Here is a 494,586-nt window from a genome sequence, read left to right on the forward strand (position 1 = left end):
GTATAACATAACAAACCTTTATATTTTTGTGATGGAGAAGTTAACAGGATTTCGAATGTAAAATAAAATATAGGGTGTTTCATTAAAAAAAACATAATTTAGGTCTGCCACTGTGTTATCGAACACCCTGTAACATTCTAACTAATTTTGTAATGTGAAGCTCAAAGGTGGCTAAAATTTTATTGCTATCTATTACTATAGCGGAGCTATTGAGCTTTACCCTACTAATCAATCACCCTGTATTTAAATACAATACAAAAAAACTGTTAAAGTAGATAGGTATATTGATTTCGTTGAAATCATAATATGAAGTTAGATTATATTATAATAGAAGGAGTATAACTTCTTACGTGCGTACAAAGTACTCACACATTCTTTTTTTTTTTTAAATAGCAAGTGTGGTTGAGTGGTGCACCATTTGAAAGGTAATTTTTTTTCTCTACACGACACTCTATTTTATTTAATTTACGTAATAATTTTGAAGTTAATTTTGGACTTATTAAATTTATTATAAATTTTATAAATTAGTTAAATTGAAAATTATCTTTAAAGTTACCATGCAATTTAAAAAAAAATAGAGGGTCGTATAAAGAAAAAAATTACCTTTCATAAATTCTATGTAATTCATAAACTCTATGTGCTATTCATAAAAAACTGGGAGTTGATGTGGGGCAGTAGGGGGTTACATTCGTTTTGCATAAAAATTCGTCCCCCTTCCATTACAAATATACAAATTAGTAATTTGTAAAGATTAAGATAAAAAACTCTTGGTTTCTGAGTATCTGGGGGGGGGGGTCAAATTTTCAAATTTTCGTTGGAACACTCTGTATATGTATGTCGGTAGGTATAAAAAAAAACAATAAACAAAAGTTTGGAGCATAATTTATTCGAACCTAAATAGATATCAATACATAAAATTGATCACAACTCAAAAATATCACTTATATTTATATTTTGTTCGTAGTAACAAAAAAAAAATTAACAATATCATAATAACAAATAACATAGTATCTTAGAAAAAATCTATCACTGTCGTAGCGGCCTACTTATGTACAAAATCTAACTAGTTAATTCTAGTTCCTTAATTAAACTAATCTAGACTTGAAAATTTTGTTGTCTCACTGCCAGTCAAATATTTTAGTTTTTAACTGAATAATTGTTCAACGTCGAATGAAGTAACACTTCTGTTGTATATAGGTATATGAATTTATTAAAATTCTTAAAATTTATCCACAAGGAAGTGGAAATTGTACAAAACGTTTTCGGTCAAACTGACCATCACCTGGAAATAAGTAAACCACTTAAATTAAAAGCAAAAGGTTGAAATCTTGACAGTTGACAAAATAGAAAATGTGGTTACTTACGTCCAGTGTACAAGTAATTAAAACGAGCCACTTTAATATGTGTAAAAACCTCTAAATTACATTATTGATACATTAGACATTAAAGAGCAGTCGACATTAAGCCGATGCCTTAAGATTTTTAAATTAAAATGTGAATGTACTTCATCCTTGCTCGAAAATTGCACATGGTAGTGGTTAACGACCGACTAATAGGGCTTTTCATTCACAGTCATTTGTTTCGAGCTTCTGTCATGTGTCATCTAATATTAATATATCTACGTCATACGTTATTGGTATTGCCAATGATACAAACCAAAGACGTATGGACGTAGATATATTAATATTATGTGACACCTGACAGAAGCTGGAAACAAAGGACAATCGATGAAAAGCCCTATTGCTAGATCGATTGGTGCCAGAAATGTACGACAAGATGTCACAAGTAGGTGGTTTTTCGTCTGTCATCCGAAAATTTAATAAGGAAAATTACTATTTTTTTTAATTGGTATATTGAAAATATCGGATGGCTGAAGGATATTGAAAATATGTCGATCGGATAGCTCAGTGCGACTAGTGGCTGACCCACACTTCACTCCGCCGTGAGGTATGTGAGTTCAAGCCCAGCCCAGGCCATCGGAAAAACAAAAAGGCTAACGCGTCAGTATAAAATTCTAAATATGAATCTGGCGCTTACACTGGAATATGCGGGCATCTGATCGACCTATGAGGGAGTAGTACGGCAAGGGATAAGGGCTTGCGGATAGGTGATACTCCCCCATAGATCCCTACCGAAGGGCGTTGACGCCTAAGAACGGTGTATACATACATATTGAAAATATGTGTGTATTAATTTTATTATGAATTCAAATTTGTAAATAAATTTAATGAGCTGTAATATAGGGGAAGGGTGGGCAAGTTGACATAGCCGGGCAAGACGACACACTGCCCCCACCACGAAAACTAGTCCATTATTCGTTCAGTCCGTACGCTCGTTAGAATCTACTCCTTCACAGTAATCGTTTGATAGTCTTTGGGTGCGGATGCTCCGTACGTTTAAAAAAATATTTACGTTTTTGTGTCATTGTTGTATCTTGGTCCAATGTAAGTACCATATGTTTCGTTATATATTTATGCCATCGTAGCATTTCTTGTCGTGATTTATTTTGGAGATAAAAAGGGCGTTCCTAATCTTTACCTTAGGATATTGTAACTGCTCTTAGGGTTATATTTTATCCGACCATGCTTTCATGTTATGATCACCGAGCTAGCGGGCAAGTTGAAATATAGCTGTGTCATCTTGCCCTCTAAAGGACGGATCTATGAAATATTACTGGGGGAGGGTAAAAAAACTCTGGGCTCAACTTTTATCCAAAAATCCTTTAAAATAAAATGCTCAACTAATGTTTTGGGCACTTGCTATTAATATAGAAGTAAAAACATGGGTACCTATATATTTTTTAGTATATTTTTAAGCTCTTACCTATAGTGTTTATATCCAGTTTTTTCCATTCATTTAAATTATGGTGGGACCTGTCTGGGGGAATAATTATCCCCATTGCTCCTCCCCCGTCCCACCATAGATCCGCCCTTGGCCTTTATGACCTAAAATTTGCAACTGCTGTTTTTATTTACAGATGGTTTCTAATTATAAAAGAAAAACCAATAGAGGGACATGGAATGAGAAGAACATGGAGCGAGCGTTGCAGGCTGTAGCGGAAAAGCGCATGGGTTGGTTAAAGGCTAGCAGGCATTACCAAGTGCCCCAGGCAACACTTCGCCGCCGTGCCATGAATCGAAATAAAATAGCAGTTGGTACAAGAAAGCATCTTGGCAGACATGAAACAACCTTAAATCGAGAACTAGAAGAGGCTCTAGTGGAGCATATGCTAGCACTGGAAGCCAGATTTTTTGGCTTAACGACCGTAGATGTCCGCATTTTGGCATATGAATTTGCAGTGAGAATGAAGTTAAAACATCAATTCAATAACACGAAAAAAATTGCAGGCAAAGGTTGGCTACGCTCTTTTCGACTAAGGCATCCGAATATATCTTTACGTCAGCCAGAGGCAACATCAATGGCACGCGCTGAAAGTTTTAACAAACCACAAGTAAAGACCTTTTTTAAAAATCTACGTAACGTAATAAATAATGAAGACATCGACAAAAGTATGATTTTTAACATGGACGAGTCAGGGTTGACAACTGTACAAAATACTTCTAAAATTTTTGCGCTAAAAGGAAAGAAACAAGTGGGTGCTATCACCAGCGGGGAAAGGGGAGTACATTCAACTGTAGTAGCGTGCATGAGTTCAGGGGGAACTTATATTCCACCTGCTATAATTTTTCCTCGGAAGAAATTCAATCCAACATTATACGACGGAGCGCCCCTTGGGACTTTATGTTTGTACAATGAATCAGGTTACATGACCGGGGAACTATTTTTAAAGTGGATGGAACACTTTATTAAACATGTTCGACCGAACACCAAAAACAAAGCCCTGCTAATTTTAGACGGGCATGTCAGCCATAAAAATTTAGAAGCATTGGAACTTGCAAAAAACAATTCAGTGGTGCTATTTTGCTTGCCTTCACATTGCACACATCGTCTCCAACCTCTCGATGTGTGCTTTTTCGGGCCACTAAGTAACTACTACGATGCAGCAGCAACTCAATGGTTGAAGGAAAATCCGAGTCGTGTCATCACTTTTTATCAGGTCGCCTCGCTTTTTTCTTCCGCCTACAATAAAACCGCAATACCAACGATAGCTTTAAGCGGATTCAAAGCAACAGGGATCTCACCTTTCAACCCGGATATATTTCCAGAACACATGTATTTGCCCAGCACAGTAACTGACGTACCACTTGAGGCCGATAATGCAAACACTGAATCCCTTAATCCGGGTGCATGTTTCGCTGCAGCAGAACATTTGAATGAAGAAGATCCGCAGTCATCTACAACAGTAAATACAAAGCAACATGAACGTGTAGAGTCTTCAGCTAATAACGTCACAAACGTTTTGTTGCAAATTTCACCTCTTCCTCAGGGAAATGCAAGAAAGTCCAGAAGAAGAAAGGCCAATAGTTACCAAGATGTTCTTACCACGAGTCCATACCTCCAGAGTCTTCGCGAACAACAGAATATTAAGAAAGCGAGAGAGGTAAGAGGGAATAAGCAAAACTCAGTAAAGAAAAATGTGTTTGATGGTACCTTAGAATGTGGAGATAAAGACACTCAAAAAGATTGTCGAGATAAGAGAACCGGAAAATTAAGAAAAAGTGAACGAAGTGCGGCAGTTAAAATCTATGAAAATAAATCAGACTATGAAGAGCCCTTTAATGAGGACGACGACGATGATTGCGCATGCCTCTATTGCAATGAGTTATATAGCCTATCCAAATGTCAAGAAGGCTGGTTACGTTGCCAAATGTGTAAAATGTGGGCTCATGCAGAGTGTGCAGGACTATCAATGAAGGCTAAGAACTTTATTTGCGAATTATGTTTTGATAATTGATCACTTTATGTATAAATCCACGTATATGCCGTCTTGCCCTCTAGGGTAGGGCAAGATGACAATTTGTCTCTTTTTTGTTTTACATTTACAGTTTTAAAATGGAGTTCTGATTTTGTTTTTCACTTGATAAATATTAAAAAAGAATGTTTTGTTTGTATTATGGCGCTTTTTAATTCGTGTTACCTTTTACATTTTTCAAAATAAATCGATTTTACCTTCGAGTATGTCGACTTGCCCACCCTTCCCCTACTCATTAGTTAAAACTGAAGTTAATAGCAAAAATTCTGCTCTAATACTGTGTGACGTCATAAACTGTTTTTCGAAATCAACTAAGTGGAAAATAATTAAATTTAGTTACAGTAAAGTTGTGGTAATTGTAATGAAAGAATATTATTGAAATTGTCTAAAAATATTTAAAAAGATAGTTCTTGATAAGATATGGTTGGTTGCATATATTGACGAAACTCATAAATACCTAAAAGCTTATAGACATTATGGTGAAGATATAAGTTGATAGAAAATACTATTAAATTCTGTAAATTACTATTAAATTCTAATATCTTCACCATAATGTCTATAAGTTTTTAGGTATCTATGAGTTTCCTCAATATATGCAACCAACCATACCTTATCAAAAACTCTTTTTAAATACTTTTAGACAATTTCAATAATATTACCACAACTTTACTGTAACTAAATTTAATTATTGTCCACTTAGTTAATTTCGAAAAACAGTTTATGACGTCACACAGTATTAGAGCAGAATTTCTGCTATTAATTTCAGTTTTAACTAAAGAATATATTACAGCTCGTTAAATTTATTTACAAATTTGAATACATTAATAAAACACCCTGTATAAAATCTAGTTTTTTGATTTCTATTAAAATCTATGTATAAAGTGTTATTTTTTAGTCTAATTCGTATTTGACTGGCTTTATAAAACTTGATCAGTTTATAGAAGTATAAAAATTTTCAAATTTATTGTAAAGGAGTTTTTTACTTAAAAATAATGTCTTAAGTCCAAAGAGCGAGTATACGTTTTTAGCCTAATTTTATAAAATCCTTAAAAAATAAATTAAAACATTTTAGAATAGACGTTAGTATTCATTTTTATAACTTATGGTTAAGTAAAATAGGTACAAATGAATGTCTTTATATATAAAGTCGATTTAAAGATATAAATCTATACTAAAATCACAATAAAGTTGCACTAGAAGTAAACAAACCAAGACACGTTGAATGTTATTAGGAGTACTCCCAAATCCTAATTTACAATGTATACAGGGTGTTTGGTAAAGAATGGGCCATAGCTTAACCTTCGATTCCTGAACTTAAAATAGGTCGATTTAAGCTAACTTACCTTAGTACAAAAAATGATAATAACCGAAATACAGGGTGTCAAAGTTAAACTTTTATTTTATTTATTTTTGAATATTTCCTGACAGGCATGGGACAACAACACGAAATTTGGTAAGTGGTGCTGGTAGGTACTGTACACCCTACTAAGTTATGTTAAACAAACGTTTCTGGCTACTACCAGAGGCGTACGACAGGGAAACGTGAATGATTGACCCTTTCCAAATTCTACGCCACTGGTGGAATTGCTATTTTAGTGCAATTTTTTGATTCTCCAGTCCTTTCTATGTAAAAAACATACTCTTCATTCGTAACGATAAAGCCATTAGTTTTCGAGATATTTGAAGCTAAAAACGAAGGAGCATAATACATTAATCAAAATAAGTGTGCCTTTTCATTTTTAACTTCAAATATCTCAAAAACTAATGACTTTACCGTTACGAATGAAAAGTATATTATTTGCATAGAAAGTATTGGAGAATCTAAAAATTATGCTAAAATAGCAGTTTCATCAGTGGTGTAGAATTTGGGAAGGGTCAACCATTCACTTTCCCCTATCGTATGCCTCTAGTAGTAGCCAGAAACGATTATTGAACATAATTTAGTAGGGTGTACAGTACCTACACTTTCTGTCAAGTATCACACGGATATGTCAAATTATTTTAAAGTATTATTTTTTTTCAATAATTTATTCTTTATTTAAAACTTTAAGAAATATGTGTGCCCGGTACTATAAAACTATTTGACATATATCCTTATGGTACTTGGCAGGAAGTGTAGGTACTGTACACCCTACCAAATTATGTTAAATAATCGTTTGCGGTTAATACCAGAGGCGTACGACAGGGGAAAGTGAATGGTTGAACCTTCCCAAATTCTACGCCACTGATGAAACTGCTATTTTAGCATAATTTTTAGATTCTCCAATACCTTTTATGCAAATAATATACTCTTCATTCGAAACGATAAAGCCATTAGTTTTCGAGATATTTGAAGTTAAAAATGAAAAGGTACACTTATTTTGATTAATGTATTATGCTCCTTCGTTTTTAGCTTCAAATATCTCGAAAACTAATGGCTTTATCGTTACGAATAAACAGTATTTTTTTACATAGAAAGTATTGAAGAACAAAAAAATTGCACTAAAATAGCAATTCCGCCAGTGGCGTAGAATTTGGGAAGGGTCAATCATTCACTGGTATTAGCCAGAAACGTTTATTTAACATAATTTAGTAGACTGTACAATACCAGCACCACCTACCAAATTTCGTGTTGTTGTCCCATGCGTCAGGAAATATTCAAAAATAAATAAAATAAAAGTTTAATTTTGACACCCTGTATTTAGGTTATTATCAACTTTTGTACTAAGGTAAGTTAGCTTAAATCGACCTATTTTAGGCTCAGGAATCTAAGGTTAAGCTAGGGTCCATTCTTTACCAAACACCCTGTATACATTGTAAATTACAAATAATAATTTATAAAGTTTATATACAAATAATGATTCGGGAGTGCTCCTTGTACATGTCTTGGTTTATTTATTTCTAGGGCATCTTTATTGTGATTTTAGTATACGTAATATTGTTAAAATCAAAATCGTAAGTCGATTATTTGTAATCTTTGAAGTTAATCTGATTATGTATCAATTTATGTATTATAAACTGGTATTGAATTAATTGTATGACTAACGTAACGACTCTCCCAAATGAATAAATATGTAGTCTCCCAGTTTTTAAGAAATTAGTAAAGTTTGAAATTATTTGCATGTAAATAAAATAATAATTGTAATAAAATATGCAGAAAAAAGACCCGCACGGGTACATTCACAGCCTTATATTCTTTATACCAGTCGCTACAATACTAACGAATATATGTCGATTTGTACTAATACTAACGAAACATGTTCCCTCTGCGAATCTTTATAAAATATCTTAGATATTCTAAATATCTACGAAGTCGTTCAGAAAGAAGAGAATGATTGCGCATTGCGCATTACCGCCAAATATGAAGTAGTAAGAAGTGTGATTCGGTTTTTAAACACCTATCGACATTTATAAGCGTGTAGAAGCTGTTTATAGTCGATTACGTTATCACGCCCAGACGGATGACGTCACTAGTACGATATACATATGTCAAAAAAATCATAATTTAAAAATCGAATAACTTTTGTATTTTACATTTTTTTCTAATTCTGTAAATAAAGCAGGTTACAGGGGGTCAATATATAGTGAATAACCCTGTACATCAAATAAACTCTTTAGAGCAGCCGTCTCCAAAGTCCGAATAGCTATGAGATGGCCCTTGAATATGCCAAAACTTTCTTTACTTTCTGGACGACCAATTTATATAATGACGTGTAACTTTTTAAGCTTGTTGATACAATGTTTTTTGGTCTTAATTTCATTGTAATTACTGATAAAATAATTATAAACTGATTTAAGCATATATCCTGATGAAGCAAATCATTTTTTCTAAAGTTCGATATTAACAGTTTCTTTTATCGTACCCTTTAAATTAATGACTGCAACCTCAAAATAAAATTTTACTTTAAATAACATGTAAGTCAATAGGTATAGGTGTAAACTTCTTTATATAGTAGCTAGTATGTTAGTACTAAATAGTACCTAGTAGCCCTATTATAGTGCTTATTATGTTGTTATTCAAAATATATTTCTCCATGTTATTAAAACAGCTAGTGACCTTGTCTAGCTTAATGCTTTTGATGAAATACTTAAAATATTTTAATAATCCCCGTGATTACTGATTGACTTAACTTGATACAACACAAAAATCCTATATGTACCGATGTCTTTACTAGAATAGAAAATATTTTCATAAAAAAAAATATTTTCAAAATTTTTGTACAAAATTGACTTCACACTACACTTTCGACTCTGAATCTTTACCCATCAAATTGCTGGTAACGCTAGGTTCATTAGCTTCCACGTCTCTTATATCATTCACACTAATACCACCATTAATGTCCACCACAGTAGCTGGAAGATTTCCTGCGTTGGCGTCTTCTATGGCTTGGCGGAGTTCTTTTAAGCCCACTACTCCGACTAGTTTTCCAATGGCTGTAACGTACGCGTGGTTGACTCCCACCATGGAAAATATGGAATGAACCTTCAATAAAGATGTTCTCTCTACTAGCTGGAAGGGAGCTGGATCTATATGACAAATGAATTCGACGGGAAGTGACATCTGTTCCTCCTCCCATTTCTTTTGATCTTCTGGACTCATATCACATACACGTTCTTTGGGCTAAAATTTAAAAAACGTAATTAAAAAAAAATAGAAATCAAACAACATTGTCATTAAAGTTAATACATCAAGAAAACTAGTATATGAGGTTTCGTCACTTCTTCTCCATGTGATATCAAAGCTATTTGAGCAACTTCTCGTCAAGTCAATTAATCCAATTATTGAAGAAAAAATTTGGCTCCGACACATCAATTCATGTTTCACGTTTAGGAATAAGCACTCAACAATCGACCAGGCGCACAGAATCACAAGTGTTATCGAAAGATGGCTAGAAGAAATAAAAGTCTGTTCAACTGTCATCCTTGAAGTTGCACATGCAAGGCAGTAGATATGTTGGGTCAGTTGCTATACCTACTAAGTAATTGTGATAGCCTGTACTGAAAGACAACACAGTTACCTTTGCTTATGATGACTTTTGAAGAGGCGACTTCTTCTTCTTCTTCTTCTTCTTCTTCTTCTTCTTCTTCTTCTTCTTCTTCTTCTTCTTCTTCTTCTTCTTCTTCTTCTTCTTCTTTAGGTACCGTCTCTTCTAAGGAGGTTGGTAATCATCACAGCTATAGGCATGGATCCCGCGTACCAAAAAAAAGTTGATTAATATCAAGCTGAAAATTTGTTAATAGCTTAAGGGTGTCTAGTCGGATAAGCTTTGATGTACGGGAACACTGGAACCGGGGAAGTTTTAATTTTGGAACAGTTTATAAATTTGGAACGTCAGATTACGAAAACGTGCCATGTATTTTGTCGGACTGCAAAAGTCAGACTGCTACTACTAACCAACATGATGCCTGTCATTTGACATGTTCTTCGTGTTCCACTCACTAAATGGCCCAGTTGGTGATAAACACCAGGCTGATTTTTGCATGAGAGTTTAATTAAATGGTAACAAATCAGTTGGAAGTTCTGTCCGACAAAATACATGGAACGTTTTCGTAGTCTGACGTTCCAGACTTTTAACCTGTTCCAAAATTAAAACTTCCCCTGCTCCAGTGTTCCCATACATCAAAGTTTGTCCGACTAGACACCGTTAAGGTGTTAACAAATTTTCAGCTTGCTATTAATCAACTTTTTTTTGGTACGCGGGATCCAGGTCTACTATTTTTACTTTTGAGATTGCAGCTCTAAACAAGTCGACGGAACTGCAATTATACCACTTTCTCAGATTATTGAGCCAGGAGATGTGTCTTCTTCCAATACTTCGTTTCCCAGTATTTTTCCTTGCATTATGGTTTGCAGCAACACATATTTATCCCCTCTCATAACGTGACCGAGATATTGTAACTTTCTTATCTTAATCGTATTCATGATTTCCTTTTCCTTTTCCATTTTTCTGAGGACTTCAACATTTGGTATTCGGTGAAGAGGCGACTAACGAGGTCAGTTAACTCAAGGGATAAATGGACACAAAAATGGAGAATCAGGCTGAATGAAGCTAAATTTGTTCATTTTAAAAATCAACAAAAAAATACAATATATACAAGATATAATCAATAATATCCACGTACCATAATAATATGCAGATACTGCTAAGTATTTAGGTATAACATTAGATGCCAAACTACGCTGGAAGGCTCACGTCAAGAAAAAAGGGAAGAACTAAATATGAGGTATCATTAAGATCTTTTGTTTTTTGATGTAACAATTAAAGGGATTGATTTGGAAATAGTTTGTGATGCAAAAGAAGAGGTGCTTGTTTTAAAACTGGTGCTTCAAAAGTGAATCAGATTTCTCTTTATGTTTATAGACCAGGGCGCATCTGTAAAAATATTAGTACATTTGGACGTTGAGAGGTGACTCAAATTTTTTTGCAGAAATTGCTTCAAAATAAATCAAATAATAATATTTGAGTTATCCTCCCTCTCAAAAAGGTCCGGAACATTGTTTAAATAATCAAAATGTCAAAAAATTAAGGAAAAATTCGATTTTTTTCTTGGTTTTTTGATTATAACTTTAAAAGTATTCATTTCCGAGAAAAGTTGCACTGACATAAAAGTTGCGTAATTAAATTTCCTATAATACAGAATTGGTTAAAAATTTAAAAAATAGTCACCCTTGTTGCAAAATAGCAATAATTGTGAAAAAAACATACAAAAACAAGTATTCGCATTTTACGTTTTTCAACCATTTATGCTACACTTAGGACCTTCATATTTCACTATGAAAAACTCTATGATACAGTAAAACAATACTGTAAATTTCATTAAGATCGGTTCAATAGATTTTGCAAAATAAATTTTGCAATCCAACTTTCGTAAAAAAATTCATTTTTTCAAAATGTTACAGGACTGAAAATAAAGCAGATAGCAAGTTGAATATTTTTTTGCATATAGAAGTGTACTGTACCTTTCATTTGCAATTTTGAAAAATTAAAATCGATTAACACCACGGCGTCAGGAATTTTTTTTAAATGAACAATAATTATTGGTGCTACGCGCAGGACAGCGGATAGTTTGCTCTGATTGGGCATTCCAATGACCTTTGATAATGATTGATACATTTTAATTTATATCACATTTCGATATAAATAAATAAATTTATATATAAAATAATAAAAGTTTATTATTTTTAAACATATGCAATTGTTTAAACAATATTTCACAATATTTAAAATTAGTTTGATTTTTGTGGAATTAAAATATTAAAATACAACAAAATATAGAGTAAGAAAATAATATATTAGAAAAAGATTGGAAGAAATTTTGGTGGAAATCAACTTGTGTGAATCGAACACCGCTGTCCTGCGCGCAGCACCAAAAATTATTGTTTATTTCAAAAATTTTCTGACGCCGTGGTAATTAATCGATTTTAATTTTGAAAATTGCAAATGAAAGGTACAGTACACTTATATAAGCAAAAAAAATTCAACTTGCTATCAGCTTTATTTTCAGTCCTGTAACATTTTGAAAAAATGAATTTTGTTTGCGAAAGCTGGATTGCAAAATTTATTTTGCCAAATCTATTGAACCGATCTTAATGCAATTTACAGTATTATATTACTGTATCATAAAGTTTTTCTGGGTGAAATATGAAGGTTCTAAGTGTAGCATAAATGGTTGAAAAACGTAAAATTCGAATACTTGTTTTTGTATGGTTTTTTCGCAATTATTGCTATTTTGCAACTAGGGTGGCTATTTTTTTAATTTTTAACCAATTCTATACCGGGTGTCCACTTATATTTTCCCCCATTTTAACTGCCTATAACTTCTAAACGGCTTAAGATAGAAATATGCGGTTTTCGATGAAATGTTTTATTTTAGTAAAAGTTTTGTCTGAATGGATTGAATTTTTTATATCGCTTTCAAATACGAAAAGAAAAATGGCGGATTTTTTAAAAAAGCGTTGTTGACTTTTTTTAATATAACACCCAGTATATTTTTTTGTAAATTGAAAGAAAGGTCATTCACCTATCCAGCGATATAAAGTTTTTCAAAATCGGTTGTCAAATCACTGAGTAATTAATTTTTAAAATGAGCGGTGCAACGTGGATATCACATACCTAAATAACATAACTAAGCAAAATGATATTATGTTATGTGATTTCCACATTGCATCTTTTATTTTAAAAATTATTTGCTCAGTCATTTGACAACATATTTTAAAAAAATTAATATCGTTGGATAGGTAAATGACCGTTTTTTCAAGCAACAAAAAAATATACTGGGTGTTTCAATAAAAAAAGTCAACAACGTATTTTTTTACAAAAATCTGCCATTTTTTATTTAAAAGCGACATAAAAAATGGTCATTTACCTAAAAACTTGAAAAAATGGTCATTTCCCTATCCAACTATAAAATTTTTTTCAAAATCGGTGGTCAAATGACTGAGCAATTAATTTTTAAAATGAGAGATGCAATATGGAAATCACATATTATGTTATTTAGGTATGTGATATCCAAGTTGCACCTCTCATTTTAAAAATTAATTAGTCAGTGATTTGAAAACCGATTTTGAAAAACTTTATATCGCTGAATAGGTGAATGACCTTTCTTTCAATTTACAAAAAAATATACTGGGTGTTCCATTAAAAAAAGTCAACAACGTTTTTTTCAAAAATCCGCCATTTTTCTTTTCGTATTTGAAAGCGATAGCAATAATTCAGTCCATTCAGACAAAACTTTTACTAAAATAAAATATTTCAGCGAAAACCGCATATTTCTATCTTGAGCCGTTTGGAAGTTATAGGCAGTTAAAATGGCGGAAAATATAAATGGACACCCGGTATTGTAGGAAATTTAATTACGCAACTTTTATGTCAGTACAACTTTTCTCGGAAATATTTTATTAAATATATTTTAAAGTTATAATCAAAAAACGAAGAAAAAATTCGAATTTTTCCTTCAATTTTTGACATTTTGATTATTTAAACAATGTTCCGGACCTTTTTGAGAGGGAGGATAACTCAAATATTATTATTTGATTTATTTTCAAGCAATCTCTGCAAAAAAATTTGAGTCACCTCTCAACGTTCATCTCGAAACAGATGCGCCCTGGACTATTATAACTTAGAAAATAAGCAATTAATAGACTTACTAATTATACTTACTAATTGTACTTTTTTGAGGCTGTGGGGACTCATTGGAATAATTTGTGGTGTTCGACCCCAAGATCCGGATCTTAGCAAATTACTTGAACCCCCTTCATCGCTTCCGCCGAAGTGACTTCTCCTATAAAATAAAAAAAAATAGATGAGGCTTACCAATGAGAAAAATATACAGTCGGAAAAATGAAAGAATACTCATGAACGATCATATCAATCACTTATTTTGTATTTGCTATCTTTTTCTATAACAAACGTTTGTTATTTATAGAAAAAGACAGCAAATACAAAATAAGTGATTGATGTGATCGTTCATGGATATTATTTCATTTTTCCGACTGTACATATTCTAATAAAGTAAAATAATAATTCTTTATTTATACACTTGATATTTATAGATTGGAAGATGTCAAAGTATATTTTAAAATAAATAAAACAGATAAATAATTTTTGGGATCTTCAAACAACCTCTTTTGGGTGAAAACCAAAAATTGTTAAAACAAACTCAATAAAAATGAGCTTTTTATTGCGTTTCTTGATATGACAGACTACGTGCTCTTAAAGACGCATCTCATGCTTTAGAATATATAATACAATCTCTATAGGCTATTGATTATGTATTTTAGAAAGGAACTACAACGTTAACGGGGTTTTATTGTTTCATAGAGTCATTGGAACTCTATATATAGAAAAACCGCGGAGTCCTACCATTTAAAGGGGTGCGTTTTTGAGAAAAGGGTGAATTAGTCCCTAGGCACAGGGCAAATTAGAGTGAGTTCTATTCACCTTTGGTACAAACACGTCTACAGAAAAATTGTTTCAGGTTAAATTTACTATCGAAATATCACATTTTAAAGTCAAAAATATTTTTTTTTACAAAAATATATTCAAAACAAAAGCAAGAAAAAAACACGAAAGGTAGCATTTTTGTTTCTTGCCCTACAACTTTTTTTCACGGGGATATAGGTATAGGCATTACTTCATAGAAAAAAAACTTTCATCCTTCCTCTTTAAAATGGCGTTTGGTGTAAGTCTGTATGATTTACAGTTTCCAAATATGATTTTTCAAATTTCGCCACTCACAACAATTTTGGGCGATTTTCCTTGTTACTTCACAAACATTGTTCTGTAACTTTTTTTTACGCAGCTTTAGGTATATGCAATGTTACATTTAGTAGGAAGCAAAGTCAATTATCTTTAAAATGGTCTATCGTATAAGGCTGTATGACTATTTTTAAGTAAGATGTGGTTTTTCAAAATTTTATACTTTTAATGATTTTTGATATATTTTACGATTATTTTTAAATTTCTCATTATAACTTTTTATTGTATACTTAGGTATATAGGTATACACATTGTGCAATAAAAAGGAAAGCTTATTTTCTTTACTTTAAAATGGTGTATTGTAAAAAATTCTAGGTCTATTTTAAACAAGATATGCTTTTTCATAGTTTGACATATACACATGCAATAGGTCCCACTAAGTTGGAACCATATGGAAAACTTTTTATTATTAACTTTATGAAAAAAATTATTCTTTATAAAATGCTCTGCATAGTCTAAAACCTAAGATGTAATCATCAGATATAAAATTTTATCAATAGTGTACGAGGTATGTTAAAAAATATGAATTTAGCTCAAGAGTAAAGTACCTTTATATTCCACAATATCGAAAAGTGTTATCAAGAAAAGTTATTTGGAATTAAAAATTATGTTACAATATGCAATTATATTCTTCTAATTGAAAAAATAAAAAAAAAATTAAATTTTTTCTCAAATTACGGATCCCCTTGGATTTCCCACGGATATCTTGTTTAAAAATAGTCCTAGAGGTGATTGCAATACAACATTCTAAAGTAAAGAAAATAAGCTTTTTTTATTCTAAAATGTATATACTTAAATGTACAAGAAAAAAAGTCATAATGAGAAATTTAAAAAAATAATCATAAAAAATATCAAAAATCATTAAAAGCATAACTTGTTTAAAAATAGTCGTACGACCTTACACAGTAGACCATATTTTTAAGGCAATTGACTTCTCTTTTTACTAAATGTACCATTGCATATACCTAGAAATGCGTAGAAAAAAGTTACAGAACAATGTTTGCGAAATAATGGGGCAAATTTCTCAAACATTCTGTGAGCGGCAAATTTTGAAAAATTCTATTTTGGAAACTATAAATCCTAGAGTCTTCTACCAAACGTCATTTTAAAAAGGAAGGATGGAAGCTATTTTTTGCTGAAGCAATGCCTATACCTATATCCACGTGGAAAGAAATTATGGGGCTAAAAACAAAATTACTTTCTTTTGTGTTTTTTTCTTGCTTTTCTTTTGAATGTATTTTTGTAAAAAAAATACTTTTGACTTACAAATATGATATTTCGATAGTAAATTTATCCTGGAACAATTTTCCTTTAGAAGTGTTTGTACCAAAAGTGAATGGAACTCACCCTAATTCACCCTGTGCCTAGGGACTAATTCACCCCTTTCTTAAAAACGCACTCATTTAAATGGTAGCACTCCGCGGTTATTTCAAACATAGATGTCCGTTGACCATATGAGACAATAAAATCCCGTTAACGTTGTAGTTCCTTTTAGCTCTCTTATTTTGAACATAATCAATAGCCTACTAAGGTCTAAGGTGCAAATTTAAAAACTGAAGCCATTGAAAGAACTGAAACATATACTAAACATGGCGATCGAACAGATTGCAGATGCCAGATGAATGCATAAAAAGAGACTGGTCCTGGCTCCACAAAAGACAGTCTTGTTGGAAGGACAGCGAAAGCTAAAATAATTCGAGATTATAGTCTGTTCGCTAAACTCAGACGCAACTGGCTACATATTTTAGTCGATAATTTTTTTGTTTTTTGCCAATTTTGCAAAAATTGGAGAAATTACTAACTATTTAGTGATTATTAACTATTTAGTAATTATTTTTTGCCAATTTTACTAAAATTGGCAAAATTACCGACTAAAATATCTAGAAAGTTGCGTCTGAGTTTAGCGAACAGACTATACCCCTTTCATTGTTGACGAAATATGCCTAACTTGACATGGGTGCTGACTCGATTTTTCGCTGTATTTACATTGTGGTGTCTTGGTCGAGATAGCCCTGGAATTGCTTCATTCATAATATGAATCTAAACTGACGTTAAAAATACACTTTTATCTACATACTCAATAGAAAGACAACTTGTTTTAGTCAAGCAAAGTCAAATAAATACTAACCTCTAAAGGAATGTTGTGCATATCCGCATATGACGCCTGAATCCGTCATGCGCACCTGACAGTAGTAACGGTATGACGTCTTTAGGCGTCATCAGAATTCAGAGATAACACGGAGTGGGTTCAGATGGTAGTCTAAGAGCTAGTGAACCCTCCGACTAACGGTCGTCCTGTAAGGCTAGAAATTTTTCTAGTGATAATTCATAGCACACCAAGGCTAAAAACCATGACCTGGCAGGCATCAGCGGTGCACGTGTATCTACCAGGTGAATCGAAAAGTGCAAATTTAGGGGGCAAAATAAACTTTCTCCTGTAAGGTTTAAATTTAAGTATGTGTTTGAGTAAGTCATTTAGAAGAAATGTGTACAATGACAGGCGATTCTGAAGAGCATAAGACCTTGCCAGGCGAGGGGAAAGATTAGGGGTGTTTCCTAAAATTATTCTTTTTGCATCGAACAAATTTTTTTTAGGTTTTTTGAATCATTCCAAACAGAAAACGTCTTTAGTGATTTTTCTCTTAAGTTAATAGTTTTTGTTATACAAGCGATTGAAAATTTTGAAAATTGCGAAATCGGTCATTTTTAACCCTAAATCGGACATTTATCTAAAAATTTCAATGTTGCCAAGGTACGTAGATATTCTTTAAACATTGATTGATGAAATCCCGAAGAGTTATTTGCAATAAAATATCAAAAACCCCTTTGTTTTTTTAATTGCTAATCAAGCGGGCGCATCACTGTAGTATAAGTGAGGACGTTTGAGTTTGCATAAATTCATTATCTCGAGAATGGGCAAATTTCAAGAGAAATCCTCAGACAGGTCGATTTTTATTTTTAAATTAGGACTTTTTGGCATATATATAATACTAGTGACGTCATCCATCTGAGCGTGATGACGTAATCGATGATTTTTTAAATGAGAGTAGGGGTTGTGTGATAGCTCATTTGAAAGGTTATTTAATTCTCTATTCAGTAATATAAACATTATTGTAATTATTTATACAGGGTGTACAAAAAAATTTTCTTCTCTTTGTCAAATTTAATCAAAGTTAATTTAATAAAAAAAAAATTTTTTTGTCCACCCTGTATAAATAATTATGTTAATGTTTATATTAGTGAATAGAGAATTAAATAACCTTTCAAATGAGCTATCACACAACCCCTACTCTCATTTAAAAAACCATCGATTACGTCATCACGCTCAGATGGATGACGCCACTAGTATTATATATATGCCAAAAAGTCCTAATTTAAAAATAAAAATCGACCTGTCTGAGGATTTCTCTTGAAATTTGCCAATTCTCGAGATAATGAATTTATGCCAACTCAAACGTCCTCACTTATACTACAGTGTCGCGCCCCCTTGATTAGCAATTAAAAAACAAAGGCGTTTCCGATATTGTATTGCAAAAAACTCTTTGGGATTTCATCAATCAATGTTTAAAGAATATCTACCTACCTTGGAAAGTTTGAAATTTTTAGATAAATGTCCGATTTAGGGTTAAAAATGGCCGATTTCGCAATTTTCAATCGCTTATATAACAAAAACTATTAACTTAAGAGAAAAATCACCAAAGACCTTTTCTGTTTGGAATGATTCAAAAAACCTAAAAAAAATTTGTTCGATGCAAAAAGAACAATTTTAGGAAAAACCCCTAATCTTTCCGCTCGCCTGGCAAGGTCTTATGCTCTTCAGAATCGCCTGTCATTGTACACATTTCCTCTAAATGACTTACTCAAACACATACTTAAATTTAAACCTTACAGGAGAAAGTTTATTTTACCTCCTAAATTTGCACTTTTCGATTCACCTTTCCATATAGAGTCGAAAATCGTCGATTTAGAGTGCTGGTTTGCACTCTCTGTTCTAAGTGAAAAATAAGACAGTTTTTCCTTCTCATTGCAACTGAATAAAAATGGTACACATTTTTATTTTATTTTATCTTTTAGGAATATTTTAAATATCTTTCAGGAATATTTTTAATATTTTCAATATTTTTAATATTTCTATTAGGTTGAAAAGTTTGTGACTAGTGGCCCCCAATAGTTTTAAGTGTGCATACCAGCGTACTTTTCGCTGACAACGGTAATTGGGAGATTCTGTATTATTTTTCAAATACTTAATGAATAAAAAAATCTCTAACATTGAAGTAAAAAACTCCTTAGTAGTAGGTATAATTTAATTAAAATTCTTAAGAATCCAAACGCATTATATAAATGTGTTCAGAGCGAACGTTTTCGAGCAAATCAGCCCATCATCAGAGAACTTTTGTACTTGCTAAATAGACCCAAAACCAAATAGTGGTTATACCTATGTAGAATTCAATTTACATTGTTAAATTGTAAAATTGGAAAAGCTTAAAGCAGATGTTAATGGATACCTTCCGAGAACATGAAGAATCTCTACACGAAATCGGACATCTTGGATATTAGTGCACCTTATGTAACGCACAGCTGAATCTTATGTTTGTGCGTCAGTGTTGCCATGCCATTTCTTTCATAATTTCAATCAACGTTAAATGTACCTACAAGAATAATAGAATAAGAACGTTTACTTCTCCGTCATTATACTAGGTAGAATGACAAATAATAGCTATACGTTTCGTAATGCAGTTCATAATTTTGTAGAGAGTGCAGGCATAAATGGATGCTTTAAGATCGAAAAGACTGAGTACTTGTCTGAAAAGCCAACATAAAACTGAGGGTTTAGAAACGTAAGAGCAATTGGAGTCGACCGAAGATAGATGAGGCTGAAAACGTGAAAGTTGGAGTGAAGTTCGTCTCATCACTGAACACTAGGCCTGTTCAGTGAACTGTCAGCTAACTTAGGTATTGAAGATGGCTGGTTATTTCAGTTCCTACATGAAACGGATTGTCAATATATGGATGTGTATAACTATTACATTACGAAGAAAAGTACATACAAAGATATCCTGCTTGCATACTTTGGACAGAGGGAATCTAGAGTGTGAGATGGGTGAAAAAATAAGCATATAAACATTGGTCGTAGTCAGGAGACGAAAAAGTGATGGAGTAGTTCCCTGTACCCCAGTAAGGTGCACAACTAGTACCGCTCCATCGGGAACTGCTCCCTCACTTTTTCGTCTCCTGAATACGACCAATGTTTACATGCTTATTTTTTCACCTATCTCACACTCTAGATTCCCTCTGTCCAAAGTATGCAAACAGTGTCTTTGTACTTTTCTTCGTAATGTAATAGTTATACACATACATACATTGACAATCCGTTTCATGTAGGAACCGAAATAACCAGCCATCTTCCATACCTAAGTTAGCTGATAGTTCACTGAACAGGCCTAGAGTTCAGTGATGGGACGAATTCAATTGTACTTCCCCCTATTTTCTTTTTTGGTCAGACTTTTTTGTGAGGTTATATACTTGCCTCAGCACAATAAATTGTTTTTTTCTTCATAATCATGGTCAAAGACCATGGGATTGTTTACCGTCTGCGCTTTTTTCCAATTGATAATTAGTACTTGACGTCATCTTTCAATAAATCTATTGACAAATTCAAAAAAGTAGCATACGTTGGACGGAAGTAGCGGAATTAAAAAGAGCTCACTGTGATGGCGACCGTTCCGTAACACGTTCCGCAAGTAGCGCTACATTCAGAGAACGAATTGCCGACAGTTGCGGAACCGCTCCGTCCGATGTTCCGATATCTTATTTTTTATCAATAGTGCATAATAGATTGTCTGTACAACTACAACAAAGATATATTTCTTTTATTTTATTTTATATTAGTTTTACTCCTTTCAGTAACTAGGTCCATTTTCCGTTGGAATTTACCAGCTGAACAGACGGGGTCGTGAATTGTAAGTTTTTGAATTCCCTCTTGTCTTTTTTGCTTCAGCATCCATCTGGCTTGCAATTTTTAGAAGCCATGGAGGTGTTACCAGGAAAATGGTCCAATAAGTTTTCAATTAAATATCTTTTAGGAATATTTTTAATATTTTCAATATTTTTAATATTTCTATTAGGTTGAAAATTTTGACTTTCAGTTGCCAGATGTCGCTAGACACCTACTCCATAAACGTCAGTTGCAATGCGGGGATAAGCTCTCGGAGTTTCGTCACTTGGGGCAGAGGGCAGCAAACCTACGCCTCTCTGATGATGACTCCAAATAGAGTCGAAAATCGTCGATTTAGAGTGCTGGTTTGCGCTCTCTGTTCTAAGTGAAAAATAAGACAATTTTTCCTTCTCATTGCAACTGAATAAAAATGGTACACATTTTTATTTTATTTTATCTTTTAGGAATATTTTAAATATCTTTCAGGAATATTTTTTATATTTTCAATATTTTTAATATTTCTATTAGGTTGAAAAGTTCGTGACTAGTGGCCCCCAATAGTTTTAAGTGCGCATACCAGCGTACTTTTCGCTGACAACGGTGATTGGGAGATTCTGTATTATTTTTCAAATACTTAATGAATAAAAAAATCTTTAACATTGAAGTAAAAAACTCCTTAGTAGTAGGTATAATTTAATTAAAATTCTTAAGAATCCAAACGCATTATATAAATGTGTTCAGAGCGAACGTTTTCGAGCAAATCAGCCCATCATCAGAGAACTTTTGTACTTGCTAAATAGACCCAAAACCAAATAGTGGTTATACCTATGTAGAATTCAATTTACATTGTTAAATTGTAAAATTGGAAAAGCTTAAAGCAGATGTTAATGGATACCTTCCGAGAACATGAAGAATCTCTACACGAAATCGGACATCTTGGATATTAGTGCACCCTATGTAACGCACATCTGAATCTTATGTTTGTGCGTCAGTGTTGCCATGCCATTTTTTTCATAATTTCAATCAATGTTAAATGTACCTACAAGAATAATAGAATAAGAACGTTTACTTCTCCGTCATTATACTAGGTAGAATGACAAATAAGGTGTCAAATGAAAGCTTATAAACCAAGGATAGTACTAAAGGTGAGAAATTAGACCTAGATTGTCTGTCCCTCAAAAAATAAGCGTTATATTGGGGATTTCTAATGTCGAAATTAAAAGTTCCACTATTTTATTTCTATAAAAAATTTTGATCTAAAACTTACCAGAAAACTTCTTTGTATTCTTTTCTTTCAAATAAACATGATTAAGAAGCTAAATTTTAAACTTCGTCACACAACTTTTGCGATTAAACTTTACAATGCACAAATCCGCACATTTTTATTTGAAAAATTCATAACCTTTATCATGATAAGAATAAAAATTTAAAGCAGGTACCTTTGTCTTCAGAAATGTTAGAGCTATATACTGAAAAAATTTCCGAAAAAGATAGTACAGTGAAACAGAGTTGTAGCGAGGTAAACACAAAAAACGTTGTTTTTTTTTTAATTTTTAGATTAAAATTGCGATTTTGACAATGTTCCCCCACATAAAATTCAAAATAAACCTCATTTTCGTTTTCAGCACCCTCGAAAATATAAAGTATGACTAAAATTAGCCATTCACCCCTCCGTGGTCAATATCTCGAAAACTAAGCGCTTTTTTGAGGGTGTCCCGCTCGTGTATAATATCACAAAAAATTGTAACGTGATAGTATGAAAAAATAGAGGATACAGCAACGGTGTTACAAGTGATGGTCGGATCCAATGCCAAAATCTACACAGACATATTAGGGTGCACTAATAACCAATATGTCCACGAAATCTTGCTCTACTGACGGACGTCTGTCAAGTCGAGTTTTAACTTAATTAATACTCAAATCAAATAATGAGTCTTACCTGAATATTGCATCGAATGCTGATTTCAATCGATGTTCTGCTCCAGTAACAGTTGTATAAGGAGTCGAAGTCGGACTAGTTGACAAAAAAGGTGTGATACCTTTGAGCGTTACAGAACTTGTCTTTTTTAGGATGGATTTCTTGGGATGTGTACCATATACTGGATGGAAGGTTGGCTGTTGAGAAAAAAATAATTAAATACTTAGCAACCAAGAAAATTTTTCTGAATATCACTGTATATTGTAATTATATTCATCTCTTTTTTATCTTTCTTCTACATATTTTACCCTTTAAATGTTTTGAAATTATAGAAAATTTCACATCTCTATAAACTTATTAACCATAAATTTCGCCAGTCGTGCAGGAGGTGATAACTAAGTATAGAGGGTAGCTTGGAAGTGTCTTCCGACACTATTGTCTGTCCCAAGCTAGGATGAAAGAATCATAGAGTCTTGGTACGACCAGCAATCGGCTAAGAGAAGACGATTTGCTCATAGAACCAACGAACCAACTCGATTAAGATAGGTATTAATAAACTGACGACACAAGCAAGAATACCAAAAAGTATTAGGAATAAAAAGGACAAAAAAGGAACAATATAACAATAGCGACCTGGAACATCCAAGAAATGACCAACGAAAATTGGCGGTATTGATTAGGTATAAGAAAGAATATGGATGTAACCCAAAAATTTAAATTATTACATGTATATGGATCCGATACCTGTAGACCACAAGAAGACATATAAAAATGCACGAAGATATCCACAGAGTAAAAGAAACAATGCCAAAAATACTGCAGTTGCATTTTTGGGAGACATGAAAAGGGTGAAATCACAGATCCAATATTGGATACGAACAGCCAAAAAGAAGAGACCAAGAAACCTCTAACTCTAAATCGCAAATTGGGGTGAAAAGAACGTCGATCTTCCAGACCTTGCCTAATTTAACTTCTTCTTCTTTATGTGCCTTATCCTTTAACCTTTGTCGGGCGGCGTAGGTACAATTGTAACTATTGAGTTTTCAACTTGTGATAACTTTTTTTGTTAACGAGATAGAGACTTGAACTTTTGTGAAATCTCTACATTTATCCGGTAGATTATGTGAGCCAAATATAACAAAGAAATCTTTATTCAGTTCGCAGCAGGGGGCTTAAATTGTTCCTACCCCCATAAACGACGGCATAGGTACATTTGTACCTTGTTTTTTTTAAATAAATGTTACAAAATATCAATACAGACATGTTGTATTTAAGTGATTAAACAACAGTGAAAGTTTATTTCAATCAAAACACAAAAATAAATGGTAGTGCTGATTTTCGCAATAAATAGATGTCGGAGAAAGAGTTGTCGTCACACTAAGGTAGAAAACATACTACACAACTCTTTCTCGTTTTAGGTTGTTTTTTCCTTTCGTTTTGACAGACATGCCAACTTCCGGTTACTGGAGTAGATCCACGAATGCTGAGATACTTGAGGAGGAGTATCTATAGAAAGACAAAGATCTTTAGAAAGATCCTTCAAAAACTTCTTGCGTTGGTCCTTTTTTTTGTAATGGATTGTGCTCTCGATATAATGTAGGATGCTAAACCAGTGACGTCAATCATATTATAAAAAAGGCCAAGAGCCAAACCAATGTTAGACGTGTGATTTTATACTCACCCAGAATTTTATCCATGGTATCAAGCCCTCTTTAATTTTACTCTAATACACAATCATTTCCGGCTACTTGTCCTGTTATATGCATGGACGAGAGTAACACTACTGCTTTGTTTTTCTTTAGCAAATAAGATCATACAATAGCATCATGATTGTATGCAAGATTTGTGGAAAAAATATGTAGCTCTTTTCTAACTTACTTTCATATTGGTGAGTAGAAATCTCTTATTTTTTCTAAAAGAGCAGCTAACGTCATATGACATGAATTCTAGAATTTAGCAAGTTCAAAACTGGTAAAAAGTTATCTGTGGTAACATTCCGCCCAGAATCTTTATAAGACGTGACCAGATTCAAAACTGTTCGTTCGCCAACGTTAACTTGCCGGGAACCATAAATATGCTGTTTTTCAAATATAAAGGTGAATTTGTATGGGATAAGGTATTTAATGCATTACAAACCCAAAATACCATGTTTAGTGGGTTTGGAAGATATATATTGTGTAAAGTTTGTGCGGCCTCTAGATAGAAACAATTATTGTTCATCTATGGTTATGCATTGGGATGGTTTGTAGACTTGTTGCACAGTTTTATTCAGCATTGTCCAGATATCTCGTATGAGTGCAGCCCTATCGGCTGTTTTGCGTTATTGCTGCACGTATAATGGCAGAGACTCCATATTTCACATCTCATACAAGTTTTCTTTGTTGATTCTACGTATAGCTCTTTTGTCAACATGTCGGCAAACTAAATGTAGAATCATTATAACTCATGATAATTTTTAGGTATACACGTATTGGCAAGCACCAAAGAACTTAAAGTGAATGAAATCTTCCAATTGAAATACAATACAATGCTATTCTTCCTAGAATTTGTTTACGACCACTATTTCCGGATTTATTGTTACAGTAATTTCAATAATTTACGATAGATAAGAAGGGTCACTTAAAAGCGGCTTCTAATCTTTGTTTGTAAATCCATACAAGAACAAATTACCGAATATTATTATTTATTTATTGCAATAGTAAAAAATTTCTTAATCGGTTATGCTAGTATTAAATAATATTATCTTAAAACGAACAAATATTTCCCTTTATATTAAGGATGTTTTAAGAAAATGTAAACAGGCACAATTGTACCTATGCCGTCTGTTACCGGTGTAAAATTATACCGCTCGATAAAGGTTAAGGACATTGGCGATCGTCATGGCCCATTTAAACTCTGTCTGCAGTGGTTCTGAAGAGATCTATTGTTGTTTTTCCACTCCACTGCTTTAAATTTTTCAACCAGGACGTGCGTCGTCTTCCCGGTCTTCTTTTTTTTTTTATTTTTTTATTAGAAGAAAAAGTTGCATCCACCAAAAGGTTATTAGCGACGGAACAAAATATAAATAACAAAAGTAAACAACTACCGGTTGTACAGAATGTTTATGGATTTTAGATAATTAACTATATTGTCGCAGGAATAGTTTTGACCTAGAGCCTGTGGTAGAGCGTTTGGGATCTTGTAGCGCTGTCTTTCTTGGTCATATTTACTACAAATTATTAAAAAGTGTTCGACTGTTAATCGGACGTTACACTGATCGCATATAGGTGGATTAGTCTTTGTGAAAAGGTAAGAGTGCGTTAACCTGGTATGTCCTAGACATAAACGCGCAACCGCAATTTGTTCTCGTCTATTGCGCGACAATGGAAACCACTGAGACACATTATTTTTTATTTTATTTAACTTCGAATTAGATTGAGACCACTCATTTCGCCACAAACACAACACTTTATTTTTAAAATAAGCTTTTAAGTCACTGGAGACACACTTGTCTATCGGCTCCGAGAAATCACTTAAAATTGCCTCTCGTGCAGTCCTGTCAGCTTCTCCATTTCCTGTTATTCCGACGTGTGAGGGAACCCATACAAATTGAACGCTTCTTCCATGTTCATGAGCTTGGGAAAGCTGGTATTTTAGCAACTTTTCAAAAGGATGTTTCGGAAAAATGTGTTTTAATGAGTTTAGAGAGCCAAGGGAATCTGTTATGATCAGGGCTTTGGTGAGTGTAAGCTCGTTAAGAAGTTTCACAGCACAGTATATGGCGTAGAGTTCAGCTGAAAATGTGCTACATGCTGGGGGTAAACGGAAAAGAAGATTGTTTACTAGTATCGCTACACCACCGCTTGCACGACCTGCATCTGTACGGTCTTTGCGGAAACAATTGAAATGTTTTGAATTGTACAACTGATTGGTCTTTAAGTTTGTCTCCTGTAGACAAATAATATCTGTAGAATATTCGAATAAAAGAAGCTGTAGCATAGGGAGACGATGGAAAAATCCATCAATGTTCCATTGAAGTATCGAGTTGAATGTTGTTAACAGATTCGGAGTTAGATGATACTGAGCAATTATCTACAGAAGAGTCACTGTCTAAGTCAGAAATCTCTTTCCCTAAATGGTTAAGAAGTTTCTTTTGAAGTTTTGTAAACTTAGTTTTTGTAGATCTATCATTTGCATGTTGATAGCTGCTTTGTAAAAGATAGAGTAAACCAGGCATATCAGTTGTAAATTCTTTAACGACGCTAATAGTGTCGGGGGAGCCTTGGACATTATCAATCAGTAAGGACAATTGGTGGTAATTTAAAACGAATGGTGGGGTATGATTATCAATAAAATTTTCAAGAGTTTCCCGTGTAGATGGGACTTTAGATGAGCGCGGTTTTTTTGGTTTAGAAGATTTGGGTTTTGCAAACAGATTTTGTGATGAAATTGCTGAGTCTGAAGGAGGAGTATCGATCTCACCAATACTGCGTTTTATGGAAGAACTTGCGTTTTCGCAAGTGCTATTAGAGTTTTCACTTAGATGTTGTGGCTTTATTACCTTTGGAAGTACTGGAGCAGACTCATTGGTAATGACAGAAGTCGAGCTTGAAGTTTTGATTGTAAGATTGGTTGAAATGGTTGTTTCGGAAAATTGTGGTGATGTATCAGTTTTATTGGAGTTTTCTGCAGTTGTATCTAATGGAAGAGGTGCTGATAGATTGGAGGATATTGCTTTAGGAGTTTGTGAAAACGGTATTGCCGCTGAATGTGGATGACTGAAAATGTTGCTATGAGTAGGAGTATTAGCAATTTCTTGGTCATGGAGATTTGTAGGTGTAGGTGATATGCTCGGATTTGATAATGCATAACTTGATGACTGCTGAGTGTTTGGTAACTTGTGTAATATACTTGTTGGATCTGTTTGATTTGGTACTTCATTGTTTGAATCAATATGAGTTGATTCCGTTACTGAACTGTTATTGCATTGGGATGATATGTGTCCTGTATTTTTGCAAATAAAGTAGGTGAGTGTACCTTGTGACAAAAATATGCGGTAAGGTGTTTGGTCGAAATTTATTAGAATAGAATCTGGAATTGGTGATGGTATAGGGCTTACATAAACTTGCCTCCGAAAGCTCAATATGTGACTATATTCGGGAAGAGTTGAGCTAATTTTCAGAAATGTTATTGGGGAAATAAGCTTTAAACCAATATTCTGTAATTCTTCAACTAATACTTGATGAGGAATTGACGGGCAGACACCAGACAAGACTAGTCTTTCTGCTGGAGAGACAAGTCTCCGTGCTGTTACAACTTCGCCGAGTACTTCTATAGAGCCATGTTGTTGCATGAAATTATCTACTACGGTTTTGTTTGCCAAATACATGCAGATTCTATTATGAGATAATCTAGATGAAAAAATAATATTTTTTGGGTTGATTATTGTGCCCAACGGAATTAAATAATCCTGCAATTTAGCATTATCGATACAACTAAATACAATTGCTTGGGTCTTACTCGGAAAAGAGTTTGAAGCGGCTGATGCATAACTGTTTGTGATATTCGAACGTTGATTTACTGGACTGGTTAGATCGGAAGGTGTGTTTACATTGTGTGAAGTCATTTTAGCTGCGGTGGCGAAAGCTTCAGTCCGGCTCTGGTAAGTGACAAACCAACCGCATGCTAGCTAACCTCACAAAATGATTGAACGGTGGTGTATATTTATTATTTGACGTTTTCTTTTCACAATAATAAAGTAATAATTACGTATAGATGACTTACGTAGTAGTATCTAGTAGATAAACAATTTAATTTTTTCCGGTCTTCTTTATCCTTCCATTTTCCCTTGTATAAATCAACTAATCGCCTCAACTCATATTTTTCATTTCTTAGTATGTAACCAAAGTAGCTCATTTTTCATTCCTTCATAGTGTTAAGTATTCCTTTTTCTTTGTCATCTTTTTTAATATCTTCCTGTTTGTTACGTATTGTGTCCATGATATTTTCGACATTCTTCGATAACACCGCATATAAAAGCTATCAAATCTTTTTTCAGTGGAGTCCGTAATTGTACAGGTTCCAACTCCTTATAAAAAACAGATAATATGTAGCATCTCAATACTGTAAGTTCTAATTTCTATACCCAGTTTTTCATTGCGTAATACTATTTTCATCTTGGTTGCGTAACTTGAGGGAATGGTACGGATGCACATCTCATGGTACGCAACCAAGAATTTCATGGTTGCGTAACTTGAGGGAATGGTACTGATGCACATCAACAGAAATATTCAGGGCAGCAGCATCTTAGATCAGAATAGCCATGATGATTGCCAACATTCATCTTATTAAAAGCACTTCTGGCCATCTCAATCCATCGTTTTATTTCGAAGTTGAGGTCCCATTGTTCATTTAGATCACATCCCAAATAATTATAGCTGGGTACTTGCTCTAAAGCTTTTCCTTTAACGTAGATTGTTTCGTCTTCAATCTTTTTCTCATTGACAATCACGATTTTTGTTTTTTTTTGTATTCAGTGCCATTCCATACCTACCGCAGTATTGCGTAGGGCGATCAACCAAAATTTGCAGCATTTCTCTGCTGTCTGCAAGGACTATTGTATCGTCTGCATATCTGAGATTAAACTGCTCGTCAAAAGTTAGGGATATAGAAATTTCTGCTGATTTTCATAGTTGATTTTTTCCGAACAGACGGATTCCGCTATTTTTTTTATTTTAGCCTTTTCTTTAATATTTACACAGTTGTGCAAAGGTTTACTCAAACTTATTTTTTGTACTTATACCGGGTGGAAGAAAAAAATATGTTTTTCTTGTGTTAAGTTTGAGACACCCTGTAGGGAGAACGAGGTACAAATGTGAAAATACATCAGAATAATATTGTAGTCTTATGTTTTGTGAACATACTGTTGTTTGAATGTCCCTGATATCTTTAGGAACAAAAAAAAAAAGAATGTGTGTGTACTTTGTACGCACGTAAGAAGTTATACTTCTATTATATGATTTAAACGAAATTAATATACTTTTTATTTATATTTTGTTTAAATATTAAACTAATTTATACTTACTACTTCTCAAACATTTTTATTAGAACAGTGCCAAAAATTAAAATAATAAAAGAATAAAACACACACAAACACATTAAACAAGCCACAAATGATGTCTGAACATTAATTGTCGAAATTTTTTTTAACTAAATACGTATTTTCTGAAAATACAATTATATAATAAATATACTTACAATCATAAAATGTATTAAAAAAAAACAAAAAAGAAAGTTTCTATTGGGACTCGAACCAGCGCTGGTAAGAGCGGTTGGTATTGGAATTCATTCGCCTTCTCCCCTTAGCCACGGACACTATGTGTCATTATTTACGAAGATCGACTAACTAAACGGATTAAACTTGTGATATTTTGATATTTTGAAAATTGATCAAATTATTTTAATTTTGAATTGAAATGATTTAGAATTGAAAAAATACAACAAAACATAGAGTAAAAAACAATATATTAGGTGAATATTGATAGAAATTTTGATGGTAATCAAATTATATAAATAAAAGTATTACATACTATGTATTTTGGCAGATCAAATAGGTAGGTTTATACCATGATACATTAACAATTATTACGTACCTGCTGCTTTTAAAAACTATTTAAAAGTCACTACAATATTATAAACTTTTTTGTTTCTGTCCTGACAACAATAAAACTAATATATTATACATTTGTTTACCTTTACCTTTACCTCCAAACCACAGCTGCCATATCGGATAATTTTTGACATGTCATTTGAACATCCAATCAGAACAAAGTTATAATGAGCATGCGCCGGGCTGATAGGTTTTAACATATAAAAAATCACCCTCTATCGCCGGTAAAGAAGTATAACTTCAAAAAAATAGACGGTTTTGTAATTTAACGTGTGTTTTAACTGAAACAAAAGTTTGAGACACCTTGTAGGGAGAAAAAGGCACAAAGGTGAGTATACCCCAATATTATGTTGTAGTCTCATATTTTTTGAATATTTTATTTTTTTAATTTCTCTGATATCTTTAATAACAAAGAAACTAGACAGCATTACTCTTTAATATGTTTTTCTACGTTTCACATGTGTGATGTGACGCATGTCGTCAGTTAAAACACGTAGAGTAATATCGTCTAATTTCTTTGTTATTAAAGATATCAGAGAAATTAAAAAAATAAAATATTCACAAAATGTGAGACTACAACAAAATATCGAGGTATACTCACCTTTGTGCCTTTTTCTCCCTACAAGGTGTCCCAAACTTTTGTTTCGGTTAAAACACATGTTAAATTACAAAACCGTCTATTTTTTTTATTTCTAAAGATATCAGGGACATTTAAAAAACAAAATGTTTACAAAACATAAGACTACAATACGATTTCGATATATACTCCCATTTGTACCTCGTCCTCCCTACAGGGCGTCTGAAACTTAACATAAGAAATACATTTCTTTTCTTCCACCCGGTATAAGTACAAAAAAAAGTTTGAGTAAACCTTTGCATAACTATGTAAATACTAAAGAAAAGTCTAAAATAATAAAAAAATTAGCGGAATCCGTTAATCTGTTCACGAAAAAATCTACTATAAAAATTCAGCAGAATTTTCTATATCCCTAACTTTTGACGAGCAGTTTATTCACTAGTGTTACGTTAAGTGATATGCCTTCATTGATGTCTTCTAGTGCCTCTTTAAACATTTCTTCTGAACACATATAAAAATGTAGAGGGGATAGTACACATCCTTGTCGTATTCCTCTTCTTATTGGAATCTCTTTAGATTCTTGTTGTTCTGCTCGAATTAGGGCTTTCTGATATCGGTATAAATTTGTAATGATTATCACATCGCGATCATCTATGTTTGCGGGCCTTCTGTGTTGTATTTTGTCGAAGGCTTTCTCAAAGTCAACTAGGCATACGAATACGTCACAGTTGACATCTTGTACAGGATTTATATTAGCATCCAAAAAATAAGAGTAATACATATCGATTTAATTTTTAAAAAGTCTTAAACAAATATTATTTACATGTACAGTTTACATTACGTAAATGGGTGACATTGCTTCTGCAATGTAGGCCACTCGTTTTGAAAACACTGAAGTCAGCTGTTATGTTACTATTAGGAATTCATGGTCACATTCAGGCGTATTCAATCATAACAAAACAATTACGGTTTATTTATAGATACGGAAAAGTAAAGAAGAGAATATTCATTATTCAGATACGTTGTCCACCAACTAGTTACTGTCGTATTTAGTGTTCTAGATAAATATATTCTGGTAAATAGTGTTTCAACTTAATCAACCCCATCATCGGGGGTAACAACCCCCAGTACCAAGATAATCTGGACACCATTATATGAGAGTATGTATAGTAAATAATGCCCCTCTAGTACCAAAGCCTTTTATAAATCCCTCTTGGTTTCCTGTTATGATATCGTCTAGTTTTTGTAGACACGTTCATGGACCACTCGCAAGAAAATTTTGAATAAATAACATATTTCAATTAAAAAAAAAAGCTAAACAACTTGGAACACAACGTATTCGCGGTATGCAAGTACTTGAAAGGGAATTGAGAAACGATCGAGCGCGAATAGCGGAGAAATATTGCAAATTTCTTAAATAATTCATGTGAAATTGTCAAATTGACGTACATTTCATATCTACTGTCATTGAAGAAGAAAAATTATATGTTGCTCCACAATATTGATATGATATTATGCAATTATTATATAAAGGTAAATTTAATTAATTGTATTTTGCTTGCAGTACTGCATTTTAATAACTAATTTTATTTACTACATACAATTGTTTACGTTTTAATAACATAACCTGAATCTTATTTTTTCTCTTATTATTTTTTTGGACTATGGCCTTGACAATTATCCAGTAACCAGGACTAATATAATTGGCCAATATAATTAAAAGTGCGAATAAAGTTGCAGAGCGTAGAAATAGGTGTCGCTTTACCGAACTTACACGGTCCCGAACTTAAAAACGAAAATAAATATGTATAATACTACCACAAAATAGTTTTAGAAAAAAGTATCAAGATTTTGCAGTTGCGCAGCTTTTACCTGTTCTAATTCTGATACAGATACTTGCTTCTTGTAAACATCAGGGGCTGGGACAACCTCGAATCTCGACGGTCGTCTTTGGCGCTCTGCTTCTTTTCGCTTCTCTTCTTCTCTCTCTTTTTCTTCGGCTTCCTTTTGTCTTATTGCAGCAACCTAGTAATGAGAAGAAATATTTATTTAAGATTTTGATAACCTTTATATGGAAATCTTTATATACTTTATAACTAGGATAACCTTTATATATGGTCCGGTCCTGGAAATCTAAAGTGAAAAACGTGAAAAATTTAGCTTTCATAAAAATCAAAAATTAAGTGGTATAAACAAATAATAAAATATTAAAAATAAGATAAATAGTTAAAGGAAAGTGCAGTGTAAGAAGCAACGCAAAAGCCTTCTGTAAAAAACTGTAAGTTAATGCATGCCTAGATTAATAGGTATTCATGAAATCAAAAATCCAGTACCTAATATTTAAGCATATAATCAAAAACTAATTAAAATAAACCACGAACAAAAAACTTGTCGAGAATAGATTAAGACCAGACATTTAGCAAAATTAAACATAAAAGTCAGGGACGGCTTTGGAAAATTTAATCAGGTGGAAGATAAATTAAATTAAAGTTGGTAGGTAGTGTTTTCTCTGAACCGTCGAGGTGGAAGGCACTGTCTGACGCCACCTTTAAATAAAATAAGGTTACGGGTATAATCCCACTCGAATTAACAATAAAAGTAGCAAACCGGAGCATGATAATTCGTTTGACGAAGAGGAAGCATTTAAGAAAAGTAAGTCAACAATAAGAACACCACCCCAAAAGACGACAAGGAAAAACAAGAAATGGATGAAATAAACAAAATATTAGCAGAACTGAAGTGGAAGATTAGAACAGAAATAAATAACTTAAAAACAGAAATGAAGGAAGAAAATAAGGAGACCAGAAGTGATATAAAAGAACTAAAAGAAGAGAAAAAACAAAATAATGAAGAAATAAATAATATAAAACTAGAAATCAAAAAAATTAAAAATGAATGGACTAAGGAAAGACAAGACTTGATAGAAGAAAATGAATTGTTTAAAAAAGAAAATAAAAAGATAACAGAAGATATAAAAGAACTTCAACGAACAATAGAAATAATGGATAAAGACAAACGGAAAAATAATTTAATAATTAGTGGGTTAGAAATAGATACTGACGATTCAGCAGCACTGAAAGAAAGAGCAACACATATGATTGGAAAGTATTTAGGAGTAAATATTAATATTAAAAGAGCATGCAAGATTTGAATTGGAACATGTTAATAGTAATAGGAAACGGAGAAGAAAACACAGCCATTTTACGAAATAGGAACAAACTAAAGAATGTTGAACCCAAGAAAATATGTATAACAGAGGACCTTACAAAAAAAAGAGAGAGAAAAAATGAAATCTCTAAGAGACAAAGCAAGGGAGATGAGAGATAAAGGAAAAACAGTGAAAATTGGGTACAACAAAATTACAGTGGATGGTAAGGAATGGAGATGGAACTAAAATGAGGAAAAAGTAGTGGAGGTAGTGAAGAGACTAAGTATAGACCAGACAAGGATCAGAAAACAAGGAAATTACGAATACACTGGAGAATTAAAATAAAAGAATAGACTTGATTAGTGATAAGATTAGGTTTAGGAATTCAAATGTTAAACATAATAATAGAAATAGGATGGGTGGTGGAAATATTGGTAGTATAGGTAGTATAAGTAGTAGTAGTAGTAGTAATAACAATAATGAAAAATCAAATACTAATTTCGTAAATGACGAATCAGAACAAATAGGAATAGCAACATGGAACGTGACCTCTCTAAATAAAAAGGAAATAGAAATAACTGAAGAAACTAAACCCAAATCCGACACCTGAAAGGATATAAGGAAGGGGAAGAAAGATAGAAAGATAACCTTTAAAAGCGAAAATTTGAATATTTCATTAGTAGAGTTATTTCATAACAAAAAAATCTTATTTTTACCTGCATTCTACGTTCTCTTCCTATTTGCTTTTCTATTAACTGTATCAGATGCAATCTTCTTATCGAACCTAGTAAAACCATACTGTCGGGTTTGTCAACTAACGGAAAACTCTGAAGTCTTTTATTTCCTTTTAAAATTGCTTTTAATTGTTCGTATGTCATTCCGTAGTAAATATATTTTATATCCCTAACCATAAAGTCTTCTACGTAAATGTTATAAATACCTGAAAAGAGAAAATGAAGAAAATAAATAAAAAATTAAATATATAAATACTCACAACATCTGACTGAAACAAGATGACAATTGGCGAAAACCATTACAATTAGTGGAGTCACTGAAGGTTTTCACCTCCGAATTCGTTGAACCTTCATCGATTTTCATGGAAATTGGTGAGTAGTTAAAAGATACTTCAAGGAACAAAGTTGACATGATTCCAACTTGCGCTTTTACCCTGGGGGTGGATGCCACCCCTTCTCAGGGGTGAAATTTTTTTTAATAAAAAAAGACCAGAAATCGATATAGGGGCAACATCTAGGCAAAATTTCTTATATAAAGTTATTAACACAAATCAATACTTTTTGAGTTACTAATATCAAAAATTTTATTTTTTCTTAAAAAATCCTTTTTTTTATTCTTTTGTAAAAAAACTATTATTACCAAAATTAAAGATAATAAAAAATTTAATACACTCTCCACTTAAAGAACTAAACTAATGTTATTTCAAAGTGAGTTATGGGTAATTGAATATATATTTTTTTCGACAAGTACTCAAATCTAAGTATTCAAGCTTACATAACGGGAAAACGATGCATTTTATAGAATATACTTGTTAAACACTTGTCAAAGTACTTCAAAGTACCTATCAAATGAGCTCCAGTAGAAGTTAACAGCATCAAAATTAAGCAAGTTATGATGAAAATAAGAGAACCCTTTCGATTTTTTTAGGAAAAAGTGAAAAATAAAACATACGCCATTTCCACAAAAATTAAAATTTGTAGTAATCCTCACAAGAATTTCTTTTGGTTAACATAGTTAATGATTTCAATAATTTTCAGCGGTTTACAATGCATATTTTTGAAAAAAAGATACAATTTAAAAAAATCAGAATTTTTAAAATTATCGTACTTTTCATTTTCTTTTCATAATAACTCCAAAAATAGGTACTCAATATACGTAAAAAATGACACATGACTAAATTTTAGTTTTTTCTGTTTCAAATACTTTACCCATTTTACTGTTTCCGTGGAGTAAAAAATAACCGAGATAGAAACGTTTAAAATTTCAATTTTGCTGCGTAAACCATGTAACCTGGGCCATTTAACCTTTTATTGTTAAAAAAGTGAGAGGTCTAAAAGACTAATTTTGACATTTTTTTAATAGCTCTTCGAATCAGCTTTTAATTAGTTTTTAGGTTAACCTGATATCTTAAAAACTAACGGAGTTATTTACAAAAAAACAATAACATTTTTTGGAAAAATTTTAAATCATACATTTTGGAACATTTTTGGTGCATACATTTTAATGCTATCAACTTGTTCGAGAGTTTATTTGATAGATATTTATATGAAGTTTGATAAATGTTTAATAAGTTTATGTTATAAAATGCACCATTTTGCCGGTATTTAAGCTTGAATACGTAGATTTGGGTACTCGACGAAAGAAATATACATTCAATTACCTATAACTTACTATTAGTTAACACAGAAAGGTTTTTCTAGTAAGGAGTTCATTTGATTTTTCATTAGGCTCAATTTTGACACTAATAACTTTTTTGTAAAAACTTATAGTTTTTGAGTTATTTATGAAAAATCGGTTAAAAAAATGCATTTTTCTCACGAAAAATCAAAATTTTTGATCTTTAATAACTCAAAAAGTTTTGATTTATTTTAATAACTTTATATAACAAATTTTGCTTATAATTTGTCCCTCTATCGAATTATGGGGTTATTTTTAATAAAATAATTTTCACCCCCGAGGAGGAGTGGCATCCACCCCCAGGGTAAAAGCGCAAGTTGGCACCATGTCACCTTTGTTCCTTGAGATATCCTCTAACCACTCACCAATTTTCATGCAAATCGATGGAGGTTCAACGAAATCGGAGGTAATAGCTCATATCCACCTTCAGTGACTGCACTAAATAACATATTAAGTGGAATACGATGAACACGATGAAATTAATAACAGTACAGAAAGTTGAAGATGCAATACGAACTCTAAGAAATCGAAATGCACGCGGACCCCAAGGTATACCGAACGAATTTTTAAAATACAATAAGTATTAAGGGAATTACTAGCATATGTTTTAACCTTATTGTAAAAGGAAATGATTTACCACCGAAGTGGATTTTTCTTAAGGTGCCTTCTCCATTACTGATGGTTGGCTATAACTACACAAATTGCTCTCTATCTTGAGCGGTTTTTAATATCGAATGTGTGTCCATGCCTGTCCGGTCTCTTACGTTCTTCAGTCAGGAGCATTTTTTTCTTTCTGGACCTCTTCTTCCTTCCATTTTCCCTTCCATTATGAGTCGCAAAAAGTTGTATCTTTCTCGTCTGTAAATAAATGTGTCCTAGATAACTCGTTTTTCTGTTTTTTACAATATTTAGGAGTTCTCTCTCAGTCCCCATTCTTCTCAGCACCTCGTTGTTGGTCACGTCATTTGTCCAAGAGATCTTCAGCATCCTTCTAAAAACCCACATCTCAAAGGCTTCTGTCTATACGCCTTATACTTGTAATTCCAATATAGTCCAGGGCGCATCTGGTTTGAGATGGACGTTGAAAGGTGACTTAAATTTTTTTGCAGAAATTGCTTGAAAATAAATCAAATAATAATATTTGAGTTATCCTCTCTCTCAAAAAGGTCCGGAACATTGTTTAAATAATCAAAATGTCAAAAATTGAAGGAAAAATTCGATTTTTTTTTCGTTTTTTGATTATAACTTTAAAAATATTCATTTCCGAGAAAAGTTGTACTGACATAAAAGTTGCATAATTAAACTTCCTACAATACAGAATTGGTTAAAAATTTAAAAAATAGTCACCCTAGTTGCAAAATAGCAATAATTGCGAAAAAACCATACAAAAACAAGTATTGGCATTTTACGTTTTTCAACCATTTATGCTACACTTAGGACCTTCATGTTTCACCCAGAAAAACTATATGATACATTAAAACAATAATGTAAATTTCATTAAGATCGGTTCAATAGATTTTGCAAAATAAATTTTGCAATCCAGCTTTCGCAAAAAAAAATCATTTTTTCAAATTGTTACAGGACTGAAAATAAAGCAAATAGCAAGTTGAATTTTTTTTTGCTTATAGAAGTGTACTGTACCTTTCCTTTGCAATTTTCAAAATTAAAATCGATTAATTACCACGGCGTCAGAAAATTTTTGAAATAAACAATAATTTTTGGTGCTACGCGCAGGACAGCGGTGTTCGATTCACACAAGTTGATTTCCACCAAAATTTCTTCCAATCTTTATCTAATATATTATTATCTTACTCTATATTTTGTTGTATTTTAATATTTTAATTCCACAAAAATCAAACTAATTTTATTATGGTTTGTGAAATATTGTTTAAACAATTGCATATGTTTAAAAATAATAAACTTTTATTATTTAAGTTAAAATATATGAACAAAGAAAGTTTTTGCTAATAAAAGTGTTATTTCAAAGGATAGAGTATGTGTTTTTATTTTCCAATAAACAAATTTATTTATTTATATCGAAATGTAATAAAAATTAAAATGTTTCAATCATTATCAAAGGTCATTGGAATGCCCAATCAGAGCAAACTATCCGCTGTCCTGCGCGTAGCACCAATAATTAATGTTTATTTAAAAAAATTCCTGACGCCGTGGTGTTAATCGATTTTAATTTGACAAAATTGCAAATGAAAGGTAAGTACACTTCTATAAGCAAAACAATTTTCAACTTGCTATCTGCTTTATTTTCCGTCCTGTAATATTTTGAAAAAATGATTTTTTTTTACGAAAGCTGGATTGCAAACTTTATTTTGCAAAATCTATTGAACCGATATTAATGAAATTTACAGTATTGTTTTACTGTATCCTAAAGTTTTTCAGGGTGAAATATGAAGGTCCTAAGTCTAGCATAAATGGTTGAAAAACGTAAAATGCGAATACTTGTTTTTGTATGTTTTTTTCACAATTATTGCTATTTTGCAACAAGTGTGACTATTTTTTTAATTTTTAGACAATTCTATATTGTAGGAAATTTAATTACGCAACTTTTATGTTAGTACAACTTTTCTCGGAAATGAACACTTTTAAAGTTATAATCAAAAAACCAAGAAAAAAATCGAATTTTTCCTTAATGTTTTGACATTTTGATTATTTAAACAATGTTCCGGACTTTTTTGAGAGGGAGGATAACTCAAATATTATTATTTGATTTATTTTCAAGCAATTTCTGCAAAAAAATTTGAGTCACCTCTCAACGTCCAAATGTACTAATATTTTTACAGATGCGCCCTGGTCTAATTGTCCACGTTTACACTCCGTACAACAATATGGAATAAATGAATGTTTTTACAAATTAGTATCGGATATCCAACGGTAAGGTAGAGTATATTAGGAATTTTTTCATTCTTTAAAAAGCGGACCTAGCCTAGCATACTCTAAACGAGCACGTATTTTGACCTCGTGGTCAAGATCGTTTGTTATCCAGCAACCAAGATACTGCCATACTTTTGTAACAGCCATTACTTTTGTTTTATTTGTGTTTATATTCAGCCCCAAGCTATCTCCCCCTCTGGTTAGGGCATTCAAAAGTCGTTGCAAACCCTCAGCACTGTCCGCAAGAATAACGGTGAAGTGAACAAAAACACCTATTAACAACATTTACAAAAAAGGAGATAGAAAAAATTATTCAAACTACAGTCATCAAATGACATAAAATCATTTTTACGACTCTATGGAAAAATAATAAGAAAAGAATGTGTGTGTACTTTGTACGCGCGTAAGAAGTTATACTTCTATTATAATATAATTTCAACGAAATAAATATACCTACTTAACAGTTACAATACAAAAAATTAACAATAATTACCAAAAATGAACCAAAACTTAACAATGCCAAATATTAAAAAAAGAATGTGTGTGTACTTTGTACGCACGCAAGAAGTTATACTTCTATTATATGATTTAAACGAAATTAATATACTTTTTATTTATATTTTGTTTAAATATTAAACTAATTTATACTTACTACTTCTCAAACATTTTTATTAGAACAGTGCCAAAAATTAAAATAATAAAAGAATAAAACACACACAAACACATTAAACAAGCCACAAAAAATGATGTCTGAACATTAATTGTCGAAAATTTTTTTAACTAAATAAGTATTTTCTGAAAATACAATAATATAATAAATATACTTACAATCATAAAATGTATTGAAAAAAACAAAAAAGAAAGTTTCTATTGGGACTCGAACCACCGCTGATAAGAGCGGTTGGTATTGGAATTCATTCGCCTTCTCCGCTTAGCCACGGACAGTATGTGTCATTATTTACGAAGATCGACTAACTAAACGGATTAAACTTGTGATATTTTGATATTTTGAAAATTGATCAAATTATTTTAATTTTGAATTGAAATGATTTAGAATTGAAAAAATACAACAAAACATAGAGTAAATAAACAACATATTAGGTGAATATTGATAGAAATTTTGATGGTAATCAAATTATATAAATAAAAGTATTACATACTATGTATTTTGGCAGATCAAATAGGTAGGTTTATACTCATGATACATTAACAATTATTACGTACCTGTTGCTTTTAAAAACTATTTAAAAGTCACTACAATATTATAAACTTTTTTGTTTCTGTCCTCACAAGAATAAAACTAATATATTATACATTTGTTTACCTTTACCTTTACCTCCAAACCACAGCTGCCATATCGGATAATTTTTGACATGTCATTTGAACATCCAATCAGAACAAAGTTATAATGCGCATGCGCCGGGCTGATAGGTTTTAACATATAAAAAATCACCCTCTATCGCCGGTAAAGAAGTATAACTTCAAAAAAAAGAAAAAAATATGAATCGTCCGGGATTTGAACCCGCAATCTCGCGATTTTTTGATCTCTGGTCCAATGCTCTACCAACAAGGTCATCAAGCCGCATGCTACTTACCTGTCAGATATACATAATTATACATCACGGTGACAAGTGAAATATAAAAATAGATGTTTTATTATTTTACGCCCAAGGAAGACAAATCCAAAGACACAAAATTATAATAAAAAACCTTTTAAACCACCTTTTTCAAATTGCGCAAGTTGTATTATTAATATTAATGTAAATAAATGAAATATAAATATTTTGACGTTTCACAATTTGACAATTCACTTTTAACTGCAGTGCCTTAAAATTTTTTAAAGCACTAGTGCCGTAAAGTAGCATTTTAACGCTCCTATGGAGTCCTAAAAATGGCATTTTTAACACGTTTGTAGAAAAATATATTTAAAAACACTAATATATTCTTTCCACACCTTTTCTGGACTGATACATACATAAATTAAAACATTTTGAAGTGTAACTTCAAAAATATAATATGAAAACTATTTAAAAAGGCAATATAACTATTAACTAACCTTTGTTGTTTCTCTTCCCACAAATTTTAAAACGCAACAACCATACATAACCAAACCGTCAACCGTCCAAACCACAGCTGCGCTACAGCTGCCATATTGGATAATTTTTGACATGTCATTTGAACATCCAATCAGAACAAAGTTATAATGCGCATGCGCCGGGATCGTAGGTTTTAACATATTAAAATTCACCCTCATATCGCGCGTAAAGAAGTATAACTTCAAAAATAAAATTGAAAAAGAGATGACAAGGAAGATCCTGTATCTTCTTCTTCTTTTAGTGCCTCTTCGTTTCGAATATTGGCCATCATTCTGGCTATAATTATTTATTAACTGTTGGTTTAAATATATTAGTTGTTGTTGTGGAGAACCATTTCCTCAGGTTCTTTAACCATGACATTCATCTTCTACAATTCCTCGCTTTCCGAATACTTTACCTTGAAGGATTACCTTCAGTAATCTGTATTTAGTGCCGTTTCTCATTATGTGTCCGAGATATTCTAACTTTCTCCTTTTAATTGTATACATCACCTCTCTTTTTTCCCTATTCTTCGTAATACGGTCTAGTTGGTTATCTTGTCCGTCCATGCATGATATCCTTAGGATACGCCTGTATAGCCACATCTCGAAGGCTTCAAGTTTTTTCTCCATCGCTTCAGTCAGTGTCCAGGATTCAACTCCGCAGAGACAGCATATTTTCTCTAAAGCAGGTTAATGAGAAAATTGTTAGCCTACAACCTTTTCAACTCATATAGTCTTTATAGATCAGACAAATTCATATGATAGTGTACCACTTTTATTTCACTGAGTAGTAATGGAAAAACAAAGAGTAAACAAAAAAATATATAAAAGCAGTACAACAACTTTACAAAAATGATGGTAAACATTAAAACTGGAAACAAATTAACCAGAGAAATTTCTATTAGTAAGGGTCTAAAGCAAGGCTACAAAGCCTTGCATAGACATTAAAAAAATAGCCGGAACAAATTGGAAGTATGTTGATCAGAATAGAGATCGATGGAAGGAGTTGGGAGAGGCCTCTATCCAACGATGGACGATAGAAGACTAACAAGAACAAGAAAGAAAGCAAGGTATTGGGTTATACGGCAGTAAAAGGGCAACAAGAGAACGGGATATTTTTCCATGTAAAATCCCATAAGAAATCACTAAGGTCCATTCTGCTCATTTTTGTCTCATTTTTTGGTGGAGGCGCGATCGCTTACGTCGCAGCAGAGGGTAACAGAGGGTAGCAGAATGTCCAACGTCACCCACAGCATCTCTCTGCTACCCTCTGCTGTGATCTCTCTGCTACCCTCTGTTGCCCTCTGCTACCCTCTGTTGCCCTCTTCTACCCTCTGCTGCGACGTAAGCATGATCAGAATGGAACTTAGTAATTTTTTATGGGATTTTACATGGGACAATATCCCCTTCTTCTGTTGCCATTTTACTTACGGCGCCGAATTCTGGGAAATAAATCAAAGAAACAAAACAAAATTAAGGCCATGGAGATGAACTATTAGAGATGCTGTTGTCGGCCCACTAGACTTGATAGGGTAAGGAGCGAAGATATCCGGAGAGAAATGGAAATTGATCTAGACATAATAGACAAACTTGAAGTCAAAAGACTACACTGGAGTGCAATCTGCTCAATAGACCGATTCTGTCACAAACGTCCTAATACATATTACAATTTTACACATTTCAGAGAATTACGGATTCATTGCCGATTAACAAAATTATTGCGAATGGTTATCTCACAGTGAATAATATAATATGTATAATGAAAGATACACTTACCGCTACTGCTTGGTAGCAAATCTGGTAGATACGGTAATTTCTTAATGAGTATGATACTGTCATAAATACTTGGCGCTAAAAGACTAGCAATTGCGTTAGATATCAACACTGATATCATTATCGGTATAATATGAGTAATTTGTCCAGTCATTTCAAAAACTATCACAGATACAGAAATGGTGTGCGTTACGGCGCCACTGAAGGCTGCTGCTCCTACAGTGGCGTATCCACCAGGGATTATTTTAGCTACTTTACCACCGTACCGCATACCTATAAACAAAAAACAAATATATGTATTCATTTTATTTAGTATAACATATTCACTAAAATGATATAATTTACATATTATTTTGAGTTAAATAAAATCGCATAAAAATATGAGAAAATATTACAGAGTATTGGTTTAAAATCCTAACAAATAAATAACACGTATAAAATATAAACTTATCAATAAAAAATATATTGATAAGTTCGTGAAAAAGTTGATCAAAAATACGAGGAAAGCTACGCGGGTATTAGAGAACAAACGTTGCTCTAAAGGTCTATATTAATGTACAGTTCTACTTCTACTTCTATTACAAATTATATCTTGAGTATAGTGTATAATTACCTGAAGGAAACCACAGGTGCATCAATTCGCCTATTATTCTACCGGTTGCTGCTCCAATTTTGAACACTGGTATGAATATACCACTTGGTACTGGTAATGTAGAACAAATAATAGACGTAATAAACTGTAATAAATGACGTAGTATTAATTAAAAATATTAACAACGATAAAATGAAACTATATAATATAATAAAACAAAACAAAAACACAACATTGTTTTTTTAATTTCTACAGAATTCTGAATAGTCTTTCATTTTAAGGGGTTATCCCAGTGTGAAAGTACGAAATTCATATATGTACTTTTTGGGAATTTCCAAAGTAAAAAGTACTGCAACAATTTTTTGAAAATTTGCAAAAATATTTATTATAAAAGGAAGTACACGCAAAAATAAATAATTTCATAAAAATATATTGAAAATTAAACGATTTATGCGCCATTTGCTGGCACCGTGAAAAAAAAACATAGCTCCACTGCTGCAGTGATTGGGACGAACAGAGATCCTGAAATATAGAATTTCAAAGTGATTGTTGAAATATAAGTTGTCTCCTATGTCCTATACCATCAACTAGGATTTTTGAAAAATATTAAAGTTTAGAATAATGACGAAGTGTTGATTTTTTTTAAATTAGCTAAAAAATTCTCAGTTTCACAAACCGCCAAATTGACATTTTTTGTCCAATCAAAAACCCCTACTTACAGAAATAACGTATATTTCAATAATCACTTTGAAATTTTATATTTCAGGATCTCTATTAGTGGAGCTTCTATTATTAATCACTGCAGCAGAGGAGCTATGTTTTTTTGACGGTGCCAGCAGGTGGCGCATAAATAATTTAATTTTCAATATTTTTTATGAAAAGTTTTTTACATGTACTTCTTTTTATAATTAATGCTCATGAAAATTTTTAAAAGAATTGGTACAGTACTTTTTATTTTAGAAATTCCCAAAAAAGTATATTATGAATTTCATACTTTTACACTAGGATAGCCCCTTAAAGAGGATAGTCCTAACCATTTCGATTGTAATTTTGACTTAGTCACTGCAGGGCCGCCGCTACCATGTGTGCAAAGTGTGCATCGCACACGGGCGGCCAACAATAGGGGCAGCAAAAGCAGGCCACTGATAATACTTTTTTTTAAACGAAAACAAATTCAAATAATTACATAGTAATGATACAAATAATTCTAATTCTAAACTCTAATAATCCAAACAATAATTATTATTATTACCTGATCATAATAATATGCGTTTCATTTATCATTTACAGTTTTTTTTCTGTTCTGAGCATAGTTTAAATCTGGCGGTGAATGATGCAGTAATAAAAGTAAGTTTTGAGTCGGTGGAATTTTTTAGAACTTTACAGGAACTATAAATGTATTTCTTTCTTCTTTGAATATTCGATGGAAAATTTTATTAAAACACCTTCCAAAGTTGACATTGAAGCGTTGTCGGATACGTGATGGGAGACTGGGATAGATGCAACCGCACCATTAAAAACCCAGATATAGCCGGTTCGCTAAACTCAGACACAACTAACTAGTGATTTTAGTAGGTAATTTTTTTGTGTTTTGCCAATTTTGCCAAAATTGGCAAAATTACTAACTATTTAGTAATTATTAACTATTTAGTAATTAATTTTTTGCCAATTTTACCAAATTGGCAAAATTACTTACTAAAATCACTAGCCAGTTGTGACTGAGTTTAGCGAACCGACTATAAGTGAAATATATGTATTATGATGCTTTATAAAAATTGCAAAATAATAACAAAAAGGATAATTAATACAAGAACTTTAGCAAAATCCGTTAAAACTAAAATTTGGATATTCAAATTCATATGTTCTCTTGTGGTGTGGCAAGATATTTTAAGTAAGTAAAATAAACGTGGTTATCAAAATCCTTCAAAGTCCAAAATTTGACATAAAATCTTCACTTGATATATTTATTTTGTTTATTAGGGATTCCAATGAACTGTCAGTGGTGGTCGGTGGATGGCTAAACTGACATGACCATAGACATAGTTAAGGGGGGTGGTCATGGCGTATCTAATGTTTACATTGAATATTGACAAATTTGTAAAGAATATCCTGTTTGGTTTTGTTTTTTGTTAATTGTGTAGCGAAATTTGTGAAATTGTGATAGCAAATTAAATATGAAGTGGTTTAAACATGGGATACGCCTATGGATGACAGTTTCGCCATCCAGCAGCCATATTATATCACGTGATTTGGAATGCCTAATTGATACTTGATGTATATTTACGGTTTATTTTAATTAAATGGACCTTTAAATTATGATATTCAGTCACCTATAATGGACCTTGGATCATGGAAATTAGTCTAAATGTTGAAGTATTTACCTATTTACAAATGATTATTGTTACGCATCTTCTGTACATTTCTATAAATAGGTACTAGTATGTATATATTTCTAAAGTGTTGGAAGGGGGCGGCAAATATTAAGTTGCACACGGGCGGCCAACACCTTAGCGGCGGCCCTGTTAGTCAGGATCTCATTTTTCTTTAGCCAGCATCCCCACATTTTATATCGATACTCTGACATTCCTATATCACGTTTGATAATGACTATACATTTGTTTTCTTTTATTTATTTTAAATCCATAGTTTTAATGTACTGTAACTCTTTCCATCATTGACAAGTGTCGTCAGCATATCGGATGTTATGAGGTTTCCCACTCAAATTTAGTTATATTTCTATAACTTCTAAAAGTATTTGTTTGTGCTTATTTCAAATAATATTTTTGATATAAAGATCTAATAGTGTTCTTAATTATTTGCACATGATGTTATTGTACACCGTGTTTAATGTATAATAATTATAAGGTTTTCTGAAAAATGTTGAAATCTTTCTTCCAGTTTTAAAATTAATTATTAATAATTAAGTTAAAAAAAACTTACATTAAAAACTATCGTACAAACTAAATTGACTAGTACTCCAGTCCATGGAGTTTTCCAATTGTTTACAACAAGCTGTTCCGACACAGTCAAGTTGTCATCCGTCCAAGTGATGTTGCTGAAGAGAGCGACCACCTGGTCGTGCGTAGTTAGTTCTCCTGCTGCGAACTGGCCTAGGCCCAATGGGAAGGACAGACTCGCAACAAATAGGGAAACTATTCCCGGATACAAGAAACGACTGCAAGGTCAAAACTATTTAGATTGATTACCAGAAATTAGAAGTGGTTATTGTAAACTTACTTTTTGCTCAGGAATTTGTTTAAAGTTTTACTGTTACGCATGAATATTACGTACTGGCGATGCACCCATACGTAGAAAGCTCCACCGAGTCCAGAAAAAGCCCTAAAAGTAAACAAAAGTAGAGTATTTAATTTATTTCCAAAATAACTAAATATATGATGAATAAACAATATGTATCTTCAATATATCAAAAGCCACAATATATCCCTAGATACAAACATGAGACATTTGAGCTGTTATTTTTTCTCTGTATTATTGTACGGAGCGGAGGCATGGACGCTTACAGACACTACTCTTAAAAAACTTGAAGCATTTGAGGTGTGGCTTTATAAAAGAATACTGAGAATATCATGGGCAGTAAGTATCACGAACAAGGAAGTTTTAGAAAGAATGAAGAAGGAACCGGAGATTGTGTTTACCATCAAACGCATAAAATTAGTATGTTGGACACGTTATGAGAAATCAGTCCATGCAAGAGTCCATGCTGCAGTCCATGTTGCAAGATAAAGTCAAAGGTAAGCGATGACCTGGTAGAAGGAGAATATCATGCCTGCGGAATTTGAGAACATGGTTTAAGAAATCAACAATATGATTTCCAACATCCGAAACGGATAGGAACCAGAAGAAGAAGACGAAGGATGAATAAATACATAAGACAAACACAAGATACCAGAAAAGTAGTTTGAATTATTTAGAACGTATTTGAGTCCAGGACTTAGGTCTTCTTTTTTAAGTGTATTGTCCTCCGAAAACTGTAACGACCAGTCGTAAGATCTTTACTTTTGTCCGTAGCGGAGCTAAATAGTGTAATGGTGCTGACTTGCGCGCTATTCTATTGTAATGTTTTTTTCTATGAGGTGTTTCATTGTTTGTAGGTGATGTTTAGTAGATGTTTAACTTTGTATCTAATCGCGTTGCTATTATTCTTGTGAAAGGATTGTACACATGATTTCATAGACTAATGTCTCTATTCTTCAGGTCCCCCCTTTCCTAGAGCAAAATTGATACATTCTTATTATATTTCTTAGATGATATTGATTGCTCTCCAAGGCAAAAATTAAAGCGTTCTTATATTTTTATCAATAGTGTTTTTTTAACGAATCAATCAGTTTTTGCAAACTGCAGGTTCGTATTAGAAAAAAACGGATGATAGTGATGGATAGATGTGACTATACAGGGTGTCCAGAAACTCTTCTGACAAACAAAGACCGGAGATTCCTTAAATAATTTTAAGATAATTTAACCCAGTTCATCTAGTCTGAAAATGCTTCCTAAGGGAATCCGAGCTCTTTAAAGATGGCGTCTTGTAAGTAGTAAAAATGCAAGCTTTCAGGAATACCTACAAAAACTAGATGCAACTCAAGCTACTGACTACTCGTTATGGAAGGCTACAAGGACTCTACGAAGGCAGAACTATACAGTCCCACCACTAAGAACACAAACAGGACAATGGGCGAGAAGTCCTCTAGAAAAGGCCGAAACATTTGCGACACACCTTAAAAAAGTCTTTACACCAAATGAGGGAAATTACTTACTACAAACTGAAGAAGAAATTATTTCGATACTCACAAAACCTTATTAACTAGAACTTCCTGAAAAAAGATTCATAAAAAATGAGGTAAAAAATATTATACAACACAACATCGATCCAAAAAAGGCTCCAGGATACGACCTGATTACAGGAAAAACTCTTCAGCAACTCCCAGAGAAAGGCTTCCAATTTCTGACACAGTTATTTAACTCTATAATGAGACTAGGTCATTTCCCATCACAGTGGAAACTAGCACAAATAACAATGATACTAAAGCAAGGAAAAGAACCAGAAAATGTACAGTCCTACCGTCCTATTAGTCTTCTTCCAGTGGTATCCAAAGTTTTTGAAAAGCTGACACTTGCTAAGCTAATGCCTATACTAGAAAACAAAAAACTAATACCACCACACCAATTTGGGTTTATAAAACAACATTCAACAATACAACAGGTACAGCAGGAAAAATGAAAGAATACCCATGAACGAACATATAAAACACGCTGTATTTTCGTGTCACCGTGTCATACAAAAAATTGGCCAGCGCAAGTACATGTAATAGTTTTTATTACATGTACTTGCGCTGGTCAATTTTTTGTATGAGACGGTGACAGGAAAATACAGCGTGTTTTATATGTTCGTTCATGGGTATTCTTTCATTTTTCCGACTGTACATAGAATTGTAGAGAGAATCAACGAGGACTTTGAAAATAATAGGTACTGCTCGGCGGTATTTCCGGACGTAAGTCAGGCATTTGATAAAGTCTGGCATAAAGGTCTATTATGTAAACTAAAACAGAATTTACCTACAAATTACTATATACTCTTAAAGTCATATATCACCAACAGAAACTTCCAGGTAAAGTATGAGAATGAATACACAAACATACAACAAATTCTCGCTGGGGTGCCCCAAGGAAGTGTACTAGGACCTATATTATACCTTATATTCACTGCTGACTTACCGACAGATACACATATCACTACAGCCACATTTGCGGATGATACGGCAATATTATCATCGAACAAAAATCCCAAAATAGCCTCAGAAATCTTACAAAATAATCTAAATAAAATTCAACAATGGATGACAAAATGGAGAGTCAAAATTAATGAAAACAAATCGCTACACCTGACATTTACCACGCGTAGGGAAACATGTCCGGCTGTATATTTAAACGGTAAAGGAATCCCACAAGGAAATGAAGTCAAATATCTAGGTATGTACTTGGACAGAAGATTAAACTGGAGGAAGCATATATTTACTAAGCGAAAACAACTGGGCCATAAGTTAAGAACCATAATTGGCTGTTGGGAAAAAAATCAAAACTATCAACTTAAAATAAAATATTAATCTACAAATCCTTCCTAAAACCAGTGTGGACTTATGGGATAGAATTTTGGGGAACCGCCGCACATTCCAACATTGAAATCATCCAAAGATTTCAGTCCAAAATATTGAGATCGATACTAGGAGTTCCATGGTTCATAACCAATGAAGCCATCCATCGGGACGCCGGACTACCATACGTCAAAGATGACATCAAAAAGTGCGCGAAAAAACATACAAAGAAACTTAAAGTGCATCCAAACGTGTTAGCAAAAAACTTTAGTGAATAAACCGCGTACTGTTCGTAGGTTAAAACGAAAAGTTCCGTTAGAGTTAAGTGAACAATAGGTACTAAATTAATGTGTATAAGTTTGTGTCAGAAATAGTCAGTGTTGTAGGCTAAGTTTTAAAAAAGGGGTGCATCACTGGGTGCCTCCCTACATGTCATTCCTAATTATTGTCAGTCCTATTACTTATTGTCTGTTATCTACCTAAACATTTAGGTTTAGATTGTATAGATAGATTGTAATAAATGTGGGGTTAATAAAAAAAATGTAAGTAGTTTTTTTCTAAAATAGCTCCAGAACGCTTCTATTTAGAGAAACGAAAACTAATACGCCTATTTATCTTCCAGAGATAAATCGATTCATCTCTGGAAGATAAATAAGCGTATCAATTTTCGTTTCTCTAAATAGCTTTTTTTTGAAAAGTTTTTAAAAAATTCAAAACACGAAAAATTTTCAAATCTATTCTTTTAGAAAACGATGAATTATATCGACTTAAAGCAAGAGTACCTTCTAGTACTAAAATACCTCAGAGTTTAAAGACAAAATAAAAATACAGTTCAAAAATACTTAAAAGTTAAAGACAAAATAGTTATGGAATAAAATAACCGTTGCCCTACCCAAAACGGAAGCCTGTGACCGGTACTAGAAATTCGCAATAATTGATGGAATAGATTCATCTCTGGAAGAAAAATAGACGTACCAGTTTTTGTTGTTCTAAATAGAGGAGTTCTTACGCTATTTTAAAAACTAATTACAAGACGCCATATTTAAAGAGCTCTAGCTCCCTTAGGAAGCATGTTCGGACTAGATGAATTGGGTTTAATTATTTTTAAATTATCTGAGGAATCTCCGGTGTTCGTTTGTCGGGAGAGTTTCTGGACGCCATGTATATTGTGACCTATTTAAAAATAATAGTTAATTACATTTCGTTAAATCACAAACTCTTACCCAAGAAGTGCAAACACAAACAATTCTTGAGGGTCAAATGGAAAGTCCATAAAAAAATTTGTTCTAAACACTGCCGTTACTGTTTCCGCTTTCTGGAACCAAACTGCTAAAAGTCGAAATGTCGATGCTCCACAAACAGCAGCAAAGAAACCCCTCCAATAGTTTCTCACAGCGAAGTATACTGAAGTTACTTCTATACTAAATAGTACACCTAAAAATAAAAAAAAAAGATTTGTATTTTATTGTATAATACATATTATATACTGTTGTAGAATTGTTTTTTTAAATTCAAAAAATATAGTTCATCATTTAAAAAGAAAATTAAATTTATGTAAAAGACCATTAGATCATAGATTCTCATCCCAATCTAATTTAGCTATTAGACAGTGTTTCGTGAAAGTGAAAACGATTAGTGATAATGATTCGACGAAGTGAATTGGTACACTAATAAACAATTCGGGGTTTAGAAAGTGGACATATCGTTTGGCGAGAACAATAATGTTTTTAAAATGTTTCCGGGAAGGTTTTTAATGATGGTAAACACTTTGTTTTAGTTTTTAGAAGTAAAAGTAGTATGTAGGAAAAATCTAATTATGATATTTCTTAAAATTTGACAAATTGGAAAGTTATATAGAAAAATGTTTGGTTCTTAAGAAATGGGTAGGAAAGGTTTTGAGAGAGGCTTGTTTTTGATTGGGTGGAAAAGATCGGCAGAAGGGATAAGTAGGTTGGAGTCTGAATTTGTGAGAGAAAAGAGGGTCACTGTATAATGGATATTTGAAGAGAGCAGTCGAGTTTCCAAAAGTGAGAGATCAGTGTACAGTGTTGTGATCGGCTTTGCGAGCAGAATCAAGTTGAAACCGAATTGTCGACCGGTTGAAAAGTGAGTTTTCCTGGTCCGAGGGAGATTCCTTTGTTTTGTCTAGAACGAGTAGCTGATTGATATCTATTTGCACAATATATCGAACAAGGAGGAAATTGAGTAACAGAATTCGAGCAATTCCTGTGTGTTGTCTTGGAAGTAGTTTGGACGAGAGGGACCTTTTTTGCAACATCCAGAGAGTACGTTGGGGGAATCGAGAACCACGTAATCCAGAAAAAGAGGAAGTGAAGGAACAAAAAGTTAGTCAAATCTTGTGTCGGAATGGAGAGAATTTGTTTAAATATCAAAACCATATTTGCTTATTTGTTTATTGAACATTACTATAACACAGTTAGTCATTTTAAATTTAAGAATTCAATTCAAATGAATAAAATAAATTATATTAAATTTAGTATGAGAAAAAAATAATTTATTTTAATAATGTTTTTTGTTAAAACAAAGAGATATCAGAATTAAAGTTTGATTTATTAAGTAAGATATTGTTGCAACAAAGTAAATTTTAGTATTTTTTAAATCATAATATGTACACGGCTTATTTGGTAAATGAATAATATATTACAATTAGATGATATTGAATGTTTTTAATTTCCCTGTTCCATCCTGGAAGAAGTAAGCAACTAGAAATACTAGAAGCCACAAATCATAGGTATTGTATCAAATAGAAAATTAGCCCTGAGAATAAGATTTATTGGAATATTTAAATCGAATTTAGTTTTGTTTTACATGGGCAGTGATTAAAGTAATTGAATAATTAATTAAATTAAGAATTTGCTAATCAATCTAAATAAAAAGATAAAGTAGAGCATAGCAATACTAATACTATGATAATGTAACATAAAAAATTCAGAAAGCTACATAGCGGTTAAGATTACAGACTAACATGCGCCTTTAGTATCATAGCATTTTTTAAGTGCTATAAACTACAAGTGCTTATAGCTAGTGCTATAATTGCAATGCCTACCAGGAGGATGGCGGGGGACAACTTCAAAATGTCTATTATTTAGGTAAAACCACCTTTTGAATGTTTGCTACCCGGGATTTCCTAGGTATAAGTTTTCGGTGGGTAAAAAATCTCTTGAGGGTAAAAATTATTTTACTACTAGAGGTGTAACAACACAATAAAATCCTCCTGTTTCTACAATACTTTTTGGTTTTCTAATACAAACTTTCCAAAAAGTTTTCGTAAAATTTATGAATTTGGCATATTACATCCTGTTTCTAACATGTTTTTTGGGTCCTTCTCTTATCCATGCCTATATCGATATCAAACTTTTATTAAAATCCCTTCAAGGACTGCATCAATCACAAAACGTTTTCGATAGACATATATGTAAAATATAAATTTCGATATATAAAAATTGTACACCTTTTATAAAGGGTTTTTGGATAAAAGTTTTTTGTGATTGATGGTATAAAAAATTCTTGGTAAAATGGTAAAAAAAAGTAAAATTCTTTCGTTGTGAATTTTGGATTTCATATATAAGGTGTTTAATTGGGAAACGGAAATACTTTAACTGTGAATAGAGGTCACCGAGGCGGTTCTAGGTATACTACATTTTTTGCCCTACCGACTTTTATAACTGAGTTACAGGGTGCTTCATCGATTTTGCCAATTTTTTTCCTAAGTCATAACTTTAGAACCACCCTGTATATTTTTTTTATATCTCCTACACATATGTCTCATCCAAAACCCAAATGACCGACACACTAATCACAAGAAAAATCCAGGTCCGGATAAAAAAGAAACATAAAGTAATTGTGATTTAGAAACAACACCTTGTATATTGAAATTTTCAAAATTTGTTTGCGCATTTGAAAAGACCACAAAAATCTGATTTATCGGTTTGCTTTAATTTTTTGTAAAGGAAATTTAATGACTTTAATTTTGAAATTATATATATTGATACTTTTAAGAACACTGAAATTAAAAAGCAGATTTTTAAAGCACTTAAATTATTAAAGTTATTAAATAAATACCCATTTTAAAAATAATCAATACTTATTTACGACATTCTAACGACCCACTTACCAATCACAACAAAATCCAGGTCCGGATTAACAAAACAATATAAAGTAATTGTAACCTTGAAACAACACCCTCTATATTGAAATTTTCAAAATCCGTTTGCACATAGGTATGAAAAGTGCACAAAAAACTAAGTTTAATCGTTAGCTTCATTTTTTTGGCCAGACAATTTAATGAATTTAATTTTGAAATTATGTCGAAATTTTTAAGGACTCTGGGAACTCATAATAAAAATTTCGATATAATTTCAAAAGTAATGTCATTAAATTGTCTGCACAAAAATTAAAGCGGGACATTAAACTTAGTTTTTCGTGCTCTCTTCAGGTGTGCAAACATATTTTAAAAATTTCAATATTTTTTCAAGGTCACAATTACTTTGTATTTTGTTGTTAATACGGACCTGCATTTTTCTTGTGATTAGTAAGTCAGTCCTTCTAACGCAGTAAATAATAACTGATTATTTTAAAATTAGTATTTATTCATTACCTTGAATGATTTATTATTAAAAGTGCTTTAAAAACTTGCTTATTTTTAGGGTTCTTAAGAATTTGAATGTATTTAATTTCAAAATTCAAGTTAATAAATTTTTGCACAATAAAACAAAGTGAACCGATAAACTCGGATTTTTGTGGTCTTTTCAAATATGCAAACAAATTTTGAAAATGTCAATATGCAGGGTGTTGTTTCAAGGTCACAATTACTTTATGTTTTTTTGTTAACCCGGACCTGGATTTTTCTTGTGATTAATAATTGGGTCTTTCCAATGTGGTATATAAGTATTGATTCATTTTAAAACTTGAGTATTTATTTATTCAATAACTTTAATAATTTATAATTAAAAGTTAATAATAACTGCTTTTTAATGTTGAGTTCTTAAAAATTCAATATAATTTCAAAATTAAAATAAAAAAAAATGTATAAACATTCTTAATTTCTTTGCAAAACGAAAATGCAGCAGCTGCATAATACTCTGGTTAAAGCGGAGAGTGCAGGAAGAGTCTATACCGGTTTCGGAGATCTTTTTCCCCTCATCAGTAAACCCATATCCTCTTCTCTCCGCTTTAACCATTTACCATAGCTTAGGGCCTTCCCGAATTGCAAAGAAAGAAATGTCACGGATGAACTAGGGCCATCTACCGGAAAACAAACTAAGTTATCAATCGAAGCAGCGCAGAAAACGACAATAAATATCGCCTCCGTACCACCAGATTGACAACAGGTGGAATACTTTCTTTGGTTACACCTCCTGAGACTTTTACAATTTATAAGTCATACAGGTGCCGAGAAAATTAAGATGAGAGAATTTTAAATAATTCACAACTCATCTACTCAGCATGGTAGAGCTCCAACAAGAAAGATTCCTCAATACTCAAAAGAGTAAATGAATTAAAAATGTATAAACATTCTCAATTTCTTTGCAAAACGAAAATGCAGCAGCTGCATAATACTCTGGTTAAAGCGGAGAGTGCAGGAAGAGTCTATACCGGTTTCGGAGATCTTTTTCCCCTCATCAGTAAACCCATATCCTCTTCTCTCCGCTTTAACCATTTACCATAGCTTAGGGCCTTCCCGAATTGCAAAGAAAGAAATGTCACGGATGAACTAGGGCCATCTACCGGAAAACAAACTAAGTTATCAATCGAAGCAGCGCAGAAAACGACAATAAATATCGCCTCCGTACCACCAGATTGACAACAGGTGGAATACTTTCTTTGGTTACACCTCCTGAGACTTTTACAATTTATAAGTCATACAGGTGCCGAGAAAATTAAGATGAGAGAATTTTAAATAATTCACAACTCATCTACTCAGCATGGTAGAGCTCCAACAAGAAAGATTCCTTAATACTCAAAAGAGTAAATGAATTAAAAATGTATAAACATTCTCAATTTCTTTGCAAAACGAAACCGAAACCGGTATAGACTCTTCCTGCACTCTCCGCTTTAACCAGAGTATTATGCAGCTGCTGCATTTTCGTTTTGCAAAGAAATTGAGAATGTTTATACATTTTTAATTCATTTACTCTTTTGAGTATTAAGGAATCTTTCTTGTTGGAGCTCTACCATGCTGAGTAGATGAGTTGTGAATTATTTAAAATTCTCTCATCTTAATTTTCTCGGCACCTGTATGACTTATAAATTGTAAAAGTCTCAGGAGGTGTAACCAAAGAAAGTATTCCACCTGTTGTCAATCTGGTGGTACGGAGGCGATATTTATTGTCGTTTTCTGCGCTGCTTCGATTGATAACTTAGTTTGTTTTAAAATAAAAAAATTGTCTGGCCGAAAAATCGAAGCGAACTATTAGACTTAGTTTTTTGTGCTCTTTTCAAAAAATATGCAAACATATTTTCAAAATTTCAATATACAGGGTGTTTTTTTAAGGTCGCAATTACTTTATAATTTTTTGTTAATCCGAACCTGGATTTTTCTTTTGATTAGTATGTCGGTCGTTTGGATTTTGAATGAAACATATGTGTACCACATATTAAAAAAATATACAGGGTGGTTCTAAAGTTATGGCTTAGGAAAAAAATTAGCAAAATCGATAAAACACCCTGTAACTCGGATATAAAAGTCGGTAGGGCAAAAAATTTAGTATACCTAGAACGGCCTCGGTGACCTCGATTCACCTTTAAATTATTTTCGTTTCCCAATGAAACACCCTGTACAACTAACGGAAAAGAGTGTAAAGTATACAAATAATAATGAATGTAAACAAGTGATTGACTTACCTCCAACTGGAGCTGCAAAACAACTGGCAACCCCTGCGGCACAGGCAGCTGCCAACATTTCTGTCGTTCGACTCTCGTTCTCATATATACCTTGAAATCCGGTGACTAGCTTGCTGAGTAATGTTGCTGAGATACTAGCTATATGAACGAAAGGTCCTTCTTTACCTACATCAAATTTTACATTAACTTTCAAATTTCATATTTTTTGGTTTAACTAAATGTGAATTAAACTTAACTAAAAACCTACATTAAGTAAACTAAAATTAAATAAACGACGAGAAATATAAAATACAGAAGTACTATAGATCTTTTACAACTGAAAGCAAAATTTTGGTAACAACCTAAAATCTGAGCCTTTTACAATTTGCAATTGCAAACGGACTGATAAATGATAGACCTGGGGAATCTACAATTGCATTCAACGAATGCTGCAAAAATTCAACGAATTTTTGCTTCCTTGTTGTCAAAGTGTGAGTAGAACTAAGATAATTAGAGACCGCTTAACGTTTAATTTGTTTTATGAGATCACCACTATCCGTTAACGTGCGTTTCTTCTTATATAAGTCGTCAGCACGGCTTTGTGGTGCGCTATGAGTCAAACTAAATCCAGCTAGTAAGCTAAATTATTTTGCTTAGTAAACGGATGGTGGTGATCTCTGAACAAATTAAATCTTACGCTGTCTCTCATTAAGCTGTCTCTCATTAAGCTGTCTCTCATTAAAATTTATTATTTTGGGAAAACTGTAAAGTGCTTGTAGATATAAAATAAGATGGTAAATTTTTGGGCATGTATCTGACTCTTAAGATGGGTACACATATGGGAGCCAAATTGTTCGCAAACTGCTCCCGAGCTGTTTGCGAACAGTTCGTTGAAAATATATTTACAGAGAACTCATCGCAAAATCATCACGACCCATGGACAGCGACGAACCAACTTGTGCAAAGCAATTTTGTTTGTGTAGAAGTGCAAGCAGGTTGTGTATTTTTGGAGTGAAAGGAAATTAACATGTCACAATTTCTTCTTCTTCTTTAAGTGCCATCTCCGGACGGAGATCGGCAATCGTCATAGCTATTCGGATTTTAAACGCGGCTGATCTGAAAAGTTCATTTGATTTATATGCTATTCTGATGACCAGCCTCTGAAGATCCCCAATATTATCGGCTAATATGACAGTGTCATCCGTATCTAATGTTATTAATGAGAACTCCATTTACTATTATTCCAGCTGTTTCACCCTCAAGAGCTCTTTTCAAGATCTCTTTTCAGTAGGCATTAAAATAATTGGCGACAACACTCATCCCTGTCTCACCTGACGTCTGGTTTCAATTTCCTCTGACTGTTGATCGTTCACACGTACTTTTACACGTTTACAATTTACATACTTAATTTGACCACTTTTATTTACAATTATACAAAATTTATAACAAACTAAATTCAAACTAGGAACAAGTCACACAATCTCAATGCGGCGGCAAGAACAGACAATATCGCTGCGTCCAAATTGAACTGCTAATATCCTTTGCGTTCGCCTCAAAAACCGACAGGTTTATGACGAGCGACGAACGGACAGCTCGCAAATGATTCGCGACCACTTCGGCTCGCATATCTGTACCTACCTTTAAGGAAATTGAGAAGAAACACTGTTGATAAAAACTATTTTTGTCCGTGAAAATATTATCATTCACAGCAAAGGTTGGTTTAGTCCAAGAAGTGAGGAGATCTTAATTTGAGCATCTTATTTGAACTGTTTCTTATCTAAAGGCAAACTGTTCTTACCTAACGGCATACTACTTCCTAATACGGCAGTTAAACCAACAATTTTGGCAACAAGTGTTCGGAATGTTAGATATTCCTTTAAAGCTACTCCTCTGAGTATTGTTTTCATTTCTGGTATACCTGAACCTGTAAACAATATAAAATAATTGTTAATTATCTATGATACTGTCTTCTTCCTATGTTTATTTTATGTAACTTACCAATAGCCTGTGGCGCCACAAGTTGTACAAACCCAGCACTAAACAAAACTAGTGTGGTGGGAAGAATAACCCAAGCGGCATATTGCGCTGCAGGATGTGACGTTAGGTCTTTATATAACCATAGTCTGGCTAAAAACAATAATAATACTTAAAAATGAGTTCAATAAGACGAATATTGATGTTAAACGTATAAGTATTGGGCATTAAACATTGTTGTTTGCCTAATCAATTACATACTTTAGTATCATCTAACAATATCTGACAGCTACGTCCGTTGAGATGTCCAAAATGTCGGATTTAGTGAGCTGTAATGTAGATTTTTGTTTAACTAAGAAATATCTTCAAACAGTAACTGTTTAAACACCTGTTGTTTAAAACTAGTATTTTGATATGCTTCATCTGAAAACTTTGCGAAATGATCCAAACAAATTTTAAAATGAAGCATTGACATTATATTTCCCTATTTTTTAATATCTTATCCTGAATACCTACTTAGATCTAAGGGGGACACATTTTTACGGCACATACATCTGTCATTTGTCAACCCCCTCCCTTCCACTTTCCGACCCCTTATTTTTAAATAGAGAATAGGGGTCGTCTGCTAGCTCATTTGAATGGTTATTCAATTCTCTATTCAGTAATATAAACATTAACATAATTATTTATACACGGTGTCCAATATAATTTTTTTTAATTAAATTAATTGGCACAAAAAGAAGAATGTATGTAATTTATTTAATTCAAAAAACATTCTACTGCTGACAAAAAATGGAAAAAATGTTTATTTGATAAATAAATATTGTTTGTTGCTTAAATTCAATATTCAACCTACCAAGAGGCAGATGGGTGGCAGCTTGTACATTGAAATTAAGCGAAAAGCAATGTTTATTTATCAAAAAACATTTTTTTCTATTTTGTGACAGCAGTAGAATGTATTTTGAATTAAATAAATTACATACATTCTTCTTTTGTGTCAATTAATTTAATTTAAAAAATTTTTCCTTGGACACCCTGTATAAATAATTATTTTTATGTGTATTAATAATGTTTATATTACTGAATAGACAATTGAATAATCTTTCAAATGAGCTAGCACACGACCCCTATTCCTTATTTAAAAATAAATGGAAGGGAGGGGGTTGACAAATGACATGTATATGTATATACCGTAAAAATGTGTCCCCTTTATATCAGAAATTGACCTGTTTCATCATTTCCTAAAAATCTAATAAATACCGCCAAATATCGAGGTGGACTCTTTTCTTTGGTCCACTCTGTATACTGAATCACTCTATGTGATTTGGTTTTTAAAAAATGTGATTTTTGTAAAACAAAAAAATAAAAAAATATGTGGAGAACAACATTACACACTATAAACATCAATAAGATGTGCGGAAAGTTATTTTACCGTTTTCATATGTACCTAATGAAAATATCTTTATGTAAGATCAAAAATAGGAAAATACATTTTAGATTATTTTAAATTTAGTTATAAAGCTCACGGATTTCCTTCTTGCCTCCTTTTAATTAATATATTAGTATATTATTATAGTAGACGATTACATTTTGATTATTATATGTATATTGATAATAAATACCTAATTATTAATAAAATTTGTGTATGTAGGTACATATTTTCATTTAATAATTTAATTAATAATATTTGAGTTGCTGATCTATTTACGATGTATCTACAAATATATCATGTAATAAAAACAATATTTATATTCATTGCGCCTACATGTTTTATTAAACATGTGGGCCCAAGCTAAATTTTATTAAACAATAATAAATAAACAAATATGCATTCACAAGTAGCATAGATTAGACAATTGGACTTTTAGGAAGTGTGCACATTGAAAGGAAGTTCTAATAATTTTTTTTATTAAGCTGCAAGTATTTTATTACTGAAAGAAACTAAACGATATAATATTATGCAATTTAGAATTGTTTGGATATAATATATTTCACGATTATATGTACATAAACAACGTTGACATTTTTAAGTAGGTAGTTATGCTTTTGACTACAGCTAACATAATCTAAGGTAATTTACAGCTATTATGTCCATAAATCAAAAATAGTTTTAACACCTTAAGTTTGTTAAAACCTTGTTTGTGATAAAATTCTAAAACTGTACATAACTGCAACTATTATTTAATGGACTATATTTTCATTTGCATTATTTTTTCATATTAGCCCTATTTTGTTAACAACGATTAATTTAACGTGTTTTTAACACATTTTAAAAGATGCGCCTCGATATCATAAATAGGCCTGGATTCCGCGTAACAAAAAAAGTTGATTAATAGCATGCTGAAAATTTGTTAATAGCTTAACGCTGTCGAGTCGGGCAAACTTTGATGTACGGGAACACTGGAGCAGGGGAAGTTTTAATTGTGGAACAGGTTAAAAATTTGGAACGTCAGATTACGAAAGCGCCCCATGCATTTTGTCGGACAGAACATCCAATTGATTTGTTACCCTTTCCTTAAACTCTCATGCAAAAACCAGACTGCTATTACTAACCAACATGATTCCTGTCATTTGACATATTCTTCGTGATCCACTCATTAAAATGTCCAGTTGGTGATAAACACCTGTCTAATTTTTGCATGTGAGTTTAATGAAATGGTAACAAATCAATAATTGGAAGTTCTGTCCGACAAAATACATGGAACGTTTTCGTAGTGTGACGTTCCAAATTTTTAACCTGTTCCACAATTAAAACTTCCCCTGTTCCAGTGTTCCCATGCATCAAAGTTTGTCCGACTAGACACCGTTAAGCTATTAACAAATTTTCAGCTTGCTATTAATCAACTTTTTTTGGTACGAGGGATCCAGGTCTAATATGCATTTGTCATTACAGTAGAGCGTCGATAATCCGAACTAATTGGTACAGGGGTAGTTCGGATTATCAAAATGTTCGGATTATCGAACATATGTTCAAATTACATACAAAGCTCATAAACATAGTACATGTACATAAGTTTTAGTTACAAGAAATAGAACGGTAAGACCCCATTTTAACAGTCCCCGTTTCAGCGGTTCTCGATTCCACCGACCCTTTTCAGCAGTCCCCGGTTCAGCGGTACCCATTTCAGCAGTCCCCGTTTCGGCGGTTCTCGATTCCACCGACCGGTTTCAGCGGCGTTTGGTTCTGCAGCATGCCGTTTGAGAGGCATCGTTCAGGAAAATGAGTAAAAACAGGACCCTCTTGGGGACAGTAGTTTTAACAATAAAAAATGAATTTTATAAAATAAACAATAAATTGTCCCAAAATCACCCTATATATAGCTTTGCAATTGCATACAAAGCAGGGTAATATAGTAAATAATTTGCAAAAATTTTTTTAGATTAATTCATGGAATAGTTTTTGTAAAATTGTAAAAGTTTATCCTAGAGGCTAAATCTTTATAACATTATTCTACATAAACCAATTTACTTAGGATGATTCTGCGGGTACCTATCGAAAGAGGGAGAGCGGGTTTATCAAATCAATTTGTTAGAAGTAAAAAAAATATTTTTTCTACTAGCATGCGGAAAATCACATTTTCCGCACCAAAAAAAAACAGTGAGTAAAATCCATTTTTTTACAACCACTACTCAAAAAGAGCTTTTTCTACGCCCCATTTTTAAAGTTCCTAATATTACACCGGTTTGTTGCACTTAAAACGGCTGTTTATAGTTCGAGTGACAAAATGTAAAAAGGCATTAAAAAAATGCCACAGCGTTAACTTTATTTCACGGTTTCCATATGCGAACACAATTATTGATTAGTCCAGTTAGTCCACACCATACCGAAAATAAATTGTCAGGTCACCTTTGACTTTGACAGCATATGAACTACACATGTTTTTACGTGTGTAAGTGACTTACAAAATAATAATAATTGTAAAATTCAATAACTTTTATAATAAATGTAATCAATTTACTCTTCAGGGATTTTCCATTATTTTAAAGGGTCCTTACTTTTTATTATTTTTTCACTGCATATACAATCCATAAATTGGATTATAAAATGTAGATTCTTATATAAAATCTTTTCAATTTTCACCTATTAATATTTGTAAACAATTAAAATATGATTTATTAAACAACAAATGTTAACTTGATCTCTACTGGTCATATAAAACTATTTTTTTCTTTTTTAGTGTGTATTTTTTATTATATATTTATCTTAATAATATACTTTATTTAATAAAATTTACAGAATTCTTACGAAATAATTGTAAAATTCAATAATTAAAAAAAATGTAATCAATTGATTTTTCCAGGATTTTCCATCATTTTAAAGGGTCACAACTTTTTATTATTTCACTGCATAGGCAGTTCATAAACTGGATCATAAAATGTAGATTCTCATATACAATCTGTTCAATTTTCAGCTCTTAGTTTGTATGAACAACGGAAATATGATTTATTAAAAAATAAATGCTAACTTGATTTCTGTTTGTCATATAAAATTATTTTTTCTTTTTTTATATGCATTTTTTCATCAGATTTTCATTGAGCCTACATACAAGCACGGAACATAAAAAATATCTAAGTTATTCTAATTGTTTATAAGCTAAAAAGTCAAGTCTTTTTCAAACAGTTTTTTAATAACAATTTCAATAAAATGTTAAAAATTTTTTAATACGTCTTAAAATTAAAGTCTCAAATAATCGACTGCGATCTGCTAAATATCTCACAGAGTCACTCTAGGGCAAGAACAGTTGTATAAACAATTGCTCTCTGGGATAAACAAATTGAATAACTTATAAACTATTTGGTCGATCTGGTTGAAATTTAGCACACTTAAATAACTCATTAATTGACATAATTTACAGTCATTAAATTTTACGTCATTGTGCAAAAAATAAAGTTATTAATATTTATAATTTACTGCAAAAATGAGGGTTTTTGGCAATTATCTCTGTCAATTGTTTATATATTACAATATGCTTACCACCAAATTAAAGAACTTTTTAAGATCTACATTTATTTGAAACATTTTTCTCTAAAATGTACAAGAAACGTTTTATAGTCAAAAAACTGCTTTTTTCATTCTTTACAATTGTTTAAAAAAAAGCAAAATCAGCTGTACGTCTTCACGGAATTATCATCAGTTATCCCTCATCTACCGTTTAAAACTTTGAAAACCCTGTAACATTTTTACGTGAAATCGATGATTTTTTCCCTATTAACTGGGGTATATACCAGATACTTAGATATTACCTGTATATTTTCAAACAAGAATAGGTTAAAATAATATCCTACAATAAAACTAATTACTTATCATTGTCATATTATTTTCTTATTGAGACCGCTCTATTGGGGACCGCGTTTATGGGGACCGCTGAATCGGGCACCGCTGAATCGGGGTACCGCTGAAACGGGGACCGCTGTATTGAGACCGCTCAATCGGGGACCGCGCTTATGGGGACCGCTGAATAGGGGTGAAACCAATAAAACACCTGCATAATAAACAAATATATTGTATGTATTTCTGCATAAACAAAACAAAAATCCGCGGTAATATTTTGCCCATATTGTCATATTAAATCCAAAAATTCGGTCGGCGATCATATTTTTTAATTTTATAATTTTTTTTGTGTTCGGATTAGCGATCGTTAGGATTACTAGGGTTAGGATTATCGACGCTCTACTGTATTTGGATTTTTGGCAGAAAATTTTCTTTGCGAATGTTTGGAGCTTTTCAAGTTTTAATCTCTTCACAGAAATAATTCACTTAGAGCTGAGGCGACTGATTTCCAAAACTAACCACCAACTCTTATTACACTTGAGGACTGGTTTAAATAACATAATCTTGATATATCTATAAATAAAACTCAAGCAATACTATTTACAAAGGGTAATACCAAATACAAGGTTCATACGTACCATCAATGCAAGACTATCACAACCCAAAAATTACCATTTTTTGTTTTTTGTGAATCTGTAATGGTAATGGGTATTCTAACATAATGCAAGAGTATTATAACTTAACATTAATATTGTTTAATAATTTCTTATATTAAATTTTGAGTTATAATACTCTTTCATTATGTTAGACTACCCATTACCATTACAGATTCATAAAAAACAAAAATTGGTAATTTTTGAGTTGTGATAGTCTTGCATTGATGGTGTGAATAATATCAGCTACAGGACGCAAAACATACAGTGGGTAGACAAAATCAAGATAAAGTGGGTAGGAAAAAATCAGATACTTGGGTATGGTTTTACAAAATAATTTAAAATGGAATGCACACATCAACCATAACATAGAAGTTAAAATAGGCCAATTTCTCAATTTAATGCGTGCATTATGGGGAACATCGTGGGGCTGTGACCTGAAAATAACTACATAAAGCACTTGTTCTGAGTCACCTGAACTATTGTTGCCAAATATTTTCCATATGTCATAAGTGCATATCTAAAAACTGGACAAAATGCATTACAGGAGCATAATGATGCATGATGTATGAAATCAACTTCAGTCCAAGCTCTATTTTCAGAAGCAGGAGAAATACCCCTAAAACATAGAAGAGAACGGCTGACTAAAACATTTATATTATAATGTCTAAGCATAAAAAGCAACCCCATTATAGCAGAAGTCATAGAATTAAAAGCACACAGTACTGATGGTAACAAATACTGGAAAAATGAGAAAAAACCCACTACAGTGACATCTTTTGAAGAAATACAACCTTATTTACATGACATATAATCTAGTAATACAATATGCTAACATACTAACTTAGCATATGCAACAAATATGAACTGGACCCAAAACTTGAAACCATAGAAATTCTTAATCTTAATACCAAAAAGACAGACTATGACTACCACACATGGGCGTCCACAGGGAGGGGTAGGAGGGGCCACCGGCTCCCCCCTAGAGAGGACGAGGCAAGTGTAAAATTGGTGAATAAGCAATATAGAAAAATACAAAGTTGTAACTTAATCTTGATTTTGAATGCAACCACTCTGTTTCTACATTCTAGCTGGGACGAAAAAACCACATAAACTTAACAAAACCTTAATGAAAAGTTGAAATCTGCCATTATTTTATTTACCTAATATTTTTTTAATCTGAAAGCAACAGCAACACCCCTGAATCCTTATTTTCTTTCTATTCGAATCTTTTTTTTTCACTGTGCGTCACACAGATTAAATTTAGTTGTGAACGATTTGAATCGTTTAAATGAAGTGCGAAATACTATTGCCACTATTAAAGATATAACCAATTTCTTCCGTGAATCAGTATTAAGAAGGAATATGATAGCAAATATCCCTAGCATCTGCGAAACACGGTGGTCCGAGAAATACAAGGTAATTAGGGGTTTTCGAAAAAATTTCATTGAAATTCTACAGGCCTTGCAAACCCTATCCGTTGAAGGAAATTTGATCACTAGAAAAACATCTTATCAGTTGCATTCTGCGGCATGCAAGTCAGGATTTATCGTCGCTTTCATTTTGATTGAAAATATTCTGAATAGCTAGAGCCTATAGTCAACCGCATACAATCTGCGCAAACTAATGTTTTAAAGGTAGCGGAACATATTCGTCTAATCATGGATATTTTTAACAAACACAGACAGAACGCAGAGAATGCAACAAACACTTTATTGCATGAAGCCAATAAGATAGCCGAAGAATGCGGCTTTGAATTAACTAAACCTAGAACTGTAAACAAGCAACCGCATAGAAGCAATCAACCAGCTGATACGCCTAGTGAATACTGGAGGCGATCCACGATTCTTTCATATCTTCTTTAGAGACACGGTTTTCCGAAGAAAATACGCCAGCCTTCGCTCTGAGTCTTCTGCATCCCAAGCATTTTTCAAAAATTTATTTAAATTGCCTTAGATTAGAACAACTGAGACAATCCTTAAACGACTATGAAATAGATGGAATAAATGCAGAGCTAGAAGTATGGGCAGCACATTGGAATAAAAAAACGCCTTAATAATGAGTTATAGACAGCTTCAACACCCTTAAAATTTTTGAACTGGTTCGAGCGTCCACTACTTTTTATCCGTTAACAAAAAAAATTGCTGGAAATTCTCGTAACATTGCCTTGCACTACGTGTACAGTTGGGAGGTCGTTTAGCAGTCTTCGAAGAATAAAAACATGGTTACGGAGTACCATGGTCGAAGATCGCCTTAATGCAGTGGTGTTTAGACTTACATTGCATGGGATTTACCACATAAACTGCAAGCGTCCAGCGATCGACTGCTATTAGTAAAAAAAAAATTTGAAAATAAAAAACTTTATTTCACATTTCTATATGATAAAAGGTTGTAACTACAGAGAGTTGTATGTTGTAGTTAAAGATGTTTTTCATCTTAATTTTACATGGATGTTAATGCACTTCATGAAGTGCATAGCTCTTCATATTATCCACAAGTTAGCGCAGTCTCCACCTTTTCCATGTATTTTTTCCGTGAATCGCGATCGACTTCAAAAACTTTGGCGATCGACCGGTCGATCGCGATCGACCGTTTGAGCACCGTTGCCTTAATGGGTTAGCTCTAATGAGCATTCATCGAAAACAAATATTACCAAAAAAGAAAGAGTTTGTAGAGAAAGTTTTACAAGAATTTACAATTGATCCGCATAAATTGTTGTTGAAATAGTAGTGTTTAGGAACAGACAATTTATCTTGCTTCACAAATCGAAGGCTTATCCAGGAGGAAATAAACTTGTTAAATTTGCATCGCGTTTTTGTAAAAAGCATTAGAAAAGTTTTTAAATATTTAAATTATATTTAGTTTGCTTCATTTTTGTATGAAGTCATTGAGTTATAATTTTGGCTCCAAAAACATTATTTTCAAAACTTTTCTGAGTGAAACCCTCTCCCCTCTCAATGAAGACTCTCAATTTACGTCTATATTTATTATTGCTTACCTACCCAATTTTTTATTTCTCAAATCTGCCCCCCCCCCCTAGTTTTGATCCTGCGGACGCTCATGCTACCACACTGGCATATTAAAACCTTGCAACCCTAATGAATACCTTCAAAAATTACAGACCAATAGTTCTATTATCGGCAACGTTTTAGTTATTAGAACGACTCATCCGCAATAGAATCAACCAAAAACTCTTTGAAATAAGGCTGATCGAACAGGCAGGCTTCCGAGCAAGGAGAAGCTGCGCAGATCAAGTTCTTTCACGTACCATTTTTATTGAGGCAAGGCTTCAGAGAGAACTTAAACATGCTGCAGCGTTCAAAGACCTAACAGCTCCAAACAATTCCTTGTAAATCCACCGCTCAAAATATAATCGACAGTAGAGCGACCGAATGATTCAAGTGGTGATAAGAAACGACATACAGTTTGCCAAACCTAGGAACAAGTTTGAAAATCGTACAATCGCCATGTAGAGTTATTGCGATTGTAAAATTTTCAAACTTGTTATTAGGTTTGACAAACTCTACAATCAGTTATGGTTTAAACCCTTACAAAACAATATTTAGCGTAAATAGTCACTGAATAAAATTATCAGTTTGTGTTTACTTCCCATTTCCTTTAAACTTGTCTTTTTTGCGTCTAGTTTGTTGCCCTTACTTGACCTTTGATAAACAATGGAAATGTAAATTGTGTTAATTTTAACTAGGATTATTAAGTCCGCTAATTTTTATGGTATATCGAATAATAATTTGAATTTATTTAAAAATACTAGTTTTCAATCTAATAGTATATTAAATAACATTTAAAATATTATTTTACACCCCATCAGATTGAAAACAATGGGAACCTTCTGTGGTGAGACCTCAGGCTACAGGAAAATGAGGGATTTCTACAATTTGCAAATCAAATTCCATCTGCTCAGCGTGCTAAAAGCTTCAACGAGAAGGTTTCCTACGTACACCAAAAAGAGTAAATAAATTAAACAAGCTCTTGTTTCGCTTCACTACGAAATTTATTATTATCTAGGTATTCATTTATTTCATTTTCTAAAATTTGAAATGCAGCTCACTCATGCAACATATTCAACATTTTATTTTTCTATTTACATTGTATTATTTCAATTAAAACTGAAAAATAAACACTAAATGTAATAGATGGCAAAAGTAAAGTAAAAATATAATTTAATTTGGATTTTTAATGATAGCATTTGTATACATAACGAAATGTAAATTGAATTCACGCTGATAGTAGGCAATTAGTAGGATTTGATTACGAATGCAATTACAACTGCAAATACAGCAAACAACCAATATTATGGTTTATCGTAAGGGATGGTTTAGGACTAATTTAAACGAAACAGAAAAGAGAACACTGTAACTGATGTACTTTGTACTTATTCCCTATATTTTTTAATTTTTATAAGTACAACATAACAACAACATTTAAAACAACCTACACTCACAGATCCATCCTGTCCAAAACCAAACCGAACAACACACAGGAGAGATAAAAAAACTGCATCTGTAAAATACCCTGCGAATGCAACAATTTCTACGTTGGAGAAACTGCAAGACATTGCAAGACATATTTTAGGTAAAATATGTAATTGTCATTATAACTTAACTATGGCTGATCCCATATAAACATAACATTTGCAATTTTGCATAGTCTTAACTCGTTATAAACCACATATTTATCGATTCCCATTAGTCTCATAAAGACTGGCACTTTACAATATTTTTATATAACTAATCCATTGTACGTATCTTTGTCAGCTATGTCATTGTAATATTTGTTTGTGACACGACACCACATTGAAAAAAGAAAATCTGTCATATATTCTAGACGTACTATATCTATATGTATTATGTATTTTACATAATAGAGTACGTAAATCGTTCAGCTGGACATAGAGAACATATATTGAGATAATTATGGCAACTGCGCTAACCTGTGTTAGTTGAAGCTTCTGTTCGAGTACGAGTTTCTGGTGCCATAGCATAGACGTGTTAGAACGAATAGAATGAGTGAGTTTGGAAGCAAGGCTGCAAAATAATTTTGCTTTATTTATGGACAGCCTTGTATAATTTTACTTTAATTTTTAAGATTTTTTTGTATAAAAACTAATTTTAAAATTAAACAGTTTTCCCATTCCCTTAGGCCAAAAATATTTCGCTGTGTCTAGGTACACGTTAACGTGTACGCAAATAAAAAAGTTAGGTACACGCGAATTAAATTTCATCAAGCCAGTGACGTCATTATTTAGCGTGCGTAGTGACTTTATATTTCGGTACACGCTATTTTGATATGTTTAGTGTTTGTTGTTTGTTTGATAGAAAATATTTTTATTAAGGGAAGGGGAAAGGAAGCAAAACTATTCAGACGTTTCAAACTTAATTGTAATAAAACAATATGTATACAAAAGTATATATTCAGGTTAGTAAAATAAATATTAGTTAACATGATATATACAAAATACTGCTAAAATAACTTTTATACGTAAGTTAGTTATACCAGTTTATATTGGTGTTTATTTTTGCTGTGGTGTTTACTTTTATTTATACAGGGAGTTAAACTTATTACGATTTTCATAGAAAATTGGTTATAACTTTGTAAATACCCTGTATAACATAATAAACCTTTATATTTTTGTGATATGGAAGTTAAGAAGATTTCGAACATAAAATAAAATATAGGGTGTTCCATTTAAAAAACATAAGTTTGGTCGGCCACTATATTATCGAACGCCCTGTAACATTCTAACTAATTTTAGTAATTTTGTAATATGAAGCTCAAAGTTTGCTAACATTTTTGTATCTAACTTTTATTGCTATCTATTACTATAGCGGATCTACTGAGCTTTATCACACTAATCAATCGCCCCGTATATTTTATCTTATTACTTCTGCTACCCTTAATCACGAATTTTTGTCTCTTATCTTTTTCATACTGTTTTAGAATGTTGCTAAACTCATTAAAAGAACTAAATAATTGCCCACACTCCATAGTTAATTAAAAAAAAACATAAACAAGTAAAAAATAAGGAAACTCTTTACTAATCAATATTAAAGTGTAAACATAACGCTATTAGACAAATTCTAACCACACTCTGACACTCGCGATACTTACTTACAGATACAATACCACAGCATACACGCGGCTCAAATTAGCGTGTACCAAAAACCCAGTCATAGTACACGCTAAATAATGACGTCACTGACGTGATGACGTTTAAGCGAGTACGTAACTTTTTTATTTGCGTACACGTTAGCGTGTACCTAAGACACAGCGAAAATATTTAGCTACTATAATGTCATGCTTTTACGTTTATTTGTGTCAGCCGAAATGAATGGACCGTGATAGTCGTGACGTCAAAACGTCAAAAATAGGTTTCCAAACACGTTGTGTCTAGGTACACGCTAAAATGTACGCAAATAAAAAAGTTAAACTTCATCAAGCTAGTGACTATTTAGCGTGGGCAGTGACTGTATATTTTGATACACGCTATTTTGATATGTTTAGTGTTTGTTTGATAGAAACATATTTGTTATGACGTTTAATTCTACCTAACTTTTTTATTTGCGTACACGTTAGCGTATACCTAGACACAACGTGTTTGGAAAACTTTTGACGTTTTGACGTCACACTATCACGGTCCATTGTCCATTTTTAGGTTAATGCCGCTTAATGCTAACTATCGAGAGAGCGCAGTTGCCACAATTATCTCAATGTATATTTCCTATGTTCAGCTGAACGATTTACGTACTGTATATTTTAAACATGTGCATGTTTACTTACCGCTATTACACATTGCTACACCTCTATCCATTATGAAACTCAAAAAAGCCATAATAACACCCAAAAGGGCCAAGAACACCCAGTCTTCTCCCAACCTCGCGAATGTGTGCCTCCATAAGAATGCAATAAATTTGACTAGTTTTCCTACGGGAAAAATAAAATTAAAACGACCATACTGATTTATAACAATTTTATTAATACAGATTTTATAGATTTTTTATAGATTAAGTCTAATTAGGCCGGACAGATGGCCAGATTGACGGATGATAGGTGGACCAGAAAGATTCTGGAATGCCGAATAAAAGAGGCATATCGAAGCAGAGGACGACCACCGACTAGATGGACGGACGATATAAAACGCATCACCACACATTGGATGCAGGAAGCTCAAGATAGAGATAGGTGTATAATTTTACGGGAGGTCTACGTTCAGCAGTGGACAAATATGGGCCAATTGATAATGATAGATTAAGTTTAAGAGCCTTATCTTCGTGCCTGGTTTTGTATTCGACCTACCTCTATATAAGGAACCCATATGAGGGGCAATATCTAATAGTAACACTAGTAATTAATGGTAGACAGAGTGTATCTAGCTACCATTGAAGTAGTCACCGCTCTCTTGGTTATTAGATATATTTGCGAATTCAAAGTAAGCTCCGACTCTAATATTACCACAAGGCCATTTTTTACCTTTTTATTACCCTAAGGTACTCACCAGAGTTAGATTATACCATTCAGGTTTAGTGGGCCTAATCCCTTTAAATTCCCAACCCTATTCTAAACCCTACAGTTAGGTCCATTCTGCAACAACACTCTGTTGCATTCTGTTACCTTAAATTTGCCGTGGGCTAATAACACCAGGTCAACTGCATAGCCCAACATACGGTGTTTGGAGTCTATGGAGTCTAGCTATTAACCCATCCATGATCAGATTCCGTTAAGCAGGAGATAAGGCTCCCCCTGTGAACAGCCTCTGAGTACCTGTAATGACACTGTATCCCCCAGTATCGTTTATCATACAGATTATCAGCATGCAGACTGTCCGCCTGCAGTTTATTTCGCCTATTTTTTCGAGTCGAACGTCGAACCCTTTGTGGATTTGGGCCTCTTCTAGGGAGTAATATTGTTTGTATTTGGTATTTCATGACAGACCCAAAAGTTTTACAAACATAAGTTACAATGGGTCTTATTAATGTTGTGTATAATTACACACACAATGAATAAGCTAGAGGCATTTGAGATGTGGATCTATCGACTAATCCTTAAAGTTCCCTGGACCGCAAGAATAACAAATGAAGAAATCCTGAGAAGAATTGGTACAGAACGACAACTGATGTGCACAATTAAACAGAGAAAAACGGCATACCTGGGACACATAATTAGAAATGAAAGATATCAGTTTCTGCAAACCGTAATTGAAGGAAAGATCGAAGGAAGAAGGGGAGTGGGCAGGAAGAAAATGTCATGGCTCCGTAATGTCAAACAATGGACAGGACTAAAAAACATAGGAGACCTAATACATACTGCAAGGGATAGAGAAAAATGGTCAAACGTGATCGCGAACATCCATTAGTGGATTGCATAAGAAGAAGAAGAATAATTACACCTTCGAATTCTGTCTTAGTATTTTAGGAGCTAGCAAATTTTCCCTGCGTAATAGGTCCTGTTTCCTTTGCTTATCCTGTTCATTTACATTCATATTCATAGTGTCTAATTACACCTTCGAATTCTGCCTTAGTATTTTAGGAGCTAGCAGTTTTTTCTCTGTGTAATAGGTCCTGTTTCCTTTGCTTATTCTGTTCATTCACATTCATATTCTGTTTATTTTTGCACTTACATAATTACTTTCAAGCACTAGTTATGCTAAGAACATACACTCTCCTAAATTTTCAAAGCTGTGGAGACCTGTTTGGAAGAAATTTCTATTATATTTCGGCTTACTTTTGACGTAAACATGTATATGATTTATTTCTGATTTTATCCTCCATCCTACATTTTCCGTCGTTTTCTCAAGAACTTTGCATATTGCGGTATGTAGTAACAGGTTAAACAATAGAGTTGAGAGGATGTCTCCTTATCTTACGCCCTTATTGATCTCAAAGTTCTCAGTCTTTTTTGGGTATATTCTTAAGCATAAGGTTTTCATATAGTTTCCTCCTATTTATAGTATCAAAGTTTTGTTTGAAATCAATTAAATAGACAGTTGTTTATGTCGATATTGTATTCGTCACTCTTTTCTAACACGCTTCAGCATGCATATGTGGTCACTAGCATATCGATTTGGCCGAAATCCGCACTGGTAGTCACTAATGATCTATCTCTTCAGCAAAGGGCTTCAGTTCGTTTTGTATGATTTTGCCGAATGCTTCCTTTATATTGACAAATAGCCCAGCATTACGTTTTAGTTTCCATAGAGCATTCTGTTCTGTATGTATACAGTCCCTGATGTACCGGACTGTAAACCAATGTATTGTCCTTTTCATGAGCATTTTTCAGTGCGTAACAAATGATAGGAAAAAGGGTAAGTCCGTGATAATACACATTTATGACATTTATTCTAACATGACATTTTAGTTAAATCTGACAGTTGTCACATTTTATTTGCAATTTGCCCTAAAAACAAATCAAATGTGTTTCTTGCATTTATAAAATGGTATTTTCTTTGATTTGTATAGTCTTATAAATTTTACAGATACTTTTTGTAATATTATTATCTAATTAAAAAAAATATTTTTTTTATTATGGCGCTATCTATCGACAACTAGAATAACTAGAATAAATGTCTGTAATCACTGACGTGCCTTTTTTTCTGTCACATACAATTGAATGCGTTAGAAAGAAATCGAAAAACTGTGACGCACTGAAAGATGATCATGAGAAAAAGAATACCATCCCTAATGTGCCTATCAAATAGTTTTATTTTTAGAGTCACGTGGCATGACATCAGACTTATCGGTCTTAGGGGTTTTTGTCCTAAATTACCCTGTAGTTTCATACAGGCTCCTTTCTATAGAAGTACTGAATAGATCCAATCCGGATTCGGTGATACATATGGCTCAAATATTGCCCATTTTCGCCCAAAAAATATTTCTTTTGTCACACGCAAGTTTTGAATGTACCTACTTACACAGTTATGTCTATGTATATCTACTAAGCAAAATTTATATTTTGAAAAAGCTTTTGGAAGAGTACATTATGTAAGACAAGCTGAATGACATTCTTCATATAAATTAAGATGGAGATATTGTTAAGATCTATAAAATAAAAATCGTTAGATGAGTATGAGTATGTGACGAGGTGTAATTGATACGTAAACTTTTTGTAATAAAATGTCGAAAAAAAATTCGCTTTCAGGATACCGAAATGGAAATATTCATGGAAAAAAGGCTTAATTAGTAAAAGAGACAGGAATATAAATGAAATATAAATTACTAATAAATGAGACTACAGTCATTATTATTAAGAACCTTATAATATAACTATATTAAGCAAAAGTACTACATATTAAAACATACCTTGATATCCCCTAAGCTCTCGTTTTCGTGCTTTTTCTTCTTTTATTCGTCGTTTCTCTTGTGCTTTTAGTGCCTCAAACTTTGCATATTCTCCTAGTTGCCGGCTATACCGGCCATACATCTATAAAGAAGAAACAAAATTAGATTACAAAAATGCAGCATAGCAGGCATAGTATGAGAAACAGAACTAAAATAAGCTGACCAGAAAATAGCATGTTTATGCGAACACGTCTTAACAAAAAATTCAGATACAATTGAATCGCTTATTGTATGAAGGGAATAAGTCCACTTCCTTACGAAATTAAAGTGAGATATACATTTTGTTAAACTAACGTCGACGTGTCGATGAGTCTATAAAGGAAATTTGTATCTCTCACCGTACGCGGAATATCGCACGATAAAATTTTTGTTTAGCGTATAAAGGGAACTAGTCCGGGACTGATTACCTTTATACAATAATTCTTGTGGCGCCACCATCTTTTGTGGAACTTTGTCGTTTACTTTATTACTTCGGTTAGGTTACGTTGGTTAGTCTTACGATGTAATTTAGGTCTTGTTTGTAATAATAAACCTTTATTTTATAAATAAATTAATAATTTAACTGTAGAGAAGCAGCACTATTTCGACTTTTATTCATTAATTGTATAAAGGAATCAAGTAAAGCCTTTAAAAATGACTTTTTGACCTTAATCGTTTTCAAAGCCAAGTTTGCTGTATCACATCACATGTCACTCTACTAGTCTCCTTCTACATTTCATCTGTAGAACAAAATTTGATAGATCATCAAGTTTCTAAACTAAATAGTTTTTTTCGTTTTTCTCAAAACTAAGTATTGTGGACTTATACCCTTTATACAATAAGCGCTTCAATTAGAAATAATTCATTTAACATTTTCAACTTCCAGCTCAGAAATATTTTATGCAGAAGAATTTATGCCAAAATATCACCTGCGTTCGATTATAGTTACAGTGTATTCCGAACAAATGTGTTTCATAAAAACGCTTTATAATCCATTTATACAAATTAAATGAAACATATTATTGTGTATTTCTTTAACTTGACATTAATAGAAATCTTTAAATATTATTTCTACGCGTATATAAATAAAAAATATGTCTAGTGGCTGTAATACCAGTCTACTCGGCAAAGTGATTCTAAAAAAGAACACACCTACCGCCTAAATATTTCGTGTTGGTATCATGTGACGTCACGGGCTATGACGCGGATGACGTGCAACGGTAAGTAAATTAGATGGAGTATAGGTATGTATATCCTTTGCTTGATCCCAAATTGAATTAACTGTTGTTTTCAAGTAAGTTTACGAATCTACGTGTTCAATTCTTTGAATGTTCTAATATCAGTTGTCTTGCTCGTTGTTGGGTTTGGCTTACTAGCATCCATTTGGTTTTTGTGATGTTCAGTTTGGTACCCCGTCAAAATAGCCCCGTCAAAAAAGCTCCGACAAAATAGCCCCGACATAATATCCCTCACACAAAATAGCTCCGACAAAATAGCCTGCAGACAAAATAGCCGCGGAATAATAGCCCGCCGACAAAATAGCCCCGACAAAATAGGTCCGAAAAAATAGCCCCGAAAAAAAGCTCCCTTCAGAAGTCATCATGAAATAATTACTTAAAAATACATTTTTTCGGAAATGGTAATTATCCTTTATTCAGATGTTTATCTTAACCACATTAAATAAAAATTGTCTTTTCAGAGAACTCGAGTCCTGTCTTTCCTACCTCTTGGAAGTTTGAACATTTAAGTTAGCGAAAATCAATGTTAATTTATGATATAAACATTTTTTTCTGTTTTCGGGCAACAGTAAAATGCATTTTAAATTAAATAAATTAAATACATTCTTCCTTTTTGTCAAATAATTTAAATTAAAAAAAAAGTTTTTGGACACCTTGTATAAATAATTATGTAATTGTTTATAAGAGGCTGTTTTAGCCGGGGCTATTTTAGCCGGGGCTGTTTTGACCGGGGCTATTTTGTGTGTGATCTATTTTGTCGGGGCTATTTTGTTTGCGGGCTATTTTGTCGAGGCTATTTTGCGTTCGGACTATTTTGACGGGGCTTTTTTGACGGGGCTGTTTTGACCGGGCTATTTTGACGGGTCACGGTTCAGTTTAAGCCCGTATTGTGCACTTGTTCTTTATATCTTACCCATCAGACAACTCAGCTCCTCCATGCTCCTCGCGAGAATCACAGAATCCATTTATCTTTATGTCCTCTGTGCTTTCCTCTAGAACTAAATAAATACTTCTTCCGAGTATATGTTAAAGATAATAGGAGATAATATACAGCCTTGCCGTACCCCTTTCTTGATTTCAATTTTATTGGTCAATGTAGCTCCTACTTTAACTTTGGTTGTTTGACCCCAATACAGATTCGCTACTGTTCGAACGTTTCTGTAGTCGATTCCGATCTTATGGAGTAAGACTTCAATTATCTTTGGGTGCTTAACATTATCAAATGCTTTTGCGTAGTCTATATAAACATAATAATATCTAAACCATAATACATATAACACCTAATAAATTTCGGTTTGTAAACAGGAAACGGTATTTAAACTGATAAGCAGTGGTGTCATGGCAAAATTAGCAGTGCACTTTTACTAACTTTTTGACAAGCAAAATATTACTTGATGTTTATTTAATACAAGTTACGTCTGCATATTTTAAAATGTATAATATGCATTTGCTTAATTCCGAAAAAAATTAAATTCTGGAATTCTTGATTTTTTACTTTATTTTAATTGTTGCTTTTTTCTTAACCAGTGCCGGAACGGCGTTCCGGCGCGTTCCGGCACCATGACACCACTGCAGATAAGAACTATAAAGTGTTACATGTAATCATAATTTTCAATCAAATATTAACGTCTATGGAGTTATCTGTAAGTATAGTAAGTGGATTCTCTGAAACCTTTGTATAATCTTGACTTCTATTATAGTGCGATAATCTCTAATCGCCCATAGACCATAAATGCCGACAAACGTCCACGTGACTAATAGTAGGGGAGGCAAGGATGCTAAATTTGCAGTTACTCGAGCGTTTTGGGGACCAATTGGGTTGCGAAGATTAGATCCTAAAACCAAAACTAGTTAAGTCAAGTTTTCCATTTTAGTGGGGATTTTTCATTTTTTAATTTAATTTTTCATTTCCAACAATCGTTTTTTCCGATTATAGCGTCATCTATCCATAATTCGAAAAAATGTCTCGAATAAAAGTTGCTTATTTTTACGTAAGGAATCCAAATCTGCAATAAAAAAATGGGGGCTCCTATTTACGATTAGTCCTTCGTGGGGGTCGGGTTTCTCGTCATTCGACAGATTTTTGAAAAACATTCAACACGTATTTTTTAATTTTTCGATCTGGCGTCATTTTGCGAAATATTCGCTTTTTTTGTGAAACTTTGTGACTGGCCCATTTCCTTATGGTAGGGGAGACCAAGCGGGGAAATTTTGCAGTTACTCAATCGCGTCAGATTATCATATGGGGAGAAACTTGGTACCCTGCAGATGTACCTCTATCATATATTGGCTCTTAACACAGGGGAGTTCGTTCAGGGGGCCCGAAAAAAAAATATATCCTTAAAAATATTCGAAATTGTCAAATTAAGATAAGGTAAGTTAAGTACATGCAAAAGAGTCTATATTTAAAAAATCTGACGATTTGAGCGGGGCGTACGAAAATGGGTGAGTTAAAAAGTTTCACAAAAAAAAGCGAATATTTCGCGAAATGAACGTCAGATCGAAAAACTAAAAACTACGTTTTCAATATTTTTCCAAAATCTATCGAAAGATACCGAATATGACCCCCACGGAGAGGGGTGGGGGTAAATTTAAAATTTTAAATACAAATCCCGCGATATTTCGCAAAATAAACATCAGATCGAAAAACTGCAAAATATACTTATTCATTATTTTTGAAAAATCTATCGAATGATACCAAACACGACACCCCACGGAGTTGGGGTGGGGAGTTACTTTAAAATATAAAATGGGAGCCCCCATTTTTTATTGAAGATTTGGATTATTTGCATAAAAATAAGCAACTTTTATTCGGAATATTTTTCAAATTATGGATAGATGGCGCTATAATCGGAAAAAACGATTGTTAGAAATGGAAAATTAAATTAAAAAATGGAAAGTCCCCACTAAAATGGAAAATTTTACTTAACCTTTTTTTAGGTTTTAGGACCTAATAATCAGAGCCCAATAGGTGCCCAAAGCGTTCGAGTGACTGCACATTTAGCATACTTTGCTCCCCTACCATTATGCCCCACTCAAATCGTCAGATTTTTGAAATATACACTGTTCTGCACGCACTTAACTTACCTTGTCTTAATCTGATTTTGAGTTTTTCTAAGTGTAGATTATTTTTCGGGCCCCCCTTAACAAACTCCCCAGGCTTAGAAGCCATTATCATATGGGTACATTTACAGAGTACAAGGTTTCTTCCCATGTGATTTTCTGACGTGCTCGAGTAACTGCGAAAATCCCCGCTTGGGCTCCCCTACCATAATAAAAAAGTAAAATATAATTAGCCGCACTAGAAACAAAAGCGATGTGAATGAGTGGGACTGTCTAGCATTTAAATGTGTTTGTAAATATTGGTTTTGGCAATCTGCTCCGCAGTTATTGGATAGGTAATTGAATGGCACTTAAAATGATTTATGCTTTGAACTTAAAATCGAACAGACAAAATAAAATAAATCTGGTAATTTTAATAAAACGTGTAAAAAATAGATAACACTGGGTAAAAATTGGAAAAAAAATTATGTTGAATTTTGATTTTTGAAATGAGGCGCTCAGAGCAACAGCGGCCTAACCCCAAAAACAAAGTTTTGAGATAAATGCAATATTTGTATTCATATTTACATTATACTTATGGGATAGCGCTACAAATTATGTAGCGCCATTTAGCCAAATATAGGTTGTGTAGAGTGTAGACCATTGTTAATCCGAAGATTTATTCTTGCTGATTTTATTGATATATTAATCTAAAAATCCTCAATTTGTGGCTTAGGCCGCTGTTGCTCTGAGCGCCTCAAATATTTTATAGGTTGCATGGGTTCCATGTGCGAGTCCTTAACATGAATGAAATAAAATAAGAGGCGTTCTCACAATTAATTTATTATCTACTCCGGATGACCGGTTTCGCTGTCAATAATATGCACATCATGATCAGGTCCCGGGTCCCGTTAACAGTAAACTAAATAGGCGAGCGGGAGATACCCCTAAAATGACCAGATACTGACCACGGAGAGGTGAATGGCTAATTTTATTCATACTTTTTTTTTTGAAGGTGCTGAAAACGAAAATGAGGTTTATTTTGAATTTTATGTGGGGGAACATTGTCAAAATCGCAATTTTAACCTAAAAATAAAAAAAAAGAAATCATGTTTTCTTGCGTTTATTTCGCTACAACTCTGTTCCCTTTTAATAATTTTTTTGAAATTTTTACAGTACATATATATTTCTCACCATTCTTAAGAAAATGGAAACTTACTTCAAGCTTTCAGTCTTATTCTAATAAAAGTAATGAATCTGAATTGCAATGTTTAATCGCAAAAGTTGAGCGACGAAGTTTGAAATTTAGCTTTTTAATCACGTCTATGTTAAAGTGTAGAGTACAAAGAAGTTTTTTGGAAAGTTTTAGATCAAAATGTTTTATAAAACAAAAAATAGTGCAACTTTTATTATCGTCATTAGAAATCCCAATATAACGGTTATTTTTCGAGATACCGACTGGTGAATGGCTAATTTTGGTCTTAGATTATGTTTTTGACGGCGCTGAAAACGAAAATGAAATTTATTTTAAATTTTAGGTGGGGGAACATTGTCAAAATCGCAATTTTAGCATAAAAATAGAAAAAACGTGAAGATTTTTTGCGTTTAACTCGCTACAACTCGGATCGATATTAATATTTTTTTCTAAGGTTTGTACACATGTAAGGAAACATTGTCAAAATAGCAATTATAACCTAAAAATGAAAAAAAAGTGAAGTCACGAATTTTTACGTTTAACTCACCACAACTCTGTTCCATTTTAATATTTTTTTCTAAAATCTATTTATTTTTTAAAATTTAAAATTTATCTATTTTATTTCGTTCATGTTAAACCAAGGAGTTCAAAGAAGTTTTATGGGGAGTTTTAGATCTAGATGTGTTATAGAAAAAATATGGTGCAACTTTTAATTTTAGGAAAAACGTTGTTTAATTTTTTTTATTTTTAGAGCAAAATTTCGATTTTGACAATGTTCTCCCACCTAAAATTCAAAATAAACTTGATTTTCGTTTTCAGCACCATCAAAAACATTAAGTAAGACCAAAATTAGCCATTCACCACCAATAATCAGTATCTCGAAAAATTTGCGTTATTTTGGGGATTTATAACGTAAATGTTAAACGCTGCACCATTTGTTTTCTATAAAACATTTTGATCCAAAACTTTCCAGAAAACTTCTTTGTACTCATGTTTTATTTTTGAATTTGATTTAAAATCTATATTTCAAATTTTGTCAGTCAAATTTTGCGATTAAACTTTGCAATTCACGAATCTGCACCTTGTACTTTAAAATATTCATAACTTTTACTAGAATAAGACTAAAAGCTTAAAGCAGAAACTATTGTCTTCAGAAATGTGAGCGATATATAGTGTACAAAGTTTAGAAAACAATATTAAAACGGACCAGAGTTGTAACGAGATAAACGCAAAAAAACATTTTTTTGGTCTTCATTCATTTTTTTTCACTTTTTTTATTTTTAGAGTACAATTGCAATTTTGACAATATTCCCCCACATAAAATTTAAAATAAATTTTATTTTCGTTTTTGTCACTGTCACAAACATAATCTAAGACCAAAATTAGCCATTCACCACCCATGGTCAGTATCTCGAAAAATAAGCGTTATATTGGGGATTTCTAACGTCGACATTAAAAGTTGCACTATTTTTTTTCTACAAAACATTTTGATCTAAAACTTACCAGAAAACTTCTTTGTACTCTCTTCTTTAACATAAACGTAATTAGGAAGCTAAATTTTAAACTTAGTCACACAACTTTTGCGATTAAACTTTGCAATGCACAGATCCGCACCTTTTCCTTTGAAAAATTCGTCACTTTTATCAGGATAAGAATATAAGCTTTAAACAGGTACTTTTGTCTTCAGAAATGTTAGAGCTATGTACTGTAAAAATTTCAGAAAAAATTGTAAAATCCAACAGAGTTGTAGCGAGGTAAACGCAAAAAAACGTGATTTAATTTTTTTTTATTATTAGGTTAAAATTGCGATTTTGACAATGTTCCCCCACATAAAATTCAAAATAAACTTCATTTTCGTTTTCAGCACCCTCGAAAATATAAAGTATGATTAAAATTAGCCATTCACCCCTCCGTGGTCAGTATCTCGATTACAAAGCGCTTTTTTGAGGGTGTCCCGCTCGTGTAAAATTATTCTGAAATAATTCCTTATACCGGCATCATTATTTAGTTTACTGTTACCGGGACTTGATGATGCTGTGTATATTATAGACAGCGAAACCGGTCGTCCGGAGTAGATAATAAATTGATTGTGAGAACGTCACTTATTTTATTTCATTCTTTTATAGGAAGGTATTTAGGCATGCTGGTTGCAAAACTGTAATTAGTTTTTCTCTACCGTGAGCTGGAACACGAAAGTAAGTCCTAATGCGATTGAGAGAAATACGGCAAGTATTATTATTAGAGATACTGCTATTGAAATTGTATGATGTGGAGGCGTGCTATCTTGCATGAACCACATATTCTATCATCTTCTTCTTTCGGTGCCTCTGACATTATCAATTACATTGGATATTTGTTTACGGTCTTCAGCTAGTTCAGCTTTACTCCCAATAGGGGCTGCAAGATCTTGATGTAGGTTCGGGGGCTTAAGCTGACTGGATCAGCTAAATGGTTCCAGATAGGGCTGTAGTATGGCACAGGAAGTGGATATAGTATGTATGTGTGAATGAATGTGATCTCCCTAATAAGGAACTCTGCGTTGAATGAAGGCACCTAGTATAAACGGGCTAGACGTGGTGAATGTGAACTATTAAGGGATGTGAAACGACCTCGTTAAGCCAGTACCTTTCACCACTTAGCTCTCTGGAATATCTGGAAATCTCTCCTAGGTACTCAAGAGACTAGGAATGAATGAGCTGCTTCAACGACAAAGATGTATCCTACCCAAGATACTCAACCTAATCTGGTTGCATCACCACGCCTAACGGAAATTCAAGCAAAAAGACCCTCTTCAGAGGACTTCACTGCCACATTTTCAGTCTATGGCACTGCTCACATTGCCAACACATGGTCAAGTCGACCCGATATTATCTACCAGTTGTATCTACCCTATACTCTGAGTACAACTAAGAAAAGGCTATCGCAACACACAAGTTAAAGGTGTATTTGTACCATGCCCAAACCTGCGTGGCTGTTGTGTGTCTAAATTGAACTGTCTCAAACATTCGACTGGGGGAACCAAGCCGCATCCCTTCCATGTAAGATCTTATACCTGTACAGAGAGCAATCCATAAATATATGTGCAGATTTCTTTTTGTGTACTCCTGGGATCAATATGGAACCATGCACAAACCTTACCCTTTGGTGGCTCGCAGGAGGACCTAACTAACTCTAATACGTCCACTGAAGCGTTCGGCAGAATCTGGAAGAGAACAAACCCACCACATCGGGAAATAAAATTACCGAGGACGTAATGCAGACTCCATTGAAATATGTATGAGGTTTCTCGGCCTAATATGTCTGGGGCACAGAGGAGAATGCTTTGAAAGATAAGGGGTCAGGGAATTGACATTTATTACCGGTTAAATTACCTCATAAACCTCAAAATAAGGCTCTAGGGAATGCTGAAATCATACTTGCTGTAAAGCGGAATGTGTATGATAGAAGCACTCCCGAGGAAAAAGTAACAAAGAAGAGTAGAACTGCCACTGCCTCTTCCAAAGGCTTCAGCGGCAACTACAAAGGATAAAGACGGCAGTCATTCTTAAAGAATGCTGAAAGATATCTTTATCTGAGAATGAGTTGGGACAATAAAAGTTGCTCTAGTTAAACTTATCGACGAGGTTTTACGATGGGTACTATGAGTTTATATGTGTTGACGAGGAGTCCCTTAAGATTACAAAGTTCTCATTACTGCAAGACTCAGAAAACAATTGGTTTTGAGTTACACAGGTGCAAAGTGTCAGTTTTAGTCCATTTGGATAATACTTATTTAGAGTGATTGTGCATGAGAAATAATGACAGTTTGCTATATAAACGTTTGTCCACAAATGATTCGCTTTCTCAGATACGGGGCGTTGAAATTGATTTCTAAGTTTTGAACAACAATGATCTAAAATCATTTGCTTTCTAAGGATTCTATTTAGAGCCTGGTAAAATGTGGTTGATATTTTATGCTGATATGGAATTATACCTATCTCTTGGCTATCAATATGTTAAAAACATGTCAAGTATTTTAAACACTTGGTGTATTAACGTGTTTTTTGTGAAAATCTTTATTAGTATTGTATATATCACCATAATTGTTTTTGTTTGTGGTTTAAACTATACTAAAATCACAATAAAGATGCATTAGAAATAAACAAACCAAGACACTTTGAATGTTACGAGGAGCATTCCCAAATTATGATTTACAATGTAAATCCCAAATCATGATTTAAAAAGTTTATACATTGTAAATCATGATTCGGGAGTGCTCCTAGTAATATTCGACGTGTCTTGGTTTGTTTATTTCCAGTGCATCTTTATTGTGATTATAGTATAGTATATGTTATGAAAATGAATGGCTTCCGCATATATCGTAGTGAATAATATCGATCAAGGTTTAAAGGGTAATTCGCGTCAATAGATCAATATTACAAGCATGAAAGTCAATAATCTGTGACGTAAACCGCTATATCCCACAAAATAAATAGCAATTCAGAAGCTACCAACGTCTAAGGTGATAATTTGTTGTTTCGTTTTTAAACCACACTCCTCTAATTTGTATAATTAGGTGTGTTTGTTGTAGTTATATAGAATTTGCATCGCGTCATACTGCCTTGAAGATTATAAATAAATGTACCTATATATGCATTGGAGACAAAAATTGGGCTCTATATTAAATAGAAAAATTAAGCAGAAATTCTGACAATGGCATATTTTCCACGAGCATTATAGTGATCGGAAGGCAGAAAAGTCATAACGGCTAGAACGAGAAGATCAGGGCGATATTATTCTTGCATGGACCAAGAGTGACTTAAAATGGTAATAGTCCGATCGTATACAATAAAGATGCTAAGGCATCGTTGCTCAGAGTCGCAAACTCTATTAGAATGGGTATGAATATGACTAATAGACGAGGCAACGAAGCATTAAACCTAGGAATTTTGTGCAGTATAATGAATCGTCATGAAACTTTTTGCATTCGATTCGTGAGAGTGTCAGGCAATTTTGTGAACTAAATTGATCTCCGGCAAAAATTTTTGTGCATGAGAAAAAGCATCTTTAAAGTGCATCTCGAAGAGATGCAAAATAAAAAATTTAGGACGAAGGAGATATCGACGGAAATGAGTTCAATTTTTATACTTTTGGGTTTTGGAGGTCACTGAAGACGAATTTTATGACGGCGATGGTCTCCGAGGTACCTGGTGCCCAGGGTGGAACTCGTCGCCTGGGACGACCGAATAATTCGCGGGACGATCGAATAATTCGCGAAATGAAGATTGGATCGAAAAATTGAAAAATACGTGTTGAATATTTTTCAAAAATCTATCGAGTGACACTAAACACGACCACCCCACTCCATCCCCTGGAGGTGGGTTGGGGGTAACTTCAAAATGTTAAATAGAAACCCCATTTGTTATTGCAGATTTGGATCGCTTACGTAAAAGTAAACAACTCTTATTCGAGACATTTTTTAGAATTGTGGGTAGATGGCGCTATAATCGGAAAAAACATTTTCTCGTGATACCATAGGTAAATTATAGAAACGGTCTAATATCTCGAGAAATACACTTCCAAATAAAAAACCAAAAAATATTTCTTTTATATTTTTTAAGAACCTATCGAATAACATAAAACACGACCCTCTACTCCACCCTTTGGAGGTGAGGTGGGGTGTAACTTTAAAATCTTAAATAGGAGCCCACATTTTTTATTGCAGATTTGGATTCCTTACGTAAAACTAAGTATCTGTTATTTGAGAAATTTTTCGAATTATGGATAGATGGCGCTATAATCGGAAAAACACTATTTATTAGCGCCATCTATTAACAATTCTAAAAAATCTTTCGAATAAATATTACTTATTTTTTCATGAGGAATCCAAATCTGCAATAAAACATGGATATTCTCATTTAAGATTTTAAAGTTAACCCCCACCCCACCTCCAGGGGGTGAAGTGGAGGGTCGTGTTTGATGTTATTCGGTAGGTTCTTGAAAAATATTAAATACGTATTTTTTGGTCTTTTATTTGGAAGTGTATTTCTCGAGATAGACCGTTTCTATAATTTACCTATGGTATCACGATACATTTTTTTTTCGATTATAGCGCCATCTATCCACTATTCGAAAAAATTTCTCGAATAAAAGTTGCTTATTTTTACGTAAGCAATTCAAATCTGTAACAAAAAATGGGCGTTCCCGTTTAAGATTTTAAACTTACCCCTACCCCACCTCCAGGGGATTGAGTGGGGGTCGTCTTTAGTGTCATTCGATAGATTTTTGAAAAATATTAAACGCGTATTTTTCAGCTTTTCGATCCAATTCTCGAATTATTCGATCGTCCCGCGAATTATTCGATCGTCCCAGGCGACGAGCTCGACCTTGGGCACCAGGTATCTCGGAGATCATCGCCGTCATGAAATTTGTGTTCACTGACCTCCAAAACCCCTAAATATAAAAATTGAACTCATTTCCGTCAATATTTCCTGAGTTTTAAATTTTTCATTTTCCGTCTCTTTGAGATGCACTTTGAAAATGCATTTTCTCATGCACAAAATTTTTTGCCGAGGATCAATTTAGTTCACAAAATTGCCTGACACTCTCTCGAATTGAATGCAAAAAGTTGCATGACGATTCATATTACTGCACAAAATTCCTAGGTTTTGGGCTTTTTAGTGCTTCGTTGCTTCGTCTATAACAGAAAAATAACAGTTGGATAACAGGTAACCAAGATGTAAAATCAAACTTGATGGGAAAATAATAAAGCAGGAAGCAAGGTTTAGATATCTGGGAATAGATATAACCAGTTACGGAGATGTTGAAGAGGAAGTACGACAACAAAGCTTTGAAAGCAAGAAATGCGGCGGGATCTCCTAATGACACAATCTGGAAGAACAAACACCTAAGACAAGACACAAAAGCAAAAATCTATAAAGCAGCAATTAGACCTATATTGACATACACGGCGGAGACAATACCTGACACATCTAAAATGAGACGACTGCTAAAAATAACAGAAATAAAAATACTTCGACGAATATCATGGAAAAGTCTGTTGGATAGGGAGAGAAGCGCAAACATAAGAAGATCATGCAATGTAGAAGACATAAATGGATGGGTGACAAAACGGAAACAGGAGTGGAACGAACACATTAGTAGAGTGGCAGAGGATAGGATAGTACGAATAGCACGACATAATTCACTAAATGGACGAAGAAGTATTGGCAGACTAAGAAAACCATGGTGCGATAATTTAAACAATTTAGGAGGCTAATATTGAAGAAGAGACACACTTTAAAGCCTACAAACAAGAAGGAAGAAGAAGAAGATAACAGGTAGATAACAATTAAGTAACAATTAGATAATAATTTGCCACAAACAAAATATGAATTACTGAATTTTAGAAACTGAAGAATCATAGGGCGCCAATAAGTCTTGGCCTGAGATATATCCAGATCCTTGGCCAAATCGTCATCTGGGACTGATGGCCTCACTCTTAAAATGTTTTCTGCTCTACCTGATTGCACTTTAAACCATCTTACTATCTTAATAAACAGGTCATTCGAAACTGGAGTCACAAAGGAGGCGATAAAGATCTTGCTTCGAATTATCGCCCTATTGCACTCCTGCCCACGTTGTCGAAGATAATTGAAAGTCTGGTAAAAAAAAAGAATCTTATCTTTTCTGTTGAAATACAAATTGCTTACTCCACATCAATTTGGATTCCTGAGTGACAAATGCACGAATGATGCTATGTTCTTCCTTTTCGATCATGTTTACTCCAGTCTAAACAACCATCACTCTACAGCAACAATTTTCTGTGATTTGTCTAAAGCATTCGATTGTGTAAACCATAACATCTTGACTGACAAATTACAGCACTATAGATTTAGGGGAAAGGCTCTTAAATGGCTTAAATCATATCTTAATAAAAGAACTCAGTTTGTAAGGGTTGACACGAAGACGTCTTCTTGCATGCCATTAGAATGTGGGGTACCTCAGGGTTCAGTTCTAGGCCCTATATTGTTTCTGATATACATAAATGATATCTCTAGTCTGAACATTAAAGGTAAAATATGTCTCTTTGCAGATGATACTAGTATTACTTGGAGTAACACGGATATTATGGATCTTCGCAATACCATAGCTACAGACCTAGTCACCATTAAATCGTGGTGCGATTCGAATATCCTGTTATTTAACGTTTCTAATACCAAAGTCCTACCTTACAACAGTATGATGCAACCTTTAGTACTTAGTAACAACAGTCTAGAGGTAGTTGAATCGGTGAAGTTCTTAGGGCTTATTGTGGATAAGTCTCTAAAATGGAACTTGCACATTGATGCCTTACACAAAAAATTAAGTTCTGCTTGTTTTGCGCTAAGATCAGTTGCTACGGAAATGAATTTGTCAACATCTAGGACCGTTTATTATGCCCTTTTTGAGTCTCATCTTCGGTACGCCCTTCCATTCTGGGGTACGTGTTGTGCGACTCAATTTGAGCGTATTTTTAAACTACAAAAGAGAGCTCTTCGTTACTCCCTGAGACTCAATAGCAGAGTTCATTGCCAAGAATTCTTTAAAAAATTTAAAATATTAACTCTTCCTTCTTTGTTTGTTTTTGAATCCATTTCTTTAATCCGCAAACATGCATCAGAAGGTCCAGAGAGACCCACTCACAACTATCTCCTTAGAAACGTGGAGCATAATCTTTATCTGCCAACCCCACGGTCTGAGCTGGTTAAGTGCTCTATACTATACAATTAGAGAAAAATGCACAATCACCTGCCATCTAACATCAAATCTATTACAGCATTTCCCGCTTTTCGCAAGGCCTTGAAAGCTTATTTGCTAGAGAGAGCTTTTTATACAGTGAATGACTTTTTTATAAACGATTTGAATTCAGCAAATTGACTTGCAGGATTATTACTTTCGAGTACTTTTGTACATACAGTAAAGCGTCGATAATCCGAACTAATGGGTACAGGGGTAGTTCGGATTATCAAATTGTTCGGATTATCGAACATATGTTCAAAATACATACAAAGCTCATAAACATAGTACATGTATATATGTACATACATTTTAGTTACAAGGAATAAAACACCTGCATAGTAGACAAATATATTCTGCATAAACAAAACAAAAATCCGCGGTCACATTTTGCCCATATTGTCATATTAAATCCAAAAATTCGGTCCGCCATCACATTTTTTAATTTTATAATTTTTTTTTGCGTTCGGATTAGCAATCGTTCGGATTACTAGGGTTCGGATTATCGACGCTCTACTGTATTTGCAGCGGCATAGAACTTTTGATTTACTTTCCCTTTCCCTTTTCCTTGTTCGCCTTCTTTTTGCTCTGACGTTGTATACATATTGTTTGCAAAATTTTTAATTTTTTAATGTGTACTTAATAACTGTAAAATTATATTAAGTAGTATAACTCACGCCATTTACTTGGTGTCTGTTTCTGTTTTTGTTTTGTCTGTAGTTTTTTATTATTTTTTGTTTTTTATTGTATTTTTTTATTTTGTATAAGCTTTGTCCACAGATTGGTAGAATTTTATGACAATAAAGCATACCTTACTTACTATATAAAGGACTATAAATCTTAAAAATCATATCAGAGGATTAGATAAGCAATACTGCTAAAATTGACATGTTTACCTATACAAAACAAAAAATAATTATATCATAAATAACTACCTCAAATGGTGCGATGTCAAAGGTGAGCGAGTTGTATGCTTTTGATAGAGCTACTATTTTCCAGACTTTATATTATGTTTGCTAATATTTGCTTATTATCTATGGTACACATCTTATCTTATTAAATCTCCCGTAGGATTCGGTTTGGGTGGTTTTCTAGCTCACGAACACGCGAATTTTGTTCTGGCTTTTTCCTGCATCATATCCAGTACCCTTTGCTTTAGTTCTCTGAGTAGGAACTGAGTTCAACGACGTATCTGGGCATATTTGCAGCTTCTCTGAGGTAATTCTTATGTTCTGCTTGAATCTTTTTTATGTTGCTATGACTTATGTGTCCTTATGGAAGAGATGCCTATGTAATTATTATGATATGATGCTGTTTATCAGTCTTAATTTTGTTTTCATAGCTAATTTTCATCTTCTTCCTGTGAGTCTTTTTAGTGTGGCTTTGGAAATTGCTGTTTTCTGGACTGCGTGTTAACATGTGGTGTTAATGTTAGACGTTGGTATATTGTGGCTGTTAGATATTTGGCTTAGTTTTGCCATTTGATGGGTCTGTTTTGCACTGTTAGCTGTTATTCTAAATAGGGAAACTGGCTTTATCACGGGAGCCCAGAATCTCGCCTAATGTTTTGTATATTTTGGTTTAATTCTATCTGTTCATTATTCACATTTACACTACGACTTATTTTACATCGTAATTAATAATAGTCAATCATATGATGAGTAATCATTGAATCTAATAAGTATATAATATTATAATTGATATATATTTTTTTGAAATATATTTTGTATGCTAAAAGTGATGTATAAACAATTTTGTCAGATGAATTATTAATTGCGTTTTAATGTGTTTGCAGAATTATAACATCCTAAGTTTATAAGTCCAACCAAATTATTTTAATAAAGGATTTAAAATACAATTAGCTGTCTGATTATCGTTTGTTTTATATAAAAAAACCATAATCCTTGTATATACATAAGTATAACAAGTTTATGTAGTCTTCCGTATATTTTGGATCTAGAGAAAAAAGTAAGGCGTGTGAGCCTAATTATGTAAATTCAATTCAATTAATTTAGAATCAGTAGTAGATTGTCAAATTTTTTATTGATATTTGTATATAGGGTGAGGCAGATAACTGGCCTATTAGAAATATCTCGAGAACTAAAGGCAACAGAATCATGAAAATTGGACTGAAGGGGTTTTGAAGGATGATCTATTAAATGAAAATATTTTCATCTTTTTGCAACTTCCGGTTATACCGGAAGTTGTTTATAACTTCGTTTTTTTAAATTGGACACCCTGTATATTTTTACATTTTTGGATTCTCCTCAATATTTTCTTTCTTAAAATAAGAGCTTTTGTAATATTATACAGGGTATTTTAAAAGATATTTACGTTTTTTTATTAATATCGTAGCAATCTTCACACCCTGTAGAATTGTAATAGTTTGACATTAAAAATTCTGCTTACGTTCAAGTGATTTTTAATATAGTCTACTATTGTCAAAAGTCATTAGTATAGCTAATTTTGAAATTTTAGTATGCGAGGTTAGTCGAAACTCGAAATGAATATTTTCTGAGTTTTCCTAAATAGAACACCCTGTATTTTAGTATTGTAATGAAATGATATTTCATGGTACTTTTTTATTTTATAAGTATTGCCTATACCTAATTGCTTTAATTTGTGAGTTATTGGTGATTCAAACTAAACATTAATTGCAACAAAAAATACGTAAAATTTTATTAGGTTAGCCGTGAAAAAATTCAATCACAAATAATTTTTCAGAAATAAATACATATTAATCCAGACTGATCCTTAAAATTACCAATAATGTTTTAGCTATCAAAATATCTACGTAGTTAAGATTGTTGGTGCGATTAACAATTAAGCACAAATTAAAGCAGTTAGGTATAGGGAATGCTTAAGAAATAAAAAAGTATCATAAAATATAATTTCATTACAATACTAAAATACAGGGTGTTCCATTTAAGAAAACTCAGAAAATACTCATTCCGAGTTTCGACCAACCCTGTATACTAAAATTAGGAATTTAGCTATACTAATTATTCTTAACAATAGTAGAATATATTAAAAGTCATTTGAACGTAAGTAGAGTTTTAGATGTCAAACTACTACAATTCTACAGGGTGTGAATGTTGCTACGAAATTAATAAAAAAAACGTAATTATCTTTTAAAATACCCTGTATAACGTTACAAAACCTCATATTTTAAGAAAGAAGACATCGAAGAGAATCCAAATATGTAAAAATATACAGGGTGTCCCATTTAAAAAAACGAAGTTATAAGCAACTTCCGGTATAACCGGAAGTAGCAAATAGATAAAAATATTTTCATTAAATAGATGACTCTTCAAAACCCCTTAATTCAAATTTTCATGATTCTGTTGCCTTTAGTTCTCGAGATATTTCTAACAGGCCATTTATTTGCCTCACCCTGTATATTCCTGGTGTTTGAACTCACAAGTTGATTATTTAATTAAATAAATCAACAACATTGTCTCTATTTGCTTTTCCTTTTGATTAGCAGAGTATATATAATTATTTTGATTATGGGTACATTGTTTACACGTTATTGTGGTTTTCAATAGATTATGTGAACGTGTTAATTATCTTAAAAAAATTTCGTCATTAAATGTTTAGTTAGGGTAAACTTCAAATCTTAATTCAGCTAGATTTTCTTATCAGCGCCTTTTACATTTAGATAACTTTTCTTAATCCGAATCAGTATTGTAAAAATATAGTATAATAAATTATTAGAACAATAATTATCAAAGTAAATTCGAAAGTGTCATTTTTTACATTTAAGTTTCATTTTTGTCCAACACTGATTTTTTCTTCAGTTTATTATTCTTATGCATCTCGAGGAAATGCTACACATATACTACCTGTGCCTGTGACAACCAGTTAGACAGAGGTCCCAGTATACTGAAATCAGAAGTCACAAAAGCAATACAGCAAGTCAAAACTAATAAAGAACCTGGACCAGACCAAATTAACTTAAACTATGACGAGAAAACCATTAACATCCTAACCACTTTCTTTAACAAAATTTACATCGAAGGAAAATACCAGATGCTTGGTTGGAGTCACTGTTTTATCTACCAAAGAAAAGCAGGCTAAATGCAGTGATTTTACGTTAATCGGTTTGATGAGCCACATACTGAGATGCTTTTACGAATTATATAAAACCGAGTGTTCCTTCTGTGCGCAAGTAGAATGGGTAGTAAGCAATTTGGATTTAGAAATGGTCTAGGACTATTATGTGTTCTCTTACACAAAACTTCTGAATTCTTAAAGAACGTTTATGTGTGTTTCATCGACTTCGAGAAGATATACGACCAGTACGATATAAGACTGCTAAAATACTTATATTAGAATCAAGCGGGCCTGTACCCAAATTGTGGATAATCGTACTGAAGGATTCCCATTTCCCATCAAACTTGGAGTACGACAGAGTTGTGTTTTGTCACCTATAGTCTTTTTAATTTATATTCTGAAGAAATCTTTGAGATGCTTTGGATGACAGAGAAGAGGGAGTAAGAGTAGACGGAGAAGTAACCAACAATATCAGATACGCTGACAATAAAGCCGTTCTTGCAAAAAATTTACAAAATCTGATGGCATTAGTAAATTTATTCAGTGAAGCAAGTTATTAGTAAGGTCTTAATATTAACATGCCAAAGACAAAGTGGATGGCAGTTTGAAAGATCGATATAGATCAGGGTCAGCATTCTCTTAACCTGGCAGTGGTCGCTATATGAGATTTTCTCTCACGGTTTCAGGAAATTGGGCACAACTTTTTTTCTGGAAAATTATAAGCGCTGTAATTCCTTCTAGTATCCTAACTATCCTCTCTCGACAATCTAATAGACTCGTCCGCTCAGATAGTGATTCAGTTGACTAATGGCTTGATTACAAGTAACGAGTACAGTGGCGAGACAGCAAACTGTTACTAGGCCGAGACAGTGGTGAGGGCGAGAGATGGTTTATACGTATTTGTCAATTTTTGAATTTGGAGGCGAGTCAGTTCAGTCTCGATTCACAATTAACAAGGAGTAGTGTACTTATGGATCATAAAGCTAACATAAAAAATATATCAAACGACTTATACCACTGCTTATACAAGAATTGATGGATATATTATGAGAAGGAGATAAGCTTCTTTGAACTATAGATAATGGATTTTAAGGAAACCAAATCTCGCTGCTCGAATATGTCGAATTTAAATTTTTTATTTTATTTGACTTCTTGAGTTTTAAAACCAACAATATGTATTTCTTCTACAATCGATACATATGCTGCATCACGTTTTTGTTTATTTTTATACTCCAAAGATTTGAAATTTCAAAAGCACGACTTATACAACTGAACTAAACTTTATTGTCCTATCTGAGTTCCATTTGTTAGCTATTTTTGAGAATCACAAATCACATTGATTAACAAAGGTCGTCTCCTCTGATAAAGTGGTAATGTGCACAGTTACAGAGCGAGTGTTGTTTACACATACCGAGTGGATTGGCGAGTATACGATTGAAGGGTGGGAGGTCGAAGACTCGGCCTAGTAAATAGAACAAGATCCGAGTGACTGTCTCGCCATATGACTGGGTCGAGTGCTCGGCCAAGTATTCGTTAGTATGTTTATACCAAACGAGCACTCGGCCGAGAACACTGTCTCGCTATAATACTCGTTAGGTGTAATCAAGGCATTAGTAACACCAGATTGTTGAGTCAGTGCGCTTGATGTGAGATATTCTCTCATCGCGCGACAACCGGCGCCACCAACGGTGTATCATAAATAATTTTAGTTTTTCATTTAAAACCTGAAATAATATCCTTTTATAATGTAATAAAAGGCGCCTTGGTTGTGGTCGATGAAATGAAAACTCTATATTCTGTTTCACGGGTTAGTTGTAGATGGCCACTTACCATATATTTTTCAATGTTAAATATTGGCTGCATCATATTGTATATAAAGATAATAATAAAACAGAAGAACGTCGTGTTTTCTTAAAAGAATTGGCTTTATTATCGTTAATGAAACCTCATAAATCGTTCGACAATTCCAAACCTATATTTAAGCCTTCGGAATTATATTGCAAAAATTGCCAAAATGACATTACCGAACTCATCACAACCTGAACCATCGGATATTCAGTTTTGTTTATTTTGCCCTCGCTGCAGAAATAGAAACGGAGCACACTAGTTCGCTCCCATGGTCAAAAAACCCTGTTAATTACATACTAGTTCGCTCCGAAAACCATAACCTACTTCGCTCCCGTGGTTAAGCGGATTAAGTATTTATCTATTCTATTCTAGGAAAATTAATATCAGGAAAATTGGTACTGTGACTTTTGTATTATATATTAGAAATTATATAAAATATTGGTGATTACCTATTTATATAAATACAGTGATAAGCGCGCTAATAACCGGCAAAATAACGCAAACGATGGAAAACATATGAAGTTGTAAGATAAAAGAGATGAAACTAGTAGAGATGAGAAATTTAGAGGTAGAAACCTATAAATTTACATTATAATGATTGTTTCTCATCTTTAGACGTTTGGCAACTACCACTGTGACAGTGACAGTTCTTGTTGACATACTCATGTGATACGGCTAAAGGTGGGAAACAACCAATATAATCTAAATTTATAGGTTCGTACCGCTAAATTTCCAACCTCTACTAGTTTCATGCCTTTTTATTTCACAACTTAATATGTTTTTCATCGTTTTGCGTTATTATGCCGGTTATTAGCGCGCTCATAACTGTATAACGAGACAGTGAAATTAGATAATTTAGATTTAGCCCAATAAATGACTATTTTGGAGTGTAATTTTCGGCGTTACTACGGATTTGGGTGAAAATTTAGTTTTAGGTTCTACCTATCCTCCACTTCAAAGTTGGACTTGTGCCGTTGGTTGCATTTAATTGAGGGTATAAATCACCCCTTCTCGAGGGCGAAAAATCATACGTTTCAAATAAGTCCAGAAATGGATAAGTTGGCTACTTCTAAGTAACTTTTGTACTATGTAGTTTTTTTAATAAGTCAATAATTGTTTGACTTCTTGTTTGATTTGAATAACATCAAAAATGTTTATTTTTAAACAACAAAAAATAGCACGTTTTCAGACGGTTTTTCTCAAATAACTGAAAAAATAAGTATTTTATCGAAAAAAAAAAAAAATTCTTAGCGAAAATATAGCCTATAATACAATGAAAAACAGTATACTCATGAAATGTAGGTACAGACCCAGCAAAAGAAGAGTTGCAGGTAGCTTATGAAAAATATGTTCCTATGAAAAATGTGTTCCAAAAATACATTTTTGCTGAGAATATTTTTTAGATAAAATATTTACTTTCTGGTTATTTGCGAAATATCTTCCAAAAATGTGTTTTTTTGTTGAACAATAACAAAATAAACATTTTCACTTGCAGATAACTCGAAAAATATTGACTTTAAAAAATTCTATAGAACAACAGTTACTTAGAATTAGTCAATTTATCTATTTCCGGCCATATTTTAAATGTATGTTTTTTCACCCCCGAGAAGGGGTGACTTTCACCCCCCAAGTAAAAGCAACCAACGGCATAAGTCCAACTTCGCTGTGGCAAGTAGAACGTAAATTCAAATGTTCCTGCAATTCAGTGGTGACACTAAAAATTACACGGTACCTATCGCCGGATTTCACGTTCCTTTACTGGGCTAATAATAATTATTTTATTTACACTAAATTTTTTTCTATACAGTGATGAGCGCGCTAATAACTGGCCAAATAATGCAATAGATGGAAAACATATTAAGTTGTGAGACAAAAAGAAGCAAAACCAATAGAATTGGGAAATTTAGCGATAAAAACCTATAAATTTAGTAAATTTACATTCGATTCACTATTTCCCACCTTTAGACGTATTAGAGGAGGATGTCAACTAAAACTGTCACTGTCACAGCGGTAGTTGCCAAACTCGTCTGATACGTCTGAAGGTGGGAAATAATAAATGTAATGTAAATTTATAGGTTCTATCGCTAAATTTCCCATCTCCACTAGTTTCATTTCTATTTATCTCACAACTTAATATTTCCATCTTTTGCGTTATTTTGCAGGTTATTAGCGCGCTCATTACTATATTTTGAAAAATGTTAATGATTGAATTAGAAATTAGATTAGAAATTTTGAATTGTTTTTAAAAATTACTGAAATAATTTTTGTGCTTATTCTAAAATATAGATAGACATAATAAGAAAGCAATACAAGTGTAAAAACTAACATAATAGGTATGGGATATCCTCTACCATTACAAAATTAAACAAATATAAATTAAAACAAGGCATTTATTTTGCTAGAAATCTAAGTGAAATACATTTGACAAAATCAAATCTACTAATTGTATTTTGCTTTAATTCCGCTATTTTGTGATCAACAAATTTTTGGCGCTCTAGAAGTACTTTTCGGTACACTTTTTTTGGTTTCACCGAACTTCGTATTTTTACATAAGTGTCAATTTGAATATCTTAAGTTATATCTTATCGTTATAAGTTTAATATATTTTTAAGTAAGAATTAGTGTTATATAGTAGCATTGTTTAAAAAGACTCATTCTTTTAAACAATGATAGTATTGTTGTATTAGAAAAATAAAAAGTTTGAGAAATATTTATTAAAAATTTTATTAATAAAATGTATCTATCAAAGTACCTTTATGAAGGCAACATTATCTATTTAAGCTGACCCTGGCTATTCATTATTATTCATTGTGTACCCAGTAAAGACATTATTCAACTATCTTTTCTAAGAAATATATGGCCGGAGCGAACTTACCTATGCCGCCTTTTTGTGGGGTATTAAAATCTGACCGCCGGAGCGAACTAGTATACGCCCAATAGAAAAGTAAAAAAATTGTAATTCTTGTTATCAACCAATAATTTGTTCAGAGCATTCTTGTTATACTTGTGTAAAGTGCGGGCCCGTAAATTATGAAGATACGGAGATTAATTAATATTGGTTTAATTCCGATCATTTTTTTGTATCTTATCATCATAATATTATGTATATTATGTTATATTATTATGTCCTTATGATTAGTTAATAAAAAAAGATTAAAATCTATTTTAAACATTTTATTTTGTAAAGAAAGGCAAAAGTTGGATATGTGAGAGAAAATCCGGTGATGGCCACCGTTTTTTGAAATTCACAAGATGTGATTTATGTCAACTACCTAGAGAAGCGCAAGACGATCACAGAGCTGTAATACGCTGAAGTATTGGTGGTTCGACGCCAAATTGCAGAAAAAATGGCCCCATTTAATAATGTGGCAAAGAAAAAGTACTCTTCCACCATGACAACGAACCGAATTGATCGAATTGAATTATGAACTGCTACTTCATCCACCGTATTCTCCAGATTTGGCCCTGTTTGATTTCCAAACACACAAAAGTTACTTTCCGGGCAGAAATTTGAGTCGAATGAGGAGGTCATCGCAGCGATGGGTGCCTAGTTTGCAGAGCTGGGAAAGGTATTTTTCACACGAAGTAAAGAAGGATCATCACTGGCTTGAGTATATATTTATAAAAATGTACACCATTTGTTTCGAAACGTGTTGTACCAGTCTCTATTCAATATTTGTTTAATACCATCATGTAGTTGCGACTTGTCCGATAAATACTGAATTATTTCCACATTAGTTTGGTTATTATGTCTACTGTTCCTCGTTCGTCCAACATAATAATTAAAAACAAATAATAACAACTGTTTGGCAACAATCTTGTTTTGGTCCCTCTAAATTGGTCTTTTGTTATGCTTTTTTCTTTTTTTTTGAAAACTGGGTTTGGCGATGTCTCAATTATTTTATTATTACAAAGAACTCAATCACCACGCTCGTTAAGATGTTTGTAACCTTGACAATATAATAGGTTCCTAATAAGAGATTTCAATATACATTACAAAAAATTGATGCTGAAAAAATATCAGACTAAGTGTTAATAGACCCTGGTAATGATAAATATGTTGTTGTTTATTTTTATGAATTTGTGGTTAAAAAAAAGATATCTGTTTATAACATTTTTGGCGCATATTCAGGTGAATTTTATATAAATATGCGTCTTTAAATTTTATACCGGGTAGTGAACTGAAAAACGGTTCATAGGAAACTCAATGTAAAATTCTAAACTGTTGAATTCCTGCTTCCCTAATTACTTTACATACATCAAAAGACATTAGAAACTATTTGTAAAGGATTGAAATATCTATTGAAAACGACTGTTAAAATTGTTCTAGGAATTAAACATATTTCAAAATTTTGTAAAAATGTAATACCTTTTTCAGTTTTTCAGCCCAAAATTAGACCAAACACAGTGCAATAATGTGTCACAATGAAGTTATTATTTTCACATTTTTGAACTGTCAATATTTTTATTTTATCATTATTTATTGTTTAAAAACAATACAGTTGATAAGATACCTTCAATTGCTGAGAAAGTATTAATAACAAAGATTTTTTATTCAGTCAAATGGTGTGAGCACTGTCAGTTAAATGGTAACGTGTGGCCTAACTTTTACACACATACCTACTGTGGCAAATGTATTATATTTTTCAAAATTTTGGAATGCGTTTGAGTTTCCTACGGTCCTTTTTACGATTCACCACGCGGTATAGATAAATACATCGGTTTATAGAGTCTTTAGGCCATATCCAATTCTCTTCCAAGTTTCCATTCTCTTCTATTGTCCCAAATATTTTCTCTTAAAACTGTAATTGGTAAAATAATGATATCGTTTTTGCTAATAAAAGGTGTTAGCATTTACAAAATTCTAATTTTCAGTAATATTATCATAATTCTAGTTTAGATGATATACATATTCCATTTTTTTTAACAGCGTTACCTGTTATCCAACAACAAGAAATGAAATGAACACCAATTACTGTAAAGGTCAAGTTGAAGATCATTTTCAGTTTCTTATTACACGGTTATGCAAGATCATTTTACGGTGAATAACGCTATCATGTATTTTTGCATGTTTGTCTGTAATTGGATTATATTATTATGTAAATTGAAAGCATTTTACGCAATACCAAAAATTTTATACCAATTTTTTTTTAGCTAATACCTCGACAACTAATGGCCGTTGGCATGGTAGGATACAGTGAATTTTTGCAGTTAGGTATCTAGTGTCCAAAGTGTAGGTACCAAAGATCAAAGTCGACGTCAATGTCTTTGCAAAGAGACGCTAATTGTATCCGAACGTCTGCGTTCCTTCCGAACTAATATTTGAAAATGAAATAAACAAATAATTTTCGATGTGTACCAGATAGCATAGTAATTCAGTTTTTGTTGTAATTGCCACTTTTAAGTTTACTATACCGAGACCTCATGATGCTTGCATATTGTAGAAAGCAAAACCGGTCGTCAAAGTGATTGAACGTCTATAGTATTTAGTTTCAATTCATAGAGGCAATCTGTTTAAAATTTGATTTAATATTGTTTTTAATATTTAATATTTTTAATATTATATTTAATATAAATAATATTATTTTGTCTATAAATTGCTCGTGGATTAGACCTACTGGAGATACCACATGAAAAAACGCGCCTCCAGACTCTACCTCATAGGTGGTGGGGAAAAGGGTCAAAAATAGTTTAATAATAGCATAGGAATGTTAGGATCATAATACATTGTATGAATAAAAAATATATAGATAGAAAAGTAAGCCTAACGTTTTGTTTTTATTGTATCCCTATATAGTATGACATAATTGATCCAAATAATGGCATAACCCAGACATCCAAAGTGAAAGTTATAATCCAACACCAAATGGTTCTATATGGTCCACATATGTTCAGAAAAAAGTAACACCATTTTGAGCGTCGGGTTTGGGGGGAGAGGGGGGAGAAATCGGTAAATTCGTAGTTTTTTAGGTTTTTCGTCAATATTTCTAAAACTATGCGGTTTAGCATGAACAACCTTCTATACAAAAATGTTCTACATGAAATTTGCAATAAAAAAGGTCCTATGCGAAATCCTTTTAAAATGAAGGATTCCAAAGTTGCTGAGGTAGTATAGTATAATTGGTCCAAAAAGCCTAACCCAGACATCTAAAGTAAAAGTTTTCCTCCAACACCAAATTGGTCTACATGGTCCACATATTGTTCAGTAAAAAGTTACACCATTTTGAGCGTCTGGTTTGGGGGGGAAATGGGGGAGAAGTCGGTAAATTAGGTTTTTTTAAGTTTTTCGTCAATATTTCTAAAACTATGCTTTAGCGTAAACAATGGTCTACACAAAAATGTTCTACATATAATTTAAAAAAAAAGGTCCTATGCATAATTGTTATAAAATCAACGGTTCCAGAGTTACGGAGGGTGAAAGTGGAGGTTTCCGATACTTTTTATATTATCTAATTGATGATGATTTTGGGTGGTGAGGTTGACGTTTCTTCAAGGGCTTATCACTAACATATCATCGGCCACCGAAATAGCAGTTTTTATTTATAAAACACAATCCTGTTAAAGAAAATTTCTATAAATTGCTCAAAGAATATAAAAAGTATCGAAAACCTCCACTTTTACCCTCCGTAACTCTGGAACCGTTGATTTTATAACAAATATGTATGAAATCTTTTTTGTTTTAAATTTCACGTAGAACATTTTTGTATAGAACATTGTTTTTGCTAAAGCATAGTTTTAGAAATATTAACGAAAAACGTAAAAAAACTACTAACTTACCGACTTTTCCCCCATCTCCCCCCTAAACCGGACGCTCAAAATAGTGTAACTTTTTACTGAACAATATGTGGACCATATAGAACAATTTGTTGTTGAAGGAAAACTTTTACTTTGGATGTCTGGGTTAGGATTTTTTTGGACCAATTATACTATACTACCTCCGTAACTTTTGAACTGTTCATTTTAGAAGGATTATGCATAGGACCTTTCTTATTTCAAATTTAATGTAGAACACTTTTGTATAGCAGGTTATTTATGCTAAACCGCATAGTTTTAGAAATATTGACGAAAAACCTAAAAAACTACGAATTTACCGATTTCTGCCCCCCTCTCCACCCCAAACCCAACGCTCAAAATGGTGTGACTTTTTTCTGAACATTATGTGGACCATACAAAAAAATTTGGTGTTAAAGGATAACTTTCACTTTGGATGTCTGAGTTTGGATCTAGTTATCCATACTAATAAGCATTCGAGAATCTGGTCAAGTTTGGAGCGCTGTAAAACCTAGATAAATAAATAAAACTAAACAACTTTATAGTGATAATTGTTGGAATAGACCTACTGGGGATACCACATGAAAAAACGCGCCTCCAGACTCTACCTCACAGGTGGTGGGGAAAAGGGTCACAAATAGTTTAATAATAGCATAGGAATGTTAAGATCATAATACATTGTATGAATAAAAATTGTATAGATAAAAAAGTAAGCCTAACGTTTTGTTTTTATTGTATCCCTATAAGCGTTCGAGAATCTGGTCAAGTTTGGAGCGCTGTAAAACCTAGATAAATAAATAAAACTAAACAACTTTATAGTGAAAATTGTTAGAATAGACCTACTGGGGATACCACTTGAAAAAACGCGCCTCCAGACTCTACCTCACAGATGGTGGGGAAAAGGGTCACAAATAGTTTAATAATAGCATAAGAATGTTAATAAAATGGAATAAAAAGTAAGCCTAACGTTTTGTTTTTATTGTATCCCTATAAGCATTCGAGAATCTGGTCAAGTTTGGAGCGCTGTAAAACCTAGATAAATAAATAAAACTAAACAACTTTATAGTGAAAATTGTTGGAATAGACCTACTGGGGATACCACTTGAAAAAACGCGCCTCCAGACTCTACCTCACAGATGGTGGGGAAAAGGGTCACAAATAGTTTAATAATAGCATAGGAATGTTAAGATCATAATACATTGTATGAATAAAAATTGTACAGATAAAAAAGTAAGCCTAACGTTTTGTTTTTATTGTATCCCTATAAGCATTCGAGAATCTGGTCAAGTTTGGAGCGCTGTAAAACCTAGGTAAATAAATAAAACTAAACAACTTTATAGTGAAAATTGTTGGAATAGACCTACTGGGGATACCACTTGAAAAAAACGCGTCTGCAGACTCTACCTCACAGGTGGTGGGGAAAAGGGTCACAAATAGTTTAATAATAGCATAGGAATGTTAAGATCATAATACATTGTATGAATAAAAATTGTATAGATAAAAAAGTAAGCCTAACGTTTTGTTTTTATTGTATCCCTATAAGCGTTCGAGAATCTGGTCAAGTTTGGAGCGCTGTAAAACCTAGATAAATAAATAAAACTAAACAACTTTATAGTGAAAATTGTTGGAATAGACCTACTGGGGATACCACTTGAAAAAACGCGCCTCCAGACTCTACCTCACAGGTGGTGGGGAAAAGGGTCACAAATAGTTTAATAATAGCATAGGAATGTTAAGATCATAATACATTGTATGAATAAAAATTGTATAGATAAAAAAGTAAGCCTAACGTTTTGTTTTTATTGTATCCCTATAAGCGTTCGAGAATCTGGTCAAGTTTGGAGCGCTGTAAAACCTAGATAAATAAATAAAACTAAACAACTTTATAGTGAAAATTGTTGGAATAGACCTACTGGGGATACCACTTGAAAAAACGCGCCTCCAGACTCTACCTCACAGGTGGTGGGGAAAAGGGTCACAAATAGTTTAATAATAGCATAGGAATGTTAAGATCATAATACATTGTATGAATAAAAATTGTACAGATAAAAAAGTAAGCCTAACGTTTTGTTTTTATTGTATCCCTATAAGCATTCGAGAATCTGGTCAAGTTTGGAGCGCTGTAAAACCTAGGTAAATAAATAAAACTAAACAACTTTATAGTGAAAATTGTTGGAATAGACCTACTGGGGATACCACTTGAAAAAAACGCGTCTGCAGACTCTACCTCACAGGTGGTGGGGAAAAGGGTCACAAATAGTTTAATAATAGCATAGGAATGTTAAGATCATAATACATTGTATGAATAAAAATTGTATAGATAAAAAAGTAAGCCTAACGTTTTGTTTTTATTGTATCCCTATAAGCGTTCGAGAATCTGGTCAAGTTTGGAGCGCTGTAAAACCTAGATAAATAAATAAAACTAAACAACTTTATAGTGAAAATTGTTGGAATAGACCTACTGGGGATACCACTTGAAAAAACGCGCCTCCAGACTCTACCTCACAGGTGGTGGGGAAAAGGGTCACAAATAGTTTAATAATAGCATAGGAATGTTAAGATCATAATACATTGTATGAATAAAAATTGTATAGATAAAAAAGTAAGCCTAACGTTTTGTTTTTATTGTATCCCTATAAGCGTTCGAGAATCTGGTCAAGTTTGGAGCGCTGTAAAACCTAGATAAATAAATAAAACTAAACAACTTTATAGTGAAAATTGTTGGAATAGACCTACTGGGGATACCACTTGAAAAAACGCGCCTCCAGACTCTACCTCACAGGTGGTGGGGAAAAGGGTCACAAATAGTTTAATAATAGCATAGGAATGTTAAGATCATAATACATTGTATGAATAAAAATTGTATAGATAAAAAAGTAAGCCTAACGTTTTGTTTTTATTGTATCCCTATAAGCGTTCGAGAATCTGGTCAAGTTTGGAGCGCTGTAAAACCTAGATAAATAAATAAAACTAAACAACTTTATAGTGAAAATTGTTAGAATAGACCTACTGGGGATACCACTTGAAAAAACGCGTCTGCAGACTCTACCTCACAGGTGGTGGGGAAAAGGGTCACAAATAGTTTAATAATAGCATAGGAATGTTAAGATCATAATACATTGTATGAATTAAAATTGTATAGATAAAAAAGTAAGCCTAACGTTTTGTTTTTATTGTATCCCTATAAGCGTTCGAGAATCTGGTCAAGTTTGGAGCGCTGTAAAACCTAGATAAATAAATAAAACTAAACAACTTTATAGTGAAAATTGTTGGAATAGACCTACTGGGGATACCACTTGAAAAAACGCGCCTCCAGACTCTACCTCACAGGTGGTGGGGAAAAGGGTCACAAATAGTTTAATAATAGCATAGGAATGTTAAGATCATAATACATTGTATGAATAAAAATTGTATAGATAAAAAAGTAAGCCTAACGTTTTGTTTTTATTGTATCCCTATAAGCGTTCGAGAATCTGGTCAAGTTTGGAGCGCTGTAAAACCTAGATAAATAAATAAAACTAAACAACTTTATAGTGAAAATTGTTGGAATAGACCTACTGGGGATACCACTTGAAAAAACGCGCCTCCAGACTCTACCTCACAGGTGGTGGGGAAAAGGGTCACAAATAGTTTAATAATAGCATAGGAATGTTAAGATCATAATACATTGTATGAATAAAAATTGTACAGATAAAAAAGTAAGCCTAACGTTTTGTTTTTATTGTATCCCTATAAGCATTCGAGAATCTGGTCAAGTTTGGAGCGCTGTAAAACCTAGGTAAATAAATAAAACTAAACAACTTTATAGTGAAAATTGTTGGAATAGACCTACTGGGGATACCACTTGAAAAAAACGCGTCTGCAGACTCTACCTCACAGGTGGTGGGGAAAAGGGTCACAAATAGTTTAATAATAGCATAGGAATGTTAAGATCATAATACATTGTATGAATAAAAATTGTATAGATAAAAAAGTAAGCCTAACGTTTTGTTTTTATTGTATCCCTATAAGCGTTCGAGAATCTGGTCAAGTTTGGAGCGCTGTAAAACCTAGATAAATAAATAAAACTAAACAACTTTATAGTGAAAATTGTTAGAATAGACCTACTGGGGATACCACTTGAAAAAACGCGCCTCCAGACTCTACCTCACAGGTGGTGGGGAAAAGGGTCACAAATAGTTTAATAATAGCATAGGAATGTTAAGATCATAATACATTGTATGAATAAAAATTGTATAGATAAAAAAGTAAGCCTAACGTTTTGTTTTTATTGTATCCCTATAAGCGTTCGAGAATCTGGTCAAGTTTGGAGCGCTGTAAAACCTAGATAAATAAATAAAACTAAACAACTTTATAGTGAAAATTGTTGGAATAGACCTACTGGGGATACCACTTGAAAAAACGCGCCTCCAGACTCTACCTCACAGGTGGTGGGGAAAAGGGTCACAAATAGTTTAATAATAGCATAGGAATGTTAAGATCATAATACATTGTATGAATAAAAATTGTATAGATAAAAAAGTAAGCCTAACGTTTTGTTTTTATTGTATCCCTATAAGCGTTCGAGAATCTGGTCAAGTTTGGAGCGCTGTAAAACCTAGATAAATAAATAAAACTAAACAACTTTATAGTGAAAATTGTTAGAATAGACCTACTGGGGATACCACTTGAAAAAACGCGCCTCCAGACTCTACCTCACAGGTGGTGGGGAAAAGGGTCACAAATAGTTTAATAATAGCATAGGAATGTTAAGATCATAATACATTGTATGAATTAAAATTGTATAGATAGAAAAGTAAGCCTAACGTTTTGTTTTTATTGTATCCCTATAAGCATTAGAGAATCTGGTCAAGTTTGGAGCGCTGTAAAACCTAGATAAATAAATAAAACTAAACAACTTTATAGTGAAAATTGTTAGAATAGACCTACTGGGGATACCACTTGAAAAAACGCGTCTGCAGACTCTACCTCACAGGTGGTGGGGAAAAGGGTCACAAATAGTTTAATAATAGCATAGGAATGTTAAGATCATAATACATTGTATGAATTAAAATTGTATAGATAGAAAAGTAAGCCTAACGTTTTGTTTTTATTGTATCCCTATAAGCATTAGAGAATCTGGTCAAGTTTGGAGCGCTGTAAAACCTAGATCAATAAATAAAACTCAACAACTTCATAGTGAAAATTGTTCGTTGAAAAACCCTCTACAAAATTGCTGTGAGAGCATTTTATTGTCAAATGAACTGAAAAACAGTTATAACCTCCAAAAGGAAACTTGTTACAAAATGTTCACTTATTTTTGTTTATAACTTTTGTGTTAGTCACTTGACGATAAAAATTAGTAGAAATAAAATTGTAGAAAATTTAACTTCTTCTGCTGTCTGTTTTTCAATGTGTCTCCAGTAAGTTGTCATTCCATCTTTTTCGTGGTCTTTCCACTGATCGTCTTCCTATTGGGGAACCGTCTCTCGCCGTCCTTACTACTCTATTTGCTACCCGTGTTGAGCTGGCCCCCCCACTTGCAAAAATTAAAAAACAAATAGCCCTGATTTATGAGCTATTTATGAGCTCTCATATTCCGCAAACTAAAAATTTTGAGCTCGTTCCACTGAGCAGGAATTTAATACCCTAGTGGGGGGGGGGGGGGGCTGAGTCAGCCCCCCCCACTACTTCAAAATAGGAATATTGAATCGGTTTTTGCGGCAGAATTACGAGCTATTTATGAGCTCTTGAAATCCCTTCATCAAAGCTCATCCCCTTCACCCCCAAACAACCCTTTAATTGATTTAACTTAAGAGAAAGATGCTGGGAAAACTTAAAATATATCGTATTGCGGATATAATTCCTATAGCTTATATACTCTAAGAATAAACTATTAAATCAAGGGCATTTCGATTATTGAGCTACAACCCCTTCGCAAGAAAACCACCCTATCTTCCCGGCTTAAGAGAAAGTTGTACTTAAAATGCGTTAAACTAATTATTTGGCGACTACATATCATTTAATAATTTATAAGCTTTCAAATTACGCGCATTTAGATCAGTAAATTGCAATTTATTTTGTATAGTGCAGTCACTGAAGGTAAAAATCAACGATTACCTTCAATTTCGGTGAACCTTCATCGATTTTCACGAAAATTGGTCAGTGGTTAGAGGATACGTCAAGAAACAAAGGTGACATGGTACCACCTTGCGCCTTTACCCTGAGGGTGGATACCGCCCCTTCTCCGAGGTGAAAATTATTTTATAAAAAATAACTGCACAAATCAATAAAAGAACAAATTAAAAGCAAAATTTATTATATAAAGTTAATAAAATAAGTCAATACTTTTTAAGTTATTAAAGATCAAAGATTTTAATTATTTGTGAAAAAAAAATGCATGTTTTGAAGAGGTTTTTTGTAAGTCACTGAAAAACTGTAAGTTTTTACAAAAAAGTTAATAGTAGTTTAATTCGTATAGCTTATATTCTAAGAATAATCTCTAAAATCACGCGCCTTTCGATTATTGAACTACAACCCCTTCGCAAGAAAACCATCCCATATTCCCGGCTTAAGAGAGGGTTGTACTTAAAATAATTTAAATTAATTATTTGTCGACTATATATTGTTTAATAATTTATGAGCTCGCAAAATATACGCATCTCAATTATTATTGAATTGCCATTTTCTTTCTATAGTGCAGTCACTGAAGGTAAAAATCAACTATGACCTTCGATTTCGGTAAATCTCCATTCATTTTCACGAAAATTGGTGAGCGGATTTTGATACTATCAACTTTTTCTGGATCTTATTTTTGAAGGGTATTTCTAAGTACTTTGACAAGTATTTAGTACCTAAGTGTTATAAATTGCATCTTTTTCCCGTTATTTAAGCTTGAACCCTTAGATTTGAACAGTCGCGGAAAAAAATATACATTTAATTACCAATAACTTACTTTAAATTAACATTAAAGGTTTTGCAAGTAAGCAATTTATTATACTTTCTATTAGCTTCAATTTTAGTGATGAAAACTTTTTTGTAAAAACTTACAGTTTTTGAGTCATTTATGAAAAATCGCTCTAAAGCATTTATTTTCTTTCCAAAAATTAAAATATTTGATCTTTAATAACTCAAAAAGTAATGCGAGAAACTCTGGAAGATGAAACAGTCGGCATAAGAGTAAATGGAGTCTTAGTTAACAACATCAGATATGCAGATGATACAGTAATAATAGCCGATAGTTTACAAGACCTGCAAAGACTCATGAGTAAAATAGTAAGGTGTAGTAGGGAGTACGGACTCTCTCTCAATATCAAAAAGACGAAGTTTATGAAAATTAGTAAAAACAACCATAATACTAACGAAATCTTGATAGTAGAGGGCCAGCAGATCGAAAGAGTAAAAAAGTACACTTACCTAGGAACACTTATAACAGAAAATAATGACTACACTGCAGAAATAAAAGTCAGAATCGAAAAAGCACGTTCTAATTTTATAAAAATGAAAAAGGTCCTATGTAGCAAAGATTTAACATTAGCTCTTAAAGTACGCCTAACAAAATGTTACGTCTACAGTGTTCTATACTATGGAGTGGAATCATGGACGTTAAATGTAGAGACAATGAGACGACTTAACGCCTTTGAAATGTGGACCTATAGAAAAATTATGAGGGTTTCCTGGGTAGATAGAGTTACAAACAATGAAGTACTGAGAAGAATAGGTAAAGAAAAGGAAGTTGAACTTACAATTAAAGAAAAGAAGCTACAGTATCTCGGACATGTGATGCGGGGCGAGAAGTATGGTATCCTACGACTCATAATGCAGGGAAAGATAGATGGCAGAAGAAGCATCGGAAGAAGACGAATTTCATGGTTGAAGAACCTGAGAGAGTGGTTTGGATGCAGCTCGAAACAACTATTTAGAGCTACTGCCTCAAAAATTAAAATAGCTATGATGATTGCCAACCTCCGTAGCGGAGATGGCACCTGAAGAAGAAGAAGAAGAACTCAAAAAGTATTGATTTATTTTAATCACATTATGTAACAAATTTTGCTTACAATTTGTCCCTCTCTCGATTTGTGGGGTTATTTTTAATAAAGTAATTTTCACTCCCGAGAAGGGGTGACATATACCCCAGGCTAAAACCCCAAGTTGTTATTGTCAATTCGTGAAAATAAATGGAGATTTACCGAAATCGAAGGTAATAGTTGATTTTTACCTTCAGTGACTGCACTATAGAAAGAAAATGGCAATTCAATAATTGAGATGCGTATATTTTGCAAGCTAATAAATTATTAAACGATATGTAGTCGCCAAATAATCAATTTAAATTATTTTAAGAACAACTCTCTCTTAAGCCGGGAAAATGGGGTCGTTTTCTTGCGAAGGGGTTGTAGCTATATAATCGAAAGGTGCGTGATTTAAGAGTTTTTCTTAGAATATAAGCTATACGAAATAAACTACTATTAACTTTTTTGTAAAAACTTACAGTTTTTCAGTGACTTACAAAAAACCTCTTCAAAACATGCATTTTTTTCACAAATAATTAAAATCTTTGATCTTTAATAACTTAAAAAGTATTGACTTATTTTATTAACTTTATATAATAAATTTTGCTTTTAATTTGTTCTTTTATTTATTTGTGCAGTTATTTTTTATAAAATAATTTTCACCCCGGAGAAGGGGCGGTATCCACCCTCAGGGTAAAGGCGCAAGGTGGTACCATGTCACCTTTGTTTCTTGACGTATCCTCTAACCACTGACCAATTTTCGTGAAAATCGATGAAGGTTCACCGAAATTGAAGGTAATCGTTGATTTTTACCTTCAGTGACTGCACTATACAAAATAAATTGCAATTTACTGATCTAAATGCGGTAATTTGAAAGCTTATAAATTATTCAATGATATGTAGTCGCCAAATAATTAGTTTAACGCATTTTAAGTACAACCTTCTCTTAAGCCGGGAAGATAGGGTGGTTTTCTTGCGAAGGGGTTGTAGCTCAATAATCGAAATGCCCTTGATTTAATAGTTTATTCTTAGAGTATATAAGCTATAGGAATTATATCCGCAATACGATATATTTTAAGTTTTCCCAGCATCTTTCTCTTAAGTTAAATCAATTAAAGGGTTGTTTGGGGGTGAAGGGGATGAGCTCAAAAATCGAAACTATATAATTTCAAGAGCTCATAAATAGCTCGTAATTCTGCCGCAAAAACCGATTCAATATTCCTATTTTTAAGTAGTGGGGGGGGGCTGAGTCAGCCCACTAGGGTATTAAATTCCTGCTCAGTGGAACGAGCTCAAAATTTTTAGTTTGCGGAATATGAGAGCTCATAAATAGCTCATAAATCAGGGCTATTTGTTTTTTAATTTTTGCAAGTGGGGGGGGGGGCAGCTCAACACGGGTCTATTTGCTGTCACTCGGTTTATGTGATCATTCCAGTCTACTCTTCTGTTTCTTACCCAGTTATTAATGTTGTCCACCTGGCATCTCTGTCGTATAGCTGCACTTCTAACTCTATCCCATAGTGAAACATTTAACTTGCTACATGTTATCTTTCATTAAATTTTCTGTAGGGTTGCTACTTTACGACATACAGCGCGAAAACTCTTTGTACCCCTTTTTCCAAGACGGCGGCCTGGGTACAAGGGTGGCGACCCCAGAAACCTTAACTTAAGCTAAGGCCTAAAAAATAATGTAACAAAAATTTATGTAGACATTTTGCGACCGATATATACGCTCTGAGCTTCGCTGGTGTCACTACTAGCGGATTACTAATGCAACTTTCGCCGGTAATTTTTAAATTTATTATTTAATTGTTATCGCTTAATATTTATAACGCAAAAAAGTAATTAAATTTTAATCGATTTTTTTAAGATTTTGCTAATCATTTAAACGTTCTATTAATGAAATATTTATTTCTTACTTCGGATACTTTCACAATTATCGTGTAGATGGCGCTTAGATTAATTTATAATTATATATTACGATATATTAAAAAAACTTAAATTCAGTATTTAAAACGTAAGTATATTTAAGGTATCACCGGAGGGACCGCAGACGTTCGGATACAATTAGCGTCTCTTTGCAAAGACAATGACGTCGACTTTGCAAAGTAACAAGACACTTACTCAACACACACTACACATTACTCCCCTGAGTTAGTGATAAGTTATAGTCTAAAAAACAATTATGAAATTGACTGGCCAGTTGGTTGTGAAAATCAGTGCCAATAAAACACAAAACACACAGACATATTTAAGGTAAAAATATACACCACAACTTTGACCAACTAATATTTTTTCCTATTAATGTTTTTAATTTCAATGTTTTAAATTAATCACTTTGATACACTCTGGGCCAAAATTAACGGGCCACCTTAAAAATGGGTCATTTTTCATGTCTTATATCTCCTAAGCCTGTTGTCCGATTTAAGTGATTTTTTTAGTATGTTATAGCCTTGTTCCTTGACAATATCGTTATAATAATATTGTTGTTAAAGAGGTACATTTTCATTGTATACCGGGTGTACGAATCAAACTGTGTTTTTTTCTTAAAGTTTGCATCACCCTGTGGAATATTCTAGTATTTTTAGAACACTTAAACTAAAACCTAACTATAGCCTCATACTTTCTCAACATTTTGTTGTTTGATTGATTCTCTTATGTTGGATAATAAAAAAGTTAGGTGCTTTAACAACTAGACATGTTTTTTATCAATAGAGGGTGTTTTTAAAATTTTTTGGAAAAGTTTAAGGGGTAATTCTGCATGAAAAAATAATGACAGTTTGCTTTATAAACTTATGTCCGCAAATGCTTCGTTTCCGAGATAGGGGGTGTTGAAATTTTTCTGACAAACTGATGATTTATTTATTACTTTAAAACCGGTTGAGATACGCAAATGAAATTTGGTTGGTTGAATGACGTAGTTATTGCATATTTTTTTATATACAATTAAGAATTTAATATTCACCATTGGCGCGCATACGGGTAATATGAGACATCATATTACCGTTATGCGCGCCAATGGTGAATATTAAATGCTTAATTGTATGCCAAAAAATGTGCAATAACTAAGTACTAAAACCCACCAAATTTCATGTGCATGTCTCAATTGGTTTTAAAGTAATAAATAAATCGTCAGTTTGTCAGAAAAATTTCAAGACCCCCCATCTCGGAAACGAAGCATTTGCGGACATAAGTTTATAAAGCAAACTGTCATTATTTTTACATGCAGAATTACCCCTTAAACTTTGCCAAATTTTTTTAAAAGCACCCTGTATTGATAAAAAACATGTCTAATTGTTAAAGCACCTAACCTTTTTATTATCCAACATAAAAGAATCAATCAAACAACAAAATGTTGAGAAAGTATGAGGCTATAGTTAGGTTTTAGTTTAAGTGTTCTAAAAATACTAGAATATTCCACAGGGTGATGCAAACTTTAAGAAAAAAACACAGTTTGATTCGTACACCCGGTATACAATGAAAATGTACCACTTTAACAACAATATTATTATAACGATATTGTCAAGGAACAAGGCTATAACATATTAAAAAAATCACTTAAATCGGACAACAGGTTTAGGAGATATAAGACATGAAAAATGACCCATTTTTAAGGTGGCCCGTTAATTTTGGCCCAGAGTGTATTTATGTCAAATTTCCACCGAACGTTCACTGATTTGTCACTGCTGGCGCTTGCGAAATTTTAAATATCCCCTCTACCGACGAGCTCACAGCATACTACATTATTCTATCATAATAACCGCTGTGTCTAGGTACACGCTAACGTGTACGCAAATAAAAAAGTTAGGTACACGCGAATTAAACTTCATCAAGCCAGTGACGTCATTATTAAATTTAGCGTGCGCAGTGACTGTATATTTTGGTACACGCTATTTTGATGTGTTTAGTGTTTGTTTGATAGAAAAATATTTGTTATTAAGGGAAGGGAAGCAGAACTATTTAGATGTTTCAAACTTAATTGTAATAAATCAAAGTGTATATAAAAGTATATATTATATATTATTCAGGTTAGCAAAATAAATATGTATTTAGTTGACATGACATGTACAAAATATTTTTTTTCTTCTTTTATGGCTTACAAAATATTGTTAAAATAATTTTTATACGTAAGTAAATTATTATTGTGAAAGCTTTAGGTCTTCTTTTTATTTTAATTTTGGACGGTAATACTATTTCACATAACTAAAAAAATATATGTTAATTTATACTCTAAAAAATTAATTTATCTTTTTCATACTGTTTTAAAATGTTGTTAAACTCATTGAAACAACTAAATAATTGTCCACACTCCATAGTTAAATTAAAAAAAACACTAATCAAATAAAAAATAAAAAATCTCTTTACTGATCAACATTAAAGTGTAAACACAACGCGATTAGACAAATTCTAACACTCTGACTATCTGACACTCGCGGTATATACTTACCACTACGTGTATGTAAAAAACCAGTAACAGTGCACGCTAAATAGTGACGTCACCGACTTGATGACGTTTCGCGTGCACCTAACTTTTTTATTTGCGTACACGTTAGCGTGTACCTAGACACAGCGCGTAACAACGCATACATTTTTACGATTAAGCAATAAAGAATCTTTAATAGATCTTTAAATTTATATAATAATTTTTTTAAAAGCACAAAAGTGTTTTCACGGATGAATGATGTGTAACAGTACAGAAAAACATGTTTAAAGTAATTATTTTTAATTTATGCATTCCAAGATAATAACAGTAACTCTGCATTTTAATATATGCGATAAAGTACTTACTGCATTTATAGATATAATTTATTGTCCGAATTGTTTTTTACGATTTTTTTACGATCACTTGGTAAAACGTGTCAGCTTTAAGTAGGCGTATTTATACCATTTTTCAGAATTTATACATACAAGCTTCTCTAACATTGACATTTTTTTTGTTTTGACTAGGTGTTGTCAAATTAGCTTACATCGGACAGACATGGAGAACTTTTAAAAAGCGTAGGCTGGGACACCAAAAATATTAGTGTGCGAAAAAAAGAAATACTCAACAGTATGACAGAAAGAAAAATGAGCTACTTTGGTCACATCAGGGTTGAAAAAAAAAACATGTTTTTTTAATTTTCTACAAAACACAAAACACTTGTTTTTTTGTTTTAAACGTTTTTTTTTTGTTTTAAACATGTTTTATTTTGTTTTTAAATTTTATGTTTTAAACAAATAAAACATGTTTAAAACACATGTTTTTTTTATTTTAAACATTTTTTTGTTTCACAATAAAACACTGAAAAACGTTTGTTTTCTATATGTCCACAAAATTTATTACAACTATGTTATTACTACAGCTGTTTCGGCAAAGTGCCTTTCTCAAGTGATATATTTTACAATGTGTTTGCCTTTTTAAGTCTTTAACTGAAGAGGTTGAGGAGTGGGGAGCTGTTTGTCTCGAGTTGGTCATTCAGAATTATATCTGTATTTTTCAATTTATTAATTTCCATTGATTCTAAAAGTGATAGCTTAAGGCCTTTATTTTGAATATGTAGAATTTTAAACTCTTCATTGAAAGAATGATTATGATCTAGAAGGTGAAGTGCGTATGTAGAAGTGTCTGTTTTTCTATTGTTGAAAGCCCTTTTGTGTTCTGCTATCCGTTTGTCAAAAGTTCTGCCAGTTTGACCGATGTAAGTTTTCGGACAGTCACCACAAGTTAGTTTGTACACACCACTCTGTAGTTGCTTTCTCTTTCGGCTTTTATTGTTTTTAATATGTTTGCTTAAGTTGTTGTTAGTTCTGAAAGCTGGTGTTATTCCTTTCTTTTTTATGTATCTGGCTATTTTTGTTGTTATTTTGCCAGTATATGTGAGAGAGCAGAAGATACTGGGTTCTTTCTGTGGTGGTGGATACGCTAATTTCAAGGCTTTCTTATGGAGTTTTTGGTTTAAAATGTTGTTAATTGTTTGTTCGTTATAGCCATTGTTTACTGCTATTTATCTAATGATATTTAGTTCTGTCTCGAAGTTATTTTTTGTCATAGGAATTTCTGTCAGTCTATGTATCATGCTATGGTAGGCTGCTAATTTGTGTTGTGTAGGATGGGATGATGAATTGTGTATAGTTGTGTCAGTATGGGTAGGTTTATGATATACGGAGAACTCATGTTTGTTATATAAAATCGTTATAAAATTGTTATATCATAAACCTACCCATACTGACACAACTATACACAATTCATCATCCCATCCTACACAACACAAATTAGCAGCCTACCATAGCATGATACATAGACTGACAGAAATTCCTATAACAAAAAATAACGTGAACTAAATATAATTAGACAAATAGCAGTAAACAATGGCTATAACGAACAAACAATTAACAACATTTTAAACCAAAAACTCCATAAGAAAGCCTTGAAATTAGTGTATCCACCACCACAGAAAGAACCCAGTACCTTCTGCTCTCTCACATATACTGGCAAAATAACAACAAAAATAGCCAGATACATAAAAAAGAAAGGAATAACACCAGCTTTCAGAACTAACAACAACTTAAGCAAACATATTAAAAACAATAAAAGCCGAAAGAGAAAGCAACTACAGAGTGGTGTGTACAAACTAACTTGTGGTGACTGTCCGAAAACTTACATCGGTCAAACTGGCAGAACTTTTGACAAACGGATAGCAGAACAGAAAAGGGCTTTCAACAATAGAAAAACAGACACTTCTACATACGCACTTCACCTTCTAGATCATAATCATTCTTTCAATGAAGAGTTTAAAATTCTACATATTCAAAATAAAGGCCTTAAGCTATCACTTTTAGAGTCAATGGAAATTAATAAATTGAAAAATACAGATATAATTCTGAATGACCAACTCGAGACAAACAGCTCCCCACTCCTCAACCTCTTCAGTTAAAGACTTAAAAAGGCAAACACATTGTAAAATATATCACTTGAGAAAGGCACTTTGCCGAAACAGCTGTAGTAATAACATAGTTGTAATAAATTTTGTGGAAGTATAGAAAACAAACGTTTTTCAATGTTTTATTGTGAGATAAAATGAACTTCCATCAAGTAACGGTCGAATCCATCAATTATTTTTTTGTTTTAAACATGCGTTTAAATAATATTTACATACTATTAATATTTTTGATTTTAACTTTTCTTTAACATAATAAATAAGAAAACCAATTGCAATTAGGAGGTACAATAGGGGAACCCCAGACTATTTACTATTTATAAATTCGCATTGAAAGTTGGCTATTACAATATCGCCTACTGGAAGTTATTTTGTGGTGTTTAGTGTTTTTTTGAAACATGCAAATGGCGAATTTTTGTACATGATACGAAGAAGCGTATGGAAATGGCTTTGAGCCCAGCTCATATTTTGGCTAATTTGCTTGATAAGTGCTTTAGTGGAAATAAACTGATAATTGATAATTTTAGATTACAAGATTACTATGAGACTGAAACAGTTTTGAGAAATTTATTAACTCTTGTATGCAACATGTTTTAAATTTTCCAATTTTTGTTAAGTTCCGGTTATTAATAAATAAATAATATGTAAGTATATGTATGTTAAAAAGTTTTTATAATGTATTTGAGAATTTTTTTCATATTTATTTATTATTTTAATAAAGAAAATGAACAAAAAACGCTTGTTTAATTTAAGTGTTTTAAACGTGTTTTAAACTGTTTTAAACAAAAACTGTTTTAAACATATATACATGTTTAAAACGGTTGTTTAAAAGAAAATGTTTAAAACGAAACAACCCTGGATCACATACTAAGAAATAAAAAATTTGAGTTTATGCAATTGGTTATAGAAGAGAAAGTGAAAAGATTTTATATAAAATATCAAAATATCCAATAGGTTTAGTTAAATTAATATGGGAAAGAACCAATTAATAAGTAATAATGAAGTACCAATTGAAAAATAAAAAAATAAACACAGGAGAGAATTTTAAGAATGCTTGCAAAAAACTAACTAAAGATAAGTGGAAAGAGAATTGTAATGACAATGATGCAATGATAAGGCAATGAAAAGAATAGAGAAAAAGGAACAAAAAAAAACGAAAAAGGTAAAAGAAGACTATTATTAAATAAAAACATGAAATTTGGAAATGTTGTTATAGTTTAAAATAATTAAAGAAGTAGCTAGAGAATTAGAAAAATATTAAATTAATATGGTAGGATTACAAGAAATGAGATAGAAGAAAGTAGTGAAAGAGCTGGAGAAACTTAATATAGTAAAATTGTAATATAGAGAACGATAAAATTCATCTTATTTTTATAGTTGAAAACTGGACTGGGTTATTAGCCGCTAATAAGATCAATTAGTATTTTTTTAAGCGGTAGGTACCGTTATTGAAATGGCAATGACTTCTTCCGGGCCTTTACCTGTCAATTATTTGGTTACAAGGTGGAAACAAGGTAGTAAATATTAATAACTTAGAGTAAGTGAAAAATACTCCAAATCTTTATGAGTTAAATAAAACATGAAGGAAAACAAAAGTGATTTTCACTAACTTTTAACAAACTTTTACAATTTTAGTTTAATGTAAATTAGACTTGATCTTCTTCTCTTGCCTTATTCATTGCGAACGTTGACTATTCGTTAAATTAGATTTAGATAGTGTTCTGGTTGTCATCTTCTTGCCTTCGCAGTTTGATTCGAATTTATATGGGATGTAATTTTTATATGAGGATTGTCAATATTTTTGTTATGTTAAACCTATGGAGACCTACACAGAGGAGAGGAATCGAGATAGGACGACCTTGAAATTTTTGTACACAATTTTGCCTGTTTGCTTGGTTTCTCGCTAGGGCGGCGGTGGCGTAGAAATAGATGCTACTTTTGCATTGGAGTGAATGTGAAAATTTCGAAAATAATTAATTATTCGTAGTTAATATAAGATTATTGGTTTTGGTGGTTAATATTATTTAAATATGAGTGCCAAGAAAGCTTACACTAAAAGAACTTGCTTCGTACCGGGATTTATATCGAGTTATCGTTCCGATAAAAAATTCAAAAGGGAACTTAACGAAGTTAATAAAGACTTTTTATAAAGATTTGTCTTTATGTTATTTATAACGTTCGTGGATTAAACCTATTCGTTTGTATGTTATTTCCTTCGGTGTAAATAAAATTTGTGCCTATTATTGGTTTTTATTTTAACCTGAAAATTATAGTGATAATAGTAGGACGATCTTGAAAGTTTTTCTGTCGAAACAATGCATTTTTTGAGACAAAATATTTCACAAAAATTAACATTAATTTTATAAAAGTCAGACTATCGTCTGCGTAGTTTATAGACATATATTTTTATTAACTAAATTTAAACATCTGATAGGTAAGCTTTCAGAATATAGATAAATGAAGTATTAAAAAAAAGCAGTTTAAATTTTGATAAAAAGAATACCTAATTAAAAAAAATTGATCAATAAACTTCATATTATTTAAATAACTTTTTAAACTTTTTAAAAACAATTACGTACAGTTAAGTCAATTTTTTCAACTAACAAACTTTTTAATATCAGTTACAAAGATATTAAAAAATTAATTTGCCGTTGAAATACCATTGGTATATAAATGTGGCAGTTAGATAATGTGACAAAATATTTCCGCTTCAAAATAAGCTGTCCTACATATTAAAGTAATGACAAATTTAAATTTGATGTCACATCTCCATCTACAATGGTATATAAAGAATACACTTTTTACCACACGTCGATATGTTATAAGGTTAAAATAATTTATTTTTGGCATAAAACATATTCAGCTACAATCCACCAATAAATTAATGTCTAATTACGCTAAAAACAAAAATAAAATGAGTTAAATATTAAATAAGTCCATAAGAGCTAATGTATTTGTAGCACCTATTCGAACACTTGCGCCTCTAGCGGCGATTGCTGAAAGTTGAATTAGAGGTTGAAAAGTTAGCCCACAAACGATGCATTGCGTTTCCACTCCTTCTTACAGGGCCTAGATTCCGTGCACTGTAGATATCTGCAGTCGCTTTCTGTCGATGGCAATTGTCATGAAAATATTTGAATTTTTAGTTTTAATTCAAATATTTTCTTGTTTTACCAAGTGTCACTTCAGCATCAATTAGAGTATAACCTAGCAAAAGTAGAAAATAATTCAATTAAAGCTAAAAATTCAAATATTTTCATGACACCTGACATCGATAGAAGGCGACTGTAGATATCTACAGTGCACGGAATCCAGGCCCAGGTCTCCATAGTTAAACCTTAGTAGAAACATTTCGAAACTCTACACCAGTGGTTCCCAACCTTTTATGTCTGGCGACCCACCTTCTGATATTTTTCATATTCGCGACCCATCCCTCATATATGATGATATACAGGGTGTAACAAAAATACAGGTTATAAATTAAATCACGTATTCTGGAACCAAAAATAGATCGATTGAACCTAACTTACCTTAGTCCAAAAGTCCAAATGTGCACATAAAAAAAGTTATAGCCGTTTGAAGTTACAAAATCGATTTTTTCCTATATATCGAAAACTATTAGAGGATTTTTATTGAAAATGGACATGTCGCATTTTTATGGCAGGAACATCTTTAAAAAAATTATAGTGAAATTTGTGTACCCCATAAAAATTTTATGGGGGTTTTGTTCTTTTAAACCCCCCAAACTTGTGTGTACGTTCCAATTCAATTATTATTGTGGTACCATTAGTTACACACATTGTTTTTAAAACTTTTTTGCCTCTTAGTACTTTTCCGAAATGCCAGTTTTTATCGAGATAGTTTGAATATTTGTCAAATCTACCACATATTTGTATATTATGGTTAAGTAAGATTATAGAGACCTGGTAATAATATAAAAATTTATTTATAATTTACATTTTTAGGTATCTTCTAAAAAAGAAGCCACATCTCGATAAAATGTACCTTATCGAAAAAATACTAAGAAGCAAAAAAGTTTTAAAACACTGTCTTTAACTGTATGGTGCCGCAATATTAGTGTAATTGGAACATACACAGACATTTGGGGGGTTTAAAGGAACAAAATTACCATAAAATTTTTATGTAAACATATTAAAAAGGAGCCGCATCTCGATAAAACTGGCTTATCGAAAAAATACTAGGAGGCAAAAAAGTTTTAAAAACGTTGTGTTTAACTAGTGGTAGCACAATAATAATTAAATTGGAACATTCACACAAGTTTGGGGGGGTTTAAGGGAACAAAACCCCCATAAAATTTTTATGGGCTACACAAATTTCACTATCTATTTTTTTAAAAAAACCTATACAGAAGTAAAAACTTCAAATTGTATTTTGGTATAAAATCGTTTATTTAAAAACTATCTAAAAGTCATCCACATGGATTGCAAAACGTTTTCGTTCTGAACAGAACATCTTCAGTGCCTGGAATGAAGTATTTCCACGTTAGATTAAGGCAAAAAGGTTAAAATTGTGACTGTTAATGAGAAAAATATGTGGAGAATACTTACATTCCGCAAAGTAGTTGTAACTAGCACACCAATGAAGGTGGTAACTTCATAATATATGGCTTACATTATAACTTTTGATAAAATATTGTGACTACAAGTCGATGTTACAAGATTAAATTATGTATGTGCCTAAAGAGCAACATGCTTCCCTGCTCGAAAAAACTAGGTAATTGCCATTTGAATTAGCACAAACTAACTGATGTAAAATGAAAAGGAATGACAAAGAGTGACATGACAAGACAAGGTAAAGTCAATTTTTGGTTACGAACTTCAAAAAGTGTAGTTTTAATTTTTGGATTTTAATTAAAATGTAAAGGTGCTGATTGAAAATATAATTAAAACTGTTTAAAAAATATGTTGAGAATCTATTGTAAAGTCTAAAATAGCAACTCTCTAATCCAGAAAAAACTTTAGGTTTGTTGGAAATAAGATTGGTATATTTCACGGTTAGAAGCGTGACGTCATCTATTGTAAAATTTAAAGGTGAAAGTTTAATTTGGTATAATAGAATGAGATATATACTATATGTAAACAATTAATGACCTGAAGTGGAGAGATTGGATGGTAAATAAAGCAGATTTTAATTTTAAATGTTATAGATATATGTATTGTTGGTTGCCTAACATGGTGAAGAATGTTTAAATTTGGCTGTATACTGTTGTAATGATGATTCTGTCTGTTAAAATTGTAAAGGAAATTGTGGAAAAATTAAAGTTAAAATAACTAAAAGAATACAGATCAAAAGTAGATGACAATATTAAAGAAATAATTGTAAACAATGGAATTAATAAAATAGTAATGAATTAGTAACGAAAAGGAAAATAAAATATGTGACAGCAAAATCTAATTACACTTTATGTTGTTTAGGATGGAATAAAATCATTCAAGGAAAAATACCATGAAGGCTTCCAGCAGCAGTGGTTAATGTGTGGGTTAATAAAGGAATGATATCTAACTAATATAGGATAAATTATGTGTTAGTGTCAATATGTAATGGAGAATCTAGAATGACTGAGTATCTGAGATAGCGAACTATTAGTTTGATGTGGTATGGTAGGGGAGTGAACAAACTGAACCAAGTTTGATGTAATTTTAGTGCAAGTTTATAATCTTAAATGACAGTGATGTTAACCAGAATTAAGAATTATGTAAAAGAACTAATATGAAATTAAATTAAAATAGCTGAGTATTGTGAGTTGCCTGATATGTAGGTGGAAAAATGAAAAAGTTAACAGACGGAATTTAAGCTAATGGATTTATGTTTGCAGTACCCTATTGTTTAGTATAGTGTAATAAAATTATTTTGAAAGAGAAAAAGGTAACATGAAAATAATAAGAAAAGATAGTAAAACGTGTAGCAGACCAAAGGAATTAACTGTAGTAGTTATTAAATGAGATGAATGAAGCGAACGTGACATAACAGGCAACAAAACAAAGTGATTGTGTAGTAAGAGAGAGAACATTCCAAAGAGAGACAAGTAAACCAGATCAAGATTTAAGGGCTATTATCAGTAAGAAAATGAGAGTCTAAATAAATTAAGATAAGAATTTGTGATATAAGAGCTGTAGGACCTGAAATGACAGAAACATGAGGTAAGACAAGAAAAACACACAACTAAAGGAATAGAAAATAAATGTGAACGAAGATGGGAAATAAAAGAAAAAGGAAAGTAAGAAAATGTAAAGAAGAAGAAATGAAAAAGAGGAAAAGAAAAAAGAAAAGAAGGAAAAGAAGAGAAGAAAGAGGAAAAGAAAACCAGAAAAGAAGAATCGAAACTATGGTAGGAATCGGATAAAGTAGTAGAAAAGAGTGAAGGTAAAGAGAAGGTGCAAGTCTAGATGTGTGTTAATGGGTGATTAGTAAGGAAATAGAAGAATGTTAGAAACTAGTGGGGTGTTGGGAAAGAGGGAACAAGGTAATGAATAGAAATAACGGAAAAGGTATATGGGAAAGTATAAGAAGGATTAAAGTTGAGTTACAGGAATAGTTGTCGATGGATAGGAGTAAAAGGACGATTAAGAGTGGTTTGACGATTAACACAATTAGGGCTAGTCCTCATGTCTCTAGAAATCTCAAGGTTCTCATACAGATCCAACCGTAGAGTGTTCCTGTCTTGGATGTTGTGGATTAATTTAACACCATCAGGGATGCTGAGATTGTGATTGTTAACTTTTAGGTGGTGGGAAAAAGCTGAAGTTCCAGGCACTGAAGATGTTCTGTTCAGAACGAAAACGTTTTGCAATTTATGTGGATGACTTTTAGATAGTTTTTAAATAAACGATTTTATGCCAAAATACAATTTGAAGTTTTTACTTCTGTATAGTTTTTTTTAAACTATGGTATACAGCCAACTATTGGGATTTTCCCATTGATTTTATTTTTTTAAAGATGTTCCTGCCATAAGAATGCTACATGTCCATTATCAATAAAAAAACCTCCAATCGTTTTCAATATATTGGAAAAAATCGATTTTCATTTTGTAACTTCAAAGAGCTATAAGTTTTTTTAGGTGCATATTTGGACTAAGGTAAGTTAAGTTCAATCGATCTATTTTTGGTCCCAGAATATAGGATTTAATTTATGACCTGTATTTTTGTTGCACCCTGTATATCTACGTTATTCAGCTACTGTAAGAGCCAAGCCGCGATCCACCTGAAGCCTGTCCGCGACCCACTAGTGGGTCGCGACCCACCGGTTGGGAAACGCTGCTCTACACTAATGTCACTAATCAGTGGCGGACCCAGAAATATTTTGGAGGGCGGGGTCATAAAACTTGAGGGTGATTTAAATACTTTTCTCTGATGCAAGGTCACGTAGTCTTACCACCCCTAGGATAAGTGGGTTTTCAATTATTTTTTGGATGGGCCTAAAATTATGATATTTATAAAAATATTTTGTTTGACGGCTCTCGGTTCCTCTTTTTTTAGGATTATTATTTTATTTATTTAGATTATTACATGTCAAAAATGATTTATTTGAAACGTCACTTCTAAATGTTTAAATCGTAAAATTTATTGTAAAAATAGATAAAACAGAATCAAAAGTCATGGTAATTCTCATCGAAGACAAAGTCCCGCCAGTGGAGCCCATCACAAACTATTCGCAATCCTTTTTTTTTTTAATTTTATGAGATTTTCGTAGATCCGATAAACAAAATTTAAGAGTAACTGAATTAGTGAGAAGAAGATGAGCAAAAAGACTATTTTTTATTTCTTTTTGTAAATTTTAAAATTATTTAGTGTTGTATTATAATCAAAATTTAACCCTCACTCACAAGTTGTACATACAACTTCAGTGAGGAACTGAGTTTATTTTATATGTACAATTTATTTGTTACAAATAAACTCCATTATTATTATATTATTATTATATTATTGAATTGATATTAATTTTCGTCTGGGGGGGGGGGCATGACCCCCGTGACACCTCCCTTGGATCCGCTACTGTCACTAATTCGTGGTTCGAGAAGTAAACACTGACATGCATACGGTATGTCATACCGTTGTCTATTCTCCTTTGTTATTAATATGAGTTTGTCTTATATCACTGCATTTGTTTTTTTACATCAACTACGGAATAATTTTTCATACTGCTGTAAAATAAAATACTGCTCCAAATAAAATAAAGTTTATTTTTTCAAGAAAATTATGAACGCAACACATGCATAATATTAAAAAAATGGTGGAGGAACATTTTCTTATCCATTTCTTGAAGGATCTGTCCAGATAAATTTCAAATAGGGTGGGTCATATCATTTTTTGTCAGAAATATCTGAATTATCATATAATTGTCGCGTGCGTGTATATATCCTTGATCTTGCACTTGGAATTTTAATTTGCCCATTAATAAACCATGAAATTACTACCTTGAACCAGTTGTTATATGCAATTTATGTTGTTCAGACTTGTTCATATAGAATTAATGATTTTATAAGCAATAAAAAGGTTATAAATGTGGAACGTGTCATCAAGATAATAAGTTATTGTTTTGTACTAAATTGTGTAAATATACAACAATCTCAAGGAATGTTTATTTGGGTCTCAATTTTGTAAAATTCAATGCATTTTTTTTAAAAGTGGTACCGGGTGTACCACTCAAACTGTATTTTTTTTTTCAAAGTTCGCCACACCCTGTGGAATATTCTATCATTTATAAAATACTGAAATTAAAACCCAACTATAGAATCAGATTTTCTTAACATTATGTTTTTTGATTCAATCGCTTATGTTGGATAATAAAACATTTAGATACTTTAACAACTGGCCATATTTTTCATCCATACAGAGTGTGCGACAAATTTTACACGAAATCGTGTGTACTACACGTGTGTTCTACACGTTTGTAGAATTTTCGTGTGTTCTACACGAAAAAGAAATTACAGTTTACTTTATAAACCTATATCCGCAATGGTTCCGAGATACGGGGAGTTGAGATTTTTGTTACAAACTGACGATTTATTTATTGCTCTAAAACCGGTTGAGATATGCAAATGAAATCTGGTAGGTTTTAAGAGGTAGTTATTGCTCATTTTAACATACAACTAATAATTTTATATTCACCATTGGTATGCATACGGGTAATATGACCCGTGTGCGCGCCAATCTAGAATAAAAAATTCTTAATTGTATGTCAAACAATGCGCAATAACCTCTTAAAACCTACCAAATTTCAATTGCATATCTCAACCGGTTTTAGAGCAATAAATAAATCGTTCGTTTGTAACAAAAATCTCAACTCCCCGTATCTCGGAAACAAAGAATTTGCGGACATAAGTTTATAAAGAAAACTGCCATTATTTTCATGCAAAATTACCCCTTAAAGTTTTGCTTACTTATTTAGAAACACCCTGTATTGATGAAGTACATGGCTAGTTGTGAAAGTACCTAACTTATTTTATTATCCAACATAAGCGAATGAATAAAAAAACAGAATGATGAGAAAACCTAAGGCTATAGTTGGCTTTAATTTCAGTATTTTATAAATGGTAGAATATTCCACAGGGTGTGGTGAACTTTGAGAAAAACACAGTTTGATTGGCACATCCGGTATACAGTGACAATTTAACTGTCTAGAAACAATTTTATTACAGCGATATTGTTAAAGAATAAGGCTATAACGTACTAAAAAAATCACTTAAATCGGACCACAGATTTAGAAAACTCGATACATCTAAAATGACCCATTTTTAAGGTGTAGATTTTTAATGTTTCTCATGGATATTCAGTTGTAATATCCTTCTCTACTCATACATATTTTTTCAAAGACATTCCAACTTAGTAATGTGAATAATAATTCTAGGTCGTTGTATAAAGTCCTCAAAACAGCTATTTTTAGCGTCGCCATGTTTTACTGCCGAGACATTTTTTCATGTTTGGAAACAAATGATATTGCTGGTTGCTAAATTTAAGAAATAAAACAAGTGGGGCACTAATTAAAAAAACTTAACAATGGAATGGAAAATTGAAAGGAAATTAAAATTAGAACTAGAGTATTAAGATGATATTCTCTACCCTTTTATATCAAAGCGTTAAAGCCTCGACAATTACGGACGCAACTGAAAAAATACTTGCCAGCTTTTAGATGTGGTGTTATCAAAGAATGTGGAAACTATCATGGACACAACACGTAACAAACACGAAAACATTAAGAAAGATAAAAAAGGGAAGTACACAACACTATGAAGGAAAGAAAAAAATGAGCTACTTTGATCACATCGTAAGAAATAAAAAGTATGAGTTGATGCAATTGGTTATACAAAGGAAAGTAGAAGAAAAATATGACCGGGGAGAAGACGCATATCCTGGCTGAAAAATTAAAAGTAGTGGAGTGAAAAAACAGCAATATAATTGAGGGGGTTAAAAGTAAAAGGGTTTGAGTGCACTTTTCTAAAAATTTGCTCTAAGTATAGATTTGCATACTTAAATATTATTATAACTTGGTGGTAAAAGGATTCAAGCATATTTCGCCCTACAGTCGCCATCCATCGCCATTACATTTATTTTAATGAAAACAATTGCATTTTGCATTGGCAGTAAACGGGTTTAAGTGCGCTTAAACTGTTTTACCACGAAACTATTTTTAGTATTCTGTAAAAACAAGTAGTAGTAAACGGGTTTAAGAGCGCTTGAATCATGTTACCATAAAACTATTTTTAGATGTCTATTAAGCCAGATCATCCATTTCATAAGTCCATATTTGGAATAGTTTCATATTTTTTTGCTAATTTTTTGCTAATTTATTACCACAAAAACAAATTTTTTGCTCCACCCCTAACCGAGAAACAATGGTTGATGTAGCTTAATATTATGTCACATCATCGATAGCCATATCTCGCGAACCTAAAGAGCTAGAAAATCGTACGACGCGGCATATTTTTTTGCTAATTTATTGCTGTCGATCTGCATATGCAACATACCCCAAAACCACCCCTGCTTCCCTTACAGCTAAACAACACCCCCAAAAAACAACGAAAAATCTTGAAAAATGATTTTTGTGATATAGTTGACGGTTGATATTTAATTGCTAATTTTTTGCTGTCATTAGCCGCAAAAAACAAATTTTTTGCTCCACCCCTAACCGAGAAACAATGGTTGATGTAGCTTAATATTATGTCACATCATCGATAGCCATATCTCGTGAACCTAAAGAGCTAGAAAATCGTACGACGCGGCATATTTTTTTGCTAATTTATTGCTGTCGATCTGCATATGCAACATACCCCAAAACCACCCCTGCTTCCCTTACAGCTAAACAACACCCCCAAAAAACAACGAAAAATCTTGAAAAATGATTTTTGTGATATAGTTGACGGTTGATATTTAATTTCTAATTTTTTGCTGTCATTAGCCGTAAAAAACAAATTTTTGCTCCACCCCTAACCGAGAAACAATGGTTGATGTAGCTTAATATTATGTCACATCATCGATAGCCATATCTCGCGAACCTAAAGAGCTAGAAAATCGTACGACGCGGCATATTTTTTGCTAATTTATTGCTGTCGATCTGCATATGCAACATACCCCAAAACCACCCCTGCTTCCCTTACAGCTAAACAACACCCCCAAAAAACAACGAAAAATCCTAAAAAATGATTCTCATGATATCGTTGACAGTTGATGTTCAATAACAAATTTTTTTCTATGATAAGTTCTATCGATCCAAAGCTTATTTTAAATGTTTTTTAATGATACTTATGCACGTATTATAAAAATTGAGTTATCCATCGCATTTTTTCGGTATGTCAAAAAAAAACCCGTGTTGAGCTGGCCCCCCCCACTTGCAAAAATTAAAAAACAAATAGCCCTGATTTATGAGCTATTTATGAGCTCTCATATTCCGCAAACTAAAAATTTTGAGCTCGTTCCACTGAGCAGGAATTTAATACCCTAGTGGGGGGGGCTGAGTCAGCGCCCCCCCACTACTTCAAAATAGGAATATTGAATCGGTTTTTGCGGCAGAATTACGAGCTATTTATGAGCTCTTGAAATTATATAGTTTCGATTTTTGAGCTCATCCCCTTCACCCCCAAACAACCCTTTAATTGATTTAACTTAAGAGAAAGATGCTGAGAAAACTTAAAATATATCGTATTGCGGATATAATTCCTATAGCTTATATACTCTAAGAATAAACTATTAAATCAAGGGCATTTCGATTATTGAGCTACAACCCCTTCGCAAGAAAACCACCCTATCTTCCCGGCTTAAGAGAAAGTTGTACTTAAAATGCGTTAAACTAATTATTTGGCGACTACATATCATTTAATAATTTATAAGCTTCCAAATTACGCGCATTTAGATCAGTAAATTGCAATTTATTTTGTATAGTGCAGTCACTGAAGGTAAAAATCAACGATTACCTTCAAGTTCGGTGAACCTTCATCGATTTTCACGAAAATTGGTCAGTGGTTAGAGGATACGTCAAGAAACAAAGGTGACATGGTACCACCTTGCGCCTTTACCCTGAGGGTGGATACCGCCCCTTCTCCGGGGTGAAAATTATTTCATAAAAAATAACTGCACAAATCAATAAAAGAACAAATTAAAAGCAAAATTTATTATATAAAGTTAATAAAATAAGTCAATACTTTTTAAGTTATGAAAGATCAAAGATTTTAATTATTTGCGAAAAAAATGCATGTTTTGAAGAGGTTTTTTGTAAATCACTGAAAAACTGTAAATTTTTCCAAAAAGTTAATAGTAGTTTAATTCGTATAGCTTATATTCTAAGAATAAACCCTTAAATCACGCACCTTTCGATTATATAGCTACAACCCCTTCGCAAGAAAACGACCCCATTTTCCCGGTTTAAGAGAGAGTTGTGCTTAAAATAATTTAAATTGATTATTTGGCGACTACATATCGTTTAATAATTTATTAGCTTGCAAAATATACGCATCTCAATTATTGAATTGCCATTTTCTTTCTATAGTGCAGTCACTGAAGGTAAAAATCAACTATTACCTTCGATTTCGGTAAATCTCCATTTATTTTCACGAATTGACAATAACAACTTGGGGTTTTAGCCTGGGGTATATGTCACCCCTTCTCGGGAGTGAAAATTACTTTATTAAAAATAACCCCACAAATCGAGAGAGGGACAAATTGTAAGCAAAATTTCTTACATAATGTGATTAAAATAAATCAATACTTTTTGAGTTATTAAAGATCAAATATTTTAATTTTTGGAAAGAAAATGCATGCTTTAGAGCGATTTTTCATAAATGACTCAAAAACTGTTAGTTTTTACAAAAAAGTTTTCATCACTAAAATTGAAGCTAATAAAAAATATAATAAATTGCTTACTTGAAAAACCTTTAATGTTAATTTAAAGTAAGTTATTGGTAATTAAATGTATATTTTTTTCCGCGACTGTTCAAATCTAAGGGTTCAAGCTTAAATAACGGGAAAAAGATGCAATTTATAACACTTAGGTACTAAATACTTGTCAAAGTACTTAGAAATACCCATCAAAAATAAGATCCAGAAAAAGTTGATAGTATCAAAAATTTTGATTCAAAATCCGCTCACCAATTTTCGTGAAAATGAATGGAGATTTACCGAAATCGAAGGTCATAGTTGATTTTTACCTTCAGTGACTGCACTATAGAAAGAAAATGGCAATTCAATAATTGAGATGCGTATATTTTGCGAGCTCATAAATTATTAAACAATATATAGTCGACAAATAATTAATTTAAATTATTTTAAGTACAACCCTCTCTTAAGCCGGGAATATGGGATGGTTTTCTTGCGAAGGGGTTGTAGTTCAATAATCGAAAGGCGCGTGATTTTAGAGATTATTCTTAGAATATAAGCTATACGAATTAAACTACTGTTAACTTTTTTGTAAAAACTTACAGTTTTTCAGTGATTTACAAAAAACCTCTTCAAAACATGCATTTTTTTCACAAATAATTAAAATCTTTGATCTTTAATAACTTAAAAAGTATTGACTTATTTTATTAACTTTATATAATAAATTTTGCTTTTAATTTGTTCTTTTATTGATTTGTGCAGTTATTTTTTATAAAATAATTTTCACCCCGGAGAAGGGGCGGTATCCACCCTCAGGGTAAAGGCGCAAGGTGGTACCATGTCACCTTTGTTTCTTGACGTATCCTCTAACCACTGACCAATTTTCGTGAAAATCGATGAAGGTTCACCGAAATTGAAGGTAATCGTTGATTTTTACCTTCAATGACTGCACTATACAAAATAAATTGCAATTTACTGATCTAAATGCGCGTAATTTGGTAGCTTATAAATTATTAAATGATATGTAGTCGCCAAATAATTAGTTTAACGCATTTTAAGTACAACTTTCTCTTAAGCCGGGAAGATAGGGTGGTTTTCTTGCGAAGGGGTTGTAGCTCAATAATCGAAATGCCCTTGATTTAATAGTTTATTCTTAGAGTATATAAGCTATAGGAATTATATCCGCAATACGATATATTTTAAGTTTTCTCAGCATCTTTCTCTTAAGTTAAATCAATTAAAGGGTTGTTTGGGGGTGAAGGGGATGAGCTCAAAAATCGAAACTATATAATTTCAAGAGCTCATAAATAGCTCGTAATTCTGCCGCAAAAACCGATTCAATATTCCTATTTTGAAGTAGTGGGGGGGGCTGACTCAGCCCCCCCCCCACTAGGGTATTAAATTCCTGCTCAGTGGAACGAGCTCAAAATTTTTAGTTTGCGGAATATGAGAGCTCATAAATAGCTCATAAATCAGGGCTATTTGTTTTTTAATTTTGGCAAGTGGGGGGGGGGGGGGGCAGCTCAACACGGGTCAAAAAAAAGTGTTTCATTTTTTGTTTATTACATTTTCTGTTATATGTATCTCGAAAACTGCTAGATGGATTTTAATGATCCTCATCTCTTTTTATTTTGTTAAACGTGCAAAAATATGAATTTTTCATTTTACCATTTGTTATTGAACATCAACTGTCAACCATATCATGAGAATCATTTTTTAGGATTTTTCGTTGTTTTTTGGGGGTGTTGTTTAGCTGTAAGGGAAGCAGGGGTGGTTTTGGGGTATGTTGCATATGCAGATCGACAGCAATAAATTAGCAAAAAAATATGCCGCGTCGTACGATTTTCTAGCTCTTTAGGTTCGCGAGATACGGCTATCGATGATGTGATATAATATTAAGCTACATCAACCATTGTTTCTCGGTTAGGGGTGGAGAAAAAATTTGTTTTTTACGGCTAATGACAGCAAAAAATTAGCAATTAAATATCAACCGTCAACTATATCACAAAAATCATTTTTCAAGATTTTTCGTTGTTTTTTGGGGGTGTTGTTTAGCTGTAAGGGAAGCAGGGGTGGTTTTGGGGTATGTTGCATATGCAGATCGACAGCAATAAATTAGCAAAAAAATATGCCGCGTCGTACGATTTTCTAGCTCTTTAGGTTCGCGAGATATGGCTATCGATGGTGTGACATAATATTAAGCTACATCAACCATTGTTTCTCGGTTAGGGGTGGAGCAAAAAATTTGTTTTTGTGGTAATAAATTAGCAAAAAATTAGCAAAAAAATATGAAACTATTCCAAATATGGACTTATGAAATGGATGATCTGGCTTAATAGACATTATTTTTAGTATTCTGTAAATACCTCATATTAATACGGGATTAATTTCAAGTAAATAAATATTAGATTTTTACCGAATTTTAAAGACTAATTATGCAAAAGTATTATGCAACCTGCCAGTTGTAGTTACACTGTGGATAAGAGCTGGGATAAAAGTGATTAGTAATAGTTAAAATTTGCACTTGAACCGTTTTAAAAGTCGCATTTGTCAACACCATGTACTGATTCAAGTACTTTTTTTAATAATTAAAAAAAGGAAGTATATAGCAAGAGTAATAATTATATACCCTTATATTTTTATCATTTTATAGAACATTGTACACTAGACATATTTTAGTTTAATGACTCCTAGAATTAATAAAACTCAAACAACTTTGAAGCTGATTATCTCAGAACTATCAAAACAGCACTTAAACTCTTTTACGTCTGACCCGCTCAATTCTTCACAACAGTCGCAGACAGAGTCAAATGGGCAGCGATGATCGCCAATGACCTTAAAGGATGAGGCAGACGAAGAAGAAGAAGTGATAAAACCATGAAGCTCTGAAAAACAATCGATATATCGTCGGTATACTGCGAAAACCAGATAAATGACAAATTTTAAAATATTGAATTAAGTACATATACTAAAATTCTCAGCTTTTTACGCTCTACATACAGGTAAAACTCAATAAATGATACGACTTACCATTCAGCAGATAATTTGTGTAATAAGCAAATAAGTTACACCTAACCAACTTTTCATTTTCAAATAAAACAATATATCGCTACTTAATTCCATAAAATCAAAGTTCTGTTGCCTGTAAAACCAACTAAGCGCACATTTATATTTGCCGGACAATAATATATTTCTACTGCTGTATATCTACTATATTCAGTAAACAGGTGATAGGTGTCTTTAATACAGTGTGATTTATTTTGATTTACAGGTAAAACCAGGTAAGTGATTGCACTTGGATCTTAAATTTAGGTTTAATCAGCTAGGTCTCTTAACTTTTTCAAACTAATGCTAGAATATTATTTCTGATATATGTATGCATCTTTCACTAGCATATCGAATATCAAACACAACTGGTCCGCTTAATTCAAAATAAAGCACTGAACTACTTTAAAAACGTTTTTTCTCGATTTTGGTATATTTCGACATTTACCTGGTTTTTGTAGTATACCGACGATATGCAAATTAGCATAAATGTAATAATTGAATTTTCAAAGTTAGTCACAAATAAAGACAAATTATTTTTTAAAGTGCCTATAGTATATTATTGTCTATTGTATTTTGAATATTATCTTCTAACCGCCTTATAACCTTTTATGGTAGATGTGGTATTTTTAATAAAAAAAAAACAATCTCGTACATCGCTTACCTTTGTAACTTTTGAACTGTAAGTTATAAAATATGGTTTCAACACTTATCACTTGTATTTTACAACAACCCATTTACTCCGAATTTGTTGATGGCTTTACAACAATTGAAAAGATCAAATGCTTAAATGCTTTATGTAGCTGGTTTTTTGTTAAAAAACTGTTGTTGTACAATTAGATATAACAACAACAACTATAGAACGTTTATTAACCGTATTATTTGGAGTTCGATTTATTAATGAATGCATCTTGTGAAAACAGCAAAAATAAAAATAATGAAAGCATATCTAAAAATATTTTATTTTCGGTTGTGACGTCTTTAAAAAAGAACTATTAAAAATCTATTGGTAATTACAAATTATGTTCTGTTTTATTTTAAATTAGAATATGTTCTAAGAAATTTATATGGTTTTGTCGGGATTATAATTCATTATTATTTATTAATAATTTTTATTGTTATTAAATATTAAAAAAGGAAGGTTCTGCAGCTGCTTTCTTGTGGCATGTCTAATTTTAAGTGTTATGTCGATATGGGATTAAGCCATAAATTATATTGGTGTAAAGAATTACATTTTCAATTAAATATTGTTGTTCTGAAGCTATTTTCTTGTGGCATTTTTACAATTTTAACTATTTAGAATGGGAAATAAGCCACAATATTATTAAAAAATGATTTTTATTAACGTTTCGACGCCCAAATCGGGTGCCGTTGTCAAAATACAAAATACTATTAATATAAACAAAAATGTTGTTGCTTAGTAAAAAAATTCTTCTAATAATTTATTTAATTTGACTCATTTATATCGGCAATTCAGATACATATGATACATTTTAAAGTAGAAGACTTTAAAATGATATTGCCAATATTTATGAGTTGCGTTCCTGGGACGACTTTACTGAAAGATAGTTCATTCGATTACATGAAATCAACCCCAACTCAAGAATATCCGTCACAAAAAAATCATAGCATGTGATCTGTCTTTAAAAAGACAACCACATGCAACGGTGACATTAAAATTCTCGCGTTAGGCTACGGCTCCACGGGCTGGAAATTGACGCTAGCAGTAGCCGCAAAACGAACTTAAGGTTCCACGGAACGGAATAGGAATAGCCGAACTGAACCGACTACGCACAAGTCCTGTAGTCGGTACAGTTCGGCTATTCCTATTCCGTTCTGCGGAACCTTAAGTTCGTTTTGCGGCTACTGCTAGCGTCAATTTCCAGCCCGTGGAGCCGTAGCCTTAGAGATCTCATAGTAAATCACGAGGGAAAACCAGGAAAAACCTCGTGATACTATCCCGACATCGTAAGTATTTGGTCTTACATTTAATTTACTCTCAAAATTAATACCAAATTCTGACTTTACTATAATTTTGTTTAAATTATAAATAATATCAATAATACATGGGTATATAAGTAATACTAAAATATAAAATATGTACTAACTCGACTATTGACTTATTAATTGTGGTATTTTCTTTCTATTGACTTCCTCTTTCAGTATGGGTATCCACATCCTACTGCATTCCACCGAGGAATTTGCGACACAATTGGTTTCGTTTAGCATAATTAGAGCCGCTTCTTTGATTTTTCTCTTTTTACTATCTGTTTCTTTCAGGACTATACTTGAATCTCTCCACTGAACTCTATGTTCATTATCCCATGCGTGTTGACATATTTGAGATCTATAAAATTCTCTATTTTTAATATAAGATATTTATATTATATTATATTATATTAATATAATATTCTTATATTAAAAATAGAGAATTTGATAGATCTCAAATATGTCAACACGCATGGGATAATGAACATAGAGTTCAGTGGAGAGATTCAAGTATAGTCCTGAAAGAAACACATAGTAAAAAGAGAAAAATCAAAGAAGCGGCTCTAATTATGCTAAACGAAACCAATTGTGTCGCAAATTCCTCGGTGGAATGCAGTAGGATGTGGATACCCATACTGAAAGAGGAAGTCAATAGAAAGAAAATACCACAATTAATAAGTCAATAGTCGAGTTAGTACATATTTTATATTTTAGTATTACTTATATACCCATGTATTATTGATATTATTTATAATTTAAACAAAATTATAGTAAAGTCAGAATTTGGTATTAATTTTGAGAGTAAATTAAATGTAAGACCAAATACTTACGATGTCGGGATAGTATCACGAGGTTTTTCCTGGTTTTCCCTCGTGATTTACTATGAGATCTCTAACGCGAGAATTTTAATGTCACCGTTGCATGTGGTTGTCTTTTTAAAGACAGATCACATGCTATGATTTTTTTGTGACGGATATTCTTGAGTTGGGGTTGATTTCATGTAATCGAATGAACTATCTTTCAGTAAAGTCGTCCCAGGAACGCAACTCATAAATATTGGCAATATCATTTTAAAGTCTTCTACTTTAAAATGTATCATATGTATCTGAATTGCCGATATAAATGAGTCAAATTAAATAAATTATTAGAAGAATTTTTTTACTAAGCAACAACATTTTTGTTTATATTAATAGTATTTTGTATTTTGACAACGGCACCCGATTTGGGCGTCGAAACGTTAATAAAAATCATTTTTTAATAATATTTTGGCTTATTTCCCATTCTAAATAGTTACAATTAAATATTGTTTGACGGTAAAATAAAAATAATTAAACGTTAAATAATAATACTTAAATGGTACCATATTTAAACGAAACAAGAAAATACTATAAAATCACCGATGCTTAAAAAATGTAAAAAAAGAACCGACAGATACCTAGTTAACAAAAGAAAGAAGTATATACTAGAGATGACCACTTATAAATCCAAGCTGTGGGTGAAAAATAGGTCGATTTCAGGATATAATTCAGGAATTTTTGAAACCTATCAGGTCTTGTAAAGGACGATGGCAGGAATAACTTACCTATACTAAAATGTAACCAAAAATTTGGTGCCGTTTTTTATTTAAGACGTTTTTCATTTGTTAAATTTTCAATTTTTAAAGATTTTTAATTTTGCAGCTTAGGATATTCATTTTAGAGAAAAACTTCTGAATAGAAAAATTTAGTAAACTAAAAACCTACAATTTGAGCTATAACAAGTTTAATTTTGTTAATACGTTATTGCAAAACAGCCTGCGAAAGGTCCAAAATGGCCGTTTTCTACAATTGCATTATTTATTGTAAAAATAACTTTTATTTATTTTTTAAGGCTTTAAAATAAATACCTTTCAATACCAAACATAAAAAAAATTATAAAGCCCGATTGGTAAACTTGTTGCTTAGATATTATAACTTGTTTATCCCAAGGGGTCAAATGTCGAAGGCTATAAATTTTTGAAAAATAATCGTAGAGAGTTAATCCAAGATCCGCTCTCCTTCTAAAGACTTGTATTTTCATATTCTGATGTAAATAAATGCGTAAAACATTTTTCAACCTCTTATTTCGGGTTTGAAAATAAGAAGGCATATTTCGTTATAAACATTTTGAACTGAAGCTGCCCTTGTACATCCTATGAGTTTCTATTAATGATCATTATTTTTGTCTTCTTACAATTTAGTTTTAGGCCGTATTGGTTACATGCTTTTTGAGTTATTTGCCAAAAACCGCCTAAAATCGTGTTTTTTTCTTGTTGAAAAATGAACGTATTTACTCGGAAATAACTCGAAAAGTATTAACTTAATGAGAAAATGTTGTAGAACAAAAGTTGCTTAGAATTAGACGTTTTATCCATTTCCTAACTTATTTTGAACGTATATTCTTTCACCCTTTCTAAGGGGTGAAGGTCACCCCTGGGGCAAATGCACACAGAGGTCCAATACCATTTTTATTCTTTGACATGTTATCTATGTGTTTGCCAAATTTCAAGTCAATCCAAGCGGTGCTTTAAAATTTGGAGCAAAAACCGTGATTCAATGTATTATAAGTTGCTAACCGATGCTAAGGGCAACCGACACAATAAATCACATTCGTACAGAAAAATAAATCTCCACTACACTTTAAAAATCATTTTTAATAATTAAATGTCATTTTCGCTTAAAATAATTTTTATTTGAAGACAATATAAGTTTTTTTTAGTCAATGACTGCGAAATAATTTCTCAATTGTAAAGTCACTACGATTTAAGAAAACAAAAACAATTATCTCGGATTCAGTTGATCAAAGAAAATTTTTATTTTATTTTGAATGTTTATTTTGTCTTCAGCAACAATAATCTGCAAGTTAGAAACTCATAGAATGTACAGGGGCGGCTTCAGTTCTAAATGTTTATAACGAAATATGCCTTCTTATTTTCAAACCCGAAATAAGAGGTTGAAAAATGTTTTGCGCATTTACTTACACCAGAATATAAAAATACAAGTCTTTAGAAGGAGAGCGGATCTTGGATTAACTCTACGATTATTTTTCAAAAATTTATACCCTTCGACATTTGACCCCTTGGGATAAACAAGTTATAATATCTAAGCAACAAGTTTACCAATCGGGCTCTATAATTTTTTTTATGTTTGGTATTGAAAGGCCTTTATTTTAAAGCCTTAAAAAATAAATGAAAGTTATTTTTACAATAAATAATGCCATTGCAAAAAACGGCCATTTTGGACCTTTCGCAGGCTGTTTTGTAATAACATATTAACAAAATTAAACTTGTTATAGCTCAAATTGTAGCTTTTTTAATTTACTACAATTTTCTATTTAAAAGTTTTTCTCTAAAATGAATATCCTAAGCTGCAAAATTAAAAATCTTTAAAAATTGCAAATTTAACAAATGAAAAACGTCATAAATAAAAACCGCACAAAATTTTTGGTTACATTTTAGTATAAGTTATTCCTGCCATCGTCCTTTAGAATAGAATAGAAATATGCTTTATTGTCACTGAAAATACAAATTTTATGGACAAAGCTTAATTAAAGTCAGAAAAAATAAATAAATAATACCTAACAATAACAGTAACAAATACAATTTTCTGAAATTTGATAAATCGTCAATATAAAAAAAATATACATAAATACAAAATATAAGTTAATAAAGTAAAGAAAAAAAAACAAAATCGATATATTTGCAACAATTTATAGAAATTGCAACGTGAATATACAACAAAGTAAACTATTTATAGACATAGGAACTAATAAGTTTAAGCTGCTGCATGTGACACCCAAATATAGATAAGTTTGGTTACTTGTACATTACTGTAATTTCTTAGTTAGTCATTAAGAAACTCTTCTACTGAATAATATGGTCTTTTAGATAGATGAGCTTTTGTCATTTTACGGAACTTGGGGAAAGATTTTGCAGATTTGAGTTGTAAAGGAAGATGGTTGTATAGTTTTTTTGCGGAATATAATATAGATTTCTTTACTAACTCAGAGGACGGGATCGGTAAATAGACATCAAAATTTGAATTTCTGGTGGAGTAGTCATGACGAGGCCTTGCTGGAAAGACATGCATGTGTTTACGAATTAAGCAAACAGTTTCTAAAATATATAAAGATGTAAGGGTTAAAATGCCGTGATCTTTGAAGTAACTTCTGCAATGTGTTGTTCTTCTGAGGCCAAACAGATACCTTATTGCTCTTTTTTGTAATTTAAAAATAACATCTAACTGGGCAGCTGTACTAGAACCCCAAAAAGGAAGACCATATCGAAGATGAGACTCGAACAAAGAAAAATATGTTAGTTTAGAAGATGCTAAATTGAGTTCTTTCGAAACAGATCTTATAGCATAGCAGGCTGAGGCGAGTTTCTTACTTAACACATCGATATGAAGGGACCATTTGAGGTTGCTGTCTAAAAAAATACCAAGAAATTTTACAGAGTCAACGGTAGAGATCTGGCTGTTATTAACAAGCAGGGGTTGAAGAGCACTTTTATAGGATAATGCTACTGTCTTATCCACGTTAAAAGAGAGTAAATTAGAGTCAGACCAGGTTTTTATCGTAAGCAAATCAGAAGTTATAGTTGTATGAAGAGATGCAATAGTTGAGTTGCTCCAAGTGATACTGGTATCATCAGCAAAAAGAAAAATTTTTCCATCGACTTTTAAGTTAGTGATGTCATTTATAAAGATAAGGAACAGTAGAGGACCCAATACTGAACCTTGTGGTACTCCACATACAATGTTTTTGAGACTAGAGTCAGTATCATTTGCTCTAACTATTTGTTTCCTATTATTCAAGTAAGATTGGAACCAATTCAAAGAAATACCTCGAATCCCATAGAAATTTAGTTTTTTAATCAAAATGTCGTGATTTACACAATCAAAAGCTTTGGCATAGTCACAGAAAACAGTTGCAGTATAAAGATTATTGTTTAGTGCTTGGTAAACCTCATGAAACACAGAAAGCAAGGCATCAGTGGTACATTTATTAGTTAAAAAGCCGAACTGATTTTGGGATAAGATGTTGTTATTAATGAGAAAGGACATGAGACGGGTTTTTATGAGTCTCTCAATAATTTTTGAAAGTACCGGTAGTAAGGCAATAGGTCTATAATTGCAAGCATTAGATTTTTCACCACCCTTATGAAGGGGAATAATAATGGCTATCTTTAGGCACTCTGGGAATTTGCCTCTTTCAAAGGAATCATTAATTAGTGAGACGAGGTTTTCCAACACATTTTCTGTGAGATTTGAGAAGATTTTTATGGATAGTCCATCAGTACTACAGGATGATTTGCTTTTGATACTATTGATAGTTTGGATCAGTTCAGTTATATCGATTGGTCTTAAAAAGAATGAATTCGAGAACACTCCTGAATTGGGGAGATAGGAAATGGGATCTTTTTGTGGAAAAATAGTAGAAGTTATATTTTTACTCACATTAACGAAATATTCGTTTAGATTTTCCGGGTCTGGAAGGGCAAATGTTTGAACTGCGTGAGTTCTATTTCGAAGATCGTTTATTATGGACCAAGTTTCTTTTGCAACACTTTTAGAGCTTTCCATACGATTTTGATAGTAGGCTTTTTTAGCTGATTTGATGAGTTTTAGATAGATTACCCTTACTTGGTGATATATTGAGTGACAGAGACGTTGGTAGCAAATTTCTTGATATACAATAGTGAGCGCATATTTTTGGCTGATATGCGAATACCTTTTGTAGCCCAGGGTTTGTGATGTTTTGGCTTAATTGAAATTAAAGGAAATGCCTTATTGAAGATAGAGACAAGCTTTTCTATAAAATCGTTGAAATTATAGTCCACGTCCGCAGAAGGAAAATGCCACTCAGAAGTTAAGCATAAATTCTGAAATTTATGAAAATTCCGAGCGGAAAAAATCCTACCTAAACGTCGGGTTTTCGAGGAGGGTTTGCTGAAGATGTTAAACTTCGTAAATACTGCTTCATGATCTGATAATCCCGCACTAATAATTGTAGAGCAGACATCAAGGGGTGAGAAATCTGAGACACCTTTACAACACCTGATAGGTTTAAAAAATTTCTGAATTATATCACGTTTTTTCACCCACAGCCTGGGGTATTAGCGGGAATGAACGAGATGGTGCCGTGGAAACACATTTTGGTATACCTACTTAAAGAGCGGATGAACTGAGGAGAAGAGGCACACCCAGAGCACCATTTAAGGACCAGATGGAAGACGACTTATGCGTGTTAAAAGTACGAAATTGGAAAACCAAGGCGAAGTTTAGGAAGGAATCGCAGAATAGAACAGACCAAGATCCACTATGGGTTTTAGAGTCAATGATGATAATAGGCTATTGATTATGCACTATAGAAAGGAACTACAACGTTAACGGGGTTTTATTATTTCATATGGTCAATGACTCTCTATGTATGAAAAAACCGCGGAGTGCTACCATTTAAAGGGGTGCGTTTTTGAGAAATGGGTGAATTGGTCCCTGGGCACAAGTTACATTGGGGTGAGTTCTATGCACTTTTGGTACAAACACATCTACATACAAATTGTTCCTGGTTAAATTTCCTACCTAAATATAACTTTTTAAAGTCAAACTTACTTTTTTTTACAAAAATATATTCAAAAGAAACAGCAGAAAGAAACCCAAAGGAAAGAAATTTTGTTTTTTGTCCCATAAATTTTGTCCACGGGGATATAGGTATAGACATTGCTTCACAGAAAAAAAACTTACATATTTTCTCTTTAAATTGATGTTTAGTAGAGGTCATTAGGATTTACAGTTTTCGCAATATGATTTTTCAAATTTCGCCACTCACAGCAATTTTGGGCAATTTTCCTTGTTATTTCGCAAATATTTTTCTGTAAATTTTTTCTATGCAGCTTTAGGCATATGCAACGGTACATGTAAGAGGAATAGAAATCAATTACCTTTAAAATGTTCTACTGTATAATGTTGTACTTCTTTTAAAGAGGCTATCTTTTTCAAGATTTTATACTTTTAACGAGTTTTTATATTTTTTACGATTTTTTTTAAATCTCCCATTATAACCTTTTTTCTTCTACATTTAGGTATATTATATAATAATTATTTGTGAATAAGATATGCTTTTTCAAAATGTAATAAGTACTTGCAACGATTTTTGATTTTAAGATTATTTTTTAAATTTCTCATAACTTTTTTATGTGATTGTGTGTTATGATTGAATCTTATTTTTTATAGGTAACATTTTGGATCCACTTGACTCGGCCAGGCAAACTTCAAAATATGGATTAATTCCAATATTTACTGTCAAAGCTCCTGCACCACAAGCTTTCCTTGAAAAAATAGCATGTAAATATACGAAAGGATGTACAAAAAACTGCGGTTGTAGGAAGATAGGAATTCGTTTTTCAATATTCTGCAAAGGGTGCATGTGCATGGGTACTAATTGTGAGACTCTAAGATAACTGAGGTGTCAGAGGAAGATATTGAAGCTAATGCTAACAAAGAGATGGACTTTGATTTTGAAATTTTTTAAATGTCAACGTTTAAATAATTTTAACTAAAGTGATGTTTTCTAAGACTAACTGTTTATGTAATTTTTGTAAAAGAAATAATTTTAAATAATACAGGTAAAAAAATATCAAAGAATCACTCGGTTTCCATTATTTAAATATAGATGATACACCATTTTAAAGAACAGAAAGTAAGCCCTCTTTATTGAGCAATGTATAGTATATTCATGTACAAGGAAAAAAAAAGTTATAATGAGAAATTTCAAAAATACTCGTAAAAAATGTAAAAAATAATATTTTTTTTATATTAGGTATTATATAATATATAATATAATATTATATTAAATATACTATATATAATATAATATTATATAATATATCATATAATAATATAATTTTATTTTTATATTATATTATAAAAAAAATCGTTAAAAGTATAAAACTTTGAAGAATAATAATCTCTTAAAAAAAGTAGTACAACGTTATACAGTTACGTAGAAAAAAGTTACAGAACAATATTTGCGAAATAACAAGGAAAATTGCACAAAAATGCTGTGAGTGGCGCAGTTTAGAAAATCATATTTCGAAAACTACAAATACTAATTACCTCTACTAAACAACATTTTAAAGAAGAAATATGTAGTTTTTTTTTCTGTTAAGCAATGTCTATACCTATATCCTCGTGGACAAAAGTTATGGGATAAAAAACAAAGTTTCTTTCTTTTGGGTTTCTTTGTGCTTTTTCTTTTGAATATATTTTTGTAAAAAAAGTATCATTGACTTTAAAAAGTGATATTTAGATAGGAAATTTAACCAGAAACAATTTTTATGTAGGTATGTTCGTACCAAAAGTGCATAGAACTCACCCTAATGTAACCTGTGCCCAGGGACTAATTCACCCATTTCTCAAAAACGCACCCCTTTAAATGGTAGCACTCCGCGGTTTTTTCATATATAGATGTCCATTGACCAAATGAAATAATAAAACCCCGTTAACGTTGTAGTTCCTTTTAGCTATCTTATTTTGAATATAATCAATAGCCTATAATGACTAAATAGATATTTATATACTTTAAAGGACTTATCTGTACCGAAGTAGAAAACCAAAATTCACTACTACAAAAAGATCAATAAGCAGTAAACCCTTATAGACCGGGAGATATTAACAGAACTTCAACCACGATTTTCTAAGTCCTGCCCTTTGCAATACTGGAAGGTTAGAAGAGGTACTTACAATTTATGGAAAAATCCACGGATTTCCTGTGACATTTTCCTGTGAAAATTAGATTTTCCATAAGGAAAAAAATGGGGAGTTGCGATGAATTTCTGAGTCTTTCCCTGCCATATCCATAGAATGACAGGATACTATCAATTTTATGAAGAAAATTTTTGGGCAGGAGGGTTGCAAAGGACTAAGGAAGTATATAGATCTGCACTTAACCCTTAGAAAATTGTGTGGAAAATTTTCACGCTGGTTCCGTGATTTTCATAAATATGAGTCATAAAATAAATTTTATTATAAAATAAATAATTTAAGTAGACATTACTCAAAATGGCAGGATGTTTAGTTACACCTTTTTTACTGTACATAGTTAAAATATGTGTAAGAAAATTCGTGGAAAGTTACATAACCATTTCCTCTGCAGTTGTGTACGGAAAGGTGCTTTGCTTGTATAAATTTTAAAATTTAATATACAAGACTTTCTGCAATTTAGTCTAATATGCGAATAAATCCCAAAACATTTTAAACAACGTCTGCTTTGGAAGGTAAATTATTTTCATCGCAACTTATTTTTATATACCGGAAAATAAACGTCAGGTGATCGTGTTTTGAAATATCTTGAGTGGTATCAAGAATTATTGAATAAAAACAACAAAATATGTTTTGGTTCTCAATTTAAAGAAAGTAGAAGTATTAAGCTTGAAGGCTGTAAGGGGCCCTCCTAGCCTTGCGGGCCCTGCGGCCTGTTAGCTACGCCACTGAATAGAAGTCTTCCTTTATCATTCTCGTTATTTTTTGGACAAGTATATTCGGATATATTGTATCGGAAAACACTTGAGATTACCCACTGGAAGAACAAAGCAAGGAACAGAACAGAATGGCGAAAAATCCTAGAACAAGCCAGAACCAAAAAAGGGTTGTCGAGCTACTGATGATGATGATATTCGGATATCTTTATTTTTTCTGGAGAACCTGCAAACCAACATTCAATCTTCAATAAGTTTAAAATTAATTTTGATATTGCTATTATACGTTTATTGGCTCAACTCTTAGGTAAATACCTACCTACACACGTTAGGTACAAATAAAATAGTATAATAAGTACAAACAATATGGACTTTGTGCAAAACTTACAAAAATATTCGATATTTAAAATTTAAGTAAATATTTTCATTTTTCAAAAATTGTATTTTAAGACACATTGGATTTCTGAGCTAATATAAATAAGTAATATAATAATAATCCACAAGGAACTAAGTTCCATGTTAATAAATTGAATAAACAGATTTCAAAATTTTAACATAACTTCCAACATTCAACATATTTATTATATTTCATCAGTACAAAAAAACAACCAAGTTCGTTGAATACATAAAATCAGAAAATGCAATATAGTGGCTATTCCAAGAAGTTGGCGGCATTAACAATTAACACAGTTGCACAACTTTTGTTTTTAAAGATTTGATTAAAACAAACAACAATGATACAATCTGTATTGTAACATCAAAGGAATGTCTAATATGACAATAAGAACTATTTTAAGTAATATTTTTTTAGAACATACTTATAAAGGTATATTTATTAATACGAACCCTTTCGGGCTACATCAAAGAAAGTTTTCGTAATGACAATTTCATCTTCAGTGCTCCTACAAGGTATACATGGTAAAACACTAAAAATATATGGGAGAAAACCCTTTAACGCTCGGTAAAAGTTAAGGTGGACTTTAAATTTTAAGTTGGTACCTTTATCAATGGAATTGTAATAGTTAATAGGCCTGGATCCCGCGTACCAAAAAAAGTTGATTATTAGCAAGCTGAAAATTTGTTATTAGCTTAACGGTGTCTAGTCGGACAACCTTTGAGAACACTGGAACAGGGGAAGTTTTAATTATGGAACAGGTTAAAAATTTGGAACATCAGACTACGAAAACATCAGATGTATTTTGTCCGACAGAACTTCCAATTGATTTGTTACCCTTTCATTAAACTCTCATGCAAAAATCAGACTGCTATTACTAACCAACATACTTCCTGTCATTTGACATATTCTTCGTGTTCCACTCATTAAAATGCCCAGTTGGTGATAAACACTAGTCTGATTTTTGCATGAGAATTTAATGAAAGGGCAACAAATCAATTGGAAGTTCTATCCGACAAAATACATCTGACGTTTTCGTAGTCTGACGTTCCAAATTTTTAACCTGTTGCACCATTAAAACTTCCCCTTTTCCAGTGTTCCCATATATCGAAGTTTGTCCGACTAGACACCGTTAAACTATTAACAAATTTTCAGCTTGCTATTAATCAACTTTTTTTTCTTATGCGGGATACACACCTATCAGAATCAGATGTATTTACACTAGATGTTAATTAACTTCTCATTATAAATTTAGCAGACATTATAAAAATAGAAACAAATTTATAAAAATTGAATATTTGCATTTGCATCCGCATTCGCGAATGTCGGTAGCAGATATTCGCATTCGCACTCGCGAATGTTCAAAAAATGACATAATTTGTTACATCACTAGTCATTACCTCAAAAGCAAAATGTAAAAAAGTTGTTAACAAGTATTTAAGGGGGTGAGCGCAAAATCTTAGTAAATGCATTAATTTTTCTCAAATCTTAAGAAAACTAATTCGTATTTTTGAAAAATTTAAACGTAGAATAAAATATTACATTATTACCGAGGGCCGAAAGTCCCTGAAAACTTCCATGATTAGTTTTAGTAAGTTACAGGGGTGAAAAAAAAAGAGAGAAAATTTGGTGGGATTTTTAATTTCAAATGTTTCATTCAAAAGAGACTTTTTGTTTACTCTAAGGAACTTTCGGCCCTCTGTAATAATGTAATCTTTCATTCCGAGTTTAATTTTTTTAAAAATATTTATTACTTTTCTCAGGATTCGAAAAAAATTAATTATCCCATGCATTTATAGAGCATTGGACCAAGATTTCCCGTAGGTCCAAGCCTACCCCCTCAAGAGTTTTTTATTTTTAATTTTTTGTCATTAAGAGTGGATCCATGATCAATACAGCCAAGAACAGAGTTCAGCTCGATAGTTTTGTAGAGTATTTAAGTAGTTAGGAATTAAACAATAATCGACACGGTTGTCTATTCAGGCTTAATGTTATCTGTACTAATACTCATGATTGATTGCCTGGTTTGGTCAGGATAGACAGGCAAATATAGTTTCATGGAAGTATTTTGTATTATAGATTTACCATACATTTTTATATTTTTACAATTTTTTGAAGTTATACTTCTTTACCGGCGATAGAGGGTAAATTTTTATATGGGAAAACCTAGCGACCGGGCGCATGCGCATTATAACTTTGTTCTGATTGGATGTTCAAATGACATGTCAAAAATTATTCAATATGGTGGCTGTGGCACAGCTGTAGTTAGATTATTTATGGTTGTTGCGTTTTAAAATTTGTGTGAAAAGAAACAACAAACAAAAGTTAGTTAATAGTTATACTGCCTTTTTAAATAGTTTTCATATATCTATATTTTTGGACTTTTGGACTATTTTGGACAAGGAAAACTCATTCTAATTTGGTAAGTACCTAGTTTTTATTATAATCATATTGTAATTATACATTTGGATTAGGTTGAAATACATACATTTATTTTCTCAAGAATGCGGATTTTAGAGAGAAATCCCAAATTAGGTTCGATTTTTATTTTTAAATTATGATTTTTTGGCGTAGATTTATTTATCTAGTAGGTATGTAGTGCTTTGATTTACATACTTAATTTGATTACCAACAAAAGTTCTACCAATCTTCATCTAATATATTGTTTTCTTACTGTTTTGTTATATTTTTATATTTTCTTCCACAAAATTTAAACTACATAATTTTCAAAACAATTGTCAAACAGTAAAACGTTCAGTTACCATATTTTTCCACATGATAAATAATGTGCGATTGGACGAGTGAGTCTACGCTTCGATTACGAGTCAAAGCGGCACGAAATTCAAGGGTTCAATTCCCGATGCAAATTTTATTTTTTATTTTTTTATGCATATTATGATTGTAAGTATATTTGTTATATAATTTTTTTTTCAGCAAATGCGTATTTAAAATTTTTGCCAACAATTATTATCGTCCAGAAATCATTTTTTCTTTGTGGCATTTTTCAATGTGTTTGTGTGCGTTTTATTCTTTTATTTTTTTAAATTTTTGGTATAGTCTTAAAAATCACATAATATGTAGTAGAAGTATAACTTCTTACGTGCGTACAAAGCACACACACATTCTTGTTTTTGTGTTATACAGTGCTAGTCAAAAGTCCGTACCCCCCCTCGTATCTTTTGAACGGTTATACCTATAATAGTGAAATTTGGAGGGAGGAAATAAACGGATGTAAGCTTCTTAACTAGTCATGACAGGTGACGTAATAAAGACAGATGACGTTACAGAGCCACTGTGACCGATAATTTTAAATGGGACCTTATGGCAAGTGATACCTCGTTTGAAAGGTATTGAAAATACCTATTCAGTCATACTAATTTTGTTTAAGTTTAAGCTAATTTTGATGAATAAATGAAATAAATATAAAATTGTAGTTTCGCATTTAATTAATAAAAATTCAAATTCCGCCTATGATTACTTGTCAAACAGGTTGACGTTACGTAAAAACTACTAGAGAATTAAAAACGTATTACAATATTATATTTATTTAATTTATTCGCCAAAATCAAAATCAACCTAAACCTAACAAAATTAGTATGACTGAATAGGTATTTTAAATACCTTTCAAACGAGGTATCACTTGCCATAAGGTCCTATTTAAAATTATTGGTCACAGTGGCTCTGTAACGTCATCTGTAACTATTACGTCACCTGTCATAACTAGTTAAGAAGCTTACGTCCGTTTATTTTCTCCCTCCAAATTTCACTATTATAGGTATAACCGTCCAAAAGATACGAGGGGGGGTACGGACTTTTGACTAGCACTGTATAGCTATTCATAACATCTCAATATTTTATTTAATAATTTGGATAAGTGAATTGGAATTAACTAGTTTTGATGCGAATCAAGCCACAATTTTACTAAAAAAATGATTTTTACGACGTTTCGACGCCAAAATCGAGTGTCGTTGTCAAAATACAAAAAATATTAATGAATTAAACAAAAATTTTGTTGCTTAGTAAAAAAATTCTTCTAATAATTTATTTAATCTGACTCATTTATATCGGCAATTCTGACATATATTATACATATTGATGAATTGCGTATTGACATATATTAAACACAGTGAATTTGATATAGAAAACAAACAAAAAGATGAAAATAAAAGACAGTTAATGTTTCATTCCATTTCAGAGGTCATTACCATCCTGTTGGAAACGTATCACCCTTTTGGGACCTTCAGAGGGGCCTGTGACCTGTTCTGAATCGTAACGAAAACCAACCGTCTTACTTAGACAAGGCGAAAACGGCGGGTTCGTTGGAGAAAATATTCCCATGAGATTTTTTTGCATAATCACATTCGTGAGACATCCCAGAATAAGGTTCAAGAAGTCGCCCACGTGAAAAGTGGTCCAATTTTTTTTTAACAATTTTTTTTAATCAAATTGCAAAAATCAATGTTTTCGGTACAGACAACTTTTTTAGATTTTTTGGACAATTCTGGATAAAAAGGTTTCTTATAATTTTTCTCTAAAGTTGATCGTTTTCGAGTTATAAGCAATTTAAATTTGAAAAAAAAAACGAAAAATGGCGATTTTCAAGGCTTAATAACTCTGTTAAAAGTTATTATAATGAAAGTCAGAAATGAAAGTCAGAAAGTGACTAAATTAAAGTTTAAAGCCCCCCCTACAAGATCCTGAAAAAATTTTTGTCAATATTTTATTACTAAGCTGTTATTTTTAAGTAATAATAATGAGCGCCATGCACTTATTAGGCTGCCGTCAATGGTGAATGCGAGATAGATGCCATTCCGGCAGTCAATGGTGCATCTTACTCGCACTCACATTTACAGCCGCGTCAATACGATCTTGCCGCTCATTGTTAATAATTAAAAATAACAGCTTAGTAATAAATTAATGAAACAAATTTCTTCAGGATCATGTAGAGGGGGCTTTAAAATTTGATTTAGTCACTTTCTGACTTTCATAATAATAATTTTTAACCAAGTTATTAAGCCTTGAAAATCGCCATTTTTCGTTTTTTTCAAATTTAAATTGCTTATTAACTCGAAAACTACCCACTATAGAGAAACTACTACTATAGAGAAAAATTATAAAAGACCTTTTTTATCCCGAATTTCCAAAAAATCCTAAAAAAATTTGTCTGTACCAAAAATATTTATTTTTAAAATTTGATTTAAAAAAAATTGTTAAAAAAATTGGACCACTTTTTGCGTGGGCGACTTCTTGAACCTTATTCTGGGATGTCTGACGAATGTGAGTATGCAAAAAAATCTCATGGGAATATTTATTCCAACAAGCCCGCCGTTTTCGCCTTGTCTAACTAAGCTAGATGAAATAGTTTATTTTATACTAAAATTATATGAAATATTCTGAGGTATACTAAAATTGACGAAAAAGAATTGAAGACTGTGGACAGCGATGCAGGAACTTGGCTTTCCAAAAAAACTAGTCAGGCTGATACGGATGTGTATGGAACAGTTACGATGTAAGGTGAGAGTTGGACAACAATACTCGGAGATATTTGAAATAAACAATGGACTAAAACAGGGAGATGCACTTTCACCACAACTCTTCAATTTAGCTCTGGAGCATCCAGAATCAGAAGTGCAAGAATCGAAAAACCCAATACAGTATTTCATCGAGAAGGACCAAACTTACTACTGGCATTTGCAGACGATATCGATCTAAGGAGACTTTTCAAAACAAGACGAAATATATGTATATGAGCGGAATAACCAAAGCAGAGACAGAATTGGTCAGAACATCACCATCGATGATTTTAACTTTGAGCGCGTTAGAGAATTCAAGTATCTTGGAACAACAATAACTGAAGACAATAACGGGTCACAAGAAATAAACAACAGGATACAGGCCGGCAACAGATGTCTTTTTTCTCTCCAAAACCTTATAAAATCAAAACAATTAACAATACGTACGAAGATACAAGTCTATAAAATAATCATACGACCCGTTTTGATGTATGGAAGCGAAACGTGGACGATAACAAAGGCAAACGAAGAGAGACCACAAAAACCCACGAAGGGTTGTAACGTCACGGAGTAAGTAAGTAAGTAAATACTAGAATTTTATGAAATAGTTTGCTGTTAGACGTTGCAGTAACATCTATTTAAAACAATTCCGGATCCGGAAACTTAAAAATTCTATCATTGGAACCAAGATTTTGGTGACAACCTGAATTCGTGCCTTCTAAAATTTGCAAGGCAAAAACGATGAGAAAGGCCGACTAGGTGGAATCTAAGATTAAATTCAACAACTTGTCAATTCATCTAGGTAAGAGTATCATCAATTCAAGATTCGATCAAATTTTATTTAGATGAATTGACAGGTTATGGAATGCAATGTTAGATTCTCCCTAGTCGGCTTTATTCATCGTTCCTTTGTCTTACAAATGTTAGAATGTACGAATTCAGGTTGGCAACAGAATCTTGGTTCCAACGATATAAGTTTTAGATTTTCAGATTTAAGAGTTTTCATTGTCAAAAAAAGAATATCTTTCTAATAAATCGAGAAAACGGTAACTAAAAAGTGATAAGAAAATAAAAATATATAATATGAAAATATAAAATTTAGAAAAAAGATGTTTCCAAGAAAAAATTCCGAAAATATGGGTAAATAGTCAACAGACATCAGAAGTCAATATTTCAAGACATATTATTTCTTTGACAGTTAACAGTTAAACAAATATAATTTTCCCAAAAATTCTGATTATTTATTTCATTCTAATAAATCTTCTACTATAGAAATAAAACTTTTATTTATCTTTATATTGAAACTAATTACTCTTTATAATTATTATAAAAAAATTAGCTGGGAATTAAAAAATAACTTCTACTGTTTATCTAATTGTCCCAGAAAAACTTTATATTTCTTTCACATTTGTGTAAAAAGTTATATTATTATTGTTTTAATTCAAAAGTATTCGTAATTTTGCAGAAGGATTTTGAGTTGTAAAAGAAATTTTTTTCACTCTTTTTTGATACCTACAGTCCGTCCAATATATACTCCGTCTAATATGCTTACCGTTGCACGTCATCCGCGTCATAGCCCGTGACGTCACATGATACTAACACGAAATATTTAGGCTGTAGGTGTGTTCTTTTTTAGATTCATTTTGCCGAGTACACTGGAATTACAGCCACTAGACATATTTTATTATATACCCGTAGAAATAATATTTGAAGATTTCTGTTAATGTTAACTTAAAGAAATACACAATAATATTATGTTTCATTTAATTTGTACAAATGGATTATAAAGCGTTTTTATGAAGCACATTTGTTCGGAACACACTGTAACTGTAATCGAACGAAGGTGATATTTTGGCATAAATTGGTAACAATTATTTGACAGTTACGGTAATGACACTTCATACTTGTTTTTATTCTTTACTATAAGGGGATATCCATAAACTACGTCGTTGAAAAGGGGGAGGCGGGTCTTTGCTTATTACGACGGTATACGACAGGGGGACCATGAGTGCACATCCGACGTCGTTTGATGTTTACGAATATAAAAAATTACCCTATTTTAGAACTAAAAAAATTAGTAGGTATATTACTTTTATCGCATACTTTTCATTTCGTTTTATCACTCACAGCCTTAATAATATTGCTAGCAGTTTTGTACAAAATAACAAACAATAAAACATTGTTCTATGTATTTAAACAAACGCTTCTATAAAGAACAACGTCTGGAAGCAATAAATATTAAACTGTTCATTTATTTACTGAATACTCTGTGTGAAAAAATTCTACAAGAATGAATAGAAATAAAATATTCTATTTTATTTAGTTAGTACATGGTATTTTTAATTAATAAAAGAAATGGTATTGAAATCAAAACAAAATAAGTATTAAGATTTATATGATGCAGTTAAGAAAGCATATCAGAACTTCGATAAAAGTATTGTCTTTTGTCCCAATGAAGCTAATTAGTTGTACAGTAAATTGAAAGAAAAAAGTACGCGGATGTTAATGAACTACATAGAAAGTAAATAAACTTTGACAGCTAACTTTAAAAAATCCAGAAATATCATAGAATTTTAAAAAAATCACTAAAAAGGGGGGTCATGAGTTGCAATTGCGACGTCGATATGAGGGGGGAGTCAACTGTAAACGACGCTTTACGACGGAAGGGGGGAGGGTATTAAAAAGTCCGAAATTTTTACAACGTAGTTTATGGATGCTCCCAAAGTATTTGTTTTATTATATTTACTGTTTTTATTATGTACTTTAATGTCCGACTGGTATATTATTTGACAAATAATGACCCTACTATTGAATAAATAATAACACCCTACGGCGTTATTTTGTTTGTTTGTTTGGGTTTATATGACTGCGGACACTAAATCCATTCGCCAAAGCGTTATTTTGAAAAATAACGCCATTGCGTTACTTTAACGTAAGATTTTAACTTAATTCTTGTTTTCTATTTCTAATGATTTTATCTGTTTACATTATGCGTAGAATTACCGTATATTTATTATTTTATAACTAATATTATTGCAAAAAAGGTCTCTGGGATAAACAAATTGAATAATTTTTAAACTAATTAATGAATCGATGTGAAAATTTGAAAGTTTGCTAAGGACCACAATATATAAATTTGGGCGGACTAACAAATATCTAGGTTGATTTTTTACAATGATAACTTTGAGCAATCGCCATTTTAACAATTTTTTTATGTTTTAAAAATAAGGTTTTGCAATTTTACTTCAAATGTTAAGCTTTTTAATGATAATGGTAGGGGAGCCCAAGCGGGGATTTTTGCAGTTACTCGAGCGCGTCAGATTATCACATGGGGAGAAACCTTGTACCCTGAAAATATACCTTTACCATATATTGGCTCTTAATGCAGGGAAGTTCGTTAAGGGGGACCGAAAAAAAATCTATTCTTAGAAAAACTCGAAATCGTCAGATTAAGATAAGGTAAGTTAAGTACATGCAAAACAGTGTATATTTCAAAAATCTGACGATTTGAGCGGGGCGAAAGGTTAAGGGTGAGTCCTAAAGTTTCACAAAAAAAGCGAATATTTCGCGAAATGAATGACAGATCGAAAAACTAAAAAATACTTATTCAATATTTTTGAAAAATCTATCGAATCGCACCAAACACGACCCCCACACGGAGGTGGGGTGGGTGGTTACTTTAAAATCTTAAATGGGAGCCCCCATTTTTTATTGCAGATTTGGATTTCTTACTTAAAAATAAGTAAATTTTATTCGAGACATGAATAGATGGCGCTAAAATCTAAAAAAACGATTGTTGGAAATGGAAAATTAAATTAAAAATGGACAAGTCCCCACTAAAATGGAAAACTTTACTTATTTTTTTTTTTGGTTTTAGGACCTACTCTTCACAACACAATAGGTCCCCAAAGCGCTCCAGTGACTGCACATTTAGCATACTTTGCTCCCCTACCATAAGCAAAGAACTGACAAAATAGGACAAAATTACACTAATTGTTTAATATGTACTTAAAAAATCGCCGAAAAAAAGCAGGTACCTGGATTTGTCACAAAATTTTTAATAAATAAGCATTAAAAAAGCTGTGTTTTTGAACTTACCACTTGGACTGTTGCAACTTTCGAATACCTATATGGGCACATATTACTTGCAATATCGTATGGAATCATATTTTTTGTTTTCACAAGTTTACAATTTAGAGGACATATCACTGGTAGTTGCAGTAGTTTAAATCAATATGCAGTACATATGAAGCACAAAACACTTTGGTCAAATATTTATTTACAATATCATTTAACACGTCTATATTTTTAAAAATATATTATTTGTGTAATTTGTAAATATATATTATACTCAGATTACATGATGAAAAATATTAGTTTTTATATTGCTTTTATATTAAACAACACTATATTATTAGAAAATTTTATAAACAAGTAGGCTTAAAGCATTAAAAAGTTAACACCTATATCGGTTTTTATATAAATAAAGGTTTTATTGGTTACATGTTGTCACGTGCCTTAATCTTAATAATATATAACTGGCAAAATCCCTCATCCATGAAAAATACGAATAATATTACTTGGAAAATTAATATTTCCTTATTGAGTTACAATATAAATAGAGACATATAAATAATATATACAGGGTTTAACTTTTGTGAAATTACACAATTTATTATTTTTTTATGGATTTTCGAAATTTTTGGCTAGTTTAAAAAAGCAATAGGAAAGTACATAACCTAGGGATAATAAACAAATTTTGGGTTAACCTAGAAAAAAATAAACAGCATCTGCACTATATCATCAAAGCAAAAACTCAACACAGATAATTTATTACTTGTTTAAGACAAGAAAAAATTGCAATGTTTTTAAATACTTAAAATATTTTGTATTAAGATTCTTAATGGGGTAGGCGCAAAATCTTGGTCCAACGTTTTTTAAATGCATTAATTTTTTTTTCGAAACCTGAGAAAACTAATATGTAAGTATTTTTGAAAAATTTAAACGCATAATGAAAGATTATACACTATTACCGAGGGCAGAAAAATCCCTGAAAACTTCTATAATGTTTATTTTAATAAGTTGCAGGGGTCAAAAAAGGGAAAATTTAGTGTGATTTTTAATTTGAAATATTTTATAAAAAAAGAAACTTTTTTTATAAATTATTAGGCTGCTACAAATAAGATAGTAATATGAAAGGTAATAATTTTAAGACTTGGTATTACAGTACAAGAGAGAAATAGACGCAGATAGATACAAGATGCAATAGGGTGAAAACTAGTTAGGGTGTAATGAAATTGAAAGAAAATTATATGGAACTGTCATAAGATTAATGATAATGTAGGGAACTAAATACTGAATAGTTAAAAAGAAAGAGGAAAAACAAATGAATGTGGCTGAAATGAGAACGTTCAGTTGGATGAGTGGAGTGATAAAAAAGATAAAATTAAGAGTGGATATTTTAGGTGATGTCTAGGAGTGGTACCAATGGTTAATGCATGTTCAACGTCGAGATGCCAGTCACCTAATTACTAGGTTAGAAATAAGAAATCAATGTCGGCATTAGACAAGGTGACAGCCTCAGCCCATGCCTATTTAATTTGATAAGGGATGAAGTTGTAGCTAGTGTTAACAAAATGAATCAGGGATACAGAATGGGTAACCGAACCAGGAAAATATTTTGCTACACAGCTGATACTACCTTAATAGCCGAAAACGAAGATGACTTAAAGCGCCTTCTATAAAAATTTAAAATAACCGCCGAAAACTATAACCTGAGACTATCGACAGAGAAAACCCAATCGATGGTAATATCCAAGAACAAAATTAGATGTAAATTAGTAGTGGACGATCAGATAATCGAACAGGTAAGGGATTGTAGATACTTGGGTGTGGAAATATCTAGCGACAGACATCTGTGGCAAGAAACAAACCAGAAGGGAACGAAACCAGCGAGAATATCTGGTTTCCTGAGGGATATAATCTGGCGGAATAAATATAATATGAGAACCGAAATCTTGTAATGACATACGCAATTGCGACAAGGGCCGAGACAGCAAAGACCAAACAAATAATGAGAACAACAGAGATGAAAACCCTAAGATCCATAAGAGGTATCATACTCAGAGATAGGATACAAAACGAAGACACATTAAGGGAGATAGGCGTTCAAGACCTAGCGAGTTGGACAAGAGCCACGACGACACATGTGGAGAGACTACGTAGATCGGATGGACCCTGAACGTATGGCGAAATAAGCGAAGACACAGAAGTCCAACACCAAGAGACCCATAGAAAGACTTAAAAACGATGGTACGAGAGCAACAGAGGAGCTCCGGATCGCAACAGAGACTGTAACAGAGAAAACAAAAATATTAAAAGAAGAAGAAAAAGAAATAAGAATGATGTTGAGAAATCATATGATAGAGTTCCTCAAGATACTCTGTAATAAGAGAGGAGATCCCGGTGAATATATGAAATTTGTAATAAACATGTATAAGGGAGTAACAATAAAAGTGTAAAACCGGCAACTATAAAGTAAAAACTCAGTATAGCGAACTAAAGTTTAACAAAATGTTTTAGTCCAGGGTAATAAGGATTTTCTCAGGACACTCAAAGATCCAGGTAGCTGACTACTTTTATCGTTATTGTAGACCTATAGGAAGAAAACCTACCTGTTTCCTGCCTAGAGTTCGCGTCCGTTTTTTAATTATTAACAATTTAGTGCAAAAATCGCGATATTTTCGATTTTTTGCACTCCATTCAAAGGCTAAATAGTTGACATAAAATTACAAAATTAAGTTTTTTGGAACATTGAAAAACCTTCAAAATGACGATTTTTGAAAGTTAAAAAGTTAATTTGTTGCTAGACAAACTGCAAAATAAATGAAAATCGTTATTTATCAATAACTTTTACTAAAACTACCTTAGAACTTTAGTGTTTCACCCAAAGTTGGATATTGGGGTACTTAACAAAACCTGAAAATTTGAGACTGATCCATTAATTAGTTTAAGAGTTATTCTATTAGTTTATCCCAGAGACCTTTATTTTGCAATAAGATAAGACAGAAAATAATGAAAATAGAGCAATTATGAGTATGCCAAATGAAAGTAGACGTCTAATATGTAAAATAACTTTTTCTGCAGACAATATTTTTTGTTAATCTAAGTTATTCTAAATGTTTTTAAACTACAGAATTTCACAAATTTGGCATTAGGACTTTTGACTATATTAGATAATATTTTTATCGTTTTTTAGTACATTTTAATAGTATCAGTTTTCTACTTTCATTTAGCATAATCAGAGTTGCCCTATCTTCATTATTTTCTGGCTTATGTTATTGCAAAATAAAGGTCTCTGGGATAAACAATTAGAATAACTCTTAAACTAATTAATGGATCGGTCTCAAATTTTGAGGATTTGTTAAGTACCCCAATACCCAACTTTGGGTGAAACACTAAAGTTCTAAGATAGTTTTAGTAAAAGTTACTAACAAATAACGATTTATTTTGCAGTTTGCGTAGCAACAAATTAACTTTTTAACTTTCAAAAATCGGCATTTGAAGGTTTTTTAATGTTCTAAAAAATTAAATTTTGGAATTTTATGTCAACTATTTAACTTTTGAATGGTGTGCAAACAATCGAAAAATTCGCGATTTTTGCACTAAATTGTTAATAATTAAAAAACGGACGCGAACTCTAGGCAGGAAATAGGTAGGTTTTCTTCCTATAGGTCTACAATAACTGAAAAAGTAGTCAGCTACCTGGATCTTTTAGTGTCCCGAACATGGTCTATTTCTAGCTTATTACTCTGGTCTATTTCGTCTAGTGCAATTCACACCGTTGGACCTATCAGACGACAGACTGCATCAAAAACATAGTTTCTGACTATCGGTGAGAATCTTTATGGTTACCTCAATAAGTCACTGAGGTTGTCACTAAGTATATTTACCCTGAAGTTCTACCACTACTCTAACATCACCAATTTAAAGATTGAAAAACAAGAATACAGTAATAGTCCAGGGTAATAAGCTTTTTTCCATGACACTCGAGCAGCCAGGGTACTGAAGCGTTTTTTCGACAGGTAATACCTATAAGAGCAAATTGTAACTATTTCCTGCGTAGGATCTGGCGGCCATTTTTATTTATAAACAATTAAGTGTCAAAAAATGGCATTTTTCCCTTTATTTTTCAAATCAATGGAAAACAGTGAAAGTTATGGTTTTTTAGTACAAATATCTTTGAGATTATGGAAAAAGCTTTAAAATGACATATTACAAAGTTTGATATACTCATTTATTGTTAATATAATTGCGAAAAAAGGTCGGAATTGCAAAAAAAATTAATTTCGCAATATCTATTGTAAAAATTAGTGTACAGCTTTGAAATTTTTGTCATATAAGGGTTCTTTGGTGCTTAATATGTGATAAAAATTTCAAAGCAATTCATTCAATTGTTTAAATTTTATTCAAATTGTTTATCCCAGAGAGCATTTTTTTTACAATAACATAAGTCAGAAAAGAATGATGTTAGAACCATTCCACAGGTGTCAAATGAAAGAGCATGAGCTATATTTTCAACTTGGTTTAAAAAAAGTGAATAAAAAATGCATTTATTAGTAATAAATAATTATGCAAAAGTATCGTAAATCTTTCCTTATAAACTTTTTATTTTGTTATATAAGAAATTATATATATTTATTACAATTTTTTATCAATTATGATATAAATAACATTATTTGGTAGTTGTGCACTTAAAACAGGGTAAAAAAGTTAATTTTTTTGGAAAAAGTTATTCAAAAAGTTTATAAGGAAAGATTTACGATACTTTTGCACAATTATTTATTAGTAATAAATGCATTTTTTATTCGCTTTTTTAAACCAAGTTGAAAATATAGTTCATGCTCTTCCATTTGATACCTGTGGAATGGTTCTAACGTCATTTTTTTCTGACTTATGTTAGTGCAAAAAAATGCTCACTGAGATAAACAATTCGAATAAAATTTAAACAATTGAATGAATCGAGTTGAAATTTTTATCACATATTAAGCACCAAAGAACCCTCATTTGACAAAAATTTCAAACCTGTACACTAACTTTTACAGCAGTTATTGCGAAAATAATTTTTTTTGCAATTCCGACCTTTTTTCGCAATTATATTAACAATAAATGAGTATATCAAACTTTGTAATATGTCATTTTAAAGCTTTTTCCAGAATCTCAAAGATATTTGTACTAAAAAAATCATAAGTTTCACTGTTTTCCATTGATTTGAAAAAAAAGGAAAAAATGCCATTTTTTGACAGTTAATTGTTTATAAATAAAAATGGCCGCCAGATCCTACGCAAGAAATAGTTACAATTTGTTCCTATAGGTATTACTTGTCGAAAAAAGCTTCAGTACCCTGTCAGCTCGAGTGTCACGAACAGGGTATATTTTTGTCTTATTACCCTGGCCTATAAATATTTAGGATAATAACAGAGATTACACAGATTTATATTTCGTATATACAAAGGTTCTGCATCAAACTGCATCAAACATCAAGACTGCATCAAAAACATAGGTTCTGACTATCAGTGAGAATCTTTATGGTTATCTCAATAAGTCACTGAGATTGTCACTAAATATCTTTACCCTGAAGTTCTACCACTAATTCTAACATCACCACTTTGAAAATTGAAAAACAAGAATACAGTTAGGATTTAGAATAATAACAGAGATTACACAGATTTATACTTCGTATACAGTGTGTCAATGTGAAAAGTGGCCACCCCCTATAATTTGATCCCTATAGAAAATTTAAACATATGCAAAAAAACGTCAAATTTATTTGTCAGGGGGACATTTTGTAGACCAGTTTTCAACTAAATTATATCAACCCTATAGCGGGGGCGGACACAACCCCCAAAATCTTTAATGGAAAGGGGGGTTGAGTGATACTCCATTTTGAAGGTCACGAAATTACCTTTTCAAAAATACCACATGTATTATATTTCTTTTCTGTACTTTTGAAAAAATCTTGGGCTCAATACTCAAAAAATTTTTTAGTTCTGAACTCTATACTTAACATCTTTACGGTTTTACTTGATTTTTCCAAAAATACTTCAAAAAACACTCTAAATACTTCAACACCCAAAAAAATTCAATTTGGAGTTCAATACTCCAAAAAAATTTTTGGAATTCTGAACTCGATATTTAATATCTGTACGGTTTCACTTGATTTTTCCAAAATTATTGAAGAGAATTATAATGTATGTGGTATTTTTGAAAAGGTAATCGAACGATCTTTAAAATGACCCCCCTTTACATTAAAGATTTTGGGGGTTGTGTCCGCCCCCGCTAGACGGTTAGTGTAATTTGGTTGAAAACTGGTCTATAAAATGTCACCCTTACAAATAAATTTGACGTGTTTTTGTATATTTTTAGATTTTCTATGACCAAATTATAGGAGTGGCAACTTTTCAAATTAACACCCTATATGAAATAATCATGTTAAATAAAAACATCGTATTATACTCACCAAGGTATTTTGGTATCCCAGCCCATGGTTCTCGTGATGAAGGTCATCTCCTATGTCACTGTGTCCACTATCACTTGTGTCCATTTTACACTTATATATTTATTTGTAAATATCACTAATGCCGCACTATAATACTATATTATTATTCGTTAAAGAAAAGCATATTTCTTCCTGAAACAGAAAACACGCAGTTAGGTATTACGTACATTATATGCTATTAGGTATTGTGTACATTACATATTACACTGACCCGGCCAGTCAGCAATCTTACACTTTTGGCCAAGAAACGCATAAGCGTCCAAAGAACGAGCGATGAAAGTAGATATATAGGGTGTAACAAAAAGGCAAGTCATACATTAAATCACATATTCTGGGACCAAAAATAGTTCGACCGAACCTACCTTACCTTTTTACCTTTGTACAAATGTGCACATAGAAAAAAATTACAGCCCTTTGAAGTTACAAAATGAAAATCGATTTTTTCCAATATATCGAAAACTATCAGGGATTTTTTATTGAAAATGACAATGTGGCATTCTTATGGTAGGGACATCTTAAAAAAATAATGACAGTGAAATTTGTACACCCCATACAAAATTTATAAGGGGTTTTGTTAAACCTTAACCCCCCCCCCCAATGTCCTTACAACGTGCATTTAACCACTGTATTGAACGCCGTTTCTTACCGACTGGTAACCTAATAAATATTTTATTGGGGGTTTTAATGATTGTACTTTAACACAATGGTACTAAACAACACATATACAATTTAATTTTATTTTCCACAGTAAACAGAAATCTGTATTAAATTCCAAAAGTAAACAAAATGATATATAATTTTATATGAAACAGTAGAAATGACATTACAAAATATTATGATATGACGTCAGAAGGGTTCGCGCGTTTTTCGATCGTTTGAAATGATTTAAATACACAGAAGATTTTAAATTTGTACTTCTAAGTTATTATGAGGTTTTAAGACGTGAAATTTTGAAAACCTTATTTTTAAACGAAACTGATAGTCCAAGTAATGAAGCTTAAAATAGGACAAAACCTCGCAATTTTTACAGAATGGATCGATTTGCTTGAAAATTTGAGAATAAGTAGTGGATAGTCCAAGGATCAAAATCTATATCATGCCGAAAGGCGCTTTTACCATAGGGGTGGTTGCCACCCCATTTTGGGGGTGGAAATTTTTTATTATATTTTAATCGCAAAAGTTGGTAAAAATGTTCATTCTAAGCAAAAAACATTATATACATTTTTTTGATAAAATTGATAGTTTTAGATTTATTCGCTATCGAAAGTTTTAGTTTTAAATCGAAAAAATCAATGTGTTTAATAAGTTTTCTGCTAATAACTCCAAAAGTTTTCGTTTTATCAAAACAACTTTACTTAACAAAAATGTAGCTTTTAAGAAAATAAACAAAACTGTTTTTTAAAATTTCTTTAAGACCAATAGTAATCGAGCTATACTTTATTATATGTTGGCTCTTCTTCGTCAAATGCTAAATATTGTAGTTTCAAAGCCAAAAGACGGGAAAACTATGAATTTTTCGAGTACAACTTGTTCAAACTAATTTAAAGCACTTAAAAATATCTATCTCTAGAAATAAAAAAAAGTCTCTAGCTCAAAAATTAAGTGACTTAAAATGAAAAGAATGTCAGTCCCCATTTTTTTCAGCGAAAAAGAGATGGCAAGCAACCCCCTAATCACCACCCTAATTAAAATTAGTCATTAACTTTATTTGGTATTTTGTATTTATGTAATATTAATAGGTTCGAGAAGTTTGACCGGCTTAGAATGATTAGATTTTAAAAAAATGGAGTTAAAAGCGAATAAAGATTTTTTGCAGTTTGGGAAAAAAACGCCTTTTCTTCAGAATAGCAAGATTAGCATCAGAGATACGAAAAAATGTTTAAATATGAAATTGTAGCTTATTTAATTCCCAAAAACGTGGTTTGCAAAAATTTTTTCTACGGCAAAAATTGAGTGAGCTATTGACAATTAAAACTTGTAATAACATGCAAAAACTACCTTTACCAACCCTTTCAAAGTCACCTCTTTTTGCGACTGAGGATTTTAAAGAGATTTAATATCAATAAACTTATAGATTTTGTAAAAACCTATAACATTATTTTTTACCAAACTTTATAAGATAAAAAATAAAAAAGTTACGGTTAAAAAATTAATATATTTTTTTGAAAAAAAAAAGGAGAAATCCAATTGGAAGCATAATAATGTAAGTTGGCGGTGTTTTTAGTCATTGGCCTTATTCATTTTTATTTATTTATGTATTATTAATAGATTCTAAAAGTTTGACTGGCTTAGAATGATTAGTTTTAAAAAACTGGAGTTGAAATGAATAACGAATTTTTGTAGCTTGATAAAAAATGCAATTTTCTCCAGAATAGACAGATTAGCATCAGGGATACGAAAAAATGTTTCAATATAAAATTGTAGGCTATTTAATTCCCAAGAACTTGGTTTGAAAAAAATTTTTCTACGGCAAAAATTGAGTGGATCGTAAATGGGTATACTTATCGAAAAACATTGATTTTTTCTATACAAAACTAACACTTTCAATAGCGAATAAATGGAAAACTATTAATTTTATTAAAAAAATGTATAGAGCATTTTTTGCTTAGAATGAATGTTTTTATCAACTTTTGCGGTCAAAATATAATAAAAAATTTCCACCCCCGAGATGGGGTAACAACAACCCCCATGGTAAAAGCGCCTTTCGGCATCATATAGATTTTGATCCTTGGACTATCCACTACTTAATCTCAAATTTTCAAGCAAATCGATCCATTCTGTAAAAATTGCGAGGTGAAAAGCTTCGGTTCCTGGCCTATGAATATTATTATGTAGGAATAAAAACGAACATTTGCAAGTTCCTTATTCGTGGAGACTCACTGATTTTTCTTTATTGCAATTTACTGTTATTGGGGTTATCCCATTAATAAATAAATAAAAAATTAATAAAACATTCTTAATGTGGAGAAAAATATATACAAAAAAAATATTCATATTAATTATTGTAATGACAACTCGCTATGACAATTTTCAAATACCTATATCTTCATACTTTTTTTTTTAAGTTTTTATACTGGGAGAATTCATATGCGAATAAAAATTCAAGAATATAATGTAACTTTAATTTGAATATAATGGGTTGGAAGACATGCTTTTATTATCTGTAATCAATATCTAAAATCAAAACTCAATTATACCTGAGATTCGCAAACAATTTTTATAAAAATATGTTATTTTAACCATTGCGAAATTTGTCCTTATTGACGAGAAATCTATTACAAAACTGTTTGTTTTGATGAAAAAGGATACAAGTTGTGGTATTTGTCAGACAAAATAATTTTGTTTTGGCAATTTAAAAATATCAAAAATTTTTAACAACATACGTAGCACGACTAGAAATAAAAAATTTAACTGCTCTTTTAGGTGTCGATTTTCACTCCGGAAATCGTTTAAAAAAAAAGATAATTTTATAATTATAATTTAGTCTAGGCGCCAGAGGGGTTACCGTGTCATATTCAATTCTAATGGACAAACTCAACGGTTTCTTATGGATTTGCTGCTGATTACGAATTTCGAGGGTGGATTTCGATCCAAGTGGTCAAAAAATTGTTATAAACAATTAAATTGTTTATAATGCTCTGGCTCATAAACTAAAAGAGATAAAAAAATATTTTAAATAAAATTTGTTCCCTAATAAAAAAACGTTTACTAAACAGGATATCGTAAAATTAGTGCACAATGCAAATTGCTAATTGCAAAATAAGTATTTTTTGAAGTTTTAGGCAGGCCGCACATCAAAGAAACATGAAACATAAATTACGTTTCATGGAAATAAACCACTGCTAAACAAATATATGTCCGGCCATTTATGAAACTCTCCGAAAATAAAAATGTGTCATGAGCATGAATCACACTCGTTTCATTGGTAGGCGGACTTTTAAATTTGTTTAGCAGTGTTTTCTTTTCATGAAACATGTTTTTCGTTTCATGTTTCATGTTTTCCGTTTCATGTTTCTTTGGTGTGCGGCTTGGCTTATCGATCGAAACTAGGCTTTTATGTATAAAAATGAGCCTTGAAAGGTCTCATATTAAAGCTTAATTAATAGGCTTCCAAATAAAGTTTGTTAAATTATTTTATTTTTATTTGTTTTAAAGTTATACCCGTTTGAATTTATAATTTTCTAAAAAAATTGTACATTAATTTGTTTATAAGGGTTTCAAGCAAATTTGAGCTATAAACATTTATACTGTAATTAACAATAATGATAGAGGAACTCAAAAGAAACAAGTTGAGCTTGTGAAAATGTTCGTAAGTTTACTTTTGACCAAGATATCGATATTTTAATGGCGCGCTGTGAAGCGCAAGATTGGCTCACAGTCAAGTAAGTATTTTTTGGCGCTTTATCGATCGTAACTCGGCTTCTATGCAAATGAGCTTTTCAAGGTCTCATTTTTAAAGCTTTATTAATATACTTCTAAACAAAGTTTGTCAAATTACTTTATCTTCATTTGTTTTAAAGTTATACTCGTTTGAAGTTATAATTTTCTTAAAAAATTTGAGCAATAAACATTTATACTTTAATTAACATTAATAATAGAAGAACTCAAAGGGAATATTTTGAGCTTAGGAAAGTGTTCGTAGGTTTATTTTTGGTCAAGATATCGATAATTTAATAGCCCGCTCTGAGGCTCAAGATCAAGATGGGCTCACAGTCAAGTAATATCACGGCAAAGACTTATGCAGGTGTAAAAAAGCTGAGATTCCCTGTATATTTCGATGCAGATGCATGAAAGAAAATATTTGTAAAAATAGTATTAATAAATAATATCAACTTACTTTTTAGTTATATTTCTGAAATATTAGTTTTTAATGTTTTTTTCTCATTTAGTACAAAAAAGAGAAGACAAAGTAAACATAATGAAAAGAGATACGAAGATCAGGATGATGATTTAATTATAAGAATTATATGATAAAATTTTATTAGGATCTTCAAAAATTAAAAATTAAGATAACGTATACCTATATACATAGAAATTATAATTTGCATCGAGAAGTAAGCGCGTGAATCTTTACGCCGTAAGCCGATCTTGCGCCTAAGATTGCGCCTCTTGCGCGCTATTAAAATTTCGATATCTTGACCAAATATAAACCTACGAACATTTTCGTAAGCTCAAAATGTTCCCTTTGAGTTCTTCTATCATTATTGTTAATAAAATTATAAATCTTTATAGCTCAAATTTGCTTGAAACCCTTATAAACAAATTAATGTACAATATTTTTAAGAAAATTATAATTTCAAACGGGTATAACTTTAAAATAAATGAAGACAAAATAATTTAACCAACTTTTTTTGAAAGCCTAGTAATTAAGCTTTAAAATGAGACCCTCTAAGTCTCATTTGCGTGCGTAGAAGCCGAGTTACGATCGATAAAACTTCGAAAAATACTTATTTTGCAATTTGCATTGTGCATTAATTTTACACTATCTTAAGTTATAATTATTGGATTTAAGTTTAGTAAACGTCGTTTTCTTCGTTTTTTATCAAAGAACAAATTTTTTGTGTGAAACATTTTTTTATCTCTTTTAGTTTATGAACCAGAGCCTCATAAACAATTAAATTGTTTATAACAATTTTTTGACCACTCGGATCGAAATCCTCCATCGAAATTCGTAATCAGCAGCCAAAAATCCATAAGAAACCGTTAAGTTTGTCCATCAGAATTAAAAAGGACACGATGACCTCTATTGGGCGCCTAGTCTAATTAGCGTTTTTAAAGTTCCAGAAACTTATATTAGTGGTTTTTTTTGGATGAGCTGGATATAATCATAGAAAGTGGTGGCTATCATCTGGGCCATCAAAAACTGCCTATGAGAGGAAAAAACTATTTTGGGATCACAAAGGCTAAGATCAGTGGCTTAAAATGAAACTGAAGATATATACGTCTTAGGAGATAAGTGGATTTTGCGTCTAGGATTTAACAGGTGGCATTTTGGTCCCGGATAGCTCAGGCGGTAGGATGGCCGACTTCTACTATGCAGGTAGGCCAGGGTTCGAAACCTAGCGCCAGCAAGGACATCTAGACATTTTTAAAAATGTCTATAGGCCCCAGGTCGACTTAGCCTGAATAAAAGTGAGTACCTTTGGTAAAACTAGAGGTAATAATAGGCGGTTAAAGCGTAGCACTGACCCTGTTGCCTTCCTTGTATACCGTAGGCCCTAGATATAGCAGACTACGCTGCTATAATCCCAAAGCCGCGTTAGCGGTATAAAACGGGAGAATATTATTATTATTTATTTAACAGATAGGTGTCTAAAAACCAAAAAGGTTTTTAATAAATGTGCCTTTATCAAAAGTATGGAATGAGCCCAAAATTCTGTTACGAGCATTTAATTTACTAACAAGAAGGTGCTGGAGGGGAAGTTGAAAGACTAAATCGACTAACTCTTCTTCATTGAGGGTGTGGTCAGGAGGGATGTATGTACTGCAAATAGTAAGTTTGTTTGGACATTAAGCAGTAACCGCTACTGCTTCCAAATTTGTAGTCAAATGTAGGAGAAAGGAGTATTCATCACTAGACACAAATGTTGAAGGACCATCACTAGCTTTTGTAGGTATGATATTGTAAGATTTGTGAAAAGTCAAAGACTGTCATGGCTGGGACATGTTCAGCGACAAGAAGATACTAAAACGACAAAGAAGATATTACAGTGGCAGCCGGTAGGAAGGCAAAAAAGGAATGCCCAGGACGATATGGTTGGATGACGTGACTACGTGGAGGACGACCTAAAAACCATGAATATAAAACAATGGAGGAGAAGGACACAAGAGAGATCTGAATGGAAGGACATGACCAGACAGGCAAAGATCCATCCAGGATTATGATGTCAAAAGAAGAAGAAGAAGAAGAATGACTAGGTCTTGTACCGGGTGTTCCAATAAGAATGGCTCTCGGCGATATCTCAGGAACCGTTTACAGTGCAGCTTTGAGAAAAAAATATTTATAAAAAAAGTTGCCTCGGGAAAAGCCTGGAAATTATTTTCATAATTATAGGTTGGCCGCTAGAGGGCGTAATTGAATATCAAAAATGAAAAAATCAAAATTTTACAAAATTTGCCTAGTGAAAGGGCACTGGAAATCCGATCATCATATTCTTCATAAAATTCTGCGTATATTTGTTTTCACAAGTCTACCTTTGCAAATAAGAGGTAAGGAACGAGTGGGAACCTTGTTATGAAAACATGGGTGTAAGTCCGGTTCTGCTAAATAGAATTTTGAAAACTTCGTCTTGTTGAAAACAGTTCTTTTTCGTTAATGTAAGAGTTATAATTTAGAAACAGCCTATTAAGTAGTATGCCAGCTAGGAGGCGTTATTTAATTATTTTCAGAAATCTAGTTTTCTTTGAAAAATATTAAATGCAAGTATGCATTTTTTAATCCTGTATTACAAAATTAGATCAAATTAGCAACAGTATAGTGAAAACCGCATGTCGCTACCTTTTTTCTGACTCGAAATATCTTAAGAAACGTGTAAATTTTAAACCTAACCGTTACTGTCACCGGTAAACGAAGTTAAGGAAAGGTAGTGTGCTGTAGAAAAAACAAAGAAACATTTTCCAGATCTCAACGTATATAATTAATTTATAATTAAAAATAAGACGAGCAACACTATAAAATATAACAAAGAAATAAAAACAACTACTTAGTGACGACTTAAATGTTCAAATTATTGCCCATCATTTTTCATTCAAGCATTTACTCTTTCAAGAGTAGATTGAACAGCAGTCTTAATTTCTGCTCCCGAAATGCTTTGAATGGGACTTCGTATTCTCTGGATCGTTTTTTCTCGAGTAGGCCTAGCTGCAAAAACAGGGTCTTTAATTCGTCCCCACACTTAAATAAAAGTGAAATACCAAACCTTGGCTAGCCAGATCACCAGATTTAACTGTTTTAGACTTTTATGGGAGCGGATTAAAGACCTTGTTTTTGCCTCTAGAACCATTAATCGAAAAAACATGATCCAGAGAGTAGGAATCGCCATGCAAAGCATTGAGAGAGCAGAAATTGAGACTGCTGTTCAATATACTCTTAAAAGAGTAAATACTTGCATCGAAAATTATGGGTCATAATTTGAACATTTAAGTCGTCACTAATAGTTGTTTTTATTTCATTGTTATATTTTTTACTGTCGTTTTTTCTATTGTTGTTTTAATTAAGAAACGTTGACATCTAAAAAATGTTTCTTTGTTTTTTCGACAGCACTTTTTTTTTCACCTTTCCATAACTTCGTTTACCGGTGACAGTAACAGTTATGTTTAAAATTTACACGTTTGTTAAGATATCTCGAGATAGGAAAAAGGTATCGACATGCGGTTTTCGCTATTCTATTGCTAATTTGATCTAATTTTGTAACACAGATCAAAAATGCATACTTGTATTTAATATTTTCCAAAGAAAACTAGATTTCTGAAAATAATTAAATAACGCCTCCTAGCTGGCATATTACTTAATAGGCTGTTTCGAAATTATAACTCTTACATTAATGAAAAAGAGCTGTTTTCAACAAGACCAACTTTGCAAAATTGGATTTAGCAGAACCGGATTTACAGCTATTTTTTCATAAGAAGGTTCCCACTCACCCCCACCTCTTATTTGTAAAGGTAGACTTAAACTTGTAAAATCAAATATGGAAGAATTTTATGAAGAATACGATGATCGGAGTTCCGGTGCCCTTTCACTAGGCAAATTTTGCAAAATTTTGATTTTTTAATTTTTGATATTCAATTACGCCCTCTAGCGGTGAACCTACAATTATGAAAATAATTTCCAGGCTTTTTCCGAGGCAACTTTTGTTATAAATATTTTTTTCTCAAAGTTGTACTATTAATGGTTCCTGAGATATGGCCGAGGGCCATTCTTATTGGGACACCCGGTATAGTTTGTGCGGATATGTCTGAATGGCCGGTTTTATTAAATATGTTTCCTGAAGACAGAAGATGTCAAAAGGGTTGTGAGAGGAAATATAATTTTTGAATTCTGTCTAGGCAAGATAAAATCCATCGTAACTCCATTGTATCAGTTTAATCAGTCATTAACCAGTGAATTTTTAAAATTTATATAATATGTTTGGTATATAAGCAAATACCTTTTGATTACACAACACATAAATATATATCTAATCATTAAAACATAATCAAATATGATAACGATGTAAAATAATGAAAAATAATTTGCTAATAACTATTAACTATAAACAATTTCATTTGAATTCAATTATATTCAACCAATTTATTCCAAGTCAGTTTTTAAGTTCCAATGAACAATTTTCCAGACTTAACATGAAGATTTATAGTGTGTTTATCCGCAAAAATCAATTTTTAGGAAACACTTCGATGATAAGTACCTTAAAGGTAGGTTGTTTTTCTCCGCTCACTAATTTTTGAGTTTACCTCTGAGTTCTTTTTCTTTTTCTAAGATCAGGCGAGTCTGGCATTTGACCCTTAGTCTCTGGCATTTGACCATAAAGCCTTTGTACCATACCTTGCTTTTTTCTTTAAACTCTAATAAGTTCTGTGGCCTTAACGAAGGCCAACAGTTTTCTTATTGGTAGTTTTAAGATCTCATCTGGTTTAAACCTCAGTTGACTAGTGAATTCCTGCCTTACATCACTTAGCGCATTGCAATGGCATACATATTGTAGAAAAAAAATATGAATAAAAAATTCTCGCACATTTTAATGAACCTCAATAAACGAGAGCTCAAAACGGTCACTGAAATGGTGACTGCCCACATAACAATTTCATGTTCTTAGTAGATTCACAGAACATATTTTTCAGGAAAATTATATGCTTAGAACATGCGTAATTACCATTGCGAATGTGCAGAGCAGATACAAGGGCGGATCCAGGGAGGGGGCCATGGGGGCCATGGCCCCCTCCGAGAATTTAAAAAAATATAAATTTAAATATTTGCAGTTCAAATGTTTTTAATTTCAAACACATAAAATATATATGTACAAAACGGGATAAATATGTTTTCTGGACTAGAATTGAACAAAGGCAGTAATGGAAGCTTCAAGAATGACATAGGATATTTTATAAATCAAAATGTTGATAATTTTACAAATTGCCAATTGTTAGAACGACCTTGAGAGCCATCAAAATCGTATCAATTTCCATATTCTATACACACAAAGAATAAAAAAGAAATGAAGCATTACTTGGGTCACTAGCACTTGGAACAAAGGAGTTGGATGGTAATTTCGCAAAGTGAAAAGGAATGGTTTTACAAATATTGCGTTTTTTTAATGAAAAATATGGTCACAATAAAGGGATGACAGCCCAAAGCCTTGTCACTAAACCTTTAACATCTTTCGCCAAACTCACGAGCAAAGACGGAGCCATACAAACCCATGAAAAAACATCATACCACAAGGAGTGCGTTCAGGTTAAGCTGAATTTTCTACAACGTTATCGCAACTCTCAAAAGTCAGTCATTAAGCAGATAGACTCTCAGAGGTCTAAACAGATACAAAAAAAATAAAGAAAGACTATGACCAAGAGTAGGGTCTATAGTCTATAGTCTATAGTGTTCGTATTATAGGTCGACAAAATAGTCCTCTAAGAGACCATCGTGATGATGGCCTTCTGCTTCTGGACGAAGATGCTGGACCTAGCAATGAGGGGAATTGTTAAGGTTTAAAATCGCATCAGGCGATAAGACTTTTAAATAACACCTATCCACAGCATCTTTCTGAGCAACATACATTAGTAGCACCAGTCAAAATCAATTATTAATGTTAAGGTGAAGAAATAATTGAAAAAATAATGGATGAGGTTCAAAGTGCAAATTATTACTCTGTCATATTTGACGAAACGACAGACGTATCCCACGTGGAAAAGTTTTCCCTAAATTTGATATACAACAACAGATATTTGATACAATAACAACATTCGTGAAGACTTTGTCAAGTTCATTGACGCTTATGAGAACCTAAAGATAATCACTGAAAATCAAGAAAGAGGGAAGAACAAGGCCTGACTGGAGAAGCATTGGGAAAAACGGTATTATTAAACTTGTTGAAAGAACTGCACTTGAATCCGAAGAAATGTGTAGGAATCGGTACTACGGCAGGAATGGTGAATTTTAAGGCACTTTTCACACTCGATAAAAGTGTATGAGAAGTGCCTTAAAACTCACCATTGTAACCCTAATTTTAAAAAATTCCCCCCCCCCCCCCGTACCTAGTTCATGGCCCCTCCCGAAAATCGGTCCTGGATCCGCCCTTGAGCAGATACTGAGTATATACTACATTACAGTACTTAAACGTTCTATTTATATAGTTAGAATGTACTATCGCACTTCTTTTCAGTATATACCAAGAATATACTTTTTAGAATATTCCAAGAAAGTGCTATAAACCTTCTATTTGTATACTTAGAACGTACTAACGCACATCTTTTAAGTAACCAAGAATATATTTTTTTAAATATTCCAAGGAAGTGCTATAAACCTTCTATTTATATACTTAGAACATACTACCGCACATCTTTGTATGGGAAGAATATACTTTTAAGAATATTTCAAGAAAGTGCTTTATTGCTCAGAAGTATGTTTTCAGCATCACCTAATCTCATCTTAGGTTCTTCTGGTTCTACCAAATACCTATTATATTCTAATTGCATATGAAAATGTAGTTAGTACCTACATTCTACAATATTGCTTAAAAAGTAAGTACATATTTATAAATTTTAGTTATTTATATAAATTATTATATAATATTTAGCTAAACTAAACTATGTATAAGTAACTAAAATTTATATACTTATATGTACTTACCTAGGTACCTACTAATTATGTAATATTGAGTTATATACCAAAATAGATTATATTTTGTTGCACCGCCAACAAACTAAAGAGATTATGTATGTTCTTTAGTCCTAGTACTTTATCATTCGCCTTCATCCTTATCACTGCATAGATACAAATAATGCCTCTTTTCGTTTTCATATTTTACCGTTGTTTCCTATCCCTTCCTGATCCCTATTCAGGTAAGAAATGGTCAGAATAAGACTGGCTGTTGGCCGTTTGCAGTTTGGTCACCGAACAACATCGGTGCATCGGCGGTTAGTGTTGCCAAATGGAGGGAAATTTCCCTTTTTGCGGGAATTTTCAAAATAAAAGGTGATAAAGGAAAAAAGTTAACTCAAAAGAAAATTTTTGCTCCAGTCCAAATTGTAGAATATTTAAAAAAATCAAAATATTTGAAAATAGTTAAACATGTCTTCTCATATATTGTAAACAGGAGGGAATTTTTTTATAAAAGTGAAAATTTTTAAGGTAAGTTGACGGAAAAAGCTTACTCGACGCTTGGCAACACCAAAGCCTTTGGTTGTGGGTTTTGGCAAGTTTTGGTGCTGGAATGCAATACTACCTGCATACATAAATTTTATTAATTATTCTAAAAAATAACGAAGTTGTTAATCTAAGGCTAAAATTACACTTCCAATGCATATATATTATTTTTAAGATATTTTAAAAGTATCTACTTATAAGTATGTCTTACGAATGTACTTATAAGTATGTGTTAAGAATATTCGATAAAGGTATATTCTAAGAATAAACTTTTATGAATATTCCGAGATACTACGTACACTAATGTGCTCAGTATATTCGGTACGAGAATATCCTTTGAAGTATATGCAAAGAACATAAAATTTAGAATGTTTTTCAAGGTACATGCTATGCTTGTACTACGCATATACTAAAAAGAATATACTCCTACGAATGTTGGTAGTATATGCTTTGAACATGATGCGAACATCATTGTTATGTGGGTGGACATTGGACATTGCCGTTTAAGAAACTACACTATACAAACTAGGTAAGGTGAATGAACCATGTTCATTCCAGGTTCATTCATCTTACCTAGTTTGTATAGGTAGTTTCTCAAACGGCAATGTCCAGTCACCATTTCAGTGACCGTTTTGATCTCTCGTTTATTGAGGTTCATCAAACTGTGCGAGAGTTTTTTATCCATATTTTTATCAGCCATTTCCAAACCTCGTTTTTTGTAACATCTTTAGTGATGCCACAGAACATGCCAACATATCTATTCATTAATTCCTATGTAACCCTTCATGACCCGGCACCCATATTAAAAACGCTTTATTGTCTTTTGCCAGGTTGTTGAGGGGATCTTTGCAGTTTCTCACCACTTTTGATTTCGTGAGTGGGTTCTTTATTGTCAGAATAGCCACTTTGCTATCTGTGTACATGTTGATTCTCTTAGTTTTAGGGTCTTCATCAATGATTTCATCAATGCAGGTCACCAAAGCAAAAACTTCAGCCTGGAACACAGTTGTATGTTGACCTCGGCGATAAGATTTATTATAGTTACATGTTTGCCCAAAGACTCCTGATCCAGTACCATGGGTAGTTTTAGATCCATCAGTGAACCATATTAAGTCCCCATTAATATTTGGGGCCTTTTGATCTCTACATCTCTCTCATCGACGAAGCGTAAGTTGTTTAGACATTCTCCATCTATTTGGTTTTATTCACTTTATCATCAAATGATGGATACTAAATGGTATAATTGTGTTAATCTTCTCAGTGAAGATTAGTTCTGGTGTCTTCATACCTTGAGTTCATCATAAAGATGGATTCCTCAAGTATAGTCCCAGTAGTGTTTGCTTTGAGTCTCAGGATGGTCATAAAGGCTACCGCTGAAATATATGATTTCAGCGGAGGGAGTCCTGTGACAGCCTCTAATGAAGCCGTTCCGGTATTGTATTATTCAGACTCCTGGTATATTTAGAAGCGCTTTTCTTTGTAGGGTGGTGAGAGTGTTCATACAAGATTGCAAAGACGTCTTTTCTCCACCACATATTTCATTTAATTATATCCAACTAATTTATTCCAAGTCAGTTTTAAAGTTCCAATGAACAATTTTCCAGACATTACACGAATATTTATAGTGTCTTTATTGTGTTTATCCGCAAAAATCAATTTCTAGGAAACACTTCGATGATAAGTAGACAGTAGTTTATTTTTCTCCGCTTAGTAATTTTTGAGTTTATCTCTTTGAGTTATTTCGGGCAACTCACTGAAACATTTGGAACAATAAAATCAAAAATAAATTTATTCACTTCAGACAGATCGCCTTCATATAATTATGTAAGACAAGGCATAAATATTTATGTATTTATGAAAATGAATTCAGGTGAGGTTGAAATTTTCGCGTTCAAAATTTTTTTCTGATTTCAATTTATGTATCAATTTTATTGTTAATTCAAGGGTATAGTATCTATTAATAAGAGTAACTTCTTAATTTATGTAATGCTTCGAATAAGTGAACATCGATTAAAGCTATATTAATACAATAAAAACTTGAGTTTACATAGAACAGTACTGTCGCTAGGGTATAAGGTACCCCCTGATTTTATTAGAAATCATTAATTTACTCTCCTATAAATGCTGACACAAAACTTATAAACAACTTGAAAGAAATTTAAAGAAAATAATTCTTTTTCTTCACTATATTTTGACCAGATCACTTTTCAACCAGATCCTTTAGAAATACAAAAAATCTACATATCCTTCCCACACTATAGTATTTACAATCCGGGGCAAAGCACCTTACCATTGTTATTATACAAATTACAAAGGTTCACAAAAATTCCTACCTTTTCTTAGTGAATATCACTAAAAAACTATATTTCATAGAAATTTAAGACCGAATTATGGTGGTAATATTTTAAAAACACTATGTATATTTAAGCAGAAAAGTCAGAAGAGGAAGCAACATTTCAACTTTATAGGAATTAAAAAGGCTTGAGATTGGGCAAATCCTGGCTTTTCAACCTTTGTTTACAAAGTGATAATACTGTGGTGATACTAAAAATATGACAGTCGTCACACTTCGGCTGTCAGCCTTAAAATCTCTTCGTATTTTTCAATATTAATTTGAACTATATTTATGTATTTTAATATCAGACATTTTCTACCATATTAAGTATTTATAGCAAATTTCTATTAATATACATAAATTAATAGGTAAAATTTTAAATATTCTCTTATTTTAGTAAATCATACATTATATAAGATGGTCCCCCGCGACAGCAGAGTGTACCACGTGACCTATAATCATAGTTAGATCTCCTAGCGGATATATGTTCCGTCCCACCGCTAATATACCTCTTAGTGGTTGATACGGGTATAAATAAAAAATAAAAAGTACCATGTTTTTTATATCCATGAAAAATAAAAATTAATTTGATGTAAATTGTTAAAAACCTATTTGCACATGATACAAAATGATTTGAAAAATATTCTAAATAATTATAAATTATTATAAAAACCTAGCAAAAAAATATGCTTTCATACTTGCAAAATTGGCATTTGTGCAAGTTTTATTATTTTAATTGCATTAGTTTAAAAAAAGTTGTATTAATTATTACAAAGCTGTATAATTAAGGATACTGTAAATGTATACTAATTATCATAATTATGGCAGAAGTTAGTTTCTTTTTTTAATCATATTTGTTTTGTTTATAAAAGTAAGAAACCTATTTAGCAGTATTTGAAAGATCAAGGACAGAAGTTTTAATACAGTGGATTGAAAAAGATTGCCTATAAATGTAGTCGTTTACAAAGCTTCAAAAATTTGGGCTCCAATTTGGTCATCTTGACGCAGTGGAGGGGAAACTAGAGCTATAAACTGTATCTTCTGTTATTGTTGATGAATTTTGACGTTTCTTTTTTGATTTTTACGTACTCTTTGCTTATTGTACATTGCTTATGAATATGCTTTGTAATTAAATTTGATATAAGTAATATACATTTTGGCTCTCGTCATGGCTTCGGAAGAGTAGAAGCTCTGCATAGTCTCACAACTCTTGCCAAAAAATGTTGAGACCAAAAAAGACCTTTTCGTAGCATTCATAGATTATAAAAAAGCTTTCGACAAAGTTAAACATAAAATTTTCATGAAATGTCTAAAGCGAAAAGAACTCGACAAAAATGATATTAACATAGTGAGAAATCTCTATTGGAACAAACAGGCTGTGGTAACATTAGATGAAAATAGCACGGATGCGCAACAGATAAGTAGAGGAGTGAGACAATGCTAAGTACTTTCACAATTAATATTTAATATATACAGTCGAACCCGCTTATTAGAGTACCGGTTATAGGAATATCCCGGTTTATGGAATATAAATTCGAGGTCACGAAACGTTTCCATTTACCCTTTAATAAATTTATCCGTTTATTGGAATATGGTTCAGTAAACTAATACCGCATAATAGAATAATTTTTTCAGGTCAACGAATAAAGTTTTACGTATAATTTCCTAACAATTTAAAATTTGCCTGGTATAATGGTTTGTCGATAAGAGCTTCGAAAGTCTGCTGTTTTGTATATTATTACCGTTTGTCAGGTACCTAATAAACACTTTCATTACCTTGTTATGAGTAAACGCTCCTTTCCCACAGAAAATTCAATCGTATGCCGACAAGGTCATAAAATAATTTCATTTGTCTACAAATTTCTGTAGGTACATATTGTCACCCACTTGGCTGTATTTAGAAACAGCATTTTTCTATAAGATTATTTTTTACCAATAGTTGATCGTTTTTTCGAAAGTTTTTTCTAAAATCCAATTCCAATTTATTTTCTAATCACTTCGTAATTATTTTTGTAAATAGATTATAAATTTTTATTGACATAAAAAGACCTAAAACCATATGCATATACTTTTATTTATTTTTTAAATGCTTTGAAAATACAAGCGTTTTTCTTTTACGTGGTTTCCACATAATTGTTGTATCATTATTATTTTCTGAACAATAACATTGCAAAAAAAAGCTCTTTGGGATAAACAAATTGAATAAAATTTGAACTAATTGACCAATTATCTTGAAATTTTTTGTGCATGGTACGTGCTAGTTGTCTCAACTTTTCGTGCAATATGAAAGTCTTTAGTTCATTTTTGCAAAAGTTATAGCAAATTTTTTATTTTTGAAATTTTAGTTTTATTTTGCAATTAGCGAAGCAACAAATGATTGGACCAAAATTCGAAAACCGCCACTTTCAACCTTTTCTCACCTACTAAAATATGAGTACTCTAAATAAGATATCTAATTACCCTATTATTACCTGTAGCGATTTAAACGAAAAAACTGCCATTTTTGACACTTATTTGTTAATAACTAAAATTCTCGTCCGAACTGTGACGGGCATTTTTGTATTTATAATGTATTAGGTATATAGTACCCAAAAAACCAATTTGCAACCTGGCTGCTCAAGTGTACCGACAAAAACCTTATTTCTCTGGACTATTACTGAAGATCTAAATCCGAAATCAGAAATTCTTTCACGAATAGAGCAATCAAGGGCAGCATTTTTGAAGCTAAGGAAATTGCTGAGTAACCAAAAACTCGATCTGCAAATCCCATATCGGATGGTAAAATTTTAAATTCACTCTATTATAGTATTCTTTATGGTTTGTGCTTGGACTGTTAATGTTGACTTAATGAGAAAGCTGAGAGCTTTTGAGATGTGGTTTTTTGGTAAAATTTTGAATATACCATTGACTGATTTTCCAGGACGATTTTTATTGGCAATCAAAATCAAAGGACTAGATAATTTACAGTTTAATTTACAATAACTCCAAATTTTACCGCATGTTTCCGATTTTAATGGACCACTCTGTGTATATATATCGATACATCAGTATCAGACTGCACCAACTCAAAATTTTTCAATATTGAGATGAGTATGAGGAAATGGTTAAAATATGTTTATTTATCAGTTTCAAATGACACCATCTCAGAATTCCAACACCATCTTAAAAATTTTGACTTGTCAACATGCAGAATCGAATATTTTGTTTACAACATCGTAGTTTCATACCGCATCACTTTGAGTTAGTGCATAATGAAACTTGATCAGTAGCACTATTGTCAGCTACTAACTCAAAATGGTCTGTGAATGCTGGTTGCACTGACCGTTGCTAAATTAAATGTTCGGAAAAATTTAGTGATACAGAAAGAGAAGAACTGCTAAATAACTACTGGGGTCTTGGTGATGTAAATAGGCAGCGAGATTTTATAGTTAACAATGTAATGCCGGTTAAGCCAAAATATCAACATAAGAAAGAAGGGAGTCATAGAAGCGAAAATAGAGCTTATTACTTTGAGACGAAAAATGAAAAAATTAGAGTATGTAAAGTTTTCTTTATGAACACTTTGAACATTTCGAATAGAATAATAATGAAAAAGCATGCACAGCAATTAAAAAAAAACAGCTGGTTTGCACAGAATGACAATCGCAGAGAAAAAAAATACTGGGCGACCAAGGGTGCAGGATGATGAAAAGAAAAAGAATTCGTGCAGTCCCACATCAAATATTTTTCAGGAATTGACTCTCATTATTGCGGAGCAAGAAAAAACAAATCTCCAAACTTACCCACCATGTACAGACGGTACCAAGAAAAATGTGGAGGAGAACTGAAAATTCCCGTAAAACTCCATTATTACACCAAGATTTTCAACAGGGAATTTAATATTGCCTTTTTTTAGCCAAAAAGACCAGTGTTGTAAAAAGTATTACAACAACTTAAGCAGGATGCACATATCAGAGAAAAAAATCAGATTTAGAGAAGGAGTTGGATATCAAGGATTCAAAGGAATATGACAGTACTGTAGTTTGTTGCTTTCATCTCTAAGTTGTATTATTACTACCAAATGGAGATCGGAGTGATTTTCTTTTTACATGAGACGCCTATCATGTTACAACTTCACTATATTTGATATTTCTCACAAACATGACTATAGTTTTTTGTGGCACGAACGTATCGCAAGCAGAGGTGTTAATGAAATAATTATGTGTCTTTGACAGTATCTAAAGAACCATGGACCTCAATATGAGCACATATTTTATTCCGATAATTGCCTGGGCCAATACAAAAACAAGTTCATTGCTTGGTTGTTTTTATATTGCTGTCAAAACTTAGAAATAAAAAGCATAACCCACAAATGCTTAGTAGTTGGGCATACCCAAAATGATGGTGCTGCGATTCATGTCCTCATAGAAAAAGAAAAAAAAGATAAGTACATAAAAGTAAACCCGCTCTATATTTTATCGCAAATGCTACCGATAATAATTAGACTGGCTAAAAAAACTTCCGATAAAAATATCGGAAAAGAAATGAAAGGCAGAATTTACAAAACAGTCATCAGACCAATAATGCCATGCCATACGCGGCAGAAACACGACCCGACACAGAGAGGACAAAAAGATTGCTCGAAACAGCGGAGATGAAAACCCTTCGAAAAATCGATGGTAAAACTCTATGGGACAGAGCTGCAAGTACAGATATAGGACGGCGATGCAAGGTGGATAACATTTAATAACTGGGTAAGAAACAGAAGAATAGAATGTAATGACCACATAAGCCGAATGACAACAAATAGGGTAGTCAGGACAGCGAGAGATGGTTCCCCAATAGGAAGACGATCAATGGGAAGACCACGAAAACGATGGAACGACAACTTACTAGAGGCACATGGAAAAAACAGACAGAGTCATGTCTATACAAAAAGAAGAAGAAAAAGAGAAGAAGAAAACTGGACGGCCTGGTACGCTACATAAGAAATTGCCGAAGTGTATGAAGTAAACATTTACAAAAAATTGGGAAATTTTTTATTATAAATGAAGCCGGAGACAAAATAAAATGGATCGAAATACAAATTCTAAGAGTTGAGAAAGACCAGCCACACAAAATAAGATAGTTATAGTAATAAGACAATTCAAAATTATTTTGATTTTATTATATTTTTTCATAACAAGGAAACAATAATGATTTTATAAGAAAAATAAAATAAATAATTTTAATTGAGTTCCATACAAATACCCTATACAAAATGCACTAACTGTTAAAATAATCATGTGTCGACAGTTCCATAGTGCACCAACTCGAAAAAAAATCTGAATTCTTTAAAAAAAAATTAATCAAAGATTATCATCTAAAAGAACCATAAAGTGAACATCTAATTCCAAAATTTTGTTCTATTTGAAAAACAAATGGACCATTTACAACATATTAAAAATATTTGCTCCCAGAGAAAATACATTAAAGTTGATTTGTGAAGAACTATGTTTTTTGAGTTGGTGCACTCTGATACTGATGTATCGATATAGATGTATATAAAGTGGTATGCATTCCACTGATTTCTTTACTAAAGGTAAAAAAACATCAGCAGAGTTGCCTTTATACCACATAGTTAAAATAAACCCAAGTTTAATGCTTCTTTTGTTTCAAGAGTAGGTAAGTATGTACTCTGCTATTGTGTGAAATAAGTTTTGGTTTCACGGATTTCATTCTCCTTTTGTTTTTCTTAATATTGTTATGAGTTTGGTTTATACTCAACTACATCTATTTAAAAGCATGACGCACGTCAATACTATATCTTTGTCCTAGCACCTGCTTTTGTAAAATTTGAAACAATTGTAGAAATTTTATGATGCAGCCCCGTTTTTGTCGCATTATTTCAGGATCTGGACAATTTAATTTTCTATTATAGTAGACTGTCATAGTACAATTCTTTTTGTGGTTTGACGTCAAACGAGTAATTTATAGTTGGCTATTTCTTAAGTCGTAAAATATATAAAGCATGAATGATTATATAATATAGGGGAAAATAGCAGTGGCGTGCTGGAACTTTTCAAGCGGCCCGGTGATTTTGTAGAAAAGCGGCCTCCCATCCTCATTTTACCTTCTATTATCAGGATGTTTTATTCGTTATTTAAAAAAACAAAAAACAAAAACAAAAATATAAATTATTTTTGATACAAACATAAAACTTCGAATTCAATGATTTTTTTAATTTGCCATATTTTTTCATTTAAGAATAATAATCTTACAAATAATAAATGACATGCATGACAATATTGTATGCAGTAACGCAGAAACCATAATTTCCTGAATAAATATAATATGAATTTGATGTAATTAAGATAAAAGTAAAATAAAATTTTGAGAATTTTTCAATTATGTATTAAGCTCAATTTTAGTAAATTAATTATACAAGAGAGTACAAATGCAAGTAGAGTGCAAATACTTTAATTTAAAAATATTTTTCTACAAACGTGTTAAAAATGCAATTTTTAGCACTCCATACGAGCGTTAAAAATGCTACTTTAAGGCACTAGTGCTTTAAAAAAATTTTAAGGCACTGCAGTTAAAAAAGAGAAATGTCAGATTTTGAAACGTCAAAATATTTATATTTCATTTATTAACATTAATATTAATAGTAAAACTTGCACAATTTGAAAAAGGTGGTTTAAAAGGTTTTTTAAATTTAATTTAAACTGTATTATTGCATTTTTAACACGTTTGTAGAAAAAAACTATTAAAATTTGTTAGAATATACAACAATAAAAGTAAGATGTTATTCTATAGTTGTTATGATTTACGTATTGACAGTATAGGCGGTTTTGATGTAATGTCAAGGACAATATAAAAATGGAATGTCAGTCAAGTTCAAGTAAAAGTTTTTGTAGATATTGCCCTGTAATGAATAAATTATAATTGTTGATATATAAGACGTTTGTAGAAAAAATATTTTTCCATTTTTAAGGCACTCATGTGAATTGCAGAATTCGCTTCGCTCATTCTGCAAACTTTCACATGCGCAGTGATCCAGCATCGTCAAGAGAGGGGGCCGATTGGCTAAATTTCTATGAAAAATAAATGAATAATTGAATGTTTTTATAATCTTTATATATAACTTGGTTTGAGAGGGGGAGCAACTACCCCATCGCCCTCCCCTAGATCCGCCACTTCACATACGTGCCTAAAACGTGTACTTTTAACACATATCATAAATAACTATTAAAATGTTAATGCAACGCAATAATCTAAATATCCTTTTGCGATTATTTTATAAAATAATTACTTAACTCTTGATCAATAATTTCCGCATTAAAGTAGATTGTTCGATTGTTGAGCAAATACGTCGATTATTCCATCATTTTTAAGCTCAGACAAAGCTTCTTTTTCTATAGCCATTAGCATAAAAGTGATCTTGTGTTAAAGTAAGTACTTCTTAACCGATTTTTTATGCATTTCAATGTTGAAAAGCTTTTTTTGCAAGATACTGGTGTCACTGAAAGAGTTAATAAATGCTTTATATTATACTATTTAAATTTTGATAAGCACACAGCACACTGATATAAGTTGTACTTTTACAAAACAGCGTAACAGCAAGCTACACAATCTTTACACTTTTTAGTACCACACGGAGGTGAAGTTTTCACGATATCAACATTGTCATTTGTTACTTCATGTTCATTATCACTTAGATTAATAATATCATATTATCATTTTTCATATTTTCTGTAGACTGAACATATTCATCATTAACTCGATATTCTATAATCTCAGTATGTATTTTGCAAAATCCTATTTTTAATACAATACATTTATCAGAAGAATCCACGAGTTCTTCTCTAATTGCAGTCGCAGATATGGTAGGATAAAAATTTCTTAATTTTTCAGTAAGTATACCAATTTTTATTGCATCAAAATTTCTAGGATGTAGAGTGCTTAGATCATCATAAAACGGTTTGATTTGTCTTGATCAAATCGTTTTTCGATACTTCCAATAATTCGGTCAAAAGTGAGCAAGACGTTTTTCCATTTTTTATTCTGCAGAGTACATACATGTTTGAAGGAAATTCATAAATATACTTGTATGTATGAAAATAAATAATATTATCTGTAGCAATCTATTTATGCATATAGACTATAGAGTCTTATTCATTACTTAAGCTGTATTTCACAATTAAAAAAAAATTAAATTTTTTTTAATGTTTTAATTATATTATTAGCAAAATTAACATCCGATTAGAAATTAAAAAAAATATTTTTTTTATTACATCTAAAAAATTTTGTGAAAATATTTGACCGGCCTCAAGAGGCTGCGGCCTCTCGGTGATTGCACCGATTCATTTATATGGCCAGCACGCCACTGGAAAATAGTAGGCAAGGCATTATGAAGTGTCACGTCCAAACAAAATTACTGAAAAAAAGTTGAAATTAGTTTTTCACGGCCATGTTAATTATAACACGTCCACAGTTGAGCTTTAGCTTTAGGTTCATAAAAAGATATAATTGCTCGAAGCACTCATCAAAATATGGTATAACAGTAAGCATTTTAAATATTACTACTTTTCTATTTTCTTGACAATAATTAATTATTATTTAATGGCAATATAAGAAAATTATTGATTACTTCGGTTACGTATACAGTGTGTTCAGAAACTCCTAAGATAATTTTAATACAATTTAACCCAATTAGTTTAGTCCGAAAATGCTTCCTAAGAGAGCTAGAGCTCTTTCAGATGGAGTCTTGTAACTATATTTTTAAATATCTCCAGAACGCTTCTATTAAAAAAAAAAAAAAGAAAACTGGTACGCCTATTTATCTACCAAAGATAAATCTATTCCATCAATTACGAGTTTCTAGTACCGGGCATAGGCGTCCGTTTTGGACAGAGCAATGGTTATTATTTTATCGCATATCTTTTTTATCTTGAACTTTTAAGCATTTTTTGACACTGAATTATTAAATTGTGATGTCTTCTAGTACTAAAAGTACTCTTACTTTAAGTCGGTAGAATATCTAGAAAAATCAATTTAAAAATTTTGCGTTTTTTTAATTTCAAAAAAGGTTAAAAAATACTATTTAGAAAAAACCACAATAGGTATGTGTATGAATCTTTCAGAGATGAATCGATTTCATTAATTGCGAATTTTTATTTAGTACTGGTCATATGTGTCTGTTTTCGGTAGATCAACGGTTATTTTATCGTATAATTATTTGGTCTTTAAGTTATAAGCATTTTTGACACTAAATTATTAAATTATGAGGTATTATAGTACTAAAAGTTACTCCTGCTTTTAGTCGGTAAAATACACTTTTTATATATTTTTTTTAATTTTTTCAATTTATAAAACGAAAAATTTTGTATTTGATTTTAATAGAAAACGGTGTACTAGATTACTTCACAATTTAATAACCCAGTCTCAAAAATGCTTAAAAGTTAAAGACATACAGTTATGCGATAAAATAACCGTTGCTATACCCAAAACGGACGCTTATGATCGGTACTATAAATTCGCAATTGATGGAATAGATTTATCTTTGGAAGATAAATATGCGTACCCGTTTTCGTTTTTCTAAATAGAAGCGTTCTAAAGGTGTTTAAAAATCTAATTACAAAACGCCATCTTCAAGGAGCTTTAGGCAGCATTTTCGAACTAGGTGAATTGGATTTATATTTTCTTAAAATATTATCTGAGAAATCTCCGATAAATATACTATAATACATGCAATAAACTAATATTTAGATATTATTTATTAATTTATTTCAAATATGTATCTTATTTAGACATGACGAAAACGGAGAATTCGTTGGAAAAAATATTCCCATGAGATTTTTTTGCATAATCATATTCGTGAGACATCCCAGAATAAGGTTCAAGAAGTAGCCCACGTGAAAAGTGGTCCAAATTTTTTTTTATTTTTTTTGATCAAATTGCAAAAATAAATATTTTCGGCCCAGACACATTTTTTTAGGTTTTTGGACCATTTTGGACAAAAAAGGTCTCTTATAATTTTTCTCTTAAGTTGCTCGTTTTTGAGTTATAAGCAATTTAAAATTGAAAAAAAACGAAAAATGGCGATTTTTAAGGCTGAATAACTCGGTTAAAAATTATTATTATGAAATTCAGAAAGTGACCAAATCAAATATTAAAGCCTCCACTACATGATCCTGAAGACATTTGTGTCATTAATTTATTACGAGTACTAAGCTGTTATTTTTAATTATTAATAATGAGCCGTAAGATCGTATTGACGCGGCTGTAAATGTGAGTGCGAGTAAGATGCACCATAGACTGCCGGAATGGCATCTCTCTCGCACTCATCATTGCCGGCCGCCTAATACGTGCATGGCACTCATTATTTTTACTTAAAAATAACAGCTTAGTGATAAAATAATATCAAAAACTTCTTCAGGATCTTGTAGGGCGGGCTTTAAACATTTATTTGATCACTTTCTGACTTTCATAATAATAACTTTTAACCGAGTTATTAAGCCTTGAAAATTTCGTTTTTTTCAATTTTTCGTTTTTTCAATTTTAAATTGCTTATAACTCGAAAACAATCAACTTTAGAGAAAAATTATAAGAGACCTTTTTTGTCCAGAATGGTCCAAAAAATCTAAAAAAATGTGTCCGGGCAAAAATATTTATTTTTGCAATTTGATTAAAAAAATTGGAAAAAAAATTTGGACCACTTTTCACGTGGGCGACTTCTTGAACCTTATTCTGGGATGTCTCACGAATATGATTATGCAAAAAAATCTCATGGGAATATTTCTTCCAACGAACCCGCCGGTTTCACCTTGTCTAATTGTGTTAATGTTTTAATGAAATTAAGAAATAATTCGATGAAATAAAATTATTTTGACATAATATTTAAAAGTCAAATCAGTAGACAATTATTACAATGGTTTTGAATCGTCGTCATGGAAACCAATATGGTCGTCGTGATAACCCATTAAATTGAACGTTTGGTTTTCGACGGTTAAACTGCAAAACCTCGTAAGTCAATTTTTGGTCCATTATTACTTTTATACTTTGTTGGTTTATACTTTTTAATCTTTAAATTTAATGGTACTAGCGACATCTACAGAAACCTCATAAGTAAGATTTTAAGTTACAAAACCTCGTAAGTTGCATTTTTATTAGACAAAACCTCGCAAGTTTAATGATAGTTTAGGATTTTAAGTAACAAAACCTCGTAAGTCGCTCTTTGACAAAAGTCAGTAATGTTACTCTTTATGGAACGAGTCTGATATTATGAGCCGAGCGAGCCTAGCGAGCGAGGCGAATAACAGACGAGTTCGATAAAGAGTCTTTACTGACGTGGTGCATACAAAATTTTATCGACAACAATTTGATATTGGTTTTAACACTTACGTACAATTTACAATTTAAAAACTTTTTAAATTCTAGACGTCATAATAATTTCATGACGGTGATGACAGATAACTTTTGCAAGGCCGCTTTCGATTTTTATTCGATAGTTTTCAATATTGAATAATTGCTAAATCGGTAAAGTTTTAATTTATTTTATATGAATATAATTACAATATACTACAGAATTTTCCTTTTTGACATAAATTTAATTGATAATATCGCCAATTGTGTACAATATTTTTAATAATTAAAGTAAATAAATTTTAAGTTCACTCAAATACTCGCCATTCGATTACTGCTGTCGACCACTTACCTTCAATCTCGGTTAATTTGATTAATCGCGGCAAGTAAAGTAAAATTCTCCTTTCAGTAAAATAAAGTGTTACTTTACTGCCGCAAATGAGGGCAAATGAGTACAATAATGAATGCCGTTAGTGACGGTTGGCGATAAACAATATTACTGAATTTTACTTAATGGTAATGGAATCGTTACCTAAAAAGAACCCTACACACAAAAAACGAATAAATTGAATCCTACATAAAGAAGCCAAAATGTGTTTCGTCTCTCCTCTAAAGTTACATAAAACTGACTTACGAGGTTTTGCAGTTTATCCGTCGTTTTGACAACCTTGTCAAATAATTAATTTGTGTATTTTCACTGCTAAATAAAAATTGATATGACTCTATTTTTTGTGGCTTTTTTTCAAACGTACGGCCCTAGAAAAAATATTGTTCCTAACTCATGCGGAAAGTGTCTTCCCCGCACTCGACTGCTGGCCCGAACTCTCGGTCAACGGCAGTCTCGTGAGGGAAAGTATCACTTTCCGCACTAGTTTGGAAAATAACTATTCTGAACAACTATTACATATAAGCCAATTGGATTTTTAATTTAATTTTTAATTAAATAGGTACTTTAATTAAAAACTACATACTACAAAAAAAGTTTTTTACTATTTTGACTGAAAAGTTAGGAACTTTTAGGTTTGACTAAAAATACGTCAGTCAAAGGCTGAAAATGGAATTTATTTCTGGGTTTGCTCAAGGGTTTTGATCAAACCTAGGGTAAACTAGTTATAACGGAAAGAGACTGCTTATTGACTTTTGAACTTTTGACTGTAATATAGATATAAAGTATATGGCTATGTACCAGTATTTTGTGAAGTTCGTATTGCTGCAGATAGCCCAGTAAATGAACGGGAAATACGGCGATACCGTGTAATTTTCAGAGGCAACTCCGAATTGCATGAAAATTTGGATTTAGGTTCTACTTACCCTCCACTTTAAAGTTGAAATTGTGCCGTTGGTTGCTTTTACGTGGGGGGTGACAGTCACCCCTTCTCGGGGGTGAAAAACCATACGTTCAAGATAAGACAGGAAATGGATAAATTGACTGATTCTAAGTAACTTTTGTTCTATAGAGTTTTTTTATGTAAGTCAACACTTTTCGAGTTATTTGCGATTGAAAATGTTTATTTTTATACAAAAAAACTACGTTTTCAGACGGTTTTTCGCAAATAACTCAATATGTAAATGTTTGATCGAAAAAAATATCCTTAGCAAAAGTGTAGCTTATAAAAAACCGAAAAAATGGTGTATCAGTAAGGTCTATCAATTGATTATAAACAAAGTTGTAGCTCATGAAAATACGTTCTTATTCGTCTAATTCCAAATCGAATATTTCAAGGTGAAATCACCGAAAATTTAAGCACTTTTCGGGAAAAACCCATATAAACTTTTTTAAAGTGTTTATAGAAATATTTATTCGAATTGTGTATAAAAGTTTATAGCATTAAAAATAAGCGAGTTATGCTCAAAATAAAGTTGGCCCTATTTTTTTTGGTAAAAAAAATGAAAATCTCCCTGTGTTTAGCTCCCCAAATGAAATTAATCGCTACCGCTTTACAAACAATTTACTTAATTATCTATTTTTTTATATGATCTGTCAGTCTCACCGGTTTAAAGTGCTTATTTTTGAAAGGATTATAGTTGAAAAAACTAGAACAGGTCACTAATCACGAGTGTATGCAAATTTTGAACAGCCATATCTTAACCAATTTTTGTCTTGCGGAAAAACAAAATGAAACTAGCATATTAATAATAGCAAAACCTACATTTTTTTACTCTTTTAGATTTTTCTTATCACTAATACTTTTTAAGTTATTTTGAATAAAGGAAATTTTTCAAAAATTTTTAGAAAATTTTTTTTACTATAAAACCAAATTTTTCAAAAATAAGCACTTCAAACCAATCAAACTTAGAGATCATATAAACAATACACATACAGTTAAAATAAATGGTAAAGCCGTAACGATTAATTCTATTTAGGGTGCTAAATAGAGGGAGGTTTTCACAATGTTTTTTACCAAAAAAAGGAGCCAACTTTTTTTTCAGTGTAACTCGTTTATTTTTGGTGCTAGAAACTTTTGCAAAAAACAAATATAAAGCTTTTTTTTTGATACTTAGAGAATGTTACTAAGCTTTTCCCGAAAATTGCTTAAATTTTCAGTGATTTTGCGTTGAATTATTCGATTTGGAATTAGACGAATAGTAACGTATTTTTCATGAGCTACAACTTTGCTTTTACTCAATTTATGTACTTTACTGATACATTATCATTTTAGTTTTTTTATAAGCTACACTTTTGCTAAGAATATTTTTTTCGATAAAATATTTACTTTTTGAGTTATTTGCGAAAAACGGTCTGAAAACGTAGTTTTTTTTTGTCGAAAAATCAACATTTTCAATCGTGAATAACTCGAAAAGTATTGATTTACTTAAAAAACTTTATAGAACGAAAGTTGCTCATAATCTGTTAATTTATCGATTTCCGGGCTTATTTTAAACACAGGTTTTTCACCTCCCCCCCTGAGAAGGGGTGACTGTCACCCCCCAAGTAAAAGCAACCAACGGCACAAATTCAACTTTGAAGTGGAGGGTAAGTAGAACCTAAATCCAAATTTTTATGCAATTCGAAGTTGCCCCTGAAAATTACACTCCAAAACGGTCATTTATTGGGCTAAGAACGTTTTGTTGTTTTTTTTTCTATTAGTAAATTTAGTTCCGTAGCTTAATTTCCGGGTTAATATTTCTTTATCAGAAATACAGACTGTACCTTATTTGATTCTTCGCTTATCACTTTTGTTTGGTGACTATAAAATATGATATATCTACACTTTCTGTTGAATGTGTTATTCTGAAAATACAATTAGTTGTCACATATTATGTTGAGGAAAGTCCAACTGATAACCGGGTCAAACCATTACTATTTTTTATTAATTGGCTGATGGTAATAAACTAGTTGATCGTTTATCCAGATATTTTAATTATATATAGATAAAATGAAGAAAATAAAGAAAATCGCTCTATGGAAAGCCGGTAAAATACATTTTTTATGAAAATAGAATCTAGTACAAAAAAGCTTTCATGTCACTAAGTTATTAAATTAATAATACATAATTATTTCTCTAAAATGTTAGTTGAAAATAAAAAATTTCGTAAGAAAAACCCGGATTTCCGTTTCGGGTTTCGGCACAGGTAAGTATATGGATTTTCCAAGGAAAATTTCAGAAATTCGTGGAAAATCGGAAAAAACATCTCTGTGCAGAATTAAACAACGACGAATTTTGATTCGAGTGTTTTTTGTTTAAAGTTAAAATATTCGGAGTTACAGAGCAATAATTGAAAAAAAAAAACAAGATTTCAGAGCGCTAATTTGTTAGTAAATAAAATAGCACACTTTCTGCAGACTTTACAAACCAAAATTACTAAAATATGCAATCCTAAGATTCGATTCCAGCAATAAAATAGCTGTTAAGAACATTTCCTTGTTTTTTTCCTAATTTGCCCACAGCATTAAAGGTTTGCGCAGGTCAAACTTTTTTTTAGAAAAATGCAGAAACCACAGTTATGACATATTTCGTCCTTGAGCATATTCGAATATTTTTATGCCCTCATATATTAGCAGATGTGGTAGCAACTTAAGGTAGGCCATGGCTACAGTCGTCATAGTCTGGTTTTTTGATAAACATATCTTAAAAAACACTTTTAGTTATCGGACCAATACACTACATCATTTTTATTTGTCGCGGCACAGGCATAAGGACTGAAGTATCAATGTACATCTTGAACTACACACTTTGCAAATCAATAACTATAATTTTGCCTTTGACACAAGTACAAATAGATATTATGTACTCGTATATATTTCCTATTCAATTTCACTACAAATATTTGACTACACACAGACTCAGACAAGCCTTGAGACAAAAATAATAAAAACTAAAAATAAGAAAGCCCAAACTTACGCAACAAAAGATTGTGACAAAATATTCGAGCACTTGAGTTTCTTTCGAACCAACAACACTTTATTGTTTCAGAATAATTTTCACTGACTCGGGAAGCGATTTATTAACAAAATACACATTTACACTTTTATTAATCTGGGGACACCATAAAAATAGGACAGAGGCAATTGTTTTTCTTTGGATAGTATCCAACTCTCGAGTAGATAGTAAATACAATAACAAAACACTTTTAATATGCTATCAGCAACTTTCAAGATTTTAAACAATTGATTGGAGCTTATTAGGTTGTGATAAGAAATAGCTGCAGATAAATCAGTATTATATAATTATGTGTATAATTAAGTACCTAGAATGTAAAAAACAATAGTTGCAGTAATATTCTTTTAGACGTTTACAATACACAATAACGAATTATACACGTATCAATTCAGCATGCATACCTGATCAATGCATTGTTTGATACCACTAAATAACTTTGAATGCGACATTTATTTATTTTCAAGGAACTTAGTATTAACGCCACCCACACTAAAGAACTACATACATATAACCGTACTAAATGCTATGTATAAGTCGTCCCTGCCATTTCCAACTATCGAATGTGAAAAGTGGTACCTTTCAGGACAGCAAAATAACTATTTTTTGGAGACTCCTAAATCAGTGTATTGACAAATGGGAAAATTTTTATATTTTTTGTATGTAATGTTTAATCCTTGTTATAGTCCGTTCTTTAACGATAAAATATTGCAAAACCTCTAAATTTTAAAGAACCGCTTGGATTGACATGAAATTTGGCATACACATAGCTAACAAGTCAAAGAAAAAAAGTGATATTGTGCCGATATGTGCTTTTGCCCTGGGGGTGGTTTTCATCCCCTCTTGGGGGTGAAAAAATATTCGTCCAAAAAAAGTCAGGAAATCGATAAACTGGCTAATTTTAAGTAACTTTTGTTCTATAGAGTTTTTTCACTAAGTCAATACTTTTCGAGTTATTTGGCAGTGAATATGTTCATTTTTTCAACAAAATAACCACGCTTTTAGACGGTTTTTCGCAAATAACTCAAATAGTAAGTATTTTGTCGAAAAAACCTTCTTAGCAAAAATATAGCCTGTAAAAAATTTTAAAAAATGGTGTATATATCACTTCTCTACACCTAGTAGAAGCAGAGTTATAGCTAATGAAAAATAGGTTCATATTCGTCAAATTCCAAATGGAATACTTTAACGTGAAATAACCAAAAATGAAGCACATTTCGGGGAAAACTCATTACAACTTATTTAAAGTGTTTAAAAAAAGCTTCATTTTTATTTTATAAAAAAAAATTCTAGCATCAAAATTAAACAAGTTACGCTCAAAATAAAGTTAGTCCCTTTTGGTGTTGGTAAAAAAATCGAGAAAATCACCCCCTAATTAGTATCTTAAATGAACTTAATGGTTACGACTTCACAAGTTTCTTGACTCGTGTATATATTGTTTATATGATCTGTAAGTTTCATCGGTTCAAAGTCCTTATTATTGAAAGGGCTCTAGTTAAAAGGGGTTGAACGAGTCACTGATCACGAATGTATGCAAATTTAGAAACACCAAATCTCAATCAATTTTTGTCTAACAGAAAAACAAAAAAATACATGATATTCAGAAAAGCAAATCTGACATGTTTCTTGTTTTTCGAGATTTTTGGTATATCTAACAGTTTTTAAGTTATTTTGAAAAAAAGCATATTTTTCAAAATTAAAATTTTTAAAAATTTTACTTTGAAACCAAATTTTTTCAAAAATAAGCACTTTAAATCGATGAAACTTGCAGATCATATAAACACAACATAAGTAAAATAATTTGTGGGGCGGTAACGATTAATTTCATTTAAGTTGCTAATTAGGGGGTGGTCTTCCCGATTTTTTTTTGCAAAAACAAAAGGGACCAACTTTATTTTGAGCGTAACTTGCTTAAATTTAAAGCTAGAAACCTTTTTGTAAAAACAGAAATAAAGCTTTTTTTAAACACTTTAAAAAAGTTATAATGGGTTTTTCTAAAAAAGTGCTTAATTTTTTGGATATTTTACGTCGAAATATTCTATTTGAAATTTGGTGAATATGAATCTATTTCTCATTGGCTATAACTCTAGTTCTACGAGATTAAGAGACCTAACGCGTACACCATTTTTTTTACTTTTTTATAGGCTATATTTTTGCTAAGAACGTTTTTTTCGACAAAATACTTACTTTTTGAGTTATTTGCGAAAAACCGTCTAAAAATGTGGTTATTTTGTTGAAAAATGAACATATTCACTCGCCAATATCTCGAAAAGTGTTCACTTGGCGAAAAAGCTCTATAGAACAAAAGTTACTTAAAATTAGTCAGTTTACCCATTTCCGGGCTTATTTTGGACATATATTTTTTCACCCCCAAGAGGGGGTGAAAGTCACCCCAGGGCAAAAGCACACATCGGCACAATATCACTTTTTTTCTTTGACATGTAAGCTATACGTATGCCAAATTTCATATCAATCCAAGCGGTTCTTTAAAATTTAGAGCAAAAACCGTGAAAGAATGGACTATTAGATTGATAACAAATTTGAAATGCTTATCATTTTTGTCTTTCCAAAAAATCACATTCGTTACTTTGCTTTTTGTATTAATCAAAGATTTGTTTCGGTCCGATGATTCAAAGTAGCGAATGTATAATAGCGAATAACTGTATAATCAAATAATGAAAATCCGTTAAAATGAAATCATAAACTGCCTCACAAGAATTTCTTGGAAGCGATACTGAAACAAAATTCGCACAAATTGTAAACACGTGCATTTTATTCTTCTCAGCAGTTTAGCATTTTCGACAGTTTACAGATTATAATTGAGTAACTGTTGAATAAATTACGACACAAACTAACGAATGTGACACATTCGACATTTAGCGCTGTACAAATATACCGTTAGTTATATTTATACAAATAATACAAAACAAAAGTATCGAATATAACCATTTTCGTCAGTTTGCAGTCAACCAAATGAAAAAATGTTCATATTCGATGGTTTAAACGGCATATTTCCCGCTCTCCTAATCAAGCTACAATAACGAGAATTTGCCACAAGATGTATCACGTATTATAATGCGAGGGCAAGGTATCGAATCTGCCCGATTTTTCACATTCGATAGTTGGAAATGCTAGGGACGAAGTTACCTAAAATACTAAAAATAGGTACATTATTGTTAAAAACCCGAAAAAGTCTTAAACCCCAACTGCGACCTGAGGCATGCTCAGAATACTTGTAGGGGAGTGCATATAGATTTTCACTTCGGAAAAAAATCAAACAAGATAGAACTTTCTGTAATTTCATTAAGAAATGTTTAATAAACAACATATCAAAAAATTCTACTCGAGAAGTGGGTGCTTCATTTTTTATTAAGCAAATGAACTGTGAAAATAGATGTTTTTTTAAATAACTCCTAAAATATAAATTAAAAAAAAAACTGACTTGGTCATTGAAAAATTCAGAAAATTTTACAAAAAAAACCTTATATAAAGATTTTTCAAAAATTTAATCTGTAGCTTCTATATTTTTTTATTTATAACGCTAAAGTCACCCTTCTCACAAACATTGGCGCACTGTAAACTAGCGTACGGCGAAGTGCACGGTTGAGTTATTTTAATGTAATTCTTTAACTAATCAATTAAATGAAATTTTAAAATTAAACATAAAAGAAGAATAATTAAGCTATCTTAGAGTTATAATAAAAAGAAACAAAATGTATGGGCATAAGTACGGTGTGGGCTGAAAGTGAGACTTACATGAATTTTGTTTAAAAACGATTTAATAATGTGTAACTAATACAATTTTTCTTATAAAACTCTCAATTTTGCACAACTTACCTTTCAATCATCTTACTAAACGATGTTCCATTCAAAAAAAATCTCAAAAATTTAATTCAGATGATACGATGTCTCAAAAAACGTAATTTTTGAAAACTTCATAGTTTAACAGAATTAACACCATTTTAAGACGGTATTACTCTATTTTTAACAGATCTATTACAGTTTTATAGGTGTTTTTTAAAGCTCAGAATATAGTCTTTAAAATGCACTAAGTTATTTTACTTCAGAAATGAAATAAACTATTTCTTTTTGAGAAAATTAAGAAAGATAAAAAATCTATCACAAAAACCGAAAATTACCAGCTAATAAAATGTTTATACAAAGTGATCAAAACTTTTTTCTGTAAAACTTATATAAAGTACATTTAATAATAAGCTTCAAGAATAATAAATGTTCACCAAAAAATTTTTTTTAACTCTTATACAGTATGTCTGCGTAACTTGGAACCTATAGGTAGATAACTTTTTAATTATCAGTTTTACGAAAAAAAGTTATTCTGTATAAAATACTCTGCATCGTATATAATATAAGATGCAACCATCAAATATAAAATTTTATTAATTTTATACGAGGTATGTCAAAAAATATGAATTTCACTCAAGAGTAAAGTACCTTTATATTTCACAATATCGAAAATTGTTATAAAGAAAAGTTGTTTGGAATTAAAAATATGTTTCAGTGTTCAACTACAACCTTCTAATTAAAATATTGTGAATAATAAAGGCACTTGACTCTTAAGAAAAATTCGTATTTTTTACATACCTCGTATAAAACTGAAAAAGTTTGATATCTGATGGTTGTATCATAGATTTTAGACCAGGTAGAGCATTTTATGAAGAATAACTTTTTTTCTTAAAATTGATAATAAAATACTTAAAATAATTGTAACAAAATGATGATGGGTATCCATAATTTGAGAAAAAATTGAAAAAAAAATTTCGATTAGAATAATGTAATTGTATATTAAAACATAGTTTTTAATTTCAAACAACTTTTCATAATGGCAGTTTTTGATATTCTGGAATATAAAGGTACTTTACTCTTTAAAGAAATTCATATTTTTGACATAACTCTTATAAAATTGATCAAGTTTGATATCTGGTGGTTGAGTTTTAGATTTTTGACTATCCAGAGTATTTTATGAAGAATAACTTTTTTTCGTAAAATTGATAATAAAAAAGTTTTCCATGTGGTTCCTAGCTACGCAAACATACTGTATAAGAGCTTCTGTATAAGAATTTTCAAATTGTAATGCCATATTCCGATTCAGCATAACCAAAAACAAAATAGAAATATATTTGATCAAAGTAAAATGATGAATTCAATGTTATTTTTAAAATTGTTTATACAAAACAATTGTTATTGTTTAAACAATTAATAAACAATTAGCGACCAAATTTGCGAGTAGAACTTTCTACTTTAACATGTATAGAAACTAACAAAAGTTTTAGAAAAATATAAGCTTGTTAGAATTATTCCGAAACAATGCATGTTTTCGTTCTAATGGCACTCCCTTATTGGGAGCTTAGTAAAGAAATAAAGGAGCGATGCAGGGATGATCAAATTCTAATCTTCTTGTTTTTACGTAAACCTAACTCTGTCTGTTTTTTCAATGTGCCTCTAGTAAGTTGTCGTTCCATCGTTTTCGTGGTCTTCCCACTGATTGTCTTCCTATTGGGGAACCGACTCTCACTGTCCTGACTACTCTATTTGTTGTCATTCGGCTTATGTGGTAGTTCCATTTTACTCTTCTGTTTCTTTTCTGTTTCTCTACTAGTCTGGGCAGATTATCCCAGAATAGGCCATTTTTGGAAAAGTTATTTACCAGCAATTTTATTGCTGGAATCGGACTTTATGATTGTATATATTAGTAATATAGGTATGCAAACTCCGCAGATAGTGTGCTATAGTCCGTTCGCTAAAGTCAGACTCAACTGGCTAGTGATTTAAGCTAGTAATTTTGCCAATTTGATAAAATTGCCAAAAAATTATTACTAAATAGTTAATAATTACTAAATATTTAGTAATTTTGCAAATTTTGTCAAAATTGGCAAAAAACAAAAAAGTTACGAACTAAAATCTTTAGCCATTTGCGTCTGAGTTTAGCGAACCGACTATACCTACTTTTTTTATAAACAGAATGGCGCCCGAAAATCGTGTTTCTTCCAATTTTTGCTCTATAACTCCAAAGATTTTTAACTTTACACCAGAAACACCCAAACAAAAATTCACCGTAATTAAATTCTATAAAGAGACGTGTTTTTCCCGATTTACTTCGACGAAAATTTTCTCCGAAATTGCGGGTTTTTCCAACAAAATCTTTAATTTTTAACTAAAATTTTAGATATGTAATTGTTTATCAATAATTAAATAATTTGGTAATATAAAAGCCCTTTTCGTATAGATTATAATTCCGGAAGCCGATAGAAATTGAATGAACAGTTTAGTAACAATTGAATTGTTAATTAAAAAATTACGGTCGCTATAATAACCACAATAATTATGATACATAAGAATAACTATACTTGTTGTATAAAAATATACTGTATCTATCTAATATACCTTACAGAATTGAAATTGGACTATTTAAGAGGCCTCAGGAATATTTTAAAGTTATAAACAATTTTTTGGCTTTTATCAAATAGAATATCTCGGGAAATATTAAATTAAATTAAATTATGAAAACGGTATTGGAAAAAATCGGCCGGACGCTTCTTTTAAAAGAAAAAACATTTAATTGTGATGAGTGGTTCCTGAGATACAACCGGTCAAAATTGACCGGCATTTACGGCAAAGATATAAACAATAGGATCATAGTTTTCGAGCCATCACCTTTTTATTTCGGTCCCCTTTCTCCACACCAATTTTAATATCTTTAAAATACTCGTAACATATATTATTATAATAAAAACTATCGATATTACGAGTAAAATTTGCCAAAAATAGCAAAATTCCAAACAAAAATTAGGTTGGAGAAAATGTAATCTCAAAGTTCAAAATGGGTATACGTTAAAAAAATGCATTTTCTCGGTTTCCCACAGAGCAATTTTCTTCATTCTTTTTTTGTTCCCAAGTAACTCGAGTAGAGACATCTAAATAACGCATTATTAAATGTCAAACTTGCTTTTGTTTTGTTATAAATTATAATAAATTAATTTATTTATTATAACAAAAATTTTTAATTTGTTTAATAAAATATTGTTTAAATAATTATAGCTTTCAAATGAGAATATTTGTGTTTTTAACATTAAAAGGTACAGTTGTAATAAGTTTATCAAAAAAAAAGTCTACAAGTGGAAAAAATAAGTAGTTTTCTTTTCTTATAAATAATTTAATCTATTATAACAAAACAAAAGAAAGTTTGACATTTCACAATGCATTAGTTAGATAGCTCTACTCGAGTTACTTGGGAACAAAAAATGAGAGAATGAGAATGAAGAAAATTGCTCCATGGGAAGCCGAGAAAATGCATTTTTTTAACGTATACCGATTTTGAACTTTGAGATTACATTTTCTCCAACCTAATTTTTGATGGGAATTTTGCTATTTGTGCCAATTTTGAGTCGTGATATCGATGGTATTTATTATAATAATATATTATGTTATGAGTATTTTGAAGATATGAAAATTCGTGTGGAGAAGGAGGACAAAAATAAAACGGTGATGGTTCGAAAATTATGATCCTATTGTTTATATCTTTGCCGTAAATGCCGGTCAATTTTGACCGGTTGTATCTCAGGAACCACTCATCACAATTAAATGTTTTTTCTTTTAGAATAAGCGTCCTGCCGCTTTTTTTCTAATACCGTTTTCATGATTTAATTTAATTTAATATTTCCCGAGATATTCTATTTGTTTATAAGCCAAAAAATTGTTTATAAGTTTAAAATATTCCTGAGACCGCTTAAATAGTCCAATTTCAATTCTGTAAAGTACATTAAATAGATAGGTACAGTGTCTTTTTTATACAAAGCTCATAGTTATTCTTATGTATCATAATTATTGTGGTTATTATAGCGACCGTAAATTTTTAATTAACAATTCAATTGTTGCTAAACTGTTTATTCAATTTCCATTGGCTTCTGGAATTATAATCTATACGAAATAGTTATTTATGAAACAGTTCGTGAAGTATGCTTTTTGCGAACGCACGCGGTTTTTAGAGCACGAGCGACAACGGAGCGAGTGGTATACATCGCTTAAGTTCGCAAAAAGTACTGCACGCACAGTATCATACAATATTTTATCTACGATAAACAAATAAAAAAACTGTAACTCTTCGTCACTGGAATTCATTTCTATTCTACAATTTTTAGAACTTCGAAGTTTAAAAATCCTAACTATATTCCGTCTAATATACTTACCGTTGCACGTCATCCGCGTCATAGCCCGTGACGTCACATGATCCCAACACGAAATATTTAGGCGGTAGGTGTGTTCTTTTTTAGAATCATTTTGCCGAGTACACTGGAATTACAGCCACTAGACATATTTTATTATATACGCGTTAATATTTGAAGATTTCTGTTAATGTTAACTTAAAGAAATACACAATAATATTATGTTTCATTTAATTTGTACAAATGGATTATAAAGCGTTTTTATTAAGCGCATTTGTTCGGAACACACTGTAACTGTAATCGAACGAAGGTGATATTTTGGCATAAATTGGTAACAATTATTTGACAGTTGCGGTGATGACACTTCATATTTGTTTTTATTCTTTACTATAAGTATTTGTTTTATTATATTTACTGTTTTTATTATTTACTTTAACGTAAGATTTTAACTTAATTCTTGTTTTCTATTTCTAATGTTTTTATTTATTTACATTGAATATTAATTTGTTTTGTTGTATAATCCACTTCCGCAAAAATTATGTGATATATTTGATTTAAAATGAATTCAAGAATTTTTTGTAATTGGGCAACAATGTCAACTTAGATCTCTGACGTAGATAACGTGCAACGGTAAGTATATTAGACGAACTGTACTTTCAAACCACAAAGCTGACAAAAATTTTGTTGTAAGTCATTGCTCATATTGTCATCACCATGACAACGTGAAAATTAAGGGTATATTTGATTATATGAAAGTGTGCCAAAAACCGATTGAAAGTGAGCGAAAAATAAATCCCATTTAAAATACAGTGTTCCTTCACGCACACTTTAAACCCTTCACGCACTACTATCTATAATGACAGTTTTCACAAACTAAAACTTATATACATAATATGACATAGAGTAGATAAAGGGCTTTTATATTACCAAGTTATTTAATTATTGATAAAAAATTACTTATCTAAAATTTTAGTTGAAAATTAAAGATTTTGTTGGAAAAATCCGCATTTTCCGGGGAAAATTTTCGTCGAAGTAAATCGGGAAAACACGTCTCTATGTAGAATTGGAGTTATAGAGCAAACATCGAAAAAAAAACACCATTTTCGGGCGCCATTTTGTTTATAAAAAAGTCTCACACTATCTGCGGACTTTGCATACCTATATTAATAATATGTACAATCATAAGATTTGATTCCAGCAATAAAATTGCTGATAAATAACTTTTTCTTGTATTTTGCTAATTAGCCTAGAGTACTTACCCAGTTATTAATTTTGTTCACCTTGCACCTCCGTCGTAAATCTGTACTTCTAGCTCTGTCCCATAGTGTCTTACCATCGATTTTTCGAAGGGTTTTTTACCTCTGCTGCTTATAGCATTTTTTAGCTCTATGTATTAGGCCGTGTTTCTGCCGCGTATGTGATTATTGATCTGAAGATTATTTTGTAGATTCTGTCCTTCATTTCCTTTCTGATATTTATATTTTTCCATATTGTTTCATTCAGGCAACCTGCGACTCTGTTTTGTTTGATCTATTCACTTGTTCTTCCTGTTTCGAGGTAAAGTAATCCGTGTTTTTATCTATTCAAAAATAGTGAATAATGAGCATGTTATGAAGTGGTTGTAGAAAAACATTTTTGGTTAGAATTATCACAGCTATGTTTCTTGCTTGAAATATTTGGTTACACACTCTTGGTAAATCGATGTTTTCCGTCCCCCCTACGAGGGGATATTTCAGGGGGAATCCCGGGGATAAGAGTGGCATACTTTTTACATCTTTTTGGTCTCAAAAATTCAGCTTGCTCGTCTCGTTTTTAGAGACCAAATCACAGACTTGTTGTCTGTATCACAGATTAATCTTCTTAAATGTATTGGGACATTTGACCTTACTCTGTTACTTTGATCAAGTCACAGGAATTTGAAATCTGTTCGCGACGGGAAATTAATTCATCCAGAGGAATGGAAAGGCAGATTCATTCTCATAGGTTGAAATGAAAAATGTAGACAAAATCTTTTGTGGTATCAACAACGTGCGTGATTTATGAGGAATAAACGTTTACTGATACTGATAGCCAATTTGTTTGTTGACAATATAAACTGAGAGGTTAGTAAATCATCAAGAACAGATTTTTATTGTATTTCAGACGATTAAAGTCATAAAAAGTAAATCTTGTGGGAACATTTAACAAAACTTTGATAAATAAATTTATTTTCTAAACAAATATTTATTGTGGTTAAAAGCAGGTATTTATAACCAGATTGTGCTGGTTCGATGTAGCAAACACTGTGAAAGTTCCATTTTATTTTATGGGAACCAAAGGTAATTTATTTTATGGGAATAATTAAAAATACTATATAAATGCTTTTGTTTGTGTGCCACCTCGAAAATTGTTCTCAAAATATGAGGTGGAAATCGAAACGTTAAAGATAAAGTATTTGTCATTGAAATTGCGGTTTTTTCCCATAAAATAAAGCAGTTGTTAAATAGTGCTACGATAAAATATTTTGAGAACTGCGAAAATCGTGAATTACAATCTTCATTATTTATGTTTCAATTCTGGAAATGTTAAGTATCTTATTTTGAATAATAGAACACCGGTCTACATTGGATCCAAGAAAAGTAGTAGTTTTAAACAGGTAGGTACATACCTATTAGTACGCCAGGCAAATAAGGCAAAAATATACCTGTTCGAGACACTTGAGCAGCCAGGTCGCAAATAGGTTTATTGGGTACTATTTACCTAATAAATTATAAATACAAAAATGTCCGTCACAGTTCGGACGAGAATTTTAGTTATTAACAAATAAGCGTCAAAAATGGCAGTGTTTTCGTTTAAATCGCTACAGGTAAAAACAGGGAAATTAAATATGTTATTTATAGTGTCCTTCTTTTAGTAGATGAGCAAAGGTTTAAAATGACAGTTTTTGAATTTTAGTCCGATCCTTTGTTGCTTCGGAAATTTCAAAATAAAATTAAAATTTCGAAAATAAAAAAATTGCTATAACTTTTGCGAAAATGACCTTAAGACTTTCATATTGCATGAAAAGTTGAGTCAAACAGTCCATATAATGCACAAAATGTTTTAAGACGATTCGTCAATTAGTTTAAATATTATTCAATTTGTTTATCCCAAATAGCTTTTTTTGCAATGTTATTGTTCAGAAAATAATAATGATATAGCAATTCTGTGGAAACTGAGTGAAAAAAGAATAGTTATGTTTTCAACGCATTTAAAAAAATCATTAAAAAGTAATTTTTATCATTCCGAAAATATTTTTCTAAAGTAGGGTCATTTTTGGCTTATAAACATTTTGAATAACTTTGTTAATATTAACTCTAGACTAAAACTACTTTAAGATTTAAAAATCTGGTATTTTTACACAAATTTAAAAAAAAATCCATTTCGCGTAGGTTAATCAGGGTCAAAGTTAGCCACTTTTTTATTTAATTCACAGCTACTTTGTTTATAACAATTAAGCAACCTAACTAGCGCCATTTTGAAATTCAAGGTATATAGTTTATGTGCAAAGTTTGACTAAACTTTGAACTTCAATAAAGTGGTTAATAAAGCTTTAAAAATTACGTCCTCACGAAATCGATTCGTGGTCGGTGGAGTGGAATAATTATTAAAATCCTTCACTAAAAAAATGAAATTACTTCTTCAAACATATGCTGCAATTAATATCTCCGGAGTTTGTTGATGGATTTTGATCACAATTTTTTTAATTTGTATGTACTCGTAGTCTTGTAGAGTACGTTATGTACACATATCCCCACCTAACATTACAAAATGTTAGTGGGAACCCCCCTTCTCACTCAGGGATATGAAAAATAGATTACGACCGATTCTAAGACCTACCGAATATACATATATCATTTCATAACAATCGGTCAAGCGGTCTCGGAGAAGTATGGCAACTAACAGTGTGACAGGAGAATTTTATAGATGAAAATATGTAGATGGCTATTAAAAAATAGGGGTTGGCAATAGAAGAGTGAAAATTAAGGGTTGTATGTATTTTTTAATTCTACACCACAGAAAATTAAGGTAGACAATTTTGTCCAAAAAAAATCAAAAAAATGTCAAGGGGGCCACCCCCCTTATAATTTATGGGCATGAAAAATAGATTAGCACCTATTCTTAGTCCTACAGGATATACGTGTAAAATTTCATAAAAATCGGTCAAGCTGTTTCGGAGGAGTATGGTAACTAACACTGTTACAGGAGAATTTTATATATATATAGAAGTAACTGTGAATTAAATAATAAAAGTGGCTAACTTTGACCGCAATTAACCTAGGCAAAAAGTTTTTTTTAAATTCGTGTAAAAATACCAGCTTTTGAAATCCCAACGTAGATTTACTCTACAGTCAATATTAACAAAGCTTTTCAAATTGTTTTTAAGCCAAAATGACTCTACTTTAGTAAAATATTATCGGAATGATAAAAATTACTTTTTATAGACTTTTTTAAATGCTTGCAAAATATAAGTGTTCTTCTTTCATGTGCTTTACACAGAATTGCTGTATCATTATTATTTTCTGAACAATGCAACATTGCAAAAAAAGCTCTTTCGGATAAAGAAATTGAATAAAATTAATAGTAGATTATACCACGAGTCAATAATGATGGCTATTATTCCCGAGGAATATTTACGAACCGAGCCGCGTTAGCGGCGAGGGAGTAACATTCCGAGGGAATGAGAGCCATTATTGCGAGTAGTATACTCTACTTTATCTACGACAAATTAATTAATTTAAGATTTTTAATGAACAACTTTATTTGTTAAAAACATTAAAATTAGTAATAGTACAATTAATAAACTGAATTGGTTGAGAATCATCATTAACTTTAGTAGAGTTTTTAATACAAATATTTGGGATCTCGATTGCTGTAGAACAAGAAGATGGTACATTACTGTTTATCTCTTTAGCGATAGTATCTGCTGTAGTTGCCTTGTTTCTCATAGACTGATCAATATATCCTTCAGCTACCTGTGTTGACTTCGAACACGCCATTCGTTGAAGGTTGCGTACGTTTTATTATAAATGGATTTCGATGTTTCAGGTATTAAGGTAGATGCTGTTGCTGTAGCTAGTTCTACAATTTCTGGTGGTGTACAATTAAAAGATTCTTCATTTTCGTCCATCTCAACACAAACTGTCAAATATACTATTCGTTTGACAGTGACACTTTTTGAGGTTGATTATTTTGTTTCCGTGGTGAATTTTGTGATTGCCAGAGGGATTAATAGCTATTAATCCCGCATTATTAATCCCTAAGGGATTATTATATGGCATTATATTGCAAACACCACAAGTATAATACATATATTATGTATCAGTCGTAGTATAGATAAAACTAATTTAAAATTTAATCTTGAAATTATACACAGGGTGAGGCAGATAACTGGCCTATTAGAAATATCTCGAGAACTAAAGGCAACAGAATCATGAAAATTGGAATAAGGGGGTTTTGAAGGATTATCTATTAAATGAAAATATTTTCATCTCTTTGCAACTTCCGGTTATACCGGAAGTTGCTTATAACTTCGTTTTTTTAAATGGGACACCCTGTATATTTTTACATTTTTGGATTCTCTTCGATGTCTTCTTTCTTAAAATATAAGATTTTGTAATATTATACAGGGTATTTTAAAAGATAATTACGTTTTTTTTATTAATTTCGTAGCAACATTCACACCCTGTAGAATTGTAGTAGTCTGACATCTAAAACTCTACTTACGTTCAAATGATTTTTAATATACTCTACTATTGTTAAGAATCATTAGTATAGCTAAATTTTTAATTTTAGTATACAGGGTTGGTCGAAACCCGGTATGAGTATTTTCTGAGTTTTCTTCAATGGTATTTTAGTATTGTAATGAAATGATATTTTATGGTACTTTTTTATTTCTTAAGCATTCCCTATACCTAACTGCTTTAATTTGTGCTTAATTGTTAATCGCACCAACAATCTTAACTAAGAAGGTATTTCGATAGCTAAACCATTATTGGTAATTTTAAGAACCAGTCTGGATTAATATGTATTTATTTCGGAAAAATTATTTGGGATTGAGTATTTTCACGGCCAACCTAATAAAATTTTACGTATTTTTTGTTGCAATTAATGTTTAGTTTGAATCACCAATAACTCACAAATTAAAGCAGTTAGGTATAGGGAATGCTTAGGAAATAAAAAAGTACTATAAAATATCATTTCACTACAATACAAAAATACAGGGTGTTCCATTTAAGAAAACTCAGAAAATACTCATTCCGAGTTTCGACCAACCCTGTACACTAAAATTAAAAATTTAGCTATACTAATGATTCTTAACAATAGTAGAGTATATTAAAAATCATTTGAACGTAAGTAGAGTTTTAGATGTCAAACTACTACAATTCTACAGGGTGTGAATGTTGCTACGAAATTAATAAAAAAACGTAATTATCTTTTAAAATACCCTGTATAATATTACAAAACCTTATATTTTAAGAAAGAAGACATCGAAGAGAATCCAAAAATGTAAAAATATACGGGGTGTCCCATTTAAAAAAACGAAGTTATAAGCAACTTCCGGTATAACCGGAAGTTGCAAAGAGATGAAAATATTTTCATTTAATAGATCAACCTTCAAAACCCGTTTATTCCAATTTTTATGATTTTGTTGCATTTAGTTCTCGAGATATTTCTAATAGGCCAGTTATCTGCCTCACCCTATATACGCAGTATAGTCCTCCCGCCCGGGAGCCATTTTGAAAATTTCGTTTTGGCCCACGCTTAAAAGTATTTGCCCACCTCTGCTCTAGAGTCTAGAGTAAAAATTTAACGTTACACCAGTAGAATATTATTTAAAGCTGAGAGTCTCCGTTGAATTTAAATTCAAAGACAAACTTAGGTTAATTTTTAGTTTTACTCAAAATAGTAACCAACTTCTGGAATAAACGCTTTCATTTTTTACTGTACGTTACAAAGAAAAACAATAATAATACCAGAAATTTTCTGTATTAACGATAATGTTATTTCAAATCATACTCTAATATCACCTCAAAACTGTTAAATTAGTTTAATGTAAATATTAGATGAAATAGAATATTGTTTGTTTTACAACAAATTAGATAAGATAATTTAGACAAAAAGTAAATTAATTACCGTATCTTATCTTATCTGTTCATAATTGAGGACAATCGAAAAATCCGAACCAATGTCAAACAAAATGGTTCTTCATTATGTTTAATTAGTTTTTTGATAAATTGCAATAAAAATCGTATAAAATAAAAATCATCCAGACAGACATTGGCTTCGTTGGAAGAGACGTTCGCATAATTGCAAATTTTTATTGGAATCACACAGCAGGGACGCCTCTTGTCGTGCCTGCTTTTCAACGTTTAATCCGAAAGAATTTTTTAGAAATGCAATTTTTGAAAAACAAGAAAGAATAATATTGTTAACAGTGGGGTCATCAATAATTTACGATATGCGGACGAAGCCGACGCCGACGCCGTAATCCCAGCTCTATTCAAGAAGATCTGCAAACATTACTACTTCACAGTGTTGTTGAGCAGGTTTACCAGACCTAGGGAATTTTCCCTATACCTAGGGAATTTGGAGCCAGCTTAGGGAAAAAGGGAGTTTTATTCAATTCTATGACAAATCTAGTTAATTCTTAAGGCCGCGTCTCACCATCAAATAATTTGATTAATCAGTTTGAGCAAACTCCGGAAGTACGTCAAAGTGACATCACAATTGCAGTTTTTTTGAAATTCTAAAAATCTGTGCTCTCACGATCAGTCTAGTTTGATCAAATTTTTTGTATTGAGTTGTCTAACTTGTTTGTACTTTATTTAAAATTAAAATTTTTCATTATTATCCACAATGAACACTCAGGATGTGACGTCACTAACTGTAACTTTCAGTTTGCTCAAACCAGTTTGATCAAATTATTTGATGGTGGGACGCAGCCTTTAATATTCGTAAGACGATTTTAAAAAAATGATTTTATAAATTTTACAAAATTGCGTATATATATATATATATATATATATATATATATATATATATATATATATATTATCTACATGGAAATCGGATTATTCGGAAATTCGGGGAATCACAGCGATACGTCAAAGTTTAGAAATGAAGAGAATATTACAGATATCGATTAAGATCGATTTTTACGATAATTGCAATTCGGGAATTCGGGGAATCACAGCGATGCGTCAAAGTTTAGATGTGGAGAAAATATGACAGATTGATATCGATTTAGATCGATTTTTACGATTATTCCCCATTTGATATTAAGGATTAAAGGCAAATAAACATCAATAAGGTTATGTTTATGTTATAAATCCATAATTTATCAGGGTTTCTCGTTTCTGGGTTGTAGGATTAAATTATTGTCCATATATATAAAATCCACGAAGAAATTTATCTGGGATTGAGTTCTACCATTAGTATGGTATAAACAATGATCTTGGCGTAAAACTTCGAGATGCTGGAATCAGTTTCTATACTTGGACTATTATTATTTATAATTTAGTTGGACACATTTTATCACATTATTGAGTCGAAAAAGAACAACTCTAATAAATAAATAGAAAATATAAAAATATTAGATAACCATAAATCCCATAAATGTTCGATTTTTGATTGGGTGTGTCGCTTGTCAATAATAATCGATTCGAATCGATCATTTTTAATTTTGACCATTTCGATTATTGTACAGTTTGGAAGTAGAATGCCAGAAGTGTACAATATTTTCCGTACAATGCCAGGATTGCCCAATTTCGGGGGTTGCTCGTAACATATGTATATACAAAAATACTGGGTCTATTCGCAGAGCACATCCTGAACTTACCCAGAGGGGGCACGCCTGCGCATTTGCTGTTCACGGGGAAAAATTCGACCTATCCAATTCCCAGTTCTGTAATGCGCATGCGCAGAATGGGAATTCTAGGGTAAAAATGGTCGTCAAGTTGTTAGGGAAATCTAGGGAAATTTTGGCAAAAATTCTAGGAAATTAAAAAAAATCATCTGGCAACCCTGTTGTTGAGAGCTGTAAGGAAGTGTGTCTGGATCTGAACATACGGAAAAACAAAATAGTCGTAATAAATAAACAACTAGTCGAGGAAATGAAGCATTTTGGCTCGCAATTTTTTCGTCCAGCATGGATTTACTTGAAATTTTCACAGAAGGTAAGGAATAGTCCAAGGATCATTTTCTATATCATACCGCTGTACGCTAAAACCTTGGAGGTGGTTGCCACCTCATCTCGGGGGTGGGAACCCTTAATAAAATTTAAACATGTAAATCGATGTAAAAAGTAATTCTAAGAAAAAAATGTTTTTTACATTTTTTTCGTAAAATTAATATTTTTCGAGTTATCCGCTCTTGAAAGTAACAGTTTTTCGTCGAAAAAATAGAGTTTTTTAGAGGGTTTTTTGAGAATACCTCGAAAAATACACATTTAATCAAAAAAACTACAGACAACGAAATTTTATCTTTTAGTAAGACAAACTAAATTCTTTTTCTATAATATCTTTAAGACCAATACAAACCGAGATCCGGCATGTTAAAAGTTAGTTTTTCTCGTCAAATACATAAATAACTGGAAAACTTTGCATTTTTCGAGGAAAACTTAAATTATCCTTTTTAAAGTATACAATTAAACCTTTCAAAGAATAATAATAAAAAATTTCAAGCATGAAAATAGAGCGACATGATCAAAAAAAGGCCGGTACCTTCTTTTCTCTACGAAAAAATCAGTGAAAATAATCCCCTAACTACCCTCCTAATTAAAAATTGGTCTTCACCTTTCTGTAATCCCTTGTATATTTGTATTGTCAATACACCCAAGAAGAATGACCTATTTAAAAGGCCTTATTTTAGAAAAATTGGAGTTTAAAGAAAAATTGATTTTTTGCAATTTCGTATTTTTCACTTTTTACTTCAAAATATCTCCGAAAATACTGGAGACACGAAAAAAATGATACACTACTAAATTGTAGTTTGTCTAATAAGTAAAATCATATTGTGCATATATTTTCATCACAGTGAATAGTTAACCAGATATAGCTGTTTAAAACCTCTATTTACGAGCAAACACCTCCTTATTCGAGCCCCTTAAACCCACCCCAATTAAAAACTAAGGGATCTAACGGAATTTAATTTACATAGACTTATAGCTCTTCAATAATCCTACAAAATCATTTTTGAAAAACTTTTTATCGCCCAAAATGAAGGAGCTATGTTTATAAAACGATTTTTTTTTTCGAAATATTCGAATAGTCCGCTTATGGAACATTTTCAATGCATGTATAAAACCACAGAACTGGTTCGTATACTGGAAGATAACTTAAAAACTATTTGTATTTGTACTTCTACATATTTGTAAATTCGTATTTTTGTGTAAATAAATGTTTTTGTAATTCTTTAATTCCACTTTTTTTTTCTGTATAGATGTATTAAATTATCTACTTATAAAAATTGTAATGTTCTTAAGGGTGGTTTTTAAGGGTTCAAATAAAATTATGATATTATATCCTAAAGCATAAAACAATCATTATTTTTAGCCAATCAAAACCAAATTTTACCCATATTAAAGTTTACAATATTTTTATATAATGATTGACAATAAGGGGTAGTTTACACCCCTAAAAATAATCGACGCCCTTGAGCATGTTATAGAATATAAAGTACAGGGTGAAATGAAATCCCAAATTTTTATGTAAATCGATGCAAGCCGAAATTATTCTTTTAGGATAAGTAATTTTTTATATATAGCTCCAACACGGGTGGTTTTAAGGGTTGAAATATTATGATAGTATATCTTAAAGCATATAACAATCATTATGTAACTAATAAGAACCAAATGTTGACAATATTAAAGATAAAAATGTTATTTTATAATTTTTTACAAGTAGTTTTCTTAGGGGTAATTTTCACCCTTAAAAAACCAAAAGCGTACAACGGCTCAATATAGAAAATGAACTAGAGGGTGAAATGAGCCTAATCCCAAATTTTTGTACAAATCGATGCTGGACGAAAAAATTGCGAGGTTTTGCCATTTTTTCAGATTCATTTCCTCGACTAAACGGAATATAAAAACGTCTATCATCATGATTTTTGCGTCCACTGCTGGGCATAGCCAGGCGGACATAGCGGACGGCCAGGTCGTTACAGCAAACGACAGGGAAGACATGATGCGTTGGTCAAGGAATATTCAAGATGAGGATTTTACGTCAATATCGATAAAACAAAGTATTTATGTGTTGGTTCAGAAGAGAACGTTATTCATCTTATCATGGAAAATAATCAAAAAATTAAAGCCTGCCAAGATTATAAGTATCTAGGAGTAACATTTGATAAAACTGGAATTGATGACAAAGAAATTACTTCCAGAATTATACAAGCAAAAAGAGCAATCCGATGTATCAACAATATTCTTTGGAGTACCGTAAAATGGGGTGACTTTGACCGATTTTGTACTTTAATCCTATAAAAATCATATTTTAAATTTTGCTACATTTTTGTATATGCAAATATGTTATGGGTTTAGGCGTCTTAGATTATAATTACAAGATTAGACGTCTTAGATTATAATTAAAATAATTACATTACAAGTAGCTTAGATTATAATTACAAGAAAATAATCATGACTTAGAAAAAAAAATACCTTTGGTCAAGTTCACCCCATCTGGGGGGAAGTTGACCGTATATGCTTTTTGCCTGTTAAACTTATTTTTCTTTTAGGTGGGGTTAATTTGACCGTTTTTTAAACCATTTTTTCTTAATTCGTTATATCGGTGGATTTAACAACCTTGGAATATAAATTTTTTTTTTAATTTAAAAATGAATTCTTAGACATTTATAAATTTGAATCGTTAAATATAATTTTAAAAATTATACAGGGTGGCTGAAGTATATCACAATAGATATTTTTCTATATTTTCATTCAAATTCACCCCAGCGGACAAAGTAACAAAATATGGTAATCAAATATCGAAAAAGAGAAAATTTAACATCTACGAGATTATGATCAAAAGCAGTCTATTATATGATGCAGAAACTCGGAGGCTTACAGAAAAAATAAAAACAAAATTGAAGAAGCGGAAATGGGTGCCATCAGAAGGTCACTACGTATATCCAGAAGAGAATATATCAGAAATGAAGACATTAAAAATCGAATGGGAATAGAAGGAACAATAATTAAAAATATAGAATGACGAGAGACTCCCAAAACAGTGTCTGGAATGGCAACCTCCTGAACATCGGAAGCGAGGGAGACCGAAAGTTAATTGGACTATCGGCATGGAAAGCGATGAGCCCGCGAGACCTCAAGGATGACCTGTGGCAAAATAGGAAGGAATGGAATTTGGGAATCGGACAACGCCGCAAGACGTTCTAAACCGATCGTATAATACACTACGATGCAAAAAAAATCGATCCACTAAAAATTTGGTCATTTTTGAAGTTTCGAAATTCCTAAACGTTGTTCGATTTAAGTGATTTTTTTACCACGTTATAGCCTTATTCATTGACAATATCGCTGTAATAATATTGTTGCTAGACAGTCAAACTGTCATTGTATACTGAGTGTACGAATCAAACTGTGTTTTTTTCTCAAAGTTCGCATCACCTTGTGGACTATTCTAGCACTTATAAAATACTGAAATTAAAACCTAACTATAGCCTCAGGTTTTCTTAACATTTTGTCTTTCGATTCATTCGCTTATGTTGGATAATAAAAAAGTTAAGTACTTTAACAACTGGCCATGTTCGTCATCAGTACCGGGTTTTTTTGAAATAAGTGCGGCAAACTTTAAGGGGTAATTTTACACATGAAAATAATGACAGTTTGTTTAATAATCATATGTTCGCAAACGCTTCGTTTCCGAGATACGGGGTGTTCAATATTTTTTTACAAACTAACAATTTATTTATTGCTTTAAAACCAGTTGAGATATGCAAATCAAATTTGGTGGGTTTTAAGAAGTAGTTATTGCACATTGTTTGACATACAATTAAGAATTTTATATTCACCATTGGCGTGCGTACGGGTAATATTATGGGGCATAATACCCGTTTGTGTGCCAATGGTGAATATAAAATTCTTAATTGTATGTCAAAAAATGTGCAATAACTACTTCTTAAAACCCACCAAATTTGATTTGCATATCTCAACTGGTTTTAATAGTCTAAGAGCTAGTGAACCCTCCGACTAACGGTCGTCCTGTAAGGCTAGAAATTTTTCTAGTTATAATTAATAGCACACCAAGGCTAAAAACCATGACCTGGCAGGCATCAGCGGTGCACTTGTATCTACCAGGTGAATCGAAAAGTGCAAATTTAGGGGGTAAAATAAACTTTCTCCTGTAAGGTATAAATTTAAGTATGTGTTTGAGTAAGTCATTCAGAAGAAATGTGTACAATGACAGGCGATTCTGAAGAGCATAAGACCTTGCCAGGCGAGGGGAAAGATTAGGGGTTTTTCCTAAAATTATTCTTTTTGCATCGAACAAATTTTTTTTAGGTTTTTTGAATCATTCCAAACAGAAAACGTCTTTAGTGATTTTTCTCTTAAGTTAATAGTTTTTGTTATATAAGCGATTGAAAATTTTGAAAATTGCGAAATCCGCCATTTTTAACCCTAACTCGGACATTTATCTAAAAATTTCAATGTTGCCAAGATACGTAGATATTCTTTAAACATTGATTGATGAAATTCCGAAGAGTTTTTTTTGCAATAAAATGTCGAAAACCCCTTTGTTTTTTTAATTGCTAATCAACCAGGTGCGACACTGTAGTATAAGTGAGGACGTTTGAGTTTGCATAAATTCATTATCTCGAGAATGGGCACATTTCAAGAGAATTCCTCAGACAGGTCGATTTTTATTTTTAAATTAGGACTTTTTGGCATATATATAATACTAGTGACGTCATCCATCTGAGCGCGATGACGTAATCGATGATTTTTTTAAATGAGAGTAGGGGTTGTGTGATAGCTCATTTGAAAGGTTATTGAATTTTCTATTCACTAATATAAACAATAACATAATTATTTATACAGGGTGTACACAAATTTTTTTTTATTAAATTAACTTTGATTAAATTTGACAAATAGAAGAAAAATTTTTTTTGTACACCCTGCATAAATAATTACGTTAGTGTTTATATTACTGAATAGAGAATTAAATAACCTTTCAAATGAGCTATCACACAACCCCTACTCTTATTTAAAAAAATCATCGATTACGTCATCACGCCCAGATGGATGACGTCAATAGTATTATATATATGCCAAAAAGTCCTAATTCAAAAATAAAAATCGACCTGTCTGAAGATTTCTCTTGAAATTTGCCCATTCTCGAGATAATGAATTTATGCAAATTCAAACGTCCTCACTTATACTACAGTGTCACACACGCTTGATTAGCAATTAAAAAAACAAAGGGGTTTTCGATATTTTATTGCAAAAAACTCTTCGGGATTTCTTCAACCAATGTTTAAAGAATATCTACGTACCTTGGCAACATTGAAATTTTTAGATAAATGTCCGATTTAGGGTTAAAAATGGCCGATTTCTCAATTTTTAAAATTTTCAATCGCTCATATAACAAAAACTATTAACTTAAGAGAAAAATCACAAAAAACATTTTCTGTTTGAAATGATTCAAAGAACCTAAAAAAAAATTTGTTCGATGCAAAAAGAATAATTTTAGGAAAAACCCATAATCTTTCCCCTCGCCTGGCAAAGTCTTATGCTATTCAGAATCGCCTGTCATTGTACACATTTCTTCTAAATGACTTACTCAAACACATACTTAAATTTAAACCTTACAGGAGAAAGTTTATTTTACCCCCTAAATTTGCACTTTTCGATTCACCTGGTAGATACACGTGCACCGCTGAGGCCGCCAGGTCATGGTTTTTAGCCTTGGTGTGCTATGAATTATCACTAGAAAAATTTTTAGCCCTACAGGCCGACCGTTAGTCGGAGGGTTCACTAGCTCTTAGACTATAAAGCAATACATAAATCGTCAGTTTGTAAAAAAATATTGAACATCCCGTATCCCCGAATCGAAGCGTTTGCGAACATTATGATTTTAAACAAATTGTGATTATTTTCTCATGTAAAATTACCCTCTAAAGTTTGTCACACTTATTTAGAAACACCCTGTACTGATGACGAACATGGCCAGTTGTTAAAGTACCTAACTTTTCCATTATCCAATATAAGCGAATGGATCGAAAGACAAAATGTTAAGAAAACCTGGGGCTATAGTTAGGTTTTAATTTCAGTATTTTATAAATGCTAGAATATAAGTGATGCGAACTTTGAGAAAAAGGCACAGCTTGATTCGTACACCCGGTATACAATGACAGTTTGACTGTCTAGCAACAGTATTATTACAGCGATATTGTCAATGAATAAGGCTATAATGTGGTAAAAAAAATCACTTAACCCTAACAACAGGTTTAGGAAATTCGAAACTTTAAAAATTACCAAATTTTTAGTGGATCGATTTTTCTGCACCGTAGTTTATATAGTATATAAAAAGGCACTGCTGAAGAAAAACAGGCAGTAATGCCTATATAAAAGAAGAAGGAGAGGATATTATAGGTGTAGGTCAAAATTGTCATATTTTTTTATAAAATTTGTTCAAAATGTTAAAAGTAAATATTGTCTTAATAAAATTATGCTTACCGTTTAATAATCACAATTACCCAATACGGAACATTTTTGATTGAACTGTAACAATTTAGATCATGTAAACAACTGTTTTAATTAAAAATAAATTTTTAATTTGGTTTTGTAAATATTTTGATAATACCGATTCCAATTCGGAAATACCAAGATTCAGTGAACTAGTTGTGATTAGCATTTCCTTGGAGTATCTTATGCAATATGACATCATTTTCAACCAGTTATTTAATAATGTTGGTTATTGCTGGTAATATCACCGCGAAAAAGGTTAATATTTTAAATATATTTATTATTGGTTTCACACAATTTTCTCACTGAATTTCTTTTATCTCTCGATGTCGTTTTCTGTAATTCGAATTCAATGGATTAGTTTACTTCTTTGCCAGAATTTTTTCAGTGTCCTCTCTTCCGTAATATTTATTATGTGATTCTCCTTTTCTTTCCCTCAAAATTTTCCCCTAAAATTAGAGGTTAAAACGTTAAAAGTTCTTCTCCCACATATGGCTGTAAAATAACTATAAACAATATTGGTTAAACCTTATTTGGTTATAAAAGTAATTTAACGTAAATGTTGACTGTATTGTGTACTTATTGTGTGTGTGAAGTATATTTATGACATAATAGTTAATAAAACTGATATAAGATATAAAAATTATACCCATGCATTTTTGACCTTGAAAACATATGCTAATAGTAACTGGATAAAAAACGAATAATTTAGCAACAACACAGAATCGCCTAAAATGTTTTAAATTAAAACCAATTGAATCGGTTTATTGGTAAATTATATTAAGGCCACATTTTGTAACATTTCTGGGAAGTATAAAAAAACCTATTATTAATATTTCTAATAGTCTTTAAAAAAATCTTAATTTTTTACTATTCTAGAAATTCTTAGGGACTTTGCCTGTAATTTTTATGATAGCGCTACACCAGGATAGAATATTATAATTTATTCTCCAGGTATCTTAGATACGAAGATTGGCTATCATACTAGCTATTTTAACTTTGAAACTGCTTCACTAAAAAAGGGACATACATCCAAACGATTCTCTCAAATTTCTGATCTAATATTAGTCCTGTCGCCAGGGGGGGTACAACGGCCTCGTTAATTCAGATGGACTTACCCAAGTTTTTTTATGTATTTTGACCCGTAGAACACGAATTTTTTGGGTAACAGTTGATCCGGATGTCGATAAGATTGTTATAGACCAAGAACTTGAGGAATCAAATAACAGCGATTTTTGGCAAAACAAAACAATATTTTATATTTTTTGGGTCATTTTAAGCAAAAAATATTTCTACAAGTTTTTTAGTAGGATGCACAGTTTTCGAGATAAACGCGGTTGAACTTTCAAAAAATCGAAAAACTGCAATTTTTAAACCCGAATAACTTTTGATTAAAAAATAAAATAGCAATTCTGCTTAGCGCCTTTGAAAGTTCAAGTCAAATTATGTCGGTTTTGATTATTTGCATTGCTAAAAATTTATTGTGTTATTGTTAAACAAAGCTACAAACAACTAGTGCGTGAGTGATGTTTCTATGATTTCTCATTTAAAATCGAACGAGTAGGTAGAATAGGTACTAGTGCAATCAAGACTATTTCTACGTTACATGCGTTAAAACGCATGTAAAAGCACGGGAAACCCTACGTGTTTATAGCTTTGTTAAACAATAAAAAAATAAATTTTTACCAATGCAAATAATCAAAACCGATATAATTTGACTTAAACTTTCAAATGCGGTAAGCAGACTTGCTATTTTATTTTTTAATCAAAAGTTATTCGGGTTCAAAAATTGCAATTTTTCGATTTTTTTAAAGTTCAACCGCGTTTATCTCGAAAACTGCATCCTACGAAAAAACTTGTAGAAATATTTTTTACTTAAAATGGCCCAAAAAATACAAAATATTGTTTTGTTTTGCCAAAAATCGCTGTTATTTGATTCCTCAAGTTCTTGGTCTATAACAATATTATCGACATCCGGATCAACTGTTACCCAAAAAATTCGTGTTCTACGGTTCAAAATACATAAAAAAAAACTTGAGTAAGTCCATCTGAATTAACGAGGCCGTTGTACCCCCCCTGGCGACAGGACTATATATACACACACCCAAACTTATATGGAATCACCATGTATTTCAAAGTAATATTTATTTCTTTTGAAAAAAACTTGTTATTGTTGCGAAGAATAAAGATTTTTATTGAAAATAAACAAATCGATAAGACAATCAGATACTACAGCACGGTACTGTATAGGTTATTTGCTTGAGTTGCAAATTGAACGAAAATAAATAATCTAACTTTTGCGTCCTAAAACGAAAATATGCGTCATATGGGGTTATAGAACTTACAACAGGGAAAGATTATTGGTCTTGTGGAGCAAGTAATGTTCTCAGAGGGACACAGCTGTAGAGCTAGACGTAATACAGGGCGTTCTGTTCAAAACCTATGCTAGAAAACAGGACTAGGAAAGCTGAAAAATAAAGCAAAGGCAAAAAGTAATAACGGCGTGCCACGATCGTTTAGTTGCCCATTCAGCTGGAAGACAGCCAACCATTTCTCACCTGCAGCCCCAAAGGCAGATTTTGGTAGCTACAGGTGTAACTCTTTCAGTTGAAACGATAAGAAGAAGAGTTCGTGCCAAAAAGTATACAGTAGGAGACAGTTATGGGTTCCAGGCAGCACAAGATTGATCGCCTAAATTGGTGTCTTCCAAGGCCGTCTTAACCCGGGGGTGCAAGGGGTGCGAAGCACCCGGGCGCCAAGTCCAAGGGGCGCAAGCCGAACTCTTGCTAGGCTCAAACTTGCGCTTCTTGTCCTTAAAAAAACTACAAATAACAAAATTATTCAAGTGCACTTTCGGTATTTTTTTACATTGCTTACTACACCTACGATATGAAAATGAAATATGAAACCCATTTAGATTATGAGCAAAGTTCCGATTCTGCTGACAAAATTATAAAGTTTGTATGTAAAAGCGCCGCATTGCTATGTAGTCGTTATTTTTGAAAGGTGGCGGTAGAATATTTTATGATGGCCGAAGTTAGTCAGTTTTTTGCCGTATTACTGATACTACCAACAAGGATTAACAAATTATTTGTTAGAATGTTTGAAATTAATGAATATTGATTTATTAGATGATTTACGACGCCAAGGGTATGATAAAGGGATAAATATCAGAGGAAAAAATATGGGCTTTCAAAAAAAATGTTTAGCCTTAGATTAATCCTGGTGCTCTTATGTTCCTTGTGCAGCTCACAGCATTAATTTAGTCCTAAAATTATGCTGTTAAAAGCTCATTGGAAATAACAATTTGTTTTTTCAACTGTTCAAAAAATTTATGTTTTTTATTGACTCATTAAAAATACTTCGTTTTAATATGGGGAAATTTTACCATGTATTATCCTCAATTGTTGACAACAACTACGACAATGACATAAGAAACATCGCAACCTGATTGATGACAAAATTAAAGAACTTTAAGTTTATCGGTTCTGTCGTGACATGGTATAATATTTTAGCAAAGGTTTAATATTATTATCAACAAAACTTTGCAAACAAGCGATATTATTATTTCCGAAGCTGTCCAGATGCTTGATCAAGTCAGTTAAAGATTTAGCTAATAACCAGAGGAGGATTTGAAGATTTGCTGTCCCTGGGCTATCCACAATTTGCCGCCCTCCCCTCCGCATTTTTTTCTTTTTTTGCCAAAATTTGGCGCCCCCTAAATTCTGCCGCAAAGATTTGAAATGTTGAGCAAACATAATTATAATTTTTCTTTCGTGGAAAATGTATTGAGTTGGAGAAACTCAGAAAAAACTTAAAAACAACGCAATGTTTAACCCGAGAGCAGTCTAGCTCACTTCTGTAACGTAAGTAGTCGCGCGTAGAGAAAAAAATCTAACAATATAGATTTAAATACGAATTTAAATTAAATTTATATTTCATAATATTTTTATTTACTTGTTCTGTTAAAAATATCTATTTCTAATAATTTTAAAGCTAATTAGTTCTCACCAAAGCCATAAATTCCACAAAAAAAAGATAAAATATAAAAATAAATAAAAATAAATATCTACGCATTACTACGATCTTCCTCGAAGCACTTACAAGTGGAAAGCAATGTTGAAAAAATTTTCCTCAAGTTATCACGGAAAAGGATAAAATGTTAGATTTTTTCTCACGGCGCGACTGCTCCCGGGTTAAATTGAAAAAAAAATAGCGCATGAAATGAGAATGTAGTAGAATTTCTTACCAATATTTTTTATAAATAAAGACATAACCCCACTCGATATTATCAGTTATACGTGTGTTTTCCCAAATTTTCTAGGTGTCTAAGATATATTTAACACTTCCAGTAAAAGGTCGATGCCACATTATGCGTTTTGACCGGATGCGTTTCCGCCGCATCCGGTGAAAACGCATAGTGTGACAGATCGGTCCGGTTGCGTTTTGAGTCATCGGTACGCGCTTACAAACTCCACCAGACTAAACGCATAGTGTGACAGGTCGGTCCGGTTGCGTTGGAAACGGATACGTTTTCACCGCATCCGGTCAAAACGCATAATGTGGCATCGGCCTAAGGCCGATGCCACATTGTGCGTTTTGACCGGATGCGTTTCCGCCGCATCCGGTGAAAACGCATAGTGTGACAGATCGGTCCGGTTGCGTTTGAAACGGATGCGTTTTGAGTCATCGGTACGCGCTTACAAACTGCACCAGACTAAACGCATAGTGTGACAGGTCGGCCCGGTTGCGTTGGAAACGGATGCGTTTTCACCGCATCCGGTCAAAACGCATAATGTGGCATCGGCCTAACAGTAGCTGAAGATAAAAGGATAAAAGACAGATTAACAAACCCGGCTTTAATACTTAAGTATAGAAAAGCAAGTAATAATAGATACCACCGAAGTAATAAAAACTTTTGCCAAATTAAAAGCTAGAAAAATTGACTTTGATATGTGTTATAAAATTGATCTTGTTTAAATACTGAAACCACGTTTTTTTTTAATATAGTTTAATTAGTTTTAATTTTACCGTAACTATAACCTATATAATCTTGTTAAAAAAGGGGGCGCAAATATGAGTATTGCACCCCGGCGCCGTGTGTGCTTAAGACGGCCCTGGTGTCTTCACCACCAAAACTGGAACATTGGGAATTGACAAAATGTGCTATTTTCAGAAAAAGTCAGGATTTGTCTAAAATCAGATGACCCACGAAATCGTGTACTTAGAGGTCGAGGAAGACAAGCAAGAACGAAAACTGTCAGATCTGTTCACAAATATACAAGAGGAAGTGTAATGTTCTGGAGAAGAATTGTGATCCGTAAAAAAAACTCCTTTAATTTTCATCCAATATAACATAGATACCCACCATCTCTTCGTCGACTTCAAAGCAGCCTATGGCAGTGTTAAAAGAAGTGCATTATATAATGCAATGATAGACTTTGGGATCCCACCTAAGTTAGTTAAGTTGACCTAACTAACAATGCAAAACGTAAGCTCGTGCGTTAGAATTCAAGGAGAAAACTCTACGTTCTTTGACGTTAATAATGGTCTAAGAGAGGGAGACGCGCTGGCGTGTCTCCTCTTTAATATTGCCTTGGAAAAGGCAGTCAGACAATTAAATATTAGAATGAATGGAACTATGTTTAATAGATCGACGCAAATTCTCGCATTCGCTGACGATATAGTTATAGTGGGCAGAAGTATGAGAGACATGGTGCAGTGTTTTACAAGGCTTGCGGACGCGGCAAGTGAATTAGGACTTGTGGTAAACGAGGAAAAAACCAAATATATGTTGGTTTCTAAAACCTCCCGAAATATCCAACAGAGAATTCAAATTAACAATTACACCTTTGAGCAAGTCAAGGAATTCACATATCTTGGATCGCTAGTAAAGAACATAGCAATAGCAAACAGTTCTGAAATGAAAAATACGTTCTTATTCGTCTAATTCCAAATCGAATATTTCAAGGTGAAATCACCGAAAAATTAGGCACTTTTCGGTAAAAACCTATTTAAACTTTTTTAAAGTGTTTATAAAAAGCTTTGTTTTAATTGTTAACAAAAGTTTTAGCATTAAAAATAAGCGACTTACGCTCAAAATAAAGTTGGCCCTCTTTTTTTTGTAGAAAATCATGAAAATCTCGCCGTGTTTAGCTCCCCAAATGAAATTAATCGCTACCGCTTCAGAAACAATTTACTATTTTTTTTATATGATCTGTCAGGCTCACCGGTTTAAACTGTTTATAATTGAGAAAGCTTGAATGGGTCACTAATCACGAGTGTATGCAAATTTTGAACAGCCATATCTTAACCAATGTTTGTCTTAGGGAGAAACACAATGAAACTAGCATATTTATAATAGCAAAACCTACATTTTTTATTCTTTAAGGTTTTTCTTATCACTAATACTTTTTAAGTTATTTTGAAAAAATGAAATTTTTCAAAAATTTTTAGAAATTTTTTTTTACTATAAAGCCAAATGTTTTTAAAAATAAGCACTTCAAACCAATCAAACTTACAGATCATATAAACAATACACATACAGTTAAACTAGATGGTAAAGCCAAACGATTAATTTCATTTAGGGTGCTAAATAGAGGGAGGTTTTCACGATTTTTTTTACCAAAAAAAAGGGGCCAACTTTTTTTTTCAGTGTAACTCGTTTATTTTTGATGCTGTAAGCTTTTGTAAAAAACAAATAATAATCTTTTTTTCGATACTTTAAAAATGTTAATAAGGTTTTCCCGAAAAACGCTTCTTTCTTCGGTGATTTCGCGTTGAATTATTCGATTTGGAATTAGACGAATAAGAACGTATTTTTCATGAGCTACAACTTTGCTTCTACTCAATTTGTAGACTTTACTGGTACACCATTTTTTTCGTGTTTTTATAGGCTACACTTTTGCCAAACATATTTTTTTCGATAAAATATTTGCTTTATGAGTTATTTGGGAAAAACCGTCTAAAAACGTAGTTTTTTTTGTCGAAAAATCAATATTTTAAATCGCGAATAACTCGAAAAGTATCGACGCAAATTGTCGCATTCGCTGACGATATAGTTATAGTGGGCAGAAATATGAGAGACATGGTACAGTGTTTTACAAGGCTTGCGGACGCGGCAAGTGAATTAGGACTTGTGGTAAACGAGGAAAAAACCAAATATATGTTGGATTCTAAAACCTCCCGAAATATCCAACAGAAAATTCAAATTAACAATCACACCTTTGAGCAAGTCAAGGAATTCACATATCTTGGATCGCTAGTAAAGAACATAGCAATAGCAAACAGTTCTGAAATGAAAAATACGTTCTTATTCGTCTAATTCCAAATCGAATATTTCGCTAACTAAAACAGATAGCATGGACGCTAACTAAAACAGATGAATCCGCTCTATCGATTTTTGAAAGAAAGGTGCTACGCAAGATATTCGGAGCGGTCTGTGAGAACGGAATATGGAGGCGTAGATATAACTTTGAACTGCAGAATATCTACAAGCATACGTTTGGTGGAAAAGATATTATCACCATAATTAAGCGAAACCGCCTGCAGTGGGCAGGACATGTAGCCCGGGCCCCTGAATCGAATATGAAAAAAAAGATTCTAACAGCGCAACCCGTGGGAATGAGAAGACGGGGTAGATCAAAGCTGAGGTGGATGGACGGGGTAACTCAAGATTAAGATGCCGAGAAGATCGGAGTCGGCCACTGGAAATGCAAGCAAGGGACAGAACAGAATGGCGTAGAAAGCTTGAGAAGGTTGAGGCCCTCTAAGGGCTCTAGCACCAAGATGATGATGATTTCTTTTTTTCCCATGAATTTGGACACTTTTATTTTCATTTATGATGTACAAATTTTATTTTCCTGAAAGTTTTCCTGAAAGCGCTCTAAGGTCTAATGCCTGGTTGCATGAACAGATCTTAAGCTTAAGACACGTGCCTTAAACTCAGCTTACTAAACAAACGCGTTGCACTATCTAGTCTTAGATCAATTTTTAGCTTGCCACAATAGATTGCCAAGGGTATTGCATCTTAAACTTCGTCTCAGTTAAGACGTGCTTAAATAAAAATCGAAAATTATGGATGTACAAGCTGAGCTGGGCTGAGCTGGAGATTAAGATTTGTTGGTGCAACTAGGCATTAATGTTGTGTCTTAATATTTCTGCGTTAGATATCTTCGCCTTAATTTTTGTGATGACCAAAGAATGATGCGAAAGGTATTAGCTCCTCGTAAACTTCTAGAATCCATTCTAGCCTATTTTTACATGATTGATTTTATTATAGGTTTCAGCAATTGGGTCTTCAGTGAATGTCTTTATGTTGGAAATATGTGCTGGCTACTGTCATGTTTAAAAACTCCTAAAGATTTACGTTTTTTACTCCACACTGTTTACTATTTACATACATGTAGGCTATATGGTTCTACCGTGTGATGGTATAAAATATGTTACAGTTTGATTATTAAGTTGGAGTTGACTATTCCTAGTACGAGTCAACTCAAACGGCTGGTTTTAGTAAAAGTTGATGTTAGTTATAAAATGAAGATTTTTATTTTCTAGTAAAAGCAGACTCCAACTAGAAAAAGTATACTCTTCCTAATGCCATTTAGTAAGAGTTAATTCTTTCATAACATAAAAGAGTAAAAACAAAGAGTTTGGTGCTAAATTTACTGAATCGATCCAGAAATAGTCAACTCAAATCTCTTTTTCCCGCGATCTACTTTTACTAACAATAGTAAACTCTAACTGAGAATCAACCTGAACTGTAACATTTTTCGTACCCTGTAACTGGAACCCTCTTCCGATTTTCGCGTTCACTATATGTCCACTATATAACCCAGTAAATGAACGGGAAATTCGGCGATACCGTGTAATTTTCAGGGGCAACTCCGAATTGCATGAAAATTTGGATTTAGGTTCTTCTTACTCTCCACTTCAAAGTTGAAATTTTGCCGTTGGTTGCTTTTACTTGGTGGGTGACAGTCACCCCTTCTCGGGGGTGAAAAAACATACGTTCAAGATAAGACCGGAAATGGATAAATTGACTGATTTTAAGCAATTTGTGATCTATAGAGTTTTTTACGTAAGTCAATACTTTCCTAGTTATATGCCATTGAAAATGTTGATTTTTCGACAAAAAAACTACGTTTTCAGACGATTTTTCGCAAATAACTCAAAAAGTAAATATTTCATCAAAAAAAATATCCTTAGCAAAAGTGTAGCTTATAAAAAACCCAAAAAAAATGGTGTATCAGTAAAGTCTACCAATCAAATAAAAACAAAGTTGTAGCTTATGAAAAATACGTTCTTATTCGTCTAATTCCAAATCGAATATTTCAAGGTGAAATCACCGAAAAATTAAGCACTTTTCGGTAAAAACCCATTTAAACTTTTTTAAAGTGTTTATAAAAAGCTTTGTTTTAATTGTTAACAAAAGTTTTAGCATTAAAAATAAGCGAGTTACGCTCAAAATAAAGTTGGCCCTCTTTTTTTTTTGTAGAAAATCATGAAAATCTCGCCGTGTTTAGCTCCCCAAATGAAATTAATCGCTACCGCTTTACAAACAATTTACTTACCTATCAATTTTTTTTATATGATCTGTCAGGCTCACCGGTTTAAACTGTTTATAATTGAGAAAGCTTGAATGGGTCACTAATCACGAGTGTATGCAAATTTTGAACAGCCATATCTTAACCAATGTTTGTCTTAGGGAGAAAGAAAATGAAACTAGCATATTTATAATAGCAAAACCTACATTTTTTACTGTTTAATGTTTTTCTTATCACTAATACTTTTTAAGTTATTTTGAAAAAATGAAATTTTTCAAAAATTTTTAGAAAATTTTTTTTTAATATAAAACCAAATGTTTTCAAAAATAAGCACTTCAAACCAATCAAACTTACAGATCATATAAACAATATACATACAGTTAAACTAGATGGTAAAGCCAAACGATTAATTTCATTTAGGGTGCTAAATAGAGGGAGGTTTTCACGATTTTTTTTTACCAAAAAAACGGGGCCAACTTTTTTTTTCAGTGTAACGCGTTTATTTTTGATGCTGTAACCTTTTGTGAAAAAAAAAATAATAAGCTTTTTTTCGATACTTTAAAAATGTTAATAAGGTTTTCCCGAAAAACGCTTCTTTCTTCGGTGATTTCGCGTTGAATTATTCGATTTGGAATTAGACGAATAAGAACGTATTTTTCATGAGCTACAACTTTGCTTCTACTCAATTTGTAGACTTTACTGGTACACCATTTTTTTCGTGTTTTTATAGGCTACACTTTTGCCAAAAATATTTTTTTCGATAAAATATTTGATTTTTGAGTTATTTGGGAAAAACCGTCGAAAAACGTAGTTTTTTTTGTCGAAAAATCAATATTTTAAATCGCGAATAACTCGAAAAGTATTGACTTACGTAAAAAACTTTATAGAACAAAAGGTGCTTAAAATAAGTCCATTTATCCATTTACGGCCTTATTTTAAACACGCGTTTTTCGCCCCCCGAGAAGGGGTAAATGTCACTCCCCAAGTAAAAGCAACCAACGGCACAAATTCACCTTTGAAGTGGAGGGTAAGTAGAACCTAAATCCAAATTTTCATGCAATTCGGAGTTGCCCCTGGAAAGTACACTCCAAAACGGTCAAATCTTTATTTCATTTTTGAGTATTTTGTTTAACTCTGTACTAATAATACTATAATGATACTATTTTATATTATTCTTTCAATTGTTTAATGAATTATTGTTTAATAAATTTTACATTTTTTGCGCCCAAAAGATCTATTTAAAATGCTTGATTTTTGTTAAATTTAGTGCAAATCATCCCATTCACTATCCGTAATATTACGATATAATTTATTTTACAAAAACCTTGAAAACATGTAGGTACCTAGTAAATATAAATTGCAAAAAGTATAGAAAGGTAGTACGGAAATAGATTATTGAAATTGTAACAATCATTGTGCACAACTATGACGGTATCACGAAAAAATTAAAGTATTATATCGGTTTGAAGAAAAACGTTAATAGGGAGTTTTTGTTGCTACGTAACGTACGCATCTCCGTATACGTAAAGCAACTAACGTGTCGTAGAGGATGAATGTTAAAATAGGTAGTTTTTGTAACTGCTTTAACGTAACGTAAAGCAAATCGTAAAGTCACTTTTAAATTCCGTTGACATTCAAAAAAATAAAACAATGTTCACACAATACATATACAATTAATATACAAATGTAAAAAAAGATAAATGAATAATGAAATTGTATGATTTTAATTGCTTCTATTTAAATATAAAAATATTATTTTTCCTTAGGTTAAATTTTTTTTATTTTTGTTTATACCTACTTTTTAGTTGTAAATTATTGTATACCTACATCAGAATTCCAGTAGGTATAATGTAAATAGTGTGGTAATATTTATTTGAAAATTTTACTGAAACTAGGTAATTTGTTTATCTAGTTATTAATTGTGGTGATCACTGTATTTCTTAAATTAATACAAGATTTGTTTGTTTTGCTTTATTAATAGACAACTTAAAAACAATAAAATTTTAAATCTATTATGAAGTTCCAATTTCCAATTACAAACAGAATAATTTTACTCAAATAGACTAAACCAATAACCAATATAACCTTAAAATGTTTATAAACGGATAGTACGCTGATGAAATGTTCATTTGGTAGGTAATCGGGCAAGATCCTCGTGTGCATTCGGTGACTTTCGGCTCGATAGGGATGCGTATGAACCTAACGTACCAGCCCGTAACCTTAGGTAATACGTATCGCGATACGGGAGTTCAACCATTAATGCGCAAGCGTATATGTCAAAAAGATGCGTTACGTTTACGTATTTGTGTGCACAAAAACTCCCTACTAGTCCAAGAATGAAGCTTAAAATAGGACAAAACCTCGCAATTTTTACAGAATGGATCGATTTGCTTGAAAATTTGAGAATAAGTAGTGGATAGTCCAAGGATCAAAATCTATATGAGGCCGAAAGACGTTTTTACCATAGGGGTGGTGGCCACCCCACCTTGGGGGTGGAAATTTTTTATTTTATTTTGACCGCAAAAGTTGGCAAAAACATTAATTCTAAGCAAAAAACGTTCTAGTTGTTTAGTGTTAGTTTTATATCGAAAAAATCAATATTTTTAATCAGTTTTCTGCTAATGACTCAAAAAGTTTACGTTTTATCAAAATAACTTTGCTTAACAAAAACGCACCTTTTGAAAAAATAAACAAAACCGTTTTTTAATTTTCTTTAAAACCAATAGTAATCGAGCTATACTGTATTATATGTTAGCCATTCTTCGTCAAATGCTAAATATTGTAGTTTCAAAGTCAAAAGACGGGAAAACTATGCATTTTCGAGGATAACTTGTTCAAACTAATTTAAAGTATTTAAAAATGTCTGTCTCCAGGAATAAATAATAGTCTCTAGCTCAAACATTTAGTGACTTATAATAAAAAGAATGTCAGTCCCTATTTTTTTTAGCGAAAAAATGATCGGAAACTTCCCCCTACTTACCACCCTAATTAAAATTAGTCATTGACCTTATTTGGACTTCTTTATTTAGGTATTATTAATAGGCTCTAGAGGTTTGACTGGTTTAGAATGATTAGTTGAAAAAAAATGGAGTTAATAGCGAATAACGAATTTTTGTAGTTTGGTAAAAAATGCAATTTTCTTCAGAATAGAAAGATTAGCATCAGAGATACGAAAAAATGTTTAAATATGAATTTTTAGGTTATCTAATTCCCAAGAACTTGATTTGAAAAATTTTTTTCTACGGCAAAAATTGAGTGAATTGTAAATGAGTGTAATATCGAAAAACATTGATTTTTTCGAATAAAAACTAACACTTTCGATAGCGAATAAATCGAAAACTATTAATTTTATCAAAGAAATGTATAGAACATTTTTTGCTTAAAATGAACGTTTTTATCAACTTTTGCGGTCAAAATATAAAAAATTTCCACCCTCGCAGCTCCTCTAAATATGCACTTAGGCGACCATAGATACCCGAAAATATTTTGTTTGCTGTATAAAGGCAAGCGTCCACAGACCCGCATCGTACGCATCGCACGCATCGTACGCAACGGATTTTAGTTTGCCTTGTATAAAAACTTATGTAACTGCGTCCACTGATCCGCATCGTACGGATCGCATCATCGGCAATGCCGAAGGGTTCCTTCGAGAGGCAACTTTTGCGATGCGTGCCGATGAATCATTCAAAATGCCGACCAGTGGACGCACTCTGTTCGGAATTTCGCTTGGCCCAGTGGGAGCTAATCTATGGCTAATTTGCATTTGATGATGATCTTCTTCGTAATGAAACAAGTAAACTCAGTTTTAACTTTTATTTTATATATAGGTATATTCAGGTAAAAATATTACAGCTCATGATAAGTTGATTATGGGGATTAAAATATCATAAATATTACTCATTTTAAAATTATTACTCATTCAAAGTGTGTTACAAGTACAGTTTGGCCAAACTGTTTAAAAACACAGATAGACCAGGGCGGATCTGTAAAAATATTAGTACATTTGGACGTTGAGAGGTGACTCAAATTTTTTCGCAGAAATTGCTTGAAAATAAATCAAGTAATAATATTTGAGTTATCCTCCCTGTCAAAAAGGTCCGGAACATTGTTTAAATAATTAAAATGTCAAAGAATGAAGGAAAAATTCGATTTTTTTCTTCGTTTTTTGATTATAACTTTAAAAGTATTCATTTCCGGGAAAAGTTGTACTAACATAAAAGTTGCGTAATTAAATTTGCTACAATATAGAATTAGTTAAAGATTTAAAAAATAGTCACCCTGGTTGCCAAATAGCAATAATTGCGAAAAAACCATACAAAAACAAGTATTGGCATTTTACGTTTTTCAACCATTTGTGCTAAACTTAGGACCTTCATATTTCATCCAGAAAATCTTTATGATAGAGTAAAACAATACTGTAAATTTCATTAAGATCGGTTCAATCGATTTTGCAAAATAAATTTTGCAATCCAGCTTTCGCAAAAAAATTCATTTTTTCAAAATGTTACAGGACTGAAAATACAGCAGATAGCAAATTGAAATTTTTTTTGCGTATAGAAGTGTACTGTATCTTTTATTTTCAATTTGCAAAATTAAAATCAATCAACACCCACGGCGTCAAGAATTTTTTTAAATAAACATTAATTATTGGTGCTACGCGCAGGACAGGGGATAGTTTGCTCTGATTGAGCATTCCAATGACCTTTGATAATGATTGATACATTTTAATTTTTATTACATTTCGATATAAATAAATAAATTTGTATATTGCAAAATAAAAACACATACTCTATCCTTTGAAATAACAGTTTTTTAGCAAAAACTTTCTTTGTTCATATATTTTAACTTAGAGAATAGAATTTATTATTTTTAAACATATGTAATTGTTTAAACAATATTTCACAAACAATAATAAAATTAGTTTGATTTTTATGGAATTAAAATATTAAAATACAACAAAATATAGAGTAAGAAAATAACATATTAGATAAAGATTGGAAGAAATTTTGATGGAAATCAACTTGTGTGAATAGAACACCGCTGTCCTGCGCGTAGCACCAAAAATTAATGTTTATTTAAAAAATTTCCTGACGCCGTGGTAATTAATCGATTTTAATTTTGCAAATTGCAAATAAAAGGTACAGGACACTTCTATAAGCAAAAAAAAATTAAACTTGCTATCTGCTTTATCTTCAGTCCTGCAATATTTTAAAGAAATGCATTTTTTTTGCCAAAGCTGGATTGCAAAATTTATTTTGCAAAATCTATTAAACCGATCTTAATGAAATTTACAGTGTTGTTTAACTATATTATAAAGTTTTTCTGGGTAAAATATGAAGGTCCTAAGTGTAGCATAAATGGTTGAAAAATGTAAAATGCGAATACTTGTTTTTGTATGGTTTTTTTCGCAATTATTGGTATTTTGCAACAAGGGTGACTATTTTTTAAATCTTTAACCAATTTTATATTATAGAAAATTTAATTACGCAACTTTTATGTCAGTACAACTTTTCTCAGAAATGAATAGTTTTAAAGTACTAATCAAAAAACCAATAAAAAAATCGAATTTTTCCTTCATATTTTGACATTTTGATTATTTAAACAACGTTCCGGACCATTTTGAGTGGGAGGATAACTCAAATATTATTATTTGATTTATTTTCAAGCAATTTCTGCAAAAAAATTTGAGTCACCTCTCAACGTCCATCTCAAAACAGATGCGCCCTGGACTAAGAACGTATTTTACCGATTTCAGAAAGGCAACTTTAATTATCTTTATCTTTAAAGAAACTTTTACTGATGTAGTTACTATTTTCCATTTAAACCAAATTGTAACAGCTTTGTGTATTCCTTTATATCAAAATGTATAATTAGTTAGAAAATGGGTGATACTATGCGGTCTACCGTCGTGTTTCTGCTATAGCTTGCGGTCTACCGAGAGAATTGGTGTATAAGCTGAAATATTTAAAATGACATATGAGTTTTTAGATGAGAGAGAATTTAATATCTTTTACATAGGTATATCAATATAAAATACAATGTGATCACTATTTGCAAATACACTTTTTTTCATTGTTTTAAATGGTACACCCTGTATATTGTATATTAGTATTGCATTTTGTAGTAAATGTTACAGGTTTTCTTTTAATACCAGGTGGTATGTACCTAGCATGTTTCGTTTTGTAGATATTTCCTTCAACATTTTACGTTTTTGTGGATTTTTTATTACTAAACAGATACATTAAACTATCATACTAATAAATGTAGTTAATATGCATAAATTAATCATTAAATTAAATAAACAACCAATAAATAAATAAACAACAAATTTTAAAGTGTACCTTAGTAATTTTTCTACCCTAGCAGGTAGTGGCATCGGCAATCCGATCGCTGCCGATACAGTGGACGCAGTATGAAAAATTAATCCAATGCGTACGATGCGTCCGATGCGTACGATTCGGACCTATGGACGCTTGCCTTAAAAGAGGATTATTAAGGCAAGCGTCCACAGATCCGCATCGTACGCATCGGACGCATCGTACGCAACGGATTTTAGTTTGCCTTGTACAGAAACTTATGTAACCGCGTCCACTGATCCGCATCGTACGGATCGCATTATCGATTGTCAAACTAAAATCCGTTGCGTACGATGCGTACGATGCGGGTCTGTGGACGCTTGGCTTAAGTCTCTACATTCCAACCCCACCAGATAACGGCCACCTACAAAAATTCTTTAGAGATATTCAAGCTGCGATTACACCAGGCTCGTTCAACGGCGTAACCAGGATTATCCTACGGGAGGGGGGTTTACAACTTGAAACTGGCTTGATTTGTCAGCAACTCTCATAATGGCGTTAGAGCTCAAACTACATCCCAAGGGGGGGGGGTTTAACCCCAACCCCCCCGGTTACGCCTATGGGCTCGTTAAAAAAATACAATTGATAAAATCCATCATGTCACGAATATTATTTGATTGGTAAATTTTAATTATGCTTTATCTGTTTAGTATTTATGCAATACTTCTACCGAAATACGTGTCATCCCGAAGTGTATTCATATTCATATTCATATTTAACACAGAACAGAGATAAGTTTCAAATAAATGTATTCATATTAAACAAGATTGCACGCACGTATGATAAAGCACTTATGACATATCAAATTTATTAACACGTTATCAGCAGTTGTAGTTATTTCCTTATATTTTTGTGATTTTCCCAGATGTGGCTAATAATTTCCTTTAAAAATGATAAACAACAAACGGTAAAAAATTGCAAATTAGTCATTTGTCCAAACCATAAATCAAATTGTGATATTTATATACTGCAGTAAATTTGATAAATTATTATCACTGCGTTATTTTTGTTCAATATTTATTGACTGACTCACAGCAGATGGTTCAATAGCACATCAATCGTGAATTGAATCGTTTATAGGCCTGGATCCCGCGTACCAAAAAACGTTGATTAATAGCAAGCTGAAAATTTGTTAATAGCTTAACGTTGTCGAGTCGGCAAACTTAGATGTACGGGAACACTGGAACAGGGCAAGTTTTAATTGTGGAACAGTTTAAAAATTTGGAACGTCAGTTTACCAAAACGCCCCATGTATTTTGTCGGCCAGAACCTCCAATTGATTTGTTACCGTTTCATTAAACTTTAATGCAAAAATCAGACTGCTATTTATCACCAATATAATTCCTGTCATTTGACATGTTCTTCGTGTTGGACTTATTAAAATGCCCAGTTGGTGATACATTCCAGTCTGATTTTTGCATGAGAGTTTAATGAAATGGTAACAAATCAATTGGAAGTTCTGTCCGACAAAATACATGGAACGTTTTCGTAGTTTGACGTTCCAAATTTTTAACCTGCTCCACAATTAAAACTTCCCCTGTTCCAGTGTCCCCATACATCAAAGTTTGTCCGACTAGACACCGTTAAGCTATTAACAAATTTTCAGCTTGCTATTAAAAAACTTTTTTTTGGTATGCGGGATCCAGGTCTATTATTTCAGAAACCCGCCAACTGACATTTATAGATACCATTGCACTTGACGGGTCTTTCAAATAAACGGTTCAATTAAAAACCCATATAGTGCAGTCACTGAAGGTTTTCACCTCCGGTTTCGTTGAACCTCCATATATTTTCATGAAAAGTGGTGAGCAGTTAGAGGACACCTCAACAAACAAAGGTGACATGATACTAACTTGCGCTTTTACCCTGGGGATGGATACCTCCCCTTTTCTGAGGTGAAAATTATTTTATTAAAAATAATACCATAAATCGATAGAGGGACAAATTCTAAGCAAAATTTGTTATATTAAGTTATTAACATAAATCATTATTAACACAAGTCATTTTCATTTTCTTTTGATAATAACTATAAAAATACTCAATATACGTAAAAAATGGCAAATAACTAAATTTGAGTTTTTTTCATATAAAATATTATACTTGTTTTACTATTTCTGTAGGGTGAAAAATAACCGAGATAGAATCGTTTAAAACTTAAATTTTGCTGCGAGAACCATGTAACCGTGGCTATTTAATCTTTAATTTTTAAAAAATAAAGGGTATAAAAGATTAATTTCAACTCGTTTTAATAGCATTTAAAATTACCTTTCAAACAGTTTTCAGGTGAACCTATATATTAAAAGTTATCGGAGTTATTAGAAAAAAACTCTAACATTTTTTGGAAAAATTTTTAAAAGATTAAGTTTGAAAAATTTTTGGAGCATAAACTTTAATGTTACTAACTTGTTCTGTATCTCATTTAATAGATATTTTTAAGTACTTTCACAAATGTTTAATACGTTTATGTTATAAAATGCATAATTTTCCCGTAATTTAAGCTTGAATACTTAGATTTGGGTACTCGCCGAGAAAAATATCCATTCAATTACTTATAACTCACTTTTAGTTAATATTTAAAGTTTTTTTGGTAAGAAGTTTATTTAATTTTTTATTAGCTTCAATTTTGGTAATTATAACTTTTTTGTAGAAACTTATAGTTTTTGAGTTATCTATGAAAAATCGGTTAAAAACATGCATTTTTCTTAGGAAAAATTAAAATTTTTGATCTTTAATAACTCAAAAAGTTTTGATTTATTTTAATAACTTTATATAACAAATTTTGCTTAAAATTTGTCCCTTTATCTAATTGTGGGGTTATTTTTAATTAAATAATTTTCACCTCGAGATCGGGTGGGATCCACCCCCAGGGTAAAAGCGCAAGTTAGCACCATGTCAACTTTGTTCCTTGAGATATCCTCTAACCACTCACCAATTTTCTTGCAAATCGATGGAGGTTGAACGAAATCGGAGGTAATACCTCATATGCACCTTCAGTGACTCCACTCATAATAAATTTGGACTTTGATTTAAATATACATAATATAAATGTAAATAGTTGCAAAATGTTGAACAATTATGGAACTACTTCAAAGAGATAATACTAAATACACCGACAGAAATATGTGGCACAATAATTAAAAAGAGCAAATAAAAGAAATCAAACTGCATGGTGAAATGAAGAGATAAAACAACAAATAAAAAAAAGAAAAATGCTTGGAAAACATCCTTACAAAACAAAACACCAGAAAACTATGAAGAATATAAAAAACACAGGGGACTAGTAAACGAATTGGTTACAAAGGCAAAGAAGGACAAATGGACAGAATTTGGAGAAAACATGGAAACAAACAGTAAAGAGAATCAGAAACTGTTCTATGGAGTTTTAAAATCAATGAGAAAAGAAAAAATTCAAGAAATAGAAAGGATAAAGAATATAACTGGCGAAATTCTCACAGAAGAAAATGAAATAATGAACAGATGGAGAGAATATTTCCAAAAGATGCTACAAACTCACTGCTACCACGAACGTGGCGAATCAAATAATAGACGACGATGTAGACCCTATAACCATAAATGAACTGCAAGAAGCTATTGCAGAAATGAGAAACGGAAAGCCACCAGGGTATGACAGAATAACCACTGAAAGATAAAAAGAAATATGACTGACTCACAGCAGATGGTTCAACAGCACGTGAATCGTTGTGAATTAAAAAAATCCATAGTAAAGGACATCGCACACATCTTATGGAAAATATAATGTCTCTCAAATTCAATAAAATTTATACGAATAGATTCGTTTTAAATTAACGGTCAATTCTTATCATTGCGTCAACTCTTAATTATGATTAATTACGGCGCAAATTGCAATTAAAGTTTATCGAAATCACATTTTTGGAGTCTATAAACGTGTCAGTTATAATCACTATTACTCTGGGTGCTATTCAAAACAGCTTAAATCCCGCTGGGCCTAAGCGGATTAGTGGAACTATTATAATAAGATGCTTAATAGCCCGAGAAGATTTATGAAGTACCTATTATTTGGGTATTTTAAAATATTTTTTTCTCCTCTAACTTATGTACCTACCCATTTGATTTCAGATTGATTTATATCAATTTCTGCTCTTATTATTGAAAATTAAAGGTTGGCGCAATGATAAGAAGTGACCGTTAAATTGAAACGAATATATTCATATTGAATTTGAGTGACATTATATTTTCCATAAGATGTGTGCGATGTCCTTTGGGGTCGCGGTGAATTCATAACTATTTTAATCCCACATCCTAATTACAGGCCAACTGGCAACTCTAGCCCTCAGCTAATTTTTCGATAACCCATCAACTACCGGTGAATTTGTAACTTTCATTTTCTAAGTAGTATATAAGTATGTATAAGTTCTAATACCGGTATTCCAGGTATGCACGTGTAACAATTACCATCTTTGAAGGTGGTATAAAAGGTATTCATCATTTACTTATTTATTGACAATTTAAATGAAAAATAGCCGATTTTAAGAATTTTCGTCTATAAGTTAAAACATTTTACCAAAAAAACTGAAAAAAGAACCGATTAGTTTACTGAAATATCTTTAAAATGAGTTGAAGTAAAAAATAATTGGAGCTTTGTTGATCAATAGAAATTAATGAAAGGTAAACATTTAATAAATTGTTAATAACTTTTGCAAAAATGATTGTACAACTTTCAATTTTGAGCCAAAAGAGGTATTTTGTAATGAACAGTATCCGACAAAAATTGCAAATGATTTAATCAATGGTTTCCAATTCACCTGCAGACAGTTTCGAATTGGCAGGGTCAGGTAGTAGAAAGTTACGAATTGGCCGTTGTACATTTTGATTTGAAAATGTTTGTCATTAAAAGTTGCGAGTTGGCGTGTGTCCTAAATTTGGACTTTGATTTAAATATATATACAGTGATGAACGCACTAATAATCGGCAAAATAGCTCAAAAGATGGAAAACATAATACGATGAGGAACACAAAGAGATGAAACTAGTGGAGGTGGAAATTATCGTTATAAACGTAATAATTAACGTTACATTACATAGTTTCCCACCTTTAGACGTCTGTGATAGGAATATTTTATAAAATTCTACTGTCACAGTGACAGTTGTCTTGTCATACTCCTCTGATACGTCTAAAGGTGAGAAACTATGTAATGTAATGTTAGTTGATACGGTTATATCGATAATTTCCACCTCCACTAGTTTCAACTCTTTTTGTTTCGCAATGTATTATGTTTTCCATCTTTTGAAAAATTGGACTTCGTAACTTCTAGGTTTTCACCTAACCTGACAAAAAGTCGATATTTGAACTATTCGTGTAACTTTACGTAGATGGGTATAAGATTTCACTAATTTTGAATCATTTTTAACAGACTTCCGGCCATAACCAAGGCGAGATAATATAGCAGAAGACTTTAAAGCTATGAACGTGTAGACAATTGGATGAAGATTGCTCAAGACAGAGAGGAATGGAGGAATTTTGTTGAGTCAGCTAAAACCCACGAAGATTTGTAACGCCAAGGAGTAAGTAAGTGCGTTGGTTTAGTATAAACTTAAGTTCAAGTTTGTGGGTTCACGAAATAAATGTCAATTAAACGGATCTTCATCTTCTTATGGTACCTATCAGTTCAGGCTTTTGACGATCAGCATGGCTATCCTACCTTTGCTTGCTGCTATTCTAAATAGTCCGGTTGTTAATGTATTAAACCACTTCCTCAGGTTTTGAAGCCAAGGTATTCTTCTTCTCGCTGGTCCCCTCTTTCAAAATACAATGCCTTGAAGACTGAGTTCCAATAAGCCATATCTCTGTTTATTACTCATAACATGGCCAAGATATTCTAGTTTGCGCTCTTTGATGGTGTTAATAGAGATTTTCGTAGCAAGTGGTAAATAATGACTTCTAAAAAGCGACTTCTACTACTACGAAACCTTCAGATAGGCCTCGGAATGGACGGATATCAAGACGACGACTTTGGCAACGGAATATGGAATTTATGCTGGGAACATGGAATGTCAGAACGCTAAATAGACCAGGAGCACAGAGGATCCTTCTACACGAACTGAAAAGATATAAAATAGGAATCATTGCAGTACAAGAAACTAAATGGTTGGGAAAAGGTATCCGGGACACTAAAACACATACTATACTGTATAGCGGTAAAGATGAAGGAAATAAAGAATTTGGAGTAGCCTTTATCGTAGATAATAAAATGAAGCACCTGATAACAGATTTTCAAGCCATCAATGAAAGAATCTGCAAGCTTAGGATAAAAACGCATTTCTTTAACATAACCCTTATAAATGTACACTGTCCCACAAATGAACAAGAAGAAGACACTAAGGTAGCCTTTTATCAAGATCTAGAACGAATCTATGACTCAATACCAAGAAACGACATTAAAATGGTGATAGGCGACACAAACGCCAAGATCGGAAAAGAAGAAGAGTACATAGGGGTAATAGGGAAACACAGTTTGCATAGAGACACAAATGAGAATGGTCAGTTTCTAATAGATTTCGCAGCTGGAAAGAATATGATTATCAGTTCGGCATGCTTCCCACATCGGGACATACATAAGGGCACTTGGATATCACCTGACGGAAACACAATAAATCAAATAGACCATATACTGACTGAAAAAAGAATGGCGACGAGTACATTAGATGTAAAAAGCAGACGTGGCACAAGCTGTGACTCAGACCATCTACTAGTGCAGACACGGTTTAGATGCAAAATCAGTCGACAGGTAAAGGAAAAATATCCAAAACAAGGAAAACTAAACTTAGATAACCTAAAAGTCCCTGAGGTACAAGAAAGATTTGAGAGAACAGTGGATGAAAATTAGTAGAAGAAAACAGAGCAGACTCCACAATAGAAAATCAATGGAACACCATAAGCAGTATCATACTAAACACAGCGAAAGAAGTCCTAGGAACAAAGACACAACGGAGAGAAGAAACATGGTTCGATGAAGAATGCAAACAAGCTACACAGGAAAGAAATGAAGCACATAAGAATTACATACTCAGACGTACTAGAGAGAGAAAAACAGAATTTGAGAACAAAAGACGAAGAGCAGATAAACTGTGCAGGCAGAAAAAGAGAAAGTAGGAAAACCAACGGATACTAAACATAGAGAGGGAGTTTAAGGAAAACGAAACACGTAGTGCATACCAACTTATTAAACATTTAAGACAGGGATACAAACCGAAGACTAGCCTCTGCAAAAATAAGAAGGGTGAAATCATTAGTGATATGGACGAAATTAAGATAACCTGGATGACATATTTTAAGGAAGTATTAAACAAAGGGGCACAACCACCATTAAAACAGCAGAGGCAGCAGCAGGCACGGCAGGAGGTACAACAACAAGAGCTGGGGGAAGATGGAGAAGAAAATGAATTAACTAGACCCCCAACGCTAGAGGAGGTCCAAACGGCAATCCACATACAAAAAAGCCATAAAGCACCGGGAATAAATAAAATACCGGCAGAACTACTCAAGCAAGGAGGAAGCAATTTGACACAACAGATGTACCAGCTAATACGAGAGATATGGATAGAAGAAGAAATACCCCAACAATGGAAGAAAAGTATAATCTGCCCTATTCATAAAAAAGGAGACAAACTGTTGTGTCAGAATTATAGAGGCATCTCTTTACTTTGTTCGGGATACAAAATATTCACAAACATCCTTAATCGAAGACTTCAACCTCTCACGGAAAAAATCATCGGGGAATATCAAGCAGGGTTTAGGCAAAATAGATCTACCATTGACCAACTATTTACAGTTAAACAAATACTAGCCAAAGCATGGGAATATGACATGGACGTTTAAAATCTCTTTGTAGATTTTAAACAAGCCTATGATTCAATAGATATAACAATTCTACCTAATATATTGGAAGAATTTGGCATACCATCAAAATTAATACGACTAGTGTAAATGACAATGACAGAAATAGAAGCACAGGTATGTATTCAAGGACAGATCACTGATGCGTTTACGATAACGCAAGGACTGAAACAAGGCGACGGACTGGCTCCAACGCTTTTTAATCTTGTTCTTGAATATGTAATTAGACGGTTGACGGTGAGCGGAAATAACATACTTACAAACAAATCTACCCAATTAGCAGCATACGCAGATGATATAAACATAATGAGCAGAACAATGAATGCAGCGGAAGAAACCTACGTTGAGTTGAAACAGAGTGCAGAAGCAGTAGGGCTAGCAATAAATACAAATAAAACAAAACTACTCATACAAACCAGATCAAATAGACCGGCGCAACAACACTTTATTGACGATATAGAACATGTGAATAGATTCACGTACCTAGGAATGGATCTGGTTGCAAGCAATGAAGAAGAACCGGAAATAAATAGAAGGCTTGTGCTGGCAAATAAAGCCTATTTCGCGATGGGCCACATATTCAAATAGCGAGACGTACACCGGAAAACAAAACTCCGGGTATATAAAACAATAATCAGGCCCATAGTAAATTATGGCTGCGAAACATGGGTGGTGACACAGAAATCTGCCAATGCATTAGATGTGTTTGAAAGAAAAGTGTTACGTAGGATACTGGGCCCAATAAGTGAAAATAACAACTGGCGAATTAGGTATAATAGAGAAATATACGAGCAATATAGCGAACCAACTCTAGCACAATACACTAAACTGCAGAGATTACGGTGGGCAGGGCACGTGGTCCGCATGCATGAGAATAGAATCTCCAGAAAATTGCTGAATGCAAGAATGCAGGGAAGACCTGTTGGAAGACCTAAAAGAGATGGGAAGACGAAGTCGATGAGGATGCCAGGAACTTCCTGGGAACGCGTTCATGGAAAAGAACAGCGGTAAATCGAAATGATTGGAGAAGCTTGTTGAAGGAGGCCAAGGCTCGATTTGGGCTGTAGTGCCATTGGATGGATGGAAAAAGCGACTTCATCGTTATGAACGCTGATTTCGCGCGTTATTTTGTGCGAACAACATTGAATCAACCGTGGGTTAAAAGAGGTTTCGATATAGATGCAGATTAAAGCCGGCCACTTACGGTACTGCGGCGTCGTTCAATTTTGTCGAATTCGACTAATTGACAAAAATTTTAATCGTGTGTGAGCGTACATCCAACAAAATCGTACAATTTGACCACAGAGAGACTGGTCTGCCTGCTGCAGTACTGCAGAATTCATATCATCAAGGATTTTGTCAAACAAAAAAAGATGTTTTCAATGCAATTTCTATTTTTAAACTTCTTATTTTTTTGGTATTCAAATTTTAAAGAAAACTAAAAAAATCCCAAATTAAAATATACTAGCCGTGACCTTCCTAAAAACTCTTGAACTAATGAACATTCTTTCGTAGGTATATACTCTTGTAAAACAAATATTTGGCATGAAGATTTGGCACTCTTGAAATATCACACTTTCACCTTGTAAATAACCGCTCGCGGTTGATTACAGGATACCTACTTATAGGCGAAGCAACAAAGCACCAAAAAGCCCAAAATCTAGTAATTTTGTGCATTAAGATGAATCGTCATGCAAATGCAATTTTTGGCATTCGATTCAGGAGAGTGTCAGGAAAGTTTGTGAACTAAATTGATCTACGGCAGATGAAAATATCCATAAGAAAAATGCATTCGAAGTGCATCTCGAAGAGATGGAAAATTAAAAATTTATAACTCTGACAGGAAACACTGACGGAACTGAGTTCAATTTTTATACTCGGGGGTTTTGGAGGTCGTTGAACACGAATTTCATCTCAGCGATGTTCTCCAAGGTACCTTGTGCCCACGGTGGAATTCGATGTCTGGTGTTTTATGTTATAATCATTCAAAATCAGTCGATAATGATTACTCGGGGGTTTTGTGGGTCGCTGAGCACGAACTTCATGACGGCGATAGTCTCTGAGGTACCTGAAGCCCAGGGTGGAATTCGGCTCCTGGAGTATTATGTTATAATCATTCAAAATCAGTCCATAACTATTACTCGGGGTTTTGGAGGACGCTGAGCACGAATTTCATGACGGCGATGATCTCCGAAGTACCTAATGCCCAGGATGGAACTTGTCGCCTAGTGTTTTATGTTATAATCATTAAAAATCATTCAATAACCATTACTCGAAAGTTCTTGGGGGCGCTAAGCACAGTTATATGATCATCGTCCTCCAAAACCCCAAGTAATGGTTATTGACTGATTTTGAATCACTATAACATAAAACTCCTGGCGACGAGTTCCACACTGTCCACCAGGGGCCTCGGAGACAGTCGCCGACATGAAATTCCTGCTCAGCGACCCCCAAAACCCCAGAGTAATAGTTTTTTTTGCCTTAGATTCAAGACCTATGTATTTAGCCAGACAATTTATTAATAGGTAAAAAATTACATTTTATAATAATATACATATATGTATATATTATACATATATATATATATATATATATATATATATATATATATATATATATATATATATATATATATATATATATATATATATAATATACAGTAAAATAATATATATTATGCCGGTCAATTTCCATTACGCACATTCACTCGATTTCCTAACCTTCCCATTGGAAACACTATTGAAGATTGTACAAGGAATAATATGGACACACGCTTCACGTTAAGGTGCCCGTCATAGCGACTTTTTTTTTTAAACAGACAATACAGGCAACGGTTAAAGGTAAATAATATAAAAGGAAAAACAGTAGGAAAATACAACTACGGCCCTAACATTTCGCATTCACGCAACACTGTTTGAAGAGGAGGTTTAAATTTTCCGTTTGGTCCGTTTGAAAAATTCCTCTAAAGTTGACCTAATGGTTGGGTTACGACTGCTTAAATATAGGAGAGAAGCGACGTTCAATGGTAATATAACTTTTTGTTGGGAGATGGCTTCAAATAAAAATTGTATTGCTTCTTGATTATACCGACACTGGAACATCCAGTGGTTAAGGTCATCAAAACTGCCGTCACATTCACATGTATCTGTTTCTGATAGTTTTATTTTATTACAGGTATGAGTTTACTGTAGCATGTCCAAAAAGGCATCTAACGTACATGGTGTAAATTGTTCGAGAGATGGGACTTCTCTCGCTTAGGAGAGAAGACGGAAGAGTTGGATATATATTGCAATATGTATTTTTGCTACTGTTAGGAGTAATAGTTATTGACTAATTTTGAATGATTATAACACAAAACTTCAGGCTACGAGTTCCAACCTGAGCACCAAGTACCTCGAAGACCATTGCCGTCATGGAATTGGTGCTCAGTGGTCCCTAAAACCCCAGTGTAATGGTTATTGACTGATATTGATTATAAGATAAAGCTCCATGGGTAAGTCCCATCTTAAATAGGTAAGTAATTTTTTAAATCAAATTCGTTATCTTCTTTTTTCAGACCTAAGTACTGGCTCTGGTATTGGATTCTATAGATCATTCTGGGATTTATTAAAGTAGTTAGGTTTAAATATTTGTTTAAGTTTTTGTACTGCCTCTGATTATAGAAGCTTTTCCCAAGATGAAGAGGAAAATGCCTCTACTTTATGGCGAGGATTCAAAATAACAACAATACAGTATAGCCATTTAGTTTTGTTATAGTGTTTCGATATTTTATCTCTCGCAGCTTAAATGCAGTAAATTAATTGCCCATCGGTAGCGTCTCTATCAATTTTATTATTAAGTTCATAAGCCCATATTTCCAGTTTGTCCAAAAGTAAATTTACTCCAATTACCACCAATGGGAGTGTGCAATATTTTTCCGCTTCGAGAATTGAAGAAAGTGTTTTAAACCTTCTCAGATACTGACAAAATTTACTGATCAGAACTATTCTTTATCTAACATTTTCCAATTATTTACATTTTGGTTGTTGTCACAAAATATAGTTTTAAGCATTTTTTACACTTAAGCCCCATGTTAGCATCTCGAAAGTTGAATGCCATCTTGTAGGCACATCTAGTTCTGGCATAGTCATCTTACAATTTATGGCCTCGCAAGCACTGTTAAGTTTAAGTTGCATTTGCCCTGAGTTTTTAGTTTTTTTTACAAGGTATTAAATTTTACTTACAATAGAGTTAAAATCTAAAGTCGTAGCATTGATAGCATTTTCTACTTCAATCTCATCCTCCAAATAATCAAAATCCTTTTCGATGTCTAAACTGTTTCGATTTGGCTCAACAATTTTTATAAAATCCTGGACAGCTAAGCTTAGAATATGTGTGAAACATACAAAATGTTTATTGTAAGCATGCAACTACACATCAATTTTGAGTTCGTCAGAAAACAAATGCAGTTCGGGGACTCCCCCAGTGACAGTGGAGGCCGTGTTAGCACGCAACGCAATAAAAAGGTCGCGTCGAATCACCCGACCGGTCTTGAAATTTCTTGAGCCAAGACAAGATATAAGATGTCAAGAAAACGTCAAGACAAGATTTTTTTAATTTCTTGATTTTTTCTCAAGACAAGACAAGAAGTTGTTGTGAAGACAAGAATTCTTGTCTTGTCGACCCCTACGAGTAATGGTAATCGACTGATTTTGAATAATTATAACATAAAACTCCAGGCGATGAGTTCCACCCTAGGCACCAGGTACCTTGATGACCACCTCAGCGACCACCAAAACCGCCCGAGTAATGGTTATGGACTGATATTGATTATAACATAAAACTCCAGGCGATCAATTCCACCATAGGCACCAGATAACTCCGAGATAATTGCTGACATGAAATTCGTGTTCAGTGACACCCAAAACTCCTTAGTAAGAGTTATTGATTTATTTTAAATGAGTAAATCATAAAACTCCAGGCAGGAGACGAGTTCTACCCTGGGCACCAGGTACCTCGGAGACCGTCGCGGACCGCCGACATGAAGTTCGCGTTCAGCGACCACTAAAAATCTAGAGTAATGGTTATCGACTGATTTTGAATGATTATAACCTATAACTCCAGGCGACGAGTTCCACCCTAGGCACCAGGTACCTTGGAGACCATCGCAGAGATGAAATTCGCGTTCAACGACCTCCAAAACCTACAGAGTATAAAAATTGAACTGATTGCCGTCAGTATTTTCCGAGTTCTAAATTTTTCATTTTCCATCTCTTCATTTCTTTAAATACATTTTTCTGTAGAAATTTTCATCTCCCGGATATCAATTTAGTTCACAAAATTTCCTGGCACTCTCCTGAATCGAATGCAAAAAGTTGCATGACGATCGATCTTACTGCTCCTAGGTGTAATGCTTCGTTTCCTCGCCTATTATACTTAAGACTACACTTTATTATATTCTTGAGCGTCAGTGGGGATTCCAGGAAAACCTAATGTTGTACTATATAATTCCTTGTAATTTATCAGAAATGTAATTAACATATCCAGTTTCTTCAGGTCGAGGTTAATGTTTTACTGTTTTTGTATATACATTATAAAAAAACTTAAACAAATAATGTGAATCAAATGTAAATATTTATGAGTTAAAATTATATCGAATCTACCTATTCTCACAATATTCGTGACACAATTAATAAGAAAGTTACAAAATATTGAGACTTTTGTTATTTTACAAATTAAACGGATAAAAGTAATCTAAATTATATAACGTCTTGTAAATTATTGTTTATTGGTTAGTAAACAAGACGTCGGCCCTATGCAACTAATTGTCAGTGATGAACCAATAACAAAAGTTAACCATTTTAAATACCTAGGATGTTGGATAAACGAGACACTAAATCCGGATGAAGAAATTAAAACTCGTATAGAAATTCCAAGAGGAGCATTTATGAAACTTAGATCTATTCTGAGCAACTCTCAGCTGAACTTACAACAAAGAATCAAGTTCCTAAAATGTTATGTGTATCCTGTATTACAATTACTATATGGATGTGAAACTTGGATCATGAAGGTTAACATGATGAACAAATTAGAAGCCTTTGAGATGTGGTTGTATCGTAGAATGCTCAGAATATCTTGGGTTCAACGCATTTCAAACAGAGAAGTCTTAAACAGAGTAGGTGAAGGCGAAGGTGATTTAACCAAGATGATAAAAAAAGAGAAAACTGGAATATATGGGGCTTATAATGAGAGGTAGCAGATACAGGATGCTGCAGTTAATACTCAATGGAAAGATCGACGGAAAAAGAGGAATTGGTCGGAAGAAATATTCATGGCTCCGAAACCTTCGTCAATGGACTGGCTTATTAGCAGATCAATTGTTACATGCCGCACAAGGTCGAGAACGATATCGGCAGATTGTCATGGAAGCTACCCACCAAAAAAATTGGGCACGGTACTTAAATACTTAAAGAAGAAGAAGAAATTATTGTCCAGGGAAATAAAACGATCCCTTAATAGCATCAGGTATTTGACGCGTTTTTCACGTAATGTGTTGTATATGTACCAAGGGCGTCCAAGGGTGACTAAATGTGGTTGATCCGCATGTTGCTCTTTGAAGGATTATTTGTGGCTCTCAATAAATGTACCTGAATTACTTTTAATTGATTTGTTGCAAAATGTCTTACTGACAAAAAATATAAAAGACTAAGTGTAACATCATAACTTGGACAAGGAGATCCCTTTCACTTATCTCTGTTGCTGTTCAATTTGCCTTAGAATATGTAGATAGTAAGTAAAAGATCATCTGAGCTGACAGCAGGATTTGCGAATCGAGGATCAAAACTATTGTTGGCCTTTGCTGATGATATAGGTGCAGTCGCTCAATCTACAAGAGACGTTAGAGGGATATTTTCACAATTCAAGGAAGAAACAGGTAGTCAGTTCGAATAAATGAAGAGAAGACGAAATACATACTAGTAACCAAAAATCCAAAACCAAAAGTTTAGCAGAACATAACAACTATTAATGACCACAACTTCTAAGTAGTAAGAGAGTTTAAATATCGAGGGGCGGTAATGGCAGATGACAACCACATACAAAAAGAGCGCTCAGCAAGGATAGCTGCGTGGAATAGAGCATAATACTCCCTATCATTATTATTAAGACCTAAGCTGCTAAAAAGACAATCTAAATTAAGACTGTACAGCCAATTATTCGCCCAATTGTTACATATAGAAGAGAAACATGGACTCTACATCAGCGGGAAATAAATAAAGATGCTGGTATTTGAAAGCGAAGTTCTCAGAATGATATTTGGCCATCAAAGAGATGGCACAGGAAAGTGGAGAAGGCGTCAATTGGTGACTGTGTACGGTACTGAGAATATCGTCAGACATAATAAAGGCTAAGGTGGGAGGTCATGTGGTAGATCAGAGGAAGACAGAGTGTTAAAGACGGTGTTTTTTGGGAGAAGGTAGAATATCAGTAGGCCGTCCCGGAAAAAGATGGAAGGATGATGAAAAATCGAAGTATCCTGAATTAAATAGTAAAGGTTGCTTGCAGAATTATTTGCATATTTGAAACAACGATGTGAACCATTTTATTTCATTTTAAAAATCGTGAAAACCAAACAACTAGAGAAAAATTTCATATTTTTTACACTTTCGAGATAATTGTGTATTGCGGCTAGCGAAAAATTTCTAATTTTAAAAATGGCTCGGACTATCAAGGAGTTTGGCCACCCCTAATACATCAGTTGATTAAGTTGTTTATATGTATTTATTCTCTTTTAAATTCAATGTATATTTGTTTATCCCATAATGCGTTACTAAAAAATTTATTGTCTTTTCATATTCTTTGCTCTTCTTCTTCCACAATGTACGTGGTGCATACAAAACTTTACCTAATACCGGTTCATTTCAAAGTTTTAATTTTATTTTATATTACATATTTAGAAGTAATATTAGGTTTGTTCTAGCATCAGTTTCAAACTGTGTGAAACCATCAGCGAATAGAGGACCAGCACGAGTAGAAGGGATAACACTGGTGACTGTAGTATGTTCTCTCACTGACCAATTGTTTGCTGACGGTTTCTGACTAGTTTGACTGTTTGCTAGAATAAACCTATTGTATCGCAGCAGGTGTTTAGTACCGTTGCTAGGAAAGTGATGTTGGTTAGCAATTTGTTATTAAAGTAAACAAAGTTTTTTTATGTGACATTGTCAAAAAAAAGTCAGAATGCAAGAGAAATTCGATATTTCTGAAGAAATAGTTAACAAAGCCAAAAATGCGACTGAGAATCTGTTACCGAAAAATCTAAAGAAACGTACGACAAATTTCAACAATGGATGGCAGAAAATAATAGACCTGGATCCTGCGTACCAAAAAAAAGGAATTTGTGTGTACTTTGTACACACGTAAGAAGTTATACTTCTATTAGGGGAGTGCAATTAGAACGAAAATGTGCATTGTTTCGGAAAAATTCAAACAAGCTTATATTTTTCTAAAACTTTTTTTGTTAGTTTATATACATGTTAAAGTAAAAGGTTCTACTCGCAAATTTGGCCGCTAATTTTTTATTAATTGTTTAAACAATAACAATTATTTTGTATAAATAATTTTAAAAATATCGTTAAATTCATCATTTTACTTTGATCAAATATGTTTCTATTTTGTTTTTGATTATGCTGAATCCGAATATGGCATTGCAATTTGAAAATTCTTATACAGAGCTCTTATACAGTGTGTCTGCGTAGCTAGGAACCACATGGAAAACTTTTTTATTACCAATTTTACGAAAAAAAGTTATTCTTAATAAAATGCTCTGGATAGTCAAAAATCTAAAACTGAACCATCAGATATAAAATTTTATCAATTTTATACGAGTTATGTCAAAAATATGAATTTCTTTAAAGAGTAAAGTACCTTTGTATTCCAGAATATCAAAAAATGCTATTATGAAAAGTTGTTTGAAATTAGAAACTATCTCTAAATATACAATTACATCATTCTAATCGAAAAAAAAAATCAATTTTTTCTCAAATTACGGATACTCATCATTTTATTACAATTATGATAACTATTTTATTATCACTTTTACGAAAAAAAGTTATGCTTCATAAAATGCTCTCCCTGATCTAAAATCTAAGATACAATCATCAGATATCAAACTTTTTTAATTTTATGCGAAGTATGTAAAAAGTATGAATTTTTCTTAAGAGTAAAGTGCCTTTATTATTCACAATATTTAAATTAGAAGGATGTAATTGAACACTAAAACAAATTCTTTAATTCCAAACAACTTTTCTTAATAACAATTTTCGATATTGTGAAAGGTAAATGTACTTTACTCATGAGTGAAATTCATATTTTTTGACATACCTCGTATAACATTAATTAAATTTGATATTTCATGATTGTATCTTAGAATATATACGATGCAGAGTATTTTATAAAGAATAACTTTTTTTCGTAAAACTGTTAATAAAAAAGTTATCAATAGGTTCCAACTAACGCAAACATACTGTATAAGAGCTAAAAAATTTTTTTTGCTGAACATTTATTATTATTGAAGCTTATTATTAAATGTATTTTAGGTAAGTTTTACAGAAAAAAGTTTTGATCACTTTGTATAAACATTTTTTTAGCTGGTAATTTTCGGTTTTTGTATTACATTTTTGTTATCTTTCCTAATTTTCCAAAAAAGAAATAGTTTATTTTATTTCTAAATTAAAATAATTCAGTGCATTTTAAAGTTACATCCTAAGCTTTAAAAAAGCATTTATAAATCTGTAATAAATCTATTCAAACTTGAATAATACCGTCTTAAAGTGGTGGTAATTCTATAAAACTACGCAGATTTCAAAAATTACATTTTTTGAGACGTCATATCATTTGAATTAAATTTTTGAGATTTTTTTCGAATAAAACATCATTTCGTAAGATGCTTGAAAGATAAGTTTTGCAAAATTAAGTGTTTTATAAGACAAATTGTATTAGTTACACATTTTTAAATAATTTTTAAACAAAATTCATGTAAGGCTCAATTTCCGCCCACACCGTACTTATGCCCATACATTTTATTTCTTTCTATTATAACCATAAGATAGCCTAATTATTTTTGTTTCATGTTCAATTTATAAAATTTCATTCCATCCATTAGTTAAAGAATTACATTAAAATAACTCAACCGTGCACTTCGCCGTACGTTAGTTTACAGTGCGCCAATGTTTGTGAGAAGGGTGACTTTAGCGTTATAAATAAAAAATTATAAAAGATACAGATTTAATTTTAGAAAATTCTTTACACATGAGGTGTTTTTTGTAAAATTTTCTGAATTATTCAATAATCAAGTCAGTTCCTTTCTAAAATTTATATTTTCGGAGTTATTTAAAAAAATATCTAATTTCGTAGTTCATTTGTTTAATAAAAAATGAAGCATCCACTTCTCGAGTAGAACTTGTTGATATATTGTTTATTAAACATTTCTTAATAAAATTACAAAAAGTTCTTTCTTGTTTGATTTTTTCCGAAGTGAAAATCTATATGCACTCCTCTATATTATATTATTTCAACGAAATAAATATACTTTCAACAGGTTATTTGTATTTTATTTAAAGATTAAACTAATTTTTACTTACCACTTTCCAAAAATTTTTATTAAAACAATACCAAAAATAAAAAAAAAATAGAAAACAGACGGATTCGAACCGGGGACCTCTCGATCTCCGGTCACACGTTCTACCACTGAGCTATATTCCCTTTGCTTTGACAGGTTACAAGATTTGTCATACATACTGACAAATTTAATAGACCAAGTGAAGTATACAAAAATGCTTTAAATATACTTACTATTATTATAAAATATCTTATTTCCGAGGAAGACACATCCAAAGACACAAAAATTATAATAAATATATTTACTAAAAACACTAATAATATAGGTATTCTTTTAGCGACTGTAAAGATGTAGCGACTAATACCATACTGTCGGTGTGCGCATGCGCCAGGGAATATAAAAATTCACCCTCGTGCCTAAAAAGTATAACTTCAAAAAGTTGATTAAAAATAGCAAGCTGAAAATTTGTTAATAGCTTAACGGTGTGTCTAGTCGGACAAACTTTTAACAAACAGGCGTTAATACTGAATGCGTAAATGTTTGATTTTTGTTGTTTCCTATTGCAATAATTTCTTTAATGTCCGCGTGGGTATAAAGTACCTATTACATTATGCCCGCGCGGGCATAAAGTATACCATTATGTGGTTCGTAAATAAGTAATAAATAAACAATATTAAATCGGTATGACATAAAATTATTTTTTCTACGACCGTTTAATAACATGCTCATTATTCGCTATTTTTTCATAGATAATAGCACCCATTACTGGACCCGTGAGTAATAATTCATTACTCACGGGCTGAAGCTACTCACGGGTCATTACTCACGGGCTGAAGTTAGATTCAAGTGGCGCATGCCACTTTTAATATTAATCGTATATAAACTACAAAAAAAATACTTTAACTTGTTTATTTAATACAATAATGATTGTAATTTATACCAATAATTAACTTCGAAAAATTTTTAAAGGAATTTTAACTGTAACAATGTCAGTATATTTTTTACGTTTATATCTTGTTTACTAAAAACTTTGACGTTTATCATTTAATTTAGTGACAGTGACATTAGCGCATTTTGTTTATGTTAATTGGAATTTATAACTAATATTGTGTTTGTTTTTCAAGTTATATTGTGTTAAATGTTATAATATATTATGTATAGTTATATTATTATATTATATATAGTTAAATATACATTATAACTATATATTATATGAAATACGTCCACCAACAACAGCCATTTCCTATTTATTACATTCACTTACAGTAGGTACAAATTTAAGCCTATAATTTTTCTGAAACGAATAGAACTTATATTGACTATTTCTAGTTGTATTTTTACAATAAATAAGAATTTAGTAATAGTAGGCAACCACTTATTTAGCCACGTACTAGGGGTAAATAGCATGTAGGTATTTTTTAAATTATTATAATTTAAATCTCGAGTAGCTGATAATTAAATTTTTTACTAATTAAAATAAAAAAAAGGTCGTAGAAAAAGTATAGTATTCTACTCGCATGTAATGGCTATTACTCACTCTGATGAATTACGACACTCGCCTACGGCTCGTGTCGCAAACTTCATCATCGTGAGTAATAGCCATCATTACATGCTCGTTGAATAATATACTATTAAATGCACAGAAACCTTTTATTAAATAAGTAAACATAACCTTATAAACTCGAAATTGATGGTCAAGAATTTTATCACAAAAAAATAAGTTCGTAACAAGTTTGTGTAGTAGATAAAAATATTAAAATATGTGCCGGGTTATTAGAAACGTGTATATTGCGGAATGCAGTTTTAAATATCTTGACAAAATACTATCAACGTCTGACGAAATAGTTGTTATGTCCACTAAAGCATGTTAAAATAATTAATGTAAAACCATATAATTAAATCAGAAGCATCTACTTACCTATTCGGATGCACTTTAATTCATAAAAACGGCAAAACAACAAGAGAACAACGGCTATTGTATTTACATTTACACGGAACTATTAAAAAACTATTTTCAATCTTTGCTTTTGCGATAACAGTTATCTGGAAGTAGCTGCTTCAGATTTGTGTTGATTGTTTGAAATGTCGAGATATAATATTTAATTTCACTGGATTATCACTGTAATAAATCAGGCTCAGCGCCGGTAAAACACGGTAAGGTGTTAATTAACTCATGGTTTCCAAATTTGTTCACGTGCTTTTGTTTTGAAATACGGCAAAATACTATTTGGGTTTTAATTTGAATTTGTCAAAGTCCGTCTGTGTCAGCAAAAAGTTCCCGCACTGTTGTTTTATAGGAGGTTTGTATAGATGCCACGTTTTACACCAATGTGTTTAACGTGTTGCCTATAATTAAGGGGACTTTTTCTAGATTAGAAAAAGACCATTTTTAAATATTTTTATTCAAATAATTATTATACATATTTATGGTTATAATTTTTTTACACATTGCATTGTTCAGCAGGTATCGAGGAATACAAACAAATTTCTTGGCGCTTTTAATTGTTTTTCACCGTTGCAGAGTGCGTCTTTTAAAGATTTTCTTTTCTGCCTTCCTGTACCTAATATTTTTTCTGCCTTCCTGTACCTAATATTTTTTTAAATTCCAACGGGATTAAATTAGTGAGACTTAACACTAATAAATAAACCTTTAAAAAGTTATCTTTTTTTTATTATTTTTATGGCATTTATATGCAATTTTATGACAAGTTCGAAAGAACGTCTGTTTTGTCTTTGAGGGTAAATTTAACCCTGTATTAAAAAAGTGAGGGTCCTTTTGTAATTTTTTAAAGTGTTATCTAGTAGCTGTATATACACTCACGAACAAAAATATTGTATATTTTCAAATTAACGTGTGCGTGTGAAATAAAATTATTGTTTGTGCTGCCCCAGTGTTATAGGAATATGATTTCTTTTCAGAATGTGATGTTTTGAAGTAGGTATGCATCATATAAATGGTGCAATCGGATTTAAATTTGATATGGCTAATACGGTCACCAATATAATTTTTTAAAACGTACTTGGCTTTGTCACTGTCTCTGCAAATTTTGTAATCCATTTTAAACAGAGTTCTAGGCTACCTAGGCACCTGAAATTTTCAGAATAGTTCAGAACTTGCTAACAATGCAATATTTAACTGCGATTATATGAATACATCTTCTTCTGCTTCTTCTCCTCCGTGCGTTTAAGATTACTCTTTTTTGTCTGCTTCTTATTCTGTTTCAGTAAGTTGTTGTTGACTGTACATTGTCTATCCACCTTCTCGGCGGCATTCCAACGGGTCTTCTGCTATACGGCTTGTTGTTTTTAAAAATGTTCGCAAATCTATCTGGTTCCATTCGGTTTACATGTTCGTTCCAGTTTTTAATTATGGATAAATCGATTTTTTAATTTAAACTATTTTAAAAATGTGACTAATGCAATGACATTTAGATTCCATAAGTACGTCAACAAATTGATAATTACAAATTGATGGTGGTTCAGTGGTAGAGCGTAGAGCATTAGACTGCAGATCGAGTGGTCCCGAGTTCGAAATCCGGCTGTTGCGTATCTTTTATAATTTTTTAAATAAATAATTAAAAGTTAATATACTTAGGGCCGGTTGTTCTAACGCTAATCAACAATGATCACTATCAAATATTTAATTACTGTCACAACTGTCAATGTCTACTTTATTTGGGTTGCTGAAAACCTAATTGATTACAGTTATGAAATTACTTAATCAATTATGTTAATAATTGTTATGTTAATTGATTAACTAATCTCATAATTATAATCAATTATGTTTTCAGCAACCCAAAAGTTGACATTGACAGTTTTGGTGACAGTAATTAAATATTTGATAGTGATCATTGTTGATTAGCGTTCGAGGGCCGGTTGTTCGAACGCTAATCAACATTGATCACTATCAAATATTTAATTACTGTCACAACTGCCAATGTCAACTTTGGTTGGGTTGCTGAAAACATAGTTAATTATAATTATGAGATTAGTTAGTCAATTAACATAACAATTATTAATATAATTGATTAACTAATTTCATAATTGTCATCAATAATTATGTTTTCGGCAACCCAAACAAAGTTGACATTGACAGTTGTGACAGTAATTAAGTATTTGATAGTGATCAATGTTGATTAGCGTTCGAACAACCGGCCCTTTAGTTCATGTTTTATAAGTTTGTTATTATATATAAGTATTATATAGAGTGTCCCAAAAGTAGCGGAACGGTCGAATATTTCTCGAAATGAAAATTGTATCGAAAAACTGAAAAATACGTGTTCAATAATTTTTAAAAATCTATCGAACGACACCAAACACGAGCTCCACTCCACTCCCTAGAGGTGGGGTGGGGGGTAACTTTGACATCTTAAATAGAAGCCCCCAATTTTTATTTCAGACACCATAGGTAAATTATAGATACGGTCTAATATCTCGAGAAATACACTTCCAAATGAAATTCCAAAAATTACGTGTTTAATATTTTTCAAAAACCTATCGAATTACACCAAACACGACCCCCACTTCACACCCTGGAGGTGGGGTGGGGGTAACGTTAAATCTTAAATAGCAACCCCCCTTTTTTATTGCAGATTTGGATTCGTCATGAAAAACTAAGCAACATTTTTATTCGAAACATTTTTTAGAATTGTTGATAGATTGCGCTAATAAATCGTCTTTTTCCAATTATAGCACCATCTATCAACAATTCTGAAAAATGTTTCGAATAAATGTTACTTAATTTTTCATGACGAATCCAAAACGGGTCATATTACCCGCATGCACGCCAATGGTGAATATAAAATTTTTAGTTGTATGTCAAAAAATGCGCAATAAGTACCTCTTAAAACCTACCAAATTTCATTTGCATATCTTAACAGGTTTAATGCCTGGTTGCACCAACAGATCTTAAGCTCCAGCTTAGCTAAGCTCTACTTATAGATAGGGCCTCCTTGAATATCTCTTACGTTGCACCATAATTTTAGATTCTTACCTTATTATCAATTATATCTATTATTATATTATGGTATTCTTATTGTAATATATTATAATTATATTATATTAATTCTTATGATATTTTCGACTTAAGCTTAAGATCTGTTGGTGCAACCGGGCATTAGAGCAATAAAGAAATCGTTAGTTTGTAAGAAAAAAATCAACATCCCGTATCTCGGAAACGAAGCATTTGCGGACATAGGTTTATCAAGCAAACGGCCATTATTTTTTCATGCAGAATTACTCCTTAAAGTTTGTCGCACTTAATTTAGAAACACCCTGGATTGATAAAGAACATGGCTAGTTGTTAAAGTGCCTTTTTTTTATTTTTTTTTTAAACTTTTTTATTATCCAACTAGGGCTTACAATACCGGGATTCCGGGATCCCGAATACCGGGATCCCGGGCGATTTTTGTCCGGTAATCTAAACCGGTATTTATAATAAAATACCGGTATTTCGGTATTAGCTTAATTTATAAAAAGTGAATAATGCACAATAATTCTTGCACAATAATTCTTCTAACATATTTTTTGCTATTACAAGAAATTATTTTTGAAGATAAACAACAAATATCATTGTAAAAAATATTTGTTAAACACGTTTATTACACATACAAATCAAGTATAGCGCTTTCTAAAAGCGTGAATGTCGTTAATTTAAGACGAAGGGTTATATCAGTTTCTACAACCTAATTATTAAATCTCGTCTATACAAATACATAAAATGAGTTATATAATAGTAGATTATACCACGAGTCAATAATGATGGCTATTATTCCCGAGGAATATTTACGAACCGAGCCGCGTTAGCGGCGAGGGAGTAACATTCCGAGGGAATGAGAGCCATTATTGCGAGTAGTATACTCTACTTTATCTACGACAAATTAATTAATTTAAGATTTTTAATGAACAACTTTATTTGTTAAAAACATTAAAATTAGTAATAGTACAATTAATAAACTGAATTGGTTGAGAATCATCATTAACTTTAGTAGAGTTTTTAATACAAATATTTGGGATCTCGATTGCTGTAGAACAAGAAGATGGTACATTACTGTTTATCTCTTTAGCGATAGTATCTGCTGTAGTTGCCTTGTTTCTCATAGACTGATCAATGTATCCTTCAGCTACCTGTGTTGACTTCCAGCCCCCATGACGCTTTAATCCAGTTAAATAAAAAAAAAAACAAAAACTGTTGCTGTAGCTAGTTCTACAATTTCTGGTGGTGTACAATTAAAAGATTCTTCATTTTCGTCCATCTCAACACAAACTGTCAAATATACTATTCGTTTGACAGTGACACTTTTTGAGGTTGATTATTTTGTTTCCGTGGTGAATTTTGTGATTGTTGTGCCAGAGGGATTAATAGCGATTAATCCCGCATTATTAATCCCTAAGGGATTATTATATGGCATTATATTGCAAACACCACAAGTTTAATACATGTATTATTTATCAGTCGTAGATAAAAATTCTTAAATTTTTAAAATAAGACTAGGTACTTTATTTTACAAATGAGCTTAAGATTCTCAATCAGAATTGTTTTTTACATTGTTAGATATATTTTTCATTTTTTTGTGTATTGTGGTGTATAAATTAGGCTCATTTATTTTCCGAATTATTTATAATAATTAAAAATATAATATAATATAATATATTATAGCAGTCTAAATACAGAGTAATCTATATTCTATATTAAATATATGTCACAGTAAGTTAATCTTTGTATCAATATATTTTAAAGTTAAATTAATTTACAAATAGCAAATTTCATAAGTAAAGGTACTATCCTATTATAATGCAAAATTTATCCTAGAATCAAATTTATAGTTTTTCTATTTGCACATTGTTTTGTATCTATCTATTCATACTCTCTATGTAATATTATAAACAACTTCTACTCATTTGAAAACAAAATTTAATAGGTTGCATATAGTATTTAATGACAAGTCGATATAATAAGACTGAGGATAGTATAAACACAGAGCGGGCCAAAGAAAAAAGAGTCCACCTCGATATTTGGCAGTATTTATCAGATTTTAAGGAATAAAAAAAACAGGACAATTTTTGATCTAAGGGGGACACATTTTTATGGTACATATATGTGTCATTTGTCAACCCACAACCTCCTCCCTTCTACTTCCCCCACCCCTTATTTTTAAATAGGGAACAGGAGTCGTGTGCTAGCTCATTTGAAAGGTTATTCAATTCTCTATTCAGTACTACTAACATTGACATAATCATTTACACAGGGTGTCCAAGAAAAATTATTTTGAATTAAATTAATTGACAAAAAAAGAATAATGTATGTAATTTATTTAACTCAAAATATATTTTACCGCAGACAGAAAGCAGAAAAAATGTTTATTAGATAAATAAACATTGTTTGTTGCTTACATTCAACCTACCAAGAGGCAGATGGGTGACAGCTTGAATATTAAAATTAAGCGAAAAGCAATGTCCATTTATCAAAAAACATTTTTTTCTGTTTTGTGACATCAGTAGAATGTATTTTGAATTAAATAAATTACATACATTCTTCTTTTTGTGTCAATTAATTTAATTAAAATATTTTTTTCTTGGACACCCTATATAAGTAATTATGTTAATGTTGATATTACTGAACAAAGAATTGAATGACCTTTCAAATGAGCTAGCACACGACTCCAATTCCCTATTTAAAAGCAAGGGGTGGGGAAGGTGGAAGGGAAGGTGTTGACAAATGACAGATGTATGTACCGTAAAAATGTGTCCCCCTTAGACAAAAAATTGACATGTTTTTTATTTCCTTAAAATCTAATAAATACTGCCAAATATCGAGGTGGACTCTTTTGTTTGGCCCACTCTGTATAACGTGTATATTTTTTATTCATAATACCGGTTTGAATACCGGAACACAAGCGAATAAATAATAAAAAAAACAGAATGTTAAGAAAACCTGGGACTTTAGTTGGGTTTTAATTTCAATATTTTATAAAGGCTAAAATATTCCACAGTGTGTTGTGAAAATTGAGAAAAAAACCCAGTTTGATTGGTAAACCCGGTATACAATGAAAATTACCTGTCTATCAACAATATTATTATAGCGATATTGTTAAAGAATAAGGCTATAAAATATTACAAAAAATACTTAAATCGGACAACAGGTTTAGGAGATACGAGCCATCAAAAATTACCAATTTTTTGGGGTGTCCGTTTTTAGTGCCGGTGAGTGTAGATTGAATCTCATCAAGGTAAGTATTCACTATTCTACCGAGATGAAGACCTGCGTCATGGTGCATTAACATGATTTTGTTATCCAGTACGGCTGGCAAATGGCAAAACATGATCTTCTAAAATGTTTGTAATGTACATATCAGCTGTCATTTACCCAATCACCTCCACAAGTTCGGTATCTCCTTTCCAAGAAATACCATTCCATAGCACTATGCCGCCACCACCAAAATTAACAGTCTGAGGTTACATCTGACATAGCGTTCATCATAATGGAAGCAAGATTTACAAAATTTCGTCTACAGAAGAGTTAGCGAAAGCGAACAGTATGTCAGTTGTAACCTCATACAGAGCGTTAGTTCTGGCAGTTACGGCATAGTGCTACGGAGCGAACTTTGAAGGTCATACCGAACACGTAGAGGTGATTAGGCGAATGCCAACTGATATGTACACTAAATAAATTTAAGAAGATCATGTTTTGCCATTTGAAAGTCATATTGGATATGACATATTGGTGTTAATGCACTTAAAAATTATACTGGCTGGTATAAATCCCAGATCAGATTTAAATCCGATTTATATGATATTTAAAACATCGCATTCGGAAAAGAAATCCTATTCCTTTGATACAGGGGGGCTAAGGATAACAGAATAAAAAATTTCAATCCACATGCATATGCAATATTTTTGTCCATGAGTATATAAAGTTTATAAAAATGGTTTACCTACTAAGATTGGTGAAGTAGATTTGGAGAAAGCATCTCCCAGTTTTGAAAAATATGATTCGAGAAAAACGCGTTTAAAGTATTTTTACTGACATTTTATCGAATAAAATGGTCATATTTATTTTTTCCCTCTAATCAGACATTCCTGGTATATATTATTGGGTGCCCTCACTGTCCGGTAAAAGTTGTAAATGGTCATTCAAAGCTTTTTTCATATTTCTGCCTCTTTTAACGACTTGTTGTTCCTTCTATTCGCTTGAGGAACATGAGCTTCCTCGATCGTTTCCAACCAACTCGGTGCAATTTCTTCAATTTTTGTTCCCATAAGATGTATGCAATGCATTACTAGATTTTAATTTTTTGCGCTGAGAGTTGGTTAGTTCAAAATTGTTTTCTGCGGTTAACTGATTACCATTAAATTCTTCTTCTTCTTCTTTTTGTATACACATGAAACAGTCTGTTTTTTCAATGTGCCTCTAGTAAGTTGCCGTTCCATCGTTTTCGTGGTCTTCCCACTGATCATCTTCCTATCGCGGAACCGTCTCTCGCTGTCCTCAGTACCCTATTTGTTGTCATTCGGCTTATGTGGTCATTCCATTCTATTCTTCTGTTTCTTACCCAGTTATTAATGTTATCCACCTTGCATCTCCGTCGTATATCTGTATTTCTAGCTCTGTCCCATAGAGTCTTACCATCGGAAAAACGAATACTGCTCAAAGAAACAATGTAAAGCCTCGGAACCGGATTGATCATATGAAGACGACCATGGAGAGAAATAAGGACGAAAGAAAAACATTGATGAGAATTACTATATGGAAGATCAGATCACTCAACACTAGAGATCAAGAAATCACCCAAATATTAAAAGAGAAACAAATAGATATATGCGCTCTACAGGAAACAAAAAAGAAAAGAAAAGGACAATAAAGATTAGGCGAATATACAGGGTGTCCCGAAAAGATTGGTCATAAATTATACCACAGATTCTGGGGTCAAAAATAGGTTGATTGAACCTCACTTACCTATATACAATAGTGCACAGAAAAAAAGTTACAGCCCTTTGAAGTTACAAAATGAAAATCGATTTTTTTTCATATATCGAAAACTCTCAGAGATTTTTTATTGAAAATTGACATGCGGTATTTTTACGACAGCAATATCTTAAAAAAAAAATTAAGTAAACTTTGTGCACCCCATACAAATTTTATGGGGGTTTTGTTCCCTTAAACCCCCCCAAACTTTTGTGTACGTTCCAATTAAATTATTATTGTGGCACTATTAGTTAAACACATTATTTTTAAAACTTTTTGGCCTCTTAGTACTTTTTCGATAAACCAGTGTTTATCGAGATATTTTGAATATTTGTCGAATCCACCACATATTTGTATATGGTTAAGTACGGTTATAGAGACCTGTTAATAATCTGAAAATTTATTTATAATTTACATTTTTAGGTATATTTTGAAAAAGAAGCTACATCTCGATAAAAGGTGACTTATGAACAAAAGACTAAGAGACAAAAGGTTTAAAAACACTGTGTTTAACTAATGGTACCACAATAATAGTTTAATTGGAACGTACACAAACATTAGGGGGGTTTAAAGGAACAAAACCCCCATAAAATTTTTACGTAAATATATTGAAAAAGAAGCCGCATCTCAATAAAAACTGGCTTATCGAAAAAATACTAAGAGGCAAAAAAGTTTTAAAAACGTTGTGTTTAACTAATGGTACCACAATAATGAATTAATTGGAACGTACACAAAAGTTTGGAGGGGTTTAAGGGAACAAAATCCCCATAAATTTTTTATGGGGTGGACAAATTTCACTATAATTTTGTTTTAAGATGTTCCTGACATAAGAATTATACATGTCCATTTTCAATAAAAAATCTCTAATATTTTTCGATATATTGAAAAAAACCGATTTTCATTTTGTAACTTCAAAGGGCTGTAACTTTTTTTGTGAGCACATTTGTACTAAGGTAAGTTAGGTTCAATCGAACTCTTTTTGACCCCAGAATGTGTGGTATAATTTATGACCATTCTTTTCGGGACACCCTGTATACTAATCTACAGTGGAGTAGCAAAACTAATACATAAAAAATACCAAAATCACATCAAATAGTGTCAATATAATTATATCGGAAGGAATTGTCACAGCAAATTTAGAATGGAAAAGGAAGACCTGAACATCATTGGAGTATATGGACCAGAAAATAATAAGCATCAAACAACAAGGGAAATTTTTTATGACGAATTGCCATTAAATTGTCTTTTAATATTATACTTATTTCGATGTCCCCCCTTACTTCTACGGCCTTTTAAATGATCACCAGATTCAGGCATCTTTTGCGATATATTCAAAACAGTAATTTTCGATAAATTTCAATAATATAAAACACATATGCTCGCTTTATAAGTTGTAGAACCCAACTATCGAGTTGCAGCTAAACAATAGATGTTGAAATAAAGCAAAGATGGTATGAGTAATTTATAAAGTTGGAAAACGAAGAGGATAGCGAAAGCCGAGGTTGTCGAGGCGTTAAATAGAATTGGGACCGTGCAAGTTCGGCAAAGCGACCCCTATTTCTACGCTCTGTACTATTATTCGCACTTTTAATTATATTGGCCAATTATATTAGTCCTGGTTACTGGATAATTGTCAAGGCCATAGTCCAAAAAAAATAATAAGAAGAAAAAATAAGATTCAGGTTATGTTATAAAAACATCAACAATTGTATGTAGTAAATAAAATTAGTTATTAAAATGCAGTACTGCAAGCAAAATACAATTAATTAAATTTACCTTTATATAATAATTGCATATCATATCAATATTGTGGAGCAATATATAATTTTTCTGCTTCATTGACAGAAGGTATGAAATATATGTCAATTTGACAATTTCAATTGACAATATGAATTATTTAAGATAGTTGCAATATTTCTCCGCGACTCGCGCAGTACTTGCACACCGCGAATAGCGACGGTTAAACTGCAAAACCTCGTAAGTCAGTTTTATGTAACTTTAGAGGAGAGACGAAAAACATGTTGGCTTATTTATGCAAGATTCAATTTATTCGTTTTTTGTGTGTATGATTCTTTTTAGGTAACGATTCCATTACCATTAAGTAAAATTCAGTAATATTGTTTTTTTTTTGTCAAAAAGCGACTTAAGAGGTTGTGTAACTTAAAATCGTAAACTGTCATTAAACTTACAGGTGTTGTCTCATAAAAATGATACTTACGAGGTTTTGTAACTTAAAATCTTACTTACGAGGTTTTTGTAAATTAAATTTAAATTTAAATATTGACTTACAAGCTTTCGTAGTTTAAAAGATATGTAAAAGTATAAACCAACTAAGTATAAAAGTCATAATGGACCAAAAATCGACTTACGAGGTTTTGCAGTTTAACCATCGATAGGAAATCAGGATCTGTAAGGGGAGAGATATCTACAGGAGAAAATGAGTTTGGGTGTATGACTATGACAGGAAGGAGGACAACGTAATATTATGCCTTGTAATTCCATCGGTACATAATTCGCAGTCTTTACACGGCAAATTACGTGTAGTAAAATGCACACTGGTATGGATATGTAAACATTAATACTAGAATGTCATTCTACTTAACAATGTCATCATTAACTTTAAATAGATGGCTTTTGAATATTCTTGGATAACTGTTATTTGTATATGATAATTACAAATTATTAATTCAGTTAATAAATGTGATAATTTTTTCACTATGTATTCAGTGATTGTAGTAATTTATATGTACAACAAAAACTAATACTCAATCGAGAAAAGAGGAAAAGTGTTAAAATGATTTTGTAATAATATATTGTTACTATGAAACGCTTACAATTTTGAACATCTTTAACAACAAAATACTTGGATCACAGAATATATCCTGATGTATTCTCTGCTTGGATCATTCATAAATAATAAACAATAAGACAATAAATAACTTTTATTAGTTCACGTCTTAAATCAATAATTTATCAAATATACTAGTGAGTTCTATGCACGTTTGGTACAAACACGTCTACAGAAAAATTGTTCCAGGTTAAATTTACTATCGAAATTATTACCTTTTAAAGTCAAAAATATTTTTTTACAAAAATATATTTAAAAAAAAACACGAATGAAGGCAATATTGTTCTTTGCCCCATAACTTTTTTCCACGAGGATATACGTATAGGCATTGCTTCTCAGAAAACAAACTTCTATCCTTTCTCTTTAAAACCATGCTTGGTAAAGTATTTGGGATTTATAATTTCCCAAAATGACTTAAACATTCTGTGGGTGGCGAACTTTGAAAAATCATATTTCGGAAATTATAAATCCTAAATACTTCTACCGAACGTGATTTTAAAGAGGAAGGATAGAAGTTTGTTTTCTGAGAAGCATTGCCTATACGCTCTGAGCTTCGCTGGTGTCGCTCCTAGCGGTTACTAATTCAACTTTCACCGGTAATTCTTAAATTTATTATTTAATTGCTATCGCTTAATATTTACAACGCTAAAAAGTAATTAAATTGTAATAGATTTTTTTAAGATTTTGCTAATCATTTTGACGTTCTATTGATGAAATATTAATTTCTTACTTCGGATACTTTCACAATTATCGTGTAGATGGCGCCAAGATTAACAGATTAACTTATAATTACATATTATAGAACATTAAAAAAACGTAAATTCAGTATTTAAAACGTAAGTATATTTAAGGTAAAAATATATACCACAGCTTTGATCAACTAATATTGTTTATAATTAATGTTTTTAATTTTAATTTTAAATTAATCACTTTGACATTTATGTCAAATTTCCGGTAAACGTTTACAGACTTGTCACTACTGGCGCTCGCGAATTTATAAATATCCCCTCTACGTACGAGCTCACAGCGTATACGCTCTGAGCTTCGCTGGTGGCGCTCCTAGCGGATTACTGGAATTACCTTTCACCGGTAATTATTAAATTTATTATTTAATTGTTATCGCTTAACATTTATAACGCAAAAAATTAATCAAATTGTAATCGATTTTTTAAGATTTTGCTAATCATTTTGACGTTCTATTGATAAAATATGAATTTCTTACTTCGGATACTTTCACAATTATCGTGTAGATGGCGCTAAGATTTTTAGATTAAATTATAATTACATATTACGGAACATTAAAAAAACTTAAATTCAGTATTTAAAACGTAAGTATATTTAAGGTAAAAATATATACCACAACTTTGACCAACTAATATTTTTTATAATTAATGTTTTTAATTTTAATTTTACATTAATCACTTTGACATTTATGTCAAATTTCCGGTAAACGTTTACAGACTTGCCACTACTGGCGCTCGAGAATTTGTAAATATCCCCTCTACGTACGAGCTCACAGCGGTTACCTATATCATCGTGGAAAAAAGTTATGGAAAAAAACAAAATTGCTTTCTTTCATTTTTTTTGCATTTTTTTAATGTATTTTTGTAAAAATAAATATTTTTGACTTTAAAGGTGATATTTCGATAGTAAATTTAACCTGGAACAATTTTTCTGTAGACGTGTTTGTACCAAAAGTGCATAAAACTTATCATAATGCACCCTGTGTCTAGGGACTAATTCACCCCTTTCTCAAAACGCACTCCTTTAAATGGTAGCACTCCGCGGTTTTCTCATACTTAGAGGTCCATTGATCATATGAAACAATAAAACTTTGTTAACGTTGTAGTTCTTTTTAGCTCTCTTATTTTGAACATAATCAATAGCGTATAATATGTAAAATGAATTAATCAAATCATTGTAGAACTGGGCTTCTAGATCGGAGGCTTCTTTCATAGATATCTTAAACGGATTCCGATTTTAAAAGCATCGAGGTATCAATAGAAATAGTTCATATCTTACAATGATCATTAAATTACATTAAATATTAACTCTAAATAAAATTTCCGAAAAAGTACACTCATTTAACAGAAAAATAAATAACACTTAAAAATAAAATAGAAAACAATGTTTTGTATTAATAAGGGCGGCAAATTATACAGGGTGTACCCGAAAATAGTGCGTTCCTTAAAGGTATATATAGGTAGAAGGCACAATGTAGAGCAAAAAAGTCTTATAACATTTTTTTCTAAACTGATCCGTTTGACCAAAAAACGAAAATACATTTTGATATGCAAATTGAAGTCTGGCAATAACGCGCAACTCAAAAATCTAAAGATTAAAAAAGTAGGTTTGTGGGTCAGTTGCATCTGGTAGGTAAAATACTGTAAATATCAACCAAACCCATATCCATTATTTTGCAGATAGATATCTACGATGTCAACAACCCCAAAAAATCACACCTCAAAGTAAATAAACAAGGGGTTATTAGGTTAAATTTCCACAGTCACAAGTTCTTCTAGGCTACGTTGCCATGTCATTCATATTTATGAAAATAAAAATTCACTTATATGGAGAATAATGTAATTTTTTTCTTGGAAACGTTTAACTTTAAAAAAAATGTTATAGGACTTTTTTGTTCTAAATTGTGTATTATATCCATACCTTCACATCCATACTTTCACCATCACAAAGGAACGCACTATTTTCGGGGACACCCTTTATTATAGGCACAAATATTAAGAAAACAAATCTGAAAAATATCAAAATATTTAATCTCTTGTTTAATTTGTGTTTGTTTAAATCGATTTTAAAAAACAAATGGAGGTTATATTGATTAGCTCATTAAAAACAAATATTTATGCTAATTCTGAATTGTTTTCCGTAGGTACGTGCTAGATATTTTACTCCCTAATTTTTCTTATTTCTGTCGTTTGTATAAACAGGAACTTTATTTTATATATTTTATTTTTTTTTATTAGTTAAATTGGTCTAACTAACTTAACCTTCCCAACTTTGGGTGATTTTCAAAACGCCTGTTACCGGATGGAGTGAATGCTCACCCCAAGAGTTTTCCTCATTTTTACACTAGACATTTTCGTAGGAACGGAACTACAAACAAATTGGTATTGTTTGGTGATATTTTGATCCAGTCGGGAATATTTAATAAAATAAATATTTAAAAAAAAAATCGTCTATTTCTAAAATATAAGTATTTACTTACTTACTGCGTGGCGTTACAACCTTTCGTGGGTTTTAGCCGGCTTGACAACATGCCTCCATTCCTGTCTTGAACAATGTCCACTCAATATAGGCGAGCGGCACACCCATAATTTGAGGCTTAGAAATCGAAAAAGCGACCATGATAGGTGAATGGCAAATTTTAGTCATTCTTTATATTTTCGAGGTCGGTGAATCCGAATATGAAGTTTATTTTTATCTAGAATTGGTGGAACATGTTCAAAAATCAAATTTTATGCAAAATTGCGAAAAATCGATTTTGATGATTTTTCATATTTGCCTAGCTGTATCTTTGGTCGCTGTAAATATTTGTTTTTGAAAATTTTACTATATCATCTCTCGAGTACATAGATGACAACGAGATTTGTCAAGAATTTACAACAAATTAAAAGAGGGGTTGTTAATTTTTAAACATTTTGTCGTCAGATTTCGCCAGTTTTATGTTTACTTAAAAAAGTTGAGTAACAAACTTTTTAGTTTATAATTTTAACCAACAAAGCAATAAAATATCATTCATGAAGAAATTTTATGGAAAACTTCAAGTCAAAATATGTAATAAGAAAAGAGTCATATGACTTTATAGAGGAGTGGCACTCTTGAAAAAAAAAACGCTTATTTCTCGGGATACCGACCACGGTGTGGTGAGTGGCTAATTTTGATCTCACTTTATGTTTTTGATGGTGCTGAAAACTAGGTTTATTTTGAATTTTAGATGGAGGAACATTGTCAAAATCGCAATTTTGCCCTAAAAATACAAAAAAAAAAAGAAATCACGTATTTCTTATAATTAAAAGTTGCGTTATTTTTTTCCGTAAAACATTTTATTCTTTGTACCCTATGTTTTAACAAAAACTTGATTAAAAAGCTAAATTTAAAATTTTGTCACTTAACTTTTGCGATTAAATTTTGAAATTAAGGAATCTGCACCTTTCATTTTAAACAATTCATAACTTTTACTATAATGAGAGAAAGATTGAAACAGGTACCATTGTCTTCAGAAAGGTAAGAAGTATATAAGAAGAAAGGTAAGAAGTAAGTAGTCATTTTTTGCGTTTAATAACTCTTTTCCATTTTAATATATTTTTCTAAAAATTTTATAGTACATATTATGTACTATAAAATTTTTAGAAAAGTATATTAAAATGGAAAAGAGTTATTAAACGCAAAAAATGTTTCACCACCTAAAATTCAAAATAAACTTAATTTTCGTTTTAGCACCATCAAAAACATAAAGTCTGACCAAAATTAGCCATTCACCACACCGTGGTTATCACACCATACAGTATCTCGAGAAATGAGCGTTTTTTTTTATGTGCCGCTCGTCTATAGTCACATAACTTTTTTTCTATTGATTATTTTGACTTAAAATTTTCCAGAAAAATTCCCCATGATTTTTGTTTTATTACTGTCTTGGTTAAAATTATATGCTAAAAAGTTTATCACTTAACTTTTTTAAGTAAACATGAAACTAACGAAATCTGACGACAAAATGTTTAAAAATTAACAACTCATCTTTTAATTTGTATAAATATTTCGTATAAAGCTCGTTGTTATCTAAATCCTTCAAAAATGACACAGTAAAATTTTCAAGAGGAAAATATTTACAGCGACCAAAGATACAGTCAGGTAAAGTTGAAAAATCATCAAAATTGACTTTTTGCATTTTTGCATAAAATTTGTCTTTTGAACATGTTTCACCAATTCTAGATAAAAATAAACTTCATATTCAGATTCAGCGACCTCGAGAACATAAAAAACCACCAAAATTGGTCATTCACCTTAAAGTTGATTTTCCTGGTCGGTATAACGTAATTTAAGGGTTGCTGCCGCTCGATTAATACTCCATACACGCTCATGGATTTAATGTCACCTGCCTAGTGATGTAACGAATATTCGTATTCGCATTCGCGAATATTCGCATATTTTTGAATATTCGCATTCGCATTCTTATTCGCAAAATTTGTGCGAATGTTTTGCGAATATGAATATCAGAAACAAAAATTTGAAGATAATACATATTAGGTTAATAAAATCAAAATAATATATTCACTTCTCATCGTTTTTTATTAAGGGAAGGTAAATTAAAATCGGATAAGCACATTATCAGCCTTTAATTTATTACCTATTTGGTTTTTTTAAGCCTTAAGATTACTTAAGAATCAGATTTATTTACACTATTAGATGTCAATTAACTTCTCATTATAAATTTAGAAAACATTACAAAAATAGAACCAAATTTAAAAAAAACTGAATATTCGCATTCGCAAATGTCGGTAGCAGATATTCGCATTCGCATTCGTATTCGCGAATGTTCAAAAAATGACATTCGTTACATCACTGTCACCTGCTATATCATTTCACCACCTAAATCGAGGTTATCCGCGCGGTCTTCTTCCAGTTGTGACTTCTTCCCATACGAGCCTTACTATTCTTTCGTCAGAATGTCTTGACTGAGGTGTCCTGCCCATTGGGGTCTTCTGGACGTTATTTTTCTTATTATGTTTACGATGTATATAGATCTGTACAATGCTTCTTCTCCGTAGTTTTAGCACTCTGCGGTATACCATTGCATATCTTGGAACAATGATCAACTCCACAGGTGATTACTTCCAAGAAATCAAAATCAGAATAGAAAGGACTAGAGCAAATTTTAACAAAATGAGAAAAGTGCTCTGCACAAGAAATTTAAAGTTGGAGCTAAGAGTTGGGTTGACTAGGTGCTACGTTTTCTCGACTTTGTTTTATGGAATAGGAGCTTTGACCTCTTTGACCTTGAATGCGTCATCAACGAAAAAACTAGAATCATTCGAGCTGTGGGTGCACAGAAGAATTCTGAAAATATCGTGGACAGAACATGCTACAAACAAAGAGGTTCTGAGGAAGATGAATAAAGAACTGGAAATCTTAAATACTATCAAAACAAGGAAATTAATATATCTCGGATATATTACTCATGGAGAGAGATGCAACTTGCTCCAATTGATTATACAGGGTATAACGTTCCTGTTATCTTTGAGAAAAATTTCTCACTGGTGTTCAAAATTTCTCTGATGGGTGAGAGGAGTGTGTAACCTTACAAACGTCACATTTTTGCTATTTTATTTTTAAATAATTATTTTATTCTATTTTCTTTAATATTTCATTAATAATTATCTTCTATTTACTATATCTCTTTTCATTTAAATCATTAACTGAACATACTGAACGTACCCTGTATATCCTTACACTCTAGATATCTGTCTTTTAATATGGAACAAGCCTGCCATTTTCTACGTCCCACTGTCATGGCAGTGACACTTCGTCTCTCAATTCTCAATATGGTGGTGGAAAATTAATTTCGGTATAAAAGCCAAATTAGCTTCAAAATTAAAACATTTATATTTTAACAATCATCTCTCTTGGGGTAAGAATATTACATATCATATTTTAATTACATTTCTACATCTAACAGCTTTATAGATTATCAAAAGGCTTTTGATAGAGTACGACATCAGAAACTCATAAAACTTTTAAAAGAGAAGAATGTGGACAGTCGACATATAGGGGCTGTTGTTAATCTGTACTGAAATCAAAAAGCAACGGTTAAAATCGAAAATGTCGAAACAGAGGCCATAAAAATCAAGAGAGGTGTTAGACAGGGTTGCGAACTACTGTATCTGTACAGCGAAGCTATTTTTAAGGAAGCAATATCAGAGGAAGAACAGGGTATATCAATAAACGGAAAAATCTTGAACAACATAGGATTCGCAGACGATACTGCTATTTTTGCAGACAGTCTAGATGCACTGCAACTATTAGTAAATAGATTACATCAAGTCAGTATGGACTATGGACTACAAATGAACGTTAAGAAAACCAAGTTCATGATTATTTCTAAGCAACATACAGTAGGAAGATTGGATATCGAGGGAAAATAAGTAGAAAGAGTGAATAACTACAAATATCTGGGAACCTGGGTAAATGAAAACAATGATCAGGGTAGAGAAATCAGGACATGCATTGAAATTGCAAGACAAGCATTTATAAAAATGAAAAAGATGTTTGTTAATCGAGACCTTCCTCTGGAGCTTAGGATAAGAGCCTTATAAGATGGTACGTGTTCTCGACTTTGTTGTATGGAGTGGAAAGCTGGACACTAAAAGTAGAAAATATAAAGAAGTTGGAAGCCTTTGAGATGTGGTGCTATAAAAGGATTTTGAAAATACCAAGCAATACAAATGCAGAAAGTGCATACAAGTGTTAAGAAGGCTGCAAAAGGATTGCGAGGTCATAAAGAACATCAATACAAGAAAGCTAGAATATTTAGGCCACATTACCAGAGGTGCGAAATATGAGATATTAAGGCTCATAATGCAAGGTAAAATAAAGGGTAAAAGATCCATGGGTAGAAGAAGAATTTCCTGGCTGAGAAACTTAAGAGAGTGGTATAGTTGTAGCTCAGTAGATCTTTTTAGAGCAGCCGCCAATAAGGTACGGATAACTGTGATGATAGCCAACCTCCGATAGGAGAAGCAACTACCAAAAGAATCTAACAGCTTTTTATAATTATTTTTACGTGTCTAACCTAATCTCCAATGTAAAAGCATGTGTTCTGATATTTTAGTTTTAAATATATCTTTTTAACTTACATATATGCATGTGAGTAATCAAATTATTTATCTATTCTCCTCATCTTAATTCCATTTAATTTACCCTTGCCATCTACTAGTTTTTGAATACTATTTGGAAAAGGTACAATTTGGTTTTTTAACTTCTTGATTGTCACTTATACGCATTATTCTTCTAGTTTTTGGGATAAAGATCACTGTCCTCCCTCTGGGAGCTTCAAGCATCCTCAAATATCCAACGAGGAACATGTTATCCAGACTGCAAACACATCACCTAGTCTGCAACGACCAGCACCTGTAGGCCTGGTGGCCCTGAACACCTACAACACCAGAGCCAGTTGCAGAAACAACAGCAGTACCATTCGACATCAAGAAGTTTGGAAGTTATACCCTGTTTACATAATGCGTGATTCCATGCTTGCAGGTTATTTTGCAGGTCTTTTTCTTTTTCTGAGATAACTACTACATCATCTGCGAATGCACATTCCGAAATGGTTACGCTATGGAGATTCCTGTACCCTACATGCAATTTCTTTAGTTGTGGTGTGCACTCTATCATGATTTCGTCCATAAAGATGTTGAAGAGGGTTGGGCTCATGACACCTCCTTGCCTTAGTCCTTCAGTTGTTTCGAATTCTGTTGATTTCATGTTTTTATGTATTATGTAGTTCCTATTTCTCTTGTAAAGACTTTTGATGATTTCAACTAGTTTATCGTCAACCCCTCTTCTTATCAAGCTACCAAAATAGAAATAAGAAGATAATTATTAATGAAATATTAAAGAAAATAGAATAAAATAATTATTTAAAAATAAGATAGCAAAGATATGACGTTTGTAACGTTACAGGGGCTGCAGGGGCCTAGAGCCGAACATCTGTCCAGGTCTACAAGAAGTCTACAGTAGTACCATTCGACATCAAGAAGTTACCAGCGAACCAGATACCAAAAGCCATAAGTATAATCCAGAATTGTTAGTTTTTGGCAAGAATTTGAATATATTTGTTAATGCATTTAATAAGTCATATTTTTATTATATCTTTATTAAACAATAAACATGATTGGTTAAAAATACTGTTTTGTTTGCTTTCATTCTAAATTTTCAGAGTTCATATTTTAAGATTAGGACAAGATAAACACACACCCTGAGAAACTAAGCTAGGCTAGGGTGAACGATAGCAATCTTAGTTGGTTGAGATATTATTTTCGAATTGTATTTCAATTAGCTGGGTTAGTCTAATGTCGTTTTCGTTTCAAGGGATAGGTTCAAGGAAAAAAGAAGCTTAGCGAGACGGAGAATATCGTGGCTGCATAATATGACAGAATGGTACGGATGTTCATCAAATGAACTTTTCAGAGCAGCCATCTCTAAAGTCCGAATAGTTATGATGTCGAGGAGATGGCACTTAAAGAAGAAGTCGGTATACCATTGCCGCTTGGAGCTTTATTATTTTTTAAGTTTTTTAATTGCCTGGATTATTTCTTCGTATGTCGGGTATCGATCGGTCTTCTATTTCAGCTGTATACACTTCCATGCTTGATATATTTCTGCTCGATCTGTCATTTAACAGTTGATATAAGTATCCTTTCCAGATGAACAATTTAAAAGGAAAATCCCAATGGTTGGCTGTATACTATAGTTTGAACAAATTTACAGTGAAGTAAAAAACTACTTATGTATAATTAATATATTTTTTACTAATGAAATTAAAAATCATCAAAATATATTATAAATCTCCAAAACGTTTTCGATCCAGTCGGACCCTCAGCAGTGAAATATCTTGATAGTACTTAAACAATAAAATATGAAAATGTTGAATGATTCACTTTAAGGGATCATACAAGTCCCTGCTCGAAAAAAAAGTCTGGCGATTGTTACTAGAGTTTGGTGGTATAAGGGCAACGGTTCTGTAATTGCTACATATGGTTAGTGATCCATTTTATGGATATAGCCCAGTAAATGAACGGGAAATACGGCGATACTGTGTAATTTTCAGGGGCAACTCCGAATTGCATGAACATTTGGATTTAGGTTCTACTTACCCTCCACTTCAAAGTTGAAAATGTGCCGTTGGTTGCTTTTACTTGGGGGGTGACAGTCACCCCTTCTCGGGGGTGAAAAAACATACGTTCAAGATAGGACCGGAAATGGATAAACTGACTGATTTTAAGCAACTTTTGTTCTATAGATTTTTTTTATGTAAGTCAATACTTTTCGAGTTATTTGCGATTGAAAATGTTTTTTTTCGACAAAAATACTACGTTTTCAGACGGTTTTTCGTAAATAACTCAAAAAGTAAATAACTGATCGAAAAAAATATCCTTAGCAAAAGTATAGCTTATAAAAAACCGAAAAAAATGGTGTATCAGTAAAGTCTATCAATCGGGTAAAAACAAAGTTGTAGCTCATGAAAATTACGTTTTTATTCGTCTAATTCCAAATCGACTATTTCAAGGTAAAATCACTGAAAAATTAAGCACTTTTCGGGAAAAACCCATTCAAACTTTTTTAAAGTGATTATAAAAAGCTTTATTTTAATTGTTTATAAAAGTTTTTAGCATTAAAAATAAGCGAGTTACGCTCAAAATAAAGTTGGCCCTCTTTTTTTTTGGTAAAAAAATCATGAAAATCTCCCCATGTTTAGCTCCCCAACTGAAATTAATCGCTACCGCTTTACAAACAATTTACTTACTTATCTATTTTTTATATGATCTGTCAGTCTCACCTGTTTGAAGTGCTTGTTTTTGAAAGGATTATATTTGAAAATGCTTGAACGTGTCACTAATCACGAGTGTATGCAAATTTTGAGCAGCCATATCTTTACCAATTTTTGTCTTACGGAATAACAAAATGAAACTAGCATATTTATAATAGCAAAACCTACATTTTTTTTACTCTTTAAAATTTTTCTTATCACTAATACTTTTGAAGTTATTTTTAAAAAAGGAAATTTTTTAAAAATTTTTAAAATTTTGTTTACTAGGTTTAAACCTATAAAATCATTTTTTTTTAAATAAGCAGTTTAAACCAATCAAACTTACAGATCGTATAAACAATACATATACAGTTAAAATAAATGGTAACGATTAATTTTATTCGGTAAGCGGTAACGATTAATTTTATTTAGGGTGCTAAATAGAGGGAGGTTTTCTCGATTTTTTTACCAAAAAAAGGGGCCAACTTTTTTTTCAGTGTAACTCGTTTATTTTTGATGCTAGAAACTTTTGTAAAAAACAAATATAAAGCTTTTTTTTAGATACCTACTTTAAAAATGTTAATAAGCTTTTCTAATCTGTTTATCTAATCTTTGTTAATCTCTAATTTAAAAATTAGACGAATTAGAACGTATTTTTCATGAACCACGACTTTGCTTTTACTCAATTTCTAGACTTTACTGATACACCATTTTTTTAATTTTTTTTTTATAAGCTACACTTTTGCTAAGGTTATTTTTTTCGATAAAATATTCACTTTTTGAGTTATTTGGGAAAAACGGTCTGAAAACGTAGTTTTTTTTGTCGAAAAGTATTGACTCGCGAAAAGTATTAAATCGCGAATAACTCGAAAAGTATTGACTTGCGTAAAAAACTTTATAGAACGAAAGTTGCTTATAATCTGTAAATTTATCCATTTCTGGGCTTATTTTAAACACGCGTTTTTCACCCCCCTAGAAGGGGTGACTGTCACCCCCCAAGTAAAAGCAACCAACGGCACAAATTCAACTTTGAAGTGGAGGGTAAGTAGAACCTAAATCCAAATTTTCATGCAATTCGGAGTTGCTCCTGAAAATTACACCCCAAAACGGTCATTTATTGGGCTAATAGGAATAAAGGTTGATTCACCAGCGATCATGTCGCCCGTTGATTTTAAAGTCGCCATTGGTATGCCAACGATGCCTAGGTTTTTTTCTTTATTGGCTGAGAGCCCTCTCTACTTCTGCTTATAAAATGATTGGTTCTGTCTCTCAGTCTTTCTATAATTCTGAACAGTAATTTTCCAGGTCTTTGAAACGCTCTCTATGTCGGTGTTTACTACTCTAATATGGTCTTGAATGGATTAAACTTTCGGGTCAATCGTTCCAATGTGTTTCGCTTAATCACATATGTCTATATTTTGTCTTATTTTCTCTATGTGAAGCTTTCCAGTTTGGAGAACCATGTCCACCATGTCCACCATGTTTACCGTGTTCGGTGTTCCATGTCCTTATATTCATTGTCAATATTGATTTGATGTTGCATGTCAAGCGAAATATCTGTATTTCACTTTTTTTTCTAATCGGCTATTTACCACGAGTGGCCTGGTTGCTCACTTGCTCGTGCCAGGTAACCTATTTCACACCGTCTGAGCCGGAATCAAGACAGAGCTTATCGCTACTCGGATCGCATGACATCTCTACTTTTTGTGTTACGCTATTCATTTCAAGTGTATTCTCGAGAAGATAATCAGGAGGTTTCCTCTTGCTTATCTCATGCGCAATCATGATCGGTTGAATAATTATGTGATATCCGCCCGTGAGTGTCTCTTATCAAACCAACAGCAGAAATCATTCCGCTGTAGCCTTGATTCAGTAATGACATAGCTGCTGCCCTCTGCTATGCCCTCAGTTGGTCCACGGGTGCTTATCTGGTAAGACCTTATTCACACATATCCTATAATATATATATATATATATATATATATATATATATATATATATATATATATATATATATATATATATATATAATCATATCCCTTCTACCATACAATGGTGTAGGGTTGCAACATTAATCTACCAAATTAACATATCTAGTTTTACATAGGTACTTACAAATATACAAATTACACTTTTACATCTAATTCTACATTTCTAAAATTAATTTCATTAATTCTATAAAAGTATCAGTTACCTATATACAAATTTTTTCCACTCTTTTCTGTCTTGTGCTATCGCTTTGGCATCTGTCCAGTTTGATCTTTTCTTTTGCAGAATGGCTCCTATTGCTTTATCCTATGTTTGTCTGGGTCTTCCTCTCTTCCTATTTTTTGATATTTTTGCTTCCCATACTCTTCGAACTGGTCATCCTATAATATACGACTTCCCTATCAGATCAGCCAGTGCGACGCACAATCAGCCAATAGGACGCACATCTTCCATGAGGTACAGAAGAGCCCCTACTTAATTCATAACTCCTTTACGCAAGCTGGGACGGTCTTAATAACTTTGTATAAAAAACAAGATTGTGATTATTATTATTCTTCAGCTGCCGTGCATTTCTGCGTACGCTTCTACCTTACATTGTTTTGTCAGGTGAGACGTTAAGGTCGGTACACATATGCGAGCCGAACTGTTTGCGAATTGCTCGCGTACAGTTCGTTGAAAATATATTTACAGCCAACTCATCGCAAACTATTCACGATCTATGGAAAGCAACGAACCAACTTGTGCGAAGTTTATGTAAATGATTCATTTAATTTGTAATTTGGGTAATGATTACATTGTTTTTCACACGTTTCTTATCTTCTAGGAACACGTTATTCGCACAATATCGATGCGACAGACAATATCGTTGCGAACGCCATCAAATTGACCTGCGAATATCCTTTGTGTTCGTGATAAAAACCGACAGGACTAGTTCGGGACGAGCGACAAATGAACAGCTCGTACTCGGTTCCCCGGTTCACTAGTCCATTCTTTCACGGTTTTTGCTCTAAATTTTAAAGAACCGCTTAGATTGACATGAAATTTGGCATACGTATAGCTTACATATCAAAGAAAAAAAGTGATATTGTGCCGATGTGTGCTTTTGCCCTGGGGGTGACTTTCACCCCCTCTTGTGGGTGAAAAAATATATGTCCAAAATGAGTCCGGAAATGGGTAAACTGACTAATTTTAAGTAACTTTTGTTCTATAGAGCTTTTTCGCCAAGTCAACACTTTTCGAGTTATTTGCGAGTGAATATGTTCATTTTTCAACAAAATAACCACATTTTTAGACGGTTTTTCGCAAATAACTCAAAAAGTAAGTATTTTGTCGAAAAAACGTTCTTAGCAAAAATATAGCCTATAAAAAAGTAAAAAAAAATGGTATAGACGTTAGGTCTCTGGATCTCGTAAAACCAGAGTTATAGCCAATGAAAAATAGATTCATATTCACCAAATTTCAAATAGAATATTTCGACGTAAAATATCCAAAAAATTAAGCACTTTCTGGGAAAAACCCATTAAACTTTTTTAAAGTGTTTAAAAAAAGATTTATTTCTGTTTTTAAAAAAAGTTTCTAGCTTTAAATTTAAGCAAGTTACGCTCAAAATAAAGTTGGTAACTTTTGTTTTTGCAAAAAAAAAAATCGGGAACACCACCTCCTAATTAGCAACTTAAATGAAATTAATCGTTACCGCTTCACAAATTATTTTACTTATGTTGTGTTTATATGATCTGTAAGTTTCATCGATTTAAAGTGCTTATTTTTGAAAAAATTTGGTTTCAAAGTAAAATTTTTAAAAATTTAAATTTTGAAAAAGATGCTTTTTTTCAAAATAACATAAAAACTGTTAGAGATACCAAAAATCTCGAAAAACAAAAAAGTCAGATTTGCTTTTCTGAATATCATGTATTTTTTGTTTTTCTGTTAGACAAAAATTGATTGAGATTTGGTGTTTCCAAATTTGCATACATTCGTGATCAGTGACTCGTTCAACCCCTTTTAAATACAGCCCTTTCAATAATAAGGACTTTGAACCGATGAAACTTACAGATCATATAAACAATATATATACGAGTCAAGAAATTTGTGAAGTCGTAACGATTAAGTTCATTTAAGATACTAATTAGGGGGTGATTTTCTCGATTTTCTTACCAAAAATAAAAGGGACTAACTTTATTTTGAGCGTAACTTGTTTAATTTTGATGCTAGAATTTTTTTTTATAAAACAAAAATGAAGCTTTTTTTAAACACTTTAAATAAGTTGTAATAAGTTTTCCCCGAAATGTGCTTCATTTTTGGTTATTTCACGTTAAATTATTCACAATTTTTTTAAATTTTTTACAGGCTATATTTTTGCTATGAATGTTTTTTCGACAAAATACTTACTATTTGAGTTATTTGCGAAAAATCGTCTAAAAGCGTGGTTATTTTGTTGAAAAAATGAACATATTCACTGCCAAATATCTCGAAAAGTATTGACTTAGTGAAAAAACTCTGTAGAACAAAAGTTACTTAAAATTAGCCAGTTTATCGATTTCCTGACTTTCTTTGGACGAATATTTTTCACCCCCAAGAGGGGGTGAAAACCACCCCCAGGGCAAAAGCACATATCGGCACAATATCACTTTTTTTCTTTGACTTGTTAGCTAGGTGTATGCCAAATTTCATGTCAATCCTAGCGGTTCTTTAAAATTTAGAGGTTTTGCAATATTTTACCGTTAAAGAACGGACTACACCTCGCTGTACAAATTATACGAATATAGCGTTCGCAAACGGTTTGTAAACAGTTCGGTTCGCATATGTGTACCGACGTTTTAGCAGCATTGCGAAGCATTTCATAGCTGTGGATTTTTCAAACTGTCCATTGGCGAATTTTATATACGCAGCCATGACGTCTTTTTGCCTCCTAGACCTTTCTTACCCTCTATTTTCCTTCGAGTACAGTTGCTGAACAGTGTATCATTCTCCTCGTAAAACGTTCCCTGTCCTAGAAGCTCGCTCTTCTTAATACTTCCTCTTCTTCACTAAATTGTGATTATGTTTGTATATGTTACCGGCCAAACCCGATTTCAGGATAGTTTGTCCTAAGCGTGTTATGATAAACTAGTATGGCATAGGCCAATCTAGTTTGTCCTATCGCGCATAGGCCAAACTAGTTTGTCCTAGGCCAAACTAGTTTATCCTGATATAAATACACACACTTCAGGCCAAACTAGTTTATCCTGATATAAAGACGCACATTTCAGGCCAAACTAGTTTATCCTGAAGTGTATGTTTTGATATCAGGATAAACTAGTTTAGCTTAGTCTAAACCAATTTAATCTAGTCGAGAGTAACTGATTGCAGATTGGTTGCTGATTTAAACGTAAGTTTAGATGACACTATTAAGAGTTGTAAGTCTTTTAAGTATTTAGGGTAAATGATAAACCGAGATGGCACTTGTATGAAAGATATAAAAATGAAAATAGTACGGGGAAAACAAGCCACAAAAGCACTCTATGGAGTGATATGGAAGAACACTCTAACTAAAGAAAACAAAAAAAAATTTTCAGGGCATAGTGCTGAATATTACCCTACAAGCGCGGAAGAATGGCCAGTGACAACAATAATACGAAATAAAATACGAACAGTTGAATTGGAGTTTATGAGAAGGTGTCTACAAATTACCAGGTAGGATAGAAGAAAAAGAGAGGAAATATGAAAAAGAATAGAAGTAGAATGCTCAATTACACAAAAAGTTGTGATAGTAAAAGTAGAGCCCTGAAATGGTACGGGCATGTACAAAATAATGCCGGAGCACAGGTGGCCGAAAAGATTACTGGATTGGGACCCGCGGGGAGGAAGACGGAGAGGAAGACTTGCTGTGAGATGGAAAACTCACATAGGAAATGCTATGATAGATAGAGACCTCAGAGATGGGCACTGGGAGAATAGAGTGCTATGGTAGACGAAAACGGCAAACTCATAATGGGAAAAAGCCAAGAAGAATAATAAATTGAATAAAATACTTTGTTCTTGGGAAATTAATCATTTTTATTAAAATTATAATCATTCGTAACAAACAAACAATAATATTGAGTTATATTTGCGGTCTCACCTTTAGTACCATCCTTGGATTATAAGCTTTCATTTGACACCTCATTTGTCATTCTACCTGGTATAATGACGGAGGAGTTGAGTTCACGGACAGACAGACGGACGGACAGACGGACGTGGATAATAATTCAACGTTTTCACATTTTTTCAAAATTGGTGAAAACAATATTAATTCGTACTCGATTTTATTCGTTAGTGTATTTTTTCTTTTAATTTTTGGAGAAAACCTCATCCTTTTATTTATTATTTTTTATATTATTTAATTACATAAAATATACTGATTTATAGCATGTATCAATATCTTTATTCGATGTATCATATGTGATACAATATATTGATGTAGGTATATTTTTTTTGCCATCCCTGTTGAAACGTGATTTGGGAATTCCCCGCATGTAAAAGTCCTTACTTACATGTTCGCTAAATTACTTTCGACTCGGCTAAATTGGTTTAGACTAGGCCGTACGAGTTTATCCTGAGATGTGAGTCTTTATTATATCAGGATAAACTCGTTTGGCCTGACGTGTGTATATATATCAGGATAAACTAGTTTGGCCTAGGCCATACTAGTTTTTTCTAACGCGCTTAGGACAAATAGTTTGTCCTGAAATCGAATTTGGCCGGTAACATATATATTATAATTTTATTATTCTTTAATAACCTACGTACAAAAAGTGGGACATGCGGTATAATCTATACAATTTAGCAATTGTTTTAAAAGCAAACATTAATTATACACATAGTTACTTTAATTAGTATGTTTATCGACTACACACGTATATAAAGTGACGTATAGGACATGTAAATTTAACATCGGTAAATACATTTGAATTAAGAATGGTTAGGGATTTGTAGAAGACTAGAGGTATAGAGAGCAAGCAATTTTTCTAATTAACGATATCTTAACGATATACTGGAACGATAATGATTAATAGGTTTACATTAAATGGATTACCTTCTTTTGATAATTCACTCAAATTAACTTTTTGCATTTAGCGTTTATTTAGAATATTGCTCTCTACTACCTCAAATTTCATTGCTTTCCGGAGTTCTACTATTAGTTTCAATATTTTAGTCAATATTCTTATTAAAATATGCTTATAAATGCTTAATTTCTTCAGAACTGATTACACAACACAACAACCACACCCTGGAGTACAAGAGAACATGTAGAGGACATGTTAACCTGGTACGGACATCTCAGAAGAGCAGAACAAAATCGTTGGATAAATATAATAACAGAGTGGAGCCCGATAGGAAAAAGGAAGAGAGGCAGACCCCGAAGATACTTCAGAGGTGAAGTGGACGAGGTAATGGAAAGAAGAATTCTGCAGGAAGGGGAATGGCAAAAGAGAAAGAACTAAAGAGAACGGCTGAGTGAAGGAATACGGTGAAAACCATGGAAATCCTTAATTTAAATACTGTTATAACGCTAAACTATTTACATTAGCACTGGAAGATGTTTTCAAAACAATGGAATGGACAAACATGGAAATAAACATAAATGGAAAGAAACTAAACCACCTAAGATATGCAGAGATGTAGTAGTAATAGCATCAAGTTTTGAAGAACTATAAACCATGCTAACCGAACTAGCAAATTAATCTGAACAAATAGGTCTAAAAATGAATTTTGCCAAAACAAAAACAATGACAAACACACAAGATAATAGAAATGTAATACTAAACAACACCATAATAGAAGCGGTTAATGATTATGTATATTTGGGACACATGATAAAAATAAATAAGGAAAACGAAACAGCGGAGGTAAAAAGAAGGGTCAGATTAGCCTGGGCAGGATTTGGGAAATTAAAATGGGTTCTAAAGAATAAAAAAATACAACAATACTTAAAAACAAGAGTGTTTGACCAGTGCATACTCCCAATTCTCAAATACGCATGCCAAACATGGACCCTGATCAAGGCAAACATGGATAAAATAATGAAGACACAAAGAGCCATGGAGAGAACAATGTTAGGAGTAAAATTGACAGACAAAAAGCAAAACAACTGGGTAAGAAATAAAACAAAAGTCAAAGACGCAGGACAACATATAGCCAGGCTAAAATGGAGCTTCGCAGGTCATAACGCTAGACAAACGGACAGTAGGTGGAATACCACGATACAACAATGGAGACCATGAGCAGGAAAGAGAGCAAGAGGACGATCCCAGATGAGGTGGGGAGACGACATTAAAAAGATAGGAGGAACGCACTGGAAACAGAATGCACTAAACAGAAGCTAATGGAGGAAACTGGAGGAAGCCTATGTTCAAAATTGGACGAATTAAAGGGCAAAAGAAGATAATGCTTATATTTTGTTGTAAAGAGTAGTTTATTTCTAGCTCAGTTTTTCTCCCCCGTGTTTATATATTCAAAAGAAGATTCAAATGACGGAAATATAAATAATCTTAATTTAATATTACGTTCAATTTCTCCGCTACATAATAGTAACAATAATGTACGATAAATCTCCCAAGTAGTTCTGAAAGTGTCAATATATATGTACAGGAACAAAACAATAACAAACGAATAAGGTAGCGTTGTTCAACGTTTCGATAATTTTCATACAAATTGCCGATTAAACTCAAACAATAATCAATTGATCAAGAAATTAAAATGGTAACTTGCAAATGGATCTAAGCAGTGTGTTAACGTTATCAGAACACGAATTCAGTTTTTTAGTGTGTAAAGCTATGATGAAGCATTCTAATATAATAAAAAATGGTAAGTTTTTGGAAAGTTTTAGAAATAATTGCAAATTCAGTGTAATTTCGTTGTTCTTATGCATTTACATACCTATATACCTATATTTTCTACCCGTACATTAAAAAAACTTAATCATACGTATAATCTACATAATCACCAAAACTGTCTGTTAGGTAATATTTCAAAATGCTATAGTTTGCGTAGTAAGACTTTAAGACGTTTCCACATTACTACATAAACGATATTTTATTTCTTCTTCTTTAAGTTCTATCTTCTATCGAAGGTTGGAAATCATCATGGATATGTGAACCCTGTTGACTGCTGCTCTAAATAGTTCTCCACTGCATTCAAATCATTCCTTCAAGTTCTTAAGCCAGGATATTATTCGTCTTCCCCCATTTCGCTTTCCTTGAATTTTGCCTTGCATAATAAGTTGTAAGAAAGAGTATTTTTGCTGTATCATTAGAGGAAGGTGGGGCAAAATGATCCCCCTATGGAAAAAAATTATGTAAAAAAAATCTGCAAATATTGTAACATCCGCCTTTTACTCAGGATGATGTACACAATTTATCTGCCTAAAACTCTATATGATTTGGAGGAAGTTTTATTAATACAACAAAAGCATCATGTTTTCAAAAAAGTGCGAAAGGATCGTTTTACCCCTAACGTGCGGGTAAAATGATCCCTATGAAAAAGAATCGTACAAAAAGGAACATTAAGCTTTTTACGTAACAGGACATGCTAAGCACTAAAGTAATACAAGTGGAAAAAGTTATAGACTAAATTTCCGTGAGTCAGAACACATGTCACAGACAAAAGTTGAATCTTCTTCGTCGACTCCAGCGCACTGATCATGGGCCCACTTTGAACAGGTGGAACACTGGATCCATCCTTCTCCTCCTGTAGATCTAGAATACTCCTCGGAGCAATATAGACATATTGCATTTTGATCATCATCCTCTGTATCTCAAGAACTAGAGATATTTTGTTTCTTCGCCTTGACTGTTTTCTTAGCTCCCTGAATGGCCCTTTTCTATTTTCCTTTTGTTTCTTTCATCTTAATGTTATCTTCAAGTGCATCTTTATACGGCGTGCCGGTTAAAACTGAACTTCCACAAGACTTTCTTTGGGTGGTGTTGCGTTTGCCTTTAATTTTTGGAAGCGGATGGCAATCTTGAGGTGTTACAGAAAAGGACAAATTTGCTTCATCTCGAATCAACTCGTCCGCGTGATGCGAACTAGGTCCTGGTATTGGATTTCTGAATGGATCATCAGGTTGAAATAGTTCTTCAAGTGTCTCATCGGTTACTTGTGCAGCTAAAAAATCACTTTCCTGGAAAACTTCAGGTTCATATGGAAAAATTCCTGTTTACGGAATCCGTTAATTCCGTTGGGTGGTATACAGGCTTTTAGATAACCTTCGCAGAATATTTGACTAATTTGAAACACGGTAACCGTTCTTCCAGGGTGATTATTTAACCAGTTTTTCAGTGCCTGGTCTAAATAAGCACGAATATGACCCATAACTACAACATCCAGAGGCTGGAGCTTATGTGTGCAGTGAGGGGGAAGACATAATATAGTCACAAAATTTGCTCTGGCTTTCAAAATAACATCAAGATTTCTTGTATGCGACAAATGCCCATCTAATATGAGCAGAACTGGATCATTCTCACTGGGTTTTACAAAGGACAGAAAGTGATTAAACCACTGTGTAAAAACTTCTACTCACATCCATCCACTATCATTGCACGTAAAAACAGTACCTGGAGGTGCACCATCTGTTAGCTCTGCCTTCGTTCGTTTTATGTTAAAAATCAGCATCAGTGGCACAAAACTTTCAGCAGCTGATACGCTGAACTGCTGTTGTTGAAACACCACGCTCAGCTGAAGTCACACGGGATACTTGCTTTGAGCCTTTTCTGGCTAAAATTTTTGAGTTACGACCAGGGACAGTAGAAATTGAAGTCTCGTCGACATTGTAAATCCTGTGAGGTGGATAGTTATGTTTTGTAAAAACATCTTTAAAAAGATTAAAAAACTTTGTGAGAACGGGTTTATTAAAGCTCTCGCTCTGGCGGCTGAAGTAGCTTCAGGACATCTTAGGGAAATCTCTGGGTGTCTTTTTCTAAACCCATAAAACCAGTCTTTACCAGCTGCCTTTTCAACGTGCGAAAACTTGTGAGGAATCTTATTTTGTTCAGCAAGTTGATAATCCAGTTGTCGCAAATCCCTTGTTGTTAACCCATCCATCCTACTTTCAAGATCAAGTGTGCTACTAATTCTTATTCTTGTTCAGGCGAAAAAACTGGTCTCCACCTCCCAAGTGACTTTTTATCTTTTTTGGCAACTTTATTTTTATCCGTAGCACGCCGTTTAAGCGACATTCTTGGCACGTTAAAGATCCGTGCTGCAGTTTTGACAGGCATTCCCTTTTTAACTTCCTCCAATGCATTTTTCATGTGGACTGGATCCCAGCTTTCTCTATCAGTCTTACGTTGATATGTGCGTGGCATTCTGAAACAAATAAGAAATCTTTAACGACTGTGATTTGATTAAAAATAAAAAATGTATATTTTATGAGATACGGGGTAAAATGATCCCACTCGCGAGCAGGATCATTTTATTCCGCAGTAGAGGGATCATTTTAACCCATTATACACCAAATATCCTAACCTTGAATATAGCCTAAGTTATAACATTAATAACATAAATGAAGTTATATTTCAATACAGCTATTTAACCTCAACGAGTAATGCCCAACACAATCAGTTTTCAATTATTAAATCACTAGATATTAATCGTAAATTTAACAGCTTTTTTTAGATCGGGGTGGAAAAATTTTAACCTTCGCTTCTCTGGTCGGAACTAAATCCACACTAAATCCCGGTCGGCTGTACCGCATATTGAAAGGTGGTGCAAGCTGCATAGTTGTCATATCTCAGTACTTCGGTAGATTTGCGAATACGGCCAGAAAACGAGGGATCATTTAGACCCGAAGGGATCATTTTACCCCACTCTCCCCTATATGTTCCAGTAGCCAGGTTTTCGTGATTTGATAATTAATAATACTTCTGCTTCATTTATTATCCTTCTCGTTACTTCAGCGTTTGAAATTCTTTGAATCCATGATATTCGTAGGATTTATATATAACTTCAAAATTCAAAGGCTGCCAATTTATTCAGCTGTACTGGTTTTAATGTCCACGCTTACAAGCCATAAAGAAGAATAGACAACACGTAACACCGGAGCATCCTTAGACATAGTTATAACCTTATATTCCGACAACAAGGGCCGGCGTAGCTCAGCGGTAGGATGGCTGACTCGCATGCTGGTAGGCCGGGTTCAAGACCCAGCGCCGACGAGAACAACTAGACATTTTTAAAAATGTCTATAGGCACCAGGTCGACTCTCATATAGCACGAAAACTTGTGTCAAACATTCCCTATAAAGCACAAAAAATGTTTAAGACTTTTCGTCAATTAGTTCAAATTTTATTCAATTTGTTTATCGCAAAGAGCTTTTTTTCGTAATGTTATTGTTCAGAAAATAATAATAATACAGCAATTATGTGGAAACCGCATGCAAGAAGAATAGTTATGTTTTTAAGGTATTGAAAAAAATCATTAAAAAGTCGTTTTATCACTCCGAAAACAGTTTAGCAAAATAGTCATTTTTGGCTTATAAACAATTTGAACAGCTTTGTTAATATTGACTATAGAGTAAATCTACTTTAGGATTTTAAAAGCTGGTATTTTTACACGAATTTTCAGAAAAAAACTTTTTACCTAGATTAATTAGAGTCAAAGTTAGTCACTTTTATTATTTAATTCACAATTACTTCTATATACATCAAATTCTCCTATAATAGTGTAGTTGCCATACTACTCCGAAACCGCTTGGCAGATTTTTATGAAATTTTACACGTATGTCCTATTGGGACCGTGCAAGTTCGGCAAAGCGACCCCTATTTCTACGCTCTGTACTTTTATTCGCACTTTTAATTATATTGGCCAATTATATTAGTCCTGGTTACTGGATAATTTTCAAGGCCATAATCCAAAAAAATAATAAGAAGAAAAAATAAGATGCAGGTTATGTTATGCAAACGTAAACAATTGTATGTAGTAAATAAAATTAGTTATTAAAATGCAGTACTGCAAGCAAAATACAGTTAATTAAATTTACCTTTATATAATAATTGCATATCATATCGATATTGAGGAGCAATATATAATTTTTCTGCTTCAATGACAGAAGGTATGCAATATACGTCAATTTGACAATTTCAATTGACAATATGAATTATTTAAGATAGTTGCAATATTTCTCCGCGACTCGCGCACCGTCGTTTCTCGTTTCCCTTCCAAGTACTTGCACACCGCGAATAGGACGGAGAATAGGTTTTAATCTATTTTTTATACCCATAAGTTATAAGGGGGGTTGTCCGCCTGACATTTTTTTTATCTTTTTGGACAAAATTATCTACCTTAATTTTACATGATGTAGAATTAAAAAATACATAAAACCCTTAATTTTCACACTTCCATCACCAACCCCTATTTGTTAATAGCCGTCTATATATTTACATCTATAAAATTCTCCTGTCACAGTGTTAGTTTCCATACTTCTCCGAGACCGCTTAACCTATTTTTATAAAATTATATAATATGTATATTCGGTAGGTCTTAGAATCGGTCGTAATCTATTTTTTATATCCCTGAGTGATAAGCGGAGTTCCCCCTAACATTTTGTAATGTTAGGTGGGGATGTGTGTACATAACGTACTCTATAAGACTACGAGTACATACAAATTAAAAAAATTATGATAAAAATTCATCAACAAACGCCGGCGATATTAATTGCAGCAAATGTTTAAAGAATCAGTTTGATTTTTTAAGTGCACGGATTTTAATAATTCCCCTCCTCCGACCACGAATGCATCCGTTAGGACGCCATTTTTAAAACTTTATTAACCACTCTGTTGAGGTTCAAAGTTTACTCAAACTTTTACACATAAACTATATACCTTCAACTTCAAAATGGCTCTAGTTAGGTTGCTTAATTGTTATAAATAGAGTAGCCGCCAATTAAAAAAAAAAGTGGCTAACTTTGACCGTAATCAACCCATGCCAAAAGTTTTTCTTTGGAAATTCGTGTAAAAATACCAGCTATTCAAATACCACTGTGGTTTTAGCCTACAGTCAGTATTAACAAAGTTATTCAAATTGTTTATAAGCCATAAATGACTCTATTTTAGTAAAATGTTTTCGGCGTTATAAAAATGATTTTTAATGATTTTTTTAAATACGTTTAAAACATGACTATTTTTCTTTCATTTTGTTTCCACAGAATTACTATATCGTTATTATTTTTTGAACAATAACATTGCGAAAAAAAAGCTTTTTGGGATAAACAAATTGAATAAAATTTAAACTAATTGACGAATCGTCTTTAAATTTTTTGTGCATTGTGTGGACCGTTTGACTTAACTTTTAATGTAATATTAAAGTCTTAAGTTCATTTTCGCAAAAGTTATAGCAAATTATTTATTTTCGAAATTTTAGTTTTATTTTGCAATATCCGAAACAACAAATGATCGGACGAAAATTCAAAAAGCGCTATTTTAAACCTTGTCTCATCCACTAAAAGAAAAATATTATAGATTATTTCATTCATAGGAGATTCTCACCAATAGAAAGCTACAGAAATGCAAATTAAGGTAATAATTTTTGATAATATCCCGTCGTCAAGTATATTACGTCAGATGCCCTTCGTTGCTACGAAAAAATACATTCAGTGACATTAATGATAATTAATGTTTTAAAAGTTATAAAGGTGATGACTTTCAACCGTAAAATATTTTATATCAACTGTGTGTTTAACAGTATTAATTTGTACTTACATAAATAAATTACAATAAAGTTTTGGTTTTGAACAGTTTTATTCATGAAATAATCGCAACAAATTACACTCGATCTCTAAAATTAATGTAGAATTTTAGAGCTCTTGTGCAATTACTACTGATAAGATATTTAATTACCCTATTTTTACCTGTAGCGATTTAAACGGAAAAACTCCAATTTTTGACCCTTATTTGTTGATAACTAAATTTCTCGTCCAAACTGTGACGGGCATTTTTGTATTTTTAATATATTAGGTATAGTACCCAAAAAACCCATTTGCAACCTGGCTGTTCAAGTGTCCAGAACATGGTATATTTTTGCCTTATTTCCCTGACGTATTTACCCACATTCCTACGTATTGTAGGTATCGATATTATTAATTACAGTATCTTCAATATAATCAATTGAATGTTTGAATTTACTGATTTTGTCATTCTCATGGATTTAGTTTTGTTCAAATTCATCTTTAGTGTGTATTCATGACAGAATTCATTAGGGCATTGCATTACGTTCTGTAAATCATTGTTGCCTTCCATCATTATTACTGTATTGTCTGCAACACGTTAGTTACTCAAAATTCTTCATATATTTCTATAGATACACCTTCTATTGAAACTGAGAGCGCTTCTTTAAATATCACTTTACTGTTCACAGTGTACAGTTCGCAACCCTGGCGGACTCCTCTTTGTATTTTAACTCGGGTATTCTGGTTGTCACCTCTTACCTTGGATTCCAAGACAGATTAGATAACATTTCCATATCTTCAATCTACAAGCTTTCATACAATTTTTTTTATAAAGATTAGGTAATTGTGAGAATTTTTTTTCAGGAGCTTGCCAAACAAAAAATAGCTAAGGTAAGAAAAAACAATTAATTACACTATAACACCAGAATGATAAGAAATAAACCACAATTAATTATTGTAATCAAAAATTACATTTTTTATTTTATTTTTTATTTTCGATGTCCAATGCAAAAATCGTTTATGCCGAAAAATCAGAAAAGCTTCCCAAAAAAGTTAGATATACTTTTTTTGAGAGAACTGTATTGTAGATCAAATAAAAAAATTGGATGATTTTTATTAACTTGTTTATAGTCAAAATAGCTGGTATCAGGGTACTAATTAATTATTAATTTTTAATTAACCTTACCTTTAAACAAAATTTTATATAAATTCTTCTTGATTATTCCTTTAGTAAACAATTTGAATGTGTTGTACCAAGCCTATTCAAATAAATCTAATAGTAGAGGATCCCATATACCTAAGGTCGATATGCATCGATCTGTAATAGATAAAAATTATTGGATGTGTAATATAGTATATTAACAATTATAAAAAAACAAGGGGTGCCCTATATAATTTTGTTCTGGTCATAACTAATTAATAATTAAAAAACGACTTTTTTAATTCTAAAAGAAAATTTCGTTCCGGGCAGATATTATTTTAGATTTATTGGATCATATAAAGAAAAAAGGTAATTTGTAATTTTTTTATTGAGTTGATCATTTTCGAGTTATAAACAATTTAAAATGGAAAATACAAGTAAAAAAAATATTATTTTTGCAATCAAGTACCTAAATTCAAGTTCAAACCTTCTTCTATCAGGTTCTGATAAGAATTTTTGCCACGTTTTACTCTAGAATCTAGAACAGGGGTGGGCAAACTTTTTTTAGTAAGGGCCACAAAATGTTTGTGGTCTATTACCGAGGGCCGCAATATTTGTTACCTTTCGAATTTTTAACTGTTTACTAATGTTGTTTAAGGGGGGAGTAGAATTTGAAATCATCATTTCAAGCACCTTTTTTGAATTCTGTTTAAGACTATGGTAGAATTATTTTATACGTTAAATAATCATATCCAGTACAATTCAAAGAATATTCAAAAAAAATTTTCAAGACTAAATATTGAAAAATAAGCCAACGGTGGCAAATTTTTACCGACACCTCAAAAAAAATGGAATTTACAGTAGACATCATAACTCGTGATTAGATTATGTGAAACAAAAAATTTAAAAATATTTTATTAGCTTATGAGTCAGTCTCTCGAGGTATCGCTATCGAATTTTTGACGATTTTTGAGTTTTTGATATCAGTCAGAATTCAAATACCGAAATTTTTGGTAAAAATTAGTGAAAATCAACATACTTGTTGTTGTTACAAAAAATAAGCATAAAACAAAAGATATCTCGACGAGGTTAGCTCACGAAATGTCTAAAGAAAATATATGAAAAATTTCAGGTGGATCTGTCAAGTAGCTTTTGAGTAACAATGTCCACCGCTTTTGAATAAAGCAGTTGTTAGAAAAACACGTTTAGTTTTGACAACTTTTATTTTAAATTTCTGCTTGTCAAATCGTAAAGTGATACACAACGGAATATGTTTTTGAATCGTGGAGTAGTTTACAAAAGAGAAGGGGAACACCTGTTGAACGTTTCTCACTACGCTCAAGCTGCTGCAAAGCGTGTCGAAGGTAGGGATGTTAAACATACTTTATTTCGGTTAATTTTCCTACTGTCAAATTGAAATTTTCAGAGAGTATTCTTGAAGCTATTTACTTTTATATAAAATAATAAACAAAAACCGAAAATTTCAAAATTTTCAAACCATACCTACTCCTATAAGTACCACATTCGCACTTATTTATGCATAGTATTTCCCCTAAATAATATCTATGTGTATATATTTAATTATTTTCATTTTATCTATGAACCTATTTCTTTTTTCACTAATATTCTTCTAAAGCTATTTCCTTGTTGCATCTTATGCGATTTATTATTTTATTTTAGAATAAGCCACTATTTAAGTTTGAAATTAAATTTATTTAATGTTTCGATTTCCACTTCGGAAGTCGTTATCAAAATACAACACATTAATAAATTAAGCATTTATTTAATTATTTTAATTTATTAATGTTTTGTATTTTGATAACGATTTTCGTAGTAGAAATCGAAACGTCAAATAAATTTAATTTCAAACTTAAATTGTGATAATCTGTGAGTGTGAAAATGACATATCTTTAAAATCTTTGACACCATTTTCAAAACTCGTCAGCAAGTTACAACGATTTTCTTCATACATTTTATTTATTTTCTGCTACATTATTTAATGATTTTAATGAGGAAAATAATTGGACCAATTCTTTCTTTTTTATATGATCAATGAATAGTTTGAGTTTCATTATAAAATTTTCATTTTGCTTTCAAATCTTATAAATTTAGCAAATTCGTAGCAGTGTTTAATTTCTAAAAATATAGTAATTTTCTCCACTAATTCACAGCATCTTTTAAGAACATTTTCTAAACTTAACCATCGAATATGATTGTCGATTATTGTTACGACATCAGTATGTTCTGTTTCTAACTCTTCCAAAAATGCTGTGAATGCACGATGATTTAAACCTATTGAACGAATAAAATTAACAATATTAGTTATAATTTTATTGAAATGGCGAATTGAAATGTCTACTTGCAAAACATTTTTGCACAATACCTGCTGATGGATTATGCAGTGAAGAAAAATAAATCAGGTTCTGGAAACTGTTAAACGTAATCGGTAAGTGACCCGTGTTGAGCTGCCCCCCCCCCCCACTTGCAAAAATTAAAAAACAAATAGCCCTGATTTATGAGCTATTTATGAGCTCTCATATTCCGCAAACTAAAAATTTTGAGCTCGTTCCACTGAGCAGGAATTTAATACCCTAGTGGGGGGGGGGCTGAGTCAGCCCCCCCCCCACTACTTAAAAATAGGAATATTGAATCGGTTTTTGCGGCAGAATTACGAGCTATTTATGAGCTCTTGAAATTATATAGTTTCGATTTTTGAGCTCATCCCCTTCACCCCCAAACAACCCTTTAATTGATTTAACTTAAGAGAAAGATGCTGAGAAATCTTAAAATATATCGTATTGCGGATATAATTCCTATAGCTTATATACTCTAAGAATAAACTATTAAATCAAGGGCATTTCGATTATTGAGCTACAACCCCTTCGCAAGAAAACCACCCTATCTTCCCGGCTTAAGAGAAAGTTGTACTTAAAATGCGTTAAACTAATTATTTGGCGACTACATATCATTTAATAATTTATAAGCTTCCAAATTACGCGCATTTAGATCAGTAAATTGCAATTTATTTTGTATAGTGCAGTCACTGAAGGTAAAAATCAACGATTACCTTCAAGTTCGGTGAACCTTCATCGATTTTCACGAAAATTGGTCAGTGGTTAGAGGATACGTCAAGAAACAAAGGTGACATGGTACCACCTTGCGCCTTTACCCTGAGGGTGGATACCGCCCCTTCTCGGGGGTGAAAATTATTTTATAAAAAATAACTGCACAAATCAATAAAAGAACAAATTAAAAGCCAAATTTATTATATAAAGTTAATAAAATAAGTCAATACTTTTTAAGTTATTAAAGATCAAAGATCTTAATTATTTGTGAAAAAATGCATATTTTGAAGAGGTTTTTTGTAAATCACTGAAAAACTGTAAGTTTTTACAAAAAAGTTAATAGTAGTTTAATTCGTATAGCTTATATTCTAAGAATAAACTCTAAAATCACGCGCCTTTTGATTATTGAACTACAACCCCTTCGCAAGAAAACCATCCCATATTCCCGGCTTAAGAGAGGGTTGTACTTAAAATAATTTAAATTAATTATTTGTCGACTATATATTGTTTAATAATTTATGAGCTCGCAAAATATACGCATCTCAATTATTGAATTGCCATGTTCTTGCTATAGTGCAGTCACTGAAGGTAAAAATCAACTATGACCTTCGATTTCGGTAAATCTCCATTCATTTTCACGAAAATTGGTGAGCGGATTTTGATACTATCAACTTTTTCTGGATCTTATTTTTGATGGGTATTTCTAAGTACTTTGACAAGTATTTAGTACCTAAGTGTTATAAAATGCATCTTTTTCCCGTTATTTAAGCTTGAACCCTTAGATTTGAACAGTCGCGGAAAAAAATATACATTTAATTACCAATAACTTACTTTAAATTAACATTAAAGGTTTTTCAAGTAAGCAATTTATTATATTTTTTATTAGCTTCAATTTTAGTGATGAAAACTTTTTTGTAAAAACTTACAGTTTTTGAGCCATTTATGAAAAATCGCTCTAAAGCATGCATTTTCTTTCCAAAAATTAAAATATTTGATCTTTAATAACTCAAAAAGTATTGATTTATTTTAATCACATTATATAACAAATTTTGCTTACAATTTGTCCCTCTCTCGATTTGTGGGGTTATTTTTGATAAAGTAATTTTCACTCCCGAGAAGGGGTGACATATACCCCAGGCTAAAACCCCAAGTTGTTATTGCCAATTCGTGAAAATAAATGGAGATTTACCGAAATCGAAGGTAATAGTTGATTTTTACCTTCAGTGACTGCACTATAGAAAGAAAATGGCAATTCAATATTTGAGATGCGTATATTTTGCAAGCTAATAAATTATTAAACGATATGTAGTCGCCAAATAATCAATTTAAATTATTTTAAGAACAACTCTCTCTTAAGCCGGGAAAATGGGGTCGTTTTCTTGCGAAGGGGTTGTAGCTATATAATCGAAAGGTGCGTGATTTTAGAGTTTATTCTTAGAATATAAGCTATACGAATTAAACTACTATTAAATTTTTTGTAAAAACTTACAGTTTTTCAGTGATTTACAAAAAACCTCTTCAAAATATGCATTTTTTCACAAATAATTAAAATCTTTGATCTTTAATAACTTAAAAAGTATTGACTTATTTTATTAACTTTATATAATAAATTTGGCTTTTAATTTGTTCTTTTATTGATTTGTGCAGTTATTTTTTATAAAATAATTTTCACCCCCGAGAAGGGGCGGTATCCACCCTCAGGGTAAAGGCGCAAGGTGGTACCATGTCACCTTTGTTTCTTGACGTATCCTCTAACCACTGACCAATTTTCGTGAAAATCGATGAAGGTTCACCGAACTTGAAGGTAATCGTTGATTTTTACCTTCAGTGACTGCACTATACAAAATAAATTGCAATTTACTGATCTAAATGCGCGTAATTTGGAAGCTTATAAATTATTAAATGATATGTAGTCGCCAAATAATTAGTTTAACGCATTTTAAGTACAACTTTCTCTTAAGCCGGGTAGATAGGGTGGTTTTCTTGCGAAGGGGTTGTAGCTCAATAATCGAAATGCCCTTGATTTAATAGTTTATTCTTAGAGTATATAAGCTATAGGAATTATATCCGCAATACGATATATTTTAAGTTTTCTCAGCATCTTTCTCTTAAGTTAAATCAATTAAAGGGTTGTTTGGGGGTGAAGGGGATGAGCTCAAAAATCGAAACTATATAATTTCAAGAGCTCATAAATAGCTCGTAATTCTGCCGCAAAAACCGATTCAATATTCCTATTTTTAAGTAGTGGGGGGGCTGACTCAGCCCCCCCCACTAGGGTATTAAATTCCTGCTCAGTGGAACGAGCTCAAAATTTTTAGTTTGCGGAATATGAGAGCTCATAAATAGCTCATAAATCAGGGCTATTTGTTTTTTAATTTTTGCAAGTGGGGGGGGGGGGCAGCTCAACACGGGTCTTTAAGTGTTCTCAACATTACAATATTTGCTCCTCTTAAATTTGGTGCTCCGTCAGTAGTTGTTACACTTGCTTGATGGTTACGGGTTAATTTAAAATTTTCCACACAGTTCCTGACTAGTTCGAAAATATCATTTCCAGTTGTTGAAATTTGATGGATTTCATTGAGAAAGCCGCTACATCTCTGTGCCAAAAAGCCAAATAAATGCCCGTGTTATTTTGAAAATTGGCCGAAAAATCACCCGCTGCGAAAGTGTTAATAATTAATAGCTGCACTATATTTAATTATCATCATCATGGCATCTACACTCCTGGCGGAGTAATTGCCGCCCTCTTTGGGCTCTTCCGATTCATTTGTCGCGGTGAATCAGTCCGCATTAACATGTTGGTTTGTGGTTAACAATTGGATAATATTTGGTTGTGTGACTTGGCATCTTCTACAATTTTTCTCCATTCGTTCCTGTTTTTGCCTGTGGTTGCTCATTCTCTAACTCCCATCTTCTTAAGGTCCTCGACTATCTGGTTCTCCCATCTGGTTTTTGGTCTTCCTCGTGGTCTGCCTGATGCAGGTCTCCATTTGGTAATTTTCTTGATAACGGCTTCTGGATTTCTCCTTGCTATGAGTCTCTGTGCCTTGATAAATCTGACGTTACCTTCTCCTTTCAAAAGTTCTCTTACTTGGTGGTTCATGAGTTTTCTAAATTCATTATTACCTAAGTTCAGTGGGCCTGCTATCCTCCGAATTATTTTCCTCTCTAGGATCCTCAATCTTTCTTCCTGTTTTTGTGTCAGACACGTTACTTCAGCACCATATGTGATTACTGGTCTAATTGCTGAATTTAATTATCAATATTAGCAATAATTAAAAAAATCTTTAACTTTAAATGAAAATAATTTACTTTTTTCCGTGGGCCGCATACAAATGTTTAAAGGGCCGCACTTTGCCCACCCCTGATCTAGAATATACTTTTTTAATTGTTACTGAGGAAGGTTCCTTGGGAAGACGGGCGATGGGGCTGCGTTAACAACTAACAAACAATGTTTTAAAATTAAATAAGTCCAAAGTACTTATCAAGAACTGATAGAATCATGTTAGAACTTGAATTTAGGTAGAATTTCAAAAATTATTATTTTTATTTATGTTTTTGAGCCTTCAAAATAATAGTTTTTATTTTTTTTTTGCTTTAAATTGTTTATAACCTGAAAACAAGCAACTTAAGAGAAAAATTACGAAAGACCTTTTTGGTTTCGAATGATCCATAAAATGTAAAACAATATCTGCCCGGGCAGAAAATAATTTAGTAGAATTTATAGAAAAAAGTCATTCTTTCATTTATTAATTAATTATTTATAGTCAGGACAAAATTATATCGGCGTAGGGCGTCCTTATATCGGATCTTAGACTACAAAGAAATCTAGAGACTTTAATTCAGTCTTTAGACAATAATTTAATGAAACAAGGTCGGGTTATTTCACAAACCATTTATTGGCACCTTAATTTTTTGCAAGAATCGAACGTGATGTAATTATCAAGTTCTTATGTTTCCAAATATAGTAATCATTATCATTTTTATTTCGTCATTTTTTGGGATTACTTTTTAGTCAAATGTTTTTGCTTAAATTATGCTTCTCAATGAAATAATACATGCTCAAGTTGCATCCTATAACATTCTCCAAATGAAATTTTATCGTATGCAATCTCAGCGTTTGTAAACAAAATATATCAAACTACAACTACATTAGCTTTTCTCTGTGTGAACTACGAACAGGGGTTTCAGTGGATCAGCTAGGAAGCAAATGAGAAGAAAGCGCGGATTGGCTAGAGTTTGATGAGTACTCTAAATGGGTGATGGGAGGGGAAGTTGTGAGCTTCCATCGGGAGAAGGACTCAAATCAATGCTAAGATAAACTATGAGAAATTGTACGAACATTTTTGACGAAAGAAGAAAAATGTCTTATTGATGGTGCAAAGAGATTGTTAGTAAGAATTAATTGCCCTCAGAATAGAAGCTGGTAGGCTGAAAATGGCATAGATATCGCGAAAGAATAACTAAACAGGAAGATAACTTGGAGAAAGCGAGGGAAAAGGAAGATGATGACGTATGGGATCATGGGTACAAAATGGAGCAGTCGCCAACAAAAAGACGCCAACGGACAACAAGCTTGAGTAGCCCCGAGAGAATATTATTCCCACCTGAAGGCATACAGAGCTCGTGTAGTCTGTGAGATATCAGGGCAAATTGGAAGATCTAGAGGATCATCCCGTCGTGCTACTCCCCAAAGAGGAAGATACTAACCCGCGAGCAGTTGCGCCGTTAGAAAAAATCTAACATTTTATCCTTTTTCGTGATAACTTGATAAAACATTTTGCAACATAACTTTCCACTCGTAAGTGCCTCGAGGAAGGGTTTAGTAATGCGCAGGTTTATTTTTTTTCTTCTTCTCCTTTATTGGAATTCATGGCTATGGTGAGAAAAAAATTAGCGTTAATAATTGTTAGAAATAATATTTCTAACATTACAAGTAAATAAAAATACTATAACATAAATATTTGTTGTAACTTCGCGTCTAAATTCGTATTGTTAGACAAAATTTAACGCGCGACCGATTACGTGACAGAAAAGAGCGCGACTGTTCCCGGGTTAAGTATTGACCTGCATGAATTCTACTGTGCGTAGGTAAATTACACTACTTACAGCATATCAAGAGGACGAATCGACACAATCATTGAAAAGACAGGAGGTCTGATGAAACTCTTCCGGGTCTGATGAAACTCTTCCGGGAGTTGCACAAAGCTGGAGCTGACCACTTCTGAGTCCGTTTGATGTTCAAAATGCTTTCAATAAAACCTGATGCACAAGTTAATTAACAATTATGTGAAATCTGTGTTACAGTAGGTACGCCTAAATATACACCACTCATAACGTTTCCCCGTCATACCCCCTTCCCCTACAGTTGTGTACGAAAAGGTGCTTTGATTGCATAAATTTTAAAAGTTCTATTACAATACCTTCTGCACTTTGGTCTAATACGCGAATAAATCCCAAAATCTTTGAACAACTTCTGCTTTGGAAGGTAAATTATTCTCATCGCAAGTTTGTTTTACATACCGGAAAATAAAACTAAGCTGATCGTGTTTTGAAATATCTTGAGTCGTATCAAGAACTTTTTTTCAGTGGCGGCCCGTGAGGTAGTGCCATAGAGCCATGGCACTACCTTGCTAACTATCCATAAACATATTTTTTATCTTCAAAACTTTTTAATTCCTATTAATTTTTTTGTGTGTATTTCTTTTGATCTTCATAAATTATATAAAATATGGCAACTATGGGCGCAATACAATCCCTGCCGACAGCGGAGAGTATTCGACAGGAGAATCTCCTTCGCGCCGAAGTCAGTACTGGCACGAGTAAAGAGAGAAAGATTTTACGAGCATTATATGTAAGTGACAGAGAAAGAGCTATATTGGACCATTAGTATACCTTAACATTAGAATCTCTGTGCCAGGCACAAGGGTATGAAGCCAGGTCTGTTTATTTTGAGTTTATTTACGTGCTGGTTTGTCGCTTTTATTATGTATATTTTCTGTTAAAAAGTTTTTGTATTTATAATTAAACTTTTGGTGCATCATGATCGTGGGTATTTTGATAATATTTTGATTATTTCTTAAGTTTAATTTATTAATTGACAATAAAGATTAGTATTTTAAAATTTTTTTTGGTGGTTTTTCGCTAGAAAAAAAACTACAAATGTTATAAGGTGTTGTGGAGCTTTCGAGTTAGCTTTAAGAGGTCACGACGAAAAAGAAAATTCAGAAAATAGAGGCATATTTAAGGAGCTGGTCAATTTTAGCGCCGAATTAGACAACGACTTAAAGGTTCATATTATTCAAAGTACCAGATCTTTCAAAGGTCTACCTTCTCCGGACATTTAGTTGCTTCTAATTTATTTATGTCGGAGAAGTTTTTTGCTTATAAGCATCAGTTCTCCGAATCATTTCTTAATGAACCATGGAGACTGGAGACAATTTTAATTTTTAAGCAAAACTCGGTTTAAAACTGAATTAGAAGTAGGTACTGTATTAGCGAGACGAATTAAGTACTACCTCTGGGGCTGTTTCGCTATCGGTTTTATTGTAGAGGGAAGGTTCAAAAAGCACATTTGAAGAAACTATTAAACTTTTAAGTATTTTAGTTACCATTCCTATATCAACATCTGATACATCGAAACCTAGTGCTTTAGGTATGCTATCTGCAGAAAAGCATTTTGTAAATTGTATTGATAATTTTAATTATAAAGTCATTGAAAACTTTGCAACCAAAAAATAGAAGAATGAACTTCATATATCGTAAACTTTAAAAGTGACATTACAAAAATTTGTGCATGTGTGTGAATAATGAAATAGTATTATTTTTATAAATTGGTAAATAGAGACTAAATCGTAATAACAATTTTCAAGCACTATCAGCAGTAAATGCTGGTGGTAGGTTAAGAGGTTTTTATTATTAATTAATTTACGGAACTGTTTTGATCAATGTTGGACAATTGCTTGGCACCTCAGATCAATAAACTTAAGATATGTACATAAGATAAAAGTATCCGCGCATATTTTTTTTAGTTTTTGTTGTCAGTATACCTTTTTTTGACAATATCGTGAATCCGTCACTAAAAATTTTGGCGGCTGCCCGAGTTGTGGCACTACCTTCTTAAAGTGGTACGAGCCGCCACTGCTTTTTTTAATTATTAAATTAATCAATTTGTATTCAGTTTCTTGAGCCAGCAAATTTATAACAACTTTTCAGTTTTTATCGATTGATTTAGCTAAAAGACGATCATATTTAGCTAGTTAAAGAACCACCGACAGAAAATTACCTTTTTGGGATTCACTTTCATCTAAACTCCCAACATGTCCACGAAACGTTAAATGGCACCCGGATAGAGTAAGTGTCACGTCAATTACCCGCTTCATTACTTACTTCCAAATACCCTATTTTGAAGCTTATTAGGAATAGTTATTTGTATAACAAGGGAGGAAAGCGCTACTTTTCCTCCCTCCGCTACGCGTCGGGCACTAATCATTCAAGGGAGGAAAAGGCACTTTACTCCCGTGTTATACATATGGTTTTTCGACCTTCCTCAAATAACAAGTCATTTTTCATTTTTACTTAATTTATTTATGTAACTAACCTACAAAATTTATTAGAACTAAAATTAACAAGTAGGTACAATATAACTGTCAACTGTCAAATATAAATCAATTTATTAATGTAAACATTGTTAAATCAGAATAACAATTTACTGTTTTTACCATTCTGCAAAATACAGAGTGTTTTTAAATAAACGTTAAAATGTGTAGATACTTACGTAGGTAATAGAAAATAGATATTGTACAGGGCGTCAATAAGTTATATTTCATGAATGAAATACCATGACGTCACTTTTACTATTCCTCTCTAGGGAGGAAAAATATTTTCCTCCCTAGGGAGGAAAAGTACAACTTTGCTCCCTACAATCAGGTCCGGAAAAGTATACTTTCGGTAGAGGTAGGTGGAAAAATATGTTTTGGTCCCCAATTTGAAAGTACAAGTATTAAGCTTGAAGGCTGTAAGGGGCCCCGACGTTGCGGCCCTGTCAGCTACGCCACTGCCACGTACGTAGACTTTTCAGCCAGGAAATCCTTTGCCTTACTGGTTCTCGGTTTACTTCTACTTTTCTTTGTAAAATTAGTTACAGCAATCCATATTTTTGCTTTTCCTCAGGATGTAACCGAAGTATTCAATTTTGGCTATCTTTATTCCGAAAAGCCTCAATATTCCTGCAGGTAGCGTCTGTGGGAGTCCACGACTCAACTCCGTACAACAGTATAGAGAACACATAACATCGAAGTAATCTGATTTTTATGGGTATTAATAAATTAATACTTTGGGATATTTATAATAACAAGAATAAAAAACCGCTAAAGCCGTAAAAAGGAGTGGCGCATACAATATTCCAGCTACAAAAGACCTGACATGAATATTACGTGGCGCGAAAATATATTTTCATTTTGATGCAAAACAAAATTCTAGTTTTATTTTAAAAGATTTTTCCATAATATTTGCTCAATTTGAAGTAAAACGCGCCACAAAAGAGTAACTTTGTATAGTCTGAATTTTGAATCTCTTTTGTGGTGCGTTTACTTCAAATTTAGCAAATATTATGTAAAAATCTGGAATGTTGTTTATAATAAATATAGAATAAAACTGGAATTTTATTTTCCATCAAAATGAAAATACATTTTCGCGCCACGTAATATTCATATCAGCTCTTTTGTAGCTGGAATATTGTATGCGCCACTCATTATTACGGCGTTTAGCGGTTTTTATTCTTGTATCAGTAGTTTTTTAAAGTTATTTTTAAATTAAATGTATGAAGTTGAATGCAATGTTTCTGGATTACACATTAAGCTTTAAATGGTCGCCTTTGTCGCATTATCTCCCAAAAATTATCTAGTGTACATCGAATGTACATATCGATTGAAAAAAAAATATTGGGATGGCCGGTAAATAAACTCGGATTGCCCGTTGCCAGATCAAACTTAGCGTCGTAACCACTACAACTACATAAACCATTTCGGGAATAATCGTTAATTGGATTATACTTTTGTAACTTAATAACTTCTAAACAGCTTAACCGATTTAGATCACTAAACATGAGTTTGAAACGTATTGGCAAGTAGTATCTGATGCATCTAAGGTCAAGTATAATAACTAAAGCTATTACAGAAATTATTAAGCTTGAAAAACGTGTTTTTCCCATAGAAAATAGATTTGATCATACCTATGAAGCCTATAACTTAAAAATTCGAATTTTCCCGGATATGAGTTATACACCGTTAGATTCGTCTAGAGTCCTACAAACGCTCAGTTATTGGCGCAATTCGTAGGTTGAAATTTTGAGTAATTGTCTAAAAACCAAAATTTTCAAAGTTTAGTTTTTCACTTTCTCGGCTCTACCGAGCCGTGTATATGTCTGATCCTGACGGCTTAGACACCATTTGAAAGCTTAACTCAACACTATTGATTTGGTGTATTTGCGGTTCTCCTGTCCCTTCTTGAACTGAAGATATATACCCCCAAAAAATATGCCTTTTGTACCTACCAAGTCCTGTAGCTGTCTTATGGGGATCAAAAGTCACAAACTACACCGGTTCTGAATCGGCCCTGATGCCTTCTTCAAACACAGAAGAAAAAATTCAGATTGGTTTAACTTTTACACACACGTACATCATACATATCCACAACCATTTTCCCTTTTTTAAATAGAAATTAAGTCATATTTCTATACTCGGTAACTTTTGAATGGTATAACCGATTTTCAAAATTAGACATGCGTTGGAAATGTAATGATCAGTACTATTAGAAGCCGTAAAGGTCGGACTTAAATTTTCGAAGTTTTTGGGAGTTTTGGGGACGAGAACGAAAAACAGACACTAAATAGGAAGGGCCGTAAAAGCCACACCCTTGAACCAAAATGGATGGCTCACATATGAATGGGTGAGTCTTTTCCTAAACTTTAACATAGGTGTTGGCCCAATTTGCAATTCAGTCAGATTTAGAAAATCGAAAATTTCGTGTATATATAGTGTCGCATGTAGGGGGTTGTGTGCCACTGGCGAGAACTGCCGTTCTCTGGTAATTTATTTTACAATTTACATGTTGGCAAAAATTTAATACTACAGAGAAAGAATTTAGGATGAATATAAAAAAGCTAACGCATCAGTTAAAAATTAAAAATAAGAAAATATATTAAGACGCAAAATATTAATTTAGTTTTATCTGATCATACGTCATTGACGAACCAAATGTATCTTTATTTTAAGACATTAATCTGTCTTGTAAATACATATATATATATTGTAATTAAATTGTAAATATGGTTAAATTTGTAATAAATTCTTCCAATGCAATATAATAATCAATCATTTTCAGACTGACATTTTTGTATTTCGACGGTAATGTCACAGACTGTGTTAATACTTTTATTCAGTTAACGTAACTGTGCATTTTACTTATTGTGATCGATGTGCCAATAAACATAAGTGTGTAATTATATAACAATAATAAAACAAAATTTCTCAAAATATTCTTATAATTCTGTGTAAGTTAGAGATATAGCTAAAAATTAAATAAATAATACTACAATAAAAGTATGCCCCACTGTATAAACCATGCCACTAATCTACATCAACAATTAACACTAGTTTTTTGTTTTCAAAGGGCATAAGAGCAAAATTTCGCCTCTAATGCTTTTTAAATGCATTCATTCTTTTCGAATCCCGAGAAAATTAAAAAGTATTTTTGAAAAATTTAAACACGGAATGAAAGACAGTTAAGTTGTCCTCAATCGTCCTCAATGTGAAGACGTAATATTGTCTATTAAGCAATCCACGTGTCTTGTTGGGGTCATATATTGTCAAAGGCCGTATCCTTACGGATTATGAATTTTTCATTAATTATGTCAATGCAACACATTTTGTGAATAATTTAAGGGTTTTTACTTATTAGGGCAGTCGATGAGGGTATTTGGCTCCGAATTCCATCCTTCTATATCGATTTACTTGATATTTTCACAGTAAGTAGAGAATAGCTCAAGAAACAAAGTGTACCCTAGGCCGATGTGCCCTTCTATCTTCGGGGGTCGTTCCCACCCCTTCTCGCGGGTGAGAAACGTTTTGATTAAAATAGTCACGGAAAAGGCTAGAGAACCTAATTTTAAGCAAAAACTGTTATATGATTATTCTTTGAAAACTCCATACTTTTTGAGTTATTCGTGGTTGAAAATTGGCCATTTTCATTGAAAAATGAAACCTTTTCGGACGGATTTTTGCGAATACCTTAAAAACTATGCATCTAACAAAAAAACTATATAAAATATTTCTGTAGGTTATAAAAAACAAAGAGGTTTGTTCCTTCATAAATCTTCTAGTTAAAATACAAAGAGGGATATGGTGGGTAAGAAGAGTTTGTTTTTTTGCTGCATGCTCAAATCGGTGTATTCAACTTGAAGTAACAGAGAAACTGTCGATTTTGGGTGTATAATGATACTAACAACTTTTGTAGTGCTTAAAGAGACCTTTAAAATGAGCAATACTAATTGTCGATTACATGCAAAGTAAGCGAGATGTTGTGAAAACAACAGTTATTTACATTAATTTGCTTTTATAAAAATATCGCTCTGTAAATCTGTTGGGACAATCTGTATTGTGTTTAAAATATTTAATTCTCTGAAAAACTTGAGTGTAGCGTTGTGTGTTTCATAAAATAGACATCTGCATTTTTATCGTTTCGGGGTAAAAGCAGGTCATGTTGCCAAAGAAGTGTAACATGTGTTTTGCCCTTTTCAGGGCGAATAGTGTAAACTAAACTATCAAAGATAATAGTGCAGAGATTTGAATAGAATTTCAGCAGTCTCTTTCTGATGTCAGAGATGAACACTTTGTTCGCTTGTGCGTCTCTTTTCGCCGTAAAAATACTCTCTCCGCAATAATTAATAGATTAAAAAGACTCTTACGTTCTCTCGTTCGCTATTAAGACTATAATTTATCGTTAAGCCGCTTATTTGTCAAAATCGTTGTTGTTAATAAATGTTTTGTTCGCCGAATACCCTTATTTATCGCTAATACACAACCCTTTCTATCGTATTAATTAGCACCTTTAAAACCAGACCAAATCAAATTATTCGAACCAGTTCTCCTAAAAGTTCACTATTTTGTTTATATCGAAGGACGGGACATACGGGTGTGGTCCTAAAATATTCACCTATGTCCAATTAGGCAAAAGGTAATATTTAAACCATTTTTGCCACGGTGGGGTGAGATTGAATAAAAACTCACACCATTTGATGGTCTACATCGACCCGGATTTTGGTTTGGTTTTCGTGTTTGTGCCGCTTTTTCGGACATTTTTGTGTGTAATACCTCTACAAGACTTGTTAGTTCGCGTCGCGATAAACTCTAAGTAAAAGAAAGTGAAGTTATTGTGTGTGGTTAGTAGCTGCCGCCTGTTGCTTTATCAATTGGACTAATTTGGTGAGCTCTTTCCATTTTTTAATTGTTGATCTTTTATTGCTGATCCAAGGTAAACTCTGCTCAAAGACATTTTACGGTCAAAAACACTTTTGTAGACATTTAACGTAGACGCTGTATCTCTCTGTGAAACTCTCTCGCCGCGCTTGTTAATTGACAAAAAACTCTCCAGTGTAATTTAGATTTTGCCGCGTATCGATAGACTCTCTCTCGCCGTGTGTTCAATCGAATTCGAGATAGAAATGGAAGACCTCAAGAAAAAAAGGACGCCTTTGAAGGCTAAAATTACAAGAATCGAAAACTGGCTCTCACAAAAGGCTAGTACGGAAAAGGATGCGCTACAATTTCAATTTCGGCAAACAGAATTAAAAACCTGTTTTTTAAAATATGAAGAAATAATGGATCAGATAGACGAGATTGATGAAGCCGGTACTGAAGCAGAAGACAGGGTAACAACTGAGCAAAAATATTTCTCTATTCTCGCGGGCCTACAGCGTAAGATGGACGAGTTATTGTTGGGCCCCCCTCCTCTCAGATCAAATAGCACTCAGTCAACTGTGGCCACTGCTAAGGTTAGGCTTCCGGAGATCACCATGCAAACGTTCTGCGGGTCATTCTCTGAGTTCAACTCGTTCTACCAGCTCTTCGAGACGCTAATAGTGAACAATGAAGAACTCAATAATGTGCAACGATTTATTTACCTTAAATCGTTCCTGCGAAATGAACCCCTCCAGTTGATCGACAACATCGAAGTTATCGACGAAAATTTCGATATAGCTGTAAAAACTCTCAAAGATCGTTACGAAAACAAATCGCGAGTGATTAGCTTACACATTCAAAAATTGTTAAAGGCTCCATCTCTAGTTAAAAGTAATTCAAAGGCGTTACGCGAATTTTTAACTCTAGCTCAGCAGACGCTGCTCGCTTTGAAAAATATGTCCGTACCAATTGAGCATTGGGATTTACTATTAATTGAAATATTTTTACAAAAATTAGATTTTTCTACACATAGGGCCTTTGAATATGATATTGGGACAAAGACCTTACCTACCCTTTCACAGTTTTTTAAATTTCTCGAGAAAAAGTGTGATATTCAGGAAAAATTAAATGTTTCAGATCATGATAAAAAGGTTAATAACAGATCTCAATCAAAAGCATCTTTCTTCTCATCAGTTGACCAACCATCACACTCTTTCTCTGATAATAATAATTGTATTTTTTGTAAAAGTAATGCTCATAAGGTTTATCAGTGTAATGATTTTAAATGCCTCTCTTTACAGGAAAAATTTAATTTTGTAAAAGGTAAGAAACTGTGTTTTAATTGTTTGGGTAGTAAACATTTCTCTCAAGATTGCGGCTCTACTCGATCATGTACTTTGTGTGGGGGTCATCATCACTCATCCCTCCATGGAACCTCTGAAAATGTCTCTTCCTCTAGGAACATCAATAGGCAAGCATTCTCTCGTGAGCGCAATGCTCAAACTCCTCAAAATTCTCAAGGTGCTTCTCGTGTTGTCGCTCCCATATCTACTCAGCATTCTTTTAATAATCGCAGCCAAAATGAAGCTTCTACTAGCTCATCCAGACCTCCTTTAGATATGCAAAATTCTCCAGATTCTCAGGCAGCCACATCTCTCTCCGCTTTATCAGTTAAAACTGATGTATTGTTGGCTACCGCTTTAGTAACCGTTTATTCGAAAGACGGCAGACCCATGCATGCCAGAGCGCTCCTAGATAATGGGAGCCAACATTCGTTTATCTCTCGTGATTTGGTTGAGAAGTTAAAACTCATCCCTTATTTTAAACAGCTACAGATATCAACCATATCCGAAAACACCTCACTCTCAAACGAAATGTTAAACTTAGAATTTTTCCCCTATAATGTAAAGGACAGAAGTTTTAAAACTTCTTTCGCTGTACTCGATAGTATAACTTGTAGGCTTCCTAGAGCTACTATAGACAGAAGTAAAATAAAAGTCCCACAGGATCTCACTCTCGCAGATCCCTCGTATTCTGTTCCGGGTAAAATTGATTTGCTTCTGGCTGGTGATATCTATAGTGAATTATTGACGGATGGATTTATACGGTTAGGAAAAAATCTTCCCATTCTTCAGAATACTCACTTAGGCTATGTTATTTTTGGTACAATTAATCCTCAGGTTTTTCACCGTAATTCACATTTGGCTATCTCTCAGTCAAATGTTTCTCTCTTTGTTGAGTCCGAACCCGAACCCGAAGAAAATAAGTTGGATAAGTTGCTTCAACAATTTTTCGAAATTGAAGAAGTCCCCCTTGCTAGTAAATTAACTCCCGATGAAGAATTAGCGGAACAAATATTTAGCAAAACTACTCTTGTGTTACCTTCAGGTCGCTTTCAAGTAAATCTTCCATTTGTCTCTGAAAACGCTAATAAAATGTTAGGTGAATCCTTTAAAATGGCCTTTAAAAGATTTATGAATTTAGAACATAGGCTCTTAAAAAACGAAAGTACATACGCTCAATATAAATCTTTCATTAATGAATATCTTCTTCTCGAACATGCGAAAATAGTGCCTCTCTCTCTAACCAACGAAAAGTTAGAAAGTAAATATTTTCTACCGCATCACTGTGTGTTTAAGGAAGAATCTTTAACAACAAAGCTTAGGGTTGTTTTTGATGGTTCGATGAAAAGCTCTAGTGGTTATTCGCTCAATGATATTTTACTCAAAGGTCCTACTCTTCAACCGGAACTTTTTGACATTTTGCTACGGTTTAGATTGTATTCCTTCGTTTTTACAACGGATATACAAAAAATGTATAGACAAGTTAGAATAAATCCTGCTCAAACCTCTCTTTTAAATATTCTGTGGCGTGACTCCCCTGAAAAAGACATTGCGTGTCTTGAATTGCAAACCGTCACGTATGGAACTAAAAGCGCTAGCTTTCAGAGTACTCGCTGTTTAATGGAACTGGCACAAACTCATCAGATTGAGTATCCTCTGGCCAGTGATGCTCTTCAAAATAGTTGTTACATTGATGACATTCTCTATGGCGCTAATGATGTACAGACTCTCCTTAAAGCTCATAAGGAAATAACTAGTTTGCTTGGAACCGCTTGTATCTCTCTCCATAAATGGTGTTCTAACTCAGACTTGTTTTTAAAAAATATCTCTTCTCTCTCTTCGAACATTACTTATGTAATAGCTCCAGATAATGGCTCCAATAAGGTTTTAGGTTTATGTTGGAATCCTATTCTTGACACCTTCTCAATCTCTCTCCCAAATTTTACCTTAAAGGACTCGTACACCAAGAGAGAAGTACTGTCAATGATTGCCCAAATATTTGATCCTCAAGGCCTAATTAACCCAGTTACAGTTGTCGCTAAATTAATCATGCAACAAATTTGGATTTCCAAAATTAATTGGAACGATATCATAGATGCAGATACGTTGCATGAGTGGCTAAATTTTGTTCGCAGTCTCTCTAATTTTAAGGATTTAAATATACCTCGGTGTCTCTTTTTAAGTCAAGAAATCACTAGTGTTGAGATTCACGCATTCTCGGATGCAAGTTTAAAGGCTTATGGAGCTTGCATCTACCTACGTGTGATTTATAGATCAGAACAAGTATCTTGTTCACTTTTAGCATCTAAGAGTCGTGTCGCTCCGCTAAAACCCTTGACTCTCCCAAGATTGGAACTCATGGGTGCGCTATTGTGTAGTAAGCTCACAGCAAGGATTGCTAATATTATTGAAGAAAAACTCTCTCGCCTAGACTCTATAAATATGTGGTCGGATTCAGAAATTGTTCTCGCTTGGCTTCGTTCGCATCCCTCTCGTTGGACTCAATTTGTAGCAAATAGGGTTGCACAAATTTTAGATAATTCTCCTAACGCTCATTGGAGGCACGTACGATCCAAAGAGAATCCTGCCGACATACTCTCCCGAGGAATGCTACCCGCTGAAATACTTAAATCTTCTTTGTGGTTTCATGGTCCTCAATTTTTGAATCATTCTCGGTTGGATTTGTTGAAATACAATCCAAAAGTTTATACCTCCAAGTTACCCGAAGAAAGGAAAGTAACTCTTCACATTCGAAATGATCAAATAGATTTTTTCACCTCTCTTTCTGATAGGTTCTCTAATTTTTCAAGGTTTGTAAGAACTTTAGCATTTATATTCAGGTTTGCCAATAATGCCAAATCGCCTTCTCATAAGTTATCAAATTCTCTTGAAGTAAGCGAACTTCAAAACGCTGAACTGAAGATTGTTAAGATGCTTCAGTATTCTTCTTTCTCGCTTGAGATTTCTGAGATTAAAAAAGGTAAAACTCTATCCAATAAGTCTATTTTACGCTTAAACCCCTTTTTGGATGAAAATGAAATGCTACGTGTAGGAGGTCGCCTTGGTAACTCAGACGTCACATTTGATCAAAAATATCCTCTTCTCCTTCCCTCAAAAAATCGTGTAGTACGTCTCATTCTTCAGAGAGAACATATCAGACTTTGTCACTCTGGTCCTCAAAATACTTTATCTCAAATTCGACTTAAATATTGGCCTTTAAATGGACTACGTGAAGTTAAAAAGGTCATACACCAATGTATGGTTTGTTTTAGATTTAATGCCAAACCCGCTATTCAGATTATGGCAGATTTGCCAAAGGAACGTTTGCAATCCTCTCGAGTATTCGCTCATGTCGGATTAGATTTTGGTGGCCCCTTTCAGATTAAAGCTTCCAAACTCCGCAAAGCTCCCTTGATAAAATCTTATATTGCTCTTTTCGTTTGTCTATCGACTCGAGCTGTTCACATCGAAGTCGTGTCCGGCCTTTCTACAGAAACGTTTCTTCTCGCTCTAAAACGTTTTATTAGCCGTAGAGGCCTCCCTCAGACTATATTCAGTGACAACGCTACGAACTTTTTGGGAGCTCGTAATCAGTTGTTTGAACTTTATAAGTTTTTAAAAGATAAAAAGCACTCTCGCTCTATTAATGATTTTTTGGCATCATCTCATATTCGCTGGAAAACCATAGTTCCTCGAGCCCCTCATCATGGTGGCATCTGGGAAAGCGCTATAAAGAGCGCAAAGCATCATATCCGTAGACTCATGGGTGATATTAAGCTCACTTTTGAAGAATTTACCACTGTTCTCACTCAAATTGAAGCTGTGCTCAACTCTCGACCGCTTTGCTCCCTCTCAAATGATCCCTCTGATCTAACCTATCTGACCCCTGGACATTTCTTGATTGGACAATCTCTTACGTCATTTCCTGAAAGGGATGTAATCCACATTCCCGAAAATAGATTAAGTTTATGGCAACATCTCTCTAAACTCCAGCAAGTGTTTTGGAAAAAATGGTCAATTGACTACTTGAACAGACTCCAAAATCGCCCTAAATGGTTTCTTCCTCATAAGAACCTAGAGCCCAACGATCTCGTCTTGTTGATTGAAGATAACACTCCTCCTCTTTACTGGGCTCTAGCAAGAGTGATTGATGTCTTTCCCGGAAAGGATGGCCGAGTAAGAGTTGCATCGGTCAAAACTAAAGATGGAGTCTTCAAGCGCTCTATTAATAAATTGTGTCCTCTACCAAATGACTGTTAAAATTAAGTTAAGTTGAGTGTTTTCGCTTAAGAACGTTGTAAGTTGATTTATGTTAGGTTAGGTTTATGTTAAAGCCAGTGCTTCAACGCGGGGGAGTATGTTGTGAAAACAACAGTTATTTACATTAATTTGCTTTTATAAAAATATCGCTCTGTAAATCTGTTGGGACAATCTGTATTGTGTTTAAAATATTTAATTCTCTGAAAAACTTGAGTGTAGCGTTGTGTGTTTCATAAAATAGACATCTGCATTTTTATCGTTTCGGGGTAAAAGCAGGTCATGTTGCCAAAGAAGTGTAACATGTGTTTTGCCCTTTTCAGGGCGAATAGTGTAAACTAAACTATCAAAGATAATAGTGCAGAGATTTGAATAGAATTTCAGCAGTCTCTTTCTGATGTCAGAGATGAACACTTTGTTCGCTTGTGCGTCTCTTTTCGCCGTAAAAATACTCTCTCCGCAATAATTAATAGATTAAAAAGACTCTTACGTTCTCTCGTTCGCTATTAAGACTATAATTTATCGTTAAGCCGCTTATTTGTCAAAATCGTTGTTGTTAATAAATGTTTTGTTCGCCGAATACCCTTATTTATCGCTAATACACAACCCTTTCTATCGTATTAATTAGCACCTTTAAAACCAGACCAAATCAAATTATTCGAACCAGTTCTCCTAAAAGTTCACTATTTTGTTTATATCGAAGGACGGGACATACGGGTGTGGTCCTAAAATATTCACCTATGTCCAATTAGGCAAAAGGTAATAATTAAACCATTTTTGCCACGGTGGGGTGAGATTGAATAAAAACTCACACCACGAGATATTCTGCAAAAAATTAATGACTAATGTATTTTAAGAAGAAATAAGAAGTATATTTAACCCCTCATCCATCAGAATTTAAATACATCGTTTTTCTTCTACAATACTTTTTATTATAGAATTTCTATGTTCAAAAAGTTGGGCTGGATTAAAATGAATGGTTTTTGAAAAAAATAAGATCAAATTAGGGAGCGCATTTTTAAATTTCCTTAAAAATCTTCCTTTTCCTCTATGTAACTCGAAAAAGATAAGAGATACGAAAAAAAGCCACACAAAAATGTAGGGCTTTTTCAGATAAAAATTTCGTTTTTATTTTTAATTACTGTATCTCTTATCATTTTTAAATTACATGGAGAAAAAGGAATATTTTTAAGAAAATTTAAAAATGCACTTTATAGTTTATGTCGTCCATTTTTTTGAACATAGAAATAACGCTATAATAAAAGGTATTGTAAAAGGAAAATGATGCATTTACATTTTGGTGGATGGGGGTTAAAATTACTTCTCATTTTTTCTTAAAATATATTGGTTATCAATTTTGTTTGCAGCATAGCTCGCTTAGTTTTAATGTACTGGACCATTAATATAGCTCATTTTAAAGGTCCTTTCAAGCACTACAAAAGGTATTAGTAGCATAATACACCTAAAATCGACCGTTTCTCTGTTATTTCAAGTTGAATACACCAATTTGAGAATGTACCAAAAAACAAACTATTTTCTCCTACCATATCTCGTTTTGTATTATAAATAGAAGATTTATGAAGGCAAGTGTCTCTTTATTTTTTATAACCTACAAAACTGTTTAATTTAGTTTTTTTAGTTAGATGCATAGTTTTTAAGGTATTCGCAAAAAACCGTTCGAAAAGGTATTATGTTTCAATAAAAGTGGCCAATTTTCAACCACGAAAATCTAAAAAAGTATTGAGTTTTCAAAAAATAATTATAGAACAGTTTTTGCTTAGAATTAGGTTCTCTATCGAATTCAGTGGTAATTTAAACCAAAAAATTGTCCACCCCTAAGAAGGGGTAGGAACCACCCCCAAGATAAAAGCACACATCGGCATAGGGTAGACTTTGAATTAGGAGATAAATAGAGGCTAGACCCAAAATTTCATTAAAATCCATCCATCCATCCAATGGCACTACAGCCCAAATCGAGCCTTGGCCTCCTTCAACAAGCTTCTCCAATCATTTCGATTTACCGCTGTTCCCAGGAAGTTCCTGGCATCCTCATCGACTTCGTCTTCCCATCTCTTTTTAGGTCTTCCAACAGGTCTTCTTCCCTGCATTCTTGCATTCAGCAATTTTCTGGGGATTCTATTCTCATGCATGCGGACCACGTGCCCTGCCCACCGTAATCTCTGCAGTTTAGTGTATTGTGCTAGAGTTGGTTCGCTATATTGCTCGTATATTTCTCTACTATACCTAATTCGCCAGTTGTTATTTTCCCTTATTGGGCCCAGTATCCTACGTAATACTTTTCTTTCAAACACATCTAATGCATTGGCAGATTTCTGTGTCACCACCCATGTTTCGCAGCCATAACTTACTATCGGCCTGATTATTGTTTTATATACCCGGAGTTTTGTTTTCCGGTGTACTCTCGCGATTTGAATATGTGACCCATCGCGAAATAGGCTTTATTTGCCAGCACAAGCCTTCTATTTATTTCCGGTTCTTCTTCATTGCTTGCAACCAGATCCATTCCTAGGTACGTGAATCTATTTACATGTTCTATATCGTCAATAAAGTGTTGTTGCGCCGGTATATTTGATCTGGTTTGTATGAGTAGTTTTGTTTTATTTGTATTTATTGCTAGCCCTACTGCTTCTGCACTCTGTTTCAACTCAACGTAGGTTTCTTCCGCTGCATTCATTGTTCTGCTCATTATGTTTATATCATCTGCGTATGCTGCTAATTGGGTAGATTTGTTTGTAAGTATGTTATTTCCGCTCACCGTCAACCGTCTAATTACATATTCAAGAACAAGATTAAAAAGCGTTGGAGCCAGTCCGTCGCCTTGTTTCAGTCCTTGCGTTATCGTAAACGCATCAGTGATCTGTCCTTGAATACAAACCTGTGCTTCTGTTTCTGTCATTGTCATTTGCACTAGTCGTATTAATTTTGATGGTATGCCAAACTCTTCCAATATATTAGGTAGAATTGTTCTATCTATTGAATCATAGGCTTGTTTAAAATCTACAAAGAGATTGTAAACGTCCATGTCATATTCCCATGCTTTGGCTAGTATTTGTTTAACTGTAAATAGTTGGTCAATGGTAGATCTATTTTGCCTAAACCCTGCTTGATATTCCCCGATGATTTTTTCCGTGAGAGGTTGAAGTCTTCGATTAAGAATGTTTGTCAACACAACAGTTTGTCACCTTTTTTATGAATAGGGCAGATTATACTTTTCTTCCATTGTTGGGGGATTTCTTCTTCTATCCATATTTCTCGTATTAACTGGTACATCTGTTGTGTCAAATTCCTTCCTCCTTGCTTGAGTAGTTCTGCCGGTATTTTATCTATTCCCGGTGCTTTATGGCTTTTTTGTATGTGGATTGCCGTTTGGACCTCCTCTAGCGTTGGGGGTCTAGTTAATTCGTTTTCTTCTCCATCTTCCCCCAGCTCTTGTTGTTGTACCTCCTGCCGTGCCTGCTGCTGCCTCTGTTGTTGTAATGGTGGTTGTGCCTCTTTGTTTAATACTTCCTTAAAATATGTCATCCAGGTTAGCTTAATTTCGTCCATATCGCTAATGATTTCACCCTTCTTATTTTTGCAGAGGCTAGTCTTCGGTTTGTATCCCTGTCTTAAATGTTTAATAAGTTGGTATGCACTACGTGTTTCGTTTTCCTTAAACTCCCTCTCTATGTTTAGTATCCGTTGGTTTTCGTACTTTCTCTTTTTCTGCCTGCACAGTTTATCTGCTCTTCGTCTTTTCTTCTCAAATTCTGTTTTTCTCTCTCTAGTACGTCTGAGTATGTAATTCTTATGTGCTTCATTTCTTTCCTGTATAGCTTGTTTGCATTCTTCATCGAACCATGTTTCTTCTCCCCGTTGTGTCTTTGTTCCTAGGACTTCTTTCGCTGTGTTTAGTATGAAACTGCTTATGGTGTTCCATTGATTTTCTATTGTGGAGTCTGCTCTGTTTTCTTCTAGTAATTTTTCATCCACTGTTCTCTCAAATCTTTCTTGTACCTCAGGGACTTTTAGGTTATCTAAGTTTAGTTTTTCTTGTTTTGGATATTTTTCCTTTACCTGTCGACTGATTTTGCATCTAAACCGTGTCTGCACTAGTAGATGGTCTGAGTCACAGTCACATTAAAATCCATGCAGTAGGATAAAATTCGGAGGTAATATCCTATTCTTGCTCCCATTGACTGACGTTTATTATGTATTTTTGGTGGCCCAACATGTCATGCATGTAATAGTGTTGATGATGAAACCGTTCTGTGATAAATGTAACCCTTTAAGGTTTTTTTTTAAATAAATGAACCTTTTATAAAGGAATTTTAAATTCATATTTAATATGTCAAGATATCAAGGAATCATTAAATTTATAAAAGCTTTTATTCCTTCCGCGTTTCCCAAATCTTAATCAGCTGCAATGTTTTCTCGTCTTTTTAAATTTATTTCGTTTGCATTAAATTTATAGTTTTGTATTTTCTCGATTTTTTCTAAAACCATAAAGGTGTTTTCCTGCTGGTTTTATTATCTTCTCGCCAAAACCACATTGAATGCATAAATAAGTACGGTTAGATTGGTTCGATTAGTTGTACTTATATACTCCAGGGAAATAAGGAAAAAAATAAGGGCAAAAAATGGCAGTTTTTTCCTTTAAATCGCTACAGGTAAAACAGTGTAATTAAATATATTATTTAGAGAATTCATGTTTTTAGATGGGCAAAGAATTATAAAATTACAGTTTTTGAATTTTGGTCAGATCATTTGTTACTTTGTAAATTTGCCAAATAAAGCAAATATTTTAAAAATCAAAAATTTGATATAACTTTCGTAAAAATGAACCTAGCGCTTTAGTATTGCACGAAAAGTTGAGTCAAGTTGTTCTTATAATGCACAAAAAAAATTCAAAACGATTCGTCAATCAGTTTAAATTTTATTCAATTTGTTTATTCCATTTTTTGCAATGTTGGTATTCAGAAAATAATAATGATACAGTGATTTTACGGGTACTACATGAATATATTTCCAATTTGTTTAATAAAAAATCAATAAAAGTCAAATTTTACCATTGCAAAAACATTTCACTAAAGTAGAGTCATTTTTGGCTTATAGATAATTTGAATAACTTTGTTAATATTGACTGTATGTAGACTAAATCCATTTTGATATTTGTAAAGATAGTATTTTTATATGAATTTTTACAAAAAAAATGTTGCCTAGATCAATTACAGTCAAAGTTAGCAACTTCTTTTATTTAATTCACACAGCTACTTTGTTTATAACAATTAAGCAACTTAACTGTACTGCGTTCCACGGCCACCTTTCAGTACAGACTCTTATGAAGAACAGTGTTGCCAAGAGATATTAATATTTATATTAAATAAATTTTAAAGTATTTTTATACCTCACTTGGTCTATTAAATTTGTCAGTATATATGAGAAATCTTGTAAGCTGTCAAAGCAAAGGGAGTTTAGCTCGGTGGTAGCTCGTTCGACCGGAGATCGAGAGGTCCCTGGTTCGAATCCGTGTGTTATCTAACTTTTTTTTTATTTTTAGTATTATTTTGATAAAAATTTTTGGAAAGTAGTAAGTAAAAATTAGTTTAAACAAATAACCTGTTGAAAGTATATTTATTTCGTTGAAATCATATAATAGAAGTATAACTTCTTACGTGCGTACAAAGTAAACGTGTTAAAAAGTACATTTTTAAGGCACTCATGTGAATTGCAGAATTCGCTTCGCTCATTCTGCAAACTTTCACATGCGTGCCTTAAAATTGTACTTTTAACACTTCTATCATTAATAACTATTAAATATAATATTAATCACAGGCTAATTATAATTAATATTCAAATGATATATATTTAATATCGTATAAATATCTTTCATAGTACCTATCTATAAATTATTTAAAAATAATAAAACCCACAGTAGTCCTGTCGCCAGGGGGGGGGGTACAACGGCCTCCTTAATTCAGATGGACTTACCCAAGTTTTTTTTTTATGTATTTTGACCCGTAGAATACGAATTTTTTGGGTAAAAGTTGATCCGGATGTCGATAAGATTGTTATAGACAAAGAACTTGAGGAATTACATAACACTGATTTCTCGGAAAACAAAACATCTTTTTGTATTTTTTGGGTCATTCTAAGCAAAAAATGTTCCGACAAGTTTTTTCGTAGGATGCATAGTTTTCGAGATAAACGGGGTTAAACTTTCAAAAAATCGAAAAATTGCAATTTTTGAACCCGAATAACTTTTGATTAAAAAATAAAATAACAATTCTGCTTACCGCATTTAAAAGTTCAAGTCAAATTATATCGGTTTTGATTATTTGCATTGCTAAAAATGTATTAGTTTATTGTTAAACAAAGCTATAAACACCTAGTGCGTGAGTGATGTTTTCAATGATTTCTCATTTAAAATCGAACGAGTAGGTAGAGTAGCTACAAGTGCAAGCGAGGCAATTTTTACATAGCATGCGTTAAAACGCATGTATTAGGCATGGGAAACACCATGTTTTTATAGCTTTGTTTAACAATAAAAAAATTAAGTTTTAGCAATGCAAATAATCAATATCGATATAATTTGACCTAAACTTTCCAATGCGGTAAGCAGAATTGCTACTTTATTTTTTAATCAAAAGTTATTCGGGTTCAAAATTTGCAATTTTTCGATTTTTTGAAAGTTTAACCGCGGTTATCTCGAAAACTATGCATTCTACGAAAAAACTTGTAGGAATATTTTTTGCTTAAAATAACCCAAAAAATACAAAAAAATGTTTTGTTTTGCGAGACATCGCTGTTATATAATTCCTCAAGTTCTTTGTTTATAACAATCTTATCGACATCCGGATCACCTGTTACCCAAAAAGTTCGTGTTCTACGGGTCAAAATACATAAAAAAACTTGGGTAAGTCCATCTGAATAAAGGAGGCCGTTGTACCACCCCTGGCGACAGGACTACAGATTTTCAAATCAAGATGTTTTGGACTTCTGGAATATTCTATTTAGACGGACTTTAAGTTCGTCTGCTTAAAACCGGCAACACTGAGCTGCAAGGTTCTATAAGTTTTATATTGGGATATGCTGCCCACACTGCAAAGTGACTGCGGAACGCAGAATAGAGCCCGTTTAAAGCTCAAGACATATAGGTTATGTGTAAAGTTTGAGTAAACTTTGAACATTAACAGAGCGGTTAATACAGCTTTTAAAATGACGTCCTAATGAAATCGGCTCCTGGCTGGTGGAGGGGAATTATAAAATCCGTGCAATTATAAAATGAAATTGCTTTTTTAAAGTGATACTGCGATAGATACCTCCGGAATTTTTTTAACGAATTTTGATATCTTTTTTAAGTCGTATGTACCCGTAGTCTTGTAAAGCACCTTATGTACATAATATATCCTTGGGAATTCATATTCTTATATTAAAACCCTTACCCAAGAAAACCAATGCAAAAATATGTGAGGATCACAGACTCATTAGCCTAATAAGTCACACTTTAAAAAATATTCTTAAAAATACTACATTAAAGATTATACAAAAAGGTGAATGGGACATCAGTGATTCTCAGTTCGGGTTTTGGCAAGGTTTAGGAACAAGAGAAGCAATAGTAGCAACACAGGTTCTGGTCCAAAATGGTTACGATCAGAGGGAGGACGTGTTCCTATGCTTTTTAGATTACGAAAAAGCGTTTGATCATGTCCAACACTACAAGTTATAGCAGATTAAGACATAAGATGCATTGAAAACTTGTACTGGTATCAAACGGCACAATTAAAAATAGACAATTCTATATCCAAGCCCATAAATATAAGAAAGGGTGGTCAACAGGGGGGTGTGTGCTTTCCCCTCTTTTATTTAACATTTATTTGGAAGCCATATTTCAAAAGCCTTTGGAAGATGCAGAGATGGGAATCAAAGTGAATGGAAATCAACAACATACGATATGCTGATGATGGCGTCGTAATTTGTGATAACATAGTCGATCTTCAACAACTTGTCACTACAATCGGATAATGCTATTGATATCAAAAAGACCAAATTTATGATCATCTCCAGAAACTTGGATGCACTGGAAAACTCCACCTTAATACTGAATACCAAGTCCATTGAAAGAGAGTAGGAAAATTTAAATACTTGGAAATGTGGCTTTTTGAAGACTGGGCATCGGTTACGGAAGTAAAATGTCGCATTGAGCAAGCTCGACAAGCTTTCGTAAAATTCAGGAAGGTTCTAACCTGTTCAGAGTTGGATCTTCAACTGAGACTAAGGTTTACTAGGTTTGCAAAAGTTTACTAAGTGCTACGTATGGTGGGTGCTGCTACATGCCGTAGAGGACTGACACTCGAAACGAGGGATATTAACAGATTAGAAGCCTTCGAAATGTGGCTTTATCGCCGTATCCTAAAGATACCATGGACGGCGAAAGTGAAAAATGTAGATGTCCTTAAGAGAATCCACCAAGAACTCCAACTTTTCGAAAACATCAAGAAAAGAAAAACGGCGTATTTCACATCATGCGAAACGAAAAATACCAGTTCCTTCAACTTATAATCGATTGTAAAATTGAAGACAAGGGAAGAATGGGACGCAAGAAAATGTACTGGCTCCGAATCATATGGCAATGGGCAGATAGAGCTTCACGATATTCGATAAAAATATCAATATTGTATTGATATCGCATCGAACATCAATTCTATACCGATACAATACATACCTTAGCAATATTAATGTCGATACGATACTCATTATCGTATATAGGTATCGTGAAATAGGTATTTAGATCATAATTATTTACATAAAAGTATAAGTGAACTGCAACCCAAGCATCAGCTGTTATAATATTTTACACTCGAGAGCCTGAACTTAAAACTCTTTAGAGTGAGTAAACGACTGTAATGATTACACTGTTTATATCATGTGGCATTTGTGGCTATATTATGGAAGTGAGTGAAGATGATGCAAAAATAATTATCAACAAATACTGAATTGCAATTTATTCCGAATCTCCGGGGATTTCTCTATCTTTTTAAAAGTAGTGTTTAAACAATACAGAATTATAATAAATATTAGTCCACTGTCAAAGAATCATTCAGCCATATTCAATTTCTATAAGAAATCTATAAGTTATAAGAAATATTCGTAATGTTTTTAGAATGTCCATTTGGCAAGCATGCAAAAGTGGGCATGCTTGGCAAAAGATTGGCAAACTATTATTATATTTAATAATCCTTTTTATGTCGATATTTTATCGAGTATTGTATCGATATCGTAGCGAAATCAATATCAATATGATATTTTTATAAGAAAGTATTGCCGATATCGATACTCGATACGATACTTCATTGGCATAACCAACACAATACTCAATACTTAAAAAGTATCGATATTGTATCGTATCGTGAAACTCTATGGGCAGGGATTAACGACATACAATCTCTGACACCTACATACTACATATTGCTAGAAACAGAGTTAATGGAAAATGTGATCGCTAACATCCATTAGTGGATATGCATATGAAGAAGAAGAAGAAGAAGAATGTATTAGGTATATAGTACCCAAAAAATACATCGGCAATCTGGCTGGGTGAGTGTCGCGACAAGAACCTCATTTTCCTGGACTAATAATAAAAATTTAAATAAACAGTATGTAATTTTGTGGACGCCTATGTTTTAATATACACACAACTAAACTTATATGGAATCACCGTGTACTTCATAGCAATATTTATTTCTTTTGAAAAAACTTGTTATTGTTGCGAAGAATAAAGGTTTTTATTGAAAATAAACCAATCTATAAGACAATCAGATAGTACAGCTCGGTACGGTATAGGTTACTTGCTGGATTTGCAAATTAAACGAAAATCAATAAACTAACTTTTGCGTCCAAAAACGAAAATATGCCTCATGTGGGGTTACAGAACTTACAACGGGGAAAGATTATTGGTCTTGTGAAGCAAGTAATGTTCTCAGGTGGATATATCTGCAGAGCTAGGCGTAACACAGGGCGTTTTGTCCAAAACCTATACTAGGTAAGAGGAACTAGGAAAACACAAAAATAAAGCAAGGGAAAGTCGCCAAAAAATAATAACGGCTCGCCACGATCGTTTAATTGTCCAAGCAGCTGAAATACACCCAACCATTTCTCACCTGTAGCTCTAAAGGCAAAGGAGATAAGCTTAAATGTGAAAACTATAGAGGGATATCAGTGACTAGTACATTCAGCCGTTTGTATGGACGAATAATTAGAGACCGCATTGAGAAGGAGTACAAAGACCAAGAGGAAGAAGAACAATCCGGTTTTCGAACAGGAAGAAGCTGTACTGATAATATCTTCTGCCTCAAACAACTAATAGAAAAAAAAATTAAGCACAAATCAAGAAACCCACCTCATGTTTATTGACTTGCAGAAGGCGTACGATACAGTTCCTGTAAACAAACTCTGGAACGTGTTACGACAGACGAATATTAGTGTCACCTTAATAAAAGCCTTAAGAAATTTGTATGAAGGGTCAACATCACAAATAAAAACTGGAAACAGATTATCGCAAAGCTTCCTGGTTAATAAAGGTCTACGTCAGGGGTGTTGTGTATCACCGACCTTATTTAAAATATATGTTGCAAAAGCATTGAAAGAGTGGAAACGAAAATGCAGAGGCATGGGCGTAGACCTTGGAGAGATTTGCTTATATACATTTCAGTTTGCTGATGACCAGGTTGTTATAGCAAACGATAAAGATGATTTAGAGTACATGGCAAGGAAATTACAAGAAGAATATAGAAAGTGGGGACTAGAAATTAATACAGAAAAAACAAAATACCTGCCAATAGGTACCGAACTATGGAACATCACATTAGAAAATAATGAAATCATCATGCCCTACGACCATTACACATATCTAGGAATCGTTTTTGACACAACGGGGAAAGATGATGAAGAAATAAAGAGAAGAATAACACAATCCAGAAAAACAAAAGGTTGTCTAAACAGCGTACTGTGGAATCATGAAATAGGAAAAAGAAGAAAACACAATATCTACGAATCTCTTATTAAAAGCAGTCTATTGTACGGAGCAGAAACTTGGCGGATACCCGAAAACAACAGAAGAAAACTGGATGCAGTAGAAATGGACGCTTTTAGAAGATCAGTAGGAGTGTCACGCAGAGAGAGAATACGTAATGATGAGATAAGACAGCGAATGGGGGTTGACGGCTCTCTAACAACATATATAGAAAGAAAACAGCTGATATGGTACGGACACGTCCAGAGGATGGATAACTCAAGACTCCCTAAAATAATTATGCAATGGGTACCACCAAACCGCAGAAAGAGAGGAAGACCCAAGAAATCTTGGAGAGAGGGAGTAACGAAGGCGATGAGCGCAAGAGATCTTAGAGAGGGCCAATGGGATGCTAGAGTGTCATGGAAATTAGGCATCGGACAACGTCGCAAGACGTTTTAAAACCGATTGATATATATAGCTCTAAATGCAGCTTTTGAAAGCTACAGCTCTAACTGTTACAGTTGAAACGATAAGAAGAAGAGATCGTGCCAACAAGAAGTGTACAGCAGGAGACAGTTATGGGTTCCCGAGTTATCCAGGCAGCACAAGATTAATCGCCTGAATTGGTGTCTTCACCACCAAAACTGGAACATTGGGAATTGACAAAATATGCCATTTTCAGAAAAAGTCAGGATTTGTGTAAAATCAGATGACCTTCCAAATCGTGTACTTAGAGATCGAGGAAGACAAGCAAGAACGAAAACTGTCAGTTCTGTTCACAAATATACAAGGGGAAGTGTAATGTTCTGGAAAGGAATTGTGATCCGTAAAAAAACTCCTTTAATTTTCATATAATCAACTTTAACTGCTCACAGGTATGTTGATATCCTGCAGTTAGGCTCTGGAGGGGTGCAATAGGAGAACATTTAATTTTCATGCATGATAATGGACCTCCACATACCATTAGAGTGACTAGAGAGATCATTGAAGCAGAAGGTATCCCTTGTTTGGAGTGGCCTGCTTGCTCACCCGAGCTTAACCCTATAGAGCAGGGGTCACCAATTAGCGGACCGCGATCCGCATCCGGACCGTGAACTACTTTTGTGCGGACCGTCATTAAATTCAGAATATAGCGTTTGGCAATTTTGAAAATGTTTGGCCATGAAATTTTATATAATGTTTGACTCAACTTATGTGTGCGATGCTGCTTTATCAAGAATGAACTTTATTAAAACTCGGTACAGATCTCAGCTAACAGATGAATATCTCACATCCCCAATGAGGATCAGTTGCACCAAACTCACTCCAAACTTCGGGCAGGTTGTACGTAATAAAAAATGTAATTTTTCTCACTGATCATTTAATTTTGTTAAGAATGACACATTTTCTGATTCGATTTTTTTTTGTGGATTCCTGTTCAAAAATGTCCCCTTAAACAAATCAGAAGGGGCGCGGTATGCCGGGCAAAACAATATTTTTATACAAATTCAAAATTACCTTTTAGCCCCGAAAATTGTATTTAAAAAAGGTCTCTCGTCTTTTTTTTTAAGTTGATAGTTTTCGAGTTATAAGCGATTTAAAGTCTGAAAAATGTGAAAATACTTACGCATTTTCGAGGTTTGAAAACTCATATTTAAATTATTAGTTTTCAGGTTGCCAAGTGCCTAAATTGAAGTTTATAAATTTAATTACAAGATTCTAACGAGTAATCGGGACATACTCCAATATAGACCGTTGTTTTTTAATTGTTAATTATATTATGCGAGTCCACTCGACTTTTAAGTCGCCGCACATCGCAATTTATGGTGCGTCTCTGTCGCACTTATTATACATGTTATACGTACTTATGCAAAAAATGCCCAACAAATACTCCACATTTATTAAAATTTTATAATTTATTATTAACATATTTTTTTCTTAATGATTTATTTATTTATTCAATTAATTATTGCCAATGTGCTAATTAAATATGCCAATAAAAACAAATGGTCGAAATTGAAATAATAGACCCCGATTACTCATCAGAATCTTGAAATTGAATGTTTAAACTTCAATTTAGACACTTAACAACAGCAAAAATAATACACATGAATTTTCAAGCTTCAAAAATGATTATTTTTTGCATTTTTCAGTTTATAAATCGCTTAAAACTTGAAATCTATCAAGTTTTGAGAAAAATGACAGAAACTCTTTTTTGTTTAAGATGACCGAAAAATGTTAAAAACATATTTTCTGGGTTGATAATTTGATTACTGACTCCCAAAAAAAAAGAGAAAAAAATAAATAAAACAACTTAAACATTATTCGTTTTACACTGCAATTTTTTATGCTATTGACTTTAAAACAACTAGTTTCAATTTGTTTTTTTAAATAGTTTATTGTTCTTTTACTTCGTGTGTTCGTTTTTTAAATTCGCACGAAATAATAATAGTCCATGTGGTGAGACCGCTCCCGTCTGGAAAAATTTCTGATTCGGTTTCTTTGTGGATTCCTATTCAAAAATGTCCCCTTTGAACAAATCTGAAGGGTGCCGGGCGGAATTTTTGGGCAGAAATTGTTTAAAAAAAATTTTTTAACAAATACAAAAGATCACTTTTTTTGCTCCGGAACATATATTTTTAAGTATTTTGGGTAATTCTAAACAAGAAAGATATCTTGTAAATTTTCTCAAAAATTGATAGTTTTCGAGTTATAGGCGATTCAAAATCTGAAAAATGCGAAAATGCGCATTTTCGAGGCCTAAACACTCATATTCATATTAGTATTTTTGAGGTTGCCAGATACTTAAATTAAAGTTTAGACATTTAGCTTCAAGATTCTGAAGAGTGATTGCGCCTAACCTTAATTTATACCGTTGTTTTTTAATTTTTAAATATGCGTGTTTATCCGATTTTTTTGCCGGTGCATAAAATATTTTTTCTAGTTTCTTTGGAATATTCTAAATAAAATAAGTTTCTTGACATTTTTCTCAAAAATTAACAGTTTTAAAGTTTTTAAAATTTAAAATTTTAAAAATGCGTATTTATGGCATTTTTCGGATTTAAATTGCTTATAACTTTAAAACTATTAATTTTTGAGCAAAATGTCAAGAAACTTATTTTATTTAGAATATTCAAAAAAATCTAGAAAACATATTATTCGGAGGAAAATAGGAGATTTTTAACACGCATCTTTAACAATTAAAAAACAACGGTATAAATTAAAGTTAGACGCAACCACTCTTCAGGATCTTGAAGGTGAATGGTTAATCTTCAATTTAAGTATCTGGCAACCTCAAAAATACTAATGTAAATATGAGTTTTTAGGCCTCAAAAATGCGTATTTTCGCATTTTTCAGATTTTAAATCGCCTATAACTCGAAAACTATCAATTTTTAAGAAACATTACAAGATAACTTTCTTGTTTAAAATGACCCAAAAAACCTAAAAATATATGCTCCAGAGCAAAAAAAAACGTAATCTTTTGTATTTGTTTAAAAAAAAATTTAAACAATTTATGCCCAAAAATTCAGTCTAGCACCCTTCAGATTTGTTTAAAGGGGACATTTTTGAATAGGAATTGACAAAGAAACCGAATCAGAAATTTTTTTCAGACGGGAGCGGTCTCACCACATGGACTATAAGAAATATCAGATGATTCCATATGTTTGGTTGTGTGTACATAGTATGTCTTTTTTAGACCTACAATGTATAATTAAAAATAATCGTATCTATTTTTGCAAAAAGATTTGTTTAGTATTTGCTTTGTTACATTTAATAACCATTCTATTAAATATTTACCAACGCTAAAATCGGGAGCACTTTCGAAACATAAAGTCCTGAAACGGGAGACCTTCTGGGTACCATTTACGCATTTGTGTTTTGTTTAGTTTTTCAAATGCGCAATCGAAATTGTTTACTTCTGTTGTTAGACCATAATAAAAATTAGGAAACGCCGCCCGATCAGCGTAAGCCTTTATTATTATCAAATATTTGTACTAATACCCAATATTATTAGTCTTAAGATATGTTAATTAGCAGAGAAAAGTCTACCTATAGGCTGGAATTGGTGCAAGCTCAGTCAGTTATAATGTTGCTTAGGTGATAGTGTTCCGTGTATCCAGTTTCCGTGTTAAGATGAGTTTTAGACAAAATAATCTGCCGGTGGGGCAGCTATACGACTCCAGGTACTCGCCAGTTCAGGTACTTTTTGCCTAATATTATTATTTTTTGATAACTTTTGCATTCATTAAATTTGACTTACATTTTAACCAATTTAAATAATAAATATTTATGAAATAAGTTTGTATAATCAAGTCTTTCTTTGCAACCTCTCACAAAGTGTCTAGGCACTATGTAAGTAGAAAATTAAAAATAAATTTTGTAGTAACAATATGATTACTGCCAGGCTTCATATGTACCTTTATAGTTTTCCGAGACAGTAAAATTTACTTTTTAGCTAAACGACAAAAATCAACATGACTTTAAAAGCTGTTAAATAAGTGTAAAAGTAAATGTATATATTTTAAATAATTTATTCAAATATATCCAAATTTATAGATTTATCCAAAAATATTCATTTATTATAGAAAATATGCATACAATTATAAAAAAAATAAATATAAGAAATTGTTAAAATAATAACAGTTTTATAATATAAAATACTGCTGAGAAAATATCTTCTTATAATACATTAATTGTCATTTAGTTCATTAATAGATAATTATAAAAATATGTAACTAAATTATTAAAAAATTGAGGTAATTGTAATTAACGAATTAAATGTTTAAAATAATATACAGTTAGCACGTAAAGGTTGGAATAAATTCATTTTCTCGAGAATGGACGATTTTGGAAAAAAAACCCGAAACAGGTCAACTTTTATTTTTAAATTGCTACTTTTTGGCATATATATAATACTAGTGACGTCACCCATTTGGGCGTGATGACGTCATCGATGATGTTTTTAAATAAGAATAGGGGTCGTATGATAGTTCATTTGAAAGGTAATTATTCTCTATTCAGTAATGTAAACATTAACATAACTATTTACACAGCGTCTCAAAAAAATTTTTGAATTAAATTTATTGACATAAAAAAAAGAATATGTGTAATTTATTTAATTTAAAATACATTTTATTGCTCTCAGAAAACAGAAAAAAATGTTTTTTTTTGAAAAAAAATCATTGCTTTTTGCTTAAATTAAATGTTCAAAATGTCAAGAGGCAGGTGGCTAGCTGCTTTAATATTGAATTTGCAAAAAACAATCTTTATTTGTAAAATTAACATTTTTTCCTCTTTTCTGATAGCAGTAAAATGTATTTCGAATTAAATAAATTACACACGTTCTTCTTTTTATGACAATAAATTTAGTTATAAAATATTGTTTTGGACACCCTGTATAAATAATTATATTAATGTTTATATTACTAAAGAGAGAATTGAATTACCTTTCAAATGAGCTATGACACGACCCCTATTATCATTTAAAAAAATCATCGATGACGTCATCACGCCCAAATGGGTGACGTCACTAGTATTATATACATGCCAAAATGTCGTAATTTAAAAATAACAATTGACCTATTTCGGGATTTTTTTCCAAAATTATCCATTCTGGAGAAAATTAATTTATTCCAACTTTTACGTGCTCACTGTATATTGTCCACTAGAACTATCGTAGCAATAAATTTTCAATTCAAGTGTTCTAACAAAAATTTGTGGTTTCTATTTGAAAGCTGGGTTTCACAACCTCTCTCATGTCTTTTCTAGATAAATCGTGCTTTAATACATACTTTCAACCTTTTCTTCTTTTTATCCATATTCTGTACTTCAATCTTCTTCGGTTCTGTGGCATTCGTAATGTATCTAAGCCGTTTAGGTTTTGGGTTCGTATTTTTGTCATTTATTGGTTGTCCATACTTTCTGAATATTTCTTTATTTGTTGGTCTCTTTTTGCCGTCTCTATTCCTCTGAAAATTTTTCTAAGCATCGTTCTTTCCAAGATCTTTACTATCTTTTGTTCCGGTTGGTTCATATTCTACGTTTCGCTAGTCAGTCACAAAAAAAAAAGATTCAAGAACAAAGACTAAAATGGTTTGGGCGCGTCATAGACTAGGGCGCATCTGTAAAAATATTAGCACATTTGGATGTTGAGAAGTGACTCATACTGTTTTGCAGAAATTGCTTGAAAATAACTCATATAATAATATTTGCGTTATCCTCCCACTCAAAAAGGCCCGGAACATTGTTTAAATAATCAAAATGTCAAAAAATGAAGGAAAAATTCGATTATTTTCTTGGTTTTTTGATTATAACTTTAAAAGTATTCATTTTCGAGAACAGTTGTACCAAAATAAAAGTTGCGTAATTAAATTTCCTGCAATATAAGATTAGTTAAAAATTTTAAAAGTTATCACCCTTGTTGCAAAATAGTAATAATTGCCAAAAAACCATAAAAAAACAAGTATTCGCATTTTATGTTTTTCAACCATTTGTGCTACACTAGGACCTTCATATTTCACCCAGAAAAACTTTATTATAAATTTCATTACGATCGAATTAATAGATTTTGCAAAATAAATTTTGCAATCCAGCTTTCGCAAAAAAAATTCATTTTTTTTTTCAAAATGTTGCAGGACTGAAAATAAAGCAGACAGCAAGTTTAATTTTTTTTATATATAGAAAAGTACTGTACCTTTCATTTTCAATTTGCAAATTTAAAATGGGTTAACTACCACGGCGTCAGGATTTTTTTTAAATAAACATTAACCTTTGGTGCTACGCGCAGGACAGCGGATACGTTTGCTCTGATTGGGCATTCCAGTGACCTTTGATAATGTTTGATAAATTTTAATTTTAGTACATTTCGATATAAATAAATAAATTTATTTATTGCAAAATAAGAACACATACTCTGTCCACATACTTTGAAATAACACTTTTTTTAGCAAAAATTTTCTTTGTTCGTATATTTTAATTTAGAGAATAAAAGTTTATTATTTTTAAACATATGCAATTGTTTAAACAATATTTCATAAACAATAATCAAATTAGTTTGATTTTTGTGGAATTAAAATATTAAAATACAACAAAATATAGAGTCAGAAAATAATATATTAGATAAAGATTGGAAGACATTTTGGTGAAAATCAACTTGTGTGAATCGAACACTGCTGTCCTGCGTGTAGCACCAAAAATTAATGTTTATTTAAAAAAAAATCCTGACGCCGTGGTTGTTAACCGATTTTAATTTTGCAAATTTAAAATGAAAGGAACAATATTCTTCTATATGTAAAAAAAATTAACTTGCTCTCTGTTTTATTTTCAGTCCTGCAACATTTTGAAAAAATGAATTAATTTTGCGAAAGCTGGATTGCAAAATTTATTTTGCAAAATCTGTTAAACCGATCTTAATGAAATTCATAGTATTGTTTTACTATATCATAAAGTTTTTCTGGGTAAAATATGAGGGTCCTAAGTGTAGCATAAATGGTTGAAAAACGTAAAATTCGAATACTTGTTTTTTTATGTTTTTTTTTTCGCAATTATTGCTATTTTGCAACAAGGGTGACAATTTTTAAAATTTTTAACTAATGTTATATTATATGAAATCTAATTACACAACTTTTATGTAAGTACAACGTTTATCGGAAATGAATACTTTTAAAGTTATAATAAAAAAACCAAGAAAAAAATCGAATTTTTCCTTCATTTTTTGACATTTTGATTATTTAAACAATGTTCCGGACCTTTTTGAGTGGGAGGATAACTCAATTATTATTATATGGGTTAATTCGAAGCAATTTCTGCAAAAAAACCTTAGTCACATCTCAACGTCCATCTCAAAACAGATGCGCCTTGGACTATCAGACGTAGAAATAAAAACTACTTGGAACGAAGGATAGAGCTGTTAGAAGTTGTTGGAGAGAGGTAGAAAAAAATAGTGGAAAGTTAGAAACACTGTATGACAGGGGAATTAAGGAAGAAGGGTTCAGGTGAAGGGGATACCATGGACAGAAATTAGTGGCAAAGAAGAGTAAGCAACAGCGACTTCTGAAAAGAGAAAAGCTGAAGAAGAAGAAGTTTGTGCAATGCTTTATATTCTTGGTTTTTTAAACATCTTCTTCTTCTTCTTCTTCTTCTTCTTTCATATTGAAATTGAAATTGTCATATTGAATTCTTTTGCTTTTAAGTTAAATCTGTGGACTAATCGTTGCAGACTATCTGCATCTTGGTCTATCAATATTGCGTCAATTGCATAGCAGAGTATTTTTACTTCTTTGTTTCCCATTCTATATCCTCTTCTTTGTTGACGTTTTTGATGATTTCATCCATGATTAAATTGAAAAGCAGAGGACTCAATGAGTTTCCCTGTCTTATTCCGCTGCCTATATCTATAGTAGGTTCTGTAAGTTGTCTATCTATTCTGCCTTCCATTTTGTTGTTTTGGTAGATGTTCTCAACAGTTTTTATGATATCTAGCTAGAGGGACCTCTCTATTATACAGAAGATGGATTACGTCTTTGAGTCTTACTCTGTCAAATGCTTTCTTTAAGTCAATCAGACATAGAAATGCTGGTCTATTATACTCTAGGTGATATCTCAGTAATTTGCTTTATGACGAATATTGCATCTGTACACTATCTCTGTTGTTCATCTGCTAAACTTATCCTCTGATTCATTGCGTCTTGTAAGATTTTAGTTGTAAGTTTTAGGGTAATATTTAACAAGTTGATACCTCTGTAGTTTTCTGGCTGCTTTTTATCTCCTTTTTTGAATAGTAGAATTAGTTCGCTCGTTCTCCATTCTTCCGGCATTTTATTGTGTTTTATGATTTTGTTAATTAATGCTGTTAATTGTTCTGTTATTGCTGCTCTACAATATTTCAGTAATTCATTTGGTATTCCATCCTTACCTGCAGCTTTTCTGTTCTTCAGCTTTTCGAGTGTTTTTCGTACTTCCTGTGTACTTAACATCTTCGTTTGTGGTAATTTCTGGTGTTTCCGGTTCTAGCATCATTTGTTCTTTCTCTGCATAGAGCTTTTTTAGATAGTCTATCCATGTATCCTTTTCTATGTGTTTTGGTTCCATTAGTTCCTTTACCTCCGTTCTTTGACCTCTTATAATGCGTTATATTTCCTTTTAAAGACCATAAAAAAAGTTTTTCGAAAAACGTCCCCAGTGATCATTTTTATTCTTCTTACTACTGAATGTGTTTCGTTTCTTATAGTCTTATAATTATCGTATGCCTCTTGTGTTTTAGTTGACATGTATTTTAGGTAAGCTTGTTTCTTCTCTTACTTCTTATTAATGTTTCTTTCACCAAGAACTTCCTTGGCTGAGGCTAAGTAATTGGAGTTAATTTTGTCCAGCTTTCTTTGACTCCGTCACTTTCTGTGATATACATGTTGCTGCTTTTTTCCGTTAGACTTTTTTGGAATAGGTATCTTGTGGAGTCATCCTGTAAGCTTTCGACTTTAATCTTGGTGGTGTATTCTGCTGTTTTGTTATCACATATATGTGTTTACATTCTGATTTTGCACAATACCAATTTATGATCGCTTCCTATTTCTGCTGATGGTAGTGCTCTTACATCCAAGATTAGAGTTTTTTAAACATGTTAAATAAAATTGCTTCTGTAAATTCTTTGTATGGTATTTGTCGCACTTTCATAATTCTATGAAATAAATATGTTAGCTAACTTGTTTCCATCTCTCCTAAAGCTGTATACACTATCCAGTGATATAATCTCGTCCAATTGTCAACTGCTTTACCTTTTTGTATTTTTTATATATGCTGACTGCTTCAGCAACTTAATCGTCTATTATTTGGTTGGTGACCATTGCTGTTACTCTTTCGCTACCTTTTTCTGTTGAATGCTTCATTAAATAAACTGTTAAAGTAATTTTTCCTTCTCTCCATTCTTTTTGGTATGGAGTTGATATATAGTATACTTCTGTTTTGCCTCTGGTTCTTAGGATTCCTTTTCATGTTTCAGCTCATTTATTTCACTATTTTTCTCCCGAATAGATCTTCTTTCCTGTCTTTTAATATCTAACAATTTTGTGGTTCTTTCCAATAGTTTGATTTAAATGTTATGTTTTTGGCTCACAGTCTCACTGACTATTAAAAGTCTTAGTAGTCCTTACATTTGCATATATGTATCTTCTTTTTCTTGTTAGACATTATTCCATTTGAGACTGATTCTCTTTACTTTCATATATTATGATAAATTGACTTTCTGTTTTTGGAAAGAAATGTTAACAATTTCCTATTTCATGCTGTTATCGGTTCTAGCATACCAGCTATAACATTATTTTTAGTTCCAAACCATAGTCCTCTATGGACTGCTTCATAAAATTTTAATGGAATATCTCGAATTGATCATTTCACTGATATTATTCTGTCGAACAAATTCCACTGATATTATTCTGTCGGTCGTTCTTATAAGTTCTACTATAGTCCAGGGTAATAAGGATTTTCTCAGGACACTCAAAGATCCAGGTAGCTGACTACTTTTTTAATTATTGTAGACCTATAGGAAGAAAACCTACCTGTTTCCTGCCTAGAATTCGCGTCCGTTTTTTAATTATTAACAATTTATTGCAAAAATCGCGATTTTTTTGGATTTTATGCACTCTGTTCTAAAGCTAAACAATTGACATAAAACTACAAAATTTAATTTTTTAGAAAATTAAAAAACCTTCAAAACACCGATTTTCGAAAGTTAAAAAGTTAATTTGTTGCTTCGCAAATTTCTAAATAAATGAAAATCGATATTTGTTAATAACTTTTACTAAATTTAACTCAGAATTTCGGAGTTTCACCCAAAGTTGGTTATTTTGGTACTTAACAAACCCTCAAAATTTAAGACCGATCCATTAATTAGTTTAAAAGTTATTCTAGTTGTTTATCCCAGAGACATTTATTTTGCAATAACATAATGACAGAAAATAATGAACGTTGGGCAATTCTGAGTATGCCAAACGAAAGCAGAAGTCTTATAGTATCAAAATGTACTAAAAAAAGATAAAAGAATTAATCAATATAATCAAAAATCCTAATGACGAATTTTTGAAATGTTGTAGTTTATAAACATTTAGAATAACTTGGCAAATATTATCAGTAGGAACAATCTTTTTATATATTCGGAAAGCTAGTATTTTAACACGAATTTTAAAATAAAACAATTTAGCCTGGGTTCATTAGGGCCAAAGTTAGCCATTTGTATTTTTATAATTCACAGCTAATTTTTTTATAATAATTAAGAAATTTCATTGATGCCATTTTAAATAATGAGATTTGTATTTTTTGTTAAAAAATTTGCATAAACATTGTATCTTCACAGCACCCTCTACGATTTTTCAAAATTGTAGTTCAAACGGTTACTAGGGGGAACCTACGAATCCACCGAGTTAAAATACCGAAAAAGCAATTTCCATCTAATACCATTTTCTGTATCTCCGGATCAACTCAATGGATTTTCATCTTTCTTTTTTTAATTTGTATGTAATTTCTACGTACATTACAACTATGCAATTTGTTTATAAATGTATTAATTAATAATCAGTATAATTTGTTTAAATAATTCCTGAAAAATATTTTTTTACAAATATCTATTTTTTTAATCATAGTATCATTAATGATCATACAAAAAGTTAAAGTTCACTTTAATAAAAAATTATTTTTATTAGATAATTATTTATTGAAGATAATTTATTTATTAAAGTATACCTTAACTTTTTCTATGATTAATAATGATAATCTGATTAAAAACATGGATTTTTGGGAAAAAATTATTTTTTCAAAAATTGTTTAAACAAATTAGATTGTTTATTAATTAATAAATGTCAAATTGCAAATAGACAAATTACATATTTGTGATGTACAGAAAAATTACATACAAATTAAAAAAGAAAGATCAAAATATATTCAGTAAATCCCGATAAACAGGGTGCCCCGAAAAGATTGGTCATAAATTATACCACAGATTCTGGGGTCAAAAATAGATTGATTGAATCTCAATTACCTATATACACTAGTGCACACAGAAAAAGTTACAGCCCTTTGAAGTTACAAAATGAAAATTGATTTTTTTTCATATATCGAAAACTCTTACAGATTTTTTATTGAAAATGGACATGTGGCATTCTTATGGCAGCAACATCTTAAAAAAAATTAAAGTGAAATTTGTGCATTCCATAAAAAATTTATGGGGGTTTTGTTCCCTTCAACCCCCACAAACTTCTGTGTACGTTCCAATTAAATTATTATTGTGACACCATTAGTTAAACACAATGTTTTTAAAACTTTTTTGTCTCTTAGTACTTTTTCGATAAGCCAGTGTTTATCAAGATATTTTGAATGTTTGTCGAATCCACCACATATTTGTATATTTGTAATCTGAAAATTTATTTATAATTTACATTTTTAGGTATATTTTGAAAAAGAAGCCGAATCTCGATAAAAGGTGACTTATCAAAAAAAGACTAAGAGGCAAAAGAGTTTTAAAAACACTGTGTTTAACTAGTGGTACCACAATATTAGTTTAATTGGAACGTACATAAACATTTGGGGGGTTTAAAGGAACAAAATCCCCATAAAATTTTTATGTAAATATATTAAAAAATAAGTCGCATCTCGATAAAAACTGGCTTATCGAAAAAATACTAGGAGGCAAAAAAGGTTTAAAAACGTTGTGTTTAACTAATGGTACCACAATAAGGAATTAATTGGAACGTACACAAAAGTTTGGGGGGTTTAAGGGATCCAAACCCCCATAAAATTTTTATGTGGTGGACAAATTTCACTATAATTTTGTTTTAAGATGTTCCTGCCATAAGAATGCTACATGTCCATTTTTAATAAAAAATCTCTAATAGTTTTCGATATATTGAAAAAAATCGATTTTTCTTTTGTAACTTCAAAGGGCTGTAACTTTTTTTATGAGCACATTTGTACTAAGGTAAGTTACGTTCAATCGAACTATTTTTGACCCCAGAATGTGTGGTATAATTTATGACCAATCTTTTCGGGACACTCTGTATAGAAAATGATAGTAGTTTTAAGTCGCCTTTTTTAGTTTTTGAACTCGTGCATTTGTCGGCTCCCAGCTCCCCCTTCACTTACCACGACTAGTCACCAACTGAACAACATTTTTAAAAATTCGTGTAAAATACCAACATTTCGAATATGTAAAATGATTTTTTCTACGGACAATATTTTTAAAGTTGTTCTAAATGTTTATAAACTACAAAATTTCAAAAATTTGGCATTTATTATTATTTGGCATAGTATTTTTGAATGTATTAGATATTTTGTTTTCTCTTTTTAGTACATTTTGATAGTATCACTTTTCTACTTTCATTTGACATACGCAGAATTGCCTTATCTTCATTATTTTCTGTCTTATGTTATTGCAAAATAAAGATCTCTGGGATAAAAAAATAGAATAACTTTTAAACTAATTAATGGATCGGTCTCAAATTTTGAGGGTTTGTTAAGTACCCTAATACACAACTTTGGGTGAAACACTAAAGTTCTAAAGTAGCTTTTCACTTATTTTGCAGTTTGCGTAGCAACAAATTAATTTTTAACTTTCAAAAATCGGCATTTTGAAGGTTTTTCAATGTTCTAAAAAATTTAATTTTGTAGTTTTATGTCAACTGTTTAGCATTTGAATGGAGTGCAAAAAATCGAAAAAAATCGCGATGTTTGCACTAAATTGTTAATACACTAAATTGTTAATAATTAAAAAACGGACGCGAACTCTAGACAGGAAACAGGTAGGGTTTCTTCCTATAGATCTACAATAACTAAAAAAGTAGTCAGTTATTTGGATTTTTGAGTGTCCAGAACATGGTCTATTTCCAGCTTATTAGGTACCCTGGACTACTACGTTATCTTTCATTTCTCTATCAACAATAGGGAACTTGCATAAATTTTTAAATATTAAAATGATATTAAAAAACATAAGGAAACATGATCTTAAAACGCTTGCATGCGAAAAAAACAAATATTTTTAACCCGTACGCTAATTACGACACTTTGAAAATGCTATAAAATTCAAATACCTTAGGAGGCTCTTGAACGTCCTTCTTTTGGTTCGACGTCACGGGCCACGGGCCTAGCATTCGGAAACAACGCGATTAGGGTAGGTATCACGGGTATATTACATTTTAATCGTCTTTAATGGAAAATTCCTAGGTATTATTTATGTGCATCTTATATATTGTAATAAGTATTTCCCCAATCAGCTTAGTTTTAAACTGAAATTGATAAAGTTGAGTGCTACTTTGTAGAGAGTTTAAAACGCATAATATGACAGACGAGGGTTTTTCAAAAGGTCAATCTGACTAACTTACCTACCGTTGATGTCTTCATGGTGGCAACTTTTATAAAAAGTAGTGAAAGCTATTCTATTGGAGAAATGCGAGGTGTCAAGGCAAATAATTAAGAGTTATTAATAAGCATGTTTAAACCGTTTATAACAATAGTTTGGTACCATTATATTATAGTATACGGTTTGCCCCGTGGGTTTGATCTACCTACCTCTAATCGAAGGATTTCGTATATCCTGGAAAAGATTATGGTGTAATTTGCATTATAATAAAGATTATATTTTATTGTAATGTTTATTAGTACCTACTGGAGCCTTTCATTATTGTGTTCAAACCTTCTGAGAAAATATTATGGTGATTAGCAGACGTACCGATAGAACGTGTACATAGCCAACAAAATCCTTCTTTACAAAGTTAATAATCCGCATAAATAAGAAGAATCATTATTGTAATTTTACAAGTTAATATCTTTATCATCTCAGCTTATACTTACACCGCATCCCTCGGTAGACCGCAAGCTATAGTAGAAACCCGACTGTAGCCCGCATACTATAGTAGCACCAATACTTTTTAGTTACTCTTACTTTTATTACTAAAAGTTTTGTTTATTTTTAAGTTACTTGTTTCTTCTTTGTTTTTCAACACAAGAAACGACAAAAGTAATTTCATAGAAAATAACTTTTTGATACATGTCAACAGAGATAAAATGTTAATATTTTGCCTGTCACAGAAAAATCATTTTTGCCACAAAGTAAAACAAGATATTTCAACTATATTATTATTTATCTATGTGCAAACTGCATCAAATTGCATTAAATGCAATATCCCACCGAACGGGCAAACGATACGAGTGGCCTGTGACGTCAGAGCCCAGCTCTCGCTTTTGAAGTTGTTTGAAACGGAAATTTTAGGCGCGGAACTTTGACCATATGTTGTACGTAGGTACACTATTCATTGTTAAGACGTAATATTTTGAATATAATATTTTAAAACAGAAATTAACAATTTTATGCAAAAAAATTTTTTAGTGCAAGTTCCCTATTATGTCATCTACGTTCCTTGTACTTACTGTGTTACCTGTGTTACTTTTTCCTACATAACACAATATAGGAAAATTTTAACTTAGACAAAAATGTGTTCTAAATTATCTATGCATCATAAATAATGTTTTTCGATTCTCTCGGAAGCTCATCAATATTTATTCGTCCAATATCTTCTCCAAAGGGAGTCTCAAACCACTAGAAATCACATTTTTTTAAGTGAGAAATATGTGAAATTACCTACAGCAGATATTTACAATTCTACAAAAAATTATAATTATAATTATATTATTCAAAATAAATGAAGCGTATTATTGTGTATTATATTATTGTATTAAGCAAAGAGGATGTGAGGCATGTGAGGCGTGTGAGGAGGTGAGCATGTGAGGATGAGGGATACGATATGAGCCGCTACGCGGCTCTTATCGTATAGAATACGAGTATCATAATGTCACTTAAATGCCAGTAGTATACATACTTTTTTCTACGATCATTTACAACAAAAATTTTTTAGACATCTCAAAATTGTTTATTTTGTCTATTTTCCACTTCAAAAATTGCAAAAACCCTTTCCGTATTTTTTTTTGCAATTTCTCCGGCAGTTACTCTTCTTAAGTTACCTATTTTAAGTCTTTTATTTATTTCAGATGGTGTAAAATTTATAATACTCCTATCGTCTGCAGAAATTTTAACACTACTCCAGGGAAATAAGGTTTTTGTCGGGACATTTGAGCAGCCAGGTTGCAAATGGGTTTTTTGGGTACTATATATCTAATACATTATACATACAAAAATGCACGTCACAGTTCGGACGAGAATTTTAGTTATTAAAAAATAAGGGTCAAAAATGGCAGTTTTTTCGTTTAAATCGCTACAGGTAAAAATAGGATAATTAAATATCTTATTTGTAGTATTCTTCTGTTAGTAGATGATCCAATGTTTAAAACGGCAGTTTTTTAATTTTGGTCCGATCATTTATTGCTTCGAAAATTGCAAAATAAAACTAAAATTTCGAAAATAAAAAATTTGCTATAACTTTCGCGAAAGTGACCTTACGACTTTTATTTTTTACAAAAAGTTGAGTCAAAGAGTCCATATATTGCACAAAAAATTATAAGACGATTCGTCAATTAGTTTAAAATTTATTCAATTTGTTTATCCCAAAGAGCTTTTTTTTGTAATGTTATTGTTCAGAAAATAATAAATATATAGAAATTCTGTGAAAACCACATGAAAGAACAATAGTCTTGTTTTCAAATTATTCAAGAAAATCATTAAAAAGTAATTTTTGTCACTACGAAAACATTTTACTAAAGTAGAGTCATTTTTGGCTTGAAAACAATTTGAATAGCTTTGTTAATATTGACTGTAGAGTAAATTTACCTTGGAATTTCAAAAGCTGGTATTTTTACACAAATTTTCAAAAAAAAACTTTTCGCCTATGTTAATTACGGTCAAAGTTAGCCACTTTTATTATTTAGTTCACAGTTATGTACTTCAATATACATAAAATTCTCCTGTAACAGTGTTAGTTACCATACTACTCCGAAACGGCTTGGCCGATTTTTATAAAATTTTACAAGTGTATCTTATGGGACTGAGAATAGGTTTTAATCTATTTTTCATACCCATAAGTTATAAGGGGGGTTGCCCCCCTGACATTTTTTTTATTTTTTTGGACAAAATTATCTATCTTAATTTTATATGACGTAGGAATAAAAAATACATACAACCCTTAATTTACATTTTTTCATCACCAACCCCTATTTGTTAATACCCATCTATATATTTACATATATAAAATTCTCCTGTCACAGTGTTACTTGTCATACTCCTCCGAGACCGCTTGACCGATTTTTATGAAATTATATACGTATATTCGGTAGATCTTAGAATCGGTTTTAATCTATTTTTCATATCCCTGAGTGATAAGGGGAACTCCTCCTAACATTTTGAAATGTTAGGTGGGGATTTACGTACATAACGTACTCTACAAGACTACGAGTACATACAATTTAAAAAAATTATGATGAAAATCCATAAAGAAGCTCTGGAGATATTAATCGCAGCATATTTTTGAAGAATCAGTTTCATTTTTTGAGTGCACGGATTTTAATAATTCATTTCCACCGACCACAAATCGATTTCGTTAGAACGTTATTTTTAAAGCTTTATTAACAACTCTGTTGAAGTTTAAAGTTTACTCAAACTTTTACACAAAAATTATATATCTTCAACTTCGAAATGGCGCTAGTTGGGTTGCTTAATTGTTATAAACAAAGTAGCTGTCAATTAAATAAAAAAAAGTAGCTAACTTTGACTGTAATTAACCTAGGCAAAAAGTGTTTTTTTGAAAATTCGTATAAAAATACCAGCTTTTCAAATCCCAAAGTAGTTTTAATATACAGTCAATACTAAACAAAGTTATTCAAATTGTTTATGAACTAAAAATGACCCTACTTTAGTAAAATGTTTTCGGAATAATAAAAATGACTTTTTAATGATTTTTTTAAATGCTTTGAAATCATGACTTTTCTTCTTTCATGTAGTTTTCACAGAATTGCTATTACATTACTATTTTCTGAACAATAATATTGCGAAAAAAAGCTCATTGGGATAAACAAATTGAATAAAATTTAAACTAATTGACGAATCGTCTTAAAATTTTTTGTGCATTATACGAACTGTTTGTCTCAACTTTTCGTACAATATGAAAGTCTTAAGGTCATTTTTATAAAAGTTATAGCAATTTTTTTATTTTTCAAATTTTATTCTTATTTTGCGATTTCTGAAGCAACAAATGATCTAAACGAAATTCAAAAGCTTCCATTTTAAACCTTGGCTCAGCTACTACGAGAATAATAGTATAAGTACGATATTTAATTACCCTATTTTTACCCGTAGCGATTTAAACGAAAAAACTGCCATTTTTGACACTTATTTGTTAATAACTAAATTTCTCGTCCGAACTGTGACGGGCATTTTTGTATGTATAATGTATTAGGTATATAGTACCCAAAAAACCCATTTGCAACTTGGCTGCTCAAGTGTCCGGAACATGGTATATTCTTGCCTTATTTCCCTGGAGTACACACAAGCCTCGTTATATAATGTACCTATTTGACCGTTTCATAATATTTATCTTAGCCATCTTGGCATTATTGTTGAGGTGGCGTTTTGATATTTATCTCTCAGATATTTTGAAATTATAAGGCTCTCGTTTCCATAGTCCTATGATGCTTCTTTGCTTCTTGATTACGGTTTTTTACTCCGAATACGCTAATCTTAAGGATGCTCTTGATTACGCTAATCTTAAGAATGCATTATAATATAATTCATGCAGAATATATTATATTCTCAAATTATTACATTTTGTTGGACGAAATAATTATTTGTAAGTTTATGAAATAACAGTTGTTGATAACGGTCACCGTCATCTGTTTTAACAAAACAAATTAAATATTTTAACACATTTTTATTTATTGAAAAAATAAAATTTTCTAGACGATTCACTCTTATACATATATTTTAATTAGACTCCTGTTGAGCTGCCCCCCCCGTGCAAAAATTAAAAAACACAAAAAGAGCTGATTTATGAGCTATTTATGAGCTCTCATGTTCCGCAAATTAAAATTTTTGAGCTCGTTACAGTGAGCAGGAATTTAATATTTTATGGGGGGGGGGGACTCAGCCCTCCACTACTTAAAAATAGGGATATTGAATCGATCTTTGCACCAGAATTACGAGCTACTTATGAGCTCTTGAAATGATATAGTTTCGATTTTTGAGCTCATCCCCTTCACCCCCAAACAACCCCTTTAATTGATTTTACTTAAGAGAAACATGCTGAAAAAAATTAAAATATATCGTATCGCGGATATAATTCCTATAGCTTTTATATTCTAAGAATAAACTCTTAAATCATGCGCATTTCGATTATTGAGCTACAACCCCTTCGAAAGAAAACCACCCCATCTTCCAGGCTTAAGAGAGAGTAGTACTTAAAATGCATTAAATTAATTATTTGGCGACTAAACGTCGTTTAATAATTGATGAGATCCCAAAATACGCCCATTTAGATCATTAAATTGCAATTCCTTTTGTATAGTGAGAAAATCAACTATTACCTTCAATTTCGGTGAACCTTTGAAATCGATTTTCACGAAAATTGGTGAGTGGTTAGAGGATACCCCACGAAACAAAGGTAACATGTTACCACCTTGCTCCTTCACCCTGAGGGTGGATGCCACCCCTTCTCGGGGGTGAAAATTATTTTATTAAAAATAAATCCACAAATCGATAGAACGACAAATTATAAGCAGAATTTCTTATATAAAGTTATTAAAATAAATCAATACCTTTTGAGTTATTAAAGATCAAAGATTTTAATTTTTCGTGAAAAAATTGATGCTTTAAAGAGGTTTTTCGTAAATCACTTAAAAATTGTAAGCTTTTATATAAAAGTTATCCTTACCAAAATTAAAGCTTTGAAAAACCTTTTATTATTAATTCAAAGGGAGTTATAGGTGATTAAACGTATTTTTTTTTCGGCGAGTACCTATTCAAATCTAGTTATTCTAGCCTAATTAACAGGAAAACGATGCAATTTATAAAATATACTTAATATATATTTGTCAAAGTACTCATAAATACCTATTAAATGAGCACCGACAGAAGTTGATATCATCAAAATTAAGCAAGTGAACATGAACATAATAGAACCCTTTCAAATTTCTAGTAAAAAGTGAAAAATTAAACGAACGCCATTTCCACAAAAATTAAAATCTTTAGTAACCCCTATAAGAATTTCTTTACTTTAGCATAAGTAATGACCTTAAACATTTTGACCGATTTAGAATGCATATGACGAGGGACGAGGGATGTTGCGGCCGCAATGCGGGCGGTGGTGAGATAGCGAAAGCTCCGTAGTCGTTTTTAGGTCTGTACACCTCCATGGCACCTACTCAGTTGGAGCGCAAAATCCTATGCTAAAACGTTACAGAGCCGTACCTTTCTATTAGACTATATATTCGTTGGTTTAAGCCTAAATTTTACTGCGAGAACAATGTAACTGGAGCCTATTAACCTATTATCCTAAAAATAAAGTATTTGAAAAATTAAAAATGTAATACAGTCTTTTAGCTCTTGAAATTACCTTTCACTTAGTTGGATGTGCCTGATGTCATAAAAATTCCAAGACAGTTATTAAAAAAAAACAATATCATTTTTTTGGAAAAATTTTTGGAGTATAAATTTTGATGCTATCAACTTCTGGAACTCATTTAATAGGTATTTCTAAGTACTTTGACAAGTATTTAGTGTTATAAAATCCATCGTTTTCCCGTTATTTAAGCTTGGATCCTTAGATTTGAATACTTGAAGGAAAAAAATATACATACATTCAATTACCTATAACTTACTTTAAATTAACATTAAATGGTTTTTCAAGTGAGAAATTTATTACATTTTCTATTAGCTTCACTTTTAGTGACGAAAACTTTTTCGTAAAAATTTTCAGTTTTTGAGTTATTTACGAAAAATCGCTTTAAAGCATGCATTTTTTTTACAAAAATTAAAATATTTGATCATTAGTAACTCAAAAAGTATTGATTTATTTTAATAACATTATATTATAACAAATTTTGCTTAAAATTTGTCCCTCTATCGATTTGTGGGGTTATTTTTAATTAAGTAATTTTCACCCCCGGGAAGGGTGAAAAAAATATTTTTTTTTATTATTAAAATATAAAAATATTTTTATAACCCTATCCAGGCTAAAACCGCAAGTTGGTACCATGTTACGTTACTTTTGTTTGTTAAGGTATCTTCTATCCACCCACCAAGTTTCGTGAAAATTAATGGAGGTTCACCGAAATCGAAGGTCATAGTTGATTTTTACCTTCAGTTACTGCACTATAGAAAGAAAATTGCAATTCAATAACTGAAATACGTGCATTTTGCGAGATCATCAATTATTAAACGATATGTAGTCGCCAAATAATTAATTGAATTCATTTTAAGTAAAATTATCTCTTAAGCCGGGAAGATAGGGTGGTTTTCTTGCGAAAGGCTTGTAGCTCAATAATCAAATTGCGCGTGATTTAAGAGTTTATTCTTAGAATATAAACTGTACGAATTAAACTTTTATTACCTTTTTTGTAAAAACTTACAGTGTTTCAGTAATTTGCGAAAAACCGCTTTAAAATATGCATTTTTTTCACGAATAATTAAAATCCTTGATTTTTAATAACTCAAAAAGTATTGATTTATTTTAATAACTTTATATAACAAATTCCTCAGGTGGTATCCACCCTCAGGGTAAAGGCGCAAGATGGCACCATGTCACCTTTGTTTCTTGGGTATCCTCTAACCACTCGCCAATTTTCGTGAAAATGGATGAAGAGCATATGTGCCTCCTGATGAGAGACTAATAAGTTTCGAAACCGGTAGGGGTGCTTGATGCACTCTCTGATTGAACTAGAATATAATACGGCTGTAGTTTCGTGTTGCAACGAAATTGAAAGTGGTTATTCATTTTTAATTTACATTGTTTACTCTGATTGGATTACGAAGGGAACCATTCTCGTTGGAACTTTCCCGCGCTGAGCACAATTTGGCGTGGATTATAAATTGTAAAATTCCCTCATCTTCTTTAGTCTCAGCATCTGTTATGGCTTGAAAATTTTAGAAGCCACGGAGGTGTAACCAGAGAAGGTTCCCATTATTTTCAGTCTGGTGGGATGTAGAGTAGGCTGCATCGAAAAAGGCGAAAAAAAATTTTTTTTTGCGATGAAAAAGTAATACCTCACAAAAGTTGCCCAATCAACTGTTAAGTATTTTGGTAAATTTTTTCGAAATTGGAAAATATCTTCTGCCCCCCTCCCCCCAATTGAAAAAATGTTAACAGACGAAAAAAACTTTTATTTCGCAACGAAAATGTAATAGCTCACAAAAGTTGCCTAACACACTATTTAGTATTTTAGTAAAATTGCGTTGAAATAAAAAAATATTTTCTGCCCCCCACGGCAACTAAAAATTAGAAAAAATACATTAATATGCGAATTTCTTTTGTAAGGGAAATGTAATACCTCATAAAAGTTGAATAAATAAATTCGGTTTAATTTGGAAAATATTTTCTGGTTTCACAAGGCAATTAAAAATTTTACTTGAGAAAAGTATACTCAAACATTCTTTTTATAACAAAATAGCCTAACTTATCAGTCTTCCTGAAGTCACCCAAGTTTTTTAATACTAAAATAAATATAAAGCAAAGTACACAATTACTATAATTTAAAATAGTGCATTAGGTATGTAAATATTACAAAAAATATGATAAAAGCATTATATTCGAAGATGTCTTCCGATTTAGCGTTAAAGTAAGGCATAGTTTTTCTGGAATCAATTCGCGTTCTTATAAATCCATCCCTCGAATACGCTCCACAAACTGCTAGAGAAGCTTGTGTCACAAGCTTGACACATTGTTCTAAACATTGTTTGTGGCAGTGATATTTCTCAATCTCAATGTTAAAAGAGTCTAAGTTAGTTAATAAAATCTCGCAGATTGTCACTCGAAAATCTAGAGAATATATGTGGTTCTGTTTCTAAAGTCGTATTACATCACCCTTAACGCCAATATTTACGACTATTCCGTCACATGCAATAGCTGGATTTAATCCTTTCTGATGTACCAGACAGCGGAAACACATATTTGCACCCTGGCTCATGCACAAGTGTTAGGTGTTCTTCCACGATCGATAAAACTTTGTACATTTTTTTACTTGAGCTAAAGTTTTGTCTTTGCGTCGGCGTCGGTTTCTTCTTTTACCGTTGTTCTCTCTGAATATATTTGTTTTTGTTTTCCCTATTAATCCGACGCCCTGAAGGGCATTAAGGATTATGAGAAAGAAGAAGTTTTCCCAGAGGCGTGCGGTCCATGGAAGCGAGGGAAGCACCGCTTCCCTATACTTCCATATTATAAGAAAATACATATATTATTAATTAGTATTTAATTATCAACAATGTTTCCCTAATCTAAGTAATCTATTATGTAACTAATAGGCATTGAAACATTATTAAAATTTGATCGCATACGAACGGTCTCAAATAAGCACACAATTCAACGATTCAGTCCGGTCCTGACGGAAGCGCATCTCAAAATCGCTGCTTGTCATGCATTTGTCCCGTTCAAAAATTGGTCAGGGTTTAATAACCTCACTCGCTAGTCATGTTCCTTTCACGCGAATTTTGATACGCCTGGAAGCGCTCTTCCGACCGCTTCCGATTCGAAAACGAGATGCGGAGTCTGTTACTGCTGCTATAAAGGGTAGGTATTTAGGTACAAATGGCTCGATTTCAATTTTTTGCTTAATATTTTTACTAATATTTTATTTGACATTTTGAGATTTTTCCTTTGACTGATATTTTATAGTACCTACGACATTTTACAGACGAAGTCAAGTGACATTGCATTTTGTATAAGACAATTTGATGACTTTTTTTTCGTCTGATTCTGGCTTTGGTTATTTGATGACTTATGATGATTAAAAAAATGAGCTGTTTAAAAATATTTGGGATAAAGGTGAAAATATGGGCTTCGAACCTAAAAGAAAAATAATGATGATTGATATTGTCGGCGAAAGAGAGACCTATCGACGATTATACATCGAAATTTTTGATAATATTCTACAACAAATGAATTATCACTTTGAAAATTTTAAAGAAATAAAATATGTAGAATTATGTAATTTTAATATGTCTAATTATAATTCATTAAAATCTGCACAGAGGTATATACCTATTTAATTCAGTACGATTAAATTATGATTTTTTTTTGATAATCTAGCTTTGCATTCTCAGTTAAATGTCATTTATAAATGTCACCTGAAATTAGTGATAAAGAAATACTTAGGAATCGGTTGAATTTTTTGAATACTACTGGTTTAAATCAGTCTCTGTGTGAAGTGGGCAAGTTGTGTGAATTAAGTAGTAGGTACTAACTATCCCAGCTACAAGCGCATCAGTTGAAGGAAGTTTTTCAGTATTAAAACGCATCAAAAGTTTTACAATAAATTTTACAAGTGAAGACAGACTTTCCAAGTTAGCCCTATTATCCATTGAAAAAGAGTGCATTTATTAAACAATTATCAGAAAATCCAAAATTTTACGACGATGTTATCGACAAAAAATTTGCATTGGTTGATAGGAGAATAGGACTCAAGTATAAGTAAATAAGTGTCATATTGTTGAAAGTTGTGTGTTATGGAAGGTAATTCGAAATCGGAATATAAAAACAATTTTGAATAGAACTCTTCTTTTTAAGTTTAAAGAAACCAAGCCTGGAGCAGGGACTCGACCCTGAGCAAGCAGTACAGATCGATGATAAGTCACTAGATACACGATATACTAAGTCACTAGAGTCACTAACCTGCATTGATCGGGGTAGGATTTCGTTTGTGAGTCCTTGTATCCAGGACTCCCACATAATAAGCACTTTGCTGATAGAGAGCCCATATAGCGCATCAGAGTGCTATCGGAGGGGAAGTGGATAGTATGAAGCATTGGGGCGGGATGGAGTGACGCCCGCTTATAAGAGTAAATCCTCCTTGCCTCAATGAATTTGCATCACCCGAATCTCATTCTCAAGGCGTGTGCATGTCTCTCAGACTGGGTTAAACACTATACCTAATTTTTTGTAGTTCTTGTTTTTAGTCGATATAAGTTAACAGGTAATACATTAGGTATACACCTATTAAGTAGGTATATGTTTTGATCTCGACCCTCGTAAGAAAATATTTGTTAAACCCTTATTGAATCGCTTCCTCTTCCGAAAATGTCACCGCACGCCACTGAGTTTTCCCTATCAATCGAGCTTATCACCATTTTTCTGGGACCTCTTTGATTTAATAGAAATTCGCGATCATTCAGAGGCACTTTTTGAGATTTGCTACAAAGACCATTAATCAGAGTGTCACATTTGCAAGCTGCAAGATCGAAACGTGTAGTTTTACTTAAAGTCCTTAAAGCATTGAATTTTATTTTTGTAAAATTAACTGTTTTGCCTGTTCTTAAATGGTTTCATAAGTTTGATATATTTGTCACGGTCACGATAGACTTTTAAAAGCTGAATAATTGTTGTATGTTAAATTATTGGAATTGAAGCCTTTTTCCATATTTTCTTCAGTTTAATTGCAACCTGTTCGGCAATCCGGAAAATTCTGGCCCTTTCTTGATGAGTTTTTTATCCTCTTGCAACCACAAAACTTCATCGCTTGTTTGTATTTCGGTAAAATATTTTCAGGTATATTTGGTGGTTGCCCACAAATGGGGCGGTCCACAGCACATCTTGATTTTATTTCCCATGGTCCTGGTTTATCTATTTTAAAAATATTTAATTTACAAACAAAAATAATAACAAAGTAACGCATCGCACCAAACATAAGCGAAAATTACACGCACGGGCTCACAAAGCGGGACATTTCAAAGGGGTTGGTGAAACTGAAAAAAACAAATAAAACTTTAAAAATCGTTTAAATTTGTAATTGACAACATTTTAAGTTTTCTTTAATTGATCTTAGATCGAGTTAGCACATATTTTATTGCAAATAAAATAAATTGTAATTTCCATAAAAATCAGATAAAGAGGGGAGGGGGCAGAAAATTCGTTTAGAAAAAAAATTAAAAATGCTGATATGCTGAAAAATAACAGTAGCAACTTTTTCACGCTATTAGATATATCATTTCCAACTTTTATTTTCCAACTAAAATGTAGAGTAATATTTTTAGTATTATTTTATGTGCTATTAGATTGAAAACTTAGTCTTTTAAAAATGTTTAATTTGTTGATTAGGCCACTGTTGCTCTGAACACTTCAATTATAAAATATTGTAAAATATATTTTGGCTGCTGTTTCAGTTAATTTTTATGTTATTATTGATTCTTACAAATTCGTTCTTCATTCAAATATGAGCAAGAGGTTTTCATCTGTCTTGGATATGGTCATGTTTCCCATCCATATGCCAGCTCTGCTAGGGTTTTGTGTATTATAATTTTTGTTTTCTGGCTTAGGCTTCCACATTTTATTTGTTTACGCAGCTTAAAATAGCACTTGTTTGCCATAATAATTCTCCGTTTGATATTTTCTGTTATGGAGTTGCCATTGATCAACAGGGAGCCTAAATATGTGAATTTTTCCACCACTTCAAAGATAAAGTTATTAACAGTGAATTGGGGACCAATGTTTCTGGATCTGTTGTTTAGTATTTATGTCATACTTTTCGATGTTTCTTTATTTATTTATAGGCCTATATTTTTTGTGGCATTTGAAAAAGTGCCTTTGCCTGTCGAAAGAAAATTAGGTCTAGATTATCCGCATAGGCCATAATAATTTGCGACCATTTCTAGAGCAATGTTTTCTTCGTTGTCTATTCTGGCGTCTCTAAATGGCTTTTCGAAGACTATGTTAAAAAGAAAGCACGCCAGGACATCTCCTTGCCGCAGTCCGACATGCATTTCAAACGCTTGTGATTGTTCACCCTGTATATCTACTTTACAAACTTTACGCGCTATAGTCACATAAGTACATATTTATTATGTACATCAATCAATAATTATTATAAATAGTATAATATAAATTCTTTTAAAATACAAATTAATGTGACGATGTTATACAAAATCTTCAAGAATACTTACACATTGTGACGTCAGGCAACCAGACAAAATTACGCGTGAAACAATGCCGTGATAAATATACATATTTACAAATTAGTTTTATCAATATATGTACCAACATTTAGCAAATATTAGCTTGATGCTAAACTAGATATTAATTTTTAAAGATAACAAATAAAGACAAATACAAATTATTGTTCGAAGCGTAGGTATAGTCCGTTCGCTAAACTCAGACACAACTGGCTAGTGATTTTAGTAAGTAATTTTGCCAATTTGGTAAAATTGGAAAAAAAATACTAAATAGTTAGTAATTTTGCCAATTTCGGCAAAATTTGCAAAATTACTATTGGCTATTGCTATTGGCTATAATTTTGGCAAAATTGGCCAAAAACAAAAAAATTACCTACTAAAATCACTAGCCAGTTTGAGTTTAGCGAACCGACTATACCTATGTGTAGTGGTAAGGCTGGACAATCTTACGAGGAACTTTAAGAATGTCCGTTGTTTTCTTTTGAAGACGTTACCTATCGTTTCTAATGATTTCTACCTTATATTCAGCTTTTTAAACAGTTGATTACCAATGCAGTTACACCAATAACGTAATCTAGCAGTATCATTGATCATTTACAACATTTTTAATATTGTTACCTTTTCAGTCCATGATACATTTAACTGCCTATAGAATCAGTAGTTATTTGATGAAAATTGCTAATTAAGTACATCAGTATAAAATACAGGTTGTTTGGAATCTTCTTCTTCTTCTTTTGCCCTTTAATTCGTCCAATTTTGAACATAGGCTTCCCCCAGTTTCCTCCACTCGCTTCTGTTTAGTGCTTTCTGTTTCCAGTGCGACCCTTTCCTGGGTCGTCCTCTTGCTCTCTTTCCTGTCCATGGTCTCCATTGTTGTATCGTGGTATTCCACCTATTGTCCGTTTGTCTAGCGTTATGATCTGCGAAGCCCCATTTTAGCCTATCTATATATTGTCCTACGTCTTTGACTTTTGTTCTATATCTTATCCAGTTGTTTTGCTTTTTGTCTGTTAATACATTTATGTTTGTCGCAAATATATACAGGGTGTCCCGAAAAGATTGGTCATAAATTATACCACACATTCTGGGGTCAAAAATAGTTCAATTGAACCTAACTTACCTTAGTACAAATGTGCTCATAAAAAAAGTTACAGCCCTTTGAAGTTACAAAATGAAAATCGATTGTTTTCAATATATCGAAAACTATTAGAGATTTTTTATTGAAAATGGACATATATCATTCTTATGGCAGGAACATCTTAAAACAAAATTATAGTGAAATTTGTCCACCCCATAAAAAATTTATGGGGATTTTGTTCCCTTAAACCCACCCAAACTTTTGTGTACGTTCCAATTAATTCATCATTGTGGTACCATTAGTTAAACACAACGTTTTTAAAACTTTTTTGCCTCCTAATATTTTTTCGATAAGCCAGTTTTTATATCGAGATGCGGCTTCTTTTTCAATATATTTACGTAAAATTTTTATGGGGGTTTTGTTCTTTTAAACCCCCCAAATGTTTGTGTACGTTCCAATTAAACTGTTATTGTGGTGCTATTAGTTAAACACAGTGTTTTTAAGATTTTTGCCTCTTAGTCTTTTTTTTATGTCACCTTTTATCGAGATGTAGTTTCTTTTTCAAAATATACCTAAAAATGTAAATTATAAATAAATTTTCAGATTATTAACAGGTCTCTATAACCGTACTTTACCATATACAAATATGTGGTGGATTCGACAAATATTCAAAATATCTCGATAAACACTGACTTATCGAAAAAGTACTAAGAGGCAAAAAAGTTTGAAAAACATTGTGTTTAACTAATGGTGCCACAATAATAATTCAATGGGAATGTACACAAAAGTTGGGAGGGGTTTAACGGATCAAAACCCCATAAAATTTTTATAGGGTGCACAAATTTCACTTTAATTTTTTTTAAGATGCTGCTGCCATGAAAATGCCACATGTCCATTTTCAATAAAAAATCTCTGAGAGTTTTCGATATATGAAAATAAATCGATTTTCATTTTGTAATTTCAAAGGGCTGTAACTTTTTTTGTGTGCACTATTGTATATAGGTAAGTGAGGTTCAATCAATCTATTTTTGACCCTAGAATCTGTGGTATAATTTATGACCAATCTTTTCGGGACACCCTGTATAATCATTAACCGCTTCTATTGTGGTGTCGTTTAGTATTACGTTTCTACTATCTTGTGTGTTTTTCGTTGTTTTTTTTTTGGCAAAATTTATTTTTAGGCCTATTTGTTCAGATTAATTTGCTAGTTCGGTTAGCATAGTTTGTAGTTCTTCAAAACTTGATGCTATTACTACTACATCGTCTGCATATCTTAGGTGGTTTAGTTTCTTTCCATTTAAGTTTATTCCCATGTTTGTCCATTCCATTGTTTTGAAAGCATCTTCCAGTGCTAATGTAAATAGTTTAGGACAAGTAACATCTCCCTGTCGCACTCCTCTGTTAATTGGTATGGGTTTTGTGGTTTCTTCCAGTTGTACTGGCATTGTTGGAATCTTTACTGAATTTATATTAACACCATGCATCGTACTCAGAGGATGCATGGTACAGAAAAAAAGTGTTGCTTTAGCCATGCCAAGAGAGCTAACGAACGTATTACAGCATTTCGTCGCAAGTCTTGGGAATAAAATAGACACGAGGTCTTGAGAATAAAAAAGGGATGACCAAAAAGATGACTCAGTAATTACAGACATTTCTAAGTGCACAAAAAAAAAATAAAAAGGAACATGCAGAGAGTTTACGTATTATACCTCACCCACAAAACCGATTTAATGGATGCAGTTTGGTCAGTGCGGAACAAAGGGTTTCCAGAGAAGAAAGAAAAATCTTAAGATGAAAAGAAGCATCTATAGTTCACAAATGTGGTCTAGAGGTAACAAAGTACTTAACTCCAAGAAGGTACCACAAAATTTTTATTTAAATGTTAAATAATAAAAATACTGGACGCGTTTCGGATAAACACGAGCCATCATTAGCAATACCTATACAGGAGAAACCAAAGAACTGACCCAACACGAAGGAGGAAAAAACAATTAGGTTAGATTAACAAATTGCACGTCCACGAAATTTTTAAAAAAATACGTTTCATAACGATTTACATAATGTTTTTGATAAATGGTATTTTTTTTTGTGTGAAAGATATCAAGAAACGTATTCATCGGGAGGAAATCTTGCGACCCTATCTTGCATTTGAAAACTAGTTTGGTCTAGGCCAAACTAGATTACCCTAACGCGTTCAGAACGCGTTCTGAAATCTGGTTTGGCCGGTGACATATATATATATATATATATATATATATATATATATATATATATATATATATATATATACATTTTGTATACTGTATACTGTATACTATATAGGGTGAGGCAAATAAAGGGCCTATTAGAAATATCTCGAGAACTAAAGGCAACAGAATCATGAAAATTTGAATTAAGGGGTTTTGAAGACTCATCTATTTAATGAAAATATTTCCATCTATTTGCTACTTCCGGTTATACCGGAAATACTATATTAAAAATCACTTGAACGTAAGCAGAGTTTTTAATGTCAAACTGTTACATTCTACAGGGTGTGAATATTGCTACGAAATTATTAAAAAAACTTAAATATCTTTTAAAATAACCTGTATAATATTACAAAACCTCATATTTTAAAAAAGAAGATATTGAGGAGAATCCAAAAATGTAAAAATATACAGGGTGCCCCATTTAAAAAAACGAAGTTATAAGCAACTTCCGGTATAACCGGAAGTTGTAAAGAGATGAAAATATTTTCATTTAATAGATCATCCTTTAAAACCTCTTCATTCCAATTTTCATGATTGTGTTGCCTTTAGTTCTCGAGATATTTCTAATAGGCCAGTTATCTGCTTCACCCTATATACAATTCACATCGGCGTACGTTTCACTTTTTGTTTTGATTTAATTTGTTTGAAAATGTATCGTGACGCATGGGCAAAGATAAAATGGAAAAAATATATAACAGGCTAGTAGGTTCAACAGGCCAAATATTTGACTATATTATTATAAACTTACAACAATTGAAAGTTGGTTCTAAAAGAACCACTTTGTAATCCTTGACTCTTGTCATAATTAATAAATTTTTTCACAACCGACGTATTTTTTATTGTTAATAGATCAACAAAGATAATGATTCTAAATACTTTTCAAAACAAGAATCATTGTATTGAGAATATAATTATTTAAATTTCCGATAATCGGTCGTATTGTTAAATCTTTGTTTATTTAACGGTAGCTCGGCATTTGATTTTGCGATAAATTGTTTTATGTAATATTCATATTGACTTTATGCCCGCTTAAAATTTTTTATTTTATATTATATACACATAGTCCTGTCGCCAGGGGGGGTACAACGGCCTTCTTAATTCAGATGGACTTACCCAAGTTTTTTTATGTATTTTGACCCGTAGAACACGAATTTTTTGGGTAACAGTTGATCCGGATGTCGATAAGATTGTTATAAACAAAGAAGTTGAGGAATTACATAACAGCGATTTGTCGCAAAACAAAACATTTTTTTGTATTTTTTGGGTCATTCTAACCAAAAAATGTTCCTACAAGTTTTTTCGTAGGATGCATAGTTTTCGAGATAAACGCGGTTGAACTTTCAAAAAATCGAAAAATTGCAATTTTTGAACCCGAATAACGTTTGAATAAAAAATAAAATAGCAATTCTGCTTACCGCCTTTAAAAGTTTATGTCAAATTATATCTGTTTTGAATATTTGCATTGCTAAAAATTTATTTTTTGATTGTTAAAAAAAGCTATAAACACATAGTGTTTCCCGTGCCTAATACATGCGTTTTAATGCATGCTACTTAGAAATAGCCCCGCTTGCACTTTTACCTTCTCTACGTACTCGTTCGATTTTAAATGAGAAATCATTGAAACATCACTCAAGCACTAGGTGTTTATAGCTTTGTTTTAACAATAAAATAATACATTTTTAGCAATACAAATAATTCAAACCGATATAATTTGACTTGAACTTTCAAATGCGGTAAGCAGAATTGCTATTTTATTTTTTAATCAAAAGTTTTTCGGGTTAAAAAATTCCAATTTTTCGTTTTTTTGGAAGTTCAACCGCGTTTATCTCGAAAACTATGCATCCTACGAAAAAATTTGTAGGAACATTTTTTGGTTAGAGTAGCCCAAAAAATACAAAAAAATGTTTTGTTTTGCGAGAAATCGCTGTTATGTGATTCCTCAACTTCTTGGTTTATAACAATCTTATCGACATCCGGATCAACTGTTACCCAAAAAATTCGTGTTCTACAGGTCAAAATACATAAAAAAAACTTGGGTAAGTCCATCTGAATACTGGAGGCCGTTGTACCCCCCTGGCGACAGGACTAACAACTAAAGGTAATTAAAAAAGGATTGTAGTCTTTCACCTTAGATTCTAAAGCACAAGGATTATAATTATTAATTGGAGAAGCTTATAATTTCAGTTTATCGTAACAAGTCCAAAATATTGAAGTTTATTGATTTTTTGTTTGTTAAACAGTAGCGGGAAACTGGCTACAGGCGGCCCAGTGTAGAGAACACTGGAAAGAACTGAGGGAGGCTTATGTCCAGCAAATTGGTTGATTGATGTTGATGATTTCCACCTATGATATCCGCAGTGTTCTTCTTATCTCTATGCCTCTAGCCGATTTATAGTGACTACTTTCAAAGCTGAAATGTATGTGCCTAAAACAGCTTTAAACAATATAGATTTCATTTTAGTAAAAGTTGACCTTCTTCCTCTTTCAGACATTGACAGTCATCGTGTTTACAATTTCTTGAATCCTTTCCATATCTCCAAAATAACTCTACTACTGTGGAACCATAAACCATTGTCTAATATTAGTCAGCCATGAAAGAGTCTTTCAACCAATACATGTCTTTTCCTCCACTTTTCCTTGTATTATAAGGCGAAGTAGATTGTAATTAGGATTATCTAGTTATTATATAGCCAAAGTATTCTGCTTTTCTCGTCTTTATGTTTATAGTAACAACAATATTCAACGCGGTGCTACGATTAGGACACTTCCCTGCCCAATGGAAAGTTGCCGAGCTTATACTTATTCCAAAACCTGGAAAACCAATAAATGAAGTAACATCATACAGACCAATCAGCCTGCTGCCAGTCCTTGGTAAACTCCTAGAAAAGCTACTCATAACCCGACTGACTCCCATAATAGAAGAAAACCACCTGATTCCTGAACACCAATTCGGATTCAGAAAGGATCATAGCACAATTGAACAATTGAACAGATCCACAGAGTAGTGGACGAAATAAATGAAACATTTGAGCAAAAAATTTACTGCACGACTGCTTTCTTAGATGTGAGTCAAGCCTTTGATAAGGTTTGGCATGATGGACTACTATTTAAATTTAAAAAATCACTCCCCCACACACTGTACATTATTATGGAATCCTACCTAAAAGAAAGATATTTTACTGTAAGGTACGGACAGACAACATCAGAAATCACATTGACAAGGGAAGGGGTACCACAGGGCAGTGTTATTGGTCCACTTCTCTATCTTATGTACACAGCTGATCTTTTAGTAAGCAACCAAACAATCACAGCTTCCTTTTCAGATGATAAAGCGATAATGGTCAAACACAAAGGCCCAGTCATAGCCGCAAGAATTCTCCAACAACATCTAGTGAAAATTCAGGACTGGACAAGAAACTGGAGAATCAAAGTCAATGAAGTAAAATCAGTGCAGGTTACATTTACCAAATGCAGAGGTACAGTGCCACCTGCTACACTAAATGGACAAGATCTGCCTCAATCTGACAACATTAAGTATTTAGGGATGCACTTGGATAAGGGACTGACCTGGAGAAAGCACATTTTTAACAAACGAAAACAACTTGGCTTGAAACTCAGCAAATACTACTGGCTATTGGGAAGACAGTCAAAGCTTAGTTTAAAAAACAAATTATTGGTGTATAAAGTAGCCTTAAAACCAATATGGACATATGGTGTACAACTATGGCGTACGGCTGCAAACTCAAACATAGAGATATTGGAACGCTTCCAGTCGAAGGCACTACGGACCATAACAAATGCACCTTGGTTTATACCTAACAGAGAAATCAGAGACGATCTTCAAGTAGCCACAGTAAAGGAGACAGTGAGTGAATACAGCAGCCGCTATTTGGTAGAATTAGAAAACCACCCTAATAATCTTGCACTAAACCTGCTGGATAATAGTGAGCAGACTCGGAGACTGAGGAAGCACAAACCACTGGAGCTACCACATAGGTTCTAAGCAGCAGTGAAGTCAAGTGTCGTGCAGAGCTACTTACCCTTTAAGGGCACAGTTCAATAATTTAAGAAGCTAGTGGATTCTTTGTTATCATTGGATAACAAATCCAAATTTATACTTACACCCCTTTGAACAAACAACTAACATGCTTATAATTTTTTTATTTATTGATTGCATGTATCCTTACCTAAAATAAAAAAAAATAATATATGTTTATGATCATATTTTCTTAATTTATCATTTTAAGAAAATCTTCATTGGAAGTCTACGACATTTTTAGAATCTGTAGAGAGCACCAAAATTGCTTGTAATTGTTTTTTAATGTCTATGTCTCACAACCATATAATAGGACATTCCAGGACTTTCTTGCGAATATACATCGACAGGTTTATGGTACATAAAAACCGCCTTTGTTGATGTTTCTATCATGGTTATTATTTCTTCATCAGAGTCACAATTTACATTACATTTAACAAGCTGCTAAGGTATTTAAAATATTTTTCATGTTATATCTCCTCTCCATTAAGAGAAAGCAAAATATAAATCAAATCATCAACAAAGTGGAGAATATACTTATAACTCGCAGCTATTAAGATATTCGTGGCTATGATTCTGTTTTGGTGGAATTATACCCCAGGCTGTGGGTGAAAAAACGTGATATAATTCAGGAATTTTTGAAACCTATCAGGTGTTGTAAAGGACGATGCCAGGAATAACTTCTACTAAAATGTGACCAAAAATATTGTGAGCTTTTTTTTATTGCGATTTTCATTTGTTAAATTTGCAATTTTTAAAGGTTTTTAATTTTGCAGCTTAGGATATTGATTTTAGTGAAAAACTTTTTAATAGAAAGTTGTAGTAAAATAAAATACCTACAATTTGAGCTACGGTAAGTTTAATTTTGTTTATTGGTTATTGCATAACAGCCTGGGAAAAGTCCAGAATGGCCGTTTTTACAATTGCGTTATTTATTGTACAAATAATTTTGTTTTATTTTCTAAAGCTTTAAAATGAAGATCTTTCAATTCCAAATATAAAAAAAATTGTAAGGTCGGATTAACGAATTTGTTGCTTAGATATTATAAATTGTGTATCCCAAGAGGTCAAACGTCGAAGGCTATAACTTTTTGAAAAAAAAATCGTAGAGAGTTGGTGAAACATCCAATCTCCTTCTAAAGAGTTATATTTTCATATTCTGATGTAAATAAATGCGTACAACATTTTTAAACCTCTAATTTTTGGGATTGAAAATAAGGGGGCAAATTTCGTTATAAACATTTAGAGCTGAAGCGGCCCTGTAAAGCCTATGAGTTTTTAACTTACAGATTATTGTTGCTGAAGACGAAACGAAGATTTTTTAAAAAATAAAAAATTTCTACGACCAACTGAAGCTGAGCTAAATGTTGGGTTTGAAAATAAGGGGGCAATTTCGTTATATACATATAGAACTGAAGCGGCCCTGTACATCCTAAGAGTTTCTAACTTACAGATTATTGTTGCTGAAGTCGAAACGAAGACTTATAAAAAAATAAAAAAAAATTACAACCAACTGAAGCCGAGATAATTGTTTCTTTTTTCTTAAATCGTAGTGCCTTTATTTATAACATATAAGAAATTATTTTACAGTCATTGACTAAAGAAAGACTTATATTATCTTAAAATAAAAATTATTATGAAGTATAGTTACATTTAATTATTAAACATTATTTTTTAAATCGTTGTTTTTGCGAGCGGCCGAATTTTGCAAATCGCCCGGCTCGCTTCAAATCCGCGCGCTCGGAAAATTTTTACGTAACTTGTATTAAATTTTGACCGAAAACAATTTAATAATATTACCATTACAATTAGACTGGGAGATATTATACAGAAGTTCAGCCACGATTTTCTAAGTCCTGCCTTTTGCAATACTGGAAGGGTAGACCATGTACTTACAATCTGTGGAAACATCCACAAATTTCCTGTGACATTTTCCTGTAAAAATTAGATTTTCCCAAAAAATAAAAATAGGGTTTTGCGATGAATTTCTAAGTCCTGCCATATCCGTAGATAGACAGGATACTATCGATTTTATGAAGAAAATTTTTTGGGCAGGAGGGTTGCAAACGGGGTAACGGAGTATATATGTATACAAACATGTAAGGAAAATAATGAAATTTTCATGATTTTCTAGGTCCTGCCAACTAAATAAACTAAACATATTTATTTCAAAATGCTCAAAAAAATATTGGCATGACGTCTCCTAATGTTTAAGTATACTTGTCCCTTGGAAAATTCTGCGGAAAATTTTCACCCTGATTCCGTGATTTTCTTGTCCTGCCTTTAAAAAGTTATAATACGTAAATACAATCAATACCTTTTCGGTACTCGGCAGGAAGGTTAAACGGGTCTTTTAAGACGGCAGGAGTCCTAGATTTGTAAGAAAATTCGTGAAAAAGTCAATGATTTTTTAAGTCATGCCATTTTGCATATGTTTCAAGAATCTTAATATAAGTCTATTTACAAAGAGGCAGGATGGTTTTATGGTTATTTTGTATACAGGGTGGGGCATTAGTGTGACAAAGTCCAATTACTCGTTTGTCGTAAGATATACGAAAAAAGTTAATTAGGTAAAATATGGGCCACAGATAGGACTGTGATTTAACAGTATTTTCTAATATACAGGGCTACCCGTTTTGACAGGGTGACACAAATTTATGTTTTTTTAAATGGAATTCCCTGTATATTTTTACATTTTTGGATTCTACTCTATGTTCTCTTTAATAAAATATAGTGTTTTGAAATATTATACGAGGTAGTTTAAAATATAATTACGTTTTTTGTTAATTTTGTAGAAACTTTCACACCCTATAGATATTGTTAGTGATTTGATATCCAGATTTCTATTAATTTATGTTTAAACGGTTTTTCATATAGTCTACTATTTGTCAGTTATTAATACTATACCAAAATGTTTAATTTTAGTATACGGGGTTGGTTGAAACTCGGAATGAGTATTTTCTGAGTTTTCTTAAATGGGACACCCTGTATTTTAGTATTATAATAAAATGATATTTTATGGTACCTTTTTATTTGTTAAGCATTTTCTATACCATATTTATATACTAATTTCGGCAGTAAATTGATACAGACAGATTACTCAGGTGGTTTTTGGGGTTTCTGAACAAGAATGTCACATTAGAACAGATCTTTACCTAGTGCTCGGGGTGACTGATATACACGCCATATTCTTAAATTTCGAGGCTTTCAGACACTAAAGTGATGCAAGTAGATTACTCGAGGAGTTTTGTGGTTGCTGAACATGAATACTGGGCACCAGGTGCTCCGAGGGTCGGTTGTAATGTCATATTCGTGTTCGGCCATCCCAAAAACCCTCGAATAATCTGTTTGCTTTAATTTATTGCCGATATCCCACGAAACTCCAGATGACGTGCCGTAGCAGCAACTCTGGGCACTAGGTGATTCGGAGGTCGGTTCTGCTTGCGTATTCGTAACTCCATAAACCTCCCAAATAACAAAATGTTGCCATTAATACACTGATTTTGACAGGTTTATGCATTTTTGGATGCATGTTATGCACTTAAATGCAATTTCCACCCATTTTTATATTGTACACCTTTTCCTGATGTTATCCTGAACACAATGCAAAAAGTTGCAAGTAGATAGGTGCTGTATTTAAAAATCGATTTATTCTGGTGTTGTTAGTGTTAGGACATTTTGCTATCAAATATAGGAAACAATATCAAGACAATATCTACAATCCTACAATATCAGGAAAACCAGTTGATTGCGGCAACTTAGCGCCTGTTACTCGTACATGCGTGTGTATTTTGTGTTCGAACAAGTAAGAAGGCGGAATAAAATTGCTATGCAACAAAAATATATTGATAACAATAAACAACGTTTCATGAATATAAAACGGGCAAAACAAATCTGCCTACCAATGAAACGAGTGTGATTCATGCTCATAAAACATTTTTATTTTCGGAGAGTCGCATAAATGGCCGGATGTCTATTTGTTTAGCAGTGTTTTATTTCCATGAAACGTGATTTACGTTTCATGTTTCTTTGATGCGCCAATAAGTTATGAGATAAAAAATATCCGTTGATCTACCCAAGACGGATGCCTATGACCAGTACTAGAAATTCACAATTGATAAAATCGATTCATTTCTGGAAGAGAAATAAACGTAGCAGTTTTCGTTTTCCTCAATACAATTTTTCTAAATTCTTTTAAACTCAAAAAACCAAAAAACGAAAAATTTTTCAAATCGATTTTTCTAGAGAACTGCGTATTCTTCTGAGTTAAAGCAAAAGTACCTCTTAGTACAAAACTATCCCAGAATTTAATAATCCAGTGTCAGAAATGCTAAAAGTTAGACAGAAAAGTTATTCGATAAAATATCCGTTTCCGTAACCAAAACGGACCCCTATGACCGGTACTAAAAATTGACAATTGATAACTGACATTTGACAATTGACCTCTGGAAGATAAATAAGTGTACCAGTTTCCGTTTTTCCAAATAAAAGCGTTCTGGAGCTATTTTAAAGAAACTAATTACAAGGCTTCGATATGCTTCTTCTAGACGAAGCATATCGAAGTAGAGGTCGTCCGCCAACCAGATGGTCTGATGACATCAAACGGATCGACAGAAACTTGATGCAGACAGCACAGGACAGAAATGCATGCAGAAGACTGAGGGAGACCTATATCCAGCAGTGGATAGATCCGGGTTGAATTATGACGATGATGAATTACAAGACGCCATCTTTAAAGAGCTCTAGCTTTCCACGGAAGCATTGTTGAACTAGGTGAATTGAGTTAAATTTTCTTAAAATTAGTATAAATGGGTAGTATAATATAATGGGTAGGTATGATATAATACCACCCTGTATAATATAATGGGTAGGTAAATTCCCTACTATAACCAATAAATTGTAAAAATTGTTTATTTACTTTTATTGCGATTACTTAGATAAAAGTAGGGTCTAATCACTCAAAATAAAGATGTTACAGTTTGCTATTAGATTTGAAAAGTGTGTAAAACTTCCGAGACATTATTCAGGAAAATAATATTTAATAGTATTCGATTGTTTTATTGATATACAAATTAATTTTTTGTATTATTCATCTTTGCGGTTATCCTGCCAAGTTTTAAACGGTTTTAGATTAGTGTTTTTTAAGCATACTCGACATGGCATGACTCAGAAAATTGTGGTGATATTAATATATTTGTATAACACCCTGAAATAATTTTACAGACACACAATTTAATTTTTTTATACGAAATAACTATACAACCATCCTGCCTCTTTGAAAATAGATTTGTATTAACCTTCTTGAGATATGTGCGAAATGGCATGACTTAGAAAATCGTGTAATTTTCCACGAATTTTCTTACACATTTTTTAACTATATATAGTAAAAAAGGTGTAACTAAACATCCTGCCATTTTGAATAATGTCTCCTGAAATTATTTATTTTATAACGAAATTTATTTTATGACTTAGAAAATCACGGAACCAGAGTGAAAATTTTATACAGAATTTTCCAAGAAACAAGTGCAGTTAAACATTAGGTGACGTCATGCCAACTTTTTTTTGGTCATTTTGAAATAAATATGATTAATTTATTAAGTTGGCAGGACTTAAAAAATTATGAAAATTTCATTATTTTCATTACATATTTGTATATCTGTATACTCCCTTAGTCCTTTTGCAACCGTCCTGCCCAAAAAATTTTCTTCATAAAATAGATAGTATCCTGTTATTCTATGGATATGGCAGGACTTAAAAATTCATCGCAACTCCCAATTTTTTTTTTCATGGAAAATCTAATTTTCACAGGAAAATGTCACAGGAAACCAGTGGATTTTTCCACAAATTGTAAGTACCTTCTCTAACCTTCCAGTATTGCAAAGGGCAGGACTTAGAAAATCGTGGTTGAACTTCTGTTAATATCTCCCGGTTTAAATATACAGTCTATTTACCACTGTATTTGTTTTTCGTGATAAACTTTTATATGTGAAATCTCATTTCTGAAGAAATAATATTACAAAAATATATATATATATATATATATATATATAATATGAAATATATAACTATATTTTTATTTTTTTCATTGTTATATAAATATAATAACAATAATGTTACCTCTTATTATAAAATATAAAACTTTTTCTTCTTGTAGTGGCTATCCGTTTTGGATGTTGGCGACCATCATGGCAATTTGGCAAACCCCATTTGGAAACTGAGAACCAGGAAGGCGAAGGATTACCTTGCTAAAAAATTTACGTACGTCGTTCAACACAACTACAAATTTTTTTAGAGCAGCAGTGCCGATTTAGTGTGCAAGTACAGATTGCCATGATGGTCGCCAACATCCAAAACGGATAGTCACTACAAGAAGAAAATGTTTTATATTGTATAATAAGAAGTAACATTATTATTATTATATTTATATAAAATTAAAAATATAGTTATGTATTTCATATACATTATGTATCATTTTTGTAATATTATTTCTTCAGAAATGAGATTTCACATAAAAAAGTTTATCAAGAAAAACAAATACAGTGGTAAATAGACTGTATATTATAATGGTAATATTATTAAATTGTTTTCAATCAAAATTTAATAAAATTTATTTTTTTTACGTAAAAATTTTCCGAGCGCGCAGATTTGAAGCGAGCCGGGCGATTTGCAAAATTCGGCCGCTCACAAAAGCACCGATTTTAAAAATAATTTTTAATAATTAAATGTAACTATACTTTATAATAATTTTTATTTTAAGATAACATAAGTCTGTCTTTAGTCAATGATTGTAAAATATCTTCTTAATTGTTATAAATAAAGGCACTATGATTTAAGAAAAAAGAAACAATTATCTCGGCTTCAGTTGGTTGTAGAAATTTTTTATTTTTTTTATAAATCTTCGTTTGATCTTCAGCAACAATAATCTGTAAGTTAGAAACTCATAGGATGTACAGGGCTGCTACAGATCTAAATGTTTATAACGATATTTGCCCCCTTATTTCCAAACCCAACATTTAGCTCGGTTTCAGTTTGTCGTAAATTTTTTTTATTTTTTTATAAATCTTCGTTTCGTCTTCAGAAACAATAATCTGTAAGTTAAAAACTTATAGGATGTACAGGGCCGCTTTAGCTCTAAATGTTTATAACGAAATTTGCCCCCTTATTTTCAAACCCAAAAATTAGAGCTTTAATAATAGTTTACGCATTTATTTACATCAGAATATGAAAATATAACTCTTTAGAATGAGACTGGATGTTTCACCAACTCTCTACGATTTTTTTTTCAAAAAGTTATAGCCTTCGACATTGGAGCTCTTGGGATAAACAATTTATAATATCTAAGCAACAAATTCGTTAATCCGGCCTTACTATTTTTTTATGTTTGGAATTGAAAGATCTTCATTTTAAGCTTTAAAAAATAAAAAAAAATATTTGTACAATAAATAACGCAATTGTAAAAACGGTCATTTTTGATATTTCGCAGGCTGTTTTGCAATAACCAATAAACAAAATTAAACTTACTATAGCTCAAATTGTAGGTTATTTAATTTACTACGACTTTCTATTAAAAAGTTTTTCTCTAGAATCAATATCCTAACCTGCAAAATTAAAAACCTTTAAAAGTTGCAAATTTAACAAATGAAAATCGCAATAAAAAAAGCTCACAATATTTTTGGTCACATTTTAGTAGAAGTTATTCCTGGCATCGTAATTTACAACACCTGATAGGTTTCAAAAATTCCTGAATTATATCCTGAAATCGACCTATTTTTCACCCACAGCCTGGAGTATTAGTTTGATAAGTTTACAAGCATAATGGTGGAAATGGTAGTTCGAATAAAATTTTAAGAAAATAATGAGTAGTGCAATTAGTATCAAAAAATATTTAGTATCTTTTGATAAAAATACCATTTTTCATATTACTTTATCATATGAAGGAACATACAAGTCGAATGATATACTATACCGTTTTAAAAGTTAACGGGGCATTTGGTGATTCAGAATTTTCTTTATAAAAACGAAATATCTCTATTGTTGATTAAGTTTTTATATCCTTTTTTACATCATACGTCTTAAATACCAGATATTGTTTGCATATCTGAAATTGAGGCAGTAATTTTATGCCTCGTGTAAAAGTACGTTTACCTCGAAAATTTGGTAGAAGACATGGACAATACACAGTAACATCAAAGTCTAACTGGGAAGCTTATCAGGTAAATATGTACGATATAAAATACTTAAAAAAATTAAAGGTTATATTGTAATTATATTTTTAAAAATGAAGATTTTATTTGATAACATGTAAAAAACCTCAAAGAGTGTCGTAGACATTGTTTTAAATAATTCTCTAAAAACTTCAATAAATTATAAAGAAATGTATAAGACGGTAACTTTTATACGACACAGAACAATTGCTTAGTATAAAAAATACATTAATAACATTTTTAAATTCTTTTTTTTTGACGACTTTTTTTTTTCGTTAATGTATGCCATATAGTAAGCAAACCTACACGTTTATGCAGAAATTTCGGTGTGGTTTTTTAATTATTAATATAGCGATACGCTTTAATTAATCTTGCCTTTCTCTTAGCATCTCGGAGGGGGGTATATAGCGATACGCTTTAATTACTACTTTTGCTAATTTTAATTTTAATAATTTTTCTCAAAACGAAATAATATGGGTTATATAAAAGTCACAGTTAATATACAAACCAGATGCTAAGAAAGACACGGTTTTACGAAACGAAATGCATCCCTAACCATATGATTTTTGGTGTGTTCAGTTTAACAAAATGAATTCCCCATAAATTAATTACCATATCACAAAACACATGCATTCGAGACGTTTCTTAAAACTGCAGATGTGTTCTGTTTTTAAACGCCAGATCTAAATAATTCACTGCCCTCTTCGGGCCATATTTTTGAAAGGCATAATATCGATATAATAGTGTTGTGGTTTTTAGTTAGTCTCTTCACACCCAGCAAACAACGCAGACACGCCCGCACTCTCGCTAACAATCGACCCTCTTCCGAGATATAAGCAAACACCTTTTTTTGTTACCAAAATCAATAAATATTTTACTGTTCGTTTGTGACCCTTATTTTTATTATTTCAAATAATTGTTTCCGTCAACATACACCAACGGAACATTATATTAACAATATAGTGCGAAAAAGGGTTTTAGCACTAAATTTGAATTACTTGCTTACCATTCAAAAACTAACCTATTTATACTTAAATATAAACATTTATCTGTTAAGAAATAGAAAAACCTTCACAATAGGGTAATCTATTTTAAACGAAAATTTTCGTTTATAAATTCTCAAAGTCTGTTTGTTCGTTCGTGCGTCGCCGCTCCTGCAACACTTAGAGTCGATCTAGCCATGGATCACCATGTAGTTTTATCTCCTGAATCCAAATCTGAAAACGGCATTTTGATATCTCTAACCATCTTCGAGATAACCGATCTTAAATTTAACATTGTAACGTCACAATCCTTATTCAAATATTTCTTTTCTGCCGACACAGTAAAAGTCAACTCAAAATTGAGAAATGTCAAATAAATAAATTTTATTAATAATGTTTATGTAATGTTAAATGACAGGTCACTATTTTTTTAAGCTGTCTATCCAATGATATTAGAATAACTTTTAAACTCTTACTCTTAGTCAAAATATTTTTAGATATTGGAAAAGCTGATAATTTTTACACAAATATGAAAGAAATAAAATAAAAGTAGGTAAAAATAATAAATTATTTTGCACGCCTCTTCAGTTCTTCACATTGTTTATTTATATGTTTATTTTTGACCTGTCTGCATGCCCTTTTTATTTATCTATTTAGAGCCCGCGCAGACTGCAGACATTTTATCAGCCGATAGTTTAGTCGGCTTCTTAATCAGTACAGAGAGGTATGCAGATGCGCACATTACACCGATTCAGTCTCGGCCGACAAAAAAGTTTGATGGGCTTACCCATCATGGACCCGACTAAACTATCGGCCGATTAAAAAGTCTGCAGTTTGCGGGGCTCTTAGCCAGTGGCGTAACAAACTCCGTCGGCCCCCCCCCCCCCGCAGAATTGAAAATGGGCCCCTTTATAAAATTACTAAATGCGAATTGTGTAACAAAAACGTAGGTATACATATAATGTATTTGTGCACTGTTTATTTATAACAGCTTTATTGGTATAGAACTATCATATACAACAACTTTATTGGTATAAAATAAATTAGAACAAAAATTAAGAGCGTAGTCGTAAAATTTCGTGCCAATGCTTTTTAAATGCATTCATTTTTTTCGAATCCTGAGAAAACTAGTAAGTATTTTTGAAAAATTAAAACGCACAATGAAAGATTACATTATTACCGAGAGCCAAAAGTCCCTGAAAACTTCTATAATGTTTAATTCAGTAAGTTACAGGGGCGAAAAAAGAAAATTTAGTATGATTTTTAATTTTAAATATCCCATTCAAAAGAAACTTTTTGGTTATTCTGAGGGACTTTCAGCCCTCGGTAATAATGTAATCTTTAATTCTGCCTATAAAGTTTTCAAAAATATTTATTAGTTTTCTCAGGATTCAAATAAAATTAATGCATTTAAGAATCATCAGTTCGAAAAATCATTAGTCCGAAATTTTTCGCCTACACTCTTTAAATTATTACAATATTACATAGTATTATTCTATGAGATGAACAACTTTCTTCGTGCCCTACTATTAACGAATATATCTACAATAATTATTTTATTAATATCTATCTGATGGGCAACTTCGTTTTCAATAGTTAGCGCTAGAGAACTTCTGACATTGTACTACGAAAATATGGTTTTATTAATTTAAGCTCATAAAAATATCTCTCTGAACTAGTGGTCGTGACGGGTAAAGTTGAAAACAAAATGTACGCATGACACACTTCTGGTATGCAAGATGCAAGCACTAGTGGAATGAAAGTCTATAAGAATAAGTTTGACTGTATCATAAATAATAGAGTTCACCGATTCCAACTGTGTCCTCAATGATTTTCTAACAAATTGCAGTTGCTCGAAAAACTCATTACTTAAATCTGACGGGTACGCAGCAACTAATTTACTGACTCCTGCGAAAACTTCTGGATCCGATTTGAAAAGATATCCACTTCTAGGATGTGAGACTTTAAAATCGTTGTTCACTTTGTACATAGGTACTTATAAATCCAGCTTGAATTTGTTCAATGACTACATCGAGATTTTCGAAAAACATGCCTAAATCCAAAATTCCAAAATGCTTCTTAACTGTATCAAACCTTTGATTTTAAAAGTACAGGGAAAGCCAAAATTAGTAGCAAAATCTTTGGATTCTTGTAAAAATGACATATAGTTTTGTCTAAAGATTTGAGAAAAATTCTTTAAAATTGTAATGTTAAAGTAGTACTTACTTTATTTTGTAAAATAGATGGGAAGGCAAATTCAAAAACTGTTCCAAAATTATTAGTTGTCATTCTCTACTCACGATCTGTGGTAGTTAATATTATTTAAGATTATGTTTTTAAAATTATCATGTAGTTCTGCTTTACACCAAGCACAGTTTGTAATCTGGATGACCACCTAGTCACCGATAACGTTTTTAGAGTAAGCGATTTTGGTTGACGTTTTTCTGCATTGTTTGCTAAATCGAATCGAGGAAAGTTTTTGAAGATTTCAAGTCACTGCTGAAAAACGTTACATATGCATTCTTAAAAAATTTATCAATGATATATTTTTACATATAGACGACAAGATGGGGCCCCTGATATATTGGGGCCCCCCGCAAGCTTCATGCTGCGGGGGCCTCTGTTACGCCCCTGCTCTTAGCCTACACAATTCTATTTTTGTACTATCGTCCTGGTGCATGAGAGATTAGATTTTTCTTCGCTCTTTAAGAAAATCAGTAACATTATGTCTGTCATCCAGTCCTTTCTTTTTATAATCTTCTTTTCTATTCTAGTTTCTTTCAGCGAGAGAAGCCGTAAGATGAAAAAATCGGCGATTGCATTTTACTTCATTCCGAACACCATCGTTACTCTACACGTGTTTCATTTCATATCAAAACTCGCGTCAGGAGTCCTAGATGCGTGTTCGGAAAGAAATAAAATGCAATATCGGTTAGGTAGTTTTGTAAACTAAACCGACTTGAGTACGCCTACGACTTTTTATGAAATAATAAAGGGAAAGGATTCTCTCGGTAGCGAACGTGAAAAGTGTGAATTCAAAGCCTTCCTTAAAGCTATGAAACGATGAGATGTAAGAAACCTCTTTGTCCCACAAATACATAACGTACCGATGGTGTTCGGAATGAAGTAAAATGCAATCACTGATTTTCTCATCTTACAGCTTCTCCGTAAAACGGTAAAAGGTTGATTTGTAGATGTATTTGTTGGACAAAGAGGTTCCTTACATCGTTTCGTAGCTTTAATGAAGGCTTTGAATTCACGTTTCACATTCGCTACCGAGAGAATTCTTTCTATCCGAGAGAATTATTCTCTTTATTTCATAAATATGTCGTACCTAGCGTACTGAAGTTGGTTTATTTCACAAAACTATCTAACCTAAAACTACCTAGAGTTTAAAATGATTTAACGTTTTTTAATGGCATAGGAATTACTCATTCAACTACCCGCAATCAGAATAGTGTAGAATAGTGTAATGTGTGTATGTAATAGTGTATGTGTGTGTTGAGTAAATGTCTTGTTATTTAGTAAAGTCGACTTCATTGTCGTTACAAAGAGGCGCTTATTGTATCCGAACGTCTGCGGTCTCTCGGGTGAAATGATTTAAAGTTCACCCAGTTTTCGTTGACATGGGAAATATAATGGATTTTATTGTTTATTTTACAGTTGTTTTATGATTTTTTTTATTATTGCCTATTGTTTATATTTTAGTGGTGGAAAGATTGATTAAAATTCATTAATATTCTGCTAACCCAAACAAATGTTTCTTAATGTAAACTTCTGAATCTCATTACCAAAGGTAGTTGATAACGAAATAAGTGTGTACATACTGTACATGTCTGTATGTGTTATTAGAATACTTAAAGAAAAGTGATGTTTTTTAAAATAAATTGATACCTACCTAGTAAAACATGTGTAATATAGAGCACTGATAGTCAAATATGGCCAATTTGCATAATTCGAAGTGGGGCACGATTTAATCGCTATAATTAGTAATTGAGTTAGAATTATTTTGATTGATAACATGGTGAGAGTTGTAAATGATTCAGTGTTTAAAAAGTATCATTGGAAGGTAGTGAATCGTGCTCGCAAGTCGAGCATTGTGTTTACTAATGACAGAAAAATTGATATTAGCGGTGTTTTCACTGTCCTAGAAACGGATCGGGTTCAAAGGAAAAATAATCTATTCGCCAGGGACTTCCAAAATTATGAAGTAAGATTTTTATTTGTTTTATTTTTTTTTTATTTTAATTTTTATAACAACACAACCGCGAAAATTAAACAAGGAAACAAACTCACCGAAGGGTTTGTGACAAATAGAGGGCTCAAACAAAACAAGGATGCTGCCTCACTCCAACAGAAATGTAAGAACATGGGAATACCATTGCATGACCATACACTAGGTACTCTTTGTTTCGCAGACGACCAAATACTAATAGCACAAGACTACGATGATATCTGTTACATGACAAGCAAGCTAATAGAGAAATATAGGAAATGGGGACTAGAGATCAACATAGGAAAAACCAAATATATGAATATCGGTGAGACGCAGCAGGATTTGATCCTAGATAGAGGAGAAACAATTAGTAAATGCAACGAATATAAATACCTGGAAATGAAAATCACGAATGACGGTACACTGGATGGAGCCATTAAAGAACGAAATACTCAGGACAGGAAAGCAATTACGGTTCTAAACTCAGTACTCTGGGACAAGCAGATAAACACTCAAAACAAGAAAAATATCTATAACGCCGTAGTGAAAAGCATTACAGAAGCGAAGTATGGCCTATGGAGGAAAAATCGAAACAAATTTTAGAAGTCACCGAAATGGATTTTTAGAGAAGAGTTGCAGGAAGATCAAGAAGAGAACCTGTCACCGACGAACGGATACGAGAAAAAATTAAGGTAACACAAACAAGAAATGACGAAATCAACAAAATACAACTAAAATGGCTTGGTCACGTACAAAGAATGCATGAGGACAGAATCTCAAAATAAGTATAAAAGTGGAAACCTCAAAGTAGAAGAAGAAGAGGTAGACCGAGGAAAAGGTGGTATCAGGAATAAGCAAAGCAATGGAGAAAAAGGTCTGCAAGTAGATCAATGTGCTGACAGAGAGAAATGGGGAATAGGTATCGAAATACGGAGAACGTTGTAAACCAATAATATAGATTTTTACTTTTATTATTCCCTTTTTTGACCCGGTCAGTCAAACGATAGTAATTTTGAGTAGCATGGATCTCTATAACCTATATTTTTCCTGCAGTCGATTATTTGGACTTAATTAGTTATTAACAAATTAGGTCAAAAAACGGTAAATTTTCGTATTTTTCGTCTATCAGCAAAAAGTGAATAATTTGAAACAAATTTAAGAGTAAGAAATTTATAAGTTATATAAAAACCTTCAAAATAGCGTTTTTTTAAATGTTTCTATTCTTAGCCTATCCCCTGCAAAATAAGTAAAAAATTTCGGTTTTTTATAAACGTTACTAACATTTTTAAAAATAAACTACTTAGAACCTTCTTATTATATGGAATGTTGTTTCCTGTGGTGCTTATAAATGGTTAAGATTTTTGCGCAGTATATAAAAGAACAATTTGCCATCATAGGGGATTAAGTAGATTAAAAATGATTATGGTATTATCTGACAGTTTACTTAATTATTTTAATTCAATTAAAAGATCAATCATTTAAAAACCAAATCAATCAATATATTTCAACAATATTCTCATATCACTTTGGTAATTGTGAGTCATGAGGAACTGTACATACTCCTACCTCGTATGGAGGCACCTATGAAGAATAACAAATGACTATTAATTAAAAAGTGTCTGCCCCCATTGTTTCATAATATACAGGGCGAGTTGTTAATTTTTACAGAAATTTGTATTCGTCATAATTTTTGAACGGTAAGATCGATGTGTCTCTTATTTTGGTCAATCGTTACACTATTACTACCTAATCAACTGATTTATTCAAACTAGAAAAAAATCAGGTTCGTCTTTAAAAAATTAGTTCGTTTTTGTCTTAGAAAAAATTTCACCCTATATACGGTTTTTGAAAAATAAGAATTTTACAAATTAGACAAATAAGCAATTCAAATCGATCAAGACAAATAAGCAATTCAAATCTTCAAAACTATATGGTAGATAAAAAGGAAGCGAAAGTAGCAGTAGCAAAACCTAAAGCAGAAGCGTATTGATACCAGGGAAGGCGAAGCAAAGATATATAAAATAGCCAAACAGAGAGCAAAGAAAGCAAGAGATTTTAATCAGATTAGATGTATCCGAGATGAAAATAACAAAATACTAATTCACGAAAAGGATGTCAAAAAGAGATGGAGAAAGTATTTTGACAGTTTATTAAATGAAGAATTTGACAGACAGCCTGTGGAGTTAACGGAGACAGTAACAGCAATGGTTACTAGAATAACAAACGAGGAAGTGGCTCAAGCACTTCAAAAAATAAAGAAAGGAGAAGCAGTCGGACCAGATGATATTAATGGGGAAGTATGGAGAGCATTGGGAGAGACAGGAATAAGTTGGCTAGCAGGTATATTTAATAGAATTATGGAAGTTGGACAAATGCCAGACGAATGGAGAAGCAGTGTTTTAGTACCTGTCTACAAAAACAAGGGAGATATACAACAATGTACAAACTACAGGGCTATAAAACTACTTAGCCACACCATGAAAATATGGGAGAGAGTAATTGATAGACGGATACGTGAAGAAACCGACATATCTGATAATCAGTTTGGCTTTATGCAGGGCAGATCAACAACAGATGCAATTTTCATTGTAAGGCAACTGATGGAAAAATACAGGAATAAAGAGACCAACGCTCATATAGTATTCATTGATGTTGAGGAAGCATATGATAGAGTTCCTCGAGAGATTTTGTGGTGGGCACTCAATAAGAAAGGAGTCCCTGGCGAATATGTAAAGATTGTGAGAGATATGTATGAGGGAGTAACGACTAGTGTTAGGACAGGTGTGGGAGAGACTGATAAATTTCAGGTGAAAGTAAGATTGCACCAAGGCTCGCTGCTTAGTCCTTATTTATTCTCATTAGTTTTGGACCAGATAACAGCGAAACTACAGGGTAGCATTCCATGGTGCCTAATGTATGCTGATGATGTAGTGTTAGTGGGAAATAGTGAAAGAGACTTAGAACAAAAACTGGAACAGTGGAGACAAGCTCTGGAAGAAAAAGGTTTAAAATTTAGAAGGACAAAAACAGAGTATTTGGAATGTTCATTTAAAGATGGAGTTACTACAAATAAAATGGTATCTTTGGATGATGAAATGATTGTGAAAAGCAATAGTTTTAAGTACCTAGGATCGGTATTACAGAGTAATGAAGAAATAGATGGAGATGCATGCAGTAGAATTAGGGCTGGATGGATGAAGTGGAAAGAAGCGAGTGGTGTGTTGTGTGACAGAAAAATTCCAATGAAGCTGAAGGGAAAATTCTATAAAACAGCCATAGGACCGGCTATGATGTACGTAACTGAATGTTGGGCAGTGAAAAAGAAAGAGGAACAACGAATGCATGTGGCGGAAATGAGAATGCTTAGATGGATGAGTGGAGTGACAAAGAAGGATAAAATTGGAAATGAGTATATTAGGGGAAGTCTAGGTGTGGCACCAATTGATGCCAAAATGAGAGAGCATAGGTTAAGATAGTTTGGTCATGTTCAACGTCGAGACGTTAATCACCCAATACGAAGAATAGCTGAAGTGCAGATTCCTGGAAGGAGTAGGAGAGGAAGACCAAAGAAGACCTGGGGGGAGACGATAAGGCAGGATATGTTGGTAAAGGGGATTAACATTGATATGACCCAAGATAGAATTGTGTGGAGAAATGCAATTACACCGAGAGAAAAAAATTCTTGACATAAAGAAACTTTATTAATATTTAAGAAAGATCGACTTGGCATATTGCCTAAGAAATATATCTTTGTATGTAAAATATAATTTTCTAAAATATTTCAAATAAATTCTACTATAGCCAAAGAAATATATCTTAAACATGATTGAACCATCACTTTCTGGCAAACTTCAAACCCATTTATCAGAAAGAAATTACACTTGATGTTAATTAATTTTATTAGTCATAAAAATATATTTTCTACACATTACAAAACTATTCTTTCTGAGCAATAATATTTCTTAGTAAGGAATATTATTATTTTACTATTAATAATTAATGTATTTAATGTTAAGAAATATATTTCGCAGAGATAAACGTATATTTAGAGTTAAGTTAATATTTCTTGAAAATAAAGTGATATTACATACGGCGAAATAAATCATTGTGTTAAGGTAAAATCATTATTTATTAGTAAAACAAGATATAAAACGTTATTATTATGTACATACAAATATTTTCTCCACTCTTAAAACCACTGGCTTCTACACAACAATAAAAGGATGGAGAGGCGCCTTCTTTTGTTAATAGCACTTTGTATATTAGCAATTCACTAAAACAAAATCGTTATGTAGAAAGAGTAAACTTACTTTAATAAAAAAAATTTTATAAAGATATCTATAGATATTAATTTTGACAAATTTAGGAAATAAAAAAAATACACGGCCCCACATAAGAACTATTAATACTAATAATAATCAATCATATTTAGTTCAAACATGGCATTATTTAACCTACACATCTTTGTTTATTTTTTTCCTTTTGTTAATGAAATATTAATTATTTATCGGTATAATATTAAGTCACACAATAAACATTGTTTAGCAAAAACAAGAGGGAAAATACAACCAATGTAAAACATTGAAGCAGACATAATAATATGTAATTTTCTTATAAGCAATCTAAAAGAGACAGCATACCTAGTCATTAAGAAATTTTATTACGGGAAAGTATTATTAGTTTACATCTAAGTCATTTAATACATATTAACTAATTCACGGTTTTCGGCAATAACATTTCTTAACCATAAACATATATTTCTTTTAGACTAACTGATTTCTTTATCTCAAATAAATTAACAGAAAACATCCTCAGCGTTGCAACCGCCATGTTCGATATAGCGTTGTATTGTATATTTTTTTAGGAGACGATACATTCAAGAAACCTATTATAGTTGATACATAAGTATACACATTTTTAAAAAGGTACTTACATGTATGAAGTTTTACCATTTCTGGAAGGCCCGAAAGTTGGTTAATAAATCCTTTCTTAATATTGTTCTGAAGCTATATATTATTATATCATTCTGTCCCAGCTGTAAATTGTGGCATATTTTCCAGTTAGAATAATAAGCTCCTTTATTTCAGAGTCGTCCATCATTATACCTAAAAAGCATATAAAGATACTATTATGTTTCTTTTTTAACCATTCGGATACGCAACAATAGTATTATTACATCTGAAATTACTCAATTTACTTTTATTTAATACCTATATATGTACGTACCTTCAAAGTATCCGTTAATTTTTAAAGAACACCAATAAATCCAACATCCATCTATATGAACATGAACATATCACGCCATCTTGACAAACACTGACGACTAAATAATCATAAATAGTTAATCTGCGCAATTCTTTTGTGGAAGAAAATCTCTTTGCAAGTAACATTTCGGCATTAATGACAAAGTTTTTATTTTATAACCACAGTTACTACAGAGGGTATTTCTGAAGAATTATTTTTTGTGGTTTAAAATATTTATTTGATTGCAAGAAAATTTCTTGTTCACAAATATAAATATGGATTAACTTAACATTATATTTCTTATACTGCAAAATATTTGTAGTTTTCAATTTAAGAAATAAAAACTTTAGGATAAGAAAATTAAATGTAACCATTAATGCAATTCTTAGTATTGAAGAAATTATCTGTAAGAAATTATTGAGTTGTGTTTAAAAAACTCGTTTCTTTACATGTGAACCGGTGTGTTTAAGTTAATAGGATATGTTAACTTTTAAGAAATATTGCCCAAAAAAATCGGTGTTTTAGGAGAAAAGAAATTGTTCTCTCGGTGTAGGGAAGCCGACCCCGCATAGGGATAAGGCAAAGAGAATGATGATGGGACAAATAAGCAATTAAAATGGCATATTTATTTTTCCCCACATGATTACTTAATTTTTCATAAAAAAATAAAATTTGACTATAAATTAAAAGTTTGGTGAAGTAAATCATAGATTTAAAAAAATTGAATTTTTATTACAAAAATGAATTTTTATTTGAACAAACATTTAATTTATAAGTAATAACACTACCACTTTTCGTTCTATACGTTTTAAATAATGCAACCCTTTTAGCCAATTTCCAGAATTTCAAAAAGGACAGGTTGTTTTGAATAATACTAAAACATCATCCTGTATAATATTTGTTTGTAAAATTACACAAAAACAAAAGGAAATATTTTCCCCTCATTTTTTGCATCACTACGTTCTCACCATGTACTAATACTATGTATGTGTATAAAAATGTAAGTGAATGTTAGGAGGCTATGATAATTTTACATTTTCTTTGTTTGAGTACAAAAATTAACGGTATATTATTAAACAATGGGAGCAGACACTTTTTAATGGTCATTTGTTATTCCCCATAGGGGCCCCTATACGAGGTAGGAGTATGTACAGTTCCTCATGACTCACCCTGTATATACAGTGTGTCGATTTGTAAATGTACCAATCTATAATTCTCTATAATTTGGTCCTCATATATATTCTAAAAATATGCAAAAACACGTGAAATTTATTTGTGAGGGGGACATTTTGTAGACCAGTTTTCAACTAAATTACATCAACTCTCTAGCGGACACAACCCCCAAAATCTTTAATGGAAAGGGGGTTTTAGTGATATCTCATTTTAAAGGTCGTTCAACAACCTTTTTAAAAATACCATATACAATACATTTTTTTTCAGTAGTATTGGAAAATCCAGTAAAACCGAATGGTCCATTAGGGATAGCATTTGACCTTGCATGCCGAGCTACCTAAAATTTTATTTTTCTAATATTTAGGTAAAGTAAATAATAGTGTAAATTTAAAATTGCGACTGAATTCCACAGTTGCGTTAGCCGCCATCTTGTTTCTAATTTAAGTTGCAGATCCATTTTGGATTGTAAACAACTACATCAAACTTTTTTATTCTGGCTCGGGTTGAGATTTGAAGAATGAAACCTCTAGCAGGGGTGGCCAAGCTTCTTAATAGTCCGAACCACTTTTCACAAGTTGAAGTTTTTCGCGAGCCGCAATAAAATACTTATTTAAAAAGTATCTATGTATAGAAGGTATTTACAATTTTTTTAACAGAACTTTTACTTACTGAAAACCGAAATACAATTACGAAATATTTAAACTTAATTACATTTTTGTTTTCCTTCTTTTGATAATTCTTTAGAATTTGGTGATTAATATGTGACTTCTCAGTAATTCTTTTAGATGCTGGTTAGGTAATATTGATCGGTGTTAGGATTTCACGAATTATAAAATGGAATAAAATGGTCCACACAAGTACGTTGTTCCTAATATGGAAATAATTGGACAAGCATTCTTTTTTGGGGTACCTTCTTGGATTCTGGTACAAATTTACAAAATTCGGTATTCGGCTTCGACTTATAGTTTTATTTTCGAGCTTGATCTTCTTGCGCCTCTATTAATTTTAATTCTCCAGATGTTGTTTGGATCATATATTGGTAATAATAAAAAATTCACCTTATGAACTATGTTCATTTCAAATGAATTCGGAAAAAAATGAAGAGACGATTTAACATATTTTAAGTCTTCAAATCTATTTTGGAGTTCGGTCAATATTCCTTCCGGCTTTTTTATATACCTACTCGTTAAGTTTTTCTAGTATAATATGGTAAAAATTTTTTTCTAAATCGAGTAAAATGCAAAATGTGTACCTAATACAAATTACAAATTACATCTGTAGCAAGAGTTATACAAAACAAGCAAAACAGATCGAAGATAAGTCACTAGAGATAGCGGGAATAGAGCGCCTCACGCTGGCCTGCATTGATCGGGGTAGGATTTCATATAGGAGTCCGTGTACCCAAGACTCCCATATGATAAGCACTTTGCTGATTGAGAGCCCCTATAGCGCATCAGAGTGCTATCGGGGGGTAAGTGGATGGTCTGGAGCATTGAAGCGGGGTGGAGTGATTCCTGCTTACGGGAGTTAATCCTCCTCGCCCCAATGAATTGTATCACCCGAATGTCATTCTCTAGGGGTGAGCAAGTCTCTCAGGCTAGGTTAAATCACTATGCTTGCTTGCTAGATTATACAAAAATCGGTCTGGATTCGGTTGATTACTGACTTTTACATTTCGCCACTCTTATGTAATGTTCGTTAGCGCAGTTTTCGATGTGTCATATCATTCTTATCTTGGATGGAAATGGAATTTGTTACAAAATCTTTCATGTTCGTTGTCAGTAAATTAAAAGACATTTTGAAACACATATTATGGAACGATAATAATTTTTTTAAACCATATCTAATAGAAAATTGAAAAATAACTCGGGTACAATCCAGAGCCACAAGTAATCCTTCAAAGAGCCGCATGTGGCTCGCGAGCCGCAGTTTGGCCACCCCTGCCTAGACTTTAGACTCAGGGGTGGGCAAAAGCCGGCCCGCGGGCCGCATCCAGCCCTTTCGCTTATTTTATCCGGACCGTTGAAAAATCCCACAAGCATTTTTTTAATCTCTTTTTTGTTAAAATTAACAGTATTAATGTGTGTAATGTTCATATAAATAATGAAATATGTACCTACATAATAGAGAGTATTATAATTTCGAACAGTTGAAACTATATTCCTACTTTACTACTGTTACGTTTGAGCCCGTGATACAGATACTAAATGGTACTTTGATTACTTTATTATCAAATATATTATCTAATACAGAGATGAGAAGAGCTTTCCTCCAGTTTCTGGTTACCTGTCCCCTGTCGTCGTTGACAGCCCAACGCAACGTTGCCAAGCAACTCAGAACTCACAATTAAATACACAACAACTACATAGAATTGAAAAATCACTTCTCTCACTCTTCGAGACAGTGATGTTTTGGTTTTTTCCATTTTTTCTTCGAGTTTACCCTTCACAATCAGCTGCAACAACTCATACTTATCACTTCTGTGCCCTAATACGATATCTCTTCTTTTAATGATAGTCAGAAGTTCTCTATCTCTTCCCATTATGTGCAGCACCATTTCGTTCGTAATATGATCGGTCCAGGGTATTTTCAAAATTCTTTTAAAAAGCCACATCTCAAAAGCTTCAGTTTTCTCATTAAGTCAACATTAACAGTCCAAGCTTCGGCACCATAAAGAAGAATAGAGTGGATATAACATTTTATCATCCGATATCAGATTTGCAGATTGAGTCTTTGGTTACTCAGAATTTTCCCTATATTCAAAATGGCTGCTTTTAATAGCCTATTCTTCATCGAATTTTTGATTTCGAATTTAGATCTTTTGTAATACAGAATCGTATTATCCACTTGTTCAATTTCTTCATTTTTTATCTGGATCCTTGTTATGAATGATACAATGGACCATATTTCTTTAAAAATTACGTGACATATTTTACTGGGCACAAATTGTTTGCATGCACACCCCAGTAAGATAATGTATTATTACTATTATCTATTGTAAACAGTAAAGTTTCTTTGTCCAAATGCTTTAACATATTTTTGTCAATGATCGAAAACATCTACCACAATAAAAGTAAAAGTAGAAGATGAACTAACTGATCCAATTGAAGCTGGCAATGGCATACGACAGGGTTCCCTGAGTTATTATTATGTTTACCCTTATTGTTCAACCTAATCATGGATAAAATAATAAAAAAGTAAGGACTAAAAAAGGATACCAAATGGGAGAAAAACAACTTAAAATAATCTGCAATGCAGAAGATGCAATACTAATCTCTCAGAGTGAAGATAATTTACAGCGGATTATGCTGCACCAATTTAATATAACCACCAGAAACATGTTAATTCCCTAAAAAGAACAAAATGCATGGTTATAACAGCACATCCAATAAGATGTAAATGGGAGCTGGAGGGTTATGTAATAAAACAAGTGAGTGAGTTTTAGGCGTCACAATATCTAGCTACGGAAAACTCGAAACAGAAGTGGAAGATCAAGTGAATAGAGCAAACAGAGTCGCAGGTTACCTGAATGACACAATGTGGACCAATAAAAATATCGGAAAAGAAATGAAAGGCAGAATTTACAGAACAGTCATCAGACTAATATTGACATACACGGCAAAAACACGACCTGACACAGAGAGGGCAAAAAGATTGCTCGAAAGAGCGGAGATGAAAACCCTTCGAAAAATCGATGGCAAGACACTATGGGACGGAGCTAGAATTATAGATATACGACGGAGATGCAAGGTGGACAACAGTTATAACCGGGTAAGAAACAGAAGAGTAGAATGGAATGACCACATAAGCCGAATGACCACAAATAGAGCACTATAAGGACGGCGAGAGACGGTTCCTCAATAGAAAGGCGGTCAGTGGGAAAACCAAGAAAACTATGGAACGACAACTTACTGGAGGCACATTTAAAAATCAGACAGAGTCATGTCTATACAAAAAGAAGAAGAAGTATTTTTGAAAAAAAAATTTCTTGGGCAGGGCAAAATTTGACCAAAAATATTCGCATGTGCACAGCGTAGGTAGGCGGTACAGTACTCCGGCCCGGGAAACATTTTGAAAATTTCATTTTGGCCCGCGCTTAAAAGTATTTGCCCACCCCTGCGACTATTAATTTCAAATATAATGAGTGCACTAACCAGCCTGTCGTCGCATCTACTAGAAATGGAATAATTAGGTGTATTAACACATTCACGGATACGACTCCACGACTGCATATGAAGTCACTTACTCCATAAGAAGACATAGCTACATGTGAAACGTGTCCATGAATGTGTTAACAATATTGAGCAAGCAAGAGAGGATGATGCGGATTAAATGATACCAACTGACGATCTTAAGAAACAAGATGAATGCCAACGGCACTAAATATACACTATTGGCGGAAACAAGGGGATGCCTACATTTAAAAATAGACCGAACTTCCTTCTTCTTATTTTTCTTATACTTGTTTTAGATCTGTCGATCTGTTAATTCCGAAGTTGAAGTATTTCTTGTGAGGTAGACTGACAGCTATCTCTCCATCTTTTTGGTGGTCTCCCCGATGGACGCTTGTCAGCTTATTTCCTTCTAGCTGAATTCTTATTGGTCTATGCTCCTCCATTCTTTTTACATGACTACACCATTCACTTCGTCTTTGCATACCCCAGTATTATTACATCTTGTACCCCACATTGTTCCCTGATGACGTTGTTTCGTATTCTATCCCTTCTTGTCTTCCCTGCTATTGCTCTTAGTGTCTTCATTTCAGCAGTTCGTAGCATGCTTTTGGTTTCATTGGTGTCTTCTCTTGATTTAATATCATAAGTCATAACAGGTCTGATGCAAGATTTCTAAATTCTAACTTTTCCGTCCATTCTCTCATATGGTTTTTCCGGACCACATCTCTCAAACATCCTGACATGACTGCGGCCTTGTTTATTTATCCTCTTAGGTCTCTGGCTGGGTCATGATAACTTGAGAAATCTACACCTAGATATTTGAACTGGTTTAGCTCTTCTATGGGTTTTTCCTCTAAAACGAGCTTGCATCTAATTGGATCTTTGGCAACGGTAATGCATTTTATTTTCTGCGTGGATATGTTCCTGTTGAGTCGTCGACATGCTTGGTAGAATCGATTAATAATATACCTAATATTATATATAAATTTTTAACACAACAAAAAAAACTTCTTAAGCCTATTGCTTTTTTTTTAATTTTTAAAGGACTGTATATCTAATATTGTTTTATATTGCTGTCTAGTGTTGTATGATAGTTTTGATGTAAAGTGTAAAACAAACAAAAACATTATGGTAGGGGAGCCCAAGCGGGGATTTTTGCAGTTACTCGAGTGCGTCAGATTATCATACGAGGAGAAACCTTGTACCCTGTAAATGTACCCCTACCATATATTGGATCTTAATACAGGGGAGTTCGTTAAGGGGGGTCCGAAAAAAAATCTATTCTTAAAAAAACTCGAAATCGTCAGATTAAGATAAGGTAAGTTAAGTAAATGCAGAACAGTGTATATTTCAAAAATCTGACGGTTTGAGCAGAGCGTTAGGAAATGGGTGGGTCACAAAGTTGCACAAGAAAAAAGCGAATATTTCGAGAAATAAACGTCAGATCGAAAAACCCAAAAATATTCGTTCAATATTTTTCAAAAATCTATCGAATGATACCAAACACGACATTCCACGGAGAGGGGTGGGGGTAAATTTAAAATTTTAAATAGGAAACCCGCGATATTTTGTGAAATGAAAATCAGATAGAAAAACCGCAAAATACACGTATTTAATATTTTTGATAAATCTATCGAATGATACCAAACACGACCCCCCACGAAAGTGCTGTGGGGGTTACTTTAAAATCGTAAATAGGAACCCCCATTTTTTTTATTGAACATTTGAATTCGTTACGTAAAAATAAGTATCTTTATTCAAGACATTTTTTCGAATTATGGATAGATCGCGCTATAATCAGAAAAAAGATGGTTAGAAATGGAAAATTAAATTGAAAAATAGAAAGTCCTAACTTAAATGGAAAACTTAACTTAACTTTTTTTGGTTTTAAGACCAAACCTTCACAACTAATTAGGTCCCCAAAACGCTCGAGTAACTGCAAATTTAGCATAATTTACTCCCCTACTATTATTACGAAATCATAGTTTATCATAATCAAATCTAAATAATTATGTATGATATAACTCATAGTTTTCTATTTTAGGCTAGATATAATTATACGAAATCAATTGAAAAAATCCATTCGGAGCTTAAAAAGAAAAAATTAGAGGAAATCAAAAAACTAAAGGAGGAGGAGAAAAAAAGACAAAAAGAATTAGAAATATATCAAGGTAAAGTAATTTTGTAATATTTATGTATAATCAAAGTGAATTACTTTTAATGTGTTAATAGATGTTCAGAAAAAACTTACCTATGGTATCTGATTATTGTGTTACGATCTAACTTTATCATCACTTCAGTTTTTCCAAGTCAGCACGAACGTAATGAAATAAAATAAGATAAAATCTAGCTTCTCTTTTTTTCATACGACGCGCCGTTTTTATCCAATAAATAACACATCTTGTCTTAATTAGACATTTTCTTTTTGGCATGAAAACGGCGCGTCGCACGTCGTATGAAAAAAACGAAACAGATATTTTTTTGTCACAAACCGAACAAGGAATTCAAAACTGATTTTTAATTTCAAATATCTCAGTGGTGTACTATTTTTTTTAATTCAGAACATTACCCGTCTGCCCGCCAGTGTTGAATATATATTTTTCTTAAATACATATTGTATGTCAAAAAATGCACAATAGCCTACTTCTTAAAACTCACCAAATTTCATTACAATGTTGCCAGTAATTTCGTAAAAATCGTAAAAAATTATAAAATCTTTTTTCTTCAACGTCCTGTATCTTGAAAACGGATGGCGATACAAAAATTTTTTACTAAGCAAACCCCAATTATTTTTCAGTTTTTTACCTATCTTATATACAGTCTTACTTTTTTTGAAACCCCTTATATTTTTTAGGAAAATATACACGATTATTCTGGAAAATATGGCACAACACATTTGGTCATTTAGGAGAAGACTGGGTGTTCTTAGCATTTCTAGGAATTATTGTAGCTGTTATAAGTTACACAGTAGATAAGGCAGTATGGTTATGTAATAACGGTAAGTGAAAATAAGATTGTTTATTATAGTTAATATATTTTTATCTGATTATTTAAAAAGCATGCTTGTGATGAGCGAAATACGGTGGGTTTACAAACATAAAGACGTTATATAATTTTAGGAAATTTTTAGGAAATAGAAAGTAACTGAGTCTTCTAGGACATTCAAAAATAAAAGAAACACGTTTAAACCCCAAATAAACGTAGGGCATTTTTTGACAAGATCCCCAAAAGATCCTCTGCGTTTTTTGGGGGTTTAAATGTGTTGTGAAGATCCCCAATAAATCCCCTAGGTTTTTGGGGGGTTTGAACGGGTTTCTCCAATTTTTGGATGTGCTAAAGGACTCAGTTACATCAAATTTTATAGAAGTTATATAAAAACCTCGATTTGATCGATTTTAAGTCTATAAAATAGGAAAAATCCCTAAAAACCTCCTAAAGAACCAGTTTTTTGGATTCTGAAAGGTGGTGAACCTTTCGGAAAAATCTGAAAAAAATTGTATATAGTTTTTGAAAAAATACACAAAATAAAAAAATAAATGTGCAGCCTTCTTCAAAAAAAGTAATAAAATAGATGAAATGAAATTTAAATATAGAAGCAAATCCTGCCTATAGCTTTACAATAAAAATTATACTTATGACATTGTTGTATTGCTTGCTGGATATTTAGGATGTCGTTGGCTCCAGATGATGCAGATAGGTCTTAGATGTTTGCCATTTGAGTGTCTTTAAGTAGTCGTTGTAGTCTTGAAGACGGCTTGGTCTTTAGTTAGTTGGGTTGGTTGATTTATGCTACGTGAGAATTTTGTAGAAAAACACCGTCTTAAGTAGACACAAGACATTATAAAAACATTCACTACCATTTAAACTGAGACCAGAGGCGGCTTTACCTATTGTGCAGGGTGTGCGGTGCACACGGGCGCCGGGATGTTGGGGGCGCCGATCGCCAAAGAGCGGGTCCTTTACTTTGTTTCAACATAAAATATGCTTTAAAACGATTAATGAAAAATTACATTGGCACTTAAGCGCGATTTATAGATTGCCGCCCGCCCGACTGTCCGTCCAACGAACGGACGGCGATCTTTTGATTCGTTTAAAGACATACCGACAATGGTTCCGAAATCTGTTGTGGAACCTATAAAGGTCGTATTGCTTGGGACTTTTCAAAGGCGTTTGTACAGGTGTCGCGGGATAACTTTGCGAAATAAGCTTTGACGGAATGGATTAAGTATTTTATTTAAGTTAACATGTAAATATAATAAAGTAAAGCGGCTTTTCATTTGATTAAAATTATTTACAAGGAAGATTTTCTTTTATTACTACCACAATTTACCGAAGATGCGAAGAACAAATTGCGCACAATCAGTTTGGATTTGTGAACGCTTTTGGTACGAGGGAGGCTTTATTTAGCGTGCAGTTGTTATTTTTAAGAAATGTAGGGACGTCAGCTGTGATGTTTTTGCATGCGTGATTGACTACAAGAAGGCTTTCGATAGATTCAGGCATGAACAAATGATGGAAGTGCTGAAGAGGACAGAGATTGACGGAAGAGATCTGAAAATAATAGCTAACCTGTATTGGAATTAATCAGCAGTGTTTCGAATAGATGGAGAATATACAGATCAGGTCAAAATCTTAAGGGGAGTAAGACAGGGAGGCATAATTTCACCGCTGATGTTCAATCTGTACTCAAAGCACATTTTTGAAGAGGCTCTAAACTCTAAAAGATATTGATGAAGGCATCTCAATAAAAATGGAATCAAGCTGAGTAACCTGCGGTATGCAGATGATACAAGAGTGTTTTCCAATACCATAGAACTGCAAAACTTAATGAACAAAATAACGGAAACAAGTAGAACATAATAATATGGACTAGATATAAAAACCAGCAAATCCAAGCTAATGATCATCAGCAAGCAAAACATAACTGGAGCAAATCTGTATGAACCAAATGAGAATTTAACGTGTCTCACAATACAACTACTTTAGAACTATAATCAATGAGTCATGGGACAATACTCAAGAGATTAGATGTCGCACCGGAAAGGAAAAAAGTGCATTCTTGACTATGAGCTCTGTGTTCAAGAGCCATGACCTCACCCAAAAACAAAAATAAGGCTCCTTGAATGTTATGCGTACTCAGTGCGTCTATACGGAATAGAGACGTGGACATTGAAGGCAGAAACTCTATCGAAACTTCAGACTTGCGAGCTATGGTTGTATAGAAGGATCCTGAAGATACCATGGACACAGACAAATTCACCAATAAAGAAGTAGTACGGAGGATGAACACAACCGCAGATTTAGTCAATATCGTGAAGGCCCGTAAGCTGCAGTACTTGGGACATATAATGAGAAATCGAGGCAGATACGAGATACTCCAATGCATTTTAAAAGGTAAAATTGAAGGAAAAAGGGCCCCAGGACGAAGAAGAATATCCTGGATTGCTAACCTGAGAGCATGGTATAGAAAGACCTCAACACAACTATTCCGTATAGCAACCAACAAAGTCATCATAGCCAGAATGATCACCAACGTTCGGAACGGACAGGCACCCTAAGAAGAAGACTACTACAATTATTGCGACTTTCAGCGGAGTCACAGCTCCTCAAAAATTATCCTTTTTAGCAATTTGTTGTTGGTGTTTTAAGTCATACTGAAAATACGTAGTATGTAGTTCATCATTTTAACAACCTCAACCAATTTTCAACCTTACTTCATATATAAAAAGTTCATTTTTAATTAAATATTAAATAAAATCAAATAAAGATAAATATATATCCCAAATCTGATTTAATTAAATCAGATTTGGGATTTTAACAGATTTTGTTCTGACGCTGTGAATATCTATTGGCTCCCGACATCATTTAATATTGCACTATTTGCATCTGGATTTTTGTTTACATTATAAGAGTACCTAATACCCTATGTACAAGTACTAGGTAGGTACCTATTCAACTATTCCATTTTGACTGCGCGTCTACCAAAGGGCGCCAGGGCATCGACTGCACACGGGCGCTACATGGGCTAGAGCCGCCTCTGACTGAGACTGACATGACGGATGGGAAGTGAAGTCATGAGTTGCCAACTGACAAATGAAGTGTGGCATAGAACGGTCGAAATTATTGTGCATGTAATTAAATCAGCTATTGCGTTTAAGTGCGGTAATAGATAAGGATAGAAGATTTGAAAAGAAAGAATACTATTTTTATAAGAAAAATAGTACAACAAAACAGAAAGTTAAAAAATGATTAAAATCAATAGAAATAAATTAATAAACATGTGACATTCACAACATCACACGGTATTTTTGAATCTGTTACGATTTCACCATGCCTCAGAATTCACACTAAATTAGTGTTTTGTTTTTAGCATTCTAAACAAATATTTCTAAAACAATAATTCTGTTTACATAAAATATTCACGGTAGCGTCAGGTAATACTAATTATAACGTCAAATATACATTTCGCATACGTAATAAGCAACATTTCTATGCATTACGTGCAATTAAGAGATTATCGGGCAATAATAATAAGTAGCATAATAAACATACCGGTCTAGTAACAGTCATAATTCTTGATTGTTGCAATTATTATGCGTAATCATTTAGACCATATAAATAATAAAACAGCGAGGTAGCTAGAATTATCATATAATACCTCCAAAACTTAAGCTTGTGTTAAAAGGGATCGTCCTCAAGTAGGAATCTATGGAATGAGTACCACCGAGACATAAGCCACCACCTCTTGGCTTTCTGCTAAACCTGGTCGACCCGATTCTCCAGCGTATTTAAGTCTAAGTTTACTTGCTAAGTTACAGAAACTGTGAAACCTGTATTATGCGATTGCAAGGCGCTGGACTGCAAAAAAACATTACCTATATGGGCAACCAACAGGAGATCTTTGGTATATTTAGGGTAAATCAAACAAAAGATCTGTACAAACTTGTACAAGGTACAAAAATTCTATATTGGGTTACCTATTGTAGAAAACACCAATGGGCCATAAACACAATAATTTTCAGCTTCAGTGGTAACGTAGTTCTAGAATCAGAAGAGCTCGGGGTACAAAGAAAAGTTGTCAATGCAGACAATATTACATACTACTACTACTACTATCGGTTTACAGCGTTCTTCGATGCCTTCCGACTCCTAAACGCCATTATTCACTGTTTAACTATAGACCTGGAAGGATTTCTCGATTTCCTAGTTCTATTTAAATTCCCTTCCGCCAGCTTCTTCTCGACCTTCCCTCTTTTCCTTCTCCCTTCTCTATACATGGCCGTGCCATATTAGTTGTTTTGTTTTTATGTCATAAATTATTGTATTATGTGTGACTCCCATCATTTCTCGTATTCTATCATTTGTTATCCGATCTTTTCTTGATATGTCTGGTGCTTTTCTGCAGAAGTCCATTTCTGGTACTAGTAACATTTTCTCTGTTCTTTGTTCCAGTGGCCAAACTTCACTGCCATATGTGATTACACTTTTAAGTATAATATTTGATATGAGCTGTTTGTTCGCTTTAGATATTGTTAGATATTGTCTGGTCCCACAGAATGCCTTTCATCATGGATATGGCTTTTCTACCCTATATGTTTCTGACTTTTATTCTGATCTTTAGTTATCTTCATCCCCAGGTACTTTTATTCATCACAGTATTTAATTTCTACCCCATCGTCTAATTTAATAAACTGCTTTGTCCCTCCAATACACATGGCTTCAGTTTTCTTAATATTGACTTCGAGACCCCATTTGTTATATTCTTCTACTAGCTTCCGCGTCATGTAACTCAAGTCGTCATGATCCTCATCATCATCATCAATGGCGCTACAACTCTTCGTGAGTCTTTGCCGCGTTTACTATTGCCTTCCATGTTTGTCGGCCCTGTGCCACTAATTCCAATTGTCGCACTCCCATTTTCTCTAGATCTTCTTTGACTGCATCTTTCCACCTTTTTAGGGCGCCCTACAGACCTTCTTCCATCTGGCCTTTCCCAGAACACATTGTTTATAATGCGATTGTCATTACTGCCAATCACATGCCCTGCCCATCTGAGTCTATTGGCCTTTATATATCTGACTAGATTTTCTTTTCCGAATAGAGACTCTAGCTCGTTATTGTATCTGCGCCTCCATTCGTTTGTCACGCTGTCTCTGCAAAAGCCATATATCATTCGAAGGATTTTACGTTCCCACACCAGCAATTTATTAACTTCTCTTTTTGTTAGCGTCCATGTTTCGCTTCCATACGTAACTGCTGGTCGTATTATGGTCTTATATATCTGGATTTTTGCACCTCGTGAAAGAAGTTTTGACTTCATTAGATGTTGCATTGCAAAGAAAGATCTGTTTCCTGCCACTATTCTCGCTTCAACTTCTCGCTCTAATTTGTTGTCATTTGTGATTGTTGTCATGATCCTGAGCAATCAGAATTTGGTCATCAGCGAAACATAAAGTGTAGAACGTTGTCTCGTCATTAATAGGGATTCTCATGCCATTACATTTTCTTTTCCATAGCTTGAGTGCTTGTTCCAGAATAATTTGGAAAAAGGTAGGCGAAATACAGCCACCCTGCTTCAATCCTTTCTTAACCTTAAATCTCTCAGACATCCTTGATCCAGTTTTAATTTTTGCTGTCGTTCCATTATACACACTTTGGACTGCTTTGATAAGACCATGTTTAATATTGGTTTGCCACAAGGTTGACCGTAATTTGCTGAAGGCACACTGTCATATGCTTTTTGTAAGTCTACGTACACCAGGTGAACTTCTTTATTGACGGCTGTTTTTTTCTCGATAACTTGCGTAATAGAGTATAGGTGGTCTAGTGTGGACCACCCAGCTCTAAAGCCAGCTTGTTCCTCTGCTTCGTAATCTCTATATCTAGTCATTTTCTATTTTGTTCTTAATAACTATATAACATAAAATATTATTTAATGTTCAAAAAGGCTTTACCTACGTATAATATGGTAAAAGAATAAAGGATAAAAGGTAATAAAGTAGAAATCACATACCAAAAAATCTATACACAATATGTACACAAGAAATTGTCGGTATTCAAACAGATTTTTAATAGCGTGATGATAAAATACTATTAACCCTAGAACAGCACAGTTTGTTCAACTAACGTAGACTGCACAGTGGGGTCTCGAAAACACTAATTGTTTTTTTTTTAGTAATAAATGTCATCTATTTATTTTTTCTGCGGTATGTAGTACAAAACAATAAACAACAATATCTTATTTTTAAAATATGTTTATTTAAAAAAAACATTACTCATTAGATCTGATAAACGTGAAAAAACATAAACTAGTGCTTTTATTACACTGTTTTAAAAATATGGAGATATGACCAAAAAATTAAACAAAATTCTAGCGAAATAAAACTTATCTCTTTAACAACCCTTTAAACTAAAATAAAACATAAAAGTTGTTACAAGATAACTATTTCTTAATCTTAGCCAGGCACTTCAACTTTGGTTCTGACACACATAACATAATTGGGCTCGATGTTCTAAACAGTACGATGTTCTAAACAATTTTTCTCAGTATACTGGCGATATTTCTTTGCTAGGTATTGGGTTCTGTTTGTTCTCCTTCATGATCGTCGTCACTTTGTTCGTTATCAGTGTAAGACTGATGTCCAGGAACATAATCATCGTCTTCATCTGATGAGTCTCCAAAATCATCGTCGATGGTCTCAGGTTCATCTTCATTCACCCACTAATATTTTCTCCTAGAATCTGCCATACTAGCAAATAACAAAAAATTACCTTAAAATTTGAACACTCTTCAACTGCACACTGCGGTCCGAAGTACCCACAGCTCCACTAAAAGCGTCACAGCAAACTATACAACAAACTTATAGACCAGTCTAATTAGACTCAAAAATAGGAGTGAGGCTACAATAATTACCATCAAGCTGAAAATTGGCAGGATTGTTCAAAATACCATCATAAATGAAATCTAAAAAGTCCTCATAAATCCGACCCCTGCTAAAAAATTTACGCGGGGTCAAAGGTCGCCAAATATGGTTTTTAGCGATTTTCAGCGAAACGGTAAGTTTTATCGTAAAATTAGTTCTAACAAAAAATGTAGATTAGATAATTATCTATAAAAAATATCTTAATCGTTTTTTTTTTCTAAGAGGCGCTGTTTTTGAGATACAACGATTCAAATAGTTGAAAGACTTCTAATCGTCATAATATATGTATTAGTACACCAGGTATATACATCACTGAAGCTGTAATACAAGTAAACATAATATTCTACGGTCAACTTAACTTATATTAAACATAATAATATAAGATTATAAATATGATAATGTTTCTACTATACAGCTTGCGGTCTACCGATGGATGCAATCCATAAGCTGTATTATATTACAGTGCCAACAAAAAAATCTTTACAAAGTGAATGTAACGCGAAAATAATAAAAATTATTTGAATTTTACGGCTTAATCCCAACAAAAATACACAACAAAATACAACAAATGACAAAGTATTAACTTATAATAATTATTTTTATTTATGCGCCTTAGTTCAATTTGCAAAGATGGGTTTTGTCGGAATAAACACGTTCGTTAGCTAATCTAATCACTCTACCTATTCTCTTCTCCGAAGGGTTTGAACATAATAATGAAAGACAACTTTCTAGGCAAAATGTTTATTGCTAAGTACTAATAAATACTTATGCAAATTATACCGTAATTTTCCTGGGTCGCGAAATCCTTCAGGTAGATGACACCCTCGAGGTATTAATTAGTCTTGAGTACTACTCCAGAGTGAAAATACGTGTTAAACCTATATTTTTTTTATCGTGTATTTCGTGTTATTTTCATTGTTATAATAAAAATGTCAGAATATTGTTTTATTTGCGCGTATTTGCGCGTATTATTTGACGTAATGATAATTGAAACAGCCATAGAGCAATTCAATTTAACAAATACAAGTATTGTTGTAGGTGAAGATGTAGACTTGCTCGTATTACTCACTGGTAGAACTCCAATCGAAAAAACTATCTTTTTTTTTAAACCTGGAAAAGCTCAACACCAATCGGAAATATATTCATCGAAAAGTTTATCTACTTTTGCAAAATGTCAAAATCATATACTATTTTTACACGCAATAACTGGCTGTGATACGACATCTGCATTTTTCAGGAGGGGTAAAACGACTGTTTTTAAAATGTTTGAAAAACAAGATTTACTTGAATGTGCTGAAGTTTAAAAAAAAACTAATTCAACTCCACAAGAAGTTATTTCCAACGGAATTAGCTTTCTTCTCTCTATGTAGGGAGCGCCTAAGAAAACTACGTGCTTAGATAAGTTTCGATATGCATGTCTTTTTAAAAGTACTCGAAACAAAAAACAAGTGCAGTTATCTTGTCTTCCTCCAACCTCAGCGGCTGCTCATCAACATCTTTTTCGGGTATATTACCAAGTTCAAGTGTGGCTTGATTATCAGCTAGATCCAAAAGACTGGGGATGGAAATTAGTCGACAGTTCATTAGAACCAATTCAAACTTTACTCCCCCCTGCGCCGGAAAAACTCCTGAACACAATTTTTTGCAACTGTAAAAAGGGATGTAGCGCTAAATGTGGTTGCAAAAAAGTTGGACTGTTTTGTTCGGTAGCATGCACTAATTGTCAAAACCGATCGTGCTCCAATGTTGAATCATCAATAATTGAGGATTCATTTGATTCTATCGAGGAGCCATGCGATGTGTAATTATTGGGGCAATTTACTTGCACCCAGGATGAACAAGAAGAAGAAGAAGAACAAGAAGAAAAAGAAGAAGAAGAAGAAGAACTAGAAGATAAAGAAGAGGAAGAAGAACAATGAGAAGAAGAACAAGGGAAGCAGAAGTATTAGAAAATTATGAACCAGTTTGTTAAATTTCCCTTTTTTTTAAATTTATACCGCTTTATACAAAGTTTAATCATTTTAACCCTTGCCAATATCAATTATTAAATAGCTTTAAATTAAACAGAATCATGACAGATCCGTGGAATAGGCCTACTGGGGAAACCACGTTAAAAAAACGCGCTAAGTACACTCCTCAAAGGTGGTGTGGAAACGTGTGCGCATATTATGACGATTACCACTTTTTGAATCGTTATATCTCAAAAACGGTAGCTCCCAGGAAAAAAAGTAATAAGGCATTTTTTATAGATAATTATCTAATCTACATTTTTTGTTAGCACTAATTTTACCATAAAACTTACCGTTTCGCTGAAAATCGCTAAAAACCATATTTGGTGACCTTTGACCCCGCGTAAAATTTTTAGCAGGGGTCGGATTTATGAGGACTTTTTAGATTTCATTTATGATGGTATTTTTAACAATTCTGCCAATTTTCAGCTTGATGGTAATTTTTGTAGCCTCGGATGCGTAAGTTGACCGGAGTATTACGCGGTGCAGAGACTGTCTCCCAACATAGTCGGCTCTTAACTGAATTTACGTGCAAGGGAAAACTTGAAAATATGGATTAATTCCAATATTCATTGTCAAAGCTCCTGCAAGCACCACAAGCTTTGCTTGAAAAAATAGCATGTAAATGTACCAAAGGATGTACAACAAACTGCGGTTGTAGGAAGATAGGAATTAGTTGTTCAATATTCTGCAAAGGGTGCATGTGCATGGGTACTAATTGTGGGAACTCTAAGATAACTGAGGTGTCAGAGGAAGATATTGAAGCTAATGCTAACGAAGAGATGGACTTTGATTTTGAAAATTTTTTAAATGTCAACGTTTAAATAATTTTAACTAAAGTGATGTTTTTTAAGACTAATGTTTATGTAATTTTTGTAAAAGAAATAATTTTAAATAATACAGGTAAAAAAATATCAAAGAATCACTCGGTTTCCATTATGTATTTAAATATAGATGATACACCATTTTAAAGAACAGAAAGTAAGCCCTCTTTGTTGCGCAATATATAGATAGTATATTCATGTACAAGAAAAAAAAGTTATAATGAGAAATTTCAAAAATAATCGTAAAAAATGTAAAAAATAATATTTTTTTAAATTAGGTATTATATAATATATAATATATTATATAATAATTTTGTTTAATTTTTATATTATATTATAAAAAAATCGTTAAAAGTATAAAACCTTGAAAAACCATAATCTCTTTAAAAAAAGTCGTACAACGTTATAGAGTAGACCATTTTAAAGGTAATTGATTTCTATTCCTATTACGTGTACCATCGCATATACCTAAAGTTACGTAGAAAAAAGTTACAGAACAATATTTGCGAAATAACAAGGAAAATTGCCCAAAATTGCTGTGAGTGGCGAACTTTGAAAAATCATATTTCGAAAACTGTAAATCCTAATGACCTATACCAAACATCATTTTAAAGAGAAAATATGTAAGTTTTTTTTTCTGTGAAGCAATGTCTATACCTATATCTCCGTGGACAAAAGTTATGGGACAAAAAACAAAATTTCTTTCTTTTGGGTTTCTTTGTCCTTTTTCTTTTGAATATATTTGTGTAAAAAAAAGTATCTTTGATTTTAAAAAGTTATATTTAGATAGGAAATTTAACCAGAAACAATTTTTATGTAGACGTATTTGTACCAAAAGTGCATAGAACTCACCCTAATGTAACCTGTGCCCAGGGACTAATTCACCCATTTCTCAAAAACGCACCCCTTTAAATGGTAGCACTCCGCGGTTTTTTCATATATAGATGTCCATTGACCATATCAAATAATAAAACCCCGTTAACGTTGTAGTTCCTTTTAGCTATCTTATTTTGAATATAATCAATAGCCTACTAGTTCTACAATCCCCGACTCTTTCGTCGAAAATAGTGGACACTACTCAGAGTTTTATTACAGTATGAGCATCATCAACCCATACTACGTCCAAAATCTTTTAAAAACCTCAAACCACCTTTATTATTTATCGACTATAAAAAGACGTGTGGCCCTGTCCAATACATAGTAAGTATAGTGATCGCAATATAATATAGACCATAAAAATCTAATTATTATTATTAAGAAACCGTACTTGAAACAAACTATCTTATTGAACGAAGGAAGTCCTCGATCCAAACTTAGGAAAAACATTTAAATCGGAAACAATTAAACACTTAAGATAAATGTATGACATACTTATCTTAAAAAAATAGTGTCGGCAACATTATAAAGAAAGACAAGAGAGATTGTTTGCGAAATATTTATGAATTATAGTTTACTAATAGAAAAAATAGGAAAATTGACTTTGTATATAAATACATTTGAAAAATAACATCGAAAGCCTTGAAATTATAAAAATAAAGTAAAATACAAAAATTAAACGAATTCAGACTAAGTGAATCGATAGGACGAAAAATATGGCTTAAAATACACTCTGGGCCAAAATTAACCGCCCACTTTAAATATAGGTCATTTTTGATGTCTCATATTTCCTAAACCTGTTGTCCGATTTAAGTGATTTTGACTGGGTTGACTAAGTACCCTTCAGGTAGTTCAAATGGACCATAGCCGCGGAATGTGAGCATCGAGGTCACGTACCGACAGACGTGGGCTTGATGGCCACACCTTTCGGGCGCTCAGCCGTCGAGGAGAACAAAATTTATTTTGCCAATTCGTCGGCTGAGTGACCGAGCACACACGGTCTGGACAGCAAGACACCGATTTAGATTGGTGTCTTGATGTCCGGAACACATTTTTTTTAGGACACAAGTCCAAAGTAAGGTAAAAAATTAACTTAGTCATTAATAGGGAGAAAAGCTCTTCTAGCTACTCCTAAAACCAGGTGGCTTAACCACATGAAGTAATACAAAGGATGTCCCATTACCCAGGGCATCCAAAGTAACATTAAGATCAACGCCTCCCCATTCGGTATGTCCTTCGATGGGGAGGGGTGGAGGTATAGCTTGGGGGTCAGATAGGTACCACTCCATTACGGGGTGTGACCGGTTTGATCTTCGGACATGTGGGTTCCACTTTTCCATTGGAACACACATGTTCCCCGGGGCTGGGGTTGATACGAGCATGTGTGTGTGTGTGTGTGTGTGTGTGTGTGTGTGTGTGTGTGTGTGTGTGTGTGTGTGTGTGTGTGTGTGTGTGTGTGTGTGTGTGTGTGTGTGTGTGTGTGTGTGTGTGTGTGTGTGTGTGTGTGTGTGTGTGTGTGTGTGTGTGTGTGTGTGTGTGTGTGTGTGTGTGTGTGTGTGTGTGTGTGTGTGTGTGTGTGTGTGTGTGTGTGTGTGTGTGTGTGTGTGTGTGTGTGTGTGTGTGTGTGTGTGTGTGTGTGTGTGTGTGTGTGTGTGTGTGTGTGTGTGTGTGTGTGTGTGTGTGTGTGTGTGTGTGTGTGTGTGTGTGTGTGTGTGTGTGTGTGTGTGTGTGTGTGTGTGTGTGTGTGTGTGTGTGTGTGTGTGTGTGTGTGTGTGTGTGTGTGTGTGTGTGTGTGTGTGTGTGTGTGTGTGTGTGTGTGTGTGTGTGTGTGTGTGTGTGTGTGTGTGTGTGTGTGTGTGTGTGTGTGTGTGTGTGTGTGTGTGTGTGTGTGTGTGTGTGTGTGTGTGTGTGTGTGTGTGTGTGTGTGTGTGTGTGTGTGTGTGTGTGTGTGTGTGTGTGTGTGTGTGTGTGTGTGTGTGTGTGTGTGTGTGTGTGTGTGTGTGTGTGTGTGTGTGTGTGTGTGTGTGTGTGTGTGTGTGTGTGTGTGTGTGTGTGTGTGTGTGTGTGTGTGTGTGTGTGTGTGTGTGTGTGTGTGTGTGTGTGTGTGTGTGTGTGTGTGTGTGTGTGTGTGTGTGTGTGTGTGTGTGTGTGTGTGTGTGTGTGTGTGTGTGTGTGTGTGTGTGTGTGTGTGTGTGTGTGTGTGTGTGTGTGTGTGTGTGTGTGTGTGTGTGTGTGTGTGTGTGTGTGTGTGTGTGTGTGTGTGTGTGTGTGTGTGTGTGTGTGTGTGTGTGTGTGTGTGTGTGTGTGTGTGTGTGTGTGTGTGTGTGTGTGTGTGTGTGTGTGTGTGTGTGTGTGTGTGTGTGTGTGTGTGTGTGTGTGTGTGTGTGTGTGTGTGTGTGTGTGTGTGTGTGTGTGTGTGTGTGTGTGTGTGTGTGTGTGTGTGTGTGTGTGTGTGTGTGTGTGTGTGTGTGTGTGTGTGTGACTGGGTTGATTGGGTCAGTCAGCTATTGTGTTTGTGTAACGTGTAATGTGGCCGTTTTTTCTGTTTGGGGTTGTACGGAGGACAAAGCATTTCCAACCAAAATTCATATTTATGATATGCAAATGATAACACCTCAATATTGTAGCGGTACTTTTTTAAAATTTGACCATTAGCTCCGACGATGACGTTTATGTCGAAAGCGCTCAGCTAAAGAAATAAATTATTTACACACTTTGACATACTACATTTTTTATTTCCTTTATTATATTTTTAACTAATTATGTTGCATTTCAGGTCAAAAATGGCTTTACGCAGATGTAGCATCAGGAATGTTTGCAAAATGGGTTGCATGGGTGGCTTTACCGTTCTGTTTAATTATATGGAATGTGGGTTTAACCCATTTAGTAGCTCCTCAAGCTGCAGGTACGTTTAGTTTAAAAAACTAAAACAGTAAGGTTAATTTAATTTATATTTAAGGTATTATTAATTTACAAAAGACGGTCTCTCACTCTTTTTCTCATTGCGCCGTCTCATTTCGAAGATTGGCGATACAATTGGCAATAGTTAAACGTAAAATGGCAGCTCTGAAGGTTTCGGATGATGTTTTGCCGAACCATCAGTGTAGATTCTTCAGCCAGGAATTCTGTCTTCTTCCTACTGCTCTCTTTCCCTGAAGCGAGACGAAATTTTATAATATACTCAAATATTGAAGTAAAACAGCACGCATACTTGGGCGTACAGAGATGGTGAACTATGGTGGGACGTAGGCTAGTAGGAAGGCCAAGAAATAGATGGATAGACAAAACCAATAGTCAAAAGTGAAAACCAATACTAAACAGATATTGAGGGTAGATAACTGGAGAAGAGCAGCCCAGGAAAGGTATGCTTGTAAACGGATGCTGGGGAAGACCAGAGCTGACTTGGGCTATAGCACCATTGAAGAGAGAGTTTACACATAAAAAATTTCAAATACAGAATAGGTAGATAATGTCAAAAACATTTTAATTTGTAACTCTTTTTTTAAGGTTCTGGTATACCACAAATAAAAACCAGTCTTCGAGGTGTATTCATGAAAGAAGTTTTAACCTTCAGGACACTACTCGTAAAATGGTTAGGAACAATGGCATCGATAGGTAGTGGTCTTCCGTTGGGCAAGGAAGGACCTCTTATTCATATGTCAAGCATCATTGTAACGAAACTCAGTAAAGTGATGTCTAATTTTAATTCAATATATATCAACGAAAGTAAGAAAATTGAAATGTTTGTCTAATTTTAATTCAATATATATCAACGAAAGTAAGAAAATTGAAATGTTGGGAGCTGCTTGGGCTGTAGGGGTTGCATGTACCTTCAACGCACCGATAGGGGGTAAGTTACTAAGTTAACTGTCAGTCAATCTCTATGATTACTGTCAATTCGAAGGACGAAACAATAATAAATATTTTATTTTCCTATTGTTTGTTTTTTAACCAAGAGGAGTGATTCAAATTTACCGCGCCGTAATGCTTGTTTCTAATTGGTCCAACCGCAGGCAAGTTTACTCCACTGTTATTAAATTTTGACACTAATGACATTTATGCAATTTTATCACTTCTGTCATTTTATAGGTTAATTAAGTATATCGGCGATTTTTTGTGTTTTCTGCATTATTCCTTTAATTTTTAGATTTTTAGTCTACAGTGCCGGCAAAAAAATCTTTACATTGCCAAATAAATCACCAAATTTGAAGACAATTTGCTTGCGTTCTGTCTGCGCTTGGAGGGGAGGGTAGGGGAGGGGGGATAGCGTACTTGCGATGGGAATTATCTGTAGTTTACGGACTGGTTGGCTTATTTAGGGTATTCTGCGCGTTTGCACTGTAAACAGTTGGTTTTGTGTGGGTAGTCAGTATTAAACTTCTTTTCATTTACCGCGTAAAGTTTGAGATCGTCAAATTCTAAATTGAACTGACAAATATGGGTCGAAAGAGACTCACAAAATAGGAGAAGGTTCGTGCTTTAACAATAATGGAGAAATTAGACTCTGTAATTACCGTAGCACGTGATATTGGTGCTTCAAGAGGGGCTATTATCAACTGAAACGTTCGGCTGCAGCGTTTCAGTTGATAAATATCCCCTTTTGAAGCACCAATATCACGTGCTACGGTAATTACAGAGTCTAGTTTCTCCAGTAATGTTAAAGCGCGAACCTTTTCCTCTTTTGTGAGTCTCTTTCGACCCATATTTTTCAGTTCAATTTAGAATTTGACGATCTCAAACTTTACGCGGTAAATGAGAAGAAGTTTAACACTGACTACCCCCACAAAGCCAAATGTTTACAGTGCAAACGCGCAGAATACCTTAAATAAGCTAAGCGGTCCGTAAACTACATATAATTCCCGTCGCAAGTACGCTATCCTCCCTCCCCTACCCTCTCCTCCAAGCCCAGACAGAACGCATGCAAATTGTCTTCAAATTTGGTGATTTATTTGGCAATGTAAAGATTTTTTTTGCCGGCACTGTACTTTTATATAAAAACAGTAGTTGTTTTTGGAACGCTTTAGCGATGTGTTAGTATAATATAATATGTATGGATTATCATCGAAAGCTGATATGATCAACGAGAAAAGAAGATGAATTTGGTGACGTTTCTAGTAACTTTCTTGGGTGTGAATCTGTCTTTTTAGTTTACTCCTCTTGGTTAAAAAATCAACTATAATACTCTGAAACCTGATTAATTGTAATATCAATGGACCTACAATTGGTGATCACTTAAAATGGTTTTTTATTATACAGTACGTAAATCGTTCAGCTGGACATAGGGAATATACATTGAGAGAATTGTGGCAACTGCGCTAACCTGTGTTAGTTGAAGCTTCTGTTCGTGTACGAGTTTTTGGTGCAATAGAGCTGTTAGAACCATAGATTTATAATACTCTAGATTGCGCCTTACGATCTTAAAATGGGTGACGGTTGCGACAGAGATAAATGAGCCTATTTGGTCGGTAGTCTCTTTTTAATTTAAGGGGAATATCGACGACGTGACTATCCCACTTTATCGAGTATTATGTATTGACAGTTCGAGCGGGTGGTGACGAGAAATGGTCTTTGGTCTTCGGACGTGGATATTCATGGTTCGAATCCCATACCAACTTTACCTTTTTTATTTTTTATTTAATCAAAATTGCGTTTATTAGATATTGTTACATCTGAAAAATGGACCTAAGTAAATCTAGCAGATAATAAATGTATGTATAGTAAGTTAATATTGGAATACATAATTATTTGTGAACTGCATAGTAAAATAAAAGTCATTCGTTATTAATATAAATTCGGCCTTATTCGAATGACGTGAATAATGTTTGTATTGCTTCTACCTTTTTAAAAAATTGTAATAATAGTTTCATAAATAAAAATAATGTCTAATTACTTATAATTGAATCGGTCATTTCAAAAACAGCAAAGTCCACAATTTTCAGAAACTAACTTTTTGAGAGGAATAGACTCCTTTAAGATAAACGTTGTGTGCAAAAACGACACCAGTCCAGTAAAAACATTAGGAACAAAAGTACAATATAACTCTGAATTTTGATGTCATCCATTTCATCCATCTTTCGACTATATAATAGGTAGGTAGTTTTCTTTGCTCTTCTGTAAAATTAGGAATATGTGACTCGTGTCTCGTGTTGTTTTTGAAATGACCGATTCAATTAATAAATCGATGATGGTACATTATGTTGATATTAATTATTGTTAATTTGTACGAATATTTTTAACAATTACTTTATACTATTGTACCATTAACTTATTAAAAAAAATAACATTGGCTTTTATATTTTTAAAAATCTATAGGTACCTACACAGTTTTTCTTATTTGTTATATATTTCTTTGCTTAGATTTATTTTAGAGATATAATAATATCTAATAAACGCAATATTGATTAAATAAAAAATAAAAAAAGTAAAGATTAGTATGGGATTCGAACCAGGATTATCCACGTCCGAAGACAAACGACCAGTTCTCGTCGCCATCCGCTCGAACTGTCAAATCATCTAAAATACTCGTCGATAGAGTAGGATAGTGACGTCGTCGATACTCCCCTTGAATTAGAAAGAGACTACCGACCAAATAGGCTCATTTATCTCTGTCGCAACCGTCACCCATTTTAAGATCGTAAGGCGCAATCTAGAGTATAATATATCTATGGTTAGAACAAATAGAATGAGTGAGTTTTGAAGTAAGGGTGTCCATAAATAAATGAAAAACAAAGTTTATGATTAATGAGTTAATTAATTCTTAAAATATTTTTTATTTAAAAACTATTTTCAAAACTAAACGTTAAAACTAAATTTTGACGTTTATTTGTGTCAGTCGAAATGAGTTGTCGATTTTGAGGTTAATGTCCCTTAATGCTAACAACCATATTGTCATCGAGGAAGCTCAGTTGCCACAATTATCTCAATATAATAAAATGTATGTATTTATGTATCTAAATATATACAATTTATGTTTCCTATGTCCAGCTGAACGATTTACGTACTGTACATATTATAGGAGACATTTGCACTAAAATTTCTAACTTATTAACGACTTCTTGAGACCGGATCTCAACAACGGCGACCCGGTACGAGTGCCAAAAGAAAGACAAGAGTCAGAAGATTGCGTTCTCACTATTGCTGCATTGCAATACCTGACGCAAACTGCTAGAATGTTCTAAATGCCATAATCAGCAAGCCCAAGGATCAGTAATCAGATTCTCTACTGTTCAAGGTTAAGATAACAAGGACTGACAGCTTGCAATTCAGCAACCCGCGCAGAATATCTCGGCTTTAGTACACGTGGAGAAATATACAACTTGTTCCAATTTATTATGCAGTGAAATATTCAAGGAAAAGAAGCATAGGGAAACGTAGAATATCATGGCTGCGCAACATGAGCGAATAGTATAAATGTACATTAAATGACCCTTTAGGGAAGCCGTCTCCGAATAGCAAGATGATTACCGACCTCCATCACGGAGATGGCACAAGAAGAATCCCTCAACGGGGCCATTACTTATTGCTGCTCCCAAAAGATGCAGACTTGCGTTTGCCCTCAAACACGTCAATTAAACAATCGACGATTGGAAAAAAGTATTATTTACGGATGAGTGTAGAATATGGACGGGTAAAGATGGACGAAATAATGTCTATAGAAGGACTGAAGAACGTTATGCTGCTTGCACTTGGTCACACTGGGTTGCTTTTGGTGTGACTCAGTAATGTTTTGGACAGGGATATCATTTGAAGCACACACTAAACTCGTCTTGATCTTGATTGAGAGGGGCGCATTAGCAGCACACAGATACATAAATGATATCCTACAACATAATGTGATACCATATGTTGGGTTTATTGACAGTGGTTTTCTGCTAATGCAAGATCACACACGGCAAGGATTGTAACACAGTATCTTAAAGATGTTGATATTACAAAACTCGACTGACCAGCTCAAATTCCAGACCTTAACACTATTGTGCGTATATGGAGCCTTCTCAAAATTGTGTAAGACGTCGTATAAATGTTTCAACAACATGTGAAGAGCTTGGAATGGCTCTCATTGAGAAATGGTCCATTTTTCCAAAGGTACATCCAAAACTTGATCAGTTCTGTACCAAATCGAATGATGAGGGTTATCTAGAATCGTGGTGGCAACACACATTATTGAAACGAGTGATACTTCCTTTCCGTGATTCTATAATTCAATAATTGTTCTAACTGTAACTGTTATGGTATATCGAAATTTTCAATACATTCGTTATTTTCTCAAATTTTTTCTTGTTTTCCATTTGTTACTAATGATACAAGAGTAACTGTTACCTACTACAAGAGTAACTGATTCAATAAGTAATAGATTTGATACCAAAAAGAAAAAAATAAATAGATAAAATTTTTTCTAAATTTTGTGGGTGATCCGTTTTCTCTGATGCGCAGTGTAGGTATAATTAGACCAGTAAGGATCTGCGAAAAAACGTCTATTTTTGGATGTGAGAGGTGGCATTCGGATTTTTGCAAATAAAGTTAGGTGACACCTTCAGTAATAATAATTGACTTATGCTCCTTCTCAAATATGTCCGGAACATTAATAAAAAAATTAAAATATTTAAAAATTTCGAAAAACATCGATTTTTTTCTGCTTTCTTTGCTTATAACTTTAAAACGATTCGTTTTGGAACAAAGTCGTAAAGAAATAAAATAAAGATAATCGAATTTTTGTATGATATACGACTGGTAAAAAATGTCTTAAGGTATTACCTTTTCTGCAATATAGCAATAAATACAAAATAAGGGGGCAAAATAAGTCTGTTGTTATTCAATATTTTTTAACCACTTTGGTGGTACTTAGAACCTTAGCAATTCACTTAGGAAATTATTTGTAACATACTTAAATCGTGTACCAAATTTCATTAAAATTGACCTAATAAATTTTGCATAATAAATTTGCAATTTAAATGTTTTTAAAAAAGTTCAAATTTTTTAAAATCTTTCTGAACAAAAAGTAGACCATTTAGAAGTTGGCTAATTTTTTTACATATAAAGAGGTGCTCTACCTATCTAATACACTTTACAGAATTAAAATCGGATTATTTAAGGGGCCCCAGCAATGTTTTAAATTTATAAAAAAAAATTTGACTTATAAACAAATAGCTTTGTTTAATAATAAAAAAATTAATTTTTACCAATGCAACAAATTAAAACCGGTATAATTTGTTTTAAACTTTCAAATGCTGTCAGCAGAATTGCTATTTTATTTTTTAATCAAACTTTATTCGCGTTCAAAAATTGCAATTTATCGATTTTTTGAAAGTTCCACCGCGTTTATCTCGAAAACTATGCATCCTACGAAAAAACTTGTAAGAACATTTTTTGCTTAGAATTACCCAAGAAATACAAGAAAATGTTTTATTCACCGAAAAATCGATTTTATGTAATTCCTCAAGTTCTTTGTTTATAACAATCTTACCGACATCCGGATCAACTGTTACCCAAAAAATTCGTGTTCTACGGGTCAAAATACATAAAAAAACTTGGGTAACTCCATCTAAATAAAGGAGCCCGTAGCACCCCCTCCTGGCCACAGCACTAATTTGTTTATAAGCCAAAAAATTGTTTATAACTTTAAAACATTGCTGGGGCTGTTTAAATAATCCGATTTTAATTCTGTAAAGTGAATTAGATAGGTGGAGTACTTGTTTATATGTAAAAAAATTGACAAATCTTTGTATGTTCTAGTTTTTGTTGTGCAAAATTTAAAAAAATGTTATTTTTTAAAAAAGTTTAGATTGCAAAATTATTATGCAAAATCTAGTAAGTCAATTTTAATGAAATTTGGTGTACGGTTTTAGCACATTATAAAAATTTTCTAAGCGAATTAGGAAGGTTCCAAGTGTAACCTAAGTGATGGAAAATCATTGAATAAAGACAGGCTTGTTTTGCCCCCTTATTTTATATTTATTGCTATTTTGAAGCAAGGGTGATAAATTAAGACATTCTTAACTAATCGAATCTGATAGAACATTTAATTATCTTTGTTTTATTCCTATAGGACTTTGTTCTAAAATGAATAGTTTTTAAGTTATAAGCAAAAAAAGTAGAAAAAAAACGAAATTTTTTGAAATTTAATTTTTTTTTTATTAATGTTCCGGGCATATTTGAGAAGGAGCATAAATCAATTATTATTAAAGAAGTTATCACTTAAATTTATCCGCAAAAATCTGAATGCCACCTCTCACATACACCTAAAAACAGATCCTTACTGGTCTAAATGGAAATGGTTCAAATTTCAATTTAGATACCGATAATAGAGGTTTCACATATCCAGATTCAACTCTAACAGGTTTCACTGTAATTTACTACAATAAAATATGCATACTTTAATTTTATATAGCATTTGTTTGTAATAATACTTCTAAAGGGGTAAATTTCTAGGAGTACTCTTCAGTGTCGAAATTACCACGGCCTATTATGCAGTCAGAAATTATTGGAGAGGATTTTTCGCAGCCGTTTGGGGAGCAACAACCTACAGGCTCTTACTTGTTTGGATTGATGGAGCAAAAACGATTACCGCGGTATTTCCCACGAATTATTATTTCGAAATTCCTTACGACTCTCTGGAGCTATTACCATTTGCCATTTTGGGGTAATGCATTAAAAGATCAGAGTTGTTGTGAAATCTAAAATATCCTTGTTTTTAGCTTAATCTGTGGATTTTCGGGTGCCTTATCCATTTGGTGCAAACAACATTTCGACGCCTTCGTAAATTCCAATAAAATTATTATGAAAGTGAAAAGCTTTAAGTAAGTAAAGGTTATATAGTTATTTTCCTAACAAGTGCAGAAAGTCATTCTTTTTCGCACGCGACTGCAGTTTGCCGAAAGACGCGAAGCAGCAGATCGGCAAGCAGTCGAGTGCGGAAAAGAGACTTTCTGCAAGAGTTAGGAACAATATTTTTTCTAAGAGTCTTTAAAAAATTACCAAATCTTAATCAATTAATTTAATTAATATGAACATACATACACAAATTAATTCTTTGACAAGGTTGTCAAAACCAAACTTTCAATATAATTAGTTAGCATGACGACGATCTTGGTTTCCATGACGATGATTCAAAACGACTGTTATTGTCTACCGATTTGACTTTCGAATATTATGTCAAAATAATTTTATTTCATCGAATTGTCAGTAGTAATTGCACACGAGCTCTAAAATTATTGAATTTTTCCCGAGTGACACTTTGACAGTTTTAATTTCACGAGCCGAAGGAGAGTGAAATTATGTCACAGTGTCACGAGGGAAAAAATTCTATATTAATTTTAGAGATCGAGTGCAATTTGTTGCGATTATTTCATGAATAAAACTGTTCAAAACCAAAATTTTATTGTAATTTATTTATGTAAGTACAAAATTAGTACAATTAACACACAGTTGTTATAAATATTTTACGGTTGAACGTCATCACTTTTTTAATTTTTAAAACATTAATTATCATTAATGTCACTGAATGTATTTTTTCGTAGCAACGAAGGGCATCTGACGTAATATACTTGACGACGGGAAATTATCAAAAATTATCGATTTAATTTAGATTTCTGTAGCTTTCTATTGGTCAGAATCTCCTATGAATGAAATAATCGCGTTAATTTCATTAAAACAGGAACACAATAAGATAGATTTGAAATAAATTAGTAAATAATATCTAAATATTAGTTTATTGCATGTATTATAATTACTTTAAGGCCATATTAACATATCTAAGTTAACACGCGTGCGGAAAAGTAAAAACCGCGTGCGGAAAAGTAACACGCGTGCGGAAAAGTAACACGCTTGCGGAAAAGTGAAACTTTCTAAACTAAAATGCGTGCGTGAAAGTAGACATTTTTGCACGCTCGTAGAAAAAATTATTTACATGTACCTACTTTTTTGTGTGACGGTGGGAATTTTCTAAAGGCGAATCGTACCTGGTGTGTGTAGGATTCAGAGTAAACGGAGTACATCCGAACTCATTTCCCTTTTGGGGGTACTTGTTTAAACTCACTTTCCCCCCTTGTCACTACGGTCATAAATTTCTGTGATCCTAATGCCGCGTCCACATTGGTAAAAACTTGCGTCAAACGAGTTGTTCGTCGCAAATATTTGCGTGCTCGAAGTAAATTGTGCTAATGTGGACGTGCTCGTTGCATAAATCGAACGCAAGAATTTTCAAAGCACACAACGCACACGATCCATCGGTTGTCAGTATTCGAGTGAAATCAAATGATTTGCGATTTACTCCACAGAACCTGAGCAAGTACGCACAACAAACGATAAATACATTTTCGCTGGTAGAGCATCGTCTTGCGACGAACCATTAGTTCAAAACGCACAAAAAATTTACCAATGAAATAATGTCAAAAAATGTAAGTTTTGCTTTAAAATTTTGGTGTAGAATTACAGCTACATTTGAAGTAGCTTAATAAATTCTTTTATATCATTAGTGATTAATAAATAAATAAATAATTTATAAAAAAAATTCAATAACATATTTCCTTTTTGTAATTATATTGACTTTGGCGGAAACGTAAACACAGCCATTTCTTTACTGTGTGAATTAGGTTAGCTTTGTATGTAATAATGACAAAATAAATACACTTACCATAAAATTTCAAACTCCAATATAAAATTAGTTGTGAAAACAACTGTTTTTGTCATATAAAAAACTTAAAATGCAAAAATTCGACAAAAAAGCTTAAGATAAACAAACCAGAAACGTCACAAATTGTACTTAAAATCTGAAAACATGCCCAAACGTCTTTTTTTTCATCACTTTTCAATGTACTGAGTCTAGAGCGTTCATAAAATGAAAACATATGTTTTACTTAATAACAGGCGGTAGCTGGTTTGTCTTTAGTTTCATGCGTAGAAGAGAATGATACTAGATAAAAAGTATGTGTATTATCTCGCCAGGTATTAAGTAATGACGCACGGGTAAAGAACCCTGGGCTCAAGCTGTATACAAATTTTCGATTTTCTAAATCTGATTGAATTGACAACTGAGCGAAATCCCATCTTAAAGTTTAGGAAAAGACTCGCCCATTCATATGTCAACTATTCATTTTGGTCCAAGGGTGTGGATTTTACGGCCCTCCCCATTTGGGGTCTGTTTTTCGTTCTCGTCCACAAAACTCCAAAATATTTCGAAAATTTAAGTCCGATCTCTACGGATTCTGATAGTATTGATCGTTACCTTTCCAACGCATGTCTAATTTTGAAAATCAGTTATACCATTCAAAAGTTACAAAACTCAGAAATTTAACTCAATTTCTATTTAAAAAGGGGAAAATGTTTGTACGTAAGTATGTATGTATGTAGGTATGTATGTATATGGAAAAGTTACACCGATCTGAATTTTTTTTCTATGTTTAAAGAGGTGGTCAGGGCCGATTGAGAACCGGTGTAGTTTGTGATTTTTGACCACCAATAACCCAGCTATAACACTGGGTAGGTACAAAACGGCATATTTTTGGAGGTCTTTATCTTAGGATCAAGGAGAGACAGGAGAACTACAAATACACCAAGTCAATAGCGTTAAGTTAAGCTTTCAAATGGCGCCAAAGAGATCAGGATCAGACATAAACACGGCTCAGTATAGCCGAAATACTGAAAAACTGAACTTTAAGAATTTTGGTTTTTCGACAATTACTCAAAATTTCAACCTACGAATTGCGCCAATAACTGAGTATTTGTAGGAGGACTCTAGACGCGTCTAACGGTGTATACCTAATATCTGAGAAAATTCGAATTTTTCAATTATACGCCTCATAAATATGATCAAATCTATTTCCTATGGGAAAAACGGTTATTCAAGCTCACAAAATCCTATGATACCTCAGTTATAATATTTGACGTTAGATGCATCAGATACTACTTGTCAATGCCTTTCAAACTCATGTTTAGTGATCAAAATCGGTTAAGCCGTTTAGAAGTTATCGAGCTCCAAAAGTAAAATCCATTTAACCATTATCGCCGAAATGGTTTATGTAGTTGTAGTGGTTACGACGCTAAATTTGATCAGGCAATCTGAGTTCATTTGCCAGCTACCCAAATATAAATTTTTTTCAATCTATTTCGAATAGAAAAAAAATCTAGTATACATTCGATGGACACAAAGACTTATATTGAAGAAAAAATCATTGGGATGGCTGGGATATGAACTCGGATGGTCCTATCACAAGTTTAGTGTCATAACCACTAGATCATTTGGTAAATAATTCGACCATTTATAACTTGTAATCGAGAAATATTACATTCATGGTCATACATTTAATTTATAAAAAAACTTTGAAAAAATCCTGATACAAGAATAAAAAGAACCGCTAAATACCGTAAAAATGAGTAGCGCACGCAATATTTTAGCCGCAAAAGGGCTGATATGAATATTATGTGGCGCAAAAATGTATTTTCATTTTGATAAAAAATAAAATTCTAGTTTAATTTTAAAAGATTTTTCCATAATATTTGCTAAATTTGAAGTAAAACGCGCCACAAAAGAGCTTCAAAATGCAAACGGTATGAAAGTTACTCTTTTGTGGCGTGTTTTACTTTAAATTTAGCAAATATTATTAGTCCAGGGCGCATCTGTTTTGAGATGGACGTTGAGAGGTGACTCAAATTTTTTTGCAGAAATTGCTTGGAATTAACTCATATAATAATAATTGAGTTATCCTCCCACTCAAAAAGGTCCGGAACATTGTTTAAATAATCAAAATGTCAAAAAATGAAGGAAACATTCGATTTTTTTATTGGTTTTTTGATTAGAACTCTAAAACTGTTCATTTCTGAGAAAAGTTATACTAATATAAAAGTTGCGTAATTAAATTTCCTACAATGTAGAATTAGTTAAAAATTTAAAAAATAGTCACCCTTGTTGCAAAGTACCAATAATTGTGAAAAAACCCATACAAAAACCAGTATTGGTATTTTACGTTTTTCAACCATTTATGCTACACTTAGGACATTCATATTTTTCACAGAAAAACTCTATGATATAGTTACACAATACTGTAAATTTTATTAAGATCGCTTTAATAGATTTTGCAAAATAAATTTTGCAATCCAGCTTTCGCAAAGAAAATCATTTTTTTTTAAACGTTGCAGGATTTAAAATAAAGCAGATAGCAAGTTGAATTTTTTTTGCTTATAGAAGTGTACTGTACCTTTCATTTTCAATTTGCACAATTAAAATCGATTAATTACCACGCCGTCAGGAAATTTTTCAAATAAACATTAATTTTTGGTGCTACGCGTAGGACAGCGGTGTTCGATTCACACAAATAGGTCTGGATCCCGCGTATGAAAAAACTTTGATATGTGTGAACACTGGAACAGGGGTAGTTTTAATTGTGGAACAGGTTAAAAATTTGGAACGGTCACAGCACGAAAACGGCACATTTATTTTGTCCGACAGAACAGACTTAAACTCTTCGAACAGAGATTAAACTCTCATGCAAAAATCAGACTGCTATTTATCACCAAATGGGCGTTTTAATGAGTGGAACATGTAGAATATGTCAAATGACAGGAATTATGAGAGGTAATAAATAGCAGTCTGATTTTTTCATGAGAGTTTAATCTCTGTTCGGAGAGTTTAAGTCTGTTCTGTCGGACAAAATAAACGTGCCGTTTTCGTGCTGTGACCGTTCCAAAATTTTAACCTGTTCCACAATTAAAACTACCCCTGTTTCAGTGTTCCCATATATCAAAGTTTATTCGACTAGACACCCTTAAGCTATTAACAAATTTTCAGCTTGCTATTAATCAACTTTTTTTTCATACGCGGGATCCAGACCTAAAATTGATTTCCACCAAAACTCCTTCCAATCTTTATCTAATATAATATTTTCTTACTCTATATTTTGTTGTATTTTAATATTTTAATTCCACAAAAATCAAACTAATTTTATTACTGTTTGTGAAATATTGTTTAAACAATTGCATATGTTTAAAAATAATAAACTTTTATTCTCTAAGTTAAAATATATGAACAATTAAGTTTTTGCTAAAAAAGTGTTATTTCAAAGGATGGAGTAGGTGTTTTTATTTTGCAATAAACAAATTTATTTATTTATATCGAAATGTAATAAAAATTAAAATGTATCAATCATTATCAAAGGTCATTGGAATGCCCAATCAGAGCAACTATCCGCTGTCCTGCGCGAAGCACCAATAATTTATGTTGATTTTAAAAAAATTCCTGACGCCGTGGTAGTTAATAGATTTTAGTTTTGCAAATTGAAAATGAAAGGTACGGAACACTTCTATAAGCAAAAAAAATTTCAACTTGCTATCTGCTATATTTTCAGTCCTGTAACATTTTGAAAAAATGAATTTTTTTTGCGAAAGCTGGATTGCAAAATTTATTTTGCAAAATCTATTACACCGATCTTAATGAAATTTACAGTATTGTTTTGCTGTATCATAAAGTTTTTCTGGGTGAAATATGAAGGTCCTGAGTTTGGCATAAATCGTTGAAAAACGTAAAATGCGAATACTTGTTTTTGTATGGTTTTTTTCGCAATTATTGCTATTTTGCAACAAGGGTGACTATTTTTTAAATTTTTAACCAATTCTAAATTGCATGAAATTTAATTACGCAACTTTTATGTTTGTACAACTTTTCTCGGAAATGAATACTTTTAAAGTTATAATCAAAAAACCAAGAAAATAATCGCATTTCTCCTTAATTTTTTGACATTTTGATTATTTGGAGAATGTTCCGGACACATTTTTGGGAGGGAGGATAACTTAAATATTATTATTTGAGTTATTTTTAAGCAATTTCTGCAAGAAAATTTGAGTCACCTTTCAACGTCCAAATGTACTAATATTTTTACAGATGCGCCCTGGTCTATATAGAAAATCTTACAAAATATAACTAGAATTTTATTTTTCATCGAAATGAAAATACGTTTTTGCACTACATAATATTCATATCAGCCCTTGTGCGGCTGGAATATTGCGTGCGCCACTCATTTTTACGGCGTTTAGCGGTTCTTTTTATTCTTCTAATATTGACTAGAGATTTTTATTTTTAGTAGGTTCATATACCCAGCCATAGTAGTGCTTTTCCTTTCCTCATTGACCTTTCCTCCAGGACTAGGTCAGTTTATGGCTTCAGATCTAGCAGGAGGACCACAAGTCACCTCTCTGTTTAGTAATTTTTCTTGGACTAAGGAAAACTTAACCTTGCCTCAACAGGATATAGTATCACATTGGTCGACAGATTGGACTAGCGTATATGAAAATTTGGTAATATATTTGTTCTATGAAATGATAGGTTCGATTATAGCCAATTCGCTACCTATACCTACTGGAGCGTTTATTCCAAACTTTAGAGCTGGTGCTGCTCTAGGCAGAATCATGGGAGAACTAATGCATAGCTGGTTTCCTACAGGTAGGTGGATGCTTATTAAAACCTTTTTATATACCTACTTGGCTTGGTTGGTGTCACGGAATCCGCAAATTTTGTAATCCATTTTAAAAATAGTTCTAGACTACCTAGACACCTGAAATTTTCAGGATAGCTTAGGACTAGCTAACAATGCAATATTTTACTGCTATTATACAGGGTGATTAATAATTAGTGGGGTGAAGCTCCGTAGATCCGTTATAGTAATGCATAGCGATAAAACTTAATACCAAAAATTGTAGCGAACTTTGAGCTTTACATTACAAAATTAGTTAGAATGTTATAGGGTGTTCGATAACATAGTCGCAGACCAAACTTATGTTTTTTAAATAGAGCAACCTGTATTTTATTTTATATTCGAAATCTTCGTAACTTTTCGATTACAAAAATATAAAGGTTTGGTATGTTATACGGGGTATTTACAAAGTTATAACCAATTTTATATGAAAATCGTAACTTTAACTACCTGTATAAATAAAAGGAAGCACAAGGTCAATGGTGTATTGACGTCATATTTTTTATTTATTGTCAAAATTTTCGTAAATGGTTGTTTTGCTAATTTTCTTTATATTGAATACAGGGTGAGTCAAAACGCAAGTACATTATTTTCTCAGTAATTTTAAATAGAACACCCTGTATTTTATATCGTTATCGAAAAGTACCATTACCATACTATAATTTTTGTATAACATTTCCTATGTGTAAATTTATTAGTTTTCGAGACATTTTCATTTTTCAGAGCAAAATTATTAATAATTGCGGGTCTAAATCTTTCCAAATTTTAAGTAAGCCATGACTGAATAATTGTCTAAAACTTACAATTTACGATTACTGATTATCAATCTGTAAACAAAGTTGGCTACAATTTTTGTTATTAACTTTTATTACTATCTATTACTTATAACGGATCTACAAAGCTTTACCCCACCAATCACACTGTATGGATAAATCAATTTTTTTTAATTTCAAACTATTTTAAAAATGTGACTAATGCAATGATATTTTAAAGTATGTTAATAAATCGATATCTACAAATTGATGGTGCCTCAGTGGCACTATACTGCAGACCGAGAGGTTCCCAGTTGGAACCCGGCTGTTGCGTATCTTTTTTTTAATTGTTCTAATAAATAATTAAAAGTTTATATACTTAAAATTATAATTTACAATTTTAAACAACCGTGGTATTATAAAAAAATACTATTTTATACGAGTGTAATTTTTTGAATCATAATTATAAGTAACAGTTAATACACCTACTAAAATTCATATTTCATAAGTTAATTATTCTTTCCGTGCAAGTTCGGCAAAGCGACCTCTATTTCTACGCTCTGTACTTTTATTCGCACTTTTAATTATATTGGCCAATTATATTAGTCCTGGTTGCTAGATAATTGTCAAGGCCATAGTCCAAAAAAATAATAAGAAGAAAAAATAAGATGCAGGTTATGTTATGCAAACGTAAACAATTGTATGTAGTAAATAAAATTAGTGATTAAAATGCAGTACTGCAAGCAAAATACAATTAATTAAATTTACCTTTATATAATAATTGCATATCATATCAATATTGTGGAGCAATATATAATTTTTCTGCTTCAATGACAGAAGGTATGAAATATACGTCAATTTGACAATTTCAATTGACAATATGAATTATTTAAGATAGTTGCAATATTTCTCCGCGACTCGCGCACGGCCGTTTCTCGTTTCCCTTCCAAGTACTTGCACACCGCGAATATGTACAATAACAAAACCGTGATATTATAAAAAGTACTTTTTTAGTAGAGTGAAATTTTTGGAATTTTAAGCATGTTATCGTTAAATCGTTTATCGTTAAATTATTTTATATTCTTTCCTATAAATAATAAAAAGGTTTTATTATAAAAAAGTTCTTTTTTATAAAAGTGTAATTATTTTTAATATTTAAAATTGCAGATTAAATTAATAATATCCAGATAATTATAGTTGAACTACATATAATTTGGGTACACCAATCAAAATTTTATCTTGTATTATCCATAATAGAACCTACATAATATAGTTTGTTAAGATCAAGTTATTTAGGAGCTTTTAAAAATAAAACAATATACAGGGTGTTCCATTAAAAAAAAAGATAGACTATTCTAGACGAGCGTGAATCACCCTGTAGATTTAAATGTACGTTTAAAAAGCGCACATTTAAATTTAAAAGTTATCGTTACGAGCGTTATTTACAATTTTCTCAAATAAGGACTCAAACACTTCTATTCCTTAAGTCGTTTTCACACTGTATAATTTCAAAATTTTACCCTGTAATATTCATAATAGACCCTACATAATATAGTTTCTTAAGATTAGGTTATTAAGCAGCTTTTAAACATTAAAAACATGGTGATTCATTAAAAATAAACCATATAGGATTATGCTAGGCTTGCCTGAATCACCCTGTATATTTAAATTTATGTTTAAAAAGCGCAGAATTATATTATATAAAAATCGACGGGTCTCAGCGTTTTGTTATAATTTTTCTAAACAAGGAGATAAATAATTTTAGTCCATATTCATATTTTATAAAACAGCTGTTTTATAATATAAAAACAGCTGTTATGAAAAGAAGAATATGGAATATGGAATAAAATTATTTATCTCCTTGTTTAGAAAAATTAAAACAAAACGCCGAGACCCGTCGATTTTTATATATAATTCTGCGCTTTTTAAACATAAATTTAAATGTACAGGGTGATTCAGGCAAGCCTAGCATAATACTATTTATTTTTAATGAATCACCATGTACCTATGTTTTTAATGTTTAAAAGCTGCTTCTAGACTTTTTCTTTTATTGATTTTTTAGTCTGAAACAATTGCAATACATACCACAAAACTTTTAAACATTTATCAAATGCACTCTATCTTGAAAGAATAAGTACGTGCACGCTCATGTTACACGTTTTTCTTAAGGTTGATTCACATTATCAAGCTTAGGTCACACTCCATTCGTGCTCAGCTCAAGGTTTGGTAAAGTATTCTTGCACCATCTTAAGTCGTGCTATTCACACTAAACACAAGGCTCACGTTCCGTCCCGCTCTTTTGACCGCGGTCTTTTTTTCTCCGGCAGAATAGTTTGTTCGTGACACGCTAGTAGTTAATGTTAGGTGAAGGTACGATTTTCGCAACTCGATGGATTATTTCAATACACAATTACATTCTTTTAAAAAGGGTAGATACAAGGGTAGATAGAAGTGGTCAACGGCATAAGGATACAGAAGGGAACGGAAAACCACTGTATTAAAGGTCTAAAATGGCATTCCTAGACAATCATAATAGCATTTGAGAAAACCCAAAGACACTTTAATGATCATGGAAGTCGGAAACTAAGATCCGGCAGGAGAGGTACACTTGAATAATATGAGGCCTGTCAGGTCGTCAGCAAACGAAACCCTCATAATCAGAAGGAAACCATGAAAACCATTGGTTTAGAAAAAATAGAAAAAGGAAGAACCCTAAGACTGGCCACATGGAACGTGAAGAGTTTGTATCAACCAGGTAAGCTCGATAACCTAACAGCTGAAATGTATCGCCTTAAGATAAATATATTCGGTATCAGCGACGTTCAATGGCCCGATTCAGGAAAACTGACCACAAACAACGGCATAATGTATTATGTTGGTAACAACGATCCAAGACATCGATATGGAGTTGCCATACTTGTAGACAAAGAGACAAATAAATCTGTCGTTATTTTTTGATGATGATTCAGTTACAAACATTCTATAAAAAGATAAACGTTGTCCAAATATATGCACCTACTGCCGACGGCAAAATACAAGGAAATCCAGAGATTAATAGGAAAGAAAATAAAAGAGGCCAAACCCACCTGGCTGGCAAATCAATGTAGTGAAATAGAAGAATATTCTAAAAAGTATGATAGCTTTAACATGCACAAGAAAATAAAGGAAATCACAAATACACAGCGAAAAAAGAAAGATGGCCTTCTTAAAGACATAAATGGAAAAATTATTATAGAAGTCAAAGAGAAATTAAAAAAGTGGAAGACATACATAACAGATCTGTTTGAGGATAATAGACAAGAACCGGAAGAAATCGACAGCGAAACGGGACCAGAGATCATAATGGAGGAAATCGAACAAGCAACACGAAACGCAAAAAACCGAAAAAAATTTATGATTGTCCCAAAAACAGAACATGGAAATGAAAGGTTAATGATAGAGCAAACCCAAATAGAAAAAGTTAAGACATACAGATATCAGGGAACCTGGGTTGATGACAAAAATTACCAAAGCAAAGAAATTAAAGTCCAAATTGAAACTGCAAGGCAAACATTTATAAAAATGAAGACACTGCTTAAAAACAAAGACCTTCAGTTGCCTCTCAGATTGAGGGCTCTAAGATGCTACATATTTTCTATATTGCTATACGGAACGGAAGCTTGGACATTGAAGAGACAACACATAAGAAGAATAGAAGCGTTCGAAATGTGGTGTTACAGAAGAATATTGAAAATTCAGTGGGTTCAAAGAATTGCCAATGTTGAAGTGCTACGACGTTTAAATAAGGAGATAGAAATTATGAAAAGTATAAAAAGTAGAAAACTGGAATATTTGGGTCACATTACCAGAGGAGAAAAATATGAGTTGTTGAGAATTATTATGCAAGGAAGGATCCAAGGAAGAAGAAGCATAGGAAGAAGACGCATCTCCTGGCTGAGGAACCTTAGAGAATGGTTTAACTATAGTTCATTACAACTATTCAGAGCAGCAGCCAACAAAGTGACCATAGCCATTATGATATCCAACCTCCGTAGGAGAGGGAACTTTAAGAAGAAGAAGATACAATTTTAACTAACCTTATGCATACAGCAAACTTCTCAACTGGAGTAATAACCTCCCTAATGGTGGTGGTGTATTTTTTTCTTTCATCATATTATCATCATATGGATGCTTTTCCTCATCCAAACATAAAGCAATATATCTAGCTAAATTACTATTTGAAAAATCTTTAAATATGTTAAAGACAAATTTACATGGGAAGAACCGTGTCTATTCTCTGACTCCCATCAAATTGAATATGTAGTAGGTATACCAAAATTCTTGATCGTGAGCGGAGCGTGACCTGAGCGTCTAATGTGAATAGTGTAGAAAATTATTGATCGTGAGCGGAGATTGAGCGGAGTGTGATCTGTGAGCTTAATGTGAAGTTGAACTAAAGAACTGTATATTATCTATAGAATATTATATACAGAATGTTAATAACTAAACTAACATGTTTTTTCTTTCGCAGGTATTGGTTATAGATCTAAACTCATACCAGGAGCATACGCAGCAGTTGGTGCGGCAGCATTTTCTGGAGCTGTTACTCATACAATGTCTGTATGCGTAGTCCTGTTCGAAATGACATCTTCTATCACATATCTTATCCCCACCTTAATCGCCGTTCTTATAGCAAATGGGGTAGCCAGGTTATTAGCTCCAAGCATATACGATTTAGTTATTAGATCCAAGAAACTGCCTTACCTTCCTGATCTGTTACCAAATACTAGCAGTAAGTATTCAGTATCCATAAATTAAAACCTTGTTTTTTCTTTCCAAAAATTCTTGATTATTTTTTTTTATGTTATTTTTTAGCAGTAAATTTGTGATTTTTTTACAATAACGGATAAATTAACTCTCTCTCCCTAATTTTTGTTTATTTGCTACCTATTTGCTACAGGCGACGATAATGAGCCACCAACACCTGAAGTTACGACAAACGAAAAATTAAACATCGAGGAGGGAGAGGTAAAGGAAGCATTAAGAAAATTAAAAAATAGAAAATCTCCAGGAGAGGACAGAATATCGAACGAACTTCTAAAGTACGGAGGACAAGATCTCTCTAAACAACTATTAAAACTAATACAAAAAATAATAGAACAAAACAGAATACCACAAGAATGGATATCAAGCATCCTAATACCTCTCTTCAAAAAAGGAGACAAATCAGACCCGGAGAATTACAGAGGGATTAACTTATTAAACACAACATTAAAATTAACAACAAAAGTGATAACAAACAAATTGAATGAAATTATAACATTAGCAGAAGAACAACAAGGTTTTAGGTCGGGAAGGTCGTGCACTGACGCTATATTTATAATGAGGCAAGTTCAAGAGAAATCGTTGGAATACAACAAACCGGCATATTTATGTTTCGTGGACCTTAAGAAAGCATTTGACAGGGTCACATTAAAGGACGTTATCCACTTGTTATGCTTGAGAGAGGTACCTCTGGGAATAATTAAAACGATAGAAAACATCTACCAGAACAACACAATAAAAGTAAAAGTGGAAGATGAACTAACTGACCCAATTGAAGCCGGCAATGGGATAAGATAGGGGGATTCCTTGAGTCCTTTATTGATCAACCTGATCATGGACGAAATAATAAAAAAAGTAAGAACTAAAAAAGGATACCAAATGGGAGAGAAACAACTTAAAATAATCTGCTATGCGGACGATGCAATACTAATCTCTCAAAGTGAAGATGATTTACAACGTATGCTGCACCAATTCAACATAATCGCCAGAAAATTGAACATGTTAATTTCCTCAAAAAAGACAAAATGCATGTTTATAACAGCTGATCCAATAAGATGTAAATTGGAGCTGGAAGGTCAGATAATAGAACAAGTGATGGAGTTTAAATATCTAGGCATCACACTATCTAGCTACGGAAGGCTCGAAACAGAAGTGGAAGATCAAGTGAATAGAGCAAACAGAGCCGCAGGTTGCCTGAATGACACAATATGGAGAAATAAAAATATCGGAAAAGAAATGAAAGGCAGAATTTACAAAAGAGTCATCAGACCAATAATGACATACGCGGCAGAAACACGACCCGACACAGAGAGGACAAAAGATTGCTCGAAACAGCTGAGATGAAAACCCTTCGAAAAATCGATGGTTAGACTCTATGGGACAGAGCTAGAAGTACAGATATACGACGGAGATGCAAGGTGGATAACATTAATAACTGGGTAAGAAACAGAAGAATAGAATGGAATGACCACATAAGATAAATGACAACAAATAGGGTAGTCAGGACTGCGAGAGACGGTTCCCCAATAGGAAGGCGATCAGTGGGAAGACCACGAAAACGATGGAATGACAACTTACTAGAGCCACATTGAAAAAACAGACAGAGTCATGTCTATAAAAAAATTTTTTGTTTATCTAGCTAGAAGAGTTCTGGAGGTATTTAAGAAGAACTAATTACAAGATGCCATCTTCAAAGAGCTCTAGCTCCCTTAGGAAGCATTTTCGGACTAGGTGAATTGTCTTAAAATTATCTGAGGAATCTCCTGTCTTCGTTTGTCGGTAGAGTTTCTGGACACCCTGTATATTTCTTTCTTTCTCTCCTTCCTTTTTCCCTATCAGGATGTCGGATTTGGGCTAGATATTTTAATTTCTTCTCACCCATATTTTTCATTGTTTTCTATTTCCTGCCATTATTTTCAAACTTTCAATTCCTCGAATGCCTTTTGTTTAATTTTTTCCGCCTCTACTACTTGCTGTATCCATTTTTTCTTGGTCTGCCACTTTTTCTTTTTACGATGTTCTTTGCTTCGTGGACTTTTCTTCTAACTCTGTTGGGTTGCATTCTCATTCAATGCCTATACCAGTTCATTTGTCTCTTCGTTATTTTATTCATTATTGGTTCTTGGTTGTCCTTCCAACTAACCTTCTTAGGCATCTCATCTCCATTGCAGTTATCCTGCTCTTATGTTTTTCCAAAATTGTCAAGTTTTCACTTGCGTATAGCATAGTCGGTATCAGTACTGTGTTATACAGGGTGTAACAAAATACAGGTCATAAATTTAATCACATATTCTGGAACCAAAAATAGATCGATTAAACCTAACTTACCTTAGTACAAATATGCACATAAAAAAAGTTATAGCCCTTTGAAGTTACAAAATGAAAATCGATTTTTTCCAATATATCGAAAACTATTAGAGATATTTTATTGAAAATGGACGTGTTGGATTAATATGACCGAAGCATCTTAAAAATAAATTATAGTGACATTTGTGCATCCCATAAAAATTTTATGGGGGTTTTGTTCCCTTAAATCCCCCCAAACTTTTGTGTACGTTCCAGTTAAATTATTATTGTTGTACCTTTACTTAAACACAATGTCTTTACAACTTTTTTGCCTCTTAGCATTTTTTCGATAAGACAGGTTTTATCGAGATGCGGCTTCTTTTTTAATATGTTTACATAAAAATTTTATGGGTGTTTTGTTCCTTTAAACCCCCCAAATCTTTGTGTACGTTCCAATTAAAGTATTATTGCGATACCATTAGTTAAACACAGTGTTTTTAAAACTTTTTTGCCTCTTAGTATTTTTTTGGTAAGGCACCTTTTATCGAGATGTGGCTTCCTTTGTAATATGGTTCAAAATACACCTAAAAATGTAAATTATAAATAAATTGTCGGATTATTACCATGTATAGGTTACCATATACAAATATGTGGCGGATTAGAAAAATATCTAAAATATCTCGATAAAAATGGACTTTTCTAAAAAGTACTAAAAGACAAAAAAGTTTTAAAAACATTGTGTTTAACTGATTGAATCACAACAATGGTTAAATTGGAACGTACACAAAAGTTTGGGGGGGTTTAAGGGAACAAACCCCCCAAAAAATTTTTATGGGATCTACAAATTTCACTATAATTTATTTTTAAGATGCTTCGGTCAAAGTAATCCAACACGTCCATTTTCAATAAAATATCTCTTATAGTTTTCGATATATTGGAAAAAATCGATTTTCATTTTGTAACTTCAAAGGGCTATAACTTTTTGTATGTGCATATTTGGACTAAGGTAAGTTAGGTTCAATCGATCTATTTTTGATTTCAGAATACGTGATTTAATTTGTATATTTTTATCTTTGTCTCTCTTTTAAATTCTATTTTTCCCAGTATTGGAGCTAACGGATAGTATTTTTTATTGTAAGATAAGTTGTATTAATGTTAGTTTCTCCTTTACAGTCCTGTGTGGTATTTCTTCCAAGTTTCCAGAACCGCGTCCATATCACTTACCATACTACCTCTTTCATCTCTTATATTCTATAGCATAGTTTTTGGGTTAAAATTCCCGAGCAAGCAGCTTCACTTTCTAAGAATTCTTGTTTCATTGCGATGTGGATCGATTCTACATAAATATGTTCTGGTAGATGTTAAAAACATATTTATCTTTATATTTGCGGCATCTTCGTTGAATTTCTCTGAATTAGGTTCTATAATCATTTAAATGATTCTTCTTTATGTGTCATCTCCTCTAAAAAGGTCGTTAATCATGATCGCAATTCCCACTTTCGATACCGCCGCTCTAAAGAGATCAACAGACAAACCAAGCTCTCAAATTGTTTTACCAGGAAATGCGTCTTCTTCCACAACTCCTTCTACCCTGTATTCTTCCTTATATTATTAATTACAACAAGTTATAATGCTTTCCACCAAGATATTGCAGTTTTCTAACTTTGATTGTATTTAAAACCTCTCTTATATAAATCATAAGTGCTAATTATTGTAAGTTGCCTTCTTTGTTTAATAAATTCCTATGTTTGGTTAATGATCCATAGTGTATGAATACTGCTTCTTTTAGAGTAAATATATAAATTGGCTGTAGGTAAATAATATAGCTTTTCTTCTTCTTTTTCTTTATAAGCAATTCTGCTTGTTCATTGGCGGATTGATACCTCTATGGAAGGTTGTCACTCCATCTTTTGCCCGGTCGCCCGATACTTCTTCTGCCGATTGGTGATTTATCTCGTGCTATTTTGACCACACGTCACAGTGTCTCCCCCATTCTGGTTATGTGGTTGTTCCATTCTTTTTTTATATTTAGTGTCCATTCGTTTATACACTACAGTTACATTGTCTTCTAATATCTTCGCTCCTCTTTCGATCTCTCAGTGTATTTCCTGTAATTCTTCTCAGTACTCTCATCTCTGCCGTTTCCAGTAGTCTTTGTGTTGTGGTTGTATCGGGTCTTGTTTTTGATGCATATGTCATTATTGGTCTTACACTGGCTCTATAAATTCTTGACTTCATCTCAGTGTTAATATTGTTGGTTTCGCCATATAGTGTTATTAAGATTTGCTTTTTGTACTTCCTATGGGAGACATAATTTCTATTATGAGATCTATCAAACGGACGAAATGGCAAGAACAATACAATAATTCAGACAAAGGAAATTATTACAAAAAAATCCAGCCTACACTTCCCATCAAGACATGGTTTAATCAAGTTTCCAACAGAGGCTTTATCAAAACTATTTGTCGAATAAGAAGTAATCACTGTCTGACTCCAGTCTACAAAAGAGAAATAGGACTCGTAGATAATGATGAATGTTTATGTGGAGAGCTAGCTGATCAACAACATATGCTGTTAGAATGTCCTTTACATTTTATTGAAATATCAAACTTTTTTGCCAATCTAGTTCAAGTTAATGTACAATTTCCTTTTAATCTTATATACCTTTTACAATCAAACAATCTAGATGTTTATAAAATTTTGTACAACCATGTTAATTGTTTAAAATTAAAGCTCTGAGAAAAAAAAATAAAAAAAAAATACATAAAAAAAAACAAAAAAAAAACTAAAAAAAAATAAAAAATGTAATAAAAAAAATGTTAAAAAATATATTAAAAAAAATAATAAAAAAAAACAGAGTAAAAAAAACTTAGTAGTACTAATAGTTTTAAATTTAGATACTAAGCATATATTTTGTAAAAGAGAGAATTCAAAACACATTGACTGGCCAGTTGGTTGCTTAAACCAGTGCCAATAAAACATAAACACACACACGCTTTTTGTACTTGATTTCTCACTTCTTTGTCTAGGTCTCCGTAACTTGACAATGTAATTCCAAGGTATTTTACTTCCATTACTTGTTCAATACTGATACCATCAATTTCTATTTTGCATCTGATTGGTTCTTTACTGATTATTATTGTTTTGCCACACTTCTCTATTATACAGAAGATGAATTACATCTTTGAGTCTTACTTTGTCAAATACTTTCTTTAAGTCAATCAGACATAGAAATGCTGGTCTATTATACTCTGGTGATTTCAGTAATTTGCTTTATGACGAATATTGCATCTGTACACAATCTTCCAGTACGAAAACCCTGTTGTTCATCTGCTAAACTTATTCTCTGATTCATTACTTCTTGTAAGATTTTAGTTGTAAGTTTTAGGGTAGTATTTAACAAGTTGATACCTCTGTACTTTTCTGGCTTCTTTTTATCTCCTTTTTTGAATAGTAGAATTAGTTCGCTCGTTCTCCATTCTTTCGGTATTTTATTGTGTTTTATAATTTTGTTAATTAATGTTGTTAATTGTTCTGTCATTGCTGCTCCACAATATTTCAGTAATTCGTTTGGTATTCCATCCTTACCTGCAGCTTTTCTGTTCTTCAGCTTCTCGAGTGTTTTTCGTACTTCCTGTGCACTTATATTAACATCTTCATTTGTGGTCATTTCTGGTGTTTTCGCTTCTAGCATCATTTGTTCTTCCTCTGCATAGAGCTTTTTTTTTAGATAGGTAGTCAATCCATGTATCCTTTTCTATATGTTTTGGTTCTATTAGTTCCTTTACGTCCGTTCTTTGACCTCTTATAAAGCGCCATATTTCCTTTTGGAGACCATAAAAATCATGTTCCATTTCTTTCGAAAAACGTTCCCAGTGATCATTTTTTATTCTTCTTACTACTGAATGTGTTTCGTTTCTTATAGTCTTATAATTATCGTATGCCTCTTGTGTTTTATTTGGTATGTATTTTAGGTAAGCTCGGATGTAATATAGCTCGACATACTAAATATTTAATTACTTAAAACTTAATTCCTCTTACAGGTATATATGAGGTGTATGTTGAAGACTTTATGAAAACAGAAATCAAATACTTAAGCCTGTCAATGAACTATGGTCAAATGAAAGAACTACTGATATCCCATAAAAAAATTGAAGTGTTTCCCTTGGTAGATCATCCACAAACAATGACTTTACTCGGATCCATTACCAGACAAGAACTGATCGTGCTTCTCGATCAGCGAGTTGGTACCGTACAAAGAAGACAGTACTTGCCGACTCCAATGATCGACAGACATGAAACATCTTTCGAAAACATCGAATTTATCCAGTCCATGCGAAAGAGGTCTGTACCTCATATAGACGATTCCAGTGATTCAGAGAAGGAAGACGATATAAGAGTTGAGGATAACATTACAACACATCCGGGAATGCACGAAATGAAAGAAATTAAAGTAAATAGTCTTGAGGTAAGAGAAAAATTACAACAGATTTATTTTTATAGCTTGTTTATGCTTAGTTGCACCAACAAATTTTAAGTTCCAGCTTAGACCAGCTCAGATAATAGATAGGGCCCCTTTAACTCTCAATTACGGTGCACCATGATAATCTTCGATTCTTATCTAAGCATTCCACGTGACAATCCATTGTGGCAAGCTGAAAATAGATCTAAGACTCAATGGTGCCACGCGTATGTTTCGCAAACTGTATTACTGAGCTTAAGGCTCGTCTTAAGCTTAATATCTGTTGGTGCAACTAGGCATTACTTCTTCTTCGGCTGCAATCTCCATTATCCATGGAGGTTAGCGATTACTTTGACAAGACATGTTTCTTCTATTTTACCTTGGATGGATATCTATAGTATTTTTCGTATTAGATGACAGATATCCTAGCTAGGTAACCGAAGGAGAACTGATATGAGTCCTTCTTCCTTATTTATTCATTGTAGCATTTCTTTATTCGACATTCTTGATATTACTTAACTCAACAAAAGCTGATTATACATTACCAGAAAACGGAAGTTCTCGTCAGTGGCGCACAATACCCCTACATGCGACACTATAATATAGTTTCGTGTAATAAATTTCGTGTATATTATAATACACGAAATTTTCGATTTTCTAATACCCGCTTTACATCAACAATAAATTGAACAAGAAATTGACAAAGTTATTTAAGGCCAAATTTGACGTGTACAAAATGTATGGTTTGTGTACAAAACACAATTTGACATCCAATTTTACCCACAGATCACCTAAAGCAGCGATTCTCAAACTTTTTGAGTCATGTACCACCTACAGTTCTTTTTATTATTTTTGGTACCACATATATAGGGTGTAACAAAAATACAGGTCATAAATTAAATCACATATTCTGGAACCAAAAATAGTTCGATTGAACCTAACTTACCCTAGTACAAATATACACACCAAAAAAGGTACAGCCCTCTGAAGTTACAAAATGAAAATCGATTTTTTCCGATATATCGAAAACTAATGGAGATTTTTTAATGAAAATGGGCATGTGGCAATTATAGGAAATTATAGTGAAATTTGTGCACCCATAAAAATTTTATTGGGGTTTTGTTCCCTCAAACCCCCCCAAACTTTTATGTACGTTCCAAATAAATTATTATTGTGGTACCGTTGGTTAAACACAATGTTTTTGAAACTTTTGCCTCTTAATATTTTGTCGATAAACCAGTTTTAATCGAGATGTGGCTTCTTTTTTAATATGTTTACATAACAATTTTATGGAGGTTTTGTGCCTTTAAACCCCCCAAATGTTTGTGTACGTTCCAATTAAAAACTATTATTGCGGTATCATTAGTTGAACACAGTGTCTTTAAAACTTTTTTTCCTCTTAGTATTTTTCCGATAAGCCACCTTTTATCGAGATGTGGCTTCTTTTTTAATGTGTTTAAAAATATACCTCAATCTGTAATTTATAAATAAATTTTCATATTATTATCGGGTCTCTATATAATAATCGTACTTAACAGTATACAAATATGTGGTGGATTTGACAAATATTCAAAATATCTCGAAAAACTAGCTTTTCGAAAAATTACTAAGAGGCCAAAAAGTTTTAAAAACATTGTGTTTAACTAATGGTGCCACAATGATAATTTAATTGGAACGTTCACAAAAGTTTGGGGGGGTTAAAGGAACAAAACCCCCATAAACTATAATAATTATTATAGTTTTCGATATATTGGAAAAAATCAATTTTTATTTTGTAACTTCAAAAGGCTGTAACTTTTTTTATGTGCCCATTTGTACTAAGTTAAGTTACGTTCAATCGAACTATTTTTGGTCCCAGAATATGTGATTTAATTTATGACCTGTATTTTTGTTACACCCTGTATTTTTATAATGTATTATGAAGACTTACTCAGTACTACTATTTTAATTTTTTTTTGTGTTTTGTGTACCACCGCAAATAATGAAATGTACCACCAGTGGTACATGTACCACAGATTCAGAATCGCTGACCTAAAGTGTTCTGTAACTTTAATGTGAATCAAAATAAAATGAAGGAATTTGATGAAGTAGAACAATTGGATATGTTTTATTTTGTCAAATTTCTTTATTTTCTTTTTATTCACGGCAAAATTGGATATAGAATTGTATTTTGTATAAGTCAAATTTGACCTTGAAGAAGTTGGTCAATTTCTTGTTCAATTTATTGTTGATGTAAAGCGGGTATTTTTCTCGCCAATCCATATGTCAAATCTCCATTTTGGTCCAAGGGTGTGGACTTAACGACCCTTCCCATTTAGGGTGTATTTTTCGTTCTCGTCCCCAAAACTCCCAAAAGTTTCAATAATTTAAGTCCGGCCTTTGCGGCTTCTAATAGTACTGATCATTACCTTTCCAAAGCATGTCTAATTTTGAAAATCGGTTATACCATTCAAAAGTTACCGAGCTCAGAGGTATGACCCCATTTTTATTTAAAAAGGGGAAACTGTTTATGGATATGTACAGTCGGAAAAATGAAAGAATACCCATGAACGAACATATAAAACACGCTGTATTTCCTGTCACCGTGTCAGAAAGAAAATTGTCCAGTGCAAGTACATGTAACAATAATTATTACATGTACTTGCGCTGGCCAATTTTTTGTGTGACACGGTGACAGGAAAATACAGCTTGTTTTATATGTTCGTTCATGCGTATTCTTTTATTTTTCCGACTGTATGTATGTATGTGTGTGGAAAAGTTACACCGATCTGAATTTTATTTTCTGCGTTTCAAGAGGGGGTCAGGGCAGATTCATAACCGGTGTAGTTTAAGATTTTTGACCACCCATAAGTCAACTATAGGGCTTGGTAGATACAAAATTGCATAGTTTTTGAGCGTATATATCTTAGGTCCAAGAAGAGACAGGAAAACCGCAAATTCACCAAATCAATAGCGTTAAGCTGTTAAATGGTACCTAAGCAGTTAGGATCAGACATACAAATGGCTCAGTATAGCCGAAAGACTGAAAAACAGAACTTTGAAAATTTTGGTTTTTTGACAATTACTCAAAATTTCAACCTACGAATTACGCCAATAACTGAGCGTTTGTAGGAGGACTATAGACGCGATTAACGGTGTATACCTCATATCTGTAGTCCATTCTTTCACGGTTTTTGTTCTAAATTTTAAAGAACCGCTTGGATTGACATGAAATTTGGCATGCGTATAGCTTACATGTCAAAGAAAGAAAGTGATATTGTGCCGATGTGTGCTTTTGCCCTGGGGGTGACTTTCACCCCCTCTTGGGGGTGAAAAAATGTATGTCCAAAATAAGTCCGGAAATGGGTAAACTGACTAATTTTAAGTAACTTTTGTTCTATACAAAAATGTATAGTATGTATGTAAAAACAATGTTTTTACAAAAAGTTTCTAACATTAAATTTAAGCAAGTTACGCTCAAAATAAAGTTGGTCCCTTTTGTTTTTGCAAAAAAAAATCGGGAAGAGCAACCCCTAATTAGCAACTTAAATGAAATTAATCGTTACCGCTCCACAAATTATTTTACGTATGTTGTGTTTATGTGATCTGTAAGTTTCATCGATTCAAAGTGCATATTTTTGAAAAAATTTGGTTTCAAAGTAAAATTTTTAAAAATTTAAATTTTGAAAAATATGCTTTTCTTTCAAAATAACTTAAAAATGGTTAGAGATACCAAAAATCTCGAAAAACAAAAAAAGTCAGATTTGCTTTTCTAAATATCATGTATTTTTTTGTTTTTCTGTTAGACAAAAATTGATTAAGATTTGGTGTTTCTAAATTTGCATACATTCGTGATCAGTGACTCGTTCAACCCCTTTTAACTACAGACCTTTCAATAATAAGGACTTTGAACCGATGAAATTTACAGATCATATAAACAATATATACACGATTCAAGAAACTTGTAAAGTCGTAACGATTAAGTTCATTTAAGATACTAATTAGGGGGTGATTTTCTCGATTTTTTTACCAAAACCAAAAATGACCAACTTTATTTTGAGCCTAACTTGTTTAATTTTGATGCTAGAAATTTTTTTTATAAAACAAAAATGAAGCTTTTTTAAAAGACTTTAAATAAGTTGTAATGAGTTTTCCCCGAAATGTGCTTCATTTTTGGATATTTCACGATAAAGTATGCCATTTGGAATTTGACGAATATGAACCTATTTTTTATTAGCTATATCTCTGCTTCTACTACGTAGTGAGACGTGACATTTTTTTTAAATTTTTTACAGGCTTTATTTTTGCTAAGAATGTTTTTTCGACAAAATACTTACTATTTGATTTATTTGCGAAAAACCGTCTAAAAGCGTGGTTATTTTGTTGAAAAAATGAACATATTCACTGCCAAATAATTCGAAAAGTATTGACTTAGTGAAAAAACTCTATAGAACAAAATTTACTTGAAATTAGCCAGTTTATCCATTTCCTGACTTTCTTTGGACGAATATTTTTTTCACCCCCAAGAGGGGGTGAAAACCACCCCCAGGACAAAAGCGCATATCGGCACAATATCACTTTTTTTCTTTGACTTAGCTATGTGTATGCCAAATTTCATGTTAATCCAAGCGGTTCTTTAAAATTTAGAGGTTTTGCAATATTTTACCGTTAAAGAACGGACTACTGGGAAAATTCGAATTTTGAAGTTATAGACTTCATAAGTATGATCAAATCTGCTTCTTATGGGGAAAACGGGTTTTCAAGCTCAATAATTCCTGTAATACCTTCAGTTATCATACTTGACCTAGAATGCATCAGATACTACTTGTCAATACGTTTTAAACTCATGTTTCAAAATCGGTTAAGCCGTTCAGAAGTAATCTAGCTCCAAAAGTATAATCAATTTAACCGTTATCGCCGAAAAGGTTTATGTAGTTGTAGTGGTTACGACGCTAAGATTGATCGTGCAATCCGAGTTCATTTGCCGGCCATAATTATTAGGATGGCTGGGATATGAACACGGATTGTCTTATCACAAATCTGGTGTCGTAACTACTAGATCATTTGGGAGAGAATAAGAAAAAGGTGACTATTTATAACGCTTAACGTGTAATCGAGAAACATTACATTTAACTTCATACATTTAATTTATAAAAAACTTTGAAAAATTCCTGATACAAGAATAAAAAATCGCTAAACGCCGTAAAAATATGAATGGCATATACAATATTCCAGCTACAAAAGAGGTAATATGAGTATTACGTGGCGCGAAAATGTATTTTCATTTTGATGGAAAATAAAATTCTAGTTTTATTTTGAAAAATTTTTTCCATAATATTTGCTAAATTTGAAGTCTCAAAATGCAAACTGTATCAAAGTTACTATTTTGTGGCGCGTTTTATGTCAAATTTAGCAAATATTATGGAAAAATCTTTAAATAAATCTAGAATTTTATTTTCCATCCAAATGAAAATACATTTTCGAGCCACGTAATACTCATATCAGCCCTTTTGTAGCTGGAATATTGTAAGCGCAACTCATATTTTTACGGCGTTTAGCGGTTTTTTATTCTTGTTGATTTCACAAGCAATTACCTTTTATTTGTGGCCTTCTTTTCATTTAAATTTTTTCTAATGCAATTACTTTTGCTGATTCTTTAGTTCCAATGTTAGCGATTATATCATACGTTGTTATATATTTTGAACCCAACTCATTTTTGAACTCAATGTTATCGATATTTTGTTGCATATGATAATTATGTTACTATTACCACTTTCTGTATGTCTATTCTCTTTTATAGGTGGATTTGTTATATTAGTATTTTTTAAAGAGTAAGGAATTCATTGTTGCATCGTTTGTTACAGGAGAAATAAAATCATAACAATTATATTATTGTTGTACCAACTGAATTCTGTTCAAAATAAAATAACTCGCTGCAAAACGAAATTAAGAGATTCACTTATTCCCCGTTAGAGGGCGTTCTATCCATACTGCGATATAAATAGTTTTAATTTATATCGAGAAAGTACGGTCGTGTTGGTGTAAATTTGTCTTCTTTGGAGCCTCCTTGACAACAGGTAGACCTAGAAATAGTACTATCGGAGGATGGAGGGAGACATATTTAAATCAAAACGAAACCGTAGATTTTCTTATTTAAGAAATTGAGAGAGTTTTTGGTTCTCTCTGAACGAAATGGAATATAAGATGTCGCTTAATTTCATTTTGCAGCGAATTATTTTATTTTATATCAGTTTTACTCCTAACTGAGTATCGGAACCAAGTTTTCGTTGGAATTTGGCCATGATGTATAGGCAGGTAGTGAGGTGCAAATTTTAGACCTCCCCTGTCTTCTTTTTATTTATCATTCGCTTGGTTTGCAAGTAATAGAAACCACGAATAGGCGTACCCAGTAACTTGGTCCCAATAGAGGTTTTACTTCTCCGAATTATTATGTTCAAAATATTTAAAGAACGTTTTTTAGGATACAAGAGACCAAATAATGAAAAAATGGGCACCAGCTAAGAAAACGATGACTTTACCGCCTCTTGCTCCAAAATCACCCCTTCCAGAAAGACGGACACCATTACCGTTAAGACGGGGAGCTACATCATTACTAAATTTAGATGTGGTAGGTACATTAAAAAATACGTTATTAAATATTTTCATTTAGGAACAACAAATGACATTATAATGTCATCTTATGCTGTTATCATTCTAAACCAAACATATTGAGATATTTTCACAGCAGTTAGCTTTAAACTACATAAATCATTTTTTTGTCATTTGAAAACTCCCTATATTTCATTTGAATTTGTTGAGAGGACTGATACAACTTTAGTCTAAAAGGTTCCGTTGTTGACCTCGTAATTTTTTAAATGGTTTCGATAAATTTTCTCCTTTCGGTGCCGTATTAGGTTCCCCTAACGTTCTCAATTGAGGGGATTAGATGCTAAGGGGTACAAGTGATAATATGGTTTAATTGTGAAAAACGAAGTCAAAGTTAAATTTACGTAGTAAATTCTGCAGCGAATTAATCACTTATGGACTTATTTTGAATTAATTTTATACCTTTGATTTATCTAATTGTAAAAGCTTTTGTAAAGTTGGGATTTATTTTCATTCAAAATATTTTAAATTTGGAAAAAAATGTTCGCACTTGTACCCCTCTGCTTCAAATTTTGCACTTGTTTCTTTTTGCAACTTAAGTACCTTACAAATTTTTTAAATTCTTAGACTAAAATAAAAGAAAAATTACGTAAAAATTAAACGTTTTTATTTATGAAAAATTACTTGGTATATTTTGTGATATTATTTCACTTATTTTGAATACTTTTTTAAGGGCTTGATTTGCAAAGATACTAAACGATTCATCAAAAATAATATCCAACACCTTAGAGGCAAAGGGATACAAGTGAAGTTATACCTGTTTGCCGCAAACTGTTTTTAAATATTTCATAAGTAGTCAAATTAGAACCTGCGATATGTCGCCACCAGTAGTTTAATTCGCCTCCATCTCTTTGCCACTAAATGTTTAGTACTATTTAGTATTATTTTGTGCACTTAGGTCAGTTTACAATATTTTGTCATTTGTACCCCTTAGCATCTGGTCCCCTCAATTACATTGGCGAGCTGTTCACAGTGTTCAACCACCAGTGAATCGTTGTTCGGTACTGCGTATTCTCGTTCAATCGCGAATTTTCTTAAACAATGATATATGCTTCTTCCAATTCCTCTACGATCCTTCTGCAGCTTTCTTATTTTAATTGGTTTCAGTAACTTACGAACTGTATTTGCTTTTATTTATTTAACATCGCTTCGTTGGTCTGCATCGCTATCCAAGATGTTCGGAGCATTCTTCTGCGCAACCACATCTCAAACTCCTCTAGGTGATTGATCGTATCAGCCTTCAGAGTACCTACAGGACACGGTTCCATCTAGAAATACTGACCAAATGTAGTATTTGGTCATTCTTTGAGCTGTGCTTAGAGAATAATGATTTTATCTTTAGGGACATTGTATGAGCTGCTTCAAGCTTCAATCCGGCATTTGATCTCTTTACTTGGGAATAGTTTATCTGTAAAGTGGCATCTCAGTTATTTAAAGTAACTCTCATAATATTTTGTTGACTTATCTACAGTAAAGCATTATCGTGAGGTTGGCGACTAAATATAATAAATTTTGTCTTAGAAAAATTCATTTTTAGATCCATTTCTCATCCTGCCGTGTTAACACAATTCAATAACTCTCGAAGGCTTTGGAGACTATCTGCCCCGCTGTTATATATAAACTATATATAACAGCAGGGATAGAATGCATCCCTTTCTGACGCCTCTTTGACTGTAATACCTATTCGTCGGTTAATCTCCCATTGACTCGTATGACTGCTTTCTGCTTCCAATAAAAGTTTTTAATCCTGTCGCCAGTGGGGGTACAACGGCCTCCTTAATTCAGATGGACTTACCCAAGTTTTTTTTATGTATTTTGACCCGTAGAACACGAATTTTTTTGGGTAACAGTCGATCCAGATGTCGATAAGATTGTTATAAACAAAGAACTTGAGGAATCACAGAACAGCGATTTTTCGCAAAACAAAACATTTTTTTGTATTTTTTGGGTCATTCTAAGCAAAAAATGTTTTTACAAGTTTTTTCGTAGGATGCATAGTTTTCGACATAAACGAGGTTGAACTTTCAAAAAATCGAAAAATTGCAATTTTTTAACCCGAATAACTTTTGATTGAAAAATAAAATAGCAATTCTGCTTACAAAATAAAATATTTTAATGCATTTTTTAATACACTGTCAATTTCTTTAATACACTGTCTAGTAGTCTTGTGTCAACATTTTTATCAGTTATTTTATTTATGTAGGTACATACTATCAACATTTTTCTAATGTTAAATTAGTCCTGTCGCCAGGGGGGTACAACTGCCTCCTTTATTCAGATGGACTTACCCAAGTTTGTTTATGTATTTTGACCCGTAAAACACGAATTTTTTGGGTAACAGCTGATCTGGATATCGATAAGATTGTTATAAACAAAGAACTCGAGGAATTACATGACAGCGATTTTTCGCAAAAAAAAACAAAAAATTTTTTGTATTCTTTGGGTGATTCTAAGCAAAAAATATTCTTACAAGTATTTTCGTAGGATGCATAGTTTTCGAGACAAACGCGGTTGAACTTTCAAAAAATCGAAAAATTGCAATTTTTGAACCCGAATAACTTTTGATTAAAAAATAAAATAGCAATTCTGCTTACCGCATTTGAAAGTTCAAGTCAATTTCCATCGTTTTTTATTACTTTCATTGCTAAAAATTAATTTTTTTTTATTGTTAAACAAAGCTATAAACACATAGTGATTGAATGATGTTTTCAATGCATTTCTAATTTGAAATCCAACGAGTAGGCGCGCATACAGACAATAGGGAACTTGCATAAATTTTTAAATATTAAAATAATATTAAAAAACATAAGGTAACATGATCTTAAAACGTTTGCATGTATAAAAAAAACAAATATTTTTAACCCATACGCTTATTACGAGGCTTTGAAAATGCTATAAAATTCAAATTTCTTAAAAGGCGCTTGAATGTCCTTCTATTGGTCTGACGTCACGGACCACAACCAGGCTACGAGTCAAGCCCGGTTAAACGCGATTAGAGTATTACGGAAATTGTATATAATATTTTAATCGTATTTAATTGGAAATTACCAGATATTATTTGTATTCTTGCCTAGTTTTACAATCAGTTTGTTTAGTTTCAAAGTGAAATTTATAAATCTTTAGAAATTTTTACCTTCTAAACCGCTTAAAACGCATAAGTAGATACTATTACTCACGAGGGTATTTCAAAAAAGCGATTAGGCTATTCTGGGGATTGTATAGTACATTTTAATCGTCTTTAATTGAAATGCTAAGGGTAAGTTTAATTTAACTGGACCAACTTGGGGATTAAAAATACAAGATCTTAAATATTTACTAAATAATGTAACATATTTTGCAAATATTCTCGAAGCATTGCTTTCGCTTATGCCGAAATCATCTCCAAGAGACATAAATGTGTGTCCTGTTCTTTTTAGAGTTAAAAATAGATGCATTGTTTGTGTTTTACAATATATTTCTATTAATTGAAACTTATAAAATCTAGGTCTGTATTGCAATTTGCGCAGATTTGTTTTCCATTTTGATAAAGTATATTATACACTAAATACAATAATATCAACACCGAGCAAACAAGACAGTTATTCGACACGCACAACTAGCAATGGCAAAATGCATGCAATGCAATAGCTCACCGAACGGGCGAACGAGATCACTGTGGTTCAAAAATTGCACTTTTTCGATTTTTCGAAAGTTCAACCGCGTTTATCTCGAAAACTATGCATCCTACGAAAAACTTGAAAAAAAGACCATTTTTTGCTGAGAATCACCCAAATAATACAAAAAAATGTTTTGTTTTGCGAAAAATCGCTGTTATATAATTCCTCAAGTTCTTTGTTTATAACAATCATATCGACATCCGGATCAACTGTTAACCAAAAGATTCGTGTTCTACGGGTCAAAATATATAAACAAACTTGGGTAAGTCCATCTGAATTAAGGAGGCCGTTGTACCCCCCCTGGCAACAGAACTATTTCTCTGATTCTCTGATACATAGATCACCACAATCAATGCTTTTGGTCCAAAAGCGTTTCATGCTCAACCCTATCGAAAGCCGTTTCGTAATCAATGAAAGCCACATTTTCATCTACGTTCCTTGGCAATGACTTCTTTTTCTTCCATGAATAATGCGAAAAAACGTATTTTAAAAATATGTTATTTGAAATACAAAGACATTAATTTTAAAATAATAAACTTTTATAGTGTTTTAACATATATTTCTTTCTTATTTTTAGCCTGGTTTAAGGGTTTGTGACCTACCCGATCACGAACAGCAGGCCTGGGAAGTTGATCAACTGAAACAGCAAGTAGATTTCACAAATTGTCGCATCGATCCAGCTCCTTTCCAACTAGTGGAGAGGACCTCTTTGCTAAAAGTACATTCACTCTTCTCCCTCTTAGCCATCAACTTCGCCTACGTAACGTCGATTGGAAAATTGGTTGGTGTTGTAGGTCTAAAGGAACTCAGATGTGCCATAGAAGATGCAAATAGTGGGAATCCCCCAAAGAAATCAGAAAAGGCGTTTAAATTTGATGTATCCGTCCCTCCTACTCCAACGCCTGCTACACCTGTTATCGCAGTTGTGCCTCCCACGGATGGAGACAACGATGGAAGAAATATGGATAGAATCGATTATATCGATGCGTGAATTAATATTAATCTTTTAAAGATATAATCGCTCACTTTGGAGCAGGTTATGGAATTCTCGATCAAGATAAAAGTAGTGCTATATAATAGGCTGCCTTTTTTACTATTTTTTATTTTTCTACTACAGATAAACAATGAATGTGACTGAATGTTATGTTGATATAAAAAGGAGAATGAATGGTCTTCTTTGATCTTATTGTTAAACGGAGAAATTTATGTATATAATCCTAATGAAAACTTTTATTCTTTGTACTTAAAATTTCGCCTTATTAAAAATATTTGTTTTTACTTCGTAGATTTTTTTTACATGCTCCTTCGATATTTTCAGTATTAGGTAAATACGTGAATTTTGAGTTTCGAGTAGGGACCATTCTGTTCCCTGAAAGTAAATCTTCCAACATGGACATCGTAGGCGAGGAAATAAAGCATTACACCCCTAACTTTTTTCAATCAAGACGTATGGCTATGAAACCTTTTGCCTTTGATTCGGTAGAGCTTCAGAAAAATTCTTGACCACTTGGCATGAAGAACAAATGAAAATTGCGTTGTATTCAAAAAATAAAAATTCACAACTCAGAAAATCATCATGCAAATAAGTTCAATTTTCATACTCGGGGGTTTTTGACGTCGCTCAACAGGAATATCGGGTCGGCGAAGCTTGTGCCCGGTATGCATCTAAACATTCCGTATATGTATTTGGAACCTAGGAGTTTTCTACTGGTTCGTTGCAGCACGCGGTCATATTTTAACCAATAGGCGGCGAGGTCCCATACGCATATACGGAATGTTATTCGGTTCCAAATTCATATACGGAATGTTAAATATTCGTACACCGAAAAAGATAAGTTTTTATTAGAGTCTGTTAAAAGGAGATTAATTTTAAAATACTTGTTACTGCATTATTAAATAAAAATAAAACAATTATAGTATTTGGAATGTTATTTGGTGCGAAATTCATATACGGTATTTTAAATATTCGTAGAACAAAAAGACGATTTTTATTAAAGCCAGTTAAAATGATACTGGTTTTTAATAGTATATTATACATTTTATATACATTTTATTATACATTTTTAATAGTATATTTAATGATGGTCATTATGAAGCGAGTATAAGAGATACGAAACAAGCCGCCTAGCGGCGAGTTTCGTATAGAGTACGAGCTTCATAATGATAATTAAATGCAAGTTGTATACACGATTTTTTCTATGATCGCTCACAAAAAAAATATATTCAACTTTATTAATTTTGTAACGCAAACAAATTAAGTAGTTTGTCAGTCTGACAGTTTGTTTACATATTGAGAACTGTCAAAGCGTATATATTTGACTCGCCATTGGTTACTGCGCGTGTGCCACCTTTATCGCGAATGTCATATCGCGATTATATTGGTTAAAAATCTGTATCATAATGAAGTTCATTATGATACAGGTAGTGACATCATAATTGATATATTATAGTATGAGAATAGAAAAATTATTGTTAATGTATTATTAAAGATCCATAAGGAAAAAGGTTTTCCTGTAGTTGGCTGTATACGATATAATACAAAAAAAACGAATAAAGTCCTTTATAAAAGGTCTATATTTAAAATCCCTAAAAAGGGCTACATCACAGAACTAGTTTTCGATTGGTTGACCAATCATCATCAGTGCTTTCCTAAAATGAATATAACCTTATAAAATGTTGCAAAGGTTTTATAAAATTTTGACTACGGTTAAAAAAAGTTGTACGTTATACTCACGTGATCTTACATGCTAACCACCAAAATATTTGTAATTATGTAATATATGTAAATAAAATTTGTAATATTATATTTTAGTGGTTAGCATGGTAAGGACATGTGAGTAGGTATAACCTACGACTTTTTTTAAACGTAGTCAAAATTTTAAACCCTTTGCATCATTTTATCAGGTTATATTCATTTTAGGAAAGCACTGATGATGATTGGTCAATCAAGCTAAAACTAGTTCTGTGATCTAGCCCTTTTTAGGGATTTTAAATATAGACTTTTTATAAAGGACTTTATTCGTTTTTTTTTTGTATTATATGGTATACAGCCAACTACAGGAAAACCTTTTTCCTTGTGGATCTTTAATAATACATTAACAATAATTTTTCTATTCTCATACTATAATATATCAATTATGATGTCACTACCTGTATCATAACGAACTTCATTATGATACATATTTTCATCAGGATACAGATTTTTAACCAATAGAATCGCGATAAAGGTGGCACACGCGCAGTAACCAATAGCGAATCAAATACATTCTCTTTGACAGTTCTCAATATGTAAACAAACTGTCAGACTGACAAACTACTTAATTTGTTTGCGTTACAAAATTAATAAATTTGAATATATTTTTTTGTGAATGATTATAGAAAAAATCGTATAAACCACTTGCATTTAATTACCATTATGAAGCTCGTACTCTATACGAAACTCGCCGCTAGGCGGCTTGTTTCGTATCCCTTATACTTGCTTCATAATGACCATCATTAAATGCTCGTTGCATCTCTCTCTTCAATCCTGAGCCCCCGGAGGAAGTGTAGTGGTCGACGTGATGTCGTGTATAGGGCTTTTCATTCACAGTCATTTGTTTCGAGCTTCTGTCATGTGTCATCTAATATTAATATATCTACGTCATACGTTATTGGTATTGCCAATGATACAAACCAAAGACGTATGACGTAGATATATTAATATTATGTGACATCTGACAGAAGCTCGAAACAAATGACAATCGATGAAAAGCCCTATAGGGCATTTCATTCACAGTCATTTGTTTCGAGCTTCTGTCATGTGTCACATAATATTAATATATCTACGTCGTACGTTATTGATATATACCAATGATACAAACCAAAGACGTATGGCGTAGATATATTAATATTATGTGACACATGACAGAAGCTCGAAACAAATGACAGTCGATGAAAAGCCCTATTGTCCGTCTCCAAAGATCTCTGTCTCTGGTCATCTCTTGCATAATATACTATTAAAAACCAGTCTCATTTTAATTGGCTTTAATAAAAATCGTCTTTTTGTTCTACGAATATTTAAAATACCGTATATGAATTTCGCACCAAATAACATTCCAAATACTATAATTGTTTTATTTTTATTTAATAATAGGCCAATCAAGTTAGGTTTTTACTAGACATAACGGAAAAGACGAGGTTTGACAGTTGAAATGTGTAGCATGAGATATTAGAAAAAGACTACCATCTTTGGATTCATCAATTTTTTAGTGGAACATTTTTTAAATAAACAATCAAAACGTCAAACTTAGTTTTTTACTCATAACTTAAAAACTTGTTTATTTAGAAATTTGACGTCCACAGGTAACTTTCTCAGAAAAAAAAGATACATCGAATGAGATACGCTAAATAAAAATTGGTTAATAAACAAAAAAGTTATTGCAAAACGGATGACAAAATCACTGTTTTTGAATATAGTTAATAACAATTTTATTGTTTGTTAAAATACGTTTTAATATACCCAAAATTGAGGGCACTATGGTGTTTGAATGGTGTGCAAAAAATGGTCCAGATCTGTTAAATAGTTTTCGTAAAATTGAATTTGTTTTTAAAATTTTTTGAAAAACGAGCTAATTTCTGAGGCTGGTCCAGTTAATATGGCTGAATGTATCTCAATAATCCGGGGCTCATTTCCTTCGCTAAGATGTATACTAACAGCTTATGAAAAAAAAAAGTAAAAAAATTACATAGGTATACATTAGATCAAATTAAATGGCAATAAAAAATACGGAAAGCTGGTTAAAATACACAACTTTCAAAAAAAATTTTTAGGTCCTACGACCCTTGGGGTCTGAGATAGCCCCTTTTTTTGAAAAAATCACTGTTACGTTAATTAACAACACTAAGATCTGAAATTAACCAATCTTTTATAAGAAAAGTCAAAGGTTTTAACAAAGTTTTTTGCAAGAAAAAATGTTAAAAATTGTTTAAATAGGAGTGTTATAAACACAGAGTATTTTGCGTTCCGACTAAAGTAAAAAATAGCGGGCGTAGTCGACTGACTGAATAGTGGGCGCGGTTGGCGACCGGCATGCGGCAGCAACTATTAAAATTACGTTATCCCGACCACAAAAATCCACTTTAAGGTGAATGACAAATTTTCGTCATTCCTTATGTTTTCGAGGTCTCTGAATCCGAATATGGAGTTAACTATTTTCTAGAATTAGTGGAACATGTTCAAAAATCAAATTTTATGCAAAAATGCGAAAAATCAATTTTGATGATTTTTCAATTTTAACTCACTCTATTTTTGGTCGCTGTAAATATTTCCTTTTGAAAATTTTACTGTGTTATCTTTGAAGCATTTAGATAACAATGAGATTTGTCCAAAATGACTCAACACGTTAAAAAAGAAGTTGTTAATTTTTAAACATTTTGTCGTCAGATTTCGTTAGTTTCATGTTTACTTAAAAAAGTTGAGTGACAAACTTTTTAGTTTATAATTTTAATTAACACAGAAATAAAATAGGTATAATTTATGAAGAAGTTTTCCAAAAAAAATTAATTTAAAATATGCAATAGGAAAAATGTTATGTGACTTTATAGACGAGCGGCACACCCCAAAAAAAACTTATTTCTCGAGATACTGATACTAATTTTGGTCATATTTTATATTTTTGATGGTGCTCAAAACTAAAATTAGGGTTGTTTTGAATTTTACGTGGGGGAACATTATCAAAATCGCAACTTTACCCTAAAAATAAAAAAAATCACGTTTTTTTGAGTTTAATTTGCTACAACTCTGTTCCATTGTAATATTTTTTTCTGATATTTTTATAGTATATATTTCTCACCTTTCTGAAGACAATGGGACCTGCTTCAGTATTTCTGTCTTGCCATAAAGAAAGTTATAAATTGTTTGAAATAAAAGGTGCAGATTCTTGAATTGCAAAGTTTAATCGCAAAAGTTGAGTAACAAAATTTGAAATTTAGCTGTTTAATTAATTTTAAGTTAAAATCTAGAGTACAGAGAACAAAATGTTTTATAGAAAAAAAGTGGTGTAACTTTTAATTTTAAGAAAAACCTGATTTCATTTTTTTTTATTTTTAGGGTAAAATTGCAATTTTGACAATGTTTCCCCATCTAAAATTCAAAATAAAACTCATTTTCGTTTTCAGCACCATAAAAAGTATAAAGTAAGACCAAAATTAGCCATTCACCACACCGTGGTTGATATCTCGAGAAATGAGCGTTTTTTTTGGGGGGAGTACCACGTACCACTCGTCTATAAGGTCGCGTAACTTTTTTTCTGTTGCATATTTTGACTTTGTGGCCTTTTTATTGTTATTTTTTAAATATATTTATTTAAAATATAATTTTACTAAATAAATGTGCAACGTAATAATATTCATAAAATTCAAGTTTCTACCAAAATATATAAATATAATATTAAGCTTCAAATCCGGTATACTGTCAATGTTAAAAATGGGCTGCAACGGTCTAGCGCTAGCGAATGCTAGTCCGCGAATTTATTCTCATTCGGCTGCGCCCATCATTTTTTTTTACTTTAGTCGGAACGCAAAATACTCTTTCTTTATAACAATACTGTTTAAACAATTTTTAACATTTTTTCTTGCAAAAAACTTTGTTAAAAACTTTGACTTTTCTTATAAAAGATTGGTTAATTTCAGATCTTAGTGTTGTTAATTAACGTAACAGTGATTTTTTCAAAAAAAGGGGCTATCTCAGACCCCAAGGGTTGTAGGACCTAAAAATTTTTTTTAGAAGTTGTGTATTTTAACCAGCTTTCAGAATTTTTTATTGCCATTTAATTTGATCCAATTTCTACGAAATTATTGTAATTGTTTATAATCTTAAAAACTGCTATTTATTAACAAATAATTTTGTGTACGTACATGTAATTTTTTTTACTTTTTTTTTTCATAGGGTATTAGTATACATCTTAACGAAGGAAATGAGTCCCCGATTATTGAGATACATTCAGCCATATTAACTGGACCAGCCTCAGAACTTAGCTCGTTTTTCAAAAAATTTTATAAACAAATAAAATTTTGCAAAAACTATTTAACAGATCTGGACCATTTTTTGCACACCATTCAAACACCATAATGCCCTCAAGTTTAGGTATATTTAAACATATTTTAATAAACAATAAAATTGTTATTAACAATATTCAAAAACAATGATTTTGTCGTCCGTTTTGCAATAACTTTTTTGTTTATGAACCGATTTTAATTTGGTGTATCTCATTCGATGTATCTTTTTTTTCTGAAAAAGTTAGCTGTGGACGTCAAATTTCTAAATAAACAAGTTTTTAAGTTATGAGCAAAAAACTAAGTTTGACGTTTTGATTGTTTATTTAAAAAATGTTCCACTAAAAAATTGATGAATCCCAAGATTGTAGCCTTTTTGTAATATCTCATACTACACATTTCAACTGTCAAACCTCGTCTTTTCAATTATGTCGAAAAACGGCTTATTTTTTACTAACTTGATTGGTCTATAATGCAATAACAAGTATTTTAAAATTAATCTCCTTTTAACAGACTCTAATAACAACTTATCTTTTTCGGTGTACGAATATTTAACATTCCGTATATGAATTTGGAACCGAATAACATTCCGTATATGCGTATGGGACCTCGCCGCCTATTGGTTAAAATATGACCGCGTGCTGCAACGAACCAATAGAAAACTCCTAGGTTCCAAATACATATACGGAATGTTTAGATGCGCCCGGTATCGATATAATCTCCTGGAGTTTTATGGAAATTCGTTATGAAAATAGTTGAAATTTATTATATCGGGGTTTTTGAGGTCGCTGAACACGAATATTGCATCGAAGGTGCTGTACGAGGTACCTATTGCCCGGTATCTACGCCATTTCTTGAACTTTTATGAAAATTCGTTAAGAAAATAGTTGAAAATTATTATACCGGGGTTTTTGAGGTCGCTAAACACGAATATCGGGCAGGCGAAGCTGTAGAAGGTACCTGGAGCCCGGTATCTATATCATCCCCTGGACTTTAATTTTTAGAAACTACAGAAATCTCTCTCACAAATGACGTTCTGAAGCTATTTTCTTGTGGCATTTTTATAATCAACTATTTATAATGGGAAATAAGCCACAATTTTACTAAAAAAAAATAATACTTAATAATTTTACCAAAACGTTAATAAAATCTTTTTTTGGTAAAATTGTGGCTTATTTCCCATTATAAATAGTTGATTAGTCACAAATGACCTATCCATCCTCAGCGACTACCTTAAGAAATGGAGACTGCAACCAAGTACTACAAAAACTGAAGTATCAGCTTTTCATCTCAACAACAAGCTGGCAAACAGAGAATTGTGAGTGTATTTTAATAACAAGCCGTTGAAACACAATAAATAACCGAAATACCTTGGGGTTAATCTAGACAGGACGCTCACATTCAGAGAATATAATAGTATCAAAAGCAAATCATCCTGTAGTACTGATGACTATCTATAAAAATTTTCTCTAATCTCACAGAAAATGTGTTGGAAATCCTCCTCTCACTAATTAATGATTCCTTCGAAAAAGGTAAATTTCCAGAGTGCCTAAAGACAGCCATCATTATTCCTCTTCATAAGGGTGGCGAAAAATCTGATGCCTGCAATTATAGACCTATTGCCTTACTACCGGTGCTTTCCAAAATTATTGAGAGACTCATTAAAACTCGACTTATGTCCGTTATCGTTGATAACAACATTTTATCATAAAATCAGTTCGGCTTTTTAACAAATAAATGTACCACTGATGCCATGTTTTCTGTACTACATGAGGTTTACCAAGCACTAAACAATAATCTTTATACTGCCACTGTTTTCTGCGACTATGCCAAAGCTTTTGATTGTGTAAATCACGACATCTTGATTACAAAACTAAATTTCTATGGAATTCGTGGTATTTCTTTGAATTGGTTCCAATCCTACTTGAATAATAGGAAACAACTAGTTAGAGCAAATGATACTGACTCTAGTCTCAAAAACATTGTATGTACCACAAGGTTCAGTATTGGGTCCTCTACTGTTCCTTATCTTTATAAATGACATTACTAATTTAAAAATCAATGGGAAAATTTTTCTTTTTGCTGATGATACCAGTATCATTTGGAGCAACTCAACTATTGAATCTCTTCATGAAACTATAACTTCGGATCTACTGACGATAAAGACCTGGTCTGACTCTAATTTACTCTCTTTTAACGTAAATAAAACAGTAGCATTATCCTTTAAAGGAGCTCTTCAACCTTTGCCTCTTAATAACAGCCAGATCAGTACCGTTGATTCTGTAAAATTTCTTGGTATTTTTTTAGACAGCAACCTCAAATGGTCCCTTTCATATCGATTCGTTAAGTAAGAAACTCGCCTCAGCTTGCTATGCAATAAGATCAGTCTCAAGGGAACTCAATTTAGCATCTTCTAAAATAACATATTTTTCGTTGTTCGAGTCTCATCTTCGATATGGTCTTCCTTTTTGGGGTTCTAGTACAGCTGCTCAATTTGATGTCATTTTTAGATTGCAAAAAAGGGCAATAAGATATCTGTTTGGCCTCAGAAGATCTACACATTGCAGAAGTTATTTCAGAGATCTCGAAATTTTAACACTTCCATCTTTATATATTCTAGAAACGGTTTGTTTAATTCGTAAACAACTACATGTCTTTCCATCAAGGCCCAATCATCTTTACTCCACCAGAAATTCAATCTTTGATATTTATTTACCGATTCCATCCACTGAGTTAGTAAAGAAATCTAGATTATATTCCGCAAAGAAATTGTACAATCATCTTCCGTTACAACTTAAATCTGCAACATCTTTCCCTAAGTTCCGTAAAATGACAAAAGCCTATTTATCCAAAAGACCATATCATTCAATAGAAGAATTTCTCAATGAATAGAGAGTTATCAAGTAACCCTAGGAGAATACGGTAACGCTATTTTACTGTATACTTTACATGTTATTAGAGAGTTATCAAGTAACTCTGTGAGAATACGGTAACGTTATAAATAACATGTAAAGTATACAGGAAAATGGCGTTACCGTATTCTCCTAGGGTTACTTGATAACTCTCTATTTATAACGTTACCGTATTCTCATAGAGTTACTTGATAACTCTCGATTAACTAAGAAAATTGGGTTTCATACGCAGTAGCATAAATTTGTCAGTTCCTTATGTTGTACCTATTTTATTTTATTTGTTGTATGTTCAATTTGCAATTTATATAAATTTTGCAATAAATTGTTTTTGTCTTGGCTTTTATATTTTATACTGTACATTATTGACGATTTATCTAATTTTAGTAAATTGTAGTTGTTATTTGTTATTTATATTATGTTTTTCTTTTGACTGTATGTAAGCTTTGTCCATAAAATTGAAAAAATTTTCAGTGGCAATAAAGCATATTTCTATTCTATTCTAGAACCCCTGACAAAAACAGCAGCAAAATTGAAAACACACAACAATATAATACAGAAACTCTGCGGCACTACATGGGGGTTCACAGCATCAACTTTAAGATCCTCTGCTCTTGGCCTGATATATCCGGTGGCAGAATACTGTGCACCAGTGGGGCTAAATAGCAGGCATACCTACCTGCTCGACACTCAACTAAACCGTGCTATGCGTATGATAACAGGCACAATTAAGCCCACCCATACAATGTGGCTACCTACCCTTAGTAATATAGCACCACACAACCTACGCCGCGAACATGCATTGGTTAAAGAATATAACAAAATAATGGACAGTCGCCAGCTTCTAATCCACAACGACATCCCCGATATTCTTGGAAACCGGGTCCGATCCAGATTACCCGTTCTACAATCTGCTCAAGCGCTGCAGCAATCCAACTTTGACTTAAATACTCGATGGAGAGAAGATTGGGAAAGTAAGGCAAATCCGCATTACCATAGTCTACCGGTAGACTGGCGGTTCATAGAAAAACCTCGCGAATTTGAACGTCCCCGTAAGATTTGGGCAGCCCTTAATCGAATTCGAACAAACTGTGGGAGATGCGCCGACTCCCTCTACAGATGGGGTAAACTTCCCTCGCCTTCTTGTGACTGCGGTGCTGCAAGACAGACGATCAGACATACTGTTCAGGACTGCCCACGCAGAGCATACACAGGCGACCCTATAGACTTTGTAATGGCAACCGAAGGGTCAATCAAATATATAAAAATATTGGACATCCGTTTGTGATGCATTCATTGTATAATGCATAAATCTAAATATATTCTGTGATGTACTTAACCCATACGCTAAATAAATCGTCCCCTGGAGTTTTATGGAAATTCGTTATGAAAATAGTTCAAATTGATTATCTCGACATACAGGGTGTCCCAGACTAATTTAGCCACGCTATATCTCTTAAACAAATAGAGATTCTCGAATAGGACAAAAAGTGATATATTCTACTTGTAATACACTTTAATATGGCGTACAAAAAAATCATCCCCTAAATATTCATCCCTTAGTTACAACCACTAAGTTTAATTTTTTTAATAGCACCCTGTATATTTTTTTATAGTTTTGGATGTGGTCTTTTATCATCTATTCAACACATTTTTTGTAAATAAAATCGATTCGTAAATAACCAAGAAACTACCAGTTTATTTTTGTTAATTGTGTGTCCCAGACTAATTTATCCAGGCTATATTTCTTAAACGAACAGAGATTTTCGAATGGGACAAAAACTGATCTATTCCATTTGTAATACACTTTCATATGGCGTAGAAAAAATTCATCCTCCAAATATTCATCCCTAACTTACAGCGTGCCATTTAAAAAAAAAGTTAGGGGTTGTAACTAAGGGATGAATATTTAGGGGATATTTTTTTTTCTACGCCATATTAAAGTGTATTACAAATTAATGTAATAGATCAGTTTTTGTCCCATTCGAAAATCTCTATTCGTTTAGGAAATATAGCCTGGATAAATTAGTCTGGGACACATAATTAACAAAACTAAACTGATATTTTCTTGGTTATTTACGAACCGATTTTATTTTCAAAAAATGTGTTGAATAGACGATAGAGGACCACATCCAAAATTATAAAAAAATATACAGGGTGCTATTAAAAAAATTAAAGTTAGGGGTTGTAACTAAGGGATGAATATTTAGGGGATGATTTTTTCTACGCCATATTAAAGTGTATTACAATTAGAATAGACCACTTTTTGTCCCATTCGAAAATATCTATTCGTTTAAGAGATATAGCGTGGCTAAATTAGTCTGGGACACCCTGTATATTGCATCAAAAATGCAATATATTCTGAGTCTTCTCTTGTTTTAGTTCTTTTCAGATAAAACTGTTTTTTGGTTTCCATTGACCATAAATGGGTCTAGCTCTATCATTCGGTTAACTCTATGAGCACCATAAGATCTGTATTCGTCTTGATAGCTTGGTGCAACCTGAGTTTCTATAGTTGTTCAAAGGATTTTAAGAAATATACAATAATTATTTTAAATATTTTATTCTAATAACAAAAAAGCATTCGTAATTATAAAATCTTCCTACACATAAACCAAATTTAAATTAAATTAACTATATTAGGTCTGTATAGTACATATATACATAGTAACGATATCTCAGTTCACTTTCACTTTATATTTTTTATTATTTACCATTTAACATAAGGCCCCGTTCTCATGACAGGCGCTTAACGCGCATTTTGATAACGCGCGATTACAACTACGTACATACATTTTACTCGAGACCGTTCACATGCTAACGCGCGTTTTAGGTGTCAAGTAAAATGTATGTATAAAGCGCCTGTCATGTGAAAGGGCTCTAAGTATTAGTACGAAGAATTTTAAATCAATTTTTATTTCAATAATCATAATAATATTGAATAGGCAACAAAATTAAAACTTGCTTATCAGTAGTACCAGTTTTTACAAACATATTTTTACAAAGATATTTGTCTTTTTAGACGTTCAATGATTCTTTACCACGTTCGGCGTCCATGACGCACGAGTGTCGTCACGACGGTTTCATCGAGGCTACCTACGACGCACAAGTGTCGTCAGTAGTACTATGTTACTAAATGAACGATTTAAGTACGTGGTACCAACAAAGTGGCGCTTGGCAAGATGGGCACCGAACGTGTTAGATCAGCTAATATAGATATGATAATAATTTTAAATATCATCTTAGAAGTAACCTTTAGAATATTGCACTTTAAATAAATAGTGTTTAAATTGTTCTTAGGTCTATGGGTTTGTATGTTATAAAATTATTGAAGAATAAAAGGTAGTAACATCCAGAGTTTGTTGGGTCTCACCCCACATGTAAACGATTTTGAGCTATTTAGTCGCATCTTTTAATATAAAGTTAAAAGGTTGTAAATACATATTACTGATATTATTCAACATCTCAACCAAATACATTAGAGATCAGTCAACGTCTAACTTGTCCTTAGCAATAACATTTCAATTTCTCTGTGGTTATCGTTAACAAATACCAAACACGTTTAGGACCAGATTCGCTCAAATCTTTTGATCTTAAATAATCCGGTCAAAGACATCAAAATAGTTGACAAATAACAAAAATTGTCGGAGAGCCAAATTTTGGTGGAGAACTAGAGTTTATCATACCAAATAAAGTTTTAAAAGTCCCCATCGATCCCATGTGCGCAACAAAAGTTATTCGGGGTCAAAGGTCAAAATTTGAGATTTTTTGGATTTTTCTCGAAAACAGTAAGTTTTATCAAAAAAAAATCAAACCAAAGTTGTAGCTCTTAACATTCTCTGCAAAAATAGTCCTTTCAATTTTTTTCCTAAGAGTTACCATTCCTGAGATATCGCGATTTTAAAAGTTACTTTATACATTATAATGCACATATTATAAGTCACGTATATGCATAATGTGGCACTTAAGACAAGTATAAATCCCTATTTGTGTCTCTTTCATATAATATATTATACTATTCTGAAAATATTTCTTCAAAGTCCCAAACTGAATTTCCTCTATCCACGTGGCCTTGAAAATCATTTGGCTATACCATTGTTTAAAAAAGAACAGATTGTCTATTGTAAACAATGGCTACAGTATTGTCCGTAGGTCTTGTTCATAGTATCTGTTTCTTTTAGTGCTAAAGGTTCAGTTCAAGTGAATATAAGTGCTTATTACAAGCGTCTACCATTTAGCAGACATTTCGGGCTTACAGTGACAGTGGTATTTGCCGGCTACAGTGACTCAACAAAGAATATTAAAGCTGCAGAACAACGTCGTCGAACTACAAAAATATCATCGGGTTCCGAGATTATCTTTGATGAAAATATAATAGTTCCAGCGAATCAACAACAATTTTTCGATAACATTAATAATAAATCTCGTTTCATTTCCATGTTAACTGACAAATTAACAGCTGCGAATATTGAAGTGAAACAAGCTAAAAATGACGCAGATGTCCTTATAATTGAGACAGCAATTGAAAATTTTTGGGCAACAAACACAACAATTGTAGTTGGTGAAGATGTTGATTTGTTAGTACTGCTTACTGCAAGGACTTCTGTAGATAATAGTATATTATTCAACGAGCATGTAATGATGGCTATTACTCACGATGATGAAGTTTGCGACACGAGCCATTGGCGAGTGTCGTAATTCATCAGAGTGAGTAATAGCCATTACATGCAAGTAGAATACTATACTTTTTCTACGACCTTTTTTATTTGGATTAGTAGAAAAATATAACTATCAACTACTAACATTATTTAAAACCAAATATTTTATTTTTCATAACAAATTATATTTTATATAACTATGGCAACACTGTTAGAATTACACTCGTTGAGCTTATGAAACAATAAACAGTTGTCATTATGTCATGGAATGGCGGTGGCTTTTAAAAATAAGACATATTTTAAGGCAATTACATGAAAAAGAATGTGTGCTCTCAATTAAAATCTATTGTACAATGAACAGTAAGTAAAACAGAATTCATTGATATGAATTTCATATCCGTAAGTCATTTAACGAAATTAATACCGATTGTTTATTGTTTACCTTTTTATAACGCCAATCTTAAAATGTCAAATGTTGAAATTTAAACGTAAAAAATATACTAACCCATTGTTAAAATTAAAAATCCTTTAAACATTTTTCAAATTTATTTGTTCATATAAATTACAATGAATATTTTATTAAATAAACAAGTTTAAGTAATTTTATTTGCTAATAGGTATATTAAAAGTGCCATGCACCACTTGAATCTAACTTCAACCCGTGAGTAATGACCCGCGAGTAACTTCAGCCCGTGAGTAATGAATTATTACTCACGGGTAAAGTAATGGGTGTTATTATCTATTCAAAAATAGCGAATAATGAGTATATTATTAAACGGTCGTAGAAAAAGTTATTTATTTTCTGAAACCTGGAAGGGCTCAACTGCGAACAGAGATATATTCTTCGAAAAGTTCATCGGCTTATCCCAAATGCCAAAAGCACATTTTATTTTTACATGCGATAACCGGCTGCGACACTACGTCAGCAATGTACAAAAGGGGCAAAACATCAGTACTTAAATTATTCGAAAAAAAAAAGATTTGACTGACTGCTGTAAAGTTTTTACAGAACTTGATTCCACACCGCAAACAATAATTACGGAAGGAATTCGCTTTCTTCTGGCGATTTATAGAGCTCCAAAAAAATTAGTTGTCTTGATAAATACACCGATACTTAACTTTTGTAAAAAATACGCGAAACAAGAAACAAGTACAACTATCATGTCTTCCTCCAACATCAGCATCTGCTTTTCAACATTTGTATCGAGTATATTATCAAGTTCAAACATGGCTATAGGCAATGAACTGAATTCAGAAGACTGGGGTTGGAAATTAATAGATAATACTCTGGAACCGATTAAAACCTTACTCTCACCTGCTCCAGAAAAACTCCTTAACACTATTTTTTGCAATTGCAAAAAAGGTTGTAGTGCCAAATGTGGATGTAAAAAGGTCGGGTTGCTGTGTTCTCTAGCATGTACCAACTGCCAAGGTCAGTCTTGCTCAAATGTCCAGTTTAGTACAACAGAGGAAGACTCCTGCGATTTTAATGAAGAGACCAATGACTCAGTCACATTTGAACAATTTTTGAACATCCGGCAAGAGGAAGAGGAAGAAGATGAAATCGAGAAAGACTTGACTGTTGAAGTAGACTTTCAAGAATATGAATCTGATTAAAATATCTAAAGAAATCAAAACAACAGTTAACTTAATAATCAATAGCAATATCAATAATCAATATCAATAATAATATCTAGAACTTGACCGGTACTGTTTCCTTAAATTATCCTAAAATTGTCAAAACAGTTAGTGGAGTAGGCCTACAGGGGAAACCAAGAAAAAAAAAACGCGCCGAGTACACTATACCTCACAGGTGGTGTGGAAACGTGTGCATATCATGTATAATGTGACTCTTAGAATCGCGATATCTCAGGAATGGCAACTCTTAGGAAAAAAATAGTAAGGACTATTTTTGTAGAGAATTTTAAGATCTACAACTTTGGTTTGAGGTTCTTTTTTGATAAAACTTACCGTTTTCGAAAAAAATCCAAAAAATCTCAAATTTTGACCTTTGACCCCGAATAACTTTTGTTGCACACATGGGATCGATGGGGACTTTTAATACTTTATTTGTTATGGTATACCCTAGCTCTCCACCAAAATTTGGCTCTCCGGCAATTTTTGTTATTTCAAATGTCTATATAGACCGGGTTAAAACTAGAAGCATAAAGTTAAACAGCCCAATTTTGCAAATATGGAGAAAAATTATACGTATCCTATAAAATATAGACCGAATTTACAACGTTATAGTTGTCGCATTCAGGAGACGAAAAAGTGACGGAGCGGTTCCGGAACCGTTGGGAATTCGTTCTCTGAATGTGGCGCTACTTGACTTGCGGAACGTGTTACGGAACGGTCGCCATTGTCAATAGACTTGTTGAAAGATGGCGTCAAGTACTAATTGTTAATTGGAAAATAGCGCAGACGGTAAGCAATTGGTTTTTGACCATGATCATGAAGTAAAAAACAATTGACTAAGTTTTCAATCTAATAGCACATAAAATAACATTAAAAAATATTACTCTACATCCCACCAGATTGAAGGCAATGGGAACCTTCTCTGGTTACACGTCCGAGGCTTCTAAAATTTGCAAGCCATAACGAATGCTGAGACTAAAGAAGATGAGGGAATTTTATAATTTATAATTCACGTCTCATCTGCTCAGCGCGGTAACGTTCCAACGAGAATGGTTCCCTTCGTACTCCAATCAGAGTAAACATGTAAATCAAAAATGAGTAACCATTTTCAAATTCGTTGCAACACGAAACTACAGCCGCATTATATTCTAGTTCAATCAGAGAGTGCAGCAAACACCTCTACCGGTTTCGAAACTTATTAGTCTCTCATCAGGAGGCACATATGCTGCTCTCTGTGACCCAACCAGGACAAACCCCGGCGTGCAGTCACGGATTGCAACGAACGAAATGGCAGGGATGCCCTAGCGGCAACTGCTATCAAAAGACCAAGTTTTCAATCTAATAGCAAATAAAATAACATTAAAAAATATTACTCTACATCCCACCAGATTGAAAACAATGGGAACCTTCTCTGGTTACACCTCCGAGGCTTCTAAAATTTACAAGCTATCACGGATGCTGAGACTAAAGAAATTTCTTCATCTTCTTTAGTCGCAGCATCCATTATGGCTTGCAAATTTTAGAAGCCTTGGAGGTGTAACCAGAGAAGGTTCCCATTGTTTTCAATCTAGTGAGATGTAGAGTAATATTTTTTAATGTTATTTTATGTGCTATTAAATTGAAAACTTAGTATTTTGCTAGCAGTTGTCGCTAAGGCATCCCTGCCATTTCGTTCGTTGCAATCCGTGACTGCACGCCGGAGTTTGTCATGGTTGGGTCAGAGAGAGCAGCATATGTGCCTCCTGATGAGAGACTAATAAGTTTCGAAACCGGTAGAGGTGCTTGCTGCTCTCTCTGATTGAACTAGAATATAATGCGGCTGTAGTTTCGTGTTGCAACGAAATTGAAAATGGTTACTCATTTTTGATAAAAAAACAATTATTTATTGTGCAGAGGCAATGTATATAACCTCACATATAACAGAAAGTGATAGGCTGTCACGAATTTAGGGAGCAGAGACGAAACACAATGTACAAGACGAAACACAACTGTTACCGCTCCATCGGGAACTGCTACCTCACTTTTTTGTCTCCTGAATGCGACCATGTAAGTGTTTTAGATGATATACTATTTCTAACGAAATGAATAAAATATAATTAGAATCGTGCGGTGTTTGCGGGGTTTATACAGGGTATAACAAAAAGGCAGGTCATAAATTAAATCACATATTCTGGGACCAAAAATATTTAGTTTGATTGAACCTTACTTTAGTACATATGTGCTCAGGCCTTTGAAGTTACAAAATCAAAATCGATTTTTTCGAATCAGCTAGTAATAAATAATTCTTAATCACGGCCTATAAACCCTGAAACCAATATATCAGTACCAAATACCGGGCACAACATTCTACAAGAATATGATTAACATAAAAATAATTTGCACCTTTGTAGGTACATATTTTTATATTTTCGTAATAAAAAGTACGTAGGTTTTCATTATTCTTTAAAATAATAATATAAATAAAAGCCTTTATTAATTAGAAAAAATAATTCGAGATTTTTGGGTTCACTAAATATGTATAAATAATTTGAAAATTTTTTGACTTCACCCTAATATATAGGGTGTCCCAAAAGCAGCGGGACGGTCGAATATCTCGCGAAATATACATCGGATAAAAAAACTGAAAAATACGTTTTCAATATGTTTCAAAATTCTTTCGAATGACACCTCCACCCCCACGCCCTAGATATGGGGTGGGGGGTAACTTTAAAATCTTCAATAGGAACCCACATCTTTATTGCAGATTCGGATTGCTTACGCAAAAATAAGTAACGTTTATTCGAGACATTTTTTCGAATTGTGGATAGATGGCGCTATAATCGGAAAAAACTATTTATCCTGATACCCTAGCCCTAGATAAATTATAGAAACGGTCTAATATCTCGAGAAATACACTTCCAAATAAAAACCCAAAAATACGTGTTTAATATTTTTCAAAAACTTATCGAATAACAATAAACTCGACTCCCCCACTCCATCCCATGGAGGTGGCGTGGGTGTAACTTTAAGATATTAAATATTAAACCCCATTTTTATTGCAGATTTAAATACTTCATACAAAAGTAAGTCGCATTTATTCAAGTCATTTTTTAGATTTGTTGATAGATGGAGCTAATAAATCGTATTTTTTCAATCTATCAACAATTCTAAAAAATGTCTCGAATAAATATTCCTTATTTTTCATGAGGAATCTAAATCTACAATAAAAAACGGGGTTCCTATTTAAGATTTTAAAGTTACCCCCACCCCATATCCATGGGATGTAGTGGAGGCGTCGTGTTTAGTGTTATTCGATAGGTTTTTGACAAATATTAAATACGTATTTTTTGGTTTTTCATTTGGTTTATTTCCCGAGATATTAGACCATTTCTATAATTCACATAGTATATCAGGATAAATCGTTTTTTCCGATTATAGCGCCATCTATACACAATTCGAAAAATGTCTCGAATAAAATTTACTTATTTTTATGTGAGGAATCCAAATCTGCAATAAAAAATGAAGATTCCTTTTTAAGATTTTAAAGTTACCCCCACCACACCTCCAGGGGTGGAGTGGAGGGGCCATGTTTGGTATCAGTCGATATATTTTTGAAAAATATTGAACACGTATTTTTCAGTCTTTCGATCGGATGTTCATTTCGTGAAATATTCGACCATCCTGCTACTTTTGGGACACCCTGTATTTATAAAATAAAACAAATTGTATGCTTTTTCCGTATGCTTTACGCTGATAGATCTACGAAAAAATCACAAAAGAAATATACCGTCAAGTAGGGCTTATTTTTATAACAAAAATTTAAGTAAAGTAATCTCGATCAATAAACTTTATCAAGCACAAAATTATATCACAGAAGAAATTAACAACAAACAAGAGAAATAAACTTTAGTTTCAATAGCCAATAAATTAATATGCAAGCTTGTGTTTGTTGATGCATGAAACAAAAACTACTATAAGATATGTGTAGAACTGTTGTTTCTTTTTCATATGGGGTCGTTTCTCACGGAGTTTCTGCTTTAGTCTGTCCAATAATGCACAATAATATTGACTATTGATAGTTTACCTTTTTCAAGATAGTCAATTGAAATTATGCCTTTGCAATCCTAAAATACAGTGGTTATGACCTTTCCGACCCATTGATCGACTCTGTAGCTTCGGAGCACTTTTTTCAGCTTCATTCCACTTCCGTGCGCTCATTATGTTCTCTGGTGTGTAGTAGTGGATCAAAGTTTCATCAACGGTTACCAATCGAACACAAGAGTCGGACAAATTGCGCTTCATAAGGACCAAACACTGCTGAGAAGTGGTCACACGATCATGTTTTTGATCAATGGTCAGCAAACGCTCCACCCATTGGCAGGATAATTTTTTCATATTCAAAACTTCGTTCAAAATTTGACTTGTGCTTTTTTTTACTAATTCTTGTGGACTCTGCGAATTTACGCACCTTCACTTTACGATCAGCTAGAACCATGGTTCATCCAATGTACATAGATATACGGTCATTACAAAATTCACGGAATCAGAACTTGAATGTATACCTAAAATAGGTTAGAATTTCTAGAAGTAATATTTTTTGTGAGATCACAGCGCCCTTATCGGCAAAGTAGGTTGCTTTGCTTATCAAAACACCAGATATTTTGCTTGGAAATGCTGCTTTCAAAAGTGTTCCTCGCTTAAGTTCAGTGATGTTTCTCCAAGACAATGCACCGACTCACAAGAGCGTTATGATAAAACGTTTATAATTTATATATTATACTGGGTTGGGATAAAGTATGGAACCAAGCAAATATCTTTGAAACGAAAAGAACAATATTTATGAAACTTTGCATGCAAGTACAGTGACGCAAAAGGCATCTGTTGACATATTTTTTGTTACTACGCCACTTCCGGTTTCACCGGATATACCCTTAACTTATTTAATTTAAATGGGACACCCTGTATTGTTTTGCGGATTTTAAAAGAATTTGTTATTTTTAATTCATACATACCAAATTTGGTAGAAAAACATTGTTAAAAAGTGTCTGTAGATAATTTTTTGTATTAATATAACGTAGTAGGAAATAAACGAGTACCATCTATACTGTGGACTAAAATTGTTGTTTACATGCACTGCATGACTTATTTGAATTTAGTATAGTAGGTAAAACGGTTACTGAACTAATTTACAAAATAAGTTGTATTAAAAATGGTTCATTTAAGTGAAATAGATCGTATTGTAATATTACTGATAATCGGTTATGGTGAATTTTCATTTTTTGGAAGTGAACTTTCCAAATCGATGGATTGGACGTAGAGGATTCATAGAATGGCCCGCTCGTTCTCCGGACCTCAACCCGTTAGATTTTTTATCCCTTGGGGTTATCTAAAATCACGTGTTTACGTTAGGCGACCAACATTCTTGCAGGATTGGAGACAAAGAATAATAATTGATGAATGTGAATACGTGGAGAAATATTGCAAAAAGTGACCCACGAATTTATTTATAGGCTTGCACTTTGTCAGGAGATGAACAGCAAGGATTTTCAACATTTAAAATTATTTTTTTTAATTTTTAATATCATTGATATAACGTAAATAAATTAACCTATTTTTTAACTGTAAAGAGATTTATTTCTTGTTTTAATAGTTTTTTCTTCCAAACTTGGTATGTATGAATTAAAAATAACAAGTTCTTTTAAAATCTGCAAAAATATACAGGGTGTCCCATTTAAAGTAAATAAGTTAAGGGTATTTCCGGTGAAACCGGAAGTGGCGTAGTAACAAAAAATATGGCAACAGATGCCTTTTGCGTCACTATACTTGCATGCAAAGTTTCATAAATATTGTTCTTTTCGTTTCAAAGATATTTGCTTGGTTCCATACTTTATCCCAACTCTGTATAAATATATAATAATGTATAAAATATAGCAATGATTCATGAGTTGTGGGTTCGAATTGTTTTCTCGTCCGGCTTATTCCCCTGATTTGGCCCCCTCCGATTATTATGTGTTCTCAAATCTGAAGAGATGGCTTATAAATGAAAGATTCAGCTCAAAAGAAGAGATCATTGAAGAAATGAACAGCTATTTTGCAGAGTTTTCAGAATCGTATTATTCGCACGGCATAAAAAAGTTGGAAAATCATTAGTATCGTTTTATTGAGCTACAAGGAGACTACATCGAATAAAATAAACAAATTTTCAGGAAAAACACGTTTTTCATTTCAAAAGAGGTTACGCATCAAACCATCTAGGTTTTAGGAAGAAAGTACGAAATAAAACGTTTGAAAAAAGACAAATGCAAATACCTCATTTGTCACTATTCAAGATTTAACACTATCTTAGTAAATGATGAAAGGGTTGCCAATGCGAGTCGATTATACAATTGGATATAGTAATTGAGTCAATACTCGCAATCTTAAGTTTGTATTTTATTAGTTGTTATATAATTAGTTGTTATATAATTACAAAAAAGTATAAAAATAAACAACAGATTACCTGATAAAATGACAATTTTCACAGCTGAACTCATTGCAATCAAAGAAGCATACAAAATATGTATTAATCAAAAAGAACTCAATTATGTTATATTTACAGACTGCCAAAGCATTGTAAAGACATTGAAATATAATGTACATAATTTTGCAGAAAATTATATCATCAGTGACATCATAGCAATGAACAGTGAAGCTTTGAAATCGGGCAAAAATATAATATTGTGTTGGATAAAAGCACACATTGGTATAAAAAACAACGAAATAGTAGATGATCTGGCTAAAAAAGCAACAACGAAGGAATCCACTCTGCATACTTATCAACTTCCTATGGGAGACATAATTTCTATTATGAGATCTATCAAACGGACGAAATGGCAGGAACAATACAATAATTCAGACAAAGGAAATTATTACAAAAAAATCCAGCCTACACTTCCCATCAAGACATGGTTTAATCAAGTTTCCAACAAAGGCTTTATCAAAACTATTTGTCGAATAAGAAGTAATCACTGTCTGACTCCAGTCTACAAAAGAGAAATAGGACTTGTAGATAATGATGAATGTTTATGTGGAGAGCTAGCTGATCTACAACATATGCTGTTAGAATGTCCTTTACATTTTATTGAAATATCAAACTTTTTTGCCAATCTAGTTCAAGTTAATGTACAATTTCCTTTTAATCTTATATACCTTTTACAATCAAACAATCTAGATGTTTATAAAATTTTGTACAACCATGTTAATTGTTTAAAATTAAAGCTCTGAGAAAAAAAGAAAAAAAAATAAAAAAAAAATAAAAAAAAAAAATTAAATAAAATAAAAAGTTACTAAGATCTAAACCTCCGCGAGGTTGAATCGGGTTTAGGACTAAGCATATATTTTGTAAAAGAGAGAATTCAAAACACATTGACTGGCCAGTTGGTTGCTTAAACCAGTGCCAATAAAACATAAACACACACACATATAATCATGGGGCACCCGGTTTCGAGTCTTACAATATATGACTTATCATCAGGCCCAGTACAAAAAGTCTTCACAATACAAACTACAAGCTAAAATCACAAAACGAGAGACATGTACATATACATATATAAAACATAAAAAAACGCAAAAAAACAACTTTGTCTTGGTTTTAATCACATACAGTAAAGCCAAACAACTGTATAGTATTGAACTCAGTAGTCTATAGCATGTAAACTGAGACATTTTGCCATTGGGAGCGACCAATCTGATGAGAATTGCTTGGTATATAATTTAACATATTATTTAATATTATAGGTATATTAAATATTAAATTATTAAAATATATATTAAATTATATACCAAGCAATTTAATATATATTAAATATAATATATATTAAATTATATACCAAGCAATTCTCATCAGATTGGTCGCTCCCAATGGCAAAACGTCTCAGTTTACATGCTATAGACTATTGAGTTCAATACTATACAGTTGTTTGGCTTTATTGTATGTGATTAAAACCAAGACAAAGTTGTTTTTTATGTTTTATATAATATGTATATGTACATGTCTCTCGTTTTGTGATTTTAGCTTGTAGTTTGTATTGTGAAGACTTTTTGTACTGGTCCCGATGATGAGTCATATATTGTAAGACTCGAAACCGGTTGCTCCATCATTATATAACAACTAATAAAATACAAACTTAAGATTGCGAGTATTGGCTCAATTACTATCTTAGTAGTTGAATAAAAAAATAAAATCTACTGCAAGATAGCATCAATAATTAGAGGTTAGACTGCAATCTACCAACTATAAAAAAATTTAACAGAAATCTGGTAAAGAAAAAGAATTAATATATCAATATATTCCAGGAACGCCAATCAAAAAACAGTACACTCTTACAGATTGTAGCCTTTGTCTAATTTTAAGATCTAATTCCTCTTTTTACTGTGCCATACCCAAATTTCAGCGTAGGTTAACTCCTTTGCAGAAAGCTAGTTTAGATATAAATATGTATAATGTGACAACAAGCCTGCATATTATTTTATCCTGGTTCTTCCTTCATGGAAAAAATCAAAAAACATTGTCTTTTAATACATACCTACATAAAAACTGATCGTATGTAATATAAATATCTTAACCTAACATAATTATTGAAAGTATAGATCACCGATTTTAAAAGTAGCAAAATATATTTGACAAATGTTTAAATCTTGTTACTGACTATAGAGGGCTATACTATAATATACAGGGTGTCCCAGACTAATTTAGCCACGCTATATCTCTTAAACGAATAGAGATTTTCGATTGGGATAAAAAGTGGTATATTCTACTTGTAATACACTTTAATATGGCGCGCAAAAAAATCATTCCCTAAATATTCATCCCTTAGTTACAACCCCTAACTTAAATTTTTTTAATAGCACCCTGTATATTTTTTTATAGTTTTGGATGTGGTCTTCTATCGTCTTTTCAACACATTTTTTTTAAATAAAATCGGTTCGTAAATAACCAAGAAAATATCAGTTTAGTTTTGTTAATTATGTGTCCCAGACTAATTTATCCAGGCTATATTTCTTAAACGAATAGAGATTTTCGAATGGGACAAAAACTGATCTATTACATTTGTAATAAACGTTAATATGGCGCAGAAAAAAAATTATCCCCTAAATATTCATCCCTTAGTTACAACCCCTAACTTTATTTTTTTTTTAAATAGCACCCTGTAGGTTAGGGATGAATATTCAGGGGATGAATTTTTTCTACGCCATATGAAAGTGTATTACAAATGAAATAGATCAGTTTTTGTCCCATTCGAAAATCTCTATTCGTTTAAGAAATATAGCCTGGATAAATTAGTCTTGGACACACAATTAACAAAAATAAACTGATAGTTTCTTGGTTATTTACGAACCGATTTTATTTTCAAAAAATGTGTTGAATAGACTATAAAAGACCACATCCAAAACTATAAAAAAATATACAGGGTGCTATTAAAAAAATTAAAGTTAGGGGTTGTAACTAAGGGATGAATATTTAGGGGATGATTTTTTTGTACGCCATATTAAGTAGAATATACCACTTTGTGTCTCATTCGAAAATCTCTATTCGTTTAAGAGATATAGCGTGGCTAAATTAGTCTGGATATTATGTCTCATATCGCTCACTATTATGACTTATTAATAATTCACTTATTTATTTTTTGCACATAAGAAAAACGCTCGGGCAGGTCGATTTTTAAAACAATCATAGTATATTATAGCATCAATGTTTTGAACTTTACGCGATCCCTCTTCAGGGGTCCTATTTTCGAATTCATTCGAGCATATTTCGCATACGAAATTAGAAGAATTTCGCTTGAAATCCGGTGTCTTGTATTTTCGAATACTTCGTGTACGAATTTTTTCGTATACGGCGACTCGAATGGGTATGAACCATTCGAATCGTGATGCTCGTATACGAATTATTGTTTCATTTCAAGGTCATTTCAGCTGTCATGATAGTTTTAGCTGATAGTGTTAATTGTGTTGTTGTCTACAATATTTTTACCTTGAAATTTATTTTCAATGGCTGGTTTAAATAATTTTTTAATAGAAACAAAGGACATGTTGTACAATTATGCCTTGAAAATATAACCTAACCTAACTTTATGTACGCATTTTAGCATTGGATCTAAGCTCCAAACTTGACATATGACACCGTTGCCATATCCTCAATTTTTTCATACTATCACATTACATAAAGGTGCATTTAAAAAATCGCTTTGAAGTAAAGTTTTGAAAAGTAAATACTAAAGTATCAGTGTAAATACTGGATATAAAAATAATATTAAACAAAATGGCACACTTTCTGCGGACTTTGCAAATTGATATTACTAATATACCTATGCAATCTTAAGATTTGTTCCAACACGAACGAGAACCGTCACGAAACGGTAACGCTCCTGCGCAGTAAACAAAATCCATTCTAACAAAAATATGATCGTCATCGGATCGTCCTTCCCACTGTTTCAACAAGAATTGTGATCTTTCGGTGACGGTTTCGTGATGATCATTTCAGTAATCGGGCAAATGCATAATGTGCTGGTTGGACTGACTTGAGCACTAGGATTTAATTCTTTAAATTTTTTGAGCCTTTGATCGACTAAAACCACACAAGCTGTCACCAACAAAAATGACAAATATATGATAATGATAGATAAATCAGTTATCAGTCAGATAACCGTTCCAACATCGGTTTTCAAATTACCGTCATGGGACGATAACTGGGCGATACAATTACGAACATGCGCACAACAAACGGTACAAGTAGTTTCGTGACGGTTTCTAGACCGTCCAAAAGTTCATGTTGGAACAAACCTTTAATATTCGATTACACTTAAAATAACTTCTAAACAACTTTTCTCCCAAAAATGGCCCTTTTTTATAACTTGTTCAGACTATAAGTCGTTATATTTATACATTAAACGTTCTTATACATTCTTATTCTTATACATTAATAAGACAGTCTTGTACATTATACAAGACAGTTAAGACAGTCTTGTACATTATACAAGAAATAGACCAAACAAATATGGCAACATTGTGACTCTTCAGATGACAAATAAGTTCAATGTTATTCGAATTTGCAGTGTTGCCGGTGCAAATTCTGCTCGTATACGTATAACATTTCGAAGGACGTTCAAAAATACACATTCACGTACGTATACGAAATTTTTCATTCGAGTTAACACGTATGCGAAAATATTCGATTGAATTCGAAAATACGACCCCAGGTGACAGGCATAACTTTGATTTTTTTAAATGGGAAAGTAGATCATGTGACACCTCATTTAAAAGTGTTTGAAATACTGATTACAAAAATGTAAACTTAATCCTGTTTGAGGGCGTAGGCGCAAAATTTCGGTCGAATATTTTCTAAATGCAATCATTTTTTTCGAATCCTGAGAAAACTAATAAGTATTTTTCAAAAATTTAAACGCAGAATGAAAGATTACATTATTACCGGGGGTTTACTGTCCATTAGAATAAACAAAAAGTTTCTTTTGAATGATATATTCGAAATTAAAAATCAGACTAATTTTTTTCTTTTTTTCACTCCTGTGACTTATTAAAATAAACATTATAGGAGTTCTCAGGGACTTTCGACCATCGAGAATACTGTAATATTTCATTCTGCGTTTAAATTTTTCAAAAATATTTATTAGTTTTCTCAGGATTCGAAAAAAATGATTACATTTAGAAAATATTCGACCGAAATTTTGCGCCTACGCTCTCAAACAGGATTAAAGTATACATTTTTGTAACCAGTATTTCAAAAGCTTTTAAATGAGGTGTCACATGATATACATTTTAAAAAATCAAAGTTATGCCTATCACCTGAAGAGGGATCGCGTAAAGTTCGAAACATTGATGCTATAATATACTATGATTATTTTAAAAATCGAACTGTCCGAGCGTTTTGCTTATGTGCTAAAAATAAATAAGTTAATAAGGGGGGTAACACTTATTCCAGAGCACTGTATAAAGTGATGAGTGCCCTAAAAACCGGCAAAATAACGTAAGATGGAAAACATAATACGTTGTGCAATAAAAAGATGAATCTAGTAGAGGTGTAATATGATCAATAGGAACCCATAAAATTTTCATTAAATTACATAGTTTCCCACCTTAAGATGTCTGTGACATGAGAATTTTATAAGTCATAGTGTTAGTTGTCATACTCCTCCGATACGTCCAAAGGTGGTTAACTATGTAATGTAATGTAAATTTATACGTTTCTATCGATAATTTCTACCTTTACTAGTTTCATCACCTTTTTATTTCACAACGTATTATGTTTTTATGTTATTTTTATGTTATTCTTAGCGCACTCCTAACTGTATATTATGGTTCCGTGTATGCAGGCTCACTCATTACTATAGTGAGCGATATGAGATGTAATATTATGAGATATAATATACATATATTATAAACTTACATGCATAGAAATCGGCCCACTTAAAAATTTAGTCATTTTTGATGTCTCATATTTCCTAAACCTATTGGCCGATTTAAGTGATTTTTTGAACATGTTATAGCCTGATTCTTTAATAATACCACTGCAATAATTTTGTTGCTAAACAGGTAAATTTTCGTTGTTTACAGGATGTACCAATAAAACTGTGCTTTTTTCTCAAAGTTCGCATCACCCTGTGGAATATTCTAGCATTTATAAAATACTGAAATTAAAAACCAACTGTAGCCTCAGGATTTCTTAACATTCTGTTTTTTTATTCATTCGTTTATGTTGGATAATAAAAAAATTAGGTACTTTAACAACTAGACATGTTCTTCATCAATACACGGTGTTTTTAAATAAGTGCGACAAACTTTAAGGGGTAATTCTGCATGAAAAAATAATGACAGTTGGCTTTATAAACTTATGTCCGCAAATGTTTCGTTTCCGAGATACGGAATGTTGAATTTTTTCTTACAAACTGACGATTTATTTATTGCTTTAAAACCAGTTGAGATATGAAAATTAAATTTGGTAGGTTTTAAGAGATAGAGATAAAATTAATAATTTTATATTCACCATTAGCGCGCATACGGGTAATATGATCGGCCATATTACACGTATGAGCGCTAATGGTGAATATTAAATTCTTAATTGTATGTTCAAAAATGTGCAATAACTACGTCTTAAAACCCACCAAATTTCATTGGCCTATCTCAACCGGTTTTAAAGCAATAAAATAAATCCTCAGTTTGTAAGAAAAAATTCAACATCCCGTATCTCGGAAACGAAAAATTTGCGGACATACGTTTATAAAACCAACTGTCATTATTTTTTCATGCAGAGTTATCCCTTAAAGTTTGTCGCACTTGTTTCGAAACACCGTGTATTGATGAAGAACATGTCTAGTTATTGAATTACCTAACTTTTTTATTATCCAACATAAACGAATGAATCAAAAAACAGAATGTTAAGAAAACCTGAGGCTATAGTTGGGTTTTAATTTCAGTACTTTATAAATGCTAGAATATTCCACAGGGTGATACGAACTTTGAGAAAAAAAACACAAGTTGATTGGTACACCCTGTATACAACGAAAATATACCTGTTTAGCAACAATATTATTGCAGTGGTATTGTTAAAGAATCAGGCTATAACATGTTCAAAAAATCACTTAAATCGGCCAACAGGTTTAGGAAATATGAGACATCAAAAATGACCAAATTTTTAAATGCGCCGATTTCTATGCACGTAAGTTTGGTATCGCTCTCCGTCAGTAACAAGCTTTGTTACGCAAGCAGTTAGTTAGATCAAAAGAGTAATGAAACTTTGTTGGGTATATTCGACAAATGGATTCACCGAAACATGACAAGTTGACTACATTCTTTTTCTTCTTCTTCTTTTTGACATGACAATATATTCATAACGTAACATTCTGTATAGACATGACTCTGTTTTTTTCAATGTGCCCCTAGTAAGTTGTCGTTCCATCGTTTTCGTGGTCTTCCCACTGACCGTCTTCCTATTGGGGAACCGTCTCTCGCTGTCCTGACTACCCTATTTGTTGTCATTCGGCTTATGTGGTCATTCCATTCTATTCTTCTGTTTCTTACCCAGTTATTAATGTTGTCCACGACTACATTCTGTAGAACTTAAAATCAGTGTTTTATTTTATAACATAATATGTAATATTGCTATAATAGGGCAGGCAATGAGGGTATTGGCTCCGAATTACATCCTACTACATCGATTTACTTGATATTTTCACAGTAAGTAGGGAATAGCTCAAGAAACAAAGTCTATCCTATGCCGATGTGCGCTTTTATCTTGGGGGTGGTTCTCACCCCGTCTCGTATGTGAAAAATGTTTTGGTTAAAATAGCCACGGAAGAGGCTAGAGAACATAATTTTAAGCAAACACTGTTCTATAATTATTTTTTGAAAACTAAATACTTTTTGAGTTAATCGTGGTTGAAAATTGGCCATTTTCATTGAAAAATGACACCTTTTCACACGGATTTTTGCGAATACCTTAAAAACTATGCATCTAACAAAAAAACTATATAAAATAATTTATAGCTTATAAAAAAATAAAGAGATTCGTTCCTTCACAAATCTTCTAGTTAAAATACAAAGAGGGATACGGTAGGTAAGAAGAGTTTTGTTTTTTTTTGCTGCATGCTAAAATCGGTGTACTCAACTTGAAATAACAGAGAAACTGTCGATTTTAGGTGTATAATGATACTAATAACTTTTGTAGTGCTTGAAAAGACCTTTAAAATGAGTAATACTAAATGTCGATTTCATTCAAACTTAACGAGATATTCTGCAAAAAAGTTGATGACTAATGTATTTTAAGAAGAAATGAGAAGTATATTTAACCCCTCATCCATCAGAATTTAAATACATCGTTTTCCTTTTACAATACTTTTTATTATATTGTTATTTCTATGTTCAAAAAGTTGGACTGGATTAAAATGAATGGTTTTTGAAAAAAATAAGATCAAATTATAGAGCGCATTTTTAAATTTTCTTAAAAATCTTCCTTTTCCTCCATGTAACTCGAAAAAAATAAGAGATACGCAAAAAGATACCAAACAAAAATGTAGGGTTTTTTCAGATAAAAATTTTCTTTTCATTTTTCATTACTGTATCTCTTATCATTTTCAAGTTACATAAAGAAAAAGGAAGATTTTTAAGAAATTTTAAAAATGCGCTCTATAATTTGATCTTTTTTTTTCAAAAACCATTCATTTTAAACCCGTCCAACTTTTTGAACATAGAAATAACACTATAATAAAAGGTATTGTGGAAGCAAAACGATGCATTTACATTTTGGTGGATAGGGGATAAAATTACTTCTCATTTTTTCTTAAAATACATTAGTTATCAATTTTGTTTGCAGCATATCTCGCTTAGTTTTAATGTAATGGACCTTAAATATAGTTCATTTTAAAGGTATTAACAAACACTACAAAAGGTATTAGTAGCATTATACACCTAAAATCGACCGTTTCTCTGTTATTTCAAGTTGAATACACCAATTTGAGAATGTACCAAAAAACAAACTATTTTCACCTACAGCAAAATTATACATAAATTATATATAAATATACAAAAAATTAGCAAATACAGCAACCTAAAATTAAAAACCATGTTTTCTAAAATTAAAGATAGGACACCAGTCATGTATAACAGCAATATTATATATCAATTACAGTGTTTAGGTTGCCAGGGATGTTATATTGGACAAACAAGTCAGTGGTTAAAACAGCGCATTAGTCAACATAAAAGTGACTGCAAAAGAAAAAACAACACATGCGCTGTTGTCGAACATTTTATACAAACAGGCCACCAGTTTGATTATGAAAACGTAAAAATATTAGAATCGTTAACAAATTACAAAGATAGGCTGTTTCTCGAGATGTGTCATATTAATCTAAGTAGAAATTCTATTAACTATAAAACTGACACAAGTAACCTTAGTAATATCTATTGCAATATTTTGAAAACTTCATAATAACGTCAAAAAAATAATTACATAAGTTTATCTCTTTATCTCTTTTTTTTATTATAACTAGAAGATTTATGAAGGCAAGTGTCTCTTAATTTTTTTATAACCTACAAAAATGTTTAATATAGTTTTTTTTAGTTAGATGCATAGTTTTTAAGGTATTCGCAAAAAACCGTTCGAAAAGGTATTATGTTTCAATGAAAACGGCCAATTTTCAACCACCAATATCTCAAAAAGTATTGAGTTTTCAAAAAAAATTATAGAACAGTTTTTGCTTAGAATTAGGTTCTCTAGCGAATTCCGTGATAATTTTAACCAAAAAATTTTCCACCCCTAAGAAGGGGTGGGAACCACCCCCAAGATAAAAGCACACATCGGCATAGGGTAGACTTTGAATTAGGAGATAAGTAGAGGCTAGGCCCAAAATTTCATTTAAATCCATGCAGTAGGATAGAATTCGGAGGTATAATCCTTTGCAAGATAATTCGGATTTATATGTATAATTTATTTAATATCCTATTATCACATTTTAGTATAAATAATATAATTATTCATTTAAAGCGTACTAAGTATGCGGAAGTACGCTTTAAATGAATAATTATATTATTTATACTAAAATGTGATAATAGAATATTAAATAGATTATACATATAAATCCGAATTATCTTGCAACGGATAGTAATATCCTATTCTTGCTCCCATTGACTGGCGTATAAGCATGTTTAACCACTTTTAAAACCAGCGTTCCATATTTATGTACGTACACAAATATCAAATAAACTTATTAATTATAATACAATGAAATCACCATATTTAGCTGTCCTCGGTTATTTCTGGCGCTTCTAGTTCCTCGGTCTCTTCTGTGGCTTCTAGGTCATCGGGTACTGGAATTATATAATTATCTATGCTATTGATTGCTGTTCGAATTTCATCAACGAGTTCTATTATCGATATATCATTCTTAATGTCCACTTTATCCACACCGACACCTTCGTGGTGTTTCTTGAGATGACTCCTGAGCTGATACGGCGATACGTGATTGTACGCACACAACGAACACGGCAATAATTTGGGACTATGAGTGAACAGGTGTTTACGAAAGTTACTTTTATCTTTGCAATTGTACGAACAAAACTCACAGTCGTAGGAGAGAGCTTCATCGTGTTTTAACAAGTGCCTTTTGAAGTTGTATTTATTAGTCATAACCATATCGCATAGGTGACAGGGGTATTGTTTCGTAGGATCAGGATCTTCGTGATTTTTCCTAACATGCCGTCTTAAGCAGGATTTGTCGGTACTTTTGTAGCTACAGGATTCGCACATGAACCAAACAGACTTAGTGTGCATGGTATTAATGTGCTTGTTGATAGCATAAGGCCGATTTGTGACGTGAGTACAATGCGGACATTTGTACGTTTGCTTAGAACCGATCTTAGACATTTGACATTTATTCTTATGCTCATTAAACAATGCTTGGGATGTTGTTAGGTACATACAGGCACAATTGTAAAGTTTGGCAATGTTGTGCTCAGGCAATACGCCGCCATTTTCTGATCTAATAACGGAGCCTTCTTCTTCTTGCCTAAATAAAGATAAAATATTAAGTTAATTATATTTTTTACAAAGACTACAAAGCGAATAAATATATAATAGAGTGGTGAGAAAAAAGTCAAGTTGATAATTCCGTGTAGCTATAGTGCGGAGAAGTTGCGATTGGTAATTACAAGAAAAATAAAAAAATAATTATTCAAATCGGACTTTATCTTCCGATCCCGCAACATTCCTAAAGATTATGAAAAAAAATGAAATTTTACCATTTTCCAAAAAAATTTATTCATCCTTCGTGTACGTTTTATTTATCGCTATAGTAAAATTTATTTACAGTTTGCATGGTAGAGTAATACAAAAATAGATTTACGCATTTAACGAATATCTTCCGATCCCGCAAGGTCAATCAAAATCTATAAAAATTTGAAATTTTTATAGATTTTGATAAATTAAAAAACATTTAGTTACAGTGGAACCCCGATAAGTCGGCCCCCGATAACCCTGAAGTCCGGCTAACCCGGACCGATTTTCATCAGATAAACATTTTGATTTTCAATATTTTGTATTTTTCAATTTAATTGTGGCTTATTTCCAATCAAAATAGTTAATTATCAGACAAACCTTTCAACAATAAAAATGTATGTAATATAATATTTGAGAGATAATGTGTATGTGTGTAATTTGAACTATAGGATATTAAAAATGACTCATAGCACACGCCGCAGAAACAACAGCCACCTGTCTGTAGTATCTATTCCTTTTTATTTCAAACTGTCAGCATTGTTTAGGAAAGACTATTTAAAAAATTCTTTTATAAACAATGGTCTTTAGTATTGTGTGTCTTGTATTGTTCGCTTCCATTTGCTTACGTTTGGGTTTGGTGTTTTTTTTAGTAATTTTAATGAGTAGGTACTGTGCATATTTATAAATATATTTCATGTTATTTCAATTCTAACGGAGTTTATCTGTAAGTATACCGTATTTTATTAATTTTTACCATATTCTCCGGCTATCTCGGATTTTCGATAACCCGGATTGGTCGCGGTCCCGATTAATCCGAGTTATCGAGGTTCCACTGTATCTCATTTTTCTGTTACATTGTGAAGCTCTTCGCTTGTTTAGATATTGTATGAGAATATTTAAACAACCCAGAACTCAAAACGAGGGGGTGGTTGCAGTTCTAGCTCCACACGCACCCCCCTCTCCAACCAACCAATAAGTGTGTGTTTTTTACATTATTTACATATGTACATTTTTTTTCATCTGTTTGTGTCCAGCTCTTACACAGCAACAGTATGGACCTTGATTTAAATGTTTTCCTGATGAATCCATCTGTTGATTGCCACATACATTAGCATTAGACGATGCTTCCGTGGGCAACTTTAGACACCGCTCGTCAGCTTGCATGTGGCAGGGATAGTTTTGTACATTCCAGTCTGGCATGTCTCTCGATGTAATGCAAGAAGTTATATCTTCATTTGAAACTCTTCGAAGAACTGGTGGAGAAGATAGTTTTGTAACATTCCAGTCTATTATTTCAGTTTAGTCCTGTGCTTGAAAATTTAAAGTAGGAGGGATGAAATTTCTTATACTTTTGCCCTTGGCTTTAGTCTGTCCGGCTTTTAACACTCTCCTTGGCCCTAGCTCTCTAATGTGTTTCCTGTCTCCCTACTACTTGAAATTTGAAGCACAGGACTAAACTAAAATAATAGACCGGAATGTTGTAAAACTATCTTCTCCACCACTTCCTCGAAGAGTTTCAAATGAAGATATAACTCCCTGTATTATATCGGGCGACATGTCAGACTGGAATGTACAAAACTATACTTGCCACAAGCCAGCTGATGAGCGGTGTCTAAAGCTGGTCACGGAAGCATCGTCTAATGCTAATGTATGTGGTCCTCAATCAAGAGATGGATGCATCAGGACAACACTTAAAGCAAGGTCCATGCTGCCAGATTTTACCAAGAAATCACAATGCAAAGTTGGTGTTGGCGAGCTGGACACAAACAGATGAAAAAGAAATGTACATATGTAAATAATGTAAAAAAACACCCTCATGGGTTGGTTGGAGATAAGGATGTGTGTGGAGCTAGAAGTGCAACCACCCCCTTGTTTTGAGATCTGGGTTGTTTAAATATTGTCATACAATATCTAAACAAGCGAAGAGCTTCACGATGTAACAAAAAAAATGAGATAACTAAATGTTTTTTAATTTTTCAAAATCATCAAAAATTTCAAATTTTTATAGATTTTGATTGACTTTGCGAGATCGGAAAATATCCGTTAAATGCGTAAAACATTTTTCCACCTACCTCTACCAAAAGTATACTTTTCCGGACCTGATTGTAGGGAGCAAAGTTGTACTTTTCCTCCCTAGGAAGGAAAAGTAAAAGTGACGTCATGGTATTTCATTCATGAAATATAACTTATTGACGCCCTGTACAATATCTATTTTCTATTACGTAAGTATCTATATATTTTAACGTTTATTTAAAAACACTCTGTATTTGGCAGAATGGTAAAAAACAGTAAATTGATATTCTGATTTAACAATGTTTACATTAATAATTTGACTTATATTTGACAGTTGACAGTTATATTGTACCTACTTGTTAGTTTTAGTTCTAATAAATTTTGTTGGTTAGTTACATAAATAAATTAAGTAAAAATGAAAACATGACTTGTTATTTGAGGAAGGTGGAAAAACCATATATATAACATGGGAGTAAAGTGCCTTTTCCTCCCTTGAATGATTACTGTGTGTCAAGTTTGAACATAAATATTAAAAGGTGCTTTAACCATGGGCTAAAATCCTTTTAGAACATTTGTAATAAAACACTCTGTATCTCGGTAAGGAAGAATATTTTATTTAAGTGTTTTGGGTTAAATCTTCGTATTTGGTTAATGAAACACCCTGTATAACCAAATCAGCATTTTATGAGATTAATGGATTAGAACTATTAGGTTTACTTACATTACATCAGTTCCAAAGTTTGCTATTTCCTGATCATCTGGTACAACCTCATGCCCATCATGTTGTTCTTCAGTGCTAGCTCCGTAACTGTTTGAACTTTCAGTCTGATTAAAAGATGGAACAGCATCTGAATTTGAAGGTAATACAAAATTCATTCTCGGCAATCTCACGACTAATCTTCTTTTCTTTTCGATAGGATGATATTCTGGTTCACGTTTATCATTTGTATTGGTAATTGATTCTTGGCGTTGAATTGGGTTTTGACTTCCAGATTCTACGGCGGGTCTTTTTTGCTGCAATGGAATGGCGACAAGTGGAGGTACATCTGAACTGACTCCAAGACCGTTTACAAGTGTATTAGAATTAAGTTTATTAGCTAATGCATGACGCATAGTCCCCACAGAAAGGCTTGTTGGAACAGGTGTGGATGGTGGTAGTCTTACAAAATTCAGTGGTGATATTTGCGGACCACCAGTTGAAGACATATATCGAGGAGTCATTGAAGATGATATAAATCTTGGATATAATGGTGGACCATGTGAGGAACTCATGGACATTCTATTTTGAGGGCTCAACAAAGGCACGTTTTGAGGTTGCACTATTGAAATAGGTGTGTATGCTGGCCCATAGCCAGTCGCCTGCAACTGCTGAGGAACCATCGATTGTGCTAGTTGGGGATTGAATGAGTTAATAGGATTATTATCCATTGGCTGTAAATGGACAATTGGCAATGGCCGCATCAATGGTTCATGGTCCCTTGGCGGATTAACTTGCAGTATCTGATCGGAAGCAGATGGTTGGTAATGTAGCGGGGATGGCGTTTGTTCACTACCACTTGTAAGTGATCGTAATTGGTCGGTGTCTATTATCAATGGTAGTACAGGTCCTGCTACCTGCTCATATGTTGTGGGAGTCTGTAATTAATTGTAAAAGTTTATTAAACACAAAAAAATAAAGATACACACTTTTTTATTTTTTCTTAGTAAATAAAATCAGCTCATTAAAATTCACTCAAGTAAAATTAGAATTATATCGATTAATTGCCATAGAACATCAATGGATCATAAATATAAAGACATAAAATATAATATGGTACATGTATGAAATATATGTACAACATACAGTCCGTCTAATTTACTTACCGTTTCACGTCATTATCTACGCCAGAGATCTAAGATGACATAGTTGCCAAGGTATAAAAAAATCCTGAATCCATTTTAAATCAAATAGATCACATAATTATTGTAAACGTGGATTATACAACAAAACAAATTAATATTCAATGTAAATAAATAAAAACTTAAGAAATAGACAACAAGAATTAAGTTATAATCTTAACGTTAAATAATAAAAACAGTAAATATCATAAAACAAATACTTCTTATAGTAAAGAATATAAACAAATATGAAGTGTCATCATCGCAACTGTCAAATAAATGTTACCAATTTATTCTAAGGCAGGCCGCATATCAAAGAAACATGAAACGTAAATTACGTTTCATGGAAATAAACCACTGCTAAACAAATATATGTCCATAAATAAATAGAATAGAAAAAGACTGTTTGACTTGTACACACTTCTATATAAATCTAAACGGGAACTGGTGTATGTTTTCAAAAGACTGATAGTGTGTAAATTAATTTATTAAATCAGCTAAGTACTTTCAGCATATTAATGCCATCATCAGAGCTATCGTCTTATAGGTGTAAAAACCTCAAAAGAAGAGAAAACTTCGAACAAACACATTCTATATTTTAAAAATTAACCCAGGGATATAACCACTGGTTAGGGTAAAAAACCCTTAAATGTTAAAAATCACATTTAATGTGTTTTTTTTACAAAATGGCCACCATTCGTGGAGCTGATTTAATAAATTAATTTACACACTATCAGTCTTTTGAAAACATACACCAGTTCCCGTTTAGATTTAAATATATGTCCGGCCATTTATGAAACTCTCCGAAAATAAAAATGTGTCATGAGCATGAATCACACTCGTTTCATTGGTAGGCGGACTTTGAGATTTGTTTAGCAGTGTTTTCTTTTCATGAAACATGTTTTTCGTTTCATGTTTCATGTTTTTCGTTTCATGTTTCTTTGGTGTGCGGCTTGGCTAAAATGTCACCTTTGTTCGATTACAGTTACAGTGTGTTCCGAGCAAATGTGCTTCATAAAAACGCTTTATAATCCATTTATACAAATTAAATGAAACATATTATTGTGTATCTCTTTAGGTTAACATTAATAGAAATCTTCAAATATTATTTCTACGCGTATATAATAAAATATGTCTAGTGGCTGTAATTCCAGTAGTCCAGAGAAATAAGGTTTTTGTCGGGACACTTGAGCAGCCAGGTTGCAAATTGATTTTTTGGGTACTATATACCTAATACATTATAAATACAAAAATGCCCGTCACAGTTGAGGATGAGAAACTTAGTTATTAACAAATAAGGGTCAAAAATGGCAGTTTTTTCGTTTAAATCGCTACAGGTAAAAATAGGGTAATTAAATATCTTATTTATAATATTCTTCTTTTTGTAGATGAGCCAAGGTTTAAAATGACACTTTTTGAATTTTGGTCCGATCCTTTTTTGTTTCGGAAAGTGCAAAATAAGACTAAAATTTCAAAAATAAAAAATGTGCTATAACTTCTGCCAAAATGGCCTTAAGACTTTCATATTGCATGAAAAGTTGAGTCAAACATTCCATATAATGCACAAAAAAATTTAAGACGATTCGTCAATTAGTTTAAATTTTATTCAATTTGTTTATCGCAAAGAGCTTTTTTTCGCAATGTTATTGTTCAGAAAATAAGAATGACATAGCAATTCTGAGGAAACCATATGCAAGAATAATAGTTATATTTTTAAAGTATTGAAAAAATCATTAAAAAGTCGTTTTTATCACTCAGAAAAAAGTTTAGTAAAATCGAGTCATTTTTGTCTTCTAAACAATTTGAATAACTTTGTTAATATTGACTATAGAGTAAATCTACTTTAGGATTTCAAAAGCTGGTATTTTTATACGAATTTTCAGAAAAAAAATTTTGCCTAGGTTAATTAGGTTCAAAGTTAGCCATGTTTATTATTTAATTCGCAGTTACTTCTATATACATCAAATTCTCCTGTAACAGTGTTAGCTACCATACTACTCCGAAACGGCTTTGCCGATTTTTATAAAATTTTACAGGTTTATCTTGTAGGACGTTGAAGAGGTTTTAATCTATTTTTTATACCCATAAGTTATAAGGGGGTTGCCCCCCTGACATTGTTTTTTTAATTTTTTTGGACAAAATTATCTACCTTAATTTTATATGATGTAGAATTAAAAAATACATACAACCCTTAATTTTCACTCTTCTATCACCAACCCCTATTTGTTAATATTTACATCTATAAAATTCTCCTGTCACAGTGTTAGTTTCCATACTCCGAGACCGCTTGACCGATTTTTATGAAATTATATATGTATATTCGGTAGGTCTTAGAATCGGTCGTAATCTATTTTTCATATCCCTGAGTGATAAGGGGAGTTCCCCCTAACGTTTTGTAATGTTAGGTGGGGTTGTGTGTACATAACGTACTCTATAAGACTATAAGTACATACAAATTTAAAAAATTATGATCAAAACCCATCAAAAATTCCAGCGATATTAATTGCAGCATATGTTTGCAGAATCAGTTTAATTTTTTAAGTGCACGTATTTTAGTAATTCCCCTCCACCGATCACGAATTAATTCCGTTCGGACGCCATTTTTAAAGCTTTATTAACCACTCTGTTGAGGTTCACAAACTTTTACACATAACCTATATATATTCAACTTCAAAATGGCTCTAGCTAGGTTGCTTAATGGTTATAAACAAAGTAGCCGTCAATTAAATAAAAAAAGTGGCTAACTTTGACCGTAATTAACCTAGGCGAAAAGTTTTTCTTTGAAAATTCGTATAAAAATACCAGTCTTTCAAATTCCATTGTACTTTTAGCCTACAGTCAATATTAACAAAGTTATTCAAATTGTTTATAAGCCAAAAATGACTCTATTTTAGTAAAATGTTTTCTGAGTGATAAAAATGACTTTTTAATGATTTTTTTAAATACCTTGAAAATATGACTATTCTTCTTTCATGTTGTTTTCACAGAATTGCTATATCATTATTATTTTCTGAACAGTAACATTGCGAAACAAGAATGTGTGTGTACTTTGTACGCACGTAAGAAGTTATACTTCTACTACAAATTATGTGATTTTTAAGACAATACCAAAAATTTAAAAAAAAAAATAAAAGAATAAAACGCACACAAACACATTGAAAAATGCCACAAAGAAAAAATGATTTCTGAACAATAATAATTGTTGGCAAAAATTTTAAATACGCATTTTCTGAAAAAAAAAAAATTATATAACAAATATACTTACAATCATAATATGCATAAAAAAATAAAAAAATAAAACTTCCATCGGGAATTGAACCCTTGAATTTCGTGCCGCTTTGACTCGTAATCGAAGCGTAGACTCACTCGTCCAATCCCACATTATTTATCATGTGGAAAAATACGGTAACTGAACGTTTTACTGTTTGACAGATGTTTTGAAAATTAAATTATGTAGTTTAAATTTTGTGGAAGAAAATATAAAAATATAACAAAACAGTAAGAAAACAATATATTAGATGAAGATTGGTAGAACTTTTGTTGGTAATCAAATTAAGTATGTAAATCAAAGCATTACATACCTACTAGATAAATAAATATACGCCAAAAAATCATAATTTAAAAATAAAAATCGAACCTAATTTGGGATTTCTCTCTAAAATCCGGATTCTTGAGAAAATAAATGTATGTATTTCAACCTAATCCAAATATATAATTACAATATGATTATAATAAAAACTACTTACCAAATTAGAATGAGTTTTCCTTGTCCAAAATAGTCCAAAAGTCCAAAAATATAGGTATATGAAAACTATTTAAAAAGGCAGTATAACTATTAACTAACTTTTGTTTGTTGTTTCTTTTCACACAACATTTAAAACGCAACAACCATAAATAATCTAACTACAGCTGTGCCACAGCCGCCATATTGAATAATTTTTGACATGTCATTTGAACGTCCAATCAGAACAAAGTTATAATGCGCATGCGCCCGGTCGCTAGGTTTTCCCATATAAAAATTTACCCTCTATCGCCGGTAAAGAAGTATAACTTCAAAAAAAAGCTCTTTGGGATAAACAAATTGAATAAAATTTAAACTAATTGACGCATCGTCTTAAAATTTTTTGTGCATTGTATGGACTGTTTGACTCAACTTTTCAGGCAATATGAAAGTCCTAAATTCATTTTCGCAAAAGTTATAGCAAATTTTTTATTTTCGAAATTTTAGATTTATTTTGCAATATCCGAAGCAACAAATAATCGGACCAAAATTCAAAAAACGCTATTTTAAACCTTGGCTCATCTACTAAAAGAAAAATATTAAAAATAAGATATTTAATTACCCTATTTTTACCTGTAGCGATTTAAACGAAAAAAATCTCATTTTTGACCCTTATTTATTAATATCTAAATTTCTCGTCCAAACTGTGACGGGCATTTTTGTATTTATAATGTATTAGGTATATAGTACCCAAAAAAACCATTTGCAACCTGGCTGCTCAAGTGTCCCGAACATGGTATATATTTGCATTATTTCCCTGGTGTACAGTGTACTAGACAAAATGATTCTAAAAAAGAAAACACCTACCGCCTAAATATTACGTGTTCGTATCATGTGACGTCACAGGCTATAACGCGGATAACGTGCAACGGTAAGTAAATTAGACGAAGTATATTAAGGTACGATTCTGACATCGACGGCAATTGCAGACGTCAGTTGCAGTTGTCGCCGTGACAGACGTCACTACTTGCACTATTAATTTGTATGAGACTGCTTCCGACATCTAACTGCAATTGCTGTCCGGCAGAACGTCAGTTATACAAATTAATAGTGCAAAGTAGACTGAATTCGTTCTGCCGAGATTCACTTTGGCACATTCGGAATAGGAAACATACAACACAAAAATTCCTACTTCACACTGCTCAAATCAACTTAATCTTTCATTAAAAAAAGAAGAATTATTAGAAATAGTGGGAGTGTATATATACTAAGCTCATAACATTTTTTGGAGTTTATTTGTACAAAATATTTTTATTTTGTTAAATAAATAATTTTCTCATTGTTTATCGTACTAATCATTGTTTATCGTAATATTACTATTAATAATATGGCTAAGAGCAGGTATGTTTGGTTGTGTAGTAATTTCCAGTCACGTCTAACAACTGAAATTTCCAAAAAAGAAATGGCTAAAGTCACTAGACAGTTGTGTCTCAGAAAAGCGAATCGACTTTAAATACATAGGTATGTCATGGTAACAACTGTGTCTGCAGTTGCCGTCTGCCGTCGATGTCGTAATTGTACCTTTATCCAACCATTATTATAATTGTCATGGGACTAGAAGAAGATAAAAAATATCTTAGCGGTGTTAACCATAGATATAATAATACGTAGATTAGGCAAGGTACGAAAAATAGCGTAACGCGGAGCAGTTCGGGTCGGTGATCTATCTATATGTCTCTACCGGCGCTTAGCTTTCTCTCTCTAGCATATGATGGCCGCTGCCGCTGTGTCTGTGTCGTTTCATTACTCCCACCTCTTGGTAGATACGCTCACACTCGTACGACAGACAAAGATAGCTAGACCACTGTACTTGATATTGGCGTTACAGCTCGATGCATTGAGCGGCCTATAACTAGCCTGATCTATTGTTAATATATCTATGGTTTTAACTCAGTGCTAGCCAATATCAGACAATTGATACAAATTGTAAGAAAAAGTTAAAGTAATCTAAATAAAATTATATTTTTGATTATACATATATTACCCTTTCCAATTCCTGTACTGGCGCTGGTATACTTGTTGGCGATGGTATTGGTCCTTCATGATATATCAATGGTGGAGGACAACTTGAATTTATTGGATTCCCTATTATCCGTTTGTCCACCAGAAACTGTCTTCTCAGATCTTCTTGTTGTTTATGAAACTTGTTTACTTCAACTACATCTTTTACTACAGAGCCTAAGTTTATTAATTGTTCATCAGGGACTTTGTATTTGTGCATGAATGTGCGTATGATGTTTTCTGTATTTATACATTTGGATTTAAAATTGTGAACTTGGATTAGCCCTTGTATACATCCGAAACATATAATGGGATTGGATGATACATATATATCCTGAAAAATAAATAAGGTAAAATAAACATGTTATGTGGAATATAAGTTTTAGAAACATTTTTGCGCTTTGAAGTTTATTATACCCTGTTTTTAAACTAGGAGGAGTAAACTCAAAAGACATATTCACACCCAATAATATCACTAAAAAAATCACCAAATACATCTTCTTTTTTGGTTAGTCATGTCAGCCTGCGACGGTAATCCATGTAGATTATATTGTACTAATATGTCGCTAAAGAGTTCTAAATGCAGAATACATAAAAATTTAAAAATTAAAGGAATAACGCAGAAAACACGAAAAATCGCTAATATAACTTAGTTAACCTATAAATTTTAAATGCCAATATTGTCAAAATTTGATAAATGTCAATAGAGTCAAAATTTCACAATTTAATGGAGTAAATTTGCCTACGGTTGGTATAAATAGTAGGCTAAATAGTAGGAATTACTCCTAGTATTAGTTTAAAAACAAGGTATAGTTAGCGCATGAAACATGTAAGCAAATTAAATATGGCTGTTAATAAAATTATTAACAAGTAGGCATCACTGAGGCAAGGCTGCATTTGGTCCCACCTAATTTTCAATCTTTACTCTGAAAGAATATTTATCGAAGCATTGCACGAAACTGGAAAAGGTATTCTACTAAACAGGTACTGGCTAACTAACATCAGGTATGCACATGACACCATAGTATTTGCGGACAACCTAGAAGACCTACACGTCCTCATGAACAAAATCACGTATTACAGTCAACAATATGGACTCAATATAAACGTAAAGAAGACAAAGCTTATGATCATTAGCAAGAAAAAGATAACAGAAAGTCAACTCTACATCAACCAAACCCCTGTAGAAAGAGTGAGGCACTATACCTACCTCGGCACCATAATAAATGAAAAATGAACCAAGAGATAAGAGCACGCATCGGAAAAGCTAGATCAACCTTCAACCGTATGGGGGCCTTTTTCAAGAACCACAACCTTTCTCTTGATATAAAAGTAGGAATGCTGAGATGCTACGTCTTCTGTCCTTTTTTATGGCGTTGAATCATGGACCTTGAATGAAGCTATGTGCCGAAAATTGAAGCATTTGAGATGTGGTTATATCGTAGAATTCTTAAAATCCCATGGACTGATCGGGTCACAAATGAGGAGGTCCGTAGAAGACTGGGGAAGAACCAAGAGTTACTAACCACCATCAAATCTCGAAAGTTGGAATACTTCAGACACATTATTTTTTTTTTATTTTGTATTTATTAATTAACGGGATAAACCCAATACATACAAAATACAATAAAGCAGAGCTTTCGTCCTAATAATGAAAATATAAAATTTAGATACATGTAAAACTACAACTAAGGGGCTGTCCATTAATCACGTGATGCTCTAAAGGGGGGGAGGGGTCCACAAAAAATCACGAAACATCACAAGGAGGTAGGGGGGGGGGTGTAGTAATATATCACGTGTATTTTTTTTCGGAAAATGCCCGATACTTAACCCGTTACGTGTTTTTATTTTTTTGTCAAATGCGTACAAAAATCGAAAGCGGCATTGCTGTGACTAATATTAAAAAAAATCCATTTCTCTTTCATAATATACACAACCCAGCAAATTGGTTCCACCCAAATTATGTTGAAGGTTATGATAAGAAGCGACCCATTTCAAAGCGTTTTGTTGTGAATGTAGCATATGTTTCCACTAAATAGGAATACTGACCGGGACTCTGTCGGCCTCTCCGACTTTTTATTTATGAGCCTTATACGAGTATGTGTTTTACCTACTATCTGATGAATTGGAAATTCTCAAAATCCTGTCAGTTTTATTCCCTTGTTTTGTCACTGAATACATGCGTTTAAACTGTTTTTAACTTCCTACTTTTTTCATCACAATGGGTGGAATGCATAAAACGTAGTACCTGCTAATGCTTCAAGTATGTACTACTTTTTTGAAGATTTTACTACACTTACAAAGCATTAAATGCTTTGTAAGTGCAGTAAAATAATTACAAAAGCACTTGTAAGTGTAGTAATGCTGTGTAAGTGTAGTAAAATCTTTTAAAATGAAGTACATACTTGAAGCATTAGCAGGTACTACGTTTTATGCATTCCACCAAATGTCTAAGCTAGGTGATCTGTATAAAGAACTATTTACAGAGTATAAGAGAGGAAAAAACCCTGGTGTTGCTCAAAAAGAATTTAATGAATTGTGGGTTAACGGGAAACAAAAATATACAAAGGAAGAATTTTTGTAGATAATAAAAAATACACGTGATATAGGGGGTAGGGGGGGTTAGTTTTAAACCTCACCATGTATCACCAAGGGGGAGGGGGGGTTAAAAAATGCCAAAAAAAACATCACGTGATTAATGGACGGCCCCTAAGTATAAAACACAAACATAAAAACTAAAAGAATATAAAATATTGTTAAATAATGAAAACAACTGAATCCATTATAAGAGTTAAATCTAATTAATTTTTTGAATTCAAAATTCAAGACGCCCGAGTTCTTGTTTAATAGAGGAAACTGAAGAACCAAACAGATCTATTAGATGACTAAACTTGTTTCCATACAGGGTCAATCTACTAATTGGTGCATATTGACCATAATTTGTAGATGCCGTTGTTCCTTGAATATTTGTGGATTTCGTGTCAATCTAGCAGGTATATTAAAGTATACAAGACTTAACAATTCTTCGGAGTTAATGACACCAGAGATAATTTTGCAAAGATAACAAATATCCAACATGACTCTTCTGCGTTCAAGAGTTTGTAAATTTAGTCTCATTAATATATTGTCATAAGTATAATTTCCGACTGTTAAACCCATCTTAAAAGCTGCAAAACGTAAAAATTTGTTTTGAACCTTTTCAATATTTATGATTTGATATGCATAACTAGGTGACCAGACAATAGAACCATATTCAATAATTGATCTCACGATACTGCAATATAAGATTTTTATTGTGTGAATTGACAAATCTTTTGATGAACGTAATACAAAACCCAACATCTTAAATGCCTTCGAAACAGTATGGTCAATGTGAGAGTAAAATGTTAATTTACAATCAAATATACCTAAATCCCGAATTTCGTTCACACGTGTGACAGGAGTATTATTAATAAAATATTGATGGTGAATAGGCGAATGGGATCTAGCAAAAGTTATTAAAAAGCATTTATTAATATTAAGTTCCATATCATTTCTAACACACCACTCATAAAAATAATTTACTTGTGACTGAAGCTGAAAAATGTTATCCTCATTATTGACAGTCTTATATATTTTAACATCATCAGCAAACATTAAAAAGTTAACTTCCTTAAAAATAGAGTGAACATCATTCAAGAACAAATTAAATAGAAGGGGGCCACAGTGGGAACCTTGCGGTACTCCAGATGTAGCTGTAAAAGCATTAGAAAGAAAACATCCTATTTTTACACTTAAACTTCGATTAGTCAGGTAACTTTGCATCCAATCAAAGAGACTTCCAGAAATACCATATGCTGTAAGTTTCGCAAGTAAGATATTATGATTGACCTTATCGAATGCTTTAGAAAAGTCAGTATAGATGCAATCTACTTGTACCTTGTTTTCCAAAGCAATAACAATGTCACTCTGATAAAGAAGTAAATTAGTTACTGTAGATTTACCCTGTACAAAACCGTGTTGTTCATTCACCAGAATACTACTGAATTCACAAGTAAGCTGCTTAGTAACTAAATAATCTAATAATTTTGGAATTGCTGATAAAGTACAAACTGCTCTGTAGTTTTCAACATTTGACTTTGAACCAGATTTAAATATAGGTTTTACGTAACTACGTTTCCAGCAATCAGGGAAAACCCCTTCTTGCAAAGATTTATTGAAGAGTATATACAATGGCTTAGATATAGTACAAACACATTGTTTTAATAGATAGTTAGGAATGCCATCAGGGCCAAAATTTAGTTTAGGAGACAAATTGTGAATACTCTCAAAAATAGTATTAATGTTAAAAGGGCATGAACTCATGTTACCAGCATTTTCAAATTGATATTGGGGGGGGGGGTAGTATTGTGGTCAGTGAACATGTAGAAAAAGATTGGGCAAATAAATTCACAGCTTCCTCCCCAGAACTACTTTGATAATTTCCTAAATATAAGTGGCATGGTACATCATAATTTTTCCTACGACTGTTTATATATTTCCAAAAAGTGGAATTATAACAATCTTTACTTAGTCTACTACATTCAGATCTTAAGTTATGAAAAATAATAAAAATAATAAAATCATCATAATTGTTGAACATCTTATACCTTTTATGATATTTTTTCTTTTCTATTATTAATCGTTTTAACTCCGGGCTAAACCAAACTGGAAATGTACTTGTCTTACATACTTTTTGAGGAACATAAGAATTTATTGCATGATTGATAATATCGTAAAATTTAGACACAGCGTCCTCAATATTCAAAGCCTTTAGTGACTCCCAATTTATTTCCGACAAGAAAATGTTCATACCAATGTAATCACCGTTTTTAAAATCATAATACGACTCTGCGCACTTTAAAGAATCACTGTTATTTATTATATTAACATCGAACATTACACCATTGTGGTTAAGGGAGTTAGGAAAAATTAAATCAGCAGCATTTACAACACTCAACTCGTTACAATTAGAAAATATTAAGTCTAAAATTACATTTCTACTATTGGACACAAAATTATTTTGAAAAAGGTTGTAGAAACTATAGCAATTAACCATATGTAAAGCTGGTGAATTTGGTGGATAGTTCGATAAACTAACTCCTAAATTATCGTTTGTCCACGTAACGTTCGGAAGATTAAAGTCCCCAGAAATAAAAACCTTAGAGTAGTTATTGTTCATTAATATAAAATCAAGGACATTACAATGATCTTTATATATTTCATGATCAGATCGTGGCGGTATGTACACAGAGCCAAAAATAACTTTTTCTATTCCAATATTAACTAGTACAAAAATTTGTTCAACTTTAGTATGAGGTATAGATAAAGCAAAAGTGTTAAAACTTTTTCTTAACAGCTATGAGGACACCACCACCTCTTCCCTTATCTTTAAAATGATGAAAATTATCACGATCTGCTCGAAAGATATTATAATCATAATCCAAGCCCAGTTCTGAATCAGAATAGCTATTTGTCAACCATGTTTCAACAAGTATAATAACATCATAACTTGAACACAATACACTTAGACTAAAATCTATCAACTTCGTACGCATGCCTCCCACATTATGAAAATAAACAGATAGCTCTATTCATTATGCGAAATGAATCCAGATATGCCCTCCTACAAGCCATCCTGCAAGGAAAAATATTTGGAAAGCGAAGTCCAGGAAGAAGAAGAACATCCTGGTTAAAGAACCTCAGAACCTGGTTCAACACAACATCTGTGCAGCTTTTCCGCGTTGCTGCAAATAAAGTGAAGATTGCCATGATGATCGCCAAAATTCGTCACGGATAGGCACATCAAGAATAAGAAGGCATCACTCGTATTTAATCCAGACAGATGATAGACTTAATGCCGGTTTAGAGATTTAGGATTTATTCTGCTTATGCCAACTCCTGTGTTGTGCCTATCATACCTATAGGAAAGCAGTACCAATTTCCAGTACCATCCTTAATCTCAAACTCCTATCGGTAGGTCAGCATAAAATCTCAAACTCATTCTACTAGGTCAGTGTGGTACGTTATTGGCCCATTTTACCATTAAGACCCTCTCACCCACCAGAAGAATTGAAGATCAGATGGTGCCAATATTTCACAGAAAAATCTGGCTACTAATAGCACTCCTTGTACATACTGACATAGGATATGTCATTAAAGAAAAAAAATACAGAACTAATTTTATAGAATGTCCTACAAAAAGTAGGATGTCATTGGTATTGTCATGAAATAAAAAGAACAAAGTCTTGGAAAGGGTACTTCAAAGTAGGATAATTGGTAGATTACAAAGTTTATGGTTTGAGCCAGGATCCAATCAAAAATCTGTATTTCAGATATAACTGCTAAAATTCTTAAGGGGCTATCCTAGTGTAAAAGTATGAAATTCATACACTTTTTTGGGAATTTCTAAAATAAAAAGTACTGTACCAACTGTTTTGAAAATTTGCATGAGCATTTATTACAAAAAGAAGTACATGTAAAACAATTTTCATAAAAAAATGTTGAAAATTAAACGATTTATGCGCCATCTACTGGCACCATTAAAATAAAAACAAGGCCCCACTGCTGCAGTGATTGGGACTAACAGAGATCCTGAAACATAAAATTTCAAAGTAATTATTGAAATATAAGTTATTTCCTAGACCATCAACTAGGATTTTTGAAAAATATTAAAATTTAGAAAAATGACGAAGTGTTGAAATTGTTTTTTTTTTAATTAGCTAAAACATTTTCAGTTTTGAAAACTGCCAAATTGACATTTTTTATCCGATCAAAAAACCACTAGTTGATGGTATAGAAAATAACTTATATTTCAATAATAACTTTGAACTATTATGTTTTAGGATCTCTATTAGTCCCAATCACTGCAGCAGTGAAGCTATATTTTTATTTTCACGGTGCCAGTAGATGGCGTGTAAATCGTTTAATTTTCAATATTTTTTTATGAAAATTGTTTTACATGTACAGTAGACGCCCTCTTAACCGACCATGACGGGACCTGCCCATAGGTTGGATAATCAAAAAGTTGGTTAAACCGAAAATCTTTAAAACCACCCTCAGAAAGACATTACATATGTAACTCTATTAAATATATATATATATATATATATATATATATATACTATATATTTTATGATTTATAAACAAATAAGTAGTATGTACATATAGTCCGTCCGCTATAACTTTTCCTATGGTTCACGATTCATTTTCAAACAAATTAAGTCAAAACATAAAGTGAAACGAATGTCGATGTGTATATACATATGTAATTAACAATATCACTCACAAGACAAATTATGAAACTTGTATGACCTCTAATCTAAAAATAGTATCATCCAAAAAGGAGTAGGGTCGGTCGGTTAAGCCGACGGTCGGTTAAAGGGAGGTCGGTTAAGAGGGCGTCTACTGTACCTACTTCTTTTTATAATAAATGCTTATGCAAATTTTCAAAACAATTGGTACTCAAAGTTCTTTTTATTTTAGAAATTCCCAAAAAAATATATGAATTTCGTACTTTTACACTAGGATAGCCTCTTAAGCAGATCCGGGACTTTTCATTGGTACTCATGAATGTATTAACATTTAAGATGCTAGAAAAACTTAAATACTTATATGGGAGTTGAAGATAATACAAAAAAATAGTGAAAATGTTCCAGAAGAATGGAGATATCTCTCCAATTCATAAGAAAGGCACAAAATATGATCCAGAATATTACAAGTAATTGGACTTCGTAAGTCCTAGGTTTTCATCCAACGTGACCTCAGAAGTAGAACCATAAGTTGATATTTGAACTCTATATGTAACTTTGTGTCAATTGATATACGATTTCACTAAATTTGAGTCAGTATTCTCATCAAATCGCAAATATATCAAATACAAACCTATATCATGTAGAAAAGATGTCATAATACTTAATAAAAATAGGACAAGAAAGATAGGAAGGACATCTAGCAAGATCATAAGAGAACGATCTTCCTAAACATATCCTTATGTCACAGCTTGGGGAAATACACTTAGAGGCACTCTAAAACATAGATGGAAAAATGGACTTGGTGAGGATACAAGGAGGAGGAAACTAGCAATGATTGTCAATGTGATAGGATTGAATGGTAAAGTTGATGATTGAAAAAGGTAAATGATAGAAGGTAACTGTAAAAATGCATATTTCTGACTTATTGGTCATCAGTATGGGCAGACAAAATATAATAAATAAGATTTATCAGCCAGATCCAAATTGGCTGACAGGGTTGATCATACTAAATGCTTGTTCACTTCAGATCTGGTGAATATTCCTCTGGTGAGGAATAAGTGTTCAAAATAATATTACAACAGAAGCAGATAGGAAGAAGAAGAAAAAGGAAGGCCAAACAAGATGGTTGGATGACCTGTAAGACTACTTGAAAATTATGAATGTAAGGCTATGGAGAAAGGCACAAAAGAGATCTGAATGAAAAGACATAGCCAAACAGGCAAAGATCCATCCAGGGTTATGATGCCAAGAGAAGAAAAATGTCTTCTTTCTATTTTTATAGATAGCAATAATGAAAATTGCTTGAAAGTGATAAATAAAGAAAATATGAGTAAACATACAAGTTCGTTAACAGCAAAATACTGATATCAGAAAAGTTAAATGACATCCCATATCTAAGTTGTCTTTTTACAATTAGTCTGGGCTGATTATCGGAGAATAGGCCATTTTTGGGAAAAGTTATTTACCAGCAATTTTATTGCTGGAATCGAATCTTATGATTGTATATATTAATAATATAGGTATGCAAAGTCCACAGATAGTGTGCTACTTTTTTTATAAACAAAATGGCGCCGACAAATCGTATTTTTTTCAATTATTGCTATATAACTCCGAAGATTTTAACTTTACAACAAAAACACTCAAATAAAAATTCACCGTGATTAAATTCTGCATAGAGACGTGTTTTTCCCCATCTCCTCCGACGAAAATTTTCCTCGGAAAATGCGGGTTTTCTCAACAAAATCTTTAATTTTCAAATAAAGTTTTAGATAAGTAATTATTTACCAATAATTAAATAATTTGGTGACTTAAAAGCCTTCTTGGTTTAGATTATAGTTCCAGAAGCTGGTGAAAATTTAACGAATATTTTAGCAACAATTCAATTGTTAATTAATAATTTACGGTCGCAATAATAACCAAAATAATTATGATACACTGATCAAACTTTGAAATCTTATAAAGATGAGATGCATATTTAACATTTTGTCGACAAAATATAAATTTTTTATTTTTTTGCATAATCTTTAAATGTTTAAAAAAATAGTTATAAACAAATTAACGTTTCTCAGAAAGTTTTTATTATATTATAATTTTAAAAAATAGCTAAAATGCGCATTTCAAATATCTTGAAAATGAATGCTTTAAAACTTTTTTGCAACCATTTGCAAAAAAGTTATGAAACAGCAAAGTAAACATACGATTACTACGGTGTTAATAATTTTTTTTAATTCTTTCAAAGCGTAGAGGTGAGTTTAAAGTACAAGCTAATTATCTATAAAACAATATCGATTATCAGCTTAATGGTTATATTTTAATTAAAGATTATAAATATATTTTTTTGTAATTAACACGCGCGAAAGTAGAATAATACAGTACCGTAGCTACCCGCCCACATACACAACTCGCGCGAGTTTAAGCGTGTCAGTCGCTTCGAGTGAACATTTTATCTCCGGCTCTGTATCAAGCCTACTTTCGCGCTAAAAATTACAAAAAAAAAGTATTTTTAATCTTTGATTAAAATATAACCATTGCACTAATTTTTGACATTTTTTGTGAGTAATTAGATTGTACCATAGACTCACTTTTAAGCTTTGAAACAATTAAAACAAATTATAAACAATGGAGATATCGTATATTTATTTTGCTGTTTCCTAACTTTTTTGCAAATGGTTGGAAAATTTTTTTAAAACATTCATTTTCAAGACCTATGAAATACGCATTTTAAGTATTTTTTAAAATTAGAATATAATAAACAATTTCTAAGAAATGTTAATTTGTTTATAACAATTTTTTTTAAACATTTAAAGATTATGCAAAAAAATGAAAAATTTATATTTTGTCAACAAAATATTAAATAGGCATCACACCTTTATAATCTTTCTAAGTTTGATCAATGTCTCATGATTATTTTGGTTGTTATTGCGACTGTAAATTGTTAATTAACAATTGAATTGTTGCTAAAATATTCGTTTCATTTTAACCGGCTTCTGAATTTATAATCTATACTAAGAAAGCTTTTATTTCACCAAGCTATATAATTATTGAGAAATAATTACTGGCCCAAAAAATTTATTTGAAAATTCGAGATTTTGTTGGGAAAACCCATGTTTTCCGAGGAAAATTTTCGTCGGAGCAAATCGGGAGAAACATGCCTCTATGTAGAATTAAATTGTGTTGAATTTTTATTCGAGTATTTTTGGTGTAAAGTTAAAATCTTCGGAGTTATAGAGCAATAATTGAAAAAAATACGATTTGTCGGCGCCATTTTGTTTATAAAAAAAGTAGCACACTATCTGTGGACTTTGCATACCTATATTAATATTATATAGGATCTTATAATTCGATTAAAGCAATAAAATTGCTGGTAAATAACCTTTCTTTGTACTTTACTAATTAGACCAACGTATTATAACTATTTTTTTTTCAAAATTTAAAGATTATGCAAAAAAAGAAAAATTTATATTTTGTCGATAAAATATTAAACAAGCATCTCATCTTTATATTCTTTATAAGTTTGATCAATGTATCATGATTATTTTGGTTATTATTGCGATCGTAAATTGTTAATTAACAATTGAATTGTTGCTAAAATAGTCGTTTAATTTTCACCAGCTTCTGGAATTACAATCTATACCAAGAAATCTTTGATGTCACTAAGTTATTTAATTATTGATTAATAATTACTTACCTAAAACTTTATTTAAAAATTATAGTTTTTGTTAGGAAAACCCGCATTTTCCGAGGAAAATTTTCGTCGGAGCAAATCGTGAAAAACATATCTCTATGCAGAATTTAATTGCGGTGAATTTTTATTTGAGTGTTTTTGTTGTAAAGTTAAAATCTTCGGAGTTATATAGCAATAATTGAAAAAAATACGATTTGTCGGCGCCATTTTGTTTATAAAAAAAGTAGCACACTATCTGCGGACTTTGCATACCTATATTATTAATATATAGGATCTTATAATTCGATTCCAGCAATAAAATTGCTGGTAAATAACTTTTCCATGAATTTTGCTAATTAGCCCAGAGTAAATACAGATTAAGTCCAAAAACTATGTCCAAAACCTTAGGTATGTTAACACCCCAAAAACAAAGTTTTGAGATAACTGCAATATTTGCATTCATATTTACATTATGCTTATGGGATGGCGCTACAAACTATGTACAATAGCGCCATTTAGTCAAATATAGAGGTAGGTTGTGTAGACACTTGTTACTCCGAAGATTTAATGTTGCTGCTTTTATTGATATTTTATGTCTTTTAGTGTGACATATTGCACTAATGAGCCAGCAGCCTAACAAGCATTTAAAAAGATGTTGGTTCCCTGGGTCCTGAATCTGGACTAACACAGCTCATAAAGGTAATACTAGTGTTGGTCCCATGGGACAAAGGTGGCAGGGAACATGTTAATACATAAGTGTCTTTTGAGCGATTGAGAAATAATGGATAAAGACAAAAGGAAAAATAATTTAATTATTAGTGGGTTAGAAATAGATACTGACGATTTAGCAGCACTGAAAGAAAGAGCAACAAATATGATTGGAAAGCATTTAGGAGTAAATATTAATATTATAAGAGCATGTATGATTGGAATTAGAACATGCTTAATAGAACTGGGAAACGGAGCAGAAAAAACAGCCATTCTACGAAATAGGAACAATCTAAATAATGTTGAACCCAAGAAAATATGGATAACAGAGGACCTTACAAAAAAAGAGAGAAAAAATGAAATCTCTAAGAGACAAAGCAAGGGAGATGAGAGATAAAGGAAAAACAGTGAAAATTGGGTACAACAAAATTACAGTGGATGGTAAGGAATGGAGATGGAACTACAATGAGGGCAAAGTAGTGAAGGTAGCCAGTCCAAAAAACCAGCAGAGCGACAGAGAAGAGACGAAGTAGAGGCCAGACAAGGATTAGAAAACAAGGAAATTATGAATACACTGGACAATGAAAATAAAAGTACAGTAGAACCTCGATTATCCGTATCGACCGGATTAACAGAGAAAAATGTGGGAAATATTAAAGAGATATGGAATTCCATTAAAATATATAAGAATTATCAAAATGTTCTATGAAAACTATACCGCACAAATCATGCACAATGGGAAACTCACAGTACCAATCAACACAGACAGTGGAGTCAGACAGGGGTGTATTCTATCTCCAACCATATTTTTGATCTTAATTGACTGGGTCATGAAGAAGGCAACGAAAAATAAAACAGGAATTAGATGGAATGCTTTCGGTCAGCTTGAGGATCTAGACTCTGCAGATGATATATATCTGGTGTCCGAAAAAAGACAACATATGTAGAAAAAAAAACAGAAAAGGTGACAAAAGAAGCAAGAAAAATAGGACTAGAGATTTACACAAGAAAAACCAAACTTATGAAGATAAATAAGGAAAGAGAAATGGGTATATTCATTGAAGGAGAAGAAGCAGAAAATGTACACAAGTTTTGCTATCTGGGAAGCATAATTGACGCTAGCGGTGGAATAGAAGAGGAAATTAATGGAAGGATAACTAAAGCCCAAAATGCGTTCTATATGCTGAAGAAAACATGGGAGTCCTATAAATTAACAACCAAAACCAAAATCAAGATATTTAATACAAATGTAAAGAGCATTTTGCTATATGCAGCAGAAACTTGGAAAATGGAGAAAAAGATTATACAAAAGGTTCAAACATTTGTAAATAGATGCCTTAGACGAATATTGCAAATATATTGGCCAAATCGGATAAGTAACAAGGAACTTTGGAGAAAAACTAATCAAGAGCCGATAGCCAAAACGATAAACAGACGCAAATGGAAGTTTATTGGACACACATTAAGGAAAAATGAAGATGATATAACCAAACAAGCCCTGGATTACCAACCAACTGGAAAAAGAAAACAAGGCAGACCAATGACATCCTGGAAAAGAAATATTACCAGAGAGCTAGAAGACAATAGGTTAACATGGAAAGAAGTGAAAGCCCTGGCCAGAAACAGAGATGAATGGAGGGGGACCGTAGATGCCCTATGTTCCAAATGGAATCAAGAGGAGTAAAGTAAAGTAAGTAAGTAGAACCTCGATTATCCGTCAGGGCACCGGACCAAGGGTATGAAGGATAGTCGAAAAGACGGTTAATAGAACATTAAAAAAAATTAAAAATTCACAGTACAATTCTCAAATTTCATTTGTTTGGTTTGTTTGACAATATAAGAGGGATTTGTGTTCGTACAATCGAATCAATTTAAAATAATCTGAAATCTTTTTTGGTTTACTATTGCTTCACATTTCACGACGGCTGAAATCGGCACAAGATCATGCAATCTACTTTATTGGCTTCTTCTTGTTGAGAATACCACTCGATGAATTATTGCATATGCGATGCAGCTTCTCTAGATTATTTAAACAAATCTTTATCAGTTTCAATAGACTCATCAACATAGCTACAGTCAAATTCCAAGTCTGTGTCAGCTTCTGAATCTGTTTGGTCCGCCTTTGTTGCCATTTCAACGATTTCTTTATCTGTCAGCAATGAATAGCTGTTTGTGTCCTCATCACAAATCAAATTAACTTTTTTTTTTAATTTTTTTACATTAAAATTTTTGCCTATGTAGTCAATATAACTTCTGTATGTACCCTGACAGTTAACAGAGGTGACGGTTAATGGAGAGACGGATAATCGAGGTTCCACTGTATAGACTTGATTAGTGATAAGATTAGGTTTAGGAATTCAAATGGTAAACATAATAATAGAAATAGGATGAGTGGTGGAAATATTGGTAGTATAGGTAGTATAAGTAGTAGTAGTAGTAGCAATACTACAACAATAATGAAAAATCAAATACTAATTTTGTAAATGACGAATCAGAACAAATAGGAATAGCGGCACGGAACCTGACCTCTCTAAATGGAAAGGAAATAGATAATATATATAGCTAAACTAAACCCAAATCCCACACCTGAAAGGGTATAAGGAAGGGGAGAAAGAAAGTCTTTTGAGCAAACTCTGTATCTGAGTCTTATGACATAACAAAGTACAAAATGAATAAATACTTAATAGTTACAATCATAGAGTTTGCTTAAAATCAGACCAAACCAAATGTTACAAATTTCATGCCTAGAAACAAAAATGAGTTTATGATAAATTTGCCAATACTGCAAACTTTGCTAATATCAATGTTGCCAATTCTACAGGTAACTATTGAAATATTGAAATCACACACTAATTTTTTTAATACCCAATTAAGCTTATATTGCATTAGTATAATAAGGTTTGTTGCTATTATGTTCATTTTTAAATATTTACCAGTTCTGGGACACAACACATCAGCAAATCCCTCAAGTTTCCAGTAGCATCATCCACATATCCAAAGCTTTGTGTAGTACGTTCAACAATTTTCAAACATGCCCTGCATACGAATTGCTCTTCAAAACCTTTTTCTTCCATGTCAGAAATCAAAATTTAACCAAACAGCAATATAAACTATGTTTTGAGGGTGTTGTCAAACTTATTTTTTGATGTTTTCTTTTAGTTAACCTATAAGTTTGACAGTGACACAAAAGTGGTAAATGACCTTTAAATTTTAGATTGGGTTATAAGGGTTAGTAACTTCGTAACTTCAGCCTTTGTCCATGTACGACTGCAGCTACAAGTTGAAGAAATATGTGTTGCCTATATAAAAGTAGGATCTAAGCTCGAAATCATACATTTGAGTAATTTTTTCTACTAAAATGTCGACAACTAATTACATGAACTTCATTTTAGCTGCTCTTATTTGGGTTTAGCATTTCTAGAGGTAAATCTCTTGCGTATACCTAATAAATGGATAATGTCCCTGTCATGATTTGACCCTGTCAAATTCCTTCTTATGGTCCATAAAACATAAATATCCCGGTTTGTTGTATTCTAATGACTTCTCTTGAACTTGCATCATTATAAATATAGTGTCGGTGTATGATCTTCCCGACCTAAAACGTTGTTGTTCTTTTGCTAATATTATAATTTGATTCAGTTTGTTTGTTATCACTTTGGTTTTTAACTTTAATGTTGTGCTTAATAGATTACTTCCTCTGTAAATCTCCGGGTCCAATTTGCCTCTCTCTTTGAAGAGAGGTAGGTATTAGGATGTTTGATCTTCATTCTGTGGTAGGTAAGTCTTGTCCTATTATTTTTTGGAATAGGTAGGTAGTTTTAATAGTTCTTTGGTCAGATCTTGTCCTCCGTGCTTTAGGAGTTCATTCGATATTCTGTCTTTTCCTGATAATTTTGTCCAGAAAACATTTCTTCGTTCTTTGGCATTTCGAGCTCATATCAATATTTGTCAGGGTTTTAACATTAATTATGATCTGGTTAATCAAACATTTAAATTGGATAGCTTGGAAGTAAGAAGGGCTAAATCAGATTTAACAATCATTTATAAAATATTAAATGGTCTATATCATTGCCCAATTATCTTACAAGCTATAAGCCTCAATACTGTCCAAAGACGGGTTTCCCCAATTTTTCGCATACCTTATCATAATACGAACTATTGCTTTTACTCCCCGTTGTCACGCACCTTGCGTCTAATTAATCATAATCAAAACAGTCTTGATCCATTTGTGGACAGTCTTCGTGTATTTAAAAGAAGCATACATAATTCAGTAACTGAAGTAAAGTACTAAGTTCCTATAATTTATTAATTATTTATTATTGTTACTAATTTAATTTTGTTGGTTTTTATTGTTGTCATTGTTGTCATTTTTATTATCTTTTGTTATTTGTTATTTTAGGTTAAAATTGGTTATCTTTACTGTTTACCATAATATTTCATTTTTTTTTATACATTTTTTGTAAATTGGCTCTGCCGTTTATTGAATAAATAAATAAATAATTTTCTATTTTTAATTTCCGTAATGCTTCCTTTACCTCTCTCCCTCCTCAATGTTTAATTTCTTCGTTTGTTGTCACTTCAGGAGTTGGTGGTTCATTATCGTCGTAGTCTTCCAATATTTTTTCTGAATTTGTTTCGCTTTTATTAGGTCGTTCATCTCTTTTCTTTGTCCTTTGATCATTCTCCATATTTCTTTTCGTGTTCCGTAGAAGTTGTGTTCCATCTTTTTTGAGAAGCTCTGCTAGTGATTCTTTTTATATGACTTACTAAAATACTCGTTTCGTTTCTGATTCGCTTATAGTGGCTGTATGCCAGTTGTGTTTGTTCTGTTCTGTATTCTAAAAAGGGTTTCTTCGTTTCTTCACGTTTTATCTTGACTTCCTCTCTAAACCATGGAGTTTTCTTTTTTGATATGTTAGTATTCGGTACTTTCCTCAATCCAAGGAATTCTGTTGCATAAATAATTATGTTATCTTTGAGTTTTTCCCAGCTTTCTTCGATGTTACCTATCGTTTTCTATTATTTCATTATCAGCAATCTTCTCTAGTATTCTTCTTTTTCTGTATAAGTGTTCCGTGGATTCCGTATTATGTCCTCCAACTGTGATTTTTCCTTGTGTTGGTGCCCCTTTCTTGAGTGTGAAGTATTTCATGATGATTCTTATTTTACATAATCCTAGGCTATGGTTACTACCTACCTATAATAGGTATCGCATATCTGCTCAGTTAAGGCATCTTCCGTCGATTATTTTTGAAGGATTTATTGTATATCTCTGTTGGTTATAACATAATATCTATGTATCATATAGATTTTTGTCCACGGATGTTATTGAATGTATATCTGCGTTTTGGTCTTTGTGGTCAAAAAATGTGTTGCTTATTATTCTAAATTCATTATTCGTGTAGAAGTTTATTATCAGTTTTCCATTTTTATTTTTAACATTCTCATTACCTATTTTTTTGCTAAATTCCGGGTATTACTATTGGTTACCTATTCGAGCGTTAACATCCCTTAGTATTATCATCTTCTGCCTACCTTGATCTACTACTTGTTGCAATTCTTTCTTTTCGTTCAGGTCTTCCTTCTCCATTCTAATTTTTGCTGTTACAATTTTTTCTGATACATGTTGACACCCTTTGACGTGATTTTGGTATTTTTGGTGTATTAGTAAGGCTACACCTTCTTTGGTCCTGGCTTCTTTTGCTACTTCACTGTAGATTATATCTATACACCTAATTTTGATTGACCTTTTCCTTTCTTTTTTGTTTCCTGAGAAGATGAACATATTTATACCATTTGGAATTACCATTACATCAAATATTAATGGG

At 32.4% G+C, this 494,586-nt stretch overlaps 3 protein-coding genes and 1 long non-coding RNA gene across 9 annotated transcripts; 1 reads left to right on the top strand and 3 right to left on the bottom strand.

Moving 5' to 3' along the window:
- Positions 1 to 866: 866 nt before the first annotated feature.
- On the bottom strand, positions 867 to 252,284 carry LOC114326014 (chloride channel protein 2). Of its 3 annotated transcripts, none has more exons than XM_050647860.1 (17): positions 251,973 to 252,284; positions 161,351 to 161,521; positions 75,243 to 75,363; positions 71,728 to 71,871; positions 59,029 to 59,157; positions 58,829 to 58,954; positions 57,052 to 57,216; positions 51,411 to 51,621; positions 47,318 to 47,419; positions 47,021 to 47,255; positions 44,102 to 44,225; positions 43,492 to 43,761; positions 35,054 to 35,277; positions 33,062 to 33,214; positions 22,986 to 23,161; positions 14,014 to 14,134; positions 867 to 9,473 (listed from the first exon to the last, which is right to left on the bottom strand). In XM_050647860.1, exons 2-17 carry the CDS (start codon positions 161,432 to 161,434, stop codon positions 9,090 to 9,092), a joined length of 2,769 nt encoding a protein of 922 aa, XP_050503817.1. In that variant the 5' UTR covers positions 161,435 to 161,521; positions 251,973 to 252,284; the 3' UTR covers positions 867 to 9,089. The 3 variants fall into 3 exon arrangements, with proteins under 3 accessions (XP_050503817.1, XP_050503819.1, XP_050503818.1); XM_050647862.1 differs by lacking the exon at positions 251,973 to 252,284 and adding an exon at positions 215,673 to 215,874; XM_050647861.1 differs by lacking the exon at positions 251,973 to 252,284 and adding an exon at positions 191,748 to 191,948.
- Positions 252,285 to 282,138: 29,854 nt separating this feature from the next.
- LOC114326027 (chloride channel protein 2) lies at positions 282,139 to 434,740 on the top strand. 4 transcript variants are annotated; one of them, XM_028274230.2, is made up of 14 exons: positions 282,139 to 282,220; positions 288,939 to 288,965; positions 381,812 to 381,938; positions 382,622 to 382,765; positions 396,176 to 396,304; positions 396,907 to 397,092; positions 397,145 to 397,249; positions 403,828 to 404,038; positions 404,094 to 404,195; positions 410,469 to 410,827; positions 416,121 to 416,381; positions 422,743 to 423,167; positions 429,622 to 429,768; positions 434,040 to 434,740. In XM_028274230.2, exons 1-14 carry the CDS (start codon positions 282,218 to 282,220, stop codon positions 434,451 to 434,453), a joined length of 2,640 nt encoding a protein of 879 aa, XP_028130031.2. In that variant the 5' UTR covers positions 282,139 to 282,217; the 3' UTR covers positions 434,454 to 434,740. The 4 variants fall into 4 exon arrangements, with proteins under 4 accessions (XP_028130031.2, XP_028130030.2, XP_028130029.2 ...); XM_028274229.2 differs by lacking the exons at positions 282,139 to 282,220; positions 288,939 to 288,965 and adding an exon at positions 325,239 to 325,533; XM_028274228.2 differs by lacking the exons at positions 282,139 to 282,220; positions 288,939 to 288,965 and adding an exon at positions 363,878 to 363,985.
- On the bottom strand, positions 282,791 to 289,392 carry LOC114326028 (uncharacterized). Its single transcript, XR_003651763.2, has 2 exons — positions 289,261 to 289,392; positions 282,791 to 284,719 (listed from the first exon to the last, which is right to left on the bottom strand). It is a non-coding gene; the product is annotated as an uncharacterized LOC114326028 (long non-coding RNA).
- A 31,604-nt stretch (positions 434,741 to 466,344) lies between the features above and the next one.
- On the bottom strand, positions 466,345 to 491,949 carry LOC114326029 (B-cell lymphoma 6 protein homolog). The gene is made up of 4 exons (XM_028274232.2): positions 491,692 to 491,949; positions 477,099 to 477,449; positions 470,177 to 471,090; positions 466,345 to 467,233 (listed from the first exon to the last, which is right to left on the bottom strand). Exons 1-4 carry the CDS (start codon positions 491,830 to 491,832, stop codon positions 466,465 to 466,467), a joined length of 2,175 nt encoding a protein of 724 aa, XP_028130033.2. The 5' UTR covers positions 491,833 to 491,949; the 3' UTR covers positions 466,345 to 466,464.
- Between the last annotated feature and the right edge of the window lie 2,637 nt (positions 491,950 to 494,586).

Source organism: Diabrotica virgifera, chromosome 3 (assembly GCF_917563875.1).
Source record: "Diabrotica virgifera virgifera chromosome 3, PGI_DIABVI_V3a".
NCBI lineage: Eukaryota > Metazoa > Arthropoda > Insecta > Coleoptera > Chrysomelidae > Diabrotica > Diabrotica virgifera.

Coding starts and splice junctions, on each gene's coding strand:
- LOC114326014 (XM_050647860.1), bottom strand. CDS start 161,434: ATGGACACAAGTGATAGTGGACACAGTGACATAGGAGATGACCTTCAT. Junction 58,955..59,028: donor TGTGGCGCCACAGGCTATTG/GTAAGTTACATA, acceptor TATTGTTTACAG/GTTCAGGTATACCAGAAATG. Junction 44,226..47,020: donor TTTGTACGATAGTTTTTAAT/GTAAGTTTTTTT, acceptor CATTTATTACAG/TTTATTACGTCTATTATTTG.
- LOC114326027 (XM_028274227.2), top strand. CDS start 368,981: ATGGTGAGAGTTGTAAATGATTCAGTGTTTAAAAAGTATCATTGGAAG. Junction 396,305..396,906: donor AGTAGCTCCTCAAGCTGCAG/GTACGTTTAGTT, acceptor TCTTTTTTTAAG/GTTCTGGTATACCACAAATA. Junction 429,769..434,039: donor CATTACTAAATTTAGATGTG/GTAGGTACATTA, acceptor TCTTATTTTTAG/CCTGGTTTAAGGGTTTGTGA.
- LOC114326029 (XM_028274232.2), bottom strand. CDS start 491,832: ATGGAAGAAAAAGGTTTTGAAGAGCAATTCGTATGCAGGGCATGTTTG. Junction 471,091..477,098: donor CAGTACAGGAATTGGAAAGG/GTAATATATGTA, acceptor AATTAATTACAG/ACTCCCACAACATATGAGCA. Junction 467,234..470,176: donor AACTTTGGAACTGATGTAAT/GTAAGTAAACCT, acceptor ATCTTTATTTAG/GCAAGAAGAAGAAGGCTCCG.